Consider the following 576,716-nt stretch of genomic DNA (forward strand, 5'->3'; position numbering starts at 1 on the left):
TAAGAAAAAAGTGTTACTAGGTGTGGGTCTTGCTGCTATGTTCTCGAAAAACTGTTTGCCTTAGATCTCCTTTGCATCTCTCAGCAGTTTTTATTGATATGTCCTGGTAAACTTTAAAAGTTACACCAGTTCTGCGAGATCTTCACACAGTGCTGACAACCAGGCATGGTCCATAAGCTGTGAAAATACTCTACTATTACCATTTATTTACTGTAGCAGTCTCAGTGGCACTTGCAGTCTGTACCATGTCTTTCTTTCCTTATGTGGTTTCTGTATGGACTCACTGAACCACACTAATGCCCAGAGAACAGATCCTATTGAACACTTTGCTCCATCTTTGAACAACATTTACCAAAAGAAGCAGAATGTGTTTTTCCTAAGTTCATTTTCTAAGATTCCATCAGTTATTTCTGTCCCATAATGGCCATCTGGTCATATGTCACTGGGGAAGGGTCAGTTTCAAAACCATCACTCTGTTTCTCTGGAAATCACCATGAACTCACTGCCTTATCTTTGTTGCCGTCAGAAGGTCATCAATATCTCCTCCTCGGACATGCTCTCCAGCAGTCAAATAAGTAGATTATTCAGTTCTTTCCACACCTAACCAGCTGTTCTCAAGCAGTTACAATGACATTTCTAGATATCACTGGCTGCTATTTCTAGAGAGCTAGAAATCTGCTGAAGTAAGAAATCATTCCTTTTATCATGTCTATTTTGTCATACAATGCTTCACTGCTCAGCAGAAAAGTAGTACCTTCTGACAATTCCAATTCAAGAATAAATCCTTTTGTAACACTTGAAATGTCTGTATCTGGTGTTTTACCAGTTACTAATCTTTTTTTAACAAGAACGCCTCTCTTCAAACAGAATGTCTACCATTTTTGCGATGCATGTGGGCATTTGGGAAGCTTTCTAGTATAAGATATGGTTTTCTCATGGTACAGAAGTTCAATTCATCACTTGCAAAACAGATTTGCAAAAGAGAATTCTGTCCCATTCTCTTGCTTAAATGTCCAAAGTAATCCCATCATAACTGGACTATATCAGTGTCAGAAATACAAAATTCTGGCACGAAAAACTACCAGCATTTTCCAGGTAACCATGCTTTTAGGTGGCAGAGTTATACTCCAAGACCATAGTTCATCTGTGAAAATCAGTCATTATAACAAACTCCATTGAGATGCACTTGGCATTTATCATCACAAGCATTAGAGATTTATGTGCTTCTATTCCAAGTGGGCAGATTTCAAAGCTGGAAAGTGACAATGGCTCTGGGCAGGTTTCAGAAGGCCAGTCTGCAAATTCATGCTCTGCGGTCACAGTGCATTGGCACCTGTATCTTCTGAAGTTGTGCAAATCATTCAGTTTCTTCCTTATGAATTTGGAAAAAGGTCCACTGGCTCTCTCTTCTTCTCTGCTTATCTCCATAGATGCAACATTTTTTCTTCAAATCTCCAAGAAAACACTGCATGTATTGTAAGCTGCACAAAAATTTAGCAGCTCAAGTAAATAAAAACAGTAGTAGCAGATGTACAAATGAAATGGTATCCAACTTCATTTCACCAACCATCTTGGAAAAGCAACTCATGCAGAAAGGTTATTGCACACAAAAAGACTGAGTTACATAGATAAATCTGTTTGACTCAGAATTAGCAATCATTATCAAGCTGGTTAAGCACTGCTCGGTAAACACAGTTGGTCAAGTGCCTGGAGCCATCAATTTTCCCACCAAGCACAGTAGGATCAAGGCAGAGAACAGAAATGGAAAGGTATAGGCTCTTCTTCTCACCCAGACTTATGTGATTACTCTTTTCTAGTCCTCCTGTGCAAATGCTTGGAAAGTAGTACGGAAGGGCAAGCTCTCAATATTGAATATGCAAGAACAAATTATTTGATTTCTTTAAAGGGTGTAAAGGCCTTCTCACAACAGGGGAATAATTTGGGATTTTTTCCTGACCACCACATATTGACTTCCTGGATAAAAATGCAACTCCTCCTTTTCTAGGCTCTGTTTTGGTATTACAATAAAGAAACTTGAAATAAAACATTGTTAAATTTAAATACAAACACTCTCTTCAATGCTTAATGCAGTGGAACAGACCCAGTTTAAAGTACAATCATGTTCACCTTTCCTAAGGGCCCTCATGTGGATGGATGAGCATTGCACTGACATAGCCAGTTCAGATCTTGCTTGTCTGGAATTGTTGAAAAATTGTGCCAAACAACCAAAGCACACTGAAACTTGATCACAATAACCCAATAACTGCCTGTTTAAATCAACATGGAAACCATCCACCATTATCTTGGCCATCAGTGGCTGCATTTTTACAAATACTGGACCAGAGACAGAGGTCATGTACCATGAGTCATATGGCTCACTACACATATGGCAAATATATATTTTCTTCCAGTTCCTACCTGGGTGCTTTCTACAGTTCAAGCATATTTTAATTCAGTGTAATTTTTTCCAGAACTTTATCCTTCAGAATACCTGCTTAGCTCTTACTCTCCTCAGCTGTGGCTTCTGCTGTTTCTTTTAGGGTTATACTGCATTACCACTGTCAACTGGGTATGCTCTTTCCATGCACAGGATAGTTTTCAATAAGGATTATTTCTTTGGTCCTCTAATTTAACCCACCAAAGACACCTAACAGTAGTTAGTCTGCATCTACACTCCTCCATTTTTGACCCACCATCTTAAGAAAATTTCTTGAAGTCCTCCATGTGCCATCAAAGAATCGTAGAATGGTTTTCGGTTTTAAGGGACATTAAAGATCATCTGCCATGGGCAGGGATACCTTCCACTAGACTCAGAGCCCCATCCAACCTGGCCTTAAACACTGCCAGAGATGGACATCTCCACTTGAAGAGAATTAATTTTTTTTAGATGCAACAGCTTCCTGCTCTTCTCTCGGTACCTTGAGTTCAGCCAGATCCAAAGTTTTATTGTGCTTTTTATCTTTCTTTGCAAATGGGTTGTGATTTTTCCCTAGTAGCCCATTCATTAAGTGCCTTTCCAAAGCGGTGTATCTCTCCTGGCTCAGACATGGCCATGAGCCAGGTCCAGGGCTGGCACAGCAGATTATGAAACATGTGAGTCACTGTCCTGCCAGGGAGCATGGCAAAACCTCTGCTAACACATCTTGTTAATACACATATAAGCCTCTTCCAGGTTTTCCTTTCCTATCCTAATATGCCACTTTGTCTTTTATTCCTTGTTGCTTTCTCTTCCTGCCCTTGGGAAATATCTTATTCTGACAGCTCCTATAACTATTTAATATCCTTGACCTTTAGTGTGAAGATTTTGGTAAAAGGGTTAGGTATCACCACCCACTCCAAGTAGTGCTCTTTCCAGCAGTCCTCAGGGAAAGTGATTGCTCAGAATCTGTCCAAGATTCACAGATCTTAGGCTCCTCCCGTGGCCATTATCTTTTTTACTGCTGTGATATACTTTAACCATCTTGAAGCCACAGCAATTGACAGACTGGATAAATTTATGTTTCCAGTTTCCCTTGGAACTCTGGGGCAGAGCTGCACAGATGTGCCCACTGCATGAGAAGTCCCCCACTGCTTTTTGTTTGGTTTGAGCCTCACACCATGCACTCTCCCACAGGCACAAACAACACACAATCAATTCTTGCAGGCTTTACTCAGTGCCTTTCAGGATTTTGCCATGTCTTTTCCAGACTGAAGAGTCCTAGTTTATTTAGTCATCTTTGCCCACTCTCATTGCTTTTGAATCCTTTCTAGTTCCACTGCATTCTTCCTGAGAGAAGGAGATGAGAAATGCATATGGTATTAAAGATAGGAGTGAACCAAGGTTATTTTCTGCTTTGTTCTTTAATCCTTTCTTGGCAATTTCTAACATTTTAATTGGTTTTCCACTAAAAAAAAATGCCTATGATTTGAAAGATCTGTCAAAACTCTAAGATCTTGCTCCTGAGGGCAACAGTTAGCTCAGAGTTCGTAAACATATAACTGGGGTTTTTTTTTGTTTTGTTTCTTTTTCCTATATCCACATCTTTCCACGGTCTGCAGTCGCAGAGCTACAGCAGAAATAAAGCGAGAGTCAGTGCACTTCTAACTCTCCATTTCTCCAGTGTGCACTGACAGCATCCTAAAAAGGGCCAGAAGTGGGGAGTGCTGCTCTCTGGCTCCAGCTGTAGAGTGAAACAAATGGACAGAATCCAACTGTGGATTTACAGTAAAATGGGGTGAGTCCACAGCCATAGGTATCAGGACAATTCACATCCCACCTCCTTGTCTATCAGGTGAGACAAGAATGAGCAGATTCCACCCACATTCCACAACTGCCTCAGAGTTCACCAATTCCTGTGTGGAAGATATAAAACAAACATATCAAAGACAATATTTTGACTCAGAAAGCACTTAAAGTCTTAGGAGACAAAGAAAGGAAAGAAGAAGCACATGGAGTGAAATGACCTTACATGGATATGCAGCAAGCCAGAGCAAAACCAGCTCCACCCCTAAGCCATGTAAGAGCCATTTTTGCTGCCTACTCTAACCAGAACAGAATAAAATATTAGGAAACTTGACTAACCATTTGTTCCTCTAAAAACAAAAAACTTAAGCTGATAAATAAAAGGAAAAGATTTCTACAAAGAGGTTGCTTTTCTGATCTTGCCACTCAAGCCTCCAGCCAAAGTCACCCAGAGGCTATCTCTGCTCTCATGTTCTGCTAGGAAAAAGATTTGTCCAACACACACCAAAAACAGAGACCCTGAAAACTTTGCCTATAGGCAATAGGAGTGAGATTAGAAAATTTGGGAAAAAAAAAAAAAAACCAAACTTACAAATATTTGAGATACTCCTTTCATTTCAGGGTTTTTTTCTGTTTTGTTTTGGTTTTTTTTTTTCATTTTTCACTGCTCACTCTTCTCTCATCCCCTCCCTATCTTCCCCCACTTTAGTATACTTAGCAAAGCACTCGTGCCAAGCAACTTCAAGTGGAGCCATGGAAAAAAATTTACAACGTGGAGGAGCCAAGGAAACATCTCCATTCTGAGCTGCATGCAGGCGTGGGCGGACTCAAGGTGTCATATCAGGCTGTTGAATAAAGTATGAGCGGACAATAGTGAATCAAAACCCTTTAAATGAATTGTTTTGTTTTCACTCACTGCCTGGTAGGTGCACCTGTGCTCCAGATGATATACATCTTTGTTTTCCTGCTTAATATTCTGCACATGAGACACACGCATAGAAAAATAAATAAGAGGGAGGAAAACAGGAGGAGAAAATAGATTTTTTTTTTAAAGTGCCTTCAGAATTAAATCGTAAGGGTAAGGTCATGCACACAGGAGGTCAGAAAGACTGGGCAATTACCCATAAGGTTTGCATAATAAATGGAACTAGAGGGTAGGAGATGGGGGCACTGAAAACTGGGGGAAAGATGCTGCATCTCACACACTGCCAGGGGGACCACGGGTGTTTGATAGCATGAGCAGGTGCAGGAGTGCTGCTTAGAGTCTAATGGGGAAAAGGGATCTGTCTGGTGTCTCTTGTGATTGCAAAGCATTTCCCCCAAGATGCAGCTGAAATATATTGTTGCTTCTGTTGCTCTGATGCAGGTGAATATGCATAAAAGACTGTAAAAGTAGTCAGCTATTTCACAGGCTGCAATCTTGGCAAAACAAGCTGCCATTGTAGAGTGAAAGTAACAAAAATAGGAGAGGGAGAGGGAAGAAGAGTTTCTGCAAACACAGGCTCCCTCATAACCAGTGAATCTTTTTTTCCTCTTTTCTTTTGCTTGTGTGCTGTGTCAGGAATCAAACTGAACTGTACTTTCAGCAGCAGTTCCTGCTAGATGTGAGCAGTGAACTTGCCCTCCCCTCCAAGATAAAAGTTTAAAAACCTGAAATGAAAGCTGTTCAAAAGAGCACAAGCTGTTAGAGCAAACCAAACTGGAGCTGCTGTGTTGGTTTTCCCTTTAAGACATCACACCATGGCATTTTTCAGTATGGCTTCGTACCCTGAGGCCCTTGGACACTGGAGGGAGGGATCCTAATTTTTTTTTTTCTATTGACTTCAGCAAAGCCCTTCTCTGAATTAAACCTAGGAGTTTAGTTGGCTTCCTGAAGAGGTTAGAAAACTATTTTCAGTATGATTACTATTAAGCTGAAACTGAGCTCCTTTAAAAGCCTTATATAAAAGAGCAAGGTTTTTAGGCTTTGGTTCCCTGTAGCCTCCATACTGAAAGCTCAAGCCTAACAGGCCAAGTTTAGGCGGCAATGCCACATGTGAGAAATCTGTCCTGGGACTGCGGGAAAAAATGTCTACAGTTACAGGCCTTTGTTTTGATACACACTAAGATTTAAGTTAATTAGTCCTATACCTAGACATCCCACCAATTCACTACTGCCAATCTGGTTTCTTTTTCTGGGACCCTGAATAAGCACCCACCCACATCACCCCCAGCATCTTCTGCCTTTTCAAGTGCTCACCCCTCAAGCAAAGGACTGGGTGAAAGCCAACTGTCTAAATAAACTGCAGAGAGCCAAGGAAATATGACTGAGCCATACTCTACATTAAGAGCAGGTAATGTTTCTGACAATACAGAGGAAGAAAGATTTAGATTTAGAAGTGATGGAGTTATCAGTGTTCACTGGGAAACGAATTGCATCTGAAGCTATGCCCTTCAGCAATGTGCTGTGTTGAAACTGAAATTGATAATTATAGAGCTGATCTATGGACTGACACAGTAGAAGTCACAAACACCTTATTGCATTCAGATGGTTGGTACTAAGCACCAACCTTCATGTTCTTCTCCACTAATGAAGGAGTCTTTTGTCAGGGAAGGACATTCAGTCTTTGGGAAGCTGCTTTCCATAGATACATCATGCCTTCCCCACAAAAATTGGCATTAGTGCTAACATTAGTGCAAAAAAATTACAGTACAGTAACAAAATACAGGGTCAAAGATGAGAGAGTTCATAGTAAGGATTTTCTCACTAACAAAATGAAAGCTTCAATATTTCACTTCCGAGAGCAGGGCCTAACAGAAATACATCCCCTCTTTATCACTTCAGTAGGCAGCGGCATTATTAAGGTCACTGAGGTGTAAGGATGGGAAGCCAGAGGCCTGAAACTATGCGTCTAAGTATTTAAAAACATAGGCTTTTAAGGGAGTACTAACAGATAACAGCTGTTTTGAAATACATGTATTGAAAAAGGCCAAGCAGAGAGAGACAACTTTTTGAAGAGAGACATAAGATGAACCCAAATCAAGAAAGCCCTTTCTGCTTTGGAGTAATATGTAAAGATGCATTTCAAGCGTCTCCAAGACTGTTCACTCCATTAAATGATAATTTGTAAGGAAATCTGGAAATAATTGCCTTGGCTTTGGTGATGACAGAGCCTCTGGTACTGTCCAGCTGAAATTGCCTCCATACTTTCTTCTTTCTTGCTGTCTCTGGCAAGTTGTTTCCATACTTGTCCTATGACGCTTGCATTTTTCACTCTCCCAGTATTAACAGGAACACACAAAACACTCAGTAAAAAAACCCTTCAAATCCTGTTGAAAGGCCTTCATTAAAATTCTATTAATATCTGTTTGTCTCACACTGTGAATAAATTGTTGACACGTCCATGTTCTTCTAAATAAAGCCAAAAATAAAGAACTGTCTTTCTGAAAAACACTTGACATGTAAGAACAGCCAAGTTCTTGATGGAGCACACTATATTTTCACTAAGGGCTCCACTGTTGAATATTCTGGCAGCTTAAGATGTTCGTCTAAACAGTAAATGCCGCGATAATGGATGCAACATTTCACAATTTAGTTGGGATCTGCCTACACGAGACACAGTTGCTGAGAAATGGACAGATGGAAAAAAACAAAATATTTCTTCAGGCCCCTGACTTTCATTAGCTTTTCACTCCATAACCCTTAGAGTGAGATCATAAAACTCCAGATAGGTTAAAAAAGAATCCAAATTTTGTAAATATCCATGTATTTACAAGTTTTGTCCCTTCTCCCCTGTCTCCCCTAGGTAGCACAACTTTTGCCCCTGTGTTAGGATAGAATATAAATTAAACTGAAGAGGCATTTTTTAGCATCACTGATATATGCCTTTAATATTTTGCAGAACAACAGGAAAACCTTTCCAAATCAACTACCCAACAGTTTCTTTAAAAAGGGTTATCTAAGCAGGAGAAACTGAATACTAGCCAGGTGAATCAGAGGTCAGGAGTCCTCCATTTTATATCAGATGTCACATTCTTCTTCAGAAGTCTTTACGTCACATAAGGGTCTTACTGCAGTTTGAGCCATTCAAGAAACAACACATCTTTCCAATGCTGAAGTTTGCACCAAAAAAATGTCATTATTCCAGAGATGTGGCACTTTGTTAGGCAAAACCAGAATTATTTGGCCTTAATTAAGCAACAGGGCTTCCCCTTGTCCTTTTCAAATTTTTTACATCTCCACTTTTTCATTTATCCTGTTATCCACTTAGGAGAAGTTCTTTTACATATTTTTCCCCTTACTATTTCTTTTTTCTTCCTTCTCTTCTGCTCCACAGAAGCTGCTAGTTTAGCATTTATGGTGGTATCAGCCTAGCCTGTGATAGAGCTGTGGCGGTCCAAGACTGCTCCAAGAAGCCTTCATGTGGGTTTTTTTCAGCAGATATGACTAGATTTCAAGTCTGGTTATTTTTATTGCTCAGAAGCTCAGAGTATGGAGAGGTCCTGTGCAAACCCTCCTTCACTTACAAGCAACTGGTGCAGAGGTCTGGTAGATTTGAGATCAGCACTGGAAACTGCAGAGATAAAGCCAAGAAACTTTTTGCCAGAGATCAACATGAACTCTTCAAGGACACTTACTTCTGACCTTTACACTAACCTGAAGAATATGCTCAGTGAAGTTCTTTCATAACATTGAGCTTTACAATGTAGATCACTAGTAGGATTTTGGTGCCAAGAATGGGAAAATGTCACTTGCCCCACTTAACTGCTTGCCCCATTTCCATTGACCTGAAACAGCTTCAAATACTGAATTTCTAGGAGCCTGTGAATAAATCTCCTTAGTACTTTTAAAGCTGGTCAAATTTGTCCCTGTAAAACTAGGTACTACACCTAATTCCTTAGATCTGGCAGGATTCACTGTAAATATTTCCAGTCCATCCACACACAGTAATTCAGCCTTGGAGACATTTTTCCTCATCAATGAGTATACTGCTTCTTCCCTTCAGTGTTTCCAGATATGAATTGAAGGAACATCATGTTCCCAGGGTATTTCCCAGTAAGGTTTCCTTGCAGAGCAAAAGCGAGGGTGGAATCATGGCTTAAATCCATGTTGCAGCCAGAACAAAGTGAAAGCAAAGCAAAATACAACAAAAAATGGGAAACAAAATTTGCACCTGACACTTTTAGCACTACAGTGGCCAGAAAAAGCACTATGGTGGGATTTTTCTGAACCCCATAATGGTGTGGCAAGCTGCAAAGTAAGGGGAGGGTATTTTGTCAGGAACGTAGTCAGCATGGCACTGCTCCCCAGTGAAGCAGCCAAAATGCCCACACAGGAGAAAGGTACTTCAAGTTTTCTTTGTGCTGTGTTAATCCACATATGCAAGTGCCTTGTAGCACAGGACAGACACCTCACAAACTGGCCCTGCCTGAAAGCTGCAGAAAAAACAGGCACATAAAAACAGAAAAACATAAAAGGTTGAGCAGAGAGAGAGAAAATCATTAACACTATTTCTAGCTACATGAGCAAACCAAACAATTTTTCCTGTTCCATTACACCTGAACACAATGAGAGGGATCCTGTGAATCACTCCAAGCACCTCCTCCAGTCATGCCTGAGAGGCCACAGCACCAGACAGAACTGAGCCCAAGAAACACCCATTAAAAGAAACCTGTCGCCCCTGATTTTCTTGCTTTCGAGTGTTTGAGTCCTTGCAGCACCATTCTCACGCTGCTTCATGTAAACAATGTGTATTCTTAAAATTTATCAGTATGTTTTGCATAGTTGTTCTCTGAGAGAGAATATGACTGATGGTCATAGTGACCAATGGAGTCAGGAGGTTGTAATCTCCTTGGGCCAATCTGGGCCCTCTGTAAAAAGTGTATAGAAGTAGATTGGGGTCAGATAATAAAGAGCCTTCCATGTTTGACCCTGCTGCTGCCTGCTGTCCTCTGTGAGCGTCCATACCCACATCACAACATGTTGCCCCTCAAAGTGCAGGGGTAACAGAAACCTACTCATTAAATCTTCATGCTCATAGTGATTTAACCCCAGAGCCTTGTAAGACAAGCATTTAAGGACATTATTTTCACATTTCTCCACCAGGTCCACTGTATTCCCTCACATTATTTTTGCAAAGACAACCAGTATTTTGCATTCTCCATTTCATTCATTCCTAATGTTTGTGATTCCTCTTATAAAGCTTGGAAATAGCACATCTTCCTCAAAAGATTTTGTCTTTTTCCACTTGGCCAGTTATATTTCTGCTGTCATGAAGTGGGAGCCAAGACAGCTTTGGTTTGTTTGCTTCTTTGTTTATGCACTGGCATCTCTGATCTGCCTTTCCTGTAGATATCAAGTAAAATGAGAACCATTAGCATCTCTGGTACACAACACTGAAAAGGTGTGTATGGTCTCATCTCAGGAAAAGATGAGAATTTTCTCCTTTATCCTAATATCTTCCTTACATCAGAAGGCAAAGGAGAGGGATTCATCTTGCCTAACATCAGTACACACACATGCAATTTAGAAATGGAAAGTAAAAGTCTCTCCTCTTATCATGTTTTATACTGTGCTCCATCTTCTCCCATGAGAATAGCTGTGATATTGAAATGTGGTCTCTTTCCATTCACAGCAGCAGTCAAGGCTGACTGCTCAGATGTAAATGGTTATTACATATTCACACAGTTATGTGAGGTGAAGTCCAGCCAATGCATCCTGATCACATAAAAAACACAGAGCACTAGAAGAAAAACAAGGGTTCTCTTGTGAAGAAAGTTAGTATTTTCAGTTTGTGTCTTCTGAAACAGCAAGATGAGAAATGGAGATGGCACCTTGCAAACTTTGTATTTCCACTATTTTTGATGTTGGGAGCTCAGCTGATGAAAGAACAGAAGTGGCTGAATTTGTATCACTATATTCTTGGACCTTCACTGCCTCCTGTTACACAGCTGTTTACAAAAAGATTCAAAAATTATATTTTTTAAAAGGAAGGATTTTGTACTTATCTCTGCTGGTGCAAAATATAAGACAGCAAGGATCCAGGCACTGGAGTTTAAATCCCTGCAGTTCTCCAGAAAATTATCTGGACTAGCACCTAGGATTTCCAGAGCCATGGAACTGCCCTGACTTTCAGCTGGCCTCAGCATCCTGGACACACTCCTGGTAGTTTTCTGCTGCAAACTCAGCCAAGGAGGGGGTAGCACAGGTGCATGTATTTCTTATTGTCTTTTTTGTGGTGTTATTCCCATATCAGTTTAGTCAATTTTCCTGTTTATTCACCTTGATTATATTCGGCTCAATGCAGGAGAAATCACTCTGGGTTCACATATCTCATGTAAATGCATGGCTTACATTTTTATTTTCGGCGTGGACAGCTTACATCTCTGTAAAATGCCAATGACTGCCTCATGCTGGAGGATACTGGCTTTTTGCAGTAACTTTCTTCAGAGAAATAGATTCATTTCCAGTTTAGTGAACTGAAAGGATTGGGGCGTGTGGATGCAATACAAGGAGAGAGAAGGGGGTTGGTGACCTCATTTCCTTACTTTCAGTGGAACCGCATCTATGCTCTTCCCTAAAACTGCACAAATGTAAACTAGGTGCGAACTGCTTTCACATCTCATTTAGGTAACAGATGAGGCATGAAATGTGTTTCAGGGGCATGTGTACCAGAGCTGTATGCTAAGGCTTGTGACAATGAAGGACTCCTTTTATCACACACAAGAACCCTTTCTCAGAGCACTGGATTAGCTCTGAAGAGGAGAGATATCATCAAGAAATGGCACCTTGTCTGCTTTTATTAGCTTTCAAAAGATTTTGGATAGTAATCGAAGTTCCTGGGGTCCTCTATCATTGCAAAGTTTGATTCGTTTTCCTTTTCCCACAAAATAAATCATTTCCAGATTGTACTAAACAATGAAAATAAATGAGTAAACATAGTCTCTGCTCCTAGAAATGAGCTTCTGAGCCAGAATGCAGATTCACTTCTCTTGAAGAACATGAATCTAAAGTAAGAAATAGTCTTAATTTGTTTTACAAAAAAATACAGGTTGCAAGATTGGCTCTTGCCAATCACACAGCACATGTAGCATCACAGGGCTTTTTTTTTATTTCTAAAAGAAGAGTAGAGGAAAGTTAACTCAGGTTTAAGGTAAATGAACACAGCTAGGAAAAAGGTTGGGAAAATGAGAAAAGAAAAAAAATGCCGAAGTCATCATAAAATAAAAAGTTAAAAGTAAAAATGCATTGTAAATTAGAGAAACTCTGCGATGAACTATGCAACCCATGGAGAGATACTCACCTCCTTGATATCAGGTGAGCATAGAAGGATATTTGCTGGCAGAGAGTCAGAGGAAAATCTAAAACGTATTTTGATGCCAGTGGCACAGTTGAAAAGTTCAGCAAAGGACACAGTCATGAGGAGAACTTCACATGCTAAGGGCAGCAGAAACGTAGACATCCAAGAGCAGAGCAAAGCAAAGCAAAGGAAAACTTCCTTCGCATCACAATGATAAAGAGTTCAAAAATGTTCTGATTTTTATAAAAACCAACCAAAAGTCACTTCAGATGTCTTCAGCATTTATATCTTTTATCACAGAAAAAGTTTGAGTAGACCTGTTCAGAATATGAAGTACATCTTTCTGAATTTTCTATCACTGTGGAACTACTAAAAAACCAAAACAAACCCATTTTTGCTCAATTAAGCATCATTCCCTTGACTGACATTAAAACATTATAAACATTAGAAATCAATTTAAAATTAATTATCCTTTGTTCATCAATAGAAATTATTTCTTAGGAAGCACTGATCATGGACAGCGCTCCAAACTTTGTCTTGCAGTTTCTTGCAATGTTCTTTTTTTAATTCAGGTAGAGCACATCAGGTACACACACAAATTGACTAGTGACGAATAATGGCTTTACAATACTGAAATAATAGCTTGAAGAACCAAATACTTCTTAGGTGACACTCTCACTAATTTGAGACTGAAAGGGAAATCTACTTGAATAAAACCTTCATGATCAGGCCAAAAACTGCTAATAAATGCAAAGGAAAAGGCTGAATGGAGAAACAAGTAAAGGGTTCATAGTTCTGGCCAGTACAGAAATAACCCAGAGGAACATTGCTAATGATTCAGAGAAGTCATTGCAAACATTTTTCATTTGTACATCTCCCTCAAATTTAGGAAGCATTTGGGTGCTGTTCTTTAACTGATGTGTGTTACCACAATCATTCTCCCCTCACTCTGTTCAATCAAATTGGTACATGCCAGGTCTCCTGGATGATCACCATCATTCCTTCAATTAAATTATTATAAAATTCTTGCCTAGCTCTCATTTTCAAGGCTGCAGATTGCCTGCCTACTAAGTTAGCACTGCTCCTGCTTCTCTTCTCAACCCTTCTTCAACACCTCTCCCTCCACCCTTTTCCTACTCCTTCCTTAGGTTCCCCACCTCCCTTCACTGTTCTCTCTGAATGTCCTTTCTCCATCTTTACCTGAAAAAGGCCTGTTTTGCACTCAGCAGTGCCCCACAGAATCCACATGCAGCAGAGAGCTGCCAACAGACATCCACAGACTGCCACCCACATGCTCCTAATCATACCCAGCCATCGAGATCCCTTCAAAGTAGGACTGCTGCCAATTAATCTCACTCTCAAAGGTGACTGTCATGACATGGCATGTCAGCAGTCCTCTGGCATTCATCCTCTTTTCATCTCTGCATAGAAATGGATTCACAGGAACATAGTCCTTATCAGTCCTTTGCAGTTGTTTTTCCTCTAGAGCCATTTAGTGTTTTACTCAGCTTCCCAGATGAGCCTCCCAAGGACAGTAGACACCCTGGGCTTTACATTGTAGCTTCAAACCACACAGTAGAAATGTCAGTCTGTGTGCCTCTGTCTCTCCTTTTCCTGTAAATGAGTTCATCTGTCCAGATAAATGGCAGCCATCTGCAGACTCTCTCAGAAATATCACAGCCTCAAAGATAAAAGGTACAGTAAATAAGCCTTTTGTAGATAACAATTGTCTCAATTCATCATTTGACTGACTCAGCAATTAAACTTATTTGCTAACAGGCTGGAAAGACCAGAGGGTCCTTTAATTCTTAGAGTGGAGCACTCAAGGCACTTCAAAATATCATCTCTCTTAGCAATTTTTTTCTTTTCCTATCAGCATTGCTTTTTTTGTTGCATCTTCTGCAAGGTTGTCACCTGACAAGTGCCAGCTGGGCAGCCTGTGGGCAGAAGCAAGTAAGCCAAAATAACAGGGTCTAACTGAAGGGTCATTCCTCTCCATAACACCTGATATACTGTTCTCTCACTAGGACCTGTACATACTGCTGAACTGATCAATTAGCCAGTATGGTTTCAGGGATCAGACAAAGATCAAGACTTTATCATGATCTTTTCTCTCTTGCTTCAGTGATCAAATAAGTCCTGCTGCAATTCTCTCAGCACAGCACATGCTGACTCTGAGTAGTGGTGTTTTAATCTGATAGAGGGATGTCAGGATGGCATTTCTCTGTCAATGGAATATGGGGATGAATGGCTTTTAATCAGATATTCAAAGCCATTCAATGTTTTACATATTTTATTTAATGGCCTAGAAAATATGCTTTTTAGCATATAGGACTACAGAATTAATGCCTGAGGACTACAATATTGTTACAAGTTAACGCAGTGGCAAAATAAATCACTTCCCTGAGCATTTAATGAGCAAATACCATTGCAAAAGCACCACTTCCCCTCTACTAGAGTAAGAGCAAAATACTGTGCTAATACTCTGTTATTTGTATTTAAATAAATATACAGCATAGACAATCACCCTATCAAATAAATCTATTGGTGCAGCAGAGTGCAAGTTTTTCAATGAATTGTTACTTACCTGCAGCTTTTTGGTCTTTTGAGGTGTGTTTGCGTGAGGTGCTGATTCAAGGAGTCAATGAGCTTCACCGGCATTCAGCACACCTCAGAAATGTGATCTCACAGGTGTCCTTGTTCTGTGTTTCAGTCAATCAGAGACCACTTTATACATAACAAAGACCATGACTGAGAAATAGGAAGTATTATAGTTCTGCACACACCTTTTCAGAAAACCCGATTGGTCTTGTTAAATACTGCACCTGAATGCTGATCAGAAATCCTGCCAGTGAATTTAGAATTAAAAATAAAACTAACTAACAATAAAAAAGGCAGATTATTTTGATTCCGAAGTGTTTAATTCATTATCAAACATAAACTTTAAATGAGAAATACTCTCATTCATCTCATTTTACGATTTTCAGATTTTTCTTCCTATCATGCATATCTTTTCTTTTTCTTTCCCTGCTTTTCTCCCCAGGACCTCTGAGGTACTGTTTCACCTTTAAAACTAATAAAACTCTTTAATCATCAGGCTGTTAATTCAAATACTTCTTTTTCACTAGTGAAGAGAATTAACATTTTCTTCACTTTCCTGTGAGGGATTTGCAATCATCCACTAATCAAGATAAATAGAAGAGAAATCACAAACTACCCAAGGCCAAGAGTTTTGTACTTGGGTGTTTAATGACAAGCACATAAATCCATATATAAGTAACCAAATAAACAACCCAATTTAAAAAAAAAAATACAGAACTTCCAGCAATACCCATTGATTTCCCTAGTCACTTTGTTTTCTTCATTGCTAGTGAAAAATTATACATAACACCTAGCTGCAGGTTTTCACATCTGAAAATATTTACTTCCGAAAAACTATTCTGAGAAACTTCAGCCCCAATATAAGAAATGAAAAATATCAAAATGTTGATGACAACCGTAAAATATGGAATTTAGAAGATAACTTCTTATATCTCATATAATGTCAAACCTATTGATTCATGGTGTCACTGAGTTATGCATATTGACCTGAGGGATTTCAGATAAATAGCAAATAAAAGTATTCCTAATGACTGGTAAATCAAGGCATACAGGTCTGGAGAGCCTAAAGCAGCCACTGCATGTGTTCACATTTGCCTTTGAAGCAGAGAGCAAGAAAATTGTTACTGAACTAAACCTCAAAACTTTGTCACAGATTAGGGAGTTCTCAGACTGCCATTTCTCAATAGGCCTCACCCTATAATTACTACACAACTGATCCCACACAAAGGGAATTTATAAATTCAGGCTCCTTAGATTTTTGTAGGCAGTTGGTTTACATCATTTCAAAACATGAGAATGGGACAGAGAATGGTAAGGAATGGTAAGACCTAAAAAAGCATTCAAATGATGGTTTGCCTTCACCCATATCCCTGCTCCAGACCCTCTGCAATCACTGACACCATAGCAAAATTTCTTTGATTGCCATAATGTAGGAACATACCCCATTATAAAAGCACCAAGAATAATTCATACCTCCAGAGCTTAGAACAAAACCTACACCTCAAAAAAAAAAAAAAAAAAAAAAAAAAAAAAAAAAAAAAAAAACACCAAAAAAAAAAAAAAAAAAAACATACTGAAGAATGACACATTGTCAAGTGGTTTGGCTACTGCTAGACTGTCAGGACATTTCTTTTCCTTCAGGCACTTCCCAGGTGGCTACAGAATCTTCCAGCTGAAACCTCTGTGCTCCTGTGGCAATATTGACACATGGCAGAAGCAATGGTATCAGACCTATCTTTGCGAGACTGCCAATACAGGATGCTGTTTACTCAGGAGTGTTATTAGCCATAGAGTCTCTGAGCTCCAGTTGTTAGTAAACACCTATTATCAGAATCTTCTGTGAAAATCACAAGGCAGCAAATATGACGAGGCAGTCTTTTCGGTTTTTCTTATGTAACTGCCTCTCGGGACTAATTAGAGCTGCTTTTGTAATTCACAAGCAATAAATTCCTTCAGATGTTTTTGGAAACACTATGTGATCTCCTCGGTGAGATTCTGCTTTGTGCTGATACAGCAAGTCAGCTAAACTTCTCAAATCATGTAACAATCTGTCTGATTAACACGGAGAGGAAAGCCAAGCATGGTAACAGAATAATGGCAGCTGGTTTGTTAATTTGATGTTTCCTTTACTCACTCACTTAAGGTTAATTGTACATCCTGCAGAAGTCTACACTCCACTCTCCTGCTAGACTTTTTTTTAATTAGCTGAATAACGCTATCTTATTTAATGACTGACCACAGCTAAGAGCTGGAACAGACTATGCCTACACTGCAAAAAAGAGCAACTCAAAGCCATAAGATGAGAATTCAAAAGGCTGGTTAATGTTGGATGACAAAATGCACATATTGTCTCCTTTTGAATGAAGCAAAGGATGCAGAGCCACAGATTTTCAGTCACATTTGCAATTATTCCTTCCTTGCAGGCAGGTAGGACTCACCATCAGACACATTAAGTATGGACCAGACCATTATACGGAAACAGATTTAGCAGGATCCAGTGCCCTTACAATTGCCCCTATGGGGGACAGAGAGCCCCCAGTAGGAGTGTAATGCATGCTTGGGGTGAAAGTCAAGGTAACTAAAAGGATATTTCACCCTGCTCCTGGTGTGGCTTTAATCTTCAGATTAGAAACAAAACACAGAGAAAGTCAGCAGACCACCAACAGAAAAGGGATATTTTTTTTTTTTTTTTTGCTGAGATTGACACTGGGGAAAAATAAGAGAAGGATGATTGCAAGAAAAGCAAGAGAAGGCATCAGCAGCAGAAAGGGAGTGGCAGAGCTATCCACAGCCACCCATGCAGGTGGCCAAAATTCAGCTGCATAAGGAAGGACTGGACTCTGAAAGAAAACTAACAGGTTAGCTGAATGTACTGGAAAAGACTAAGGGTCAGGAGATGTAAATAATACCTTAGCAAGATGCAAATAATACCTTGGCAAGATGCAAATGCTATTTTAGCAATAATTTGCATGGAGATATCTAAAAGAGGCAAGATTTGAAGAAAGAAACATTACCTTTTATTAGACAAGACTGATGCGGTTGGGAAAAATCCAAGCAGATCCCATATGCTTCTCCTATTTTTATTTTTTTCAGTTATACCTACTGACCTAATAAAAGCTATAATCTCTTCCAAACCATCTCCCTCTTACATCCTGAGAGAATCACAAGTGCAATAACTTTTTACTATCATGCTGATTTTAAAATATAATATTTAGTCTTTCCTTTAAACATATTTGGAATATGAAGAGTTGATGGATATTATAGTTGTGGTTTTATGTCAACAATTTCCTTACTAAATATTATTGAAAACAGAACTAATCTGACTGGGATTTCTTTTCTTCTTCTTTTTTTCCCTTCAGTCAGCTCCTTTGGTTGTAAAGTTTCTCTGTTTTGCTTAAAAAATAAAATATTGAGTAGGAAGAAGCAATATAAATGGATAATGAAAGCAAATTATTATCAAAATGTTTCCCCCTTCACTGTTACAATAAAAACAAATTGTATTATGCTAACAAAGCCAAATTTTCAAATACAGAACTACAATTTGGTTTAATATACCATTGCACACTGCATATTCAAAATGTCCCAAAGTGTCTTATAATAGTAAAAAACCAGCCTTATTACCATATGTGTCTGATTTCATTACCAACCAAGCACTAAATTGAACAATTAACCATCTAATATATTTATCAAAGCTTTCTGGGTTTTCTTCTCTCACAGCTGTATACAGGGCTGTAATCCTGAATTTTTTATTTTGTTTTGCGTTAGACCATAATTTTGAGTTTTAAAGTGCAAGAACTGATCCAAAACTACATCAGCAACTCCATGTTTAGCTTCAGGGGCTAATCAGGCTTTAATCCCTGTGAGAGCATTAAAGAGAGTCTGTGAAGGTTCACAGGCACTGGGCAGTAATTGACTTTTGCCCAAACACAAGCTCTCCAAGGGTCCCCAAGCCCCCTTAGCGACACATGTCATACTCTCGAGGGAGGTTGCATACTTCTACCTTATTCTGGAGTCTGTGAGACTCTAGAGTGTACAAACTCCTGAGTCTGTAAGGTTTCCAAGAGATTAGGTACTGGGTAAGTTTGTTTACAAGAGATATAGCCTCTGTATCTTTGAAAAATATAGATAAAGACAGATTTTCAGAAGAAATCTACTGTCATGTAAAGACCAAACTATTCAGCCAGATTTGCAGAATTCTACCATGAAGATGTCAATCAACTCTAACAATCCCTGTATTTTCCATTTCATTCCTGTAAGTAGGAAAGAATTTTTTACAAATCTGATGCCCCAGTATAAAGGATTCATCTGAGACTAGCTGTAATGTATACAATATATGTATACAATATCTAACCAAATTTCATCTGAGTTATTTAAACCCTGTCTCACTCTATTCAATATGAAAGTTCAGAAATCTCCCAGATAAAGTTTCTCAAGCTTGTCTCAGTTCTGCTGCATCTAACTTTTTCAGCTGCCTGATCTCAGTCCCTACCAAAGTATTCTCCAAGTTCAGATTTGGGCAGGAAGTGGATTTTGTTGTTGTTGTTGTTGTTGCTGTTGTTGTTTTAATGCAGCCATCACACCAAACTTCTGGGCAAAGAGAGAAAGAAATTAATAGTTTGAGCCACATCAAATTTTTAGAAGTTTGTAGCATACTAAACTTTAATCCACCTAATGAACTTAACTCCTAACCCCACTGAAATTCACATTCACCCCTTTTAAATGAATTCCACTCTGCACCCACAGCTAATCCTATAATACAATCTCCTGTGCTGCTTATGTTTTGAGGCCTATTCATGATTGCAAGATGCATCTGTTGTAACACACCCTGTTCAGGACTTTTGTGGACCACTGGCATATTCCTGACAAAAATACAAGAAGCTAATACCAGTGTGTGTCTTTCTTCCTCCATATAGCTACCTCCAGATACTTCCAGATGCTGGTACCTTCCATCAGTAATGTCTTTTCCTGGTAACATTTTATCTTCATTTCAACGTACTGAGGTCCTGGCAACACCCACAGTAGATGTTGATCACATTCAGCTGAAGGGGATCTTTTAATGTACTGGGTTATCTTGGCAAGATCTTCAGCTGCTTTTCTTGCCAGCATCTTGCATATACTACTAGCCTCTAAATGGTCCCCTTCCTTCTACTCACCTTTCTCTGACCTAGGTCCACTGCTTATCAGCACTGCCAGGATTGCACCCAGGCCAGGCCACAGGAAAGATGAAGTCCATCTGGTCACTGATGTAATAATGCTCTCTCTAGTTTCTGTTGGCTCCTCTTTCATCCAGCAGCTCCACTAAGACCCTTTGGGCCTGCTGAGATGGAAGTTCTCTAAACATCATGAAGACATCTTGCATGGATGCCTCTATGATATCTAAGGAGCGCAGGCCAGGGAGCCAGGAACAGGACACCTGTAGCTCAGAAGGAATGTTAGTGTTATTCCCTGACTACTCACCAGAGCAGTTTTATCATGCCAAATAGAACATAAATACCTTCTGTGGCCAGCTTATCAACTCAACATCAGCCACCTGCTGTCACTGCAAAGACAGAGTCTGAAGTCAACTTTAGTCAAGAAAACTCCATGCAACAGCCCAGCCATATGAAGAAAACAGCCCAGTCTGGAGCTTCCTCTCCACCTACACTATAAAACTCACTCAGTTTTCACCTGAGCACAAATTGTCATCTAGCAGCTCTTACACAAGGGAAGTTTCAGCTAGAGCACAGCTTCAGGGCCACACTCACAACACCATCAATCCTTTGTATGCTCTCCTGCTCTTTTCTTCTTGGAGTACTAGTAGCCACAGTTCATAAAGTTTTCCTGTTTCTCATTTTATGGACTCTTAAGGAGTGGCCATACTCACTCCATCACTTTCCTCAGCACTCACTCAAGAGCAAGACTTCTGAATTCTCAGATTCTCTGTCTTCTACCATTAGACTTTTATCTTAAGACCTTGTACTTGTTTTCCACTACTTACTTGTCTCATTTGATTCTTTGAAAGTTTTTTTTCTGTACAGTGGATCTCCTCCTGTTATTTGCCTGTTTTTCTCTAAGGCTAAACAAGATTTTATGGAATCTCACCTGTAAAGGGATGTCAGTGGTCATGCAAATGATTTTCCTTTCTAATTAGTCAGTCAATTATGCTTCCAAAGTAATGTAAGGAGGGCAGAGATCTCAGCTTGATAACATACACACCTATTGACTCTAGGAATATGCCATGAGGCAGGCAAGTCTGGTCCATCAGGGACAGCACTCTAAATCTTTAACAAGGTGTCAAATAATTCCTTTCATAAACCTATCAAATTCCTTTTTTAAAACCTTCTAGAAGGGGTTTTCCACATTGCCTTGACAGTTGAAAATTTTATTCTAATTTCTAAATTTTTCACATTAACGGATAGCATAGATATTTTGTTCATTTATCATCATCATTCTTTGTCTAAATGTGGTTTTTACCCTTCCATAGTGTTTACTCTCTTGATGTGTGTGTGGATAGCACCCATCCCTGTTCATCTTTAATACTGCTAATCTAAAGAAAGCATATCCTTTTAATCTCTGTTTGTAAGATAAGGATCTCCATTCTCTTAGTTACTCTAGTAACTAGTACTCTAGTTACTCTTCCTTCCTATCTTTTCCACTTTGAATTATCTTTCTTGAGTAGGGATGATCAGAAGAGCACACAGACTTCCACATCTATTGCAGAAAAGCAAGCCCTTTCCCTTCTGTATTTTCCAACAAAACTGAGACTCACAATGCCTTTCTCAAAGTAGGACCCCTGCTGTCTTACTACCATTCTGTAGAGAATAGCCTACATGGATCCTGCATCTTATCAAGGACTTCTACTACTTCTTTGTTTCCATTTTGAAGCTTATTACAGTCTTGTTGGGATCACTAATGTTGAATGTGTCTATCAGCTCTTCTCTTTCTCTGTTTCTGCATTATTACAGGCAAGAATCTCAACCGAGTTTTCATTTTTTACCTTCAGTAAACATGAAAAAAAATACTACAGATTCTGTCTTTTTTAAACCCACCTCCTTTGTCAACTCAGTATGAGGACTTGTCTTTCTTCCTCTTTGGTGCAGTAGTTGGGAAATGCAATATCTTGACAGACCTAAAACCTTCAATGCTGCCAGATGTTTTGCTTTTCTTTTGGAGAGAACACAACTAAGTGTGCTCTCTCTTGACTGACCACTGGCAATAGGCTTCTCTTTCAGATCTCTAGCAGTGCCCCAGAGCGAAAAGATCACGTTTTAGCTATCCTTTTCCAACTCTTCATTCTTTCTCACCTGTCATCTTGTCCTCCAAATCTTTCGCTCACATCTACAAAGGAAGGTCACAGTCCAGCTTGACAAAGGTACACCCAGCAACATAGAACAACTCACCCAAAAGGTTGTGAAGCACATATAAATGCACTTTTGCTTTTCAAGATTCAATCTGCACTTTGGAGACATGGGAAAGACCCTGTACCACAATGGTTGCTTGTGGCAGATTCTCTCCAGCACACTCTGGCCCTAGAGGACAGACCTTTTCCCCAGTATTTTCACTTCTTCTGCCTTCAACAACTTCCAAACCAATCATTATGGCATACATCAAAACATTTTCGTCTGAAGCTCTGACATATTTCTGGAGAAAGGCTGATGGCTTATTCATTTAGTAGACACCAGGGAAGACCAACTCCAAGTTTAAAAATCTCTGAGTAGCCTAAATGAAGTTATTTTTTCCCTGCTTAAGCCTTAAAGCCAAAATAGAGTTATTTCCTTGATAGCTTACCCCAGCTTGTTTTCTTTCACAAGCAGCAGCACTTTATAAGTAGAGAGCCCACACTGTAATAATTTACTTGGGGAGAACAGATGGAATTGGAGAGGGTCAAGGCTGAGTTGCATGCTGTGGCTTTTTGTGTGCATTCATCTGTGCTACTTTCCTTTTTTTGACAATGTAATTCTAAGACTATTGGTATTTTTTCAGACAGAGAATTATAAAGTTAAAAAGATAAGTCCGCTTAGCAAACAGATAGCTAGGTCATAAAATAAATTGTACTACACTGTGCCTTCTTTTTTCAGTTAGAGGGTCAAATTCTCAGCACTTTTAAGGACTTTAAAGAGCAATTTGTGAGGAAAATGGGAAGAAGGGAGTTTACACAATTTCACTCATGCCTCTGTTTTGAAAATTGCTCAGTTAGTCCTCTAACATATATAAAGTTGTCTGAAGACTGCTCTTCTTCCATCAGCTGCCAGCAGCTTCAAGAAGCCACAGCACAGAAAAGGCAAGGAGAGGTACAGTGGGATCCAAGCCACAAAGGTAAATAACACAGTTCATCCAATGATGATCCTATTTAATATTCTCCACTGGCATTTCAGAAGGATCATTCTAAAAAAGAATATAGGCGTTTTGGTACAGAAACAATTAAAGCAAATTTCTACTTCTATTCTTTCCTTCATTTCTACATTAGTTATAGAGATGAGGAAAGGAATATGTCTGCATAACGTTGCATGTCTCTCAAATACATGTACAAACTGTGAAACTTTTTAAGTCTGTCTAAACTTGGTGTTCATCTGTGAGGGTATCTGTGTTATCCAGCCTTTTGGAACAGCCTGCCCAGGGAAATGGTGGAGTGGAAGTATGTCAATGACATGTCAAGGTAGCATTTATACAAACACAGTGGACTTTGCAATGTTAGGATAACTATTTGACTCGATGGCCACAAAAGTCCTTTCCAACCTAACTGATTCCATGATTCTAAAAAAAAGAGGAACACTAGCATAAGAGCATAGTTTCTGATTGAAAAGATGTACTTGGTTGTTATAGTAACTTGACTTTTGCAAAGCTCACTTTGTGACAAAATAGAGGTCTTTTGCATTAGCAGAGGATGTTTTGAGAAAAGATGCAAAATTATATGTGCAAGATATATAATTTGAGAAGTTACAAAAACTCTTCCCTTTGTCTTTGTAATCAAATTAAAGCAGCAAATACTATCTGAGTCAGTGACAAAAGCAATAAAGCACATAAGTCCAAAAACTTTTTTAAGCTTCACGTAGATACAAATGGAGGAAAGACTTTTTTTGGCTTCTCAGCAGCAGAGGTAGTTTAGCTGTTGGGGGTGTTGCAGTCTCACACACATTCAGATTCAATATTCTGCCAAGTTCCCTATCATGTAGTTTTCTTAATAGGCAGGGCATGGGGAAGAGGATTGAACATTTTATCAAAATGACGCATAACAAAGTCTCCTTGGTTGACCTCCAAATGTCCTTTGTAAGGGATCACATGCTTCTTTCCCTACTCCATAAGTTCTTTCTGAAAAAGGGAGATTTAATACACCTAGGGAGACAGGAGCATGTGCGAAACTCTTGTCAACTGCTGACAAAGTGTCTTGATGCAGACATTAATTTGTACAGTGTACTTGCTTTTGGGGGAAGATCAGTTTCACACATGTCCTGCTTATTTTTCTCTGACCTTTGAAGGCTAATTCAACATGTATACTTGATTAATTTCATGATCCTAACCAATCTGCACAAAGTGCTCTGTTTGAGCACATGTAATTAGCCATATTTTCTTTGTTCTGTTCCTATAGCCTGAATGTAATGAGATACATAATGCTTTCCTAATGTGCTAGAAATTTTATAGGGTTTTTAACTGTCAGTTTGATTTGCTGTTACTGTATGTTCTTCTTGTAAATTGATCCTTTCTTTCTCTCTCAACACCCCAGAAATTAAACCTTTAAAAAAGCATTATTTTCATCCACATCTAGCTAATATATAAAATGTATATATAATACCACCATAGAATACATATGCACAAACACACACACACACAACATATGTCTAATAAAACATTTCCTTTCAGTATGCTTCCCTGATGCCATATTTGGCTGTTAAATTCAAGCAAAATTCCCCAGACCAAACATTATTCTCCAGCTCAGATTTGCATATGTACAATCGACAGAGTGGGCAGTCAACACCCAGTCTCCCACCTTATCCATAAAAAACGTGTTCTGTTTCTGGGACTAATGTCTCAGTTTTGCAGTCAGTTGCACATGTACGAACCAACAGATAATGAATGTGCCTGTAGATGGTAATGCATATTTCTCTCACAAGAGCTGCAGAAGCAGAAATCTCCAGTTTGGCAGAAGAAAGAATTCCATTTTGATCTTCTCAGTAAACATGATGCATATATCCCAGTCTAGATTTTCACTGCATGTTGAACCTGAGGTAAAAAACCTGACAGAAAATTTTGGACACTAGCAACATGTTTTCTACAGCCTGTCTATGGGTAGGGACTACAATCCTCTTTTTCACAGCTTAACCACACTCTCTCCTGAAATGTGATTTCCTTTAAACCTTTCAGAAGAAGAAAATGTCATGGGTATCACCATTATCATAGCCACATAATGGTTAAGGAATCTCCACAACAATCCTGAAGTGCTATTAGGATCAAATAACAAACCCTTCACCAGCATAATGAACACTTTTGTAAATAAAAGCCCAATTTATTTTTTCGACCCTTCTCTAACAAAGCCTGTCCCTTCCACAGATCTACCTTCTCACAAAATCCAGAAAGATGCAAAGATCTTTAATATGATTTGCCAAAGACTCTCTAGCCTAAGACGACATCAGGAATAAGAAATGGGACCTCTTGATTCAGTCTCACGGTCCAATTCGTAGATCATGTAAGTAAATATATTATACATGTGTTTGGGAAGAAGTATTGGTTCATGCATAAAGTTATTGTAACCTCCTGAAAAATGTCGTAACTTGTGAGAAGGACAGCAAAGGTACTTAACGAAAGAGACTGTAAATAAATCTCCATTCCTATGGAATAATGACTAAACAATCAGAAGATTGATTTTACAGTTGAATGTTTAATCAAAATGACTCATGCTCCAAATAGTAAATTCTTTGTCTTATTTTCAATCAACTCTAAGAAAGATGAACCACTCTGTACACACTTTCTTGCATTGGTCTTCTGAATTTACACCACAAATGCTGCAGCCTCCCTCAGGACTGAAATAGGTGTTTTATCCTGATTGAAGACTGCGTATCTACAGAAGTGACTGCATCTATACTGCCCAAGGAGTGAAGGCTTTGCTTCAGCTTAGCCACTCATAAGAACATGAAATTATATTGATTTATTCTGATTTTTCAAAGGGTTAGGATTAGCTGCCCAGGGGGACTAAATGCTGGACTGTTCCCCTATGAAAAGTCCAGCAGTAAGTTTGCAAATACTTGCTTGCTTAAGAGAAATCCACATTTAAATACCTCTCATTTTGCTAGAAGAATTTATTTTCAGGAAAACTGTGTGAAATTTCTCTCTATTTCTACTTAAAACATAATAAACTTTTACAAAAAAGCGTTCATTTCAGTGACAAATCCAGGAGCAGTGTGGACCAATGGTTCACACGTTCCTTCTCCAGGCACTGGGAATCTGAACATGGATTATGCATACATGTGTAACCACATGTTAAGTCACGGGATCTTGTGACAGTACTTGGCTGTTCTGCTAATTCCTCATGGTAGATAAACAATGTGTTTCTTACTGACTCTGCTCAGAAATAAGATAATGCAGAAAGGTTCTTTCAAGCAAGAAAGGAAAGAAGAAACTTGGAAGAGGGAACAAAAGAAAGACTATGTATCCTAGAGTAAACAACATTAATCACCACAAGTCACAAAAAGGTTTAGAAACTAGGGTTTGTGTTTGTAGCTACCTGTCCAACATACAAATTTGTAACTTAAATTACAACCACAAGCCAAAAAGAGTTTGGAGGCAAGAATTTAGGTAATGCCAATTGTTTCTGTTTTGTTTTAAAATGTATTTTATAATCTGGTTTAACTTTTTATATATAACATGCATCTGTCTTTGGTATCTCCTTTGTGCTTCACTGTCTTTCTAGTCTGTTAACCTGTCATTTATGCTCTCCAGTATCTGCTTCAGTTTTACACAACTGCTTTTCTTGCATTTTTTCTGTCATCCTGCACCTACGTTTCTTTTCCCATATAATTTCCAAAATGCAATGCAAGATTTTAATTTAAAGAGGGCAAAATAATTTGCTCACCTCTGTTGCTGCCTTGAGATTTTTGAGACAGCTTAAGGCAGTATTCCAGAAAATAACTTCGCTTCAGTTCAATCTTAACACTGTTTTGGCCAGTTTGCATAAGTATCTCCATCTCTAAAAGCAGAGATTATGTTTCACTTCCAGGTCTAAATATCCCCTCATGGTGTCTCTGCCATTAAGGCAGCACTAGTGCTGGTTTAGTTGTGTGCAAGAGAAGAAGCAGTGCCCTCTCTGACACCTGAATCACTTGCTTGCATCACATTCTGCTTTCTCTTTTCTGATGGAGCTGTCTGCAGAGGAGGAATGCATGTCAGCACCGTTTCTACCAGACCTTTTGGCCAAGCTTTAGACCTGAATGTTTTTCCTTCCTAATCTGATCCCACTCCTTCCCTGAAATGCTATGTCTTTTGGATTTAAGCATGTTGGCTGTGTTATAGTTCCAGGGATCTGTGTGTGTGGCAGAAAATCTGCTTTCATGATTTGCTTAGTTCTCCATTTGTTTTCCTCCCAGCTATAAATAAACAGTGCAAACGGTGTATCTTTCTGAACTGTTCTTCCCTATCCCATGCCAGGGACAGGAGGAAAGGGGTGTGAGGGCATAGAGAGAATCCATCCACAACATGAGACAGGACAACTGAGAAAACTAATATAGAGGATGGCATATTTTGGGGCAGTTGGTGTCTTCAGGAACAAGATAAGGACAAATGTTTTCTTTTGTCAATTCCTGCAAATGTGATTTCACTGTCAAAAGCGAGCTGTTCCCTTTGGCACATTAGGAACTGAAAAACAGTAGAAACACCAGTAGAGAGTAAAACATTTAGAAAATCAGGGGGAGGAACATTAGCTCAGCTCTTTACTACATGATATGTCTTGAAGACAGACCAAAGAGGGGATTATTATTATTACCATCCCACAAGTGAAATCCATCTGTGATCTTCATGTGAGAAACACATTCCCAAGTCTTTTTGAGAAGTACTGCAGATACTACAACTCTTTTGTGACTGGGTGTGATTTCCCAGACATGAAGTGTTCTGCTACCAATCCATCAGAAACTAAACAGGCAAGTGTGAAATGGGGAAGATAGCAAACAAATGTGTTTGTGTAGCTGTATACTGCACAGCAATGATTGACTTTGCAAAGTGAGGTCTCTGTGATCTTGAATTGTGTGGTCTGGAAACATCCAGTATTTGTTGGGATTGTGGTGGTCTTATACTTAGGGAAGTCAGGGGACAGGCACACAGCTCTTCTGATACCAGAGCATACATCTCCTAAAAGGATTTTTCAAAATTATTCTCTCCTTTTTGCATTACAGCAGCACTGTGCAGCTCTGCTTGAGCACCTCCCTTCCCTTAAAACCAAAATCCAAGTTGGTTGGAAACATTGCCCACCTGTTTGGTTTTGGTTTTTTTTAATAAACTGGAAAACACAAAAGGTCTGACAAGGTCTCATTGGCAAATCTGAGGAATGTTCCTTTCAGCACTGAAGAAAATAAGCTGTCAGACCTGGCAGTTAGATGCAGGAGTGATTAGGTCATTGTCCAACAGGAAAAGATACCTTCTAGTTAGCTGGACATCACCAAACGTTTTTGTTTTCATACACGAAATCAGCCAACATGAAGTCAGTTCATCTAGTATTAAAGAGTAGAGGCTCAAATGTTTTGCATAGCTACTTTAGAATTCTCTCTTTCTACTGATAACCAAGGGGCAATGAGCTGAAAAATCAATGAATATCATGTTAATTCAATATAAATCAATGTTGTGACACGGCTTGTATGTAAGATGAGTTTCAGACACAAGTAATATAAACGTTCCATGTTGAAACTAGGGCACTTATCTAATACTTTGGAAACTATAATTGAAGTGAGAGTAACTGTAAATGTTGGAGAATAAAGGAGAAAGGGCCCTCCAATAAGTTTTTTCAATGTCCAGATTCTGCTAACTGATTTCTGCTAAAAATACAGAAAGGCTTTAGAATTATTATCATTATCCTTCATTCAGAAAAGCACTGCAGTAGGGGGTGTATATTGCCCTAAAAAGCGTGAGTTTTTATAAAACTTGCCCATACTTACAACAAAACTCCCTACTAGAAATTACATTGGTCCTTTCCTCCCTGTGGCATACCAATTTCTCAGGTCTATCAACTGCTCAGCCATTCAATAAGGCAAATAAATGTCTGCTTAAGTCCACTGATCTTTCTCATTTTTGAGCTAAGATAGATTTGAGGACTGAGTTAAGCTTGATTTCCCTGATGGATGATGTGATGTCCATGCCCAAAACAAGTTTCAGAAAATTCTATATTTGGCTCAAGAGTCATTATTACTCATATTGAAACATCAGCATTTCAAGCTGTGCAGCAAAATGAAGGTAGTATGCAAAAAAAAAAAAAAAAAAAAAAAAAAATAAAAAGCTCCTAAAATCTGAAAAACTAGGGAAAAAAACAGAATTCCTGTGGCTGTCTTGCTCATTTCTTGACTGACAGATATCTGTTGTTAAAAAGCAGTGCACAGAGGATTAGCCAGAGCAATGTGTTGATCACACAGGCATCCCACATCCAGTGCTGCTCTCCATTAATGGACTAGTGGACTAAGCAGAACATGAATAACAGGGACACACACTACTGACTGCTGCATACAAAGCAAGACTGGCTTTCACACTTGTGAAAGAGGCATGACCAGAAATAGGAGGAAATAAGCAACTTTACCCAGACTTTTTCCAGTTAAAGGGACACCAAGATATTAATCACTTATTACCCTATGTAAGCACAGCAATGTTTACACAAAGAGTAAGAAATCATGCCCCAGGACATGAACTAGCTGCTGCTGAAATTTAGAAGTAAAGTTCTATGGAGAATCTCATCCTTAATTGACTGTGAAAATATTTCTTGCACCTTTCACATAGGCATCTGTCTCTGTGCACCCTGAGAGGACACTAGTCTAACTATAGCAAATGTAAGCTACTGATAAATTATTTTCCTTATTCTGAGTGATTCAGTGAGACCATAGCCTGAAAAAAAGCATCTTTGTGCGCTTTCTTGGCAATCCATCCATCTGATGGGTCAGTACCCAACTGTCTGTGCCCTGCATTCTTTTTCTGACAGCTCAATCTTTTCTCATAACAACAAATCCTACAACAGACCATGCAGAAGTGCTTGGAGAGCTGTGCCGACACACAAAAATGCCAGTCTGGTGTGACATTCATTTGTAGCTCCTAAGTCAGTTCTAAAACGCTCTGCCAAGTTTTTCAATTAAGGTCTAGAAAAACAAGATGCCCTTGCTGAAGACGTAACCCACTCACAACATGAAGGATAAGGGTGATAAGGGGTGTTGAGTAATGTCCTCATAACAGACTTACAAGTAGCTATGCCCACCTACCATAGCAAACTTATTTATCCACTGAAAATAAACAATGATAGTTGTCTATACAAATTTTATGCGCTCTCCAGATAAGCAAAAGGTGTTTTATTTGTCAGGCCTACAGAAGCTGACAGTGGAAAACTTGTTCCCTCCCCCTACTTCCACTCCCTTTCCTTATCCTTTCTCCAGCAGGAGCTTCCTCAGAGACAGTGCTTTCTTATACTGCATAAGAAAAAAATGAAAATATGTCTCTGAATAACCTTCATCTCTTTTGCTTATGTCTGTTCTTCACTTTAAATTTTTGTCTCTTTCCCCTTGATGTCCCTTCATCTCTTTCAGCCCTTACTGGTCTTGCTCTTTCTTTCCCTACCTCTGATTGCTGCCCATCCAAATGCTCAGATATTATTTTCCATCTCCCAAATTTCCAAACACCTGGATCTAACACTTCTTCACCCTTCCATGAACCTTCTTTCCCATCCATCATCTGCCTAGCAAAGGAGGTAGTAGCTACCATTTCTTGATGCTGTGTTTCCTCATTGGAGATTTTTCACCTTTTTTTTTTTTTTATTTTCTTTCTCCCAGTTCCTGTGCTGCACACTCACTTTGCTGTCAGGTACTGAGCTGGAGAAACCCAAGAGGTGAAAAATGATGGATAACACCCCATAAGAAGAGGCTGAAGGCAGGCCTGTCTTCAATGCACACAGAAAGCACCTAAGAAATCAGTCACTGAAAGGCTTATGATGGAGGTATTTCACAAACCAGACAAAAGGCTTCAGAGTGCTCAATCTTTAGCTGAAAAGTCAGGCAGGTTTTCTTCCCAGTTGCATCAAGCAGGTAACCAGCCTGGCAGCTCATTTAGCAATGGAAAGATATCTCATCTAATCAGTGTAAGGAGCTTTGTTTTAGACAGGGACACCTTTGCAAAATCAAATCAGCCATTAAAATACCCCCAAACCTCCCAACAACTTAAGTTCCATGGAATTAAAAAAAAAAAAAAAAAATTCCACCTGAAAGCTGTCTAGGAGAGAACATGTCACAAGGGAGAAATAGTTGTCACAGAAATCTGCAGAAAACAGACATCACACCTACATCTTTTTGACAGAAGCTCAGTATTAGACTACTCCTATGTCTATTTCATAGTAGCTGCTTTGGAGATCAGATGGGCTTTTTACAGGATTCAGCCTTAATACAACCAATAGTTTAAGACAATGAAATGGAGAAAATAAACCAGGGCTGTAGCCAAAGGCTTTATGTTTTTTTCTCTCTACTATTAGATTTTTTTTAATTTCCATTGGATAGTCAGTTAAAGTTCTTATACAAACTGAAGAGAAAACCAGTCATTTCTTGTATCTTAATATTTCCCTTTAGAACATGGACACAATTTTATGTACCCTGAGCGCAGAAAACATTGCAGAAAAAAAAAATACTTCATTGCAGGTAAATGTTACATATACAGAATTAAAATAATTTTGTTATTCATCCAGATGACACAAAGCCACATTGCAACATGTTTACTCCAGTTAATGACATCATTTCACAAGAACTCACATTGACTATAACAGGACTATTCAATTAGAGCCTGACTCCAAACATGCAGTAATTGCAGCCAAGGTCTGCACTGACTTCACATTTCAAATCAGCCCTTGGAAAAAGAGTGTCCAGCATGAGGAATGTCAGATTTCAGCTTGTAATGAGGGAGTTATGGAAAGTTAGCCCCCTTACTATCTTCACATTGTGAAAGGTGCCTGGCTGATGTTCAGAATGAAACCTATGGATCGGATGATTAGGGTGAAATCAACCATTAAATTAAGGACAGGAAGAGATGTTCCTTTCCTGTTCACATTGGAAAGAGACCATCGGGGGTAGAGAAGTCATTTGCTTTCCTCTGCATTATGAGACACTGTCCTCTTTTAAGGGGTGCACCTAATGTCATTGCAGGGATCTATGACACCAATGACAACCACAGTCATTCTTCTTTCCTTCCTGTGGCAGGTGGCAACTTTGAGGTCCTCTTCTACTCTTGTCCTCAAGTGAGCCTTGTACATAGTAGGAAAATTTTTGGAGGTCATCAAGCACTGTTACACTCAGGGAGACATTCTGATTATTTTGGAACTGGAAAAATGCATTAGACATAGTCATAACTGGTCTTTCTTGGTGTTGTACCTGTGTTCAGACTATGCAGCACTACGGAAGAGGGTGGAGTAGTTTGAGATGCTGTAATTTTAAGTAGCTGTGTAGTCTGTTTTCCTGGGTTTTATTGGAAGAGCTTCTTTCCTGTTCTATTTGGTGTAACTGACAAAATGAAGCCATGGTTAAAAAATAAACCAGCTTAAGTCGTCAGGAGCATTGTAATGCACACTCACATCTTGACAGTATTTCACAGCTTTCCAGTGTAGGAGGAGAGTGCTTGCCACTAGAGCTGTAAATATAGCTTTTAAAGAAGGTTCCTGCTACTTTTTGGCCTACATGCATTTGAGAAACAAAATTGAGTTTGGGCATAATGAATTTTTGAACAGGGCACTGTAAAAATATGAAACAACAAGGAAATTACACCTCAAAAATCACAGAAAATTAAAACCCAATCTAAGCAAAGAAAAAAAAAAGAGTAGAAGAGGCAGAGACATATTCAATATAGAGAGCTGTTAAAGCAAGGATAATGGCTTTACAAGGAGATTTTAATTCAAAAGGATAATGAAAAAGAAAACAAAGAGGTAATAATCATCCATCCATCTCAGCACAAATAGTTGTTTTGTACTGCGTGCAAAGATTTCAGCTGTGATATAATTTGCCAAACATATAATATTCCTGCTATTAATATGCATTTGCCTGCAATGAGGAACAAGACCTGAACTATAAATTGGAATACAATTTTAAAAAAAATACCTAGGACAACTACTACTTGAGTCTGAAAGACCAGGAACAAAATTCCAATTAAGTACTTACAAAAGAAACACCAAGATGTCACAGAAATGTCAAATGCAGCACCTTTCACATGATATGCTCCAGCCACCCTTCACCACTGCAAGCTGCCAAACCAAACTTGAGCAGAAAGGATATTGCAAACCATATCACATCATTTCAGTAACGTGCACCAGTCTTGACTTGAAAGAGGACAATCTTGGTGTTTATCAAATCCTTAAAATTTTGCTCACATTCACAGTAAGACAGAAGAGTGGAGGCATCTTTCTCAGTGTTGACTTTGGAAAAAATAAGATTTTAAAAATTCAATGAGATTACTGATAAATCCTTCAGTGTTTTTTAAACAGCTATTTCTGCTCAGGTTGTCAATATTCTAATCAATATGTCAGAGGGCAAATGCCTTGTAATAGACTAGTTATACTTAATCCAATTCTTCCAAAATAAGTAAGTAGCCTTCAATCATTTTTCACTATATATAGGTTATCCCTCAAGAAAAAATGCATCTAAATATCTAATGTGTATATGTGACCTAATGTTATTCATAGTAATGTTTCTGAGAAAAAAAAATCAAAAAACAAAAAAGCTACTGAAATCTGAGGTCCAAGTTCAACAAACCATCAGGCAAGTTCCTGACCCTATGTTCTGGTAATAGTCTTCATATACATTTTGATCCCAAGCAGTCTTTAAAAAAAAAAAAAAAAAAAAAAAAAAAGTTGAAAACATCGCAACAGTGTCATTTTCTTCAATCAGGCTATCCCCCCTTGAGAACAAAATGACACAGAGAATCACAAGAGCCATGTGGCTTATGATAGTAGTGAAAATCCCACTACTCCACTCTATCCCAAAAGGTATCAAAAGAAATTTTCTACTGCACATTGTAGGCATAATCCACTATTCATTTTACAGTAATGCTGAAGGATTCTGCAGAAGAAATGTAAAACACATCAGTATTGCTTTTACATACTCTAGTGCTACAGATGCTCACTGCTTATTACTTTGGATTCTTGAAACACCCTATAAAAATATATGGATGGCTCCTTAGGCTCACTCCAGAGATTCACCTCATCTGTAGCCCACTTTCAGATGCCTGCCAGAAGAAGATGATGGGAGAAATAGAGCTATAAAACACATGCAGCAGGGTGTTCCTTCCCCTAGCACATCTTCCCACCTTCTAGCTTCTTTAAGTGAAGATAGATTTTGAATGGGTGTTTAAAAGAGCTAGATTTCACAGTGGTGAAATCCCATGTGTGCTGTTTTGACAACCCAGTTTGTAACCTCTGGTCTAACCCCAGCATGGGTAAGAAGTATGACACAGTAATTTAACACTGCACATTTTCTCAGTGAATCAGCATACATATCCAGGACAGGAATTTCTCCATCCTCAAAATTATACTACTACGAGCAGGATACTTAACACCAACATATAATTCATGGTCCCTTCTTGGCCCATGTATCTTTCACTCTTTGCATAAGACAGTATCTTTTTACACTTACATCTATTAACTCTATTTTGAATGGGGGAATTCGTGTTCTTTTCTGTCTTTACCACTGGGGGAAGAAAATAAGATCCAAGTAACTAATCCTCACTGCCTTCGGTAGGATTGTTCTCCCAGATCTCTAGGAGGGTCTGCCACTTACTAAGAGAAAAATCAACATTCTCCAGATGACAGGGCCTCAAAGGCAGAGTTGTTCAGTGGGATGTAGGTTGACTTAGAGCTCAGAATACACGGGTCTTCATCCTAGCTCTGCTATTTGCCTTCTGGGCGACCAAGGTTTGAAGCATTTTGTTGTGTCCTATGACTCACTCAGTAAAAAGGAGACAGATACTTCTTGTGAAGTATTTTCTGGTTTATGCCTTCCATAGCAATGTTTTTTGTGTCATATGCTCCCACTTTTCATTCCAAGGCTTGTTGAGACCCCTAAGATATGCAACTGGATTAGCTGAGAAATATAGGACCGTAAAGAGTCCTACAGACTGCATGCCAGACAGTCATCATCTGGATTCTGACATTATAGAGGAGACATTCTTGATGAATGGTGCTTGGAAAAAAAAAATGTATTAAGAAATCTGGAAAGGCAGTGTAAGGAGAGGAACTCACCATGCTCAACATAATTGCACAAAGTTTTGAAGGAGATATAAAGCTCTGTGGGTCTTCTAATGAATGTATCATACTTCCATAGTCACATATTTTATGGGAGTTTAGTTGCAGGGGGTCAAGGGAGATTGTTTATTTGTGTATTTGGTTGATTGGGTTGTTGTTGGTTGGTTTTACAAGTGGTTCAAACATATAAACTGAAAAAACTAATCTGGAAAATTTTTTATCATTTAAACAAATCACCACAATAATTTTATGCCATTCTAAGCTTCTGCCTCCAGTGCCAAGACTTCAAAAGATTATTTATTTCCTTTGGTTACAGAGCATTAATAGATGTCCAGTGAATGCAAGCACTGGGGAAAAAGGCAACACATATACACAGAAACTGTAGGAGATTAAATGTTTACAGAAATTGTGCTGGAACAGCAAATTATTACATATATACTTCGTGAGAATTTGGGATATTGAAGTGAACTGAAATAAACCCTGAAATTATGACTTTAGCCAGCCTGAAGAAAAGGAAGCATTTTGAAAACAGACTGGAAGACGCTCATATCTCCCATATTTTTGCAATATGTGATTGAACCTACCATAACAGCCACAATACTGTGGCTTTACTAATTAGCTACCCTTCAGTAGCACACTTTCTAATGAGAACATCAACCTCAGAAGTTTCTCTCAGCCTAACAGCAAAGATGTTTCAGAAAAAGCTGCAGTGAGATTTGCTATTAAATGTGCCTTTCTTAATTCATCTCGTTAAGAGCATAAATAGAAAAGATAACTAGCTCATCATCTACCCTTTCCTGTCTTCTGCACCTCCTGTCTTTCCTCCTTCTGCACCTCTTGTCATTTCTCCTTCTGCACCATGCATACTCTGGAGAATAACGCTGACTTTAATTTAATGTACATTGTAGGGAAGAGGAACTCAAGTTTCAGTGGGACCTCAGGTGGTGACAAGTAGCAGCAGCGGCCAAGGCTAAGCTTAAAGTAGAGGCGTCAGGAACAGAGTTCTGCCTCACCCAGCTCAGCAAAGCCTGCTTAGTCTACTGTGAAGGACAGCACTTTGCCAAGGAAAACATCATATTCTCCTGTGGAGACAGAAGCAAATAAACCTAAAAAAACCCATCAGGTAGGAACACAGCAAAAAAACTGCCAGGAAGGAAAGCTGGTGGGGTGGAGGATTGAGGGAAAGATTAATTAATTAAAATCTTTCCATTTCAGGCAGCTGTGAGTATCCTAGTGCTCTGAAAGGGTGAAGGAGCCCCACAGACACCTTTTTTTCCCAGCACTACTACTTCAAAGACTCAGAGCAGAAATCTGCATAAGGGCTGTCCTGAAAATGAGGGCAAACTGGGCACTGGCCGGAGTCTGACACCATGAAATATGTTTCTCTCTTATCTCCTCTTCCATAGGAGATGACAGGTACTACGGACTGAAGCACAGCATGGCCCAACAAAGAACTGTGCTGGTTATAGTGCAGCAATGCAGGTAATAGAGGAAAATTGAGTGCTTTTGAAACAGGCTATATTACTGCCAGGTCTTTCAGTGCAGAAACTTTGTTAATAGTGATGTTGCAAGCTGGGGTTTTTGGGAAATGACTCTGCTTTGCCTCACGTATCACCAGACTTGCTTATGTGCTATTGTGAATATCCCACTCAAGTCTAAGGAATTCCACGGATTATCTCTTTCCTCTGGATCTGGAGTATGATGGCTTGTCCAATTAACACAAGTAGCGGAAAAGACCTGAATCCACAAAGCAGAATAATTACTAGAAAAAGATTTCTGAGGATCCCAAAAGCTTTAGGAAGAGTTGTAGGAAGCAGAAAACTCAAACACTATGCATGATGGTATGAACAGCCCATGGCAAATAATCCTTTCAGTAAGTCAGCATTTCCAGTTTTCTCTCATTACACGGTGTTTGACATGACTGGTTTCTGAAACAGAAAACCCCAGATACGAACAAGGATTAGCTGAAATACATTGCCATAAACCTAGCCTGCTTTAGGTTGTGTCAAGCTCTGGAGAGCTGTAGATGTATTATACCTACAGCAAGCAAGGCTGAAGCTCTGTGCTGCAGGAAGAAGGGAAAAGAAGGAGGTGGTGAATCAGGAGGAGGTGGATGGTAATGCCACAGCATTTAACAAGAAATACCTGGCAGCACTGCTCCTCTGCAGGACCCTGTGGGCTGCATGGATGGCAGCTTTTGGTAGGAATCCCTCTGATGACCTCTCACCTCGAGGAGGTGGAGGATCTGAGGAGCATGAAGATGGTTTTTCTCCCCTGCAAATAGGGTCTGCAAGTTAAAGTGTCAGAACTGACAATGCTAAGTGCTGATGAAGCTTTTGCTTCAAACAAAGATGTAAAAAGTGGCATGGAAAAATCATCCCACTTACAGAGCTACAGTTTCAGTAAGCTACTTTCTGAAAGGCAGCACACTGTTTGTCTTAGCTTCTAGAGACTTAAAATCACAACCGTCTCCTGAGCTGTGTTTCTCTATTCTCTCCTTTTTAGCTGTCTCTCCCTGGTGAAACGATGATCCCAGAGAGCCCAGCTCTGCCACGGGCACACAGCTCATTCTCATTTCTCTCTCGCTCCTGACACCCTCCATCAGACCCTGGGGACTTTTGTTTCCCTGTGCCTCTGGCGATGCTCAGTCTCCTCGATGACTCCTGCAGCCCCAAGCCTGCTCTGCAGCCAGCCCTCATGCTTCATTCCACAGGAGCAGCTGCGACACAGATTAAACAGGGAACCACAGAAGATTTCACAAGAAAGACTGGGAAAACAGAAAAGAGGAAGACAATTCCAGAAGTGGTTAGTTTCAATGTCAAAATCCAAGTGTGGAGCCTGTTTTGGCAGCAGAACCTAGGAAAGTGAGACATTCTTGGAAGTTACCCTGCAAATTTAGGCTCCATGCCAAGCTTTACTCTGTTTATTCCAGGTGTGTTGAAGAAATTTGTTTCTTCTGTGTCTTTGCCTGACAGCTGCATCACTAACTGGAAATAAGATATGGGATCTCAATTGCCATTGGCACCTCACTGATTGAACAGTTAATTTCCTGCAACCGGTGCATTGCACTTGGGATTCAAAATGTGGAGACAAGGGGTCCAATTCAAGAAAACAACACTCAAAATGATTCCATTAAAACACTCAATATATAAAAAGAATATTTTAGCCAGAATAGGAACAAGCAATAAAACATCAGCTTTTTAACAGTACCATAATTTTGCCTGCCTCCAGTCACTCTATCTGTACAAATGAAATGTTTTAGACAAAGCCACATCCCATGAACATGGCAGAGACAAATCTACCCCTCTGAAGATGGGGAGGGAGTGCACAAACCAACTATTATCATATCAGCACTACTGGCATATCTCAATAAACCTATCTAATGCAACTACTTCAAACACGGTAAGCCACTATTACATTTCACTGCACAGTCTCTCCATCTGAAAAGGTTATTGTTGTTACAGTCTAGATGCTACTTCACTTAGCTCATCCTATGAGAGATACTAGATGCAAAAGTGGAGATTATTACCAAGATAACCCCTCTGCCAGTCGCTGTAAGTTGCTCCTCTGATCTCATCCAAAAAAAAAGGATTACCCAGAGGCTTTAATGAACTATATTTAATTGATGTCTGGTATTAACTGCACCTTCATAAGAGAGATAACATCTTTTCCCCAGACACATATCACTCATGCCCTCACAGAAATCTAGTGTTTGTTGAGTGGGCCCATTTATATCATCTTACAAAATGTCAGACAGATCAGCTCTTGCTCCAGTTTCTAATTTCCTGATATAACGGATATGCACATCCACAGTTGCCAGGCAGCAGATCTCAGGCTGTAGACTCCACGGCATTATTTTTCCCAATTTCCACATTAATTATTGACAGGTTAAAATATATTAATTAGTAACAGCCAGGAACAGCATACTTCATTGTTAAACACTGGGATTACCTGGCATACCAAAAGAAGGCAAGTAATCTTTAGGGCAATATCTGAAGGATTGATTGAAGCAGAAATGTACAGAGAATATCCTCAGAGGCAGGAGCTCCCTTTTCCAGCAACAGGCATGTCTTTTCTGATTTGCATCTGCCTAACCAGCACAGGCTCAAGCCTTTTTCTGTGTAGAAGTAGCCACAGCCAGGACAAATAACTGTGTGAATCTCAATGTCTGCATGGCCCTGAAGAATGGCCCACAAGGTGAAGGAAGGGCAATATTTGGCAGGTTCAGCTTCTCTTGCAGAAACACCTTTAAAGCATTGTCCAAACCTGGGCCAAAATATTAGCAAAATTCCAGACAGACACAACCCATCTGAGTTCAGTGTTTCTGAAAGAGGAGCTAGACCTTGGGCTTGGTCAAGCACCACATGGTGCTTCTGCTTGCCTTAGTGCATATCTGTTACCACTTTGTGCAAGAGACTGCAGGAATAAATATTCCTGATGCAGGCTTAGCAACACAAGGGCATGACTAGAAAAGGGAGACAGCCTGCCATGCTTGGTAGCAGTGCCTGGATGGACCACATTCCTTACAGCTGAGAAAATTACAGAGCAACCTCTGGGGATGATGATAAAATTTCCACCAGGTACACAATCTCTGCTCTTTGTAGAAAAAAGTGCCTGGTCAAGTACACACAATGCTGGGAGATACACAACCTGTAAGATCAGAAAAAAGGCAGCAAAGCCAAATAACATCAGGTCCAGCATCTGCTACTGATAATCACTTGAAAGGTAACCAGTCCCGAGAATTTTTGCCCATCAGAATGCAAAGAAAATATCTTATTTCTCACACTCCTTGCTGAATACAAAATGGGAGGGGAGCAAAAAATTAGTACTAATAGTACTAATATTAATATTAATAGTACTAATATTAATACTAAGTATTAATACTAAGAGAATCACCCATATATAAACAATGAGCAAGAGCACGGTGTTTCTCCAATGATAATACTTTAAAGAGCTGCAATCCAGCTGTAGGAACACCTATTTGCACACAGACATAGATCAAAGAACTCTAGCCTCCCTCAAAACCTTCTCCTTAGACTGTGTCATAACTCATTGCCAGGAAAATTGCTTAAGACATCATATACTTCTAACAGGTAAGATCAAAGGGAACCATGTATGAAAAACAGATTTCTCCATCTACCTGTTCACACAATCTGCTTCTATACCCTTAAGAAACAGAAAGCCAAATACACCAGCAAGCTCGACCTGTCACATGCACCAGCTATCCACCTGTTGCTGGGTGAAACCAGAAAAAAATCTTCCTCTGATTCTATACACATGAAATGATGGAGACTGTGCCTTCCCAGTAAGGGTGCACCTGCTGCTACTTGATTTGCCCATCCTCTGTCTAGTTCTTATCTATTCATGAGCCAGGGATTATTGATTTCCAGGCTCTGTTGCAGGCTCTGATTATTCATTGAGGTCTCAGTGGGTAACTAGAGGAATGATTTGTTGCTGTTCAGCCATTTGAAAAATTGTTAGTGGCCAGCACAACCTTGCCTAGCTTGTTTTGCCAAATAAGACTGAGGGTATGCATGCATCTAGAGGTTGCAGCCTCAGCATACACTTTCCTACCTGTGACCCCTGGAATTAAGCTTCTCTTCTATAGTACTGAAAGTCTTCAATCCCCATTCATTCAGCAGAAGCTTGAGAACATTGAGCATTGGAGTGATATTCCTGGTGCATTCTGTGAAAGTGATCCTGAAAGCACAAAGACAGACACAAACAAGACACTAAGGGATCAAATGCCTTATCTCTCTCTGTCTCTCTCTATTTTGAGAGAAAATACTCTTTTTCATCTGTTGCCCTTTTCATTTCATTTCAAACAGCACACAGTCTTTTCCACATTAAAGTGTTTTCATCTGCAGCCAAATAAAAACATTTTGATATTCAAGGCTTTTTTAGGTTCATATCCTTGAAGTCTGTAGAGGCCCATTAAAAGCTGTGAGGTATCCTCCTCATTAAATGTGGCTCTACAGATGAGCATAGGTTGTAATAGGTTCTTCTCAGTAAAACTGCTACCATACAAGTATCATATTAGAGTGAGAAACAAATTAAAACCCTCTTAGTCAGAAGCTTATCTAGGCTTGAATTAACAGCCCGCACATCCAACTTCCCGTTTGCTGTGTGCACCCTTGCTGCAAATGTTCAGCACCTCACGCTGCTCCTGTAATTGTGTTGAAAAAGGCCATCAGATTCAGAGCACTGTTTCCCATATTTCTGGATTACATTTATAGACTAAGGCACTCCAGGGTACAACGTATGCTTATCTTTCTGCACTTTAAAACATGGCAGGGGTACCGCAGTCCTGGACTAAAGATGCATTAGCAGAGTCATGTGGTGACAAATTGCATAACACCTGCTTTTACTAGGTTTACCTCTAGTCTGCTATTAGTCCCTTGCTTTTGTGAACAACACGTCTTCCCATGAAAGAATAATATAAACCTCAGTCAAGGCAGAGCTGTAAATAAATGGCAGTACATTAAGCTGAAAAAGCTTTAGAGAGTGTCCCTGTCAACAACCAGGAAGGCCAAAAAGCTTGAAAGCACAAAGTTTACACACAGGAGACTGGTGACCCATCACACCACTGCCTGTGTTGCTTCACACACCACTGCGGGGCAGAGGTTTGGGTCTATCCCAAGGCTAAGGTTGCTCACCTACAAAGGTTAAACCTCATCCATTTGGCTCACAGTCCACACAGCCAAACCAGACCAAAGGAAAAATGGTATCCTGTGTGGCCAGGCACCGTTGCACTACTGCTCTGAAGGCAGCAGCAGCCATTTAACTCTGCTTGCACAGATATTCTGGAGCACAGTAGAAAGGCACTGTCCTGGGGTCATGGAATGGGGAGGGTGTTGCAGGAGCCAACCCACAGTGTGGTCCCAGTTACCCCTTGATCTCATCACTGCACTACAAGAAAGGGAAGCTCCTCATCAGCAGCATAGGTCCACAGAAAAGACTGGGACAGCCCCATTCAGCCACAACTGGTGGGAAACCAAGAAAAGATAGGCTAATTCCCACTTTTTGTGGTAACGCTGATGGAAAACTGTATCAAAAATTAGGTGTTTCACTGGTCTGTCCTGCAGAAGATTAAAGCAAAAAATAGAGCTTGGGCTGCCAGGAGAGAGTGAAACCCAAACTTGTGGGATATAGAAAAGTACTCCAGCTGAGGACTGAAACTCAGGAGCAATAGTCCTAAGCCTGATGGAAAATATACTGAATAAGCCAGTGGTGTGCATCAAAATTATATTATTATTGTTGTTGTTATTACATTCAAAAGAAATTGGGAATAGGGAAGAGCAAGGGAAAATATTTAAACAGCAAGAAGAAAGGTAAGATGATAAGAAAGGCTGAGTACAAAATACTCCTTGCTGAAGCAGGCATTTAGCCCCAGCACCAGAAAAGCACTTCTGGTGGTGGCCTAGGACTCCCAGAAATTTAATTTCAGTGTTCATTTGGAAATTGTAACATAAAAAAAGACACCAAAATGAGCATATCTGGTTTTGTTGAGCACAGAATTTCCACTTCACAAATGTGACACAGGTATATGTAGGTATACAGTTTTCATGCTTCTGAGTCATGGAAATAAGGTTGTATTACAAGCTGATGTGACACACATGCTAACAGGAGTCTGAGGCAACTGAGTTTAGGAACATAGAGAAAGCAATGCCATCACAATTCTATGAGACTTATGTGCAACACAAATACCCCAATGTTATTACTCCTAAACCATCTGCAAATCTTATTTAACTGCATGATTCCTGATGTACTGCTGAGCCTTGGTGATGTTTCCTTGGCATAACCAGTGAGGTGGAGTCTTCTCCAGAGATGATGCTGGTTCCAGAAGATGGGACATGGGACAATCTCATGGAAGGCAAAAGTCTATGCCTGGCTCATACGCCGCTTCATTTTACAGTGATAAAATGACCAGGCACAACATCTTCCCTTTTCATCAGCTATAAAACATTGATACTTACAAACCTCTTGTAATTACCAGGAGGGCTAGAAGGCACAATCCAAGCCTACAAAGCATCTTGTGATTTTCCACAAAGGAAGCTATCAAAAGATTTACAGGTGTGAAAACAGAGAGGACAGGCACCTGCCTCCCTGCTCTCCCCTGTACAGAACACTTTGGGGGGTGCACTGCTGGTTTCAGAAAGGTTGTTATGCAAGGAGAGAGAAACAACTTTCTGTTCAAGCCAATGACCTGGAACCCAGAGAACTGCCTTTTAGCTTTAAGAATGCTCCAGATTTCTTACTGACTTTGACTTAGCTGTTTAATCTTCCTGCACTTTCAGTTATCCCGTTAGGAGAATCAGGAGATAACCCTTTTAACTCGCATGGGTTTTGTAGGTGCATTCAAGTTGCTGAAGAGCTCTGATACTAAGATGATTTAGGCTATAAAAGCACATAAGTGCATTAGGAATTCTGTAGCTAGCTGATTCCTATTTCATAACACCCACTAAAACTGGCATATGGAGTTCTTAATCCGTAGATAAATTCATTTTAATCCCCAAATCTATTCAGTGACACCGGATTGCTTCAAGATCAATGTACACACAGAGAAATCTCACTATCCTAAACCATCTGGATATTACAGGGTTAAGAGAAGCCAGAAAAAAAGAGGAAAAGAAATAAAAACAATGGAGAAATAAAACCATTTAATTATAATCATTCATAATTCATCAATGTTTCAGCTGGTGTGTTTAAACTTTTCACAAGTAGATCCTTGCATAAATTCCCACATGCAAAATGTCATTCATGCTAATTTAGCTTTTGCAATTCAGAGGCCAGTTCAGGGACACTGTACTTCAAAACTGTAGAGTTAGTTTCAAGCTGAACTATGAAGAGAAGAAATGTCTTGAATAAACTAATCATGGGGTCCTTCTATTTACTGCAGCAGATCACATCTTAACAAAAGCAGCAAGTATACTGAGGATTGCATACCATAGAGCAAAGAGGGTATCAATTGCATTGACAAGAATATAATTAGTAAAAACAACACAACGTAAAGAAACCACATCACGTTGGACATGAAGTGTCCCCTCATAGATCAAACTTCAGACTGAATACAGTGAACTTAGTGGAATGAGTATCACTCTTGTAGTATGACTAATGCAATCATCTCATTCATGTGACCTGACAAGGGCTTTCTGTATGTGAGATTTAAGGTGAGAATTTAATAACATCATTGAGCTAGACCTTATGTCATCTGGAACTTTAAATCTCTCAGATGGAAAGTTATCAGCAGATAAAAACCTTTTGTTGAGTTCAGCTAGTGATTCAGAGGGGTAAATTTGCTGAAATGTCAAGACTGAAATGAAAAGTAGTGTTAACATTCATTCTTTCGCAATAAAGAATGAATTTAGGAGCTCAGGAGGGCTGGTGTGTAGAGCCCTAGATAAAACCAAGCACAGCCTGGGCAGATGCTACTTCAAACTTATTCGTCTGCCTCCATGTTTCACTTTAAAACTTATCAGAAGACAAAACAATAAGAAAAAAATTCATCTGTTTTGCAGCTGGGTTTCTTTTAGCTAGATAATTAGCTAATGCCCTTCTAGCTGTCTGAGGCACTTTAGTGCAGAAAAATATCCATGTGGCAATAGTAGAAACAAATAAATACTTCATGTGGCAGGCCTAAACAAACCTTTCATTTTGAAGAATGAGAGAACTTGACTTTTATTTCCTAAGACATTTCTTTTATAAAGGATCATGACTTCTAGTCTTCCTGCAACCTGGATTTAATGGCAAGCCTTCATCAGATTACAAAAAAGAAGGAAATTGGGTTTTTAAAGGGGATAAAAAGACATCACTGTGTTTTAAAAATTAGCATGGGATTTTTTGAATGAGTAAATAAGTTGTCTTGCCAGGAGACATTTAATTCTATATATATTGCCAGTAGCAGCAGCAGACAAAGGAAAAAGAGCCCACGGAGGAGTTAATAATTGGGGGCACTATTTGGATGACAACCCAAAATAAAATTACCAGTTTTCTTTTATAGGTGACTTTACAGATTAAATAAATGCAGGGTCTTCATCAAACTTGACATGAGAAAAGCACTTGATGAAATGTCATGTGGGAAAATATTTATTACGCAGGAAAAGGCAGTGATTAGTGGAAGATATATAGGGGTATGGATTTTAAATGGAAGTTCTTGGGCAAAATGGAGCTGACCATGGCCGGAGCTGAAAAATCAGTGTGAACCATTCACATCTCATATTTTCACATAACAAGTTAAAAACAGGACTGAGCTACGACATTTGCTGAGGGATGTCATTGGTAAAGATGAGCATTAGCATATTGTGTGGGAAGTACCTGAGACATTCAAGAACAGGAGTAGTGGAAATGGAATCAAATTGCCTAGTACAAAAGTGGCATCAGCATGTACTTACAGACTAGAAACAAGAAGCTTTTCTCTGAGCTGAGAACTCATTAGTCAGTGATGACAGACAGGGAAAAAGGCCTGAGGGTTATTCATGGAAGACAGGATGACTGAGCCATGATGGAAAGTGTAAATACAGTCCTTGTTGTTATCAGGTAAAAAATGTTTCTGGTAGAAACAGGGAAGTATTAGTGCTGTTACAGAGCTCATAGGTGTCACAGAGGTGTCAACTGCAGTAAACTTCTAGGCAGTCTAATTTAAACAGAAAAAAGTTTGAACCACCAGCAGGTAATCAGGATAATTAAGGAAATGAACAGCTTCATCTTCCAAAAGGATGTGAACAGAAGTGAAACAAAGGCTTCAGGAGCTATGAATGCTGGCCACAAGCACAGCAGAGAATAAAGACCGTCCAGGAAAGGTGAAGATCTAAAGGATGATACATGCACTGAAAATCATCAATTTGTCATGTTCACAGATTAAGAGAGAGGTCAGAAGAGAAGATGGGCAGAAGAGCCCTATTCTTGTGGGAAAGTAGTAAAACAAACTCAAAAAGGAACAAAAACTCCTTCTAGTCTTAGGGTGCAATGTGATTCTCTTCCTGGCATGGTTATATGACCTGAGTACTTGCAAAACACATTTGCTTCAGCCCAGGTAGACCCTTCCAGTTCCATACCTCTATTCATTGCTCTTAAAAATATTTACCTCCCATTCTCTCTTTTGCATTCCCAACTTGAATATCAGTAGTTGGATTTAGCTGGTGTTCTGAAATCTGTGGATGTTTAAGAGCTCAAAAAGGATATTTTTTCCTTTGTATGCAGCTTTTTCAGCCCTTCCTTCTGAAGCAGCTGAATTATAAATACTGGAATGAGTACCTGAAGTAACCTGATAAAGTCATGGTATAAATCAAACAGGTGAAATTGAGATTTTAATCCTCCTAAATAATATACTTGTTACCAGAAAATAAAACACCATGGCAGGAATGGATGTACTTTGGCTCTAAAAAACAAAGAAACAAGCAAACAAGCAAACAAACAAACAAACAAACAAAAAAAAAACCAAAAAAAAAACAACCTTGCTAGCAATTATCCAATCCATGACAGTCAATATATCACCTGATTACAGCAATTCTACAAAGATTTATCTTACATAATCTTCTATGATGTTACATATACTGAATCTTCTAATGTATGAGTATTATTCTAAGCAGATAATGGCTGAGAAGCTGTTTATGAATGGCTTGGAAGATATTGTGAGAAGAGTATGATATTTTTTAAAACCTTTCAATGAAGGGGGGTTCGGTTTAATAATAATATTGCTTGTAATGATCATGTAGCTTTCTTTACCCAACACTACTGCATAAGGCTTCTTTTTCAGTCTGACTTACAGCCAGAAAAGCCTCTGGCATCCTGGATCACCCTGGCAGTAAATTGCTTTCATTTTCTTTTACATTTCAGAAGTAAGTAATAATTTCTCAAATTTTTTTGGCACCAAGAAAACGATTTAGAGGGTTGGACTGAGAGCTGGTTATACCCTGGATGGACACTTTTAATACCAGCACTGAAAAAACTCAGACCTTTTTCTCAAGCAGGATACTTGCATTGGCCATGAACCCACTCATTCTCAGATGAGTAATGAAATATATGTAAGTGAAAAGCATTCCTCATTGCTGGCTGCATTTTGGGTGCAATAACTAACAGAATAGAAAAACCACAGATGAAGCAAAATCTTAAAACACACAGATCTCAGATTTAAAAAGAGAGCCGAAGAAGAGGAAATGTGAGACAAGGCAGAGATTTTTTTTCACCAGAAGTAACCATGCTAAAGCTGGCAGAGACACACCAGCATAGAATTTGAGTGGGAGGAGCTTCCCATCCAACATTGTCCCTTCCCACAAACTGCATGTAAGCAGTACCTCAACAAGATCACCCCTGGCTCCCCAGAGCCCATCCTGGAGAAGAAAAGTGAGGACTTAAAATAGCCAAGAAACATGTTCAAAGAACTCTAATATCTCTTCAGCACTGCTTCCTCCATCTTGTCCAGTTTTTATTCCTTTTTGGTCTAAATGTGGCTGAATTTTAACCCTAGGTTAAGTATGATTCTGTTCAATTTAGGTTAAAGGCTATTTCCTATGCAGAAGTCACTCTGGGACATCATAGAACAGTTTTGGTTGGAAGGACCTTTATAGGTCACCTAATCAACCAGAACATCATCAGGAACAGGATATAAGGCCAAAGATATGTCCTTAACTCACACTCTCAGAGAAATGTAGTAAGAATTTATAAAATTATGTGGGAGGATGGTATTTAAGGGACCTCATGAAATTTTTCCTTCAGTTTTTATCCCCTGCAGGTGTATAACACTCAGCCAATGATGCAAATTGTGTGTTAGCTTTTTGGTTTCGTTAGATTGAACCTCCCACTTAAATGCAGAAGGGAAGATTCTTGAGTACATCCAGAACTTCAGGTAGGCCCTAGCATCCCAGGTAAGCAGAGATTTCTACCAGATCATGTCTCCTTGTAGAAGTAAGAATTAATGACCTGTTTTTAAACCAAGACCTGCTGATCAGATGACCATGCCATAAACCACAGCTACAGTCACGGGAACTCAGCTTCTGACATGGTTTAAAGGATGGCTCATCTACTCTAGGAGGAACAGTGCAAAGCCATGTTGGATATTTGAAAAAGAATAAAGGCCATTTACTGCTGGATTCCTGGAGTAGTGACTGAGGCTTTGCTGAGAGACAACTGACCTGAAACTCTTCTTCTACCCCACCAAAAATATGAAACCAAAACCAACCCTTCCACTACAGTTTGTGCCTCAAACTGAGGGTCAAATGGAGTAGTACTCTGCTCATCCTAAAATTATCTCCCTGTTCTTCGGCTTGTACATTTTGCTTTGCAGTTGGACAGGAGCCACCGAAGAGGTACAGAACAAAGAGAGGAAAATAATCACAAAGAAATAAATCCCACTTGTCAGCTTAATTTGCTGATATGTTTGACAATGTATTCAATTTTTAAAAGTAAAAATGCACTCTCTGAATGCAGCTTCACAGTAACTGGCCTTTCTTTTGATTTGTCTACCTATTGAGAAGGCAGATATTAAAACATTTAACCACCTTTCTCCGGAACTATACTGAACCCTTAATCAGTTCAACTTTTAATAGCTGTTTAATGTCCCAACAGGAGTGATTTTATAGGCTAGTTTCCAAATTTCTCCACTGACTACTTAATCAACTAGTCAGAGTTTGTGTTTTCAGTCACGTATGTAAAGAAACTATAAATGAGTCCTTATTTCACAAATGCAATCCCATAATATATTGGGCACTTATGTTCTGATCCAACAAGGCTTAGATCAATGTCCTTCATTTCAAGGACACTTCCCTCAATTGAATAATGCTCTCTAAAAAGGGGGGTAATTAATGTACTTAAAGTTACGTGCATTGTTAAGCTCTTTCCCACAACAGGTGCTGTGCTCAGGTGCACTTGGACAGGATCCAGATACTTGGAGCTGCTAGGCTGGAAGTGTATCAGACAGCTAAAAACCTCTTTTCCTGTGAATCATAGCAGAAGTTCCTCATTGGGGTACAAAGCCTCTATAATAATCATTGCAGCTATTTAATGATCTTTTCAACAGAATCCACATTTTAAAGATTCCTTTCTCATTTCTGAGATACCCAGAATAGGAAATTGGACTCCTCTTATTTATTATTTCCAGTGATCTTTTCAGATAATCTTTACAGAGAATTTTATAAGCTCCTCTAATTAGACCAGAAGCATTTCAAGCCATGCAATGTGTTGCTCTGTTGCTGGAGTAGATGTAGAAAGAAATTACTATCCAGACTTAAATGTTATATGGCTATTGCTGACTTAAACAGGAATGATGGTTTTAGTGGGATCTTGAGCCAGAAATCTAATTTTCTATCTGCTTTTATAACACAGCAAAATGAGCAGTCATGAAGTAAACCTATGACAGGTTAGAAATGAGAAGTTTTAAGGGCTATTAAACTTTTTTTAAATGTTCCCAGAGAATTGGCATAAACTTACCTACCGCCTCAACTTCTGTAATTGTGATATAGTGGGAGATTTCACAGTGTTTAGTGGTTTATTCAGTGAACTCCTACAGCTTGGTAGTAGCCTTGGCTGACATAAAAGCCAGGAGGGTTATCACAGCATCCGCAAACCTGAAGCAGAGTTTCAGATTTGTTTGAACTTGTTACATTTTTCATTAAACTTATTTTACAGTCTTGTTTCGCTCTAAGGAGGTTTTTTGCTCATTTTTAGTGGTCATCTTTCATTTAAGAAAGGACTGTTTATTTTCAAATTTATTGGACAAATGTAGAGTTTGAAAGAGAGGCTAGACAACTTTATTCCTGGTCTATGGGTAAAATAAGAGCCATCCAAAGTAGTATTCATGTACCTAACACATGCCACCCACATGAATGTAGTCAGGTGAAAAAATAAAATGCTGAAGGTCACAGTTATTGATGGACATTCTGCTCAAATATAAGACAATGGATGGAAATGAGCATGGCCGGGTCATACTTAGCATTTATACACAAGTTTGGTTTTGCACCACAGAATGAAAAGATCCAAAGAAAATAATGAGCCCATGCTAAAAATTAAGCAGATGGTAAATACCTGTACCAGGCAATAAGAGAAGCATTCTAATCATCACAGCTTTAAATCACCTTTTGGGCAGGACCTGTATCCATAACTTTTGCCCTGAATGACATATATAATTGTTGTCAACAATATAAAATTTATTCTAGATTTATACCAAGGTTACTGAGAGCAGAGGCCAGTCTTTTAATATGAAATTAGTCCCCTGAGAGACATTGCCTGGTAGCAGAGAGTGAGAATTTGCGTCACATAAGCTGCCATGACACTGAGATCAGAAAGTGTCCTGTCGGCACTCTGAGAGAAAAGCAGGCATGGAAGTATTCAAATTTCAGTTTAGTGTCTGATGCATCTGGCCCTGGAGAAAAAGCTGGGGTCTGAGCATCGAGGAAACTGTACAGGTCTTTGCCTTTCTGACCCAGGTCCTGCCCCACCATCACTACCCACCCAGTAAAAACATCTGTATCAACACAGGTCTCACATCTGACCACTTTTTACAAGGAACAGTGATGAAAATAATATCTGAGCACTCATACCCAATTTCACAGATGCTGCAAACTTCTTGGAAGAAAACCTGGAAATGTTTTTCAGCTGCATATCTTTATAGAGGGTACAAAATGTGGAACTGACTTGGTAAACTCCTTGAGTTTTGGAAATGGGCAAAAAGAATTAGCTGTGCCCTTACAAGTAGCAGCAGCCAACTCCTGCTTTATTTCAGCACAGATCCTGGCTCTAATGCATGCCTCTGCAGCAGCCCAAAGGAGCCATACAGCCACACTGCCTGATGAGCAGGAGATTCTCCTTGCATAGGGAATTCATGCACTGCAAAGTCAGAAACATCAACTCCATATTGTTCTTCCTCCCTGTGGAGGTGATGTAGGCAAATGTCAGCAGCAGCTCTAAACTGCAGATCTCCAGCTGCTGGAGCATCTGCTTGGAGACAGTGTTGACCTGGAAAATATTAAAATAATCTTAAGGCTTCTTTGAATCATTCCAAGAGTTAAACCAGGTGGCTTAATACTGCACATTTGCCCCTCTCAGACCTACTGTCAGGATTTCCTTTTCCACAACTCAAATCCTTCCTCACATAGAAAGAAAGCCATGGGTGCAGATTATCTTCTCCAGAAGACAGAGCTAAAAGGCTGATGAATATGTCCAATCCTGGATTTGAGGGGGAGCAAGAGGAAAGATTATCCAGGTGCTGCTACTAGCATATTTTCTTGTTTCATGAGTTGGTCTTTTGTAAATGACTGATAGTGCTTCATACACTTTAACCAACTGCTGCCCTCTTTTAATGCCACATGTACCCAAATCCTTTCCTTCTGCCAATCAAACTTCAAGTGTGCCTTCCAAAGTTTGTCTCAGAGTAAAATCCATCGTTTTCACCACAGTGATACAGAAATCCATTCAGCAGAGCTCTCCTGATCAGCAAGAGAGGAACAAGAAACTCCCTGGAATAAAGCTCTTCATTAGAAAACTTTCTCTAACAGGGAAGCATAGTGGGACTGCTACAGCATGTAATTAGAAGTCAAAGGACTAAAGCTTAAATAAAAAAGCTATTTGACTGAGTTATTAACTTCCTTAGCTATTAATTTGCAATATATACCAACTCATCACCATCATAGGGATGTTGAGAAGCTTAATCAGTGAATAATACCTGAAACACTGTAAAATGTTGAAAAGATGAATACTTGGCTTTATGGAGGTGACCATTTTAGTAAAGACTGATATAATTGACATAGGGCCAGTAAATTTTGAGCTAAAAATAATAAGATGAACCTATGGTGGGACTTAAACACTTTCTCCATAGCTGGGAAAAGTTTACTTGGAGCACAAGAGTAAAATGCACTATATTACTCTGTTCCTGAACAATTCCGTTATTTGAAATACTCTTTTTAATAGCCTTAAACATATATTTGGGTATCATCAGACAAAATTTATGAGCTCTTGGGCCCAGGATTCTTCCCCAAGAGTTGAGACAAGAACTTTTGTCTTCTACTGAAAAACTGCCCTAATTTGTCAAAATAATTAAAGAAGGAAAAGAAAGTCCTCAGAAAAAGGATGAAAGTTACAGCAGCAAAAAATCACATTCACTAGAACTAAGCCTGTCACCTGGTAATATGTTATAATCATTGGAAGCAACACAGACTTCTATTTCCCCCGTATAAAAGCCAAGTTCCATTTAATGAGCCTTTTAAGGCCAACTGTGTGCAGTTTTGGGCACCATGTTATAAAAATAGAAACAGCTATTAGAGGGCATCCAAAGGAGGGTCATGAGGATGGTGAAAGGCCTTGAGGGGAAGCTGCATGAGGAGCAGCTGAGGCCACTTGGTCTGTTCAGCCTGGAGGAGATTGAGGGGAGATCGTGTAGCAGATTAGAACTGCCTTGTGAGGGGAAGTGAAGGGGCAGGTACTAATCTCCTCACTCTTGTGACAGGACCTTCGGGAATAGGATGAAGCTGAGTCAGGGGAGGTTTAGGTTGTATACCAGGAAAAGGTTCTTCCTTCAGTGAGTGGCTGGAAACTGGAACAGGCTCCCCAGGGAAGTGATCACAGCACCAGGCTTGACAAAATTCAAGAAGCATTTGAACAATGCTCTCAGGTACATGGTGTCACTCATGGGCAGGACCAGGAATTATACTTGATGATCCTTGAGGGTGCCTTCCAACTCAATATATTCTCTGATTCTATATTAACTTAAAGTCAATATGAAGAACAGAATCTCGTCATGGTTGAGGGGTGAAGGAGCGTCTGAAGATCATCTAGTCCAATCCCATTTTTCAATTGAGGTCAATTACAGCAGGATGCCCAGGATCACATCTAGTCTGGTTTTGAATACTTCCAGGGATGGAGACTCCACAGCCTCTCTGAGTGACCTGTGCCCGTGCTCACAGAGAAAATGCTTAGATGAAATCTCTTGTAACTCAACCATTTCCCATTATCTCTTGTCCTGTCATAAGGTACTATTGGGATAGTCTGGCTCTCCCTTACTCCCCCCTCAGGTATTAATATACACTATATTATTGAAGAGATCCCTCTAAATATTGTCTTCCAAGACCGAACAACCCACCTCCCCCAGTTTATTCATGTATGAGGGATGCCCCAACTCCTTAATTATCTCTATGGTCTTTCACTGACCTTATTCTAGTGTGGCCATGTCTCTCTTGCACCAGGGAGCCGAGGAATGGACCCTTCTCCAGGTGTGGGCTCAGCAGTGCTGAACAGAGACAGAAAAGTTTATATTTATCAAATCTTCACTAAATATATTTAAGCAAGCACATCATCCTTCCATATTCTCTACACCATGACCTGATGGCACCTGGGCACACGGAACCACCACAACTGTCACCTTATTTGCTACATCCACAGGACACAAGTCCCATGAAAACGCTGCACCATCAGGAGCATTGGAAGGAACAACCCAGCAGGAGTGAAGGCTGCAGAAGGAAGAACAGATGCAGCAAACTGCAGCCACATGTAAAATAGCTTCTTAAACACACCTCTCCTGTTTTCCTTTTTAGGAGTCAGCAAACACAGTGGTTTGAAAAAAATCTCCAGAACTTGGCAATTTAATCTCAGGTCTGTCACAAAATAATGTAAACTGGAAGCCCTATTTTCCTTATAAGCACAATACACAGCCAGAAGAGTTTAGTAAAGATATTCACATCTATTATAAGGCACCAGTTTGATAGTGCATTTTCAGGAGACTGAGTATTCATCCTTATTCTGAAGAAATAGTGAGGTTAATCATGAATTGCTGAAGCAGAAACCCAATTGACACTACAGGCCTCTGTACCACTTGTTACACAAACACATGAAGACTGGCCTCAAAAAACTTGCAAACTAAACAAAGCAAAGGGAAAGAGCATTAAACAGTTTGGAAAGATTAACTGTTTCCATCCAATGAGTTCAACAAAGACTTAAACTTTCCAAAGCGTCTGAACTCTCCCTGTATTCAGATCCAAAAATCTATACCTTGTGAGACAAGTTTATATAGAAAACATATAGAAAAGGCTGTACCTTATGGTACCTTATAGTTGGGCTGGCTGTGGAAAATCCTCTTCTATTTTGCGGCTTTGCATGGCATCATGCGTGTCCTTCAGGGCAAAAAAATTGATATAAGGACTGGAAAATCACTTGGCCCATGGATGGACCTAATGGGATGTAAGCTATATCACATGGAAGCACATCTGGCATGCTTGGAAAGGAGTAGGCACTTGAGGGCTTTCTAGCATGTTTATACAGGCTCAGACACTAAGACAAAGGTCATCTTGTATTTTGGAGTGTATGACTTCTTGAAACCAAATATCCTTCACTAATCAGTAAATAAATAGCAGGGAACAATGAAGTGCTAACTTTGAAAGGCTTGAAGTGGGGGGAGTAAGGGAAGAGGGGCTGAGCAGGTTAGTGAATAAAATTTTCATCTTACAGAAATACCACCGGTTTCAGAAGCAACTGGTATGGACTAGGGAAAATGGCCTGCAAATAAATCAGAAAATCCTTGATTTCAAAATCTCTGTAACTGGCAAATCAGAATTAAGGTCATCATATTGCACTGACGTGTTTAAAAAAAAAAAAGGAAATTCTGTTACTGTCACAGTGTCGAAACAAATATCTGTAAGTTCAAGCAGATGTGAGATATTGTAGAGGTGTACACACGCTTGCAACTTTAAATGAAAAATTTTATAAAACTGGAGACAATCTGTTGCCCTAATTGCAACATACACAAAAATATTGGTTGGAGGGAAAAATACTGATTTCATTTTTTTCTTTTTCCACAAAGAGAGCCTGTGTTCTGAGTACAAATAAACTGAAATAAAAGAATCAGTAGCATCTTTAGACAGAATCAGGCCCATGTCTGGATGCTATTATTTTTCCTTTACATCCTAATACTTATTTGCAAACATAAAAAGAGTGTTGAATAAAATACTGCATTTGAATTGCAGCTAGGAATAATAATAGTATCCTTTACCAAGACTAGATAATTTCTCACTTCTGTAAATACGGACTATTTTTTCACAAAATAAAAGTATTTGTGGAAAAAGCCCATCACTGACATTTATTTAGCCACTTCACAGAATCAATGGCTTACTATTGTTGTTATAGTCACAGCCTCAACAAAGATGCAGATGTAAATGGAGCACATTAAACCAAATTCCTCAACAAAGAATCCTTGTGCAAAACAGTACAGAAATTACACCTTTACTGTAATATCAGACTTCTGTAAGACATCCACAGATGTCTTAGATGTTTGAGAGGTAGGCCTTTAAGAGGGACCTTTAGGAATGCATCTCAAGAAAACACATGCCCAGAAGACTTGCTCAAGAAGGTGCCCTCCTTTATGCTTATATGACCAACAACTGCAGAGTCTGACCCCGAAGCCAATGTCCAAGGCACTTGCTTCCGCAGCATCAGCTGATATAAAGCTGCATCCCACACAGGCGCAAAATTAGCAGTCAGTGACAATACACCATGGACTTTGCAACCAAAAGGGGCATCATGTCTTGCCGGGTGAGAATCATGAGGCAATATGTGATCTACCAGGATATCTTCCCCTTTTTCCCATTACACAGACCAGTTTTTCCATTTTGTATTCAATAATCTTTTATGCCACATGTCATTCAAACTATTGGTTTAGCCAAGAAGTTAAAGGGACTCCAAAAGGCAGACAGCTGCTCTGTCAAGGCAAAAGGTCCATGCTTCCTTTGCAGTCCTTAAGGGCAAGACTCCTTTAACTCTGTTCAAACCCTGGGCTCATGATTGTGCAATAACAAACAGGGGCAAAGGGGTCATCACCACCTTCTGTGTCAGGTGTGAAAGTAAAAACTAAAAAAAGGAATAAGAGCAAAATTAAAAGAAGGATGCTAATATTAAAGATCTAGTGATGGGCTCTGAACTAGGTATTATCACTCTGGACAGAGATGTTGGACTTACAATAAACAGTATCATGAACGTGGAACTTGGTACTCAGTAGTTGTCAAAAAAAAAAAAAAGCAACAAGAATGTTAGGAATTATTAGGAAAGAAAAGAAATAGGGAACAAAACCAAAATTATCATTATGCCCATGTCTTAATTCCTGTGTTTAATTAAGAGCCACTCATCTCAGAAAAAAACATCTAGAAGAGCTAGAAGAGACACAAAGAAACATAATAATGCTGCAAATTTTAGCACAGCTTCCAAACAAGGAACTAACATATTGCAATTTCTCAACCTGAAAAAACAGAGATCATGAAGATGGAGATTAAGAGGCGTTGGAAAATTGCAAAAGGTGTAAACAGAAGAGGAAACACTTTTTTTTTTTTTTTGAGTACAAGAACTAGTAGGTATCAAAGTTTTCAGAATGCACATTCAAAACAAAGAACACAAAGCTCAGCCGCAGAATTTGTTAACAAACCTGTGGAACGCTAAAAAATGCACATCTCTTAAAAACTCCTCAGAAAAAAAATCATGGAGGGAAAATAAATTAACAAATAAATCAATCAAAGGCTCTTCAACATCAAGACAGCATGCCAAGCTGAGGACCTCAAACCACTAGAGGCTGGGAGAGTTGACCAGCAAGGAGGACTAAATACTTGCCCTGTACTTAACTATGGCTGGCACATCCTGCATGTCTGCCCAGTGCAAGATACTGTGCCACATGCTCCAATGCAGTCGTGACAATGATCAGTTAAACCTCTTTCAAAAAGAAGTCATGAGAGGAAAGCAGAGATTTCTTGCAGACTCAAGGGTCTGCAAAGGGAGCATTTAACTACATGCTTTGTTCTAAGTGCAGTCTTAAATTTAGTAGAATTAAGGCACAAGCATAACCCTTCTTAAACTGAGGTGTTTTCTGGGATTGGAGGTCTCGTTATTACTATTTTTATCAATGTTTTTGCACTGCTGTCTTCACACTCTGTTATCATTTTCCTAGGTTTAAAAAAGCAAAATGTGTGCAGTGTTGCAACTATTCACTAAGTGCAGACTTCTGTCACTTAATTACATCAAAGCTTTCTTGCCAAAGTTGATTATAGCTCCCCTGTACTGGAAGGAATTTGTCAACCAAAGATCATCTACAAGGAACAAAATATCATTATCCATAGTTTCTAACATTCACTTATAATATGATATGTATTTATTTTGCTGTGACACTCAAATTGAGCAGATGAAAAACCTCCCAAAGCATTTTCTCTGAAAAATAAATTATTTATAACTGTCAGTGAGTTTCAGGTATATTTTGATTTTAAAAGTTCAGTGATCATGCACCATTCAAAAGATACGGAGCAAGAAAAAATAAAGACCTTAAGGAATTTGTGTGTTCAGTGATGTTAATGACTAAGACTCTGGTCATGTTTTCTAGATTTAATAACACATCCTATAGCCTTTTGGACTAATCAAATGAAAGTCGGGGATTTATGTTCCAGTGTGCTGTAAGAAGAGGGCTTAGAAGATTCCCAAAGTAATTTCATTTGACATTCAAAGCTATTTGATTGCGGTTTCTGAACATTTCTACCACATTTGTATGCAGCATGGGGTAATCTGAATTTTGTCATCTTTTGAGTCTGACTAGTACATGGTATGGTCTCTTTTTTTTTTTTTTTTTCTGTTCTGCAGTGCTTACATATCACTAAGGCAAAAACATTGTGAGGACATTCAAAATTGCTAACATTAAAAAAACTCAGCATCACTAGCATATGTGAAATTTATGGAGGAAAAAAGGAAGAATTATTGTATATTAATGGTAAGCAATTTTTTGTCACTAAATTTAACAAGGATGGTACAAAAGATTCTTCTAATATATTTTCAGAGGACAAAATGTTGATGCAAAAACCTTTGTGAGTTTGTATTATTCTAATGATTTTATTTTTACTAATATGATATGGCACTGGTAACATAAAGGCGACTTTAACCCTCTTTATATTCATCTTGCTCTTCCACCTTACTGTTCAATCATCTTACAGGTATTGCACACATGATTCATTCTGCTTTAATATTTGGCTGCAGAGAAAACTAGCATCTTCAACAATTTCTCATGGCTAAAGGACTGGACACTTTTGCAGTATGGTCACAGGGCCAGAAAACCAGCTGTGGCCTGAACATATGATCAACAAATGTAACAAATCCAAGAGTCTGCACAAATATTCAAAAATACTGAACCCACTGAGCCATGAAGCATGGCAGATTTCCAACCATCTCTCCAATTTTGACAGGACGGGGACTTTTTTGCTTTCTAGAAAAAGCACTATTTGTAGTTAAGTGGATGCTCCACTTCACATGCCAGCTATTTTTGCACCCAGGATTTCTCTCCTGCCTTTGTTCCAGAGCTGCCCTAAAAGTTGTTAAGGCAATAAAAGCTCTTTTGTTCAAAATCTATACAGATATTTCATGAAAAATGCTCTCATCTTCTCACCACAACTGCTGCTAGCCCTTCTTCTGATGGCAGCTGAACTAGGACATCTGTGAGTGCAGGGCAGAGCACTGGATTTGTCCTTGTCTGAGTAACACAGTTCTTGCAAATGAGTACCATCCAACCCTTGCTTTGAAAACACAACAAAAGTCTCAAGGAAAAAGACTTTGTACTGATAGGAAGGAAGGTAAGTGAAAGCTTTAAAAAAAAAAAAAAAAAAGTAATAATGTCATGGTTTGAAAGCAAAACGAATGAGAGGCTCCCAGTCAGAGATACAATTTAATAAGAAGAAAGGTAAAAAGGTAAAAATAAAATAAAATAAATGCAATAACACAAAGGACCACTGACAGAGTCAAAATACAACCTGAGCAGGATGGTGGAAGCAGTCCAGGTGAGGTGCTCTTCCTGAAGCAGTGATCCTGTAGAAAGGTCTGGTAGCTCTGGTCCTCTGGGAATCCAGTGGGTAAGTGCTGCTTGTACTGTCCCACATACCAGCTTATATCCAGGTGAGAATGCTTGGCTCCTCCCCCTGGGTGGAGCATCTCACAACGGGATGAGGAGTGTGAAGTGTGTCCTTGATGGCCCATTAAACAGAGATAACTCCTGGAGGGAGTTACCTGTGAGTCATGGGCAAGGCGTTGATGGGCCATTAGCAGAAGACAGCCCAACACTAGAGCACTGCCCCACTTGGTTTAACAGTTCATGAAGATGGTGATAGAATAAATACTTTGTGTACATCCTACACTACAACCCAGGACAAATGAATACTGGCTACTGCCTATTCCCTGGTACAGTCTTTTCAGTGCTGCTGGTGACTCAGTTGGATGGGGGAATGAATCACAGAAAGAAATACTATGTTGGAAAGAACCACAAGGATCACCTGATCCAACCCACTGGCAGAAGCACAGTGGGAGGAGTATGGCTTGCTAAACCCAGCTCTCAGCTATCAAGGACTGCAGGAAGCTGAAGTGCCTGGTGATCAACTGTTCTGGAGAACAAACCTGTTCATAGAGGTCTCATTTGTTTCTGTGCTGGCTCTCTCTCATCCTCCATCTAAAATTCAGCAGCACGTGGGTTGCTGAGTAATGTTTCTGGCAATATTCCTGCATCAGCCAGGGAAGGGATGCTCTCTTCAGGCTGCTGCCAGCCAATGTCCTGAAGGAGCATCAACAAGAGCTTCTTCATGAGGGTCAAAAACAGAGCCAGGAAAAGGCTGCTCTTCATTTTTATTCACTAGCCCCTCAGAAAAGAGAGGTCCAGACCTCTGAACTGGCAGTCCGTGAGAGAGAAGGTCGTAAACTCACTTTTATGCAGGCTTTTGCTTTGAGGATTTGGGAAGGCCAGGCTGGTGTTTCTCACGTTGCAGAAGCACTAGCTCAGAATGCTCTGTCATGCAAGCAAGCAAACAAAATAGCTTTTAATAAATGGGTAGGTCAATGCTTTTGTTACCACTCCTGTACCTGACTATTGTCCTGAACCAAAAGCAATTAAAACACGGATTATACTTTGACAGCTGCATTTGTGGTGATATGTATGCGTAGCAGAACTCTGCCATGCTTTGAGAAGCTGATCTATTTTTTAGCACCTTGTTATAATTAGAACCAAATGATTTACAATAAATAATTTATTTGATTAATTTCATCCTTTCTTCTTTTCTATCAATGAATTGTCCACAGACAGAATGTTGAATTCTTGAATTCATTTTTAATTTAAATAATATATTTGATGATTAACTCCAGGTCTCTAAGTTATTCATCATTTGCTAATAATCACAATTCAAAATTTGTCCAGTGGCATGCTATTTTCTGAGGCTCAGAGGATGTATGGACTCTTTTCTCCTCCCCTTTTGGAACAATATGCATGGTACAATATTATGCACAGTTTTTAAATTTTATTATTATATACACAGTCTTAGATTGTCTTATTGTTTAAAACTGAATCAAAAAGATGGCCAAACAAACAACAACAACAAAAAAAACACTCTTTGATGCTAAGATTTACTGTTTACCCCTAATATGATTTTGAAGGAAAATAAAATAGGAAATCAGAACAGGATGAAAATTACTTCCAGAAATTTAGAAAATAAATTCTGAAACTTGCAAAAAATTATTTTAACAGGCTACAGAATGATTTTGAGAAGTCTAGTGGTGGACACTTCTACGCAATTCTTCAAGCCAGATATTTTTGGTGTTTCTTTTCCTTACAATCCATCATCCACTCCTGTCTTTTAGCTGGCACAATAAACAATTTCTAAGTGGCTTCTGAAAACAAAGACAAAAGCAGTTACAAACACAGAAATTCAACTTAGTCATGGAGGATGCATGATGTTACCACATACATCACCTCATGGTAAAAATACCTCCTCTGTCTCATCTCATACAAACTAAATCACCACACCACAAAAATCTGGATCCTAGTAACATTTATCCTAAGGTACAAATGCATTTATAATTTGAACAATTTATTTCCTGCTCTGCAGAGATTCATTACTTGCAAAACAGCAAGTATTCACATGTTGCCATAGTGCAATATGGCACACTTTCCATGAAGTACAGGCCTCCAAGTCTTCCTCTCCACTTCTCACATACTCATAGTTACAACACTCACATTTAGATGACTGTTAGTACAGCACTCCGTTTGTCTTACCAGGTGAGGAAGTTTTTAAGCCTGAGGCTATTTTTAATATTCTGGATGTTTTTAAGCCTTGAGAAAGGATGCTCTGTTAATTTCCCATTTTAGTCAGCAGGAATGAAAGCAGACAATGTAATAAGCACACAGCTGATTGCACACATGAAGACTTGTAAACTTGTCTGTAAATTCTGCCACAAATTATTAACAAGCATCTGCAATGTTCTTACTGAGGAAAAAATCCTACTTACATAACAGTTCATCACGATAGACGCTGAGTGTTCATACAGATGTATTTTTAGCCCGTTCCTATGGAAACATGACTTATGTGATCACACTTTATATATGTTCCTCAATAACTTTTGACCCTATCAGATAATTTCAGCTACCTCTGACAGAATGATGGACTCCTTCAGTTTGGGGAACTGTATCAGCTCAGCCTACATTATTAGCCACCTGAGAGTCTACTGACTGAGGCTATAGAATAAGGTAAGGAAAGAAGATGGCACATACCCCAGTCACAGAAATGTTATTCAGAGCTCATGAATTACCATGAAACACAAATCCATGGGAAGCATTGGTCCAGATGCTTATAGAAATTCTCATCTGAAGAGTACAGGATATTCCACTGGCCCAGAATTAGTTTAAATCTTGAACAAGAAAGATGACCATAACGTGTTTATTTCAGCTAAAGCATATAATGAGGAAAGCTTAAATCTGATCTTGCTTTTGACATAAAACTCAAGTGGTTCTGTGATTCTAAAAATGTCAACCCCAGACGCAAAACTGCTGAGCATGTCTGACTCTTGAACCTGTGCAAGTACAAATGTAGAGGCATTACTTCAATTATGCATGAATGTCCTGTTTAAGTAGGTTGAGAGACACCTGGTGCTTATAATCTCCTAAAGAATCCTTCTTTATATTCCTATTCATGGCCTGGATGTTGTGTAAGTCTTCCTCACTGAGCCCATCAGCTTCAATTGCTTTTCCCCTACACAGCCCTTATACTTCCAGTCTCATGAGGATAAGCAGAGCAGGAAACAGTTCAGTCACAACAGCCACTTTAAGGAAAATGTGCAGCTTGGATTATGAATGCTATTTCCTCCAGTGGGTGACACCAAGCAGATCCCACAATGAAATCCAGGAAAAGCAAACTTCTACTCATTCTTCTTTCCTGACCCAGATTTCCGGGTGGAACAGTATAGAAGGTATGTAATGACAAGTGTTCCTTCTGTCGGCTGTTGGAATGCATTTCCCACATCCAGCAAGTATTTTCCATATAGGGAAAAGTTTAAGACTCACTCCTTGCATTTCTTATTAAGGAAAAGCACCCAGAAACTTCTTTGCTGTCGTGACAAAGATTGGCTCAGTGCCAAGAGATAAGCATCTATTGGACCTTGTCACTGTTCTTCAAACCTTGTATCTCTCTCAAGCCAGATTGTCCCTCCTAAAACATTCAGTATTTAGGAAGAAGCACAAAAGGAAGTAAAGGCTTTTTGGAGTGTTTTAGCAGGGTGTCAGAAGTTTTCTCAAAACACCTGTGCACGACTTATCTTTTGTTTTCTGTAACAGTTGTTATTTTGTTATTTTTCCTTATTAAACCTTTTGCTTTATGAAACACCTCTGAAGAGCAGTCTCACTAATTAATTTTAGCCACTTCTCTGCAAAGGCTAGGCCCTAAGAGATTGATACATTTACATGGAGTTTATAAGACTCTGACCATGTGCTAACCTGTATCAGCCTGCTTACTCTTCCCACTGTTTCAAAGTGAATTCCAGACACAACTCTGAAAGATGGCTCCCTGTATACCCTGATATAAAGATGCAGATTCCTGAAGAACTGGAGCAGGTCCCCGGTTCCACCTTGCTCCCATGTGCTATACCAGATGTAAACCTCCTCCCATGTGACCAGTGCTCAAATACTGGGTCTTTAATCACTTTCCAAACAAAAGTCAGTTCCAGGACCCCAACTCTCTGAATGATTCAAGCATCAAATGAATTTGTACATCATATAGTGCCAATTTTACATTTTCACCCTGCTTATCCAGCTGTGGCTGTGTCCATAAACCACTACCCATAGAAATGGTTCAACAAACTGCAAGTAGTTTTCACTTTCAGCAGTTTTTATGTGTGTTGTTATTCCAGTGCATGTTATTTCAGCAATGCTCAGCAAAATCAAGCACGCTTTTTCAAATATATATTGTCATACTAATAAGAGATATTAAGATTCTATGCACAAGGGTAGAAATAGTAACAACAAAGGAAATTTCTCCAGCATCGCATTTAATTTAGAAGTGCTGAGATAAGTATATAAACTCTTCTGGACACTCTAGGAGTTGATATCTTGCTTTGTGGGTGTGTACACACGTCTGTCTGCTTCTGTGTGTCTCTCACACCTGCAGCTCATAATCATATGTAGTTTCAAATGAGTCGAGAAAATGAAAATTACCTTCAAATGGAAGGAAAATGCATTTGACATACCTCTTGTTCCAGCACTTGTGAGACTCGCTATAATTATGCTGTAAGCTTGCAGGCAGATGGCAAACGAGGCAGCACCTTGAATTCAGTCAGCAGGATGCTGCAGAATTGCTCTCACTAACATTTTGTTCAAGATGTTTCAACACACAAATCTAAAAACTGGCAACCAAGACATAACTACTGCGATTATTAGTGAGCCTTAAATACCGAGCACATTACAGCTCCACTAGCCTTCCACACCTCTCTGCACCCACAGAGTGTCACCTATGCTGTACCCAACCTAGCTGCATGTGCTTGGCCCCAATTAATATTATTACAGACTCCAAGACAGAAGGAAGAGTCTGCACTAACAGATGAGATTGATAAGGACCAGATTCTGTTCCAAGGGGGAAAAAAATAATCTTGCTCATATCAAGGAGATCATTTTGAGACAGCAGTGGCATCCAACTGACCTGGAGGTTGCCAGCTGCCTGAGTCTTACTGAGCTTTTAATATGACAAAAGGAAGGAAAGGGAGGGGGAAAGGAGAGCTTTGGGAAAACAAGCCTTAAAAAAAAAACCCAAACACAAAAAAGGACATAATAAGCTAAATATCCAGCTGCCTTAAGGCAGAGGGGTTATCTCTATTCATTTTCTTAATCCACCTGGCTCCTCGACTAGGAGATTTGGGAATATCTCTTTGCACAACAAATCTTTTCCAGTGTAACTGGGGAATAGTTTGAGAGGTTGCAAAGAGAAGAGTGTTTATATGTCTGAACAGCCTTATGAAACTAATACTAGAGTCCTACTACAGTAACAGAACCAGACAGAAGAGGGTTACCTATGTTCTCTTGCTTCCATTTTAAAAGTAATGGCACTTATGCCGGTGGTTGTGGTTTTTCAGTTTTGTTTGCTACACGAGATGTGATTTTACAGTTTTGGAGTCCCTCTCTACATAGCTACAGCGCTGGAAAAGCAAACATTGGCTCTTCAGCTGCCATTGCAGAGCAGCCAGCTACCACACTGGTGATTTAGACTACAGGAATGAGCACTTTGCAGTATTTCTACAGCCAAGTCCGAGTACTGTGTGTAAGAATGAAGTGATTAGAGCAACTTTCCCTAAGAACAATGAATTTTCCTTTCTGAAATCACTTTATTCCATGCCATTGCACCCCCAAATTTGCACACCTTAAAGAAATGAGTAGACTTTATACTGCAAAGGTAAAATCATTCTTACTGTTTGCTAGCCATTTACGCTCCTACACTGTTAGGATTTATTTCAACTCACAGAAAGAGGGGGTTTATTGACATAATACATACAAGTAAGTTTAAGATTAATAAAGTAGATAAAACTTTTTAAAGAGTGTTTTCCAATGACCTGCACTCAGTATGATGCTGGTGTGAGAGCAGAATCACAGTCACTATTTCTACCAAAAGGATCTAAGGGTAAAGGCAGAACATCTCTTCTTTGTAACACAGTGTGGGTCAGCTGCAGCAAAGGACAACAAATGCAGTACATGGCATACAAAAATTAGATAAAAGTTCCCATTTTTTTCTTCAACTGAGATGCTCAGAAAATTATAAATTCTGCTTCTTGTGTATTTTGCAAATAAGAGCAAACATGGAGCTTGTGGTGCTGCAAGAGGGTCAAATCTACTGTTGTGTCATTCACTACCTTGAATTTGTGTCTGCAAAGGTTAAGAGGTGAATAGACCAGCAATTTCTCTTTGACTGGCAAACCACACCACATGATCGAGTGCCTTATTATTGCTGCCAATACTGTATTTTGATCAGTCTTGGCAATACATTTCACATGCAAATGGATCTTTTGTTACAAATTCATATCAAAGGTAATAAACATCTGCTTTCCTATGGCCTAGATCTCAAGGTGATTACCACTTACATTTTATTGCAGATAAATTACATGAGAGTCCATGCTGTCCCTTATCTCATTAAATTTATCTTAGGGTAAAACTAAGGTATCTTATGTTTTCTTCATGATCACTGAAGTGTGACACATACTGTGGGGTTAAAAAAACTTAAGGCTAGCAATAATCTGTATCTTGGAAAAGACATTTGGGGCCTGCCCTCAAACAGCATAAAACAATTCATGCGGCAAGCACTTCTGTCCCATAGAATCCACTCCGATGGGGGGAAAAAATGTCAATTTTTCCTACTTGCCCAGTGACACACCTTGGTTATCTAGGCATCATCACCTGCTTTTGATGGAATGCAATGAATCTGTGTTTTGTAGTGAGTATTGCCCTCTAGGTGTGTATACAGGCTGCAGAGACATCAAGATTGAGAATTTTGGTGCTTTGTTGTAAGGGTTAAAATCTGTTAGGAGTACACAGCTATTACTAGATTTAGCCAATCTGAATTGTACTTAGGCACTGAACAGAAGGCAGAAAAGTAACAAAAGTAAGAAGATGTATTTGCTGAATATATATTTTCATAACCTAGATAGCTATAGTTAACAAGTTAGAGCATCCTATTTCTGATATAAAGAGCAGCAAATTAGTAGATGAGATATACAGGGGCTATGCCTCAGCCAGAGGTCACAAAAATAACACAGGAAAAATAATACGGGGGCGGAGGGAAGTCGTCAGCATTTTAACAGGCTTTGCATAATACTGTGACAGGAACTACAGCAAACAAACCACACAGATCAAGAATCCAGAGGGTTGCAGACAGCACTCAGATCAGAGCAAGGGTGTTCAGTAAGCACAAAAGTTGCTGATCAAAGAGTGACATCCTCCCCATCACCGGGCACACCATTCCTTTGCTAAAAGCCCTTTAACACAGCTTAGGAGGAAGCACACACTTTGAGCAGGAGCAGACTTTGAAGAAGGCAGACATGCAAAGAGGCACCATGTATTGGAGCACTTAATACTGAGAAACAAATTCTATTTCCTGCTCATCCTTTCATGTTGTCAAATAGGCAGCCCAAAATAGGATCGGGGGAAAATACTCTAAAAGGTCACAGGGAAGGATTACAAATAGACCATAAGGTAGGAATAAATGTTAATATTTTTACATAATATAGATCTATATCTGCTGAAAATCAGGCTCAACTGTTCACATACTTCTCACCAGACTTATATTAGAGTACATCAGTTAACAACATTATTAACAGAAGATATTTTCCCTGACTGGAGATGGCATGAGAGAAGCCCAGAATCAGAACATTTCCACTCTCAATATTGTAATGGCCTTCACATGTATCCAGGTAACATACCTTCCCATTTTTAATTGATGTAATTATTCTTTCAGTACCCACTAGACTTTGCCAATGAATGTTTTAGCATTAGCAGGGTTGAAGCCTTGTTAATGACAAAAATTACATCTGTAGCACATTATACTTTTAGAGTGCTTAAAATTAATTAGTTAATAAATTAATTGATCCTTAACAATATAAGTAGGCTGCTATTTAGACAAACATTTTGAAGTGGGTAACAGAAGACAGGCACAGGTTAAGGACTTTGCCTATGATATTACAGCAGAGGAAATAAAAGAGTCTAGATTAAAGCCAAATTAAATGCTGATTATTAAAGGATTTAGGTATACCAAAAAATGAGGTAGAGGTTCTTTTTTTGGGGGGTTGCTAAACTTCCACATGGGAGGAAGGAATAACACAAAGACATTTCCAAACCTAGTATACAGCAGTAGAGAAGGTCATGTTGAATTAGACTTAAATAATGTAGGCAGAAACCTCCATTGAATAGTATGACAGGAAAGAAACGCTGAAAGTCTGTCCCTGAGATTACCTCAGTTGATTATAGCACAGTGCTAATAGCACCAGGGTTGTGGGTTTGATCCCTGTACAGGCCATCTACTTAAGAGTTGGACTTGATCCTTGTGGGTGCCTTCCAACCATCAATATTCCGTAACTTCTATCTGTTGAGCTACTGTGTCAGGACAATATCAGCACTTAATGCTCTTCTGTAAGATGATCAGGGTTTTTATATATTCTACCATTTTGAAAACATGATTTAAGATATCCACATTAAATTGTACTCCTTTATGAGACACAGACAAGGTAAGTTTGCTTTAGCTTATTTCGAAGCTCTTGGGAGAAAAAAGTATTGCAATTCTCTATGTAGGGATAAAACTTGCAGATATACATGTAAGTCAGTAAATTTCCCAGAAAACTATTATAAGGTCAAAAAACTCCAAGTAGCAAACAGTTACACTTTTCAGTCACAACATTTCCTTACACAGAAATAATCCCATAGCACATGAAAAGAGATATAGAAAAGTATTGCTGTACCAGTCCAGAAACTGGGTCTTAAAGATTTCTCTGTGGAAAATGATTAGGACACTTTTTCCACTACATTGCTTTCCAGCAAGATGTGGAGCCATTCCTTATTCACTCTGATAGAAATGAAGGGAAAATACCCCATTTTTAAATTAAAAATCAAAAATCCAAGAACCTTAGTCACAGTGGGAAACTGTGTGATCACAAACTGCTGAGTGCTGCCCTTCAGGGAACTACCATAAGTTCGTCATCCCTGCTCTCCAGTGGGCGATTTTGCTGTTGCACAAGTTTCCTAAAGTCTACTCATTATCAGACTATATATTTAGATCTCATGTAAAGAGTGTTTTATGGATTTATATGAGCACCTCTTCTAATTCACCCAGAACTAATAAGAATTACTGCAGATGAGCCGTGCTGGGATCTGTCATTACAAACTGGGGAAGTTTCTGTGTCAAGTATTTTCTCTCGAGGTGACTCCAGCAGACACCATAATTCTTGAGTCTCTGTAGCATAGGTGCTTACAGTCACTTGAATGTTTTGCATGAAGAAGCAAATAAAAAATAAAGTTTTCATCTATTTTACCTTGCATTCACTATGAAAGAAATATTTTTATTTTCAGAGTAGGTACAGCAGTTTTATAGGGTATTTTCAAAGCCCAATAAGCAGGTAATTCATAGACAGAAGATAAAAATGGAAAATAAAAAAAAAATACATGGAAAATATTAAAGAGCTGAGTTAGCCTTGGATACATATTTTCACAAGTGACAGAAATATAACAGTTCTGAAAAAGTGTCATTTACAGAAAAGATGACCTTACCCAGTGGTTGTAGAAATAGGATTCGTAGCTGAGAGGATCAGGTTCCTATTCTGGCTGAGTTGCCCTCCTAATGGAAAACAATTAGTAAAATCAGTCGATGCTAACCTGTCTGAACTCATAATAAAAAGTTGAGATTAGGAACTGAACTTGAAACAAATTCTCTGCAGAAAAGCTGGTTCAAAACTTTACAGAAAGAACATTATGCCCAGAACAATAACTTCCATTTTGGCATCACAGATCAACAGAACTTAGTAGAGGTATTTCATGGTATTTCTACCTTCAGATAGTCTGTTTTGAAAACTGTAATTCTACGTAAAGAAGATATGTGGTTAAGAAAATAAATTAGTACCTTTTTTTCATATAATTTTAACTACAAAAGAGAAATTGCAGTGAAGTTAATGGCTTCTAAAGTAGTTGCTACAAGAAGGGGTCCCCTCTTCTTCCATGGTTTTCATGGTAAAAAGAAAAGGAAAGAAAGAAAATTCAGTCTTTCTATAAAAAGCAATGCAAGTTTTGCCTATGCAGTGATAAAATTTGGTTCAGCATCTCATTTTGCTACAATTTATTTATGAATTCTCTCCAGTCAGTTCCTGTGTTGGGACATGATGAAAAATTGGGTACCCTGCTTAGCATATTTCCTATTGCCATCTAAGGTAAAAGGTGACTGATGCACAGGAATTTTAGATTCTAGTTAGACATTCACCTAACAACATATGAGTCATTCTTGTTTCTATGCAAATGTCATCCTTCACCTGAAGGAAAATTCTTGCCTCTTAATATTTAAATCTCATCTAGTTTTCATCGATTTCTGAACATCAGCACATCCTTGAAATTTTCTTAAAAATACATTGAGGGACAAATCATCTTTATCTTTTTTTACTTACTTTACCAAATGCTCTTCTTAATTCACACAGTAAGAAAATCTCAGCTATTAAAGAAAATATAAATAAAGTTAAAATAATTTCCCTCCTTGGGCAAAGAAGGTGACACCAAACACAGAACTGCAGCTGGCAATTCATATAGTTCACTTCTAGGGACCCCACTCCTAGTGACAGGCCTCTCTAATGCCCCATGGCACATGAAAGGATAACCTAAAAGTCAGGATAAGGAAGAGCAAAGAATGAGCTGACTTCCACAGAAAGATTGTAGATATGCAGATTTCCCAAAACTCTGTTCTTGTTCTGACACAGTTAGAAACAAGCAATAACACCCTCAAAGAGGCCTTCTGGCATATCTGAGTGAGACCATAATCAGACCCATTGAGTTATTGAGGGTTGAAATGGGATTGCTACAGCCAGGGATAAAGCTATATCAGCTGCAAAGTTAACTTTGAAGTGGTCATCCTTCATGGGACATTCTTTCAAGGTGTAGTCCACTGGCTTTTGAACCACACTGGTCCAGTGTCTAACACAGATCATAAATTCACAAATGCACATGCAGTGTTTAAATTGATTTCCAGTGTGGAAATGCAGTGAAGTTCAATTGTTTCTGGCATGGAAACTCTTTCATTAACGTTGGGCACAGCAAAGGAAACCCACCTTGGGCACATAACACTGACCCTTCAGTAGGCTGTGAGCTGTTTGGAAAATACTGCAACAGGTATTATTACAATTTAAAAGACAGTCTGGGCCCTTAACGTGCCTGCTTTGGTCCCTGTGGGTTCACCCAGGGGCTTGGAGCAAACAGGGCTCACCAGAATGATGCACTGCTCCCATTTAGTAACAGCACTCCATCTGCTCATCCCCTCCCTGCCTCAGATGATAACAGAGAACGCAATCACCCTCTAAGAGTGTGACAAAGAAACTGCTTTTGCAAGGCTACATGCCACATCTCAGCAGCCCTGGGCCACAGCCTGCTAATTATAAACAGGCTGAAGAGAGCTTTGCAATCCCTCTGATGCATCTTTCCAGATGCCTCACTGTCCCTTCATGGTCGCCAAAAACTGATGCCTTGAGAAGGCTGACCTGGAACAGAGACTGGACAGAGCTAGAGAATAAAGTAAGTACTTACTGAAAGACATTTAGAATACACCTTGGGCAGGACTAGAGCCTGACCAGGGCTACAACCAACGTGGATTTAAAATGGTCACAAAATAGATGACCCATCACGAGGTCTCACACTTTTATAAATTTTGGTCCATTTGCATATTGGAGTTTAATTGTCCAATTACACCTTCAGGTTGTGAGGTCTCATCCTTCTTGTTCCTCCCTTCAGTCCACCGTTGTTCATGCTCTTAGGCCTGAAAGTTGTCCTTGGTCTTCAGCAGGAAAAAGATTTGTTTTGTCTACCTACTCTGTGAAGAGAGCTTACTAGCACTCAGTATGAGGCTCAGAACTACACCCCTAGGCAGCACAGAATCTGAAAAACATGAAAGCCAAAACATCACTTCCATAAAAATATCCCTGGTGAACCAAAGTCTCAGGCCAACAGACTGCTAGGACAAAGCCAGGAACTCTGCTCCCTTCAACACTGGCAAGAAGGAAGAGGTTGACATTTGTATCCCAGACATTAGCCATGAGAGCAGTCACTCCTGTTTCCCTAGGGACCAGCCCAGGCAGTGGAGCTTGTGGAGCTATTGCAGCCAGTACAAGATCAGCCTGAACCCTGCCAGCAACTCCCATGGCTTTTCATGCCCCACTCAGGAGATCATCTGAATAAGTAAACACCTCCCAAATTGCAGTACCAGTAGCAGCAGCACAGTTATGTAGACTTTACTTCTATGTTTCAGCAGCATCCAACTCTGTCTCAATTCAATTCATAAGTTGGTTTTCCACGTAGCACCTGTGGAGTTTCTGAAGTGCATTCACATAGGATTATCGGCTTTTACTTCAGGCAAGGGAAGCAAATGAAAGTGCAATGATTCAAAGGCACAGGAAAGTAAAATTTGAGCCTTAGCCTAATCACCTGAAAGAAAAAAGAATGACTAAAACTAATTATAAATTCTAGGAAACAAGAACCCTTCCTCCCAAAATTATTTACTAAACACTAGACAACAGTAAAGAAGAATATTTACTTGGGCACTTTACACAATCTTATTACTTTTAAAGAAAATTACTCTCAAAACTACCTGTGATGTACAGATAGCTACCAAGATGAATTGTTCTCAGCATTAAAAATCAATGTTTCACTCTGATGTGAGAAAATAATGCATATTTTCCTATTGCTTCTAATTAAAATGCCTTGGCCAAATACAAAAAATAAAGAAGGCTTCTTGTGTTTCTTTTTCTTCAGAGAATTTTGTATTTAGTGGTCATTTTTGCTTTGGTTAACTACCAGAAAAAACTCACAGTGGCCAAGCAGGAGCATACAATCATTTAGCTGCTCTATTTCTTTTACCAGCTCCCATGTTCCTGCTGTATCAGAGACATCAGATGAGAAGGGAACAAAACCAGACAAAAGCAGCTGGGTGAGAACTGGATGAACAAATACACTGGGAAAAAAAAAATCATGTCAAGTTTAAAAAGAAACAATATTTATGATGGACCAAAATGCTTGGAAAGAATAGCTGCTTTCCTAGTATAAGAATGAGAACAATTCACTATCCTGACATAATATTATGGTATTTATGTCTCAGGTGCAGGGGAAAGAAGAATATATTTAAAATATGCCAAATAATTCACAGATATATTAAGCCAGTCCATCTGGAAATGAGACATAGATCTCTGGAACTTCTCTCAATATCAGATTTAGAGAATGTATTTCATCTATTGATAGGCTGTTTCAAAACAAACATTTTACAGCTGACCCCAAATGTTTCATCTATCAGAACCAAGTGGTTATTAAAGCTCCCCATCCTAAATATGTTCTTGTGGAAACAGACATGGTGGAAAGAAGTGCAGTGCAAGAGATACCCAGACAGACCAAGGCTGAGAGGCAGCGGGCAGGGGTACAGGGCGTCTCAGAGCTATAGCTTGGATCCAGCCAGAAGCAAGGCTTGTGCATCAGCCCAGGCAGGAAGGATCAGGGAGAATGGGGGAGGGGGTCAGAGCAAAGGACCTAGAGATACCTTTCAACCCAAATTATTCAACAATATTAAACAGTGTTTATGTGGTGATGATATTATCACAGTACTGGGAGAAAATAGGGGGAAAAAATGGCATTTGCAAAATCTACCCATCTCTGGATATCAAATTTATTTCTGAAGGCCAGACCACTCCACATAAGTAGTTTGTTGTTCCCCAACAATGGCAGTATCACAGGTATCCCATTGACTCCATTTTCCCTGAGCCCTTTGCTCCATGTCCTCTGACACATCCATAGTTTGCTCCCTGTCTCAGCACTCCCACATTATCTGAAATCTGGAAGTTCCCTTACCCTCTAAAGTTTTCCCACTCTATCCTGCAATACTTACAGGAATTTTTACAAATCTCCCTGGTGCTGAATTTCTGTATTTTCACTGCATTCACCTTAGCTGCAAACACCTGACAAAAAAATGTAGAAGCATCTAACAATGATGGCAGGTGTTAAAACCCTGCACATCATCTTTATCTGGTACAACAGGTCACCACAAGACATTATGCAACTGACCCAATTTGAGGCATTTAAAATAATAGAGCTTAACGAAACGTGTCTGTTGTAATCTACTGAGGAGTGCTACTGTCCCCACTGAGACTCAGTAACCACATTACTGGAGGCTGAACCAGACCTTCTACGTCAGCACCGCCCATCCATATTCTAAATAAGTTGTACAAGGAAACGTATTAGTTTCTAATCTTGGCTCTTCAGTGCCTAAATAAGCCTCATCACCATAGCAACAGATGGCTTCACAATCGTTAATGCCTTTATTTTCACAAGTCCTCTGAGAAATAGAGGAGGACAGCTGTCCCCATTTTACAACTGAGTAACTGTGATGCAGAGAGGCAATGTGATTGGCCACAAATCCTGCAAGAACTCTATGGAGTGCAAGATGTCAGGGCACCAGGTCTCCCAAGCATCCTACCAGTGCCCCAACCTCCTACTCCAACCTTACTTCTAGAAGAACCTTCTATGCCTTTGGCTACATCAACAGAGACTCTGAAAACCAAGCTTTTTCACAGAGAGGTTCAGGACTCCGTTAAGTCTACTGTCACTTCATAAATTGAGGTGATTTTGATTGATCTATTTCTTTATTGGACAATTATATGCCAGGAAGTTGAACTACAGAGGAAGCCTAAAGGGAACTGAAAAAAAAAATTGATTTGGCAAATTTAGGAAGTCAGAAGATACTGATAACACTGTGCGAATTTCATGACTTTGTAAATATTTGAAGGGCTGCAAAGGGAATCAGTTCTGTGCTTTTTTTCCCCATAGTATTTGGCAAGAATCCAACTTCTACCCTGTACTCTAGGGAACATAAGCATTAGATAGTTGGAAAAACTAATACTCATCCAGCTGTTCTTCCCTGTGAAATAGTTACATAAAGAAATAAAGTCCATAACCTGGAAAGAGCAAAAGTGTGTCCCACACCTGTGTTTTTATGTGTGTTAAAGTTTATTTCTGGGCATAAAATTGAAAATCCCAAATGTGGAACACTCCATTCCGGGACTCTGTTTTAGACTGTTTCATAAAAATTAGTCATTAGGTCAGGATTCATTTCTGAATCCATCCAGACATGGCTCTGTCTCATCTCAAGGTCCAAGTTGCAACTTTCTTTTCCTCTGTTTATAATGGTTTATAGGTGAAACAATCTATAAATAAAGAGAGCAAGACTAAATTAACTTATCAATACAACTTTTTTCATTTACAATTAGCATCGGAGTTGTACATGAAACATCTCAGCCTTAAAATATCTCTGCTTATCACAGCAGTCTACGCTGTTTATATTTATAAGGCAATTTGCACAAATGCCTTTAAACTGATTCAATGATCACTTTCATTTCACTTTTCTACTTCTGGTATGTTGAGTTTCCTTTTATACTGGCTTTGTTTCAGGAAACTGCTTCATTCATTTCTCAGGAAGAACTGCTTTAAGAGGGGCAGATGGGAGCACCTACAAAGTGAAATACGGAAACTGTCTCTACATGGGAGAAGCATCTCCCTGGGTGCTGGTGAATTTTACACTTTTTAAAAGGCGTGTTATACTCTGGAAACAGAAGCAATTACTTTTAATTGTGCTTCTCACCGTGAAAAACTCACAAAATGCATGTTTTCCTCCTCCTCAAAGTCAGACCTGTATATTAAAAACAGAAACACTCTGATACACACTAAAAAACAGGCCATAGTTGTCCTGGGAATATATAGCTGCTCTGCTAAGCATGACTGCATAAAGATGTTATGTATAGAGTTGCCTGAGGTTTATCTCGGCTGTCTTAACTTTTATGAGATTAGATTTGCAGAATCAAATGCAAATACAACCTCTGTTTCACTACAATAAACCTTGGCACTTCTTAAGCTACCAAAACATGTCAATGCTTCACTGTATCAGCTAGTTTAGAGCATTAGCACTCTTCCCCTTAGGAAGAAAAGGTTAAAGTCCAGGACAGATGCTTTAATCTAAAGATTAATTACCAGAGAAACCTGATACCATGCAGAGCATGCAATTAGGACAGTGTGATTGACCTCTTGATCCCACACAACTTGGTGGACTCTGTGAGTCGTATACTGTCTGACAGACACCAAAAAGGTGTCAAGACAGCACCGAGTTGATCATATTACTTACTTTCTTTTGGGGGCTGTCTAGTTGTTTCCATTTAGAGGCAAAGAAAACTGCCATAGGATGCCTGAGATATTCCCTGGTGCTGGGGGGCACAGCAGCGCCAGAGTTGTCACCATTACATACAACCCAGCAGACAGCAGAAGGCAGGACATGGAGATTCCTCAAGGACATAAAGCAGGGGAATACCATGTGCCCAAACCAGGTATCCAAGCAAACAAACAAACAAAAAAAAAATTAAAAAAAAATAAAAAAGCCATGGTGAAAATATACATGAGAAACCAAAGGAGTAAAAAGCTTTAGTGACTGCAAATGTATATTCAACAGCCTTTTCCTGCAGTGAGAGAATCTGGATTTCACATGCATCAGTCTCCATGTACAAAAAATGTTTCATAACCATTGGAAAAGCTTAGCTCACACAAAGTAATGTACAAAGTAGAACATGGACAGAAAAGCACATTTTCAGCCCTTGTTCATCCAACATAGAAAAATAAACTTGCCTTAGACTGTTACTTGCACTTCATTGACATACTCTCTCTAGCACAAGGTGCAACCAAATTAACAATTGCTTTTACCAAAACCATTTTGCTTGTGTGTTTTTCCTGACCAGAGATTTGTTTGACACTGCCTAGAATTTAATGGACATGAATTTAAAGACTGCCTGGTAAGAAGCAGACCATAATCTCAACTGCCCTTAATTTAAAGAGATATTGAAAATTAATATGTAGATAAATTGCTTTTTTGAAAGACCCTGGAGTCAGATTCCTACCCATACTTAGCACTAGTTAACTAAGGAACCATACAGTTGAAATATGAAGTTTCACCTTCTGACCAACACAGTTTTCTGTTCAACAGAGGACTGAAATCCAAAATACTTACTTGCGCTGCTAAAACCTTGATACCAAACACATTACATATTTGCACATGTATAAAGCAACCAACAAAGAAAAACAAAAATAAAACAATATAATCCAAAGCCCTGAGAACTGCTTTACTTCCTGAAAATAGCATTGTGCACCTTGATGAAGGGAGGCAGGTTGTGCACAGCAATACTGACCCAAGAGGTTTCCCTCAATTCTATGAAACTGCAATTGCAGACAGATGAATTTTATGAAGGAACATGACACAGATTCACAAAAACACAAAAGAAGAGGAGAGACAGGGCATGAATCTGCCCTCTTGCTTGAAAGGAACTGAGATAACACAACTGGAGCAGGCTAAGATTGTGAATGAGGCACATGGAGGAGAGAAATGTTTCTTGTTTCCTCACCAACAAAATGCTGTTGATAGAGGAGGTCACAGGAACTCAAAGGTTTACCCAACACTGTGATCAGACCCACCTACTAGTTTAACACGCTTGTTTTGATTAGCAGATGTCAATGTACATCTGGTACATTGCCAGACTATTAAACATGCCCCAAAAGACTCAATGGGTGTGGCAATAGGGGCAAAGAAAACAATTTGGAACAAAGAAGACATTCAAGTCAGTACCATGGGAAAGGTGGTGCAGGCAGAGGTTTACCACTATAAATTCACATAGCCTTTGTTGGATTCTGTGTCCTGTGTTCAGGTTCACATTGAGGAATACCGGAAAAAACTTAGTCCAGTTATTTATCTGGTTCTCAGGTCAAAAGACAACATTGGCAACTTCCCACCAAAGCAAAATGGAGATTCTTTCCATTAATATTCCCCTCATATGCACACGTATCCTCCTCACTAACACACACATGCACACACCATGCCCTCCGCCACTTTCCCTGTCACACTTTCCATACTCTTAAGGAGATGTTGTGGTAAGATCACCTGGAAATGCCTTGATTCCGGGCTTGGTGGCAAAGATAAGCCACAACACATCCCTATTTCCAGCAAACAGACAGAACTATTTCCAGCATTTCTTCCCAGAACTGGGGTACCCTAGGCCAAGAAATGCTGCAGATTTCTAAATGGGGTTTATTGGTTGGTTAGCTTTGTTTATCAGAAAGTTCTTTCTCTTGGCTGCTTTCCTCAGTAAGTCAGTAATAGGGCACCTTGGCAACTGCTCTGCCACCGGAGATTTAAAGAATTCTGCAGACATGTATGAAGATTAGAAGGAAATCAAAAATATACTGGGATGGTACTACAGAGGAAAAACTTCATTACTAGTTTAGTGGTTAGATTGAAGAAGTATTAAAACATCCCTAACAACATAACCTGCTTCCTTGGTATTTTGCAAGCATTCCTCTAACTGACTTTATTGATGAGCTGAAAGATTCACATAACTGAGCACACATACAGAAAAATTAATACACATATTTCAGCCTCATTAGAGCTGCTGCTTAGCAATTGGGAAGGTAAAAATCCCTGCTTCTGAACTCCAGAGTGACTCCATGCGCTGAATTGCCATCAGTCCTGGCTGATGGCACCATTTGCAGTTTGTCAGTAAAACAGAGTACAAAAGCAAGCAAAACAAACTAGATGGAGGGACTCCGCTATAAAGAAGAATTAAAAGAGCCAAGAGTCCACAGCGTATTCAAGCCATGCAAAAAGGCAGATATCGATTGCTTGGAAATGCCCAAAATAAGGCAATAACAAACCCAGAGGATATATTTAATGTGCTCCAGGGGAATGACTGGAATGCACAGTATGAAACTGTGACTTCTGTGACAAGTTTTAGGAGAAGCCCAGTTTCACCAGCATTGATTAGCTATCAGTCACTGTCCCTTGGTTAATTAGAATATTTCACAAGTAATGATGAATTTTCAGAAGTGTTGTGCAGAATTAATTTTAGGCAATATAAATCCAACAGCGATGTAGTAAAGTTTTATCCTCTGACAAGAGCCTTGCTGTGAACTCAAGCAGCCCAAAGCCCAGACTGAGTTTCTCTGTGTTAAAGGGTCAGCACCAGCTCACTACAGAATTACTGTCCATACACCACTGCATCAGAGCTCTTAGAATCAGTACACCTAATATCTATGTATTTCCTAGACACATTGAATGATTTGGTTTGTGAGGAATCTCCAAAGATCAGCAACTTCCAGCCGCCCTGACATGGGGTGGGGACATCTTCCACTAGACAAAGTGCTGTGCAATCCAGCTTTGAGCAATGCCAGGGATAGAACATCCACAGGTTCTCTGGTCAATATACTCATTCTCATCAACACTGAGATTAGGGTAAAGTCTCATTCTCTTTTGAGGTGAAAGCCTTCTTTTAGGCTTATGGTGTCTCAGCTGTTCTGTTAACTGCTGCTGCTGATACACACACATCTTTCCTGACAGGGATCCCTATCAGTTAGTGGAGTAGCCTCCTGAGAAAGAGGTAAGGTATCCTTATTGTTGAGAGAATACAAAACTAGGAGAGCACAATACTAGAAACTCTACTCCAGAGAGTAAAAACCTGTAACAGCCTTGTTCGCAATTGAATAAGGCTTTTCCATCTTTAAAACCTACAGGTGATGCGCGAAGTCCTTTGGAAAGCTGAAGGTATTCATATCCCAAAAAAGAAATCTCATTATTTCATATTTTGAAAACTCGTTTCTTCTGGTTCTCCTAAAGAACAAAGTGGGATCTGAGGTAAGTCTTTGCACTAAATTCTAATCAGGGCTGCTGATCTGTTTTAATGGAAAATATGCACAAACTTACAGAATGCTTCATTCTCATTAATTAATACTTGACATATTCTTCATTGCTTCATCCACATTTTTTCTCTTTTTTCCTACTGTAAACAGTGGGTTCAAGAAAATATTGCTATATTATCTAAATTTCCAGTCCAGCTTAAAGAAGTTATTCCTCTCAGGAATTGTTGAGTTCTGAATAATAAGATCTTAGTGAGCTTTCAGCAAGAAAACCAAGGACAAGTTCTTAGTCTAAAGCAATATCCAAAGAAATTTCCTTACATTTGCCAGAAACAACGAGAAAGAAAGGTTTATGCAGCACAGCACTGTCGGGCACAATCAGCCACTCTGCAACATGAAAGACTGGAAAAAAGAACTTGCTGATCTAGGACCCAAGAGATTTCTTGACATTTACTTTTCACAAAAGATCCAGCTGTTTTAGAATTCAGGCTGACCAAATCTTGGAGGGGAAAAAAATCCAGGCAAAGACTATTTAAAACTGTGCCCAACCCAATACTCAGAAATAAAGAATGAACAGATGCCAAGAACCCCATCTGCCCTTTTCAAGAAAAGAGCCAAACATGGTTCTCTGCTTTTGTGAATTCACACTTGGATGAGATTGCATATATTTTTAAAGGATAGAGGGAAAGTTTAATGCAAGTCCACAGAAAGCACACAGAAAAGGTTTAAAGAAAATTATTGCTCAGGAAGATAAGGAATATTTCACTTTCTCCTGTGGAAAATAATCATGAACTATTCGAGTAAATTCCAGAGCATTTAACTTCAGCTGAGAAGCCCACAAAACAATAAATATAAAATTAAATAACAGATGGTAGTTTTGAACTAGGGTTATGCCCTCCATCTCCATCCACCACAGACAGGGTGCAGACAAGACCAAAGAATTCAGGTTATGCCCATAAAAGAACTTCTAACTACAAATGTGAAACAACCAAATAACCACAGACTTTACTGTTTGTTCTCCTTCTTTTAAGTGCTTACCAAATTCCTATTAGGAGGGGGGAAAAAATTATGAGCATGCCCTCTCTTCCCAGATAAACTGACTGCTACCAGTGCAGGATACTGCCATAAGCTTACCTGGGTTAGGCGGATTGGCACATGAGTGGCAACAGCTTTTCCTAAAGATACAGATGAATTAGGCTGTATAAAACTCACATTAAATGTAGCCAGAATCTGTGTATAAGAAAGTCCTGCCCTGTGATCATCAGCAGTTTGACATTAGGTCTATATGATCTTTTTAGCTGTTTAAGGAGGCATTTCTTTAAGTTCTGCCTATTCACTTATAATAGTAATGAATAATTTGCTAAAAAGCAAATAATATAAGACATTAGTCTGCCTTAATATTGGTATGCCAAAGAATGTTTAACAGTTGCCTAGCACCATGGATTTCAATAGCGTATTTCCTCATCCCCATCAGTGCAAGCTAGAGAAGAAACAGTCACACAATGAAACATTTGCAGGATCTTGTAAGTGATTTACTTCATCTAAATGCTACAGTACTTCACTATAATAGGAATGATTATATGTGGATTAAGCTCAATTAAGCATCACTGTGGTAATGCTCTCTCTTTTGTTGTCCAAACATCATTGCACATGTTCATCAAGATGACTGAAGTTTACCCAGGGAGCCAAGTCAATTTTCTAGCTTTATCTTTAAGTGAGCCAAATTTAAAGAAATAATTTTAAAGCCTGAAATTAACTGTTCTCCATTCACACTTGTGACTTTAAATGTACATGCCTCAACTGCTCACATACTGGCTACAAAAATGCGTTGCCTGATTACTTGACAAGTCCCTGATTACTTGACAAGCTCCTTCCAACTCTTTTTCTGAACCTTTTCCACAACATTCTATGTATTATGTTGAATATTTGAAAACTGTTAACAGATCTTGTCATCTTTTCTCTAGGCTAAGAAGCTGCCTGTTCATACATTTATGCCTTTGAAGATCTGATCTTTGTTTGCTCTTCCTTGCTAGGAGTTTGAACTCCCTACCGTTTGTTCAGATCTTCCTTGAAATGTGGCACTCAAACTGGGCAAACCACTCTAAGCAAATAGTTTAGCAGTATATGAGCAACAAATTGTTCCATGTTTATGTATCCCAGAATGCTTTCTTTCTTTTGTTTTTGTGCCTATATCATGTTCCACTTCAGCCATTTTCCACAAAACTTCACCATCCTGTATTTACAAGATTGATTTCTCCTATCTACCTGTAGTATCTTTCCTCATTGCTATTGCATAGCCTCTTTTTTTTTCCAGACAGTAGCTTCAGTCTGTCACTTAGAATTCACATCTTCCCTTAAAATACTCTGAAGGCCCCTTGCGGATTACTGTCATCTGTGCATTTAACAAGTATTCTCTCTACTCTGTCTTCTAGGTGACTGATGAAAATGTTCAGTCATACTGGGTCTGAGACAGCCTCAGTATTTTGACTATGGGTAACCCACTGTGACATTTCAGCAGTGCTTTAACCTTGGACGATGTTTCTCAAGCCAGCCTGATTTTAAAAATATCAGATTAGTCAAGAAATCTCCATTTAGTCCTCCCCTGTTAAAGGCAGAGGTTTTACACTTTGTTGTCCCATATGCTATGTGTGTCTGACACAAATTCAGTGAAGATTGATGGGATAGTAGTAATTTCTTAACATCATCTGTTACTCAGATGTCCTGTTCCCAGGAACAGATGACCAGCTCTTACCTGTTGCTGGTTTATGTTGCAGTTTCTGTGCCACGGCAAACAGAGACAGTGTTTGGTTCAGTGTGAGCCTAACTCAAGTGTGCCCTTTTTTGATAGTTAGGACAGCATTATGCTACATTTCAATGCATGGTATTTATTACATTTTAATGCATTTTGGTTTTAAAGTAGGTTCTTGAAAACATGTCATTGCTGTTGATGTCTCTTTTCCAAAATGCACTGCAGTTTGTTTGCACAGGACAGCAACTGCAGAAGCAGACAGCTGTAATGTGTTGCAGCAGCCCTCTTATTAGAGGGTAAAAATGAGCTGAGGCACAGACTTTTTGTTAAACACAGCATAAAAGAGATCCTGGTTTATTCCTCTTCACATCTTGGTCATCTTAACTCCAACTATTCGCTGAACTCTGGCTGCAGCAAGATCCTACAGTAGGTTTCCCTTTCTGACTGCTGGTTATTTCCTGCTAAACTATGACTGCATGTATTAGTTTGCAGACTCTGAATGTAGGCCTTTTTTACCTAGCTAGACTGTGACTGCAGGTTTCAACAACAGGCTCTAACTGCAGACCCAGACTGACTTGCAGCACTGATTCTCTCCCCAGGATCCTGCTTCATAATTATCTCCTTCAAGCTCCTCCTCCCCTTAGCAGCTAACCCCCTCTTTTATCTCACTCATCCTTATTGGATATAGCTGTTACTTATCAGGAGTGAGGTCACCTGTATTCTCTTCTCCTACATGTAATGAGTTTTTTTTCTCACATTCTCTTAAAACTTTGAGACATTTGACTGTAGAACTACCTGATCATTCAAGTCATTCTGTTATATTCTCATTATGCATATTCACTGTTTCACAACTCTTCTGTTTTCAACAGACAATAAATGGATCATTTCAGACTGATACACAGATTGCAGCTGACGTATCACACTTGCAGCAGAAAACCCTCCCTACTCACCCATATGCACATCTTTCTGTGTGCACACGTACACATACTTACCCACATTCATAGATGAATTTGTTTGCACACAATTTATGTTCATGTACACAGACACACTTATCTACACATTGCACGTCCATACCTATTCCATGTTTTCCCTACAGAGGCAGGTGTTTGTTCGCAATACAAATTCTGTATTGGTACCTGAGAGCTTAAACAGAATATTTTCTGACTATTAACTCAAAAGAAAATTTGTCAAGAAATTATTATTTGGAATACAGAAGGAGGAAAAGAGTAGGTTCAAAAACACCCAAGGAAACAACCCAAGGCATGCAGCCACAAAAACAATTGAGCAGGGATTTTTCACCAATGCAGAAGATATCCATACCGCTGGAAAAGGAAAAAGTACAAAGGCTGCTCTTTGATGCAAACCACCACTTATATTCACCTCTAAATGTCAATTAAGTTCTTTGTTCACTTAAAGACCAGGATTTCCGCAAAATTTTCTGCAAAAGCCGTTTTTTTCTCTGGGCTTGGAACCTGACTCTCTTCACAGGGGCAATTTCACTGCTCATACTTGGCAGAGTGATACGATGCTGTAGAAGTCCAAAGGAGAACGGCCAGACTAGGCATCCCACATACATCAGTAGGACTGTTTGGAAAATAGTGACTTAATTTAAAATATCTCTGTATATTAATGAAGAAAACAATCTTTCAAGTATTCATTGACATTAAAAAAAAAAAAAAAAAAAACAATACATAAGGAACCCTGTATACTTTTGTCACTTGTGGCAAGAGATTCAGGACTGTTCTGCATGGTCAGGGGCTGGTATCTCCTCCTCTCTCTAGGTTTATTCCTCACAGCCAGAGTGAACAGAGCCTCTCTCTGCTCCCCAAAGAAACAACAAAGCTGTTTCAGTTTTGACAAAAGCAAAGTACCAAAATCTTTCAGGTAGCTCTAGCTATGCATTCCTTCCAGTGCTGCATGAAGGAAGACTTATCTCATTCATGGGACTTTGGACTAGACTTATATATGTAGCAATAAAAGACAAAACCATAATCACATTGACATCTAAAATACTTGGCCTCTTGGTCTCTGCAAAGACAGGTCCCATCCATCAAAAGCAGCCATTTATATTACCCAAAACAAACTCGGGCCAGTGGGAATTTTTCAGCTTGCATCCATGCAGCAATGAAGAGATTAAACATACTTCAGTGAAGTGGCTATAAGACCTTAAAAACTCTGATTTCTCTGGTGTTTTCTTAGAAAGTTTCTATGAGGTGCATCACTCAGGAATATAAACTAAGGAATAAAAACTCTGAGTTCATAAGGCCTCCTCTGAACATTAGCTGTAGAAGGCAAAAAAAGGAAATGAGTAATCTTTAAGTGTAAAAACAATGTTATGGTTAATTAAAAAAAAAATTCCATCCTCAAATAACTTTGAAATTTTATTTTATTGTAGTGTGAAGTAGACCTCCACAGGAGATAATGTGAAGTAGACCTTCACAGGAGGCCTCACAGGAGACCCAGGTTGGCCAATTATAACAAGAACAGGAATGTTTTAACATTTTATGTTTTCATAAATCAGAAAGTTTGGTGTGCTGTCAAACTACTATGAATTACTAAGCTTTCTGGCTGAAAAAAGCCTTCAAGGGCCTCAGACTTACCTCAAATGGGACTATAAATCTGTTCATGCATCGTTTGTATGGAAATTTTCCTCACATAAAACAAGTGATCAGAATAACCCCTATTCTGCCATCACAAACTTGATGCATCTAAAATAAAAAGCAAACATCATCATAGGCAGGCAACTCTAGGAAGCCCTGTTTCATGAAAGTTTTGACCCAATGCTTTCCACATTTCTGTACTCTCTATAGATTTTACAAAACTTTTCCCATCATGGGGCATGCAAGGGACCCTTATCTACTCTGACCAGCCACCTAGTCTCATGAAACTAATGGGAATTCATTATTTTTGAAGCTTTGACCTCTTGATCAAATAACGCTAAAACTAATCAAGTCACAAGTTAATTGTGAGAGAGAGAAAAAGGCACAGTAGCAGATGAAGCATGATTGAACAACTTTCAGTTAGTTTTCAGTGCAGGTTTAGGGAACCAAATGAAAGCACTGTCTTTATTTAACCAAAACAAAAAAAAAAAAAAAGTGAGGGATAGCACCCTGACCTGACATAGTACACTCAATTCACCAGGTTTGCTTAAGAAGTTTGTGTTTCAAAAAAAATCTGATTACAGTCTCACAGTGCAAATAGTAAACAGCTGAGCCCACACAATTACATTTACTCCTCCCTTGCCCTTCAGATTAATCAAGGAATATTATTTCCCATTCCCACACAACTGGCTGAGCTCTACTGCCAGCTTTGTGCAGCAGCAGACACAGATCCAGCAGACTAAGGGAAAGTGTCCCCATTAGCAGAGCAGCATCACAGAGAGCCTTGTGAACCTGTTCATAACATGCCCAAGATTCACTTTGCAAAGCAAAGATGGGAAAATCTTGGGATGTGCAACAAAATGTTGAGTCTGCCATGAAAGTAAAATGAGACCTTTTCCAATTTATAGAAACTGACTAGATGCCCACGAGTTTCATCTGCCAGTACTGCTGATCTTGTACCTGCCCCTTTTACCCACGCACCTCTACTCCAATCCAACTCCTGCTGCACCTCCATCCTTGCCTGGGGAAGACACTTTGTGCTTACATCCAAAGCCTCAGCCTTGTGGAAGCTGCCAGGCTGAAGCCCCTTTCACCATTTGCCAACAAGTGAGAAAAGTGACAGCACCTAGGAAAGGAAACCTGATGCAGAAACATCTCTGTGTGCAACATGCCCCAAAGGTGATTATAACTAAGTTTCAGCCTGATAGAAAACTCACTTTTCATAAGTCTCAAATTTAGTTTATGAGGTAGGACCACAGTCACAACATTCAGTACAGCAATCTTCCTCGTTGGGCCTTGCTCCTTCCCTGACTTGTTCTGGCTTGGTATTTTTTAACCTCAGTAACTTCAATATGTCTCCTTTAGAGGGCAGTAATTTGAAACAACTTGTGCCATGTCCTGCTCATTAGCACTCTTTAAGTAACACAGTGTGCACAGTGAGCTTAATTATGAGCCAGCACCGAGAAATTAAAGTTTTCAAAAAAGCACTAAAAGTTAAAAATTAAAATGGTATGTTTAACTGGCAAATTGAATTTTTAAAAAATGTGGGTTATTAACTGAAGGAGTCATGCACCTTATAATAGTCTCAAGGATAATGGCTCTATTTTTTTTTATCTGTATATTGTTAGCCTTGCATCAGCTAATAGATTAAAATAAACAGTAAGATTATCATAACCATTATTAGCATTTCCTAACAAGGAAAGAGCATCTGCAAAAATAAAATGCACAAACAAGGAAGATAAACACTAGTGTAATGGAGCACACACTTGAAGCAGCCAGCCACTGCTACAAAGAAACTGATCTGTGTGAATATCCATGACATTCTAGCCTCAAAAAAAAGTCAGCCAGGCTTCAAAAGAAAAACAAACCATATAATAAGATGTGAAGGGACCTGAACAGCATACTGGGATGAGAGATCCTCATGGACAGAACAGAGGTGACTCTGTGGGCCACACACAGAGGACAAAAGATCTTCTGCTTCTGAAACAGATTTTTGTCTCATTTAGGGTTTTCTTCAGGAAAAATGACTGGGTAGTCTTTGTTTTCAGAGCTGAATATCTTGACTTTCCTGAGGTCCACAGGAAAAAAGTCATTTATTACAGAATGTCTTTACAAGGAGAGTCACAAACTCATTATAGGAAGAAATACCTCCATCACATCACTGTCTGTAACTAATGGTACAAGGTGCTACTCATGTTTTGGGGAGGAAAAAATAAATAAGACAAACCAAGATTCTGTTTCCCTTCAGGGAAAGAAAAAAAAAAATCCAGTCAGGCCCTCATACAATAGAAATTCCTCCAGGTCCAATAAGACATTAGAATTCTCTTTTATGACAGCTATAGTGGTCAGAAGTGCGACAAAATCTCTGAATTGCCTTGGCCATAGAGTGCATTGAGAGAGGGACAAAACAACAGTTTGGCTCATATCAAGACAGCACACTATACAGAAGAGAGATAAAAAAAAATTAAGTACATAAGCTATATTTGTCTGCTGATATCAATCAGAATCCCAAAAAGGAAAGGCACTTGGTTAAAGCACACTAACTTCCCATTTTAAGAAAATAAAGAGAAGTAAAACTATTCCTATAACACTACAGAATAGTGTTATTTGTAAGCTCTTCAAATAGTAATAACACATTTCAAGGAAATATTGCTTTTACTGCCTTCCCCTCTCATAAAACCAATACAGATCTTATTGCTTACTTTGTTCTTAATAAAGAAAAGCTGGTAAACATATCAGAATCATTAAATAGATTTGAGACATGCAATTCTGTCCAAGTTTACCTAAAATTTCTCAGAGAAAAACATGGAAATTATCTGCATCAACACTTTCAGTGTCAGATTTTAATAAATTAAGTGCTTCTCCTCTGCAATTGCTCACATTTTATTAAAACACATATGGAAGATAGCGAAAATATTCAGAGTTACAAAATTTCCTTTGTTGATGAATCATTGCAAGCAAAATCAAATCTGTTATTAGCCATCAAACTCTCAATGGTGTGATGAATGCCTGGGATTTACATGGTACTTTGCATCTTCAGAATGCTGTAATTAATTATTTGTTTGCTGACTGGCATAGTTTTCATACAAAACTCTTTTAATGTCCAACTAGACATTAATTCTAATGGTTGCTTTCCCAAGCTGGCATAATGTGGTGAAACTCAAGGCATACCAAACATACAAGAAGAAAAGATTCACATTGAATGCTGCAGCAACCAAAAAAAATGCCTTTATATCTTTTATTTGCTTGATGGTTTTGATTAAAACCTTTCAAAGTGTTTAAGGTTTGGGGTTTTCTTAATAAGATAAAGCTCCAGAGGGAGCCCATGCACCAAAGAATATATACATAAAGTATCTTCCAGGCTAATAGTAAAATTGTGTGAAGAAATTTTTTCTAATTGATGTTTCAAGCCTATCATTATTAGGGATTTATAAATTTCAACTATATGGAATAATCCTCCAAACAATTACTACATAACAAGGTCTGTTTTGATTTGTTTAGTGTACATATGCCAACAAATACAAAGCCTCTTCAATGGAAACAATCTCCATTTGATGTCAAAAATAATATAACTTGGCCTAAAATTCAGAAGAGCTCAAGATAGTCCATAGTTAGTTATTCATAGAAGACAAGAGAGGAAAGAAATGGTATAATTACAGTAGGATCATGGAACAAATTAGGTTGGAGAAGACATTTTAGATCATCAAGTCAAACTATAAATCACACATTGCCAAGGCTGCCACTAAACCATGTCCTGCAGTGCCACATCCACGCGTATTTTAAATACCTCCAGGGGTTGTGACTCAACCACTTCCCTGGACAGCCTGTTCTAATATTTGGGCAGACTTTCCATGAAGACATTTTTCCTCATATCCAATCTAAACTTCCCCTGATGAAACACGAGGCCATTTCCTCTTGTCCTATTGCTTGTTACATCAGAAGATGGGCCAACCCCCACCTGGGAACAGTCTCCTTTCAGGGAGTTGTAAAGAGCAATGAGATCTCCACTGAGCCCCCTCTTCTCCAGGCTAAACTCCCTCAGCCTCTCCTCATTAGCCTTGTGCTCCAGACCCTTCCCCAGCTCCATTGCCCTTGTCTGGATATGCTCCAGCGCCTCAATGTCCCTCTGTAGAGGGGGGCCCAAAACTGAGCACGGGATCTGAGGTGTGACCTCACCAGTGCAGAGTACAGGGGGACAATCACTGCCCTGGTCCTGCTGGCCACACTGTTGTTGATACATTGGCCTTTTGGCCACATGGCAGCTTTCCAGCTGCTCTTCCCCCCAGCCTGCAGCACTCCATTGGATCATTATGACCCCTGTGCAGAACCTGACACTTGGCCATGCTGATCCTTATACAACGGGCCACGTCCCTTTAATCCAACCTGTACAGATTCCTCCACAGAGCCTTCCCGCCCTCCAGTAGATCAGCACTTCTGCCTCACTTGGTCTTGCCTGTGAATTTGCTGAGGGTACTGCTGATCCCCTTGTCCAGATCATGGATAAGAATATTAAACAGAATTGGCCCCAAAACTGAGCACTAGTAATTGTCACTTGCGACAGACTGTCAGTTGGCTTTTTCAGTCAAGCAGGACTTAGCTTTTATAAGCCCACGCACTGTCTGGCCCTGAGCCCCTGGTTGTCCAGCACATGCCTTTTGATTCCACTCAAGATGAGCTGCTCCATAACCTTCCCCAGAAGTGAGATTGGGCTGACAACCCTGTAGTTCCCTGGATTCTCCTTCCAGCCTCTCTTGCAGGTAGGCATCACATTTGCTAACTTCCAATCAACTATGACCTCTCTGGTTAGCCAAGACTGCTGATAAATAAAGGAAAATGTCTCAGTGAGCACTTCTGACAATTCCCTCCGTACCTTTCACTGGATCCCATCCTACCCCACAGACCTCAGTGTGCCTAGGGCCTGTAGCAGGTTACTGATCATTTCCCTTTTGGTTATGGGAACTTTATTCCCTGTCTGCCAGCTCTGGGGACTGGATGTCCAGAAAACAATCAATCTGGATATTAAAGACTGCTGCAAAGAAGGCATTAAGTATCTCAGCTTTTTCCTAAGCCTTTGTCACTATGTCCCTTACATACAAGGCAGGATGACAATTCTCCCTAGCCCTTCTTTTATTGCTAATCTAATTATAGAAACATTTCTAATTGTCTTCTACATCATAGCCAGATTAAGTTCTAGTTTGGCATTGGTTCCTCTAATTTTCTCCCTGTATAATGTCACAATATCCTTATAGCTCTCCTGAGTGGCCTGCCCCTTATTCCAGAGGTCATAAGGTCTTTTATTTTTTTTCCCCAAGTTCTAGACAAAGCTCTCTGTTCAACCAGGAAGGTCTTGATCCCCTCTGGCTTGTCTTTGGGCACATAGGGGCTTCTCTGCACCTGCCTCTTTAAAATTTCCTACCTAGATCCCTTTACCCTTCAGCACTACCTCCTAAGGGATTTTGCAAACCAGTTTTCTAAGCCGCCAAAATCTGCCCTCTGGAAGTCAAAGTATGGCACTTCTTATTCTCTCTTCCATTTCATGATCACTGTGCCAAATATGGCATTCTACTACCATCACATCACCCACAAGTCCTTGTCTGGGGAGGTGTTCAAGGAGTCATTTTGGTGGAGGTTTTTTTGGTTTTGTTTTGTGGAGGAGATAAAGTTTGGGATTTTGTGTCTCTCAGATTTAGAATTATTATAAAGCAGGTTTATCTCATTACATGTTTTCTGAAAACTGAATTATGTAACAGTTTATAGTAGAAAAAAGAGAGAGAAAGAGGAGAGAAAAAAGCTAGAGACAGTGAAAACTTGTCGCAGACTAAAACATACATCAGAGAAATAATCAGGAAGAGAAATACAGTTACTGCTTGCAGACCCCAACTTTAGCATTGCTGGTCCTACTGAGATTTCTGGCTCCCCTTCTAAAAATTACCCACTATTACTTTGACTTGTCTATAAACTGCAAAGCCTTTCTGCAACTGGACTTAAAATCTACAATTCTATACAATCAGGTTCTCTTTCCACTATTAAATGTTCTTCCAACCTTAAACCCTCCTGTGGACTTCAGTTTTACAGGCATGGCAAGGTATCAGTCAGCTGGGGTAATAGAAATATTTCCCCAAAACAACATGGATTTTTAAATGGCGTGCTTTCGGTGAATAGCAGAAACACAAAAACATATAGACAAATGGACATAATTCTATTGCTCTGTTTTGTTTCCCAGAGCCACTGAGAAAAAGAAAAAGCCACCTGAGTGAAGAGTGGAAATATTTGCTACATTTGACAGAGGAAGCATGATTAAAATGCACTGAAGCTGAAATAACAGCCAAACTCTATCAAGAACAATTCTCATCAACTCATATCACAAGTGCTGCATTTATAATGCAGGTGAAGAGTATATAAAATCCATTTCATTTCAAGGCACATTTTATAACGTGTGGCCATTATCATTAAAAAGATATCCCCCAGAACATCTCACAAGATGAAAGGAGGCAGAATAGCATATCAATGTATCTACAGTAACCAGAAGGTACTTAGTCCTGCCAGCAGTGCTCCAACATAACCATCATTTCTCTGCTCACTTGCACAGAAACTCTCGCAACATCTGCTCAGAATTTTTTTCCAAAAACAGTTTTCCATGGGAAGTTACTGGCTAAAAAAAATGAGCTGTTCATAGAACTGTGGCAATTGCAGATAATTCCAGGCAAATTTCTTCTTGACCTCCAGCACAACAGCAGTGAGGGTTACTTAGGTTCCCTGGATTTTTGGCTGAACAGCAGAGGAGCTGACCTACAGTCAGAGCCAGGTTTGTAGGCTTGTATGAAAACATATTCCCTGTCTGAGGGGCAAGGATCCCAGTTTCCCAGGTGCCCCAGGGATAGTGAGAAAACTACTCTACATTCCACAGGATAAAACATTATCAGACAACTGAATCAAGGGACATGTCAGCCAGGAAAGATTTTTCCATTACTCCAAAATATCAGTCACTTGGAAATAGAAAAAAGGTCAACACGGAAAGACAGGTTTTGCTAAGATGCAAAATGTTTTTCAAAGTTAAATTGTTTCTCAAAGTTCAATTCTTTAAAATAATGTTGAACATTAAACATTTCATTTTGAAGTGTTTGGGATTCCCCCCCCCCCCCAGAACTGCTCATTTCAGAAAAACAATTTACATCTCAATGGTTTACTTTGATTTATAATGTAATGTTATATTTTACTGGAGAACTTCCCACTGGATGAGTACTCATGCAGTTAAATTTGTCAGAATCCTAAAATGCCAGCTTACCTCAGAACTCTGCATTGTTTTAAAAATTAACATGGCAACAATAATTAGCACTAGTAATTGCAAAGTGGCAGTAGTAATTAAACCAGGAAAAGTGTAGGCTACATATCAGGAAATATTTTTCAACAAGTAAGTCTATTATATTTTGAAATACATCTCCCAAGACAAATAAAAAAGTTGGATCAATTAAGTGAGACAAAACACTTGAAAATACACTGTGGGGAACAAACCCCTGCCAGCCAAGCAGATGGACCAGATGATCTTTTAGGTTCTTTAAATCTCCAAAGTCTGGGGAAAAAACCAACACCACCATGGGGAGCAGGGCCAGGACTTGGCTCTGTGCAGCAGCAAATGGGGCTCATGCAGTTGTCCAGGGTACTTCTTTCTGGCTAGGAGCTACCTAACAAAGTCTTGCAAGGAATAACCCAAACTAGGCTGCAGAACTTCCCCCAAAACTGGGAAAAACTCCTCCAACAGCTGTCTTGTTCCTAAGATCCATAGCAGCTGGGAGAAGAGAGGATTTCTTATCTTCCACTTCCAGACTGCTCTTCATACTCAACAAGAGAAAGTGGAGAGGTGCAAGTTCCTTACCTCTCATTCTCAGACTCATCTTCATACTTGACAAGAGAAAGAGGAGAGAAGAGGTGCAAGTTTCTTTCCTTCCAGTTCCAGACTGCTCTTACTCAACAAGAGAAAGAGGAAAGGAGAAAGTTTCTTACCTTCCATTTCCAGACTGATCTTCATACTCAACAAGGGAAACAGAAGTGGGGCAAGTTCCTTACCTTCTATTTCTGTGGCTGGTCTTCATACTCCACAAGAGAAAAATAAAAAAAGGTATAAGTTTCTTACCTTCCATTTCCAAATGCTCTTCTTATTCGAGAATAGAAAGAAGAGAGACCAGCCAACCCCACCCCCTTTTACCACACTTTATTACTCACAGCTGTGAGCCATTTAGGGCAAGGCTGTTTCTGGTCTTTGGTAATTGGTGTACCTGTGACTTATCAGGGGTGAGGTCACCTGTTAAGATAATGAGACTTCATGGAGGATTTTCTGAGTTTCTTCTTTTAAAGTTTCCTAGCTAGGCTGTAGAGAAGCTGTTTGGTAAAGATTTTTTGCAGCCAGAAGGTTAGCACGTACTGGGTCTCACCTTGTGCCTATCCAACAGGAGATTAGATCATCAACCCAATATTTCAAGCTTGAAGGGATACAAATTGCAGACTCCAAAGCTGCAGTCTCCAAGCCTATCATCCCTGCAGCAAGCAATACAGGATGTAAGATCAGGCCTCTTGGGATGATTTCAGCTTTCTGTATTTCAATACAGCAACTACCATATCATCTGCACACCTCTACAGATGCTGTGTGAACATCAAAAAACTTTTTATGAAACTTTCAGTGTAGAATCACTTAATCTCATAGCAACAGACTGTATTCGTGAGTTCGCATAAAGGAGAGGAAATGCTCTGCAATTTGATATTCCCTAAATCCATGTCATTTACATGTCTTTATTCACAGTCTACTTCTTCTTCTCATTTTATTTTTTTTATGGCCTATACTAGTATCAATAAAAACCCTGGCCTTCATTTATCTTTCTTCCATTCTTCCAAATGCCAGAGGAAAATTCTTAAGTCAAAAAATAACCTGTTTCTTGGATTTTTTTTTAATTTCTCATGATTTCTGAACACCTGCTCTTTATGTCATACTGCAAAACACTAGGCAATTAAAAACTTACAGAACTAGGGAAAAAACAAAGCTTGTCGGCGTACAGGGAATTATACATTAGATGGTAATAGCTACACTTGCAGCCATGAGTAAATTGTTAATTTATGTGTGTATTCAGTGCTAAACTACAAAAGCCAAAAATTACTGGGATTTTTATGTTTAGACTTTAAACTATAAAGTGAAAAAAATTCAAAAGCGAAGTACCCATGGAAACCTTAATTTTATTCATCTTGCCCTGTGATGCAGGTCTTGTTCAGTGATTTCACATTCCTGAGTAAACCTACATCTCTCAGATGATATAAAGCAAGGTTAAAGAATTCTAAAACTTAATAAAGTCCTTCAGCATACTTGTAAGTGTGTGCTGGAGGCATTCAAATGCACATTTTGAAGAAAAAATTAACTGCATTAATTTTTGAAGGGAAATAAATGCAAACTGCCATCAAAGTATTTTCAACTCATCTCTTATACTTTTATTCTTAGCACATTCTTTTTCACATTTTTATCAATCTCTCAGTACAAGAAATAAGTAACATGTTACTCGTTTTACCTTCTAGTGTTTAGTCTCTGCTTCTTTGCTAATGGTCCAATGAGATATGAAAAATTATATTTATCCTGATTGTTTGGGGGGGCTTTCCTTATTTTTTCTTCACTGGAATAATTATTTTTATAGACAAGTGTAATTTTGATGTATGATGATGTTTAAGTTAAGAAGAGTAATCCTGTAAAACTTCCAGGCAGTATAGCATGTGTTTTTAACATAACACTCTAATAATAGGATGCTTATACACTGATGCCAGCTGTCCAGTAAACGTGTAAATTAGAAGGTCCACCCTCATCTTCAGAGCTCAATGTCTAATTTCATCTAAATTTAAAAGACAAGGACATAAGCCTCCAATATAATTGAGTTCCTACAAGTTTAATGGAAAAATGAGCAGGCTAGAAGAGCACAGACATGAATTAATGTGGCCAATGACATCCCAGAAGGGGGACAAGTGGAGCTGAGCCATCTCCCATTCTGTGTCACAGCAACCAGGTGGCATTAGCACACTGGATATGCAAAGCTGTAGGTTAGCCAGGGGCTTGTTGCAGCAGTGGGGAAAGGAATTACAAATCACTGTGTATTTTCTCAATGGGATCGTACTTTAATGCTCCTGACAAGGTTTACCATCCAGATCTCAACATTATTTTCTCCAAAAAATGCACTGCTTCTGAGGAATGAATGCTGTGGCCTGCAAACTTCCCACCTAAAGGGTGTTGTACAGGTTGAAAGGAATCAAGTAGTCTTGCAAATAAGGGCAGAAGTAATTAGACTTTTAAAAGTAGACAGCTAATGAACTTTGAAAAGGGGCCGCAGGGGGCCAGGTTGAGGAGCTGATGCTGTGTTCAGCCTGGCTGACACTGGTGTCAAGGGGAGGAGAACCACTGCTGAGAGCATTTTCTGCATGCACTGAACAAAGAGTTACCCAAAGCAAGTGTATTATCCTTAGCATTTCTTTACACTGTGAAGGTGATGCAGATGCCTCTCATTAATACAGTGGAGTCCAGCAACAGGTTTTGGTGAGCTACCTGGCAAGTTTCTTGCCTCTGTGCACATTGCCCAAGCCAGGAAGTACCAGAGCTCCAAACCTCAGAGAGTCCCTGTCATCTCATCTAGCATCATTCAGACCATCCCTGGATACTTCATGATGCTACAGGAAAAAAATAAAATAAAATAAAGTAAAATAAAATAAAAATAATTAAAAAAAAACCACACCACACACCTAGTATTTTCTGAACCAAGAAGAACCATCAAGCCCAGGGGGAAAAAAGAAATAGAAGAACCTGCTCAAAATCACTTCCAGAATTTCTGGTATCATGGCATACTTCCTCTGGCTGCTCTGCACAGGCAGCACACAAGCATTAATACGAGATCCCTACGTTAAGTCATGGAGAACCATAATCAAATGCCATTCACTCTCTTGCCCTTTTCTCAAAAGCAAACAAAAAAACCTCCACAAAAACAACAACAAAGAGGATCTTAGCCTTAACAACAATCTTATCCTTTGTGTTGGATGTTAACAGGATACTCTTTTCTCTCCTCTTACTGAAAAGTAAAATAATACATTATTAACTTTGGTAACAGTAAAATATACTGATGGGAAATAAAATACTACTCATTGCAACTTTGGCTACAATCCAGGAATTGCAACTGGATAGGATTCCTTGGCTACCTGATGCTCCACAAGACTCAATCCCATTTTGGGGTCTGTAGCAGCATTGCTGCTCAAGGAGCACTTAGATGCACTGGTTCCTTGACAAAAATACCTGATACTGAAATGTTTCTGGCTGAGATCTCATGCAAGTAGAGAAATTTAAGTTCTTCACAGTATATAGACAGATCTCACCTGAATTTCTGTTTTGCCACTTCTGCACTCTGCAATTTAAGCTGAAAGTTCTGTTGATGCTGCAGGACACTATGAATAAACCTTATACATCAGACAGTAAATGAGACCATGGAGCGCACAAAGAGAAACCCATCCCCCTTATCTCAGGGCCTTTTAGTAATTTTGAGTTTGTATGTACCCATGGTATCTTCTAAGAGATCTAGCAGTAGAAAGCAATACAAAGTAAATTCTGTGTACTCAGCCACGTTTCTCTCTCTCTTACTAACAACTCCATGGGGCCAGGAATGCCTTCCCCATCTCTCACAGAGCTCTGGCTGATGCATTAGAAATAGCTGTTTCCTCACTTTAAGCATTAGAGATTGATTCCAGTGGTTCTACATAAAGGTGACAAGCAGGCGCAGAGCTGTAAGGAGGTCCCATGGGATGTGTCACTAGAGAAATCAGAGTGTGTGGGGACATGGTGCTGGATAGCAAAGCAAGAAGTGCAGGAACCCTGTTCAATGTGTGAAGGGAAGCATCTGCCCAAATTCTTTCAGCTGGATGGTTTGCTGAGAGAGTGTGAGGTAGAGTGTGAAAGGCAGCAGCAAGGAGAAATGCAAAGAGTCAAAACCAGGATAGGAGGCAGAGTGTTTAGCTAAACAGCATTTCAGAGTGAAACTCTCACTCCCCTTTGTGTTTTCCTCAGCCATGCTCAGAGGCTACACATCAGCTACACATTGTCTCAGGAAGGGGAATGTGAGAGCTCTCTGGACATGCAACAAAACATGATTATCTCACAATAGACAGGGCCTGTAATTCTCCAGCAAATGTCTTCTCAGATCTGACTGCTAGGAGGTTTATCAGATTCACCTCTCATAGGAGCAGCACCATTCACACAAGAAGTAGTCACAGTCCTCTGGGATGTTTTCATTCCCATTTGGAGCGGGCCATGCCCTAACAGCAAAGCTCTCCCAAAGGAGCCTGAAAGAGGGAGGCTCATGCACCTTTCTCCACTCACCATATACCTGTCCCACAAAGCACAGGCTCAGCAGTGAGCATGGCTGTGTTTCCCCAAAGCTGTGACAAGGGAAGCATTGTGTGGAAAGAGCGATGTCCTGCGGACGAGGCAGCGCTGGAGGGGGCCGCCTTCATTAAACCGCCTTGTTCTGCTCACAAGCCCTCTGTGCACGCTCCTGGTTATGGCTGTTAGAGCTGCAGCAGGGTGACATGAATTGCCTTTTATCTAATTGGAAAACACCCACAGAGTTTAGAAGTACTCATTTAGACAGGCAAATCAATAAAGGAAATGGTAAGCATGAGAATACAGCGCAACTATAGAGCCTGTGTGGGTCCTGTATGCTTTTGCTTAATAAAGATTAACTCTTGCCAGTTTGCTGCAATACCCAGACCTCGATAACAGCAGAACTGGTGGGTTCTACCCTATAATGGCAAGGAGTAGTTTGCCCTTATGCATACACCTCAAGACAAGAGAATAAGCCTTTTGTTAACGAGGCTAGAAAATCAGAAGGCATTGCAGAGAAGGCAGAAGAGAGGAAAAACTTCCCTTAATTGTGACAGTTCTGAAGCTGGTAATTAGATTTCTATTAAAAAGGAAAAAAAACCCACAAAACCTAGTCCGCATAACAGCAAAAGCAGCACCTGTATTTCTATAGAAGTCTGCTGCTATAAGGCAAATTGCAATGAAGGAAACAAGCAGAAAAGCAGGTCCAGCTTCTGAACTTTCAACTTTTCTTGTCCTTTTATTTCCACACTCATCAGTGACTGGGCAAATACCCATCCACAGAGTCACTCAAAAAAAAAAAAAAATCAGGACTATTAATAGAACAATTATTTAATTGCAAAATACCCCTACATGTTTAAAGAAAAAAAAAACCCAACAAACAAACAAACAACAACAACAAACAGCAAAAGCCAAAAGCCCCACAATTCTTACAGTTGCTTGGTTCAGGATTAGTTTTGTTTTTCTTATTTCTCTTTGACATTCCTTCCCCTAAATCTCCAATCACTTTCACAACAGGCTTATACTGAGTAGCTTCAGGCAGCTGAGAAAATAAAAATCCTGTTTAGCAATGTAAGTATCTCTCCTCTCACTGTTGCTAATAGGAGTTCTGTGCATAAATCACAGCATGCACCAAAGGGAGAAGAGATCTTGAAGCCCACGACTATCTTCACCCACTGCTTGATTCTCTTCTCATTTACACTAACATATTGGCCTCAGGGGGAGCTCTTCTGACATGTTTCAGTATAAACCAGAGGAAAAGCAGGCCACTGGGATGACAGCAGAGAATCTGGCATTTTAACCTGCTGGCAAAGGTCAGAAGGAACGTTCAGAGTAATGTAGGTTGACTCATTATGGCTCCACAAAAACCAAAGGCATGGGATAGGTTAGGACTCATGTTCCAAATTCAGCCATCCTTCCCCCCCTCACCTTCCACATGTACTTTACAGAGGGACAGATAACTCAGTATTTCCTTGCTGGGGTGACAACTGTTTAGAAAAAGGTGTTGGAGGAAGTTGACAGGGCTGACAACTGCCCCATGTTCAGGAAGTCTCTCTATCCTCTCCCTATGAGCCACTCACTGCATGACTGAAGGTGAGTCTGCCAAGCAACCTCTCATGGCCATTGCTATTGGGATGAGAAAGCTCTTCTCTGTTTCAAGAAAAAAAGATACCAACAGGATTTTAGGTGAGTTCTTTTATATATAGCAGCTGCAGTTCCTTAGTTCATGTTTCCTTTCAAACTAACATTTTATTGATCAACATAAACAAGTAAAAACCAAACAGATCCTGAAAAAAAGTACTTTCATTTGCAGTTATGTTCAGTTAGAAGAGGAAATGCATAATAAAATTAATGGATTTTTTTATTACTTCCTTTTCCTTTTATTGACAAAGTTTATTTTAATAAGTATTTTATCTCCTCTTGTTTGATCCCACACTAAAGTCATGATCCCATACTTTGGACATCAGTCTGTTGCCATGGAAATCATCATAGTATCACCAAAAAAAGCAGTATTATGACTTCACTGCAGGATCAAGGAGAGCGAAAAAGACAGGTTGTATGGGATCAAGTCCTTAAGCAGCAATAGCCTTAGTTATTAATACAAAGAGAACAATTTTGAAAAATACATCAGAGGCATATTCACATATGTTTTGCAAAGTTCAAAGAATATTTTCCCTAGAAGGCAAATGCCTTTTGAAACAGTAATTTCAAAGAGATCCTAAATGCCTTGTTTCTGTCTTTCCAATATGTAATCTCACTCACCATTTGAAACATGCTCTTTCTGTGAATAAATTCTGGTCAGTTTTCATTCTATCCCTTCCCAATGTCCACTCAGGACCTCCATGACAAGTTTTCAGCCCCATTGCAGTAGTGAAAGACTTGATACTTAATTCAAATGAACTTTTTCAATTGAGCACAGTCATTTAGTTCTGGTGGTTTGGGTAGTGGGATGAGGTAGCCTGTGCCAAATCCAACCCCAAAATGGAATTCACATGTGGGTAGCATAACATGCAGACTTGGTAAGCTCCCTCTAAGCCTAAAAGTAAATACTCTCAGACACTCAGCATCCCCAAGATTGTATTTTGCCTCTGAGGAGGTAAAGTGTACTCTCCTGTTCATTTTTAACCTCTGATATAGCACTTCCCTGTGCTGGTTAGGAACAAGACGGGCTTTAATGATCCAGCCATAGAAAGCTTTCTTAAGAGATGGCCAAGCCAGTTTCAACAGTTACACACAAATTCAAAGGTGCAAATTTTGAGCCCTTCACCTGCACAAACAGTTAAACCTGAAGGTTCATCCAGGACTCTCCATATCCCAGTAGGGCTGTGTGAATGAATTAAAACTTGGAGAAAAAGAAACAGCATTAATACTTTGAAAACTTAAATAGCTCAATGGGTCATGCATGATGGTGAGTGCTACCATATCTTGTCTCTTGATGTAATTTCTGACAGCAGCAGCAACCTTACAAGAATAATAGCAACAGATACTTTAAGAAACTCCGGAAGAAAGTTGTGGCCTTAATAATTTCCTTTCAGGACATATTTGTTTCCATGAGCTCTGTTCCAGTGATCATTTTGGGAGGTTGCCTAAAGCTGAAGAAGAGAACAGGCTGCAGAATTCAACTTTAGATTTGAGCTTTAACAAGCCTGACCTTCTCCCCAAACCTGCCAGGCTTGGCAGCTCTCTGAGAGCTCCTTTTCACACACCAACATCAAACAGTTTCTCCCTGCAACTCTGTCTCAGGAAGAAAATAGGATTTGCAGTAGTCACAGACAGTACAAAAGGTGCTGGAAGAAATATTAGAAAGAAAAGAAAGCAGTGGTTGAGATAAGACTGTTCCCTTCCTGGGTTCTCTCATTTTCTGTTGGATGAAAAACTTATCTTTCTTCTGAACACCAACATGCACACACCATAAACTTGTGATTGCTTATGAATTTACATGTATACAACTTGGGTTTCTCAACATTACTAAATCTTCCCAGTGAGAAAGCCTAGAGCATCTGTACTACATACCAAAAGACTATTCATTCCCATTAAGAATTCGCTGGTTTTTTGCCTCCAGATGTGTTTTAAGCTGCTGTGAAGCCTCAGAATTCAGCAGATTAATGTGCTCCAAATGTCATTTGATAAAGGGCACTGCTGCCAATGGTTCATTCACACTGCACAGATTTAATTACCTAAATGAAGTACCCTCCAAGAAAAGCACATTTCTTTTGGTTAAGAGGTTTTTTTGCAACTGCATTTTTAGGTTGATTTTTTTAAAAACACATCTCCATTTCAGTTTATATTTTTTTCCTTTCTAATTGAAATTAATCTCCCTAGCTGTTTTATTTTAGAAAACACCTGGAACAGAACTATTATTTCAAAGAGGCAGTTATGAAATTGGAAATATAACTATGATACTTATTTCTTTAATTACAGATATAAATAGGGACTATAATGCAGAAATTGCTTACAGGCATCTTCCTGGATTGTGTTGGAAGAAAACTGCAGAATCTGCTGCTCATCTTATTCCAAGGAGATTCAAACTAAGATAAAATAAAGAGGCAGCTACATCTACTACTGAGTTCTGCCTGAAACTTTGGCCTGACCTTTCCCTGTCATAGCCTTTCTAGTGCAACCAGAGCAAAAATTGTGAGGGTTTTAGAATCAAACAACAATATTGCAGCTCTGACTGCAGAAAGCAAGACTTCTCTGATCCTGGAGTAAGCAAAGCAGGATTAAGTCACAATAACAGCCCATATCCTTTGCCAGAAGTCTTAGTCATTTGCCTTTTCGAGCTGGGAAAGTTAATCCTATGTTGAAATGTCTACAGATAAAACAGAGGCAGCAGCAGTTGACAGAGAGAAGTTAGTGAATTAAAGGAAATTGACAGTGGAGGTTTTTAAGGGTAGGGAGGATGAGACCATCTCAGGAATAAAATGGTTACATGAGACTAGAGTGTCTCTCAGGGCTTCTCCTGACCCTCTGGCACTCCTAAAGCCTGTACTTTAGGGCACCCATGCCAACATTGCCTAGTGCAAGGCAGAGAGATGACAGCAACACCAACAACCAGAACAAAAATGCAGTTATTCACCATCCCTGTTCAGAGCCCTTCATTATTTTAGCTGGCCATGATGACAGCTATAATTAGGCACTCTTAGCACAGCATGAATCCTTTCAGAAATCAAGGCACTCCCCCACACTCCCCACCCTCCTGAGAACAATGTCAAGGGGCAAATTCTGCAACTGCTGTCTACTCACCTTTCTCTGACATGACTTGATCATTCTCTGTTATTGATCTCAGCTCTTTTTTCCATCCGTGACTCCCAAGCCACCTGCCAGGTAATAAAAATCTGCATCAAAATGCAGAGCACACAGGGTGCTGCGAGCCAGAAGCAACATTTGTCTTACAGACCTGGAAACTTGACAGTGTCGATAGGGGCCAGTTATCACAATGTTGTTTGATCTTTCTGCTGAGGTTGTAAATAACTTCCATGGGTAGCCAAATGGGGATAAAAATGGAGAATCTGCCATGGTAACTATAAAAACAAGGTGCTGCTGTGTCAGTGGCAGCAGGCATAGTTAAGCAAGATAAGCAGCCCCTGCTGCCTACAGACCTCTAAAGACTCCCTGAGTTTCAAAGGGAAAGTATAGGATGATAGGTTTTTCTTGCACCAACATTAATTATATCTTTTCCTTTTACTACATTGCTGTCCATCAGGTGCTGTGTTCAGAGGCAAGCCCAACACAAGCATCTTTAAATGGCTCAATGAAGCCTTGTAAGGATATGTGACATTTCAATACCACTCTCACACAGGAAAATCTGTTATCCCTTCACTCTCCAAAGCACCTCCAAATTCCACACACCAGTGGAAGCAAATGTATCCACTGAGTGAGGTTAGCAGTATTTTTGTTTCAAAATTTGCCTCTTTTCTCATTCCCTTCTTCCACCACAATATGAAACTCCAAAATGTGCCTTGTGTGGCTGTATAAGATATATCTGAGTTACACATTGCTTCCTAAAAGCCTATTGTGCCAGGTTTACACTGAAAAGTCAAGTGTACAACCCAGCATACTACTAAAATAAAGGCAATGAAAAACTAGAATGGCACATACTTTGCCAGAGAGATGAAGGTTACAGACCTGAATCTGTCTCAAAGCTTTTCTATTCCCATTCCAGCTCTCCAGCCCTGAGCGAGGACTTAAAACAACTCACAAAAGCAATAAAACTGGAGACAAGTTAGGCCAAGTAAAGGAAGGGGGGCAAGAGGAATAAAAGCACACTGACAAATCTGTTCTTGAGTGTTGTCAGATTTAGGCAGGTATGGAAATTCAAACAAAAATCAACAGCAACAATGAAATAAACTGATGTCCAAAATAAACTTATTCTCTTAGGTCAAATGGGACCAAGCAATCTCTGAGCAAAATCAGAACTCCAAATGCATGAGGTTGATCCTCAATCCATTAAAATCCTTCCTGTAACTGTGCCTGCCTCATCACCGGGTGTTCATTAAACATTGTTCAGTGAGAAGGAAATGCTTTCTGAATTTCCTGAAGTTTTCCAAATTACAAAAAGTACCAACCCATTGCTGCTGTTGTCACAGACTAGAAGATATCTGAGGACATCTTTGGTTCCATTTTCCTATCTTGGAAAGCTCTAACATCTTTCAACTATGAGTTCTAACTTCCCAGGCAGAAGAATTTTCTTACAGTCTCTTTATATTCAGCAAGACACTTTGAAATTAAAACTAGAATATGATCATATTGTTATGGCAAATATATTGGCTGGCTTGGCAAAGGGAAAATGCACATAGAAGGCTTTCATTTCACCTCAAAAGGACAGGTATTGACAGTGATTGAAGTCTGTCTTAGGGAATGAGGCTTTTGAAGACACACAGGAAATGAATCAGTGCTTTCACTCTATTTTTTTGCATAATAGCAGTCCCTTTCCAATAACACTAGACTGAGATATGGGTGCAAGATGGGGGTGGGGGATCAAACTCTTATTTCATCTCCAATGAATGATACCTCAACAATTACCTTTAAAGTGCCAGCAATGTTGCTGCAGCCAGGCAATCTGTGGGTTCTTTCCTTATTAAATAATCCAACCTACAGCAGTTTTTTTCCCCTGCTGTCACAATCCAGCTCTTTTTATAAACATTAAACATATCTAACATATTTAAGAGTTAACATATAAATACTATAGACTAAAAACATCTACTTAAAAAAATGTTTCCATTCAGTTGTTCAAGGCTTTATACCAGGAGATTTTTTTGTTCATCTTCTTCTCTCGGATGTGTATATGGTGCATATGTAAATAGATGATCATGTATTTTTAATAGACAGGACAAAACTTAGAGCTTTTGAATTAAAAAAGAAATAGAAAAAGATGGAAGCAGACATACAGAAAAATCTAACTTACTATTTTACTAGATCACAGGATAATATGACATAGGCTAAGAATTTTTTATAACTGCTCATCTCTGCCATTCTTCAATCTTAATGAGGTACAAAGATAACCTTCCAAACTTGTTCCCCCATTATTTAAGCATTTCTAAGTTTTTCTCTTTCTCTCTGAATTATTACTGTACAGATATAAATGGATTTGCAGCACTAGAGCTAAGGAGCCAGTTCTCCTCTCCTACATACCAAGTAAAACAAGAAATAACTCCAATGAGAACACAACTAAAATTGACTAAATTGTACCAAACACATTCCTAGTCTCGAGGCAACATTTTTCTCTTGAAAAACAATAAAGCTCCCAAACTTATCTAACAATTTCAAATGGGTAGTTTATGAGATCTGGCACTTTAGGGGCCAAAGGAAATATTATTTTAATGAATTGAATTTATGGAAGCACTTAGGTTGGATCATTACTCTCAGAGCTATGATGCTTAACTTGAAATAGTGACTTAAAGCTAGATTTGCTCCAAAAAAGCAAGATTTTTCTCCTGAATGTAGGTCCTCCTTTCAAAGCTATAACCCAAGAGATTTCACTCAATTGCAACTTTTCTCTGGAAGCAGTCAAACTCCTTTAGTACTTTCTTTTTTAAATGAAAGGTGTCATGTGCCTTAATATGTTCTTCCAAGCCTGCCCAGGACACCAGTGGCACCTGGTTCTGGCCTGATGGAAACCCACACTGGAGTGAGAGCAGCTACAAGAGATTCTGCACCTGTGGCTCTCCTTTCTTGGGTCCCTCTTCAGGGAGAAGGCATTCAAAAGTGTTTTTCCAAAATGAGCACTCCAGCCACCCTTTTTGAGGGAAGGCCTGCCCTGGTTTGACCTGCAGAGCTGCAATGCCATGCAGGAAAGGGTTTGAGCAGAAGGAAAAAGAGTGGAAAGAGCAGCAGAGCTCTGAAACTGGAAAGGACAGTGCCTCAGTCAAAGAGAGCCATGATTCAAGACTCTGCCCTGTCCTTCCACAGAAGCAGCTATAATATATATTTTTTCAGCATTCTGTGGTAGTTGCATCCAAATCTGTGCTTGTGCCCATGAATTGTCCCTCTGCATGACAATAGTTACAGTCCAGGTGGAAGGCTCTCCATCCAGTACCAAGGGTCAGCAGCAGTAAAGGACCACCTCACCTTCTCATTCACATTTATTGTTTACATGCAGCACAGGAGTTTTTTCCAGTTCATACTGGAAAAAATGCAGCACCCATGTTACAATAAGCTTTTAAATCAATAAAACCTCAGGGATAAGGGAGGATTCCAGAATACAGACTAAAATACCATGGAAATGAACTAAAACAATTTGTGATTTTAATTCCTTTTTTTTTTCCCCTCTCATAATCTGCCTCCTGCAGAAGATTATCATTATCTTCTTACATCAGTTAAACAAAGTAGCATTGGCCACTGAAGTATCATCCAAGACCTATAACTTGTCTATTGACTACAAATTCTTCAAATGTAGATTATTTCAGTAACTGCACCTTCAAGCAAATACAAGATACACACCACACTCCATCACATTACAGTTTTACCAGAAGTCCTTTGGTAAAATAACCTCTATTATCCATTTTGTTCCCTGACATTATTAATGCCAAAGAGAAGAGACTTTCCTGTTTTCCTTACCTTTTCCTTCTGAGCTGTTTTGATGGCTTATATTACCAACACAGAAATACAAAGTTATGCTGACACTTGCATTCAAAGTGGACCCCTAAAGAATACAAAGGTATTACTTCACATACAGCTACAGTCTATGAAAGCTCCCACACTGCAGTCACTCCAGTAATGTTGTATTACATCCAGCTGAGATTCACAGCCAAGCCAATATTAGCAGAAGACTTACTCAGTCACTTAACTTGTGCATGGACACACACAAAGTTCTTCCAACATTTTTAATAACAACTTTTCCATTTCAGGCATTTTGCAAAACCATTAAGCCTTTTTTTTTAAAGTGATATTTCTGACACCAGCTGACAAGAAGGAAGAAAAAGCTGCAGTTCTATCCTTAATCTGATGCATTATGGTTAGGATAAGGCACTGACTGGATAAGTGCATCTGCAGGTTTGCCATGTGTCTTGCAGCTTTAGGCTGTGAACCCTAGCTACAAGGGCTTGTTATGAAACCGATGTGTGGGAATGTGTAAGTTATTATTCTTCTGTCATCTATTTCATAGATTTCTTTTTTGTTATCTATATAGTCAGAAGGAGGTCCAAAAGGTGAAGCTGTGCATTGCCAGCAATGCTGTGCATTATTACCAAACTCCCAGACTGATGGCATCAGTGCAGCCTATGAAACCTCTTAGTTTGTGACAAAACCTTTAAGTTAATTACACAAACATCTTCTTTTTTTTGTCTTTGTTAATTTTTCAAAGCCTATCCTAATAGTGTTTCATAATGAAAACCAAGGGGTCTAAGTTTTCTGTCTTTTGTATAATTTGGTTCCTTTAAATTTGCTAATTCTGCTGAATTCTCCCAGTAACTGCCTCACTATTTACCACACAGCAGAGGTCTGATACCTTCCCTACAGAGACAAGTAGCTTTGCCTTCTCCTTCGGGCTCTTCTTGCTCCTCCAAATTATTCTGATTGATATAGACCTCAATCCATGCTAATTATGCAGAGCTTCTCTTATAAAGTGCAGTTCCCATGGCAACAGCATCGGGCAAACAGGTGCGTGGAAAGCTGTGATATATTAAAAGACAGCTACCCTCTGCCTCTGCGATGTAGATTGCCATTCGCAGGGTTTATTTATAGCAGGTAGTAATTAATCCATGTGAATCTCATTTCATTGAGGAGAAAAAAAAAGAAAAAGTGCACAGAATTATTAGCAAGAGTCCTAATTATCCTCTTGCCATGGATTCTGAAAAGTTGTCACCATCAGATAACGCAAACATGGAATTGTTGAATTATCATTTGTGTGAAGATGTCAATATTAGAAATGCCACGCCATCGCCTGACAAACACCTCACATTCTCCCCCCACAGAGCTGGAACTTGCATTAATGTTGGCATAGTAGGGCTGGAGCAACAAAATATAGACATTGCTCTGATTTAAAAAAAAAGAAAAAAAAAAAAAAAAAAGAAAAAAAAAAGTTGGCTTTTCTTGGGAGGCCATAACACTGAGGCAACTGGGAATCAAATGTATGGTACAAGCCTTCAAACCCTTTGCCAGGAATGACCAAGCAGGTTTTAGATCTAATATCAGCTCTCTCTATGGCCTGAAGCAAGTCTCTCAACCTCTCCTTCTCTGCTCTGACTCCCATAATGCCTGTCTTTTTGGGACTAAAAGCAAATGGTCTGAAAACACTTCAAAGATGAAAAATTGAATATTACGCTGCTAAGATAGGCTTTGCATTTAAAAAAACCCTGCACATAGTAGATTCATCTCTGTCTAATTCAGCCTTGTGCTCCAGAGCTCCTTAAGTAACATAAGTAAGCTTAGGAAACCAAAATTAAACTGGTCAGAGTTGTGATTTACACTGCAGTGCAACATTAGTATTTGATGGATTTCTTGGATCTTGGCTATGTCTCAGTTCTTACTCTTTATTTTTCTTTCTCATGCCCATGTGAATGATCACAGTTGGCAGACAACATTCCAGATTTAAGAAGAAAACAATAATAGAAAATGAACACTTGATCATCAAAATAGCCTTCCTCAAAAAAATCAATACATTTCTTAGATGAAAGCATACAGTTTGGAGTTTAAGGCTGAGAAGGTGAAGAAAAGATCTCCAGCTGCTGTTATGGACACCACTAGGAATATTTTTATAGAAAAATCTTTCACTCATTATTACTGCAAAACCTACATATTTTTCCACTGCTCTGTTGGTTTTTTCTTTAAAAAAAAAAAAAAAAAAAAAGGAAGTGGAAAGTTTAATGGCCAGCAGCTATGGGTCAGATCATTCACATATAATACAGCCTGAGCTACTCCGCAAGTCCCAGGACATTCTTGAACCATCAGAAAAACAGGACTACAGACAACAACAGTTAGCAGGTGGAATGCACTAAGAATGCTTTCCTCAGCCTTCCAGTTCTAAGTGAGAACTTAGGGAGTACAACAGCCTGGAATATCTGGACCTCGTGAGCATTCCCTTGGTAAGCACAAGCTCAGGAAAGCCAATAGCCCAGGGGCAATAAATTAACATCCCTTGCAGCAAGACTTGCCAGTGTAAGGATGGTTTGCCACAACAGCACAGCATTACTGGGGCCATGGAGTCTGAAGTTGTCAGTGTCTTCCTGACTTGGATGGAGTCACTGCCTACTATCCTTTGAAGTTAAGCAGCTTTGGTGTTGGAGACACTGCATTTCATTTCAGGAATCATGGAAAGCAACCTAAGTCAAGATTTGATGTGACCTATAGTCCAAGGCAGCACCTTGTTCTTGCTTTATCAGATTCAGGTTAGAGTGTCACAGCCAGCAGCTAAACTTGTAATTCTAAGAGAAAGCAAAAATCATGATGGGGTAGCAATTATTCATTTCCTGAACAGACCCAGTTACATCAGAATATGAAAAATGAAACCTGCATAGGTATGCACCTAACCTGCTGGGAAATCCTCCTATGATAAAATTCTTCTCAGGATTATAAATATTTCACAGAAATAGGTTACACATGTTTTGAAACCTGATATAAATCAGTCTGCTCTGATTCATTCCTAGCTCAAGGGATGAGCACTACATGCTGCACCCTTGGATAAGGCCCTGCAAGACTTCATGAGGTGGTGATGCTGACAAGTATGGGGCAGTAGAGAGGGTATAAATTTGACTTTTGAGAGGCTTAATTGCCTCTTTCTGACTCTCGTGCTAATTACTACATATTAGATTATCATTCTATCAGATTTTATGTATATATTTATTGAAAATCACTAGCCATATATCCATTTTAAGCTAAAAAAACATGAACTCAGAACAATGCAGGTGAATTAATTATTCTTGCAAACCAGGGTAATTTTTGCAGCAAGGTCTGCTTGCTATGGCCTTCCAGCTGCTCAGGGATCTCTGCATCATTCTCTAACAGATACAGCACCACAAGACCAGGGACAGCTGGAGAATAGGACACAGCAGCCACAGCTGCTGTTTACACCCAGGGTGCAGCAGGGACTCAGAGCAGGCTGCAGATACCTTTTATACATGACTTGCATCAGTTAAATTCCTGCTAATGTGGATAATTGCAGCTGGAAACTCCAAGCTGTCTTCAGCCCTATTTTACTGTGTGAGCAGGAAAGAGCATCTCACCAACCTCTCTGGTGAGATCTGGTGAGATCTTCTGGTTGTTGAAAGGCTCAACTCAGGCCAATTTTTTTTGTGTTCTCCGCCTCAAGAGCCTTATCCAGGTTCTCAGTCTGAACCCTCCCTGCTTTCACAAACCTTTTATTTTCCAGGGGTCTGTGGCAGAACACAGAGGCTAGCTTAGCACTGAAAGCCCACACCTAATAGATGTTGACATGTAGCATCTTAAAGCTTTATCAGTTACAGCCATGTTTCTTGACTCATCCTTCAAAACTGCCTCTTGTACCATCAAGGCCATCAATAGCTTCCAGCAAGGAGGGAAAGAGGCTACTGGCATCTTCCAAAGTGTACTCCAGCACATGCTTGCACCTTAAACAAGCTATGTTGAGATCTGTGCTAAAAAGTACTCTTTGATAATCTTTCCAGGGTGATCCCTACCCTTATGCCTATTAGACTTCATAATGTAGTCTGGTTTCCAGTGAGGCTGCAGCCTCTCCCAGCAGGACCTGTCTGTTATAGTATGTTTGTATAGATCAACCTTAGTACAAGTTATAGTTAATAATGGATACTTCAGCCCTGAGTAATGGAGTAATGGTGATCTAAGGACATAAAAATACAGAGTCTGAATGGAAAGAGGAAATACTCTTTCTTGTTGTCCTTTTTTTTCCTTAAGACTAAGAGAAATGGAAAAAGCAGACAATTTCTTCTATGCCCAAGAGCTTGCCTACTTTCTCCATCCCATCCTAGTTAGTTTAATAAAAGATTGTACTTGCTTTGCCTAATAATTGTGTCTAATGTCAAGAGAGTCAAGGTCTCAGTTAAACTCTGTTTGAGCAGGATTTTAAATTAAAGCATGCAAACTGAGCACTCTTTACTGTGAGAGATCCCTTGTGGCCTTAAGGGAGTGTGGACTGCAGGGGTCACCGCTAGAAATTGTTTAGAAATAGCTACTGGATTTTTTTTTTTCTTCTCCTGGCAAAGCTGGAAAAATTAAAAAGCCATGAATGGCTTCCACTAAGTAATCTTCTTTTCACATCAAGAAAATCAAATTCTCTACTTTGAATGCTTTTCCAAGGCCTCCACTCTAAGAAAACATCAAGTTGTTCTAACCTAAGGAGACTATAATAACCCCTTACAGCAAATTCACATTCTCCCACGATTAATATGTTTTATGTTAAACATATATTATATGTTTATATGTATGCCTTTTTGTAGGTCCTGTCATGTTACTGTATCCAGAAGACAACAGGAAAACTCTTTTCCACTTATGCTGATTCCAAAAGTCTGACTGCTCATAGAAACAGTCTCACACATATGATGCTGAAACAAAAAATGTCACAGACTGATTGAAATAGTGACAGAAAAATAAGATAGTAAAGAAAAAATTGAACCATTTCAATAGTCCACCATCAAGGTGCCAGTGTATGGCTGTAAAATAATCAGCTAGAATAGAGTTCAAACTTAACAGATCTCCCAGTCTGTGGAAAAATTGGTATAACCATCCAGCAAACCTCTGGAGAAGTAAGGGAGAATTAGAAGTCTTATCAATAGCATTGAGGTAATACAAGAAACTATTTATGAAAATATTCAGAGTCTACCTGTATGATTGTCTATACAATTAATTCTCTAGCTTATTTCATGCTAACTTCATCATTCAGCCAAGCTGGCAAAGAGTTTCTCCCCACCTTCCCCAGTACATTTAGAAGAAAGATTAATTTTATTTCTGTCCTTCCCCCAGTCTCAGAAGGAAAGTTCTCTTTTATTCAGAGAACACACACTCTGATTTGGTAAGTCCATTGGCCTTTGTCAAAACTGTCATCTTTTTATCTGGGGAAAAAAGCATACCAGGATGTATCTGGGGCCAGGCATTAGTGACCTAGGTGATCGTGGGAGTTTGTCGTCAAATGAGACCAGTCTGCTGACCCCCAGATTAGGTCTGGTACCACAGCAGTGACTTTCTAGGGTTCAAAGCAAACAGCAAAATCTTTTGGTGAGGAGGACAGAGGTGTTGCCAAATGCAGACTCTCAATATATGCAGAGACAGCAGCAAAGTTGTCTATCTAAAATGCTTTATAGGCTTGTTTTCTGATCAGCCTCATCTTCCACCTGCCTTCCAGACCAGTGCAAAGCACAGCTGGCTGTTGTTCCAGGGCTCCTGCGGTCTGGAGGCAGATCTTGTTGAAAATGCTAGATGCTCCCCAGGAGGATCTTTGCCCCACTTGAAAATTCTTACCCAAATAGTATCTATGTGCCATGCAGTCTGAACGACCTAAGCTATGCTAGTTCAGACAAAGAAAGAGGAGAGAAATGATGACTGATTCAAATTTCAGTACAATTTGTATTTGCAAGTATTTGCAACCACTAAGGCCTGATGGTCCTAAAAGAAACAACTGACAGAAAAACTAAATGCACAAGTATCTCAGGAGCTATAATTATCAAAAGGTGAAAGATTAAATATCCTGAAAATTTATGAAGTGAGAGACTGTATTTACCTTCTTTTTTTAATGTTGACACACCATATACTTCAAGAGAAGAGCTGAGAATTCTTGCACGATTTAGGCCCATCATGTTAATTATAATTGGTCTGTCAAAGATTTAAAAATGCCTAAGTGATAGGTTTTGAAATGACATCAACAGCAGGGCACTAAGCATAGTTCTGCAAAGCTGAGAAAAGAAGCTCTAATAAAGGGGAACCTGTTTACTCCATAAAATCAGTTCCAGTCCCCAGAGCTCCCACTTGAGTTCAGCACTGTGTGAGAGGGAGAGGCAATAACCTCCAAGCAAAAAATATTTCCATTTTTTTGAGAACTTTCTGTATCAATTTCCAAAAAATATGGGGGTACCTTCTCCCCATTATTCAAACAAATTTATCAAAGAAGAGGCTTCCTTAAATACGCACATAATTCCAAGTACATTCAAACTACAGCACTAGCTCTTCTATTCTGTATTTTAGATAAAACCTCTATTAATATGGAATTACAGTAGTATAGTGAAGGTAAAACCACTATAGCAATATCATAATAATCACTCAAATAAGAATCATAAATCAGCAGAACATGATGCATGGAAATTTTTTAAGTCCCATAATACAAGTTCTTCTTTTTTGAAAGGTATAATGATACCATTCAGAGTTCTGTATATTTAAAGCCCCACTAATTTTCAAAACACCTGACACCTGAAGGGGTTGTTTGTTGTGGAGGTCCTTATGTGAGATGAGAAATGTTGCCTTTCTTTTTTTTTTAATTCCTTATGCAACTAGTCAAAACTAAAGCTTCAGGTATTTCTCAGCTGTCTATTTCTGGGATTTTTGACTATTTAGATCTGTTTCACATTTGACTGCATCTGGATTTTCTGTATTTTGAGTGCTTTGTTCTGGATGTTACAGCCTCCTAAAAGCATTTATTGGCATTCATGACCAACATTAACTGCTAGTTTACTGCTTTTATAAAATAAATCTTTCTTGTACATGCTTTTCTTCCCTCACCAGAAGGGCACAAGATGATACCTTTACATGCAAGGGCCATGCTCTCCACAGCCCAGGGCAGCAGGCAACAGTTAACCCAATTCCAGCCCCAATTGCACATGGAACAGAGAACAGCAGCCCTAGCAGCACCCAAACCAACCCACCCAAGCCCAGCAGATGCAGAAGGGGCACTCCTCCTCCCCCTGCCACAGCAATGACTTGTGAACTCTGTGTTTAAAGGCAAATAGGAGCTCTCATTAACATACAAGAGAGAGTGGATCCCTTGCTTGTGGATTCCACCTTTTGCCAGTATCACCCATCCATGCAGATGAGAGCCTGCAGAGAGTGCACAGCATTGCTGGGATCACTTGAGGTGAAGGCATTGGCTGCCATGGGACTCTGATATCCACAGTGACCCACTTTCCATTCATTTTAGCTCATGAGCCATTTGATTTATTCCTGCACTCCATGGAAACCTAGTTCTACACTCAGCCAACTTTTTGGGGAGGATCTCTTGCATCTTTCGCATGCAACCAAGCACTAGCTCAAAACTCAGCCTTCACAGCAGTCACGACTGGCTGCTACCTCAATTCACTGCAGAGAAAGTCACTCAAGTGCCTTTCAAACCCAAACTTCTCTAGGTTGCATTCATGACCTGTTCCCCCTTAGTTTTGACCTCACCCATAAATGCCTCTCTCAGCCACAGGACATTCATTTTTCCCTTATCTTGCAGTTGGATATATTTTACATGCTGCAGTTGCTGTTTAGTCTCATTTTCTGTCACTGCTCATCTCCCCTTCCCTATTTTTTTTTTAGGTCACTGTCATGTCGCCAGCATTAAGGAAATATTTTGGATATGGAATAAATTCATTTACTGGCCTGTGCTAACATGTACCTTGTCAAGACAAAACTACCAGAACTGTTCTTCTAGGGGTAAATTACGTTCCTTAATCCACATTCTTTCATCAGCTTTCCTGACTATACACTCCTGCAGTGAGCAGCTCCGAGTGAGGACAGGAGAATAACTTGCTCAAATAATGCCTTCAGTTCCTTAGAATTTTGCTTGTTGAGAAATAAATAAAACCTGAAATAACCAACAGGGGGAAACCTGTTATTACTTGCCCTACTCTATTTTTGGGACCTTTGTCTGAATAGCCCAGAAATGTACATACAAGTTCTTTTCAGAAGTGTGTAAATTTCCATTAAATCTACTTAGAAGCTTTTCCAGATAAATCTTCCACAGAGAATGAACTTGGAGAACAAGCATTTCCATTTCCTTCCTCACCTCATTAATTAATGTGGGACTATTGGCTGACTCCCACATACAGATCTGCTGCTGAGCCAGTTTCTCCAGGCTGTTCTGCATATCGAGGCTACTGTCACACATTACCAAATGCTTTCTACTTGTTTAGATTTTTTTCTAATCACTGACAGAGGGAGAAGTGTATCCTAAATTGACCTTTTCCCTAATTTAAGAGTCACTCACTTCAGTGGCCAACCCCTACACAGCCCAAGAAGACATTTTACATAGAGTAGTAAAAAGTTTACGTCCTCATCCCTCTGCATACAAAGTGTTCAAGAATTGAGACCTTGAATCAACTTTTTTGCAACCTATCTACAATCTTAAAGCATCTCTAGTACCCTCAAACAGGAATGCTTTCTGCAGAAAAGTAGGTTTCTTAAAAGTTTTTCTCTACCCCACTTGTCTCAGGTACCTTGTTTAGCTAACATTTGAATACTTGAGAAATAGCATCTTTTTTCCCCAGAAAAGATGCCTCATCCTTTTCCTTGTCCTGTGTTTCCTTCTTTTCATGCAGCAGACAAAAAAAATTAGAGTCAGTAATAAGTTTTCCTAAAAAGGCAGCTGTGGATATCTCAGAATTGTTTCTAAATTCAAAACTTACAATATTTTTTGTAGTACAATTCCATTTTCTCCAATAGTCAGGGAAAACTCCTAGAGGTGAGGGAATCAAGTTGGAGTCTCTATCCTGACCTTAGGGGGTTTAATCCATGTCTGTCTCTGTCCCCAGCCACACCCTGCCACAGTGCCTGATCATCCTTCATCAGTCAAAGCCAGTGAGTGTGTGCACCAGTCACCCTGCAGGAAGCTATTCCTTGATTTTCTCATATTCTGCCTGAATAGTGACGGTATCACCAGGAGGAAAAACCCCTTGCTCACTCAAATCATGTTTCACACAGAAATGTGCTCTTTTGTTTGAGGCAAGGATGTCAAACCAGTTTGGGTTCTTTTATTTTTTACAGGATATTGGGTGTTCTTAAAATTAAGGAGTTAAAATCATTTAGTTCATGTTACAATGTGATTGGAACATTTTAGATGGAAACAATCCAAGTTAATGAGCATAATCTCATATTCCTAATGAGGGAAATTAACAGTTTAGCCTATTGTTATCTCTCACACTATAGTGAAGAGCTTTATACCAGCAATGGACTGTCAGGAGAAATACACAGCTAGAGCCTCAGAGGACATCTGTTTGCAGGCTTTGCATAGTTTTGGGGGACTGAGATTTTACTAAAAGCAAGCAAGCCTCTATGTTTGCAGATACTTGATCTGAACTACAACTTTGAAATTGATACTTACTCTTTTACTAGAGTCAAGTGGGCCTAAAAATGCCTATTCAGTTAATATTAAAAGGAAATAAACACATTAACAAGCCCATTTTCCATAAAGTTCAGGACTAGAAAAAAATTCAGTTTATGCTGCATAAATCTCCAGCTAGAAATTAAAATATCTGGTCTTGGTTTAATTACATCTTAATGTGATCCCCAATAGGACTCAGTAACCTATAGGGTTTAATAGCCTCAGCTCATTTAATGTCCTCTCATTACATTAGTGTGACAAACCAAGAGCTAGGTTTAAGAACCTAAAACTGTATGCTTCCTCCTGGGTTTTCCCATATGTTCACCATCTTTAGCTCAGGCTCCCAGGATACTCATGCCAAGTCTTATAATATGTTTCTAGCAGAACAGGAAAAATATCATCTTCCACTCAAGTTTATATATCTAGCCTTTGTAGAGGAAGGGAAAAAGTTAAATTAATACTACAAAGCAATACTCTGGGTATCTATAAAGATTCAGCTTTATCTCTGGAAAAAATACTAATCAGAGCTCCTCGTCTGGCCCCAGCAATAGGTCAGAAAACGTTATAGGGCCGACACCTGAGGCTGCGAGTTGTTTTGTGATACAAATAGCAGTCTAGAGACCAGTTCCAAACCTGACACTAAAATATCAGGCAGTAGAAAGGCTTTTTCGCAGAAGAATCACAGAAGAAACTGAACTGGAAAAGGCCTATGGAGATCACATAACCCAACCCCTGCTCCAAACAGCGCTAATCTGCTCTACGTTTACACCAAAAGGCCCGTTTGACCAAAAACTGGGACAACACACCTCTAACTCCCTTCCTACAGGCTATGTAAACTCAGAAGTTTTAGTTTTCACTTTTAGTACAAGTACAGCATTCTAAAACACATGGGGACTCCACACTCAAAACAATGAACTGTGAGGTCTGGGCTTGCAGAAGAGCCTGGCCCTTTGGAAGGGCAAAGCTTGAGCCTTGTAAGGGAAGGCACCCTGCTGTAGGAACCGCTCTCCACTGGCACAACAGGTGGGATGCACACCACTAAACTTCAGTGTCTACAGGGCTGATGATTGTAACAGCCACCTATTACCCCTCTAAAATCAGTGGAAAGAAATAAGCCTCTCAGGCATGGTTTATCTGACCTATTTAAGTGCTGCTTTAGGAAAGCAGGAATTACACTCCAGGATCTGTTGACTGTCCTGATTTGATCTCCACTGACTGTAAAGGAAATTCGGTTGTAGGCAGATGAATCCTAGCCTGTAACTGCTTTTACTCACTGCAGACTTTCTGAGCTAGAAATAATGTGCATATGTGAACAAAGCAAGGCCAGATTGTACCTTTCAAAGCAAGTACTACCAAAGGGAGGCTGGAAAGGGATGGGAATAGCTAAAGCATTATTCTACAGAGAAAAGACAAATATATATATATATCCCTGGCCAAAAGACTATGTAAGAAAGGAAATATTTCCCAGAGATTCTTCCAAGTGCAATTTCTGCATCATCAAGCATCTGCCCCTTTAGCAACAAGCACAAATACAGACTGGGATTCCACTAGCTCTGCCACTCCTGGGAATTAACCAAGCTCCCTCTGGTTTTGCCCTACTCAATACTTTCAGGAAAAATGTAGCAACATGTGCTCCTTAATTGTTTTGTTATACTGGGTTAAAAGTAAAGTTAATTCCAGGCCAGAACTAGTGTGGCTAGGAGGGTCTCTTCTTCATTAATTAATATCACTCAGTACAAGGCCCTAAGCCCCAATGTGGCCATGCTCACTCAAAAGTATAGCCGCCTTCATGTACCAATATGGGAGAATTCTGATAAAATTTCTAAACTGTACTAAGTCACAAACTGCCTGAAACAAAAAGATCACGATTATTTTGATTCCCACCCACAAAACACTGAAAACCAGTGCTAAATTAGTGAAACAACCCAGAAGTTAATTTAATGAACTGAGTGTTAACATACAGCCATTGTCAGGTGATGGTGTTTTTTCCCCTGATCTTTTTAGCTCTACCTGTAGAAATAACCATGAGGAAAAGGACCTTTTCAGAGTTCAAGGCCTGAAGAAACATCAGAATTGACCAACTTCTCCACTGGGAAATCAGAAAAGCATGCAAAATATTTTTTTTTCTTGTTGGAAATCTCAATGGTAAGAGAAGGTTGACTCAGAACAGCACAGAGGGTATTCCCTAAGCAAAAGCCTCTGACATACAGGAGCTGTTGTTATGCCTGGTCAGGCTGTGAACAAAGGAAACTGTTAATCCCAGGTATTACCAACATACAGAATGCTCACACCTAACTACATAGCACAGCTACTAATGCAATGCTCTGATTAGGACCACAAAGGCAGGGTTGCCAAAAAAGCCTAGAGCTGAACAGCCCCCAAACTTTAAGGCTAAAAACTGGGATTTGAAGGCTCATTCCTTACTCTAATAAAATGAAAGTGATAAACTCCAGGTCCAGATATCTCAGATCTGATATAAACTTAAAGACTGGAATTTAACATCTCAGACATATGCTTAATTCAACAAAATCATAGGTGAAGCATACATAACTGTGAATTTACCAAAAGAAGTTTCTAGTTGAAATTACTCTGCCCCATAGCATAAGCCAAAAAAGACAAACCTCTGACCATGGAAAGCCTCAGATGAGAAACAAAAGTTTCTTGGGTGCTACTGAAGTAATTTATGTATATAAACCTGGTCAAATACACTGCTGAATTATTACCATATCTTGTAAAAAAAGGAATTCCTCAGCTGCACAAAAATGAACTACTGCTTGGACTAACAAATGAACATTTATTTGTGCAGCAATAACATCTGATTTATGTTGTTGTCAAGTTCTATTTAATTCAGGAGAATCTGATAACCTCATCAGCTCTTGCTGCTGTGACAACAATCCTTATACATTAATCTATACAGCATTTGCTAGTGGGGGAAAAAAAGTAGTCACATCATGCCTAAAAGATGCAGCTTATATATTCCCTACCAGATCTGATTTCAAGAAGTCTAAATTTTAAAGAGGAGCTGTTTTGTGCTTCAATTAAGAAACAATTTGAGTCAAACAATCAACACTCTTGCTCCTGAGGAATTACATTCTCAGCACATACTTTTTAATGTATCCACAAATTGCATTTTGTGCTCTGTGAGAAGTTGTTGTGTGCATATAGTGGGTAGCTGTGTGCCCACGCCCTTGTGGGAATTCACAAACACCATCTCCACCATGCTTAGGGGCACTGCACACAGGCAAATGTCCCTACAAAATATCTTGATGCTTATATGCCAGTATGACAACTTATTACACCTCAGTTTTTTATCCTGATCTCTTTTCCTCTATTTACCCATACTGAGGGCATAACAGACCTTACATTGTTGTTTTAAAGTAGATAATAAATGAATCAGTTTAGGATTACCTACAGGTTCTCTTTTTGTACCCAAGCCTTTATAAGAGCAGTAAATACCTCTTAAACCTCCCTAAAAGAGAGGAATGGTTATAAGGGTGAGAGCAGGGATAACTTTTGAGGACAACAAGACACATCTTTTAATTGGTCATCAAGTATGTTACAACATCATTTACATTTAGGCCTCACTCTTTAATGGCTCTGTGAGTAAACAAACAGAAGCCAAAACACAATTTAAAAGTTGCTTCATCCTCTAGAAAGCCTGCCTAAAAAAGTTTTGCTAATTTCTATAGCCTACATAAGAGTATTTAAAATGCAAGAAGCATATGACTCCAGACAGAAGTATACAATGGCTTCATTCAACACAAAGCAGACAGAGTAGTTGTCATTCTTGAAGTTGTAAGAGCAATTAACCTTATAGGACAATGACATTTTTAGTGTCTATAAACTGGGAATAAAGCTGTTTCAACATCAAGCACCCATATAAGACTTCAGTGAAGTTTTATTTTCTGTAAGGTACTTTATGTTTAGCCATGCTGCATTTCTGGAGAAAGGAGCAAAAGTTAAATTAGGTAACTTTATCTGTTTTTAATATGACCAAGTAAAATCAAAGTTTTCATTAAAAATAATTACTCTTCTGAAATTGTGATCTTTGGTATCTATTGCTCACCTTCCTCCTGCTAAGATAAACTCTCTTACAATCTTTTTGTGGGTATTCTTAATACAACATTAACAATAGAGATGATAAGTCTTCTATTTTAGTGTCACATGCAAGCATACAATACTTCCTTTATTAATTTTCTCAACATTTGTGATGTTTTTAATAAAAAAGTCCAAGCTACTTTTATCTGTAACTGTAGCTAATAACCACACATGACTGCAGCTGATGTGCTGAGAAGCCTCAGGTTACTTTCCCACACAGCCATGTTTAGGTCATGTCCCAAGCATGGGTTTCTTTCCTGTAAGGATTCTTACAAACATTTCAATCTTTCATTCCCAAATGAATTCCTCTTAATCAAATGTTGGCAATTCCAGGCAAAGTTTCTATGGCTCCCATCTCCAACTCAAAAGTGTCTTGGTTTTCCCTATTCAGAATCAACAGCACCAATACAGAGCAGACTCCTTCTCAGTTGTCCATCACCCGGACACCCAAAGTCTGTTGTCCTTCCAAAAGCCAGGTGCTTTGTGGGACTTGCCAGAATGCACAAACTTCATTGAAACATTCAAAGTCTGCCCACAAGTGACAAAATCTGCACCTTTCAAATTTCCCAACCACTCAGAATAGTTTTGTATGTCCTAGGCATTAAGGACTTCTATTTTTCATTTCCTTGTGACTTTCTTATCTTGTACATTACTAGGACACTTTGAACTGTCATCAACAAAATGAGATAAGAGGCTTATGGCATTACTGGTACCTAGAGCATCTCTCTCACGTGACAGGGCATTTTGAAGTTAGTTAAATTAGGCCATGAAAAGGCATTTAGGAGGACATATTTTGCCCTGTTAAATCTATGCAGATTCATAAACGTTCTTTACCTGAGAGGACCCTGAGGCTACATGGAGGTTTACACTATTTTCCTTTTGATTCTGCCCATACCTCATTATAGAGAAATGAGCAGGGCATTGATGAAGAGCTGTGCTGCTTTTGAGTGATGACTTCAGGGATCCTTGTCTCTCCCCACTCCCTCTGTTCATAGCAACATTGTCAAGTTTAATTTAATCCACTTTAAAACTATAAGAACAACTCTCTTTGCTGTAAAGCACAACAAGGGTGTCCCTTTCAAGGACCACACTAGGCTCATAGCTCAATCTTCAATGGGAGACCAAAAGATACGTGCTGAAAATTAACCAGAACAAACCTTTTCATTACGAGTGGCCAAATACAATTACAAGTGTTTTTGGAAACAAATTATTGACTTGCCTGGAAATACATATACAACAATTACAAGTTATTACTGCTGTGTGGTCAAATAATAGAGCCTATTAAGAATATTTATCCTGACTCCACATGAATTTCCTCTTCCATAAAGAATCTATGTGCACTACACTAATCAGGGCTACTCTGTGGTCAACAATATTAAGTTGTTCGACAATAGTAAGATATAAAGCACAAAGAGCATTTTCCCTGCATCAGTTGTATTTGAAGAACTGTATTTTTCTGGCTGTGAAGGCTGAATCTCTTTGGATAGTTCAGAGAGACAATATACTGCATTCTACAGTCAAATATTTGGTAAACAGGGGATAAAAGAAATTGGCATTAGGAGAAAGAGCCCACCACTCTTTTGCAATATAGCTGTGTAAGTCACAGCAAATAGTCCAGCACAGAACATGGAAACTCTAATTTTGTGTTACCTATCCATGTGATACTTTCAGACAGGCAGACCTGCTGCAGACATTGTACAGCCTAAACAAACTTCTGCTTTGATACAACTTGACTTTGTGATGGCCTTTATCCTGCACCAGGACTTCACAAATAAACACATTTGTTACCAGCTGAGCAAACACCTACACACACTCAAAGAGAAGAAAGGCAGTCCTGATTCAGACAGAAAGTTTCAAGAATTTGGCCACTAAATTTGCAACTCACTGTCAGAGTCCAGCACTGAAATTTCTGTGCAGTGCAAACAGCTTTCACCATCATTCAATAGCACACTCTTAAAAGGGGGATACAAATGAAATTGCTCAAAATTTAAGTTACCAATTAAAAACTCTCCTAATTCTTCTTCATCATCCTTTTCCTCATGGTTTTATGGCAACCTGAAGCACTAAAAAAAATCTGCATGCAATTCTCCTGTACTGACTCTTCTATGATCCTTTGCTGCTTACTAGCTGCTGAGTTAGCCACGGTGCACTTCATCTACTTTGCCCCAGTGCTAGTGATTATATGGAAGTTAAGGACTCATCTTTCTAATAACTTGGGATTTAAAGGCCATTTGGGGTTTGTGTTTTATTTACAGCAACTGCCTGTCCTTTACTAACTGGTCATCTAATACAAATGTTATGCAAGGCACTATGCAGAGCTATGACTGTGCTTGAAGAGATTACCTAACAAGTGGGCTTTGCTTAGGACATTTATTGCCCTACTACCTGACAGCAAGTTTGATTCAAAGATAATGCAGTAGAAAAAGCTTTAATCACAAAAATAAAGTATACAAGCACATCTGGGCCTTTTCATTTTGTTTTCACAATGGATATACCCTCTCTCAGAACCTGTATCTAATCACCTTCTGGAAGCAAACAAGTACAAGCACCAAGGGAAATCAGATTTTGTCAATGATAAACTAGACAAAGATGCTCAGAGAACACTCTTGTACAAAAACAAACAAATAAGCAAAGGGCAAAGACCATAGATTTCAACAACAAAGTTTTTGTGATTCTGTGTCCTCTCCATGAACTCTATGCAGTGGTGGGTGTACTTGTGTGTTTCCCAGAGCACAGGATGCATCTGTCAAAAGAAGGTCAGAGGCCCAAATGCTGACAGCTACACAGCATGGAAAGCATATAGTCAAGACTGGGACTCTTCCTCAGGCATAAAGGACCCAGCAATCTCAATGCCAGCAACCACTGGGGTCCTATCAAAATAAAATTATCCAGCATAGGCACAGCCTGGAAAACAAACCAAGTATTTACATCTCTGTTCAGAGCAGCAGCCAGAAATGTCTTTCGATATAGAGTGCATTACATGACTTTCAAATGTCACAGCTCTCTTTTCCAGAGGAAAACCTGAACTAATCAAATCTCCATTCCTGTTTGTTCTTCAACACAGATTTCATTTCATTAGTTGACCAAGGCTTCTTGATGTTAAATATTAATTAAATCTTCCACTCTTTATCTACCTGTTGCACAAGAATTTTCAACACATTTTCCTCAGAGCCTCACAAAGGCCAGAATCCACCTCTGAACAGAAGCTATACATCTTATAAAAAGGGAGATGTTATTCTTTGTATGTGCCACATCTGAACTGCATCCCCTGGGAATGGTCACAAGGCTCACCTGCTCACTTTAGCACAATCTTATTAAAAGCACAAAACAGGAAATGGCTGAAATGTGTTGTGATATTCTGTCAGCTTCTGTTTCATGGGAAGAAAAGGGCTGCATTCAATTAATATGAATTCCTACTAATACAAGGAGTTAAATTAACTAAGACCTGCCCTCAGGGAGTCAGGAGGTTTCCACTCATCCAAAAGCTGTCCCTTCCTCTTCCTCACTAGCAAGTATCAGGGAGCTCTTTTCTCTCTCAGGTTTGTAAGTCACTATTATGCTATTACCTACACCAACTTGAAGCTTCTTTTTACACCTGGTAAAGCAGCAGACCCTTACAGGTCACCTTTAGCTCTTCTTCTCTAGCCTTGATTAAAGCAACTGGGCACTCCCTGCCTGTAAAACACTTTCAGACTCAAGAATTCTACTTTTTTTCCTATTTAAGAGATGCTGATGCACACACTTTTGTACTCCTAAATTGCCTGCAGTCACCAGAAACCCCGGCTCTCCTGTTTAACTCTTTGCACACAGCACACCAGCACTCAGTTGTGCAGGGTGCCCGTGAGCTTCTTCTCAACTAAGAGAAGAAGTTGCTTTGCTAACTAAGTGCTGCTGTTCATAATAGGTTCCACACCTACCCCAAATGCTCTGGGAAAAGGCATAAAAAGCTGTAGGCACCATTTTACTGTGAAACAGGAAAATAGATGTGGGCCTGAGAGATTTTTAGCCTGCTAGCAGCTGCTAACTTTTTCCCAAGGAAAAATTTCTCAAGAAATTTTTTCTCACAACAACCTTGGTAAACAACTACCCTTTCTCAAAACAATATTTGTGCAGCCGGTGTCTGCTGTTTCCCTAGTTTAACCAATGGCATTAGAGAGGTGTTGTTCTTATTCACCAACCATGTTAAGTCTGTATCAGAACACCTTATAAAAAGTAGTAAGAATTTAGACCATAATGCCTTTTTCTATGCTCACTGTCTTCTGAAATATTTGGAGCCTTTTGTATCCTACAGTGACAAATAGATCCTTGCCTTTGAGTTTGCACAGAGTTTTCATCCCCAGGAGAAACAAGGATGTAACTAATCTAAGGCTTTGCAAACTCTTGCTGAAAAGCAGGAAGCTGTTTGATTCAAAGCATGGACAACCTCAATTGTCCCTGTGCATAGAGAGGGAGGTCTGGTAGTACAGCTTTTCTATCAGCAAACACAAACGGAATCACTTTAGGGGGACTACTCCTAGTTCTCTTTGTGCCCACAGCCTACAGCTATAAGCACATGAAATTGCACCCTTACCTGAATGCAGATTCCAGGCTTCTGCTTTAAGTATTTCTAGACTGGGTACAAGCCAATGCTGGTCAACTTTTTTCAGTGCTTGTCTCCTGTATCTCCATAGGGGATACAACTCTTTCACATGGCAGCTGAGCTCCTTCAGCTTCAGATATAGGCTTGGATATGCTTACCTGGGGGAGGCTCTAAATGATTCCCAGATGCCAGCTAAGATAATAGGTCCTCAAAACAAAGGTTTGTCTTTGTATCTGCATGGTTGACTGTTTTCTGACCAGAGACCACCAGATTGCTTTAGTACCATAAGTATTTTATAGCTGGAGTGGAATAATATTAGCTTTGCTTCCCTCTACACAGGCTTCAATAGTGCCATGGAGCAGAAATTCAAATCAATTTATTCAGTATTCATCAGAGATCAGTGTCTTGGGATGGGCATAGGGGTTCTGTTAGAGGAAGAGCAGACATGGAATGGCAGGACAGAAGATGATTGCTTGAAGATGCATCAAGATAATTTAAGTCTTTACACCAGGCTTGTGTGCTGTGTGCCTCTGAGGCATAAAATTTCCAGGTGAGATTTATTTGGAAATCATACTCTATGGTTACAGGTCTCACATTTCTACATAAGTCTGGTCTTAAATATTGCTTTAACTAGTTTAAATATTGCTTTAACTACCACCTACCAAAAAAGGTGGTAGTCCCTTTTTGAGTTTCAATTCATGGCTAAGAGTTAAAAGGTGGAAGTGAAAGGCCACTTCTGAAGAACAGAACTCAGTATTCATATGAAGAGTAGTATTCTGGCTCTTACTAATGCACCCTTCAGCCTTAGAAAATTAAGCTGATAGGATCTCCCCCTTCTTCAGAAAAGTTAAGCAGAGCTATCATCCAGAGTCTACAAAAAGAAGCTCCAAAGATATCTGTTCTGCCAAACAGTAAAAAAAAAAAAAAGTGATGCTGACTGATGGACGAGAATCACTTAAATTGATTTCTGGGACACATTATGCATTAATAAATCTGAGACTGTGTTCATTGAAAGAAGTGTAGGAGGCAACATTAAAAACTTTTCAGGGAACAGGGAAAAAAGTTAAACATTATATTTCAAAAGAACCTACAGAATGATTAGTACCAAGATCTTTTTCTAAGCATTCATTCTCAGCACTTACATGAAGATCAAGCAAGCAGACATCTCCACAGGAACTCCTGCAAGTTATTTTTTGTTTTAGGAGACACTGCTGCTTTTCTTTGCACTTAAAAACAACACCATGGTTTTGCTGAAGCTCTCCATGCAGCCCACAGCAAAGGTATTAATGTCAACACTGATCATCAATTATAACTCTACCAAAAAAAATAGTGCTCCTGTTTAGAAAGAACACAGTTCCAAAAGCTGTGAGAATTTCTGCACTGCAAGTGAAAACACAAGCCTCAAAGCAGGGGTCCAGGGAGGTGTACACCTCAATGTGAGCAAAAAGAAAAATCCAGAGATCTGAGGACTCAGCCTTGTAGATCACACCAATGCTATCTCTGCCCTCTCAAGTAGGTGGGTAGGCAAATTAAGTTTAAAAAGTCAGGGAGAAAAATAAAGCCTCTCCATCTGAGAAAACTGAGCCCTTGCCTGTCTCAGGAAGAGACAACTCCCACAGGGAGATGAGGTTGTTCTTCCTCAGTGCCTTTACAGAGATAGCAATCTAGGAAAAGACTCACATATATAAAAACACAACACTCTTTGGGCTTTTCTGCACACAGGCAAAACCTATTTATGCTGCAGCAGTGTTTTATGCTTCTCCTTCAAACACAACAAAAAAAGATATGTTTCTTCAGACTCATTTACAGAGTGACCCTGCTGGTACTAACACACTGAAGGCACTGCTAGAGGTTAGAATGCAAAATGATTAAGACAGCCAGAGAGCAGATATATGCTGGGGAAGCAATGTTTCAGTTGATAATACAAGCCTGAGCTGAAGCCTGTGAACACAGAACATGCTGGTTCTGTCAATAAACCCTTACCCTCCTTTCCTTCTCCGTTCTAGCTCAATTACAGACTAGCAGAATGGATGTTTCAAGGTAGAGCAGGCTTATACATCAGTAAGTTCAAGCAGTGAAGCTTAGGTTCAGCCACAAAAAACTCCATGTTTTCAGTAAATTGGAACAAGCTTAAGTGAAGACAGACGGTGTCCTGCGTTTTCTGTCATTGCGATGTAGCTGAGCTACAAAGAAATCCTCATTTAGGCAGCTCCAGATGCCAGGCTACTTGCAGCAGTGGACAGGTTACACCATAAAGAAACAAAAACTGATTAAAATTACCTCTGTTTCCAAAGCATAACATCACTATGGTCTTATGCATTTTAACATAGCTGTTTTGTTGTACATTTGTCACCCTATGGCCCACAGAAGATGCATTTCCTAGTAATCTAGACATTAGGCAGCATTTTTAAGATGAAGGGCATGCTCTTAAACAGCTACATACTCACATAAAAACACAATCTGGGACAACTAAACAAGAAATTAAGAAATAACTTGTAAGCTTTCTAAATAATTGAAAAGAGAATGTTCCAAAGTTTAGATGTGTCATAAAAGCTAACTTTAAAAGGTGAAGAAATTATTTCAATTAAACAGAACAAATGTCAGCAATGAATGCCTAAGCATTTTAATGAATTCATCTGTAATACTATGGTGTATGCTGAGGCACAGAGCCAGTGGGGGCATATACATGCAGACAAGTTATTTGTGAATTTAACTGGAAGTCTATAAGAAACACCCACTCAGACTGGGGAAGAGTTTATTGAAACAAAATCTGCATGAGCTCCAGAAATTTCTCAGATACCAAAGCTGGTGTGCAGAACTATGATACATAAAGCAAAGTAGCAAATGGGTCCAAAACCAAGGAATCAGTTTGGTCCAAGCAACTGAAAAAAATTCCTTTAACTTGATTCCTAATATATATAAAGGATTTTTGCATCAAAGCAGTTCTACTGGCTTAAATGTCAGCACTTCCCATCCTGCAAAGGAGAAAAAAAATCTAGGCTTCTTTCCTGTAAAATGATGTATTAGAAAAGTTCCTTATCAGCTGAAAGATGTTCCCCTCTACAAAAAAATTTAAGAGGGCAAAGGAGTTTACACACAACAAACACAATGGGTAAATGGAGCTGGTATTTAAATAATTCCCTTAATAAAATGTAACTGTAAAAATACTAAATAAGTTTTAAATTTAAAAAAAAAAAAAATCTGCTAACAAAATACAACTGGTGACCCGCTGATTGCTTCACATCTCTTAAAGACATTTCTTATCCCATCTCTTTCAAATAATCTAATTCTGTCAGCCTTAGTTTATCATGTTTTAATATTGAGCTTATATTGTTATATTTGGCAAATAGTAAGCACATCACATCATTGGTAATAAAAGAACTAGAAATTGTACCCAGAGCACTTTCAATGCAAAGAACCCAAACTGGGCTTCAACCTATGTATGTTATCAGTATGATGTACTGCACATGGTTTTATTGATTGTCACCTATAATACACTGTATATTTGGCTAGTTATTTTCTCCATAGCAAAAACATGCTCACAAACTCCAGTGATTAACAATACCACAGACCCAGCTCACATTATGAGCTGTTACCTAGAGACGTTGCTCTGAATTTTCCCAGCCACTTGTTCTCCTTGTACAGAGCCATGCAAGTCTTCCACAGCCTGTGCTTAGCCCTTTGATGGATTACTGACATCCTGCTCCTTAACCCTCTGTTTCACTAACAGGTCCTCTCTAAGGACCTCCATGAACTCAGTTGCACAGCTGTAGCCATTATAGTTTGTATTTTTGAAAACTTCATTTATAACCTACAAATAAAGCCTTAATGAGTGCATGGTTGAGCTGTGAAAAGCCTGGCCATGGAGGATTTAGGTCAAGATTAACAGAAAGGATGATGTAAGCACACACGGTAACTATTTCAAAGTGTTAAGGACGTAATCACGCCTGATGATGTGAACTGAACCAGCAGATTTCAGAATTGGCTCACAGGTAACTTTGTATTCTTCTCTGAAATCCTGGAGAGATTGCGAGTCAGACATCTGAAAGTTTATGGCAATTCCTGAACTCTCAGGAGCATTCAAATGGATTTTGAGTTAGGACAATGAAAATGACAAAAATATTTCTAAGCTCAAAGCACTTAGGAAGAACATTTAACTTGGCATTTAGCATGATTATTTAACATTTCCCAGTGTTTCATCAAACCAAAATTAGAGTTCTCAGAACATGAAGTCTGACTCTTTTACTCCACTAAGAATGAGAATTAGACTGGACCATGAAGGCGTATTATATTTTTGTAGACTTCCCTTCTCCTGTCCCCAGAGAGAGGCTTTTGCGTGACTAACTGCAGTTAAACTGCCTTCACGGGCTCTTGAGAAAGCTCAGTTGTCTTCCTCTGTCCTTCAAACACAGCAGGAGAAATGCCTGCAAATAACAGCTTTCTGTTAAATTCTTTTGGCAAGTGAAAAATCTAGGCAGGTGCCCTGCACTATCACCACCCCCTGTCATGAAGGTAGAGGGAAAGTTCCTCCTAGGAGACTGTGAGGTGAAAGATAATTCATGTAGTCCTACAAACATATTCTCTAGGCAGGATCAAGCTTGTGGGAGACTTCACATGGGACAACTGGAACACCAAAGGCTTGTAGAGGTAAGGAAACTGAACACAGAGCAGACTACAGTGATGGCAAATGGGGAATGGTGGAAGCTTTTAGGGTAAATCAGCACAAATAGAAAGTGAGCAAAACACTGTGCAGTTATTCAGCAATGTGTAAGAAACTTCTGACAAAGAATGGGAGCTACACAGACAAGGAATCATTACAGTCTGGCAGGCTACAAATAAAATTCTCCAAGAATCAAGTGGTGAAAGAGTCAGTCAAATCCTTGTAAAAAGCTAGATGATTTTATCATTGCATGCATAGAAGAATAAAGTCTGATACTTAAAGAAGCCATTCAACAATAACAGACAAGTCCAAAGAATAAGGAAACTAAACTGCATCAAATACTTGGAAAATAGATATGCTGCTAAGTCAGAGCTGGCTTAAATACTTTTATACCTTCTATAATTAAAAATGGCAAAATAACTATTAAAGTCTACTAAACAGCATGGTTACACAAGGCAAGAGAATGTGACATTTAGTAACACGAATTCTAATTCATTAATAGTGTTTTAAATTGTATAAACACAAATAAAATTTAGAGCTGTGAGAAAGCAAAAGGGAACAGTGCCCCATGACATCTCAGTCAGCTTTCCACCAAACAAAGGTATTTGCAGAAAGAAGACAGAAGATGTATCTGGGCAATAAAATTTTCCACAACAAGATGAAGTACTGAAGCAGAGAAAAGCCAGTTTATTTATCATCCCAGACACTGGAAATGAGAGCAACCTGTTTCATAGGGCCTGGAAAGACACAACTCAAGTTGAAGTTCAGAAATCAACAAGCCACATTTATCTCCTAGAGGAGCAGAAGGATTCACAGCAGGTATACCAGCAAAGATAACATATTAGCTGAAAATAACACTGCAGCTAGCCTTTTTAAAAGGAAAAAAATCATTATTTTGATAATCATAGGAAAACACAGGTTAGAAGAGACATCCACAGATCATCTAGGCCCATCCCCTGCTCAAAATTAGACCAGATTTCTCAGAGCCTCCACCCATCAAGATTTGAAAGTCTTGGAGGTTAGAGAGTCCACAGACACCCTGGGCCTGGTTCCTGTGCTTCGGCATCCTTTGTTGCGAAGAGTTTGCCCTTAATCCCATAAGAATTACCAACGCAGTTATTTCTGCCTACTGCCTCTTATTCTTCAACTGTGCAACTGAGAAAACCCTGTTTTCCCTACAGCCCCCCATTAGGAGATGGAAAGGCTGCAAATAGACCTCTGGCTCCCCACCTTGTCCATGTCATGGCTAAACCAACCCATATCCTTCAGTCTCCCCAATACATCTCATGGTCCATCACCTCACCATATTAATAACCCTCACTCCAGTCTGTCTACTGCACTGTAGCAATGGGGAAACACCAACACCAGACACCAGCAATATCCCCTCATACAAGTAACTGTGCTCAATATCACATCTTCATAGTCACAAAACCAAAAAAAGTGCTGAATATCTCTAGGAACACAGTGTGTGGGGAAAGAGAGAATAAATGAACAATAAATCACACCTTTTCCCACCTACCATGGATTTGAATTTTAACAAGACAGAAAAAAACATGTATAAAAGACTTTACTAAGTTGAGTGACACTGTTCTAATTATACTGGATTATCTTGGAGCAAAGAAGTTTTTCCATATCATGCCTTTAAAGGATTTAAAGAAAAGAAGAAAGCCACAAATTACCTTTAGAACTGAATCACTCTGAAGATTAATGGTATTTAGCCAGAAAAGACTTCAAAGACACAAAGCATCCTTCCAAAATCCAATTCACCCAGGCACCCAGGAACAAGCAGGTTGGTTCTGCTGAAAAACTGGCAAGGAGGATATGGATTTCCTTGTTTATGGCAGTCAAACAGGAAGCTGAAGCCAGTAGATTTCCACAGCAATTCTGCGGAGTTGACTTGACTGGAGGAAAGAAATGAACTCTGGCACCTCAGCTCCATAAGGAAAAGCAAAGGGGTGCTTTAAAGGCAAATTTTAAGAACTCTTCTGAGTTCAAACCCCTTCCCCAAACATCCTGCTGGCAGGCCAAGGAGATTTGATTTTTTTTCTTTGCCTCATGCCAAGCACCAGAAAGCTCATCTTCCCCTCAGGCCCCAGGAACCAGCTCCTGAGCCAGCCCTTGCAGCTGGTGGCTCTGAATCTTCTGGAGGATCAGCTCGGGATGCTGGGTCTCACAAAAGCAGTTCAGTTCCCTTTTTTAAGGATGAGAAAACTGATGGGAATAGCACCAAGCTTTGGTAGTTGTTGGTTACCTTGACACCACCCATAATACAAGCCAAGTAAAAAGCAAAGAAATAATTGACTTACTGAAATCTAAAAAACAACCGCCCCGTTTCTAATGTCGTGAAGGACAAGTGAACAGAAATAGAACTGTGATTTTTCTCTTTTATTCTCTCATACTAGAGTCAGATCTAAGGGGTTTCTTGCTGTTTGTTACACAGTTTTAGATGAGACAACTGTGTGGTGAAGGCCCTGCTCTTTGAAAAAGCCTTCAGTCGTCACATTTTCCTCGCAGTGGGAAATATAGGCTGGGGAAAATGATTGCCATAACACCCCACCCCTCCTGGGTTGCCTCCAGCTGGATTCAAATCTTGGTCCCTTTCTCACTCTTTAGGACTATGGTGTTCAGCTTTACTAAGGATGCAATTTCAGTAGGTTTTTCTACCACCTTTTTCCCCTCTTCTAATGACTCTCCTCATTTCTTTGGAAATGTTTAAAGTACAGACTGATGATATCCTTGCAAGAAAGCTGTTAGAAAAAATAAAAAAGAGAGAGATAAAATATTATTTTCACAGGCAGGTTATGGACTGAAGAAGTTAAGACTGGATTAAAAGTACCTCTGACTTCTTAAATCTGTTTCACAGCCCACACCAAATATCCTGCTGCTCTGAGGCAGCCAAGAGATAAATTGAGGGAGGGGAAAAGAATAAAGATACAGTATAATCACTAAACAGAACAAAACTGTAAATACAGCCACATAATGCCTCTCCAACATTGTAGTTTCACGCAGATAAATTCATTTCCTTTGCACAGTAGAGCTCAATAACAGTACCTTGAAATAAATACTGCAAACAATATGCCACCACAGGAATTAAACCAGTAGATTAGAAACAGAAATGATTATTTATGTAGAAGAGCTACATTGTTTATTATTATTTAGTTTGTACAGCAGGTTCTTGAAGGCCTCCAAGAAATTATAAACTCTGCACATTTAAGTGCTGCTCATTTCTTATCCCACTGAAAGGCAGCCACCCTATGACTGCTTTGCTGTATCCCCTGGTGATTTTTTCAGTTATTTTTGCACTGTGTGTCATTCTCTTAGAGTTATGGATGAAATTTTCAAATTATATGGAGAAAAGTTCCTGTTCTTCACAGAGTAATAAAACTCTTGAAAACATGAATGCTTTTAGAATAAAAACAAAAAACAAAAGGAGTTTGCAGGAGACCCAGCACATCACACACTCCTTCTGCAGGAGTGTGGTGGCATAACGACACCAACATCTGGCCACCTCAGCTGATTCACCGAGAACCAGGCAGTTATCAAGAACTGGCTTGTAGTCTTTATATGGGCAGGCAGTACCAGAACAAGTCCAGATAATATCAAGTATTTTCTCACAGAATGTAAGATACATTCAAAATTAATTGCATGGGAGGCCTCTAACAAAAGGGCTAATTCAGAAGGGTCTCTAAAGCAGTTTTATATGGATGGAAAACAAAACAAAACACACATGCAAACAAAAAAAACACACTCAAGATGCCAAATGTTTCTCATTAACAGAGCTCAGGATTTTCAATTCTGTGAAGAATGCTGTCTTATATGATCCTGGTTATAATTCAGTCATCCCATACTTGGACATTACAGAAATGCTGTTTTGACAAAAAAGCTCTAACTTCGTGCAGGACACAAGATTAGAGATGGCAATATTAGGCCTTTAGAGAGCTTCTTCTAAAATTGCAAAATTTAGTGAAAAATAGTACAGATCTTCCTTTTTGATAGGCACAAGGATTACCTTCCATCCTAAAAAAAAAAAAAAAATCTATAAAGTGATATTCTGTGAGACTACTTTCAATTGGTATTTCAAAGGGTTTCTTTGGAAAGAATGATTTATAGATCACAAAGACCAATGGGTCTTTTATCAAAGAAAATGGATTCCTTTTCTGAACCACAAAGAAAAGATTGATGATATCCTAAACCACAACCCCATTTGTGAGAGATGCATAGTACCAAGAGACAACAGTTACAAGTCAGTTAATGCTTTACAATACCCCAAATAACTCACATACTAATTACAGGCAAAGTGCTCGTGGTGTTTTATGGAGCTTAGAAAGTAAAATTATAGCAGAGGGAAATTCACAAGGTAATTTATGTTACCCTCCATGATACATATTAGGAATGACAAAGAGGGTTTTTAAGTAAAAAGTGCACACAACAAAACAGCAAAATTGATACAAATGTGTCAGTGTGTTGTCTCGTTTTCTTCCCAGGACTAAGAAGATTTGTATGTGTAAAAGTCTGCTCCATGAATGAGTGTTAAAGTACTTCCAACATGATCATACCCCTTCCTCAGCTCAGCGAAATTCATATCAACTCTCTATTTAAAGCACAGTCTATACGGATGGGCTTTGCAAAATTATTATCCAGCCAGGAGAAGAACATACAAATTGTATTATGTCCAGGGTTTGGAGTTTTTGTGAGGGGTCAAAATAACACTTTCTTTTGAGGCTGGCTCCATTATTACTGATTTATAACTGAAGGTTAGACTTAGCAAGAGAAAGGCAGTACCACATTATACTAAAATAATGCAACCCAATATTACACAGGTTTTCTGTTAGCTAAATCAGCTAGACTTTGCAATAAAGATGATAAAATCAAGAGCAAATATTTTTCCAGAGTGCCTTAGATTCCCAGAAGACTCAAGGACAAGGTAATCTATCATTAATTTTACCACTGCTGTTCTTCTAGTGCTGTGCCACTCTCATTGGGAAGGAAGTAGAGTCACAAGTGATTCTGCTTCTCTACTCTTTCCTTTTTCTTTTTACTCTTATTCTTGTTGTTGTCATTTCCATGCTTTGTTCTTTTTGGTTAATGCAGCATGTCTCCAACACAGCCTTGGAAAATAACTATAATGTGATTTGGGTTTAGTGTCATTAAACCTGATTAGCAAGGAGTGCTCATGAAAATCCATAATTACCTCACAAAAAAACATTTTTTGCAAGGGAACTACAAAGAACTCCCATTTAACTATTTAGGCTACTTCGGAAAAGCTGTCACTTTTCTTTATGTACCTTATAAATATAAAATTCTAAGATCTGCTAAAAACATCCATCCATCTTCTCTCAAAGCGGATTTCTAATATGAAACCAAATATACAGTCTTTATTTCAAGAAAATAAAATAAAAAGCCATAGAGAGCAAAATCCATCTTGATGGATGCACTAGTGCTTTGGGTACAACACCAGATTTTGTGATTAAATATATAATGATAAAAGAATTCCCAGCTGGATGATAGCACAGTGTGGCTAGCACACACATCACTAAACTGTTTAATCTCCCAAAACTAGGATGTAGGAGATGGCATTACCCAGTAGTTTGGGTTAGGGACTCCCTCCACAACACAACCCCACTTCAGTGTGTCTTTTTCTTCCCACTTTGTGGGGGACAGTTGCCTTTTCTTTTTCCTTTTTTTTTTTTTGGTAGGTAGGGAAGGGAGAATGCTGCTCTATACTTTGTGAGCAGAAGCATAAGAAACTTGTCTAAGACATACACCAGTATATGTTCTTCCAAACCCTCATTTTCATTTAACATTTAGTAGAGGACAATCTCTGCCTGTAGGTTTTTTTGGTCTGTTTTCCGTTGCAAATTAAGCTGAGATCAGCCTTTGCATCAATTGCTGCTTGAAAACCTCAGCAAGAAGAAAGGTGAAAAAGAGCCTTTCTCCCCTGCAGCATCAGGAAACAGATCTAGGGCGGCTCTACTGTTGCACTCAGTGGGCAAGTATTCCCACAAACCTGTCCCTTGAGCTTTGTCAAGTCCAACGGCACTCTTGTTTAATTTTCCCAGTAATGCCATCCTCAGAAAATGACCTTGCCTGTAGCTGGCATTAGCAAAACCCAGCTTTCATTTGCACTATTATTTTAAGAGGTCCCCAACCTCTGCAATTGCATCAAATTAGAGGGTTGTATGGCCACAACCTTAGTTTTAAGCTAGTGCGTGTTCTGGAGCTACAAATATCATGCACTTCTTCCCACAAAGATCTCCTCTCTGTATCCAGAGCTCTTGGCCACAGGGTAAATATTTCCCTATCTTCCACACACAGTGGACAAAGCAGCAGTGCTTGTGCAATGGTTGCATGTTGTGCACATGCTGAACCCCACTCAGAAGCTTGATTAAGTGTCCTCTGCACCTGAATGAGTGCTGAGTCTCCAGACTGGAAAGCTGCCCTTGAAGTGCTCCAACATGCAAATTCAGAGATGTGGGTGGAAACATGTGCAATAAAAATAATATTTGAGGAACTCTCCAGCTTTAGGCAGTGAAGGTAAAAAACGTTGACAATCTTAGTAGTGAAATGAGAAATGTAAGGAGTGGACCAAAGTCACCTTCACAAAAGAAACAAGAAGTAAGTAAACTCTGGATTTCTCACATTAGAAGCAGGTAAAATTCCACCTGAATGCTGGCCCTCTACATGCAGTTTGATCATGATATCTAAATTACAAGAAAAATAACAAGCTTACTTCAAAAGGTCTCAGGCTTACCTCACCTGCATATATTTATGGGTACATTCAAGCATAACAAAAAAATACCTCATTAAAACCCTGTGCTCTTTCCCTTCACTCCAGTTTTGATTAACCCAGTAAAGACCAAAATCTGCATATTACCATTTCAGCCATTTTCTTCTTCACCCCACCATATCAGAGGCTTAAAAACTTGGAGTTGGGCTACAGTTCTGAATGGGAGAAAGAACCCACAGGCATCACTGAGTATGAGGCTCCATGCAGGGCAACAATCAAGTTAATCTCTATATCCAAGAGCATTCAATGCTTCTTGAACAGAAACAGGCTTGGAGCCACGATCATTTCCCTAGGGAGTCTCTTCCAGTATTTGACCACCCTCCCAATGAATAACTATCCTAATGTCCAACCTAAACTTCTCCTGACACAACTTTAAGCCATTTGCTTATTGGACACCAGAAAGAAAAGATCAGCATCTCCCTCCCTCCCCACTCCCCATCATGAGTAAATTCTGGACAGAAATGAAGTCACCTTCTCTTTTCTAAGCTGAGAAATTTATAACCCCAGAACCTAAGTCATGTCCTCTAGTCCTTTCCTAGTCTTTGTTGCCCATCTTTGGACATATTCTGATATTTTATATTTTTTCTTATACTATGGAGCCTAAAGCTGCACATAGTACTTCGAGGTGAGGCTGCACCAATGTTGAGATATATCACTTATTTTGATCCCTTAGCTATATTGCGCTTAGTGTTTCCCAGGATAGAGTTCAAGTGGTCCTTTGGGCCACCAAGGCACATTATTGACTCATATGAAGCTTGTCATCAACCAAATCCCCAAGATCCCTGTCTGAAGAGCTTAATTCCAGCCTCTTCTTTCCCCATCTATACGCACGTCTAGAATTACTCTCTCCCATGTGCTGAAATGGCCATTTGTTCTTGTTAAATTTCATATGCTTGGTGATTGCCCAGCTCTCCAATCTATCAAGACCTCTCTGTAAGGAATCTCTAACCTCAAGGGAATCAACAGCTTCTCCTAATTTAGTATTATCAGCATACTTACAGTGCACTGAAGCATGAGAAAAATGGCCTTAAAATGAAGCCCTGGGGAACACCATTAGTGGCTGGCTGCCAGCCAGATGCTATCCAATTTACTACAACTCCTTGAGCCCAGCTACTCAGGCAGTTGTTCACCCAGCATATTGCAAATGCATCTGGTTGTATGCTGGACATATTGTGAGAGATATAATCAAAGCCCTACTAAAAATAGAAAATGAAAAAAAAAAAAAAAAAAAACAAAAAAAAACAAAAAAACCCACCATATCCACTTCCTTCCTTTTGTCCACAAGAAGGATAACCTAGACATAGAGAAGGATATTAAATTAGAAAGGCATGGCTTTCTCCTCATGAGAATTTTGGGTTTAACCAATGACTGCATTGTCTTTCAAGTGGTGTTTCAGAATAAACTTCTCCATAATTTTCTCAGGCACCAAAGGGAGGTTGAGACACCTGTAATTGTCAGGGTCTTTTTTCTCCCTTGTTTTACCTTCATCCACATTTGTGAGGTGACCAACTTCATCAAGTAATAAACCAAGGTTTACTTTAGGTGTCCTTTTATTGTTAACATACTTTGAATAGTTTTATTGTTATCCACCACCCTACTGGCAAGCTTCAACTCTAATTGAGCTTTGGCCATACAAATTTTCTGCCTGCACTAGTTAACAGCATCTCTGTAGTCCTCCCACATAGTCTGAGCTTGCTTCCAAAACACATATACTTTCATTTTCTGCCAAAGCTCCAGGAGATCTCTGTTCAGCCAAATGAGGTTTCTGCCCTGCTTCCTTGACATATGACATACTGGAATTGCCTGCTCCTGCAAGATGATTCTTAAAACACAACCAGCACCCCACTACTCTTGAAAGTAGGTTCTATGGGGACCTTACTAACTAGTTTTTCAAGCACCCCAAAGTCTACCCTTCCAAAACCCAGGGTGGCAACTGTGACAAGAGTTTTTTCTCATGTAAAAGCTTTTAAAATTAAGCTTTTCATGATGACTGTGGCCAATACAGCCACCAATTATCATTTCACCCATGAGACCATCTCCATTAACAAATTACAGGTTTAGGATGCTACCTTTTCTGGTTGGCTCCCTTAGTGTCCATAACAAAAACTTATCCTCAACGTGCTTTGGGAATTTCCTGGACTTGTTAACTTTTTTTTTTTTTTTTAATTGCAGTCCCTGTTAAAATCTGAGAAACTGAAGTCTCCCATAAGAATAAGGGTACCTGATCTACAGATATCCCTTAAATTCTTATAGAATAATACATCAGTGTCATCATCCTGGCTGAGTAACCTACAGACTCCTGCAAAAACATCCAAGCCCGATGTTTCCCATGATTGAAAACCTTCAAATTCTGTCAGCAACACCAGGCTCAGAGGCAGGTATGGGTGAGTTGGATCTACCTGATGTCATTCCCTACAACTGGGAGGGATAAAGGATAATGCCAGCTGTGCCTCTGATCACGTTACCAATCTCCCTGTGGCCCTGAAATCTCTTTTGATCTCTCTTGGACTTCTCAGTGTAACTTCATGTACACAAATGAAAAAGCAGTAACAGATAATAATCTGAGGAACATATCAGCCTAGGAAGTTCCCTGGAAAGGTCTTTAACTAGAATCCCAAAGAGTACTTCCCTGAAAGGTGAGTCTGGTTGACTGGATCTTGTCTTCCCGTCAGAAAGGAGCCACCTATGACAACGTTTTTTCTTCAGGACATGTTCATGAAGTGGGAGTTAGGCTGACCTGATCTCACCAACTCACTTAGCATAGAATCACAGAATCGAGTAGGTTGGAAAAGTCATTTAAGATTATCAAGTCCAACTGTTAATCCAGTACTGCCAAGTACTCCACTAATCATGTTCTTGAGCACCACATCTGGGCACCCAGGAAGGCAAGGTAGTCAAAGAGGAACTTCTCCCACACTCCAAGCAGAGATTTGTATCCAATCATTTGTGTCTCACCTTCTGCCTGGTGAGGAGGGGGTGTAGGATCCCTTTTGCCATGTGTTCTACCCAGTCAACATTTTTGTTCCCAGGGGGTCAGAGTAGGCTTCCACCAGCAAGAAGCCTCCATCTACTTTTAGTGAAACCCACAGAAAAAATGCAAAGCAGAAGCTAAATCAGGATCTACTTCACAATATTAAACTGAGTTGATAGAAACATCCTTTACTCTTACCATTTGCCTGTCATCTAATAGTATTAAAAACAAATGAAACTCACCTACTGGATTAATGATGAGCACAAACAAGGGGCAGTCTCTCAATTTGGTAGCAATTGAAAGTTTAAAACAACCTTCAAGTGTCATCAGCAAAGGTAACTCAGAAATTCTCCCTCTTTCATGACACAATTCTGTCAATTAGCTGAAAACAGCAATTACCAGTCCTTTCTTTTATTATTTGTGAAGAATCAAAACTTTCCAAAGATGATAAATGGCTCCTTGGAAAACACAATGCTCAGTTCTGCTAAATTTGCACTTTTCTGTTGGTTTTTTGGTTTGTGGGATTTTTTTTTGTTTTTTAATCATTCTTTCACACAGCCTATGAAAAGAAAATAGTAGGGGCTGCTGGGGGAAAGTGGAGGGACAGGATACGTGTCATGGAAGGAAAATGCCGAGGGATGGTTTAAAGAGGAATACAGAGCTTTTCTCATTTAACTCACTGACCAGGGCAGAGATGTTCCCACACCTTCATTAATTAAACAGGAAAGTTAACATTGTTAGCAACATTAGGTACAAAACCTCATTTAAATTGTTCTGAAACAAAATAGAAAAAAAAGAAAATGCATTCAGAGGATGACCTTTGAGAATTCTGGCTTCATTAACATTTCAAACAGCACAGCACAAAATTAAGACAGGAAATAGACTTGCAATGCTATTTGACTGCAGAAATATATATCATTAACATGCCTATAATTAACAGGATAGCAATGTTTGTCCCATTGTCTCTGCTAATAACAGTGTAACATGCAAATGGAATTTCTCCTAACAAAATTGAAAGAGATATTTAAGTTTATTCTACCTATTAAGCTTACTGAGAAATGTCAAACAACTCCCTTTTTGCCCTTTGAAAGGAATTTCTCCATGCCTACCCTTGCAGGCTCATATAAAACAGTTGCAGAAGGCATGTACAGGCTGTTCATAAATCCAGACTCCAGTCATCCTTTCCCATGACACAGCAGCAAATTGGGGAGCCACAAGTGACCCAGGCATGCATTACAGAAAGCAGTTCAGATGCCAACATCACCCCTCCCATGCAACACCACAGTGTTAGCAGCCCCTTTTTTCTGACTAGGACCATTTTCCCTAATCTCTATGGCCCTGATGGCACAGCACTGCCCTTTATAGGGCTGTATGCTGGCTTTCAAACACTGACACAGAGACCACATGTAACAGCACTCCTGCTACTGTTCACCCAGAGCTATTCTGCAGTCTGTTAGACCTCACTCCTGGGAAAAACTGACCTGATGTACAATCTAGACTCAACTTCATTCTCTATTCCCATGTTAGATCTTCTCCGATAATATCCATCCTTGTACTCCGAAGCTGTGGCAACCGTAGGCTGGCTGCTTGGCCATCAAGTGTATTAGGATTTTTAATTGTAGGATTTTTAATTTCTCTTATGTCAGATCATCTTGAAAATCTGATAAAAGCATGCCCCACTTCCTAGAGAGGCAAGATGCAGTAAGAAATTCTTGACAAGGACCTGTTCTCCTCCCAAGGCAGAATGAAGGACTGGGTGTAACAAACACATCAAGTGTCACTGCCAGTACTACACTTTTGTGATTAAGTCAAGTTGCATATTTTCAATCTATTCTCCAATTATTCATTTTCTATTCAAAGAGGCTGAAGCAAGAAGAAACACAGCTTACACCCTTGTACAGGATTAGGAGGACTTATCTGACCTCCCTCTCTTTGTATTAAGATTTCATTAACATTATGAGTTTGCCTAAAGTCACAGAAGGGGCAGACAGATACTTCACCTGCTGACTGCTTTGGTCATATAACCATGGACGAGAAAGTCCCATCATGAAGCTGTTGTACAATCACTGCTGCACTGCAGCAGATGTCACCAATCTACTAAGGGTTAAGGTAACAATTATTGTGGGGTGGAGAGACTCAGTAAACAGCAAACCTCAAGGATGAACCAAATTTGTGGATCTCAGCAGAGAACTGCAATTAAGATGTAATATCAATTAAGATATAACATTTTTCTTAAGTTCCCCTCCCCCAGTGTTACTATTTATCAGTATTAAAATGGCAACTTATACTTCTCAGTTCTCTAGACCAGCCAGTGTATCTTACCAGCAGGAAAGATTATACTATCCATCACAACAAACTATCCTTTCCCAGTTCTTATATTACCAAAATCTATTGAGATTAAAACCATAAGAAACTGGATGAAACACATTTATCTGTTTCAAATTCATGGGCTTACAAAGTTAGATTCCTACACACTTGTTGTTACCTCTAATAGAAAAAGCAAAATCACAGCAGTTCCCTCAGTGAGAGAATTTGAGAAACATTATATGTGTTTGTTGAAAGAAATCACAACATAAAACATCTTCCCAGGATGCCCTAAAACAGCAGACACTCAGAGAATAAACAATTCAGGGCCTCATTTGTTTAAAGATGAAAAGTTCTTACCACATTTTCAAGACCAAAAGGAGCTTTGAGCAGCTTTCCCTCCTACAGGACTCTTTACCCATCATCTCCCATGCATGCCAGCCAGCAAAATGGTCTGAAGGTGAGGGATATTTCAAAATGCTTCACTGCTCCACACACCATGATTCAAAAAGACCATTATGATTAAGACTCAATACTACAGCTTTACTACATCAATTCAGTCATACTGATCTCAATTTCACATGAGCAATGTGCTTCTAGATTCATTGCTGGTAAGCTCCTTCCTAGGTCTGTAAACCAGAAAAAGTCACTGCACCATGCAGCCATCTCATTATTATTCTCCAGTCTAACACTCCTGTTTTTCATTCACTTCAAATTGCACCCATCACACCAGCTGCAAATCCCCTAGGACCAGAACTACTTCTCATGTGACAAAGTCCTCCTTGCCAATTAGTAGAACTGATTTATTTGGAAAAAGGTCTTTGTGCTTTCCTTGGGGTTGAATAGACATTATAAAGCCAAAAATATTTTTTTTTAAAAGTAAGTACATCAATATTTCCAGCTAACTCAACACAACTATGGCCTTTCCACTCGCAAGACCAAGCACTCTGAAGAGATTTGGATCTGTCCAAGTGCAAAATTTTGTGACTTGTTTCCAAAGGTGTCCAGTAAATCACAACCACGTGTGCCCCAGGTGAGGTAGCTGTTAATGTAATCAGCACAAGCTCACCAAAGATGAAAAACCCCGTTGAGCATCCCAACACCATGACAGTGGGAACAACTTAAGGGACAAAGGAAATAATAAATGTCTGAACAGAAAAAAATGCTGTGGGGAGCTCTCTGTGGCACTCTGTGTCAGAGCCCAGGTAGCCCCCACCGATTTTGTCTGTACTATCAATAGGATTATCTCAATCTTTCCGGAATTGTGCTCGAAAACAGAGAAGTGGACCTTCCAAACTCAGAACTATATAGGGAAAGAAGGCCCTCTAGGATGTCCTCATCTTTTTGTGCAGCCTCCACAGACCACACTCTGACACAAAACCCTATTAACATACAATGGAAGGAATTTAGGGGAGCATTTTTCTTAGAAGCCTTGACTAGATAACCTTTATCATTCCTAGTCAAAAACACCTTTCTTCTACTCACTAAAATCCCCTGCTACTTAAAAAGCAGAACTGCCTCAGGACAGATGTGTCCCTACAAAGAAACTGCAGAACACAAATTTGGTGTCCATCCCTTCACCGATGAGTCACGTCCTCAGGGGTGACAGCCAAACACAGAGAAATTAAAAGCTTTCACAGCTCAGAGAACAGTGTGAAAAAGCAGAAAAGTGAAAAAGCAGAAAAGTGAAAGAACGGAGGGCTGAAAATATTCACTCCACAAAAAAGGTTGATTTTTAAACTCTCTGCTTTGCCCATGTTAATCAGCAGCATGAAAACTTGTATACTTAGATCTGTGTTTCAGCCAAGAGGAATAGGCTCAATAAATACAGCAACCACAAAACTGCTGAGGACAGGTAGTCATAATTCTTTTTACAGCTTTAATCTGCTAACTGATAAAGTGTATGATTGTTTGTAGTTCATTTTCCTGCCCATTTTAATAGGGAGAACAGTAGCTACAAATCCTTACAAAACTCAGCAGCTTTAGACCGCAGGAGCTGGGGACTGAGAGAAGCCAGACCTTCATGTTTCTTAAATTGGAGCTGGGTGAGGATCTATCCCTGTGCTGCTGTGACTTATTTTTACAGGGTAAGGCTCTAGACAGGAACTAAATCTCTCATGCTTCTGTTTCAGGTATGACAAAAATGCCTTTTGCTTTGCCCATCTCCTCCCAGCCTTAGGCCTGGTAGTCCCTTCTGGAGACTTTATTAGGAATCATCTTTGGTGGAAACAAGCAGATCTTGTCACAACCATATTCAAGTTGATCTCTCCCATTGTGCTTCAGCTCAACAGTGACCCAGCTTGCCACTCCCCCACAGAAAAAGAGTTCAGTGCCTTTTGCAGGATACTGAGCTCTAGATTTCACTGTAGGTGTAACAGCATTCTCCTTTGAAACTGTTTCCACTTAAAACTCAGTCAAGACCTCATCCCATTGATGATTCATTAGTAGCAATACAGAAGACCAAAAGTACCAAAATGGATTCCTCAGCCCTGGTCACACTTTCTAAAGGGACCAATGCTAAAACACGTGTACCCCTGTCATTATGAGATTGTCTTTCATTAGTGGTATAGGTAGATGTCTTGGTGAAAAACATTTTTCAGTGAAGGATTCATTTCACCAAACAGACAAAGGCAAGTGCTACAGAAGCCAGCTTATAAAAATAAAAAAGGCGCCACTATGAACAATACCAGACATTTTTTTTCTTGGCAGGATTCAGCAAATGATACGTTACCCACTGCAATACACATAATTGCTCAAGCCAAGCACAAACAGAAACAAGGAGACAAAGGCAAGAAAAGACTCCAGTATAAGTTCATGGGGAGCTTTTACGCAGCAGGGGGGCACATATGACCTTAATAAAGAAACAAAGACGCTGATTAACATGAAAATCCCTCTCTAAATTCACAGCAATGTCAAACCTAATGATCAGAGGCAATGCCATAGCACTAATTCACATCAAATTACAATAGCCAGAACACAGGAAAAGAAATCAGACCTCAAGGGACACATGCTAAGGGTGCACCAAAACTTATCATTTATCCTAGCTGCCCATCCAAAATTTTTCAGCATCAACCACCACAGTAGTCATTCTTCCCGTTGAAGTATACAGGAAATGATAGGAGAAGTAAAACAAACAAACAAAAAAGTTCCCAGGAAAATATATTCCTAAAAGAAACCCAGCAGTGAAGAGAAAAAAAATAAAAATAAATTTCCATCCATCATTTTTCACAGTTAGACTTGATGATCCTTGTGGATCACTTCCAACTTAGAATATTCTGTGGTCCTTATTAAAACCAGTTTCCCTGCACAGATGTTAATGGACAATAATCAAGAAATTTAATTCTCACAGACTTCAGCTGTTCAACCCTAATCAAATATACTTACAGTAAGGTAAGGAAAAACAAACACTGTGTTGTGACAGACATCCATCCATAGCACTTTCCTGGTCAGGTTAACAGCTGGACAACCAGCAAAGAAGCCAGCTGGAAGGTAGCCGAGCTTGTTATCCTGCAGCAAAGCTGCTGTAATTTAGCTGGCACCTAGAGAAATCTGCAAGATTTGAGACACCTGAGAGACCACAGATATGTTGTGACAAAAGAGGAGAAAAATCCCAATTTTTCAAGTGATGAATGGAAGAGGTAGGAAAGTGGTGCAAACACCTGCAGACATCAGCAGTTCTGCAGTCACTGGCCCCTTTCTGTGGGAGCCACAAATTAATCCACAGGGAAGCCATGTGCAGGAGCAGTGAATCCAACCTAAGCTCTCCAGTTCTGAAATGAACTCTAAATGACTAATTAAAGGCCAAATAGTATTATCATTACTCACATTGCCCAGTACCTTACATCCATGATTGGGCCCTTTGGCTTCAATTAGTTGCTTTCCTGATGGGTGCTGACTAAATAACAGATAAATGCCCAATCTTAGCAAATCCTGAAAAACTGCCATACTGAGTGAGTTTTCCTATCAAGTGCACGGTTGCTTTGCAGTTACCTCATTCAAGGTGAGCAGTCCAGAGCTTTGAAAGGTCTCAATGATACTCTTCTTGTTCAAGAAATCTGCTTTTTCCTGGAGCCAAACTTTATGAATCATCCCTGTATCCACCTTGGCATGACCTGGGGCACAGCTGTCTCAGGTGCTGCCTCACCAGAGGGGCTGCAAGGTCATGGAGCACCTTTTCTCACCTCCTGAGAAGGTACCTTTTTTAAAAGCCCGCACTGCTAACAAACAGCCGTATTCAGACTGTGACCTGGGGGAGCGCACTGGAGAAATCAGTTTCTTATGTTTCACTTTTAAATTTTAAGAGAGGTAGGATAGAAGCCATAATGTCAATCAAGCAGTGCAGAGCCCGCTCAGAAGCCTATAAAATGTTTCAAAGAGACATTTTAGAGCTACATATCTTATATATACACCTTCTGCACAGGACTGTGTGAATGTCAAACACAGTCCAAAACAAAAATACCTAAGGTATTTATAAACTCCCAGGAAGGAAAACTCGTAAGAATCATCTGTTATTTTTAATTTTGTAGCTTTCTAAGTAACTTCAGAAAAAGGGCAAAGAAGTCTTATTTTTTTATGGCTTCTTACACCTTCTGTTGAACACAGGAGGCTTTGTGTTTCTTGTGCAGCCATTCCAGCTTGTACTGAACAGGACATTGGTTTGCATTCATTTTGTACCTAAATACCTTAATGTGTGTAAAGCACTGGTCTTATTCCACAGCAAGACCAAATTGACATAATATTCCTGAAAACTTAATGTCTTTCAATTTCATGGGGAAAAAAAAGACCAAATTCTTTTTAGACTTTTCTCCTCTTCCACCCTCTCCTCAATAGAGAGAGAGAGGCTTTCCCATGACTCCTGTGAGCACAGGCCACCAGAGGATTGTTTGGAGAGCAAGCCAGGGGGCAGCAGCACGATGGAAAAAAATTAATTATTTGATGAAAAGTTCCCCTTTTCATCTGTGACTTCAAACCATATCAATCACTTAAATTGATTTTGTCACCCTAGATGAGTCTGCTAAACAGGGTGGACCTTTTCAGTGCCAGGAGCCCCTGCAGTCCCCATAAAGTTCCAGAAAATAGCTCTAAAGCAGAGGGCCAAGGACACTCCCTGGAGCTCCCACAGTGACCAGGCGGTCACACAGAGCTCATTTCCTCATTTCCAGCTTTGCTGCTGGGCTTATTTGACAGTTGGGTAAGAGGATTTGTCTCCCCTGTGGTAAGTAGGGAAGGTACACGGGAGCTCAAATTGCAGAAATTTTGAATATCTCATGAGCTCTTTTGCAGCCTGAGCCTTAGCTAACTGTCAGACGAGCAGCAGGTGCCTTTGCTAGTGAGATATGGGGGAATGAGGGAAAGCACCCAAGTGAAATAAGAGAAAAACTGGTTTGGCTTACCCTCTCATGTTCCTTCCTCATGTCTTCCCCAGTTGAAAGCTCAAGGTTAAAGGTTTGATTGGCTACAAACTGAGGACAACAGCCCTGCTCACCTGCTCCACCTTAAAGCCAGCAGCTTTTTTGCCTTTTTTTTATATGACTGAGCAAGCAGGCAAGAGATCTGCCAATGAAGGTGAGGAGATCACATTAGCAGTTCCACCTGGGCTAAAGGAACACAGCTGATAGAAATGTGATGTAAGTGTAGGTACATCTGCAAAAGACCATCAGAAGGGTAGGAAAACATAAGTTATTCAAAGCATGAACCAGGCATTGCCTAAGCAGCCAGCTGTAGAAATAAATGGACCCATCTTGACTCCCAGCCATGTATAATCATAGAGAAGAATTAAAGTCTTTCTACTTTTGAAGCCTTGTAGCCATTTTATCATGCCAAACCTCATAATTTTTCAACAAAAAACCCAAAAAATCTGCCAACTGGCTCCTTTCCTCAGCTGTTCTTGCCCAGACCCCTGAACCCTAGACTGTGCATTCACAGCTCAGTTCAGAGCAGCAAGACCTGAACAGCCCTGGCAATGACAGAGCATCCTCCTAATTCACAGAGGACTCTGGATGACCCAGGAAAGCTCATAAAGCAAGACAAACACTGCAAAGATTTTCCTAATTAAATGGAGACCATCAAAAGTCCTTTAAGTTTTTAAAGAAATGTTAGTGTTTATAAAGGGAAGCTGATGCTGTTCAAATGGCTCCTGAGAGGACCATACCAACAGCAAGTTTTCAGCATCTAGAGTATGTTTGTCTACCAGATATTTGGCAATATATCTATGTACACTTATTAAAAGTGAAAGCGTATACAAACCTTGGCAGTCTAGACACCCACCATGGATTTAACGCATGTTGTTCCTAAGTCTATTTATTTTCTCACATGCCTAGAGCAAGCCCAGAAGGCCTCAAGCAAAACCTTCTAGGGTGCAATACCACTGCCACAGGCAGAGGTAGAAAATAAATGACTTGAGGTGCTTTGGGAACATTAGCAGTACTGCAGGCAGAGAGGCAGGCAGTGGAAAATAAATATACCTAAACAGTCAGAAATAGATTCCTCTTGCTCCTTCTGGCTTCCCACTGGGGAAGTGGATGGCAAATACAAGCCTGGAAAGGGCTCCCACAGTCATCAGTGGCCATAAATGAAGAAACTAGCCCTTTTCCATTTAAATTTTTCAGCTGACACAGTTAACATTGTGAAAAACAAGCACCGAGCTGGGGACAAATCCTGCACTGCTTCCATGACCAGGATATGGACTGTCTGAGAGCAGCCAGCTCCAGGGCCAAAACAATTTGGTCACTAGCAAAAAGTAAGGCATTGAGTTAAAGATTCTTGGAGTTGCAAAGCAGACTGGTGGCTTACAGACCCTTTGCAAGCAGCCAGAGTTAGAGGCACTGACATTATACAGGTAGGAGGAAGGCAGCACTTATTCCCATGTCCTTTTCAGGGATCTCTTCTCAGAGAGGGATTTCATTCACTCTGTTAGATTTCATCCACAAAGAATTCCTTGGGAGAGCTTGTGAACTCAACTAGTCTGGACTGCAACACTTGCTATTTCAGCAAGTAGGCAGCAGATAGCTTTCAGAGGGACAGCCAGCTCCTGAGCATCCCTCACTCTGCACACCCAGGCTGGGTCTAACAGGGCAAGCAGGTTAGCACCAGCCACGGAGCCAGAGCTGTGCAGACCCCAGCAAGACTCAAATTATCAGGTACCTGCCACACACACAAGCTCTTGGAACAGGGTCAAGGGTGAGGGAACCCAGGTGGGGGCAGGTGCTGAGAGGCTGGTGTGGTCCTGGTGGGGGCATTGCCTCCACCCGGTGCTTCTTGTTTGCTGCCAGTGGTCTTCAGTAAGAAAGGTCCCAAATAAAATGGAGCTCAGTTCTTCTTAGAGTTGGACATGAGGAAAAAAGCCACTTCCTGATCTGTTCACAGGCCTTACATTACAGAGGTGGCTACAGCTGTTCATGGATTTGCTGTAGGCACCAATTGGGAACCACCCAGTTGGGTTGTTTGCAGCTGCACCCCTCCAACCTGCATTCTTTGGGAATTAAAATTCAAGTTCAAGTACTTCTATCCATTCTGGTTAGAAGGTGCAAATTCTCTTTGCCAAGCCTTTTCAACCTCTTTTTAATCACATGTAACTTAAAGATATTAAGAACACTTTCCTTTCTTCCGCATATACTTTTCCAGCAAAGTATTTCCAGCTCAGTGAACACACTGCACCTAAGAACAGTTAAATTGCTCCAAGACTATGTTAATCTGCCAGAATGCCCCATATCAAAGGTTCTATGAGTTCATTAAGTATCACAAAACAAAGAACAGCTTTTGAGCACTGCTAGCAGTAAGAAAATGCCTGAAGAGATACCTATGTGTGACTACAAGAGTACCCACCCATATGAGCATCCAACACTGTGTTAGGGCTTACTATTCTCAAATATTCAAAGACTTCTGTCTCTTCAGGCTTTTACATCAGGTAATCCCATGGGAAATTTAAGCACCTTTTAGAAAGGAAGTGAGAAAACATCCAGCTTTTCAGGCCTTAGAAAATATTCCCACATAGACCACAAAACTCAGAGGAAAGGTTAAAAAGAACCAATTTGGTTATTCTCTTTCAAACCTCATACCAGGGCATCATTTGGAGCTGCCAGCCCACTCAAAAGCCAACAGCAGAGAACCCTCACCAAGGGTTGCAATGTGTTGGAGAGCTGGCACAAGCAACAGAAAGGCAAAAGGAAATACATGAATTTTCCTCAATTTCATCCCACACTCCTAAGATCTTCAGGAGAATCACTGAAGGAAAGGACACCAGCAGCTTCTCCATTAAAATCATAAGCAAATTAAAAAGTTATGAGTTGTATTTGATTTTTAGCCTTCTTTATGGAAAGATTTTTGAAGTAGCGCTGCAAAAACATAGTGAGGAATTTTAAAAAGAAGCAGTTTGCATTATTAACATGAATGAATTTTAAAACACCAGATTTACTTTTAACTTCTATGCTGTTCCATTATTAACTTTCCTGTATGCTGCACTTGGCATAGCCCTGTGTAGAAATATGCTGAAGTAATTTAATATGAAGATGAAAAATGGTTAGGGCAAGTTCACATCCATCTGTAGAAAAAAATGTTCTTGCAATCTTTTTGACAACTAGGAATGAAAGAAGATCCTGGTGTCTGTTCTTACCCAAAGATCTTGGAGCAAGTGAGGATCTAGCAGGGTTCAGGGAGGACTGACCCTAAGTTAGAGGAGTTTAGAACAGTATAATCCATCCAGACCCACCTTTACTCAGAGCAAGGTACACCAGCTGGGCTTAAAAAATCGGTGTCTGCTTGGGAAAAATATTAGATAGTTTGAAAAGCACCACACCTGGGGTCATCTGGGAGCACTCAATAGTTGCCTGCCCTTGCTTCCAAAGTGGCTCTGACTCCAGGCACTCTCTGGCTGTGGGAAGGTGGCAGGCTGGCACCCCCCAGAACCTGGCAGATCACATCACAAGCCCTGCAGCGAATCAGCCTGGGCATCATGCTGTCAGAGCCTACATCTTCCAGCTCAAAAGCTGCCCTCAGGTTTGGAGCAGGGTCAGCTGCTGGAAGATTGGGGCTTCCCACATGCAGCGACACAGACAGGCACAGAGAGAGAGAGCGGGCAGACATCCCGCAGGGTGCAAGTGAGGGAGAGCTTCTGTAACTCAGAAAAATAAAGCCCCGCTGCACCATGCTGCTGAGGCTCAGCAGTGGTGAGGCTGCAACAAGCTGTGTGTGTCTAGGGATGAAAGGGGTTTTATTTTTGTTGTGAAAAAGGGAGGAAATGCTCGATTTGCTAAAATTTTACTTTTAAAACTACTTCTCATTTAGAAGCAGAATATTTAGTGAGATTAGAGGTGGCTGTATTGAAACAGCATGGCCAAGGGCAGGCTGAATTGTCTTCAGCAGACAGACATTGTTTTCTAGGTAAGAAAAGGTTAGAAAAGTCTTCATGTGGATGCAGGAAGACTGTGGCATTTAGAGAATTAGCATGGAGGAGAACTCCACAGTTCAGGATATTTCTATGACAGACTGCAGCAGAACTGCAAGAAAAAAGAAAAAGGAAAAATGAAAAAGCATTAAAAAGGTATATGGTTAAGCTACCTAAATAGTGAAAACCAAAACCACTCAGAAGGTGTAAAACTCTTCACAATGCAATGGTTTAAAAAAAAAAAAAAAAAAAAAAAAAAAAAAAAAAAAAAAAAAAACCACCCAACACTTAAAAAGATTTTTTACTGGGTTCTATGCCAAAATACAGCCAACATTAATTAGTGGCTATTCAAGAAGGTTACTCTGAAAATGTTCATTAAAAGGGCTTTCAATTAACAGAATGCAATTTGCAGGGAGATGCCTAGGAAAAAGATTAAGCTTCTACTTTTGAGTTTAACAATACAGTCATGAGGTCTAGTCTGGAAACCCTGATCAGACCTTATTGCTCACTCCTGATCTGCTGGAGTTCTGTGGGGGGGGAAAAAGGTGAGCCAAGCCTTTCAACACTGCAGAGCTTCTGAAGATTTATGTTACCAAGAATAAGACTTTGTTAAGCTGAACTTGCAGCCCTGGGTGAGTCACAGAAGAGAGAGATCAGTATTTTCTAGTCCGAGCATTTGATCTGAGGCAGAACTGTCGTTTGCTTCATGTTTGCTTTCCAATCTGAAATACAACCCTCCCCTTCTGCAAAACAAACTCCTCCTGTTGGTCCTGACACAAGTTTGGCATGGTGGTGAGGAAAAACTTAGAAAAATACTTTAAATAGTCTTTTCAAAACTTTTTAAAAGTCCATTTGCAGATGAGATGTCATTTGAGAAGTTGCATTCGGCTGTATGAAGTGCATTAGAGAAGAACACATGGCATAGCTAAGTTCAGGCACCATGATCATGGTGTAGCTCTAATAGGAGAGGGAGAGAGAGCATCTCCTCTCAGGGGAAAAGCAGTCTCACTGATGAATGAGACAAGATGACTAATAGCACAAGGAGAGCAGATCAAAGGCTGAAAACTAAAATCAAAATACAAACACTAGCCAGCCAGGCAGGTGCCACAAGCACAGAGCATGGTACACAGACCAGTGCAGGCAGGAGGGAAAGCAGCAAGCTGGCTTCCTTTGACCTCCATCAGGTAGGAGAAGAAGGAAACCTGAAGGTCAGGCTGCAGCACAACGGGATGCAGGAGGAATCACAAGCCACACAGTCCAACCTGTGTGAAAAGGTCACACACAGGTAGGAGCAAGGGTCCTGTCTTTGCCGTCTCACAGCCAAGCCTAATGAGGCCCCAGCTGCACTAACTAAAGGCATTTCACAACCTTTCCTCAGGGCAAAGAACATTTGAGCCAAAGGACACTGGCACACCCAATTTTGCATGATCTTGTGTCAGAGAGCTGATCATCTCCATGGCAGACTTTCGGAAACTTGAAGACTGACTGGTGAAAGGCAGAAAGTTTGATTTAAAAACTAACAACAGAACTTGCACCAGAGGGTTTGAGGTACATTATCCTTTACACAATCATGCTGAGTTGCACTGGACTGTTAATAACAAATATATACCAGAGACAGAAAATACATGCCTCCTCAACACTGCTGGGGCAAAATGCTCTATGCATGTCATTGGATGAAACAATGCAGGTTACAAAAATGTGTGCACCCCAGCTAAGACAAAGCACAGCAGTATCTTCAACAGTGGAAAAACTCACATTGGAAACATAAAACTCACATAAGTACTGAAGTTTAACAGTACTGTTTGGGCCAGACACAGCTGCTCACTGGCCTTGAGTTTGTACAGGAGAGGCACAAAAGTTGTCTTGCCAGGTAAGCATCCCTGCTAAGTAACCCTGATTAATCCATCAAATTATGACAGCGTTCTGAAAGGATGAGAAATGCTGCCAACTTCACGCTTCAAGGCTTCACAGTTGTAAGAAATCATCTCTTGTCAGCTTTCTGCAGGTTCAGTCAACCCCACAGTTACTGTATCACACAGGTTGAAATTCCTTTTCAGTTAACAAATGCCCTTGTTGGCTGGGTCTAGAAAAATGCCTGTGAAAATTTATGAATGAGGTACTGTGTGCAGAACAATGCCTTCGTGTGCTGTAGTGACTTTGAGGGATAGATAGACAACATGAGAAAAATATTCTAACTGTTGGAGGTGAAGTTGAAAGGTCATAAATATGGTCTGACGTGTATGGAGTGAGAGACAAAATGTTTGCTCAAGGGGATTAGAGAACAGAGCAACACGGCAGGTGGGATGTCCTTGCAGGGAAACCACAGACTGTCACCACAGTCTTTCCTCATTGCTGGATTTCCCCCAAATTTCCAATACAGCCTAAGCAGCAGAACTGCCACCTGAGTTGGTGATCTGGGGCTGGGACTGGATACCAAATTCTGGATACCCAAAGCAGATTCAGAAAAGGAAGAAAGCCAATGGGTATAAGCAGAGCAAATGTAGCTGGACTATACAAACTACAAAGTTGAGAACATGCTGATACAGCCAGAAAAATAGTCTCTCTTGCCTCTCACCTCCCCTGGAGTCTGTACACAGATGTTTTCATTAAGGTATTAGGTACAGCTCATTATAATGGTGTCAGGATATTTGATCGAGCACCACTGTTTACAGCACAGGAAGAACACTAACAAACAGGAAAATTGGAAGTTCTTTTTCAAAAACACAGTGACTAACAAATTGTTGAAACCTATACTCTGATTTATTTTTTTTTTAATAGAGGGAACATGTCCCCATTGTGACAAATACGGATGTTCCCCCATTTTGCCTGGACTGCGGGCACCAGACAGTTCTCAGTGTAATAGCATTTATTTGGGTATCTTATAGTCTACTGATGCAAAAGCATCCCAGATTTGTCAGATTCACTAAGTTCATGCTGAACAGACAATAAACCTTGGGAAAAGGCAAAACTTTTTTTTTCCTCTTTTTTTTTTTCTCCCTGGCAAAGCAATGAGGCAAGTTCTTAAGCAACATCTTGGAAGTAAAGTCACAAAAGAAAAGCATGGCATGAATAAAAACAGACTTGAGCTGTTCTTGGAATCTAATTTGCTGCCAAATAATTAGAGTTTCTCAAAAATATCTTTTAGCAAAGGTACTTCAGATGCTAGAGGTATGAGATGCATCAAGATAGAGAAAGTTATTCCAATTAGCTGTACCTTTCAGACATCCCTTAACAGCAAGGGATAAGGACTGGCCAGCCTGAAGAGAACAATCTGCCAAAGGTGACCCTGCTTTAGCTCTCCCTTGAACTGTGATACCTTCAGTTTCTCAATGTGACCTGTTGAAGCTTCAAATCAGCACCTAGGTCCCCAGATTTCCTCCTTTTTTCTACATTTACAGCTCTGATAGTGTCTGTGCATTTCTGAAGGCTCCAATTAAATACCACTTCAGCCTATGGGGGGATATAAGAAGGCATTTTGGCATTTCAGTGTTTTATACCCACTCCAGCTGAAGGGCCACCTCTCCCCCTCTCAGATATCTTCTTTCCTCGATCACATGTATTGTATTATGAACTCACTCCTGGATCTCTAGCAATTTGTAACTTGCCTATAAGAGATATTTGCTCTGGGAGCTCTCTCAGATGGAACCTGCTTAGGCCTCCCTGCAGTGCTCCCTCCACAGTGACCATGGGACAAAGTGGTACCAGCCCTATGCCAGCCTTTTGATGGAACAAAAAGGATGTTTCTTGCCCTCCCATCCTATTCTGCTTCCATATCTCCATACTCTCCCCACTATAGCCTCACTCACCCAGCCCCTACCTCCTTATCCATGCTCAGACATCTGCCTGCACCAAAGGCCCACATGCCTGAGCCTTGGGAGAAACATTTCCACCCCAACTAGTCCATGGGAAGTGTGTGCTCATGTGAAGAGCCTTCTCCTGCAGCCTAGCAGCTACAGATGGTTGGGAACACCCTCCTCTTGTGTTGTGAAACCCTTTCTAAGAAAGATGAGGTCTAACTGTTGCTCTGGAGCTGACGTAGCAAAACCCTCAATAGGGTGACAGGCAAACAGACATTGAACCACTGGAGAAGATATCCAGAGCCACTCAAGTATGTTACACCAGAATCCTGAGATGCTGTCTGGAAAGAGGCACATCAGCTGAGGAGGATCTCTTATTTAAAAAAAAAAAAAAAAAAAAAATAGGAAAAAACAAAAAAATGAAGGAACTGTAGAGTACAGAAAAAGAGGTATAGAGGTCTGTGACAGCTCACTGGAGGTTGGTTTTCTGATCATCCATGAGCTTGTGTGCATGTTTTGTCAGTAGAACCTGTATCATCATCCAAGCACAAAGCAAACTGCCACAGCTCATCAGTAGAGCCACCAGGTAAATTGAGCTTAGCTTAGAAGATGTTTTGTATCAAGAAAATAAAACAAAAGAGAAATACATTTTTTGGCACAGCACACCAATGCACTTATATGTCTTGCCTGAAGCCAAAATGTCAAGCAAGACTACAGTAGCCAACTTACCCCTTAGATTACCTTGCTTTGAAATTTGGTTTCCTGAAAAGGGTCTGTGGTGCTCTGAAGGGGGCAGAATTTACTAGCAACTTCTCTGTAAAGTTGCTAAAAAACCATCTCACACAACTGTCAACTGCCCACAGATCAAAAGGATGAGCAGTCAACTCAACTGGCTGAGGATTTTACTGACTTTTGCATGACTTTGTCTGACAGGAAGTAGGACGATCCTTACATTTGGAAGAGGTGAAGGAATTGTTATGTTTTTTGTTTCATGTAGAAGAGCCCGAAGCATATTGAATGACACTGCATTTTGCTTACATTTGTACTCTGAATATACCCCTTGGGACCATGAAATTCGTGCTGAGAAAAGAAAAACAGCAGAAGAAAGAAGCTTCTGAACCGACATCAAAATATTTGAAAAATCTGATGGGGAGGGAAAGAGCACAAGAACTCGCAGTGTAGCTTCCTTGTCAAGAGACTCAGAAAAAGATCTGGCAAATTAATGTTACTGGGATGATAAAATTCATATCACACTGGGAAGGAAAGGGAAATAACCCAGTAGAAAAATCTGGGAATAGAAAAAGATGTTAAGAGTTCTTCTCTGCAGTACTTTACCTTCTTGTAATATTTTGCCCACATCTCTATGTTCTGGTGTCTTTTGATCTGTGTCCTCTCTGTGTCAGTTCACAGTGGGCTGTAAGGCGACATGCAGAGCAGAGCAAACTATCCAGCTCACATACAGACTGGAAGAAGACAAGGATTCAGGCTCCAGGGGCTGACACAGCAAGTGTAAAAGGTGCCTTGGCTTTTACCCATTGGCACCCTGAGGCTGTTTGTAGCTCGAAAACTTTGAACCTAAAAGTATTTTCATCTGCATTTCAGGAATGCCTGTGCTATTGATCTGCCCAACTTGAAAGCACCAACTAGACTGCTTAGCTATACATGCCAGCTACTGAAAGGCATGTTTGCCATAACAGTAAGGCAGAATCTAAAACTGGTCATGTTTCAGAGGAGCAAGCAACGGCAACAACCCACCAACACTAAAAGGCAATCTGGAGAGAGACAGTTGTGCTCCAAACCCACCAACAGTTAGCCATCACAGGGTACTTAGACCATATTTTGCATCCAATGACTGCATAAGGCTCAGAAATCTATTTTTTTCCTTCTTTATGTATTTTTTTTCCTTTCTATTTTTCTTTCTTCCTTTTTCTCTTTTTTCCCCCTCACTATTTTCCCTCTTCCCACTTCTTTTTTAAAATCTTGGGCAATAACATGCATGTAAAAGCAATTCCAGCTGCACAGCCTCTCTGGACCTTCTTAACCTTTGCCAACCTGTCAGCCACAGCAGGCTGCATAGGCAATGATAAGCAAACCATCTTTCTCTCTCCACCAGCAACCTGTTTCCCAGACTTGTGTGCACCAGGAAGGTCTGCTGGGAGATGTCTTACTTTTAAGCTATAACCAACAAACCACACCACCACCTTCATATTGAACCCAAACTCCTGCCTGACACACTGCTGGCCTAAATATTTAGTACTTGCTGGCACAGATAGCAACTCTTATCATGCATTTAGGAAGGAGGAAGAAAATCCAAAATAAAGGTTCGTATGTGGGAGAGTCACTTCACATCTGACACAGGGTGGCAAAGAGTCACAGTTAGCAGAACTTATAGACCTTAGAAATTATGCAGGTGGCTGGAAAAATCCCATCATCTCCTTGTGCAAGCAGGCTGATGTATCAGTGATTCGAGAGGTAATTCAGCAGCAGAACAGAGCTCTGCCTGAACCTGCTCTGCTGAGCAGCAAACCTCAGCTGCTTCTCTGCATATTACCTCTCTCTGCAGGTTGCCACAGAATGGTGCCCTAAATTCTGGCAAAGCTGCTAAATCTAAGTGAAGAAAAAACTTGAGATTTTTGTCCAACCTCTAATCCCTCCAACAGCCCACCAGAAGGAATGCTGCAGTTTGGCTCTCCAAGGAGTAAGGCAGACTGTGACATTCACCAGGCACCCCCTGCAGCCCAAGCCCTACAGCATCCCTGCGAGCCCTACAATCTGTTGTTAGGTCTCTTACAGCAGTGCTACAGAGGGATGAAAGACCTTATCAAAAAATAACTTTTTTTATTTTCAGGAGTGAGCTAGCTCCATCCATCAAGAAATATTGAACAGTTTTGATAGTCAATAACAAAGGCATTTGAAATCTCATTGCAGCTTCAAGTGTTTTAGCATCTGGAAGCTTGGTATATTCCTCCAAAGGTTTGCAGGTGCAGAATTAACCAAAATACATCATCTCTCTTGCAGACAGCATCGTTTGTGATATCTTCAGAGATAACCGCATGGATCAGGAGGATTATTGTGGCATTAGCTGCTCTGATTACATTCCCTACAGTTTAATAACAAGAGCAGTGAGACTATAGGTGTATCAACAGAGTTTTGGATTTGTGAGCAAAGAAAGTTGGGGGTTATTAGCAGAATGTGAGAAAAGAAAAGGTCACACACTCAAATATGCCTCTGAGGATACAGCTGACAATATACAGGCCAAGAGAAGTGATTTCTCGATATAGCATCATGAGTTTTCTGATAAGAAGCAACAGGGACTTTGTTAGCAAAGCTGCAGATCCATCTTGTCACATCCAGAGCGCTTTGGCTGTGAGCTTAATCCATAAAAAAGAAGGCAACCACATTTTGTAACACCTGCCTTTTAAAGAGAGCGGCTACAGTATGTGCAGTCTTGTCCCTGTTTATCTGCTGATTTTGGCTGGGGCAGATTTTTTTTTTTTTTTTTCACAATAGCTCCCATGGGGCTAAGTTTGGGATTTGTGCTTTCAAAAACAGCGTTGATAGTTCAGCAAGGTTTTAGTAACTGCTTAGCAAGGCTTACTGAGAGGTCAAGTCCCTTTCTACTGGTCATATTGCCCTGACACTGAGGCAGGCCAGGAGTGCTCAGGTGGTTGGAAGGGAGCCCCAGCTGACCAAAGGGACCCATAGCCTATGGCAGCATTCCAGTATGTAAAGCTGGGGGGAAGAAGGAGGAAGTGGGGACATTCAGAGTGCTGCTATTTTTCTTCTCAACTCGTTTTTACTTAGGATGCTCTCATAGGGATGGCTGAAGACCTGCACCCCCATGGGAAATAGTGAATGGGTTCCTTGCTTTGCTTGCATGGGCATCTTTTACTTTACCCACTGAACTGCCTTTATCTCAACCCACAAATTTTCCCAGTTTTACCGTTCAGGCTTTCTCCCCAAATCCACCCTGGTGGGACTGAGTGGCTGGCTGTGTGCTGCTTAGTTGTCAGCTAAGGTTAAACCACAGTGTAACTGCACTAGCACCTGGATTTTTTTAATCATTAAGAAGAAACTTACTTTCATTGGATATAAAAAGCTAGAAAAGGTGGTCTCAGCAAAATGGTGGCTGTTAACTGCACTGTTGTTCCTTCTGTCTAATGCTTTCCCCAAGGAGGTATCCTGCCCTTTCCACAGAAAGTGTTTGGTTGGTACTTCGTGGAGAAAAGCAGAGGTAGCTAAAGAACTTTATAGCTGACATTATGAGCTACTAGTGAGATTAAACATATTTTTCCCAGGCACATTTACCAAAGATAATACAGAATAAGTTTACAATTCTATTGTTCCAGCTCTCTGTGCTTGTTAAAGTGCAGAAGACAATCTGTAGTTGCTTATTTTGTATCTAAGCAACTGTCAGACTGTATCTCTACTAATAAGAAAGGGTATAATTATATGCTGCTACTTTAATTAGCAGCAGATGCCTATGTTTATGAAATAAAATGTAAGATTTTTCTAAAGTGCAGAGCCTTGCTAATATGCAAGTGGCAAGAGCACTTTTGCAGCTTCTGAAGGCTTTATTTGGCCGTGTCAGCTTGCTTGGGGCAGGGCACAGGGCACACACAGCCAGTTGCTGTGTGCTTTAGACCCCTGGCTCAGAGCCCAGCTGTCCCGAACACCCGTTTGGGAGAGCTGCAGGGCAAGGATAAATCACTGTCTAATGTGCCTTTTTGACACTCCCAGTGCTGGCATGAAGCAAGTTCTTGTCCCTGATTCAAAGACCAAGAATGCACAGCTTGCTTTGGGCTACCTACTGCAGTGCCCCAGAGGCTGCTTTCTGCAGGATGCAGTCGCAGAGCAACCAACACAGGAAAAAATCCTTAAAATGAATTTCTGATCTCATTGAGGTGCTTCAGCAGCACACAGTGATGCAATGCAGCATTTTTCTCCAGAAGGAATAACAACAGGGGCTATTGATGAGGGTCCTTCTTTCATATAAGAGGAGAAGAGTACCAACAAAACAAAATAAAATCCCAAAAACATATGCAAACAGAGAATATAGATGAGAATAACCTTGTCCAGGATAGAAAATACTTGTTAGATGAGTATTTAATTTCCATTATTCAGTATTTTTATCCTAGTTTCCATGGAAACAGCACTTGTGCGATGATGCTGTCCTGCAAGGGATGAGTGGATGCACACATAATTCTGTACCTCTGTGAATTCTTCTCCTGGCCTCCAGCAACTTTGAACAAACCTGCCAGTAAAGCTGAGGTTCTGAGGACAGTTAAATGCAAGGAGTTTTGTGAAAGCATTCAAGGTAAGGGAAAAGTGATCTTGTAAGTTTTCCAGCCCAAAAAATCTCACTAGATAATAGAAAATTTGCACAGGAGAACAAGGCCACCCCTATAAACTGCTACATCTCCAGAAGGTGCTTCAGTAGGAAAGCCTATACTTTCTTGGACACTCAACACCATCTCACACTGCCTGCCACAAGGCACAGATCCATGGGAAATCTGCTCTTGGGTTTGGAACTCAAGGCTCCTGCTTAGAAACTGTCAAAATGCAAGACAACTTGCATGAAGGTTTAGGAGGCCCACAGAATAACCTCTGTCTTTCTTTGTCCGTCTCTTGCGGTGCCTTGCCCTGTCACCAGCACCCAAAGGAACTGAAGCAGGCAACTAAGTTTGGCCCATCTCTCCTTTCCTCCAAAACAAACTACCATGCTGCCTCTCACAGCCATGTATACCAGAAAAAGGACAGGTCAGATCATCAAGGCAAATTAAGGGGAAAAGCTGAGCATCCATCAGTACATCCATCATTTCAGTAAGATATGAAATCCTTTAGCATACCTTTATATTCATAGTTTTTATGCTTCCCTGTCACAGCTGGTAATCCAATTACAAGAACTAAGTTACGCAAGGCTACACCCTAGTAGGCTGCAAGAGCATGCAAGCGTATAACTCGTACCTTTGTCTTCTTTTCCTACACTTCCCAATCTCTAATCTGCTCTCCACGAGCACTGCCAGCCATTTCTCTGCTCACTGCAGTGAATGCTGTCAGCAGAGACACACACCAGATGCTTTCCCACAGAGCCCAATTTTGCTCTTGCCCTTACTCTGCAGTTCTCAACCAGAAGTCAAGGTCATTCCAATTGCAAATTTCTGTTTGTATTTCGTCTTCCCCATGCACAGTGTTAAATCACAGTATGCAAAGCAAAGCTGCCACAACAGGTATTGCTCAGAGCACATATGGAGGCAGAAGGATCTATTTGAAGGAGACACCTGCAAGCTGGAGCATTTGCATTTATTCTAAAGCTTTAGGGACTAGTTTACCACATAAGTTATTTGGGACAAAGCTTCATCAGCCTCATCTTGAATGGGCTTTAAGAAATCGTCCATACTTAAGACTAGCAGTATAAAATCCCTGTGACCTGCATTAATCAGCATTCTAGGAGATGAAAACTCTATTTACACCTACAGTCAAAGTGACCTGTATGACTGTTGAGCAGTATTTGAGGATTATCCTCTTCAGAACAGAGGCTTTGTAACTTCTGCTACACAGACAGCTTCAGTAACCTGTGTGCAGGTAACATTCAGTAACAGGGAAAAATCGGCTGAGCGTGGTCAAAATGCCTGCTCATTTTCTGTGCCGTGTGATAGGAATATCAGTGCAGCACTGCAGGGAGCAGAGCTCCTCAGACCACCCCAAAAGACAAGCACAGCTCAAGGGAAGTACACCAAGGCACAGGAAGTTTCTACTTGTATTACCCCAAGTCCAGCCCATCCCTTCCCACTCTTCTGCATAGTGGATGAGAGGCCACCATGGAGCAACAGGAGGCAAATAATCCAGGTAAATTCTCCCTTGGCATAAACTCTACCATAACCAGCCTCTTAGAGCATGTATCATATTCAAGGCCCTACTGTCAGCTCTTCATCACGGCAGAAACCAGTACAATTTCAATAATCACCTTCAGGACACTTTTCCTTACCCAAAAGCACAAACAGCTATCCAAAATTGCAGCCCTCATTCAGAAGGGACGAGGAAGACCCCCATGTATGCTATTACCTTCTCTTCAGAGATTAGGAAAAGTGTTTTATACTAGCAAGGTTATTAAATGATAGTGTGGGTCATTGCTATCAGTATTTCACACAACGTATTGCCCTTCTGTCCCTTAACTAAAAATAAAGGGCACGGGGTGTTATTTCACAGAAAATTAGGGTGGGGTGGAGGGGCTCCATTGTCAACCCCACTGACAACCCTGTGGTGAAATGCCACATGCTTAACATGGCCAAAGTGTGTGTGCTTATGTGGGGGATATCAAAATCCACAAAACATTTTTTTTTCTAGAGACTTACAGGTAGCATTTGAATTTCTCAAATATTTTCAGAACAATCTCTTTCTGTAGCAGAGCAAAACTTTCTCTCCCATCAGCTTGCATCAATTTTGTCTCGACTCTTAACGATGCAGCTCAAAATTTTCCACACGGAGCCGATGATGCTGGTGAGATGCGGAGATTTAACAGCAGTGCAGTGATTGGGGTTTGTGCTACGCCTTTCCATACAATGCCATCTAGCGCTAAGGAACTGCCAGGCACACTTGGTTAGGTATTCCTTCTACATTTGGGGACTGGAAGTGCCCTGCAAAGTTTTGTTTACTTCAAAGCAAAATGAAAAGTGTTTCAATGTGGCCGTATAACAACGCTGGAAAACAGCAGGGCACCAGGGAAGTTGTTTTTTTTTTAATCTGGATCTACATCTGTTTCTGTGATAGATCACATACTCCTTTCCTGCTTATGGAAATTAATATTTGCTGCAAGCCGCTGGCTAATGAAAAATTTACTAATAGAATATGAAATGTTCCTTCACTAATGAAATGTAACTAGTGACTGCAAGAGGCTGATTAGAGAAGAAATTCAACTTTCTTAAATAAGAAACTTCATTTTCTTTGAGATACTCCCGTCTACCACCAGATCTTTGGCTCTTGCACCTTGACCTACTGTCTCTCCTCTGCTTTACAGGCTGCAGGTTCACACCAGCCCTTTTAGACTCCAACACTGGACACTGGCACACAAGCTCCTGCCTTGATTCCTCTACTCATATTGGTCACCCCATGAATTATCCTACTCATTTCTGAGACACAAATCCTCATTACAGCCAGCCTGGACCAACGTTGTCAAATGCACATGATCTGCTGCATCTTCTGTCTTCCCTTCCAAAGACCTTCTCTGCCCATCATCAACCCCCAGCTTTCATACATCTCTCCAGACTCACTGGAAGAAAATTAGTTACCTTTAAATTTCTTTTCTGAACTCTCTGTACATCTAAAGCTCCTTTTCCCCCTCCCTTTACCACCACTGATTTTTCTTCTGTTTCAGTTACTACCTCAGTTCTTTCAGCTTCAATTCTGCTTTCCTGGCACCACCGAAAACGTTATGATTTATGCTGTCAAAGTCTTGGGCCTTTCTAGCATGCTTCCTCCTCCTCCTAAACTCATTTGATTTACTTCCTCTTTCCTCAACCATTAGCTCCTCCCTCTGCTTTCCTTCCATTTTCTCCTGGCCCTTTCTCCCCTCTGACCACTTTGACATCTTCCCTCTCTCTAAGTGTTTTTCTTCCCCCTGGTGCAACATCTGCTGCGAGCATTGTAGCTGCCCCCACAGTGACAGAGCTGTTACTGCTAACACACTTTTCTCCTGCCAGCAGCACGGGACCCTTTTTTCTACTCCTCCTCTTAGAATGGGTCATGATGACACCCACCCTCCACTTTGTTCCAGTGTCACCTCATTGCTGCAGCTGTTTAAACCTGATCAGTTAATTTTCCACTGCTCCAGGTAAGCAGACATCTTATCATGCCAGAAGAGCTTAAATCATACTGAGCATATACAGAAAGACACTGTCCAAGTATGCAAATTAAAGTAGAAAACTCCCAAAAGCTACCTAAGTTCAGAAGGCCAAGAAAGCAGTTTAGGATGACCTGAAATCTTACCTATCCCTTCACCTTGGCAACACAGTGCTCCAAGTTCAGTGTGCAGCTGGTCAGGAAGGTGGATGCAGGCAGCTGATATAATTGTCCCTGCATTTGGCTGTTTTACAGTTCAGCCTCCAGGTCATTGGAGCACTGGAGCACTCATGGTATCTACACGTAGTTAAATTTGATGATGCTTAATTAAAAAACGATTTGCCTGTCCTTCCACCAACATAAACTTCAAATCTCTTTTTGCATATATTCGCAGCAGAAAGATCTGTTGGTTACACGGTTTCAGTCTGCCCTCTGCTGCAGGCTCAGCAGGCAGCTCGGTGATGCTGCTCATCTTCTGACAATGTAAACAGTACAGGCTGGCTCTTGTCTTACAACTCAGATATTGTGTGTGTGTATGTACACAAATGTATATTCAACTCAGAAAAGTTTAGGCTAGCAAAAAGTAAGAGGTGCCACCAGGTGTGGCTTTGGGGAGATTTAAAAACCTTTAGTAGGAGATAGCAGAGGAACAAGAGCTGGGTAGGCCCACCCCCAGGCAGACAGGGCTGCAGTGGAGTCCCCAGGTGTAAGGGAGTTGGCATTTACACCTCGGCCTCCCACCTCACACACTACGTACACTCGTGCTGTCACACATTGAAAGGCAAGCAGACCAATGGCAAATCTTCAGTAGGTGAAATAACCTGTGAATGCTGTACCAACCAAAACACAGGGCACTTATTTACCTCAGGCAGGCTCTCTGTTCCAGTGGAAGCCTGTGGAAGCCCAGGGGCTTGCCACCAGGGCAGCCATGCCTCAGCCCTGGAGGCACACAGGCAGAAACACCCCTCTAGATTAGGGTGAGGAAAACTTTCCTCCCACAGGCCTTTGCAGCCACGTGTTAATATCTCTTAGGTTTCGTTGTTCTATTGGTTTGTTAAGTTTATGTCACCCTGTTCAGCCCTTGTTCACCATATATGCACCCCTCCTAGAATGTTCTTCCATCCCTTGAACCCCCTTGGCTCTGTTTTGCCACAGTGTTCCACCCGTGTTACCCTGTTGGTTCCCCTTGGTTCCTATTTACCCCTCTGCACCACTTTTCCCTATCCTTATAGGACCTCAACCCTCAGATCTGCCCCATTTGTCTTGTTTATAACCCTGTGCACCCTTGGCCCCCTCCTTGTTCATGTCCCTGGATTTTATTCGAGGCTGTTTGCATTGCTGGAGGCTGTTCTCATCCCCAGACCCCTTCACTATTCCCTGCCTGTGTTCCTGAATAAACAGTCTTCAGGTATCCAGGTGAGAACCCATCCCTTTGCCCTATGATCAGTGCCATTACAGTGGTGCCCTCACAATCCCATGCTCCTGGGCTAGAGATGCAAACTTGCTCTTTACGCCCCTGTGACCACACACAGGCTGTAACAGAAATGATCATTAGCAAAACCTGGACACTCACACACCACGAGCAAGTCCTCCTGTCTGCTTTGGCACCAGGGTTGTAGGTCCACAGAGGATCCCACTGCTGACATTGAAGCCACAGGGGTCTCCCACCACACTAGAATGCCTGAGGTAGGGCAAGAGAAGCTGGAGCTCAGCCATGGCAGAGAAAGCCATTTGCCCTCACAGTGCTTGTATAACAGCCCAGTGCTTTCTGCCCAGATCACACAATGCTGCTTGTCCCCAACAATTTCAAAGGCATCCTTCAGAGTGAGCCCAGGCCAGGCTGTGTCATGGGACAAGTATTACTTGAGATCAAAGGCTATTTCAGGTCAGAGGACAGAAGCTACTTGATGTCAAAGGTTACTTTCTAAAGCAGATTTCCAGAATGAGACTAGTCCAGCCTCTATCACAGGACAGCAATTAATTGAGATCAGAGAACAGGAGTTGCTCAAGGAGAAAGGTTACTGACATTCATGGGCTGCATGAGACCAGAATACAGAGGTTATGCTGGGTCAAAATTCAGGACAAAGATTATTCAAGGTACAAGGTACTGTGAGGTCACAGGGCCAAGGTTAATTTATTTCAAATGTTACTCAAGGCCACCAGACAGAGGTTACGTGAGGTCAAAGCTTACTTCCAGTCAAAGGTTAATTGAGGTGACAGGTTCCTCAAGGTCAAGCGTTAATTGAGGACACAAGACAGAGGATCCTCAAGATCAAAGGTTACTTGAGATCCAAGGACAAATGTTCCTCAATGGCAATTCCTCACAGTCACAGGACAGAAGTTACTCTAGGATGAAGGTTACTTCAGGTCACAGGTTACTCTAGGTGAAAGGTCACTTGAGGTCAAATCTCATTTTAGTGCCCACAATGACACCATAGCCAAGTCTCAGCACGTTTTTGTCACCTGGATGCTGTCAGCTGTCATGTGCATGTGTCCCAGGAGCGCAGTCTGAGACCAACTGGGTTGCCAGGCCCATACCCATGTGCTCGCTCACCACCTCAGCCTCCAAGAAAAGGGACTGCAGGCAAGCTGCCCACTGCAAATAGCCCTTCCACTGCTCTGCCTTCCAAACAACATGCCACACTTGGCTGGGAAACATGCTGCAAGAACAGGCTACCTTCACACTAGCAAACACCCCAGCAGCTTACCAGCACCAAGAACAGCACTCCACCACCCAGGAGTGCTTTAACTTGGAAGTGCACATGCAGACAGGCGCTGCCATGCAGAACTGCTGAATGCATTAGAGGTGAAAGTACTTAAGGGACCAAAAGCAATAATTTGTGGTGAAGCCTTGGTGCTGATTTTGCAATGGCAGTTGCCTCCTCCTTTTCCTGCTTGATAGTAAAGTTTTCTTCACAACTTGGTTAATAAGCTTGGTGGCCAGCCTCTACAAGGATTTAGAAACATTTAAAAAATCCAGGAAGAAAGAGCACAATATAACAATTGAGATACAGTTGTTGGCACTAGAGACTATTATACTCAATTAGGGGAATTAGATGCAAGATTAAAATCATAACTTGAGATCAGCAGTAACTCTGTGTTTGTCAGTAAGTTATTACAGTTGCAAACTGGAGTCCAAATCAGAAAAATCTCAAATTGAGTATAAAGTTTTTGACCGTCAGAACACAAAAATGTAAGGGAAAGTACTTAGAGCAGTGTAATTAAAAAAAATTATTATTTTTTTTTAATCTAGCAGTAGTTAGCTGTCATGATGAACAAGAAGTCACCTTTTTGTTAAAAAAAGGAAACACTGACCATTTCAAATATACCATTCAAAAGTCATAGTAAACCTAAAAGGTTAGCACATTGAGTAATGTTAGTCAAAAGCAGCAAGAACCCCAAATCCTTCCCCATAAACAGTACAAAAAAAGCAATTTTGAGTGTTTTCCTGCTGTAATAGCTCATCTTTTCAGGCACTGAAACTTTCCAAAGTTTCTTTTTAACTATACATAGTGAACTCTTGAAAACTTAGGCAGTTTCACTCAATAGAGTATAACCAAAACTCAATTGCTCAGCTTAGTCTACTTTAATGTTCTGCCAGGATAAATGCATGCCAAAAAACAGCTTCGGAGATGCAAGTCATTTCAGAACTGAACACATTTTAGTAACAAGCAAGCACATCTCTCAGGTAATGCAGAGGAAAAACAAAATGTTTTCCAAAGGATTTTCTTATGATTTTCAGCTGACAATGGGTGAGGTTGTTACAGTATGTCAAGGTTCAAATATTGCCTCAAGGTACTTTGAAATAGCAAAGCACTCCATTCAGTCTAATTCAAACTAAATCGCACAAATCAGCTCTAAAAGCACTCAAAACAAGGGGACAATAGTAAAAGAATCACCATTAGCTGGCAGTGCCACATTAGTGGTCAGGAAAGGAGACACTTTTTCCATACGGGCTGAAACCATGTAAATAAAGAAAAAAAAAAATGAGGAAAGACCTGCTAGCCTTGGAACAGTTCAGTATTTCACTGATGATCTGCTATTAGCTTGCTTCCTAAAACTTGCTTCTCTCACTAATTGCATTGAAAGCTTTTATGCAAGATGAAATAAATGCTTGACTTCAAAGTCTCTGAAAGGACATGGTTGTAAACTTTTCCCTCCACACGGCAATTGAAACAAGCATGGCATTATAAAGCCTGTAAAAAAAATTTAAAAAGAAACTGACTTCTTGGAGTGCTCAAGGGGACTGTTTATCTACTGTTATTAGCTGTCCTTAAAACCCCTTTTCTCGCAACCCATGCTTTAATACCCATGATGGTGGGAGCCTTGTGCAACCCAGTCTGAAGATGAGTTCACAAAAACAAACTTGGAATACAAGTTTCTGGAGGCACAGAACCATTAAATCAACCTTAATCGGTTCCTCTTCATATATACAGGGGGAAATACACACTCCATCAGCTTTGAAAATAAACACAACTACCAGGATCTGAACGTGGCTGTTACTGCAGAGCAGCTGCTGCTGATATGCCTTCACCACAGCACAAACATTCTTGGGAGCCCACAACTTGTTTCCATCCTTTCCAAAATAACACTTGTCTGAACCCAAAGGACTTAAGAGAAACACCATGAAATCAGGTTTTCTAACTGATTTTTTTAATAAACTATAGAAGAACAAGGTAACATTTCAACCAAAGTCATGACAACTGCATGCTTAAAAGCAAATACATAACATGTCTCTGGATTTTTCTGTTCTCTTTAGGAAAAAAAGGAGAAAAACTGAACATAATGCATAGATTTCTACACATATTCAAATAATAGACTAAAGCAAGCAGAAACACAACTGGAAAAAATGTTTTGACAGTAATTCCAGATCTATGAAATTTTAAAAAGGAAATTTCAGCTCTAAGAATCTGTATGCTGGAACAAATGACTTTTTTTATACAGCATGAAAATAAGTTTTATCAATTGAGGCACTAGAAACAAACTTACACAACACCTCAAATGCATCTAATGTGTGAACTGAAAAACCTACAGCCCATGGCATACTAAAAATTTAGAATTTAAAAAGTTGCATTAGACTTGCACTTGCTCACATTTACACAGTGAAATTAGTGGAAAACTACTGTTTTTTTCCAGTTAGAATAAAATCAGGTTCTGATTGCTGTTTTCAAATAGTTATCTTCCTAGCTTTTTCTCATTGTCCTCGCTTGCCTCATGTCTTCTCATCAGGGGAAAAAAATGGAGAGGTTTCTGTGCCACCCCATTCAGCAATGTTTATAAAGAAATGCAAAGCACCTGTCGTTGTGCAGCGGTTTCATCTACAGTGCTGTATTCCCTTACTCCATCAGGTTCCCCACATCACTGAGCTTCTACAGATTAACACATTTGTTTGGAATTAGGTACTCAGTAAGTTCTAGGAGGGGTGCTCATTTCTACCTTTTGATCCAGATTTTCTATGGGGGTTAGCGAGTATTAAAGACAAGGAGTCTTCACACAGTAATCGGGATGATCACACAGCAAGAAGAACTTGAGACAGAAAGAAAGGAGCTCATATGAATACAAATGCTGCTTTCTTTATGAGGAAGAATATTCATGATCCAGTGAAGTTTCCACCCAGATGCTACAATAACTGGCACCTCTGAACACCTACACTAAAATATACCTCGATATCTTAATCAGGCACTTTAATAGAAAAACAAAGGAGTAACTTTTAGTAACACAGGTACTGTGATAGTAATTCTGTAAGGCCAGAACATCTTGTATGAACCATTAAGAAAATTAACTGTCCCACAGAACCAACTCTTATCAAGGGCTAAATGAAAGGAGAGTCCCTCATTAGATAAGCCTGTTAGAAAAAGAAAAGGCTGAAAATGGTTAGCAAATATTTGGTAGAAGCCATTAACCCCAAACTTAGATTCTTTGCTATCTTATGTAAAATGCAGTGCAAGGTTATTTATCCCTTGAGATGATGAATCCAAAAGTAAACATTCAATGTGTTTTAATTTACAAGGTTTTCTTCCCCCCTCCCCCCACCAAAAAAAAAGTTTTTCCACTGATAACAAGCTCCCTGAGGGAATACATCAATTTTTTCAAGGGAAAAAAAAAGCAATCATTTAAAAAACAAACTGCAAAGCTCCAGCAATCAATAGTTGCCCTATTTTGAGCCATAACACATTTCCCACCACCATTTCTTTGGAAAACACAAGTTAGAACAACTACTCGCTGGTCCTGTAAGAGAACCCTGACCTCCCTTCTTTTACATAGTATCCTGCAGATGACAGTAACTGTTCTTTTAAAATGCTAATAAATGTATTCCAGTCCAATACACTTCAGTTAGAGGAAAACTCTACCTGTAAGACTTCATCTACCAACACTTAAAGGGTTAATTATAGATTCTGTCACAGAAATACAGAATCAAGGAAAAGAGGTGGAAATTCACTTGTAAGGCTAAACCCTTGAGAACTTCTTCATGTTATGAAAGCCAAGGGACAAATGAAACAATCTATAGACACACAAAACACATCTTTATGGTAATGAGAATGCCAAGTGTTTAAACCGTTCTTAAGTAATTTATTTCTTTTTACTGATGATTTACAAAGCCTTGATTATTAGACAAAATAGCATATTTAACTAAACTAAAAAAAATACAAACCAATAGAGTATAGAAGGAAATGCTATATGGTTCTGTAGAATATATCACACCCAGTGCACACACTGCTTTGTTTTTCTCATCTGAACCTATTTGTTACTTACGGGATTTTTGCAAACAAATCTTTTGGTCTAACCAAATGTAGTGTACTGCTTCAGACCGCTGAATTAGGCTTGAATTCTGGCATTAGTCTATGGTCTACACCACTGCAGTAGATCTTTCAAAGAGTTTAGTGTCATAAAAACTGATCTAGACATTTTGGAGCAGTTAACAAGAGACAGGGGTTATAGCTGCATACAGTTCAGTATGGTACACTAATGGAAGCTAGAAGTTTTAGTACACTTATTGCCAATTTCTCCCAAATTTTAACAAGCAGAGCTTCTTTGCAGAGACATTATTGCTGATAATAAGGCTGTTGAGGATAAGGGTATCCAGGCTGTTGAGGTGCTGGATATGGTGGTTGTCCAGGAGTTTGATACACAGGTGAGGGTGCATATGGCAGATTATACTGACCATACATGTATGGATTATATCCCATCGGCATTGGCATCTGGCAATACCTGTGTGGGGGGAAAAAAAGAGCACATCTGAGTTGAAAAACATTGATGATGGCAATTTGCAAAAACAACTCATTTATAGATACAAACACACATGCAATCTCCACAAATCCTTTCCTTTCATTTTCCTTTGAGTGCAGCAGAAAATGTGGTAACTTTCAAGGAGCAAACATGAAAACTATTACAGTGTGTGGAACAGAAATGCAGACAGAAGGTGGAATAAAGGCAACTTGCTGGAACTAGAACTGATCTAAACTGATTCTCAAATGTTTAATAATATTGTGCCTATTTCAACGTTTGCTGAGCCTGCCACCAAAGGAGAGCACAGCTGTCTTCAATTCCTTGTGATGACACCAGGAAGATGGAAAAAAGCATCAGAAGAAAGCACACTACTCAACTGGAATTTTCTCTGTATTTTTCATTATCTTAATACTAAAGACTTGAAAAATGAGATATGCCAACAGTTTTGAGATAAACACTACCAAATGATTATGCAAGAGTTGGCAATAATCAAAAAATCATGGTTAAGGAAATGAAGCCTATTTTCCTTCTCCTTTAAAGAAGATGAATTGTAAACACTTAAAATGAACCTTCCCACAAAAGGTACAAGCAAATGATTCCTACAAGTTACATGATTAAAACTAATAAAAAACAAAAAAACCTCAACCAACCAAAACACTAGCAAACAAAAAAACCCTTGCCTCAAACAGTAAACACATTTTCAACTTTAACAATAATTAATGTCAAAACATCACACACAAGAAAAAGTGCTTTTAAGTAACAGGATAACAAAAATCTGCTTAAATGTTCCCATAACTTACCCTGGGTAACCGGGATAAGTTGGGTAAGGTGGTCCCTGGGCCTGTGAAGGTGCAGTGCTTGCTGCAGGTGCACTGGCTCCTGGAGTAGGAGCTGGAGCAGCAGGAGGAGCTGCAGCTGCTCCAGAGGGTGCTAATGCAGAAGAGGAACTGCTTGATGCTGAGATCACTGGTGGTGGTGGCCGTGCTGGTGGCTGTGGTTTATTCCCCTAAGAAGAGAAAGTGCATTAAGCTGGAGTTTCTTTATGGAAGTCTTAGAATCAAAAGCTGTGGTTATATGATTATGAGATTTTTATTTTCATTTTAAACAGATGTTCTATATTTCATCTATACAAATAATACAAAGCATCTAAAAGGCAGTAAGCTTTTAATTTCAAATCTAGAAATTATGAACATGAATAGTACATAACACACCCCTCTGCAAAGCCTTGAGATTTTGCCCTCTATTTCCCTTCAACACATTTCCAACTACACCAATATATGGTGTAAGGAGTGATACACACGAATTACAGATCAGTTTAGAGTTCTCAAGTACAGACCCAGTGTTTTCAACCCACTAATTGTGTAGCATGTATTTACCACCATGGTTCTTGGGGCTGGAGTGGGAGCGGGTGATGCTGCTGGCTTATTTCCTGCTGCTGGCGTGGTCTGATACGTAGGCAGCGGAATGGAAGGAGCACTGGGCTCCCTAGCAATGCTTTGCTGCAAATCCCTATTAGAAACAAAAGAGCAAACATCCAGCTTAGTTTAAGAATTATTTGTTATACACTGCAGCAAGTTAAGCCAAAAAGATGCAGTAGAGTTAGTCTAATATTTAAGCATGATCGCTGAGCTCAAACTAAATTTGGAGTCCAAATCAATTCCACAGAAACCATCTTCTAGCCAACTCTCTGATTAACTGTTACATTTATTTTCTAATAATGTCTTTATGTTCTAACTCAGTATTGGGTATAGATCACAACATCAGCCAAAACAGTAAAAGAGCACAGCAAGACTCAGTGAAATGTTCTATCAACACTAACCCTGCAGACTTAACACAGAATGTAAACATAGTAGAGATGTGATATATTCAGACCACTGCCTTGGTTAGGCAGTTTCCAAACTACATGAATGTAGGAAGCCAAATAAAGGCAGAAGGGGCTGTAACTCAGACTTCATTTACAAGCACAGAGCCCAAATGAAAAACAACGATTCTACAAAGGATTAAGTTAGAAAAGGTAAAAATGAAAGATTGAGCAACCATTTCTAAGATGGCAAGTACAAAGAACAGCTGCAGTTCCACCAACGAAAATTTTAGTAACAACATGTCCTTTCTTATAAAAGGCTATGTGCTTTGCTAAAGAAAACTGATTAAATGGCAAATTTCAATTATGATTTCCTCTTAAGAGAACAGCCTAAAAATCACATCTGAAACATACTATACTAGGTCTGATCTCATGTACGGAACAATGACATCAAACACTCTTCCTCACATGAGGGACAAAATCTGCTTCTCTTCCCAGCATTGTAAGCCATCCACATATCTAAGCAATGATGAAGTATGAGACTAGAGGAGACTACAGAGCAGGAATACAATACTGATGCTTTTCCCCCATCACACTGAACACATGGAAGGAAATCATATGAAGAAGCATCTAATTTCTCAAACTAAATTGACAGCGGGAGCAGGGTGCAGAAATCAGAAGTTCCTCAAAGGAAAGAATAAAATAAAATGACTAACAAACACATGCCAAAAAGAATAGAGAGTGAAAGTGTAACATGAAACAGATTCATGCTGAACTGCACATAGGAATCGTAGAGCAGACTTCAAAGTGATTTTTTCCATTTATTTCCCCTATCACTTTGCTAAAAGAGGGAAGAGTAGAACTAGGATTAAAGTACAGAAGAGATAGGCTTAGCACACCTATTCTTCCTTTCTCATTCCATCAAGTACCATAATAAACATGTCCCCAAAGATAAATTTCTGATAAATACTCTAACATATCTGCAGTGCTTAAACAAAACATTTAAATCTTACTTGAGCAGTTCATCTCTTTCAGTCTTGCGAGCAAAGATAATGTCACTGCACTTGTTCTGGAATTTCAGCAGGATTTCTGTCAGCTCATTGTAAAACTAATAAAGAAAATAAAAACACAATATGTTCAATCAATACTTCAGACTCCATGCTGGCATACTTCTATATATTGATCCAGCTATAGGTGTTGTACTATCACAGTGCTCAGAACCTGCCATTCCAATCAAGTTTGATAGTACATTCTATTATGCTTTTCAAAACCAATTTTCAAAACCAAAATTAGTCAGCTGTTGTTGCCCATCTTTGTAATATCAGAGAATTTTACAGAGTTTGTGTGTGTATAAATATATAAAAATAGTTTTGGATAACTAAAGAAATGTATTAAAACCAGAGCAAAACTAGATCGCTTCTGGTGATGAACGATTTGTTTTTGTAAAGGATAATTGTTCATTTTTAGTTTTATCGCTCTCAGTTCCATGCATTTCATTTGAACAGATATCTCACAGGTTAGGGTTTTTTTTCATCTAATGAGCTATCAATAAACCAGCAAAAAATACTTAGTACAGAAGCCATAAGACACCTTCCAGAAGCCCAGATCAAAAAAAGCAAGCTAAATACAGCTCTCATTATTTCTCATGTATGCAGTAACAACATTTAAAACACCAATTTTATAAGGTGATTAAATACCATGGGAGAACAGATGAAAGAATTTCTCAGATAAAATGGCTCATCTGGGTGCTTCAGCATCATTTATTCAGCTGTAATTAACAGCTTATCCTATTGCTCAGAAAAGCTTACTTTTCAGATAGCAACAAAGAAGCATTTCACAGCTCTTGAAAAAAATCAAAATTCAAGCAACTCACTGTCCTTGCTTCAGTAGTAAAATACTCAAAAATGCACCTGTCAGCTAACACATCTCCAAAGTTTATTATGATTTTTGATTCATATCACATTGTATACATAAAAAAGGTCTTTCAATTCCTTAAGCATTACCATACCTTTGTGCCTTCTTTTAAATTGGCTACAAGTTCCACAAAGTTGTCATTTGCTACAGCTAAGTTCTTCAAGACTTCTTCTCTTAAATTAGATTCGTTGTTTGATTGTTTCATCTTTGAAAAATCCTGATACGCATTCTTAAAAGAAGAAAACAAATAAGCGGTGAAAATAATGCAAGCTAGTTTCATGTAAGGTTCTGTATGTTTTGTTTTCTTTTTCCTCTTATTCATTGCTTCTGTTTTTCCCAATACCTGCTTTTCCTCATCTCCCATCCACACTGGCCTTCCATACTTGCTACCTGCCAAGCACAGTGACTATTATAATGTATATTTCAGAACTGTGCATATGTTGACTCACTGGCAGTAGATATCCCCAGTTAATTACCTGTTCTGTTGTGGGCTGCCTTTAATAATTCTCAAGCTCATCCTGCAGGCTCTTTCCAAGGCTATACTAATTAGGCTCTCTCCTGTACTAACTTCCATTGATATTCATAAAATCACATTGAAAGTCAGTATTTTTAAGAAGCATTACTTCAAATTTGGTTGACATTGGCAAGCTATGAAAAGGACAGGGAAGAGGAAAACTTACAGAAGGATCACCTATTTGCATCTCATTTGCTTCAGGAAAATAAGCAGCAAACTTAAAAAAGACTCTTTCAACTGCCAGAAGCCAACAAAGTTGGACTCCAGGACATTCAAACATTAAAGTAATACCTATCAAGATTTTTTTAAGTATGTTGTGCTAAAAAACATCCAAATATAAAATCCTTGCTAAACATGGTGCATTATGGTCCTTTAAGAAGATTTTTTTCCTTATAGGAAAAGGTTTCCATCACTACTCAAGCTTCCATTCATTGTCTTTTCTCCAAACACTAAGACTTCCTCTTTTGCCAGATGTTTCAGGTACCTGTCTCTGATAAATTAAGACTGAATTTATAAATAAACTTTGGGAAATGCTAATAAGTTTTATTTCAATGAGCTCTGCATATACTGGAAGTCAAGCACATATTGTAAAGAGCAAATAGGAATAAATCAAGCTGTACTTCAGAGACCCAAAATGTCTTCTAGTAGACAGTAAGGACAGGTCTCCCATTATCCCAGAAAGAATTAAAATGGAGTGAGGGGAAAAAATAAAACAAACCCAGAAACTTTTTAACACACCACTTAAGCTTATTTCAAGGACAAAACCATCTGCAGAATTGTGAAAAGGTCCACAAGAATTTACACAGGAGCTGTAGGGAGACCCTGCTAAATATTGCCATTTCTTTCTAGTGAACATAAAGACATCTCTGTATTTTTCAGTGATCAAGGCATAAAGGAGTATCAACTGACATATGACAATAAAAACCAAAACAAACTAAAAACAGAAGTGAGACTTCTAAAGTACCAGACAGGTAGAAGTGTAATTGCTGTTAGTTTAGGAGAAAGGAAAACATGCAAAGTGTTGTACCTGAATGTTTTTGAGAAGTTCTTCCTGCTTTTTTAGGGACTCCTGCACTTTCTGTGTGTAGCTTCCATAAATTCTGTCCAACTCGGTCACAGAGATAGCCTCCTCATTTATAGCACCATCCTGCGCAAGTGCTGTCAGGAATTTGCTTGTCATGTCAAAATTTACAGATTTCAGGTCATTTTCCAACTGTTCTCTCTCCTTCTTAACTTCATCCAGACTGGCCAGCAAAGTTTTTAAGACATTAACAACCTAGGCAATATAAATGTCCTAAGTTAGAAGGTTTAGAGGAACTGTTGGGAAGTATAACCTATTAATAACTTGTTTCCATCCTGCACTCCTTGCTGATGCTGGCAATATTTCTGCATGAGTATTTGTTTATGAATGTGTTTAAAGTGAGAAACCAGGACAAAATGTGACCAAACAAAAGATCTTCAAGCATTTCTCAAGCTATACTCTCTTCTACAGGTTTGCTTTTGCTAATAAGACTGAATTACTGCAATATATTTGGGTTTTCTTAAGTTGATCAGATACCTTCCAATAGGATATTCTAAGATAGCAGCAAAAACTACTGACTTCAAATCATTACTATGAGGAAAACAATAATATTGCTTTAGATAAGCCATTAACTTCTTGGAAAGCAAATTGGTGTAATTGCCTAATACTTTAAAATACTGAGCCATGTCTTATGTTGTCCCAAGAACACAAGTACAACATCTCACTTCCCTACATAAAAAAAGTATTCATTGCTCCTTTTATAACAGGCAACCATTCTTGCTGCCCATGGTGATTGACTTTGTTCACATTAAATGTAACAAACTATGCTTAAGAAGATTTTAAACATGAAGACAACTTTTTTCCAAATGATAGTTACCTCATGTATCAATTGAGACAGAAACAAGAGCAGCTAAGGATCAGCTTACCAATTCATGCAAGTTTACTTTGTTAGACAAATAGCACTTCTATTCAAAATAGAAACAGATTTCACTGCTTTACCTCATTTCCCTGCAGTGTTTTTGCTGGGTTGGCAGAAGGAATGGCTGCGTTGAGTTCTGCCTCTGGCTTACACAGAAGTGCAATAGTATCCCGGTGAGTCTGATAGCGCTCCTTCACCTGCCCATCTGCTTGCATAGCTTTATTCAAAATATTATGGTAATTGGCTCCCTCTAGGGGCAGGAGGGAAAAAAGAGAGTTTATATCATTCCAAAACTTGCTTCATCCAATCTTGCACCTGAGTAGTTTTTGTGCTTCTCAGCAAGTCATCATACATTTTTTTAAGCCTGCACAATATGTAAGACTTTCATATAAAATTTAGGCTTCTAAATTATGTTTTAAAAAGTGCATTAACTAGCCACCTATATTAATTCTCCAGTGAAGCATACAGAGGTATGTGAATGAAGACTTGTATGAAGACTCTGCAGATTTAAACCTCTGTAACTTTGCAAGACCAAGTCAGTGGTATCAGTCCCTTGTTAGCTTCAAAAAACAACATATATTAGGCACACAGAAAATGTGTTATAATGACGGTCTTAAGTAGTTTGACCTAACTGCAGCGGGGTGGGGGGGGGGGCAGGGCGGGGAACAAAACCAAAAACCCCACCAAGTTAAAGAGACAATACACTGATGGAAAAAACTAGATCCCTAGGAGGACAGGCATTTTTCATTTCATTTGCTTTCTGTAACTTCAGCATGCACGTGTATGAAGCAAAGCGACTCAGAGTCCCCAGGCAGGTGCAAAGGAGACCCCCTTTATTGCAAAAAACAGGCCTTTTTAAGCCGTTAGCTGGTAATCATTTTACAGAGTTTTAAGGCACAACAAGCCCAAGTCAACTAACCACCATACACCACAATGTGGACATATGGCAGCCATGCAAGCATGTATCTCACATCTCTCTACCCCTATTCCAGCGGAGTCACTCTCACACAGTTCCCTTCTACTAAGCCTAAGTAGCAGGCCTGAGCCATGATTTTACAATGGTAACAAGGCCCTTATTTTATAAGGCTTTACCTATATGCAACATGCACATACACACCAAGGGTGCAAAAGCAGCAGCAAATTCCCTGCTCTCACATCTTCTTTCAGCTCCAATTAACAGTGCAGACTGCAATCAGGATGTTTTGGTATAACCTGCCTCAAACCGAAATTTGTGAATTTATAGATAATATCAGAGCATTGATAAACTACTTTAATTTACACAATGGACATCTTTAGAACCCAAAGCATGAAACATGGACTTTACCTGCCCTCAGAGGCTTATAGAGTTCATTGGATGGTGTTCTCTGCCAGCGTTCTTTGAATTTTGTTCGCAAGTCATTGTCTGTAGCTTCTTCTTCATCTAATAACCTCAGAGACTGCAAAAGTAAAATGTAACATGCATTATGAGCTGTTTTAAACATAAAATAGCTTCAAAATATGCTGCTAGTGTAGAAAAAACAACTGTCTATACATTCTTTTAAAATATAATTTGACAAATAAAAAACAGGCATGAAATGAACAAATCACTCATATTTCTTTAGAATGCTTTCCTAATGCCTCTCACTTTCCACCAACTTTTTTAAAAAAAATATTTGTAAGGAAACATCCACATGTGACAGCACAGTTTTTGTATGGGCTGAATATTTAAATAGCATATTTTGAAACTGTTATTGAAGTTACAAGCATTTGAATAACTGTGCACTTTTTCTACTGTCATTTAAAGTGAAGCATTCAGTGGAGATGTATTTTAGGAATGTTTTAGTGTAGCGGGTTTTGGGCTTACTTCATCTAGAATTTCTTTGTTCCTTTGCAGCAGTTCAGGCAGATCTTTGATCAGCTGATCAACAGTCTGAATTCCCCCCTGCTCAATCACAGACTTAGACTTGTTCAAAATAGACTGAGGTACAGTATCACCAGACACGTCTTCGATAGCAGCAGGAAGATTGAGGGAAGCCAACACACTGAAAAAGCCAATGTGTTAAATAAACAACTTTTATCCTGAAAATAACACTGCAATCTAAACAAACAATCACACAGTCAATTATAATGGAAATGGAGTGTAATGTATGCCTAGGCTGAAATTTCAAACGTACACCTCACTAAAAATACATTTCAAAGCTCTTAAAAAGCTAAAGAAATCCTAGTCTTTTAGCACTTACAAAGCATGACAAACATTTTAAGTAGTGACTGGTAGACAAAAGAAATGACTGCCTAAAGTTACACTGCTATCTTTCAGCTTGGTATAATTTTTTTTATAATTATTTATTTTAAAGAACTTTTTTTTTCTTTTTATGATCATTGGAATATGAAAATCCTTCTAGATTAATGGTACTGGAACATTTTTCTGAGCAACTGTTGGACTCCTAAAAAATGAGGAAAGATCGAAGAAAAAGAAATACTAGTTGTTTTTAATAAGCTTTCACACTTAACACCTACAGAAAAGTAATTCTAAATCCCTTGTTATGGTTTAAGTTTGCCAGCCTACCATACAGTAATGAAAAAACACTGCTATAATCTGGATATCTGCAGGCTGCAAGGCACCCAGGACTTACAGACCATGTACAACCCCTCTTGAGAAATTAACAAGAAGCCATATTTACCCATTTGCCAGATTTGTGGCTTCTCTCATCTGGGCTATTGATCTGTTTACCAGATCTGCCTTCCTCTGGTTATAAACACTCACAGATTGCTGGACTTGCAATGGAACCATCTTCTCAAACAGGTCTGCAATTAAAGTAGTATATGTTACACAAGCTGCATTACGAAAGTAAAAGCACAAACATCTTCACAGCTTTTTTTTTTTGTACAGATTGTACTACAGAGACTGACCTAAACAGTTTAAGATACTCTCCTCCTACTCCCCAAGATGTCTTAGAAACAAAAATCTATCTTTAAAGGCCTTTAGATTTCAGTTTTTAGGGCTGAACTGAGTTTGAAATAATTTAAAGACAATACATTTACACCAATTGTAGGGTTACAAATCAGATTTGCCTTAAGACTTAATTTCTAAGTTTGTTTCATTAAAGGAAAAATATGAGAAAGGTAAGAGAGAATTTTTTCATAACTCATCTGTAGAGTCAACAAACTGAAATTTTTCAACTTCATGGGAGTCTGGCAACAAGGTTAGTTAATATTGTATAACTTGATACTATCCCCTACAGAACTTTTCCTTCTGAAATTAAAAAGATTCGTTTAACACAGAAAATACAATTGCTGAGAAAATCTTAGAAAGATCTTTAAGAGAACTGTATATTTCAGGTAAGCAGTTTCAAACTGTGCTTTATTACACTCATCATCAAGAACAACAAACTGCAGAAGAAAAACAGCCGTTTCAAAAACAAAGCTGTACCCTTGACAGAATGCAAAAATAAATTTTTATTTTTGCGCAGTACAAACGAACTTTGTTGACCATGTGTTTCACAAGGTAACAATTACCCTGTGCACTCCACACACTTAGCTTACCAGTGAATTTCTGACTGAGTGGAACAACAACTGGAGTAGACTTCACAAGGCTGGCTTTTCCAATGGACTCCAAATCTTTCAGGTCAGGAACCCGGTCATGGTAAATGAAGTCATTGTCTTTTTTGGCAGCTGCAAGTGCACGGTTGATTTTGTCAACCAGATCTTTAACATTTATATACTCATCATAGCGAGATGCCACTGTTTTCACCAAATCTGCTGCATGCTAAAAAAAAATTAAAATACAGCTAAAATAATACGTTTTCTTTCTCCCTTTCATATATTCTTAAGAAAACAGATGAGCACACAAAAAGAAGTTTCAAGCTCCATCCTGCACAAAGCTGATAAATGTATAATGGTAACTTTCATGATGTCGTCATGATGTCTGTCGAATTTTCTGCATATCACTAGATACACAGTGCACATGGAGCTTCACAATCAGTTGAAGCAGCATTTCACATATTTATTTTCCAAAAGATCTGGACTCTTGAAGGAAATAGCTCATTTTAGCCATTTTTTTCTCTATTATACTTAAAATATGAGATGTCCTTATTCATTACAACATCTCTACCTGGGTCCCTCTAGAAACCAGATATTTGGGGGAGGGGGAAACTATAAAGACTAAAAAGACAACTGTTGTACAATTTTTAAAAATTACTGAGATTTAAAGCAGGATACCAGCAAAAGAACTAGGTGTAGATCAGGTAGAATTTTAACCCTTGGGGGATTTTTAATAACATTACATAGGAAAATTTATCAACAAATCTGTCATATTAGCTCTACTGAGATATGAAGCCTATGCAATCATAAAGATAGAATTTAACATGTCAAGCAGTATCAAATTACCCCAAAATCACTAAAACACATCTTTACAAAAGCTAGTGAGATGCCTTTCATCTTTGCAGCTAATATTAATCCAATTCATGTGATTAACATGCTCAACAATTTCTGAATACATTTCATTCTTAGTTACTTGGATTTCAGAACCCCAATCCAGCTTTTCAGGATAAAAAGATTTTCCATATTTTTCAGAGAAGAAAGTTACTCACCTGTAACCTCCCAATTTCTTCACCAAATTTCTTCTGTTGTTTTGCCAGGATAGATTGATGATATTCTGCATTGGCCTGCATAATGCAGTGCTTTGCAGCCAGAACAGGAAACACCTCCTGGAAATAAAAATACTGACCAGGGGAAAGTCCAACCACATTAACCACCACATTCAACATGGGATGCAGGAAGAAAAAGGAAGAAGAAAAGGAAATTAGAATCACCCAATTAATGGTTTAGATAGGTTAAAACTTTAAGAGGTAAATGTCAGAGATCATGTGGCTTTGCATGGATTGAGTATTTTTTTTAATCTGCTGTTGCAAAATTCTTGGTGTCCATTATTTTACATGGACTATGATTTAAATTCAAGCCATGAAGTCACATCATTTACTTTAAAGATAAGAAATGCATGCATGTAGTAGAAAGGACAGTTGCAAGAACACACCCAAATACCCCCAGACAAAGCCAAGACAGTGTTCTTTAGAAATGGAGGTGGGTGGAAAGATAGGTCTTCTAGGGGTTTTTTGGTTTGATTGTTTTTTAATTAAACAAAGTAATTACACTTAAAACAGCAGCAGGCCTACCAAGAAAGCAACTACAATTATGAAAGAACAAATAAAGAAGACCAGTAACTATTCACATGGAAAGCAACTTTAAAGTCATTTTTAGCCTTTATATAAATGCACTTATCTTTGCAGGAGTACCAACCAAGACATGAAGAAAACATTACGCTGCAGCGCACAGTACAGACAGGGTCTTAGATCAAGGATTTGGCCTTACTGTTTTATTTCTTAAATCAAGGAGCACTGGAAAACCAGAGTGATGTTTTAAAGACCTCAGTATACAAAAGAACTGCTTCTTCACATTTGCGCAAACTTGCTGCTCCCCCAGAGATGGAAAAATAACATTTAAAAAAAGGGTAAATTTAGAAGACAAAGCTGTCTGGAAGGCCTTGCAACTGGAGTTCAATGCATCCAATCAACCTTGATGTTACACTCCTAAACATGTAACTGTTCTCAGAGCTGGTGTTAACCAGCAAACCTTATATTATTCCAAATAATCATTTGACAGATTACTTTGCCACTGGAACAAGGAGCAGATCTACAGCTTAGAAAGGTACACAACAACAAAAGATTAAGCAATGGCTTTATTATAGTATCTCACTGCCTATCAAAAATCATCATGAACAACACGTGAGAAACATTTAAGGAACAAAAGAAAGATCTTTCTACCTCTTCCAAAACCAACAGCATTCAAATGAACAGTCAAGATTAAATTGGGATATTTTACAAATACCAAGATTGTTTTGGGGTAGTGCAAGAGAAGGCAGGCAGAAAGACAGAAGACACACACTGACTTCTAGTCGTGTTTTTCACAAACAGGTGAGTGAACAGTACCTCTGTATTCATGCTGTAGTCAACATGAGAGCAAATTTTACATGGAAACATTGAGACTAAGAAGCCAATTAAGGCCAAATAGAAAGTGTTAGCTTGAAAACAGATTTAGTAAGGCATTAAGTTCTAAGAATGCATCCCTAAATAACACCATAACCATTTCAAGTTCACTTTAATGAAATGCATTACAAATAAATGCATTTCATGTAATAAGATCTTACTTATTAAAAAAGCCCCACACTCTTTTGCCCCCTTGATTTTTCACTGTTTTTCAAATTACAAGTTCATTTCGCTCAAAAGCAGCTGTGTCAGCTTGAGAATACATATTGTGAGTCTTTTATTAAGTACATCATAAACAGTAACAGTTATTCACAATAACAACATATCCCATATTATTTCCCTGAGTTACTAACCTTGGGCAAAGTATCTTTATATTGACACTGTTTGTAAGCATCACCATAGTAATCCGCAGCTTGATTTGCTAGTTTAGCTATGATACCATCTTTCATTTTATCTGTGGGGAGAAGGAGAAAAAACAAAGAACAAGATCATCATCATTTTTTACAACTGATTTATTTCATCTTCAAACAATAACAAGCATTTTAAGAGTACAGCTTTACATTATAGCTCAAAGGTGGGATCCCATTCTTCCCTCTTGAAATCCAGCAGCAGTTTCCGGAATTTCTACTTCAATCGTGACACCAAAGGTCCAGTCAGTTGCACAAGAAATCTTTTGGCAGCTGCAAGCATTTATGCACGATTAAGAGTGATACTTTACCTCAAACCAATGGCAAGCTGCCAATAAAAGCCACAACAATCCCACTTATAACTCTGGGAGCAAGTGGCCAGCCCTTCCCTGCGCCAGCAGAAGCACTTGTGAAGTCACAGTCAATGAACTTAGCTGAACTCTAGTTAGCAAAATAGGCTTTATTTTCAGCAAGATCTGTTCCTAAGCCAGTTCCACGTTAGGACTCCGAAAAACTGCAGCGAAGGAGAAGGGACTGGTCCATTCCATTGCAGCCCACACCACTGTGGCAAATATAGAAACACCATTCCTAGACATAAATAACCACAGTTCCTCAAAGTACTAATCACTACTTCCTATCAGTGCATGTGCCTATCTGCAGTGGTATCCCCTGCCTCACACCCTCATCCTATTCCTGAAGCCAGAACAGCTTAAACAGGAACATTCTGCAACCCTCTATCTCATTTAATAAAGGAGGCAGGCACTATTGGTAGTGCAGGCTGGAGGTTGTCTCCTTTTATAAAGGAGATAACCTGTGGCCTGCACTAGCAATTCAGCCTTCCAAGAGAAGGCAGGCAATCAGTGCAAGTACTGGCTGTCCTCTCTAAAGAGCTGCCCTTAGACACGAGGACCTGCTGACTCCGGTGACCCTTAGGTATTGTCATAATGATAAGCATGACCATGGACTACGGGGAGATTAGGAGTTCTGCAGAGTATGCTTATCTGCCAAAATTAAACCAAAAGAATTCCCAAGTGGTCTGCTCGTACCAGCACATTCACACATCTACCTACAACATTTCAGACATGAGCTGTGATATAATATATTTAGTTTCTATGAGGTAAACATGTTTAAGGTATCCCAGAAAGATCTTTTTGCTGCAGAACAGGACCTAGAGGACAAACTGGCAGAAAGTAGTTAATGACATATATCACTCTTCTTCTTAGCTAGAATGTTTGTGTCTGGTGCAGTACATATTTAATAAAACCAAAGCACACAAAAAATCTAGGTAACTTCTCTTTCTAGCTCCACCAAATGTGCAGTAGTTGCATCTTCCTTCCTATAGCTGGATCATTAAGAAAGGAAAAAATACTGGCATATTAACTACATTTCTATTAACAATGAAAATGGTAGAGGAGACTTATTTATCCATGCAGACAACTCAGAGCATATCACCATCAGAAGCCTTAGTTTTTCCTCAGGTATGTTTAAGATATTGCAGCTACAATGTAAGCAAAGATTCATTGATTCTGAACACCAAACATGTTCAGACTTAAAGACACTTAAAGAAAAAGTCAGGAAAGGCTCAAAATAACTGGCCTGTAGTTACATAATGAAGTTAGGTATGACTGAACAATTTGGCTTCTGCTTTCTTTCACCTTCTAGATAAACTCTATCTATCAGAAATACCATTATAGCTGGTAAGCTGATAAATGGGTTATCTCACATGAGAGAAAACCCTGAAAATTCCAAGTAAGTTAAATAGTCGGTGCGGCAAGAAGCTTAATTTCTGTTTTGAGATCTAACTTTGAAGGATTTGCACTTGAAAAATAGGTTTTTGAAGTTAATCATGTTGTCAAACATGATTCTTCACAAAATATCTTTCCCCGCAGAGAAAAGAATTTAAATCCAGCAAAATCTACAGCCTTCATAATCAGATTATTAACCTTACTGTCCTTCAAACACTGTGAGACGTGTGGTCTTTGGAGTAATCACAAAAATCTTCAGTTCACTGGGCACATCTGGGGTTTGGATTAGCCTTGTGTCCTAGAGTGACTTTATGATGTTTGTATCCCCAACAGTCTGCTCTGTTCATGTTGGATATTGTGTTCTGTGCCTTTAAGAGTGGTTCTGAGAGCAAGGGGGGAGAAAGAAGCAGCGCGGAGTTTGTTTTGAGAAGCAGTGTTGACTCCTACACATTCTGCTCTTGGACTGTGTTCACCTCAGGCACGGACAGCAGCAGCACCTCTTTGCTTTTAGTTGGTTTTAGCTAGCTGAGGCAGAGACGCTCCCTGGACTGTTTTTTTTCTTGGGACTGTTTAAACCTGTCCTGGACTGAAAAACCCAGAAAAGCATCCGGAGCTTATACCTGCAGCCCACTGGGGCCTGGACCTCGGCATTCTCCAGTGCCAGAGGGACTGATAAGAGACTGAGAGAGCCAAGCTACACCCACAGCAAGAACTTTGTCAATTTGCCATCTCACTTCAGAACAAGAGGTTTTATTGTTTCACATTATTCATTTTTTGTGCTTGCAGGCCCTTTTTTTTTGTTAAATAAATAGTTTTTTCCACTTTTCTCTGAGGAGATTTTCTCCCAGACCAGTTGGAAGAGGGGACCCTATTCGGAGGTTTCCTCCCAAATTTGCCCTAAACCAGGACACCTTGTTTTGTCTTTCTCATGTTTTGGAAAAGAAGAAATTGAGACAGTCTATTTGTCATGCAAAGTGAGGGAAGCACCTGCTCCGCTCCTGCAGGAAATGTTTCAGCCATTCGTTGCACGAATTTATTTCAAAGCAATATCCTAACAGCCAAAGACTAAAATACTACTATGAGCATGATAAAGAACAAACATAATTTATCAGCTGGCTGAAGGACAACGGTTTCTTATTGAGATTCTCCTGAAGGCAAAAAAGAAACAAGAATTTTCAGGGATCTTCCCTGTGAAGACAAGAAACAGCGCAGTTAAGATAACCCAGGTCTTCCTCCAAAGTCTTCTAAATTATGTCAGGAGAGAGAGCCATTTGTGGGCAATCACATTGAACCTCTACGTCCTTAGTTCTACTTTTAAGCACCTGCAACTTCTGGATGAACAACCTTTTCTGAACAAAGAGAAAAGAGCAGAAGAGTATGAAACTTTGTATCAAAGGTAGTACCATTTCACTGAAAATTTCTTTGAAGCATAAGTCCTCTAGTAGTTGTATTAAGATAGCTAGACTTTGAATGTGTATTTCACAGTCAGCCCTTAACATCTAGAGAAACAATTTTTCATTCTACCTGCAGAATTTCCCTTTCCAAGATCAACTGGGCATTCTAAAAGATTTGGTCAAAGAGTTCTTCTGTTAAAAGCAGGAGCAATCAAACAGAATTTGTTTTCCTTGAACTCTTAGAAAAATCACCTTTGTTTCTAGCACAGTCATTTCTTTCTAAATTCTCATGAAATCACTCCCTAGATAGAGGAGGAGGGGAGTACTTGCAAAACCCCTTAAGCACCATTTTTAGCACTCTCATTTCTTTCAGAGAATGCCTTTTGTTATCAAGAGGGGAAGGGAAAAAATATAATCCAGTAATAACATTTGTAAAAATGAAGACTAATGGTTTTGGACATAAAGCAGGTAGGAGAACTCCACTATCAGGTGAATCTTAGAGAAATTCTTAAGAGACATCTGTATTTTGTGTTTAATGACCTGCAAAGAGCAAGGGGAGAATCAGAAAAAGCAAACATAAAAACTTCTGAAATACCCTTGACAGGCTCTTATTAACTTAAAACACTTCTAAGTTTTTGGGGAAGTTGTAACACGCACTTAAATATACAAGTCAAAAGCTAAAATATACCTCTTGTTGCTTTCAAAAAAAAGACTTCTTGGGCTTGAGCCAGCATAATAAGACTGAGAGTCCCAACTGTGTCTGGAGAGATGTCCACTGTAGGTTCTCGATTCAAGGCTGACAGAACTGTGTCTTTAATGTGTTGAAAAGCACCACTAGCAAACTAAGTAAAACAAAATAATATATTATCATCCATCCTTTTCATATACGTTTTCTCACTAACAAATATAATACATATAAAAATATAAAGAAAGTTTATTTGGTGTATAGTCTCCCATTTATTGTTTAGCTGCTAAAAACTCCTTGTGATCTGACCTCTTGTTCTTGTAGCAACTTAAAATGAGACACTTATCATGACAGATTACAAATAATGGTATTTTGGTTACACTTAACAGCCTAAGATTTTAATACATTCCAGAAAGTAAGAGATTATTACTTATAATACTTGTGAAAACTAAAATTTATACTAGCTGAAATTATTAAAACTTAAGCTGAATATTTAGTTACCAACTCACTTAAGGGAAGGAGTATGGGGAACGCTATAGAATTATATCCTTCGAATCTGATAAATAAATATAAGACAAGACCAGGTCCACAGCCAATCCATCCCTGCAATTAAGAGCAGGAAAATACATACATATATATTTTTATACATGTGTATATAGTTTCAAAATTGAGAGATATTTTGTTTGATGTTTTAAGAATACAAATTCTGAATTCATAAGCAGAAGCAGGGAGCCTCTGTACCTGATAGTGCTTAGCTGCAGCTTTTAGTCCTTCGTCGTTATCCAGATTCTGTTCTGCTGCAATCTGGCTTGCCAATGCTCCACAGTTGAACAAAACACAGGTCTTCTCATATCCCAGACTTGCCAGAGCTGCAGGCAAGGCAGACAGTTAGCCAGACTGTTAAGAAAATAAACTTCAGCCGTCTAGCATCCTACAGATGAGGCCAACACTACTATTATCAGTAAAGGTATCGATGGTTTCAAGGAAAAACAAACCTCCAATCTTACTCAACTTTTTAAGTTGAAGTCACCTTCATTCTGAACGCTTTACAAAATCTAAGTTAACACTACCGTGAAATGTTTCCATGTGAGCAACTACAGAAAGAGACACAAAGCATAAAAGCAGTAGCATGAAAAGGTATATAAAATTATTCCAGTCTTTGTAATTAGAGTGCAGCTTTTTGGCTCTTGAAGCATTACCAAGCAGTCATCTGAAATATGAACTTGCATATGAACACAATAATCTCTTTGCAATAACTGACTAATTACAAAGACTTTTACATGTTCTGTTTCCTATCTATTGAAATGTAGGGGAAATTTCACTTTTAAAGCTATTCTTTCAGGCTGTAAATGCTGAAAAATATCTTCTTTATAAGTGTACTGAAACAGTTAAGGATTTACTTAATTAAAACTTGATCTCACTAGACAGCAGTGGAGACTGTGCAGAAGTGACTCCTGCAGTACTTCATAGGCCCAGAGGATGGAGCCCACACTTCTAGAACTAGAAATACCTGAACAGGAACCATTTTGAATATTAACTGCTTCCAAAAGGTTAGCTGCCCTACACAAGTGCTTAAAAAAAACAAATACTATAGATATCAGTCTCCTACCAGTGTAGTGCCTAGACAGCCCCCTTGGAGAACAGAGAAGTGACAAATAGTGAATTTTCAATTTCACAAACCCAGGTACAGTTATCCTTAAAACATGAAGGTACTAAAGACATACATTTGTTTCATTTCACTGACATCCAGCCTCCTTAAACAGCTACATATTTATCTAACAGCTCTCTGAAGCTTCTATTTTAGTGCTCACTAACCTGCACTAGGTTTTCAACAAGCAAGCCTAAATCTGACATGCCATTTTTCCCATTTGTTTCCAAATGAGTTACACTATCACAGTCACTATTTTACCTACATAATCTCCCTTCTATAAGTTTATTTTCCATAATTTTTGTCAGAATAAGGTCCTGAACTCAGATAAAAGTTATTTAGACTTTGAAAAGACTAAAACACAAGACAGGAAAGAAAATATGGCTTGAAAGTTTCTAAAGTGCAGAATTACTTTATACTCTGGACTGCACCTCAAGCGTGATTTACTGTAGCAATACAGATTTTCCACAGGCTCATCTGTTTATGGCACTGCCTATAAACTTGGCCAATATATTTCAGATTACGTGAACTCAGTCACTTTTTAAGCAGTCACAGCACCTGTCAGTCACCACTGTGATACAGACTTGGGATCCAGGGGAAGGTGTGGAGCAAACAGTTTGGCACCACAGCAAGAGCCAGAAGTACTAAGTCACATCCCTGCATTTTGTTGCCACAGAAACCTCAGGAATTTTATGCTGAATTTCTATCTGGAAACCTCTCTTAGAAGTTGAGAAATTTTGCTTCCTTGATTACTGATAGCTTTGCCCTACACTGAAAAACCTCACAACCAATTCTGATCTCCTTTTGTTAATTTCTTTCCACCAAGATCTGCTTTAAAGTTTCAAAACGACCCTTATCCCACTGTTTGTTGACTGAGCATTACTCACATCTCAGTTAAACACTTCTTTGATATTTGACACAGACTGCTGAATAAATCTCTGGCCATCTACCTCACAGATTATTTAGACTAGTATATAATTAACCTGCAGACAAGCAAGCTTCCACAAGCTGCAGTAACATCACATTTATTCAAATTCTTACAGTAATCACTGTTATGACTACTGATTTTTTTTCCCCACAACTATTACAGATCTCTAGTAATTCACAGACTATGTTTACATCATAACTAAATATTCTGAACTTTACAATGAAATAGATTCAATCCTCATTAAATGTTAGGCTCAAAGAAAAAAGAACAAACCACATTCTGAGGGAAAAAAAAATTTAAAAAGCATCTTCAGGAAAGTTTCCAATTATCCAGGACTTCTTAGAACAGTTGGAAGAGAAAGCAAGGATCACCTGAGTATGCATAGGTATGTGGTGTACTGTTACAGACATGGTTCACACGAGCACAGTACACATGTGTATTCAGAACACAGAAAACTGCAAAGACTTCCAGTAGTTGCTAATGGAGAGCTGTATAAGCAAAAACTTTAATAAAAATAAAACCAGAGTAAAGTTCAAACATTTTTTTCAGGCTTTGTCTGGAATTTCAAAATTGCAATGGTCATCTTACAATGCAGATCATGATGAACACTTAGGTATAAATAGAAATACTAAGGAATGATGACACACAACTGAATGGCTCCTCACTTATTCAAAAGGATTTAGTCTTACTTATCTATTGGCAAATGTCCCAAATCCATTTCATGACCCTGAATTTGTAGTGCAGAATTGTCTATGACTCAAACAAATCAAGATAACTCATTATGTTTATGGGAAAAATAAACATTTTTTTTTCCTTACAAGTGTTCAAATCTGTAAGAAAATATTTCAAAAAGAAGTGATAGAAGAGTAGCTTTGGAGCACAGGTTAATACTTCTATTATCTTGAACAAACTGTATTATCAAGATTAGGTTACTGAAGCCAGATACCATCACTCCCTTTCTGGAGTGGACTCACTCACTCATAAGCACACTTCATAATGATCTCGCTCAGTTAGAACATGAAGAGCTGCATTACCCAAAATCTACTGAATCTTAATGTTAACATGAATAATTTTGATTAATATCTATTGGAGTTGTTCCCACAAAACATCTGAGAAGCAGACAGTACAACTGTGATCAGACTGCACATCTATTTGTGCCTCTGGAAATCTAACCTAAAAATCACAATTTTGTAAAAATTCTTTGCGTGGTGCTTATTTGTTCATTATCAATGCTGAAGTGATTAATTTGTTACCAATACAATTCATTTGAAAGTGATGTTGAGAATGCTAGAAAGACTACTAATTCTACTACATAAAAATATTCTCAAAGTTTACTATTGTTAATACTTGACTTTTTGGTATATTCACATACCCAATTTGGCAGATCCTCCAAACAGCGATCCTTTATCGAAAGCATCTTTCCATGTAAATGTTACACAGACCTGGAAGTTGTGAAAAAGAAAGATCTTTACCTCTAAAATCAAATATAATCTTAAAATACCCCAAATTTATGTATTTAGCCCTTATATTCTAATTGCATAAAATATTTCATTCACTTAATTACAAACATTCTGGAAGTTTCAGGAAATCATCAAGAAGCATTCAAAACAAAATTATGCTATACTTTTTCCTTCCTGTTAATTTGCTCAAAACATTTCTAAGTAGACAAGACAGAAATTCTCAGAATTATTTTTCAGCTCTGTTCCTATTCTGAGCAACAGATAAATTTGTTTCCAAACAAGATACTCCTCTCCCAGTAAGACTGATGAGTTGGTATAATCCCAGTTTAAGGAAACCACCCAGCCAGGCAGTTTCCAGTGTGCCAAATTACCCATGCATTTGGAGCTGTCGTGCAATCCCAAAATCCACTCATTATGAATTCAATAGCAGTATTATCAGGAAATGTCCTCAAGAAAAAAGAATGCAGGTAGAAACAATGCATTTTATTTATAGGTCCAGTATATACCTCAGAGGCAATGCAAATACTTCACAGAATCTGCTTTCAAGTTCCACAATTCAATTTTTTATTCGTCTGATCAAGTAATTGTTGGCAACAAACCAGAAAAGATGGCAAACTTTCTCAGTTTAAAGTGCTTGAGGAGAATGTTCTGGTCCCAGCTGCATTGCTGCTTCCACTGACTACTTCTCCCCTTAGGTGGAACAGTTTACAGACAGGCAGATCTGGCTAAGTTTTCCAGTTTTCCTTGTCTCAGGGTTCGTAGATTACCACAGCAAAGGATTTGCTCACGGAAAACCAATGTGCAGTTCTTGGCTGCAGGCAAATGCAGCTACATGCAAAACTCATGTCAAAGTTAGAAACAGATTAAAATTACTTATAACCTGTGAGACTGAAAGAAATTTTTCCTTTTCATCATATTACCATTTAGGCATGATTTGTTGATTTGATAAAGAAATACAAATTCTGTCATATTCGTGAACACACTGAAAGAAAACCCACACCTTTTTCCAACAAAATACAGGAGCCTACAGCCTCCTATTCCAGTCTCCACCTGAAGAAGCCTTCAATAGGGAGAAATTAAACTGAATTTCTCTCTAGAGATATAATTTTAAAGAAAAACGGAAGGAAAAAAAACCCAAAGCCTAATGAACACCATACCTACATAAAAAATTATGTCATGCAGAGGCAGGAATAAAGTCATAAGCTCTTAAATGGATTATTCTGTTAATTGTGGGGAAGGAAATATTTGTTCTGCTTCAAAAAACAAAGATCATATTCCATCCATTCCTATAGGTTTTCCCACAGAAATTACAAATTTAAAATCCTTTAGAACATAGTACAAAACAGACTTCTTGGAAAGCAGAGAGTTGAAGAGGAATCAGTACAACCCAACTCTTGGTGCCCTAGACCACAGCAATCACCAGCCAAAGCCAAAACGTTTCTCAATCTGTAAAACAAAGTCAACTATGGCCACTAGAAATGAAGTTTCAGCATGTGAGACACTATGTGAGCAGTGACTAGAAAATAAACAGAGATTAGGAAAACAAGGCTCAGAGAGAGATTAGATGTCTTGTTCAACAGAAGTACTCGTTAGAGGATTAGGTACAGGCTTGGAAGTCACACATCATAAGTGCTATGATTCAGTAACTGGTTTGGGAGTCTCCTTACCTGATTTTCAGAGAATGGAAACTTTGGTTCAATTGCACACAGCTGATCATAGTATCTACAAAAAAAAAAAAAAAAAAAAAAAAAAAAAAAAAAAAAATAAAAAAAAGGAACACAGCTATTAGGTAAATGAAATCAATAGTTTGGTTTTATTAAACTGGCATATAAGGTAGGGAGAATGACAGAAACCCCACACACAAGTAAGTAAAGAAGCTCATTTGTAGCAATGGAGGATTTGCAGGACAATTTCTGTCTCAAGGGATTTTTTCAGTAGATGAACAAGTTCAGCAGAAGGTAGTTTTTCACAGATAACATGGGAGCCCTCTCTCAGTTGGAAGTAAAACAGTATCACAGACAAGGCTGATCCACCACCCTGATGGACAGTGGATTAGAAAAGAGTTCCATGCAAAGAGGTCCCTGTATACATACAGGCAGACAATGAGTACATTAAGTCATGCTGCAAAAGTAAATTAAGTACAGCATTTAACACAATATTAACATGTTACACTGTACTCTCCTGATGTGAACATTATAACCCAATTTCAATGTCTTTGAAATAGATGCCATTTCCCTTGCACAGTAACAACTGAAGAGACTAATCATTGATAAAATTCTTTAGTTGTAAACTTAATTTTCATTGGAATATATTCTAGTAGTCAGTGAATAAAACTCACAATTTCTCTGTGCCAATATTTTGTCTAGTTACAGTGGAAGATGTTAAGGAAAGGATGCCAGAAAGATAATATGCTGAGTATAGCACAGTCCCTCATACAATCTATCCAGGCAACTGTAAGGAATTAAATGTTTTCCTGAGTGGTGCCCTATACCTGCACCATCTGTTAAACGTGACGGGCTGGACACAGAATATGAAACCTTTAAACTGCTAACAACATATAACATGTGAAGCCTGTTTCCTATACTCTTCCTGTAGCATTGGCCATACAGGTATATGCTCAACATTATATTGGTCAAGTTGTTTTATAAAATATTTATATTCCCAAAACACAAAACACCTTGCAGTAATGGCTTTCACAGTCTGGGAAACAGGACTCACATTGTTCCCAGTTCCTGACACTATTAAAGACTGATCACAGCAGACACAGGCATGAGATGCATGTACAAAACCTGTGTTGTACAGACAGTAAACGTTTGTTTAAAATTCAAGAATTTTCAAAACTCATCTACAATAAAAATAGTGTTCATGTATTCTTCAGTCAATTGTATCTTTCTGACTTCAGCTGAGCCACTGCAATTTAAGACACAATATACCAAGCCATATCAAAAACTACAATAATCAGCAACAGGACTTCCATTAATAACTGAAGTAAATTGTTTGTAAGGATAAAAAAAACTCTGCAAATATTTACTGTCATAGCAATTTAATCAATATTAAACAACTTACCAACTTTGTGAAAGGTACAGTTAAAAATAATAACTAGCCCTGATGATCACTGCAACCTATATATTTAAATTGCCTTTATCTGGTCTCAACACACTTGTGTTCACACAGTATCACAAAGAAAAGGAGACTTTGCATGCTGTCTCTTCTTGACTCAATTTAATTTCTTAACCAAAAGCCATCACTAAAGCCAAGCTGTCTTCCCACATTCCACGATTACACTGTCCTCATCTGCCATGGGGATGGAGTAAAGGAGCAAAGCTTGTCAAATGTCCTTGTGAAGCTGGGTGTGCCCAAGCCTTGGCTCCCTGCAAACAGACTATTCTTTGTGTCAACAAAACCACAGACAAAATAAGCCAGAGAGGTGTATACTCCTAAATAGGGCTTTTCGTTTGGTTGGTTTTAAACAAGTTCAGAATTTATATTACTGTTTTCTTTACTATTTTAAGTATGTGATGTTGTTTCTTCCTATTAGAGAACTTCAAATTCTACTCAAGATTTAAGAGCTCTTTAAAACTCTGCAGACAAAAAAAAAAAAAAATCCCAGAACACAACCATGTGAAGTCTTTTAGCTTTGTAAATATATATTGTAGAAATATAAAAGTATACATAAAACTAAACATATAAAAATGGTAAATGAAGATGTTAACCACAGAACAGCACAAAACTATCCAGTACAAAAACAGAAAGTAACTACAGAAGGAAAAGCCACAATGGATGCACAAGTCAGTTACACACAAAAGATGACAGTAAATAAAAAGGTGTAACTTAAAACTCAATTTACAGTAATCTGAACTATCAAGATACAGAGAACACAGGGCACAACACAGAGGAGTGTTGTGTTTGGCTGTGCCAATGAGGAACTACAACTGCAGCAGTGAAAGGGGGGGCACATGTCAGCAACACAGCCCTAGTGCTCAACATACAGCAATCTCTGATGAAAATCAGCATTACACACTCCTAAATGCTAGTAAAAAGCAGCCATCAAGTGAATAGGAAGTCAAGGTTAAAATGTGAATTTAACTAAAATGTATGTCTTGCATTAAACTCAAATACTGTGTCTCCTCCAAAGAATCAAAGAAAAATCTCCTTCAAAAGAACATCAAAAAGACTAAAGATCTGTCTTTGCTCTTCAAGATAAGAACCAGAGTCCTGAACTCACAGCTCCAACTGCAACTTTCAGCCCTAAGAGAACTTGAGCATTCAAAATAAAACCATGCACTCCTCTCACCCCTCTTCTTTTTCCCAATTTTCTTTTTTAAAAACAACTGCAGGAGTTGTTAGCAAAATTAAACCAATTAAACTTGCACAAATATCCCATGTCTCCAGAAAAAGGAAATTAAGTACAGGTTATCTTTAATATTGGAGGCAGCTTCAATCCCTTGAAGCTATAATTATACTCAGAACTAAAAAACAAAAACAAAAAACCAGCACTAAATCAAATCTGCTATGACAGAATTTAAGGGGAAACATCTGTACCAAGCTCACCTACATCACCTTCAGAGCACACTCAGATTCTCACAAAACAAAGAAGGCTTGGAAGCAGGCTGAGGTATTTCCCAGTTACCCAGTGAAAAGGAGCACAGTCTGTCTCAAATCCTTCTCCAGGAGAAACATTTGCATTCAGCAGTTGAACAACAGCACATTGCACACTTTCAAGCTTTACTGGTCAATGCTTGTCTAGGAAAATGTATCTGCAACAGAGTTCATTTCTTCTACAGAAGAAAAAAATGTCTGTAGTGATTACTCAGCAAAACAAGGCTTCTATAAATTACAAAACCAAGGGCAAATCCTAGATTAGTTCACAGAAGACTAAACCCCCATTTCTTAACAGTTGTATGGTCTACAATGCTCAGCTAGGTGTTATGGGCTATAAAAAGCCACAAGGAAGTAAAACTACACAAATGGTAGCCATGTTCTAATTAGTTCTTCTAACCTTACTTCACCAACAATGTTTTAAACTCCAACTTTAATAAAATTAAGCATTAAGACTGAATATTGCTCTTAAATACCAACAGGAAAACATTGGGAGTCGGAGAGGCAAGGAGATTTTCAGAGGAAACACAAGGCATTTAGGCACTTGTGTATCTCAGCCAAATACTTCAAACTTCTGGATGTGCAGACAGTTTAAAACAACTGTGCCTTACAGAATAATTAAAATAATATATGTCAGAATATTCTTACAGAGTAAGAGCAAACTTATTTTCTAGAAGCTGTAGCAACTGTAAATGGTCAGACGTGGACCAAACATTCCTAATTTGTTAGAAATAAGAAAAAACATACATTTGATTGATTTATTTTCTCTAACTTAAATAACAAGTTAATAAGTTAATTCAGAACTTCATCTTATCTCACTTCCACTATATAAGGAACATATATTCTCTAGTAAAACAATTAAAAATGCAGATGTTTTAAGAGAGGAACATCTGCATGGGAGGGATAACATTTCACGTTTACATCAGTTCAGAGCCACATTCAACAGCTCCAGTCTACTGCAACAGCATCTGGGCCAGCTAAATTCATCTGCTGATCACCAGCAGAGAGAACAGATCACTCACTACATGTGAATTGGCTCAAAGTTGGTAATTATGCAATAGCAAGTGGTTTCCCTTGATTATTCAGAGGCAAAACCTGAGGTAAAGTTGTATATTGTGGATAAATTCACTTAATAATCTGCTGGACCTGAAAGATGGAAGTCCTGCTCAGCCTCTCAGTTTTCCATAACACTACTTCTATTTATTTTGCACCAGCTCTGATGTCCATCTGACCCTCCACTGAACTCATTCAAGTTGCTCAGAATGCCCCACGTACATTCTGCCTTCCAGACAAGGTGTAAGGATCAGACCTGTAAAGTGGGCTGCCTTCTTTTAGTGCTGCAGAGCAACTGTCAGGGTGAAGTCACACAATGTGGCTGGGCCAAACAGGGATTCCAGACAGAGACCAACAACAAAGCTGACTGGCACCTTCAGAAAAAGAAGCTCAATTGCAGCATGCAAGGGAACATAATAGCATGCCTTGCAATTTGACTAGCAAAGTCCCTCTTGCAGTTCACAGACGCTCACAGCTTCCCCGACCTTCAAAGGCATAAACACAAGTACCTTCAAAAGCACACACAGCGGCGGACAGAAATAGAACAGGGAACTACAAAGCTACTGTAAAACACAATCAGTAGAGTCAGAGCTTTTACAGCCCAAATACTCAATGAAGAGTTGATAAGCTCAAAAATCATCAGTAACCTATTTCACAAAACTCGCCTTCTTTTTAACAAGGCGCTTGTCAGAAGAGTTTGGGATCTCTCCAGAGATGGAGCCTCCACATCCTCCCTGAACAACCTGTTCCCATGCTCTGTCACCTTCAACATAAACAATTTCTTCCTCATTTCCTCCTTGAGGTACAACTTCTTATGTTTTAACTTAAGGCCATTGCTCCTCATCCTGTCAATGGGCACCACTGAGAAGGGACCAGCACCACTCTCTTAAAGGTCGTCTTTGAGGTATTGATCTGCACTAACAGGACCTTGCCCAGTCTTCTCCAGATTAAACAGGCCCAGTTCCTCATAAGAGAGATACTCCACACCCCTCATCATCTTTGTGGCCCTCCTCTGGATCCTCTCCAGTAGCTCATTCTCTTTCTTCTCAATACTGCAGCCCAGAAGCATTTTAGAGAGGACAATGGAGCTGTTAGTCCTAATGCAGGTTTTATGCACTTCACCAGGCAGAAGACACAGATGGATCTTTTGCTCATCTAACCTACAGTAACTCCAGCACCAGAGACCCCAATAAACTTTGTGATAGCAAACTAACGGTGTTAAGCAGAAAAAAAGAAAGGATGTGACTTTGCAAATACATTAAGAAGCTGCTAAACATAGAAAACAAAAGGAAATTATGCCGGTAACAAAATACAAAAACAAATCCACACACAGAACTGAAAAGGAAGTGAAAACAAAGCTGTAACTTCAAAAGGTAGCACTGAAAAGAAAGAAACGTCAATCCTCTATTTAAAAAAAAAAAAAAAAAAAAAAAAAAAAAAAAAAAACCACCAAAAAACAAACCACCAGTCTGTCATGGGTACAAATTGGAAGAGGGGAAATTTACATCTGAAGAAACTTCTTTCTGTGAGGAAGGTGAGGCACTGGCACAGGGACTTGGATAGGGAGGCTATGGATGCCCCAACCCTGACGCTGTTCAAGGCCAAGCTGGATAAGGCCTTGAGCAACCTGGTCTAGGGGGAGGTGTCCCTGCCTGTGGCGGGCGGCGGGAGGAAGGGGGAGTTGGGACTACATGATCTTTAAGCTCTCTTCCGAGCCCTTCCAAGTTCTGTGGTTTTACAACTTCTACCTACATCTACTAAGCAGAGCTACCAGCACGACACAACCCTTGGAAAGAGGATGTTGACGGGGACAGGGCCTCCCCCGCCCCGCGCTGCCATCATGTGACACCCCACGACACCCGAGCGCCACGGCGAGGGACCCCGGGGTACCGTAGGACACCCGAGAGCCGGGACGCACCCCACAGGCTGCCGGAGCCGGCCCGGCAGCCCCGGCCGCTTCCTGCCGGCAGGAGAGGCCGCCCACACCTGGGCCCGCCCGCACCTGGCCCCGGCCCCGCCACGCCCAGGGCCCGCAGCTGCCGCCGGGGCCCGGCGGGGAATCGGCGCTGTGGGAGATGAAGGAAGGGAGGGGGGGCTCCTACCTGAGGAGGGTCTCCAAGGCGCTCTCGTGCTTGTCGAGCGGGCGGCCGAGCGCGCTCTTGCGGAGCCTGCTGAGCTCCTCGGCGGCGCGGCAGTGCTCGGCCTGCGCCTCGGCGCCCGGGTAGCTCTGCTGAATGAACTTGCACAGCGGCTTAGCCAGGTCCACCTCCGAGGCCTTCTTAAGCTGCACCGAGATGAAGTTCGTCATGGCCGCCAACGCCGCCGCCGGGCGGGCAGAGCCGCCGCCGCTCCTCGCCGCAGCCTCGGGCTCCTCTTCCCGGTCCGCTCCGGGCCGCCGCCGCCGCCGCGCTTCCGGGAGCGCCGCGCATGCGCCCGCCCTGCCCCGCCTCCCTCCCGTGCCGCGCGCCCGGCACCGCCCCCGGCAGCGGGGAGGGCTGTGGGAGCCGGGACTGGGGGGGGCGGACCCGGGGAAAGGGGCTCCTGAGGGGAGCCATACCTGAGGGGGGCGGCCCCGGGGGAAGGGGCTCCTGAGGGAAGAGGCTCCTGAGGGGAGCAGGCTCCCGGGGGAAGCGGCTCCTGGGGGAAGGGGCTCCTGGGGGAAGCGGCTCCTGGGGGAAGGGGCTCCTGAGGGGAGCGATACCTGAGGGGGGCGGCCCCGGGGGAAGGGGCTCCTGAGGGGAGCAGGCTCCCGGGGGAAGGGGCTCCTGGGGGAAGGGGCTCCTGGGGGAAGCGGCTCCTGAGGGACGAGGCTCCTGAGGGAAGGGGTTCCTGAGGGGAGCGCCAGCCGTGATGGGCGCAAACCGAGGGGCCGGGTGGTGACCCGCGAAAGGCGGGCTCACAGGTCATCAAAACTTCACGTTATTTACACATATTAACAAACAAACAGCATTTAGTGGTTCTAAATCAAATAAGTTTCTTATTAATTAGGACTCAAATTCCTGTTTGCTTGTTATGCCTGTCGCTTGTGGTCGCTAATTAATCCGCAGGCGCGGTTTTTCCCTCCATTTGAGTCTGGGGTCTGCCGAGTTCTGCCGGCTTCGCTCGTGGTGGCTCCTGTCCGGACAGACCTTCTTGGGATTATCTTGTATTCCCAAAATTAAAGATTGGCAAGCGTGCAAACAGCCGGAATGACAGCATCGTTAGGGTTGGAAGGGAGATGATCTGGTTCAACCCTCCTGCCAAGGGAGACATAGAGAATAGGAGACATAGAAACGTGTCCGGGTGGGTTTGGAATGTCTTCAGAGGGGAAACTCCATGACCTCCCCGGGCAGCCTGATCCAGTGCTCTGCCACCCTCAATATGAAGAAGCTCCTCCTCCTGTTGACGTGAAACTTCTTGTGTTTTAGTTTATGTGTTTTAGTTTTAGTTGCTGGGCACCACCAGAAAGAGTTTGGCACCGTACGATGCTCACAATGCGATTATTTAATCATACCTGTCCAGCTATAGCTACTGATTAACAACTAAAAAAGGTACAAAATTTAATTCAGACCTTGAGGGACTCAAACCTTGAGGGGCTCAGTATCATTCCCCCTCTAAGACTATGAGATGCAGGGCTCAGTATCCCCGGGGCAGCTGCCTGAGGGGAATAGGGACACTGCTCCAGGATAAACCTCTGGTGTCGGTGAGTCAGCCCATCCCATGGGACCCCAGGAAGGCAGTGACCTCGAGCCCTCAAGATGTGACTGCGGAGCTTGGCTGTGGCAAGGGAAAACCTCACCGACTGGGAACACAAGCTGTGACAGGGCAGTGAAAGCAGTGGCCTTGAGAAAGGTACAGCAGTCAGGTGTGTAATGCCTCACAGGGTCCTGGTCTCAACTCACCCTGAAGGTTGCTGCTTTAAATAAAGTGAAATGCGGCTTCTCTGTAGCAAAAGTTGAGATGTCTTTATTGGCAGCAAAAAGAACAGATTCTTCTGTTGTGTAATCATGGATCAGCTGTTCACGTTATGCTGCTTTCTGCTGACTCAGCTCAGCATGGCTCGGGCAAGTGAAACAGGCACTCAGCCTGCCAAGGGGACCAACAGGGAATATTCAGCCCTGGTGCTCATCTCCCCCTTTCTTCTGCCCCTTGTTCCAGACAGCTAAGGCTCCAAGCCTGATATTTTCATAAGCTGCCAGGAAATGACACCATTAAAGGAATGGTAAAAGTGCTTTTAAAGTTACGTATTTGTTCTCATGTTGTAGCAGACCACGAGTTTTGCTGTAAAGCAGGTAATCATTCCGTACTGAAAGTGTTCTATACTAAGTAGAGCTGTCTTTGTGATCTTGTGAACGTCTAAAGTGGTGTGGCATAAGAGGAAAAGGGTAGAGCCTGGGAAATCAGTCTTAACCACTCCTGTCACCACTGGGAGGGGCAGCTTGTCCAGTATTAAACGTTCCTGCATGCAATCCAAAGATGCTGTGGCAGCAGCAGCCAGGCTTTCCCAGGCAGGGGCATAGGAAAGGGAGTAATGGAGTTGTTCTCCTTCTGCTGTGCCTAGTCACCTTCAGTGGGGCCCAAGTGGGTACCCTTTGGAGCTCTGCCAGATTGCTTCTGTTACAAACCTTTGCTGTACTCACAGAATGTGATTATATGTTATATAGTCTATAGTTATATAACTATATGTTAACAGTTACTGGGTGCACTCCTGCTCCCCTGCACCAGGTAAACCCCCAGCTCAACCAAAACCAAGTCATAGCTGACTTAATTTTACATTAAGAAAAGGTATTTTTGTCATACATGAATACAATAAGTAGGCAGTTGTGCCATATTCATATCTGGGTGAATTCCTCAGTGCTTGTTTCCCTCAAGGCTTTATTGCCCACATGCACTTGCAAGCATTTGGTCTCTTAGCTTGAGTTAGCCTTGCACTGGGCACACTTTCCTGCTCAGGGAAAACCTCCTCCCTCATAAGCTCACATTCTGATCAATCTTAAGATATACTCTTAAGTCTGGACAGTTTCCAATATCAAGACCTTCTGGAGTATAGTTAGCCTACACATCATTGCAAGGTATGTGGCTGCCTATGTATGGAAGCCATCAATACCTTCCAGCATAACACCCATAAACACGGAAAGGGTGTGAACAGGGAAGGGCAAAAACTGCAGCTATGAGATCATAGTTCTACTTTAGAGCCCCAGTGACCTTTAGATGGCTGTTGCTTAATGAAGGCAATGACTGGTACTTTGCATTCCTGAACATCTATCAACACAGCAGAGAAAATTTTCACTTTGTCTTAGAACAAGTTTCCAGAATTCAAACAAGCGATTTGCTTCTTTCCCACAGATTGATAAATCAGTACTCCTGAAGGCTTTATTCTGATTATTACAATTACAGTGTTAAAAGTAGTAATGACTTGTCTCCTTGTTACCTATGTCTAGTCAAGTACTATTTCCCAATTTAAAGATGAGGAAGCCACAGTCAGTACTTATCAGTATAGGGGCCATAATCTACATCCTCTGACTCAGAGTCCTGTGCTTTAAACAACAGACCATACTTCCTTCTTCAACAGATTTATGATAGTATCTAAGGGAGCCACTTTAAGACAAGTTCCCCTAAAATGTTTGAAGCGTGCAGCACAAACACATTAGAGCCACATTTAAGCCTTACCATGGTCATTGATACATTTCATTTTGCTGTGGACATTAGATGTCCTCAGCTTTCTTTTCTTTTTCCCCAGCTTTTCTTTTTCATAAATAACCATTTTTATTCTGTAGAGTTTGATCATGCTGCTTTATTCATAGCATAAGAATTGCCCTATAGCAATTGCACTAATTGCAAAGAGATGCTATAGCAAACAAATCAAAAATCAGAAAAAGAAAGTGATAAGGCAGCTAGTTGTTAATTTCATTCAATCTGATGGCCCTCTTGCCTAAAGTTTTATTTTATCACTCAGATCCAATCTCATTTTCATACTCTAACATAATTTTTTGGTGAGATAGGGTAAGTATTATATCACCATTATCTTTTGACCATGAGTTTCAGGAGTGGTTATCATCATTTACCAAAATGAGGGAATGCAGTAAAAAAGGTATCTGTCTGATTTGATCTGAATTACCCATATAGTTCTACTATCCATTTAGAAGAAATCGTAAAATTCTTATGACCCATGAATGAATTTTCTCCTTAGCATCCCATAAGCAAAAGCATGAGGGAAAATTCCTACCATTTCCTTCAATTTTGACACTCCTTTACATTTTGTTTCAAAATTTAGAGGCACTATTAATCCTAATTTCCTCAGTTTTAATTTGTACTTATGAAAGTTTTATATTTCTCATATGTGAGGAGGGATCTGCACCAGGAGATACGTTGACAGCAAACTCAGCTGGGCAGGGGCCATGCTTATCTTTGTGCTTGTAGAGCTGCAATCACAAGGATGCTCAGTATGTCATCCTACCCCTGTTCCAATGCTAAATAAGAAAAACACATCTTCAGTCTGCATTCCAGGTGTGATACAAGTCAAGATGAAGAAGGGAGAGGCTGGAGAAGTGGGAAAACTTGTCTAAATCAATACTGTTGGTACACTTAGAGTATAGTGGCAATTACAACCAAATTGCCTTTCAGCCACAAGCTAAAGGTAATGACTATGTCTGATTTTTGCTTGAGGAGAGGATGCTGGCAGAATGCTCTAGAATGAGAAGAGCATCATATGCTTAGTGCCTCAGAAAAGAACATTGTAGATGTTCACAGAAAGATATTATGCCAGACCTGGAAACTGTTGACCTAGGTAAATAATTTTACCTGCTGCGTTTCTCAGCATGAGCTGGCGATGTGCACTTGTAGCGCAGAAAGCCAACCTCATCCTGGGCTGCATCAAAACCAGCCTTAAGGCCAGCAGGATGAGGGAGGAGATTCTGCCCCTCTGCTCTTCTCTGCTGAGACCCCACCTGGAGTGCTGCATCCATCTCTGGGGCTCCCAAAAGAAGAAAGTCATAGACCTGTCCAGACAAGACATAGACAAGTCCAGATGCCACAAAGATGATGAGAGGGCTGGAGCACCTCTCTTATGAACACAGGCTGAGAGCTGGTTAATTCATCCTGGAGAAGAAAAGGCTTCACAGAGACCTTACAGCACTTTCAGTACCTAAAGGAGGCTGCAAGAGAGATGGAAAAGGACATTCAACAAGGGCATACAGTGACAGAACAAGGGGTAATGGCTTTAAACTTACAGAGCGTAGGTTTAGATTAAATATTAGGAAAAAATTCTTTATGTGTGGTGAGGCACTAGAACAGGTTGCCCAGAGAAGCTGTGGATGCCCTGTTCCTGGCAGTGTTCAAGGTCAGGTTGAACAGGGCTTTGAGCAGTCTGATCTTGTGGAACATGTCCCAGCCCATGACAGGGGGGCTAGAACTAGATCAGTTTTTAAGGTCCCTTCCAACTCAAACTGTTCTATTATTCCATGATGATTGTAGATGAAGTAGAGCCAGGCAAACAAGGAATCCAACCAGCATTAGTGCAATATTTTCCATAAATGCTTACAAGGATATTAGCTATTAGGTCAATTACAGCACAGCCTAGAATTTTCCTCAAGTCTCAGCAGGCTTCAGAAATATGCCATATTAGTGATCACATAATGAAAGAGCCTGTGCTTGCTAATCATACACCATAGAAACATGAACAAACAGCTCTTCACTGTCGCACATTATGGTTTATAGTAGTGGGTCTTCATATTTAGCACCATGGCATTGCTGGAGTGTTTTCATATATCCTGTTAAAAATGTTATAATTTTTACTGCTTAGACTATTCATATCACTGTCATTCTAGAAGATTTACAAAAGCAGTAGAGCTTGTGGAAGACAGCAGCAGCTTCTAGTTCAGTAGGAAATAGCTGAGACACTATGAAAACTTGTTTCCCAAAAGCTGAAGATCAGCATTAGTTCAAGATCTGTGAATACAAATATGAAATGTTTTGGTTTTTCACAATGAATTGCATAAATCTGCTTTTAATTAGCTATAATATCATAGTACTGTATGTTAGGGTGCAGTCAAGCTCTACCTCCAGATACACAAGAGACAATGATTACAGAGGTAATTGTCCTGAAAGAAAGCAATAAATGGGCAGTGCTATAGATTTACTGATACAAGTCAAGTGAGTAGAAGGCCCCAAAATGGCGCTTTCTACTCTGAATGAGAGTGTTTGTGAGGATATAAGTTTATACCGTTTCTCATCTATTGGTAATGGGGCAACTATGCATAGAAGTGGATGTAATACAGAATATCATTGTAATTTAATCCTGGGCAGATGATACTGATTACAGCTATTTGCTGAACTCAACATTGCACGTAAGTTTCTGAAAAATCCACAGTCATGCATGAGTGTTTGACTTAGATTTTGGCATGAAAACTCTGTAATCAACAGATTTGATTGCAAGGTTTGTAGTAGGCTGTTAGAAAAAAGCTCAGAGTCTTCCAGCTTGGATGGGGCTTTCAGCAACCGGTTCTAGTGGAAGGTGTCCACTAGGGGGGGGGTTGGAACAAGATGATCTTTAGGGTGCCTTCCAACGCAAACCATTCTAGGATTCTATAATTCTGAGTCTGTTGAACTGAAAAGGTTTGCTCTACTTTTGTTCAGTGTTGAACCACTGATATTACTTACTAAATCATTAATGCTACTTTACATTTATAAATTATGGAGTTTAAAACATTTTTTACCCTGAGGAATGGAAAACAAAGGACATGCCATATTGCATTAAAAACAGATGAAAAATCAAACGTCTGCTTTTTATTATAATGGGCTAAATTTTCCCTTACTCTGCACTTATTCTTGCTATGAACATTTCCTTGAAGTGTCATATGATTTCAGAAGGCCTAAAAGGAGATAGGTAGTGTTCTAATGTTATCTCATCTTTAATTAAATGTTTAAAGAAGAAAGGATTAATGACCTTGAAACAGAAGAGTTTTGCGATATAGCCTTCCCCTAACTATGCTATGTTTTTATTTTTTCTAACTCTAAAATAATAAATTACTGAACCTAAGTATGTGATTCTTTATTCTTTCTGGAAGAGAGAATTTTTTTTTTTATTTTACAAATTGCTCTTGCAGGCTTTGATTTAGCTAGCCCTTAAGATCTGAAAGTCACAAAGTTTTCACTCAAATTCTGTATTAGTAAATAATGCAAACATCAATAGTGGAAAATAACAAAATAGATGAAAGATACTTGGGTAACTTTGAATCTCTTAATTATTGCATATTAGGGTATACCTAAAGCAACAGCTTCAGTTTATTCACTTTAAAACATTGCTTGCTTTATTTAAAGCATTGTAGTTCATATTTTATAAAGAATTTTGTTCAACTATGTCATCAATTCAATCCAAATACTTTTTGAACCAAAGAACAGACTAGCCTTCAAAGAGGCAGAAATTAATATTTGTCCTTTGTTGGTATTTTACAATACATAATTAAATTTTTTATTAGTTTTGTCTGTATATTCAATGCAAGAAAAATACCTTTTCCTGTTTATTACAGTACAATTACAAGGCTTGGCTTGAAAACTGCTTGTATAATTTGAAGACTGCTAGGTATATGCAATTGAATATTGCATAATATTGCATATTATATTGATATGGAAGAAATTAAATTTGGTTTAATTTTGGAAGATCCTTTCTAAATTGTCATTTATGTAGCAGGTACTTCAACAGTACTTTATATTCTGAAGTCTCTTACAAAATATTCAAATAGAAACAATTTTACATAGTTTACGATACGTCTGGATGGAGGTAGGGAATTAGGTAATCAGTCATTATGGAGAATAATGCTTTCTGGTACAGAGACATCTGTACATGGAACAAGCAGGACAATAAAGAAGATCCCAACAGAAGTACCTCTATTTGGTAAATTTCCCTAAAAAACACTCCTGAAATTCAGTTCTGTCATTTAACTGATGACATTTACAGCAAGTGAGAGGTTCACACCACTAAGTAATCCTCTCTATCAGCAGCGAAGTTTTTATTTTCAGCATTTCAGATGGGAAAGAGTCTGTAAGTTTCTGTTCAATTATCTAGAACTCTTTTACTGCATAAAACAGCATTTTTTTGAGAAGACAGCAAAATAAACTTTGTCCCTGTTATGGGCTGTGTGCTTGCGCCCCAACAGAGACAAGCACGTTGCCTGTGTGTGGGGTGGGAAGCATCTGTCCTTTGGCTGGAGGTGTGTGCCTCTCCTCCTCCTGTGCCTGTAGCAGTGGCTGCCCAGAGGGGCAACTCAGCTCTTTGCTCACTGCCAGGTTATTTGCCACCTACTCACTAATCCAGATATTGAATATGCTTTTCCCACTCAGTAAAGGGTGTGAGGGGTTTTGAACCAAGGTGAATAATGGAAAGCCAGACCTACTTTTGGGCATGCTGGTGTGTGCTGGTACTCTGTACATCCACATCTGTGCATATTGCCGCTGTTGGTGTGCACATGGAATCTATTCTGTGAAAGCACCTTGCAGTCAGGAGAAGGAATTTGCCATTCTGCTCTGGACAGAGCAGAATCACTCTGCTGGAAGGTACTAGGAGATGACAACAGGAGCCAAGGCCTAATTTTACACTCAAGGAGGATGACTAGCATGTAAGGAGGAAGGCAAGGATATGATTTAAAAGCTGTCAATTCAAAGTTTCTCCTTCTAATGTGAGAATTGAATTAATCATTCCCCAGGAGCATGATCCAGGAAGCACAGCTGTGGTCCTTATTCTCTGGAAACAACACAATCCAGTGCAAAACACTCTCGAGACCTTAAAAAAATGGGAAGATCAAACAAAAGATGAAAGACCCTGAGCTCAATGTTGTTCCATGGTCCATACAGGGAGGAGTTTATGACTTTTCCCATTTTAAAACACCTCCTTTACATATGTACTGATGGGTTTACAAAGAGCCACCTCTAATAACTTCTGAAAGCTGTGAAGATCCTCTTGTTCTGCTGTCAAACCTGTCCATAATATGAGGTTTTTATCTTACACATTCCAAATATAATGAACAGGAACAAAGTTTCTCTGTTAAATAATGTAACAAATGCCAGTACAGGCAGCTCTTTTGAAAAGTTTGGTTTGACCACAAAAATCTGGGGATAAAGAAATGGCAACAGGATTTGCTGACCACACTGCCAGAGGATTTCTCCTAAAAATGCTTGCTTGGCAATGTTCAAAGGAGAAATTATAGGCAAAACTTGTACTAATGCAATCTGCAAAAAAATAAGATGCAAAAAATGTTTTTAGTCTTCTATTTCATCATTCTCCTGGCTGTATAAAAATGTATGTGGTGCAAGCAGGCAACAAAATGCAGCATTAGTAGTGTGCTTTTGAATAAAATGGAAGGAAAGAATGAGTTGATGAAGGGCATTTTTACAATACGTATCTTTTTCTAATTTTTTTTTCCATCAGGGGAGATAACTGTGGCTCACATTGTTTCTCATTGTTGTAGGACATCCACAGGATGACTCCCATTGTCTGACTCAGACATTAAAGAGGAGAGTTCGGAGACACTGGATGAGCCAGTTTGTGATCTGACACTGCACTTCAGTCAACACCTTTGCAAAAGTTACATAAATTAGGCAGATTTCAGTGCACCATTTGTCATATATGATTCATCCTAGTGTAAAGTAGCTGGACAGGCCTTGACTAATGCTAGTATGTAAACCTTACAGTAAGGAATTTATCATGCAAATTATATTTTGCAAGCTCATGAGTTTATCCCTAATATTTATTTCATGGATTCCCTCTGCACGTCCAGAAAGTTCTTGGTTTCATATACACAAACTGAAACTTTTGTAATGAGTTCCTTAAGTGGTATTTCCTTCTGTAGAATCCAACATTCGGCTGATTTGTACATGCAATTTCCATTTGGGCTGATGTATAAACTACAATGTTGCATTCCTTTCAAGCTACAATGTTGGTAGGCCTATGTTTCTCTTCCTTTCAGATACAGAGGTGGTGACATACACAAATAAGAAAATTCAAGGAATACAAGATAGCTTACTCCTATTTCCACTATTATGCTTAAATGAATGCTTAATTCCTATCCACTCTCTTGCAAGCATTGACAGGCTTATCAGCAGTCACTTTCACAATCAGCTGGCATTACCTCCAACCTACTCAGCTAGGAATTTGACTATGACTAGGCAGAAGTGACATTAAATTGTCCTTGGAATCACTCTAGCATAGCAAAGGAATTTCACAAAGTTAAAATCAAAGGCTAACCACTTCTCTACTGGTACAATCCTTCATGCTTCTGTAACTCTGATAACTCCAGATGTGCATGTGTCTGTCTACTTGCAGGCTTCTGGTCTTGTGTATCCTTTCTGTACCCCTATGTCTACCTGCACTTACAGCATCTGCTTCCTCCACTTTTCACAGGCTTCCAAGAATGTACTTTGGATTGGTTAGCTGGATGTGAGTCATCATAGCAGGTCAATTCATTTTCCCATGATGTGTTTTGTTCCACCTCATGCATGTCACTTTTTCCATTTTGATCTTACCAGTATTACCTGCTTAGCATGGTAATACTTTATCAGTGCTTTTTTGCAGGGATGAAGCAGCTAAAGAATTTTTTCTCTACTGTGCAGATGACTCAATATGACTTTTCACTCAATGTACCTAGTGTTTATATGCTAATTCTTTAAATGCTATGTTTTATTGGCCAGAAGTGTATGCAGTGATTCAATGGTAACTCTCTCCTTCTGTATAAAACCTATATATAAGGTCTAAATACATGCACATCAAAGTGAATGTCAAAAAACCAGTTCAGTAAGAGATGAGAAATTTTACTTGAGATGTATTATTTGTTAAGAGCAAAGGTAAAAGTTAAAGATGACAACTTAAGGCTCACCAGAATGTTTTTTTCAAGAGTGCTAAAGTTGTATCCAGTCATCTCCACTCTTGGTCTGTGACAGTTTGCTACACCGTGTCTCATCACTGACAAACAAAAAGATTGCTTCAGCTCATTTCCTCTCCTGTGTTCTTCCTTGCTCACATGGAATAATAAACCATATTTGAGAATGGCATATTAACCAGATTATATGCAGGGAAATAGAGGAATTAAGAATGGTGACTCTATAGGAAATGGAAAAGGGAATATTGTAAAGAATGGAGGACTGTAGGCAATTATTGGAAGCTGAGGTGATGACACAATACTCGTGAAAAAGCAGCAAGCTTAGGGTGTCCTGAGTAAGGTGAGTGTAAAATTTTTAAGGCTTTTGGATGCTCAGTGAGGGACATAAGGAGCATGGTTTTACTTGCCATAATGCCTAAGAGATAACCATAGATGTGTGCAAGGGTCTTTGCAAAGATTAAGGAACACTTTGTTAGGTTAGACAGTAATTGAAGCAATTTTGTATTAATAGACCTATCATAAATATACCAGAGAAGTTATTTGCCAGAAGAACTCTCATGCTAGGCCCAGCAAGAGAACCAGGGATTTCTGTTGCAGTAGAATTTATTAACATATTGTGGACATCAGCTGTCCCTGACTTTCCTCCTCTACTTTTCTTCACATTCTACCTGGACCAGAAGAGGTTTTCCCAAAAATAATTGCTAGACTGGTAATATTTGCTAAAGATCTTTCTCTGTGTGGGCCAGCATGAGAGCAGTCTGGGGTGTGGCCAGGATGTTCTTCAGTACCTGTCATGCAGAGAGCTGAAAAGTCCTATGGAAAACACAGCAATTATGGTACAAGTTAGGGCAACTCTTAGGATAGCTGGAATTTTTCCAGGAACCAAACTGGCCTGAGGCAATTTTAGAAAGGAGATAAATACCTATTCCTTCCATTTGCTTTCTGCTCTGTACTGCACATGAAGGGAACTAAGCTGTCTGACACTGCCTCAGTTTTGTAGTGTTCTCAATATTAGTGTGCCGCAGAGGAGGAACACAACTGCATAAATTAGGGCACAAGCGAAAAAAGATATTCTGTCTGAAGCACCATATAACTGTAAAGAGCTCACAGATGAAAATAAATGGAAATGTACAAGGTCACTTATTTAATGTGCAGTGAAGAGATTGCTGAGGTAGCCCCAGCAGAAGTACTTCTCAGAGCAAAAGCCTCTAGAAGCACTGCTGCAAAGCCAGTTAGCTCTGCATTATAGCACAGAGCCAGCTGTCACACCACTGTCACTGTACAACATACAACACTGTCACCATTCAGGGGAAAAATGCACGTTTCTCCTTCTAACTTAAAAACTCACTTTAGAAAGGAATGAAAAAAGTTTTAAAAACTATTACCATGTGAATCACGTTTCCACCATTACCCTCAGCTTTTCCTACATAAATAGGGGATATTGATAAAAATGATAAGGAGCTCATTTTTTCCTAGCCACAAGATAAAGCTAAAAGTAATAATATTCATGCCATGGTTTTGACTTATTTCCCGAGAGGAGTAGTATATCTCTTGAATCTACTACCAGCTGCAAATGCCATGCTGATAAAATTCATCTCTCAGAGTGAAAAGATTACACTGTACAAAGCTGCTATGTAATTTAATATTGGATTTTCTCCTTGTTGCAGGATTAGCTCTCTTTTTATGATTACTGACACATGAAATAAAGAACAGTGACCACAACACTTTAAAATTAAATCAGATTTTATCATATAATGGACGTTTATCAGAGTGGGGGAAAAACGGGGTTCATAAAACCAACAACTAGTTAGTGGTTATGGAAAGAAAGTAAATCTCCAATTAAACTATAGTGGTGGTACATTAAATAGGAGTGAGTAATGGTAGCTGAGCTTAGTTAATTACAGCTGGAAATATTTAAAATAGCTGTAAGAGTTTTATATTGAAACCATATGATGTGTTTTGGTTTGATTATTCCCAGAAGGCCCGCTGCTGTACAACCCTTCAGGCAAAACACCTGCTGAGATCTATATGCTTATAAAGAGAGATTACAGACACGTTTTAAAGCCAATAAAGATTGGATTCAAGCAACAATTACATAGTTATTGGCCATTTCTGTGAAACATAATGTGCGTTATTTTTGCCCTTTGTGGAAAAATATTGCTTGGATTAGTCATTCACATGGACTACTGGACACAGTTACTGCTCAGGAAAACTTTTTTTCATAATTGTGGTTTTGGCTTTTCATGTAATGGCTATGTCTTGGCATGGAAGGTAGGGTATATCTAAAACTAAGGATTCTGATAGAGGTTTTGATCTCAGGTGTATTTCCATACTAGACTGTACGCTGCCTGAGGCCAGAAACTCTGACTGTACACCATCAATTATTTATGCCCACCCTGAGGCAGAGAGGGCAACCTCAGTAAGGCAGCAGAGAATGCTCCTCAGTGTCCACCCGTGTGTGCAATGGGGAGGTCTGGACCCTGCTGCAAGGACAGTGACAGGGCCACACCACAGCCTGCACCACCAGTGCCCACCTTCACCTGTGCTTCTTCAGGTATCCTTGCAGCACAGGCGGGCTGTTCAGCTGCCCTCTTTGCTAGGCTGACTGCACAGCAAGGAGGCACAGGAGAGGAGGCCACAGTCCAGCTCCACAAGGGCCAAGTGCTTGGTGACTCTTGGAGCCAGAGTCTGCCCTGCACCTCCAGTGACAGGCACAAAGCAGTGCTGGTAGTAGACAAACAGCCACAGCAGCTATACCTGTTTTCACTTTGGCTTTCACCTGCAGCTGCAGACCTTCCTTCCTGCCAGCTGAACATCAGACCCTGGGACACCAAGCACTGCCCAGCAAGACTCTCTGGAACTGACTGTGACAGGCTCTGGCTACAACTTACACTACTGAGAACAGGAAAAGTATTTTGTATTGAATAACATTCCTTGAATAAAGCTCCTGGTCTGGCCAGGAATATGGTCACATAACCACACACATACCATTCTTCCTTCAATGCTGCCTTGAAGACAGCTTTTAGTCTGCACAAACATGCAGCTTGAAACACATCAGGTTGCACAAAACTACACTCAAAAATGCTTTCAAAGCCAAAAGGTCTGATTTCTCTTTCCGATATAACTATAGCATATCCCTATGTATGGACATCCCTGGAAGCACGCTGCAGTCAGCAGTGTGAACATGGATTGAGTAACCTCAAATGGAGTACAGACATAGCCAGAGTATCTGCTTCATTCTCTAGGCTCAAGTTTGCACTCCTTGAAGCAGCATGAAGATATCGATTACATTGCATCAAAGAAAGAGAATGTTGCTGGTCTAATCTCTCCCTGTGAGCACAGTGAGCAAACCCAGAGAGCACAGTGGTTGTGGAACTTCCAGGATCCCAGGGAAAGGAAAGTAGTGCTGCAAAATGTGAGAAATGTCCCAAGTTTTCAAAAAGTCTTTTCAGTTAGCAAAATCTGATTGATTAAAGTGTTTGCTTGAAGAAGTAAGGTGGATTGTTGGAAAGCACTTTCACCATACATGCTTCAGAAAAATAAGGTTGGGAGAAAAAAACATTTACTGTTGAAGTATGCCTAATTGGTTTTTTTTTCCGAATATACACATAACTAGATGCTAGTTTTGAAAATGTCAACATTCCCCAGGACTGCTTTCATTAATATGAGGAATTTTAGCCATTGCCAAGATGTGCTTCATTCCTATTTTTGGGCATACTACAGAAGTTCATACTTGAGCAACTCACTGCACTCAAGGGAAGTTGTGCTTAGGTAAGAGCTGACACTAAGCCTCATCATAACAGGATTTTCTGGGTTTCTGAATCTCAATACAAGTCTGAAGCTAAAGTTTTGAAACCAGTTCTTAGACTTCCAATGGTTCTACAGCAAAGCCACAGAGATGAATGAAAGTGAACTGTGGGTGGAAAATCAAATTCTATGCTGAAATTTTAGATGTTGTCATTCAGGTCCATCTCAAATCTGTAGTTTGGATGGACTGGTTCTACTGCTCTAACTCCTCCTTTGCCATGTAGCTTTGTGACAGAAGTGGGATAGAAGTTCTACATTCAAATGTTTAAAGCTTTTAAGACAAAAGAACACTGCTATTTTCATAAATTTTCATTGCTATACACATAAGCAACATGTATTTTTACACTTCAGAAAACAAGAGAGTATATACAGAGGTAAGAAAGTAGTTTATTTTAATTGCACAAAAGAAGTCAGAGACCACAAAAATACCATTAAATCCACAGTATGAGGATCCTTGAGTGCATTCCCCCAGCAGAGGCCTGACTGCCTGTACTGGAACCCTGCACTGATGTGATATAGCTGTACAAGCTTGTATCATATGGCTGTGAAAAGTTGGTGGGTGAGAAAGAGCTGTGAGAAGCCCCTTTGGAGGCCTCCTTGCCTTACTTGGGAGCAGTGCTTAAGCTCCATCTGTTGCCCTCAGCAGAGGTACATGGTATGCCCAAGTCAGACACCTGTTTTGACCTGGAACCTGCCTTGTGACCGGTGTGACAGCCCCCCAGCTGCTGGCTGACCCTGGCACTGCCAGGGGACAGCTCTGCTCACCTTGCTCCAGTACAGGGCTGGGTGGGACCCTGTCACCCCTGACTTTCCTGCTTTCAAGTGTTTGAACCTTTGCAGCCTGATTCTCACGCTGCTTCATGTAAACAATATCGTATTCTTAGAATTTATCTGTATGTTTTGCATAGTTGTTATCTGAGAGAGAATTGGACTGATGGTCATAGTGACCAATGGAGTCAGGAGGTTGGAACCTCCTTGGGCCAATCTGGGCCCTCTGTAAAAAGTGTATAAAAGTAGATTGGAGCTGGATAATAAAAGAGCCTTCCATGTTTGGCCCTGCTGCTGCCTGCTGTCCTCTGTGAGGGTCCACACCCACGTCACAACGTGTTACTCCTCTAAGGGCAGGGGTAACAGGACCCCTACTCCAGCTCGCCCAGCTGGTGCTTTCCTTCCCTTACAAAGCAGCCTGCTCTGGCTGCAGTCCCTGCTGCAGTGATCCCTGTGCCGTTCACAGGATTCAATATGAACCTACAAGAGCATCCATCTGCCTGATTCCAAGATCCTTGAATAAAAGTTACATTGTTAAGACCTAAGAACAAAGAACATTGTTTTATTTATAAAAAAACCCAAAACCACGAGCTACTAAATTGGTCACTAAATTGATATTATTTTAGCAGAGGTTTCACAGTCTTTTACTTCCAAAAGGATCAAGCTGTAGATTGGCATTTAAACTAGTTTAAAATGAGCCAAAATGTTTAATGTAAGTAGGTATCTAAACTGAGCAAACTAAAAGTCTGGTTATAGATTACTTTTTTTGCTAGCCACCCGCACTTCTATACATTCTTGTTTTGCTTGGAGCATCTGGCATGACAGCTATTAGAGTCAACACAGAGGATGGCTCAGACATCCACTGCACAGTCAGGTGTGTACTATGCTGGGGCTGGTAGGGCTTTCCCTCTGCTGTCATTTGGAGCACTGGCATGCTTGCCCACTTATGCATGGAGTGTATGTTCTGGAAAATCCATAGCACAGGGTATGTTTGTGTGCAGAACCACTCATACGCTGAAATTTTGATTTCAATAGGAATTTACTCCTAAATAGGCTTGTTATTGTCTTTAAAGCTGGCAATGAATACAAGAATGTCTCTGCTGTGACTCATGCAATATTGAAAAAAAAAAAGGGAATTCATAATTGCGACATCACAGACATCATCATTACTCAGTCAAAAGCAGATTAAAAAAAGATCGCTCTTGCTGCCAGAAATTTGCATGATATTATTTGGGATTTTATATTTTAAAAAATTTATAGCGTTTCCTATATTGTGACAGATTTTTCTTGATTCATCTTTAGTGAAATAGTCGTCCAGACCTGCAGTATGGGATAACTGAGTTCTCTCAGTGGAAAAATAGAGCCTCTAAAAGGGGAACAAAACCCCTATTCATAATCTGACTCTAAGAAATTTTGTCTCTTCAAAGTGCCTGTGTCTCCGATCTGTACATTCACTTCTTTAATCATTTCCCTTATAGAATGTAGAAATGACAAGGTAACCATCTTTTTAAATAAAATATCAATAAATTGGCACCTAAGCATTGGCTTAGGGAAGTTCTTACTGCAACTTTATAAATTGGGGGAAATTAATATCAAATTCCTTTTATGGGTGTGTAGAAAGGTATCGTCTAGCAGCAAGTAATTTAAAATCATAGCATCATTTAGGATGGAAAAGAATTTTAAGATCATCAAGTCCAATCATTAACGCAGCACTGTCAAGTTCACTACTAAAATTAGTGGCTATAGAAGTTATTTGGAAGTAAACTGAACATCTACATAGGTTCAATAAACACCAAAGAAAAGTTGGAGGCTGTTCTGAATAATTATTTGAAACACGGAGGGTTTTTAATTAAATTTGTGCATATATGTTTTTATAACAATTTCTCTTTTAAGTTCTAACATTTAATAATCACACTACATTTTAACTTTAAGAAAATTTGCTATTACTTTAAGTAATTATTACTTATTTCCACATGCTTTCTTTAAGAGATCCTATCCATACACATCACATCAGTACCTCATCCTCTTTCTTCAAATGACCAAAAAAAAAACCCCAAATAACATGCCCAATACTGGTTAGAGTCATTGGATCTGAATCCAGTCTTAGTTTTCAGAATTGTGGGATTTTGAGCTGCTTGGATTCATGTGGTTTTTTTACTTGTTTTCCAGACAGATAACATTTAGATGTGACTAAAAGCTGTATTTTCTTGACAGGGTGGTCTATTTATTGATCATTAAAATACCATTAATTCAACTAGTAATTTAAAGAGTTCAATTCAGAACTCCTATACACAAAAGCAATCTTCCTGTCTTCCCCCTTAATCTGCCTTACTTTTCCCACTATTTTGCTCGACTTAAAGTGCTATTACTTTCAGAGCTATATTTATAGCTATTTATCTCATTTAAATATTCGTTCTAAAATGCATAATCCCACCTATCTTGGGGAGATTTATGTGGACTATGACTTTAGCCAGAGGAAAACAGGGAGAATTGGTGCACTCTGTGTGTGCTATTGGAAGCAGCCCTGACATGGCCGTGTGTCGGCCGGTGCAGGTACCAAAAAGCCGTGACTCGGTGTCCTGGGTTGCAGTGTAGGATGTACACAAAGTATTTATTCTATCACCATCTTCATGAACTGTTAAAACCAAGTGGGGCAGAGCTCTAGTGTTGGGCTGTCTTCTGCTAATGGCCCATTAACGCCTGGCCCATGACTCACAGGTAACTCCCTCCAGGAGTTGTTTCTGTTTAATGGGCCATCAAGGACCCACTTCACAACTCCTCATCCCATTGTGAGATGCTCTGCCCAGGGGGAGGAGCCAAACATTCTCACCTGGATATAAGCTGGGATTTGGAACAGTGCAAGGAGCCCTGACCCACTGGATTCCCAGAGGACCAGAGCTACCAGACCTTTCTACAGGATCATTGCTTCAGGAAGAGCACCTCACCTGGACTGCTTCCACCATCCTGCTCAGGTTGTATTCTGACTCTGTCAGTGATCCTTTGCGTTATTGCATTTATTTTATTTTATTTTATTTTATTTTATTTTATTTTATTTTTACATTTTTACCTTTCTTCTTATTAAATTGTATCTCTGACTTGGAGCCTCTCACTCGTTTTGCTTTCAAACCACAACACTCGGCAGCTCTCCCAGGAGACACCAAGAGCCGCCTGCAATGTCCCCGCCGCGCTGTGCCAGAGGTTCGCAGCGTTCGTGGCTGCTGCTTTAGCCCGTCATGCTGCAGATGCTCAGCTTTTCCCAGGAGGTCAGGACCTGGGGTGGGGGAGGGAGGGAGGGAAGGAGAGATGAGAATGCCTGAACCTTTCTTTCTGAAACCCTTAGTACTTCTCCTGCCCAAGAATGGGTGACAGGTCTGAACTGCAAATAAATTTAATAAAAGCACACCCTTGTACAGCACAGACCCATACTAGTGGGTATTTGGTCAAAGCTGCTGATGGCCGTGGTAAGTAGAGTCTGCTTTAAACAGCAGGTTCTGCAGCACCAGATACAAGAGATCCTAAACTATTCTAGAGAAGGACAGTAATGTAATCTTTTCAGGGCAAAAAAATTTAAATAATTCATGACAATTTTAGAACACAGATTAATACATGTCTTTCATATGTATACTCATTTACAGAAATTCCCCCCCAAAAATACCGATTGATATTTGTATCCATACAAACCAGTAGGTTTCTGTGTGAGAAGGGCAGACAGCCAAGGGAGAAAAAAAAAAAAAAAAAAAGGGAAACTTCCAACCTCAGGTTTTTGGTAGGGAGTATTTGGTCGGGAATCTCCTTCGAGGAGAGTTCACCACGAGAGGGAGCTCTCAAGCAGCCAGACAACTTCAGCAAACTACAGCGGAGAAACATGTCACAATCAGGCGACAGCCAAAAAAATTCAGCCAGCCTAATCTCAGCATGTAAATGCATACAGTTCTTTAGGAAAAAATGTAATTTTAAACTATGCATATGTAAATGCGTCTGTATGCGTTAAACCAGATGTATGTTTAGAAAATTTTCTCCCCTTTTGAGGAAGAACCCTGCAATTTCTTACCTGAGGAAACCTTCCTTAGATCAATATTTCTGATGTGGGAGTTCCATGAGTAGTAAATGACTGCTGAGTGTGTCCTATTTATAGAAGGACTTGCATTACAGAAACAAAAACAAGCCCTACCAGAGGCCAACAAATCAGATCATACGTGTTTTTCTCTTCCCCTTTTCATTCCCTTGCAGTGACAAGTGGGTTGCTTTGTGTAAACGGGGGCAGAGTCTGGCACTGCACTGGTGTTACTAGGATGAGTATCACTGCTCTGCCTGGTTTGGTGAGCTGTAGCTGTGTAATGAGAAAGATTCCATTCTGCATGTTTTTTCATATTCTTCAGTGCATTCACTGTCTTGCAATCTTTCTGCAGATAATGAAAATGCCATGATTTGTTTTGCAAGAACAGAGATTTTTGCCATCCCAAGGCCAAAATGCACCCAGCTACATGTCCCTTGATACTGCTCTGCAGTACACTGTGTGCTCACCAGCTTTTACTTTTCAGGTCAGATGACACAAATATTTTGGATCCTTTTCTAGTTCTTTCATGCTGCTGTTACAAAGAGCAGCATTACAATACAAAGGTAATTGCATCTATATTGAAATAGTTTTCATAGGTATTTTAACTAAAAGTTTAATTTATTAAGTTTAAAGATTCAGAAAATTTTTATCAATGGACTATATTATGTTGAGCTACTGCATCTCAGATTTTTTCCAACATGACATAAAATCATTACACAGCAATTAAGGTTTTACACAGAATACTGGCATACTGTATTCCTCCATAGAAATTTAAAGATGGAAAATCCACATAATTGATAGAAGTCTAGCAAATAACCTGCTGCACAAAACAGACACAAACCTTTGCTTGACAAACCACGGTCAAATACTATCACTAGAGACAAATATCTCTGCCGCTGTGCAAAAAGGGCATAAAGGATGCCAAGTTATGCACCAGTGCTTTGAGTAATTTATATAAAGCATGGTAGACTAACATGATGAAAGAGAAGTTGTCACTTACACGTTAATTCTGACACTGTTTTTTATTACTTGTAGTTTTTTACTTGTTCTTCCTTCTCTATATCACATGAATCAAGAAAATTAGCAAATGACTCATAAAAGATTTATCAGGGTGGATTATTTAATCGCAGTGTCTACATGTTAAAACATATTTGACAACAAGGAACAAATTAATGCTTTGGAGTAATCCAGTAATCAGGCATCAGACTGATCCCCCCTCATACCTCATTTCTGTGATCAAATTAACTTTGTATGTACAGGAAAAATACCAGACTACTAGTTTCAGCTCCTGACTGTCTTATAAATAAGCATATGAAAGCAATCTCTATTAAATACGTAGTTTCAAGAATATTCATGGCACAAGCCTAAATGTAGCTGAGTTCATCAAGTACATTTTTAATAAAGTTACATCTGATTTCATCTTTAAGACCTTGTGAGAAAAATAGGCAAGTCTTCAACTAGCTTGGTGCATATATTGCAACATCATCATCAAAACAATCCTTCATGGATTATTTACTTATATTCAAAAGATATTTATTACTTCATTGTTCTGATATTCCTCAAATGGAGGAATTCAAATGATACTCTAAAGTTATCAACAGTGATTAATTCAGCTTGAAAGGATACACATCATCCTTTGGCAATGAATGACAGAAAAGATGCAAACTAAACCTATACAACATAGATAACAAAGTCTGCCACATTTCTTCTTAAAATAGAACAGTCTTGTAATTCTTGACAGTGTTAAGAAAACCCTCAGTGTACCCTCAGACATGCAACTCATAAAAGAAATAAAAGCTTATGATTCTTCCAGAAGACATTAAAAAGTGGTACATGACTAAAGGACACCACATCCAAGACAAAATCTGAACATTTGATTCAAGTCACCCAGGGTGGAGCATGTTGTAGAAGTGCTGACCCAGCTCCTGGGGAATCCAACAAGAAGGACAACTTTCTCATAGATTTCTTCAGTGTCAGCCTAGGCTACATCAAGTGTAATTTATGGGAACTTTCTGAGTGACTCATGTTTAAATTCACTCTATTTTTATTATTATGGCCCATGTTCGCTATTTGTGATGAAGGGAAATTTTTATCAGAGGCTTTTTAGGGGATTTTTATGGTTCTTTCAGTGATGGAATCATATCCTCTGTGTGGGATGGGTTTCTCAGAAGGGGAAGTCAGTCTATGGAAGTAGCTTTTCTGCTGCACTGACTGACAAGCCTGCCACAGAAAATCAATAACCAGGTTGCATGAGCTCTGAGCCTGTTAAGGCTTACTGCTAGCAAAGGAAGGAGGGTTCTCCTTTAGAACAGAGCCTAAAGCACACTACATGCTTTATCAGCCAAAGAGCACGGCATCCTCCCTCCCCAGCCCGCTGGTACAGCTCTCGCCTTTTTCACAACAGGATAAAACGTGCGAGAATTGTGCAGCACACTCAGATGGGATGGGGGCGTAGAAACAGGTTTGGTGTGCAATTCAGGTTGGAAATGCACCTCACTGGATTAGTGTCATTTACCTCAGCCTCTGCTGTAATTGCTTTGGTTGCTAGCAAGTCACATTGAGAAGACTGAAGGAAATTTTGATTCTGCCTTAAATTAGAGAGCTTAATTGCTCTAGAAAATATTATGCATTGTACAAATACACAAGAGTAGTGGATTTATGCTCACATGCTTGCATATCAAAAAGAAGATTGCATTCCAGAGGAAGCAATCTCCTTAACTGAGAATAAGAAGCTTTAAAAGATCTTTGGCTTGAATGAAAATGCCTTCTTTTTGGAGCCTAGCCCACATCCCTAGGTATAAAGTCCACTAGGACTCTGTGAGAACATCTACAACAACACCATGTCCTTTGTACAATCTGTGGGACTGCTCTAGATTCAGTGTTTGAGTGCTACTCCTGCCTTGCTAAAAAAGGAAATGAGTGTCCAGAAGCTCTACTTGCCAAATCCAAAACCTATTTGTTTGCAGAAGAAAAAGTCAAGCAACATTTATTGATCCCACAAAAAAAGAAAAAAAAAATCCTCTCAGTGCTAGGTTTCAAATGAAATTGCCTTAATCTTAGCAAAACACCTCAGGCATAAAAAAGCTACCCATTTTCTGCTGTTATATCAATAACAGTACATCAAAACAGTGTATCCATAATCAATACTGTATAAAGGCAGTAGTCATGGCAGGTAGTCACAGGATGAAATACAGTGGTCTAATATTCTGATTATTTTCTACTGTGGTTTTAAAGAAAACACTTATTACGTGAAATGGAAAAAAAAAAAAAAAAGAAAGGCCACATAGCCCAGCATGACATTTTGCCCTTAGCATAGCTTTGCAATGCCGTCTTTGAGTTGACAAAATAGTTTTGATATTTCAAGTGCATGTCTTATTATACTTTACCCTTCCCCTCAGTTTCAATGCTAGTCACAGCAACTGGATTACCTCATCAGTGTATTTGCTTTGAATTGAGAGAAATTCAAAGAAAGAGTGCCACGAGCTTTACCCCCGTTTGCTTAGGATTTTCTTTCTTCAGAGACTGACCTTAACATGGACTGTAATGAAAAGTGAATTTTATATCACTTGTTTTTTGTTTTTTGTTTTTTTTTTTTTTTCAGTTAGTTTGAACAAGGACAGAAATTGTTTAGAGTTATTAGTACTCCAAGAGTCCAGTATCATCAACTCAGCTCTTTTCTATTTAGCCAATATTATTAAGCCAACAATTAAAACTTCCATAGAAAGATGTTTGCTTCTTAAACATATGCCAGTAAGTCAGATCCTAGTGCACTGATTAAAAATATAGCAATCCAGTTTTACTTTTCTGAAATTTATTTTTTCACTTCCAGAAGTTTCTTGGGTCCCATTTTCCTAGAAAAGCAACCTGTAATTCCATATTGTCATAAGTGGCAGTGCACACATAAGACAAGAACTATTCAGCTCCATCCAAAATTCCTTTTTTATTTTTTTGTAGGTGCACAGGGAAATCCATTGTGAAAACACAATGAAATACATACATTTCTGTTTTAAAGGCATCTTTAATCTTTTTAACCATCTTCATTATTGTAATGCCTAGGGATTGATGAAGCATGGGATCCTCAATTTGCTGCATCTCACCAAAATCAACGAATGGCTGCTTGTTGTCTTGCCTCCTGCCACACTTGTGGATGGAGAGTTTTCTTTTTCTTTTATTTTTTTTTTCCCCAGATCAATGGGATAGAAAAAAAGTGAAGAATTCCTGAGAAAGGGATTTGTGAGAAGCAGACAAGTAGGAACACTGTAGCACCAATTTAGTTTGGTTTACACTGCTGTGAAGCAGCAATTTGCAGATGTGGTTCCTCAGTCAAAATCCAGCAGCCAAATGAAGGGAGTACCTTGCTTTCCTGCAGGTTCACTCTTCCTCAGTCTAAGGACTAACAAGACAAGTGAGACAGCCAGACTCTGGTGTCTTGGAACTATGTTGAGCTCTCATAACACAAAGGCTGTCATTGCCCTCATCTTCCCCATCTATCTTCCAGCTGTCTGCTTCTACTTTACCTGCTCCAACTCTGGTACTTGCTTAACCCCAGAGTGAGAAAATTGAGAAATCTGAATCAGCAAAAAGCCTAGTTATGTGATTTTTAAAAAGGGAGAAAAATTAATAAAAATATTATCTTTCTGAACTGTTTCACTTGCTTTCTGTTTAAGTGAAGATAAATTAAAAAAACCAGCTTTAGTGTAAGGAAGGGAAGAATTGTATACATGTCAGCAGGGAAGAAAAGGACTGCCTGTATCAGCAGTGGCCTCCAGTTTAGCATAAGGTGAACCCTCCTAATAACAGAGGCCAACATCAGTGTCCAGTGCCACTGATGGAGGTTGTTACACTTCCATCTTTGAGTCCCATGCTTCTGCCCATAGGACTCGTGGACCAGCCCAGCTCACTGACAGCAGCTCATTTAACTCCTTAAATCAACCCAGGTGGTCAGTGTGTGCAGGGTCTGGCACAGGGAACAAGACAGGGGCCAAGGGGAGCAGCATGTAAAAGCCATAATCAAACCTTCAGAGGCCTCAGAGGCCAATGCAGAGGGACAGTGAGGACAGGGCTGCCTTTCCCACCGTCAAGGGGACTTGGACCACTTTAAACTGGCCCTGAAACAACACTTTAAGTCACAGCTCCTCACTTAAGGGTCTGTGTTTTAATTCAAGTGGATTCCTGGTGGTCTGCAAGTGGGTCAGCCTTGCTGGGGCTTTACCTGGGAAATTGCCATCTGTGAACTTCTGTGTACAGCTCTGGGCTTCTCAGCACGAGAAAGACAAGGAGCTACTGGAGATAGTCCAGCAGGGCCACAAAGATGATTAGGGGTCTGGAGCATCTCTAATGAAGAGAGACTGCAGGCACTGGGCCTGTTTAGTCTGGAGAAGAGAAGACTGAACAAGGATCTCATTAATGCAGATAAATATCTCTAAGGCAGGTGCTAAGAGGATGGTGCTGGACTCTTTTCCAGTGGTGCCCAGCGACAGCAGGAGTGGGGGCCATAAATTAAAACGATGGCCATAAAATAAACACAAGAAGTTTCACCTCGGCCTGGGGAAGAACTGGTTTATGTCGAAGGTGGTGGAGGCCTGTGCCAGGCTGCCCAGGGAGTTCATGGTCTCCCTCTCTGGAAACATCCAAAACCTGTCTGGATGCGTGCCCGTGTTACCTGCTCCAGGTGATCCTGCCCGTGGGGTGGACCAGATGATCTCCAGAGGTCCCATTCAGCTCTAACTGTGATTCAGCAATCCTGTGTAAATTACGGAGCGGAAAGTCCGGCGGGTTGTGCTGGATTTGTGAAACAGCACTGAGCACCCAGGCTTGTGCAGTTCCGAATTTAATGATCAGTGTCTCTCTGGAGCACTGTCGCATTCCGGATAAGGAACCCAGTTTCGCAGGCAGAAACGCTGCCGAGCCAACCACACCGGGAATACCGGGATGCTCCATAGGGATCTCCCCACCTGGGCACCGGGCAAGGCCGGGGGGCTGCAGGGCATGGCTGGGCAAAGCCGGGACCGCGCTCGGAGGGGCAGAGAGGGAGGAAGGAGAGCACCCAAGCACCCCAGCACCACTCGCACTCTTCCCCGTCCTTCCCACAGTTCCCCTTCTCCCCAAGGGCGCGAACCGGCTCCGCGGCGCTCAGCGGGGCGCAGGGCGCATGCGCCTCCCCTGCCGCCGGACACGGCCCGCGGGGGTCCCGGGGGAGCGCGCGGCGGGGGCGCGCACTGCTCTCCTCTGCCCTCCCGTCCATCAGTCCATCAGTCCAGCATTCCGCCCCTTGCCCCGTCCATCATTCCGCCCCTTGGCCCGTCCATCCCGCGCTCTCCAGGGGCAGCGGGAGCGGCGGCGGGAGGCGGGGCGGTCGGGCCACGCCCGCTGTGTCCGCCTGGCGCCGGCCGGGGCGGGGCGGGGCGGGAGGCGCAACTTGCACGGGACGGAGGCGGCGCTGCGGCCGCAGAGCCCGGCGGGGGAAGGGGAAGGCGCGGCGAGGCGTGCGCGGCTCTCGGGGGGACTCTCCCGTCTCCGCTCCGGCTGGCGGTGGAGGGCAGCGGGCGGCGCTGGGACCCGCCGGGACCAAAGTTTGGGAGGCAGCGGAGGCCGCGGCGTCGGGAGCATGAGCGGTGCGCCCCGGTGCCCCTGAGGGGCGGCCCGGAGATCCCTCCTCGGGCGGGAGGAGAGGAGGCAGAGCGCCTCCCGCAGGGACCCGCCGAGCCTCTTCCCGAGCTCTATTTCCCGTTCCCGGCCGGGGAAGAGGAGGAGGTCCTGTCGGGATCTCTCGGGAGGGCGCGGGGGCGGCTGGAAAGCCGTGAGCAGGAGTGAGGAGCTCCCGGAGAAGCCCGCGGTCCCTCCCCTCCAGGGGCTCCCCTGGGGCCGGCGGCGCTCATGGGGGCGGCGGGCGCGGGCCCGGGCCCGGGGCGGGCAGCCGGGGCTCCATGAGGGCGGCGGGCCTGTCCGCCCGCCCTGCCCTGCCCGCGCTAACGCCGCTGAGGGCCTCCTCTCGCCCAACAAGAAACTTTTCGGAAGATGGAGGCTGCCGGCATGGATTATTTCTGCGAGCAGGTCCAGCAGAAGGACGTGGGCCGCAGGATGCAGGTCGGCCAGGAGCTGCTGGAGTACCTGGGCGACCCGGCCAGGTCCCCCGACGTGGAGCAGGACCAGCAGCGCCTGGACAAAGTGATCGACGAGTTAACAGCCTGGGTCAACTCCAGTAATTTTAAGGTGAGGCTGCTCGGTGCGGGGAGACCATGATTCATCATGGTAGGGAGGGACAGAGCCCCGGGTGACTTTCTGATTCAGGTAAGAGCAGAAGTAAAACCGCGTTTGTGCCAGTTCCATCCCTCCCCCGAACAAAGGGGAATTCCGAAATTTTGGAAGGCTGGTTAATGTTCTATTGGTTCTATCCGCCAGTCCTTAAATAAACAGTAATAGGGGTTTTGGTTTCGCCTTTATCGTTGGCTAGGTGGTGTTTTGGTTTGGTTTTGGTTTGGATTTGAGGGTTTTTTTACAGCATAATGTTAAACTCCCCTCCCCCCCGCAACTATAGTACACACTCGGGCTGTGTTTCTTGCTCAGAATCAAGATAGGTGATGATTATTTTTCTTTTTTTTTTTTCTCTCTACCACTCCCATTCCATGGTCTCTGTACTTGGGTGTAATGTTTCATGGGATTGCCATCGTTTTCCGCAGGCCGTAAAGAGTGCCGCTCCACCGGATTTCTATCACGGTGTGTGTGTTTTAGGTGATTTAAGGAATAATTGGCTTCTTGGGGTTCCCCACTGTAAGTTTAAGGTTGTTTATATCGTGTTTAGGTGACTTTCCCGTGCCTGGGAAGTTGTACAGTATCCTGACGGCGGCCCGATGATGACTCACGTTTTGCTTTTTCCCTGTGTGTGTGTGTCTTTTAGAGGGAGCCACGGGGAAAGAGCGATCGCTCCCTCGCAGTGTTAACACTTGCGAGTTCTTCTGACGTCGGTCAGCCGATAAGGCGATTGACAGCGCAGTTTTAGTGCCAAGGACAATCGTGTTCGCATTGGCGATTTTTTTTTTTAAAATTATTTATTTATTTTGTATTTTCTCCTCCCCGCGGTGCGTGTGCGCGGCGCGGCCGCCGGGGGGCGCTGCGGGGCCGCGCTGTGTGCCCGGGGCTCCGGCTCCGCCCTGCCCGCCTGGCGTGAGCCGCCCGCACTTTGCACCTTTACACTCACCGCAGCGGGCCTGTTCCCCCTTTTTCCCTATTTTCTGAGACGCAGCAGGAGGCCACAGAGTAAGCTCGAAGGGCAGTATGTTCCTGAAATAGGTATTCTCACCCCCCCATTGAGTTTAATCCGCCAGCGTCTGCACGTAGCAACTTCGCAGTTTGAGGTGTGAAAATAATAAAGGCTTAACTCCATTTGCGCATATGATTTATTTATTTTGGAAGCGTGTATGTCAGTAAAGGTCAGGTTAGCTTGAGGAAGTAGCATGTGCTGGACAAATATAATTTATTTGCCTTTAAACTCATCATCTGAGGGCAGCTGTAGGTGATGCAATTGATTATTGCAAAACATAGACAGATCTTTAAAAATACTCCTTTTCATGAAGAGAGCTAGCTACTTAACAGGGTAATGTGAAAGTTTCTTCCTGCACTTATAAATTAATAGAATTAGGCATTAAGACCTGAAATTCCATTTTCAAGATATATTTTTCGTAGTGCAAGACATTTTGCTTGCTGTTGATGTAAGGTGACAGAACTTACCTGTTTGGACTGTAGGATGAATGAGAACTATGCAGTGCTCTGCAAGCATCAGTCACAGAAGGGAAATCCCATACTCCAACCTGCCTGCTAAAGCAGGTCCACCTACAGCAGGTTGCACAGAATCACAGCCAGGTGGGTTTTGAATATCTCCAGAGGAGACCTCACAACCTCTCTGGGCAGCTTGTTCGAGTCATCTGTCACCCTCAAAGTAAAGGAAATTTTCCCTTGTATTCAGATGGAACTTTTGTGTTTCAGTTTGAGCCTGTTGCCCTTATTACGTGTGTGGGTACCACTGAAAAGAGGCATGCAGAATGTATTTGTAATACTCTGCATGTAATACTCATTGTAAGAATTTTAAAGATAGCTTGCAAAATCATTGAAGTATTTTTGTTACATCTTCTCTATGTTTGCTCACTGGTGGCTCTTTGTTGTGTTTCAAAGCATGTCGGGTATGTTAGAGCACGGTGTTAGTCACTGATTGGACCCTTGTAGGGGCCATCACTTAAGAGCTGAGCCTGATGGTTCTTGTGGGTCCCTTCCAGCTTGGAAGATTCTGTGACTATATTCACAGCAGCTGCACAAGATCTTGGGTGTTTTGCTCGTGGTCAGTTCCAGTGTTCCTGGCTGTGGTGGTGCCTGCCAGCATGTGCTGCTTCAAAATGAAGATTAATATTCAAGAAAAATGGCTTCTGTTTTACTTGCATATTTTGTCTCATGCAACATCCCATAGATGTTACACATTTAGATGTTGCATCCTGGTTTGTTATCGCACTCAGGCCCTGAACAGTAGAAAGTAGTGAATGCCACAGACTTTTGTGTCTTCTCAAAAAAAAGTAGTGATTTTTGGTTGCTGTATTATTTAATACATTGTTGGTCACCATTTACTGGGAAATGGATACATAGAGCACTTAAACAATTCTGCTTATCATCTTTCTTTTCTATCTTGGTAACGGTCTTGCAGGTCTCCAGAGTCCCAAAGTAATGAATCCCTCCCAGTCGACGTGACTGGTGATATCACAAGCAGTGATAATGGCTGGAGGCTCAGAACTGCTGAGCTGGATGAATTGGAGATACAAGTGGGGAATGCTGGAGGAAGTTTTGAGGGGGAGCATTATTTCTGCTCTTGGTGATGGATATGGATAATAAGGGGGTAACTACTGTGAGTTGCCCTGAATGTGCCATATGTTTTATTCTCACTGAAAGCTCAGTTCTTGCATGCAGTACACTCTGCTGACCATACTGAAAGAGGAGATGCGTGATCTGGGAGATCTGGTCTGAACTCTTGAACTGTGCCTGTGCAGAGAAAACTTTCTGTGATATGCCACCTTGAAAGTTTTTGGCTCGTGTAACCAGAAGGGAAAGACTCTGGAGGTAGTAGGAGGGTTGGCTTAACAGACTTGATAATGAATGGGGGAAAAAAAGAGAGTGAGTATTCAGTAAACAAGCTGGACTCAATGATCTTAAAGGCCTTTTCCTAAATGATTCTGTAATTCTAAATATGGGCTAGTTATCAGCAAGGTTGAATTAACTCATCTCCAAAGGGTTTTGGCCACATAAAACAGACAGTGCTTTTGCTGTTCTGAAGTTTGCAACCCTTTGTAGTTATTTAATAAACAACGTGGCAATTCCAAACTGAGAGAGCAGATAGGAAAATTTCTGAGTTCATCTAGCTCATTGAAGTGGAAAACACAATTACTAGCTTGAGTTACTGGTAAAACAAAGAGGTGGGATTAAGAATGTGTTGACTCATCTGCAGGTGGTTCAGAGTTGTAGTGAAAATTGGTTGCAGAACATAGGGAATGACCTAGAGAGGGATGAGTCAATGTTGAATTAGGAGTACTTCAGTTTTGGTGTCTATGCAGTGATAAATTGGCTTACAAAGACTCTCGAGCTTTGCAACGTCAAGGACTTCACAGAAGATGTGCATAATTTAGACTTTTATTTTGTATCTCACTGGAATGATATAATTCCTCACTGGACTGAAAATTGTTTGCTTGGTGATCTGGTTTATTTTGTAGTGGTTTGGTCTAATCTGTCTCCTCCTACAATGCAGAGATTTTGGATTTTGGGTGTATGTCAATCCCTATCCCCCCTCTCTCAACTGTTTTCCCAGGGTTGTGAGAAACAGGAGTAGGTAAGTTGAATGCAAAGTATTAAGAGTTGAGTGATAGAATTATTCTGCTGGTATTTGGTCTCAAACTGAAATACTTTGCAATCTCAGGAGATGGGAACAGCGCTATTGTTTGTGTTTGGACTCTCAGGTGAACTTCAAACAGTGAATTAGTTACCCATTCTGAGGGTGCTACTACTGATGGATATTTGCTGGTGTTACTGGGTTAGCCTGGATCTTCATCTTTGTATACATGAGTTTTGTTTAACATGTGTTAGGTTTCTTTTATACTCAGTAGTCACTTGAAATAATTACAAGATTATCTAACTGTGCAGTCTGGTGACTCAACTGTTCTATGTCTGACTCAAGTAATCTGGAAATCTGCTTTGAATTTCTGCTGAGGAGATGTGGGATGGGGAAATACTGCTTTTAAAGTAGATATTTGCAAATCTACTCTTGGCTGTTAGGATGTTGTGGGTTTTTTTAAGAACACCAAAATTGAACAATTACCTTCATTTAAATTATTTTTTGAGCAATAAAGCCACCTTTTGGTTCTTTAAACAAGTCACACCTGATCAGAACTAAGAAAAAACCTATGACTAAAATGGTGGTAGTTTCTCAAGTTAATTTTATATGAGAAGAGTAATAAGGAATGTTTGTGATTGCGAGTCACCTTTGGATTTCTTATGTTTGTGGTCAGTATCCCAGCTTGTTTTATTCCTCAGCTGCAGTAGAAAAGTAATAATCACTGGTTTTATGCAGTAGATTGTTTGCCATGGGAAGAAGAAAATCTGATTTTGCTCTATCTCTTTCTGTAGTGTGGATAAACTGTTTCTTTTAGGCAAATCCTTAGAATTATCTCTTACTCCATGTGTCTTGAAAAGTGAGATTTTTTTCTGAGATTTGTTTGTCTCAATACCAAAAGATACTAAAGTACCAGTAATGTTGGAGTTGCATTTTTGTATTTCCTTGGTTTGGCAAGTATTTATTTTGGTTTGTCTTTAGTTCGACAAAAGGCCAGCAGGAGGAGCTTTCAATTTCCATAAGGGAAGGGAAGGTATGAACTGTAATTTTGCAAATAGGTCAAGACAAGTGGTTAGGATGCTTGTCTGAAGTACTTGCAAAGAAATGGCAGCAGTTAAAACTTGGCTGACTGCACGTATGTGTGTGAGGTGGAAGCTACAATTTAAAATTATCTGAACAATATGGGGGATACTGAGATCTGAAAAAAGAGAGTTCAGAGATCAAAAATGTGAGGTCGCACATTGGATTACAGATAACTGAATGCACAAATGCAGGATGTGGGGTGTGTGATTGAGTAGCAGACCTTGGGAAGAAAATGTGTGGGTTGTTTTGGATATGAAGTGGAACATGAGCCAATATGCTACACAAAAGGCAAATGCCATAGTGAGTTGTAGGACTAACATGCAGGACAGAGAAAGGGAATAAAAGAGGAGGACTCAGCTAAACCTTTATTTTTCAGTTACTGTGTAGATCTTGGTAATTCCTTAGTCTGTGTTAGCAAACAGTGGTAATTTAAATGTCTTTGTTGAAGAAGAAATTAGTTCTTTGCTGAATTTCATTCTTTCTTCAAGTTTTGTTTGATCTTGGCTGTGTGGGAGCGACTTTCTTTTTTTTCTGTGTAATGAAAGTGTGGTTTGACCTGTCCATATATGAAGCCAGTTTCAGTTTTCAAACCAAATTATTTGATTCCTTCTTGAATAATAATTACTATTTTTTTCATGTATTATTTATGTTCTGCTCATGGTACATTTCGTCAACAATTGAATATTAGCCAAATAATCAAATAGGTCTTCTGAAGACGAGGGACACTTGCAAAAAGTTTTAATTATTTTAATTAAAACTAATTTTGTCTGGTCTTTAATTGGGAATGAGGAATATATAGTCTCAGAGTCTTAGGCATCCTTTCCAGAGGTGGAATTGACAGTTCTCAGTTGTTCTGCAACTTCAGTTTGTGTTATCCAGCCTAACTGAACTCACCGTTGAAACAGCAGCTCTGCTGCTCATGTGGCCAGGTGTTCTGTTCTCACTGTTGTTCTTGAGGCAATTAACTTTTTGTCAATGTTGAATTCATTTTCCAGTGTTTCAGGAAGCTGATTTGATTCACGTTACAGGAGATTTGAGTGCACCAGATCAAATATGTCTGCAGGTCGAGAGGGATAACAGGACCATCACTTTTAGCCTGCAGTTTGATTGGCTTGGATGTGGGTAGAGAGCCTTTCCAAGCCCTCTGCAGTGTGTAAGAGGAGAAGTGCATCCTTCAGCGCAGAGCTCGCAGCAGTCAGCGCGTGTGAGCCGAGCGATTTTATCAGCGCTGCTGATGCAAGCAGTTTGTCCTGGCTGAGGAGTGGTGCTGGTGCATCGTGCCTGCATTGCTCTGATGGGAGTGCTCGTGGGGCTGCACAGCTCACAGGCTCAGGGAGGAGGTGCAGATGAGAGAGGATGCCTTCTCGTGTTCATTTGTTAGGCTGGTTTCCTGAAGTGGGCTGCTCTTCTGCTGCATGGATGCTTCTCTTCCCACAGCAGAGCAGCTGGTGCAGGGGTGGGAGTAAGTAGCAGAGAATGGGGGTTACTGTATATTTGATACAATTTAAATAAGAGGAAATGGGAAAGGAAATAAGAGACCTTGGGCACAAAAAGAATTAAATTATTATGGAAGAACTGAGTCCTAAAATAAAGTGTTTCTTTGTTTTGCACCATCAATGTGCTTAGAATGGCTTTTGACTGCAATTTTCTTTAGGGAAAAATGTTTTTTAATTAATTATTTATTTGAAAGAGAAATACCATACATCTCATTGTCTTCCCACTGAACCCTGCTTGTAAAGAGGCTCTGTTTTGAAACTTTTTCCAATGCAGCAAATAAAGTTTTTATCAGACAATCTAAAAAAAAAAAAAAAAAGGCTTACAGTGGCAGGTGTTGCTGCATCATATATTTCTGGATTTTGCTCACAATCCTTGGACAATATTTATGAAAAATATATTACAATAGATAAGGGAAGAATGTTTAATGGACAAGTGAAGCAAACTGGAGATGTTCCTGTAATGGATCAAGCTGGAGGCAGTATACAAATTTTAGAATACTGTATTGTCCACATAATACAGAGCAGTTTGGAGATCACATTTGCAGTCTGAATTTTCCAGTGATCATTTTGAGTGTTACATCAGTGTGTTCTTCAAAATTGGGCAAATGTTTCTTAATTTATGCAGGCAGACATGATAGGAAGCTAAAGTTCCCAACTTGGGGAAAGGGCATTAAAGCATATTTCCTTTTTTTTTTTTTAACAACCTCTAAATTTTTTATGAGAGCACTATGCTCACTTGTGCTGGCTGCAGTACAGGAGAGGTCAACATAACAGGGACATCCCAGAATTGTGCCTGTTGAAAGGTCCCCTGAAGAAACCAAGCCTTTTCAGTGCAGAGATACACTTGTCACTCTGTAGGTAAGTATGGGTGATTTATGGTCAAATAAAATGAAATATGTTGAGCAATCCTCTGGTAGTGTGGTTGATTGCACTGCGGTGCTGTAATGTTCTGTGGTTGACCATCAGAGGAGAATTATGGAGAGAAGGTTATCAGAGGTTTGATAGTCTATGCCCCTTTTGAGACAATGAGGTTTTAGCTGGTAGGTAGTTTTAACTGTAGCAAAGATTGGATACTTAGGAGAATCTCACCTTGTTGTCCAGAGTATAGTTGCAAAACATCATTTTGAAGGCAGTAGCCTTGTGTTTTTAGGTAGAGGGGGCTCTGTATTTGCTAATGAACTTGGACTCTAGGTGTTGAGCTTGAAGGCTGCGTTAGATACAAGCAACTCTGCTCTCTCCTTGCAGTGTGATCTATGTTTAAAAAACCCCAACATACCATTGCAACTGGAAGCGTGTCATTAGTGCCCTTGAAGGTGACACAAGCAAGAGAATGGAAATAGTGCTTTCTTGTCAGCTAAAATATCTGAAGTACAGATGATATACGTGGTAGCTTTAGCAGCTGGGGCTGCAGTTTTGGCTTCTGTCAGCAGAGGCAGCTGTCCAACTGTTGCTGAGTGGCAGTGAGAGTGGAGTCTGAAGATGACATGACTGGGACTGAGAACCACAGGGGTTGAAGAAATGACCCAGGAAAATGGAAGTGTCCTTCTACCCATGGGGCAAAGGGCATGCTTTAGGGTGACTGCAAGCTTTTGAGTTAAGGGAGGGAATGGAATACGGGTAGATCTCAGCAGAATGGGGGAAGTAGATAGAATTGGAGTGGGAAACAGTAAAGGCAGCAAGAAATATGGAATAGGGGAGCAGAAGTGTGTCCTGAAAGATGAGTAGAGACAACTAAGAATATGAAACCTGAAAAAGCAAAGCACAAGATACTTTATGAACATAAACATTTTTGTTTCACATCGAGCTGCTTGCAAGGTTCTTGAGATTGAGAATTAAGAAAGTGTACCTTGGGTCTTGGTTGACAATACTTTTTAAAAAAAAAAAACCTCATGAAGTTTTTGCATATATCTTGTTCCAGCAGTGCAGCCCTGGAACAATGCTTGCTCTTGCAGGGCGTAGTTGTTTGGCATGCAGTATCCTGTTTGTCAGTAATTGTTAGTGATACCACAGCTGTCCCCATGGTGACAGGAAGTCCAGTGCCTTAACTTCATTCTTTAGAGTTCCAGATAGTGACCTCCATAATCCCCCATTAGATTCTCATGACTAGTTCACAGATCCCAATCTACAGAATCCATATTTCCATGTACAGAGATTCTATGACCAAATCCAAGGACATTTGTATTAAGGTCATTTGGCAACTTACAGGAGTAGAGATGTTTTCCTGGTAGTGTCCTGCCCCTAGCTGTCTCCCACAGGGATAGGAAATTACAGAATTACCATGAAAATAACACTAAGCATCCATGGTTATCCAGGTATGGTTTGAAAAACGGTATTTCTTTTTCTAGCAGAAAACTTAGGTGCCTGGAAGTTGTCCACAGAAGAGCAGGGGCAGTGCTGGAAAGTGTGTGCAGAAGGAAAGCTAGAAAAGGAACAAGCTGCAGAGAAAGAATAGGCTCAATTACTAATCACTGGTTCTATTCATAATTGTTTTTTGGTTGGAACATCTTGATTTCACTAAAGAGTCTGGTCTTTTTTTATCCAGAACAGATAACGTATTTCTCAGTTGGTTTGGCAACTTTGATGTGATCTGAGAAGTCAAGGATGGGCTTAATATTGACTTGTTAAAGAATAGCAACTAGCCAGCTCCAGTTCAAATGAGCCTAAATTTCTTTTCCCCTATGAACTTTAAAAGCACTGTTTAAACGCTTCAAACAATGGTGAGCTGATGAATCAGTCTCAACATACAAAGGCTCTTTCTAGACAGCAAGCAAAAGGCTTAATGAATGCAGAGTAAGAAACAAATCCATTGATTTTAATCCCAGAAGGCATTCATCCTTCATTGGGGCTGTTGGGGAAAGAGCAGTGATGCTGGTGAAAGGTTTTTGATAGTGGAGGGCCTGTGTTGGTAAATGGTCCCACAAAGTGCCTCACAACTTGGAATCTCTTTGTTGCAGGTCTCCTGCAGGACCTCTAAGTTCTGCCTCAAGTTACAATTTTTCTGTTTTGGAATGCTGTTTATGTGACCCCATACAAATTGAGGAGTCCTTCCAAAGGGCTGCTTGAATGCTGCACAGATGATATGTACCCAGAGATGCTGAAGCTTAGAGCATTATGTATCAGAACAGAGAAATATTAAAAGTGATTTACAAAACCAGCAGGTGGTAGTTCATTTGCTATTCTCTGTAGTTGTGTGGTTCAGCTGACTTGTTTGGTAATGTGGGAATGAAAGCAAATTTTGTAGCTACAGCAGTTTCCCCTTACTTCAGCTTGTGGCCACACATTCTAACTCTCCAATTATCAAGACTTTTCATACCTGTTACCTCTTCAAAGTTGCAGACCACAGAGGGCTTTTCACGAGGTAAAGCTCATGTGTGTGTGCTTTACTCTGAGTTTCTGAGTTGCTGTTCTTTGTGAGGATAGAAGTCTTCAAGACAGATTTTGCAAAGATAATCAAACATGCAGAGAAGAGAGAGACTTTTTTAAAAGTATATTTTCAGAAGGAAAGGCTCCTGTTTGTGCAAAACACATACATGGAAATTGCCATTACAAGTCTCAGGTGGGGTTTGTAGTCAGGAAACAGAAGCATAGGAAAACAATGGATCCAGAAGGATTTTTTTATTTTTTTTTCAGATACTGGTTTTTAAATGGAGCTTTTGGATCTATGGTTTCATATTGTTTGATAATCTGGAAAATAACATTAAAGGAAAAACCTTGTGGAAAGCCTTGACATTACCATAAAAGCTAATTTTTTTAAATTTTTTTTTTTGTCTAAGTAAGTTACTAGTTACAGTATTCTGTTTTCCTCATCTGTAGATAGAGTCACTTGTTGGCAGTATATTAATTTAAGCTGGTGATGCCATCCACTTATTTATGCTATCCTGTGTTTTATCATATATTAGAATTGTGTCCAGGTAAGTTGTACTAACGGCAAACTCAGTTTTGTATCTCCTTTTTAAAAGAAGCTCTGTTGTACTAATGCTGAGTTTATTAAAACCAGCTTCACTGTGCAGTTGCTTCTGCTTCTCATCCTGGGTTTTATGGGGACCTTATTTGTCTAGTTTCCTATGGAAACAAGGCTCATATGATGTTGTGTGCGTGGGCCATGTGTATCACATGCATATCCAGTCAGATTTTTTTTCTGGCCTGCTGCCTAATGTGGATAATAGTGAAAGATAGGCATCTCAAGGAAACAGAGGGGTCCAAAATATACAGATCCAAATTTTATGAAGATAAACAACTAATAAAGGAGAGTAATCCTAGTCATGAGTTCATGGGGGGGAAATGTGCAGTTCATGTCTTACTAGAAAATAAAGAGGAGGAAAAGCTGTAAGGAATGCCCAAGCTTGAGGAGGTTGTTCCTTTGACAAATAGTTGTTCCATTTGCACCTTCATGGGCAGCAGCAAATTGAGGTAACTACAAGTTGTGAAAATGCAGGTTCTGGTGTTCCTTATGAGCTGTTGGAGGAAATGAAGAAGGGAGTCTTGGAACAATATGCAGGATAGTAAACAGCAAAAGAAGTGTCCTGACTTCTTAAAATAGTTTAGTCTAACTGATAATTTCTGTTTGTGTTTTTGTTTCTATATTAGTGGATATTGTTGTCTCATCTGGCTTTTGTTCATGGGTGGGAAATTCCTCAAAACTCCAGCAGTATTTTGCATTTCCTTTTTTTTTTCTGTTTTTGGTTTTTTTTTTTTTTTTTTTTTTTTTTTTTTTTTTTTTTTTTTGTGTATTGAGTTGGTTTTGGTTTAATTTTTCATGTTCTTTTTATTTGATTTGAGGGGGTTCTTTATTATTTTTTTAAAGAGCGAATGAAAAATTAGGCTTCCTAGCTTAACAAGCAGGTGGACAAATGGTCTAGTCTGGACCACTAGGGAAAGCGCAATTAGCTTCTCAGTTATTTTCTTTTGGGAGTTTGGAAAATGATGTAATGACCTTAGTGGATGAGCTAAGTGGCCAGAAGTAAGCTGTTGGAGTAAGCTCTTAGCATCTGGGAAACCTTTAAACCATGTCTTTGTTTGGGTTTTGTAGTTGAAATTACAAAAACACTGGATTTCTAATATTTATTTTATTCTGTTTTAAGATAAGAATTCAAAAATAGGATTTGCTCTGGCATATGTAAATAAACTCAATCCATTCCAAACATATTCTGATAAGTTTGTCTTGGAACTTTGAAGGAATTATTAGCTCTTCAACTGAAACTTTGATTTATCTTTAAGATAGTTTTTCAGCATACTTGCATTTATATGTCTAAGTTATTTGCAGTATATTCTTAAAAATCCCTCATTGATCTGGTTTATAATGCCTAATGCTTTTGTTTCAACAGGTAGCACTACTGGGATTAGATGTTTTAGGTGCCTTTGTTGACAGACTATCAGGACGCTTTAAACCCTATATAGGAACTGGTAAGTGAAATACAACTTCTTTTCTTAAGACAAAACAGTAAAATACACTTCCCTCCCCTCTCTTAGCAGCTGAATTGGAACATGTCGGAAGCTTCTTGAGCTAATTATAATGTACTGGCAGGCATTTTACTGGTGTTGGAATTGAAATAATTGTGCAGTAGCATGTCAGTATTCATTTGTCACTGATTTCTTAGGTGGTGATTGGGATTTTTTTGAAAGTTCCAGGGGTGCCTTTCCAGTAATTAGTTCCATGCTGTATGGTTGCTTACCACATCCTGAGACAGTAATCTAAAATTACATTGAAACACAGGTATTATCTTTAACTTGTGTTAAAGATGGTAGGTTTGATTTGCAGATCACTTTAATCAGAGCTTTGTCTGCTGAGGCGTGTAGTCTCAGAGGATTATGTGGTCCACCTCCTGTTAGATAACTTTACTGTAGCTTTTAGCAGTCTAAAGTTTTTATGGGATGAAAAAAAGTACTGACTCTTATTCCTATGGGAAATGTTTACTCAAGTGAATTTCAGATTAATGGATCTACAGGTGCTGGAGTATGAGACCTTTTTTCTGGGAGATACAAGCAAACTACACTACTCAACTCATTTTGCTGCTGGCTTTGAAAAGAGATAGTGATATTAGGACGTTAACATTGGTGTTATAGCACTGGCTGTTTTTAACAGAAGCTTCTAGTTAATGTCCTTTTTAAAAATTTGCATGAGATAAATTACATCACGTTCCCTGACTCCAGCAATCTCAAATTGTCAAAATTTTAAGCTTCCTCTTCTTTACATGTCTAGTTTTGTATTCAAGGGCTTTGAAATAAATTTTCAAAGTTCAGGAATACAAAGTATAATTTATGACAAGCTGCTAACTAAATTAATTGAAAGCGTATTTCAGCATTCTGTGGAACTACTGCAGTAGAGTGCTACAGAATTTGAATCTGTTTTGTTGTGGAGAGTTTTTCTTTGGCTGGTTAATTTTATATTGGAGCAGTGTAAGGGAACTGGAGGCATATTGTGCTGTGCACAGTATTGATTTCTGAATAGTCTCCATTTGTAGCTACAAACACTGTTTTGCTCCAGAGTTTGGCTAAGTTTTGATTTTTATTTTAAGACTCTGTAAAACCTAAAATTACAGTCACATTATTAAAGGACGGTCAGGAAGCTTTTTCAATTTTTCTCTGTTTTTTTAAGTATGAGCTATCAGAGAATAGTTTGAAAATCCTGTTGTTGGTTTGGGCTTTTCTTGTCACAGTAGTTGAATAGTTTGAGATTATGAGCAAATTGAAGATACAAATTTCAGTAGTATTTATATTAAAAAGTAAGAGAGTACTAACACTAGGTGACTGTCAAACACATGTAACATATGAAGGTGTATATTGTAGAAATATTCTTTGGTTAAGCTAGGTAGTAGTGCCTTCAACTGAAATTGGTCCTCAGAGCATCTCCAGAATCAAGACCTCTAGAATATGCAAGTTACTGTTGTTCATTATCAACTTCTGTATAAACAAACCTAACAGATGCTGAAATCATAGTCTCAGTAAAGGCAGAAAACAGTGTTGTAGGTCACTTTTTAAAAGAGTGACAGGCATTTTCCTCAGTTGGTAGCTCTCTCTCTTAGTTTCATAACATGATCGGAATAATTTTTGGTTTTTGTCAGTGAAGCAGTAATATAAAAACATTATTTGAAGTATCTGGGGTTTGTATAGTCCATGGCTTATGAGAGTAATTAAAAGCACATTGGTGAACCAGAAAGCTGCTTCCTTCAAGAAAACTTAAAAGAACCAGGAGTTTCCTAAATCACGTTCTTCTGTCTCTGCAGATTTGCCTTCTAATGTAATCTGACTCCAGTAAGTCAGACCAAAGACTTGTATTTGACAGTGATTTGGTTGCAGATGTCTGAGAAGAAATTAAGGACAGGAGAAACAGGCAGTGATAACTCCTTCATCAGCAGGAGTCTTGCAGGTTAGAGCCAGCTGAGGCACATGATATCTTCAGTGTCTGCCTTGTCACCTCATTTTCCTACAGCTTTATCTGTTTAGCTTCTGACCCACATAGATCTTTGACTTTTGCAGTGTTCTGCAGAAGTACTTAAGTATGCAAAACTCTTTAGGACTGGTTGCCTGAAAAACTTAGTGCTTGCTCTAGATCTTGTGTTCCAGAGGTGAGCCAACATTTCTTACCTTCCTGACTGCCAGTTTCTATTTATGGATCTCTTCCATGCCTGTCCCCTGCTATCCCTGCCCCAGCTCAGAGACATAGTGGAGCTTTTTCTGGTATATAACTGTTTCCCCTTTCAGTGCCTTTCTGTTGTGGTGCATTTGAGTTGAGGGAGCCATATCTGTCATACCATAGAGAGGCAGCATGTGTTCATAATGGCATAACTGTATTTGTTTTTATTGGTCTATTACTTTTGTAATTATTAATGATAGATTTCTTTGTTGCATAGCTGCCTCCTGAAAACTGACCTAATACATGGATGAGACTGTCTACTGCAACAGCCTGTGCTGTGCAGTTTCTTGTGCAGTGATGGTGGATTTGGGGCCCACTCTCCAGGGTGGTGTCTTTGCTCTGTGCCTTTTTCATTAGGGCAAGACTCCTTCTTGAGAAGTGTGTGAAAGTCCAAATGCACTCTGTTAGCTGAGTTTCCTTCTGCACAGCTGTTTGCAGAGAGCTCTTACAGGCTTCCTTTTTTTAATTTGACTTCCCAGACACTTCTTCAGCCTACAGCAGAACATGTGGTGGTTGTGGCCTAAATGCAGCACACCTAGTATTTGGCCTTGTTGAACCTCATACAGTCCGTATCCATAGTTAGGCATTTGACAAGAATCAAGTATTCTATGCAGACTGCCATTTTAGTTGGTTTTGGTTTTTTTGTAGCTTGGTTATGTCCAGTTAAGTGATTCTTTGATCTGAATATTGTTAATGACACATGTGATCATGTATTGCGGATGTGCAGTGCGTTCAGGTGGTATGAGGAGAAAACAAAAAACATGGAATCAAGCTTGAAAATGTTGGGAAATGTGTAAGCAAAGCAGTTCAGCTAAGTGACAAGTTCTTAGGGCCCCACAGACCATCTTAGTAGTATTTTATATGGTTGGGTTTTATTATTTTATTTTCTCTATTTTGGTTAAATAAATGTGAGTATGTAATTTTTTGAAGGCAAACATAACAAATTTTCCAGGCAATTCAATTATTAGTTTGAAATATTCCAACTATAGTTAACTTCTCATTTATTGCACTGAGCTATTGTAGGTACTTGCATTATCCAAAAAAAAAAAAAAAAAAAGGGATTGTACTGTGACTATAGTGAAGGAAGACAGATGTAAAATGCCTACCTGCTTTGTTCCCTGCCTTTTTTAAAGCAGAATGCATCCTCTTTTCTAGGTGAAGTTTCATTTTTATAGCTGTTTTTGCTAATAACATACCTGCAACCTTAAATGCATTTTTCTTTTAATAAAGAGTGTTGCATTTTGGTGACCCTGAGATGTTTTTATTTGTGATTCAGATCTCAGTAAATGATGAAAGTATAATAATGTATTATCCAATGGCAATATGGGAAAATATATTCCACCTTTCACACCTCATCCCCATTTAATTTCCCGTTCTGTTTTGATGGGAATAGATTTCCTTAAGTGCAGAGAACAGCTAGTGTCAGTGCATATTCACCCCCTTAAGCATTACAGGCTTCTGCTATGAAGTGAAAGACATGAATGCTTTATTACTGCCTCTGTCTTTGCAACCTACATATATGCCATAAATTACATTTGGGCAAAATCAATACGATGTTTGTAGGGCAGATAGGCAGATATTTTCCAGTATTTCAAAGAGCACGTTAGTGATCTTTGGATTGAAGTATAGTGCTTGATAAGAGACTTAATTCAGTTTCCTAGGCAACCATCTAATGTTGCATTAAATTTTTTCTAAGGTGTTATCCTTTTATGATTAACCACATTGAGCGTGCTCTGCAGCTGGCATCAGTGTTCTGGGAGTCTAGACACACAAATTTGGAATCTTTCTTTTAGTACTTCCACTAAAGATCCTTGAAAATACTTTGGAAGCAATAAATACCAGGGTATGTATTCTGTCATAAGACTATGTGTCTGTGTTCTGGGAAAAATAAAGCAGTGTTTGAGTGTTATGTCTTTTGGTATTTAAAACTACTGCTTCTTCTGTGATTAAAAGAGATGTTACATAAGAGTATATAATTACTGTATCACAGTCTCTTTTCCCAGGTGATTGCATTAATTATTTTAATAATCATATATATCCAAAATAAAAGAGAGTATTAGAATTATGGGGCATGTGTGTCTGCTGATAAGATTTCTGGGAAAAGTGTGTACTCATACTTTTCTAAAACAAGTGAATACAACTTGAGCCTGTTGTTATTGTCAAAAGGAAAAAAACTATAGTAAAGGTATAGAGAATCTGCTTCAGTTTCACTGTGCAGTATTATACCATGACTTTTTTTTGCAGATATTGAACTGTCCATTGGTCTGTTATATAACTATATTGACATTAGCTTTTACATACAATCTTACAAGGTATTGCAAAATATTTTACTTCTCTGAAAATTAAAGGAAAAGTAATTGACGGTTAAAATAACACAAATAGGTTATATTTGTATATGTACATATACATATATGGCTTAAAAACTAGCTGGATGGCTGAGCCCAGAGACTGATAGTCAGTGGAGTTAAATCCAGTTGGTGACTGGTGGCAGATCCCCAGGACTCAACATTGGGGCTGGTTCTGTTTAATATTTTTATCCATTATCTGGGCAAGGGAAGGGAAGGCATGCTCAGACAGTTTGAAGATCAGACCAAGCTGGGCAGGTGTGTTGATGTGTAGGAGGGTGAGAAGGCTCTGTGGAGGGATCAGAACAGGCTGGAGCAATGGGTTGAGGCCAATCCTATGGGGGTCAACAAGGCCAGATGGCAGGTCCTGCACTTGTGTCACAACAAGCCCAGGCAGTGCTACAGGAAAAGCACCTGGGTGTGCAGCTGGTGTGCCATGAGCTGAGCATGAGCCACCGTGTGCCAAGCAGGGCAATGACATCCTGGCCTGTATCTGCAATAGTGTGACCAGCAGGAACAGGGCAGGGATTGTCCCCCTGTACTCTCTGCACTGGTGAGGTCACACCTCAGATCTTGTGTTCTGTTTTGGGCCCTTCACTGCTAGAAGGACATTGAGCTGCTGGAGTGTGTCCAGGGATGGGCAAGGGAGCTGGGGAAGCGTCTGGAGCACAAGGCTGATGAGGAGCAGCTGTGGATTATGTAGCATGGAGAAAAGGAGGTGACCTTATTGCTCTCTATAACTCCCTGAAAAGAGGTTATGACAAGGTGGAGGTCAGTCCCTTCTCCCAAGGAGCAAGCGACAGGACAAGAAGAGATGGCCTCAAGTTGTTCCAGGGGAGATTTAGATAGAATATTAGGAGAAATGTTTTCATTGAAAGTGTTGTCAAGCTCTGTAACTGCCCAGGGAAGAGCATGAGTCAGCGTCCCTGGAGGTGTTTGAAAGTACTGTAGATGTGACACTGAGGGACATAGTTTAGTGGTGGCCTTGGCGGTGCTGGGTTAGTGGTTGGTCTTGATGATCTTAAAGGGTTTTTCTGGTTCTGTTACCTGATGTGTTTTAAAGCAGTTGTAAGAATTTGCAACATGTGTTAACTCTTTTTGTGAGTCTGGATTAAAAGCAGTTGGTCCAAGAATTTGGAAATACTTGTTTGAGGAAGTCAGCATTTAGTAAGTGGCACTGACATTGTAAGTTTTTGCTTTTCTCTTACTTAATGATTGACTTTTTCGTGTGGAAAAGCCTCAAATGGGCAGTTTATTTAAGCTGAGACTCTTTATTAAGTGCTTTTAATGTGGTGTGGAGAAATGCTTTGAAAATCCATGAAAACCAAGTACTGTATTAGCATGAGCTACCATGGATATATAACATGTGGAAAACTGCTGGATCTTCAGGTTTTGGGGCCCGAGTGAATTTTATTCTCATATTCTCATATTTATTAATTTAATTGAAATGTTGAGACTAATGGCACATTCTGCTGAGGATTGAAGATTAAAAATGCTTGCATAACAACTAAACATAAAACTGGGAATAATTAGGTTGGAAGGGACCTTCAAAATTTTCTGTTCCATGTCTTGTCTTAAAAAAATGGCCAAGCTATGGTGTTAGAGAAAACATGGAAATTAACTCAAGAAACTGAGTTGCTCAGATAAAGAAAACCAGGCTTTTCTGTTTATGTGAGAGATGTCTCAAGGATGTCTTGTTGCATCTAAACGCAAATCAGGTGTTTTGTCTGATACTGCCTTTTCATTCTATAGTTTACGTACCTCAGGAAAAGCTGTCTTGGATTGTTGTAGGATTTTCTTTAACAATAAAATGCTGACTGTTTATTTTGTGAAAAAGGCTTTTAGAGGACAGTCCATTATTTTATTTTTTCCTCCATAATAGCTGTTTTTGTGTTTTCAAATGTAACAAAAATACTAACTTCCTGCAACACCTCAGAAAATCCCTTTCTTTGGTTTCCTCTATAGTTAATCGTCACAGCTAAAGGTTATAATTAAGTTGTGACTTTTTTTATCTTTTTGATTAGGTTCTCTGAAGTTTCATTAAAAAAAAGGTAAAAATTCATGCAGGATTTTAGTCTTTTTTTTTTTTTTTTTTTTTTTTCTTTTTTTTGTCTGTCCTGGCTAGCTAGTGCTGGAGTTCATTAGTAGTGGGAATTCATTTTACCTGAAGTGATCCATGCTTGAGTGATAGGCTGTGATTTAGAGTACCATCTGCTTGCTGTCCGTGGGCATTTCACTGTATGATGCCTAGAAATGCAGTGCTTTTAACTCAGAGTAGAGAAAACCCAGACTTCTTTGGTTTCTGCTTGATTCTGATTATTCTGGTTCTGTAAAAAACCTAGCCTAGAGCTTAAAAAAAATTCAGAAGATGACATGAACATTTTTTCATAATCTTCTAGTTTTCTATTGGGTTTAATACACTTCTTGAAACTCTTTGGCCTTTAAGACTATTCTCATGTTGCTGAGGCTGACACCTTGATAAGCCCATGGATAGATCATGTAAAAAAAAAGTGTTTTTTGATCTCTGCTTTTGATGATGAACAGTATGTGTCGTTAATCCCACTAATGCTTTTCTTAATTAGCTTCTGGAGAGACCCCAAGCAGCACATTAATGTCTGAAATTGCTTTTGATTAAACTGGCCTGGACTTTATGTTGAGGAGGGGAGGGAGCACTGAGGCTCTCTCTCTGAGAGCCTGCTTATGATTCTTTGCTTGTAAGTATCCCCTTGTCCACATGGATCTGTCAGGCTGGCCCTGTAGGAGCCCCTGTGGGATGCCTTTCTCTCCTGTGCATCCTGCCCAGAACACTGCCCTAATTGCAGAGGCAGCTCTTTCCCTCCCTCCTTTCTAATGACAGCTGTTCAGTGCCTTGCCTGAGCTGGCAAGGTTTCTGAGGAAACAAGGAAGATATTGCTGCCTAGGTTTAATCTTTCTGTCCTCAAAGACTTCAGTAACAGAATTTTTGCCAGTACTGATAATGTTTCCTCAGTAAAGATTCCTTTTTGTTTAATGCTTTTTTTCTAAGTCTGAAGTAATAGAGTATCTAAAGTCAGTTCATAAGAAGTAGGTAGACCTGAGACTTAAAATGAGCACAGGTACACAAAGAGCAGCATGTGTAAGTTGTCAGAAGAGAAGAAAAAGCAACAATATAAACTGAAACTCCAGAAGGAACTCTCGTTAAATTTTAACAGAAGAAAGTTGTTTGTGCTACCTGTGGCATTCTTTGCTGCAGGGGTCATGTAGTTAAACTGCTCAGGTTTTTTAAAAATACATTGCGTGCCATTCTAGGCAATTTCTGTGATTTCTTGTTTTATCATCTTCAATCCTGGCAGAGGAAATAAATATTTAATCTCTCAGGCTGTCCTCTGACTCTGAAGGCTGGTTGTGGCCTTAACTCATGCATCTACTGTCCCAGCTAGTGGTGATAAAATTATTTGGTGAATTTGGATAAATGAAAATTTATTCAGATTTACTGAGATAAGAGAAGGAAGGCAATGGAAAAAGAAGCTGATGGGATAATAAGCTCTGTTATGGATATAGCAGAAAGGAAAAAGGCATAAATAGCAGCTCAGATGTAAATGCACAGCATTGTCAGCCAGTTAAAGGGAGTGATTGTCCCACTCTGCTCTGCACCTCAAGCGCTCAGTGCCGTTTGGGGCACCAGAACATAAAGAAGACATTAACTCATTAGGGAGTGCCCAAAGGAGAGGCCAACAAGGATGGTCTGGAGGGAAAGCTATGTGAGGAGTGGCTGAGGTTACTTGGTCTCTTCAGCCTGGAGAAGAGGACACTGAGGGGAGAGAAGAGGGGAAGGCAGTGGTGAACAGCAGCAGGACCTGAGGGAATGGCCTGAAGCTGAGCTAGGAGCAGTTCAGGTTGGATATCATGAAAAGGTTCTTCTCCCAGAGGGTGTTTGGGCCCTGGAACAGGATCCCCAGGGCAGTGGTCACAGCACCAGCCTGACAGAGTTCAGGAAGCATTTGGACAGTGCTCTCAGGCACATGGTGCAACTCTTGGCATGTCCTGTGCAGGGCCAGGAGTCAGACTCAGTGATCCTGATGGATCCCTTCCAACTGAGAATATTCTATGACTATGAAATAGCAGGTCAGTTTGAGGTAGGTCTGGTAGAATTATAATGTCCACTATGGAATATTTTTGCTAATGCTTTTAGGTTTTCTTCAGTAATCAAAACCTGTAAAATTGTGGTATAACAATGTGGAAATCTTAACAAGAAAACCTCAGGAGTGGCTGGAAGTGGTAGGAAGCTTTGACAAAGTGCTAAAATTTAGCAAAAAGGCAAGTTGAATGGAGTACAGTTGTTGACAAAAAACAAACAACAGATACAAAAGGAATCACTGTCTCCTAAATTTAGTGTAGTTTTTTTCAGCATATCAGCTGAAAAATAACAGAAAGATGTCATATATTACTGGGTTTTCCAAAATCAATTTGAAATAATTTAAGAATCTAGGCAACAGAAAATAAAAGATGAATAAGGTCAAGATAAAACAGTAGGAATGTGTGAGTCCAGACTGCATGTGACAAATTATATACCTCACTGAGTAACTTGTTAGGAGGTTGTCACGTTGAATACAGCCTTCATGTACGGTCCGACTTCTCCTTTGTCACCTTTCTTTTAATTCTGACATCTCTTTGATATTGTTGAGTTTGCAGGCTGATGCCAGAAACAATATGTATTTACATTGCAGTATAAAGAGGGACACTAATTCAATACTGCTGGTGAGATAGCTTGTGCATCTTAAAGGAAAACTAGCAGCCAAAATGATGTTCAGTTTTGAAACTTGATCAATAGGAAACCCAACTTCCAATGATTTCCTGTTGGAGCTTATCCTGACAGAAAAGATGAACAGCCACACTGAAACAACCAGCTGGTGGTTGCCAGCATTCAGCAGCCTGATTTCATTTGTCTTGTGCAGACAGAATATATCATGCCTTATATGGGGTCTTACAGAAACTTGAGTTTCAGGGGGAAAAAGCCAAGCCTGCAGCCATTTGGGCCCTGTAAGAGCTCTCACAGCATGTTGTCCCTCTGTCAGAGCTCCAGGAGTGGCAAAGGCTGGTGTGTTCAGTAGCTGCACACACTGAAATCTGCAGGCTGTGTCATAGCTTAGTTTAACTCAGTGACCTCATCTCTGTTCAGCAGCTTCTAGTAGTTGTTCTCTGTGCTTGCCTTGGTGATTTGAGCAGAGCCCTGGTATCTGCAGCTCCATCAAATGACTCAGAGTGCTAATTAGTCACAAAAGAGCCGTGTTCCCTCAGGACTGGCACTGGCTGTGTTTGTTTCCTTCTCTGTAAAGCTAGAATTGCCTTCAGCTGCCCAGCAGTCAGGTCAGTGTAGAGACATCACTAGCAGGGTAAGGCATGGGGACAAGGTCAGTTCAGAAGTGCTGAAAATGGGCATGAAAAGTACTGTTGGCAAGAAAAATATAATCAGTAGGTATATGAGTGATTGGAAGTTCATGGGAGTGGTCAGCTGTGTACTCCCAAAAATAATTTCTAAAGTTCTGGATTTTTTTCTCTTTTCACAAAATGGAAAAAAATCCCCAGAACCAAACCCAGCCGCCAAACAAAACAAAAACACCCCTTAAAAACCCAAACCATAAAGAAATACTTCCACACTATCAAAATAGCAGCAATCCAAACCAAACAAAAAAACCCCAGACTCTTTTTTTCAAACTGTAAAATGAAAGTAGTTGTCCTAACTTCTTTAGAGGAGAAAGGGTAGAAAAGACAGATGAGAAACACAAACCCTTGATAATGGTGGCTGAAGATGTCAGTGGACTATCCAGAACCAGTAGAATGAAATACTCAGATTAGGGCACTAAGAAAGCTTTCAGAAACTGCAGGAGGGGAAATTCAGACTTCAGCAGGGTATTTGTCAGTAACAATCATGGTACAGAAATGGCTGCTGTTTTTAATGTAGGAACAGGGGACTCAGGAAACCTCCTGGATGTATGATTCTATTCCCTTTATGTTACAGGCAAATCTATTGCTTAGTTATTGCTATAAAATCATCAAGTACTGATAAAATTACTTCAGATCCACCTTTCAAATAATAGCCAAATACAGTTATTTCTTTAGTGAGTGGAAATTCTTTAGCAGTTTGTTGAGGTCAGGCATCAACTGTAAAATACTCTCAGGTGTTCAGTGATGTAGTACCAAATGTAACAAAAGTTTTTTTACTTGGAATACCTTAAATCACTGTCCCGTGAGGGATGACATCTCCACCAATTCCACCAACTCCGTCAGTTGTGCTTCCTGAAGGAAGGCAGCACACTCAATATAATCACCCCTCATTTGAGAGAAGTGGTACTGAAAACACTGGGGGGAAGAATTTCACAAAGAGTAGGGCCCAGATGGAGGACAACTCCAGATGGAGCTCAACATGGAGTTGGCTATGTGTTCACTGGGATATCTTTCCTAATGTCATAGCATTAATTTATCTGATGTAATTATAAACTTCTGTCTGGAAAAGCAAGCAAGAAGAATTGGCAAGTACTTTGATTTTGATTTTTACTTATTTTTAGGGTGTGAAATCGTCAGCTTTCATGCAATTTTACTTAAATATTATTTGAGGATGCTTGTTTTAACATAGTAATTTTTGACATTGCTTTTACTGAGGTGAGGCTGGGTTTCCAGAAGATACGGTGTGAATAAAGGGATTTAAAACTTTTGATTTTTCTACAATAAACAGCGAAGTTGCACTGATTTTAAAATAGTCATATATTCCTATTCCAATTGTTTGCCACTCACCACACCTAGCATTATTTTTTTAGAAAAGCCAGACATTCTGAAGCTAACTGGAACACTTCTTGAAGATGAAATCAAAGTCATTCACACAGTTTTAAAGATGGGAAGTTTGCTTTCTTTTTAACCTGTTGAAAGTTACTATTTTCTTCCATTTCAGCTTTATGGATTTGTTGCTAGTCTTATAAAATACTCAGAAATGCACTTGAGACTTTAAAATATTGTGGCCTACTTAAAGTCAGCTTTTATTTTTGAATGACATGTATATTACATCTGTGTCAGAAAATATCTTTAAGCACTAGAAGTCTCTACTGGATGTTTAATCTTTTTTACTTTCTCTTTTTTTTCCCCTCTCCTGTAGTTCTCCTGCCTTTGATAGATCGTATGGGAGATGCCAAAGACCAAGTTCGAGAGCAAGCACAGAATCTTATATTGAAATTGATGTGTGAAGCAGCACCACCCATGGTATGATTGCTTAATGCAGATTCACATGGAGGTCTCCAGTGAGCATATGACTTTTGTATGAACTTTGAACATGTCACAATGTTATGGCGACTGTTAATGCTGTAAATGTTAAAGATACTCTTAATGGATTGACAGTGATGTATTGTTCAGCTAAAGATAAAAATCTTATCACAATGTGATTCTATGTATTTTGCACATTATAACTAAATTCTCAGTAGACTTTTTATGGCATGTGACAAGTCTTTGTTAATTAAAGCATGTTTGAAGCATCTTCTGGGTTTGGACAATGGGAATAAATAAGTTTAATTAGCTCCAAATTTATTTAAAATTAGATTTGTACTTGAACATGTAGGACTACTCAAATGTGCAAAGGTGCATGTTTTATAACTAAAGAAAATCTGGCTTGCTAGCTGTATGACAATGATGCTCTGCAAACCATGAACAAACTGAGGTGGGTCTAACTTGCCCTCTGGCTTGTCATTTTTGGTTGTAAGGAGGCTTGCTTAACTCAGCCTTCAGTTCTAAGTGTTACGTGGCTTCCAAGTGCTTAATCTTACATCTCAACTCCAAGTCTGAAAAATGGAGGACTGTTTAACAAGATTATATTCTTGAATAGTGATGTTATTTGGAAGTCTGGAGAGCCTGGATGTAAGTAGGAACTTACTATTTGAGTTTTTAGTTCCTGAGGAAAATCTGAGTTCTAATTCTAGAGGTTAATAGGGGGGGAAAAAAGGGGGTTTTGTATGTGCTAATTCCTGGCTTTGTTTATTCATAGATACAAGTTTGAATGTTTGTGTGCAGTGAATAAGATGTTGTGGAGTCTATCTGGAGTGAGAAAACTATTGTCAGTTGCTTTGTTTCCCTGATAAAACATGTAGCAAGCTGCCTATTACAGAACACGTTTATCTCCCTTTGGCTACAGATTTGATTGGGATTTAGGCATCAGGGTCTAGTAATATCATCCACAAAGACACGCCATTATCTATTCACAAGCTGCAGTGTCGGCCATATTCATTGACCAAGAGACATGGCATTATTTTTTTGTGTCAAAGGGCCAGTAGTTCATAAATGATGTTACTATGCTCAACATGATCCCAAATACCTGGGATACAGACCAGAACCTCTACAGCAACAGCATGTGAACAAGTGCACAGCAGAACACCTTGGAGATACCTTCATTTGAACAGTTGCTGATAAAGAAATTGATGGTAGTTGTGTTGTGCTAAGCCCTTGTCAGGAAAGTTTTACATTGTTGGTCCATCGTTATTTGTGCAGAGTTGTTAGGCCGTACATAGAGGTGATGGAAGGAAATTTCCATCCCCTGTGAAAATGACTCTCAGTGTCAGAAAGCACACAAGGTTTGTGGGATCCAAGGAAGAGCATGTGTGTGTAGGACAATGTGTGGCTCTCCTGGTAACTCCCCCAGGGTGGGAGAAGCCTGGCTTTGTTTGTTGCTCTCAGGAGAGCTTATGGGTCATTACAACTTTGGATGAAAAGCATCAATCATCCTCACAGCAGGGACTGAAACAGAGATGTCTGTCCTGTGCCTCCAACACTGAAATACAGAGCCTTAGGCTCTCTGTTGCAGAGAAGCATCCCTTTAGAAGAGCTGAATGGAATAATTTTTTGAGGATAAGTCCTGTAAATTTCATTCTAGTCAACTCATCTTGCCTCTTCTAGCATGTTGTTGAATAATATTTAATTTGTTCTGTTGTTGAATCACTTTACTTCTTTTAGATGTTTACATGTTTTAGGGTTTTTTTGTTTCTTTTATGAGCAAGAACTAGATGTAGCTGTTTATGGGCAGGAAAGCATAAAAATATAGGTGGTATAAATGTGCATGAAAGGGGCAAAGAGAGGTTGACATCAACTCTTGCTAGGAACTTTTGAGAGTTAAGATCTCTAAGCAGCCATTTGAATTTCTCTGCTTAAAAAAAATCAGTTCTTAAGGGATAATTCAGTGAAAGACTAAATTTACTCTTCAGTCTGCTTTGTTTCAGTACTCTGCAGTTCCCTCTCTACCTGTATTTTTACACATCTAGCAAGGAGATGTTTTTACCACGTTTGTCCGTAAGAGTGGGTTAATTGGAAGGATGTTTTCTTCCGTAAAATCCTGTTCTTTGTTTTTAAGCTATGCAGTTTTGGCAAGCCATATCCTGCTCGTCTAAGGTTTGTTTTCTCTAAATGCAATGAAGTATAAAACAAACAAACAAAAACCCACAGATAGGACAAAATTATCAAGCAGGGCTCTAATTGGAAAATTTTATGTCCTCTGTGAAGCCTGCTACCTCATTAATAAAGAGGTTGCATATTCCCTGCTCTTATACTGTGTTTTTCTTGATCAACAGCTGTTTGTGAGGGCTTTATTTTATTTTATTTTTTTTCTCCCTCAGAAAGCCGATTGCAATAATTAGTATGTAATACATTTTAGCAGCTTTGTGTGGCATCATTATAGGTTGCAGTTGCAGCACTCCGGGGCGCAGTTGGCAGGAGGGAGGTGCCTGGGCTGCAAAGTGTGCAGCTCCTGGCAGTGTGCAGCCATCCATTGCTAGGCAACGCTGCCCGGATGCTGGCCGGGCTGCAATGGCAGCGCTGCAGCTGGGGCGACTTGCAGGCTGAGCCCGCGCAGCTGCTGCCACGGAGAATCCCCCAGCTCCTCAGCTCCACGTTTGCGCTTCCAACGCCCTGATACGCAGCTGCAGCACGGCAAGGAGATGGGAAGGTAACGGGATAGACCCAGGAGGCAGAGAGCCAGGGCAGGCAGAGAAAAACGAGTGCGCAAGGAGGGGAGCGAGGGTTTAGCGAGCCTGGCGATCGTACTGCAGGAAGTGGCACCAGCACAGAGAGGAGAACCGAAAGCAGAACAAAAATGGAAGCACAGAAATCACAACAAGGGGGCAAGAAATAATCAAAGAATGAAGAAATAGATCTAAAGCAAAAGTAAGAGAGAAGTGGAACAGCAGGAGTATGGATAAGGATGAGCTAAAATGGATGTGAGGAAATTTTGGCGGGGGAACAGAATATGAAGCAAAAAGAATATAGTAACTTTTGCTTGAGTCAGTAGTTTGTAATGTTAATGTTTGTTTTGTGTGCATTAACTGTAACAATTCTGTGTGTTTTCAGAGCTGTTTCTCCAACAAGGAAAATAGCTAGATTGCTGAAGGACATTTTTAGGAATTGGTTTTGGCATAGCATTAATCTGTGTTGTTTTCCATATTGTGCATTTCATAAGTTAATTTTATCACTTTTCCAGTGGACCTGCCTTCTGTTATTTTTCTGCAACTGTTATGAATGTAATTATATGGAATAGAATTACATTGTATTGTGCTCCTGGTAATTAAATACCATTATTTCTGCTTTTATAGTACATTTGGGAACGCCTTGCTGTTGGTTTTAAACACAAGAATTACCGATCCCGAGAAGGAGTGTGTTTGTGTCTTGTTGCTACCTTAAACATGTAAGCTTTTTGTTTCTATGGAGATGTAATGTTTTTTTCCCTCTTCTGAATGTCATTTTTCTCTGAAGGTAATTCTTTAGTGAGTCTGGTTCAGTTTAATTAATATATGGGAAAAATCAAACAAGTAGCAGGCTTTCTGAAAGAAAGACTTAAGTTACAGAATTTTTATCTTACCTAAAACTAAATAAAGGAGTAGTAAGAGAGAGACAGAGCTTGATTTATGTCAGTTTGTATTCTGTGAAATCTACACCAAAAGTTCACTTCTGCAAAAATTATTTTCTGTTTTTTTCCTTTAAAAATATGTATATTTTTTTTCTTTTTTAGTTATGGTGCACAACCATTAATCCTCAGCAAGTTGGTACCACATCTGTGTATAGCATTTGGTGACTCCAACAGTCAGGTAAGGATTTCAGTACTTACTGGCCCTTGAACAACTATACTTCACAGACCAAAGCAAAATAAATATAAGCATTTAAAAAAAAGCTGATAAGAGTGCTTCTGTGCGGCAGGTCATTATTTTCTACCATGAGAAAAAGTCAACCCAATTTCTTCTTTATCAGTCCATCCACTGGAAGATGAAAGTAGAGTTGTAAAGGCAGCAGTATCACAATATACTGGTCCCTTTAGTTTTGTCTTCAGAATTTGAAACTAGTAATTACTGAAAGTAGTTGTTTCCTACAGAACATGTTGAAAGGAAATAAATTTTAAGAAGTTATTGGTGCAAAAAGTTAGCTCCCTCCCAGAAGCAGCCCTTATATGAAACCTGTGATAGTTTTCCAAATTTGCAGAAGATAGCTTTACTACATGTAATTGTTTTCCAGTTGGAACCTACATGGCATTTGAGAACATGCAAGGACTGTCGTTAAAATTATTAAAGTAAACAAAAACATCTGCAGTGAAAATCAGGAAGTAGTTAATAATAGTGGCATCTGAATTTCAGAAAGTCTTCCAGTGGATATGGTTAAAATATCTTGCTTTATCTGAAGTTGTGTTTGAGGAAAAAGAATACAGTAAGGGAGAAGCTAACGTTGGTAGGAGATGGGCTTATAAACAGGGTTGGTTTTATGCTTAATTTCCGAATGCAGCAAAGTTCTTGTCTCCTCTGTGCTGCACAGCATTGTTCTGTTCTAGAGAAATTCTGTTGAGATACTGTCCTGTTTGCTGATCATTAGTAGAGATGTAGTTCACATCTTTCTAGAGCAACTGTGTGTTTAGTTTGAACTGCTGCAAAGAACAATACTTTCAAGGAACAAGTCATTCCAGACATTCTTTATAGAGAATAATAGCACTTACTAAAATGTATTTTTGGCAGTTTTTATTGTGACAACCATGGTTTAAAATTTTTAAAGAGGTACTCTATCTTCTTTCTTTAACTGTTCTTTCCCTTCCACTGTCCTGCCCTATTCCCTTTATTGTGCTTATGTCATGCTACCTGTTTATATAAATGAAGAAAATGCTTACCACTTTGGTCCACACTTATCGGCAATCTTAGTCTTCCCAAAGACCTTGCTGTGTGTAGAAACAGATGAAAATAAGATGAAATGTCAAGACTGAGTGCAGTAGCTAACTTTTGAAAGTATTGCCCGCTGTGAGTGAGTCCTAGATAAAGCAGATTTTTTCCACAAATGCTATTCTTATGTCAGACCCAGAAATTCCCTCTAAAGCTCTTATTTCTAGGATTTTTTTACCATCTGGGAGTGCTCTAACTTGGAACAAATGCCATCTTGATATAACAGTTGTATTTCCTTTCCTTTTCATCCTTACTGTTTCAACTGAATTGGCATACAGGGCCATAGAAACTGTAGGATTAGTGGCCTGTCAGCAAATGTTGTTTTGGTTTCTGTAACCCTGAAATTAACAATTTAAACTGTGTTCACAGGTGAGAGATGCTGCCATACTAGCCATTGTAGAGGTTTATAGATATGTGGGAGAGAAAGTACGAATAGATCTTACAAAAAGAGGAATTCCTCCTGGAAGGTGAGCTAGCTGTTCTAATTTTGTAATTCTGAGCTATTTATGTTTTACAGATTGTTATCTGAACTTCAAGCTCACTAAAAACTCTGTTTCAAAATTGCTGTAATTTCTGCTTTATATTCTAGTTAGTTTTGCCTTTCAGTATGATGTTACTAGAGTTACTGCCTGTGTTGTATGTTGATTAGTTTATATGAAAGAAAATCAGCCATTGTTTTGTTTCTACCTTTGACAAATTAATAAAGCTAGACAGAGCTTGAAATTGTACTTAGTGAAAAAGACTTTATTGCATAAAATCTTTAAAATTCCTTGTTAAAACAATGAATACTTTTTGAAGTGTGTTAACCCTTTATAATAACATACCACTTTACCATCACTTTCATTCTCTTCTTGATTTTGATACAGCTGAGTATGTCTACTACTTGGTGTCAGAGAGAATATCAGATGAGTGCCTCATCAGACCCATCTAAAAAACTAAGAGCCCTAGTTTTTACAGGTCATTTGTGGGATAGCAAAATACAGCTTGATAATATATCAAAATATGTATTCAGCTCTGGAGGCCCAAACATGAGAAGGACATTGACCTGTTAGTTCAGGGGAGAGCCACTAAATTGATTAGGGTGCTGGAGCACTTCTGCCATGACAACAGGCTGATTGGTCAGCCTGGAAAAGAGAAGGCTCTTAGGAGACTTTAGAGCACCTTCCAATATCTAAAGAGAGTATACAGGACAGCTGGAGCAGGACTTCTTACAAGGACGTGATGGGACCAGCGGCAAGGACTTTAGACTGGAAGAGGATAGGTTTAGGTTCAATATTAGGAAGCAATTCTTTACTGGAACTGGTTGCCCAGAAAGGCTGTGAATGCCCTGTCCCTGGCAGTGTTCAAGGGGAGTTTGGATGGGGCTTTGAGTAGCCTGGTCTAGTGAAAGGTATCCCAGCCCATGACAGCGGGGTTGGAACTGGATAATCCAAAACCATTCTACAGTTCTATGAAGGCACCATGGGAGAAGGATGTTGAATTTATTGTTTTGCATTCCAGGAAAAGTTCAGCCTGTTGAGACACAAGTTCACCCTGCCTATGAGAATGAGAACTTGTACATATTCTCTTCTATTTAATGATAGTCTTGGTTTTAGATTAGTAATGGATTATGTGATTACCATAGAAGTATTGGCCATATTATTACTACAATTCAAGAAACTAAGTTTTCTAGCAAATGAATGGAACATATATTCAAGAAGACCTTCCTTGCATTAAGATAGGGCCTTGGACATCTTTTGGAACAGAGAATTTTTAAAAGAGTGCAGGTAACACAGCCTTTTTGCAATGAATGTTGGGTCTGACTGTAAGTTTAAGTTCAGAACTCACTGTTTACAATTCCACGTGATACAAGCTGAGTACATCTTGGGATCCAAATAGGATTAAACACCATAGGTGCTTTGTATCCTCAGGACAATCAACAGCTTCTAATTTAGGTGCAGTAGGTGCCAAGTTGTTGTTTCTACTGTCTGGATCAGCTGAATACAAAATTGCCCCTGATCTGAAAGCAAGCATGGTTGTATAATTTGCATTTACATAAAGAAGCAAGACTCTACTTGGTGCATGTTAAAGGGGTTGTTGCCACTAAATCTCCCAACAGTTTTGCACCTGACAGTCGGGACTAGTGTTAAATAGTACATGAGCTGAGTGTCAGTGCCATGTCCTCTGCAGTAGGTTTTAGGTTGGGATAAAGAGGGGAGTTATGATTTGCTTGAGCTCAACATGAGACTGCTTCTCTGTCCCATCCATCCCTGACAGAAAGCAGAGTTCCTGTAGTCCCTTCTTACTCCTTCACACAGCTAAGAAGGCGTTTGACAAAGCTCAGGAAAGACAGATTAGCTCTGTGGTAGCTCAGACTGTTGTTCCTTCAAAGGCAGACCTAATTTAAGGCGTTTCTTCCCCCATGCCTGTCAGAGGTTTTCCCTTTGCTTAGATGCAGTAAAATTATCAGGTGGTTATGCAGGAGCTGTGATCTGTGGGGAAAAAAACCTTTGATGTAGAGTGTCATCATTATTTTCAGGGGAATCTGTGTTCATGTTTGTGTGTCTGGGTAGGTTTTAAGGGTTTTAAGTATTACACATAATCTGTAGTTCAGACACGGCTGCTTTCAGTTGTTGAGTTCAGCCTTAAAGGACTGCATTGCAGTTCCTTTACTGTAAGTCACTGCATTAAAAATTACATGTAAACATAAATATTATCAGAAAAATCTATTACTTCAGTGTTTGGTGCACACACGAATCAATAGAATAGGCTTGTTTAGTTTGCATAACAAATCACACATTACAGAGCTGTGTGTTGCTGCTTGAATGCACTCCATCCTAGAGCACTGAAAATAAGAGCTCATGTCTGCTCAAAGGAAGGCAGGAAAGTTAATCAAGCATTGTTTAGAGAAATGGTTCAACTTCCTTAAATATGCAAATGGTATATACATGTGTCTATATAAAGCCAAATACAGTCAGTACTTTAATAATAGGAGGCTTAAAAGGTTTTGTAATCTGCACCTGGTGGGGTTTGCCTTTGGAAAAAACTGGATTTTCTACAGGGCTTTACAGGACCTGTCAGCATCTAGGTAATGAATAAAATATGGGATCTTACTTTTGTAGTTGAATTCTACTTATTTGCTATTTATTCTTCTTCAGTGCATTTCTCTTCGTTACTGAGATTAGTTGGTGAGTTTGTTTATAAATAAAATCAGTGAGTTCCTCTTTCTATTTGTTATTTTTTAACTTAGAAATCTCAGAATATTATTATGCTTTTTACTTGAAGCACATTCCTTTTCCAGAACAATCAGTATCAAGTCAGTGGTTAGAAATTTGGATGTTGTTTTCCCTTTTGTTATAATTTCTGCCAGAGAGGTTTGACAGTCTTTGGTGTCAGACTTGAAAGTAGTAGTGTTAATGTATCTGCAAATACTCAAAGTGGATGTTACATTTATTGTTCAGTGAGCTGAAAATACTGAAGAGGTTTTGTTCTCTGTGCGCCAAACTGAATGTTTTACAGTATGGAATCTGTGTGGCTGATCCATATTTCCCTGAATGGAAATAGTTTACATGGCTCTGGATAGCAGTTACTTAGTCTGAGTGTTAAAAGCTTTTATCATTGAGGAAGTCATCTGACAAATTTCTCTGCTCTTGCTTGAGAAACAGAAATGTAAAAAAACAGTCATTTGTTTCGTTTTTATGTCTGGGGCCACAACTTCATTTCCTAAAATGTTGAAGGATATTGTAGTATGCATTTCTGAATAGTACATTTTATGTGGTATGCACGTTCTACTTATCTGTCTAGTTCAAGTTGTAGATGAGGTCCATCTGTGTGTCCAGATGTGGACACATGTCTTCAAGTTTTGTTTTTTGTTTTTTTCTTGGAAGGGGGAAATATGGAGAAACAACTGCAAAGTTTCATATGGGCCATTTCCTGCTTTAGACTCAGTTTGGACATGAACAACAGACTAGTTACCACCCCTTCTTCTTTTTCCTTCTGCTGTTGATAGCGGAGTGGTGCTCTTTAGCTTCTTCACCACAAGGTCCACACTTTTAGGTATCCCCCTCTGCCTGTCAGAAGAACAGTTGAACTCCATCAAGCATGGTCATGAATAACAGCTTTTCAGTGTGAAGTGTTGTGCCCATTCTGTGGAAGCATCCATGTTTCCATGTGTGTGCATGTCAGCTCAAGCTGTGTCCTAGCAGAGCACATACATGTTCCTCCTTATTGCACATCCTCACCACAGTTTGTTATTAGTTTGATGGAGACCTGTCTCCTGCTGGAGGAGAGGGTTTGGCAGGTTGCCAGGACCCCCCATTTAAAGTGCTACAACTTCATGTACTCATTCATTCATTCATTCATTCATTCATTCATTCACTGACAGCCCATCCAGAAGTACCTGCTGTCCCAAACGTGTGGTTTTTGTCAGTGGGGATTTTCCCTATATGAGAAGTTGCAGAAGACCTGTCTATGCCTTTTTGGGAAAACAAGACAGTATTTCTGTCCACCAGTGACACGTGGTGACTTCAGGAATTGATTATGATTGCCACATCCAGAGTTGGGCTTGCAGATATGAGATGAAGGAGTAATAATGCTTCTCTTCGCAAAGAACATTCTTCATTGCTGGTAAAACTGGTCTTCATGCAGCCCTGTAGAATTTCTTGGATTCCTTTTGGCAGGCTCTCTTTAGCCAGGAGCGGAATCTCCTGTAAACATTCCTAAATTGACTGTGGTTGCAATAATTTTAGAGACTCTAGCCCATACTGCCTTGCTGCCTGTGACCTTGTGAAGAAATACAAGAAAAGAAGGTAGTAAGAAGAGCAGGGTGGGAGGAGAGGGAGGGAGAAACTTGTTGTGAGAGACTTCGCTAAGTAGTAGTTACTGATCCTGTAAGCTCATCTAAAGAGAGGGTTGGTTCTACAGTAGTGCTTTACCACGTTGACAGCTGTGTTATAATGGACTCTGCTGTTGTTGTTGCAATTATGACAAATACTGTAGAGTGTGCCTCTGGTCCTAAAGACATGCTTTGAAAGTTTGAGGAGTGGCAGTACAGTGTGTTGTTCTCCAGCCTGCACCACTGACAACATAGCATCCAGTGCTACAAACACTTTTTAAAAATTGTTTATAGTTAATACTTTATCAAATATTTTGCCCAGAGTGAGAGGCAACATGTATATTATTATAACATATTTTGTAAGGAAGCATTTTGCTTTTCGTTTTTGTTTAAAACACTCAGGAAAGCATTTTTGAAAACAAAGTTCAAAACAGCAGGAAATATTTTTTTCCTTTTGAATTCTTTAAAATATTTGTGCCAAATGGATAACATCAGCTTTACAGGATATAAAAATTAAAGTGAAATTTTAAAGCAAATCTGTTAATCTCTAGTCATAATCAGTTTCTCTCAGGACGACAGTTTTAGCCTTTCAGATATGGGGTTAAGTCTTCCTCATTAAGTGCGTGAACTGTTAATGCAGTGTTTGCTATGGAATCCAGCACTGTTGAGGGGAACTTGCAGTCCCTGAAAACACAAACATATGAGGGAGGCAAACACATTAACTTCTTGTTATGAAAGCAAGATGGCCTAATGCATTATTATACGTATTGATTCTCATGTGAACTCTCTGCTTCGTACGGTTGAGAGCACATAGCATGTTAATGGGATTTCATGTGTCATTAATAAATTCTAGTGCCCAAAAAGCATTTCATTTCAGAAGTTTTACTTTTTCAAGTCAAAGTGCAGAAAAAAACGCATTTCGGTATATGTTGCCTTTGGTTTGCAAAATTGATCTTTTCATTAAAAGACTTGTGGTTTAATAGTAGAGCAGGGACATTTGTGAATTGCTGCTATTTCAGACATTTTGCTGTGGCAGCAGTGGTTGGAAATGCAATGGCACTGCAAAAGGGAGAGAGGATAATAGGTTCCAGAGACAAGCTGGCAAGTATGCTGGGGAAAGATTAGGCAAACCTACTACTGAGCTACCTACAGTTTTGAGATAAGTTGAGATGGTAGAATAACTGCTGGTTTGTGTTAGGGGTTATTGACTTAAATGATTAAGAGGGGGTTTTGTTGTGTTGTTTTAGATGTTTGCTGTAGGGTTGGCCTTTTTGTGGAGATCTGTATAGTTCTTCTTGTGGGCCTACTAAGTCCAGGACAAATCTGCTCTGTAGCAGATTGCTTTGAAATATTTGGAAAGTAAAAATAATGCATCAGTTGTGAGACTCCTAAATTGTTGGAAAGGTGGGGGGGAAGGCTCAAATTTTCTGTGCTGTTGTCTGTCTGCATTTCATTTATCACATTCTTCATTATTAGATAAATGAGGTTTATTAAATAAATGAGGTCTCAGTGAGTGAAAGGGATATGCAAACCTCAGAATATGTAGACTGTGCAGTGAAAGTGCACTGCCTCTCTGCATGGATCATTGCATAAAAGTGGTGTGTGCATAACGAAATGTTGAAATTAAATCTTTGTGTGTCCTTGACTTTACTCCTTGTGACAATTTTCATACCCGGGTGTAGTTCTTACCTATTTTTTTTGGTTGGCCATAAAACAGTTTGGATTGTGAGTTGTAAAGACAGCCTTTCAGTGCAAATTTTTAGCAAATTTTGAATTGGGTAGTACAGTCTCTAGTTCTTCTGATGTAGCTGAACTCAACCTGTTCAGAGACCTGCAGACTGTTGTGATTTGTAGTTCATAACTTCGTTCATTTAAAATCAGGATTCAGTCCTGATAGTCCTGGAGCTGAAAATCCCACTTGCATGTTACATATTACCATATTCTAAGTAGTCTAAAATTCAGAAAAGTCTTTGGAGAAATACAAGAAAATCTTCTCAATTGTTTGCAGCTGAACAGTGTATTATGTCAGTACAAATCCGTTGCTAATGCGTGGGTCACGTTTTTCTGGGAGATACTTCCACTGCTTTTATGGAGTTGTCTGCAGAAATGATGAGAAAGGGCTGTTGAAGTGTTTTGCCAACTTTCTTGATTGAACACTATTTTTTGCCTTGTGGGACTATATTGCAAATTTAGGATTGTGGAGTTTTTTGGTTATGTTGATTCAGAGTTTTCTTTGTCTGTTTGTTGCTCACATGTAGCAAAGAATTTCCAGTAAAAATAGTAATTCTCTATTGTGACGGTTAGAATCAGTGGTGTGCAGGTTGGACACATTTAAGTGTTTAGTGTATTGTAAGTTTAGAAGAAAAGTTTTGGTTTTTGGGATTCTTTTCCCCTATGGAAGTGCTAATGACCACAGAGCTCTTTTCATAACCAAACTGAGGAAATTTTGTGGAACAAAAACTTTGAAGTAAACTAGTAATAGTCTTAGAACAAATTAAATAGCAGTGTTTTTTTTTTTTTTTCTTGTAAGTGAACATTCCATAGTTCAAATTGTAACCTTTTTTTTTTTGTTGAGTATGAATATATATATATACACCTAGTATATGCTATTACTGAACCTGAACTTTAGAAGGTTATTTTTAATAATGCTAATAATAATACTCAATTTCTGTTATTTGCTAAGTTTACTTAATTTTCCGTGCATTTCTGTGAAGATGCTCAGTTAAAGAGGAATCCTTTAGGAATTCTTTCTTCATTCACTTACTCCCTTGTATATTCTGCATTGCTGCTTTATATATGCTAATAAATTTGTTTTTACCAGTAGCCAGTGGGACTTCAGAGATATAAAAATCCTTTGTTGTTTTTGTTCTTTATAGGTTGCAAACCATCTTTGCAAAATTTGATGAAATAAGAAACTCTGACAATATGATTTTAAGTAACGTCAGTGGTGAGTATGAAAGATCATATATTTATAATCAGCTTTAGATTAATGGAAGATAAGTGTTTAAATACTAGTGTTATCCATGTGAGATGGATGAATAGAAACATGTAAATGCCAAGAAAATGAGATACTTGGTGAAACAAGCTTGTACACTTTACTGGAAGTATTTGCTGGATTGTTGTCAGAATACAATTGGAAAAGGTGTTGAAATGCATGGAAACAAGCAGTGAATATTTAACGAGTTACAGATGTGCTCAGTAGAGGATAGAAGAATGCTGCTAAGTGTTCTTCATGTATGGGAAAAATGATCACATGAACCTTTATCCTTAGTATGTTTCTAAGAGAAAACTGGACTTTAGTGGTGGGTGTGTTTGGTATCTTCTCTGTTAAAATGATGCATCATGATTATGATACATGGAGTTTTAATTATAGAAATAGGAGACTGCAGCATTCAAGGACAACTCAATTGTTGAAGTTATGAACTTCATTGAGCTTGAGCTCCTTATTTTGGTGTATTTCAAGAAAAGACAACCTGTTATGCAGAGAATCCCTGTTGCTTCTTAATGCTTTTTTGCTACAGTATTTTTAGTATGAAAATTTAAATTAAAACTGTAAATTAGGAAAATAATATTACATAACAGCAAAACAAAGGAGGTGCTGTGGCAGTGGCTTTAGCATAGTCAGTTTTAGAAGCCTCATTGTCTTCTGCAAGGAATCAGATCTTGTTTTATCGGGAAGAGTTTTCTCACGTTAATTTGCCTTTCCGAGTAACTATGTTGATTATGGACTGCTGTATCTAAAAAGTGTAGAATAGAAATATTAAGATTATTTAAGAGTAGAAATATTTTGAGGTTTGCATGTAATTCCTTAATGTACTCAAGTGTACCTTTCTAATTTTAAATTTTCTCACCCTTTTCTTGTTAATCTGAAAACAGAAGTGACTGCAGGTTCAAAGGAAAGTGTTTTTGTCACCTTTTATTTGACATAGTAAGTTTCTATGCTGCATTTTGCTTTGGAATAAAACATCGCTATTCTTGAACATTTAAAATTGATTTGTAAAAAATTATATATTTTTTAAAAACCCAAAGCATTCTAATTTGGAGAGTAACCTTTTACATAAAAATGTAAATTTTTGTAGGCCTGATATTTCTGGGTCTGAGAGATTTTAGCCTGCTAGCAGCTGCTAACTTTCTCCCAAGGAAAAATTTCTCAGACCCAGAAATATCAGGCCCACAATATTTGTTCCATTACATTGTAAATTCAGTCATCATGAAAGGGTAAACCATTATCTTTTACATTCAACATTAATACAGCTGTGTAGGTTTGAGAGATTCAGAGATGCATTGCACATGTGTATTTTTTCTGTTGATAGTTCTCAGGAGAAAGTCACATGGGAATATATAATTAAAATAATTTAAATATATGAAAATATATATACCACATTGCTGGACTAGTTAACGTAGCACTTCTGTCCTTTTTGTCTCCATTTAAGAGAGTTAACAAAGTTTATTTTGAAGCTATTTTTATCTCATATGCAAAACACAGACACTAATGCTGATATATGACAGTATAAACCATGTATTTTGTTTCGTAGGTGGCAATTTCTATGCAAAAGTTACTGTGATTCTGTATTGGTACCATAAATTACAGAATCCCTCCTAATACTTTGGTTTCAGTATTTTTGCTTGAACCTAGTTCATCTGTTGCTTCCATCTAGGCAGTTTTTCAATGTTACTGCAAAAGTATTCTTCCATTGTTAGTGCTTTATCTTGGCTTTGTCCTTCATTATTCTCTGAAGGACAATTTGTATTTACTGCTTGCACGTGTAGATTTAAAGTTACTGGTGAATTCCTGTAGCCTTGGTTCCAACTTTTCTTTCAGGAGCTTTATCGAACATCTCTGGATAAAGGCCAGATTTTAGTGGCTAAATACATCTGTTACGGTGTTGAGGAATTTTTTTGTGTTTTCGATATTTTGTAGTAGGGTTTGGGATGGTAGGGGGAAAATAAGGTTGTCTTTCCCAAGTAGGGGAGGCAGAGGTGGGGTGGAAAGCACAAAAACACTTCAACTGGCTTTAATATAATTACATTCTATAGTGGGCCTTCTTATCAGCAAAAGCAATGACTTTTTGCCAGGTGGAGTGGAGTTACTGTCCCCAGGATGGGTGACTGTACTGATGGGGGTCCTGTTCCGTGTGTGATGGATAAGAAGGAACTTGTTAGTACAACCTTAGAGGATGTCATCTTCTTCATAGTCCTGAGTGACACTGCTGTGGTAGTGAATATTTGGTGTGTTGACCTAGTTTCTGAGAATCCAGAGATGTGACTTAGGATTCTCTCATCAAATAATACTAACGTCAGTTGTTCAGTCTTTTTATCCAGCATGTACTTAGCAAGAAAAAAAGGAATAAAGAGTCAAAGCTTGCAGCTTTAAACAGCCTGAATATAAAAATGTTTTCCATACTATATTGATAGTCAAAACAAATACATATTTAAAAAAACATTTGTGCTAACATGATTTAACACTTGAGAGTTTTAAAAAGCATCATGTTAGTATGCTTAGGTATGTGGGAGAAATATAGGTCTGACAGGAAAAGGTCTTCTTCCTCCCATCTTTGCACACTGGTAGATTTAATAACTTACCCTTTGAATGTGCTAGAGGGGATCTAGTGAGAACAGTCCCTTTAAGCCTTGTGTTACCTCTTTCCTTTATTGAATCTGATCTGTGATGGAATGGTAAAGAGGAGGAAGAGAACAAGTTACCTTTAGGGACTGACAGATCCTCTTGGAGGGTAGACGAGGTGGAAAGCACATTCAAACACTTGTGGATGGAATAATTGGGGTAGGATGTAACGAGGAGTTTCCAAAGCCATGAGAAGGTACCATGTCTAACAAGGGGAGTGCTTTTGCCTGATGAGAATGGCTTACAGCCTTAAATAATATCCCAGTGCTAGCTTGCCTCTCCAGCTGACATTTGATTTTTTTATTTTTTACTCTCAGATGTGTACAGTAAAATCAGAGATCATTTCTTCAGTGTGAATTATGTGAATGAATGAGCTGCTATGCAAACCTTGGGATTTGTTTACATTCATAATGATGCATATTAAAAGACTCATATCAGGATGTTTGCCTGTTAAGCAATATATTCTGTGTGCTGCTGGTTTTGCCCTTTCACTCCACCAGAACTGTATGTAGGCTTGCAAACTGGAGAAGATTCTTTAAAGCACCCTCCCCATTTTTCAGCAAGTGAATGTTCATTTCTATGGAAACAGAACTGGCAGCCAATCTCAGCACTACAAAAGCACTTGTTTCTGCTGCCTGAGATTTGTAAATACTGTTTTCTCTAAGAGAATTCAAGCAGACTCCTATATTGGATAGAAGTGTCATTATTGAGACAGGGAATTAAAACAAAAGTAGGGAAACTATTAATACTGAGCTCCCTGCTGCACTCAGCAGAATGATTGAGCTGAAGATAAATCGTACATCTCTATTCAACCCGTGCACTTTTTCCATTTTAATGTTTAATGGCTCAAAGGACTGGCTTTACAAACACAAAATATGACAGGTGGGATATGTGATGTTAGTATCATGGTGTAGGGGAGCCGTGTTATGGGTGATGAAGATGCAGCTGAAATACATGTTCTCCTGGAAAAAAAAAAGGGGCAAATAAAAATCTATAGCACTAGTGTGTATCTGGTTTTCCACATTACACTATTGTTTTTTATTTCCCTTTGCTGTTTTCTATTTGGAAATATAGTTACTATGGAGACAGTGACGACATACTCTTAATAGAGCTCACCAGTGCGGCACAACATGAATATATATAATTTGGGAATGGCACAACATGAATATATATCGTTTGGGAATACTGGTGATAGCTGCTGTGGTTGTTTTATAGAGGTTTTGAGCCGCATCTATTCCTTTGGCTTGCTCAATGCAGGTGGTCAAAATGTAGCCGCATTATTTTCAATTTCAGCTGCTTTTCCCGATGGCTTATCATTTTAAATAGGAAAATTCACTGACCAGTGAAGTGTACTGGTCAGTTCAAGGCCATTTGGAAGACAAGAGCCTCATCGGGCTGATGCTTCCACTGGTTTTAAGAAATTTCCTGAGTTCTTGGATTATTACTACAGAGGACTGTGTCTGTCTCCTTGCAAATGTGTGGTTCTCATGCTCTGTGCAACAGCCTATGCTACAGTCTGCTTGAGTTTTAAACTTTTCTATTGGCAAGACTAAGTAAATTGGTACTACTTAATTGCGGCTGTTTGTTTTGATCCCTGTCGGACTGCACTCTCTACCCTCAGCAGGTCACCCCAAAGGTATATCCGGGACCCAGCTTTGCTCAGCAGCCCGGGCTCTGGGCAGGCTCTCAGTGATGCTCCCCAGCATGGGGTGCACGCAATGCCTTGGAACCAGCTTCTCCTTTAAAGTTTCGGGGGCTTTCCAATCAAATCTTCCGAAAACTCAAAGAGGCGGCAGCTTTCTTCAACGGAGCCCTTTCCTGCTTCCTTTGGGCTTTATTGTTTTGTTTTATTTCGCGTCATGTTACGTTTTGGTTGATCTCTATTCTGTGGAGTGCTCGTCCTTAACCAAGGCTGCTGCTTCTCGTCTGGCTTCCTTTTCCTGGTGTGGGGCAGAGCTCCCCCGGGCTGTGGGCTGTCCCGGTGGCGGGGCTGGCGGGCCCTGGCTCGGGGGCGGAGCGCCGGGGGGCCGGGCCGGGGCCGGGGCCGGGCGGAGCGGCGCGGAGCGGAGCGGAGCTCCCTCCCAAGGCGGGACTGCTATTTTGAAGCGAGGCGGCGGCGGTAGCGGCGGGGAGCCGGCAGGAATCCGGCGGGGATCCGGCCGGGAGCGCCGCGCCGCCCTCCCGCCGCACCGCCGGGCATGATGGCTGTGGGGGACGGTGAGTGGGGACCGGCCGGGGGCTCTGGCAGCCCGGGGAGCCGGGGAGATTGGGGTATGGCAGGTTGGCGCCTTGGGCCGGCGGGCTCGGCTTCCGCCCGGGCCGGCGCTGGGCATGGCTGCTGCTCCAGCCGGAGGGGGCCGGGCACCGAGCGGGGCAGCCCCAGCCCTTCTGAGAATTGTAACCCTGCCTGGGCTCCTGGGATGGCCCGGGGTCCCAATTATTTACCGCTCTGGCGGATTCCGCTGTCAATTTTTATGTTGGCGTTGTGTTTACCCCTCTCGCCTCGGTGTTACTTGTGTTGGCCGCCTTTGCAAGATAACGCAGAATTTACTATACTGCACTGTAAACAAGCGGATGTTAACCTGAGCTGTTACGTGAAGAAATTCATACTTAATCAGCATAGCCGTAAGAGAAGAGCCTGGCTGCTGGAGTTGGAGATGTATATTTAATAAAGACATGGGATGTTACTACGTTTCCTTCCCTACACAGTGTATTGTTACACAAACCAATGGAAAGTAGGTCAGTAAAGCAATACAGACTATATGGTTGTGTTTTCATTAAAAAGAAGATATATGTTTAATCTTTATGACACCTCTTGGGTTTGCGTGTCAGCCAGGGTTCTCTGAGCTTAATACCTTGATGACTTTCTATATAATGCGTTATTATTTTTAGAGAGACTTGAGATGCTCATTGGACTTGCAGCAAGTTTAGGGATGAGGCAGAATGGCTCTGCTTTTACAAGTGACTATATATGTAGATTTGCATGAAGAAGATGGTTTATAAAGATCACAGGTTAAGATTAAATCTTTCATCTGAATTTGCTGAAACAGTAGTTGTAAGAGTCCTGAGAGAGACCATTTATTGAGGTGACCTGAAATGTGTGTTTTTCAATTAGTTCTTTCATATGTCAGAGACTGAAAGAGATGATGAGTGTGACCGGAGCAGTGAAATTATGTCTGGACTGTACAGTCTAAAAAAAAATTCAAGCAATTCCCTGATGTTTGTGTTTTTGTCATTTACAAGGTGCAAGGGAAGTCATAGTCTTTGTAGAACTGAATATGTACCAAGCTCACTCTTGCTGAGATTTTTTTTTTTTTTTTTTAATGTTTTTCTTCATCTTTGTTTCCTTCCTGTGAAGCAACACAGCCCTCCATGGTGTAAACATGAATTGTGGTAACTTGCAGATTAAGAATATAAGTTGTAGCGTGTTAAGAAATAACAGCATTCTCTAGGCAAAGCTGTAGGATTTTTGTCATTCTGTAATGGTCGAGGTTTATAAAGTGAGGGTGGTTGTGGAGCTCTCTTCTGTATAATTTAATTCGTCATTAACAAAGGCACTAAGAACAAAGTACTGTTCAGGCAGTCAGCTGACGTTCTGTGTAGGAGCTTTGAGCAATAATGCCAGATACAATTAACAGTGTGTAGGATGATTATGTAGCTGTTGGTCTCTCCTAAAACTACTGCTTACCACATTTACAAGGAATTCAGTCTTCTGATGTTGTGTTATGAAACTGCAAGGGAAAACAAAACCTTAGTTACTATTAAGAAAACTTCTTAATATTTTTTTCTAAATTTAATGATGGTTTGGTTGCGGTCTTCTGTTTTGCAAATATTCTGTATATCTTCCAAATATATGCAACATAGAAGGAAATGCTTTAGGGTCAGTGATTCTGTAGCCCTTGAGAAATGTCTTTTCTTGGCAAAATGTCATTTTATTGTGGCCAGTATGTATGGTTAACTTAATATTTGTGAGACTAGGCTGAAGACATTGTGCAGATACTCCAGAGAGCAGATCTTTTTATTGGTCTTACTTGGTTTGCTCACTTAATCAGCCTAGGTGTGTTTGGAAATGCTATTTAGAAGTGGTAATGTCGATTTTATCTTAAATGCAAGACATTAGCTTATTGGAACCTTTTGGATTTTTTTTTTTCCAGTTTTCTTGGGCACAAGCAGAAATGTAAATAAAACATGATGCTTAGCAGTTGAATCTTAATCTGATTTCTCAAGATTAAAGGGAAGAACCAGATTTTCTGTTTGCCCCCATGTTAACTGTCTCAAGCTCTCCAAGCTATTGTAGGAAGAATGTAGAGGGGGGAAAAAAATCATCCTGTGCTTGTGGCCCAGCAAACAAATGGACCGTAACTTCTACTGTACTGAATGCAGGCCAGTGGGAAAGCATGCGCTGCCTCAATCTTAAAGGCATTTCACATACTTGTGTGAGTGGAGGTCTGTGCTTGCCCTGCAAGTTGTGGAGGCTGCTGAGGAAAACCAGCCAGGAGCTGTTCCTTGCTCCTTGGAGAGGATAATGCATTTCTGCCATTATCCTCTGGTAACCAGATTAGGCTGCTGAGGAGGTGGCGAACGGAATCGCAGTGCGCACATCGCGTTGCACGTTCTCTCCAGGGTTTGTAATTCAGCAGCTTCCACTGGTGTTTCCTCACCTTGTTGGCAGTCTGTGTTATGCTACCCTGTTATTTCGTAGGTAAGGGACTGCCTTGATCCCAGTTGAACAAGGTAATTAGGATAAAGACAAAATTATCTGCCTGAAACTACAAATGGCCTTAAAGGGAAGATTAGACATAGGTTTTCTTAAGATGTACTAAACATATTGCAGTACCAGACATAAGGTATTTGAGGGCTATCTAAAAGCATATAATCAGCTTTGTAAGAGGACATATTTGGTACACACATTTGTTGCACTAGTGTATATTAAGTATACTGTTCTGTACCATATAATGAATAAGCACTTCTTTATTTATTAGTGTATTTTTATGTAAATAGCATACAGTGTAATGATGTTTCATCACTTTAAGCATTCGTCAGATTTTAGATGGTAAAGCATATGTGACTGGTTTATGAATAGAAATTATCCTTCTATCCTACTGCGTATGCATATCAAATTTTGTGTTTTGTCTTCTTTCAAAATACTTGATTAATGTATGCATGGTCCTAAAGCATGAGAACAATTATCTTCCATTCCCTGATGTTCTTCTGAAGGAAGGCTGTCTTCCTGAGTCTTTAATCTGATTAACTAGTTTCTGTGAAGTGTGGGTGCTGCACAGCTTTAATATTTTACTTTTGACTGAAAAAGGGATTGGACTTATTAAAGATACAGAAGCTACAGTGATGTTTGAGACATTACCTTGATTTAAAAATATATGTATTATTTTAGTGCATGTGGATTTCTGAGGTGTATGTCTGATTTTTCTTATCCTCTGGTTGGAGACTTTTTAAACCAACAGAGTCCTGTGAATGATGATAATAAAGCAATTGCTACACTGGCCTAGAAATTGGTCAGGCTGTAACTGTGGTGCTTTGTACCATTCAGAGCCATCTCCTGGGTGTGGGAATATAAATAGTAGCAGAAGTTTCTGTGCGGGATAGAAGCGTTTCACTTGTTCCCTCTTCTGTTCTTGTTTGGGCCTGTGTTTTCTTTAACACGCTGACTCCACCTGCATCAGCCTCTTTTCCTGTAATTGCTCCCCAGCACTCCTCTGCTGTTATTAGCAATTAGTGGGCACGTTACTTTGGGAATAGTGGCTTTACTCACGGGGCCTCAGAGAGGAAGGACAGATACCGTGAGCTGGAATGAGATTCCTCTTCTGAACCAAACCAGTGCAGAGCTTCTTTTCACAGTAAGGTCATATGCTGCTCCCAGTGATTAGCATAAATTGAGTTGTGTTTTGTCTATAAAGTGCAATAATAGACAGTAAAAGAACAGTGGGAAAGTGAAGCAGCTGAGTGGGAGAGGGAGAGAATGTGTAAACATGCCAAGGGCAGTATGAAAAGACACAGTTTCTACTAAGAGAACGGATGAATACAGCAAGGTTCAGGACTGATGTGAACAGAAAAAAATTCAAGGAAGATTTCAAGGTGCAACTCAGAGCATTTTTTTATTTAAAAAACAAAGCTGCAAGCATATGGCAGACACAGTGGTTTTCTCAAAACCAGCATAGCTTCTAGAATTATAAGTGCACCTGATTTTTAAATATATTCTAGAGTAATAACTATGAGTTTTTTTCTTCCTGTTTCTAAAAGACATTTTCAAAATAGCAAGGAATTTTGTGGGTGGTGGTGGTTGTTGTTTTCATTAAATATGAAACATGAGTTCACCAAAAAGATTTCCAGATATGTTTAATCTGTCATCCAAAGGTGTTGGTTGTCTGGAGTGCTGGACAGTTAGGAGTTACTAGTTTTTAAAAATAAGTTAAATAATTAAATTAATAATTAATAATTTTTAAAATTCTTTTGATATTTTCTGTTCTGTCTGCATGTTTTTGATTATTCCAGTATGTTGGTAATATTACATGTTTGGTGGGGGGTTGTTATTGTTTTTGAAGGTACATTTTGGGGGAAAAAAAAAAAAAAAAGAAAACAACAACAAAAAGAACATTAGAATTGTGAACAGCCACAGGAGAAATTTAAGGCCTACTAAGGTTTTCCTTTGATAGATGTTGCAAGAATCTTCCACTTGACTGATTGGATATTTGCCTTGCAGGGTTTATTTTCATCTTTGTTATCTCTGAAATGTAAGGAGTATTTCCTTACTGTTACATGTTATTTTTAATAAAGTCTTCCTGTAGTAAATACTGATGAGCAAATAAACTACATCGGGGTCATTTCAGTGTCTGAAATGCCTTCAGAGGTAAAGGAGCTCCTGTAGTATTTACCTAAATCAGAAATTCCATTCTGTATATTGTATTTATACAGCCATCTTAGTTTTAAAAACTTGTGTTTTGGTTTTTTTGTCTACTTTCTTTGCCCAGCTCCTTCATCAAAATACGCTTTCATAGCAACAGCTGGAAAGAGCAAGTTGAAAACTTGTAAGTGCCTTTTGAAAACCAGCTGTGTATGTAGACTCTTACAAGAATTAACTACAATTTAAAACTCCCAGGAGTTTCACAGCTATATGGAGTGTAGACAACAAGATTTTCATGGTGCTAGAATTTCTCTGGTTCCTCTATATGTGTATTTAATTGATGTGAAAATTCTTCTGTTCAGCTGAGAAAAATTTAAAAGTCCTCAAAGTTCTGGATGGTTGGAGCCTGAGGAAAGGTGAGGAGGGCTGCAGTTGTAGAGCAAAGCTCTTAGCAGCCTGCAGAAAAACCGTACTTCAAAATAGATACTTCTGCTTTCATCAGATGTCAGGAGCTCCATGGTGTTCCATGATTGCCTAAGCAATGAGCATGAGTAGATTTCTGTTTGACAAAAAATCCTTTATCATTATGGATTGTTTTGTTTTGTTGACCTGATAGAAGTCCTTTGGTCAATCAACTTATGCAGTGTGAGGTTTGCTATTGAACTTAAAGGTCAAACTTTCTACATTTGTGTGTAGATTGTTTTTGTTTAAAATTTCTTTGCATTGTCGAGTCAATTTTTACAAACTCATTATAAACATTGTGAGAAACAGTCTCTGTGTATTATTTGCGGGTTGGATCATGTTCCCAAAATATTAGAGAAGTGGCAGCTACTAAAGTTGCCTAACCATATACCAGGTACTTCAGATTTTCCGTATCTGGTGTGAGTTTTTTAGCTGCTGGGGTGCTGGTGGGTGAGAGGCTGGACATGGATTGGCACTGTGGGCTTGCAGCCCAAAAACCCAGTTCTGTCCTGGGCTGCATCAAAAGCGCTGTGGTTAGCAGGGCAAGGGAGGTGAGCTGTTGAGTGAGTTCACAGGAGGCCACAAAGATGATCAGAAGGCTGGGGCACCCCTTCTGTGAAGACAGGCTGAGACAACTGGGATTGTTCAGCCCTGAGCAGAGGAGGCTCCAGGGAGACCATACAGCACTTTCCTGTACCAGAAGGGGGCCCACAGCAAAGAGAGGGACCTTTTACCAGGGCATGGTGGAGCAGCTTTAAGCTGAAAAAGGTGTATTTAGACTAGAAATTCTTCACTGGAGGTGGTGAGGCACCAGAGCAGGCTGCCCAGAGAAGATGTGGATGCCTCATCCCTGGAGGAGTTCATTGCCAGGTTGGATGGAACTCTGAGAAACCTGATCTAGTGAAAGGTATCCCTGCCCATGGCAGGAAGGTTAGAACTAGACAATCTTTAAGGTCCCTTAAACCCCAAACCATTCTATGATTCTGTGTTAAAAAGTCCAGTTTGCAGAGAGTTGAGCATCTTAAAACCACCAGTTTTATTACCCGCAAGTGAAGTGGCAGCACTGAGAGTAAAATAAAGATAATTTGCCACATTTTCTTAATCGCTACTTCTTACTGTGTGAGGCAGAGATCAGGTGGGTCAGTGAGCTGAAAGGCCATTAACAGTCCCTTCCATTCCATGCTGTGGTGTGCATATTTTCATGTGCAGATTATTTCCTAAACTACATGGATCTAAAATTCAGAAAAGTTAAGTCTCTCAACATTTTATTTGCTATGTGCTCGTATTACACTTTCTGCTTCTAGGATCTATATTTTATTTGTTAATCTGCCTTGCTGTTTTACATTTTCAACATGCAAATTGAGCTGAGCATACAGAAATTGGCCACACTAAAAACTAATGCAAATGTTAGCAGCTATCATGATCTCTCTGATGGTCAATTATATCTGTCACTGTCACACTCTAATAGTAAATCACAATTTAAGCTCCCTGTTTGTAAACCTTCTCATTGGTGTTATATATATCTGATGCCCCTTCCCTATCACACATACTTGTGATATACATTAAAGATGAATGAACATGGTACTTATGAGTGCCTCTCTTACCCTTGCTGTGATGTAATTGATAGTTTGAAAATTCAAGTCATTAAGCCCAAGTGCTTCTGTGTGACTGAATTAAGTACTGGAAATGTCCTGAATTGAATCATTCCTCAATGGATATCAGTTGTTCGATTGAGTTAGCTGCAGATAGGTAAGTATGATAGTCCTTTTTTCTACTTTTCTGAACTTAAATACATCAATAATGCTAGCCATATTATTGCAGTTTATGGATAGTGGTTTCTAGATAAAATGTATTTTTGTGATAAATATATTGGTTTTAAAATAGGTCATTAGATTCACTGAAGAAAATGCTAGTGCTACTGAGAGTTGGATACTTGATGTATAAGGAAAAGGAATTCGTGAAGAAAGAAATGGAATGATTTCTGGAGCTGAGATAATAAAGACAGTAATTAAACCTGGACTACTGAGCAAAGACTGGCTCTTAGATTACAGAATATTTTAAATGCAAATAGTGAAGTTTATACTTGAAGATACTTGAAGTGGCAGCTTTTATTGGAGGGCAGCTTAAGCAATGGACTGAAGGGTTTGGCCACAAGTGGGCTCTGAATTCTGATAGGCTACAATAGTTAAATAAACTATCAGTTTTGGTAGAAATTATGAGTCTTTTATGTGTAAAGTGGCTCACAAAAATTAACCAGGCATCAAGTAAAAATTCTATTAGAGCCTTGTCTTTTTCTTTCTTTTTTTTATCCTGGTTTTAAGTGAATTACCTGCTTTCATTTTAATCAGTGTCTGGATAGGGAAACTCTCTGAGGGAGTACTCACTCATTTAGCAGGAATCTTGAGTGCTTCAGAAGTTACTGTCTTTCTCAGCTTTAATTCCGGTATTTCACAAGAGAGCAAAACATTTGTGCTGTGGTAGGCATGTTTTACTTTATGCTAAAATAGGGGAGTGTCCCATCAGTTCCTGTGTTACAACTAGTGACTCAACCTGTGTATTTAAAATGTCAAAAATTTTCAGTCTTTGATTTCAAATGCAAGGCAAATCTATGTTCTTTCTACACCTTTTTGCCTTCCCCCTGCCTAAAAGGCACCTGATTGTTAACATTTCAGTGCTGGACATAGGGGTCCAAATAACATGGCCTAGAGCAATGACATAGTGCAGATGTTGAAGAACAATAGCATTACGTAGCTTTATTTTAAGCCTTGCTGTTTAGTCTTGAGTCCTTTTTTATGTGTTTCCTTGTCGTGAATTCTGGAGAACCTCTTTCTCTTCTCCTTTTACTGAGAAAATGGTGCTTCATTTACTAATAGGTTGTAGACTATTAGGTGTTGATTCAGAAGGCTATTGTGCGTGCCTCAGGAAAGATGTAAATAAAGTGAAATTGATTTTTAAAGTACAGTGATACTGAGTGCACCTTCAGTTTTCAGTAAGTTTGCTGGGAGTAACATTTGGGAAATGTTACACATGTATAACAAAAGAAAGTCCAATTGCAAGAATTTAGAAAAGATTAAATGATTTATTAATTCATTTAAACGTGTGGACTGTGGTAATTTTACAGATGCTATAAAAATATAAAATATGGCAAGATTTGCAGAAACGGTCTTAAACTATAATAGGTAAAAATTACAAAAGTACTTAAGTTTACAGGAGATATTCTAGAGCTAGAAATGGGATTGAAGCTTTCCTTGGGAGCAAAATTAGCTCAGTTGCTTATTTGAGCTTATTGCACCTTTATTTGAAACCTGTAGTTAAATCTTGTCTTCCAGCCAGACAGTAGTAAGATACACTGAAAGACTAACTTTTCTTTGAGGTTAGGAAAATATGACTGAGGATGTGTTAAACTTTTTCTGAATTAACCTCTTTTGAATATAGTCCTTCATGTAATTATGGAGCAGAATGGATAAACTACTAATGTCATTAGAATAGACCTGTATAAGTGTGGATAATTATTGTGGCATGTGCCATTGCCTCTCCTAAATATTTCTTTCTTAAAAGCCTGTTAGGTCTAGTATCTTCTTCCTCATTTTCCTTGTTTTCTTTTGTCCTATTCATTGAGGGTCATGTTTTAAAAAAAACCAAATGCATATACCAGAACAAAAAAAAAAAAAAACCAAAAAAAAACACCAAAAGCAGATGTGAGCAGGTGTTACACCAAAAGTGCTGTAACTGATGGATGGAATGTAGGAGAGCTGCATTTTGCTTTTTGAAAACTAAGGGGAAATGTTTAAAAATTTGAGATCAGATCAGCAGCAAAATTTAACTGATAAATATTTGCCTTACTCCTGTTACTGACTCTTGATCCCCTTACTTGGTGCCTTTTTTGATTTTTTTTTTTTTTTAAGACATTAGTTCACTGGCACTGACTGAAAAAATAGCATGTGAAAAAATATGTTTAGCTTAAGAACTTTGGGGGATTTTTGAACCAAATTGTATTGTTCTTTAAACACTGTTCTCATTGGTATTTTACCTTGTCCATCCTCTATGAGGTTACTGCAGAAAAAGGAGACTCTTTTGGCAGGAGTTTGAGATTTTGCTGATGAGCATCAGCATATATTGCACAGAAGAGAACCATTTGCCAGCACTGAGTCATTGGTACAGTTGCTTCCTCCAGGAAGGCAAAGAGGAGCAAAGAAGGTAATGTGAAGTCAACTTAAATCCATCAGCAAGTGGCCACATGTTGCCTCTGTGCCTCCACTATTGTCTCTGGAAGAGCCATGCTCCATCATTGTGGGAAGCAGGCTTTTGTTTAGGCATGAGAATTTATCTCCCAATGGTTTAGGATCCCAAGACCTGCTGTGGCACAGGGAGAATGCCAAGGAATGATGCCTTTGTGGTAGATCTGAAGCTTCTTAGGTGCAGTTCATCTGTCCAGCCGTGGGCGTGCCTTGCAGTGTCCACAGCAGCCACGCAGAGCCAGCAGGCGTGACAGGAGACCCACTGGAGATCTGTGGCCTTCTGGAATGTCAGCTGGCCACCAGACAGGATGCCCAGCACTGTCTAAACTGGTTTTAGATGACTCTGCTTAGGCAAATGAATCCTGTCCTTTGTCCTGTCCAGGACAAACAGATTTGGACTGTATGGAATGCCTGATGTGTAAGGGATAAAGTTCTCACTAAATGATGTGGGGCATTGGCTTGAAGTATGGATTAGAAGGATCAGCTAACTTGATGCATGTGTAGTGCTTGCGGCTTCATTTTCATGCTTGACAGAAGTTGTTGTGGGCCACACCAGTTCATCTGGAATTGAGCTAATGATCCAGTCCCAGATGTTCCAAGTAATTGATGCAGTCTATGTTTGTAAGTCACTGAAGGGAGACTGGCAGTGAGTGTCTTGGTAGACACAGAATGGGGGAGTGACTTGGAAAATGTGAAGAGTTCATCTACTTGGCTTTTTTTGTTGTTGTTTAGGCAGGATTTTGCAGTCGTCCTCATAAATATTTTGTGGTGTGAAAAAGGAAGTGCTAACAGAAGGTAGAAAACACTTCGTATTTATTAGCAAAACCTACAGTTATCAGTTATTGAAGCAAAATTGATACAAATTTCTTGAACAGAAGTAAATTTAAAAGCCATTTTATCAATCGTGTAAGTATTAAATATATTGTGTTATCTGGTTGGGCTATTGTTAGTCTACAGTAAAATACTGCAAGTTGATATTTACAACCCTAGTTGTGTTAGATATGTAAGATGTTGCTACTGAAAACAGTATCCAAATTTGCCTTTATTGCCAGCTTTAGTTAAGTCTTACTGCAGGGATCCAGTTTTTTCACCCCTATAATGTCACTTGAGGAGCTGCTTTAAGTCAGTTAACTTCTGATTTCCTGCTGCTGAATAGCACTTGTAGAATATGGATCTTGTGTTTGTGCTGCTGTGTAGGTGATACTGATTTAATTTTTCTGTTACTATGACTTAGAGAATGTTGATACCAGAATATCACATTAGTTATATGAATCTTCAAACTAGTTAAAGTTGAGGCTTGAATTGTAGTGACAACAACTGTATTCTAATTTAATCTTCTTCGAAAATAAAAAAAAAATCTCTCTGGATATGAAAAACTTTAGATTCTTCTCTAGATTGTCCTTGTCACTGGATACATATTTATGTTTACTGGATACGTAATTACTGCTCTACAGGCAAATCACAGTAAATAGATTGTTTTGAGTACTAGAATGTGCTTTGAATATCAAGTTTCATTATAAGTGTTTATGCTTTGATCTCTCTGAATACTTCAGAAAACATACACTATGTATTTGTGATCTGGCCCCCAAGAGTAATGCTACAAGGCAGGAAGATAGCACATGTATTTTCTTTATTTTTAGTTCAAATGGCATAATTTGTTTCCTAAGAATTTTAGTATTTAATGCTCTGTGATAGTTCAAGTTTTGGTCTGTCTGCCTGGATTTAATCTTCAAATAACTTTGGTAAATCATAAGTTCAGAAAGTGTGGTAGACTTTGGGTTATGGTGTGTCCTGCAGGTTGGTTTGGAGGGTCTTTTACTGGAAAGATTTCTTAGACAACTCTTTAAAAGTTTTATAGAAATGCGCAGCAGTTCATTGATAGCAGTTCTCTTGGTTCACTGCTGTTCACTGGTTCACTGTACCTGCAGAACATCCTCTATGGTGCAGATCTCTGCCCTTCATTAGAAGAGAAAACTTCTGATGCTTAGATTTTGAACCTTGAGTTCCTAGCTTTCTGAAGATAAAAACCTTCTCTTGAATTTTATCTTCCCTAGCTTTGTAGTTGTTCATATGGAAGAGAACTTGTACCAGAGTGAGAGCATTTGTTTCATCAGGTTTCTGCAGGAACTTTTGGCAATACTAGATTCCAGGCTTTTCTCTGTATGGTGTGCTTACTTCCAAAACTCCTTTTCCACTGTGGTTTAAAATACTACGTATCAAGTACAAGAGCAGTGTTGTGAGATTTAATAGAGGGTCAGGCGTCTTTATTGTGTTTTTCTTTTAAGATGTTTTGTGTGTTGCTAGCTATTCATATGACTTTTTATTTTTAGTACCTTGGAGCTTTGTTTTAAAACACTGTTGGGATAATGCTGTCTTAGCTGTCAAGTGTATTTGCGTGCGCAAAATTTGATACTCTGGAAGTGTTAAAATGACCTAGAATGAAAATTATCCAGCCATTTTAGAATGAAAAACATTTGCATCCATCCAATGGCTTTGTTTTGAAATACCAATTACATTTAGGCTTTTATGACTTCGATTGTAGAAATATATTTTGTTTGTAGACTGCATAAAACTAACATTAGAGGCACAGTGTGATACTGAAATGCAGCCATTCCTCTGCTCTGTGTGTTGACTGTCAGGAGCTCCATCCCTGGTCCTTTGGCCAGCCAAAGGCGTGTAGTAAAGCCAGATTGAGCGGAACTGCTCCTTGATGATACCCTGGAGAGCAACAGTTACAGCTGGAGCTGGGCTTCTCCATGCTGAAGTACATGGAAATGCTTTTACAGGAGCTACCAGCAAGTGGATCATTGCCGATGAGTGAGAGCACACAGAAGGCACACTGTAGTAGGGGAAGCAAATAAAATGCTCTATTTTCATGAAGTGCTGTAAATACAGACTTCAAGTTTTGGATCTTCACAGTGTGAGGCATGTTTCTAAAAATAAAATGTCCCTAAAGATCACTCAGGATTTTGATGGTCAATCCTAGGGAAGTAAAAGTGCAAAGGCCTAAAAGAGTAGGGAGCAACCTCTGGTTTCTTTAAAAGACAGTATGGAATTTTCCTGCTTATGTTTATTTAAAAAACAAATCCAGAGCAAAAGAGGCTCAGCTGCATTATCACTTTAGCCTTAATAGAATTCAAACAGATTCTTTTCACCCATTAATTTTACATGCTTATGATACTGTGCTGTTATTTTGGAACACTTCAAGTAACTGTACAGCAATTTTAAATTTATTTTAGCATCAACCATTAAAGTCTGCTTAAGAACACCCGTGTATCAGTGATTTAAATCAGTTCTATGTGTCTTAAAAAAAAGATGACTTTCATGTGGACTGAAAAACTCTAAAACTATTTCATAGTGTGGATTTTTAATCCAATGTTAAAAATCTTTTAAACGTATGAAAAAATACTCTTTAACTAGGCAAAGTAACTTGACAGTATCACAAGAACACTCTTCAGTGTATCCTCTAATATACACAACACATCAGTAGGTCATAACATTTGCATTTGCATTTTTTTCTGAAATTCTATTTGTACATTTTGGGGTTGAGCAATAACTTCTACTATTACCCATCTTTGATGCTACTTCATAATGAATTGTTTGGTAAAAATAAAATTAATTTGTCTGAGTCACTGGTTCCCAAAGTACACAGTTGTTTGGGATTGTCTAGATTTTTCTTGATTAGGAGATTTTGCATAAATAAGCAAATGCTTACTTTCTCTTTTTAAGATGGTATTGCACATAACTATTGTTCCAAAGGCTTGTACAATATTTGCATATCAGTGCTGCGTTGTAGAGCTGTTGGGTAGTAGGGTGAAAGTCTTGCCTGTTTCTTCATCAGATTTGAAAATGCAGCAACAGAACCATTTTTATTTGCAAAGTGTGTTTTCACTTTTAGTCTGTTTTCATGATTCCATACTCACGTGTCAATGTTGATCTGGTCATGCTGTTCAAAAATCTGCAAGATATTTCTAATGTTATTTCAAAATTACCTGTAATGTTGCCGGTATCCTAGATATTAACCCTTGCCACTTACCCTTCTATGACAGTCTTTAAATCATTTCACTTTATCTGGCCTTTGTGTTAGTGGTTTCCTTGCTCAAAATCTTTATGTCGGGGTCTATTTAAGATAGTGAGAGTAAAAGCATCAGGAATCAAAATGTATTCTGGCTCAGCCCGTGTGCTGAGCGGGAGTGCTGTTTCCATGGCAACACACAGGCCAGTGAGGGGGAAGGCTGGTGCCTTTTCCTCCGGTTCGGAGTTTACAGATCCAAACAATTACTCTTAGCAAGATTCACTTAAAAATCAGTGTTTATAGGAGAGGAGGAAATAATGTTAATGAAAATTGTTACTATGCATCCATATTTTTCATGTGATGGTTTGTTTCTTTGATCATGGAGGTTCATTACTGCGAAACACAGCTTTTGGCAGATGCTAGAAAAATGTACTAACTATAGCAGCAGTGATCTTGGGCACATTAAATACAGGGTGTTCTGGTGTTCGATGGTGCTGCAAACGCTGCTGGACAAAACCTTGCTATACCCTTTAATGTGAGCTGCCTTCCTCTGGGAGGCTACATTGTTAAATATAGTTGACATTTCCTGGGAGCAAGTTCTGAATAAGCGATGGGTAAACAGTTAACCATTCCAGAAATGATGAAGCTTTCCAATTAATTTGGGTTTGGTTTTTTTAAAAAATGGCAGGTTTTAGAGCAGGTAATATGGTAAATTGGTTTGTCATTACTGTAGTGCAGCTATATCTCAGCCTCGCCCATTTTATTTATTATAGGAACCATAGGCTGGTATGTTTTCTGTGCTCGAGCTTATAGATTAATCCTTCTTCCCTAAGTGGGTGGGGAAAACATTATGTTCTGCTATTGGAATATGTTGGGGTTCTTCTAAGGCACAATATTTTGAATTTAGAATAGAGACTGTTTAGTCATTAGAGATGAATTTCTTTCATGATTAAAAATACACAAACCTGAAATGAGAGGAGAGAGGAGTGCAAGCCCCGGGATATTGTCTGCCTGTCTAATTTTTTTAACGAAGGATTGGAATAGTGGCAAATACCGTGTGTGGGAATGAATTTATTTGCATGGAGAATTTTCACCTTTTCCTCTGGCGTTGGCTCCCAGAAGATGATGTCACCTTGCAGCTCATTGGTTGTGCAGCACCTAGTGCAGGGAAGGGAGAGAAAGATGCCGGCACAAATCTCAGTGGTGGATCTAGGGTGTTTGCGAGCAGATTTTGATAGAATCTTTGATTAGTATGAAGAATTTACTGCATGTGGCCATGTGATGTGCTGGGTCCGTCCTAGGGTGAGGGGATTGAAGAGCTATCAGAGGAATGAGGCGACTGATCTGCAAGAGGATCTGTGATTGTAAGTTGAAAAATCTGGGTGGAAGGAAGGAGACAGGGAGTGCTAGTTAGACACATTGTGGGAGGATGTGTAGCAGAAAATGCATGCATGAGTGAAAGAAGGAAAAGGAGAAGCATTATTCTTTGGTCGACTGGAATGATAAAAATTATATTAAGGGCTTTACTTTTAGGAAAATATTAAGAAATGGTTAAAAAAATTCAGTCTGTGCAAAGATATTTTTCCTTTGTGGGAGTGGATGTGTAGGATTCATTTTTATGTTCAGTTCTACTGTGGTTAATTATGAAGAGAAAATAATATTTATAAGCACTCGAGATGTAGAAAATGCTGTTTATCTCCCATTGTCATTTTATTCCTCGGTCAGAGACAGGATGAACTGATAAATACTTGTTTTTATTTGTGCATTTTGTGAATTTCTGTGAAATGTGAAGGAAAATAGTTGGTTAGGAAATGAAAATACACCCATTCTAATAGCTCTTTTTTTATTTAATGTATCTTTTTCTAGACAAAAGCTTTGATGATGAAGAGTCAGTGGATGGAAATAGGCCATCATCAGCTGCTTCAGCCTTCAAGGTTCCGGCACCTAAAAAGCCAGGAAATCCTTCAAACAGTGCAAGAAAGCCGGGATCAGCTGGTGGGCCTAAGGTTGGAGGTAATGTAAAGCTATTCAGATTCTAATCAGTGTTCCCAGAAACCTTGCCAGAGCAGGCACAAAACAGAGAACTTTGTAAGGTGATGTTTAATTCATGACTGCAGTATTTTTGCAGAGCTGAGAACAGTAAGAGGGACCCTGTTTTATGTAATTATTCATCTGTAAAGGTGTGTGCATGTTTGTCTGTTTTTGTGAGTGTACACTGAGCTTATTAAGGTCTCTCATATTATAAATAAAATTAATGTCTGGAGTTAGCACATATGTTGGTGAAATGAATATATATATGTATGGGTGTCTCTGCTGGAATCCACACTGCACTTACTGTATATATAAATATCCTGTGAAATTCTGGAGAAGGTCTGTGTCAATGAAATTTTTACTGTAGGTCTGCACTGTTTCACGTGGCTAGAAAGAATTAACCATCACCCAGAGCCCTCATCAGAGGTGTATATTACATCTGGGTGACTTTTATTGTTATTTTTTTAACTGTCAGTATTATGAAATTGGTTGTGAAAGATAAAAAATGAGGGCCAAAACCCTTGGCAGAATTTTTTTGTATGATATGGCTTTAAAGCAGTGTAATGAGGAATGCTTAGTAATTATGATCCTGGAACAGGGAAATCCGCATTTTTTTAGGGCGGGGGTAGTCTAACAAAAGCAACTGTTTACTGCTAAAGAAGTGGCTGCTTTTTTGATGGTTCATGTACACATTCAGAAAAAATACATAATTCTCTGGAAATAAACCATACTTCAGGTACAGGGTTTTTATGAATAAGTGGTTCTTTTAGTAAGGGTTTTTTGTAAGAATAATTTTTCCGTGTTCCTATTCATGTAATCCCATATGTGATCTGCAAAGCAAATATAAAATTTGGAAGGAGATATGGCAAACAAGCTGCCTTAAGTATTTTCACATTGCTAAGATACAGCTAATGTTTCAAAAAATTACTGGTTTTTAATTGTTATCTTAAGAATTCTTAATAAATTGAAAAGATTTCCACAAGGCTGGATCAGCACTGTCATAGTGTCACTGTGAATTGATAGCAATATATATCAGAATAGTATTAGAAAATGCCACCTAAAAGATTCCATAAAGAAAATTATCCCATTGATATTTATTATTGTTGTTATTATTGCACACAGTAAGTATTATAAATAAATAAATAAAAATAAGCAACTAATTATAATGTAATCTCCTTTAACCTGAAGCATGGTGTTTTTTGCATGCAAGACTAACATACATAGTACCAGAACTGAATGCTTAGGATTCCTGTTTATTTCAGTATGGGCTTTTAATAATATTTTATTTAATATAGATGGGTTTTAATGTATTTTTTTTACATGGAGGCTTTCACTTTACATGCTCTGCAGTAAAAGCATGGAGATAGAAAGTGAAGGGAGATAAGAACAAAATAACCACTCACTGATTTTTCAGTTTTTCTAAAAATACAGTAGTAAAGCAGATCAAACCCCAAAAATTATTACATGCTTTTTTCTCCTTTTCCTATATCGCCAAACTTAAAAAATATTGCAATTAAGCATGTCAGAACCAGAGTACTTTGGTCATTCCTTGATTTATACCATCTCCTTTCAACTGTGGAAAATATTGGGCTGTGTTTACATACCCATCTACTTCCCTTCCTATTTTTTTATTTGGTTGGGTGTCTGTAGTCAGAATTTTAATATAGTATTTACAAATCCTACATCTCCTGCCTAATCAAGAACATTAGTATAGATGCCAAATGTATTTCTTAAATTCTTAAATAAGGTCATAGACTCTTGCGGAAGTGAGGAGCTTCCTGTAATAATCTTAATATGAGCAATGACAGGTCAGACAAGAGGTCTGGGCAGTCCACTGTCCCACCTGACAGTGGTTAGAAACAGCAACCAGAGACATGTACAGGAACAGGAGAAGTGTCTAGAGGCACACTGTTATTATGGGACGAAATGCTGGGTTTGGAAAGATTTATTCCACAGAGAACCATGGTCTTTGGAGAGTCCAGTTAGGGCATCCTGTTCTGCTTATCTAGAGAGTTCCTTCATGGCTACTACAAAACCTTGATGCTCTCTTGCATCTGGTTTCTGTAGGATCTAATTTGCAGGTGCCTAAATGACACCTGAGATTTTTCTCCAGCATCAAAATTGCCATCTCTGTAGAGTAAATTTATAGTTCTGGAAGTTGTTTACTCTTGCTGATGTAGTAAGGCTCAGCTGTATCCTAAAGTCCTAAATCCTTGTGCTCAGCACTGCATTCCAAGTCAGTAGTCAGTGGGCGTGCCATTTCTCGCCTTTTCCTCATAAGCACTGGATGGGTATTTCAGGCTTTCAGTGCTCACCTCGTGCTTCTGCCACCTGTTGGTCCTGCTTGTCCCTTTTTTCTGACTCTCAAGTCTCCATTAATCCATATTCAGAAGTTGCAGTTCAGCCTTGGAGGAAGAACTAGAAGCAGCTCCTTTAACCGTGTTGCTTTTTATATCCCTTTCACAAAAATCTCCAAAGTCACATAAGTGACCTGCAATTGAAGCAAGTCTTTTACTGCAGTTCCTCCTCTTGAGACTTCTGTGACCAGGCAGAATTCAGTGCAGATAGAAGTTGTGTTGAGCAAAGGCTGGGATTACTGCAAGTTCCATTCATTTAAACTGCCTTTTATATTTTAAAGGATCCCAAAGATCCTTTTCATAGGATGTTGCTTGACAAAGGTGTATTTTCCTATGAGTAGTAGGTGGCAAAGTACAGGTTTTTTTCCTGGGTCCAGAAAGGATTTGAGGCTATCCTGTCTTGAGACTGAGAAAATGGAACTCCTTAGCTGTGCTGCTGGCTTTCTTATCTGCTGACACCTGCTGAATTTCTACTTCAGATGCCTGAGTGCTTGGCTTTTCAGTATATTCGTCATGGAGATGGTTCTTAATGAAGAAATGGATAATTCCACCACTGCCCAGATATGCCCTTCAAGTGAAAGAACCCACCTGATAGTCAAAAAAATAATTTCTCACTGTTTTGGGCATTTTCCATTTAATGCAGGAAATATACTTTGGTGGCACTGGAAGTGCAGCATCATTGTCCCAGAAAGCAGGTGAAACAGGTATTTATATGAGCAATAGCAGTGTCCTATTCAGCCTGGAATTCTCTCTCCTTGTGCTGGGAATGAGTGTGCCAGACATTCTCCTATTGGCAGTTGGGATGGGAAGGTTTGTAGAACTTGTGGAGTTGCTGACAGGTGTGATCAAGCCTACTGAAGACAGTTTGCCAAAGAAGTGCTGCATCAGGCAGCCATGGTGGGAGAAAAGAATCCAGCAGGCTGTTTCTCCTTGGACTTTTCTGCTTGGAGATGTTCAGACACTGAGCTGCTTCTTAGTGATGAATGAGAAGTGATAGGTCTTCCACTTAATAGGGACAGTGCTTTGTTTGGCATATTTCTTGTTCCATGGTCAATACACTTCCCCAAGTTAGACCTTTGCCAGCAAGCGCACAGCTGATCTACTTACTTCTGATACACTTGCTCTCAGCTCTTCATTCAGGTGGTAGAGCCTCTGGAAATACTACTTTGCTCTAAAGCCTTCTTACTGAGGATGTGCACTCTGTCTTCTGCCCTTGCAGAAATGGACACTCAGGGGCTTTTTCTTGGCAGTATGGCACAAGCAGCTTTTTAATAGTAAGGGATGCCATAATTTACAGGAGAAAAGGACTTGAGTATGTCAGCCAAATGAGCTACATTCCTGTGCTGTTCAAGATATCTTATAGGTGTTTGGCAAGTTCTCTTGCAAATGTGAAAGCCTTGTTCCAAGTCTTCTAGGGAATTGCCTGCTTGTATACATTTGGAAGCTTTATGTAATCTAAGTATTAGTAGGAAACCTCAGGCTGTCTCAAGAAGAAGTCTGGCACCCTCTTTTTTCCCAAAATGTCAGTTTAGGTCAGTAGTCTTTAAAATGGATTAAATGTAGAAATGGTGATTCTTCAAAAGAGCCATGTGGCCCTTGGAAGAAATACTTGCTGGTGAAATGTAATTGTGACAGAAGTTTCTGTTAACTTTTTGTATTTTTTTTATGAAAATGTCTGTGGGGCTGGAGCATTATAGTTAGTGTTATATGAAGTTCACCTTGTTTTAAATTTGCTGTTTGCAGCGTTTTCAGAAGGAAGATACTGTGTGGTGTTTTAGTCTCTAGTTCATTGGGGGTTTTTACATCTTTTGTACCTTGGTGGGCTGGCAATATTATGTATTGGTTATTGTTTTACACTGACAACATGGTTACACTTTTTGAAACAACATATCTGTAGATATCAAGTAACTGAAAAACCTGATTGAACCCGTTGAACAGTTTGGCAGTGGAAGTCTGTGAGAACTGTCGTAACCCCATACATGAAGGAACTGTAGGAGGCTGTTCCCAGCTTTAGGAAATTTTAAGTTAGGCTTTCATATCTGTCATTATACTTTTCTCCTCTTCTCAATTACAGACATACAGCTCTTTGTTGAAAAGTAATAAAATGGTGCTTATTTGCTTTTTTTTGGCTCGATTTCCTAGCAGAAGACATTTTGGAGCCTTTAGAGGCTTTAGTAGGAAAAAAATTCTATGAAAAAGCTCTGTATAAGACAAATGTCAGACTGAAAGATGGGTGGCATTTCAGCCAGTTGAAGTTAAACCTTATTAAAACTACATGCTGTAGTTAAGAAACATTTGTGTTAAAAGGGCTTCAGTAATTGTGGAACTGTAAATACACATTGTTAGTGAATAGACTTGAAACAAGATAGACTCGTGCTTACTGTATTGATTGCCTTCAGACTCAAGAGAGTTCTATGTTCACTTGTACAAAAACCAAAAAAGAGTTTATAATCATCAATGCCCGCAAGGGATTTTTTTTAATTTTGAATGCTGCAGAAAATGAGTTCATGAATGTTTCCTCTATTATTCTTGTTAGCCTTCATTAAGCGATTTCCGAAGTGCTGTATTTGTTGTGTAAAATAAACTAGGATTTTTTTGGGTTTCCTTGTTCTACCCTGCCCCTTTGTGTGACATAAAGCTGCTCTAAGGTAATACTAGTCAGCAAAGCACCCCTTGCATTCTGTGGCACTTATTTCCTTTTTGATTTCCAGGTGGTGGTGAAATTCAAGGATTTTTCTTCAACATGCCAGCTAAAAAGTCTTTTTGTCATTCTGAGCAGCCTTAGAGATTAGCCCTGGGTATCAGAGTCTGAATCAGAGAATTTGCTGCAGAATGCCTGTTTGCTTCCTTTTCCCCACAGTTAATGTCAATTAACTTCCATCCCAAGAGATCCCTTGCCTGTGGAATTGCTGGGTTGCAATCCTGGGGTCATGAACTGCAGCTATTTAAACCTAATCCCGAGTTCAGGGAGGTAGGAGGACTTTCAACTTTCCATGTCCTCTGAGAGTTACTGGATTTTGTTGTTTATTCCCCTGAATGGCACTTAAGGTTAGGGTTCCCTTCCATACTATCAGTGCTCTGTTCTCCTTGGACCATTATAAATGGTTGTGCAATCACTGTAGCTTCCATTCCTGTAGCAAATACCTTCCTTTGCATCTCTCTTCAGCAGTGCGATTGAAAAATCCACCTAAATAAGGAATCTGAATGAATCCAAACAAACATGATAAATTCTGAATATATATATATATGTATACACACCTGTACATATACCTTCAGAAAATATGTGTATGTGTCCATAACACTGTTCATCAGTCTCTCTGTTTTCTGTGTGTCACTCAAGTTATAGTTCATACTATCCTGTTTTTCACTTAGTTTCTAGAAGTTTCAGTTATGTTGTAAGATTCATTATGTTGATATAAGCGTGATATTTTATCAGTCAGTCTTTTCTCAAAAGGCTCATAGGAATTCAGCTTACAAATGGATAAAATAGGGAGAGAGTACCAGTGGAACACAAATGAAGAGGTCTGAAGATAAAAGCACACTGCAAGATGTAGCCTAGCCTGCTTGTGACATTTCTGCCTGGGGTTCTGGTCCCAGACAGTCATGGTTGTACCAGACAGTGATGAGAATAAGGAAGACAACCCAGCCCTTGTTTAGCTGCTGACACTGAGTACTGATTATTTCAAGCAATAGGAAGGGGAAGCAATTTGTTTTTATTTTCATGTGGGTTAATCTAGAAGGAAAAAGAGGAAGAAGGGAGGAGGAAGATGGACTAAAATCAGCTGACCCTGCCACTTGGAGTCCTTATGGACTGTGGCTGTGTTGAAAAGTAAGCAAAGACGACCATTCCAAAATATTCCTGCATTGCTGCTTTGTGGAGTAGCAGGTGTGATTCCTCTTTGTAGGGTGGTGTGTTGGTGTGTGGGAGGAGAGTCTTAAGAAACCTATTTCGTTTCTTTTGACAGTTGTATATGCTTTCAAATGGAGAAGCAGGGAATGGAAATGATTTTTGTAATATAAGTATTTGCACCTGTGTTGGAAATGGTTTTTTGGAACATAGAAATTAAATTTTCTTTAAAATATAAGAGAAAAAACAACGCATTAAAGTCAAGTTACTTTGACATTCTGTCTTGCCCTAGTGAACTTTTAGAAGTAAAAAGATAAAAATATATTAGTTAGAACATGTAAAAATGGTAATTGTGTAGTTTGTGGTGACAGGTAATGTGAATTGTTGTTAATAAAGTGTCTGTTTAAATTGTTCCTAAATGGAATACGCAAATGGACACTGACAACATTAATGAAAGTTCTGTTACTGAAACTATTAGATCACAGTATCTCAAATCATTCTGTTTTGACATCAGAATTACAGATGATACAAATCTATTGTTTGTGTTCCTGCTTGTTCTCAGTAATTTCTGTAATGTAAAATAATTAGTGCATTTTTCCCCATTCAAATGTAAAACTAGGATCAAATTACAGTAAAATGTCAGGTTATTAGGAAGTTATATTAAAAACTGAAAATAAGACTAATGCTATCATGTTCATAAAATCAGCGTAACTTCAAAACTCACCTGTTGAAACTGAACAAATGGCCAGGGTCATGAATGTATGTTCTTTTAATTATTTATGAAAACAGAGTGCCAAGAGAGAAGAGAAATACATGAGTGCTTTGAAAGATTACCGTGCGAGCATGAACATTGTGCATGAGTTGAAGGATGACTGCATGAGCTTCCAGTTGAGTAGAAACCAACATTAATCGATTTGAGATAAGCCTAAAAAGTCAGGCATCTGTGTTCCCACTGCTCGTGGAACTGCTTGTCTTCCTCCACATCCAGGCATTGCTCTTAACCTAATGTGTGCTGTCCAAACTTTGTACTAAGTATAACACTATTATTTTCCTTGTTTTGTAATTTTCTTATTTACTGTGAACTTGATAAATGTTTATTAATTTAATTGATCTCCACATCATGTCTGTGAAGAGCTAGTATTATTAATCTTTTATACCTGTGAAATTGTGTACAAAGGAATTGAGGCTAAACTTGTTGAAACTATACTTTCAGTGTTAAGAATCAGCTTCAGACATTACTGACTAAGTTTCTTGGAGCATGTAATATTCAATAATAATCCATAATTCCAAAGGAATTTATAATCTCAAGAGCAGCTTCAAATTTTACAGTGTGCATGCTGGTGCTGTCATCTTCAGTCCACCTAAGAATTATTTTGTGCTTCCTCTTGGTACAGGAGTCCTGTATTTGTACCTGATTAACATGTCACACCTCAAGGCTTGAGATGTGCTATCCTCATAGTTGAAAACCTGGCACCACTTTTTTCCTTGTAAGTGCAGCTCACTCCTAATTTCTGCTTGTCCCTACTCAGAGGGACATGCTCCTGTTCTCTCATGGGGTATGTAATTGTATGGAGAGATCTGCTTAGCATCTCAGCCCTCAGAGACAGCACACTCACTTGTTGGGTGGAAACTTCTGTTCATGAGCAATGTCTCTGGCATGTAGGAGGAATGTTTTAATGGAACAGGCATAGTACGGGTGGGCTCTCTTGGGAAGTTCTCTAATTATGTCTGCAAAATTTCTAATATAGGCAGATAAAGTAAGGAATACAAGGTATTGTAAAGGTGTTTTAAGATATTGTGCTGTTTTGTTCAGTTTGTGCTGCTTTTTCAGTTTGAATGACTTCCTGGGTGCCTCAGGGATGATGGCTTTTGGCATTGGAGGAAGTGGGGTGGACAAGTCAGTTCAGAGTGAATGTCAGTCGCTGGAGCTGAACATGACAGAGTACATCTGTCAGTTTCCTTAAAGTAGGCTTTCTAGTGAATGCTTTTTTACTCTGCTTAGTCACTTGAATTGTTTTCTAAGCTAGTTAAAAACAGGAAGGCTTTGCCAGTCCAGATGCTGGGGAGGAAGAAAAAAAAAAAAAAAGAGTTTATTTGGGTTTAGTATTGTATTCTGAAATGTATTTCAAAAACTCTGGTGGCTTGTGTTGAAACAACTGAACAGGTTTGCTGATACTAATTGGCTGCCTGAGTGTCTTTGTTAGTGGCAGTTCAGCTTCTGTCAGAGGCATTTTAGGCTAAGTTACTGAATCATGAACTGCAGTGGCCCATGAGACTGGTACAGGTTCCTTTTGCTGTTAATCTCACTCCCTTTTTTTCCTATATGCAGGTAATAACTACGATAAAACATGTGTTGAGCAACCCAGTAAGGTAATCTGCCAATGGACTTCTGTTTGTGAGGTTTCTCTGGTAGACAAGCTGTGTGCTTGCAAAAGTTTATAATAACAGAGAGGTTTTGGAGAATGGGGAGTTACTTGTTTGCAGATGCAGTTGCTATTTTGTCAGGAAATGGACACAAAGCAGCTGAAATTCAGTTGATAAAGTCTTTTATCTAAGGTAAGATCTCTGCAGTTCTTCATGGTTTGGTCTTCCCCGAAGTTTTATTGGCAGAGTTGTGGCAATTAGCAGCATGATCTGTTTCTTAACTTGTATAGCAAAGCCAGTAAGTGGTGCTAACAGTACAAGTTACTTAAACTAACATAATTTTATCTACGTTGGTCTAATTATAGTCATCCTTTAGGATTTACCAGTGTAACTTATCTGAAATGATGGTTCTTGTTTAAAAAAAAACAACCCTCTTGTCTAATTTTGATCAAAGTGGTTTTTACTTAACCAACTGCTGCTTCTTTGTCCGTCTCAAATATTTTCCTAACTTAAGAAGGCAAACTGAAAGCATCTGTACTAATTGACTCTCAATCACCCAATGATGAAAGAACACCTTCGTGCTTCACACAGATACTTGAGACTGAAGAATACTTATTTACTCGTTTTATAGGGGGTTTTTATTCAAGTTTGTCAGTTGAAGTTCACAGATCAGTTTTTCAAACATGGAAATAAGAACATGTAGAATGTTAGAATCTGTTAATACATCAAGGTCTCTATGCACAGTATATCAGATATCTTTAGATAACTCAGTAGTTTAAAACCTGAAGGGAATTTTCAAAACTCCTCAATCTCCAGCCAGTTTTCTGAACATTTGGTTCCTGTTTTACAGCAGCAGACTTAAAAAAAGTGCATATGAAAAGATTCTAGTCTATTCTAGACTATTTTAGTAATCTTATGATACCTGGGAAGATAAAGAGACTCCTTACTGAGCTGCTGAGATTGAAATCGGTCTGTACTGGAGGGCATTATCAGAGTCATTGTCTTAAAAGTCACCCTTCCCATCTCAGAGGTGGTAATTCAGATCATGAAGCACTGGATATTTCCTTCCCTGGCCCCCAACAGATACCACTTTAAAAGCAAATAATAAAGCCTGACCTGACCCAAGGATAAACAAGTAGATTTTGTGAAGACTGAGAGCTACAGAAAATTCAGGAAAAATCCCAGTTACAGAGACTGACAGGCAGCACAATGTGCATTCAAAGAAAGAATTAAATATGACCTTTGCAACATCTGCCCACTATGGGTGGGAACAGAATGTCGTTATTGTTATCACAAGTACCATGCTGAAGAAACAATTAGGTTTTGTGTCTTTGTCATTGGTAGGGTTGTTGTGATCTATTATTTATAGCTTGTGTGTGTGCATTAGCTTGTTTGTTTGTTTATTTTTGTTTGGTATCATCACTTCCCTTAGATCCACTCCACTCAGTGTCTTGTGAGAGAGGCTGTCCATTTCACCATGTAGCTTCTGCAGTTGTCCTTCCTTGAGTTCATTTTGTTTAAGTGTTGCTCTTTTCCCCTCAACCTGTACTTAGGCTTTCAGCAGCTGTACCTTTTTAAGCTGCCTGGGCTAATTGCCTTCTCTGTCTTCTCTAACTCATTTGTATCCTGAGTCAGACACTAGATTGTGTTGCCTTGGTGTTTGTATGGCCCCACAGTGAGGCAGACTAGGGAACTTGCTCAGTGAAACTAGTCTTCTTGGCCAGTTTATTTTATTCTCGGTTTTGCCCCTCCCTTTTGTGATTTAATGCTCAGCTGTACCAGGGCTAGAATGAGAGAGGTCAGTAGGAGTGAGTGGGAGTTGCCAGTTAACCTATTATATGAAAAGCTGAGTAAGTACTTGAGCTTATCCTGGCCATTTATCCCACGCAGAGCTGAAGCTGCTGTCTGTTCTTAATTTACAGCTGATTGTTTATTAGCCTACAAAGCCAAAAGGGTAACAGTAGGTTTTTCTTTCAGTCTACAATGACCTGCATCTTTTGCTTCAGTCTCTAATAGATAAGAAATGAAGCTTTTGAATTAGCTGATACAGAGCCATAAGATTTTGTTGTCTTTCAGGGAAAAAAAATGTAGTCCCCATCATTCTCTAGATATAAGTAAAATGTTCTGTAAAAGGTTTTTAAGTAAGTTATTGCCTGAGCAGTTAGGGATTTCTGAGGGATAAAAAATGCCTGAGAAACAGTAGCCCTTTCAGAGTTTACTAATGTTAAATTGTGATGTATATTGTGTATCATAAAATAGTTAAACTTTTTTTAGGGAAACATTTTGAGAATAGGATTTAGGAACAAAAAGCAAAACAAAGTTTTAGAGTATTTGTTACTCCTAAGTTTCTATACCATCTCTGAAATTCCCTGTTTTCACCGGGAAATTTTTGTCAAAAGACTAAAAAAAAAAAAAAAAAAAAAAAGAATTTAAGAATTTGACTAGTAAAGGCCTGCTACCAGATACAAATAGTGCAATATTTTTTTGTATTTTTAGGCCAACACTTGTGTACTTTATTTAGAAGTTAGGCATGCTTTGAATAAGCAGTTCTCTGTTTCAAAACAGAAATATGAGTCCAAAAATCACATTCAGCATCTTTATTTTCCCATTATAGTGTTGTCCCATTGTTTTGTCAACCCATGATGTACAGATTTGTATATAATACTGGGGAGAGCATCAAGGCAGTACAGCAAGCAAGCATTCCGAAGTTGTGATATCTTGGAAGTATTTCAAGTGTTTCAGTCTGAAGAGGGGAAGAACTCAACTGCAGGAATTAACTCCTGGGTGAAAAATTAATTTCACAAAAGCCTGGGTAATTCCCTTGCTTGCATACAGTACCCTTTCTGGTGTTGAGTTATTCTCAGTGTTCTCAGTGCTGAACTTAGCCTTATGACTGGAATACACCTTCTTCCAAAAAAAGACTCCTAGGGCTTGCAAAAGAGCTTAAAGAAACCCTTAAATTTAACTCATGAAAGTGTCCTCTCTGTTAGCAGTCTGCAGGAAGTGAGGGATTTTTTGTTTTGTTTTTTTTTTGGTTTCATTTCCAGACTCATTGAACTTCAGTTTAAACAACAAAACAAACCTGAAGACACACACACACAAAAAAAAAAAAAAAAAAAAGATAAACCTATAAAACCCTCCACAACTCCACTGTAAAACTGAGAGAGGCTTCAGCTGTCGTGATATGCTTCCATATCAAGTCTGTTTGCTATGTTTGCTATATTCTCACCAGCTTCCTGAAGTGGAACTGAGACTTCCAGGGCTCTCTGTGAGTCTTACTAGAAGGTTTGAAGAATAAGTAAAGGTTATAAATGAAAACTAACAAACAATGTAGATAAATGTCTTGTGTGTATTTTTCTTCCTCTCTATGATAGAATTTTTTCTTCTGTGTCTCAGCTGAAAAAAGCTCAGTTGGATTCAAGTCCAAAGACAGAGTAATGTAATTACCCAGTTGATGAGGCTCTGGATTTTAGCTGTGTGCTGAGCACTTAAAGATGTTAAAAATGCAGTGGGGTTAAAGCCCCCTAGAATTGTTTATAGTGCTCTTGCCTTTAGGAATGCAGTAGCTGAACTTGTCCGTATTTGGTCAAAGGACTGTATGTGCCGTGGGGAGCCTTGAACATGCACTTTTCAGTCGAAGGAATTAATACTAGAGAGAGATACAGGAAATTTGTAATCACAAGCTTGGTCTGAGAAGGTAAGCAATAACAGCAACAAAACAGCTTGTGCGTGTGCTCTGTCAGATGTATCAGTTTGGGGTCTGGAGGCAGCACTGTCTGAATTGAGAATGTACTAAAGCTCTGGTGTTGCTTTTGTGGAGGAGAGTTGAGCCTTACAAAAGCATGAGAGATCCTTTGAAGGCATCTGTGTGTGTGTATGACTGTGATGTATCTTGTTAGCACAGTAAAATACTTTCTCCTGAATTGGGAAATGGCAGGTGGAGTTCTGTCATTTTTTGATTGTCTCTACAGAAACAGTGACTTGGTAAACTTAATTGGTAAAAATACTCGCAGAGAGATTGGAAAGGGATGGGGAAAATTGAAACAGTATTTTTCTTCCTCAGGCAGTGTGGACTTCTGACTTTTATACAATATGAAGAGAAATTACTTAATACTTTGTTCTGGTATTCATATGTGATTATGCAGTTGAGGAAGAAGATCAGTGAAATAGAAGTGAAAGGTGGTTTACAGATAACTTTGAACCACGTAATACTTTTTTTTACCAGCCAACAAGGTAATAAAACAACTTTTGGAGAGTATTAATTTAAAAGAAAATTGGTTTGTAGATCTGAACTAGCTGCTGGAAGATGGAAAGTTCTCTGTGTCTAGACTATGCAAAATGGATTTTAAATAATAGTCTGTCCCTCGTATTTCTTTTTTCAAAATAAAAAATTCTTATTCCTTGGATAAAGGAGTTTCCCTTACTGCTCAGGATGCATTACTAGGTTATGTTTAGGTGCTAGAAATACTTGTCATGTAATGCATGCTATTTCCTAGTTTTAAAAGTGATATTTTAAGGGCAGACTGAAGATGACAGTATCTATTTACTTAGCAAAGGCAACTTCATCTCCTTTCAGTCTTTTTCTTTATGGTGTGCAGCAGTGAGCTAGAAATACTTTAAATCCAAACATTTTTCTGTATTTTTGTGTTCATGGCCTATATGTGTCAATTTGTAATGTTTCTGTAGTTTATTCCCTAGGAAAAAAAATTGGTAAGTAAAGGATGGTAATGCAAAGTACCTCTTTCCCCTGTGTTTACAGAGGTGCTTGTGAATTTATGTAACTGTATAATAATACAGAACTTTCATAACTGTACTTTTCTATTTAGTTTTCCAGAATAGGTATTGTATATTGACTCTGATTGTTTTGTTTCTATGAGACTTTCAATGTCTAAGTATTTGTGGGCAAACAAATGAGATTATGATCTGAGCATCTAAGTAGCTGTTTGTACCACCTACTTTACATGTGCTGCTGGGCCAAATTACTTCTTCAAGGTTTCTCTCCACAAAGTTCTTCTCTGAGAGAGAGAAAATTCTTCCTTTGAAGAGTTGTACAAGTTTGTGTGGCAGAAGGGTGTATTTTGGGTGTAAATGGATCTTTCCATCTTTGTTTTTTAGCTGGTCAAACACTCATGAACTTTATGGAAAGGTTTGTTCTCTCTACTCTCTGGAAGGAAAAGAAATGGGTGGTTATAATTTCTTCTCTTTCTTCTGGCTGCCACTGGTAATTATGACAGATGGTGTTGGAGAGACACAGGTTGAAATGTGTTGTGTGTCTTTACAGCATCCTTGAGCTAAGGCACTCAAAATCTATTAGATATTCATTCCTATATCATACCGCAGGTACTGTGTCCAGATTCTGTGGTTTTACACTAATGAGCCACAAAGGTATGTGAGAGATCTCGTTCTGCATAGCAATGTTGAGATCTAGTAAGTTTGCCACCAAATTTGTAGCAGTAGTGCACCCTCATGCTTCTAAACTGCACATGCATACAAACACAGCAGACATAATTTCCTTCACCATAATTAAGAGATCAGGAACTGTAAACCATCATTCTTAGAGTGCAGCCACTAAAAATTTGATCCATCAAGAATTCCTAGCTTTTTGTTCTGGTTGACCACTCAGCCTCTTAAATGCTGTTTCTTTATGGTTTTTATTTGTTCTGTATTTTGTAAAATACCCGTCTTCTTTGAGTGATGCCTCCATTTCAGTTGCATTCTGCCAGTTAAGGAGGACATTCTACCATCTGTCTTGTTGGCCTCACTCTGAAAGGAGTACTCATTTGCTTGTTCTTGAGTACTTATTTACTATGATAGATTGTTTTTCCTTGCAATAAGGGAATGTTCAACTGGACTGATTCTCTCCATGTGGCTAAGATATTTTGGCATATTACCATCCTGGTACAATTATTGAAGATATTTAAGGATTCTGCCAAGCTTCACCTTGTGCTTGGTGTTCTAGACTTGCAGCATAGCCTGCACTTCATGACCATGTTTTTTGATTTGATAGCAAACTTGGGCTCATTTCTTTTAGAAAGGGGGCTTTCTTGATAACCTGAGTTTTTTCAGGAAAGCAAAATCCAGACGTTGTTTTCAAATAGCTTTCTTGCTTAGAGTTGTTTTAGCTTCTACCCAAGACTTTAATGAAATCTGCAACATATACCAATGTGAAACCAGCAGGTGGTTGGTTACCTGTCAGTATTCCTCTGTGGTCCTTCTGCTGGGCATCTTTGGCTCTCATGTGAGAATAGCTCCTTTGTGAGTGGTCTGAAAACAAGATCACCAAAGTTCGGATTTTGTTGCAGAACAAATTCTCCTCACAGTGTCTTTTCTTTTGTTGTTGAAGTTCTTGTTACCCTAAGAGTAAGAAATGTATCTCACACTTCTTAGCTCCATGTGAGAATATTGGAAAGGACAAAAATCAACCCCCAAACTTTCCAGGCTGATTACTTAAGGGGCGCATATTGTAGGATGAAAATTTATCCTGAGGAATTCCATTTAATAATGAATAGCTCTTGCTCTGGTAAATAATTTGAAATTTGGAGCTTTATTGTAGAACATTCTTATTGTCAGGGTGCAGGTCTCAGAATTGGATGCTAGAGGATTGTTAGATGAAACATGTTTCCAATTTGACACACAAAAAAAATATTAATTAAATTTATTGAATTGGAAATTACTTGGAATTGTTCATTTTAGGTAAAAAAGGGTAATTTTTTTCATATGATAAGGTCAGAGTTTGAGGTATTATGATTGTACACACGATGTACAATTCTACACAAAAATTTTTGTAAGATGTATTAAATATTTGAAAGTAGGTATGGTGAAAGATGATTGTAAGAGATTTAAAACCTTGGTGTATGTTGCATCCTGTTTAACAATATTTTATGTTTATTTAGGTTCCTCTAAAGAAGGAGGAGCTGGAGCTGTGGATGAGGATGATTTTATTAAGGCATTTACAGATGTTCCTACTGTACAGGTAAGATGCTGTGTATATTCATGTTTGTATTGAGAAAAATTTTATTTGCAAATACGTGTTAACCTGCTTTTAAAATTTATGTAGTTTACAGTATTCTATGCAAACATCGTTACTTTTCCCTCTTGCTGACCTTTGAGTCTCCATGGAAAGTTCTTTATATTTTTCTAGCAGTTACCAAAAGTGCCACCATTTTTTTACTGTCCTACTAATAATTACCATGTTGTGTTTTGGCTAAAATGCTTTCCTGCTTTTCTCAGACTTTTTCAGGAAGCTAGTGAAAATAATTGGATGTTTTAATAAGAAAAAGATTAACATAACATTTGGAAAGCTTAGAGCTGCAATTTCAAGGCATAATCAAATAATAATAATGCAGGCAAATAATTTAAAAAGCAAGAATTGTATTTTCAAATTTGCCTGAATTGTAATGATGTGTGTCTGGTGTATATGTCCTTATTCTAGCAATACTTTAAGACATTACATTTAGTGCCTTATTTTCATACTAATGAACTTGTTGGATTCTGAGTTCTTAATTAAAAGATCAGATTTTAATTCTTTTAGTGTGGGAATTGCATGTATTTGATACTTTCACATAGTTGAGTCATTTAATGTGTGTTTAGCTTATATGGACTGCTTTGAATAAGTTTTCCTTGAGCAGCTGAGGTGTGGAACACAACCAAAAACTCCGTAAGCCGTAGTTCCCAGATGACAGAAGACTTTTGTAAGACTCCCTTTTCTTGATATGTACTTTTGTTCTATTTTTATTTTCTAAGCATAGTTATTTGTTAGATCTGCTTCTGCAGGCAGCAATACTGTCTGCTTTCATGAGAGAGCACTCAATCTCCATGATCCCTGTCACATCAAGGAAGTCTTTGTCTAACTCTGTAAGAGCTTTATGTATCTTTTCCTCTTCAGAGTGTGTTAAGAATTCTTTGGAGGACGAAAACATGCAGCTCTTAATATTGTTTATCCCTGTTATGTTGAACAGAGCCATATTCCACAGAACAGAGAATGTGATGCTTGTGGTTCAGTGCCTTAGTGTTTGCAGTCCCAAGCAGAGTTTTCTAATTGCTCAGGCTGGTTGGTAACACTGCAGGAGCAAAAGTGGGGTGACCACTTATCATGCAACAGTCACTATTTGGTTATAAATGAATTAATGTCTTTACTGAACTGTTGGTCCATGACATGTTATGGAGAGACACATATTGAAATGTTATTTTCAATCTGACTGTTATTTTCTGTCTGACTGTTGGGTGGCCTAGGAAGGTAGGTTGTTCTCTAAACTGCAAAAGGTAGAGGAGAAAGAAATGTGTCTTTACTAATATCCCTCAAATTGAGGTGAGGAGGCAGGAGAGAAATGCTTAACTGGCTCCATAATTACCTATGTTTCATGTATGAGCATGAAATTAAAAAAAATAAAAATTAGTGTCCTTAAAAATAATTACTTCCTGTCCAACTTCATGCTTCTGGCTGTGGACAATCTCTGATTTTTCAGGAAAAAAAAAACAAACAACAACAACAACAACCCAAAAAAACACCAAGCAGATTTCACATTCTCTGACCATGTTAATTACTAATGAGGTGGGAAATTTCTCTGTTAGACTTGAGCAGAAAAAATGTTTGTGACCTGTAGTTTACCAAATTATCCTAAAAGCAAAGGACAGCATGAGGAGAGAGAGTTAGTTATTTGGACATTACTGGGCTCATTCCTGTGTCTCTTCTGTTCTCATTAAATTTATGGGTTTGAGTAGTGGCTTCAATGAAAATAAGAAAGGAAACTATATGGAAAACCTGATTCAATTCTGGATCAAGATTAAGTGCATCTGAATTAATCAAATAAATTGAGGTTACTTCCAGTGTGGATATGTTTTAAATCTCCATTGGTAGATCTGACTTTGCAGTAAGCTGTTCATATGACTGCTCATCTTTTTTTAGGAATGTCATATTGTTCACTTGTACCCAGTTTTTAATCCTCATATTGAAAACACTTTCCACCTGTATAGTTATTATTCTTACTTGTGTTTGAGCTTTTAATTTTTCTGTCTTTGATGTTGTAGTTGCTTTTAATGAGGTGTGTGTATGTTGCCCTCTAATGGATAGCAGCAGTTTATGAAGATTTTCAGATGTAGTCTGATGGATCTGTGTGCTGAAAAGTACTGTAATGACAGGATTGTGCCTTCATATTCAACATTACAACTATCCTGTTTTTACAACTTAAGCCTTTGCTGAAGCAGAAGAAAATTCTGTGTTCGGGTTATTAGGAGTAACTCCCATTAATAGATAAAATTTGTTTGAAAACAAGTTCAGTTCTTTTTATGAAGTCTGATGTGGGAACTTGTGAGGAAAAAATGCATTATGTCATTGGCTGAACATGTAATTTCATCTTGGCCTCCTAAAAGTATAATTAAGTGAGGGCAGGGAGAAAAGAAATTATTAAAATATTGCCTTCTATTCCTGTGAAATTAAAGTAGGTGTGTGCAACCTTGAAAATACAGGATTTTTCAGGGGAATCATAGATTTCTCTTCTTGACAAAATGTAATTATATTATTTATTAAATTCTACACTACAATGCCAATTTGAGTATTCCTCAGTCCAGTTGTGTTTGTGCCAGGTAATTAAAGAAATTTTTTTTTTTTTTTTTTTTTTTTTTTTTTTTTTTTTCCTAGAAATGCTAATGGGGTGGACATTAACCCATTGGACAGGTTGCTTCTGGTGCCCAGCATGTTTTAGTCTTGCAGCAGTAATTATACTGTACAACATGGTCTTTCCATAGCACAGAGACTGACAACAAAAAAGTCCTGTTTTCAGAATTTGCTTAATGAAACAGCTTGCAAAAGGTTTTTGTACCTTGACCAGGACTTCAGAGTGAGATTTGAGTGTGCATTGAACTGTCCTCAGTTAAATGCCACCAAAAGGCATCATCCTGTTCCCTTCTTGTTGCATTTCGCTTCTTTATGATAAGTTTACAGAGAAATCTTGAGTTTCCTGAGAATTTTTGCATCTCCTCTTGTAGGATGAGCTTTTTGTATATTAAAGCTCTCAACTGAGCAGGAGACAGATCAAGGTGGGTTATGGTAAAGGGAGATCCTGAGGAAGCTGAATCATGTAATGAATTCTGATGTCATGAAGTGTCACTGAAGCTGCATCTAGAGTTAATCAGTGACTAGTCCCTCATGCTTTCAAAGAAAAATAAGAATTTTCTTTCATAATGGAAATTACTTTGATTAAAAAGCTTACTGAGACACATGTAATACTTTGTTTTTTTAAAAGAGTATAGTACTTACAGATTTAGTGTTATTATAAGCTGGGGCTGTGTAACAACTATTAATAGACTACCAGTATACACAAATATATTAAATGGTTATGCAAAACTTGTGTTTGATTTTTTTGAGGGGGCAGTGGAGTTGAAAGTCTATTACACTTGGACCCAATTTTTTTCATTAAGTCATTTGTTCATTTTAAGTTAGTTATGTACCAGATGCTTAGTGACTTCCAATGAAGGAAACAGTAATAATGAGGAATGGCTTTCTGGTTTTTGGAACAGCAAAGCTGCTTCCATGGTGGATCCTGGAAGAGCTCACAGAGCTCCCTGGCAATAAAAATCTCGGTTTTGTTCATAATGTATATTCAGAAATTCTTTTCCACCTTTTAGTGAAGCTGGTCTAGGTGTACTAATTCATCTGTTTCTGAAAAGGTTCCTACCCTGTTTATTCTGGAAACACTGTATTCTGTTTTAGAGCTCTGAAGTCTTTCACCTCCTCCATATTCCAGCATGAAATATGCACGCCTCCATAACCATGACGTGTTAAAGTGTTGAAAAAAGAGTAGATGTCAGTAGAGTTAAGATTCCATATCTTCTGTAAGCTAAATTAATTTGATATGTTCAGGAAACTGGAAAACTAAATTGTATTGGAAATAACCCTTACAGTAATTTGAAGATGCCTGAGAAATTAAGATATTTTAAAGAAAATAATCATTCAGCTTAACTGCAGAACAGAAGAAAGGCATTGCATCTTTTAACAGTAAGATCAAAGATGCATGCATATATACATGCTAGAGCAGTGTGTTTAAGAGACAGAGTTCTTAAGCAATTCATGCAAAGGTGTCCTAACCACTGGGCCTTGTTTCCCCCTTCTGCTCTTGCACATAGAAAAGTTAAGTCTTGTTCTTAAATAATGAGTGAGCATCAGGCCTGCCATTTAGGTGCTGCATGTGTTGTTTTGCTGGTGTCCAGCTTTCACTGTAGAAAGCTGTGAGTTCCCTTGAAATCTTGGCCCATATCTGCCAGTCCTGTGTCTTGAAAGTGTCTCAGGTGGTGCCAAGTTCTTGTGTATGGGCCAGTGAGTTTTGCCCAATGTGCTTATGTAAAAAAACTTCTGATCCAAAAAATTGGAAATGTTTAGCTGAAAATACTTCTTGAAGAAAAAAACCCAAACCTTGGCCAAAGTAAGTTTCTGCTTAGTATTTTGTTTTGTAGTCTCTTCAACTTGTTCTCAGGCTGGAGGGAAAAATATTTGTATTTTGTTTATGCAGTGGAAGCAGAAAAAAGCATTCTTTGACTTATGTCTAGGAAAATAGAAGGGAAATCAGTTAATTTGACAGTAATATTTTTCTTTGAGTAGTTTTTTTATTCCTTTTTTCTTTAAAAATCTATTCTTATACATGTACAGTTCAGTAAAAACATTAATTCATTTATAACCAAACAATGACTCTTGCATGATAAGATTGTTCACATTTCGGTATTGGTGGTCTTACTGTGTAGTGAGAATTCTGACTAGAGGTGGCTCCTTATATTTATTTGCTGACGGTATAAGTTAATGAATGATAATCTTAAAGAAGCAATACATAAGAAGCTATGGAAGCCTTTTAATTTAATTTTTCAGATAAATTTTAATTTTAGTGTTCTCACAGCCCAGTTAGTTCCTCAGAGAGTCCCAACTCAAAAGAGCTGTGATGAGTTTAAATGTTGGTTGAGTTTTATTATAAGAGTGAGTAGGAAAATGAAACTTGATTTTCAGTAGTATTGCAGCAGAATATCTAAAACCTCTACTCCTATTGAATTATTTATTTTTTTAAGTGGTGGTAATGAAATTGTAGATAGAATTAGTTCATCACAAAGATGAAGGGTAAAATCTTTGTGATGAGCTAGAAGGAAAGGAAAATGTTACTTCTCAACCTTTTGTTTTAATGAATATTGGTTACTGAGTGATATTCTTAGAGATTGGTCTTAAAATTCCCTTTTATATCTCTTACACAGATCTCTGGAACTCTGGGGGTAAGATTTGTGGGATTAGAATTGCATTTTCACTCTTCTCAAGCTACTTTTCATCACATTACCTGGGATATTAACAACATAAAGTTCCTGATTTTTTTTTTTTTAATACTTCAGATCTGTTCTAGTCGAGAACTTGAAGAAACGTTGAACAAAATCAGGGAAATTCTCTCAGATGACAAACACGATTGGGATCAGCGAACTAATGCGGTAAACTTTTAATCTGGTTTCAGGCTTGGGTGGGTGCATTTCATAAAGCACAGACAGCCAGATATTTTAAATTTTTTTTTTCCCTAAAGTCATTACACTCCACATAATGGAAGAAATTTAAATTTTAATTTTTACACCTTGAATTTCTGTATACCAAGTAAGTTTGAGTATTTTTTAAAATCTAGAATGCATTTTTGCTGACATTTAAGATGAAGCTTTACTAAAAGCCATCATGTATGTTTAAGTTTCGCATTTATGCAAAATTACATATTCTACAGGTTAACTGCTGGCATTAGTACTTCTTGTGCAGCTATGAAAAATTCAACTTAGAGGGTTAAAATGTTTGGGTGTATGTACTGTTTTTATTTTTTAATCTGGTTTATGGCATCTTAATGTTTATAAACAGGTATGTGAACAGAATTATGTGTTTGTGGATTTGTATTCTGGATTCTGAGATTTTTTTTTTAGCTCTGGAGCTTAATATAAGTTTTTTATAGTTTTTTAAATTACTCCCATATATTTTGAAAATTTTGCTTTAAAGATATGCCTGCATTTATTTTTGCGTAGTGAAGCTGTTCCTGGTTTTTTTTTATTTTGAGATGCCTATTGACAGTGTCCTAAGCCAAACACATTAATTCTTTTAGCTGAAGAAGGTTCGGTCCTTGCTGGTTGCTGGAGCTGCCCAGTACGATGGGTTTTTCCAGCACTTACGGCTGTTGGATGGGGCTTTCAAGCTGTCAGCCAAGGATCTCAGATCCCAGGTGGTTAGAGAAGCCTGCATTACTGTAGCGTAAGTACAGGCCCTGTGCCTCTGTGTGCCTTGCTGGATGTTAATGTGGGGTTGGCTTGGAGATGCTTTATCAGTGTTCCAGGAGAGATTGTCTTCTTGGACTGCTGTATGCTCTGTCTGATAGAGTCAAGTCAGGATCAGAAGCTGCAGAGGAAAAGAAATGCTTAAAGGAATTTGTTCTCTTAGGGGATACACGTAGTTGATACTCCTGTAACAGACTGTGTGTGGATAACCAGTTACCATCATTGCAAAGTCATCATTAGTGCGGGTTAATACAAACTGCTGTGAATAATATTGGGGACTTATCTTAGCATCACTTCTGCTTGGGTGATTGCACTGCTTGTAAAGCGCTGTAGTGGTTTGACTATGGAGCATTTTGGTGAGGTAATACCTCTCATGGAACCATGGAATGGGTTTGGATTGGAAGGGATGTTAAGGCCATCTAGTTCCAATCCCCCTGGCAGTGCAAGGAACCTTGCACAGGACCAGGTTGCTCAAAGCCCCATCCAGCCTAGTCTTGAACACTTCCAGGGTTGTCTGTCTGGGCAAGAAACAGATGACCGTGATAATTTTAGAAGCTGTGGCTAAACTGAAATGAAATCTTCACTGTTATCATGTCGTGGACCCCTTTAAATTCAAGGGCAGAGGGGAAAACCAGAGTACTCTTTCCCATTTCTATGTTTTCCATGACTTTTTTATTCTCTGGAAAGACATTAGTGTAACCACTGATTTGCAGTGGCCATCACTGAACACCACAGGAGCACCACAGAGTTCACCCTTGCTATACTGTGGTCTCCTGTCTGAACAGACAGAGGGGAAATGTTGAAACATACAATTGCCCTTTCCAAGGAAGTCGTGACTTTGAGAAAATCATAGTAACCTTTCCTAACATGAAGCTAGGAACAGTGTAAAAGTACTCTGCAGATGTTCTCATCCAGGCCTAACAACCTGGAATTTCCCTTGATCACTAAAACTTTGATATATTTGAACTGTCATTTGCTGCAGGCTACAAATTCTTTTTATATAGTCTTTCTGCATGAAAGAAGCATTTGTTGTCACCAGTGGACAGTTAAATCACTGTGTGTGGCATGTGTTTTTATATTTGTTAAAACTGAAAATGTAACCTTTAACAGACCAGGGAGTCAAATTTTATGATTGGTTGATTGTGGTCAAGTTTAGTAGTTTTGCCTGTCTTCAAAAGGAAAAAAACCCTCAATAACTTATTTAAAATTTTGGATTTATACATCTTGTAGTGTGTTTAAAATCAGAAATGATACTTTATGTGGACGTGAATATTTAGGATTTCCAACTGTAGTATTTGTTTTTCATTATGAAATAAAGTTATTCATGTTTGGCTTCTTAGCATGCCTGGGAATCGTGAAATTGAGAGTCTGTTGTTTGGAAAGATGAATCTTTAAAATCCACAGTGAACTTTGTTATTTTAGGACTAAGAAATTAATTTATGTTTTCCTTAAACAGCCACCTTTCAACTGTTCTGGGAAACAAGTTTGACCATGGCGCCGAAGCAATTGTGCCTACTCTTTTTAACCTGGTTCCCAACAGCGCCAAAGTGATGGCAACCTCTGGGTGTGCAGCCATCAGGTTCATTATTCGGGTAGGTGTTCCTTTCTCACTTTGCCTGCTAGGAATTTTCAGGTAGTGGCTCTTGGCAGAGGTAACAACTATACTGAAATACAGGTTTTTCAATCATTCTTTAACAGAGGAGTAATGTTTCTCATGGGTGGAATAATACTTATTGTATCATTGAAACCAATTGTCAGCATTGTCATAGTAAAGATGGAAGAATAGATATGAAAAAAAGTCTGTTTTCATGGTTTTGGAGGATTTTTAATGTGTTAATTGGATGTGTTAATTGAATGTAATGTGTTAATTTAAAAAAGGCCAAGTGCATTTCAAAGGATAGCTGCTTTTAACCGTGTTCTTGGAAAAGACAAAGTTAAGCTAGTAGCTAAGAAACTAGTGAGAACTTGAATAGTGCCAACAACAAAATAAAGGTATTTCTTTCTACATATACACTCCACCCAAAAAAGATTTGGAACCGTGGAATTAATGATAAAAATATTGAAGAGTTGGTGCATACCTGGATCAATTCAGAAAGCACAAGTTCATGAAAGAAAAATCCAATAGACTCGATTTTTTTTAATTCAAGAACTTTCTAAATTGAATCCTTAAAGCTATAGCATATGGAATAGAGAAGTGCTCTGTCTTATCTGTTTTCTACTGAATGTTCTTTGAGCATCTTCTACTGACTGGTGTCTCAGACAAGCTACTTAGAGTTTTGGGACTTGTTCTGATATTTTTGTGTTTCACATGAAGCAGGAGATTGCCTGTAGTTTCTGCATTAGAAGTTGTGGGGTACTTAATGCCAAACATTTACTGCAGTTTACTATGATCTCATCAGTGCTTTTAATTTTGTAAATTGTTGGAAAACCTAAGGGGTTTCATCAGTTACACCTTTTGTTCAGTATAGTCTTTAGCACGGTTTGGAATGTGTACTTGCTCTGTCTGTGCCTCTGAGAATGTGCTCTGAGACCTCTGCATGCATTTGCATCAGCACTTGGGCTAAGACAAAATCCCTTGGCATTTTTTCACCAGACTCTTACACTGCACTGTGAGGTGCCACAGACTTGAGAGTGAGGGAAGGAATACATCTTACACAGGATAATTAAAGTTGTAAGAGAACAGTACAATTTACAATAGTTTAAGACAAGCTCAGGCATGAAGAAACTATAAACATTCACCAGTTACATTAAATTGGCTTTATTGGTTCAGTTCATTTGAAGACAAGCTTACACTTCAGCTATAATTGCCCTGATTTTGTTTAAAATTCTGTTCTTCTTAGCTGTGACTTAACATAGTGGATTTGAAGCTGAAAAACAAGAAAATCCTATCCACAGTGTTCCAATATTCAACCAATAAATGGCATATGTGAGGTGTTTTGGCAGAAAATTTGTGCCTCTTTGTGCCTTCATTGGGTTTCATATTTCTTCTTCAGGAAGTTCTTACACTGCAGTCTCATTTCTCTTGACTCTTAGTACATCATGAAGCCAATTAAAAAAAAAGTGGGGGGAAGCCAATGAGCAAAAGGGAATCATGGAGGGATGGCAGAAGTCTTTTTCAGAAGGAGGTGGGATTCAGGTTTGTCTACTGATTTTCAAAGTGTTCTGCGAGGAAGCACATATCATTACATCCTCAAAGGAGTAGCAGATGAAATGTGACATCTTAAAAACTGAATGAAAGCCAGCCTAAGGCTTGATTTCTTTGCAAAATACTTTCTAGAAATTACAACATCAGTAGCTCCAAAGACTCGGAATGTACAGGTTTCTCCATCTGTAAAAATCTTTATTTTTACCCCTGATTTGCCCATTGTCCCTTTCTGGAAGTCACATGAATCTTTAGAATATGCAACCTATGCAAAACACAAACAAACCCCCTAAAACCGTGTTTAAAAGTATATCAGGGCAAACAAATGTAACTGTTAGGCTCTTCCAGAATTTCTGATTAATTCCTTCCTAATTCTAAAATTGGCAGTACTCTGTGACCTGATGATTATCTCTGCTTTTTTTGTGATTTGTGTGTTTATATCCTGCAGCTGTGATACATGAGAGAGTAAGAATTCTTTAGTACCGTTCTTCTTAAGATCCTGGATTTTTTTTTAATTAACCTACCGTTTCACACTGTATTGGGGCCTGTTTACTGTAGGTATTTAATCAAGAAAGGACTAAAGAAATTAACTGAAAATAGATTTGTTGAACCACATTACTCTTACTTGGAATTAAAATGGTAATGCTTTGTGTCTACAAGTAGTTAAGAAAAGCTGAAGTAAGGCAGCTTTAATTCTGAGTTCTGTAATGCATTTAGATTTAATGCAGTTTATTACATCAGGTGTTTCCATATGAATTATATATATAAGCTTGCTTATATACCAAGGCTTTTATTACTTTATTGACATATTTTGCATTAAAGGAAATTTGGTCCTTGTGGCACTAATCAAACTGATCCTTGTAAGAATACTCATATTTTCATATTGATTCACTTTTTGTTCCATAACCCTGACTTTTAAGACATCTATGTCTACTATTTTTTCTTTTCCTGTGGCAAAACTAAAATAGCATCAGCTTTCAACTCCTTTGAGAGGACAGCTACATTTGAACTTCCTATATTGCTTTTGACAGCGAAGTATTGCATGTTATGATGTGATTGTTGATGGTGCTGGAAATGATTTTTGCTTGACCTTTTGGAAGAAAATAGCTTTAATCAATAGACATGCTAACAGCAGTCTTTCATTTAATAGTATTCCATGATTTCATTTTGATAAGCATTTTAAATTATTGCAGTTTTTATTATGTTGTCAATTCTCTTTGAATTAATTAGTACAGTACAAATTCGGGAATGCTTTTCTCATTAACTGCTTTGTCTTTCTTTTGTCAGCATACTCATGTGCCACGACTCATACCTTTAATTACAAGCAACTGTACCTCAAAATCAGTTGCAGTTAGAAGGTGAGTGCATTATAAACTAAAATGATTAAAGCTATTGCATTTTAAAATATGATTATCATGTGGTTAAAATTAACCAATTAGAAGATTTATGGCCATAAACTCTGAACACACAAAACTGTTACCCAGTAAACTGCAAACTACAAAAATTAATTTCAGCCTTTGACACAGTGACAGCTACCTTAGGACACAGAGCATTTATGTGTTGTGTTCAACAGTTCAGCTACATCTCTAGCATGTTGCTTTCTCTGATAACATGATGCTTGAACACTTTGATTGGCTCTTGAGAAAATTAATTATTTTTTGACAGAGTGTAGTTTTCTGCACTGAATCACACAAAAGCAGGTAATGCTGTTCCTGGACCGACACTAGTCCTGAAAGTGATGTCACTGTATGTATGCAGGAAGCAACTTGAGCATCTGATGAGTCTAAGCTGTTTTTGCATCCAAAGCAACTGTTACCTCAACCCAGATTGTACTGGCCTGCCACAACTTCTGGTTTCACTGCAAAACAATTCACAGGCCTTCAGTGCCTCCACATGCTGTGGCTTTACTGAGGAACATTACACTGTAGGTGGCTTTGGTACTGGAGTTCACAATCCAGGGAGTATCAGTGAAGGCGTTGTCTCCATACTGCTTTCATTCTTTTGGAAAGACAGCAAAATACTGGATTGGTTGTGGCAGTGAAAAGCATTTCAGGTTTTCTTGCCATGCCTTGCTCGTGTCCAAAGGATTTGGGCGGAATAAAATCCAAATTTGTCCCTCTAGAGCAGGTAAAAAATGCTGAATAACCAGAAAAAGTGATAGTTTCCAGCTGTCAACTTCACGACATGTTGGAAAATTATCTACACTTCCCTAATCTGTGTCAGTTTGATTTTCATCAGAATCTAGCTTCAGACATAGTTTAAAAGTATGTCTTTTGCTAATGGTAGTTTGCTAAATTGTCAGGATTCCCAGATTAATAATGAATACAGTTACATAACTTCATTAATACAGTGCCAGAAAATCTCTTGCTTTCTATATGCAGAGCCCTCTGCTAGTGGTCTCATATTTCCCTTTATGCTATATACTCAGAAGTGACAGATGGAAGGATGGAAATAGTCTTTGGGACAGAAGTTGTTTTTAATACTTGTTTTTTATATTAGGATTTTATACCCTATACAAATTTTTAAACTTCATTAATTTATGTCTGTTATTTTGGGACTAATACAGTTAACATAGGGTATATGTAACAACATGATTTGAACAACACGTAGTTAATTGAACCACATACATTACTTTGAAGTTTAAAATTAGTTAGCCTGCATGTTTGCTTAACATATAGAATATTTTAACTTTCCAATAAGGTGACCAATGCCCTTTTTTGACAGGTAAATGCACTATTATTTCATTTATTTCCCTCAGGGGAAAAGAGTAAAGCTAGTGTTTATTCCACAAACACTTCAGAGAAATGAGTATTTAATTATGACTTTTGTTCTGTGTTTTTAGACGCTCCTTTGAATTTTTAGACCTGTTACTACAAGAGTGGCAAACACATTCACTGGAAAGGTATGGGTCAGTATACTTTTTCCCCTAAAATAAACTGCTAATGTAATTTAAGACAGAAATATTGTCGTTGAATCCTTTAATTGGATTATGTTGTTCAGTGTTGGCCAGGCTTTCTGGCATAGACAGCCTTTCTAGCACAGCAGGTCATGTGGTTCATTCAGGTGCCAGGGGGAAGGAGAGCTGTATGTTTCAGCCTTGCCTTCCTGTGGCCTCCTCTCCTTACCCTCTGCTCCCCTATCCTGCGTGTGAGCAATGCATACACAGGTAAGCATCTGTCTTTTCTCCTGGAAGGAGGACATTTGTGTGTTTGCTATGAAAGAGGGTAGATGGGCTTATTAGGCTGGAGGACTTGTTGTGGTAATGAGTAAGGGCACACTGTGGCTTCTCCAGAGAGATGGGAAAATAGTACATGCATCAGTTCTGCAGGATGATCACTGTAAACACAGAGCAAGAGCAAAGAGACTGAAGGACATCCAGAAAAGGCTCTGAAGAATTCATCCAGCTTCACAGTCACATTTCTTTCCCCTAGGTGCTCCTGAGAAAGGGACTAAGGGGGAAATCACTTCATTTATGCCAAAGTGTCTAAAAAAACCAAAAAACCCACCACCTCTCCCCTACTCCCCAAATAACAAACCTCTCACTCAAAACTTACCTTGAATTAAAACGTGTTTGTCTTCACAAGTTTGTGTTCTGATGGGTGCTTTGCTTTTCGTTGAACATGTATTCAGGTTTAGAACTTGTATGCCAAAAGCTTTCAGAGCTGAAAGAAGACTTGCACTCTAAATTGTTCCCCTTTTCTTGCTATTAATATAACAGTGGAAATAGTTTTTCATTTTAGGAAGGCAAGTATCTTGAAAAAGATATTTTTATATAACTTTTTAAGTGTGATAGATGGACGTATGTCAGAAAAGTAGATTAAAATCCTTTTAGACTGAAGGAGTAAGCTGACCTAAACCTTTACAGAAGATACAGTTATGTCATCAGTGCTTAAGTGTTTGTTTACTGCATATTTTGGAAAGAACTAGCATTGCAGCTGGTTTTTACTTGGTGAAATGTTAATTGAAGTGTAAAGCTACTGCTTAGAATTTGGAGTAGCAAAATGGCATGAAGAATGTCTTTCTTCTAGGCATGCAGCTGTCTTGGTTGAAACAATCAAGAAGGGCATTCATGATGCTGATGCAGAAGCAAGAGTGGAGGCAAGAAAGTGAGTTGTGATTAATTTTGCTCTGAAAAATTGCATGTGCTAAATGAGTGATAGAAGGCTCTAATCCAAGGTGAGCTGCTATCCATGGCTGAAGTGGAGGACATGTTTGTTTGAAAACCGATGTTTCTGTCCTGAATTACTACCTAGTTTCTTTTGCAAAAGATGTTCTCAAAGCCTGAGTCAGTCAATACAGTTGTGCAGCATTTGATGATTCCACTGAAAGAAGTTAGAAAGATTGATATTGCTGCATAATCATTCTCTTCCCATTAATTAAGTCTTTAAACAACTGCAGTACTTTGACTAGTGAGAAGGCCAGAAAACAATTCCTTTTGCTTCCCCACACAACTGGTAAGTGAATGTGAGACATTCAGAGGATAGAGTTAAGTTATTTTGAAAATACTAATTCAGTCAGTGTAGCTGGTTTCTTCCATGACTTGATGAGCACTGTTGTATGCTTTACATACTCTCAGTTCCTTTCACTCCCATCGGTGGTTCATTCTGTAATCTGTACTTCCTGACTCCACCCTTTAAAGAAAATACTGAGTATTTACGTGTGGTTATTCTTTCTTGCAGGGCTTATCTGGGTCTTAGAAATCACTTTCCTAGTGAAGCTGAGACTCTATACAATTCTCTGGAGCCACCCTATCAAAGAAGCCTTCAGACCTACTTGAAGAATTCTGGCAGTATAGCATCTCTCCCTCAGTCAGACAGGTCATCCTCTAGCTCACAGGAGAGCCTCAAGTAAGGGTCACTTAACTATTTCTGAGCCAAGAAACAAATGCAGTTTCTCAAAAGCAAATTATCCAGATTCCTGTTGAATACAGAAAAGCTGCAGTTTTATTTTTTGACTTCCAATTTTTTTAATAAAAATTTCTTTTTTAGTGTTTTGCTATATGACAGTGGTACCCTGGCAAGGTGGAAAGTACAAGCAGTCTTAAACTGGATTTTGGCACACTGTATTCATGCATTCATTCCTTAACAGCTGCTTTAAACACCAGAGTATCTTCAAGGTTCATATTGATGTCCGGCATTCTGATGTGCTGAACAGATCTAGGAAAGCTATAATGGTGTTATTCCTTTTTCATCTCTTTCCACTGGCAAGCATGAAAAAGGAGCATCAACAATGAGATTCATTCAGAGTGGAGATTGGTTTGGGTTTTTTTTCCCCTGCCTTCACAGTACTGAATATGTATTAGCAGTATTTCGCAGCTCTGCCGGTTACTACAGGGTGGGTCTGTGCTGCAGTCAATGATGTATTAAAATGCATAGAAAATCTTGACCTGAATAAATTAAAGCTTTCTTAGGTACCAATAGCAAAAGAAATCTATTGGCTTTTTTAGCAGAAAAGTGAAGTAGTAGTATGTGGTGATTTTTGCCTTTAAGTGCTAGAAAACTTCCTCCAAAGTATTTCAGTCCTTTAATATTTCAGATCTTCATTACCAAAAGCAGAGAGCTTGTCTGCTCACTTTTGACTTGAAAGCAAAGACTGCTTCTTGCACTTCTTGCATATTAGAAGTTCCTTTTTTTTTTTTTCCCCCAAAGGCCTTAAATCCCAGAGGTTTACCACATCTTTCCTAGGATACTTGTAATTATAAAAAATCGTTAAAAAAATAATTGTCTCTGATGCAAGCAATTGCCAGCACTTCATTTTCCACAAATGTTTATTCAAAGATTAAATGTTCCTGTTTAAGTTAATCTGTGCTCCCATCTGAAAATAAAAGTGCTGTTAATGAGTTGCTGGTAATATACTGTTAAAAACTAAATTACAGGGAAATTAGAATCTTAAAATACTCTTAAATCTTCAAATGTTGCTTCTATTGCAAGATGTGTAAGTGCTACAGTACTGAAAGTTCATAAGAAATGAATTGAAGAGGTGATGGCACTGGAAATTCATGAAATTTTAATTGATTTATTACTAACTTTGGATTCAGATGGATTGTTTTTACTCTGTTACCCAAAATTTTATTTCTGGCTTTTAGTATAGATGCTGAATTCCCCCTGTATAAACTAAATTAGGAAATATGGGTATGATTTTCCTTAAAAGTCTGCTCCTCTGTAACTTTTAACCATCTGAACTTACGTTTCATACAGATCATTAATCCAAAATTGTTTTAGGGAAGATGGAGGAATGAGAGAAGTGTGGTGACTTTTGCTCACCTGTATGAAACTGCTTTACATAAAATGTCAATTGCAGTAGATCGTGGCAGTTGTCTGAGACTTCTGTTTGGAGCAAATTGTAAAGTCAGGATGGACACAGGAGCTCTGCCTCAGCATGCTCACCTTACTTGAAGTGAAGTACCTTCAAAACACTAGTTAGTCATGTCAGAAAAGCAGATCTATTTAGAATAAGTTGCAAACACGCATTCTTCTGTGAGGATTTAGGTAATGATGCTGAACTGTGTATTACTGCTGAGCTCCTGAGCTAGTAACTGGAGTAAATACACTGTATGAGGCATCTCTTTTCTCTTTTAGGTTTAAAATTAGAGGAATTATTTTTACTAAAGCTGAGACACTGACTTGGTTTGTAATTTGACTGTTGATGAAATACTCAACTATTTTATCAAATACAAACTTTCCCTGGCAGATATTCAACCAATGAATAGGCTATTATGTTTTCTTCTACTAGACTTTCTCTTTTCCCTGATGTCTCTGACTGCATTTTACCCTTCCAAACCAGACCAAAGGATGTGCTCACAGTTAAACTTGACTAGATTGAGATATTGTGCTTCAGTAACTACTCACTTATGCAGTGAAAACAAAGTGACAAAACACAGAGGAAAAGACATGAGATTTTTCTCCTTTTATAGGTTATAGGAGCATCTACATTCCATCAGGGGAAATGGGGTCTAGCTGCTTGGAAGCATCAACATTTCCTTTTTTAATTTATAGCTTAATTCTTGAGACATCTGGGAGTGGGGGAGGCTTACGAGTTGGACACCTGTTTTTCTTGTTACTGCAGACACCACTTCACATAATGACTTTCACAAATAAAGCTTTTTGGGTAGCTCCCACTCTTCCTGTTTTGTGGCTGATTTAGAAGATCAGCCCTGTGGTTAGAACCTCGTATTGACCACCAAAATGTTTCTGTGACCAAGTCTGGAATGTCTGAACTTGGTTGGTAAAGTGTGCCTGTCGGTAGCTGAAGGATTAGTGCTTCATGATAAAGATGTAACTATATAAAATATAAAGGATAAGATAATTCTGGTTTTCTTATCATTCTCTCTTTAAAGTATTTATCTATAAGATATACTGAGAAGGTTGAAAGGGAGAAAAGAACAGAAATGTTTTCCTCTTTTATTTTTGACTTTTGCATCTGATACATGAGATTTACTGGATTTGTTGACTTTTTTCAGTCGGCCTCTATCATCTAAATGGTCTGCAGCTAGCCCAGCAAGTCTTGCAGGCAGAGGTAAGGTAGTAGTACTGTAGTGCAGTGCATAGTTATTCTTCATGTTCTTTGAATTAAAAGTTCTAAATGCAACTTAAAATTTGACTGTATCAGCATTTGCCCTGTTTCCAAGATAAATAATAGTATGTGTCGCTACAAACTGTACCTGGAGCTAAGATTGCCTCACACTCACTTCACATTTTATGTAGTTTCAGTTGTTTAAAGTATAAGATATAATTCAGTATTAATGGATCATCTGTCCTGGAGTTTTGTCATAGAACAGTCTCTCAGAGAGACAAAACATTATTTTTTGGTCTGTTCATGATTAGACTTACGGCAGTTGGAAATTAAAGAATCACTGTCTCTTTCATCTGTTCCCATCTAGCTGTTGCTCTTTCTAAATAAATAAATAAAAAACAACAGCCAAATGACATATTTGTAATTCAGAAAGTTTAATTATTTGTTTTGTATTCAGAATTTAATAACTTCAGTGTTTTTTCTTATAATATCTTAGCGACTCTTTGAGAGTAAATTACTGAGCTGCTTTTTACAAATTATTATTATCTGTAATTAAGAGTGGATACTGGAACTGATCGGGGGAGTCAAGTTTAGAAGACGTAACACAATGGTTAAAACTAAGCAAATAGTTAAAATTCAGTAAATAATAGGAAGTAAAGGATTAGATCCTAAAGTATTTTAGAGTACACATTCATCTTACCTGTCTGTAGCTTTACCTTAGCCGGAGTGTGGGAGTATTTTCTTCCTTCACTATCTCAAGGAGGGATGTGAATTTTCTTACACTTGGGAATCATTGAATAATGTAATAAATCACACAAAAGTTCAGAATTGTCATTTGTGCTACAGTGGGAACAGACAGTTTGTATTAAATAATGCTGAATGAAGATAAGTAACTTCATAAAAAACTGTAAAACAAACTGTCCTGTATACACAGTTCATGGCAAGACCAGGTCTAGTTTGCTTTTTAATCTCAGTAATTCTTGGTTTAATACTAATTTAAGCTATTTAACCTAGGTTTTTGTGCTTTGTTGCAAGCATGCTGCAGTAGTAGAGGATGCTAACCTTTTAAAAATCATTCATTTAATTCAATATCAACTCCTTTTTTTTTTCTTCCCCATTTCTGGTAGTTTCAGGCAGCAGCAAGGGTGTCCCAAGCCCAGGCACCCTGCAGAGGTCTCGCAGTGACATCGACGTGAACGCTGCCGCCGGCGCCAAGGCGCGCCATGCCGCTGGACAGACGGCTGGGGCCGGGCGCCTCTCGGCAGCCGGGCTGCCCCCGGGCTCCTACGCCTCCCTAGGTAAGGGAGCCACCCCTGCATTGCTCCGAGAGCTTGCTGTGGTCTCTTGATCAAAAAGTTGCTGTGCAATACTCCTGCGTTTGAAAAGCAGTCATCTTTCTTAGTAGCCACACTGGAGTGTGGCAAAAGAGCAGGTGTTCTGAAAAAAGTCACAATGCTTTATGTCTCTTGTGCTGGAAGAATGCCAGTGCAAAGAGTGTGTCCATTCTATGCTCTTTGAATGTCTTCATCTAGAATTAATATTAAGTGTTGGAAGGAGTGGTACCTTTACTTAACAGCTCATGGTGATCATGCCTGTTTTTGTTTGTAAACATAACGGGAAAATGAGTGTGAGAGCTCTTGATGTTCCATTTTTCTCAGCTCACTCTTCAGGTATTTGACAAGAGTGCTAAAGAGATACCCTGGCAGTAAGAAATGGCTTCTTCATGAAATAAAGTAGTGCTTTACACAATAACTTACTACATTGAGTACATAATTTCTTCCTAAGGGCATTGATTAGGAATGCCCTTAGGAAGACTGAATACAGTCTTCATTGATATTTGCTGTTAGACATATGATGTGCTACAAGTAGTAAGAGTAGGGAAAAGTATTTGATAGTGGTGATGATGGTGTAGATGCTTTAACATCCACTAAGTGGCAATTGTAAGGGACTATGAACGTGTTTTCATTCTAAATTTTTAGCTTTTCTGTGCTGTAGGGATAACAGTGCAGGAGGAGAGGTTCAGTGTTCACAAAACTGTTTTTTTCTTCTCAGCTTCTATGCCAGCTAGATCACAAGGAGAGACATGTTTTAATGTTAGTATGGCCATAGGTGATCACAAGAGACAGAGAAACTATATAGTTCCTCTGATTTGCATTGTATTTGGGTAGATGTTAGCATACATGTAGGCTGTGGTTTGTGAAGGTTTTGGTTGTGCTTTTTAAGATCAAAACCTAAGTTAAAAGCTATCTAAAATTAGTTGATTCTTTTGTCACCAGGGCCTGCTGGAAATGCTGTGAATGGCATTGATTTTAGCTTTAATTTAAAGAGTGAGCAATCCTGATTTTAAAGGAATAGTTGGTACTTGGAATAGCAGCTTCGGACGTGGCTCCCTCTGGCGCCCACACAGGGGGCAGCAGAACTTGCTGGGTCGCAGGTGGACGCCGACATGAGGCTGCTTGATGGAGGGGGTACACTGGTGGTTCCCCAGGGAAATTGTGGATGCCCCATCCCTGACAGTGTTCAACACTGGGTGGGTCAGGCTCGGAGCAAACCACTCCTGTGGAAGGTGTTCCTGCCCACAGTAAGGGAGTTGGAACTTGGTGATTTTTAAGGTCCCTTTCTACTCAAACCATTTGATAATTCTGGAACTGTGAGTTCTTCCTAACTTAATTCCTAAAAGCCTGAAATATGTGGGATGATTATTTTCCAAGATTAGAGTATTGCCTGGTGTGTTCTGATGTGCAACAAAATGTATTTTGAACCTCAGACAAAGCTGGCATTCAGAGAAGTAAAAGTGGTGCAGAGCATGGTGACAGAGGGAAAAGTCAAATGGAAAACAAAGAGATCCTGCTCTGTTAATGTCTCCTTTATGCTGCTCAAATGAAGGGACTATAGTGTCTTAAGACTTTCACGGAAAATTAGCTCTTGATTGGAGTATTGATTTGCTTTTAGAACATTTTAAGCAATATCTGATTCATGTGAAGAATTTTCTAAGCAAGGGTTGAGAAGGGCACAGAGGTTTTCAGTGAAGTAAACAGTGGTGGATTTATGCAGGAAAATAACAGAAATAGCTTATTCTCTTTGTAATGTATTGATTGGATGAGTGAGGATGGGGGAGAGGAATAATAAGCAGTAAGTCTAGGTCCCATTCATTTGAAGGATTTGAGTTGCTAGAAAGCTTTACCTTGCTAGCAGATGCAGTCATGTGTGGAGAACAGTGTAATGGTCATTTAAAATGGCAAAATAATGTAATACTGGCAATTACAGTACAAGTCAAATCCTAGTGCAGACAGTGAAAGGGCAGTGGTAGTCAAGGAGACCAAGGTTTGTTTTCAGTCACATTAAAGCAGTACTTGCTTGACTGATCTTGGCGCTCAGTCTCCTAACAGTTTTTTGACTGTGGTAAAGTAATTTGAACGATACATACCACGTAGACAGTGTGACTGCTGTTTGTTGTGGATTAGCTTCAAAATATTGTTTACTCTTAGTTTTCAAATGGTAACCTTAAAAGTTGCAAAGTGCAAATCCAAGTAAGGACCATGTTTCAGAAATTGGGCTAATTTGTAAAGTTCGTTTCTCTGTTCATTTTACAGGGTTTATTTATAGCAGCCCAAATATGGAAAGTTAAATCACAGAACTATCAAGCTAGTGCTGACCATGGTCTGGAAAGGCCTAGGCAATGTTACTTTATTTCCATAATGCTTTCCACTTCCTTTAGGTGTTGCAGTCAGTACCAAAATAAATGACATTGTCTCCTAGAGCTTAAATTTATTTTCTGCCTGGCTTGCAGAAAAACATCCACCTTTTGCTTACACAGCTACCAAATTTAAAGCCTCAGAAGGCCAGAAGCTTATAAGGATAGTAATACATAATTGTGTTCACCCATCTCTTCCCTTTTCATTATTAATAGAAGAACTCTTGCTTATTTATGGTTTATTAAAAGATTATTCTAGAAGCAGGAGGATATTCTCTTGTTATTTTAAATGTTGACTATCTTTGGCATCCTTAAGTATTAATGTCCTTGTTGAGGAGCTTGAGCTGTAATTGTATATGTCTTGTGCTAAATATTTTAATTTTGATTGTTACTGTCAGAATATTTATGCACTACCTTCCAGCTGAACTGGTAAATATTTAATACTTTTAAACCAGAGTGAAACTTTCTCTCATTTGTCCTTTGTCTTAATTGTGCTATTTTTTTTCCTTCTGTCCCTTGCCCCAGGTGGGGCTTCATGCTCAGAAGCAAATTTCATGAGAAATATAAATATGTGGTTCAGTAATGATATAAATATGTACCGATGCTTCAGTAACTGTTTACACCAAGAATGAAACCATTTATTAATGTTTTACTGTAAGGGTTTTCTCAAATCTGGGAAATACAGAATCAATATCCCTGTGCAGGGTACTTGTACCCTATTTTGTAATTTTGTACCTTTCACTGAGCAAAACCAACTTTGCTTAAGGTGGCTTATACATGCATTAATTAGATAAACATGTCTGCTGTGTTTAATATTAATGTATTTTCCTCAATTAATGTTTTATGACTCTGCTGTGAACACCTTTATTCTAACACACTAAGTTTTCCATGTTTCTTTGCCTGCTTTTTCAACAAAGAGGATACTTCTGACAAGATGGATGGTAAGAAATTATTTAGTCTGTCCTCTAATTCTATTAAATATCTAATAAAGTGTCTTTTATGTTAAAGTATTGATGTTTATTATATTTGTCTGTTCATTAACAAAGTACTATGCTTTCCACTAACTCCTGTATAATCTTGATGTCTTTTATTATATGTGTTATTGCTGTATTTGTCAGTTTGGTCTGTATCAGCAACAGAAATGTCATCAGAAATCTGACATTACCCCTCTTTTTTGAAAAGGAAGCTCTCTTAATTACAGAGCAGTTTGGTGATTGTTACATGCTGGTTTGAAGTAGTTAAATACATGTTTTTTTAAATTAATCTAGTTCCAGTTTATTCCATAGTTTTACACGTGAAGTCAATTTTTTTGACTTAGCAGAACAGCAGTGGAAGAGCAGAAGATGCTTGACCGTATAAATATAAAGCAAAGCAAAAACCAAAGAACTCTATCAAAATCTAGCCTTACTACATATTTTTAAGTGTCTGTAAATTCTGTAGTACAATGTAATTTTATTAAAGAATCATTTTTGAAGAAGACCTACCTGTTAAAATAGCCTATCAAGTATTCCACCAAAGTTTCAGCACTTGGTTTTTTTTAATTCACTCTGTTACAAACACATGGAGGGACTGCAAAGCAGTTGAGCATCAAGCTTCTCATAGCAATTGTCTGTTTCAGGTGTGTGCAAATAATGCATCACATATAATAAAGTGACAATCCCAACCTGCTGCTTGGTGATTGTAGCTCTAATTTATTGCTTGGGAGCACTTAACAAGTTAGCTGCTTACTTAATATTTTTTGTCACGTATTTATTAACTGTGCATGTTTGGAAGAATGAGTAGTTTATTGGAAGCAAATGTATCTCACAGAAATGAGAAGAGGTAGATCTCTAAACCAGAATCCAGAATAATTTCAAAACACAGATGCTTCTTGAAAGAATTGGAGCTGATTTTGAGCACTGAAGATGTCAAGACTAGTTTAATAAAATGAGGAGTGTTTGTACAGGATAGTAGAGTCTGTATTGCTTATTTCCGTGTTGCATTTCCTTAGGGTACTTATAGTAGGCTTTATTTATAGTTGTTTGTTTATAGCTGTTATTTATAGCAGATCTTGAGCTTTGGACATTGTCACCAGAAATAAAGGTTCTTAGGGCCAGGTAGGCTTTTTCTTTTGTTTTGACCAGAAGTCACAACTAATGATATATTGTTTAAAACCAGCAAAGGAAGTGCTATACAATTGATCCGAATAACAGGGGAGGGTTTTGTTCTAGAGGCTGTCTCTAGGTATGATCTGCAAGATGGAGTGAAAACAGCTTAGCTGTCCAGATGTGGTTGTATGATACAGCTGTTCTGACCTAACCACCACCAAGAGGAACTAATCGCTTTTCCTTTTCCCACTAGCCTTGTCCGCATATTTTTTCTCTATTCTTCTCTTAGCACCTTGTAATAGTTCCATTATTACTGTAGGTGAACAGACTCCATAAAACTGATTTCATAAAAGTGACTGATACTCCATTATTTAGCTTTTGGAGCTGCCAGTGAGCCTTTAGCTATCCAGACCCAATAGCTGAAGCTGATATCTCAGCTGAAGGCTGAGAGGAAAGAGAAACAGAACCCACCCCTTTTAGGAGCAGCTGTGTGTTAGCCTGTCTTAGGTGTTGCATAGAATCTGCCTTCCAAGATTCAGCTCTGCAAGATTATTGGATTTGGAGGAGTAGCTCAGGGTTTGGGGGGGGTTGATTGGTTTTGAGTTTTTGGAAACTGGCAAATTTTATCTGGAAAACTTTGAGGCACTCCTACATACGTGTTACTGTAACTGATTTGAAATATACACTGAACTGGTTTTTTAGAAGCAGTTTTAAAAATAGTTCTGTGAAGGTACTGTAACATTAGAAAACCTTCCCAGCAAATATGACTTAAGTTCAGGCTTGCCAAAGACACTAACAGATGTTTTCTTCATTCTAGTTCTCTTGCAAGGCAGAAATGGTAGAGATTGAAAATAAAAATGGAAGTACCCTTTGATTTTATTTTTTTAAGGGGCATTTAACATTTTTATCATTACTAGTGTATATTTTATTCGCTAATAAGATCTGTTTCAAAGGAACTTGGAGGAAGGACTGCTGATGACTCAGTGTCCCATCAGTTCCTAGGTACTGATGGGAGAAAGGCTTGTCTGACTCTCACGTTGTCAAATATGCCTTGTTAAGCTTGGCATACTTGTCCAAGTGTGATCTGATTTCAGGAAGCTCATATTCCTTCCATGTCTCTGAGCGAGACTAGATCTTGTGCATGTGTATGTTCAGAGTAATTACAGGCTTAATTCAGAGAAGTCCTCCTTGCTGGCAGTTCCTGTCAAATTATCACTGTCCAGTGTGGGAAACACAGTCTCTGTTTTGATCTGTATATGTAATTTTGTTGATTGATCTCATAGATGTAATATTTTTTCTATTGAACTTTATGTGGTTTGGGAGGCGGTGATGTGCATTGTGTCCTTCTAAATCACTATCAGTGTAGTATGGATGTTTTCTTGGTAATTTTACTTCAGTTACGGAGTTGCAACATAAAAGGTTCAGCTCTCTTGACTTGATAAAATTTGTCAAGATTCCCAAGATTAAACTCAAAAAGAAATTTCAAAGACATAGTATTGTTTGGAATATCACATATTTTATTATTTTTTCTGTTTAGGAACAGCTTCTGAAGATGGTAAGAAACTACTTTGTTAGACTAGCTAATATTTTCAGCTTCATATTTTCATTGATACAAATGAAGCTTTAAAAGTAGAACTTGGTGTTTCTTGGGCTTTGTGGAGGTTCATAACAGATATGGGCTTATGGGCTAACAGCTTACGCATCTAATACTTGGTTGTCATGTACTGTTTTTAAAATTCTTTTGCTTTTATTCTCAATTTTTCATCTGCAGTCTTAAGTATCATTGCTTAACATTTCTACTGTGAAAATACAGGGGCTTTATAATTTTGCATTTGTTTTTTAAAGCAAATCTTGTCACAGAATATTTCATCAAATGTGTTCATGCTCTGGGAAGCAGGTGCTACTATTACTCGTCTCTGTGAGACTTAGAAGCTAATTTTCAATCTGTTATTAACATTTAAACCTGCCATTAGTGAATGGGTGTAGAGACTCCAGATGAGTTAACCGTTCATTTAACTCACAGACACAAGCTGGTTTATTTTACATTGATAAAGCTGAAACAGGTTCCAGCTGATATTTTAACATAGTATTGAAATAGTGGCACTCTGTATTCCTAGGTTTTGGGCCCAATTCTGAATGCAGTTACATGCTTTGCAGTCTCACAGCACTCTGTGGGAAAACATTGCCATTGCACGGGGATAACTAGTAGAGTTTGGACTGGTTAATCTAACCATTCATGCTAAGCCTATTGTTTTCTTATAGTTTAGTGAATAATCTCCTTTATCTTGATTCTCTTCTTATAGACTTTCATCTATGGCTATTCCCTCTCCTTGGATGAATAATATTAACTTGGTCTCCAAATTCTGCTGTGGAAAGCCTAAAGAGGCTAGAACTAAATAACAGTCTGTGTACCTAATTCTTTTAGGTCAAATATTGACTCAGCATGTCTAGAAAATATTTTAATTGTGCTGTGTTTGAAAGTGTTGAGTTTGTTGAGCTAGATCCACCCTGTACAGACTTTCTGGGGTTTGTTCTTGACACTTAGAAGAATTATGGTTAGCATGAGTTTGGTTTTAATTTCATTTTTCTGTTATTTGAGAGGTTGACTTAGGAAATGTAGTATACAACACCACTATTTACTTTTATAGATGATCTTTCAGTTAGCTATAATTCAGACAACTGGGGTCTTCCTTTCTTTTGTAATTTCTTTGTATAAGCTGGATGTTACAAGGAACATGGCTCACAATGCAGAAAGGTTTGACCAAACCCAAGAGAATTTGTCATTTGCCATTTGGCATTCTAGAGAGAAGTGAATCTCTTGTTTGATTTGTAGATACTTAGTTTAATTTGTCTCTTGCTCAGCTTTTCTGTCTTTTGGGGAGAATAATATTTATATCATGTTGTCATGAGAAATACTTCAATGTATTTAGTGTTTGCAAAATTATCTGGAAGGTTTGGGAAATCCTGTAGAAGTCTGTATGACCAGGGCCAGGAAAACAGTAGAACCTTCAGTAATAAAACAGCTAGTATTTAGATTTCTATAAAAAAGAGGAATGAAGTTAGGAAGAAAGCTCAGAATCCTATTCTGTAGTTTTATGACAGCAAAAGTAGAATTACAAGCTCAAGTAATCATGAGAAGACAGTACCTGATACAGCAACATTAGTGTTTGCATTGCATTGTGTTGAGCAAACTTCCCATTTTTTTAATGTAATCAACATATATATGTTGGAAGGAAGAACTAGCTAGCCAGTCCAGGGTGTTGAAGTTGTAACGTGCAAGTTGTTTGCTGAAACATGTAGCATCAGAGGAGAAGTATTTTGCTTTCTCAGCTATTTAATTTCTCAAGGTGTTCAAATTTCTACTAATTATCCCAAGCGAATTGTCACCAGTTGAGTTATATTGCGCTTCTTTTATATGCAGAAACTTAAGAAAGCATTAGTAAGTACTACTGATGCTGTGCTTCCTACCTGACTGTGAAAAACTGATTTAATGCCATTTTTCTTTCCTAGGTCGTATAAGATCAAAGCTCTCGACCCCTTCTGTTGGTATTGGAAATTCTAAAACAGATTCCAGAGGACGGAGTAGAACCAAAGTGGTGTCACAATCTCAGCGTATGTATTTTCTGTTCATCAATTATAGCTGATAAAGAGGCCAAATTCTTAAGCATTATTCATTGACCAATGGCTACAGTCAAAGTTAATTTAAAAAAAAAAGCGACATACTGAGTTGTTGTTCTGTGCCTTAGGTTCATCATCGCCAGACCAAAATGAAGGTATTTTTTTTCAGTGTTTTGGGTCAGTGGTATTTGCATGCTTTTCTGATTCATGTTGTTTTTCTCTGGACAAAATACTAGGTTAGGTCTTAGCTTGCCAATTAAATTAGATAATGTAACAGGAAGTGAAATCTATACTTAAATTCTGTCTTCAATTATAACTTCTCAACATTCTTTTTCCCCCTTTTCTGACTTCCCCAGGCCAGTAAACATAGACTAGTAATAGAGACGAATGGATAGGAAGAATGGTGTCTTGACTGTTACCTGCCAGACCTAATTTTTCATTTTTTAATAAAGTTGCTTTAGCCAGAAATACCCATTTTCACTTTAAGCTAGGCACTGCTGTACCTCTTGGATATAAACTCCTTTTTTTTTTTTTTTTTTTTTTTTTTTTATTACAGCTCTTGCCTTTATTTAACTCTTCTTTCGAAGGAAAAATAGTAACCCCTCACTTTACAATCAGTTACTTAGCTTGTGTTGAGTCAAAAGGCTAAACCAAGCAATTTAATGCATGTCAGCTAATCCACAGTAATTTCCTGTGTGTGTTTAGTTACCAGAGCAGATGCAACGTTTTTGATCTAGCCAAGCACTCAGTCATTAATTAAAAACACCCCATTATCTCACACTCTTTGGCACTGGCTGACCTACAGCAATTCGTCCACACATCTCATGTCTCCAACAGACACTTTCTGACTAAGCTCTGTAGCATTTTCAGAGTCTTATCTTTGTCCAATTAAGTGAAATGCAACTAAATTTGTGAAAGGAAGACAAATGCACAATAAAATTAAAATTAACTTCCCACTTGTATAAATTGTCAGATCTAATGTTCTAAACCAGTAAATTTTACCAAGTTTAAAATTTTCAGTACAGTTATTTTGCTATCACTACCCATACCCACTTTTTTAAATAAAACCCCTTAATAATGTGTTTAATGGCAGAAGCATTTGTCTTCATAGCAATAGAATTTTAAAAAAGCAGGTACTCCTGTTGGAGTACTTGCCATTCAGTTTCTGCATAATTTGATTTTCCAGCAAGTACAGTTGGATCAAACCTGATCCAGTGTTTGCAGGTTTTCTGAAATAAAACTTTCAAGCAATGTGAACAGATAAATGTAGCATACTAAAATTCAATAGAAAAAGTTCCCTTAAGAGCTTTGACAATGCTCTAATCCCAGAAGTGTTTGTGAAATGAGAGCCTGAAAATGAGTTGTTATTGGCTGGGACAAAAGTCTGCAAGACTTGTTTTACAGATGGCTACACTATACTATAAGCAAAGAATATGTGAATATTAAAAGAGGGAGGGAAGGTAAAGTTCCTTTTAATCCCTTTTCCCCCCCTCTATGAAAAGCTATAAGCAATATCTTTAACAGTTTTTTCATTAGTATGAGGAAAGTTTGGAATTAAGGTTGTTGAAAATACTTCTGTACTTTGAATAGACTTGATAAATTCTTAAGAAGTGAAGATGTTTAATAAACATCTGGGGGAGGGGGTAAATTTAGGTAGCAATATATAATACTTTAGTGATGATCACTCTCATATAACATTAAATAGCTGTATATCCAGAGAAGCAAAATTAAGCCATTCCAGTTTTTTTACTAATAATGATAGTTTTCTTTTTCATTTTTACACAATATTAATGTCTAAAGAGATAAATTGATATTGAGATAACTAGATCTGACTTCATGTGATGATGAGTGAAAATTAAATGCATGAATGCATCTTTACAGCCTTTTATTACTACTTCTGTTCAGAACCAATTGCTTCAAATAGCTCATTATAACCTGTCAGTGGGGGAGAACAAGAATTCTGAGATGTTTTAAGGAAGATAAACAGGGCAAATACAAATGGGCAGGCGAAGGAGAATTCTCAGGCACTGTATGCCAGCGATTTGGGTGATGCTTCTTTATGTGATTGAAAATTTTCATAGCATTGTGTGAAGCGTGATGCTTATTGTTTCCATACGGGGATTGTTTCAGTTCCCCAGCTTATATAATGAGAGAGTAGCTTCATATTAGATTTAAACCATTATTTTTTTAAAACCACTGTAGCACAGATGCTTTTGTTAATTTTTGGGTTACAGCTATCTTTTGTTCAAAAATCATTTTATGAAAGACTTGCAAATTTGAATGCTATTACAAAAAAAATACTTTTTAGGGTTTTAAAAGCCCTTTACTCTTCTATTTTTAAATTAACATAAAGTAAATGCTTCATTATTTTATTCTTACCTATGGAAAAAAATGGTTACATTTTTTTCCTTTTCATTCCAGTTTGGTTAGCAGATAATTAAACAGGGTCTGCTAAAGTTGCATTACAATCGACATTCAGAGAATTTCTGAATGAAAACAAATTCTTGCTTTTATACTTGAGATTATTTTAAAAAGGAAAACGAAAAATTCTATGCAAGTCTTTTCAGTTGTGCCATTGTGAATTTGCTTTTTTTGTTTTGGTCATCCACTGCACCTGCAGCTCAGTTCCTTTACTGTTGTGTCTCAAACAACAAAGTTTTGATCTTGTATGTAATTTTTGTTCAGCTGTTGAACTTATTGAGCCTTTTTGGCAATGTAATATTCTTTTCAAATAATATGCAGGCTACAGTTTCATGCTTAATTGAAATTTAATTCTTCAGTGTTGAGTTGTTGATTAGAAAGCTGAAGAATTGTAATTTGCTTGTGCAGCTTTGCTTCATCTGCTTTGTACATAGCATCTGAGTTTAATTCTTCAATTGTGGAAGCTACTTAATAGCACTGCTTTAGCATAACCCCCTTGTGGTTTTTTTTCCTGTGTGAAATGACTAAAGCTTTCTTATTTCCATTTACCATTCATTTTTTAATCTGCTCTGCTCCCTCCCTCTCCATGGATTATAAATCCCTACCCTAATCCTGCCTTTACACTTGTTCAGGATCACAGTCTGCTAACCCCATTGGTGGTAAGAGTCTACAGAATTCATGTACACATCATTGTTTGATCACCTGTTTGACATACCTCATTTAAGGGCCCTATTCAGCAGAAATTCTGGCTGCCTTTTTTCCATATGCTGCACGTAACTTAATTGGGTGTAATCCTTATGTAGAAAGCAGGAGAGGTGGGAAGGATTTATCATTTTGGAATAGTGCCTTAGTAATCTTTCTTTCATCATTCAGCTCACTTAGATCTGCTGGAAGTTGTGATACTGACAAGAGTATGCCAATGCTGTTACTAGCATAGTATTTTCAGGCTATTTAGCTGCATTCAGTTAATTTATGCTGCAGTAGGTACACTTTGCAGGTCAGACTATAGAAAGATCAAATGAAGTATTAAAACAAGAGGTTGCATTTCTTCGGAATATTCTGAGAAGAGTAAGCTTCTTCAGATTTCTGACCCGTTGAAGAAAATGTACAAGTCTGCAGCACAGTGAAACCTTCCACGATATTTTTGTTGCTTTAAAGAGATACAAAACAGGAAGAAAGCATAGTAATATCAGATCTAAGTTGAAATACCCTGATATGAAGAAACTGTCAAACCCTTAATTTTTGCACATCATAGCAGCTTTATAGGTTTGCTTTTTTTCTGTTGCTATAGAAGTTGTGCTAATTTTTTTTCCAGACTGTATGATACTTTATTTATCATTTCTGCTGAATAGGTCCATAGTTTGGAAAAGGGATTTTGCTAAATAATCATTTCAAGTTTGAATTCAAACAATGAATCTGAAAGTATATGCATGGTACATTTTTTTAGATTTCTCTCTTCCACCCAGCATATATTTTACTTTGTTTGGGATTTTGTTTCTTTTCCCATACAGTCAAGCTTTAGTCAACTTGTATCTTTTTTTCAATGTGCCTCATAAGAAGTAACCCATGAAATTCACTTGAAAAGTTGCATGTTGTCTGTAAGTCTGATAGCATCACTGTGGTCATACAGTTACCTGATTGTATTTTAAAGATTAATGAAGGGTTCAAATCTGTATGTAATTAGTCTTTGGTTGAAATTCTTTTTGCTTTTCATTTGATCATATTCCTTGAATTCTATAGCTGGAAACAATATATTAATAACAGTTGGTGATATAAATCAGTTACAGCTAGAGAAGAATGAAGTGTTTGTTAAGAACTTAGAATTTAAATGTTCTGTAACTGAGATATCAAAATGAAAGATAAGTGACCACAGTTTCTGGTCGTGATACAGTACCTTGAACATCTGTAGTGCTTTGTAATATGCAATTTAATTAACAGAAATTTAAGACACTTAAATATATCTTAATCAATTTTTTAGCTTGTTTAAAACTAATCTAATGAATTCTGTAATGTGTGGGGTAACCTCCACAGAAATGTACATGAGTACATTAATATTCTTCAGTCACATTTTATTTAATGTCAGAATAGTGCTTGAAGACCCAATGCTTTTAAAAATAAGGGAGAAGAGTTTAAATGTTAGGAAAATCACATTATTTAATTATAACATTGGTTGCATTGGAAGAGCTGGAATAATTGTTAAATCCTAGTTTAAAAGTTGCTCCCTTTACCTTTCAAACAGGTTTGTTTGTTTTTCTTTATTAATAGAAAATGGGGTTAATGAGACCACATAGCTTAAAAAGAAAGAGCACAGGGGCATTCCTTTTAGAGACCATGGAACTCTTGACAAAGTCTAGAAATAATAATTGTGATTTCTTGACCTTATGTAGTGCTAAATACCTTGTCAAGTGCTTCCTTGCGTCGATAATTTTAACTACCTTGTATGCAGCACTGTAAGAACTCGGACCAAGGCATTCTATTTCATGTCTTTACCTTGTAAGTTTTTTCCTGATCATTTCAATCTACCACCACCTTTCTACTAACTTCAAATATTATTTTCTTTTTAACCATAATTGTTTGTCCCCTGTGCTGTTACTAATATTTATTCATTCTACCTTCAGCTGGCAGTAGATCTGGGTCTCCTGGAAGAGTTTTGACAACAACCACACTTTCCACTATGAACACAGGAGTTCAGAGAGTGTTGGTGAATCCCGCAGCTGCACAAAAACGGAGCAAAATCCCACGAAGTCAGGGATGCAGTAGAGAAGCTAGTCCTTCTAGGTTGTCAGTAGGTAAGAATCACCAAGTAACTCTTTGTTTCTTTATAGTCCTTCTAACTTTAAGTGCTGGATATCTACAGCTGGTATTTAGTTATAGGTGGATGAAGAAAATAGAATGTATCCTAGAATGTGGCTGTTTTCTGAGACTAGTTTCTGATATACAAGACAATTTTAAACTGAAGCTGAAATTTGATGTTTTTCTTGTCAGAATGCTGTAGTTGTTCTTTCTCTCACCTCCCTTTCTTCCTTCTCTTTTTTCACTTCACCCCAAAGTAGCCATATCCTTTGAATGAAAGTGGGATTCCATTTTGAAAATATGTTCTTCATTATTTCATGTCTTCTGCGTATGTGTGTGCACATGTGTAAATTCTATGATGCTAAAATGGAAGTTACATGTCTTCAGTCTCACAGTGTAATTTGATTATACTTTATTGCAAACCATGTTATTGAAAAACATCTGTTGATTTTAATGGTATTTATGCTCTTCTTCCTTTGTATTTTTGATTTTTAACGTAACCACATAATTTTTTTATTTAGAAAGTTGTGGTGTTTTCCATTGGTGGTATTGTTGATTAACTTGATCTTGAGCACAAATTCTGAATCATTACTCAATGTTGCTTGTTTTTCTCCATCCTTTCCAAAGGGTCTTTCAACCATTCGGTAACTAACTAGTGAATTTCCATTTTAAGCTGTGCAAAGAAATAATGTCATTGAACTGGCTACACTTAGACTAATCCAGCACAAACAAGAAAGTTTGTAAAAAAGGTTATGACTTAAAATACGACATATTCATCAATGTCTTTTCTTAGAAATGCATCTTTGATCTTACTGCAAAACAGAATTGCATTAAAACCACTACTTTTCTTATGTCTTCTCCCTTCTGTGCCGCTGTTTGTCTGCACCCTGAATCATACTAGCGCGAGGCAGCCGCATTCCTCGGCCTAGTGTGAGTCAGGGCTGCAGCAGGGAGGCCAGCCGTGAAAGTAGCAGGGACACGAGCCCTGTCCGCTCTTTCCCGCCCCTCGGTAAGTACCCGGAGCCCTTGTCGTGCATGGCTGTCCCTGCCCTTCGTTACCTGCGCCTAACGAGTCCATGCTCCTCCATTTAGCTTGTAGCTGGCCACCGTGTTCTCCCTTCCTCTGGCTCTCCCCCACTTACCCCATGGAGAACTGACCAATGTGTGAATGGGCTGCACACAGGGAAAACACAGGCTTTGCTAGGCTTAGTCTGAAGTACCGAGTCTAGAAAGGTGTGATGCGCAGTGTCTGGATGCCGTTTTGGAAAGGCACTCCTAATTTTGGATATTTTTTTGAAATTGTGTTTCTCTTTTCATTGCAGCACTCATTACTTGGGTATTTGAGTGTGGGGTCAGCTGTTGCTCAAAATTTTTACCTAGTCAATGAATTATTTTAGTGTGTAAGGAGAAAATACATTTAATTATGTCCCCTTAGCTGTATGGTCAGCAGCTTACTGTCTGATACAAATTGCAAGGTTTTGCAAGGTTATCAGTCTGTTTCTGAGATGTCAGTTAAAATTACCTTACCATGTTGGTTAAGGATTAGGGAAGGTTTTCATCTCCATGTCAAGGTTACTACAAAGTTGATAATAAATTTTGCTTCAAGTGCTTTTACATACTAAGTTTGTGGATTGGTTTGTTTTGGGTTTTTTTGCTTGTTTGGTAATACCAAACTCTCTGTGCAACTGAATCTGGAACAGATTTCTTTTTGGTGTTACCTTTGTCTGAAATAGTCTTCATTGTGTATCCTTCTTATTTGGTTTGTTCAGTGTAGCTTACAGTTAAGGACTTCTAATACTAGCTGTTAAACATAGTCTGAAAATAGTAAATCTCTGGGTTCTATCTCAAATTGAGGCACCCAACTGTGCTCCTAATTAGCACTGGACATATGCTGTGGTCTGTTAGGGCTTCCTGCCAGCCATGATTTTATTTGGAGAGTACAGATTAATTGAATGAAAGCTGTTCCAGTAACTAATGCTAGTTTGCCCAGATGCTGTTTAACTGGGAAATGATGCTAAAAGTAGATGTTACGCAGGATCCATTAGAAAACCTGTATCTTTTTTTCTAAAACACAGCTGGAAGATTGTGTTGAGGTACACATGTACCTACTGTTCTTTTAAAACCAAGGATGTTTTGCAGAACTCCTGGTGCTTCATTTGCTGCCTTACAGCTCAATTTTGAGTCGCATGCATCCAAGATCAGATTTACATTTTGTAATCAGTCGAATGCTTACTATCTTAAGAAGTCTGTGTTAGACAATACCACGAGATCCCACCAGTGTTGCTGGGATAGATGCCACTGGAGGTTTTATTCTTATTTATGTAGTTCAGTTTTATAATTCAGATACCAAAACAAGTACCTACACTAGAGAAATAGGTGGATAGCACAGAGAATGCAAATGTATAGGAATCCGGCATTGGTTTAAAAAAAAAAAAAAGAAAGTAAATTATACTGGGAATAAATGAACATTCTTTAGTATTACTTTCTATTTGGATGATTTAAAATATCATTTAGTGTTTTGTTGGTACAAGTGAAAGATGAAATAAGGCAAATTCATCTCTGTGTAGCTAGAGGCAGTTTGACATGGGGATGAAGAGGGGAATGTAACTTGTATTGCTTTTCATTGTTAGCACAGGAATTTTTGCTTATGAACACAAAATAAAATGGGTTTTATCCCCCTTTAGGGTATAAAATGACCTAAATGCTACATAATTGCTTCACTGTATACGTTGGTATGAAGTGCTTATGTAATCTCACATATCAGTATAATGTTATAAACTGGGAAATAAGAGCAATTAAGAAGAAAGTGATTTGTAATTTATATAGAAGGGTCTACTTTTGTTAAATATAGTCAATTTTAGATATCAGACCCGTGTAATGTCCGTATTTTAGCTAAGAAATCATCTTATTGTGAGTCCATTTAAAGTCTTATTTTGATTCATCCTTTTAAAAAATCCAACAGCAAAAGTAAATACTTTACAATTTCTGCAATTTGAGGGGTACAAAGAATATTCTTGAAAATATGTTTTGGAATGAGATATGTTTCACTCAATATATAGTGCTCTTTTTCACTCTCTTAAAAACTTGTCCAGCATATTTCAAATGTATGTAGGGGCAAGAGTAATTTCAAGTTTCTTCCCTAAAGTTTGAATTTTTAGTTTTCAGTTGGACCTTTAATTTTCGGGGCTCGTTGGTGGAAAGTAGGAGGAAGGTTTCTCCCATTAATGCTTGTATTTAGAGAGCTGTCAGCTGTGGTGTCTGTGTTGTGACATCCTCAGTCCTGTCTCCTTTTCCATGCTGAGACACACTTTCTAAAGAACCAACTGTTCCATGAAGCATTAATTCCAAACTAAAATGCCCTAGCCAAACATCTTCGTGTAGGATTAGTTAGAAATAAAGTACATCACTGTACCTTATGGAAGGAGTAGAAAATCTGATGTGGGAAGACACAGTGTTTCCTCTGAGATCTTTACAGGACTTAGGGTCGTTGTGGAAGTGCACTCAGGTTAAAAAGTCCTTCCCAAAATGTCATTTGGTCGATGTCACCATTATGTGATTCAAAACAGACTCTTGAATAATCTTTGTTAATCAGAGAAAATTATTATTAATTTGATTTGGTTTCTGTTTATACTACTTTATATATCCAGAAGGAGTAAAATATTTGCATTTACAGTTATTTATTAAATCATAAGATTTTGTCTGGGGGTTTTACTACTGTGGGTGGATATTGGGGTTCAGGTTGAAATTGTTATTTATGTAGCGATAAAATAGTAACTTTACTGAACTGAAGAAAAAAGTTGAATAGTTTAAAAATACATTTAATTTTAAAAGTGCTTGTTTTAAGAAATAAAATACTGGCAATGGTGAGTCAACTTCTTCAGAATCGCTAAAAAACAGTTTTATACAAGTGCCATAAGGAGTGAGATACTCAGTTTTATTCAGAAATCCTTAAGGATCTTCAATTTTCAGTTTCCGTGACTTTAAAGAATTGTAATGAGCTGTAGTAACTAACTTGTGTTTCAATTTCACATTTTATTTATTTAAGTAAAATAGTAAATATGTGAATTATTAATTGCATTGGCTGGCTTATGTTAAACTTTCAATTGTAGTTGGATGATTTTAACTGTCATTTACATAGTGGTGAGCTTTTACTGAGGTTGAGTTGTCTGCAACATAGGCAAGAATTGAAGGGTGTACAGATTGTCAGCTGCCAACACAGTGGGTTTGTGCAGGAGGCATTTCGTTTATAATGTTTGATGTGTGAGCTCTGGCTCTAACTTGAGCACACAGATTTTTTTTTAAAGTCCACAAGGCAAGACCAGTGCACTGATAAGTTTTTAGGTTTTTCTGATGATTCTGTTTGTGTGTGAGTGTGTGCATGTGTGTCTGTGCACCTTTTCTTCTTTGAACTTAAACATACTTGCTTTCACCCTGCTCTTAATCTTGTAAATTAAAAAGAAATTATGCATGAAATGTCCAGTGTACATAAACCAATATAATCATATTTGGTATAATCAAAGAACTTCTCTGATGATTTTTGCTTCTGTTTAATACTCAGTTCCTTGTGCTTAAGCTGAATCTTTTTGATAAATATTCTCTTATTCATCTGAGCAGCTATTGCAGAACTTTGATTCTGTGGTCATAGATAGGGTTTATTTAATCCTGTTATTGCAGCTTCCAGACATCACTCCAGATCCACTGGTGCCCTCTACGCTCCTGATGCTTATGGGGCCACAGGTGAAGGATGAGTACCCTTTGCTGTCATCTGTGCAGTCATCCTGGATTTTTTTTTTCCCCACCCACTTGGTTATTCTCATAGTTCAGTTTTAGAAAGCATTGTTTATATTAATTTGAGTTGTGTGGTTTTAATAATCCAGATAGATGTGTTTATGTTGCTAGATTTTGTCTCCACCCTCATCCTCCAATGTTAATCCTTTTTTTCCTTAACACCATTTTTTTACTTGCAGAAGAACTTTTTTTAGTTTTCCATTTTTTTAGTATTTGTAGAGCATTCTTTATGCATGTAGTTTTCTAATCAACAGTCTCAATAGCCTTCCTGTTATATTTGCTTTCTTTCTAAATGAAAACAAAAACCCAAAATGAAGAAGACACTAATTTTTTAAAAAAGCAAAACTTCTTTCAGATAAAACCATTGCTTTGTAGGGGCTTTTCCACGTGGTGTTGGAACAGAACGTTTGTAGGTGACTGGCTTTTTACTTAGAATTCTTACTCTTGTCTGTACCATTAAAGACTTCAGAATGAAAATGGGAGGTTTTTTATCCACTACATAATTTATTAAAAATGTTAAGCAAACGTTTTTCTTCTACTTGGGTTTTTAGAAGTGAGTGTGATATTTACATCCCAACTTTCTATTCTGATTGAATTCTTTGTATTTATTTTTCTTTTTGTAACAGGTACTGGCTTTGGAATTAGTCAGTCAAGTAGATTGTCGTCATCAGTCAGTGCTATGCGAGTTCTGAACACAGGTTCTGACGTGGAAGAGGCAGTAGCAGATGCTTTGGTAAGAATCTCACACTTACCTTGTGTAGGTTACAGGCTCTTTAAGTGTTTGGTCCCTGTACATTAAGCATGCAGAAGAACCAGTCATTTGTTGTTTTATTAGCTTCTTGGGGGAAAAAAAAGAAATTGAGTTGCTGGAGCTGCATGTATTGGAATTTTCATTCCCTACACAAGTTTTAATTTTTAGAAGCATGTTTTTTTCATGGCAGACAGGGAACAGTCTTGGCCTGTTGTGTTGGAGTGGCCCAAGGAGGCTCTTGGGCAGGTAGAACTAACCACCAGTTTCTCACAACAGCCAATAAAACTTCAGGATAGCTTGAAGGCCTGTTAGAGCTGGGAATGATGACAGCTAAAGCTCTCTGATTACCAGAAGCCTGGTGCCATTTAAAGTTTTTCTGTCTGACAGCAGGTGAGATTAATGTTGAAGAGAGAAAATGATGGCTGGGCAGCCAAGCTCCACGCAGCCACTCTCTCTCTCTCTCACGGATGTCAGAGAGAGAATCAGGAGGGTAAAAGCCAGAAAAATTGTGGGTTGAGTTGACATCACCAAGCTGAAATTCTCAGTTAATTTAAAATACTGATGCTATGAATCAGATAAATTTTTATCAATTAATGTATGCTATTTGCATATCATTAAAAAATTGTAAGTACCTGTTTTCTAGTTACCATAATGCTTTAAAGAAATTATTTCACGGGTTTAAGAAAAAAGTTATTTTGGAAGTTAGTAAAAATCTACAAATTAGACTCTAAATTACAGTCAGATATAACTGAATAGAGAGAAATAAAACTTCAAAATCTGTAGACCTCTGTCATATTCTTAGTATGACTATTTCTTGAATTCTTGATTAGTACTTTTTTCTTGACATATTAGTTTAAAATTTCTGTGCCTTCACTGACGTAGAGATCAGAATATCTGAAATCTTGCCTAAGAGGTCATGGTGAAGTTGAGTGCATTTTCCCCTTTCTGTTATCACAAAGTTGCAAAAAATTTTCAGCATTGATGATGAATGCTGGTTTGTAAACTAGAAGTCAGTCTGGATTTTGGGATAGGGAACAACGCAAAAACAGTCCATGGTACATGGAAATTTTCTGGCTATAACTGGAAAGCCTGTGCTGTAGTCCTCTCCACACAGTTGCTTCATGAACAGTATCTTCAGTACTTTTAGCAGCCTCCTGGTTTTCTAATTTGCTGGGCAAATTATGTAGTAAGAATAGAATAGAGGAGAATAGAATAAGAATAGAAGTTGAGGAGAAAGTCATGTTTCCAATGACTGCTCTTGAGACTTGAAGGTGTCCTGCTTTGGTGAAGCAATAAAGCTTCAAAGAAACTGGTTTGCTTGCCTTACCTGGATCCAAAATATCATGATGCTGATAGAAATGTTAGAGGAAAATCAGTTTGTATATTTTAACTAGTCTGACATTACAAAGAAGGATCAAGAACTGCAACATTGTATTATTTCAATGCTCACATGCCTGGTTCCTCGCCATACTCTAAAAGGTATGGGTTGTCCTGTACGAATGGCTTTATTTAGATGGAAATCTGGTAATGAACACCCTTACTGTTTTAGCATAGACTGAAGTTTCATACTCATAATGGTATTTTTAACAGGCAGAATGTAGAGTCCTGACATATGTAATATAAATATTAAAATAATAAAAAAAAAAAATTCCAGATTGTGTTACTCTTGTTTACATTATGCAAAATACTTGACCAGTTTTAGTGGTGGTGAAGCCAAAGAGGTGTCAGTCTTCTGCCTAAGATCTGTTTTGAATATAGCTATATAAAATGCAGCAATAATGGAAATTTTTACGTATTTTTATGTCGTTTGCTTTAGTACCATCCTTGGCATTTCAGACTCATTTATTGAATGACACCTTATGGTGTCTCTTTTCCAAAACACTTAACATCTCTGTGATTTTTCCCTTCAGTTATTCTCTTTCACATGTATGTATGCTCGTTCTGTTGACAATAAGCCTGCTTGTTACCTCTTGTATTGATTAGTTTGTGATTAGTGTTTTGGTATCTCCTAAGTTATTCCATGGTTAGAAATGTGCAAATGGCAGTGGTAATTAAGGGGAAAAGGATCCCTTGTGCTACTGCTTCTTTGAGTATGTAACGAAACAGAGTTTCTAAATGCTAACTTCAGCTCCAAAGTTTGAATGGCAAGAGCTGTTCTGCAGAGATGTGTGTTTTTTTCATTTTAGGATAGCTTTTTTTTTTTTTTTTTCCCCTCTGACCTTTGGTATGTTTTGTTTTGTTGGAGTGTTTTTTGTTTTAGGGGATTTGAGATATTTGCATTATGTAATCAGGTTTTTTGTAGAACATTGATTGTAATTGTTGCAATGACAAAATTTAGATATTAAAGTTAAACAAATAGTTCAAATCAAGGTTTTGTACTTAAGTAACAATTGCATGTGTTAAGTTAATTGTGTTCATGCTCAAATATCACTGCATAAGACACAAAGATCTTGACAGAGAATTCTTTGTGACCAACCCACCCATGATATGTAATACTTTTGTGGAAATGGAAGCTACTTTTTGACAATGTATGATATGCTAATCAGACACAGAGAGCAAAGAACAAGATTTACAGTAAGACTATATGTTGTCCAGTGGCAGGGAGTTTATTACTCACAGTGCTGCGATGCCTTACCTTCCTGTTCTCAATTTCTGTTTCTTTTCAATAATTTACTGCTAACAGCTCTTAGGAGACATACGGACTAAGGTATAGAAACTATTTTTCTTATTCAATAGTTTAATATTTTGCTATTAACATGTTTGATACAAAATGAGTTAAAATGTCAAAATATGTGTAGACCTCTGATTCTTAAATTCTGTAACGTAGATAAAGCTATGAAGTGAAATAACTAACTTGCAACAGTCTTTTTTCACCTTATTATGCAATTTTATGGGCTCTTGAATGAAGGCCTAAAGTTAAATGTTTCATCAAATGTACTTCTTCTCTGTGTTTGCTTTGGGTTTATATTTGGAATACTATGTAAGCCATACTTCAGAATATTTCCATTAACTTGGTTTGACCTGCTGAGTGGTTGGAGTCATTTGTCACTGCAGGGAGTAGGGGTCACACTGGTTCTTTTAACTGCTGATCTTTCAACCCGCTATGGGTGTGCTGTATTATTCTTTGAGAATCAGTGCTGATCTGGGGTGTCTCTGTATGACAGAAGAAGCCCGTGCGAAGGAGATACGAGTCGTATGGGATGTACTCAGATGATGATGCCAACAGCGATGCATCAAGTGCCTGCTCGGAAAGGTCCTACAGCTCCAGGAATGGGAGCATTCCAACCTACATGAGGCAGACAGAAGACGTGGCTGAAGTCCTGAACCGCTGTGCCAGCACCAACTGGTCAGAGAGGAAAGAAGGCCTTCTAGGCCTGCAGAACTTGCTGAAGAACCAGAGAACTCTAAGGTAGGATAACATCTTGTTTCAATGTTGCTGGGAGGCAGGGTGTGTCTTTGAGAGTAAAGATGGGGGAAGGAGCAAGAAAGCTTTTCTCACTTCTGGCTACTAGTGTATTTTTATATACTAGTGGAAGTAGGGAATTAAAAATTGAGAGTTCTTGCAATACCGAAGGTTCATAAGATGCTTCCATCTATTATGAATGGAAGACCTTTTGGTTTTTTTTATTACTATAATTTGGGAGTATTTGTTCAGAACAAATTGTTTGCTACTCGCTACTACAACACCTTTTTCAGTATCCGCTCTGTTACAAAAGTATGGTATAATATATGGGACAGTTTAAAGAGACATTTATAGGTTTCATTTTAGATGAAAGCTATTACATTTTTGTCCATGTCTTGAACAGAACGGTTTCCTCTACTTAATTTAGTAGGTTATTTGATTCAATATTTACTCTTGATTTCACTGATTGCTATGCATTAGTGTTCTAGCAGAATTAGCAAAGGAGTTGACTAATGGACTGTTGTTGTTTTGACAGTCGTGTTGAATTGAAAAGATTGTGCGAGATCTTCACAAGAATGTTTGCTGATCCTCACAGTAAGGTATGTGTAGGTTTTTCTTATTTTCAGTAAATGTCTGAAAACATAAATTAAAAGAAAGGCAGTTATGGTAAATTACCCCAGTGATATTTGCATGTTTCATATGCAAAGTGGTTAAAATTTCACATGCAAAAGTAGTTAATGGTATCATATTTCAATTAATTTGGAGTTTTGAACAAGATAATGCTCCCCCTTTCTCTGCAGGAGCATGGAAATAAAGTGAAGGTTAATGCCATACAAAATGCATTAAAGTACTTCAGCAGTTTGTGCTCAAAATGTGTTTTTAAGAAGTTGTTGTTTACAGAGGCCACTTCAACACAAGTATAGATTTTCTCTCAATTAGAAAAAAAGGCTCTGCAGTAATTTAACTTAAAAATAAACTTGTCTGACCAAATCATACATAATGAGATGAACTATGCCAAATGTGTACTTATTTATTATTTTGTATTATCATAGCTTATGATGTCTTCCATGAATTTTGTAGATAGGACTGGCAGTTGAGACTGGTGAATAATTTTTACATCAGTTTTTTAATATTCCATAAGGAGACGATACTTGGGTGTAAAAGACTATGTGATGTTTTATTCAGTTTTACTTAGCTAAAGACTCAGTATGTATGATATAACAAGGAAAACAATGCTTCTGTTTTCTAAGACCATTAAAATCTTTTTAAGTGAGTTGCTTGGCATGATAGATTTTTTTACAGTTTTTGTGGAAGGTGGGTTACTAGTACAGCTTGATTAAATGTCACAATTTCTTGTAGCAGAAGGAAGGCAGGTAAGTAAGGAGCCTAATAAATGTAATAATGTAAAAAAAATTACATAACTTTATATTTTGTTTAATTATAAGCTTGTTTGGAAGAAGCGATATCTTTTATGCTAAGTATAACATGTCCCACTTTGTATCCATATTTTGGAATTGATAAAATTATGAAGATAAATTTGTAACGGGATATTATTTCAGAAGTATTGACGTTTCCCAGAAGACTCCTGAAAAACTGCTTTGATTATGCAATACATTTTGCATATTTTTAAGTCTTCCTTATTGCTGCTATGGAAAATTAAATTCAGAGTGATGAGAGGTCTTGACGGGTTAACTTAGTGTTTGTCTGTCCTCTTTATTTTTCCTGTTGGAAGAAGTGACTTAGTTGCTATCTCTGACACAATGTATTTTGGAAACAACTTGCATTGCAGACAGCAACGTGGTATTAAAGCTGATCACATACTGCAGAAATCCAGAAGAAAAGACTACTAAACCAAGCAGTTAAAAAGAAGAAAACATTACATAAAAAGAAAAGCCAAAGCAGATGAAAGAATATTAAATATTGAAATATTGCTGCAATATTTACTTTTTAAATGAAGTAATGACCAAATTGTTAATAGCAGCTTGGTTTACTTCTGCTTGTTGTGTGGTAATTAAAATTTTAGCATTATAATTAATATGTCAGAGCTACTGTGGAGATTTTTGTGTAACATGGGAGCTAGGAAAGGATAATGAAAATGTTCCAAACTTCAGTTGTATGTGTCAGAAGAGCATTTTACCTTTTAAATAAGCCCTTAGAAACATTGACTGTTCTAGTCGATTGTTCTGTTTACTGGCCTCTGTGATACGAAATAATGTAGCTTCAAGTTTGCAAATTTGCCCTTGTGTTCTAACCTGTGGTACAGCTTTATCAGTCACTGAAACCTTGCCTGCTTTTTGGTATTGCAAAACTATTAATAGTTATCAACAGGTTCTCAGGAGAACCCTTTAAGTATTAAGAGTTTGTAAGCTGTATTTTTTTTTTAAATCACACACATACGTCTACATAAATCTCATCTTAGACTCTACTCAAATGTCTGTAGGAATCATTCTGTCATCACTTTTGTGGGGTTTTATAAGGTTTACTTTAACATGATATATGGATGGGGGAGTTACATAGAATAACAGAGTAATAATATTTGGAGGAGAAAATGGGAGAATGACTTAAAGGACATGCCAAGTGCTTATTTTAAAAATACATTGGGTATCCCAATAAAATTACTTAAATTTGTCATAAAAGTTTTGAAGTACCTTTTTTGTTTTATTTTGGTTTATATTCCATACAGGAACTTTGTATTGATGGCCACTAATTTGTGTGTTTTTATCTTTTTCCCTTTTTTGTTGTTTTGTTTTGTTCTGTTCTGTTTTTGTTTCGTTTTGCATGCTGTCCCCTGTGTTGGAACTCTCTTTAGAGAGTAAGTTGGTTCAATATTTGTTGGAAGCCTAACCTTACTTGCATGAATGTGCAATTAACCCCCTTTTCTCTATTTTTCTTCCCCAAAGAGTTCATGCAGTGTCAAGCCTTTTGCAATCATAAAATGCTATAAACAATTAGTAAAATGTGTGGTAAAGTTTCGAGATGTGCTTTATCTACTAATTAACTGACATTGTTTGGTTTTTGCATTCCTGCTTTATATTGTGGTGGTTGGCACATCTGAAATAATTCACTTTAGGCATAGATCACTTACAATTATTTCCATATCTGTTTATTTCTTTCCACTGTCCAATTATTATGAACTTCTCAACTTTAGATGGTTAATGTCAGAATTTTAGTTTGCATCATAAAAATGGAAACCGCAATTTTTGCGGTATCCACGTACATTCTTCAACACATAGGTGTTTGAGTTCCATTTTCCATTCCAAATTCATCCTTTACCTTAAATGCTCTTTCAGCCTTCTTAAATTCTTCATACTGAGACAAAATACTATATTTAGTATTTTTTTAAATGCAACAAAATTACTCGACTTATTTTTCTCTAGACATTCTCTGTGGTAAATCTAAAATGAAACAAAGCTTGAAAACAAAGCTGAGTCCTCAGTTATTTGTATTTTCAACAGCTAAAATGTCAGCACAGGATCTTCAGAGTACTGAAGTACATTCACCGTGTAATAATTTCAGTTTAAGCCACTTTACATGTTCGAAGTGTCATAAATCCACATTACTCCATCAAGTGAGAGCTTGTAACCATTTTGTTTGGCCTGCCATGTTTTAATGGAAAAGCCATGTGTGTCAGTGTCTGCAAACTCAAAGAAACAGATGTAGGTTTAAATTCTGCTGAGCTGTGTAGTTCAATTTGAAGGATTTTGTGAGATACTGCCACACACACGCACACACACACACAGTGTAATCTTTATAGCACCAGAATTTGTTTGCTTGCCTGAGGATATTTTCTCCTTAGTTTAGAGATGTGAAAGCCAAAGACATCATATTACAATACAGAAAGTACATACTGGTTTGGTTTTGCCTCTGTCTTATAACTGTGGCTACTGCTTGTGAATCCACAAAACTATGTATTGTTTCAGTTTAGCCTGAGACAGAAGACGTCTCCAGTCATGCATGTAGAAGTCCCACTACTGACAGGGTAATTTTGAAACCTCAGAATATAGATCTGCACAGACAGCACAAAAGTTGACAGTTTTTTTCCCCAAATTTTTAACGTAATCTGTCCCAAAAGGGAAGTTAATTAAAGTAGCTATTCCTGATGGGCTTTACATTGAGGAGGGATTTGTATTGTTTTGTTTCTAACACAGATTTCCAGTATTTAAGGTATCTATTAACAATTTTTCCCACATCTCTAGTAGATCCTGAAAGAATCGTAAAATCCCTGGTTAAAAGGGAGCCTCAGGGATGATCTGGTCCAACCCTTCTTGATAAAATGAATCTGAATTTATTTTTTACTTCTAGTGTAAATTTGGAGGCACTTCTTTAGGAGATACTTGTATGGATTTTGTCTGTTTAATGGTGTGAATTTGCTTCCCTGACTTCATTATCAACATGAAAAGCAATCAAATTTCCTCAGTGAAGACAGTGTGCAGCAGCACATACCAGCTCCTCCTTCCTTGAATCAGTGCTGTGGAAGAAGTCTGCTTCCATGGCCTAGTGAGTGCAGCCGTGTGAGGTGTGATCACAATTTGGGGTTTTCCACTCTCACAGAAGCAGCAGAATTTGGCCTAAGGAATGTCAAGGCAGGTCAGCTGCAGGAGAGTGTGGAGTTCCAGCCCTTGCTCTGCACGAGCCACTTTAGCCTTGCACTCATGTCATAAATACTCAGGAGGCAATATCTGCCCAACACTCTTTGCACCACAGCAACACTTCTGTACCCAGCTCTGCTGGAGCTGGAGTGTGTTCTGCAAAGGAACTTTTTTCAGCCCAAACAGCCATTTTTCTTGTCAGAGAAACAGGAAACCTATGGGCCACACAACTATAGAGTGTATACATCCTGATTTCACTCTTAGGTCTGGAAAAAACTTTAAATGAGTGAGATATATTAAAAGAGCTCTTTAAACAAAGTTACCTATTTGTCACACCCTCTTTGACCCCTTCCCTCCAAAAAGCCCTTCTTCCTGGTGTGAGTCTGATAAAAAAATAACATGGTTTTGATTCTTTTGGTTTTGTTTTCTTTTTTCCTTAATCTAATGCAGTCTTTTCAACATTATTTGTTGAAAAGAAGACAATGGATATTGTGTTTTCAAAAAAACATAAGTATTTCTGTGTTTAAAACACCTGCCAATCTGAAATCGATTGTGGCTTTTTTCCCTACCATGGTGAGCAGTTTTGTGTTGGGATACCTGCAATAGTAGAAGAAGCTTGTTCTGTTCCACAAGTATTTTATGTAAAGGAATTGACCAGCTGTCATGATTTTGCAGTATTTAGTAATGCAGATATTTACAATTAATATTTTGCTGAAGAATTGTTGCAACTTTTTTGGTTTTAAAGAGAAAGTGTTTTTGTAGTCTTTGAGGAGTATGACAAATCAACTTAACGACAGGGTAATTGAAGGGTAAAAAAAAAGTTTTACTGGAAAAATTGAGGTTGCGCCAGCCATCACAGTAAGCATTCCTTTTCTTGACGAAACTGCATGGAATACCTAATTGTCAAACTTCTTCAGAAGTCAGCTAACATTTCCAATGTACTCTTATATTAAAATCCAATGAAAAAGCAAGGCAGAATTCTTTCTTTTCCTTTCTTTTTTCTTTTATTCCCGCTTGGCTGCAAAACACTGCCTTTCTCTGCCTCTGATTCCCTTACTGCTTTCTTCGTTTGTAAGTTCAGCATACGTCAGTGTTGTTTCCTCTTTTGCCCCATCCTACCCTCTTTGCATCTTCTTCTGCCTTTTAGGTGTTCAGTATGTTTTTGGAGACACTGGTCGACTTCATCCAGGTCCATAAAGAAGATCTTCAGGACTGGCTGTTTGTACTGCTGACACAGCTGTTGAAAAAAATGGGTGCTGATTTGCTTGGGTCTGTACAAGCAAAAGTTCAGAAGGCACTTGATGTCACAAGGTAATGAGCTCTTAAAATAGTAACAATAACATAGTTCTTAGCTATTTTCAAGGCTTTTGCTGCTTTGTTGTTGTTGTTGTGGTTGGTTGGTTGGTTGGTTGGTTGGTTTTTTGGGGGTTTTTTTGGTGCTGTTTGATTTCTGGAAGAATGCACAGCTCCTAGCAAATCTTGAAACTTTACTAAACCTTGTCACATTTTGGTTTCATAAAATGACTCATAATTGGAAGGGTTTAAGTCCTCAGTGCTGAACAATTAATATGATACTACTTACTTGATTCCAAAATGTGCATGTGAGCCATGTATGTTTGTTGTCTTGCCTTGTGTTCAGTGATGTAGAAATAGTGTTTGCTGTAAAAGTTTCACTGGAATATTCTGCATCAGCCATAACTTTTAAGGAGTTATGGTAATAGTGGATTTGCTTTCTGTCTTCCCTTCCTTCTCCCCAGTCTTCACTAATAGCCTGATTTCAAATCAGAATTCTAGCATATCATGATTATATCATTACCCATTACTTGCTTTATCTGTTCTAGCTATAATTGCTTCATAGCAGGAATTCCTTAAATCTCGTCCTTAACATGCTAGATAAATGTTTCTGAAAGGTCAGATATAGTGGCAACTGGTAGCAATTTCATCTTTACTAAGAAGGCTTATTTGGTGCCTCTCAACAGTTCTTACAAGAAAATTTAACATAGCTTATTATTTAAAAGTTTAACATAACTTATAACATTATTTTGTTTGTTTACAGGGAATCTTTTCCAAATGACCTCCAGTTCAGTATTTTAATGAGATTTACTGTTGACCAGACCCAAACACCTAGTCTGAAGGTAAGACTTTCTAGGCTTGCTTTGCAAGCAGAAATTGTCATCAATAGAAATTTGCTTGTCTTAATTCTTGAATTTGGATTGTTATTTTTGTTTTGTGTAAAAACAAAGAAAAAGAAAAGGTTTTCAATTAGTGGATTTTGTTTTTATAAACTTTCAGACAGTCAAGCCAGCACTGCAGGACCAGCTTCGCTCTTTTTGGAGCTCAAAGGTTTTTGTCTGAATTACTGTCTTTATTCTTAACCCTATTTGAAACTCTTACAGTGTTACCAATAATTTTTATTTGAATGCATTGTATGCTGCTACTAACCTTTGCGGGAAACTCCAAGCATGCAGATGCTCAGTTTTAAACATGACACTAGTATGAAAATGTTTGCTGCAAGAGAGATCTAATAAAAACACAGTGCAGTAAAAATGAGCAACAAAAATGTGGCTGCCTAACATCAAGCTGGTTATGCAAACTCACTCTATCAAGTCTTTTCTAATTTTATGTTTGTGATTTCCCATACTTTTTTCCCTAGTTCATATATATTTTTCCTGTGTTCAGCCTGATAGGCCTTGAGTTATTTTAAATTGCTCTAATATTAATGTGAATTTGAGTTACTATGTTAAAAATCAGGTCTTTCTGAGGTACACTCTACTTCTCTGAAAGCTGTGTGTAGCTTTATAATTACACACATTTTTACTTAAGAATCTGTAGTTCATGGACCTGCCAGCACATCTGAAAAGTAAAAATGTGTTCTGTAGTACATTTGCAGTTCCAAAGAGTGTTGATTTTAGAAGAAATGCATCAAATCCTAAGATTTATAAGTGATGAGAATGGGGAAATAACAAGCATATGATAACTGGCATCTTCTGCTCTATCCTGCACGAAATATTTTTACTCAGTTTGATACTGCACAAGAGTATGACTTTTCCAGAGTTATGTTGAACCTAAAGTCACATGAATATGCCTTTTTTGTCTACAATACAGTAAAACTTATATTTTTAAGCTTTTGAGGACAGTTGATACGTTGACCACTGTTGCTTCGTAGAGCTGTGTTAAAAAGGGACTGCTGTCATTTATTGAAGACAGCAAATGAGGTAGTAAAAATCAGTTTGTTGTTTAAATGAATCCTTGGAATAAATTGAGATTGGTTTTATTTTACTTGGTTTTCCTCCCCAGGAAGGTGAATTTGATGGTTCAGATAGTCGTTTTTCCATACAGTAGTGTGTAGCTGTTAAAAGTGTATCAAGCACATTTCAAAGCTGAGAGTGTAGATTTGGAATGAGACATGGACTCCTACTAGGCTGAGTTGGAACTAAGCTTAAGATTATTCCCTAAATAGCCTAGAGGGAATTCAGAAATACAAAACACTTGATGGGAAGACATACTGAAAATAATTTTGAGAGAATTCTGAAATCAAGATGCCGGTAAAAGTTATCTCCATAGAAGAGCACCTGTTAGTTTGAAGCAAAATCAAGAATATTCCAAATGAATTATTGGGACAGTAAATTTTGTAACTGTTGAGGAGAAGGTAAGATTTTTTTCCCAGAAGAAAGTGGAACCTGCCCCCTACTTCCTTTTTGTGTGGTGACTACAACTTCAGGATTCAGACAGTAAAGTTATTGCCCACAGATCAGAAGTATTTGTTTAATATCCACATTACTGAATATTTTGCCTAAATCCCGTCTTCGGTGCTCCCAGGTAGAATAATTGATAGAATCAGTTGAATAATTGATGTGATCAAAACCCCCAGAATAATTGATAATCCTAGATGATTACTCCAATTCTTGAAGTCTTGAGCTTTTGTTCTTTGATAAATGATTATCTCATTGCTTTTCTTCTAGGAATAGTGAGAAACAGCATTTGCTGTGACAGGCAAAAGTCAGAGAAGGGATTTTCAGCATGCCTAAAGATGGTCAGATAGAAGGAGGGAAGGTAGCTCAGAAATTTGAGCCGTGTAACAATTCCCTTCTACAAATGAGTTTTTCCTCTGGTTTTCACTTGATAGTAATAAACAATTGTGATCCTTTAGAGTGAACTGTCATTGTCATTCTTACACTTAGAAAAGCAGCTAAGTCTCAGACAATAAAACTTGAGCTTTTAGAGTGGCCACAGAGGTGGATTTGGATAGCTGGGCAGTAAGAAGACCAAGCATAGAGAAGATAGAATTCTACTGACCTAATCCGTGGAGGATGCAGCTTAGTGGACTGTGCTCTATATGCTATACTTCTGCAGCCATTTTATGCTTAGGTGTGGTGAATTCCTTGGAGTTTTGAGGTGCCAGATGTATGTGTATGTTTTGGTCAAATGTTTGGATGGGCTTAGGAGTCAAATGTTCTATATGGGATATAATCTCTTTAGCTTATTTTTGCAGGTGCAAAACGTACAATTTCCAAAGAATGAATATTGTCCTGACATACACTTCCAATCATCACTTCATTTTTCTTGGGTTTCATATCAGCTTGGCATCAGTGAGGAGTTAATTTAAGCATTGTGACCAAAGTTCAAGTTTCTGAATCCTTCTTTACTTTGAAAATGCAGATTTGTTGACAAAGGTTTTTGCCACAGTTGGTCAGAAGATTTATTTTTTTTAACCTAAGTCAATATTAAAATTTCTGAATTTAAAAACCCCTGAGTAACACAGATTGGCAACTATGAGAGAACCCTCCAAAATTTATCTTTAGTGTCTATTTTAGTCATTTGGTTATATAATGGCACAGGCAATTACTCCTAAGTATTCAGTAACTTAGAGACAGATGCCTGGGATGTGGCAGTCTGAAAGTGACAGTATTGAACAACTTCATAGAGAGTGGTTTCAACTTAACAGCAAATATTCATTGTAAGAATTCTGGAGATGCTTTCATTGCATTCCAAAAATTTTTCTCTCAAAAAGATTAAATGGATTGTTGAAGACTGAAATAGATCATTGAAGATGTTAGCCTTTTTATTTCTGAATTTCAGCTCTGTATGTAGTTACTGGAAATATTAGCAAAGACACTTCTAAAGTAGATTTGCGGCTCTTACGGAGTTTTACTTCACCCTGGGGTTTTTGATCTGTAATAATACTGGCTCATTGTATCTGACCAGAAAGGTGTAGCCCTTCCAGAATTTCTTATCTCAAAAGCAATTAGTAAAAAAAAGCTTTTTTTCAAAATAGCTGTCAAGTTTAGCTTTAGGAATCTGTCTCACTGCAAAAAGCTCTGTTAGTAAGAACTCCCTCCATTCATCTTCTATTCAGTGCTGTTCTGTCTGAGAGCCTCCATCTTTGCAGAAGTCTGTGCAAGTTCGTCAGGAAGCAGTTTAAACACTAAATAATCCTGCTCTCTCAGATACAGTACTTCAGAGTCTCTTCACTGGGAGAAATGCCTCTGGGTATTCTAAGTGTTACACTCCTTATCAGCAACATTTTCAAGTCTTACATTAGGTTTATTTAAATCTTCAACAGTCAAATGTAGTGGTGTTACAATGATTTCCCTACCTAATCTAGAAATGTAAGCTATTGCTTAGAGTTTGTAAAGTCATGTGGCCTAAAGTTTTCTTGCTGCAGAGATGTTCATGGCTTGTTTTTTTCCTTGAAAAATAGCTAGCAAATAGTATGCATTTGTGGATATTGATCTATATAAGGTGAAAGCCTTCAGTTACTTCTTGGTATAACTTCAGAGAAGTTGAGCTTTAACAGCTGCTTTGAAAATGAAGTATTCATTATTAATCCTCATATGTGTGCCAGTGTTTCTTGAGTTTTTAATAGCTTGCAAGTTTCATGAACAAGAGAAATTTCTAAATAGCTTTGCTCAGAACAGTTGTACTACAAACCATAAACAACCAGAAATACACCCAGAATTCTTTTTCTCTCTGGTTATGATGGACATAGGTCTCTCCCTCCTGGTAGGTATTTTTGGTTCACTATAATTACTAGTGAAAATAAAAGCAGCTAAATCTGATAGATGGTCTAAACAAATGTCCACAACTTTCATTGACAGATTGGGTGACAAATTTCTGAGGCAGTAGGAGCTGAGGAAGTAAATACTTTAGACGTATGCAGGCGTAATAGCCCTTTGCCCAAAACTGTGCAGTGGTGCAGTATTGGAGAAACCAGAGAGAGGCTGCAGTCTGGGATGTACAAAACAGGGATTCTGCATGAGGAGTAAGCAAGTTTGTAAGAGAATGATCAGATAAATGAGAGAGTACAAGCGGTTTTCTGTCCTCCTGGGAAATCCACATCTCTATCACGTAAATATATTCAAACAAAGTGTGCATGTGACCCATCTTAAGTCTTTCCTAGAAATTCAATTCCATATATTTTTAGTATTTAATGGGAAGCCTCTGGCTTATTTCTGCAGACTGTGACTGCTTAACCTGATGTTTTATGAAAAAGCACTGAGTGCTAATTAGTTGGTAGGAGCTAGTAAGATGTGATCATTGGTTCATCAGATGATGTTCATTTTTCATTTTAGTACTTGAAAAACTTCCTTAATAATTCTGAATGAATCTTTTCTTCTTTTTTTTTTTAATTATAAGCTTCTGCATATGCAATGATTTGTCTTTACTTGCTAGCAGTGAAATGTAAGCTTTCTATGAGTATTTGAATTTCTGTGGAATAACTTCCTTCTTTAAATGCTAAATCCATTTGGAAACTGTTTTATTGCAAAAAATTATATATTGCTGAAAACATGTAGTTTAATTGGAAAAAAAAAATCTTTATTTTAGGAAATGAACACTACTCTGTGAGCTCAGTTGTTCTTGCAGCACACCATTTTTATTGTCTACCTGACTCTGTTTCTCTTTGCAGGTCAAAGTTGCAATTCTAAAATACATAGAAACTCTTGCGCAGCAGATGGATCCAGGAGATTTTGTAAATTCAAGTGAAACTAGGCTAGCAGTGTCTCGAATCATCACCTGGACCACAGAACCTAAAAGCTCAGATGTTAGGAAGGTATGTTTGTTTATGTGTCCTTAGAATTGTAAAATATTCCAGTTAATTAAGAATATTTAAGTAGAAATTTTAAATTAATGTCTTGAAACTCGCCATTACAGTTGTGTTTTTATATACATTAATATGTTGAGATTCTGTTCTTAATTTATCATTCTTCATTGCAAGTACTATCTAGTACTAAAATCTCTTTAGTGGCCATTTTTTGTAGAGTTTCAATATTACTTCAGAGACTACCCCCTGTGATACGAAATAGCACATTTGTGACAGGAGTGAGTAGGCAAATTTGATAGCAATCTCAGTCTAATCTCTGTTGGATTTTCCAGAGTCCTTTTTTTTTAACAACAGATAGGTAGATAGCTGTTGAGCCTTGCACAAAGAAAGTTTGTGCTTTGATATGGTAGTATCATAGGCTTATTCTTGTAATGCTGCACTTCCAGTGCAAACCTCCCTTTTCCACATAATGATGCGAAGTGAAAATTAACATTTGTGAGCTACAAAGATATAGGAGGGATACTAAGTAACTGTAAGTAACGTACTAGTGCATTCTTCGGAAAAGGTTTCTAAACAGTACTTCAATTTGTAGAAGGCAAGAAATCTTTTAAATGTATTTGCAGTTTTGTTGGTCTGATGGTTACAGGTCGTACTATGTAGCTGCCATTTCCAGCATGTTAACACTACAAAAATGTATCTTTTATGATTCCTCAGTGCAAGTGTCTGTGACAAAAAAAACTAACTCATCTCTGTCTTTTTCTATCTGTTTCTGCAGTTTGAAAAGCTGCAGCAATTTATTTGTTGAGATTTGTTTTGCTACTTTCAATTAAGTTTGCATTTTGGCAGCTTCATCTTTTCTGGAAAGGGCAACTTCCTTTGTTTAGGAGGGATGTAGGAGAGTATAGTAGGAGCTGTCTTACAAAATGTAATGTGAAGAAAACAAAAATAACTTGCAAGACTTCTTGGTATCTAGAATGTTTGTAATACATAATAAAAAAACACCAGAAAGTTTTTATATATTGGAGGTAATGTTTTAGTCATTGGCTTCCTGCATAACTTAATGAGTTTGAGAAAATAGTAATAGATTACACCCAATGGACTTTGCTTGCCTGGGTATCATGTTCTAGTAACATATAAAAGATCATAAAACAGGAGGGGAATTGGAGCAGCACTATCTTCTAAATCAGTGAAGTTTTAGTACTAAGACACGTGGCAAGCCGTCTTATCTGATGGTTCATAACTCTAATAAGCATTTTTATGTCAATAAGTAACTGAATCATGGAAAGAATTGCCAGTGAGTTTAATCATCTGGAACACCTTAATTATGCAAGTTTTTGAATTTTATTTTTTCTTTCCATAATACAGCTCTTTGAGGCAACTAACTGCAAAAATTCTTTAACTCTTGAGAATAAAATTTTGCCAATAAGAAGTCAAAAGAGTTATTCTGATATTCTAAAATGCTTAATTCTCTTAACAGTCTTCTCAACCTGCTATCACAGGCTCTTTAATTGTATTTAGTTTAACGAGTTTTATAGCACTTAGTGTGATTTCTTTAAATTAAAAGTTTTTTCTAAGTAATTTCTGTGTAATCCGTGGGCTTGTTTTTTTTTTTTTTTTTCCTTAGCAAAAACAGTTCCAGTGCTAAGTATTATGAAAAACCCTAATTTATTAGTCTGAAATTGGGCATTCTTAGTGTAGTTCAGTGACATGAGACTTCTTTCTGGAAGGTAAAATTGTGTTTCAGAACTTGTATTTCATCTGAGATTAGAATGCTTCTGAAAGGAGTTTGAATCTTTTCTTAGAAATCTTCTAAGAAGAGAGCAAAACCAAAGAAATAATTCTAATCCTTATTTCACTCTTCTAAAGATTATCTCTATGTAACTGAATTTTAATCTCAGAAGAGAACTTATGCTGGTTAGAATAAAAACCTCCAAATACTCTAAAATGCAGGGTTACTTTGGCAAAGAAGAACAAGAGAAAATGGATAATTGCAATGAAAACCACCTGCAAGTCAGTATCAATTTTCATACTTCAGGCAGAGCTTCATTTTGGGCAGACTTGATGGTATTGGTTTGTATCCTGATAAAATCCTGGACTGCCTATTGTGTTCTCTTAATAGCAGCTTAAATAGACACAGTATTTAGGAATGAGACTGGCTAACCAGACAGAAAAATGAATGCAGTGATTCCCAAAACCTCTGCCCAGCTGCTGGATTTGTCATGGTTTTGCTTTGTGTCAATTTTGATAAAAAGGCTGACCATTAAAAAGGACAAGGACAACAGAAACATTAGACAGATTGCAGAGGACATTCAGGGTGATCACTTGGAGTGAAGGCTATCAAAGGGAGAAGGAAATTAAAGTTAGAGAAAACAACCAGTCATGAGTATGCAAACACAATTTGTGGTGATCTGACATTCTAGGATTTTTGTTGTTAAACGTAATACTGTGTGCAGGTATGTGTGGTTATACCTTGACTTTCCACTTTTAATTAAAAAAGGCTACAGTTCATTGCTCTGGAAGCAAAAGGAGGGAAATAAATGTCTAAAAGAATTTTCTAAACTACCTGCTTGGATTGTGTTGGTGGTTAAGCAAGCTGCCTATCATTCTGTCTAGCATGAGGCACTGGTTCTCTCCAGTGCTTGGCAGACCTTGATGGTGAGCTGTATAAACTACATATAGTTAGTTAATCTCACAACCACAGTCTTTTGCTGCAAAGAAGTAATTCTGGAGAACTTCTCCAGTTCTTCTTTGCACTTGTTGGTTTAATTACTCTGTTGTCAGATTTGTTACACTATCTGTTGAATCTTCCTCAAACTGTACAAACATTACTGAAGTCATTCAATCAGTGGTTCCTGTATTAAAGGGAATCAAACTATTGTGTAATTTACTGTGTTGCTTTGTCAGTAGAGGTAGCTCATTTTTTTTATTGAGGTAAAAAAAATCCCCCAACATATGTAAAACATGCTTTAGGAAAAAGGTGATGGTAAATATGAACTGATTAAATTGAGAGTATGGGAGGTGACATCTAGTACAAATTACTCCACAGTTTTCATCTTCAGAATATGTAGTCAGCTAAATTTCATTGCCCATTATATTGGCCTAACTTCTAGAAAGGTTAAAAGAAGCAGAGGCAAGGTTAACTAGCTTGGCTGTAGGGTAAGTTACAAGGAGTATCAGGTGCTGTGATCACTACTGTCCCATTCCAGATTAGGGTATCTTGTTTGGTTGGGTTTAATTTCTACAGTGCTAACTGGTCCTTTTCAAGCCAGTGAGTTAGCATCTGTAATTACCACTTGCAGAACTCAGTAGAAAGGATCACATGCTTGCTTCTGCCTGGTGTTTTTCATTTTGCTCTCTAAAATTTTTCAGCTTCCCAAACTCTTAAAGCCATTTTGCAAATTCTTCCGGTTTTTTTTGTTGTTGTTGTTTTGGTTTTTTTTTCTGAGTTAGTGCTGTGGGGCTAGGGGGGTTGAAAAGCACATTTCTGAAAGACTACTTGTTACAAAGATAATTGTGTGCCTGAATTTACCAAAATCAGAACTTCTGGCTTACCAGCAAATATGAACTGTTTTTGTTCACATCTGTTAATGTCTTTATTCAAGCTTGATCAAGACTTAAGTTGCATTTTGTGATTACCACTCATTACAGCATCTTTTGCTGATAAAATTACTTTGAAACTCTAATTAATGTCTTCAGTTTGTGTTTTCTTTTTGTAGGCTGCCCAGTCAGTGCTGATTTCCCTTTTTGAACTCAACACTCCAGAGTTTACAATGCTATTGGGTGCTTTACCAAAAACATTTCAGGATGGAGCCACAAAGCTTCTCCATAATCATCTCCGGAATACAGGCAACAGTGGTCAGGTATCCACACTTCTATTATTGTTCTTTCTGAAGTCACCACATAGAAACCTATCTTAGTAGCCCTTCATGGAATGCCTTACTTTTTCCTCTAGAGTTACAGTTTCTAAGTCTGTGTTGTTTCCAAGTGACTTAATGGGTTTGAATATGCTTCCCAAAAGTAATTTATCTTGTACTAATTCAATTTCAAAGTTCTAATTTCGAAGTTACACAGGATTGGACTTACTGGTAATGGGTTGGACAGTCCAGGAATTTACTTGAAGGTCTTTAAATGTTTCTGGGCACCAGAAAATAAATATAATAAGTTAAAAGGGAAGCCTTTAGTCCTACTAGAATATCTTTTCTCACCTCTCCTCCTCCAGGGATCAATGGGAAGTCCTTTAACAAGACCTACTCCACGCTCTCCAGCAAGCTGGTCAAGTCCTCTCACTTCCCCAACCAATACATCACAGAATACTTTGTCACCAAGGTAATGCAGGCTGGTGGTGTTACATTTCCACATCTAAGGGCTTACAACACATTGACCAAAAATGTAACTCCAACAATGAAAGAATGGGCAAAATTTTGCAGAAAATGGCAGATGCCCAGAAATAATCCCCCTTCCTCCAGAGAATGACAGTGAACTGCTCAGCCTCCCTGAAGGGTATGACATGCTGGCCTGAGGTGGGAAAGGGCTGTTCATCTTGGAATGCAAATGGATTAGCAAGAGAATGAGCCAAAGTGTGCTTCTCTAACAAGTGTTAGAATATGTCATCTGATGTCATGGTTTAACCTCAGCTGACAACTAAGCATCACACAGCCACTCAATATCCCTATGGTAGGATAAGGGGGACAATCAGAATATAACAGAGAGAAAACTTAGATAAAGACAATTAATTAGGTAAAGCACAAGCTGCATGTGCAAGTAAGACAGACAAGGAATTCATTACTTCCAGTGGGAGCATCACCCCTATCTTAACAACCCTGTTTCCAGCACAAATCCAAAGCATAGCCCCATACCAGCTACTATGAGAAAAGTAAAGTCTATTCCAGCTAAAACCAACATCATTGGGTCAAGATTAGGGAGACTAAAGAAGTAATAGGTTACAAATGTTTTTTATAGTAATGATGTTGTCAGCGAAGTAGACTTTATAATTTAGCTTTTAGCAGTCAAGTTGTTGTTGAGTTTTATCAGCACTCCTTACTTTAGGATTTTTTTTAGAATTTGAGGATGGTATAAAAATTTCAGTTGTTTCACATTCAGCAGAGTAAAATAGAGCAAAAGAAATCTGGTTCTTCAGGCAGGTGCTGGTACCTAATGTAGCTTTTCTCTTAGCTACTTCCAGTGTCAGTGGTAATATACTTACTGAGGCATACCTTAACACAGTTTTGTATTGTGAAGAGACAACTTTCTTAATGTATTTCAAGAAAAGTAATAACTGTAGTAATATTTCCTGAGTCTCTGTAGTTACCTGCTAATGTGACTTAAAAATACACAAAAGAATCACAAAATAAATCTGTCTTAATTCCTCTGTCCTTCTCCATGGCCCACAGTGCATTTGACTATGACACTGAAAACATGAATTCTGAAGATATTTACAGCTCTCTTCGTGGAGTCACTGAAGCCATTCAGAATTTCAGTTTTCGTAGTCAGGAAGATATGAATGAGCCTGTAAAACGAGATGCTAAAAAGGATGATGGCGATACAGTGAGTATTTAAACTCATGCCATGTTGGTATCAGCAAACACAGCCAGTGTCTGATTGATTACAGATGGGAGAGCATCTGTTTCAGGAAGTTTATATTCTTCTTAAGTTGGAAATTTCTCCTGAATTACTTTGGAGCTTTAGAAAAATAATGTTCCTGGTCTTGAACCACATTTTGAAAATATAAATGCTGATTTTAAGTGGCACTCTGTTTAACATGTTAACAGTTTAAAAACCAGTGATCTTTCAAAACAGCCGGAGTAAAGCTTTTGAAAAGTTTCCACCCTAATATATGGTTTTCTGCTTGTTTAGTTTTATTTTATTGTGTACAAAACCTGTGGGCTGTTGAGTGCTACATGCAATATTTAAGAATTCTGTTTCTATGGAACTTTGGGTTTAAGATTTGTTGAACTTGCCACATATGAATATGTCTAAACATGTTTTTAATTATTTTGCATCAGACTTGTAAAATAAAATACAACTGTTTCTGGTTTGGTTTTTTGGGTTTTTTTTGACATTGTACACTTTCCCTTTTTTGTTTCTATTTTTGTTTGTTTTTTTTTTTAAGGAAAGCAAAGTTTAGGAAACTAAGACTTCTTGTTTGAAGGCTACTTGGAAAATTCTAAGCATTTTGAAATTTGTTAAGTTTTTGCTACATAAATGAATTAGTGCTGTAATTAATTGAAAGGTGTAGGAGTGTATTTCACGTACTCCTGTGATACTTCCTCTCCTGCAGATTTGCAGTGCTTCTGGCATAGTGGACATGCGAGCGGGAGGTGGTGTGGGCGATTCAGGTCGGACAGCTCTGGATAACAAAACGTCATTACTCAACACCATGCCTCCCCACTCCTCGCCACGCTCACGGGATTACAACCCTTACAATTATTCTGATGGCATCAGCCCATTTAATAAATCTGCTTTGAAAGAAGCCATGTTTGATGATGATGCAGAGCAGTTTCCTGATGGTAAGATTCAGATTACATTCTCTGCTAGAAGAAAAATTATGAGATTTTCTACCTTGGAGTTCAGTTTCTAAGTTATTATTAGGAATGTATGTATCACTTCTTTGAGAGGTTTTTAAAAATGCTATATTTTGAATTAGTTTATTTTTCAGTTATTGCTTTCGAGTTACATTCTTGAATTACTTGGTATTTTTAGAGACTAAGGGTGAAAATTAAAGAAATGCTGAACTGTGTTGTATACTTCTGGTAGCACATGCTGTATCAGTATTGCCAGTTTAAATTCACTTATCAGATTGTTTTATAATTGAAATTCAGAGCGGGAGGGTGGAGAAAGGATTTACAACAAGGAAGTAAAACTGGATCAAACCAGTTGGGGAATTGGGTAAAAGATTAAGTATTTTGTTAGTAATATGTTTGTATTTGAAACATGACATTGGCATTTTCTATTGACTAAACATTCTTTTTAAATGAAACAAAACAAACCAGTTTTTTAGCCAGAAGGTGGTTCATCTAGCCTATGTAAATCTAGGAATATGGGTTGCTGTTTTGTAGGCTTCCAGATCTTCTTTGGGATATTTCTCCTTATATCTCTGGGTAATTTTTTATATCTGTATGTTAAGAAGGTTCCAAAGTACCACTACTATCATTATTTTAATAAATAAATTATAAATTGTTTGATAAATAGTCAGTGGTTCTCATAATCTGGTATTCACTGTTGTTCAGCTATAGATTAAGTTTTTAAGTAAACACTTTATTTATAGCAAGGGACAAACAAATCATCTCCTTTCTACCTGTTTTTGCCTTTGTCATTCTGCAAAAGATGTGCTACAGAAACTGTTGAAATTACTGAATTATTTTTTGACATGGTGTTTTATTCACCTGTTCTATAAGTTGGATTTAAGTTTGCATTAAATCAAAACCAAATCCAAGTATGGTGCATTTTTCTTTGGTTTTTTTGACATTTCATTAAGAAGCATATAGTGTAGTGAAATATTTTGAAAAAGATGGAGGGAAAAGCAGTTTCACAAATCTTGTAATCTACATATTAATAGTTAAATAGTTTTGCCATCCACATACAGAACCAGGTTATGTTTGAGATTCTATATTTAGGGATCTTGTTTTACATGGGAGAAGCCTTCTTCTAACTTCTGACAACTTATTTTTGGGTATTGCATTAAACCAGATGCAGTATGTGCTATGCCAGCATGATCCACTTTTGTAACAGCTCGTGACTGGCTGGAATGAAGCATCCCTATCCAGTATTGGTTTGTCCTGGTTGGAAGAGTAGTGCAATGCATTATTTAGGTCTGCTCTTTAATGGATCTTGATGAAGTACTTGCTTTCATCCCTGTGTTGTTCACCCTTAACATCCTGCACATTCTGTCATTTGCATGTTACTTTTAGAATTTCATCTGGGACTATTTACAAGAAGTCTGCAAGAGAAAAGATACACTTGGCAAAATACCTTGTGCCTACAACTCCTCTGTTCCAAGTTACATGCTTTCCCCATAAACTTGAAGGGCTCATTTGACTTGGAATCTCCACAGAATTGCTGCTTGTTCTTGACACAGAATTATGTTAGTACTGGATTCCTAGCTATTCTGTCATGCATTACTGACAGAAGGATGTGAAAATACAAGGCTAGATGGGAAAACCTTAGCTGCTCATACAGTCCTGTCAACAGCACTGGGGCAGGAATGTGTATTCCACAAATGGTTTGTCTGGCAGTTGAAAATTTTCGGTGGAGGAGATGCTGCAGTGTGCCTCACATGACTCACATTTGAGTATTTTGCCTCTCTTAGAGTAAAAAGGTTTTCAGAATAAAAGCCTAAATCTTCCAACCACTTGCACTTTGGTTTTCTTCCCCCCAAGGGAAATGCTCTTTATCTGAAGCATACAGAAATGTGGCTCTCTAAGTCACTTCCAGACTCCTTAAAAGCAGTTCACAGCTGCTGTTTGGAAAAGTGTTCTTCTCCAAAGAAGCTTATTTATTTCAGCTTACTTCCATGGATTGCACTTTACAAACATCTTCCTTTTTACCTCCCAGTTTGTATATGGGCTTAAGATTCCTGCTTCTCTGTCTTGCCTTACACTTGGCATCTTTTTTCTTTCAGACCATTCCTTTGATAATTTTCAGTTCTTACCCTGTTCTCCAGAATGTTTGTGATTGTTCCTAAAGTGATGTCGTCTACACATGTTCTAAGTTGGCTCCACATTCCTTTGATAGCACTAACAAAGGCATCCAACAGAACCAGGCTCTGCACACATCCAAGCAAGGACATCACTCATATCCTCCTGGATTAATAGAAAGCCATTTATAATCCAGTCACCTTGCAAGTGATTCATCAAGTTTTGCACTTGCTTTGTTTGCTTTTTTGGCCATCATGTTTGCATAACTTTTATATTGAGATCCTGTGAGTGGCAGTAGGAAAATCTCTCCTAAATTCAGGACATTTCTACATCCTCCCTTTTAACCCCCACATTGTTTATCCTGTCAAAAGGGTATTATTTGAGAGGAACTTGTTTGAGAGGAGCTGTTCTTCATCAATTATTTATCTCTAATGCATATTTTAATTCATTCAAATGAAGGAATTGCATCTGCTCCTCTTAATTTGTGTTTTGTTTCCTTTCTGAAAAAGAAATTTTGAGAGTAGCCTTTGAACATGACTTCTTTTATGCTTCTCCATTCTTATCTGGAGAATGTTTGGAAATGAAGTACTGGGTGCTAAGTCATACAAAGGAATAGAGAAGGCAAGCTAAAAAAGCATGTCCCTCTTGGTTATCTTCATGTTTTTCAGTTATGTAGTCCAATACTAGAGCTTCTTTCCTGCCCTCATTCCTGCATGGACATGGCTATTACCTTCCCCTCTCTTTAACCCCTCCATCCATACATTTAAGACAACACCACAATGAAAATACTTTATTTAAACAGATATGAGTAGTTTTGCTAATGAAGTGTCGATATGCATTCCCTGAAATAGGATTTGCTATACCTATTATCCTTACAGTTTGGTAGAACAAGTGTAATAGTGCTGCCAGCAAAAGTAATGCTCTTGCTTCCATAAAAATGATTGTCCATTCTGCTCATCTGCTTTAAATAATAACTCACCTAATGTAGTTTCAGTCTGCCCCTTAGTCAAACATTAATTATCCATTAATACACGGGCAGCAGAAGTGTTTATAGTTTGCTTTCAGGTGCTGGTGCTCCTGTTTATTCATGCAAGACAGAATGCAAATAGGAATCTGGGGTTTAAAACAGCATGATTTTTACAGTAGCTGATGTGTGATATTAAGATACTTAATTCTGTGGTATTCAGCTTTTACAGTTTCCTTTGTACAAGTGCTTTGTACAGTACTGAATACAGTAATACAGGATGTTCAAGGGCTGTGGTTTCTCAGTGTATTATATAGTTAATTTGTTATGGAAGATGTATTTCATGTGTTAGTTAATACATAAAGTGATTTCAGGAAAAGTGCAATGCATTTGCATTATATGCCAGAACTTCCAAATTTTTGCCTTAGGAAAAGGCATGTTTCTGTTAATTTATCCAAAAGTTTCAGTGCCAAGATGGAATCTGTATACTTGCCTTTCTTAAAGGTTAAATGGGTCTCGATGACAGAATGAAGGTACTAAGTTGATACTTGAGTTTTCATTAAGACCATTTTTAAGTTTCTTGACTGCAGTTCATTTTGTTTGCAGTCCACTGTTTACAAATATAAGTTGTGTTACTAATGTTTTTTCGTTATCATGGAATCCTCTCTAATCAAAAGTAAAATCCTGAGCCATCTCTCAATGAATCGTTTTTGGGATCGATGGGCCTAATAGCCCTGATTTGCCTTTATTTCAGTTCTTTTGTACCAAGAACCATTGTTGTACTTTTTTTTTCCTGCCTGTTTGTGTTACCAACCTAGCTGTTGTTGTGGAATCATGGCTTGCGAAAGTCCAAACAATTCTGTAATACTAACAGAGGAAATTTTTCATCTTGAATGGAGGGGTTATATGGGAAAGATAGCCCTTCATGTATAGATCAAATTTAAAAGGATGCAGAGTACTTAGTGGGTACTGCCAGCCTAAAAACTCCTGCAGTAGACTAGCCTAGCCTGCAAGGGGGATTTTGCTATCTCATTGTAGGGGTTTGAAGGGGATTGTAAGCTTGTTCACCAGTATTAGCTGCACTGAAAATGTCGTAGCCAAACTGCAATTCTTGAAGACAAATGTGGGGAAAAAACCAAAAGCATGCTCAAAAGCGAGCAAGTCATACTAGGAAGTATCCTTTAGTTGTACAACAGGCACTAGTATTTATTTGCAGTAATTGTATTTGCACATTCCTTTTTGACAGAGCCTCCCATGGACCATTCTGATCTGGTTGCAGAGCTACTGAAAGAGTTATCAAACCATAATGAAAGAGTTGAAGAAAGAAAGGCTGCCCTGTATGAGCTCATGAAGTTGACTCAGGAAGAGTCTTTTGGTGTTTGGGATGAGCACTTCAAAACAATACTACTTCTGCTGCTTGAAACGCTTGGAGATAAAGAGGTAAATTCAGAAACATCCAGTTGAGAATGTTAATAAAGTGCATGGCTTCCTTTCAGTACCTTTGACATTTGTATGAGTTGCAGAAAGGGCACAAATCTAGTTAGTGGTGGAAAAACAAAAAGACTATGGAAATACAAAAATGCCATGAAGTCTGATTGCTCTGATGGTGAAAAGGGCATACTTAACTTCTCCAGGATTCCTGTTTGTGGGTTCTGACATGGTACATTGAACAAAACATTTCTGCACTGAGATTCAAAGCTTACCTGTTTACAGACCCTGAATGAATCTAGAATTTCAAAACATCATGTGTAGCAAAGCATTTAATTTTTTTTTTCTAAAAATACAGTAATAGTCCTTGTGAGGAGACTGAATTCCATGCAATAGTTCTGTACAAAGCCCATGTTTCTGAAATTATTCAGCATCAAAAAGACACTAGTACTTATGTTTGATTTTTAAAATAATTGTAAAAAGAAAATATAACAAATGTATTTGCATGATGGTTTTATCAGCCCTTGTGTTTGCAACTTAACTTCTGACAGATAAGTCAACTAGATAAGTCAGATTAGTTTAGCAGTATGTTTATGATATTTCACCTGAATTTTCTGCTAAAAGAGAGATTGAAGAGGGTTTTTTTCCGACTTTTATTTGTTAACACTGGATTCAGACTGCATATGTGTGGAAAGCATAATCTGATATTTTTCCATTATTAAAGACTTCTTCAGCAGCTGAACAAATGTTAAAAGCATATGCCTGTTTAAAGATGCATAACTCATTTATTTTAATATTGAATCTTTAGCATGCAATTAGAGCTTTGGCACTGAAAGTTCTAAGAGAAATTCTAAGAAACCAGCCAGCAAGGTTTAAGAATTATGCAGAGCTCACAATCATGAAGACATTAGAAGCGCATAAGGATCCTCATAAGGAGGTCAGTAACCAGTAACTTTATTTGTTTAAGGTTATGACAAATTATTACAAAATGAAAGAGCTGTCCTGAAAATGTGAAATAATCAGTCCTTACTGAGGAAGAAATTTTTTTAATAACAAGCATATTATTACATGTTTCATGACAATGATGTTATTAGTTAACATGAATATGCAAGAAAAAAAACCCCTGCAGTTCTAAAAGCTCTTGAATGGTTAATATCATCTCTAATAACAATTGTTTTGGGTGCCATCCCACACAACAGCGTAACCAAGTGTGTCACTATAACTCTTCAAGGAGTAACTAAAAGGTGCTTTTTCCTTGTTTGACATCTTAAGCCAAATATAGGTGTCCTAGAGATATAAAAAAAGCTTTTGGATTTCAGTGAGATTTATGGTTGAGAGATGAGACTAAAGAAGACAAGAAATGGTCAGCCTTTTCCATTCTGCTCCATTTGAGAGCATTGCTTTGAATGGTGTTAAGGGATAATGCATGGGAATTGTCAGTGGGGGCGGTGCTTGTGGCAGAAATAGTGAAGGGGTTCAGGAGAAGGGTAAATGTAACCTTGCTCAGAGTTACTAGTTATGCCTGCATACACAATAAAGGACAGTGCATGTAACAATAGGAAACACAGATACAGTAACAAACCCAATATTCAACTTCTGACATGAGTGTCACTGATGCTGCAGACAGAATCCATGTTTATTACTAAATGAGTACTTCTTCCTCATGCAAGGGCACTTTGTGCAATTTACTGTGGAGTTTCAGGTTTTTAAGTCAACTTTTATTCCTCCCATCCCATGACTTTATCACTCATTTGATACTCATTTCTCTTTTCCCTTTGCTCTCTAGATTTGTTTCATGCACTATATTTATTGCAGTGTCATTTCCCCATCGTTCTGTCTCTGTTACTGTGGCCTTTTTTTTTCTCATCGTTTTGTGTGTTAGGAATGAGAGAGTAAAGGGGACCAGGATGGAGAGAAAGTTCTGGAGGTTTTTGTACATCACTGGTGTACAACCACTCATTTTGTACAGTGGTTTCCCTTGTTAGATGGCAGATACCCCCACAGCACTAATGTAGAGATCAGATGTTAATTTTGTCTGTGATGCCCTTTTTGTGATTTGAGCTTGTGTACATTTTGAAGTCCTACCTAATTATTCTTGTTCTGCTTGTTCTACATATTCTTCAGGATTAAAGCACTGTCTTGTCATAGTTTCTTTCAAAATTATAGGAGAATAAAAACAGCTAGATTGGCTTGTACAGTTAGCAATCTACCCATGTCATCAAACACACCTTTCAAATGAACATGAAAACATGTTTTATCGGTGATCATTGACCTAACAAGCAATAACAAATGACATCACAAAAAATTATATATTTACAAAGGTGGTGATATTTCAATACATAGTTGGAGGGTATGCAGAATGCAGAAATTACAGATCCTATTAAACACACAGGTTTGGAAAACTGATGTGTATTATTAAAGGCATAGTAACCACAGAATATTGGGAAGAATTGTGTTTTTAAGAAATAATGTCCAACAGCTGGTCTCTTCACATGTTTCTATAATATTGCAGAGGTTTTGATAGGAATTGTTTTTTGCTCAAGACCATTACTGCCAGAAAATGGACCACAGACTAAGACACTTGTATAAATCACTTTTCTGTGTCTTTTTCCTTCAACAGGTGGTGAGATCTGCTGAAGAAGCTGCTTCCATGCTAGCCACTTCCATTAGCCCAGATCAGTGCATCAAAGTTCTCTGTCCAATTATCCAAACTGCAGATTACCCCATTAATCTGGCTGCAATCAAAATGCAGACAAAAGTTATAGAAAGAGTATCTAAAGAAACCCTTACTCAGCTTTTACCAGAGATTGTGCCGGGTCTAATACAGGTAAGGAGAGAAGAAAGAAGAAAATAGAGGGGGAAAAGATCAAACAGACAAAAAAAAATAAACTGTATACATATGAATTCCAAAGATGTTTTAAAAATATACCACTTCGTTCTCATGAACTATTTCACTTGTCTGATAGTTGATGACTGCCTTGACCCAAAATACTTTGGAAAGTGGGAACAATCTCTTTGATTAACAGGGAGCTAAATTGCAACTATGATTAGGACTCAGGAAATCTCAGTAAAATGTAAAGTCCTGGTTATAGGTAAGCTCAGCAGACACTTTTAGTTCAAAGATAGTTCTTTGTTGTTTGTACTTTTTCCAAGTTACATAATTTGGTGTGAAATTGTCCATGTTTTATATCTGTATGATTGTAGAATTTTATCAGCTGGGGCTTTTGGCAGGCACGAGGAAAGAAGCAGTTTTATAAAGTTGAATAAAATTAGAATAAAAGTATATCCAAGTTTTCTCTTCCTTTGTCTTTAAAATTGAATTTTCTACAACCTTTTTATTATACATTATTTATTATTTATTTTTATTTATTGTTATTTTATTATTTATTATAATTTTATTATACATTAATTTCCTTCATGGATCAAGACTTTTTGGAGTTGGCAGCTGTGTTCTGCAGATCTCTGTCTTTATTGAGTGTGATCCAGCTCATACATCTGCAGGAAAGTAGAGGCAGAGAAGGGCCCTGAGTCTGAGTGAGACAGCCATGCATGGGGTGATAAAAAAATGGCAAAAGAAACGAAAATCATTGAGGAATGAGATAGGGGTTAACGAAAGAGTCTTTAGCTGTTAAGAGGTTCTTCATTCAGAGTCAGAAAGCTCTAAATTGTGAGTGGTCTTTTGCTTTAAGTAAACACCTGTATAATCTAGAAAAGTTCTCTTAAGTGCTCACCTATTGCATGGCAGCAGCTCTGTTTTCAGTGTAACTTACGAACAGGATTGTGTGGGTTTTAAATTTGGCCTGGAAAGTGATTATTGATGGTGATTAATATGCAGCCTGCTTTTTAACTGCATGCTCTGTATTTGCGTGTTTGGTTTTTTGTTGGAATGCTTCACTGAGTTACACTGGCATTAATTTACCGTAGACTTCAATGTATTTATTACAGTAAATAAGTAAATAGCTTCCTGGGGCTTTTAATCATTAACTGATAAGATATTAATTTTATTGTTTTCTAGGGTTATGATAATTCAGAGAGCAGCGTTCGTAAGGCATGTGTTTTCTGCCTTGTAGCCATTCATGCAGTAATTGGTGATGAGCTAAAACCGCATCTCAGTCAACTCACTGGCAGTAAAGTAAGTAGAAGATACCATTTAAAGAAATCTTGGCTCATAATTGCATCCATGCATTTGCATTTCGGTTACCATTGCCAGCAAGTTTCAATGAAGTGTACACTTGAAAGAGAATATCAGTTGTATTCATTTGATTTCACCATAAAATATTCAAAACTGAGAGTCCACAGATGTTTATGCAAGTGTACAAACTTCAGCATTAAGATAATTACTGAACCGTGTTTCTTACTGCTTTTTAATGCATTTAGTTCCTTGTAGGCTGCTAGTAATGATAATGGCTGTATTCAGCAGGCTTTTCCTATCAGTGTTTCTTGTCTTTGTTTTCATGCAAGCTCTGATTGAAAAACAAGGAGCATAATATGTCCATCTTACATTCAGCAGTTTTCATTCATTCTTCCTCCTTACTGCTTTGCCTTTACCAGTCTATTCAGTACCTCTAATTTGAAATAATAAGAACCAGTCTGTGGTCCTTTTAGTTTCAAGATGTTTATGATTTTATTGATAGCTTTTTCATGCAGTTTCTTGCATGTAAACAGCTATATGTTAATTGTGAATCTCTATGTCCTTGGGAGTAAAACAGGACAATTAATTTTGTGTGTCTGTCAGGTCTACCCTTAAAATAGTCTCTGTCAGTGATTGTATTTAAAGTGACTCTAGACAATATTGAAAGCTTTAGTAAATGCCAGCATCAGCAATTCTGACTAGAGGCTAAAACCTCACCATTAACTTAAAAAAAAAAAAAAAAAAGAAACACAAAGCACTACTGTATGTAGAAAAGCGTTATAAGTGGAGGAAAATATTCCATCTATCTTAATCTAGCTACCTTATATCATATTCTCCTTTACATCCTAGAGAAGCTTGAGCAGTTTCCTTGTGACAAATTTTACTTGTGTCTGATGTTTTCATTGGCATCTATGCTCCTTTTGAATAACTTGAGTAAAGTACAATCTTGCTTTTAGGGAAAAGAAAAAGAATTCATGTCTGTTTTGTTGTACCATTCCTGTAGTCAGTCTGTACAGTTTGCAAATACTAAACAGAGTTAATTTCTGGCTTAAATTTGCAGATGAAATTATTGAACCTTTACATCAAACGTGCACAAACAGGCTCTGGAGCAGGGGATACAGCAGCAGATATGTCTGGACAAAGCTAATGAAGCTGACAAGAGTTAACCAGGTCTCCTAAAGCAAGGGCAAGGCCCTCTTCAGTGAAAGGAAAATACTTACATGCAACTTCTGGAACTTTTTTCTTGTTTCGGTTTTTTTTTTCCCCTTTCTTTTGTTTTGTTTTGGTTTATTTTTTTTAATTTGTTTGGGGTTTTGGTTTTTTTTCTTTAACCAACGGCTGTCCTCAGCCTGCATGAGACTGATGCAATAGAATTATTCCAAATCTAAGGAAAAACAGTATTAACATCAGTTGATCAAAGCAGAATAAAATTTCAAAATAATCTTATCCATCAGTTACCCTGTTCATAATCCTATGTGTCTTCCCATTAACTTTTGCCAGTGTTACTGTATTAAAAAAAAAGATTTTTTAATGCTAATTAAAAAGGTATGCTTTAAGCTTCAGAAGTTAAAATATAAATTCTGTTGCTTTTCTTCAGCTGCAGATAACATTACTTTTTTATTACTGTTTTGTTTGAGTATCATGTCCTTCGCTAGAAACAAGAAGTGATGTGAAACAAGGCTGAACTAGTCTGAACTGCAGTGAGACTCGTTCACTGTGTTGGTGGTTCATCATCTTATTTACAGCTTGTTTGGGATATTCTGGAGATTGAGAAATATGCCTATAAAAAGAAAGCTGGATTGATCCAGTTCTGTCACAGTGATATTGTTCATTGGTTGTATGTTTGTTGCATAAATAAGAATTTAGTGTGCGCAGCAGAGGACTGGTGCAACCAGTACCTCTTAATGTGGGAGACAGCCCTGCCGGGGCAGCACTGCCGACCTGGCGATGGTGTGGCAGCTTGCTGGTGAGCAGCAGAGTTCATGGTCACTTGATGGACGTGAACCATCCTTGTCACCTTTCGTTCTTCAAGCAGGATGCTTCAGAATGGAGTGCTCTGCCCAAGCATGCTCAGTATGTATTTATCTTTATCACTAGAATGTTTCCTCTCAACCTAATTGCTGGAACAAGTAGTCTTGTATTGTAACTCACATGGGATCTTATGACAACAGTGCAGAAAACTATTTATCCCTTACCTTCTGAAAAGCACCAAGATTTTCTGCATTGAATTTAAATGGGGGGAGGGGGGAATAGTCACAAATGCTATGGATCTTGCCACCTTTTAATTTAAAGAAAAAAAAATATATTTTGGATGAGTAGGAAAAGCTGCACCAAATTATTTGCATGGTTTTCTTGAATAGCATCCTCAAGACCCATCTGGATTAAGGTGTGGAAATGTTTCAAGGGTTTGTTTTTCCATTTTTGAAAAAGAGTTAGTATATTGTGAATAATGGTTCTTTGTATTTATGAAGTTGATAATGGAAAGAGAACAAAGATAAGTAAATGTGTCCCTAAATGTTGTCTTTTCCTTTTTTTTCCCTTTTTAAATTTTTTTCTTTTTTTTTTTTTCTTTTTTTTTTTGTTATATAAGCAGCAAGCTAATTAAGTGAGGAATGGGATGAAACAGTGCCCTTCCCAGGAATAGTGGAACTTTTTTTTCCTGACTTTTCTTTTTTTCCCTTTGACTGTGATGTTCTCTAGTTGTAGGAAGTGTATCCTGATAAGAGAGAAAATAGTGGTGCCAAGGATGATGATCTATGCTAGGCTGAAATTCTGTCTACCTCTTCAGGGTGACTAATTTTTGACTGAGCTGCTGCATATAGCACCCAGTAGAAGAACTATCTACAGAAAAATCTTTATTTTTTTTTTCCAAATTATCACTTAATGTGTATTCAAAACTCTATTCTTCAACATTGCAGCCAAATATCATAAGAAAGTACACACTTTACCTGCTAGGAACCCTGCAAAACAAAACTGAATAAAAATTTAAGTCAGATGCTTGTAGTTAACATGAAAGGTTGTTTGTACTTTAGTTTGAAGTGAATGCGATAGAAGGATGTGGTTATTAAAGAAGCAATGCCATTGCAGAGATTTATTTGGAGGAAAAGTTGTAGAAATATATGTAAAGACTTAAACCCAAGACTGTCATAACTCGTTGCTAGCCCTTTTTAGCAGCTACATCAAGAAAATAGTATCTCCTCCTTCTTTCCTTTGTTACGTGTAACATCCTTGTTGTTTTCTACTGTTTAATTACATTGTGTATTTATAGTTCTATGCTTACCATTGTGCATATACTGGCAATAAAATGTACATAACATTACTTAAAAGATTAGCAATGTATACATTCTGGTTCTTCTGTTTTATTTGATCACATGCTATAAGTAAAATTATAAATGTGATTCATACAGCATTGGTTAAAAAAAAAATTTGATCTTCATGTTTGGTGTGTCCAAATGATGTTTCTTTATATAGTCTTGTTACTAAATCTGACTTGGCATTTGAGAACATGCTGTGAATATAGGTATATTAGACAAATTTTTAAAAAATTGAATAGAATCTTTATGAACACAGTTTCCTTCTTCTAGGCAGATTTTTTTGTTCATTATTTCATTTATTTGTACATTATACATCATTTACATTTTATTTTTTTAGTATTTAAAAATATTTTTCAGTCTAGAGTCTTGCAGTTTTTAGATTTTAATTATACAAAAGGTCACTTCGAAAAATTGCACGGATTCTAAGCTTAATAGACCTGTATGTTATTCCTGCATTTTGTATAGGAAATATTTCTTTTCAGAGAATCATTGCAAGATGACTGTTACTTGTCATCTTTTTGAAGATGGTGTTTCATACTGAAAATATAAGTTATTGAAACATACAGTATATATTCTGGAAGAAACCTAGTTTTTTTACGTGTAAACAGAAGATATGTTTTTTATCCCCTATATGACTGAAAAAGTTTGCTCCAGGTAGGGGGGAGGAAGATATTTACCCAAAGTTTGTTCATCAGTTCTGCTTTTAAGCCATCTTTAAATGTTTTAAGTGAAGATATCCCATGTATTAAAGATGTCAATATATTTAAATGAATATTTTACTTATGATATGACTAGTTCTGTTTCCAGCAGAGATGGGGTTGCTACCTTTGTAAACAGATAGAATCTATTTATATTACATGAAGCCAACAGAATGTAAGAATTTGGAAAGAAAACTATTTCCACAGCAGCCAGTTTATCAGATTCATTGCATTGCTTTTTGCCTTCATTTCCTATTATTATAAGTAGATATTAGCTCAGTTAAATTCAAACAGTGATTAGTCATGCCTTATGTTCCTGCTGGAGGTGGTTTCTCTAATGGATTAGCATAAAGATCTGGGAAAAAGTAGGACAATTACAAGTTGCTGTTCTTTCAGACAGGGTTTCTATGTGTTCCTTCTAGTATCTTGTGAAGATAGGTCATTGCAGTCATTTGAATACTGAAATGTAATTCTTAAAGATTGGGTTTGGGCTTTGAAAAAGAAGAAGAAGAAAAGCAACATGCAGCATCGGGATGGGAAATGGATATTGTGGATGTCTCAGACTTGGATGTCATTTGCTTTAAAGAATTTTGAGTAGCACATTATGTTCAGATGAAGTCTTAGCAAGGAAGTTGGGATAATAAATGTAAATTGAAAGGAGAGCTGATCATGTAAATTTTCCTGAGTTGGATTGCTTATTTGTTTTTGAAGATAAAGGTTGGAACAGATTGAGTTGTGTTTATTATTTGCGGTCTGAGTCACAGAGCAAAAAGAACAAACATCTGGATCCTGCAACACTTGCATGTTCTTAATGGTTTCTATGCCTGTTTAAACATTAAGTCACAAACACAGCCATGAAAAAAGTCTCTTGAAATGCAGGCCTAAACTGCTCAGTTTGAATTTTCAGCAAAGGAATTTAAATGCTGAACGTGACATTGTCCCTTTGAAAACAATCATAAAAGAGAAAATAATTTTGAGAAATAAATCTGTTGAATTACACTACAGTTCCTCCCTATGGGCGGCGAGTGAGAATGGTTCCACTGGCTGTGGTAACTTGCACTGTGTTGGGTTGGGACTTTGCAAACACAGAGAACACAATAAACATGAATATGATGGGGATGCATAAGCTTTTCAGAACTGGAGGATTATCTGGAGAACAAAGTCTCTTGTTTTCTCCCAGTCATAACAGTAAACTGATGAATTTTGCAATTGCAGTCTAATTCCAGGTAAGCTAAAAGTCAATATTCATATTGAGCTCACTTAAGAAAACATCTTAAAATTCTCCCCCACATGAGTTTTCCAACTCATTAAAAGTAAGTACTTTAAAGATTTGCTTCATAATATATATATGTTTTCTTGGTTTTTGTTAAAACACAGAAGATTTTCAGAAATGTGGGAAGTTTGAAGACATAATTTTGCTGTTCTGGCAAAAAAAATCAGACTTCAGAGTTTCCAAGCTGTGCAGCTTGGATTATCCCAGTAAAAGAAGTTTCTTCATTTGCTGATGGGATTTTAGGATAAGAAGTGTATTTACTAAGAAGTTTGCAAGCAGTTTTGAATACTGTATGATTTCTATTGAATATAAAAGTTCTGTAACTTCTGATGTATTTTAGATAGATATAAGTGATCCTAGTGGAAATACTTTGAGGGAGCAAGATTGGAAAAAAATATGGATAGTGAAACATGGAAAATATTTCTTCAGTGGAAAAAGGAACATGCACGTAAATGTTTGATATCCACTTATATTGATATCAGATAGAAAGTAAAAAGGTAAATTAACTTGATCTTGGGCATCATGGTTTTACAAGTTTTCTTCTTCAGCCTCCTTTCTTTCCTAAATCATGATGCTCATTTTTGGACTTCTGTAAACTCATATTACAACCAGTACTGGAAATGGTTCTGTTAACCTTGCTTGTGTCAGGATAAATTAAAAAGCAATGCCTGGCTGTCCAAAGAACACCTGTAACAGTTAAAAACAAGTATGTAGATTCAAGTTATGCATAGATAGATATTGTCAAAAGTCAGCTGGACTCATTTAGGTATTCCCTCACCATCTATTCATCTCTGCCTTTGGCAGAGCCAACAGAGTACCTTTGTGGGAGCTTCCCAATCTGATTTGTTTGGAATAATCTGTCTGGTCCTCCAGCAACACCAAGGGCTCACAAACCTGTGCCAGAGGATGAACGAGTATCTGTCCTGGGCTGAGAGGGTCTGCCTGTACAGAGGGCAGTGGTGGGGGGAGGAAATACAAGAAAACCCACCTGTTTCTTAGCACAGTGTGTTTAGCCTGAGCACATATAGCTCATGCCAAAATACCAGGAAAGCTGAGGAAACTGGTGATTTCAGCTTGGATAAACAGCTCAAATGCAAGCCTGTAGGTGAATGGATCTGTGTTCCATTAAGAATTGCAGATCACCATGTTGTAAAACATTTAATTAATTTATATGCCAGTTTAAAATTATACATTTGAAATGTACTTAACGGAGTACAACTACAAAAAGCCTCTAATCTGGCAAAACAGTTATTTGTGTCCTGTTACTTTGTGTCCTTTCAGCACAACTTAAACTGATACAGATATAACATTTTTACACTGTAGTAAATGTCTTTACAGATGGTTGTATCTTACCTAAAGAATTTCTGAGCCGTTTGGTGTGGTTTTTGATCTTTGAGAGGACAGCTACGGCCATGCTGGCCAACTAATCAATTGAAATGCTTTTTCAAGACAATATTACCTGCTTTCCCTAAGGAATTTTCATGCATCAACATTTATATAGCCTGTACCTGCCCTAGAGCAGAAATCTAAATTGGATATTACCTGATTGTTCAGAAAGTGCCGGCTTAAACATTTTTAAACCTTACTTGAAGAGCTGGTACTGTCAGAGGCTGCCTTTTCTTGGAAATCTATTAATTAGCCACTTCTTGAGCCATGTAAGATGATGTTTGCACTGTTAGGAGGTGGAAAATGCAAGGTTGCTAGAAAATAAGAGGAGAAAGAAATGGTGTATATATTTAATATAGCCCCTTGTATGTTGCAGCTAATGTTATTTAAAATCTTAAAGCACCTATGTGATTTGTAATGTTTTTAGGAGGGGAATTTTCTTGGAATACACAATGTCTTGCTTTCTGCTTTGGGAATTGAGAGGAAAATACTGATGCTGGAGGACTTTATGTACAAAGCCAAGCCAGCCCAATGCTAGAAAATATTAGACCTGGCAGAGTACCAAAGCTGCCTCAGAGCCTCAGGTAAAAGGGAGTCAGTCCATTTGGACTGAGAAATAACCAAGCTCTATTTTCTGTGTCAGGCAGCCTACATTGCCACAGCAGTCTGGGAGTCCAAATACTGGTTCTTGGGCTGCCAAGCACAGAATAGCAGAATAACAACTACTTGAACTTGTCACCTTTACAAGACTTACAAGCTGTGTAAAGATAAAATGGACTCCACCCTTGCTACCATCACAAAAACCTGCTAACTTTAGTTTCTGATACAATGGGTAAAATCAAAATACTCTCTGATCAGTGATGCTGTCAATCTCAGTGCCTAGAAATTATCTCCATGTCATAGGTTTCTTTGTTTCATGGTCTTCCTAAAAGGCAGCAGATGAAACAGAAGAAAGCAAAAGTAATACTTGCCATGCTCCATCTTGTAAGATGTGATGTCAGTAAGACCTTTATTCCTCAGTTCATACCTCAGCACCTTACTGCATCCTGAGATTGAGAAGTAGGTAGTGTAAGGAATATGACTGGAGGAATAAACTGAAGACCAGGAATACCTGGCATTGGAGACAAGACCTTGCAAAGGGTACAAGACTCCATGAGGAAATGAGCACATCATGCTGCGTTCTTCAGAAGCAGCCAAATCCATGTGGTTGGTAACCTGACACTTGAGCACTGGAAGCAATCCATATTTCTCCTTTACATATGAAGCTACTTCTCTGAGTGCCTCACTCAAATCAAGGAGACACTGAAGCAAGTCCAAGCACAGAGTCTGCTACATATCTGATGTATTTGATCAAAATTATCAGGAGCAGCTCTTGAAGCATTTGAAGCATTTAGCACTTAGTGTTATGCATCAAGCAGAGTTCTGCTCAGATACCCTGTGATGTGTTGCCTTGTCTCTATGCTGGTAGTGTACTAAGACTTCTACTGGAACTTGGGAGGTCTATTAAAAATGTTCATTGTGGGTTTTCCCATTTTCCCCTTTATTTTTGTTGGCAGGCCTGCTTCTCAAGAATTCTGTATCATAGAAGGGTGGTAAATGCAGCAGTCCTTACAGTGCTTCAGTATTCAACAGGCCCAAATTCTAACACCTAAAATCATCCAAGAATCCAGATTAAAGGTGAATGGTGGACATGGAGAACCATGGGGGGCATAGTTGCTCATCCTGTGCTGCAGTCCACAGAGATGGTGCATGTCTGTTCTCAGGCTGTCAGCAGTGACCCTGTACTTCTGCCACCTTCAGATGACCAGACACAGCAAAAGGACTGGGTCAGCCCTTGAGGTGTGTGGAGAGGTGCAGGGCAGTGCACCAATGGATCACATGCAGCTCTTCTGCTTGTGGCTGTTACCCAGCATTGTTTAAGTTCAGTGCAGTAGGAGTGAACACATTACTCTCTCCTATACACTAACAAGGTGTTTAGGAGAAACAGAGGGGCTAGAAATGTGTGTCAGCACCTTTCATAGAGATGTATGATGGATTCATAGCCCATCCCAGCCAGGAGTATCATCTAGACATGGGTAACTAACTCACTGTTACCCAAAGTCACCCTGCATTAAGCAGCAACTGCTGTACAACCAAAAAGAGTCCAAAACCAAACAGGATGCATCAAAATACTTTTTTAAACTCTGGTTTGGGAATGAAGTATGTAGGGATTCTTCTTCTGCATAAATATAAAACTTTTTGACTTTGAACTGAAAACTAGTATATTAAGCACAACAAAAATCATCACTGGACAGCAAAAACGTCCATTAAACAAAATTTTCAGAATAGGTACTGAATTCACAGTGTCTTATATTGTACCTGATGAAGTTTTTCATACGTTGTCTGTAGAACAATTTTACTTGTTGAAAGCAAAGAGCAGAGATGACATTTGGTCATATATAATCAGTTATAATGCCAGTGGTTAAGGTCATTTGTTGTAGTTCTCAGAAGAGCAATCAGAAAAATTATATGAGGAGTCTGATCACTATAAAAAAGATTAGCAAGTTGAGTGATGCCTTAGGAGACATCATCATTTTGAATGCAGCTCATGGGAAAAAAATCCAATAAAGTTATATGCTAAAGTACTTAACTTCAGTGCATATCCACCCATTAGCAAAACATGAGCCTCCCCACCTTAAATTTCAGGTTGGACTTTGCATGCCATACACAAGCCTTAGAGCAAGAGATGTTTTAACTAAATAATGTCTTGTTGTTTGTGTATACAGTGCTCCTTTGCTGAGATCTGTGTACTTACTGGGCAGACCATAAAGCAAGAAAAAAATAAAATAGCCTCTTAACAATAAACAGTACAAGGTAAAAAACTCCCCTTATTTGTCCCCAAACTTGAAGGACTGTGTAACCACATGCCTTTATGTCTAGAGGTTAGTCAAGGGCAGCAGGCGTGGGTGTGGGGAATATAGAGTGCTGCACAAGGCAAAATACCAGACTTAGACATAACTTGGGAAGTTTATCCTGATTTAAAACACTAAGTTTCAGTGTACTTGAAGCTGTACCCATATACTGTTTGCAACAGAGATCACTCAAAACACAAGACTCTGAATAGGACAAGGAAAAGAAATACTGAATTATTTTGAATAATAATTAGCTTGAATAATAACTTTTTTTTCTACATGTTCTGGCTACTATATTCCATACAAGGAACTCAAATCATCTATGATGGGTAGTCATCTTGTCAACCCTTGGAGAGGAAAAAAGGGCAAAATTCCCTCTTTCACAGTGCTTTTGCATAGAAATCCGCAAGACCTGGTTGTGCTTTGCTTCTGTCATACCATCAGGGACAGTGGTCACGGGTGGGATGGGATGGTTTCTAGAAGCAGCTCGTGTGGTCACACTCTGTCAAGGAAGAAATAGTTTGTGTACCATGAGGGACACCTGTCACACAGGCCTTGGACTTCTACCTTTTGTAAGAAGCAGGTGCTTAGATCAGAAAAGCTGCCATTATTCCCCCTCCCTCGAGGGGGAAACACCCCGTCTCCTCCAGGCAGTAATTTTTTGGATATTGTCAGTGACACACTTGTCCACACAAGGGTAGTATCTGAAGAATCAAATTAAGGTAAGGCACTGAATGGGTACACCTGCTGTGATGCTCCTGTGTTTTATTACAGCCTTCTATTGTGGTCAGGAGAGTTAAAGCTCTGGTAACAGCTGAGCAAGCCAATGACAGCGAACTGAAATCACAGAACTAAAGCTTTTGCTCACTATCTGCATTCAGAATACATGGGCTGAACCCAGACCAGTAGCTGAATCTGCAGCTGCCTGTGTGGGGTCCCCTTTGGGGTGGTTATTTTTAGTGACAGCAAATTGTCTGTTGTGATATTAAGAACAAATCTACAACCCTGATATGGTGTTTGTGTTATTTTAAAATATCAAAATTAATGCTGAAGATAAAAAACAGGTGCTTTTGCTCCCAAGTTGTCTCTTGGACTTCACAAAAAAAAGACTAAGCAAAACTGCAGTGTTTTTTCTCATTTGCATTCTGATAAATCGGCATCTGTCAAAAGCAACAGGCTGTTTTGGGGAGGGAAAAAGGTGTTGCACAATTTAAAGCCACATGAGCTCTGTGGGACATGCACAGAGAAGTGAGAGCCATTTTGTGGTAGAGCTCTTCGAGTGGAGGGGAATCTGTGGTGTTACCCTTTCCATTTGACAGAAATACAAGTCACAGAACAAAACATGCTTGTCCTCTATATGGGAAGCTCTTGTAAACCCTAGGGGAAGGTTGTGAAAGTGTTTTGTGGGACGTGTAGCTCTCTTCTTTAGAATAATCAGAGCAAATGGGAATGGAGCTTCCAAATATGCATTTAAGTCCTTTGCCAAAATCTAGGGCTGAAGACAGAGTAGCTTTATTTTACAACTTACCAGTTTATGGAACAAACTGGATACCAGGATATATATTCTTTTTCTACAGTCACTGAAGTCAAATAATTATTAAAAAATACAACAGTAATCACTGGGACATGTGTGGCCCTTTACATCTGTGAGGATGCTTGTTAAGTCTGTGGTTACAGAGACATTTAAGAGGAACAACTAACCTTGAAAAGATTCATCCAGCTCTTATCCTTGCTGGACCAAAGATCAGTTTGTGTACACAAGCAGATCTGTGTCATAACAACCCTCCTCAAGGTACTCATGTGCCGCTTGGAGGAGGACAATCTCTCAGAACCACTAAGGCAGCAGTCACAAATTTTATCTGCTTTCTTGGGCAGTGTCACATCGGGGTGTTTGTTTCTCGCCCCATATTTACAGTTCCTCTACTATTATTCTGTACTATTATATGTTGGGGAGATGATTCTGCCTCTTTAGTCCATTCTGGTGAGACCCCACCTGGAGAGCTGCATCCAGCTCTGGGGTCCCAGCACAGGAAGGACATGGACCTGGCAAAGTGAGTCCAGAGGAGGCCACCAAGATGATTAGAGGGATGGAGCACCTCTCCTGTGAGGAAAGGCTGAGAGAATTGTGTTTGTTCAGTCTGGAAGAGAGATGGCTTAAGGGTTACCTTAGTGCAGCCTTCCAGTATCTGAAGGGAGCCCACAAAAGAGACAAAGACATTGGAGGACAAGGGGGAATGGATTCAAACTGAGAGTAGATTTAGATTAGATATTAGAATGAAATTCCTTGCTGTGAGAGTAGTGAGATGCTGGAAAAGGTTGCTCAGACAAATTGTGGCTGCCCCATTACTGGAGGTGTTCAAGGTCAGGTTGTACAGGACTTTGAACAACCTGGTCCAGTGGAAGGTTGTCCTGTCCATGGCAGGGGGGTTGGAACTACGTGATCTCTGAGATCCCTTCCAACCCACACCATTCTGTGATTCTGGTCTTTGCTTTTTGTTTGCATTGTTTGATGTTAAGTAAATAGAGTAAATTAAGGGAGAATTGTCTGAGATGCTAATAAAAAAATCCCCAACCAATTATGTTTATTTGAAGCTTTTTTTGGCTGCTACATACTATTATCACTCTAATATGAAATAATTCCTTTTTGTTTCCCAGAATCTTGCTCTCTGATGTTCTGATTTGCATAGCTTGTGTATTGCCACAATATTGTAATACCTTTTAGAAGTATCTTTTTATAGAATGAGCTGGTATTTAAAAACCAAAAATAACACAGCCACAATGAACTACTACTATATGTCAGTAGTCCTTCCTATTTCAAGCAGAATGGGTGCCCTCTGCAGGTAACTATTTTCAAATGAGGATTTTGGATGTGTGCCCCTTATTATTTCTGAGTGTCAAGGTCTTTGCAGGATCAACCTGTACTATTTCGTGTGTTTTAAAATTGATACTGCAATCCTGGCTGCAAATTCCAGCAAACAAATGGCGCTGAGTGCACCAAGCAGCTGGTTTGCATCTGAATATGATTTTTCCTTAAAGTGTGGGTGTGAGGAGTGGTATTGGGTTGGTGTTGGAGTAAATATTTTTTCCTGCAATTTGACAGTGTTTTCATTGTTGGGTTGGAGTTTTTTAAAATTTTTGTTCATGGGCAAGACGGTAACTATAAGGTTGTTGTCTGCTTGCCACCAGAATGAAACGTGCAGGCAAAAAGGATGCTCCCTTAGAGAGGTCTTTGTGCATTCCACCTTTTTTCTTTTTTCTCTGCAGTCAGTCAGTTGTGTCTATGCAGGTTACAGTGTTCAAGTGCAGTGAAACAGCCCTTTCTGTGGCTCTAACAGTGTTTGCTCAGTGACACTCTAGGACAATGTGGGGGGAGAGGAGGAGAGAAACAGGGATCCTGGTGAGGTCTGAGCTGCACTCATGTCTCATTGGTAGTAAAAAAGCCCTGCAACTGGGCAGCAGCAGCACGGGGAGCCTGGGGAGCAGGAGAGCATGTGGGGAGCAGGCAAAGACATCCCTGCCTCTTCTGGAGAAAGGGACAACTTGCTGGCAGCAGTTGAACATAAAAGCCTGAGAGCAACCCAACTGCAACTGTAATCTGAATTTGTATATTTGTTTTCTCTTTCCTATCTCCCATCACTGCAGCGACCATCTCTTAGCTGAGCACAATGCTTCACCTCATCCCAAAATGCTTTTCTGGCACAGCCAGCCTGAACATTATCACCACCACCAGTATCCCACCAGTAACAACAGCTACTTGCGGTAAGTGAACAACGGGGGTGACTTTTAATCATCATCATCATCATCATAATTATTATAATGCTATAAAACACAAGAATGCAGACTGTACGTGCAATCTTTGCTAATCCACAAGTTGAAGCCTTTAAATAGAGCTGGTGATTTGAAAATAATTGGAGCAGTAGAGTCAACATGGTAGAGGTTTACTTTGCTGTAGCCCTACAATTTTCCCAAGTTATGTCTGTATGTGCGTGCTGCTAGTACTGTAAGGAATGTTTTACTGCTTACTATGATGCTCATAATGTGTTTTGTTTGGTTGGGGTTTTTTTAATTACATTTGCAGTCTGTAGATAAAACTCCATTTATATGAAATAATACAGACTTAGAAATATGTCTCATATTTACTTTGATTATTTGCTGGAGCTCAGCTGATCTGCAGGACCAGGGTTTTGGGCTGCATGTCATATGAGTACAGACTAAATGCTTTGCATTGAAATTCTGATGCAATATACAGCTTATTGCATCAGCATATTCCTGTGAGCTATGAACCTACTTTACCTCTGCATGATTGAAATATTGAGTATAATATTTTCTTATAATTAAAAATGATTGTGCTTTGACAAGAGCTAAGCTCATAGATTCCAGATAATCTTGATGTTAATTAAGTTTCAATTTATAATGTGGTTCACTCTTTGTATTACACTCTAGCTTACTACTTTTTGGCTAAATACAATGTACATAAACATGACAGTGTTTAATCATTTATCTTGACGTGGCTCTTTCTATATTGGTAGCCTTAAAGCTATTGCTGCATCACAGCATTGCTAGTTCTCCTGCAGAATTGTTGAGTAGCATGTTTTTATTAGAAATGTGTTAAATTTTAGATTTTAAAACAAATAAACCAAGCAAAAAGAAACACGAAGGAAATGAGGCTATATTTGGGCTCCAATGTATGAAACTAATGAAACTGCAGTGGAGTTTTATAAAATCAACCCTTCTCAGTACAAAGGTGAGAGTGATTTGAAATTTAGATTGGCTAACACAAATAGATAGTAAACACAGCAGTGCTTCTATTGACTCAAGCAATAAAGCAGAAACGAAGGACGAGCGCTCGAGTTCCCTCATGCAGTCTTGTTTACAAATGACATGCACGGTTCCAGCACAAAAGGAAACAAGCCACAAGGGAAAGTGAGGGTGTCCACTCACTCCTCCCATCTTCCCTTCTTCAGCCTCCATTCAGCCAGGAGGAGCTTGGTCCCCTCACAGCTTTTCTCAGGGCCTGTTTTCACCGTGTCCTTGCCTTTCCTTTCCTTGCCTTTGCTCCCTATATTTGCTTCTATTTTCCCATCCTTATCTAAAAATCTGCCATTTGAGTCCCTCTGAAGTTGCTCTACCCACACACTTTTGAGCAGCTGCCTTTAGGTTTGGATGGCAGCCTGCACCTGTGTTTTGGTATTGAAATACAGCGTGGGGGGCACCCTTCCATCCATTACGGGCTGTGTACAGGAGCTGATCTCTAATGAAATTGCCCCTTGAGGCCGCCCACCTTGAGGAGAAAGAACACAAACCAGTTAAGGCACGAGGCTTCAGTCTGGTCGTAATCACTGAGTTGCTTGGCTCTGTCCTCAGTCCACCTTTGGTGAAACACCACACCTCAGCCCCACATCTGGACATCAGTAAGGCTGACAGAGAAGCAATCGACCTCAGGGGAGGATGGCAGCCAGCATTAGTGATAAGCAGATGGAGAAGGGAAAGTCCCAGGATCCCCACATTCCAGCAGAACTGTACTTGGAATGCTTTTTTTGCAGATCTATTGGCAAGATCAGACTCTGACTGCCTGAACTTTCTCTCCATCATATCATGTCTCCAATCCCAGTTACTGGGTCTGCAGAAGTGGAACAGCAGGGCCACAGGCAGTGTCATCTCTGACAGGTTAGACTTGTGGATCTGGCCTGCTCAGAAGCCATCTGTGTGCATTTGCTGATCCTCAGCTGAGGATCTGAGAATGGGACTGATGAAGGAACCTGCCCCAAAGAAACACATCACAGGCCTGTACTTTAAAAAACAGCAAAAACCAAACAACACACACCTCTACAGAAAACTTGATGTGAATGAGCCAGGGATACAAATAATGCTAAAGAAAAAACACCTTCCTTTAATATTCATGTTTTAACAGAAAAAGCTATTTTATGTGTCCTAAAATAGCTAAAGATAACATCTTCAGAAATACTAGCAGTCACTTTGTTCATCACAGACAAGCTACACCCAACTTTTAAAGACTGAAATGCAAGAGGATGGGTTTCACTGTATCAGCTCAGAATGGCCTCAGGATTGGTTGGAATTTATGTCACAACAATTCCCAGTATAAAGATCACCAATTTATGATCTTGTAACTGCTATGTAGCTATGTTAGCATAGGTCTATGCTATGCAAGCAGAGAAACCAGTTTTGCTATGCATAAATCAAACTCTAAGTGGCTTCTCTGGTCTTAGATCTTGTCTTATCTTTCAGAAGTATAAAGTGCACTACTTTGTTTCCCACAAACCTTCTTTTGTAAGACTTACAAAAATGGGGTTTTATGTTGTTTCTGCTGCCTGGGTTGTCATCTTGTTAGGCTTTAAAGAGGAATTTTGCCTGTGGTAATTTCAGTTCTTCTCAGTAAAAGCTGTAACAGCGTAGCCAGTGCCTGTGTTAGTGGCTTGTCCATGAGCCCTTTGCCTTCTTCATAAATTTCACTTTTTCTAAGCTTCATCCTATATGCAGATGAAATGTTCATCTGTACCCAGACAACCAGAGAACTCTTACAGCAATTACAGCAGGAAAAACAACACCAGTACCTTTTTTTTTCTTTGAGAAGATGGCAGTCATATTTTAACTCACAAACTGCCTTTAAAGATCATAAATCATGATCTGTGTATCCCTCTTTATCTTTGAGGATGCCATATGCACATTTTGAACAACAGCTAGTATTTTGTTAACCATTAATGAACTAGGGCCTTCCTGCTTTACCTTTTGCAAAACTCATGCAATTGTACTTAAAGCATGTTACTATAGGATCAAAATACATTTTACAGTCTTAATACTATTGTGTTGTTTCTTCTCAGAACATAAGATTTTAATGAAATGTCTCACAAAATTACGTAAGTATTCTCTGAATTATTAAATATGAGGGGGAATTTTCTGAGAATAGAGAAAATCAGTATCTATCACTGTCTGAAGGGTGGGTGTCCAGAGCCAAGCTCTTCTTGGTGGAGCCAAGCAATAGGATGAGAAAGGCAACGGGCAGAAACTGATGTGCAGGAAGTTCCACCTGAATATGAGGAAGAACTTCTTTACTATGTGGGTGACTGAGCACCAGAACAGATTGCCCAGAGAGGTTTTGGAGTCTGTCTCCCTGGGAATACCCAAGAACTGTCTGGACACAATCCTGTGCCTTGTGCTCCAGGGTGACCCAGCCTGGGCAGGGAGGTTGGACTGCATCATCCACTGTGGTCCCTTCCAGCCTCGTGTTCCTTGAGGATCCCTCCCAACACGGAACACTCAGTGATTCTGTGGGGTTTGGGTTTTTCTGGGAAGGCTCCTCGGTGTTCCCTGCAAAGAGTTGCCATGCAGCAAAAGGTTTGCTTTGGGAAGGGACCTCAAAGCCTGTTTTGTTCCAGGTCCCCCAGACATGGGAAGGAACATCTCACACCAAACCGCCCCTGCCCAGGGTCACTGGGGTGGGAAATGGGTTTGTGGGGAATCCTTAGACCCCGACAGAAGCTGGCACAGTTACACATCTGTGTGCAAACTGCGAGGTAAAACACGCTGCCTTAGAAAGGCCTTGGAATAGGACAGACTTTGTTGGGAGAGAAATGGAACTAGAAACAAGTTTCCAATGATGGCCTTGCAAATATAGACATTTTGAAGGAATAGAACTATGAAAGGTGTATTGTAGTAGGAGCCACGAGGGGTATGTTTAGATGACTGGCTTAAAAGGCATTAGCAGCATTGTGTGGCAGAAGCTGATAGGCCAAGAAACGCTTTTAATGTGTTGTAATTAGGAAATAGTTTAGCTTCTGATTGTGACAGCGTGGATTGTAACATCTGTACCGTCTCACTCTTGTCATGAGACTGAAAATGGAATAAAAGTGTTTAAAGCGCCTCTCGGGAGCCCCGTCTGTGGGTCAGAACAGACCCCACACCTGAGGGGCGAGGGGCCGCCATTCCCGGCATGCCCCGCTCCCGCCTCGGGCCGCCGCTTCCGGGGCGCTCCCGCCATGCCGCGGGCCGGGGGCGGAGGGGCGGGACCGCCCGCGCCCGTCAGCGCTGACGTCACCTGGCGTGAGGAAGTGCCCCCTCATTGGCCCGGCTTCCCCCTCACCCCTCCGCGCCCGCCCCCGATTGGCTCTCCCGGCGGGACCCGGCCAATCGGCGGCGCCGAGCGCGGGCAGGCACCGCCCCGGCAGCGCTCGGGGGTGGAAGCCGCCGCCATGTTGCCGTGAGCGGCGGCGCTGCGGGACGCGCCGGAGCGGCGGGCGCGGGCCCCCGGGGCGGCCCTGACCTCCGGCGGCGGCTCCTCCCCGGCGGGCGCCCGCGGTGCTGCTGCCGCCGCAGCCTCCCCCCTGCGAATGATGCGGCGGGAGGCGCCGCTGGGCTGGGTCGGAGCTCGGGCGGCGGCACAAGCGGCGGCGGCGGCGCCGGGCAGCGCACGGTCGGAGGAGGAGGCGGCGGCCGCCCGGTCCCCAGCGCCCCGCGGCGGCCGGGCGGGCGCAGGATGCTGAGAGCGACCCCGCGCCCCGGTCGCGCCGCGAGCACAGGGCCCCCCCGGGGCTGAGCGCGGAGTCGCCGCCGTTCCCGCCCCGCACGTTCATTTCCCCGCTCTCCCGTCTCCCCCGGCACCGCCCCCCGGCCCCCGGTGCCCCGGGCCCCGCCCCGTCCGGCTCCTCCCGCGGCGGGAGCGCGGCGGGCGGAACATGGCGTGGGTGCTGAAGATGGATGAGGTGATCGAGTCCGGGCTGGTGCACGACTTCGACGCCAGCCTCTCGGGCATCGGGCAGGAGCTGGGCGCCGGCGCCTACAGCATGAGGTAACTCCCCGCCGCCGCCTCGGGCCCCGCCGCCCTGCCCCGGCCGCCGGGCACGCCGAGGCTCCGCGGGAAGGAGGAGCCGCGGGTTCTCCTTTTCACCCTTTTAAAAATTTATTTATTTATTTATTTTTTCCTTGAGCTGTTCCCGAGGGCCGGAGGGCTCCCGCCCTCCCCTCCCGTGCCGCGGGCAGGTGCCACTGGGAATGGGCGGGCGGCTCCCCACGCCGGGGGCTCTTCCCTTTATATCCGGAATCCCTGCCCTAAAAATGACATTTCCCTCTCCCTGCGGGTGTAACCGGACCCCACGTTCCGAGCCGTGGTCGTCTTACTCTCGTCAAATGCAGTTCTTCTTCTTCGTGCTAAACAATACGCATTTCCTGCCAGGATTAAAAATGTTCTTTCTCGAGCAGCTAAAACGTTGGGTGGTAGAATGGTGGTGCTTCGTTCAGTGTGTTTGTTCCTGTATTTCTGCGTAGTGATGGGGTTTTTTTCTATGTGTTTAGTGATGAGGGGTTTTTTTTCTTGCAGTGTAGCTCTCTGCTCGTAGTCAACTTGGCGGTTTCCTTACCTTTTGATTGTTTTCCAGGTTTTACAAAGTTAGTGTTTGGATAGCGTTTGGATGTGCCTTTGTACTTGTTGGAGTAAATTTTAGCTCGCTCATGGGCAGAATGTGAGGATTCCTGAGTGACGACTGAGTGTGAAAAAGAAAAACTGTTTTTGAGACGACGACAGACATTTTGAGTCCAAGGTTTTCCACAGGGTTTGTCCTTGTTTTAAGTCTGGAGAAGTTAAAACAGTCGCGTTTGATAGTTTTGATGGCCCGGCCTTTGTAAAAGGCACGTTCTCTCTCAGGGAAACTGAAACTTGCAGGTGAACCACAAGCTTTATCTATTGTGTGTACTTTAAAGTTTGGAAGTGTAGTGTCTTTGCTGGAAGTTATGAAAAAGGGCTTCTGCTGGACAGAAATGAGCACTGTTCTGGTAGTATTTGGTATTGTGAGTTCAGTGGGTTTATGGTGGGACTTGTATTTGATGGGGCTTTTGTTCTGTGTGGGGTTTGGGTTGTGTTTTGCTGGGTTTGTGTGGGTTTTGGGTTTTGTTTTTTTTTAATTAAAAATAACATTGAGAACTTGCCAGTTTAGAGAACAAGGTGATTCATCTCTCTTGATGAGAATACTCCTGATTTTATATTCAGCTTGTCTGGATTTTATCCCACTCCTGTCCCGTTCCTGTCTTAGCAAACGTTCAGACACGGATCCCCTGAAGTGGTGGGCCAGCTTTTGTGGGCAGCTCTGGGGCTGTTGCCTGGATGTGTTTTAAGTGCAGACACCAATGGAAAATGCATGTGCTCGTGTTCAAGAACTGCTCTTCTCTACCTTGATTCAGTTCTCTCTAGCATCTCTTATTAGTAAAAATTCTGCTTTTTGACTGTTAGTTTTTTTCTTTTCCTCTGTTTTCATAACTTCATTTCTCATCCCAATAATGCACACACTTCAGTTTCTAGGAACTGTAAGAATTATCATCCTTACTATTGTTGGATAAATTGTTTTTTTCTGGTCATATAATCCTGTTATGGTGGGCAGCAGTCTTAAGTGACTTTTTGTTACACTTGCCTTCTTCTTAGGACATTGTGAATTACCACAGAAGAGTTGTAGCCATTAAAACAGCACTTAAAAAGTAATATTGTATAAGCTAAGCTGTATATGAGTCTTGAATCTTGTTACACACTTCATCTGCAGAGTATTTTTGGAAAACATGTGCAGTAGTAGTATTTGTAACTTTAATCATGGACCACGTAGTTAAGGGGATCACCTAATTGCCATTAGTGTTTGCTGCATTCAGAGTGATTCCCAGCACGTATGTAAGTCATTCTATGTATTGGTTGAATTTCTGCTTTAGAGAAATTATGGCCTGTTAAGTGATGTCAGAGGAGAAAACCAAGAGAGATGGCAGAGCATGAAGAGGAGAGATCCTGCTCTGTCACTGCTCAGTATGCCAATAGAAGCTTGTTATTTTCTTAAAAAAAAAAAAAAATGAAGAAAGTGTAATATTGCCTCGAGGAGAGTGCTGGGAGAGCTCCTCAAGGTATCTGCCCCCTTGATTTTGTAAATAAGATCTGCATGTAATTCTTTTAACTCTTGGGGTTATGTATAAAGGAGTTGATGATAAGTCAGAGCCCTCAGGTAGCATGTTTGGCATTGCTGCTGTGTTTATTCTTCCTGAGAAGTTGCACATGTTCATTGATCATCAGTCCATTGTAGGATTTTTGTTGAAAGGCAGCCAAGTGCCTCCTGAATTTCCCTGCAGATTCACACGGTTTTAAATAGTTTTCAGCGTTTCCTTAGAAAGTCTTGAAGCCTGTTTTTTTTTGGTTGCTGTTCCAGCACCTTCTCATGCAATAAGAAACTGCTTATAACCACAAAATTAAATTCAATTGATAGTGATGGTTGCCAGATGTGTCAAATGACACCTGCAGCAAAACTCATATAAAAACACTGTACCCTTCAGTGATAATGAGTTTTGAGTTAATTTAGGGGAGTTAATGCTAATTTCAGTTGAAAATGGCGCCCATCAGGTTTTCTTGTGAATCCCTCATATATCCCTTGTAACACAACAATAGTTGTGTACTTTTGAGGACTACTGATGGTTGCTGTGAACTGCAAAAAAATGGAGGCGATTTAATTAAAAAGACAAGTTTCAAAGAACTGCCTGTCATCTTTCTAGCAGAATTCCATTTTTCATCAATGAATTATTTGATTAATAAATCAATAACAGTTGGGTTGATTGAGCATTAATAGACAAGTACCCTAATGACTTGTGATTATGACTTATGATTACACGTAATTTTTATGTGTAATTTGAAAGCTTAGTATGTGGATTTATTTAAATGCTTACAGTTCCAATGGTGTTTGTAGTGCTACAATTCTGGCCTCTCATGGAGAACTTCCATTTCAGGAATAGCTGTTTTGGTATATATTTGTAGGTTAAAACCTGAAGTTCATCAAACTAGATAAAAAAATGAGTTTTGGTTCTGAAGTGGAAAAGTCCACAAAAGACTGTATGAAAATACATCGAGGTTATCTTCCATTTTTGGAGAATCAAATCAGTTTGACTCTGCTGCATCTCCCAAACACTTTAGTGTCTTTGGAGAATGCAGCTGTCTGCTGCCTGGATTGAAAAGAAGGAAAGCTTAATGCAGTCTTCAGTCTTGTTTCCTTACTGTGCTGTGGAGAGCCTTGGCTGCTGAGGGGACTCTGTACCACCCCTCAGCACAATTCAGGCTGCAGTGACCCTGAGATGCTCAGTCAGGAGTTGGGGGAACACGGCCTTACAACTTAGAGCTCTCTTTTCAAGGAGGAGAGAGGGAGGGTATTCTCTCCTAACAGCTTTTGGGTCCCTAACAGCCTTTTCTGGCTTCTGATAAACATGATTGGGTTGTGACAGTTACTGCCTTAACTTCATAGTTGCTGTGCAAATCCAAAAATGGGTTATCTCATTCAGGCCCTGTTTTTTGGCTGTTCTTACGTTATGACAGACAAAATTGCTGTTTATGCTTCCCCTAATGTCTCCCACTCTTTTGAGACTGCTGCTGGTTATATTGGATTTTTGAAAGAGGAATGCTTACTGATGGTATCCTGATTTTTTCTTCTTCATTTTTAGATGTACGAATTGTTTTCTGCAGAGTACCTTATAAAGCTTCTGTTGTAGTGGTCTGTTCTATTTTCTTATGCATTGCACTGTAGAAAAAATAATTTTCACTCCTATATTGACTCAAAAATCAAATGTCAGGTACTGATTAGAATTGGATCTTGATTCTTTGTGCAAGAATCCAAATATGTAAATACCTGTCAGGATATGGGTGTTTGGAGAAAAAGTGAATCTGTAAACCTAAGGCCTCCTTGCTTTGTTACCACAGATAAAAAATGTTGAAAGATAAACCTCACGTGGTTGATTGTTGACATTGGCTTGGGTTTGGGGTTTTTTGTTGCTGTTGTTTTCTTCCAAGTTGAATGTGTGAATACATTAAAAAAGTCAGGGCCCAGTTTAATTTTTAAGGAAAAGACTTCAAAGTACAGAAGTGTCTTCTGTGTTCCCCTGTCACATCTCATGTTGGATGGAGATACCAGACTGAGAGCAGGGCAGCAGGTCTGCCCTTGTCAGCTCTTCAGGCTTTCTCCTGTGTGGGATCTGCCTGTATTGGAGCTGCTGCAGGCTGGAGCAGCTGCCTGACCTCCCTGTGTTGGAGTGAACGTGGAACTGTGAATTTGTCATGGTGAGCGTTCTTCTTTTCCTTAGTAGGAAGGACACAGGTTTAAGTGTTGGCATTTTCTCCTTTGATTGGTGGTTTCATGTATTTTGTGCCGGACTCCCCTTACATTGAAGCCTTTCTCCATCTGAGTTTCTGTGTGATGGTCTCTGAGATTCCCAAGAACAGCATTACAATTGCGCCTGGTTCTCATTTGTGTTGGACAGCTTCTTGGACAGCTGCTGCAGAGAGGGTTGTTCCCCAGAAATTAATTCCAGGGGTCTTGCCCCACATCAAACTTGATTTTGTGGACACAGGGAAAGTGTGAGGAAGTACCAGGTCTCCCACTGCCTTACATTTCCTGTGGCTTGCTCGTACCTCTGAACAGTTCAGAGCTTGGCCTGGAGATCATAACTCTTTAATTCAAATACTGCTTGAGATTTTTTTTTCTTAAAGGTATTCGTCCTCGTAAAAAACATGCTTTAAAGTTTCAACAGGCCTGCCTGTGTGTTCTTGGGATGCTTTAGTACTCACACCCAAAAGTATACAGTCCAGAAGATAGATAAGGCAGATGATGGATGGCATGTCAGTTGTTTGAATTTTGTTGACATAGTAGTTCCTGTTCTTGTAAAGACAGGAAGTTCTTAATTTATTTTTTGACCCTATTATTAGGGAGGGGTTTTTTTGTATGTGTGTGTTAGGAGTTTTTTTTAAAACCCTTTGAAAAAGTGTGGAAAAAGGTTTGAAATATTTAGGAAAGGTGATTTTGAAGGCTTACAAACACATTTCACAAGCATGGGGGGATAAATGACATTTTTCTTGTTCTTTTTGTACAATGCTCATGTAGGTTACATGACACAGGAGCCCTTCTCACATGTGGTGCATCCTACTGGATGCTTCAAGGGGTGACATTCACCTTGCTTCCTCTTCTGAGCCTCCCTGCCTTTGTGTGGTGATGTCTCATGTATGCACCTCATGTAGCCCATGTAGCTCAGGCTTGTGTTGGAGGATAACTTTGCCGCCTCTTTGGGGTGTCATGAAGATTGTTTCTGTTGGGTTTTTTTTCTGGGTAAATTTTCCTCCTCCCTGTAGGAAGAAAAGAATGGCTTTCGTTTGGATGCTTTAGATAACACATGCTGAGGAACTGAGATAAGGCTTTTCTTACTAGAGCTAATAGTTTCAAAAACTTGGTCTCAGAGTTACTTCCATCAGGAGAGTAAACCCTGGTAGATGGACTTTCTCAAATGATACCATAAAATAGACCAAAAGATCCCTTGAAACATTACTGCTTGCCTGTTCATCAGCTTACTTGTAGTTCTAAAGTTCACTTAAATGAGACAAGTGAAGTAAACGAATCTTTACTTCACATGATCAAAAGTTAATGGCAAAAAACGAACAGAATCAGTCTCTTCAAGCTCTCTCTTCTGTAGTCTGAAATAATTTCAACAGTAGCTATTTTGGAAAACTTGGCTTTTCCTCTGTCTGGGCTGCTCTGCCACTGGGCACTTCAATTTAGGTGAGAGGTTCTTTTCTGTGTGAAATAACTTCAGCAAAGCTGGCACTACAAGTCCCTGTCTTTAATCTGTACTGGCCTAGCAAAAATAAGGTTTCACCAGATGAGTAGGAAGATGACTAAAGGATGCCTCCATAACTATACATAAGTGTGGAGGCTGCCAGGGACTGACTGTGGGCAGATGATTCGTCCTGCTGGGACGTTGGGTCATTATAAAGGCAGAAAATGTAACGGGAGGTCTGAGGGGGAAAAGGCTGGAACTGACAAGGCCGATCTGTTCTCTGTATTGTGTTCCTTTGTGGGATTTCTTTGGGGTTTGTTTGTTTTTAGTTTTGTTGGGTGTTAAAATAGAATCAGTATAAGATTAGAGGTGGTAAAAAGACTGATTTAGCATCTCCATAGTTTCTGGGAATGTGATTGACGCACCAGCATATATTATATGCGGTTTAGCAGCTTTAGCTGAAGTAAAGAGCACTATTAAATATACTAAGTTTCTGTTTCCCATTCTGAGCAGTCTTTGCATCTTTTTTTCAGCTGTGCTGCAATTAATTTTATTTTGTAGAAGATTCTTGTTGCTGTGAAATTTAGTTGGTCCCTATTTAAACTGATACTTCTGGTCTTAATTTGAAACATTTTGCTCATACCTTATTGACTCTTTTAATTGCAGCTTTAATCTGTTTTTAGATGGGGGAAGAGTGTATGTTGAAATGCAAAAAACCACTAGTATTTCATTCTTTGCAAGTGAATAAATCAAAATGTTATTTAAGTGGTATTTATTTAAAGGTGCTCTAGGATGAAGTTTACATTGCGTTGGCTTGTCTTTTCCTTTGGAATGTGCTAGTACCGAGGAGAGTTTTAGAAGAAAAATATGCCTTGTGCTGTCCTCTGGAGTGTTTTTTGGAATGGTGGCATTTAAGAGTGAACATTATGCTCTCTTTATAGCTAAATGTTAGGGTTGTAGAGTTGGATGTCTTTATTTTTCCTTCTTCTGCAGTGGCGGTTAATCATTATGCTTTGTAAGTATCAGCAAAAGCTGGTTTAAAGCTGCCTAAATTGGTGTATTTGTAGGCTTCCAATGCCTGTCTCTTAAGTAATTTGTAACCACAAATTAACTGCTTTGTAACCGCTTTCTTACACCAGACCAGCTACATTTTTAACTTCAAATTGTGAGTAGAAAATGAAGGCTTTAAAAATATTTTTCATGAATACACAAAAGACTTCTCTTTCTGTGAAGGCAAGTGCTGCAGAACTTAGTTAAGAATTGCAGGTAATTTATTTGGTGAGACACTTCTCATGCCTGGGTTGTTGCACTTTGACTCATGTGTGTATTTTAAACATTGCCATTGTTTCCATGTTCTTGCTGCTTTAAAATTCCTCCTCATAAAAGCACTTGTGTTTTGGGTGCTGAAGTGTGTGGCGAGGTTGGGTTCCTGGTGTAGCAGTCCTGTCTTGGGATGCTTCCCTCTGCTTGTCGCAGCTCTCCCTCCTGTGTTGTCCCTGCTGACATCGGGGCTTGAAGCAGCTCCTTGTTTCTTCTGAGTCATCACTGACGAGCGCTCACCCATCTGTTGGATTTTGGTGTCCCACTCACAGATCCTTGTCTCTGTACAAGTAAACTCCTTTAAGTGTGTCCACTTCTCCCAAGTGGTTATGTCACATCTTCCTTTGTAATTTATTTAAATCTTCTCTGGGCTCCAGTTTGGGGAGGTGGCATCAGAAGTAGTCAGGACTCAGTTCAGTAGGCTTGTAATGCTTTTTTGGAGAGTGTACTGCTTTGACCTGCTTACATCAGTCTTTGTAGCATCTCCTGTGCTTTCTTACTAGGGAAAGGGAATCCGTGTGAATATCTTTTTTTGGTCTCCTTATTTAATTCTAGCTGGTTTTTGGGAGAGACACTGTACAGTTTCTACAAGGTATAGACAAATTTCTTAGACATTTTCACCCTTCATAAATATTTTCTTGTTCAATATAACATCTTCCAGGTAGCCCAGAGAGTGACATCCCTAATGGAATGTGTCACTTGCTCTGAAAAAAGGTTGAGGTGCCCCACCCACACTAAGACTTAAGTAGACCAAGTCTTATATTCTAACCCTTTGTGACAGAAAAATATTGGCTGTCATTTCATTTTTTGAATGAATTATGATACACTCATTTGATTCTTCAGACGTGCTGGAATTCAAGAGAAATTAATTGAGTTCTCTTTAAATAAAGCACACTCTTGGAGAAATGAGGAACATTTTTCAAAAATTTTAGGGTACAACATACAAATAGTAGTGCAATACAGGCATTTGTAATTGTTTTACAAAATATATTTAATCTGTGTTTATGATCAGTGCAAGAGATACAAACAAGATACATGTTGGTTAAAAATTAAATAAACAGGTGAGGTGGTGTGAGATCTTTATTCACTTAGAAACATTTTTAAAGCAAGTTGCATGGCTGTACAGATGATTTCATCATGAACAAAATTCAGTGCAAGAGAAACTCTTTAAAAGTTTAATTTATGAAGGGTTTCTGTTTACAAGGAAGATCATTACTAATACAGATTACTTATTTCTGTAGAAAGCCAAAGATGTGTTTGCTGGTTGTGGTGAAGCTGTCTTACCACAGCTTGTGGACAACATGAATTGCTCTTTATTCTCAAGAAACACGACATTTCCAAAGTTTTTCTGGTGGTTGTAAATCTTAGATAAGTGAAGTGAATCTTGGCATAGTTTTTATAGCTTATGTTTTGTGAATCTACTGCTTAATCATTTTTGAGCTACTAATCACTCTGCTGAAGCCTCAGAAAGGACGGACAATGTGGACAGAATGAATAGGTTAGATACAGTGGTACTAAATGAGGAGAGAGAAACTTTCATACTGTAGGTAACTTACTTTGGGAAATACATTATTTCAAAGAAGAAAATTAAGGCCTTGCTTTCATTTGCATGTTTATTAGGCAAGCTTGGCTGTGTTGACAGGTGAAAAGTTGAGAGCACTGAATTTTTTAAGTGGAGACAGGAAACAAAGATTAAATTTTCAGAGGATCAATGCAGCTGTTTGTCTGCTTAAGTCCCATGGTATTATTTATGTATCCTGGCCTAAATTGGGGTGGAAAATGTTTTGGATACTGCACATATAGATTTTACTAATAAAATAAGTAACAAAATTCTGGATGTATTTCACTGTGGGGTTTTTTTAAGTCACAAATAACTTTTTTTTCTTTCACTTCAATCAAAACAGGGCCAGAAGTCTCAAAGTTGTCTGTTTTTATTCTTTTCAGTGATGTTTTGGCACTGCCTATTTTCAAACAGGAAGATTCCAGCCTTCCACAAGAAAATGAGACCAAACATCCACCTTTCCAGTATGTTATGTGTGCTGCAACATCTCCAGCAGTAAAATTATATGATGAAACTCTCACATACTTGAATCAAGGTTGGTATACATATGTGAATGCAACTTGTGGTGTAAGTCTGAAACTGGAATGGTATTTCATGTCTGATACATGTGTGTAGATCCAAGCTAAATGCATGTCAGAAATGAGGTTGTAAGGATGCCTCACTTGTCTTTTTTTGTCCAACTTGTAGGCTCATAGCTGTAGTATGGTGTTACTTTTCCCTTTGGAATGTGATGGAGTGAGGGTCTTTCTTCCTTTGTTGGTTTGGGTTTGGGGTTTTTTTTCCTGTTGTGTTTTGCCCCTCTCCATCCCCCAATAAAATCAAGCCAGTGAGTTTTTAGGAGACAAATTTCAGGTGGTAATAGCTGAAAATTTGGGACTAATTTCTGTTTAAATTTGATTCATATTTGATGCAAATTAACTGGATATTTGCATGGGATACACACAAACAGCCCTCAAAAATCATAATAAATGTCAAAATGTCAGTTCCTGATGTGTTGCATAGAAGAAAGCACTGTAACTGCTCTCAAATTAGCCAGACATATCTGTCCAGAATTGTATTATGTTTAAACACAATCAGGAGTGCAGTTACCTTTTGAGTTTGTATACATACTAGATAAATACTTCACGGGAATCAGACTGGGTTTTTTTCCTTTTTTCCTGGGTTTTAATTTGCATGAAAATTGTTTGCAGGGTTTTTTTCTAGAAAGAGCACTGACTGCTAAGTAAAATAATCTGAATGTGATCATTGCCATATGATAAAACCTTCCTCACCTCTGAGAATTACTTAGGACATTGGTGTCCTAAGTTGAGTTAGCTAGTATTCTGAACTCAAAATCATTTATCATTTGTTTTGGACCATATCAATGGCTTCATTCCCTCTCACTTCTCCATCCCCCTCCTCTGGCTCTAATGCCCTAGGATCTCCAATCCTATATCTAGTTTCTTTTCCTTGTGGATATTGACTCAAAGTCTCAATAGACTGTGCTGTAATTTGAAGACAGAGCACAAGGTAGCAGTCTGAAAGAGGAAAGTGCTTGCTGTCTTGCTTGTGAGAAGAGCTTATCATTTAAAGTAACAGCATCTAAAATGGCTGTAAATGTTTCATCTGTCCTTGAAAATACCTTTTAATATCAAAATTTAATTGGCAAAGAAGTTTTGGTGATTCTCGGTGTCCTGGGTAGGTTTTCCTGATGTTGAAAAATGAGGGCATTGGTATACCCTTTCCTTAAATAAAAATAGACTTCACAGTCTCCTTTCTGTGCTACTACTTCAGACAGAAGGACATTACATTTATTGCCTAAGTTAAGGCCTTTTCATTAAAATTTCTCTACAAGCTTTTAGTCTGTATATGTGTATATACTCAGTGGGTGGTTGGGCACTGGAACAGGCTCCCCAGGGCAGTGATTACAGCACCAGCCTGACAGAGCTCAAAAAATGTTTGGACAGTGCTCTGAGGCACATGGTGTGACTATTGGGGTGTCCTGTGCAGGGCCTGGATGGAGCTGGACTCTGATCCTTGTGAGTCCCTTCCAACTCAGCAGATTCTGTGATATGTAAAAAAAAAAAAAAGTTATGAGACATGATTTCTTTCACACTGAAGGCAGCTTAAAGCTGGGATCTGTCTGCAACACTGCTTGTGCTGGTAGGTATGTTTGTGCTTATATTGAGTCCTCTAGCAAAAGAGTAATTTACATCCTGGTTATTCAGACATCTAGTGTCAGGTTTGGCCCCATTTTCAGGCAGTGTCTTGCCTTAAATAATTTTCAAGAGGAAGTACCCCTTTGAATTTTGTCAGCAGTTTTAGTTTCCTGGCTTGGGAATATCAGAAGCAGTGGGAACATTTGCCCTGTCTGTTAAGCTGTGGTGACATTTCCTAAGGCAATACCTAAACAAGCCCTGACTTCACCCTCTGTCAGTAAGTATTTTAATTAGTATAGCTTAGCTAAGAGTGTCAGTCAGAGTTCAGGGAGCATCTGGCTGATGTTCCAGTCATGTGATGGAGGTTTTGGTAGTCCTACAAGGAGCAGGATGTTGTACTCAGTTCCCTTGTTTTCCTTCCAACTTGAGATATAGTATGAGCTGATGGAATATTTAATGTGACTAGACATTCAGCTAAAGCTGATTCTAGAAGTTCAGATCTTGGAGTGGTGATGGTGGGTTGTTCAGGGGTTTGCAGGGTTCTTACTGTGAAATCTGTTAAATAGGTCCATTGAAGACATGTTGAAGTTATGGGACAGTGTTTTGAGTTGGCTGCTGTTCAGCTAGATGTATATGGAATAGCAGAAGTGATATGGAAGAGAATTGCTTTTAAAAGGGAAGCATTCTTTAGATTGGTTTCCACAGTGCAGCAAAGCTTGCAGTTCTGTGAATGCAGAGAAGTGCTTGGGAGAGATAGGATCCAGCTTGGAAAGGGCAGTGAAGCTTTGCCAGCTTGTGACTGACCTGGTAAGGAGAGCTTTAAAGTAGGAACAGTGAGGGAAGGAGAGAGGGACTGACAGCAGCACTGTGAGGGAGTGATGGCCATGGCTGATAAGCAAAGAGCATGAAAGGGAACACAGCATCAACAAAAGGAAGCTTGAACAGGGACATTTCCAGCATCTGGATGTGAGCAAGTCAGTGCCTGTAGAGCATCATTCCAAGGAAACACCAAAGCCCTTTGTGGTAAATCAGCATGATGAGGTGCCTCTGAAGTGCACACAAATCAGTAGTGCAAGCGGCATAGGAAGTAAACGTGAGGATTTAGGACAGCTGTGTGATTTTTGGGGTCACAGAGACTTGATGGGATAGCTTGCTGAGTGCCATGTTACAGTGTGGGGATACTGGCTCTTAAGGAAAGGCAGAGTAAGAGGATAAGGGAGGGGAGGTGAAGCATTGTGTGGGAGAACAGCTGGAATGTCTAGGGCACTGCCTGGGGATAGGTGATGTTCCAGTTGAGCTCTTATGGTTGGATTATGTCATATGGTTGCCATTGTAGTGAGTGTCTGCTGTAGGCCACCTGGCCAGGAAGAACAGGTAGATGAGATACTTTTGAAGAGCTGGAAGTAGCCTCACATTCACAGGCCATAATCCTTGTAGTAGGACCTCAAGCATCCTGATGTCTCCTGCAGGGGCAGCACAGCAGGGCATGAGCAACCCAGGAGGTTACTGGAAAGTGCTGATTGACAGCTTCCTGACCCAAGTGATAGAGGATAGCTCTGCTCTGCATCATGAAACAGGGAGGACCTCACTGGGGTTGGGAGTTTCAAGGTCAGACAGGCTTGTCTGCCCTCAAGATGGTGGACTTCAGGATCGTGAGAGAAAGAAGCAAGGCAGAAGACCAAGATCTCATCTTTGAACTTCAGGAGAGTAGAGTCACATGGGATAAAGCTCCAGAGGGAAGAGGGCCCAAGATAACTGGTTAACATTCAAGGATCAGCTGATCCAAACTCAAGTGCAGTAAATCCCAATAAACAGGAAGTCAGGCAGAAATGACAGGAGGCTTACATGCATAAGGAAAGGTACTCAAGATAGGCATGCAGAACGTGGAAGCAGGGACAGGTAACCTGAGAAGGGTACAGAGATACTGTCCAAGCCTGCAGGGATGCAATCAGAAAAGCCAAAGCCCAGCTGGAACTGAATCTGGTGAGGAACGTCAAAAGCAAGATGGCCTTGTGTACGTAAATGACAAGAGGAAGACAGTTGAAAGTGGGCCCCCTGCTGAACAGGACACTGGCCATGGTGACATGGGACATGGAAAAGGCTGAAGTACTGAATGCCTTTTTGGGCTCAGTCTTTTCTGGCATCACTAGTCTTCAGGAATCCCAGGCCTTAGACATGAGGGGAAAGTCTGAAGCAAGGAGTATGTACCCTTGGTGGAAGAAGAACAAGTCAGGGAAGGCTTAAGCAAACTGAACATACATAAATCTGTGTGTCCTGATGGGATGCACCCACAAGTGCTGAGGGCAATGGCCTGTGTCACTGTGAGGCCACCCTTGATAGTCTTTTAATGATCTTGGTGGCCAGGAGAGGTGCTAGAGACTACATGAAAGCTAATGTTGCTCTCATCCTCAAAAAGATGAGCCAGGCAACTACAGGCTACCTTGGAAGGTGGTGGAGCAGTGTTTCCTGGTAACCATTTCCTGGTATATAAAGGACAAGCTCATCAGGAATAGTCAGCACAGATTTCCCAAGGGGGTATCATGCTTGACCAGCTTGATAAACGTCTGTGATGAACTGGGTGGCTTGGTAGAGAAGGAGAGTGTAGTAGGCATTGTTTACAAGTGGTTCCTTCAAGTAAGGCTTTTGCTGGTTTCTCCTGTGAGATTTTTACAGAGAAGCTTATGAAGTATGGTCTGAATGAGAATCCTTTGAGATACTCAGAAGCTGCCAGGCTTAGTGCTGGACAATTGGCTGTATGTGACCTTACCTTGACCAGGGGAATTGCCCAAAATGACCTCCAGAAGTCCCTTCCAAACTTGAACATTCTGGTATTTTTGTGAACAAAGCTACCACAGATGCATTGTGAAGCAGGGGGGAGTTACTGTCCATAGCCTGTGTCACCTTGCTCCTGTGGCTGTTCTCCAGGAAAGAGCAGAGAAAACAGTGGATACAGGTCTCATGTAGGGATGACAAAAATCAGTGCTGTGGTATTTTCACACTTTCAGAGCAGCTTCGTGTCCAAAACTCCAAAATGGAATGTATCTGTTCCTCTGTCTTGAAAACTTCCAGAGCTGTTTTTACATTTTCAAGTCTTGTATTCTTTGATTTTTACTTTTATCAAATCTACTGTCTTAATACTATTCTGTACCTATGAAAGGTTAGCCACACCTCTTGAAGAAACAATCAGAACTTTTTTCTTCACCCACCTCCCTACCCCCCCTAAAAATGTTGAGAGAGAACAGAGAAATACTTGAGAAAGATTATTAACATTGCTAGAGCTAAAAAATGCTTACTTTAAAGATAGTTGAACTTTTATGTTATAGCTATGTGAGTAGAATAACGTGGGTAGTTGAACAAATCACACTAACAGGAAAAGTTTCCTCCTGTTAAATATATAAGAAGAGAAATTATATATTATTTACTTAACTGCACTAGGTGAACCTATATTTCATATGGATTTGCATCATTAATCACTGTATCAATATTCACAGGCTGCTTGGGTAAAGAAAGCCTGTACATATGTAGAGTACATACATAAATATATGCTTGTTGTGTTGAAACAAAAAAAAAACAAAAACCCTGAAACAGTCCATAGTTGGAAGTAATATCAGTCTGTGATAAGTGAAAGGAGATTAAGAAATCATTTGCTCATTCACAGGGTTATTGCCTTGTAGGGCAAGTCAGAATGTCTTAAATGTATTGTACACTGGACCATAAAGGTAACCTGAAGGACAGTGCAGGTGATGACTTTACTGCATTTAATCTTATTAAAGATGTTGAAATTAATTTTGTCCTATGTTTTAGTTAGGGAAATACGATTTTGCAAATGAATATGTACTGCTCGCTCTGGAAGGAAAAAAATTCTTGGAATTAAATTAGTACAAGCTTTGCTTCCCTTGAAACACAACAGTTTATCATATTCGGTGGAAAGATAGGTTTGCTCATAGTGTTGATATAAACAGTAACAGTCTCTTTTAAAGGTCTGTATTTCTGAAATCTGCAAAGCATAAAAATCCTACAAAGGCAACAGGTGTAGGGACAAAATTAAACGTGGGAGAACAGTGTTTATGTTTTGGAAAGACTATGAAAACTCTGCAAGAGTTTGTTTTGGAAGACCAGTTAATGGTTCTCAGTATGTTGCCATTCAGCAGTTTTAAAAAAGAAAGGAATTCAGCCTTGAAATGTTTTGGGGTTTTTTTAGGAAAAAAAAAGTAGAGAAGCAAGGACTTGCACTTGACACAAAATGAAATAATTAAACTTTGAAAATATCTCCAAGTTTTAAGGGGAGCAAATGTGTAACTTTGTTTTGTTAATTTGCATGCTGTGAAGTGCACGTTGCTATCTGGATCTCTCAAACTCAGGTTTTAGGTACTGGTATTCTCGTGTAGTGAACCAAAAGCTAATCTAAATGCACTCAACACAAAACAGCCTTTTGCTCTTACCCTTTTACCCATGCAATTTTTTTTCTCTTTAAAGGTCAGTCCTATGAGATCCGAATGCTCGATAATCGGAAAGCTGGAGACATACCAGAGATCAATGGAAAACTGGTGAAGGTGAATTTAAGTTCACTAGATAATGTTACTAACAAACCAGAGACTGTATATTTTATGGATTTTTTTTTTTCTACTGTCACTAGCTATTGGTCAGAATATGTGGACCAGTGATGTTTACAAATAAAAACATGTGGATATAAGTACCCAATGCACACTTGTGTGCACCGAAGACCTGAGTATTTATGCAAAGCTTAAGGTAGTTTTCTGTATCTGTAGATTTTGTATCCACTGTCTTCTGAGCCATCACATTATTTATTTCAAATGATTAGGAGAGGTGGAGGATCACTTAGAAGTGGAGGTATTGTGAACCTGTTTCTTAACAAGTGTTACAGAAAACACATGGAACCAACCTGAGGGTTTTGCAGCAGTGGGATATTGGAGGTTCATCCATAGGAAAATGGATCTCTAATTTTGCTGCTTGTTGAGCAGTTTATTCCACAGCTGAGCCCCTTTCCTCAGTTCCAGATTTGTCTCCTTGTGCTTTAGTGTTCCTAGAAAGTGTGGATCTGAGGTACTGTATGAAGCACAAAAATGAGACAAACCGAAAAATTACCCAGTTTGGAGTACAGATGATTAAAAGAACTGATGGAGGGGCTTGGACTTTTCTTCTAAGCACATGATGATTATTGATTTTATTGAATTCTAAAAAAAGTCTTACTCAGGTATTGGGAAAGAGGGGAAAAACTTCAGTTAAAGTCACTTTGAAACTGGTGCTGATAAATGCACCAGAACAGTGTGCCTGTGGAAGGCTGAATCTTTACCTGCTAGCTTAGGGCTGTGTAATTTGTGAACTTTGGCTTGCTTATACTGTATAGTCCTAGGCCTTATTCTTATTTGTCTGTGGGATGCTTGTTCAGAGATCATTTCACAAGCATAAAGGCAGAAGCATAAAAGTGGGGTTTGAGGGTTCTGTAATTAAACTTTTTACAACCTAGCATGGTAACTTGCTGTAATAAGCATGTGGACTATTGTGCCCCTTTAGGTGCTATTTCCTTGTAGCCTTGGGATGTCTCTCCCATAATTTTCTAGGTTTATATGTGGGTGATGAGTCATTTGGTAGGTGCAATAGGGAAAAGCAGTGTAAAAGTTTAGAGAAGTCAGTTTTCCCATAGGAAGGTATTGTAATGCTGCATCAGTGAATTTTCCATTTTGGACAATGAAATATTGGAATCTCACAGTATTTTACCAAAGAAATCATTTCAGTTAGGTGAGAGTGGCAGATATTTCTGAGTTCTAAACAGGCCAGTTTGCAGTGCAGAAGGAGTGGTGCCTTTGTGTGTTTGTGTTTGTTCATGCACACACACACACACACACACACATTTACTTGCTATTATCTTTGAACTAAACCCAAGGAAGTGAAATCCATCTTGAAGAGGCACTCTGTTTAAAAGTTCTTGGGTTTTGTGGACACTTTTAGCTGCTGCTAATACAAGGAAGACTGTAGAAAAATGGAAAAAAAAATGCAAATCTGTCTACATTCTATTTGTTGGGTAACAATCAATGTGTACAGTATTTTTCCACCCTCTTTGTAACAAAATTGCTTTATATGTGCATTCATTTAGCAGTACCAAAACTGCCCACAAAAATATGTATTGTTAGATAATTTGTTCTAGCTGAATAAAGTTAGTCGTGTTATAGTTGTTCTGGATGAATATTTCATCTAGAGTAGTTGGGAAAGTTTGGAACTTTTAAATTCTATTAAGTGAAATCATAGATCAATTGTAAATATCTTATAAGTACAACAAAGAGAATTTCTTCTTTTATTTCTTAAAATGTCCTACAAAAAAAGTTCACTGAATTCCCAGTGAAAGAATGATCAAGTAATATTCACCACTTTTCATAATAAATTACATCTTTGGTGTTTGCTTTCTAAAATAATTTGGTGTTGCCTACACAGTGTTGATACTGTACTGCCAGTGTTGCTTAGTTCACTGTATGTAATTCATAATGACCTTTAGAGTATCCAATCAGATGTATCTCTCCCTTGCATTTTTATCACATTTTCATGTATCTCCTGCTGCTCAGTTCTATTTCTGTGTTCTGGAATATTTTGAGATACTGATGCTTGCCAAATTTTTGCCGTAAATGTGTATTTATTGGCACTGTGGCTATTTTGGGAAGTTTTAGTACTTTATCTTTAGGCTGTTTCTAAACGTGTAGTGACTCTGTGGCTCATCACAGGCTTGTTTTGTCCTTTGTTAGAGCATTATAAGAGTTGTGTTCCATGACAGAAGGCTGCAGTACACTGAGCACCAGCAGCTGGAGGGTTGGAAGTGGAACCGCCCTGGGGACAGACTGCTCGACTTAGGTATAATTGTTTCTGTTTGTTGCCACTGTATGAAATTCGATTTCCAAAATTAAATTTATCACGTTCACATTTATGCTGAGGCTGATGAAAAAGGACAGACCAGATCTCTGGATGCTGTTTTGTCATAGTGTGTGTTTTGAATATAAATGTTCTTACCACTTTCACATTCTCTTCAAACTTCTAAGTGCTATAAAAGTAAGATAGCAACTCTGCAGCCATATGCATTTAATAATATTTCTAATTTTGGTTGCTAAGTGTTGCAGTGATTAGGAGACCACAGACAGAAGTAATTCTCTGTTAGATTGTTGCAGTGATTAGGAGACCACAGACAGAAGTAACTCTCTGTTAGATTGTGAAAATGGTGCCAACATGGTTTCTGTACTTTGCGTAATGTGATTGTTTAGTCCATAACCTCAGGAGTGGCAGCAGGGGGGGAGAATGAAAAAGCACCCAAAACCTTGAGCACTTTGTATGTTGAATCTACTGAGACTCTTTGTATCAGTCCTAAGAAACTGGTCAAGCCATCAAAGCCCACATTTTTCCATCCTACCTTGTGTATGCTGATGATATATTACGATTTATTTATCTATCATGTTTGCTTGCTGTATGATTGTTCTGAAATACATGCTGCTTATTTTAATAGATATTCCAATGTCTGTTGGAGTCATTGATATCAAGACAAATCCAAGCCAGCTCAACGCAGTTGAATTTTTATGGGATCCAACAAAATGTACATCTGCTTTTATTCAGGTTTGAAACTTTATTTGACTGGATGTCTGTGTTTGCCTTTCAGGTCACAAACAGCAGTATACATGAAATACAAAGCTTCTTGGTTTATTATTTGTGGGATGGCCATTAAATACCATCTTGGTGAAAAAACATGGGTTCATAGGTCCAGTAGAGTCCCTAGTAAGGTTTTTCTGTTTAATTTGGGTTTATAGAAAAATTTAAATAAAAACCTTTCAAAAGGCTCTTTGAAGAAAGCTGTTGTAGTTAAAATATTTAGTTGTATGAAGTATAAAAATTAGTTTACATTGCTCTCAGTAACTCTTACTACTACTTTCAGCAGAAGCTTGGCTTAAGGATTCAAAATTTAAAGTATTGTCCTTCAAGAAAAGGGTTTTAAATCAAAGATGTTTCTTACTTTGTCAGTAGGCTTTCTTGTAGGAATTCTATCATTTGTGTATTTGATATTCAGGGGAATTGAGTGTGCTTTCTTTGGAAATTATTTAGATGGAAAGTTCATATTCACATTGCTTACTTTTGTCTCAGATCTGATTTTTTAATAAAGTATAGCTGTAAAGTCTCAGGTAGCAACGTTTCTTATTCTGGCTGTCAAAATAGGTTCAATTCTATATTGTCAGTAAATTAACTTTGATCTCGTACAATAAAAGATATTTTTCCTAGTAAGAGTTACATAATTGCTAAAATGTAGTCATCTTGAAGAACTGGGAGATATGTTACAGAATAGTTTTGTTTATGCATTTCCTTAGAAGAAATGGTAACAGACTGAAAATGGAACTGATACTATCCCAATATAGTTCAGTCGTTCTAAAGGCTCACTTGAAATTCCATAAGGAAGCAAAAAAAAACCTGGCAGCACTGTCCAGTGAGATGGTTCACAATTCCTTCTCTTGAACTGATTTTCTCCTTAGATACCCTTAAGGGGACTTTATAGCTTATAAACAGTGTTCATCTGATATAGCAGCTGAAGCAATTGCACACTGATTAAAAGGTCTGTGGACTTTTAAAGGAGTTGGACATATTTGAAAATAATCCAAGATGAGGATGCATGAGGTGAAAAACTCTTCCAGTCAGTGACCTTTTATAGCTTTGCTATATTCTTTACAAGAAACTCTTAATGTAATGTAGGTAACATGTAATAAAGTTCATGCCTGAAATGCTTCTGAGGGTCTTTTTTGTTTGGTGATTGTTTTTATTCCAGGTACATTGTATCAGCACTGAATTTACCCCTCGTAAACATGGAGGAGAGAAAGGAGTTCCTTTTAGGATTCAGGTTGACACCTTTAAACAGACTGAAAATGGAGAATATACAGATCATCTGCATTCAGCCAGTTGTCAAATCAAAGTTTTTAAGGTAATATTAGAAAACAGATCCTTAAATCTCTAAGTTTCAATAAAGATATGGGAAGTTGTTATATTACTGCTTGTAATGGTTCATGTCTGAGATCAGAATTCAGTTATAAAACCATTTTCCACTTGTGTTCATGTTCACATAACTGTTCATTTTTAGCCCAAAGGAGCAGACAGAAAACAGAAAACAGACAGAGAAAAGATGGAAAAGCGAACTGCACATGAAAAAGAGAAGTATCAGCCTTCATATGACACCACAGTTCTTACAGAGGTAACAAAATAAAATTGCATCTGCTGACTGAGGAGAATGTACAGAGAGATACAGCACATTACTTAGCTGCAGTCTTGGAAGGGTTGGGGAAGAATTAGTTCTGTATAGAGATAAACATTTTATTTGAAAAACTTGTCCAGCAATCAGAAATATTCAATTTTAAGGTTTTGTTTAGTAAACTCGGATTTAGGTATTCAATAGATGCTTTATTAAAACACCCTTTGGATTGAACACTGACTGAACCCTTGAGCAAGACTTTTGATACAGATTTCAAAATCTTGCAGCTGAAAAGCAAAAAATAAAAACCAAAAAAAATGAGGGGGGACTCTTATAGTTTATTTACCAAATTTGAGCTTCAAAGTCTATTTTTCAGAGATTACTGAATTTAGGGCCAGAGCCTCATTAAGTTTTTTATTTAAACATCAGTGAGTTCTATGCATTTTTCTAAATAATTCAGAAGTTTTTAAAAGGCTTTTAGATCTTTCCTCACTGTATAATGAAAAGAAATTGATCCACATCTTTGGTGTTTGTCCAGATGAGGCTTGAGCCTATAATTGAAGATGCAGTTGAACATGAGCAGAAAAAGTCCAGCAAGCGGACTTTGCCAGCAGACTACGGTGATTCTCTGGCAAAGCGAGGCAGTGTAAGGGACTTCTGCTTACCTTTTGATTATGCAAGATACCTTGTCCAGTGTTAGATATAGGAGAAATTTCCATTATATAAAGTAAAAATACTTTGATCACTGTGCCTTAATTTCATTCACTTCTGTGTATCCCAATTACTCCATGTTTGTTTTCAGCAAAGGAATCCTTCCTAAATCTAACACTTAAACTGTTGCAGAGGGACTGTGTAACTTGAGTCAAGAGCTTTCAGTTTGTATGACTTTGAATGAAAATAGCATTTTGTTTTGCTATACATGTGTAATTAGTGGAAGTAAGAACAGTGAAATTTAGCAGTTTGTTCCTATTTGTACTTATATTCAGTAGAAGTTTCCATGTACATTGGTATTTTTAAAAAGCCATGTTGTGTTGCAGATAGTTGTTAGTGATTTTTCCTTGAGCCATCTACATGCTGTGCTCCAAGCAGGTTTAATGCAGTTCAGAAGAGTCAGCTCATCTTCGTGGTGTGTGTTATGTTGATCCTGTCTGTGCACCTCAGAGGGAATCTGACATACATCCTGTGCCCTCCCTGGCATATGCCCTGTGCAGTCATCCTGCCAAGGGTTAGCATTTTAGATTTCTTAAATGCTGTTCCTCAAGGAGGAACAATTCCACATCTTTCATTTGGCAAGTTTAAATGTCAATTAATAACATGACTGTGGAAGGCCATTATTTGACTGTTCTTTGAACAGCATACTGTGCTGAAGCTCTTTCCCAGCAATTCCTGTCTTATTCCTGTCCCTCAGGCATGATTTGGTTTGTATTTATGATCTGTGAAAGTGATGTATAAGGTTTTATATTTAGGTTATAAAATACTTCAGTGTATGCCTCTTGTTTATAATCCGTGTAACTGGGTGGGAAGGAACAAGCAATATTAGTCAGATGGGTTCTTTGGAGGATATTTGGATTTTTGTTTCGTGCACCCAAAACTGTTGTATGCACTGAGCTGTCTGAATTTATCTTCTACTGTTCTTGGCTGTTGGTTTTTGGGGGTTTGCTCTTTTTTGGTTTTGTTTCTTTTAAGGTGCACCTTTATCATTCTGTGGCAGTGCATTCTTTTACTTGTTCCAGCTGGCCCTGGGGGAGAGGCAGGAGAAAACAAGACTTTTATCATTTCTGCTTAGAAAGCATCTTTTAAAGCTTGTCCTTGGAGGGGTTTCTGTGTTTTGCTCTTCTCTTGCTGTTGGAAGTGTTTCATGAAATGATTGTTGCATACAGGAAGAATAATAGAGAAAGGCATTTTTAAACAGATAAGACAAATCCACTGTCCAGAGTAGGGCAAACTAGCTAAATCATACTTAGAAGTTGTCTAACCTTTCCTTAATAATCTCTTGGAATACTAAGCTTCTATGAATTTCCTTAATTCTACATTGCCTTAATTGTAGTGAAGAAGAGCTTAGCACAGTACTGGACTTCAGAGTACTGAAGGCACACAAAGGATAATGATCCAGAGCTTGTTTTGAGTAGCAGCTATGTACAGCTTTCCAGTTCTCTTAATCATGCAGCTCACTATTCCTATTTGCCTGTAATAAAATGCTGTCTTGAGAGAACTTGGTCAGTTTGTTGAGACCATTTTGAATTTTATTCATACTGGATAGAATCTTTTCAGCCTTGCTAACTTGGTATTGTTTGCAGATTTCAACACATGGTATTTCCATCATTACAATGATTTTTATCATTAGCAAAATTATTAGAAATCACTGAGCCCATAAAAAATACCAAGAAACATTGTTTTCTCCGTATTTGTAGTAAAGCCTTTGTTATTGTTATGCACTCAGTACTGGTTTTAGCTATAGAAATTGAATGTAGAACTTGTTTGCTTGATGTAGAAAAGGAGTATCTAATGTACATCTTGAAGGCTAATTCATTGACCTTTTTCTCTTGTCACCTGACAGGCTCATTTTTGTGGGCCCTGTAAATATGGACAGGGATGATAAATATTTCTACTTAAAGCAGTTCTGTCCTTGCAAATCTGTCTTCCCAAACGTGGCCATCAGAAGCTTTGGCTGTTTCCAGACTTCCCTCAGACGTGCAGATCAAGTGTTCCACATGTGCAGTACTCTTGTCACAAACGTGCTGAGACACAACAAGTGAAGACCTGTTTCCCTGTGTTGAAGTGTGAGATGGACACTCTTTCACATGTTATGTGTTCCTGCATGGTGGAGCTCTTTATTTCACATGTCCTGTGGCAACTGTAGCTTTATTACAGAAAAAAACAAAAAACAAAAACAAACCAAAATTGTTTGGAATGTATTTTTACTAGATTCAGTGAAGTATCCTTAGACAAGTTTATTAGTCAGTGCTGCTTACTATTTGCCCAGAAATAGTACTCTGTTACCTTTTCTTGAGTTCCAGAAATTAACATTGATCCAGTCTATAATTCTCTTCATATTTAAAGCAGTGAATTCTTATCTTCCTGCTACACCTAACCTAACCTTTCATTATTTGCCTTTTGCATCTCATTTTGTACGTTGAGATTCTGCTGTTCCTCCAAGATTCTGCTGTTCTATTGGTTAGATATTACAATTTTTTGTCCTTTTTTTTCTCCTATGTGATCATTTCCAGCTTAGTCACAACTGGATTTAGACAGATTGGTTTCTTACAATGCTACCTTCAGAAAACACTTAATCTGTTTTCTTTTCAATTTAATTCATATGGCTTTCTAACACAGTGTAAGGAATTTGGTGAAGCTTCCTTTCTGAATGGTAGTTCTGCTCTGCTCTTCTGGCCTTTCAAAGAAGGTTTTTTTTTTTTTTTTTCTAAATACCATCACTCATCTTTCCTTTATCACTTATTTTCATAAGAATGCCATAAGCTTTTCCATTACTTCTCCGAATTCACCTGATGTATCAAAATTGAGTGCATTCACTGCAGTTTCTGCAGTGTTTATATTGTCCTGACAGGACACAGTTAAACTGCTCGTTAGATTCCTCACACTGCGGTGCATTAACTTTTTCTGTAGATATAAAAGGCTACAAGTTTAACCTTGCCTTCTGGACCTCAGAGTGGATGTTTACATACATGTGACCTTCATTCAGGGCCACTTTATGAAGGAGGCACTTTGTTTTCCTTTCCCTTTGTATATAAAAATTACTTCTTATCTAATGAAAAAGGGAAAAAAACCCCACCAGTTTCTTTCCCCTGCTTTGAGTTTTTAAAAGCAGGAAAATTTGTTCTGGTAGTTGGGCCTTTGCACTTCTTTTCTGTCTGTGGTATTTTGGTTGATTTTTTTTATAGTAATGTGTTTTATATGTCACAAGCTAGAATCTATAAACTACAAATTGATTAAACTTGGTCACATGGTCATTTTTTGCAGATAGAGCTGATTATAGAGCACATGGAAGTTAAAAAACTTACAGGTATAGACCCTGAAATAAATTGGAATGTTAAGGTGTAGATATGAAAGATTGAAAAAGCTCCATACCATGCATAAGAAAATTGATGCTTTATTCTCTAAGGAGGTTCTGTGTGTCCAATACATCAAGTCTAAATTGGAGAATAAATTAAATTTGCTCTATTTTGCTTTTGTATTTTGCTTTCATGTTTATTTGGTCTTTGAATATAATATGGAGTTCTTTGCCAAGGTTTAGCTTTACTCTCTTGTAAGGCATGAATTTGGGCAGATTCCAGTATATTAGGGGTAGGAAGGGATATTACATTAAACCATGGTTTAGAATAACTGGAGATTTTGCAATTCCTCTGCAGTTAGGAATGTCCTGAGTTTAAATGCTATATATCCTAAAGCTGATTAAGTCATACTTAGAAAGGTCACCTGTATTTCTTTTTAACTCAGTAAAACTTCATTCATGGCCTTTACAGAAGGCTGTTAAACATCTGAAACCAAAATAGTTAAATAGTTTTCTCCTTCTGAATTAATCCACATTTGGAAATAAGACATCATTTCTGGAGTATAGTAGTATCAGTAGTATTGTATCAGTGTGCTAGTAATGGGGGGCATGTAGTCTTGAGACATCAAAAACACCATCTTGGTAAATTCATCAGTATATATTAATTGTTTATTACAGGTAAAGATATAATGCCCATCTTCTTTCTATTCTGTGATGGCTTTTTACAGAGATGAATGCTTCCTTGTGACAGGGTGACATTTTCTCCTAAGTTTGTGTCTACTAGTCAGGTACTTCTGTATTAGTATCATTAGCTTCCTGAATGTCCTTGGTTAAGTCAGTTCTGACTTAGGAATATCAGAAATATCCTGATAGATGAGTCCACAAGGATGAAGTCCAGTGTTCTGTCCCTAACAGTGACAGTGGCAGGTGCTTTTTTAGGATCCATTCCCCTTGCACCCCTCACCTCCCTCAATCCAGAATCATCATGCAGGATATTAGAAAACACATCCTTGCTTAGTCTTTGTAGTGTTAATGGATTTGGTGGCCAGGCATTTGCTTAATCCAGTTCATGAAGTGCAGGACGTTTGTGCAGAGAGTGATTCCAAAAGCATAATCAGCTCAGGTTAATTGCTGGAAGACTTTCTTGTTCCTGAACCTTTCAGAATTAAATGTCTCGGTGCTCAAATACTTCTTTTTCCCTCCTCAGCCTGTAAGACAGAACCAAGGAGAGCAGAGGTAGTAGATGTGTTGCAGTAGGATTACACTTACTGTTCATTGTTTATTTCTAACCAGCCTATTGAGTCTCAGTGGATAGTTGTGGTGTTTTTGTTGGAATACGAGACAAGGCAGGAAAGCGTGTTTATGGGAGAAGAAAGGCTCCTTGCTTTGGGTTGGGATTTTATTTTTCTGAATACTTCAAATGTGCTTCTTCCTGGTTTTAAACCCAGAGTTTCATTGTGAAGAACTTCAGCTGGGTTTGGAGGAGAGAAACACTGACTGCAGCACTGACCTTGGGAATGGCTCAAAAGGTGTTTTCTGGCACCAGTGCATTCTTCTCTGCCCTTGAATTTAAATATATGGTGGCTAGAATCTTGCGTGGGAATGGTGGCCAAGGATGTGAAATTTGCATCTATGTGTCCACATAAACATCTTGGATTAAAATTTAAAATGAGAATGTCACAAAACTAAAGAATTTTAATTACACTTTCAAAGTATTTCAGAGGAACAAAGTTAATGTTACTATGTCGAGCTTTTATTTTAAAATTACAGCTTTGGGTCACATATTTAGGGAACAAAGGCTACTTGTAACTACCTGATGTAACATCTTTGAGGCTAACATTAAACGAGTTTAAAAAGAGAGACAATGGGTGGGAATATAGAGATTTGGAGGAGGAATGTGTCACCCTACCAGGTCATAGAGGAGCATGCTCTGTGTGGGGCAGTGTTTGTAGCCCAAAGGGTGGCAAAGACTGGTGACACTTGTGACTAACAAAAATGCTGGTTTGAGTCAAATCTCAGACAGATAAAGTAAGTTCCACATTTTTAAGCTCTTTGCATGCAAGACAAATTTATTTTAATTCCACGTGCCATGCTGGGGATCTTGCCATCTTATGCTGATAAATGAAGACTGGGGTACAGAACAGAAATGTTGCTAACTCTCTTACAGAAGGTGGCAGCTGGTGTTGCCCTTATTTACTGTTTCCCCCAGACAGATGAAGGATTTTTCAACACAGAATTGTTGAAACAAGTTTCCATTGGTTTTAAGTCATAGTTGTTCCCCTCCAGCCTGTTCTACAAGGCTGTGATATAAATCTGGAAATTTCTTAGAAGGTATTTAGCTGGTACATGATAAGTTTATCAGAAATCTTTGTTAACAGTCTTAGGGGGCATGGTCTTAGCTTACCTGATCTTGGACTGGTTGCTTGTTTTAATGATGTCTTTGAGCATATCAAAACTCATTTGGTTTTTGTTTTGTTGGTTTTTTTTTAAATACTGGATTTTTAGTACTGTTGGAAGCACTAAAAGGTAGCCTTGTTTCGAAAAGCTTTATCATGATAGTTTTAAAAAAAATACCCCAAAAAAGGCTGACAAATTGGACAGCTGGCTTATCATATACTTGTGATGACTTAAGCTTGTTTAAAAAATTCCAGTTTACCAAGCAGTTCAGAAAAAACAGTCCGTGTAAGTAAGCATAATTTTAGTCCTGCAGTAAATTATTAAAAATTTTGAATTCACCAGATTTCCACTGAAAATTCTGTTTTATTTGACTGCTCTCAGGGCAGAGATATTAAATTTATCCACAAGGTGCAGTCTAGCTTCATAGCTTTACTTACTATTACAGAACACTTTTTGTCACGTTATTATCCTTGCAGTTTAAACAGCCCTTTCATCCTGTGCAGGATAAAAGATGGGTTTTTTCAGCAGATGGCTGGGGGTTGGTTGGTTTTGGTTTAAACTGAATGATCTGTACAGGTCTTTTGTCACTTTCACCAATAATACCTTCATTTTTTTTTTTTAAGAGAAGACAGTATAAAAAGAAGTCTTCATAAGTCTTATCTTCAAGATAAAACAGAGCTTATTGTTACCTGGAATATCTGCATGTAATATGTGGGATAGAGGGAGTCTTTATTTGGAAATGCAAATCAGAATATTCTGTGGATAAACCCTTGGCTTTAAATGACAGAAGTGTGCATCAGATTAAAAAAAATATTGTCAAGAGAAACCTAAATTTGAATTCTTTATCTTCAGTGCTCACCGTGGCCTGATACTCCTACAACATTTGTAAACAACAGTCCTACTCCTGCTCCAACTTTCACCTCTGCTCAGCATAACACCTACAGTGTCCCAGACAGGTAGGTTTCTATTCTGTATCCACATTAAATGCAATATTTAATCAGGCTTATTCAAAATGTTTACTGAGTAAATTCAACTGTGTTCTCTTTCCACTGGGGAATAGGGAGATTGATTTGAGCTATATATTCATTTTATGACATTTGTATCACATGGTTCAGTTATAAGATAATTACTATTGCCTCATCATCTTTCTTTCTTACTATATATTTTTAAAGACAACTTCTTGTACTTTGTCATATAGCAAATACTTCACCTTTTTACTATTGTAATTTAGTCCTTGTCTATGGAAACTATTTTTAGCTTTCTTCAGTAAGAACAGCCCATCATACACGGTTAGTATAATTTGCTAGAAAAAGCCCCAACAAATATCTTCAAAAGCTTTTCAATGAAAATTGCATTGGTGAAAACATTTCAGTTGATATGTTAATTAAACTACTGTAACCAAACCTGCCCTTCATCCAGAAATTATTGACAGTGATGTGGTCTGGTCCATACACTGTGGAATGGTCTTTTTCATAAGTTTACCAAGTAGCAATCTTTTAATTCTTTCAACTGTCATATTGTTTTGGAAATTTCAAGTTAATTTTCAACAGTGCTTAAATATTTTGGTTTATAGAATTCTAGTAATACTTGGTTTTGTTTTTTATCTGTAGCAATTCTTCCTCCCCAAATCATCAAGGAGATGGAACCTCTCAAGGGTCAGGAGATGTGAGTGTTTCCTTTCTGATATTGATCATAAGTGTATTTGTATAGCTGAATGCTTGATTTACAGTTGATATTTATAGGTTGTAAGAAAGGGTTGAACTGAGGGAGATTTTTTTTTTAATTGCTTGGATTTTGTTTGGGTTTTTTAGTATCTAAATTCTCATACCAATCTCATTTCTTACAGCAGCTTCATCCTTCAGCCACAATCCAGGAAACTCAGCAATGGTTGCTCAAGAATAGATTCTCTGCCTATACAAGGCTTTTTTCAAATTTCTCAGGTATCTATATCTTACTTTTTTCTTTCTTTGTGTTACTGAGCAGGTTCTGTGTGGCAAAAGAGTTCTCTAAGAACATGATGGCATATATATTTGTGCATATTTATTTACTAATTTGCTGGTTAAAGGGCAGTGCAGTTCCCACTGTATGTCTGAACACAAGACATGGCAACAGGCTGTGTTTTGCTGTTTGCTCCTTCAGTCTTCTGTGGAATTGTGCAAAGAGTGGCATGACACAGTACTCACCATAAGTAAACTCCTTTTTCTTTGGTGGCACTTGATGAGGACAGTGTTATTAATGACAAGAGGCTCTCTGCCTCTTGCCTTAGCTCATGCTTCTGTCAGGATTCCCTTTGTACCAGGCTTCTTCCCTGGGAAGGTTTTTCTTCTGCTGCTGGTTAGTTTTTGACCTGTGCTTCTTGTTATGAGGGTTGCTGAGCTTTCTCAGTAAACTTCAGTACCAAATTTCTGACAAAGTCTCTTGGAAAACTTTCCTTCTTTTTCATTATTATCTTTATAAAAGTTAAGTCTAAGCTGCCTGGCATTATTTTGAAGCAAGAAGTGTGGTATAGTGACTTTTATTATTCTACCTCAAGTATGGGGGTTTTTTTTACTAAAGTATTTAAGGGCCGTGATCAGTCATTTTTGCTGGCTTTTATTTGTGCATTCCTGGATAGTCTGTGGAATATTTTTATGCATAAAGACTATTTTTTCCGTTTTCCCCACTCCTCTCTTACAGTGACTGATATTTCAGAGTGTTGTTTTCTTTGCTGACACTCATGCTGCTTCTCAGAAGAATCTGTCCTCCCATTGTTTGCTTCAGCAGCACCTCCTGTACCTGAGTGCATTGTTGTAACTCAAGTGCACAGAGGAAGTGATGGTTGGGTAGTTGAATGTCTGGGGTAATTCACAGTATTACAAACCATGGAATATTTTTGCTCTGGATTTTGCATATGTGGTAGTGCATATACACTACCCTGGGTGCCAGCAGAAATCACTGTTGGTCTCTACAACAGTCATCTCTCTCCACAGAAATTGAGTGCCTTGCAGGCTCGTACTGTTTCAAAGCTGCAAACACCATCAACTGTAACTCAGCACCTTTGGAAAACAGGTTGATTTATTTAGCACTCACTAGAGCCTGGTCTGAATTTTACTTATTCCTGTGTCCCAAATTCTGTTTTTAGCATGAAGTTTGTTACTCTTGGTTTAAGTGAACGTACAATTTATTGTAGAAAGAACTGATGTGCTGCAGTAATCATCATTAAATCCTCATGTGTTTGTCCAGGTGCTGATTTATTAAAGCTGACAAGAGAAGATCTGGTACAAATCTGTGGTCCAGCCGATGGAATTCGGCTGTATAATGCACTGAAATCCAGGTGATGTGCTGACTGTGAGACTGAGTGGGTTTAGGTGGGGGATTCTAGAGCTGGGAGATTTGGGAAGTTAAGTGTCAGGATGGGCCTTGGTGCCTGTGTGATTGCCTCGGGAGCTGGCAGCAGTACGTTTAAAACTCTCCTGTCACAGCTCCAGGGCAGGCCCAGGTGAGGTGCAGGTGGGCTGTAAGGCTGCACCAGTGCAGTTGGGCCCTGCCAGTTTCTTGGATATGGATGGATTCATTGCCAAGACAAAATACTGGTCATTTGAGGAGCTAAGAACAACCTGAGGCCTTTTGAGGTTACAGGTATTTAGTGCTAACACAGGCAGCATCCCTGGGGATGTCTGATTCTGTCTGAAATGGGTGTTTGGCTCTCATGGAGGAACTGGTGTTGTTACTCAGTAGTCCTGTTACAGGAGTCCAACAAGCAGCATCTGTAGGAGCTCTGAATGGATTGAAATGTTGTTTAAATTCAGCAGCATCTGAGAGACCACTTACTTAGAGATTAATTTAACTTTTTGGGCTCAGTGATAAAAAAACATATCAAGTTAGCATAACAAACCCACAGCTGTGGCACATCAGCTGCTGTATTTGCAGGGCACGAAGCCGTTTGTGTGACGTGTGATTTCCTTGACTTGCAGGTCCGTGAGGCCCCGTTTAACAATCTACGTGTGCCAGGAGCCCCTACGGAGCCTACAACTGGAATGCCAGGACACGGGCAGCAGCGACAGCAACGGTGCAATATACGGTACGGCCCGGGCAGGGCTCACTGCAGTGCACCAGGGGGGTGGGAAAGGGAAGAGCCTGAATTGCTGGGCCGGCCTGCCTGGTGTACAAAGCAACCAGGGGAAGTTGTCAGAGCCACACTGCTGCCTCAACAGCACACCTGAAACCTCTCAAGGTCAAACCATTGAGCGTTTTCAGTCCATTGATAAAACTAACTGTAATTATATGGTCCTGAATGAAGGACCTGTGGAGTCAGCTGTGCATGTTGTTACAGACAGGGTATCAACCATAAAAATGTAGGTGCATGTAAAAGCTGCATGCAAATGAAACAGTTCTTTCCCATTTTCTGTTAGATTTTGCTGTCATTTTCTGTGCAACTGAACTAAAACATTAGAGTCTGGACAGGAAAAACATCCAAGTAGTGAATGGGCTCTTGATTTTAGTATTATCTTCCTGACAGGTTTTGATTCAACACAGATGGAAATGTAACTGTTTATTTGTAAATTCATGTCACTCTTACAATTCAGAGAATGGAGCTATTTGAAATTACTCTTTTCTTGCTTTTGACTTTGAGAGATCTCTCTCCCCAGCTGAAATCTGTACAGGCTACTTCAACAGTGCTTGTGGATTTTCCATGCAAGAATTGAGGTGGAGGAGGATCTGCAAATAAAATACTGCTGCTGTCAAATACATGTTTTCACTCAGGATATCTTCAGCCAGAACATGCAAACTTGGAGCTGCCAAGGGTTACTTGGACTGTTAAATACAGCTGTAAATGCAGCTTCAAACTGAACAGCTGCTTTGTCTTACTCTTCTGTTTGCTGTGCTGCATTCAGCTCTGAGATGATCTGTAGAAAGTTTATTCAGACAGTTGCAAAAGGCTTTATTTACCAAAAACACAAAATCTACATCTGTATTTAAAGCAACAGCATAGGCACCTAAGCAGGATGTAAGTATTACCTGATCCTTTTGGGACTGCCCAAAATTGCTTTCAAAACCATCTTTAGGTGACTCTCTAAAGATCCATTTTAAGTCTGTTTGACATGACTGTACCTTTTTGTGCAGGAAAAAATGTGGAAGTTGCCTTCAGTCTGAGAGCAAATATAAACCTCTCCCCATCAGAGTTGTGTTTATGACTTTTCCCTGAAAGAAAAGTTAGGGCACTTCATGCTTTTAGTGAGAACAGGGAGAGAGTAAACTAAAAGGTTTAGGTTTTAAAAATTTTGAAAGCCTGGAGTATAAACAAATTCAGACATTTTTCGTATCGTTATTGTTATCCATTAGTACCATGCTTATGTAAATGACTTTTCCCTTGCAGTTTATCATGCAATCTACTTAGAGGAGATGGCAGCCTCAGAAGTCACACGCAAGCTTGCTTTGGCATTTAATATTCCTTTGCATCAGATCAACCAAGTTTACAGACAGGGTCCCACAGGCATCCACATCCTTGTTAGTGATCAGGTAATTGAAATTTTATTTTCTTGGCATTTTACTTATGACTAGGAGTGGAGGGTTTTCTTATGCTTGCTTATTTATTACTGTTTTTGCTGTTTGATAGTGCAACCCTAGTATTTTCTGACATTTAGAGTATTTTTTCCTTTACAATAAAATGAACAGAAGGATTCTTTAAACGTGACTCTTCCTCTGCCTGACTTAACTGAAACTATGAGAAGACAGAGGCAGCTGGTTTAAATAGTTCTGAGAAGCTGCAGCAATTATTTAGTACATATTTATTTTGAGCACACCCAAAGGCAGGGAGCATTTAAACACTGTTGAACCCTGCTTGTTCAAGCGTCTGCTCCACAGAGTTCCAAAAACACAGCCAGCAGTGATAGGGTCCCAGCTGGTTGTCACAAAAAGCTGTATTTTAATAGTAATGGATTTTAATTTGGCATATGCCTGTCCCTAGCTGAACAAAACCAAAAATAATTGCCCACAAAAGGCTGTGTTGAGTATCAGGGTTGTTGAGGGTTATTTTTGTTCTGTGTTTTGCATTGGTCATACTCAGAGGATTTTGAAACTTTTTTTTTTGTAGATGGTTCAAAACTTTCAAGATGAGAGTTGTTTCTTATTCACCACAATAAAAGGTACGTTGTCTTTTCTTACAGTCTAAAACTTAATTATTTATTCCAGCAAGGAGCCTTCCTTAAAAATAATAAAAGTTTTGCATACACAGTGGCAGAAGATATTTAGAATTCTTCCTCTCCTAGCCAGATTTTAACCTCTGTATTGCATCTCAGGCTCTTCTCCAGGCTTTCAGTTCAGAACCAGTGCAGGATTCAGTAACAAACCTTATGTAAAATTCAGTCAGCCATCACTGGACAGTGATGCTGCTAATAATTGAGAATGGTGAAGTTTCAAAGTAGGTTAAAAAAAATTAAAAATCCTGGTAGAGTAGTATACCTCCGAAGTTCAGAAACTAAATCTTAACAGAGTCCTTAAGAGTCAGCAGAACTGAACATAACATTCTGTTCTTTCTCTGCTAGTCAACAGTCATCCTCAGTAGGCTGTTGTTGAATCCCACTCTTCCTTAGAACTACAGTTTATTTCTGGTACAAGATGCCAGCAAATGGCTCTAGCAAGTTTGATTCTGTGTAAACTTTACCTACAGAAACGGTCCCTATTTGAAGATCCAGTTACAAATCATTAATCCAAACATTTTTGTTTAGTACAAGTAGGAAACTTTTAAGTTTTTGTTGTAGATGAGTTTATTTTCAAAACCAAGTCCATAGTTGGGTGTTTTGGTGCACTGGCTTGTATTTCTCTGATTCTGTTCAAGAAAGACAAACTGGTATTTCCTTCATTTTTTTTCAGCTGAAAATGGAGAAGGCTTCCATATAATTCTGAAGTGACATCACACACTTGCTAGACTGATACTCCAATGCAGAATGAAGTCCTGCCTAAAGATTATGAAGATCATCCAAAACCTTAGGATCTAACTTCACTGTATAAGATGTTTCATATTGAAAACACAAAATGACCTTTCTAATGAGCTGTTTGATAGGTGAACTTTCTTATCACTGCCATAGCTAAGTGTCCTCATGAGAGGTATAATGCCATGACAGCTTCTGTACAGGCATGGAAGACAATGTAAGCAAAGGTGCTTGCCCTTCACTGAAATAAGGCAAACTATGGCCAGTAGATACAGTTTATAGAAGCGAAGCAATGCTGCTTTTCTATTATCTGTATCCAGTTGGAGATGAATGTAAACTTATTTTGGGGCATTTACCTTTCTGTGCCAGTTTGTCTATTACGTGCTTGTACCGTACGCTGGTTTTATTTTTTGATGTTAGCAGAGCACATGCTAATCTGTGTGGAGATGAGTAGTTAAGGTGATAGTGATCAGGTTGTCAGGTCTTTGAGAGTAAGGCTGTCAAAACAGCTTCCCGTGTAAATTGTGTATAAGAGTGTATGTAAGAAGTGTAAATGCCAGAACAGGGCTTTTAAGAAGCCCTAGACAGATGCAATATATGCATGCAGCAAACTGCATTATCAATAGTACCTTATTGGAGGGATTAATATAAATCCTATGGGGTACCAAGTAATTGTGTTTTGCTTTAATGACTTTAATGGAAAAGAATTGCCTATGCATCCTTTATGTTTAGTTTCCTAGGTTCTCTGCGGAGCACTGCTGCAGTTTAACTCTTTGCTTGTAAAATTGTGGGTTTAAAAATACTGGCAGTGAGAAGTGGGGTTTTCAGTGGAATTATGCTGATGAGGGAGGATGACCCACTGGCACCACAGGGCTGTCATAGCTTTCAGCAGCATCGAATAGATTGCTTGAGAAACACTAAATACACACCCTGTAAGTCTCCTTCCCAGCAGGTGAATGCCCTGCTGGAGCTCCTATTCTGGACAAATCTCTTCTTACCTTTTCAGTTGACCTTCCTGCACCCTCCATCCATCCATACTGTACACCTGTTACAGTGCCTCTTCCATATGACCAAATATTTCCTTTTCTCTGAAACAGGCAATGTGCTTTCTTGGTATTCTGGATGTGTCTTGTAAAGTCATGGCACAACATTTCCTAGGCTAACCTTAAGTTTCAATTGGTTAGGTACTTAGAGGGGAGAGTATTTCCAGAGGTAGTGGGTGACAGTTTCAGAGCTGTTATTCTGTGCCTTTGGAAAGTTCCAACTTCATCTCTGGCTTAAAAGCTTGGGAATAGTTTGCTTTTTATGCTGCGGTGTTCCATGTAAACTGATACTACAGCATGTAAAAAAGCAACTTTGACTTTATTTCCCCTTTCATAACTGGCTCAAGTGCTTAGCAGAAAAGCTTCTGAAAGCTGTAGCATTTTGAAAATTTAAATTCATCAAACCTAGAGTTTTTTTCCTATTTTTGGTTTAGTTTTTTGGGTTTTTTTTCTGCACTGAAAGTAAAGTTTTATGTACTTAAACATTTCTGCCTATAAGTTGTTCATCTTTGGGTATTGTTTGGTCCTAGTATTTTCCTGAACTGACACTTGTGTCTTTTTAGCTCACACCATATTCAAATCCAACTGTTTTATAAAAGTGGAAAAATCCTTGATTGGAAAGTATCCAAATATCTAATTTTAAAGAATATTGAAAGTTGTACAGTAGTTTGTCCAGCTCACTTGAAATTGGAATTAAATTATGGCACCAGCAAATGGCTTTTGTTTTTTAATAAGATGTACACATTTCAATTTAAGTATAATAAATGTTTTTCAATAATTTTGTAAATGTGCTTTCCTTTTTGTTTACTTCTTTTTTTCCTACACCCACATTAGAGACAGTCCATTGTTAAGATTCAGATTCATTGCAAGACCTGTCCTAGCAAGAATCGTAGGTCAAGGTAAGGAAGGGAAGTAAACCAACCCTGCAGTATATCCTGCACACAGTGCATTCATATGGATCTTCTGCTTCTAGTAGAAATCTTTCTTAGATTTTAAATAATTCCAACAAATTCAGATTTGACATCAGCTGATTGTTTATTTAAGTGTCGTATATCAGAGTAGGTTCCATTTGTTTTTGTACATCTTCAATGCAATAGACTTACAAGGTTCATTATGGTCTTAGAAAAAAAAAATGAGCCAACAAAAGGCAACACATCTTGACATATTGGTACCAATGACTGCCCTGGTACAGTTGAGAATAAAATCTGGTTATAACTCTCATTAGACCAGCAGTGTCTGAATGGAACTCTTAAGTATGATTGTAACAGCACTCCACTACTCTGTTTGTAAGCCAAATTGGCTTTGTAGTAGTAAAGAAATCCACGTACTCTTGTTTAAGGTGTCATTTACCCCAAAGCTGAGGTCTTCATTTACTGTCCCTGTCCTCTGTGAGTCATGAACACAACCCAGCCCTTGGTGGCCGCAGTTCATGTTCACACTTTTTAGAAGTGGTTTAAAATTTGCTGGAGGGAAATGGCAGTACTGTCCAGTAGTATCTTTTCCAACTGCTTCTTAATTTTCAGTAAACACAGGCCCTGAACTCTTAAAACACACACAGAGTCAAACTTGCACAAAAAAAGCTTTCTGAACTGTCAAGTAGTTTCTCTCAGATAATTAAACTGCTTAATATAAAAAAGTTTATCTAATCATCTAGCACTGAAAAACTTAAGGATGAAAGCATGGCCTTTAGAGTTAATACATAGATTTTTATCCTTATTATCATTCAGAAATTGACAGCTTCTTAAACAAATGTGAAGAGTTTGGCTTTCTACATTTGAAAACCACAGGTTTGGTATGGTTCAGCTCCTGCCTACAGACGGATGGGCCCATATGGACATATGCTTGTCCATGAAATGGGTGGGGCAAACCGAATTCCTTGCTCCATCCTGTTTTCTGTAGCTGAGCCTGTTTTCCATTCATCTGTAGAAAAGCATGTGTGCTACAGCCCTCCTGGAAGCGCCGCATCCTCTCCTTCCAGCCCGTGGCAGTGGCTGTGGCAGCACCCATGGATGGTTGTGGCAGCGGGTACAGCAGAGTGCACAGGCTTGACCACAGCAGATTTCTTAACCCCGTTCAAGGCCCATGGCATCGGGCAGAACGTGCAATGGGCAAGCTTGGTATGAGCAGAGTTCAACTGAACCAAGTCCAGAAACTTGGGATGTATTTCTAGTTCTATGGTATCTTGAAGGTACTACCTTACCTTTCGATATTACCTATTATGTCCTGTTACATAATTAAATATGAAGCTGAATCATTAAAAAGAACAAGCTGCTGTTTCACTGTAAGAGCTTATGATTACTTTGCATTTTTTTGGTCAACATCATCTAAAGCTGATTTGTCCTTAAACCTGGTACTTGATCTGTGGTGTATATTACAGAACAGCAGGCTCAGTTCCTTATTGAGGCAGCCTCGAGCCCCACGTTACAGCAGAACTTCACACCAGTGCTGATAAATGCAAATGAACTTCCAAGTTTGGTGCACTTCCACCGAGTAGCTGCTACGCTGCAATGCCCACACGTGTGACACGGTACCGCAGTTCTCATGCCAACAGAAGGAAGGAGTTACTAATACAAACCAAAGCATCACCAACTTAATCCACAGCTGCACATTACATTAAGATTTTTACCTGGAAAAAAAAATGCTTTTCTTGTCACAAAACTGGATGACCAAACACCACCATTAGGACTTGTCAGAAAACCGACTCCTTCCGCTGACTTGCCGTCCCATTCTTCAACAACAATGTTTTCTGTGTGGCTGCCCTGGCTGTCAGAGGATAATACAGCATCTGCACAGGCGCTGTCCACTCCCTCCGACCGACGGAGGGGGAGTCACTGGAGCAAAGTAAGCATGAACTTTCACGTGAGGTAGATGAGCCTGTGGGTGAAAAGGCTGCATTATAACGGGAGAGAACAGAATTGAAAAGAGAAGCAGCAAGTGCTAGCTCATTAAGGTTAGTTAGATATACAGAAAGCATCTATACAGTGGATACCAGCCAATGGTTTCTCACATGTAATTCTTCTTGACCCATCCAGCTAAGGCACACTGGTGTATGGACATGCAACTTGCACAGGGCTCCCCCTGGTTCCCCAACAAAGCACTGGTGAGCCCAGACAGCTCTGCATCAGGTGAGGCACATGTTCTGCTGCAGGGGCAAGAGGGATGGGCCCTGCCTACTGAGGGACAACTTTTCTGAGCCTTGTCTCCCATATTCCCACTGCTGTTCTCATCCTGGAAAGCAGCATGAAATAGAATTGTGCTTCTGCCCTCAATTTGAGTCCGCAGGCATGAGCTTTCCACTTGCAAAAGTGTCTGGACACAATCTGGGATACAAAGTTGCAGACAGGTTTAACTTTAAGGCAGGTGGTCCCTGACCTAATGGGTGAGATATGCAGGGAAAAGGTTTGGGGCTGGATTCCAGGACCTGAGGGCCCTACAGCCCACCAACTGAAAGCCATGCAGATGTTTTTCTATTGGCTCTGTGTATTAACATATCTTTTAGGATCTATATATAAAACATATATTTAGGATAAAGCATGCCACTTCACCATCCTAAAAACAGAGGCCTGTATTTGAAGAAAATACAGAAAGAAGACAAGAGCTCATCAATCCAACAGCAAAATGTCACAAGTCAGAACTGACAATTGTTGCTGTTCATACAGGGAAGTTACACACATGAGGACCTAACAGAAGGGCTGTTTATCCAGCCTTCCTTGCCTGGGACACCTGTAGGACTCCTACGTCTCAAGCAGTACCAACAACTCTGGCTTTTCCTCAGGAACAAGCCAGGAAACACATACTCTGATCCGTTTGATTCCAGCTCGTGTGACTTGCTGACAGTCGTACAGCTCAATTCTCTCCAGGTTGTGGCAGTTCTCCAGGTGTTCCAGAGTCACGTCTGTGATGAGGAGACAGTTATCGAGCTCCAGCACCTGCAGCCTCTCGTGCCCACACGTGCTGTTGCTCAGGTGAAGAATCCCATCATCAGTGATCAGTTCACAGTGAGATAAGCTCTAAAACAGAGAGACAAACAATTGACATCTCTCAGTCCTAAGTTACTCGAGCCTCTGGACATCAGAAGTCCTCTTCAACCTCCTTCACTCCAGTGGTTAAATAGCTACAAATAATACACAGCTGAAATCCAGAAGAGTAAAAAAAAGAAACTGCTTTACTTAATGAAACGGCTGTACTTCATTTTAACTTTGCTTCAAAACAAGCTGAGTCCCAAAACACATCACTGGCAAAACTCCTCAGGCCTCTTTGCTCTCTAAGAATGTGGGAATTCTTTTCCAATTGTCCCACACAGTGCAAACAGCACTGTGCCAGAAACAACTTTAAAGGATGATGGAGAACATACGGGAATAGATGAGTATCTACTCAGGGGTTACTGTTTCACAGCTGCCATATTCTCATTACATACACCAGGATCAAGCCTGTGCAAGTCCACATAGATAGAGAACAATCACAATGGACTGATTTGCCAAATAATGATTTCAAAAGAAAAACAAGCCATGAACATTTGGCACCTCAGGCTGTACAGACAAGGAGCAATAAACATCTTGTACAGCTGCAGGAGCAGTGTTTTCTGCAAGAGTCAGCATTATAAACCAAAAAATCTGCTCCTCTTCAGCATATTTTTTTACTCCCTTGAATTTCAAAAACACAGAAAATGATGTTGCATCTCAGGCAGTGGCACCACATAAAGCACTCTCCTCATTTCTTTAGGGAATTCATGACTTTTGGAGAAGCACAAATGATGACAACAACAGGAAACACATTCCTCAGAAGCAGCTTAAAAACCCACTCTTTGTCACCACTGAAATAAATCCTCTCAAGCCTTCCCCAGTGAAATGTGCAGGATCTGTGAACTCTACTCCTCTTGCCCTGGGCTCTGAGCTAGCACCTTGCTTTCTGCTCAGTCCTGTGTTTTGCCTGTACTTGTACCTAAGTCTAACAGTTCTGAAGTAGCATTTCCTTGCCCCAAGTTGTTTTTTTCAGACAGCAACTGATGAAAAAACACTTGCAGCAGTCCAAATGCACTTTTTAACTTAAAGCAAGCAAATAGCAGTGCTCAAAAGGACCTCCTGCCAATCCCCCAACTCTAACATGTAACCTTTCCCCTCTCTGGGTACAACACATCTTTTCATTCCAGCCTGACAGGGCAACCCGGGGACTTCCAACTTTACTTCACCTCGGCTACAGTCACAAGAATTTCCTTCCTGCTACCAGACATATGGGGTCTGTCCTGCTCTTTGAAACAATTTGCCCTCAACCTCTTTCACCTTTGCTCTATAGAACGAACAGGGAACCCGAGAAAGGCTGGGAGACAGGTCTGCATCTCCTCTGGAGTCTGACGAGACCCACCTCGGCAACTTCCCTTCAGCTCCAGCTGGTCAAATTTTACACACCAAGTATGAGCAGCCAGCAGGGACTCCAAGCAATGCCAGGAGGGTAAACTGTCTCCAAAAGACAGCAGAAATTAAGTGCTTGCCCCTATCAAGTGTTTTAACTCCTGACACCCATTCAGGCACTCTCTCCAGTCTTCAAACACGTCAACTCTCTCCTGTATTTCCTTTCTCTGTGAACGTGCTCTGAGCACTTGGTTTGGCTCAGAGCCTGGAAACAATCAGCAGCTGCAGGGTTAACCAACATTCATAACAGAACTGCTGTTCCAAGGAAGGACAGGAGGTTCTGTGGAGCTGTTGGCTAATTAGGTGTATTCCATCCCAGGAAGTAAGCAGCTTATAAAATCAGCTTTCCTGGGACGCAGTATTTGGTACTGCAAGGTCAATACAGGATGTACAGCTGAGTTTGGAGAACTTTGTAGAACAAATACGCCAAATTACACATACTTCATATTAAACCACAGGATTTTTCTGACTTCTAAGTCTGCTAAAAGGCATTAATAATGTGGAATTTAACAAAGACAATTGCTTGAAATCTTAAGAACAAAGATACATGGCCAGATTTTTTTGTATGTGTGTGTTAATGCATACTAAATGCTATGCATAAATCAAGTATGGCATGACATACTATGAGAACTTCACATGCTGTGAAGAATTCAATTGTCTTCTCATCTTCAGACTATCATGAGTATTTCACAGTTTCTCTACTAATTTAAATGTACAATTAAATACTTTAACCCGAAATTACTTCTTAAGTACATTAGGGAACAAAGCACTCTGATACTGAACATTTGCCTATTTCCACCATCTACTGAGTCTCCAAACATGACAAAAGCAAATCCAAAGTTATCTCTGCAACTCCAAAATGTTTGTTCTAACTCCAAATACACTACAACACAACTGCAAAGGAGTTCACAGCACATTGGAAGCACCAAGATTAGTTCATCCACTCTATTTGGCACCTGCCTGTCTTGTCTTTTTCTGTAATTCTCAGCCACTGCTGTTCACACACAACCTCTGAGTATGTATTCTTCCTACCCACAGGTTATATATATATATATATATATATATACACACCAAAGAAATCAAGTTTTCTGGTTCCCTTAGAAAAGTTGTGATACTTTACCAATGCCACACTTCCCTGTCTGTGGGCAAACACACAAATGCCAGCAAAGAGGAGCAGGCTTAGAGAAAATTGCTTGGGATTTATGAGGTTTTATGATGTTTCTGTTGAAGCACTGACAGAACTGATACAAAAGATCTCTTGCAAGAACTGGCTGCAACTGGGATTACAATGCAAAAACGTGTCCCATATAAATGGCTCCACATCTGACAACTCATTTGGGTTAACATCAAGAATGGTGGTTCAGAAATGAAGCTGGACAGTTGATAAGGAAAATAAAAAAACCCCCAATAATACAGAATAGTGAACAAGCTTTTTTTAAAAGTCACCTTTCCATCTTTCCACATACTGCTACCTTAGTAACACTAATCATAACACAATTTAATTAAGGAAGCAGAACACCTTCCTTTAATCCCATCTAAGAACAGATTATAAAGAACTTGTTCTCTCATGTAGATCTAAGTAGTTATAACAAATCTACACTAAAGGACAACTGGCCTGAAATACAAGAGCTCCTCCTGCCAGAACAATCTGGCAATTTTCAAGTATCTTGACTGAAGAATAGACAAATTTATGTTACCATAAACTGGTTTTGATGATCTGAATGATCTAAGCCACCACTCCCTAGAAAACAGTTCTTTGAAATCCAGCAAGCAGGGTACCCCACTCTGATCCTCTCCAATTATGCTCAAAAGTCAAGCCCAAGGAAACGTTCCATAATGCAAATGTAGTCCTCAGAAAAAAGTGCTTGCATGCAAAACTGCTTACAGAGTAATTACATTTGTCTTCTTTGGGTGGTTTTGTTTATTTAGTATTTGATGTGAAGTGTCGTACTCCCTAAGAAAACCATTACTGAACACTTGAGAATATCCATAAAGGATCTAAGTGCTTCAAGTGAAATCAAAATTACATAAGGAATCAAACATGAAGGATGTTAACCATAAAACAAAAGCTTTCTGTTTTTTACTCACTGATTTGGTAACATTTTTTTAATCACACAATGCATGCATGGAAATATTTTGGGAGTAATGTGCTGCTTTTACAATAATTATGAAACTTGCACATATTTTGCACAGTGTCACTGTACATCAGGAATTATTTCTAGATACAAAGTGAACAGCCTGGGTTTGTACTGCAGGAGTTGGGTGTGTGTCATTTGGGGGGAACATCCCAGCCCACAGAGCAGGAGTTACACTTACCAATGCTTGCAGCTTAGGACAGTGTATGGAAAGTTGTATCAATGTGCTGTCAGTTATCTGGGAATAAAAGAAACCAAACATCAGCCATAAGCAACAGACAGCAGGAGAGGCAACCCTCAAATAACATAACTCTTCTCTACCAGATGAGGGTTCTGTTATTTCTGGAAAACAACCCATCACTTGTTACTCTCCAAGTATTTCCCTGTATAGAATTTTCCAATAATTATTTTTATTTCCTACCATAAACACAACACTATAAAACCCAAAGAACATCTAGACCAAGGTGTTAATGTATTGCATTCTTACACTGGACATTCAATATTCCTTTTCATATTAAACCTCACCAAAACACACTCTTCCAAGTCCATCTTCTCCAGCTCATGGCAATTCTACAATAAACAAAAAATGAACAGATAAACAAAAAATGAAATAAAACAACATATAGACAAAAAAATCATGCACAGGGCTTATAATTTTGGACAACACAGCTTGAGAGAAGAAACTGATCTAAATCCCTTCAAATATTTGATCACCATCAAAAGACAAAAAAAATGTTAGAAGAAATAGACAGAAGAATTAACAAGCAACATCCCACCTCCCTGTGAAGAGTCTAAATTTCAGCCTTTCTCCTACAACTGTGAAATGTCTCCTCCTTGTCCTGTAAGGTTTGAACAGGACATACCAATGCTCAGCAGCCCTGCTCCCCTTCCTCTCTCACTCCAAACCCATGGAATTTACAGCCCATGCACTAAAACCAATTCATCTGCACACACGAGCCCAACTTCTGCATTTACCAGCTGCACTCATCTGGAACACACTTAAGCCCATGGCACATTTCTCTTCATTGTCATACATTAGAAAGAAGCCTTAAAACCGAATTGCTTTGCCAACAAATGCCAAAAATATTAAAGTCTACTTTAAGGGCAAAAGGAAGCTGCATGTCACACCTATACAAGCAATTTTCACAGAGCATCATTCCAAGAGACCCCCAGCAAGCTTTCAGAAGTGCTTTCAATATCTAATCGTGACTAATTTCACGAAAAGGATTTAACCTTGTGACCTTGCAGCAGACCACACAGTGCCAAACCTTGTCTCAATTCCCAATCCGTTTTTTCCAGGAACACTAAAAAAAGGTTTAAGAGCAGGCTTGAGGTGACTATCAAGAGCCTGAGGATGTAGTGCTGGACAATCAGAAAACCGCTCTGTTTAACCACTGTGGCTACCAAAAAATACCCTTTTCATTCACATTAAATATCAGCAGCATAAATCTCATTCACAGAGTATAATTTTTGTGTTCAGATTTCTTAACCAGCAAGCACACAAGTCTAACATGAAGCATTTGACACCACCAATATGCTTACTGTACATATTTACAGCATGAATTAGGGCACAAGTGCTTATAGTTTATAATGTATAATGTAGAAGTGTTCTGTAATTTAAAGTTATCCTCAGAACAATCTATTATATGCTGATTTTTTGATGTAAATATAACAAGGGCATGTGTCATCAATATAAGGGAAATTTGGCTAGAATATATAACATGAGTTTAGAATTATGTTAAGTGTAATAAATTCAATGGAAATAAACTGAAAAAGAGAGGGGGAAAAGTGAAAAATGCAATGATAGATGGCAAATTAGATCAAGCTGCAGATCTGAGTATAAACCAGAAATAAAATAGCTTTTTAGTCCCCTCTTTCCCTAGCTTCTCTCTACTTTAGTTTTCCTCTTCTCATACTGATTTCCAACAGGACTACATCAATTCACAGTTTCTGGGCAGCAAGGGAACAGGGTGAGCTGGAACCTTCTGAAATGACCCTTACCCGTGCGAGAAGGGTAAACCCAGCATCTGTGAGATGTGAACATCTTGCAGCTTCCAAAATCCTGGGAAAGTTTTAAATGTTAAAGAATACATTAACATAGAGAAAAGCAAATGCATTTGAGATATAAATCTGTCTTCTGCAACTTATAAGTTCTCAAGAGCAGAAGCCTGTGTATATATACACATATACAAACACACCCCTTATTTTTCATTGTGAGTCGAAATTAAAAAGCAGACTTTTAATCCAGTTTATCAGAAGATTCTGACAGTCACAGAACATTTAGTGGAAAAAATTATACACAATTAGAGTAATTTAAACCTCTTGTTTCACTAAAAGCATAGTGATCAAGTTTTCTCATGTGTTATCTGAGGAAAGATACAGGAAAATAAACCCTGAGTTAAGGAAAATGCAGCTGAAGCCTGCATTTAAAACCTGTTATCTAAACACAGGCTGCTGGGAAGCCACAAAACTGAGAAAGTGCTTACTAGAAATCCCCTCAAAGCCTCTGCATGAAGCACAGTGAAGCAAGTTACCAGAACGCAAAGAACTAAAATTCTCCAAGCCCACAGTAAGAACAACAAACTGTATCAACACAACCTTAAAGAAAACGATAGTGTTTTGGAAAGATAATCCTAGCACTCCTCCAAGAGGCACTAGGAAGCAGTACTGACAAAAAAAACCCCAAAACTAAAAGGTCAATTGCCTCAAACAGCACCACTAGTATGCACAACAGGTCTCCATCCCACTAATGATTTGTTGTCTTTGTTTTCTTTGTCCTTTTTCTAAAGAATACTTTCCTTTGTGAGTATCAAGATGAATAAGGGGAAACTGCAGAACCATGGGATGAGCAGCACAAACTAAGTACAACTTACCACAGGAACCACTGCTGCTCTACCAGGGCTGGTGGGGAGGAGGCAGCCGAAGAAGGACAAAAGAACTTTTTGTGGCAATACCGAGAGGCCTCCAGATCCTTTGCCTGGTTTAGGAGGTCATTAAAATACTCTCTCTCTGGAGAGAAAGTGCAAAGGGAAAAGCCACACTGGGTGCATGAACAAATTACAACCCCACCGAATTACAGGATGTGGGGCTCTGACTGACTTTGCTGGATCAGCCTCTTCCCAAGCCAAAAGCAAGAGGGCAGCCAAGTTTAGAGCTGAGCAGCTCCACAGGCTTGAAAAGCCATTTTCAGAGTTCCAGTCTTCAACAAGCTTTCAGATGTATGAAGAAAACTCAAGCCAAGTACAAGACAGGCACCTCTTCCCAAATGGATGAGTCTAGCACCTTACTTTGTAGACTCACATTCAGGAATTCTGTGCCCTTCCATCAAGTTAGCAGCCTATCATAAAAAACTCTCAGCTACTCTGAAAATTGCCTATGATACCAAATTGGAAGGGGGAAAACAACATTACCACAAAAACCCCCACGGTTCTGGTCACATTTTTCACTCTTCTAACTCCTTTCATGAATTACTTGCTACAAACCCCATCTCATTACATGGCTGACTTTAAACACGGGGGTGGAGAGGGAATGACATCTGCAATGATATCCAAAATAGTGAGGATGCTACTTCCTGCACACCCAGTTGAAAAGACAACTATAGAGACAGAGGAATAAGAAACCAGAAGATAAGCATCTCTAGCTTTCCTGAGAAAGGGTGTGCAGACAGTCAGGGCAGGAGAATGGGGAGTGAGATGTACACACACATGCTGCATCAATCAGGCCCCAGAATTAAAAAAACAGGTGGGAAGGCAGCATGGAAATAATGAGCAAAGTTCTAATTTTTTGCTTTAGTTTCAGTGATTGTGCTTAAATACAGAGGGCTATTCTTTTTTCCTGTTACAGCTGACATGAATTTCCCACCCAGTGATTTGTGAAAAAGTATCTAACATAGGAGCTGATGAGCCAAAATGATGTCCAAAGCAGATTCTCTGCTCTTATGAAGAAATGTTCTCCATGACAGGCTCAGAGTTGTATTCATTGCCTAGAGCTGCTTTTTGGGCACACCTGAAATGTCTCTGCACTCAGCACCTCCCAACTCCTGTGGAATTAGCAGCTGGTGGGGCTAAAAGGAATATGATCCAAATTTTCACAGCTCCACCCAGACAAAGACATTAATGGTTCAGAGGTGCTTTTCTTGACAAGCCTTACCAAAATACCTACAAGTATTTTAGCATTAAAAAGTGCTAATAGAGGAAAAAGAAGAGAAGGTACCAAGCACCTGAAAGAGCAAATGTAAGAGGATGACAAGACATCTGAATATTGATGCGAGATAAATACAGCTGAAGGGTCTGCTGAAAGCTTGACCTAAGTTTTTGTCCAAGGAGATATTTGTGACTGGTAACAACTGAATCAGGGAAATGCAACAGTATCATGGAAAGCAGCACAGTAGGACATCCAAGGTTCTGAAATGAAGTAAGAGTAGCACAGCACAGAAAATACTCAAGAATTTCCTAGCAGGGCCAGCAAGTCCAACAGAGGCAGCAGACTCTTCTTTCACACTCAGCACTGAAATATTCAGAAGGTACAGAACAAGTGTGGAATTACATTGCCCTTCAATTTCCAACATAATTTTTATCAATTTTTTTCCATCCATGATCCCCAAAGTCCAGCTGTAACCAGCTGTATCCTCTGTCCTTCCAACGTGCAGTATTCCTCAGCAGTAATCACTGCAAAGAGTCATTTTCTTCCCCTGTGCTGCTCCTCATTACAGGAGAGCAGCAGACGCCTTCCCCCTTGTGGCTGACAGATTTCCTACCAAAGTCAAAACAATTCCTGCTGCACTTGTACTGCCCTTGGAAAGAACTGCATAACTAACAGCAGTTTAGACCTCCTTTTATTTCCCATCTGAGATGCTAATTGAGAAATTGAGAGAAATGGTGGAAAAAGACCAGCAGTAACAGCACAGCTTTCTAGGAAACACCAGTAACTGTGCCAAAAAACTACTAAGCCCCTAATAAATATGAACAGGGATACAAAGGGGACTGTCAGCCTGGAATTTTTTTAAGGACAGGTTTTCTACAGTAAGAAAAGCTCATTTTCCCCATTCACTGAACACTGTGTGTCAGCATATGGTATACTGGCATTTGAATGCAGCATCCCCTAATTTTTACAGACCACTCATTCCTCCACTATCTGTGATTTAAGGATAATAAATTCTGACTCCTGTGTGTTTGTGCCATAAATGGCAATTTGTCATCCCAAAAGCTTATCTTTTTATTTAATTTACATTAAAATTAGAAGTACTATCTGTCTCTATAATGTCTCCATAACCAGGGAGCTGCTGCATAACTGAGCTTTGGTTTCAAAGTCCACCATAACATATATGTTTGCACAAATTACACCAATGTGGAAATTTATATTTTTTTTTAACTGATAAGCCCCTGTTGTTCAAAACATCTCTCATAAGTATCAGTCCTCAATGCTTGCAAAGACACGAGCACATTTTAAAAAACCTCTTGTTTTTCTGATATACAGTGAACTACACTAATATGAAGCTACAGAGGACCAGCCCTCAAGTTTATGTACTTACAACCTAATGTTTTGGTTGCAAGTGCAGCTCATCTTCAGAAGTGAATTTCTTAGATCAGGTCAGTAAGAACATGACACTCAACACACTCATGAAATACTCACTTCAGCCTTGGACAGTTTAGACCAAGTGCTGTGAGAGAAGCATCTGTCAGGTTGCTACAGCCTGAAACACAGAGCGACTGCAGTCTATGGCATCCTCTACAGATTTTCACAATGCCTTCATCTGAAATTTGCTGCAACACAGAAGAAGGTTGAAATTACTTCCTTATCAAGTAATCAGCCAAGAACAAAAGCCAAGACTCTGCTACTGAACTGTTACTGTCACACTGTATATAACCAAGGTAACCCAGATTTTCAACCAAAAAATACAGTCCTGAAACCACATACAATGATGACACTGAGGATAACCAACATTTACAATTCCTACTTAATTATGTATTTTTCAGACACATTAAGTGCTACTCTAAGGTATTCTGAAGCACAAAGTGAGAGTTGTTTGTTGTTGTCTTCCTCTTTCACTTTGCTTTTGTTTTATAATTTTTTCACTTTTTTTTTTTTTTTTTTTTTTTTTTTTTTTTTTTTTTTTTTTTTTTTAAAGTTGTGCTCACTTCTTATATATTGATGGGGTCCAGGTCTTCTGTTTCAGTGACTGTGTAAGTTTGGGAAGAGCGCAAAAGAGATTTTAAAACCTCACAACACACAAGTTAACTATCTAATTTGCTCTGGAACAGTAGGACCCAAGGGCAAAATCCTTCACCTTCTGACAATTTTTGAAGCAGGAGTTACAGGGAAACAATTACAAATAATCCATTCTTTACAGAAGGTAAGTGTAAAAGCCAGATTTGCCCTACCCTATAGAGGTGTCTTTAGATGAAAGATTTAACTCAAAAGAGGAGTTTTCATTTCTCAAAAACGTTTTGTAGTAGATATTCTGTAAGGAGTTGCTCCAAATTTAGAATATAAATAAATAAGTTTTCTCTCTGAAACAGGAACTGTAAGAAATAGCCCCACTGCAGCTGCACACAAAATAGCAACAGGAACTGGATTACTGTGTGTGTGCAAATACGATTTTGTTTACAAGTCTTCTATTCTGGAAAAAGCTCTCTCTCCTCCTCTTCACACTATGAATTTAATTTTTCTGCTGTGTGGAACAGGTTGTTTTATTTCCTGACTTAATAATACTCTTGCAATAGTAGCAAAGACTTCCACTCCATTTTTAATAGTAAATACACAAGCCTTGTATAAGCCCCTCATATGAGTACACTCATATAACTGCAGCATATTTCTGATCCTATTACCCAAAAATAACCTTTCCCAGATGAAAACAGGATGAGAAATAGCAGCAGCTCAGCACAAAGGGAGACTACCTTATCCTTCCCCCTCCCCAGTCCAGCACTTTTTAATATCAGAAGTTTAGATCTGCAACTAGTTCAGTCAAATTATTATCAGCAGAAAACTAGAATTCTTGTTTTCTTTTTGGGGATCCAGAAGGATTTGCATAATCTACAGGTAAGAAGATAAGTTTTGGAGTTCTGTCCAAATCAGTCAGATACTTCTGGATTTGACTCTCCAAAACCATGTTATTTTCTGGAACTGTTCTGTTTCCTTTGAGAAACACTCATGATGCTGTTACTGGGAAAAGGGACTGCTTTGAAGGTAAAGACTATGCAAATTTTATGCTGTTGTAAAAAGCCCTCAAGTCATATATGAAAATTTTCCACTCTGAAACTGCTTATGATTTCAATGCCTATATCACTGTCAGGAAAGAAAAGTGTTTGAAAAATGCCTGCAAGTCCCTGCAAGTTTCTAAAATCTCTCTGTACCGATGGCACCTTTCAGATGTGCAGTTTCCAAAGCTAATACACGTTCATTCCAGAGCTGCTGGAGGTGGCCTGGCATTTTACAGGGCCTATAAAACAGCATCACTAGAATTACAGTGGGGGTCACATAAAGCACCAGGACACCTGCTGTGTAAAAATCCCTTTGATCATATGGAGTATATGGAGCCTGGATGCTTCTGGAAGCGTGCTTCCAAGCCATAGCAAGCAGGACATACCTCCAGTGGAACACAGCTTTAAAGGACATGTAATTAGGTAGGACACACAGACTGGCAACTCAAAAAGTCAAAGGAAAAAATACTTTTCCTGGGAGGTATCTGTGTTTGTACTACACAACAACAGACATCCTGACCAAGGGAAAGCTCTGGTGCACTTCTGCGCCAATGTGACTGTGAAGCGGGAGAGATAAGAACTGATTATCATCAGACCTCTTGAGATCATTCCACAAAAATAGTCAGAAAAGGCTGGCCTTGATGTATCTCATTAGTCTCAGGCAAAACAAAATAGAACAAGAACTTGTGAGAAGGACAGCAAAACGAAAAGTAAAAGGGGAGGAAATTACGTACTGACTTTATTTAAGTGTGGTTCTGACCAAAAGAAGGAACTTCCCTTCACTGCCATTATCTTTGAGTGCCCAGCTTCAGTGGGAACCTACATTCAGACTGAAAAATTCTCTTTCACTAAACATCTGGATCATGGAAACTCAAGCTTTGTATTTGTATTGTTCTTATTTTCTGCAATTTAAATGTAACTTTTAAGAACCACTAACACTCAAAAACATTCAACACTTCAAAGAAATCTATTAGGTTCAATCTTAACATAAAATGTTCCAATGCCACATTCATTCTGGAATAATCTGTAAAACAGATTTGAAAGTTTTGCAGGTTTTTATGATACCTTCTTGCAATAAAACTAGAAAAAACTCTTCAAAAACAAACAAACAAACAAAAATATAATTTCATTATTCAACTCTGCATGCCTGAAACACTGAAATTCTAATTTAATTCAATATCTTTTAAACTTATTTGCAGGGAAAGAATGACTTAGATATATTTAAAATCTAAAATAAGGCCTTTCCCATTCCTGAAAAGTCACATCAGAAACAACGAAAAAGAACCAGAGCAAAGAAAATCTGTGTTCTCTAAGTAGGATTGAAAGTACATGAATGATTCCCAGTCATTTCATTACTAATGAATGTGTTCTCCATTAATATTGGAAAGACATGCCCTTCTGCCACTTAGATGGTTCTGAATCATCTTCAGTTATGATGCCATTATGTTCTATTTTCTATTATATAGCCCAGAACATGGCTTCTGCTCAATTAGAAACCTTAGAATTATGAATAGACCAAAATGCTATACAGTTCATGAAATTTGAATGAATGCAGTTAATTCTTGCTCTAGAGCTTACCACAGTTACAAGATGTAATGAAGGGAAAAAAAATAACCCAACACTTCAAGCCAAAACTCAGCTGTAGAAACAGCCAGCTCATTTAAAGCCACTATTCCACACAAAATCCTGTAAACTGCAGAAATGTACTATCTTACTTAAGTGTATAGCAGATCAATTCATTAGCATTCGAAAATGATTTCTGATTTTTAGAGAATGTACCTTTGTAAGCTTCAAATACTTACTGTACACGATTGCAAATTCAGGATTACAAGCTCATGACAGTGATTTTGAATGTGTTTCAATGCTTCATCTTCTAACTGTATTTAGTAATTAAATTTGACATAGGAAAAGAAACAAGAAATTAAAAGCACAGCAAAGCAGCCCAAAAAATGTACACATCTTGCAATATTGAACAAAATACAATAACAAAAATGACATTTTTTAATTCATGGAGATTTCAAAAATCCAAAATAAAATTTTATTCCTAAAGGATCACCCAAGCAATTATGTACCTGTGTGCAACCTCTAAGAAATAGAGCTTTTAGTCCACTACACCCTTTCACCAGTGCTTCAATACCATCCTTCGTAATCTGATCACACCAGGAAAGATTCAAATGTTCCAGATTTCTGCAACCCTCACTGGGAGAATTAAAAAAATACATAAAGTTAAATCCAGCCTTCAAATAGTCATAACAGTGGGAAACCCAAATTAAACACACTGTTAGAAATTAATGATAGCCAGTGGACTGTGCCAGGCCTCCACAGAAAAGTCATGAGAAAAGACCACACACAAGCACCACAGTCTACACCCCAGAAGTCCTAGATACAGAATACAGCCAGTGCTGATTCACAGTATAAAGGTTCAGCACCAATTTTTTAACTTTATTAAATGCTGAAAGGGTCTTCAAACACTTTTCTTTAACACAGAACACTGAATCTTCTTACCTTAAGCCTTTTAAAGAACTGTTTGTGATGGCTACACAGGATGTCAGATCCAGATGTTTCAGCTTGGAACAGAATCTGCTAAGACTGTAGCATGTGCTGCAAAACAGCAGACACACTAAAAATACCTTCAGCTACTTCTTTTTCCAAATTTTCTCATCAATCAAAAAACCTCTTTGACTTACCTGTCAGTGATTTTTGTGCACCCATTCAGATTTAAGTGCTCGATGTTTCTGCAGTTCTGTGCAAAGGTCCTAAAACAGCAACAAGAAGTTGAATCGATATAATGTCCTGAGTGCTATGAGGTCACAAGAGCACATTCTGTCCTGTACCTCCTCCCACCTTGATCAAAAAGCCTGATATTCAAGCCCCAGAATAATCACAAAGTATTCCTCAAATATATCTGTCTCAATGGTTGCTTCTTCCTTTTCCTATTGCAAGTTTCTGGTCTTAGGGAAGCGTTGTTTTTCTATCAAACACCACTTGGGCAAGTTGGTTATTTCTGTGATATATAAGCCAGAACTTGCTTCAAATATTGTAACAAAAAACTCAAAGGGCATAAACAGAAAGCTTCAAGTGTTTTTGCACATCTCATTACTGAAGCCTTTGCAAGTCTTAAAAGGAGTTTGCTCCCACAGCAAATGGAAAGGGACACACCTGGTGAATACCAAAATGTGACCTAAGCCTATTGAACTACCACTGGAAAGCCCTGTAGGCTGCAAATTGCTTCTTTACTACTTTAAAAATTAAAAAGCATCAGTGTGCAGTACTGGGTATGAACTTTAAGGATGATTGGAGCTATTATACTGCTGTGAGCCTGTACGTATCATTATACTAATTACTCTGAAGAAATACATAAACTTTCTTTTCATCTGTGCAAAGTAATATTTACAGCTGCACTGCATTTCAGAACACTGTTTTTATGCCCATGTTTCCTTCAACTGCATGGATTTTATTGGCAGGAGGGAAGGAAACACACAAAACCAGTTTTGTCTGGAGGCCTGCCCTGGTTAACAGATCTGACTACACGCTCAGTTGGTAACAACTTCTGGCTCTCCAGTGTGGATTGAAAACAATGGAAAAAAAAAAAAAAACCCAGCAAGCAGTTACACTGGTGAGAGTTCCCAGCTGAATTCTCGAAACAGCTATTCCAAAATACATATACTGGAGGGAGATTTACAATCAAGACACTCTTCAAATCACTTGGAAAGATGTTACTCTTTGGAGGAACAGCAAACTGCCTCTGAGATTCAAGCATGGTGCACGTCCTGACAGACCTGCCACAAGCATTCAGTGCTTACATGGCCAATACCTACATAAGTAACTGGTTATTTTACTCAAAAGTTGATGAAGAAGGATAAATAGAGAAATTAGTATCACTCACAAAATTAATTGATCTGGAAACAACACAAATAGGCTTATAGCAAAAATCACTTTCAGAGCAAGTATCTGAAAATTAATGCTTCATGAATTTACCCTAGAGACAAATTTTATGAATTGGCTTACTTATAAATTTTAGAAATAGCTAAAGGTCACAGGACACTATTTTAATGCCCACTGCTTAACAAAATCTTTGTGCTTATATTTTCCACTTGAGAATGGCCACACTACATGAGACTGACCACCATCCAGCCCAGGCTCCAGGGAGAGAGGGGGAAAGCATAAGTGCAAAGAGCCAGACCCCAAGCCTTCCTCCAAATGTTCTTTAAGCCCTAAAGCACTTGTGGTTTAGGGACCCATCAGTTGAAGGTAGGATTTTTGGGTTTAAATAATCACAGAAATATCCAGAAGAACCTGGCCAGTTTGCACTGGAAAAAGCTTATATGTATTAAAACATTCTGGGAACAACCTGCACAGTTCAGCTCACATACTGTGTCCAAGAAGGGTCACTGTCCTCTCTAGAGCTTCCCAAGATGTTCTTGTTGCCTGCCTGCTCTTATTCAGACCAAGAAGAGAATTCCAGATATTTTCTGATTTTGTAGGCACTTAATTGTATCAGTTTTTATCTTTCCTCCTATTGCTAGGGTTACCTCTTGTCCAGATTAGATGATAAACAATAAAATGACCAATAATCTTGATACTCTGACTGTTGGAGGATGCCAGAGTATTGTCTGAAAACATTTCAACCACTTTAAAATGGAGCAATATCATCATAATCCTAATAGAAGAAAAAGACCTGTTTCTGAAAAGCACAGCTCTCATTTCTTAGTTCATTTCTGGAAAATAACAATAGCTACATTTTGATCTCAAACTGATGACTCATTTAGTCAACATTAAGGTATTTAGTACTTACCTAAGTATCCCACTTTGTTCATCAGTCAGGACTCAGAAATACAAACAGACATAACAGTCATCTAATTGCATTTGGTGCACATGTTAGGAAACAAGCAATGTCTTAATCAAGAGTTTTACTTACTTTAAAGAGGAGTCTCCAACACCAAGACATCCTCTCAGACTAAGTTGTCTCAGGAACCCACCACACCTTTTTGATATATTTTCCACAACACGACCCTTAAACCAAATAAAAGGAAGATTTAGGAGTTTTATTCTGACACAATATTCTAACCAAATTAAAAATCCCAGGAGTTAAGACTAGCTATATTCCACTAGAACTACAGCTCTCTGAATTTCTTTTGGTACTTTAGAAGAAAGAACAGTTACCTGTTGAGAATTTCCACTCACACTCAGGTGCTATTCAATTCAATCTTTAATTCTCTCTTCCTTTTCTTCATTCAATCACACACAGCTCAACTTTTTGTCACAGCAGACCCTACCCATCAAGACTACTAAAATGAGCTTCAAGCTTTCTAAGATGTGTAGGGAACTGCTCCAGAGGTGGAAAGGGAGGCTTGGCCACTCCTCAAGGGTCCCAGTCACCCCTACAGCACCAAAGTTGTAATTGCCCACAGAGACCTGCTTAGGCCAGCACATCACGACAGACTCCAATAAGTAAGTCTCTGTTTTACAGCTCCTGCCATAGGGTTGCTTGCAATTGAAAGGTGCCAAATACCTTGGTGGGAGCAGCAGCAACAGGATTAATACCTAACACCACTGTGCATTTTCTTCTCTCCCTTTATTTTTTGAAAGAAGAAATATGTATAAAATTATAGGTCGGTGGATTGTTTATTGCCATATTGTTACATTTTACTGTCCTTCTCTAGTACTAATATCCTGGACATCACTATGGGAAAATATTTTCTTATCAGAACTTGTTTCTTGGTCCATAAGTAACATTGTTTATCTTATCAATCCAGAGATTTTACACCAAAACAAACAAACTGAAAATCATATATTTTTAAAATCTTTTCAATTAATCAGTATTATTTCTTGGCAAAGGCCAAATACTTTTACTGCAAGGATAAATTCTTCAATTAATAACATATAATGCAAGTCCAATTTGCATTGCAGAAAAAAGACAAATTCCAAAGAATTATTCAAAGAAAAAACAAATAATGAGATAAGTTTTTCCAAATCCATTCATAATTTGACATTATCAGATCACATACTGACTGAAAAATCACCAAACAGCACAACGTCCAACTGAGCACAAAGCTGTCAAATACAATTGGAAGCTTTTACCTGCCCTAAATTCACAGACAAAAATTACTTTACTAAAACAGCTAAACAGAGTTCTTAGACACCAAATATGAAACTATTTTGTTGAAGAACTGATTTGTGTAATAATTTCTTGTTGAACACATTTTTATGAGTAAACTTAAGGGGTATGTAATACAAATGTACTTAAATATAATATACTGAAGTAACTGAATTGCTCCAAACCACAATGGCTTTTCATAGCAAAAGAAGATCATAACTTAGTTTTTCACTCCTTCTCCTGAATCCCATGCTACAAATATCTCAGCATCTCAGAGGGCAACGCCACTAGGTAAAATATATGACAAAAAACATTGAAAACTTGAAAATACAATATGGTATTTCTAAATACCAAAATGATTGCAAACACAGAAAAGGCCTATCAACAGGAAGGACTGCAGACCTGTGGAGCTTTACTTTATTTCTTAGCAGATGAGGAACACAAGATTTTTAAAGGCAACTGAAAATGTGACATTAAAGCTCCAAATCTTCTTTGACACATTTAGATTGAGGCAGATGCCAAAAATCTCTCCTACCCCTGCAAAATACTGTTGTTTAAGATGAGTAGAGCACAGGAGTGGGGAATAAAGTTTGAAAAGAGCAGTGAAAAAAATTCACCCTCTATGTTACTGTAAAGCTTTAAGAACAGTTTGTACCATGGTTAACAAAATACAGCAAATGAAACACATCTGGATTTTATTCATGCAACTACAAAGCTAAAACATAAAATACAGAACCAAATCTATTATTGTAGTCTACATTTAATTTGTATCAAACAAGAAATAATAAACCAGTTCAGACTGAATCAAGGAATTGTTCCCCACTAATTTTTTTCTTCATTTTCAGATGTCATATTTTATTTTGTTATGCACATATATGAAAGCATTAATGCAGACATGTTTTTCTTACAGAAGACAAGTCTGCCCTAAAACCTTTCATTATATCCTGGAAAGGACTTTACTTCACATGTACCTGCATTTCACACGAAGTTCAAATCTTATAAAACAAATGGTCATAAAATGGCAATCAGATACACAGCAAATCAAACCTAGGCAAGTTTGCAGTAAGAAAAATTGTCCATTTTAGTGTTTCAATCTCCAAATCCTATAGCCAAGTGTCCAGTGAGCTTCCAGCACTAGATGGCTCCCTCATAGAGGGATTTGGGACCAGCAAAATTATCCTCCAGATCGTAAAAGTGATTCCAAGAATCTCACTCCATCTAGAGGCACCGTTTACACCTTTCCTTTCTGGAAATGAGCAGGCTTGAATTTCTATAGCCCTATATGCGTATGATATACGAAAATCATCCGATACACAGCTGACAACCAAAACTGAAACACACATCCAGGAAAAAAAAAAAAAAAAAAAAAAAAAAAAAAAAAAAAAAACCAGAGGTTTTTTTTCATTTCCTCCTTCACAGTACTATTTTCCTGAACTTAGTCTTTAAAAAACGTGAAAACACCAGAATATGCGGGGCACTCAAAATGGGCTATGCTCTTAAACATCTCCATAGGAATGAAAAATACCCTAAAAATGAAAAAGACACTAACCTCTATATCCGTTTGGAAGTTAAAGAGGTCTATTCTTTGCCAATTGCTTCCATCCAGAGCTAAAACATTCCATGCCTACAGAAAACAAACACAGTTTATTTATTACCTCTACTTCCTGCTCCCTTAATTTTCTTGTCAGTAATGCAAGTATTACAAACTTGACAATTTCAGGCAGCATTAAAAAAAAAAAAGTAGATATTAGTACTCATACAAAGTAGCTAAAAATATAGAATTTGCAGAAATTAATCTCAAATCTCCTGAATGGATTACACTTCAAAGGTTAACTTGTGGCTACAAAGTATATGGGAAAACAAGATATTAAATGTGAAGCACATACACAAAAAGATGTAACCCTCTGTTCTTAAAAGTTTTCTAATGAGTTACTTTTGCTAGTTACTTTTGCTAAATGGAAAAAAGTAGCTGCAGATGAGATTCCTTTCAATAAAACCACAGTTCCTCAACCTCACTAGTTACTATTCTGAGAGAACAGAAACCTTTCAGAAAACTGCTGACTTTCCACTATTAGGACCCGGCCTTTCCTTTACACGTGCTAAGTTACATGTACATGTTTGAGAGCCTGTCCTTTGCTGTTGAAGCAACAGTTGTTCAAAGTAAAGCAAAATCAAACAGCCAGAGAAACACAGATATATGCAGAAAATGAGAAAAAAAGAACACCTCATCCAACCCACAGGTAGTTTTCAGAGAAAGATACAATTTGTTCAATCACTTTGGTTTTCTTATGCAGTTTTGTAGGGATTAGATGAACCCTGATGTCACTTGACTCACAAGACTTACTGAAGTTGCAGGACAATGTGATATGAGTAAAGCATGAAATAATTACACAATTATACATTAAAACAAACAAACAAACAAGTAAACACCAAACCAAACCTACCTGTAAGAGAAGGATGAAAAATATGAAATAAAGTTTATTCATGTTGTATAATAATATAGTTCATTGTACACAGGTGACGTAGAAATGGAGTATTATTCATTTCATTTCAAGAAAAAAAATGAAGACAAGCTAAACATAAAAAATTTCTTAGCATGCCTTCAATAGTATCTTGTGTGTGCCTTTTTCCTCCACTAGTAGTCCATCTACTTAACACCTTTCGTACTTGGCAAGAAAATGATGGATGTACTACCTAGACACATGGTGCACATTAACCAAACTATATGGAATGTTAAGCAGCAATTACATCTGAAAAATAGTGTTATATAGCCACATGCTTTATAGAAAGCAAATGCCATCATGCCAAACTGGGCTTAATCCCTTCTCCAGATACAGAGCATATACGACTGGGTATCTTTTCCACAGCCTTTAGACAGAACTCCTGTACACAGTAACGAGGTCCACATCTACATGCAAAACTGGGACCACTGTTCATTTGTTTAAATAAACCAAGAGACTGAGAAAACTTTTTTTGTCTTTTTTAACAGGAAGCAGATTACAATGAATCCCATTAAATAATGGGATGTAATTAAGAGAATAGCATAGGGAACAACCAAAAAACCCCAGGAGAAATACATACCTTGGAAACTTGTGCACAGCGACACAAAGTAACTATGTCCAAGAAAGAAAATATTCTAGAAAGAAAGGAAAACAACTACAATTAAAATGTTTAATTATAAATTTGGACTACTGTATGAATTTATGGTTCTGTAGTTCTATGGAAAGACACCAGTTATAAAAGAAGCAGGATAAATGCTATATGAGTGTTTTACCAAATTATTTTTGGTTATTGTGACTTACAGAATAATATCACAGCTATAATCTAAAGACAATCAACACCAACACACGAAAACATATGCAAACCCAGCAGGTCCTGGTTTTGAAAATCTGTTTTCTGTTCCTTCTCCTTACTATAGCAAATATTTTTTTCTTCTTAATTCAGAGAAACTAGCTTATATTTCTTTAATTGTGCGACAATTAAAGAAATAACTTACACAGATACAGATGAAGATTTCAGAGGCTGGTGAAGAGTAAGAAATAGATAACACAGAGATAAATACAAGTTCAAGAATCTAAGTATTAATACAAGAGACAATGACCCAAATTTCTGAAAGGGTTTCACAGTGACTACCAAGTCTAACGCAGTATCTTTTTTTTTAAATTTACTCTACAAGAAACAACTACAGTTGAAAATTCTGATTTACTATTCTGACCATGGAACCAGTTTCTCAGGGTTGTCAACTCTTAATAGTTTACAGAAAGAAATTTTTCACTGTCAAAATGAATTTTGCTAAATACCATTTCCAAACACCAACAAAATTGGTTCAGGGAATGCTCTCAGTGAAAAAGAAACCATTAGCTTAAGCATAAATCACAGATCCTATTAAAAATAATTTTGTATTACAGAGAATCAAAGCTATGAAATATATGTAAGATGTTCCTGATATCTGCTTGCCAAGGAACTTTTTCAGTCTTCAAAACCATGAACAGTAATAAGAACAATTTCATACTATAATTAGATGTTAACATTGAGGAGCAAACAACTGGTACGGCATGTTGAATTTAATCATGTAACATTCTGGTTTACTGTTTTTCAAATTAAAATCAAGCTGGAGCACTGTTTTATCTGTGGTAAGAGCAAAAAATGTAAGGGAAGTATTTCTTAAACACAGCAACCTTCTGGGCATTCATTATGATCACTTCAGATAGTAGTCTTCCAATATTTCATGTGACACCTGGAATTTTTTTTTTTCTCTTTTTTACCATACAGTAATACACTTTCTCAAAAAAACCCTAATAGCCAAGCAAACAGAAGGACAGACGTTTTCAGAAGTTATGAAACAGTAAATAAAATCCTGTCAATAACATTTATTTTGATAGCATCTATTTTGACATTTGAACATCCTTTCTAAGGCCTGTCCACTTTAGGAAACTTAGTGGCATTTAATGCACAAAGTACACAATGTGCTCAGAAAATCGCTGGACTGTTCAGATAAACACTGAAAAATGTTCTCTCTTTTAAGAGCAGCATAAATATCAGCGATCCACTAGGAACTCTCTTCTGAAATCACCTTTCTCCCCATCATGAGGGAAATGTCAGCAGATGAAGGTGTGGAGACTACACGAGGGAGAGCTACAAAAGCTTCTTGGCTTACAGAAGCTTCCTCATAGAACCACTGTGAGAGTGGAACCTGAGGGTTATCTCAGATTTACAGAAGCACAAAAGACAGACCTGCATGTTATTTGTAACAAAGAAAGAACTTGTGACACAATACTCTTGCCTAAACAAGAATGTGACATGCTTTAGAAGTGAGGTATCCAGTCCTACTGAAATAAGAAACAACAGAAGAAAGTGTAAGGTGTTGAGGAAAGGGTATTTTATACATCCCCACCACTCTTGAGTTGTCTGGCACTCTGTCTTCATGTTTCATTGTTTATTGCTGTTAAGAGATTAATGCTGATGCAGGATTTCTGCTAAAAAAAAAGTTAAACTAAAACCAAATGGAGAACAGATGTATTTATTTTTGCTTCATTCTGTATGAAGTGACTTTTCAAAAAGTTGAAAACTGGAAGTGGTTATTCTATATTAAGAGAAGAAACATTTTAGCAAGTGTAAACATTTGTGATGCTTTAGGGGTTTTTGTTGTTGTTGTTCTAGAGAAGAACCTTTCCTGCAAGGCAGCCCAAGCTGTCCCCATCAAAACATGTAACAACCAACCAAAAGCACAACTACCCTTTGCCTAAACAGTACAATAGGCAAGAGATGCCAGTAAATACTTTTATAATTCCAAAGAGACATCTGGCACATGTGCTTGAAAACACTTTTTCTCATGCTTTTCTATGTATTTACCCTCTATAATACAGTCTTTCATGTGTACCACTAACACACGCTTGTCTCCTTGCACTCTTACAGAACTACCAGTAATCCTTATCAGCCAGGAAAACTAGCCAACAAGGCACAAGACTGAGGGTTAAAGTCATTTCATGTCTTTAAAAGACATCAGTCTTTAAAGAGTTAAAATGCAACCAACAAAATGAGATGGAAACACTGAGACTGTCAGTCATCTGTCAGTGTCAGACAGTGACATTATCTGGCATTTGGGTGAAGGACCATCAGCAGGCACTTGCAATTTTAAAAAGTGGAAAAAACTACCAAGCAGGGCAGCTTTGTATAGCACTTCTGTCCTCTATGACCACAGCTACGTAGGTGGAAGCAGCCAGCAGCAGGATTCATTTCCACTTCAGTCTTTGGCAGGTATTAAACAAGGAAATGGAAATTAGGTTAATAAATTCACAGTAACATTTAGGATCATCTATTCTGAGTTCTAGTGTCCCAGGCTATTCAATTCTCCATAGTTAGCCTGTAATGAGCTCAAGAACCTCACTTACCAACACTTGGAGTCCTTCAAGCCTTTTCATTCCTAGGCACACACCACTCTGGACACGTGCCTCATGAGTTTGGCCTTGGAGACCTTTCAATGTTAACAGTCCTCACTCCACATGTGAGCTTCAAGCCAAAGGCACAAAGAGTTGTACAAGCTTAGAGCTCCCCAACTCCCTCATGGCAAACTAGCATTTGGCTAAAGCCTAAAAGGATCTATTCTTCATTTGAAAGCCTTCAAGACACGGAAAATCATCACCTTCTCTGGTAGTTTGTTCCACTGGTTAATCACTCTGTCAAAATGTTTCCCTTATATCCAACGTGAACGTCTGACTTCCAGCTCTATGCTGTTTTCTACTTTTCTTCACCAAATTAAAGAGTGCTTTAGCAGTTCATACTTTATCCTCGCCGAGTTTAAAAGCCACTTATCATGTCATCTTTAATTCCTATTTTAACAGTTGTTTTACTTCAGTTTTTTAAATCTCCTTTTCTCTGCCCATTATTTTTTCAGCATGTTTCTTCAAATGTAGACATCAGAAGCATTAAAAAATTTATTAGTATCAACAAAGCTGTACACAGACATGAAGTATGATTTCATTACTCCCATTTTCAAAGCCATTTCAGGCCACTATAACAGCCTTCCTGACACAGCATCAGACAAGAATCTTACAGAATCTCACCCATTTCCCCATCACACCCTGCTCTGGGAGGACACAGTCCAGGCCACAGCTCTGTTTGCAGCATTCCTTACTCCTGCATATCTATCAATGTAAAATTAATCTGTAAAATTAATCTTGTTTGAACACACACAATTTATCATGTTATTAATGCAATCTTAGGAGTGCCATGTCTTCATAAGGGTTAACCATTACAGTTCTTCAGTGTCCTCTATAACTTAATCTCTTTAACATGCACTGATAAACTGCACACGCATTGTTCACTTTTAAAATTAAAACACCAAACACTAAAAGTCAAGGGCTTAAGTAGAAACATGTAATTTTGGCTAGTAAAGCCAACCAAATTTTTAATTACAAAGAATGATATTGTTCAATTACTTATTTTCAAAAAAAAAAAAAAAAAAAAATTGTTACAGTCTTCTCTCTTAATTTTATATCAAACAAATCTATGGTGAATTTTTCCACTGCATACTGAATAGGAGGCTGAAATTTCTCATCATCTCTCTCTTTCCTGCTTAAAAGCGCTGCACTTAGGATTCATATTCTTCTAGTCTGGAATTTGCTTGACATTCAAGACTCACCAAAACTCAGCATAAGAGGGCCACAGACCTAGGTCACCTTTTTGAGATACTTTCACTGCAATGTATGTGGTTTTGCCAACAAGAAGCTGTTATCTATGGCCTCCATTATCTTCCCATGTATTTCCACATGTGCTTCCTTATTCCTTGTGCTGTAAATAGACTGTCCAATGTCTTTCCAAACACAGACAGTTGATTCCTAACATTGTTTACTTCCCTAAGGAGCCACAGACTGAAACAGCTGTTTCTCAAAACCCCAACACTGTACAGTGTACCTCCTACAGAGAGAGAAATCAAAGAGCGCAAGAGTTAAACTGTTTCTCTCTTGTTTTTGTAAGGCCCTTCCACATTTGATCACATGAAGAATAAGCTTTTGAAGTAAGAGCCTGGCAATTACTCATTGTAGGTATTTTGATACAATGCTATAAAGATTGATAAAAAGTGGATAACAAGATGCATGCAGTGAGTACCACACACAATAACTTTACTTCCTAGAAATTCCTACCCCCAGAATTTGGTATGAAAGACTTGGTAATTTCTAAAAAGCTTCACCACAAACCTAAGATATGGGTTTGCTTATAACTGACTTCTAAATGGAATTCCACATCAGAACTTTTGGTTTTCATGCTGTTTAAATTTATGGTGGCTTCACAGGCAAGGACAGTAACAAACTTCATCAAAATGAAAACCAAAGTAATAAGGATGAGAAATGCCTCACTGAAGACAGCACATCAACTAGATAACCTGCTTAGAAGATCCTTTCAACTTTATCACACTGTCCAGCTGTTACAAAACATGCACACAACAAATCTGTTATGTTTTCCCCATTTTAGACCATGGATTTCTTACTGATTTGTACAATTCCTTGCATAGCAAATCTATTCACATTAAAGTCCTTCACATGCAGTATGGAAGAGCAAAGCCTACAAGCGTGGAAAAGTGTCAGAGAGACAAAGCTTTCACAGCTTTGATTTTCTTTTTTTAGTAGTTTTTTCTCAGAATTTTCTCCACACACGCCCAAGAAATGGTAGAAATGGGCATCAGACTCTCAGTTCACTACTTGTGAACACACACAGTGGCAAAGTCTGCTAACAACCATAGAAACTGTCTTGTATTTCTCCTAAAATGTCATACTCAGTAAATAAACCATATTTACAATCCTTTATACATCGAAGGTTTCTCTTCACCTTAGTCCTCTGTTTAAATAAATACCCTACTGAGGTATGAGGCATCTCATGGTTAAGTGTAGTCCAGCAGTGCATACAAACACTAGAACAAAAATACGCAGGCTAGAAAACATACAGGTAAGATAAATAACTCATAGTCATAATCCAGAAAAGCAGAATCTTTAATGAATATTAAATTCAATAAATAAATTTATATCTATATGATTAACAATGTTAATGCTGGTGTACTTCTGAACTTCACCAACTTTGCAGCTAAATAGTGTAATATCTTATTCAATAAAACAAAAAGTAACACTTGTCCTGGAAAGATCAATAGTGAGGCATATTTAATTCTTTAAGGAATTTGACTATTTTCTATCAAAAAACAAGTATCTTTTCTGTCAGGCTTGTTTCAGTAGCAAAAGGCAGAGGAACACCAATTGCTACACAAGGCACAAATCCATTGACTCATCTAATGCTCGACCTTCCAGGTCAGTTTTTTTTTTTTTAAAAACCCTTTTCATTGCAGATGAGCTATTTTGTAAAGTAAAGCACTTAAACTAGAAACTCTGTTATATGCTCCAAAACTTTCCAGTAATTTAACCCTGCAGTTTCCACTTGTAAACTACTCAGGTCTGTCTCAGCTGATCTCCATAGAAAGTCTTTCAATAACAAATGTGGCACCAAAGAACACTTCTTTACAAGCCAAACCTCCTTTTCTTTCACCAAGGTACTTATTACTACACACCATTGACGTAAGTATTGGCAATTGCAAAATACTAGGCTGACTACAGGATGTCTGACATCTATTTTCCATTGAAACAGAAATCAACTTTGCTGGATTTGTTTTAGAGAGGACAGCATCTAACCTTTTATGGTCTATATGTTACTTGCAAGACAAGTGGATCCTATTATTCATTCTTTGAAAATGAGTTTTATTTATTTGTAAAGTATGTCCATGTATAACAACACAACAGCAACCTTTTTAGATATTCTCAGTATCTGAAACAAAATGCCCAATGATAAATTCAAAAAGCACCAATTGTGCTTAACTTTCCAGCCTCAGCTAGTCTATAATTTTTTAATATAAATTTTATTTTTATGAAGTGATTTTATGAAGTACAAATTTGGCAACTATAACACATCTTACTAAATAAAAGCAGTTAGCCTAATGATTAGTTCGCAGTGGTTTAAATTGCAGCCCACAGTCCTAATCCAACCTGCTGGCCACGCCAACTATGCTACAGTCTATTTTTTCCCATGAGTGAAGGGATTATAACATGGGCACTGAACAGGCAAAAATCCCCTATAACTACCCTGCACGTTATTGGCTAGATAGAGATGTGGACAAATAACAGGATGCACTGGTGCCACGCAGCCTAGGGACACTCCATAAACCAGGATCATTACTGCCACAGATGTTACATGCTTTGGTTAGTTGCTGGAGTAGGATTCAGTAGACTTGATCCAACCTGTAGCTCTGCTGCTGGGCTGGAGGATGATTTTGAACAAAACACTTCTCTTCCTGATGTCTGTGTTTGCATCATGAACACACAGATAATACTGTTCTCTCCTGTAAATATTTCATAAATTACAGACCAAAAAAGTCTAAGTATTTTTATGTATGGTTTTCTATTTAAACTGTCTAGCACCAATATTTAAGAATTTTTTTTTCTTTTTAGAAAGTAAGAGTATCGTTTGAAAGCCTTTTTGTTCTTTGATGGCACTTTTCATATGAAAATGAGGAAGAACATTTCCCCCTCTGCCTCCCATAGCTCCATATAAAAAGCAGGCTTCATTATATCACTAATATTTCTGAACATTTAGTTCTGATAATAAATGAACTAAGAGAGAGTTTAAATAAACTCCAGCTTCAAGGTAAATAAAGCCCTGAATCAAATTAAGTCTTCATTAAATATGAGATTCCAAAGAGAGGTTTAGTAGCAAATAAAAGAAAAACAAAATAAATGGTAAAGTACAGTTCCAAGGGTTGTGTAAGTCATTGCTATATTCCTTTTAGCTGTTACTCCTGCTTCAAATGCTTATTTGCTTTTGTTTGTTCCAGTGTGACTAATCCTTTGTCACAAGCATGTTCTTACTGAGAGATAATACGTGTAACTTGAACCAAGTAAAGCCAAAGCACTCCATTTATAAGGAAGCTCCAAGCAGAAACATTTAAAAAAATACTTCCTTTTCAAAATTCACAGATTTTACTTAGCACCTGGACACAATAAAACCCCATTTCCATGTCTCCTCTTCCTCATTAACGCAGCATACAAAAGCACTAGTGTGCAATTTTCTGCATCTGTTCTTCAAGCCTCTCACTCACATTTTTAAAGGAATTCCATCTGAAATATCACTGCCCAAAACATTCTGTTTTGAGCTTACACTGGCACTTGTTTGTGAACAAAACCCAATCACTTAAACATACTAAATAGAGGATGGCAGCTACCTACTCCAATTTCAAAAGGCCAAATTGAATTGTTCATATAATCGTTTGCAAATGTTTAGCATCGCATACAAAGAAGGCAGAAAATGTGTACGAACTGCCGACTAGTGAGGCAAAGAAGTGAAAAATACAAACTTGCATCTGGAACTGATCTTGGTAAGAATTTCATAAGCAGACAAACAATGCATGTAGCAGTGTAAAAAAAAAAAAGGTCAACATGAGACCTTCTCCATATTCTGAAGGGGGTATACTGACTATACTGACCACCAAGCATTGATTCAGCCTTTAGTTTCTTCAGGCAGAGCCCAAGTTCTGTCCTGAATATAAGTCACTGGAAAGTTTTAAAAACCCATCCCTCTTCAGAATAAAAGGAAATTTTTCTAAAAAAAGCTGATTAATGAGAAAATTGCAACTTATTGCATTGTCCATGTATACTTCAAGTTAGATACACTACTTTGAAGACACAGAGAAACTAAACGACTATACATTGTAACATTACATAAATCATGTATAACAAAAATAGCATTGATAATGTGATATTATTTTTAAAATTGCTCCCAAAGCATGGAAGGATTCTGAAAGAACCCCGTATATCTTATATAGTCCTAAAATAACTATAATTCTGTTGTTTTTCTAGCTAACGATCAAAATATTTAACTAATTTCAAAAGGCTTTATCTTGCCCATGACCTGTGGCTCATTCAGATCACTTACTTAGTTTAATTTCTGATCACTTTTTGGGAGGTAAGGACCACTGGAAATGATTATATGACTCCACAGAAGTGAGTCAGGATTTGCCATTATGCTGTCATCAGCTGCATTGTTTCTGCTTGCTTCTTGTCAGTGTAAGTCTCCACATTTCTAGTCAGCAAACATTTAAAGGATGGATACTCATACCATATTGAATAGTGTCAATCAGTGTTGCTCTGCACTAATTCTTTGGACAGATGTATTTCAAGCATGATATATTAAAAGACTTAATGAAAATTACTTGCATGAGGCAATATTAGAATCTGCTTTACAAAAACTATAGATTTGTGAAAATATACAAAAGTCTTATTTTCATAAGAAATATAATCCCTTCAGTTTCATCATCTGTATGAACGGTTTATATACTTGTTCAATTTGGCTCTTTCTAATTCTAAACAGTTAAACTGTAATTGTTTGGCAGACTACTATAGAGGACTTTGAAGACTTGCAAAACACTCTAAAATCAAAATAAGAGATTGCATGTGCATTATAAAACTGGAATGTTTCCCTGAGACTGTCAAACACTGAACAGCACTCTCAGCTATTCAAGGTGAAATATTTCCCTATTTAATTATACAGATCCTTGTAGTGGGGAAAATGAATCATGTCTGAGATGACAGATTGTTTTTTCCTTTCCCCTTCAAAACACACATATTGTTTTTCTGCTTACAAAATTCTTACCAACCAAGAACTGCTCCTGACAGAAGTTTTATATTTTCTTTGACTCACTAGTTCTTTGACTCACTAGTCAGTATTCTGTATGCTAAGATACAGCAGCCAAATTTTACAGTAATTATGGGCCATCCAAATGCCTCCAGGACCTAGCTAGAGAATATCCATGGCATTATGACAATTTCTTATGTAGCCTTTAATGTATCTTTTCTATTTCCCCCACAATTAAGCACACAGACGGTAAAGCACCACTTCAAATATATCAAATGCTATGATTGACTTTAGCAGTTTTAATGAAAATGAAAACATTAAAAGCTCAGCAAAAAGCAACATGCAGTAATAAAAACAAAGAATAGAAACATGAAAACTTCATTATTCAACTCTCAAGCTGCATATTCTTGCCTACAAGAAGAGCTGCTGCTGGAACTCCACTCCTGGGTTCCTCTCTTAATTTCAGTCCCAAAACTTATCCTCTTCTGAATCTGATTGACCATTCAAATTTTGAGACTGATAGCTAAGATCTGCTCTTAAATACATGCACTAAAAAAGTATGGTTTATTACAGAACTCACTATAGTTTCTATATTTGTGGTACAATTTATGAAGTTAAGGTACTTTGTAGGTAGAAAGGAACTGAAAATGGTTTAAGTGGCTGAAAGGGACAAACATCTCTGTTCCTGAAGCTCACCATTTTTGTGAAAAAACTTACAATTTTCACAGTACAGAACATCAGCAGTTAAACTACAAATGTTTAAATAATGAATAAAAATGAATAATAATGAATAAATGTTATTCAAATGTTATTCTTTCTACACACCAAAAGCACTGGCTGTATCTCCCTTTTCAGAAGTGCATTATTACCTTTCATCAAGCCAAAAAAAAAAAAAAAAAAAAAACCCAAACAAAAAAAAGAGCTGTTCAAGTATCAGAACATTCTAACATTAATTATATACACTTCATTTTTTGGTTTCAATTTATTTTCAAATTCACACTCTAATTGTAAAAATCCATTGTTTTAAGGTTTTTCCCCAGCAATTAAAAAAAAGGGCCACTTTAAGGCAGAGACATTTTGCTAGAAAAGTTACCATTAAAATAGTATTAGCCTGACTTGATTTCTTATTCTTCTGATGATAGATATGGCTTTATGAATTTCAGACACCAATTCAATTCTACAAAGAATGTCCTGTATATTCAATTGATGCTTTCTCATGAACGCATAGGCTAAGAAAAAAAATAAAGCAAAAATCATCCAAAAACTGTTTAAATTATACTATTTATAATACCACCACATAATTCTTACTTAAACATCATACAATTGAGCATTTATTCAACCTTTTACTTCTTGCAATATGTAACAGTAGAGGGGAAAGAGCACTCCTTGCCAACTGGCAAACTAATAGTGTTTCAACAGTTAACAGGGCTGATAATTTTTCCTTTAGCCTGAATACTACAAGAAAAGTTTATAGAAGCAGACTATTTCATTCACAGGTAAAAGTATACTCCAATATTACCAATAAAAATGAATGTCCATAAACCAGAAAACGTTACAAATTAAATACCTCCCTCTCTTCTCTCAAGCTATACTACCAACCTCAAAGTATTAACTGGCCCTTCCAAACAAGGGTCTTCTCCAAAAGCACCACTGTCCATACTAATCAGATATCCTTTTCCTTGTCTGCCCAGTTATCTGAGTCTGCTTGAGAAAGAACAAATAATCTCTTGTTTCTTATCCTTTCAAATGAGTTTTGTGCCTGGGAAGTTGGGGGTCTCAACCATTTACTTACAAGCATTGTAGATACTCCACAGAAAATGTGCAACAGACATGACACTGGCTTGAAAACCTTCCAGTATAATTCTAGTTGTTACATTAGAAATAGTAATAATTGTAATCATAATACTAATAATGATGATGATTATGAGCTGCAGTAAAAGACCAAGGGATTACTTTGTTCAATTTTAGAGTATGCAAGTATACCAAAGCTATTCCATGAATAAATTTAGAAGTGGTTTTATTTCACAAGTCTACCATCAGGAAAAAGTTTTTCAATTTTAGAGTAAAAAATTGGACTGACTGCTTGTTATAACCAGACTACATAAATTTAAATACTTCACACAAATGAGAACAAGAGCAATTCTGGCAATATAAGAAACTGTGTTTACATTTAATTCCCAGATATTTGGAACAAGCTATTAATCACTTTTTTTGCCACAGGTCCAATAGTGGTTTTTTTTAAGAGGGTTATAGTGCTAACAGTTTTCATACATATCTGATACAAGCAAGCAGCAAACTAAGTGCTTTTGATGACATTTTCAGTGGTATTTACTATTCTGTTCCAGCTTTCTGAGCAAATTGTTTCCATGCAACTGGTTTACTCTCCTTTTAATTAAAAGGTAGACTGCATAGCTAATAAAGGAAAAATAATTAGAATATTAATTACACCCACTGCAGCAATATTTAAGCTCTTCTGTCATAACCATAGGGTAAGACATTTTAAAACATGTTGCAGCATGACCAGACACTGTTTCAGGACTCAAAAGGCATTCAGACTCAGTCTTAAAAAAGCCTTTTTAGATGCAGGCTCATAAAACAAATTCCCCACTGATAAACCTTTAGACAGGCAGATCTGTGTCCTGAAACCTCCTTAGATATCTACACTCTGCAGGGATGAGAACCCAGATGCATGTTCCCCTCTCTAACATGCTCTGCCATTGGCCTTTTGAGTTTGTCCCTGCAGCAGTATAATTTCAAAAGGAGATTTACAGAGCACCTCCCACACATCTCCTTCCACTCCATTTTAAAACCTTGGTGATCAGCACAGTCTTGTGGGTATAATGAAACATGCACTTTATTTCTCTCTGGCAGAGCAGACCCAGTCCCAGCATTCAGCATGAGATCATCATGTTTTTTATGGAGAAAGCTGACAGCCACAGCTCAGTTTCTCAGATCATCAACTCTTTCAGCTACATCTGCAACACTACTTTGGCAACTCACCGTGCAACTGCAAAAAGGACAGACACGCACAAAACATAGATGGTTGGCTGAATCAGTTCCGCGTATGCTTCACCTACGATATTTTATGTTGTTGTTCCAGCCCCATGAAGCCTTTCAACCCTGCAAAAGGCTTTTTCAGACACTGCAGTAACAGTGTAGAGGCAGGGAGTAGCTGTACCACTGCTTCAGCTGGTGAAATCCAAGATAAGCCTGCACATCTTCCAAGTTGCTTTGTAAGAAGCTATCCTGAATATAAGAACAAACAGCTAAGCCACTGGTAGAGTCTAATTACTTTGCTTAAAATCAGCCATATGAGAGCACGAAGACATCCACCAGTCATGAGCTGAACTTACTGATCTTGGCATTCTACATAACTTTTGCAAAGATGATCCACTCACACACCAGCAAGCTGACAAAATTTATGAGTAACCTAATGACTACAATAAGAAATCCTCTGTGGGTTCTACCCTGTACAACACAGACTGGCAGCAATGGTAATAGATAGAGCTTTTCACTGCAGTGACTTTTCTGGAAGCTCTGACATTGAATTTGTATTTTATTCTGTTGTTATAAAGTTCATACCACAAAGAATGTGAACTACACTAGAGAATTAGGCTCTACAGACAGATATAAAACATAGAGAGTATGGAAGAGCTGACTACTTGGTACACCAAAGTTTTTTTGACATTTTATTTCACTTATTTTTCTAACATGCAAAGCAAAAATCACAACTAAATTACATCTTCCATGTTACAGTATAACTTGAACACATTAAAACTAATCAAGGCAACAAGCTCAAGAATTCCAAGAACTAAATCAGGTGTATTGTTATTAATTTCAAGAGGATTTAAGAAAGAATGAATAGCACCTGTAAGACACATAAGCAATGTACAATCCTCAGGTTTTTACTCTTTTAAATGTTATGTAGAATTACCTTAACAGAAGTTCTTTGGGTAGCTTTTTGTTAATAAGGGCTTCATCATTATTTGAGAAAACCTAGAAACAGAAAGAAAAAACACTATTTTAAAAACCAACAAGAAAAACATTTTTAAAAGAGGCTATTCACCTTCTACTTAGGTGCTTCATTCTCTTAAATAACTGTTAATATCAAGTTTTCAACATGTTCGTTGTCAATACTATAAAATTAGTTCAAGGTACAAAACAAAGCCACACCTCCACATACACCTGCTCTTCCCTAGTGCAGAGATTTAACTACACAAAAATTGTGAATAATAATCAGGAAACAAGGACACTTACAATGCACAAAGAAATACTTTAAGCAGTAGTGAAACTTCAAGCAATAGCAAGACATGTACAAACACACACTGGCTGCACAGTCCTAAAACTGTCCCATTACAAAAAACAAACCAGACATTTCCCAGTTATTCAGGTCCCTCCTTTCACTGTCTACAGTGCAAATACTTTGGCCCAGGTATGTGAGTATGGATAAAATATAACTATCTAGATGTTTAAAGAGTTTAGTGCCACAAATAGGGCAGCAACTGCTATACAAGCAAAGTAAGCACATCAAGAAATGCTACAAGAAAAACTGAAAATACCTCTCACCCAAACTTCATATTATTAATACATATCCTAAGAGGGAAAAAAAACCAAACAAACAAACCAGAGACTAAAAGAAAACACCCAAGGAAAAAAGCAGACAATACTAAGGTTATACAGTCAACAGCTAAACTAAAACAAAGATGTTGACCAGATTTACAACTTAGTCTAAATATTTAGGTTTGAGAAATTTTACCAGAGGAACACAGCAATAAACAAAACAGAAAGTGAAATGGAATTTAAGGAACGATGGCAAAGACTAAAAAATGTCAAAGCTACAAGCAATCATTTCCTATGTAAAGAGAAGAGCTTTAGGGAGTTCATTTGCTGCTCATAATACCAGAAACTAGGAAGAAGGATCCAAAACAGATGTGTTTTCTGAATGCTAAAAGGTAAATATGAAAATCACACAAAACATTAAAACAACTGGAAGAAATCTTCTCCATTTATTAAGTATAGGCTGTTCTTGACATCTCATCCTACTACCCACACATACTGAACACTTGGAAACTATTTGCTTTGCTTCTTGTTTTAAAAAAAATGAAAAAAGAAAAAAGGTCTATAAAAGGAAAGAAAGAAAGAAAGAAAGAAAGAAAGAAAGAAAGAAAGAAAGAAAGAAAAGAAAGAAAAGAAAGAAAAGAAAGAAAAGAAAGAAAAGAAAGAAAGAAAAGAAAGAAAAGAAAGAAAGAAAGAAAGAAAGAAAGAAAGAAAGAAAGAAAGAAAGAAAGAAAGAAAGAAAGAAAGAAAGAAAGAAAGAAAGAAAGAGAAAGAAGTTGAATATAAGCTTCGCTCTGTCTTCATAAAGGAAGGGAGACAGCAAAGATTACACATCTGGGAATTTCGAAAATATCTCCCTAAAAAAAAATTTAAGATTTGAAAACTTGAACCTCCTTCTGGCTACTGCCAAGAATCTTTTTTCTCTTCCAACACATCCTAGACTGATTTTAAGTTTAACTGTATACTACTGTTTCAATTTTGACACAGATTTCTTCACCCACTACCTCTGTGCACAGCCATCCACACATCTAAAGACAATTAAGCTGTCAACTTTCAATAGGACCAATAAGTTTAATCAAGCTTCCTTTTCCAGCAACTGGCACAGCACATTTATTCACAGACTGGGGACTACAGATATTCAAAACATGAAACAACCATGAGTATATATTTCAATAGGACAATTCTAGCTCCTTCAGAAGAGAGATGTTGGCTTTAAGCAGTTCCACATGGCTGACCATAGGCTCAGCTTTGCTCTGGTTGTTTTATATCCAATACCCATTGCTGTTGATATTTTCAGCCTTTAGGCTGAAATATACCATGTACATCAATGACATTTTAGGAACTGGTTGACTGCTTCTGACTTTGACAACTCTCATAGGTTTATGAATTATCCACATGTGTGCCATTTTTGTATTATATGCTATTCAAAGTTTGCAGCTTGTGGCCTGAAAACAATAGCATATATTGGGATTTATTTATTTTAAGAACAGTCTATATGTCTAATTGTGTTTACAGCCAAACTCATTCAGGAAAAAGGGACAAATATGTCATCCTCATAGAGGTTAGGATCACTGAAGAGTCAAGTAAGGAAATATTCCTGTGCATTGCAGGTTAGGAACACAAATCATAAAAAAAGGATGTCACCTCCATGAGATCACACAAAGTCTGTGGTAAAACATACAAGTTAACTTAGATCTCATTAATTCTGTTTGACGATCTTAACATTCAGTATCACAGACCTAAAAATCCTCTTTTAACTTAAATTTTTCTATAGCTGCAGATAATGCCTCAAAAGTTACATCATATAGCAGACACATGCACAAGCTTATATTTTTAAATAAAGCTACTTTGCAGACTGCTACTAGTTTACATGTGTGCTGTCACTTTGCCTATATAAAAAAATCTAATTATCCTTTTTTTTTTTTTACACCACAGATTCTCAAGTATACAGTAATATGGAAATATATATAGAGAAATACATATATGTGCTCATTGTGTGAGGATAACACAGGATCTGAGTTAGTAAGGTATGAGGCAAGTTACTCTAATGACTGGAGCACACATTATATCTCTTTGTGTTAAACAGTATTTCCAACTACTCATCAACAAAAGTGAACTCGCTAAAAAATCACACCACAGTAGTAAGGATTCTATTGAGGCCAAGCTGAAAAGTTAAACCTACAATCAAACCAGCAACTCTTAGGAAAAAGGCTTATAATCTTTATGTTCATATAAGATAATTCTAAAGTTTAAGTTGGATGGACAAACTATTTTGAATATGACAGCTTATCTGACCAATATGGTTCATGTAGGAATCCCAGTTAAAAATGCAGCTTTTACTCCATACTATGAGAAGCTTGTGACCTGCCCAGCCACACAAAGTACCACACCTGCTACACCAGCCACAGATAAGGCCACACACACTTTGAAAGCTGCTCTCCCTCAAACAGTAACTTTCTTTTATGTGTTTTTGTACACGTTAGCAGCAGTTCTCATATAATAACATATTATTCTTACAGAATAAGCACATCTAGAAAAATGAAAGTGTCTCTTTATAGTACTTTTACTCTGTGAAAGTTTATTAGCTTCTAGAGCCATACTGCATTTTGCATCTCAGAAGAAAAGAGGGGCTGCTTTAAAGGCTCCTCAATAAGTTTTCCCCCAACAGAAAACAGACACAGGACAACTGGAGTAGTCATTTTCTAGATAAACACTTGTAACATGATTTCAAGTGCAAGCAGAGAAAGACAGAAGGTGCAAACAGGACGATACGTTCAATTGTTTGAAGAGTTTCTGATAATTTAAAACTTCTGTTAATGAAGCAAGAACCCTAGTACATTCATGTATTGTTGGTTTGATTTTTTACTCAATTTTTATTACATAACCTCTATTTTTTTGTTTCTATTTACAAAAAAAATCCACCAAAACATTAAGTCAAGGAAGTGTTTGATCACTGTAAAAAATATTACAGTATTCTTGTCAAATATGGGTTTTTTTCTTTACTCACAGATCGTGCTGACAATGACATGCCCTTAGAATACCTGTACACAATAATCCAGAATAACAATTAGGAATACCCTGAATGTCAAAAGAATATTTCTCCCCTCTTTGCTTTTGTATTTGGTAGCAAGTTTGAATGCATTAATGATAGTGTATCTCAAACTCTGCAAAAGTCTGGTTTTAACTGTATAAAACCCCCAAATACAACAGACAAATCTGTGCACAAGGAAAAAGAATGCAATTCAACATAGGTAATAAATGTTATTCTAAAAACAGTTTTAAATTTTCTGTAAACACAAGAAGAGATACAACATACAAGAAGATCTCAACATTCTTAAAATGACTGCAAGAACAAATAACACAAAACAAAATCCACAAGAGAAAACTGTAATTCCTTATTACATGAATCTCGAGACATTTCTCATATTCCTTAACTGATCTCTCTTGGTAATATCTTCACAGTACTTTTGGAAGATTGGTTATGAGTTAAAAAGGGAGGATTTTCTTTAAAAATTACCTGATACTTTCTTACATTAAATTTATTTAGCAACTACATTTTAAAAAATCTTTTTATTATATAAACAAAGCATTTGTTGTGTAAATCTCTGAAACCCAAAAAGGATAATCTCCCTATTTTAATTCCCCTTCCATATTATTAAACATAATAATTGCCACTAGTCCTAGAGCATGACTTCTTGGTACACCACACAGCTTGCCACCATTGAAAGCAGCACATTAATCTCTTCTGGTCTAACAGTTGGTGATAAAGGTCTTCTGTTTGCACCAGAATTAATGAGATGAAGAAATCTTTTCTGACTTTTCTGACTGAGTTATTTCAAGATCAAAATAAGACTATACTATTCATTTTGGAGATCGTCCTTATTTTTTTTTTAAGCATGCAATTTCAGTTGTCATTCAATCCTCTATTGAAGAGGACTATTTTCTTAACAGATGAAACAGTTTTGGTAGCAGCTCATCCATTATGGCTCAGTTCCACTGAGATATTTATGTATCTAATTTCCACTGAAATCAGAGTAGATAAGGACTTTCAACCTGTCAACTTCTCAAACCAAAAGTTATTAAAAACCCAGACTCTCAAAGATAGCCTTGCTTAGTAGCATGCTAAAGGAATTATGGGCAAAAGTAGGTTTGGGGAAGATGAAGTGTGAAAGACTCTAAAGAGCATCAGCAAAAGGCATATAAACTGAAAACAAGGCTGAAGTATTTATCAATTCATGAAAAAACCCCAACATTTGGGTCATTTTCACCAAAGGAGACAGTAGGCTAGAATTATATCCATATACTTCCTTCCCTTCTTGGGCTGACAGAGCACATATCCTATCTAAATTGTAAATACAGCCATATGTATTTACACCAAGTAAATTTACACCAAATAAAAACAAGATGTATTTACATCAAGTCTTTCGGGTTTTCACTGGCAAGAACAATTTTTATTAAGTATTATTCATGCAGTAATAGACATGGTAAAGCCAAATTTTAAAGGAAAATCCTGAGAAAATAAAATTAAAGTTTTATTCAGTACCTTGATGTGCAGATTTTTGTTGCCAAACACAAAACCTAGCAGCTTGCTGCATCTCTCTCCTCCTCAGCTGAGACATCTAATTGTTGCCTGTGCTATTTCCTTTTTACTTTTTATTGAAAGCACCTGGTGCCATAGTGGTAGGAAAGCCACCAAATTGACTTTGCTACCCAGAGCAGCTCACAAGTAAACTGAAGTAATGAATGGCATCATAAAAAGCTCTCTATTTAAATACACCACAAAAATGGAGGAGGAAGAAGAGCTAAAACAACTTTCCTTTACCGTAAATTTCAGATTATCCCATGTTGCACTCATATAGTATAAGTGTATAAAATGCTCTAATGCTCAGGGAATTGGTGCTAGCTAGGGCTTCCTCTAGAAATGTACAATCAATGCATCAGACAGGCAGAATCATTTAACACCATGCAAGTGGCACAATGCAGCCGTATCCAGGCAACTAAAGGAGTGTTAGACAGGATATACATTGCCAACAGAACTGAAATAAGTGATACTGAAGACACAACAGCTGATGACACAGGAATGCTGCTAAACTAGAACCCATGGTTAAGCCTTCTCTATAATCAATAAAAATTATAACACACCAAAGTGAACCTTGAAATGCAATCCCACTTGAACACATTGTCTCTACAGCAGAGACAGACTGGCAAAATCTTTTATTTCAACACACAGACACTGTCTCTCCTTCAGGCTCTCATTCCTATGCTCCAGCTGTTCACCCTGCTCAGGCTTTGCCTTCATGCATTTTAAAATCCAGCCTTCCTGGCCTGCTGTGGTTGCTGTTGTGTTTTCTTCCCTTTGGACACACACTACCAGAGCCCTGGGCATGGTCTTCAGCAGCCTTATAGCTTCCTCCTTGCTGCCAGATACCCCCTGGATCTTTTGCACTGGTCTTTCCTTGGGGTGTGTTCTCGTCTAACGCTGTGATGACAAATTGAACAAAAGCAACACCTTATATCAAATACTTCTGTTCTTATTGTGCCGGTCATCTTAAAGAGTTAAGGCTCACCTTCAGAGAAGATCAAATGCACCTGAGCACATCTCTCTGTTTTTCCTTAATGCCTTTCAATGACCTAAGGCTGCTTATAAGGGCCACAATGCTTTTTAAAATTTCCCCAGAATAAGTGCTGTTTAACATAATAAAACCTTCCAGGCAGAAGCAGCTGGCCACAGTGCCCACTTTGCTGCTTGATTCTCTTCCAGAAGAGCCATCATTCTTGTTTTACCAGCACTGGTATTCATACCACATCATTCACATTTTACTGGAGGGCATCAGCCTGGCTCTGCAAGGCCCAGTTTTTACTGGGTGACAGAACAAGGTCATTTGTGGACTTCAGAGCTGATGTCCACAGCTGCACAGCTCTACCTCGAGGCCTCTGGCTGTTCCAACTCAAGTGCCTCCCAGTGCAGAGCAGGAGGTGCTTGGAGGTTGCCTTTCCCACTGCCTCCAGCACACCAGCCCACCCCCAGTTGCTCAAACAGCTCTCATGATCTTTTCCTGTGTATTTCTCTGAAGGGCAGTCACCTATTGCCAGTAACGTATTTGGAAATCACCACTCAAGCCTTTTAAAGAGTATGGCTTCATTCCTGCAAGCAGCCAGGGTACTGAGGTCTAAGAGCTTCACCTGACCTGTTAGCTGAGATGCTCATACCCCAGTGCAAGACAGCCTTGTCTTACTAAGTCACCAAAGAGACAGCTATCCTCTGACTCCAGTGAGAGAGCTCCTGTTCTTGCTTGTTAAAAAGGGGAAATCCAATGGTTTGCAGAATTAGTAATTGACCTAATTACTTGTAGGCCCAAAATTCGGTTGAAAGATAACATTTTATCAATACTTGCTATCATGTAATTGGTGTTTGGTAGACAGCATGGCAGAAAACATTCTGTTAAATCCAAAGAAAGAGGCATTACACTATTATTGGCAAAAAAGGTTGCAAGCTCTGCTTTCCCTACGCTACTCTGAGACAGGAGGTACATAAAAGACTAACCCTTCATTCTGGTGCACCCAGCTCATGTTTGCCTTTCAAGGCATCGTCTTCTAACCACTACCAGAGATGGCAGAACAAACCTGAACCACACAGAAAATAAACTATTCCTTACGTAATCTTCTATGACTAGAGACTAGTTCAGATCAGGAAAGAAAGGGAAATAAAATAAAAATCCAACAACTACCATTTAAACACTAAGAAATGTCAAAAAAGCTGTTAATTGTATCCCCATATAGTCTTTAAACATAGGCAAAGAGACAGCTGAAAAAACAGGTTTGACGAAGTTTTATCCTCATCATCAGTTAGTCATTTACTGATTGGCAAATCTTTCCTCCAATTTGCTTTCTCTTAAAAAAGATGACTGAACACTTCCTTTTTCAGATAATTATCCATTACTCGTCTTTTAAGATTACACCCTTCCAAACAGTACATGATGATGCATTTAGACATCATTCCTAAAAAAACTAAATTAAAATAAAGCATTTAATTAGCAGTCCAATCTATAAAGTACTTTGAAGCGGAATATGGGGAAACCCATATGATCATCTTTATGGGCTTGGAGAGCAACAGACCCATGAATTAATGGGAGAATGGCAGAAAATTAAAATCAGATGGACGAAGCAGTTGTTGCCTGTACCCCATCACAAAGGTACAAAGTAGCCCCTCACAACATTGATTACACATCAGATAGATTTGTATTTCTTGATCAGGTAAATGACAAATCCCTCTTTATGCATCAAGCAGAGTCTCAAATGGAATTTGCAAAAGCCTAAGTTCAAAAGACCTGAGAAAGGTTCTTTTCTTTGACTACTCAAATAACTTTAAGACTAAGCAGAAATACTGGAGAAGATTTTAAGGTAGTCTCCATCAAAACATTCACAAGGACTGTGCGCTCAAATTACAAATTGTGTAATCACAAAAATTATCCAGCTGGTGTCACATAATTTTGTAGAATTGTGCTATAAATACACGTTCTCAAAGGCATTCAGAACATGATATGTTTCTGAACAAAATCAGTCCAAGAGAAAAGTTAGTGTCCATTCATTTCAATGTAGCAATATTTGCTTAGGGATAGCCATGTATTTTCAGCCATCCAAATTTAATCCACAACACAGATTCAGAGCCCTTAGGAGAACACCTATCAAAACTCCTCTGAATCCCCACTTCCACATATAGCTGTTTTTACTGACATACATATGGCTAAGTTTTATTCCCAGTCTTCAATATCAGCACACAAACTAACAGGTTGATGGCACGACAACAGAGACCTGAAATCCTCCTGGAGCGTTCACACGGAGCTTCTTCTGCAAGTCCATTTCCCCAGGAGTTTGCACCGTTCTAATTTGAACTGACAGAGTTCTCCCTCCAGTCACGCAATCCCATATCCAGAAAGGCAATTCCTCTTATTGCACTCAGCTCAAACTGTAAATGAAATCACAGCTTAAGTACTGACTGCATGGTTGAAGCAGTCAGAACACTTGTTCTACGCACCTGTGAAACAGAAATCTTGAATACTAATCCTCCCCCTCCATAACTGCTCTTCAAAAACACATTTGAGATATAAAAGGCATGGCTTATTACAGGGATGGCTCTATAGTTTCTACAAAGCCATTTCAAAGCAGTGCTTGATCTGCCTCATAAACACTATGCCAGAACTGAGGTTTTTCCTAGTACTGAGCATGAAATCTTTACTATGAAGGGCAAATCTTCTCTGCAAGGCAAATCTCCCTAGAAAATTAACAAGAAAAAAAAAATATGCTTTGTGGCTACATACGCCATATATGTAGTGCATAATTAATAAAAGCTGCAATACATGTAATCCATTATTAATAAAAGCTTTCAATTGTAACAGACAAAATTAAGTACCTCTTCATGGTTAAGAGCAGTAATTACATTTGACTTCAAAGGAAATAACATCATAGTAGCATTTCCAAAACATCTTTTTCAAATTGTTTTTACCTTTCAAGAAAGGTAATAGGTTGAGATTTAGAACAGAAACTGGACATTTAGTATTTGCCAAGATGTACATTTCTTGAATTTCTGCAGAAACAAAATTATCTTGATACTTTTGTTCAGAAGTAGTTCTGAAAACAGTCTATAATCTACAAGCACACTTAGACATTTTGCCCCTTAATATTTATATAACTACCATGTAACACCAAGCTATGATATGGAAATGCCTTTTCTCTGTGAAGCTCTGACCTCAATTTCAACCTCTGAAGACAGACAAACTTGACATACTGGTAGAGTTTCACATTTATGCAGATTTGATTATGTCCTTGTCTTCTTGATTTAAATGTACAGAACATACTGGGTAACCAGCTGAACAGCAATCAAATCCAATGAAAACCAAATCCACTGTTTCCTTCTGCCTACCAAGGAGAACACAGGAAAACAACGGAACAGAAAAAGAAGAGTATAACAAGAATTAAGGGAAATATTTTGGGTGCTGCAGCTTGATACCAAACATTGAGTACTTTCTTGTGGGCCACACAGCAGAAGTTCATAGTTCCAAACAGTCATAAATGTGCAAGTCTAGAAAAGGGTAAATTTCCAGTTCTCCTCTAGCAGTGGTTCCTCCAACACGAAGATAAAAACCCAGGGGGAATCCCTCAAGAAATTCTATCAACTGTAGTTGATTTTGCCAGCTGAGGGTACCCTTGTGTCAACTATTGCTGCATTTCCACTGCCTCCCTGTATCCAACACAAATTATTTTAATCCATTTAAACATTTAAATTCACACTGTAGTTTTGTTTGGATGGATTTTGTTCTGTTTTGTAGAATCACACTCTATACACAGATTTTCAGACATTCATAGTACAGCACACTTTTTGAAAAATAAGGCTGAGAAAAATGTTTGATCTTTACCAACCTTTTGTTCTTCAGACTCAAGAACAATTTGTTTAAGTTTTGAGAGACAGGCAAGTAATTTCTTGATCTTGAAAAAAAATGGAATTGACAGAGAGGATACCAGTACCTAGTGAATTTTAAGTTTATCATTATACACTTTTAATGCCTCATGTAAATGTTTTTCTGCATTTTCAAGAATGTATATCTGATTTTCACCATATAGAAGTTACTCTGTGTTTTCAATCTTCCTTTTCAGAAGGTTTACAAAGAATGAGAATGTACCACTCTGCATCAAAAGTTCAAGTTGGAAAGTTGTTTTGTAAAAGCTCAGGGGAACAGCTGGACTCAAGCCCTACCACATTCACACCAAGTCACTCAAAATACACACTCAAGTATGATAGTAAATTTTAACAGTTCTTGTGTTGTCCTGAAAACATGGAGGGGTAAAAACAAAATACAAAACAAAACAAAACAAAATAAACAAACAAACAAAAAAAGCAGAAACCTATGGAGAATATGGACTGCCTTTCTAAAAAGATTATTAGAAAGAATGCAAGTGGATGTTGTGGCTATTGTCTAAACTAGCTTGAGGGAGAACTCCTCGGTGTCACAATTTCATCTGGTTTTGTCCTACTTAGCATATCCCACTTATGTGCATTTCTAATTCAGTAGAAAGATTATCAGAATTATCAGTTGATAACAATTTACATGAAATTAATGCAGTTATTCTGACTTCCAATGATGAAACAGCTGAAGTACTGTCAATGTGTAGCCTTCTGCTGGGATTCAGATCAATATTGTCACAGTGCCAACACTAGTACTACTTTTCTACACCTACCTAAAAATAGTTGCCATGCTTCACTGAAAACCTGACTTTTATTTTCAACTTTCCACATCTGCTAGCCCCATGTCATCCCTCATTTTAACTAGGATGATTAAATATTCCAGCCTGTATAAAATAAGCAAGTAGTAAGCTAACAGTCCTTCTGACTTTTAGGAACATGGATATTCGCTGTACTAAAAGGTCTGGTGTTAATTGCTCAAAATTATTCTATGAAGCTATGAAAAACTAAGAAGGAAAGAACAACTGGGATAAGAGCAACCCTATAAGACAGAGCAATTCAAGTATAAGCATGCATTGAATAAAATTCTTGAAAATTTTTAAAATAATAACAAAAAATGGTGGTAACAGTTTAATAGCTGTCAAAGGCAAGTAAGAAGCTGCCCAATCTAACAATCTGCACAGCAGATGGTATAATTTCTGAGATTCCCCAGTGCAATTACAGCACCAAGGCTGCTTTGCAGATTCTACATCTGCTGAGTTTAGACTGCTTAAGGTATCTCATTGGGAATGTCAAAATGGACCACAAAAAAACCCACCATGCCTGGAGTTTGGAAAATATTTACTTACAGAGTAATAGAACCATTAAGAATGAAAATCATCTCCAAGACTGAGTCCAGCCTATGTCCAAACACCACCATATGTTCAACTAAAACATAGCTCTAAGTGCCACATCCAGTAGTTTCCTGAACACCTGTGACTCTGCCATCTCCCTGTGAAGCCCATTCCAATGCTTAACAACCCTTTCAGTGGAGAAATTCTTCCTGATGTCCAACCTGAACCTCCCCTGGTGCAGTTTATAAGCATCTGGCTAGTTGTTCTTCAGTCTGTAATCTATCTTAAATTTAGAGTATGAGATAAATCCATTTTATTCAAATGACTTAAGATACTGCATTTTCTCTGATGGAATATTAATGTGAAGCAGAACATGTCACTAAGCCACATCACAATCACTCCACCAATGCTACACCATCCACAGCCTCATTCACTGAGGTTTACTCCTCCTTGGAGCAACAGACAAAAACCTTTGCAAAGCAAATCCAAACTGATTCTACACAGAAGCATACTGCAATCATGCACAATCTATCTGTATTTTTATTCCACCTCACAGCTGTGTTTTCAAGGTTGCTTCCTTTGGGTTCAGAACACACAGGCTAGAATTGGGAAGGAACAGTAGGCAATGTGCAGGGGAAGAAAGAGAGCTCAGGAACAAGCCTTCATGCAAAGGAAGAAAAGTTGCAACACCACAGGAATACAGTTCTTCCCTTTGTGAGGCTGAGTGTTCCCTCCGCCTCCCCAGAGCGTGGTACAGAAAACCTACTATCATTACACACACGTAAATATACACATGAACTGATTGTCTGCCTTAGAACACTGTGTACCTCCCCATGTGGGAAAGGCCAGCAACTGTGTCTTCTCACTGCATCTATCATCATAACTATCACTGAGAAGCAGTAAGACATCAGACAATTAAGTTGTAATTGCAAACAGGGCTCAAACCAATCATCTTTCCAAACACGCTGTGCCTGTCCCTACACACTCCCCCTTACGTGCCTTGTCATCTTCCTTCCACAAACATCTGATGCATCTCTGCCCTGCCACCCGTGGCATACACACACACACTGTGTCACATCCCCACAGAGCAAACCACAGCCGCTCTTCCTCCTCCGCTGCCGCCCTCCACACACATCTGCTCCGTGTCCTGCCGTCCCCACACACAGGTGAAACAAACCCTGAGCCTGCCACGCTCACCCCACGGATTTATTATGAATGCACCCACACGCACACAGCACAACATCACAGCAGTGCACGCTCACAGACACACAAGCAAGCCACTGCTGCTCCGTGCACACAAAATGCCATTCCCTGTATCTGCTGCGTACACAGAGGACTACAGATAATCCTTGCCACACCCATAGCATACATGCCACAGATTATGCCACACCCAATATTCACTATATATACACACAGGCACAAGCCCATACCAGACAGCGGCAGGCAGACATGACTACATACAGACGATGCCATGTCACGGCCCTGCACACAATGTCACATTTCTGCTACAACACAAACACACCATAGCCGAAGCCCAAATCACAGCAGACGCACTGAGCCATAGCATTACGCTCACGTCCCATTGTATATCTCCTATCTACACACATCCCAGGCCACACCCTGGCTCACGGCACACGCACAAGGATCCAGCACAGCGCCCAAACCCGGCATCCCGCGCATCCATCCACACGGTGACACCCCATCCCTGCCCTGGGCACCACACACGCCCTGGCTTCTCCTCTCCACTTTATACGGGGAACTCCACACCTCCATCATTCCCCAGCCGCCCTACACACCCATGTAAACACACCATCCCTCCTGTGTTATCCGGGCGGACAGCACACCTGGCCCTCGTCACACGCCGGGCAGAGCCCTGCCATGGCTGCTCCCCGTTAACCGGGGGAGGAGGAGGCGGTGAGGCGCCCGGCACCCCTCACCACAGACAGGCGGACAAGTGCTACAGCCAGGGGCCCCACCTGCTCCGGGCAGGCACGCAGGCAGACAGACACAGGGCAGACAGACAGACACAGGGGCAGCCAGACAGACACAGGGGCAGACAGACACTCTCTTTTCCCTACAGCGTGTGTGGGCGCCCCCCGCGCCGGGCCGCACGCCCAGCCCGGCCCGGCCCCGCATCCGCCCGCGCCCCGCGCTCCCCGCCCGCCGCCCTCGCCTGGGGCCGCTCCGCACGGCCCGGCCGGCACTCTCTCCCCGCCCCGGGCGGCCGGGCCGTGCCGCGGGCTCCTCACCATGGCAGAGGCGCGGCGGCGGCGATCCCGGTTGTCCCGGCGACGAGCAGCCCCGAGGAGGGCGCCAGGTGCCCCCGCCGCCGCCGCCGCCGCCGCCGCCGCTGCCGGAGCCGGGGCGGGGCCGCCGCGCGCCCGCGTGACCGGCACCGCCCCTGCGCCGTGGGGCCGCCCACCCCGCGCCGCCTCACGGGGGAGGGCGCTGCGCCCGGCGGGAGCGGCGCGCGGGACAGGGGACAGGGGACAGGGGACACGGGACAGGGGACACGGGACACGGGACGGGGGACACGGGACAGGGGACACGGGACACGGGACACGGGACACGGGACACGGGACACGGACAAGGGACACGGGACACGGGAGACGGGACACGGGAGACGGGAGACGGGACACGGGACACGGGACACGGGACACGGACAAGGGACACGGGACACGGGACAGGGGACAAGGGACACGGAAGACGGGACAGGGGACACGGGCCGGGGCCGCTGCCGCCCTGCCCGGGGTCCGCAGGTGTGTCCACACCCCGCGCCTCCCGCCCGCAGCCTGGCCTGGGATTTGTGTTGGGCGCAATGAGCTCCTGGAGACACGGAATCACGGAATCGTCAAGGCTGGAAAGGACCTTATAGATCATCAGGTCCAACCATCAGCCCGGCGCTGGAACACCCAAAACACTAAACTACATCACCCAGCGCCAGATCCAGACACCTGCAGGGATGGGGAATCCTCCACCTCCTGGGACAGCCTAGTCCAATGCCCGACCACACTAACAATGATTTTTTTTTTATTATTTTCTGATATCTAATTCTCCCTGCTCTCAGGCCCAGGCCATGACATTGGTCGTGTCCCTGGAATGGGGCAGAGCAGGCCGGCTCTGCCCAGGTGCGGCCTCCCCTCAGGGGCTGTGCAGGCCCAGGGCAGGTCCAGCCCAGGATGTCGCCTTGGCCACTGCAACACGCAACCACTGGGGATGGCCGGGGGAACGACAACATCCTAAATCGCTGCGGAAAAATCCACAAAAGGCGGTCTGTCGGCCAGCCAAGAGCTTTCAGGCCATGCGTGCTGTCAGTAAGAGCACGGCTTGCTTCTGCAAACACTCCCCGCGTACAACCGCCGTCAAGGCCAAACACAACATTGTTGGTAGCGCACTCCTTATGGGTCACATCTGTTCAGCAGTCACAATACCCCTCGCTAAAATGAGGAGATGGGAGAAATTGTGAGGAAAAAATTGCCCCAGCAGGTATTGTTTTCTGTTGATTCAGTCCCTCAGGTTTCTAAGAATCCAAAGCGGTCGTTGCAGAGTAACAGGAGTTTGCTCTTTGGAACGGGCTGCGTTCATTCCTTTAAGGAATGAAACATTCTGGTTTGATTAACAGTAAAAAATACTTTCTTACGAAAGTGTCCTTTCTCAGAACCCACACAGAAATAGTTGGTACATGCACATACCATTTGTTGGCACATCTCTGAATCTGCTGTGCTCTACTCTCCAGATTTTGGAGAATGACCTGGTTGATACAGCTGATCTGGTTTGTATAGTAGGGAAGAAAGCCTCAGAAATGTGAAATATGTATAAACAATTTAAACATGTTCAGCTGAATTGCAGAAGGCCCAGACTAGCAGTTTCCAAATTCTATTGGTTAAAAAAAAATAAAAATAAATTACTACCCTATGATATATTTATTTTTTAATTTCATGTGGCAAATCTCTGGACTGTATTATAAGGATAGTGACAAATTTCCCTATGACTACAGTAAAAGGAAAGAAATCTAAGGAATTAGAATCAGTTCAAGTTGCAACAACCTGAAGGAAAAAAAAAGATCTTATTTTGCAAAAAGAAGGGGCATTACAAAACATCAACCATCTTCATTGGCAAGGAATTCAGCATAATTGGCTAAATTTGGATGTGTTTTTGCAAGAGATGCAAGACAGGAGGCAGATGTGAGTAGACTCTCCATTGCCTATCAGTTCTTGTTTTATTGAAAACTGTCAGAAGGAGTGAATTGTTGCAAAATAGATTTGAATCAATATTTTATGGATAAAAAGACTATACAAAAAAGTTCCATGTTTCATCCCACAAGAAGGAAAAGACAACTGTACATTTACTACCTAAGGATATGAGAGACATAAATCCAGCCTTTTTGGTCTGGACCAACTAGTGGTGTTATAGCACCACACTACTGACTTTTTGGACTCCTTTTTGTCTATATTGTGGTATCATCCGAAAATTCAAGAAAATTTTAATCAAAAGCCCCCTGTGAGCTGAAACAGTCTGGCAGCTGGGACAACCACAATCTCACAGCTAGAAAGTAATTTATTTAAGAGTTTTAATTGAGGAGTACATTTATTTCCATTAGCTCACTAACTAGGGGCTCCCCAATGGAACACCTGGGCAGAGGTTCCCAAGCAGAGCCACAGAGAGTGTTAAACTCGATCCATGCTAGAGGATCACTGGGCTGCTGTTCACTCAGGCTCATCAAGAGTTATTCCCAGCTGCAACATCAATTCAGCAATATACAGTCCTCCTTGCCAGTTTTAACCCATTCCTCCCAACACTGATAGGGCACAGTGCATCCTCAGCAACCTCACTCCTAGATTATGAGAAGTGTGTAACTTGCTGGCAGGCAGGGGCAGCCGTTCAGAGGGACCTTTGCAAGCTGCAAAAATGGACTGATGGGAATCTCAGGACACTCAGCAAAGGCAAATGCCATAGATGCCTGCATCTATGATGAGGTATCCCTCTGCAAGAGCACAGGCTGGGGCAGCTCTGTAGGAAAGAACCTGAGGATCCTGGTGGACAATGAGCTGAACATGAGTCAGAAGTGAGCTCTGGCAGCAACAAAAAACTGCATTAGCAATGGAGTAGTTTGGAGGCTGAGAGAAGTGATTGTATCCATCTGTTCAATACCCATGAGACTGCAACTGAAGTGCTGTGAGCAGGTCTGGGTCCTCATCAGCAGAGAGGTGTTGACAAAATGGAGAGAATCCAGTGTAAGAGCACTATAGTGTTTGAAGGCTGCAGACTATGCCAAGCAAGGGGAGATCAGGTGTTTAATCTAGACAAGACCAGGTGCTTCTACTACCTAAAATGGGGATTACAGACAAGATGAAGCCAGATTCTCCTTGAAGATCTCCTGAGAAAGACTAAGAGATAGCAGTCACAAGTTGAAAAAAGGGAAATTCCAACTGGATATAAGAAGGTTTGCAGCAATATGAGTGCCTGTGCACTGTAACGGGGATCAGAGAGAGTGGTGTCTCTGATATTGGAGATTTTCTGCACATGACTGGACAAGGTCATGAGTAACGTGCACTTACTTAGAGGATTTACAGGAAGTCTTCTGAATGTCAACCAGACTGTATTTTCAGGCACAGATAGATGATGTCTTTAAGATGTTCCATAACACCCATTTTCCAAGTTTTGATGGGCCAAGGTTGGTCCTTCTTTTGTGTTCTCATTATTCTAGAAAAATTCAAAGTGGTGTTTTTAGACTCAGTTTCTAGATTTTAGACTCAGTGTTAGCAGCAGGAAATTACTTTATGCAATTAAAAAAACAACAAAAAAACCCCAAAGATTCAACCAGTCGAAGTCTTTGAACTTTCCCACAGTCACTCAAATAATAATAATGAGTTGGCAAAGTTTGACAATTATCATCTATGTGAGAAACTTTGCTAAGCCATAACATCAGTCCTGTAAGTGTCTGCGTGCCCCTCACCTACAGTTCAGTACACCTCACCTATAATTCAGTAGGCACCTCATGCATAGTTCAGTAAGCACAAAACCAGAGGGCTGCTATAGAGGTTCCTCCATATCCAGCTCCAGAATTTTCTCACTATGTACTTCTTCTAACATGGTACATTTAAATTGCATTTCAGTACACACTTTCATTTGCTGTGCAGAAGGTGTTTTAAATTTAGTTTCTAGCCTAAGTAAGAGGTGTTGAAATTTCTATCACATTTGCCCTCAGAAAATATTTGTTTGGGAGAACAAGTTTGATGAAAGTTTGGAAAGTTAGCTTGGGTTCCAGAGGACAAAGCCCATATGTTTAGCTGCTGTTGCATATGTCTATCAACAGTATACAGGGTACAGACATTTGCTAGCAGTTTGACCATGTATGGTTTCCACAGTAGCCTAGCATAGTTGGCTTGGAGCTATGTTAAAAAAAATTAAGCAAAATTAGAGGTATAAAATGTCACTGCAGTAAGATTTGTGTGGTTGCAAGTAAAAATAAAACTTAGGTTCACAGGCAGAGTGGTATTTTATTGCATATCCTAATGTTCTGTCTGTGTCATAATAAATGCCAATAAAACTTACTGTTTAATACTCCTTTGAATTAGTTCCCATTTGTTGCACTCATGTGAATATATTAAGGAGGCAGAAGCAGTGATGGAATACGATACCCTTTGCAAAGTACAATAAAACCCTTTGTTTATACACTGCTGCAGTGCTTTTTGGGTTTTTAACTTTTTAATTTAAAGACATTTATAAACCACTCACTAAAGGATACAAATGTGACTTCTTAAAGATGTTTTGCAAAAGCTTTTTTTCTTGAGCTCCATATTCTGGGAGAATGCATGTATATTTATTTGCATAAAAGTACCAGAAAAAAAATCTCAGCTTGTTGCATTCAAATTATTAATAAAATTTAGCAGACCTAACATTTGAATTTAGGTTATGTGTGTCATAGTTTCCAACAATTCTGCTGTTTGAAAATTATGTTCAATAAACCCATTCTGTGCTGTAAATCGTATCTTGGAATGTTAGTTTGCAACTGTGAAATAAAAGCCTTTTAATCTAATTAGTTGTTGGTCACCTAAACTAAAAATCCTTGCATCCATTTTGTCTCAGGAGGTAGAAACATGAATGGAGTTTTATTGGATAAAAGGAAATGAAAAGAAAAATACTATAATTTTAAATGAATAATGAAAATTATTGTGGTCAAATGCCTAGGCAGGATGTCTATTTTCTCTAAACTTTGAAAACATTTTGTTGCTTCAACCATCCGCCATTCCCATTATCATATATTTCTTTTTTGTGATTTCTTAAATTTGAAGAATGTGCTTGGTTCTTTGAAAAAGCAAACATTGTGAAACCCTGGTCTCCTTGGATTAGACTTAAACGCAAGAGACGTCCTTCTAATCTGGCTCACCAACAAAAGGTTGGAGCACAGTAAAGAAGACAGATGAAGAGACAGCAAAGATACCTGATTTATATAGTCATTGCTCCTTTTGGTAATGATGCTTTCCCAAATTACCACTTGGAACTTCATGCCTGAGGTTTTTCTTTTGTTGGCATTCAGTTGCTTCAATGCACAATTTTGGACCCAGCTGAGTTATAAGCATCTAAATTAGCTGCTTAGGCTAGAAGAACTTACTGTCTTTATAATGACCTGTGAACAGTAAAGAATACACGTGCTCCCTATTGACTGTATAGGGAACCTGGAATTAGATGCCTCAAGATGCAAATACAATTATATGTACAAAGTGAAGCATAAATATTAATGCTGTCAGGATGTTTAGTGTTTAGTGTAATGGGACCACTGTATATGGAAACAGTGGGAGTCACCAATGGGATGCTTATTTAGATGCCCATATAGAAATGATGGATAGGGTAAGATTTTTTGAATTTTTTTCTTTTCATGGAGTTCCAGAAAGATACATTTCCACTGAAAACTTCAGTGTACTTCTGTCGTTGGCACTGTTAATTCTCATATTATCTGATGGAGCATTTTGTTCCCAAATGCCCAGGAACAGTTTTTGTTTCCATTCTAAATCAAGATAAACTGAAGCATGGCCCGGTATGACCCCTGTTCAATGTCATACAGCTGGGCAGAGGCAGTGTTAGAACTAGAAGGAGGGTGTTATGGAACATGATATGTACATTTCTAGTGTGAAACATGGCCTGCTTGTCTTCCCAAAATTAAATGAACATTTGCAACCTCATCTCCAGTCCTCCAGACTCCCATTACTGGGTAAGGTACTTGCTACTTTGATTTCACAAGGACTATCAATGGTAGGAAGTGCTGCTCTGGATAGCAAGTGTTTGCAGATGGATCTCTAAATTGTCTTCTGTGGAATAAAAATGAAAACAAGGATTTTGAGGGAGGTTGAAACAACGGCTTAAGCTATCACTAATGGTTAATTGGAAATTTTGTAACATATCAAAAAAAGTGTGTAATAACATAGAGGAACATACAAAGTTAAGGCTAAGACCATATTTCTAAAAAGTTTCCATAATTTCTACATTTTTATGTAGGAAACATCTCTTGAATACTGGATAGTTGAGAGATTAAAATAGCTTTCAGTTTGGCTTACATGAAATGATGACAAAATCCTAATGGCAACGCTGCAACTATCTGTTGTAATAAGCACATTTGTGAAGAGAATAGTAAATTATGAATGATGAATCACACTTACTTCATTTTGAATATGTTATTTAGGCAATATAGGGATCCATACAGAATATATTTTTGTGTCCCTTAATTACCAGGAAAATAAAGGCACACCAAAAAAAATACAAAATTTATAAGTTTCTTTCCTCAACAGTCACAGAATTAAACTAATCTGCATTCTAAATCTACTGGCATTCATGAAAGTACTTCAGGAATTCATACTCTGCAATTCAATTTTTTTTTTTTCTTTTGATTGTTCCTTATTTGGAAAATAGGGAAGTATGATGCTGTCTTAATTTTCTGGAAGAAGATCACTTTGCAGGAATAGAGATTTTCCAGAATTACATCAAATAACACCCACAGTGTATCTCATCTAGAGAAAACATTTCACATATACAGAATGGAACAATTAATTGCTCTAGGGAAAAGGTCCCAAATTCAGTAAGTCCGTTGGAAAAATGACGCTGACATCAGTGGGCCAAGGTTTGGCATTGTTTAGGATTTCCTTGGAAGTCCATGAACATTTTACATCCAGTGCTAAGTGGTGGAAAAGCATTTACCTTGTGTGTGGAGAGGCCCTCATCTCTTGAATAATGGCTGTTGGTCCCATCTGACATAACTGGGAGGAGGCAAACACATGTTCCCTGAGTTGTTCCTTGTAGACCCTGAACATCACCTGCCTCTAGGGAAAATGTAAGTGACATTGTCCAATCTATGGACAACACAGATGTTGGGTGGGTGCCAGGTCTCACATTCAACTGCAATGTCTCCTTTCTTATGCTGATAAATGTGTTATTTAAGGTCACTTGCTGGAGCGGACCTTACCTCCTCTGCTGTTCATCTATAGGATTATTATGAAGCCTGTGCATTTCTTGCATCTGTTGTGTATATTTTCTTCAGCAGATTGATTTGCTTTACATGCTTTCACTTCCTGCCAGTCACAGTCTGGCTAACAAGGAAGGCAGGAAGCAGCCAGAGAAAAAGTAGGCTTGGGATCTCTGAAACTGTGGGGAGAAGAGTCAGAATTTGGAAGAGAGTGAGGATGGATGAAAAACAGATGTTTTACAGAGGAGTGGTGGCAGTGGGGTGAAGCAATAGCAGATTCCAGGCAGAAAGACTTATCATTGTTAAAAGTGTGAGTTTGATGCTAAGCTATTAATACCAATAATGTATAGTGTGACTTTGTGTGGTGCAATCTTCTGTTCTGAGAAAAAGTATCAATCCTAAAGTGGCGGCAAACAAGGTCATCTTATGCAAGGAAGGTAGAAAAAAATGCTTTTTACATACCAATTAAATTACTTGGCTTGAAAATACTCATTTTATAACATTCTGCAGCATTAGTATTTCTTCCTGATGTTTTCCCTCTGATTTTATGTGGTTACACTGGAATTATCCATGGTCATCCTTCTGCTGTATTCCTGGCATTTACAGACTACAGCAGCAGAACAGAGTTGAGGTGTGGATTTGGGAGATAGGGTGCTGGAAGAAGAAAATCAAATGGAAACACCAGACGTCTCTACATTTCCCAAGAGTCAGCTCTATAGAGATTATTAATTGGGAAGAAAGGCATGGTTTTGGACTAGCCTTGAAATTTTTCAGAGTGCAACCCAGCATTCTTCTGAGTGCAGAATGTCAGACAGGGTAAAATCAACACATAAGAGGTAACTAAAGTTGCCTTTTCCAGCAGCTGTTTTTCTGAACAGCACACATAATGTTTTAGTGTTACAGAATCACAGAGTAATTCAGCTTGGAGAGGATCTCAGGCAGTCATCCTGTCTGACTTGCTGCTCAGAGTAGGATTGGCTCTAAGATCAGAACAGGTGGCTTGGGACTTTAGCCAGTTTGGTCTTTAAAACCTCCAATGGTGGAGATGACACAGTCTTTCTATGTAACATGTTCCACTCCCTGATTATCCTAATAGAGAAAAAAGGTTTCCTAACATCTGGTAAAAGCCTTTTTATCTTATAACTGTTGCCTCTTCTGCTTCCATTCTGTACCACTGTGTGAAGAGCTTGTCTCTATCTTCTCAACAGGTATTAGCAGTCTTCTATCAGGTCCAAATTCTTCTCTCCTCCAGGCTTCACAAGCTGTTGTCCCTCAGCCTTTTCCCACAGGACAAGCACTCCAACTCTCTCTAACTATTTTGGGGGCTTTTCACTGAGCTTACTCAAATTTTTCTTGTACTAGGGACCAAAAACTTCATGCAGTTCTCCAGATCTGGTCTAGTAAGTGCAGAGCAGAGGGAGATAATAACTTCTCTGACATTACTGGACATGTTCTTGTTAATATAGCCCATGATGCAGTTGGCCTTATTTGTTGCTGGCTGATGCTTTGCCTTGCTGACCCCCAGGACAAGAGAGCTGTGACCCAGATGAGGGGATGCTGCTTTGTTCTGGCTTTACCTCTTCCACCTACCTCTTTTGTTGGCGTGGTCCTGGAGCCTGAAGGTTCCAGCTGCAGATGAATGATCAAAAGGTGTTTCTTCTCAGAAAAGGTAAGGATAGTCTAGGGCTGCGGATATTGCCAGATGAGCTGCAGCCTTTGTGTAATGGACACCACAGAAGTGTTGCATCTGCTGGTTCTACAAACATGGTATCTATGTTCCCTTTGTAATGAATGGAGACAGGCAGGTTCCTTGTTCAGTGAGACAGGAGTGAGGCACTGACTGCCCTAATTTCTCTCAGCAACCCCTTTGCTTCCACCATTTGATTTTCCTCAGCTGATCAAAAGTCTGAGAATCTTAATTTCACACCCTTGTTGCAAATCTGAAATCACTAACAAAAAACATCAGTTCCAGTTGCTTTACCAATTTTTTAATGTTGTAGACATATTTGTTTTTCTTTGCTTGTCTTTTTACCCTTTCCAGATGAAAATGACACTCTGCAGCAAGAATGGCCAAGCTACAGAAATGAACGAGGAAATGATATTGAGAAGTAAGACATTTGCCTGAGCATATCTCTTGAGAATTAGGCTTTGGGTGAGTGGAATGTGCCTATTGCAAAGGTTTTGTGGTAAAATTTACTGGAGCATAACATGGAGGATTTGAAAGACACGGATAAGCCAAACCAATGTATGTCTTTGCACTGTTTAGAGTGACATTTACAACAGAGGGTGGTAAACCAACCTCATTTCAAAATGAACCAATTCTCCAGACACCATGTAGATCAGCAGGAAGTGAAGCCTGTGCTCAGAAAAAGGCCAGAAGAGAAACAGTTTGATGGACTACCCAGCACTGCACTGGGGTCATGACAGGCGTGAACAAGGAAGGAAAAGCTGGAAGTTAATGTACTTAAAGGTCAGAGAAAGAGGAGCAGAGCAATTGCCTTTAGATCCCATGGTAAAATTTTTCACCTACCAAAAATGTATTTCTCAGTAATGTTACATTGAAAACAGCAAGATATTGTGGTGACAATATCCTTTATAAAGCTATTTCCTGTCAAAACCAAGGTGTTTTCTGACAATTTTATAGTAACCAAAGAATAAGTCAGCTCTTGTGCAGAACTTAGCCTTATCAGACACCAGAATAGATCATATTTCAGCTCACAACAGGTGTGGTCACGGGTAGATGTAGCTGTAATAAATTTTCATTGAATTTCACCATTTTAGACTTGCATGATTTGGCTTTCACAGTAGCTGTTTAATTAAAATGTTACTAAAACAACTCTCATTCAGTGTGCCACAACTTTATATCATGCATTCATATTCTCAGAGATGCTATTAAATTTAACAGTTGTTATTTTTCCTGTAGTAATACAGACAGTCCAAACATCTGCTACAAATTATACATCAAATTACCTAAACCTGTCATTCAAATAACTCTTTCATCTTCTACAAACCAAACAGTTCTATCCTGTCTGTGCCCAGTTTGGGGAGAGGTGTGTCCATAAGATTGCATGTACAGCAGCTGTGCATGGACATTTAGGCTGAAAGTTTTAAAACAGGAAGAATTACAAAAGAAGATATTGAGACTTCTGAAGTTTGGAAATCAGGCTAGTAGTAGGTAGCTGAGTAAGTGCTGGCTTATGAGTCAACCTTCTGACTCCTCCTGCTCATTGTTAGAAAATGGTTTGTTGCTGGTGTTTCCATAGACATGATTTGTAGTCAGTTGCAAAGTGCAGCAGAACCGACATGCACACAAAGAGAGTTTATTTTACAATGATAAACAAAGTGAACAGCTACTTCAGACTGGTGATTATGTTGCACTGAAAGCCTAGGAAGATAAAACCTTGACTTCCTAGCACCACTGTTTTCTTTCAGAACTACCAATATCTTTCTCGCTTTCACGATTTCTAATCTCCCAAATTGTTCTTTTAAATGACACAGCTTATGTGCATGTATTGCTTTTCACCCAGAACAATGCCAAAGTGCCATACAGACCTAGCATTGTATTAGGGAAGCTTCACAACAAATGCATGTTTCTGTATTAGCACTCTCTAGAAAAAGGACCCTGTGTACATGACAGAAAGTATGGGAAGAAGAGAACATGTATATTCACATATGATATAAATTGTTGCATCAAGAGTGAAGACTAATGTACAACCTTTAATGCTGTCTGTATTCACTTTCCTTTTAATAGTTCGAGCATATTAAAGACATGTTAGTTAAGGTTTCATGATTTGTAGGATAATCAGTAGATATGCCTGGCTTCTCTAAGTTAAGGGACAAAATGAAGTAAAAACCATAAAATGTACAATAAAAAAAAAAAAAAAGAGAGAGAGAAATGTCATTCTGTATCTAATCTCACTATATAAATCTGGTTTTCATTTGCATTTTGCTTCTTTTGGTTTTCTGAAAATAGATGTCTACAATTCTCTTTTTTCTGTAAGGGGCAAAAAGGCACAGATTTTACCATGATTGTTTTGTAAGTGAAATTAGTATGAATTTTTTTTTTTTTTTTTTGCATTTAGTATCCAAAACATTATTGTAAGGTGTACAGCAATTTTAAAAGCATATAATATTACAAACCAAAAGATATTACATATAGCTAAGGGTTGCATTTTTTAGTTGTTACATATATTTCCCCATAATTAGTTATAAACCTTGCCCTTGATAAGTCTTCTGGGATATCAACCACATGAACTTAGTGGCTATTTATTATCTCTACAGGGGATTTAATAAAAGTCCTGCATAAAAGCCTCTCAATTTCAGGAAATTTCAGTTCTAACTTTGACCCTAGTGTTTCAGCAAGGTCTAAGCCAGGCTGAATATCTATCTTCATAATTACAGTATTACAAATGCAGCTCTATACCCTTGAAATGATGTGAGACTCTTTCTTCCTTTCTTGTATCTCAGATGACCAAACTTTTCATAGAATATCTGCTTTGGAAGGAACCACTGAACAGACCAACCTTGCCAGAACTGGGGGGACCTAAATATGCTAAACATGAAGCACCTCTGCAACTTCCATTTTGCCACACAACAAGAAATGGCACACACTGTACCTTGGTATACTCTCCAAAAGTATTTCTGAGTTCTGGGTCTGTTTGTACATCCCATCTAATAGCTCTTGCACACCTCCTGTGTCTCCCATGTGCCACTGTGTGTCCATGAAAACTGGTCATTGCATGAATAACACATTTCCACACACTCCCTTACTGAGACACATCCAAAATTTAAAATAGTATCTTAACAACAGCCCTATCATGCTGAATGGCTTTCTCTAGCTATGCCCATTGCTAGGCAAAACTCTGAACTCCTTATCAATAGCAGTAGCCCTACTGACACAAATACAAGGCCAGGCATTCAGCATTGTTTCCTTATCCTCATAAGCAGAAATGCTCAGAAAATTAAATTCCCTGTCACAAGTGTGACAAAACTGAACCTACTGTACCATTCTCTGCCCTGTGGTTTTGATTATTTGCTCAAAACTGTGGTGACCTCTGCAAGGGCAAGAAGGTGCTGTGCCATGACACAATGGCAGTGATCACCATCATCCTGCTTAGTGGTTTGCCTGGAAATTGCTTGCCGTTTAGGAAAGCTTTCCTTTTAATTTAGCGCATATGTGAAATAAATTATACTCTGAAATGGTGCTGTCAAATATTTATTTAGTATCTCAGTACTTTAACTCACTTGCCAATCAGATAAAATTAGTTTTGAATTCTTTTGTACTGACATCATTTTCCTAACTTACAAATTCCCTCTCAGACACAGAAGTAATAAATGTTTGCATTGGCCTGTTGTGAATAGCAGCGATGTTTAGGAATTTTAATGTACAGTTCAGTGTTTTCATAATGTCACTGTGAATCAGTGCTTAATTTTAGCTGGAGACAACTTTGTCCTTAAACAACTTTCTTCGTGTATTTTTCTATTTTCTCATTCAGCCCGAGTGTTAATGTTGGCTCCTTTTAGATGATTTGCATAGAGTTTCAAAGGCATAGGATTTCCCAAGATATTAGTAAGCAGCAACAGTGGCTGTAAAGCCAAGTGTATATTGCTGGATCAACAAGATTGGCTTCTAACAATCAAATAGAAAACATAATTGAAAATAATGACTTGTATTTTGAGAATTGGTTTACTGTGTGTGTTACAGTACCAACATCTTTCCACATAATCCTGCTGATTATCTCTCCTATAAATAGCATATAAACTTGTGAAGTTTATGAAAATAAGGTCTGCTGTAGAATGTGGGGAAGTCAATGCAACTAGTTTAAAAAAAGCTTTTCTTCTCTGATATTTTCTTCATATAGAATGATTAATTTTCTTATCCTTTAAGCCTTTAGTTGAAAAATTTATACAGAATTAAGTTAATGATGTACTATACAGAAGTAGCATGTTATTTGGATTCATTTTGTATTGCTGAAGGTTGTTCAAAATCCAAAAGCTAAACACGGACAAAAATTAATCTACATGGTTTTGCTGAATTTGCTTGCTAAAATGTAGTAAATCTTGAACACAGAAGTGCTCTGATAACACTGCATTCCTACTGTGTATTTACCTTTTTTCTTTGTGTTTTGCATGACTGAGAATTTTATCGCTGTCAACTTTCAGTCAGAGGATAGAACATATTTGAATAAGCTTTGCATGGCCTACATTTAAAAAAAGAAAAGGAAACCGTGCATGAAATGACAGGGAGCAATTCATTATAAAATTCCAGCTTTTCAGGTTTCTGGTTGAATTTTGTAGCCTAAAGTTTTGCCTCTGTGGCTGCCTTACTTATGCCTACATCACTAGTGAGGGATCCCCAGAGCAGACTGGGACCGCTCTGATGGGAATGTTCCTGAACTCATTAGTGGTGAACAGTAGAAACACAGGAAGGTGAAAACATCTCTGCCCCTTGCCTGCCTGAAGAGAGAGTGAATCTCTCAGTATGTATGCTGACTGACAAAGGCAAAACTTGAAAGATTAGGTTAGTCGGATAGCTAGCAAAAAAAGTTACTAAAGTGTGTCATTTTTTAGAAAGAGGCATCACATCAACTCTGTAATTTTAGTAGTTATTTTACTCTTTATTGATCGAAAGTTCTAACTGTGCTTTTACAAGTACTGCTTCTATTTAACTGAACCATATCAGCTGTGTACTAGACGTTATAATGGAAACAGAAATTAGATATAACTTGGCTATACAGCCTAACCTGGTAATAGAGTCCAGCTTCTGTGAGACCATTTACATCCACAGCCATATGGAACAGTCTGTTACAGGATTATCCAAGAACAGAGTGAGGTCAGGCTGAAGAAACCCCAAATTGTACTTGTGTACTCAGAATTTCTCAGTCATAACCAATCATGTAGCTTTTTTTTTTTTTTTTTTACAATGTGTTCTGCGCAACCAGACCATAGAAATTATTGCTTCCACCATTTACAGTGAAGAAGTCCAAGAAGAAAAGGGGCTGAGGAACTGAGGAGCTGAAACTGTGGTGTGGGGATGGACTATGGAGCTTCTTTTTTTGTGGTTCGTTGAAAAAAACATTTTAGAACTGTAACATTGTAGGTTAAGCTACCAGCACTGGAAAGGAACTGGGTCTGCAAGTAGATATTTTCCTTACAAAGTGGTCTGCTGACTGAAAATCTGGAGCACCATCAGAGTTCAACTAATTGAGCCAGACAGCTTGTTAGACTGTCTTATAAAAGCTGGATGTCTGGCTAGATAACTTTTGGCGCTTTGAAGAATAGGGAGGCAGATTTATGAACTGGACAAATGAGCGTTACCATCAGGAATTTTTCGAACAGCTTGGCTCTATCTCTGAGAGACCCTTTGACTCTCAAAAAGGTGCTGCTTCAAAGGCCAGTTTCTGCCAGCTTTTAAATGCACCATTCAGCCTTGGATATCACTGCAGATTTTAAGCACCTTATCTTCCTATGCAGCTCAGGAAAGAAGCAGGGAAAGTTTAGAGCCTGTTTTATTCCCATTTACTCAGTAACATGCAAACTTAGAAATGGCAGGAATGTTCAGGAAGGAGACACGTGTGCCTGCAGGTAGAGGAGGAACAGAGTGGCATTAACATGCAGAAAGAGCTTGGTGCACTTCTGAAAAGGCAACCCTGAATCTGTGATCTCCAACCATTGCTGAGGCTTTAGAGACATCTATCTTCCTCACACCATGTCATGGCAGGCACGTACCTCTGCAGTGCACCCACAAATCCCTCATGCTTGGTCCTGCTTGGACAGGAACTGCTGAGCCCTTTCCCTGGCTTCCTGTCAGCAGTGGAGCCCTAACTGGCCGTGTCCTGAGCTACACCGCACCGATTAGCCTCCATATGCTCGGCCCCAGCAGGCAGCCAGCAGCAGCACTGCCAAGGCTCCTGCGTTTGTTTCTGCCCTGATGGCATTGCACGTCATTCCAATTCAGACCCATCAAACTATGCACCGCAGAAACTGAAACACCGTGGGCAGAGGAATACACGAAATAAGGATTTCTTGGAAAAACCCCAGTCGCTATAATTGTAAATAGCTGTTTTTCTTCTTTGTATGCTATTTCCCTTATGGATTCCACAATTTCTGATTTACTGAGCTTTAGATCAGCTCAGAGTGGAAGAGATAAATTCGTGCCTGGAAGTGATTGAAAAATTAGATAGCAGCTGCACAGGGAGGCACATGTTGTGGGGTATTTCCAGTATGACCAGGGTGCCACAAACCTTGTCTACACAAACAGAGGGAAACAACTGAGAACTGGGAACTTCATCACAGGCTTGTAATTTTTCTGCTCCCTCTCATAACAAAACAAAATAGAAAATAGAAAGGTTGATGAGAGTTAAGCACCATTACAAAGATCTGGTCAAGTTTGGAGAAGTTTTTATGTAAGCTAAGCTGTTTCTGACACATCATTGAGGCTGTTAAAAACAACGCTAAGCAGTACCCCTCACACCCAAGGTGAAGATAGATGACACTGTGGCTTAGCATGTTCCCTCTTCATCCCTGGGAACCTGAGTACAAATAATGCTCACCACTTGCCAGTGTTGTCACACTGCCACTCTTTTTTTTACCATCCTTTGGTCTTTTTGATCACAAGAGGACAGGTGGCCTGGGGGATCAGCCACAGAAAAGAGGCAGAAGAGTACCTTGTTTTCTGAGCCAGACTCAGAGCCCATCCACACTTGGGAATTGAGAAAAGAGGAAGAACAACAATCACAAAATTCCTCTATTCCTTATTTCAATCACCACTTCTTCTTTTTGCCGATTTTCAGGGTACACACTGCTGTTTTGCAGATCCTACCAGTCTCTCCTAAAAAACCCTGCACTAAGATTTAAGGTAAGAGTAGAAGAGGAAGTAAATGTATGGAGAAAGCTCAAACTGATTCTTGGCAAATCCTCTGCTTGATCCGTGCTGCACTGTTGCCAGCTCTAAGTGTTCCAAAATCATACGTGAGGAGGGTGGCTTAAAAATAATCAATTTGGAGTTCCTTTTTATTTGCCTTCTGGCTTAAAAATAATCAATTTGAGGTTCCTTTTATTTGCCTTTGGTTTCTTAGCCTTCAGGGTACGCTAAGATAATGTTTTCTCAGAAACCATGTGTGCTATAAAGCTGCTTTCTCTTTTCCAAATAAAATTACTATTTCTCAAGTCCACCCCTAGCCCCATGATAAACTTTCGTGTACCAAATAGCATAAGATGTGCAATAAGCTTACTGCAGGTGAAATCATTCATCTTGTTCATTTCATGTGTTGTTTTGTTTGCTGTAGTTTCAGGTAGGATAGAAGAAAAAGAAAGTGGACAAGTTAGTATGAATAAAAACATGAGAGCAGAGAGTTAGGGAAGGAGAGGCAGTAACTTAAGGAAAGGAAAAAGAGAAAGGTGAGCAAAGATGATGGAAAGGATGATGCTTCAAGATGAAGCAGGAGGATGGAAATATTTGCCTTGGGAAAGATTTAAGAGGAGAAAGCAAAGCTAAGAAAGAGCAAAGATAATTCTGCCTATACCTGTCCTTTAGTATGACAGCAGCTTTGGAGCTCTGGAATCTATCAGGGCTATAAATAGCTATGTATCTGTAATTAATTATTTGAAGCTGTGCCAATATTTAACCAAGAATTAGTGCTGCCAAAGCAAATGGGCAGCAGTAGGTGGACTTTTGGAGACTAGCTATTTTCAAACTTCTAAATGCTGCACACATTTGTAGTTCTGCATTTATGTGTCTTCTGTAGGGCCAAGTTAACTTGAAATTTAGAGATCTTTAGAGAGTTGGGTTGGAAGGACAATCTTAAAATTCATAGGTCTGAAATTAAATTGCAAAATTTACTTTCTTTAGCAGGTGTGTAATTCTGGTGAGGGCTATCACAGTCTGATTTTTGGTAGTCTGGGTATATGTGATACATGACTTGCAGAAGATTTGAAGGAACAATTCAGCAAAACGCAGAAGTCTGGCTAATTTTTTCAAAGTAAAAGGTTCTGTATTCTAGAATTTCTTCCCCTTTTCTGTATATTTTTGCTAGTTACTGTGTCTCCTGTAGCATTCTTAGCCCTTTCATGTGATATCGAATTGTCTTTCCATTGCTCTCTTATATGTTTCCCTCTCTGCCCCAAAAATCGGAGACGTCTTACTTAATGTACATTGAACTACCTTCCATCTTCTTTTAAAAAGTCAGTGAGTTTGCAGAATTTCTGTAATATGAGCATGTTCTCTTTGCAACCATCTACTTTTACAGCTTTTGAAATAGACATGTCACATTAAGTACCTGCTTAGCCACTCCACATATCCTGTGTCCCTATGGAAAGAAAATTAACCTGTTATCTAGTTAGGGAGGTTGGATTTAGCTTTGTTGTAGTTGGTGAGCCATATCTAATCTTGGTAAATGTCAGGATTTCTCCCCCCCCTCGGCTGGATTTCAAATGCAAAGCCAAAATTAGAATAAGGCTCTTTGTGTACAATCTACCTGGAAGGAAGTGTTCTCACTAAGTGATGAATACATAACCAGAGAAGCATTGATCCTGAGACTTGGATGAGAAGCTAAGACGGCTATTGTGATACAACTCTGACCAGTAAAAGGTCGAAACACAGAAAAACCTCGAATTTTCATTAACTTCTCTCTATTGCATAGAAAGATATGCTCAAAGGCATAGAATATTTGCACTCGGCATTCACATGCAAAGCTCTCTCTCATCTCTCCTCCCTTAAGACTGCTTGGCTTAGTAGGAAGTACTGGTTGTGCTCTGCAAAGGCGACAAATAGACTAAAAGAGACCAAAAAAGATCAGACAAATAAAAAGAAAAGATGGACTGATAAATATGCCTATGACTAAAGACCAAATAAGATTGAGACAGGACTTTTTTCATTATGTGTTGGTAATGATTCATTGATGACTTTAAACTAACTTTTAGTAAAATAACTTGGTCAGCAATACCTCAGCCGCTGAAATTAGATACTATTTATTGTATAATTAAATACTGGTTTATTAATAAAAATATTTTATTTATTTATTTATTAAATTGCTTGCTATTTAACATTGCTATCCCATAGAATTTTTTTTTAAAAATTGAACTTTAAATCTAACTTAATTTGATTCATTTGAGCATCTTTTTCATTCATTTAATTAAACATATCACACACTCACGTGGCACACAGAAAAAATACAAAAGTTCTCCAAATGGGAAGCCTTAGCCACGTATGTAATTTTGGCGGTATCAGGATATGATGAAGTCTGCAACTTTAGATACATGGCTGTAAATCACCTGTTGCCAGGTCCTGAGCTGTAGAAATAAAGAACCAAGAAAAATATTTCTCCTTTTTGCTCTCTCTCCCTCCCTCCTTCTCGTACACCCACACAAGCTCACCCACCCACACATGTGGGTGTGCGTGCATGCATGCACGTACACACAAAAAGCTTCTGTTTTGATTCCCTTCTCCCAGCTTCTTTGTACAATTGCAGATGTTCCAAACTTCAGGGCAGGGTTCAGTTCTGTTTGCAAATGAAATATATGATTAATATGTTAAAAAAAAAAGTACTCATCTTCTCAATAGGAATATTCAACTCTTGAACTGGCCTAGGAATACAGAGTTATTACAAATTTCCTTCTACTTATGGAGTTAAAATGATCAATTCTTTGAGGACACACAGTGTTCATTTTTCTTCTTTTTTTTTTTTAGCCAAATGAGGGATAGTAGGTCTTATTTGTTTCTAAATAAATATTTTAATATCAAAAATATCCTGGCTACTTCCACTGCTAAAAGAGCATGTTTTGGTGTCCATTTAAATTTAATGTAACAACATATTTGTATTTTCAGGTTTTGGTTTTTTTAGCTAATAATAATCCACTACTATTTTTGTAGTGGGTAATAAAAATCAATGGTTGCAATGTTAGTAGCCTGGCATTTGTGGGCACACTAATTGCAGTTCCTTACATTATTCAACTCAAACTCATTTGCAAGAGGTGACCAGCTCAAGGGGCTGACAGTAACTCATAGACTTTTAAAACTGTATTTTGGTACCCCAATTATATTATTGCCCAACCCACATCACCAGGCTGTAGGGTTTGCATTACCGGTAGTTCAGTTGTTAGTCAGCTCCTGGTGACTGGACTTACTGAAAGAATGGAAGTGTAATGAACTTTGGTGGTTTGGATGGTATTTGGCATGGAGCGTGAATGTGATTTGAATATTGTGTATCCATTTTCCATTTTGTCCATCCAAACTGAAGGGTGCTTTGAGAGGGAGAAGATGCAAGGCAATGCTCCCAGAGGGAACCCTAACTATTGTAAAACTGATGGCAGGTAGGTCTGCTGATACGAGTTCCTTGGGTGTTTGACACACACCCCCACACCCACACAGCCCACCAGAAGAGCTGAGTGTCACCATGAGACTCAGAAGCTAAAATGTTGGAGGAAAGATGCAAAAAGATGCAGGAGAAGAGATTAAGAGGAACCTGAGAAACGTATTTTCTGAAAATATGAAGGTGAGGGAATTGAGAAAACAGAAATTAGGCTCCCTAGCCTAAGAGCAAAAGAGCTTGATAATTTTCCTTCTATCCTCTTCTCCATGCTTCAATGCGCCAAACTCCCATGGTAGCTTGGGAACATCTGCATGAGCTTTTCTAATCTACTCTCTGTTATGCTAATTCTTCCAATGATCTTTACATATCACTCAGAAGCCTTATGTTCCCAAATGCTCAGTTCCATGCTTCTCAAGTACCTGTATATATTGGAAAGATCATGGAGGTGTGAAAGAGGTCTGACCTGAAAGCATGCTGTGTGGAAAAAGAGGAGATGGAGACTGTGGAAGGTTATTTTCTTCCAAGTACAAATGAGCAGCTATGACAAGAAGGAGTCAAAGCTTCTTTGGCATTTCCCATTTTCCTATTCTTTATTGTCTTACCAAAAATTATAGTGACCTTAGTAATGGCATGCTTGGCTTATGCAAGGAGGGAAGGCATTTCAGATATTGGTATCAACAGCCTTGCTTTCAACTCCCTGTACTCAGTTCTGCTGAGTTAGGAAACATGACAGCTTTACCCTAACTGCTACAGCACGTTTGAGCAATGTCATTTTCCCCGGGTGGAATTAGGAAAACACAGCACTTTAGAGTCTGCGTAAAAATCTAGTTAAAAAATACTGGCTTAGCACAAAGCACTGTCACAAGTTCTTGCGTAAGGTTTGCAAACTGCAAAGGGTCCAGGCCAAAACTCACATTTCATGACAGTACCATGACTGGTTACAGTGACAGTCTGCCATAAAAACCTTCTGCTTCAGCACAGCCCTGTTGAGCCTTTGGCTCAGCTGTTCCTCTCAGCAGGGCCTTTAATTCCAGGCACTGATGTGAAGAACTTTGTTTCCTTTGCTCAACACAGCACTTGGTCACACCCCCAGCAGCTGAGAACCTGTGGGGTGGATCAGAGCCACAGGCTGAGCCACTTAAACGTGCAATAAATAGATTTTAGTTGGACTGGTTGGTGCAGTAAAATGCTGGGGTTTAGGCAGGCCGTGTTTAAGAGGTTTGCTGTTTAAATTATTAGAAATAGACTGGTGACCCACTCCCAGGAGGCACAAAAAATATCAAGTCAGTTTAGGCAACCTGTAAGTTTTTGGAGGTTTAGAGTTTGGCCAGTTGGCAGTTGAACCAGCCATGGCTCTGTGACACAACACCCTGTGTTGTACACAGCACTAGAGGGCAGAGCTAACACCTGATGAGAAATTAGGGTGCCTTGAGGTCCAGGCAACGTAGCTGAGAGGATGATAGAGACACATACCTAGAGAACTCCTAGGAAATAGCTGGAGAAGAAAGCCAAGACACAAAAGTCAAAATATTAGGCAACTGATAAAATAAATGACAAATTAATTGCTATGCTGGAAGCATGACAAACACTACAACCATGATCTTGTATATACCCCACATCTGGTTGGGAGCATTTGTAGCTCTGAGGGACTTTGTGCATATTTGCAAGGATCTATTTGCAAGCAAAAGGACTGGACATGTCCCTTTGAAAACCAAAGTGGACATGCTGTAGCACAATTCTGCAAGGGGAAGGAGTCTTGACACTATGTGCTTTGTCCCAGGGAGGTGGCAACTTTGCTGGGGCCAAAGTCCTCCTGCCACTGACCCTGTAGCATTCCTGGGTCTCCAGGCATTGCGGCTCACAGGTGCTTGGAGGCATTGAAAGTGGGAATGGATGGAAAAGATGTGAGGTTTTGTGATAAATACTGAAGGTCCAGCTCTTGTGCGTTGGTCCCTGTTGGCCCTGTGCATGCAGGGGATGCAGCACAGCACCTGCTGTGCAGGTACAGGTACTGATGTGGGCAGCCTGCTTCGGAGGAGACTCACAGCATCACTGAGACCTCAGGAAGGGACTCTGTTATCTGCTTGTTGCCTTGGGACTGTGAGAAGATGAGCCACACTCCAAACTTGCTCATGCCATGCCACGTATCCACAGTGTGAGGCATTCAGCAGCTATAGACTGGGTAGATGCAGGCAGCCTTGAATTTAATTGCTCTCTCTCATCTAACTGCAGATCATGCCTGGTGAAGGTTGAAGAGTGTGAGAAACTGGATAAAACAGTAAAATGGGAGTGTTTTGTCTGCAGGTTCAGCATAGAAGTCTAGTCAAGGTATTAGATTCTTATCTACTTGGACTTTTACAGATGCCCACAGAGAACAAAAATAAACCATTTGGGTAAAATTTTCTACACTGCTACATAACTTTCATTCATTAAACTGCTGCAAAGCCTTAAAAGCAGAAGAAAGTAAAAGTTACCACACTTCCCCAGCCAAATAACACCAACCAAGAGCAGCCAAAATTTTGATTTGTCTCTGTTTGTCAGAAAAAAATAATTGAATTAATTTTGCATATCACTAATATTGCAGCTGCTGTTTTATGACCAGATATCTTCATTTTTTTCTTGAGACTGTTCAGTCTCCAAGAAATGAAGTGTGATTTTTACAGTTTACATGGCAATGATTCGTATGAGGGTCATGGCCTGTCGCATGACAACGCCTGACCCCACATAGCATGGTGTAAGTGTAAGAATCACACTTTTCTTAGGGTCAGTAGCTCCATGACACAGGTCCCTGTGTTCAACCCACCACCCACAAAGTGGGGGAAATATGTCTTTTTCCTTTTTAAAAAATTTTCTCTTTTTTCATCAGCTCCCTGAATTACTTTCAGGTAGTTCTGCACATTTCTACTTTTTCATTTAATTAGGTGCAAACACTCTGTATAAATAAAATAAAAAGTTCCCTGCAGCTAGCAGACTGTTGCAAGCTGCCAGACACTGAAAAATGTTTGTCTGTGTTGCCATTGCCTAATAATTCACATTTTATAAACAAAGAAATCTTTTTCTCCCACTTTTTTCTCTCACATTTCCAGTTAGCTTTTGAGGGTTAGAAGCTTGGATACAGCTGCAGAATAAGCTTGGATCCCAGTATACAGTAGGTGTACTATCCATGAAAACAATAGGTGTACAGTACTACCAAGGTTCCCTGCCTTCCTGCCTTTCAGTCACACAGACTCCATACCCTTTAGGAGATGTCATTGCAGGGCTTGTATGTAAATGCTATATCATCTATTAGGTATTTCAGATCCCTTTGCTTGGTCCTTGGGAAGCCAAGTCATAATTCTTTATGTCCTTTCTCTAGCAGGGGCACAAGGCATAGACTTTCCACATTATGATGATAGGATACTATTAAAGTATCCATAAAGAACTTACATCGATTTACTAAGAGCATATCAGAACAGTGTGTCAAGTTGGTTATCTCTGTTTATATGTGAAGAGTGAGAGTCTGGAGAGCCTATGCAGACTTGCAAGTTGATGTGCTACTAAGCTGGAGAACCCAAATCCCCTTGGTTTCCACAGTCCCCCAGTAAAGAGCCATCATTAATACATCTGGCCCATAGGAAACCAGTTATTTGGTTGCATTTATACAAAGATCAACTGGTACCTGGAAGTTTGGAAATAGCAACTCATACAGGAGCATGGATCCCATAGTGCCATAATTCTGGGTAGTTGTTGCAGCTGAGTGCAGGGCACTGAGCAAACCATATGCCTCTGTTATTTCTGCATTTAGCTCTTTTCAACTTCAGCTCAAGACAGGACTTCAGAATTTCAGACTGTATTACAAATTCTAATAATTATGCTGGTTAGAGCAATTTAGTCACCACCTCACTCATATATTAATATGGATCTCTTTCTTAAAAGTAAAGTAGTGAAAATTTAGGATGGTAAGTAAACCTAAAGCCTATATCCCGTTTAAATACAGTTCTTCAAGCTAAATTATGCAAACTGTCAACATCTGAAGCTATTGCATTATGCAGAGAATCAAGTTAAACAGAATCTCATGCTTTAGTGATGTAAGAGAGAGTTATCTTTTTCTGAACAGAAACTTTATTTCTATTATGCTTTATTCCAATATGAAAAGTGACCATTCCAGCATTCTTCAAAGACCAGTTCCTTGGCCAGCTACAGCACTTTAACAAATCTCCCAACATCTGCCCAGCTTGGCTTGAGATAACAAATGCTCTGTTCTCTACTTGCTCAAGACTTTTGGACCCTAGTCCTTATCTTGAAAAGACTCAAGATCATGTGTCAGAATTTGCAGAATTGGAGCAATGTTTACAATATATAAATTTTCAGTAGCAGAAAGTAAATATTCCTAGTAGTAGATATGAGGAGACCAAATACAATAATATCTACCATAAATACACATGTCGCTGTTTGCAAATGTGTCTTTATTCATTTTTGTTTCTTTTAGGTGTTTTATGTAGTTTTAAAAATCCACTCTAACTTGAATGACATATTCCAGATGTAAATGTGCACAGATGCTGTTCAGGTAGTAGGTGTCCAAACCTTTTTTTTTTTGCTTAACAACACACAAGCGTCTTGTGTGTGCACATTCATACGTGTACATGCTTTACAACCCAATGCCTTCCTGTGTCTTATTCACTGCATAAAAGTTTGCACACAATGAAACACTGTTTTATAAAATATCCCCATTGGCACCTTCACTGCTCCCAAGGCAGGCACGATCTATCAGTGGTGTAAAGCTGCAGGCACAATTAATCTTTTGTAATCTGTCATAATACATTGTATTTTATACACTGAATAGTCTGACTGATGTGTTACTATAGTGCCATGAATGCCAGAGGTTCTGAGCAAAAGGTTATGTCTGTTTCTAAGCATCTTAACTTCCAGATCTCATTTTGAGATTTTGGTTCCAAGAAGGATTTGATTCTAAAAGCAGTATTTTTTTTTCTTGATTATTGTTGATTTTGATGCAAAACTATGCATATCTTCTAAGTATAAAATCTACTCTGCTGAGTTTTATAAAAATCTTCCAAAATACACTAAGACCAGGAAATTTTTCTGATAAAAATGTAAGACTAGAAGGACAACTGTTTGGCAGTGAAATACTTACCTTCCAGGAATTAATAACTGGTAAATATCCTTACCTTACACTTACAGACTTACTTTATAGTTGAGATGGGATGGCAGGAAGAAGCCAAGTCATTCTATGAACTGTTCATGCCTTCAAAAAGGAACAGATCTTGTGGTCTTGTGGTAATTCTTTAAAACCAGTAAGATGTTCTACTCAAGAATACAAGCTGAGATTTTCCAAGACAGGAGCCAGAGTGGCAGCATGCCTTTACATATATCAACACAAGGAAATGAGCCAATTATAGCAAAACTAACCCAACAGACCTTAGGATTTTTAGATGGAAATCCAGAAGATACTGCCCTTTCCTCCATCTGCTTTGGCCAAACTCACGAGGACAGCAAAGGGCCAACAAACTCATCATCCCTGGAAAGGGGTCAGGGAAATCTGGAGCTATTGCTGTGGTCATGTTAGGTCTCTTTAATGTCTGTGATTCTTGCTGTAATTACTTAGTTTCATGGAATCTCTTTGCTGTCTCACTGGAAGTGTCCACCTTTTTAAAACAGAGGTAGAACTATTGGTGCATCTGAAGGTAAAAACTGCATTTTATGCCATTAGCTAAGTTGCTAGTAAAAGAAACATAAACTCAATGCATGTTACAATTTTCTGTTTCCCTTTCTGTCATGTTGTATGTTCATTCCTGTTATACAGAACATGGAGTTTCTGATGAAATGAAATGCACTTTTGTAGTTGTGTTATGCCAACCATCCATCCTATGTTAAGGATGAAGTGAGAAAGAATCTTCTCATCCTTCTAATTTTGGAGGGCAATCCTTACGAGTTAGGCTGGCAAGGCAATGCAAAAAAACCCCAAACAAACAACCCAACCCTGCTTCCCTTCCTATTCTCTGGATAAACAGAAAATTCAAAGCTACCTAAAACAGATCTGCAAGTTCTCAGCATGTACATTCATAAGCCAGATATGGGCATACAGAAGAGGAAGAAGGCTACAGTTCTTTTAGAGTCAACAGGATTGGAGCATCATTTTCCCAAATTCATCAAATGTAGGTATTTAAAAAACTTCTACCACTATGGTGCTACTTGCTTTCTTGAATTTCTTATACAGGAGCTCCTGAGCTTGAGTCATTTTTTTGAGACCAAAAACCAACACTGCACAAGTTCATCATTCTCAGGCCATGCTTGTAGCTGCCCACCAGCACCTTGCCTTGTAGGACACCAGGGCTTCTGGCAGTGAAAAGGGTCAGCTCCTTATTTCTGCTCCTGGTGGCTCATGGTTTCTTGCCAGACTGAACATTTCTGCCCAGCTTCAAATTTCTAAGGGAAAAAATTTTAAGAAGTTGAAATAAAAGCAAAATAGGATGGGAATATGAAAACAACATTTCTGAGCCCTGCTGAGTTCCAACAGCAACACAAAACTATTCCGTTTATGTATTTAGCTAAATAAATCCTGGCATCACCACTAGTATGTTTCCTCTCATTGTGGAGGTTTCTTTTGACTTGTGTTGGGACAAATATAAGATGAACAAGAATGTGGGACAGATGTCAGTTCTGTAAGTGTGAGTGGGAACTGGAAACTCCCTTCATCAGCTGCTTTCAGAGTGACCAAGATCATTCATCTGGACCAGGAGTGCTGACAGAGACCAGCTGATGGACCCCACTTCAACCTTCAGTTCCTCACGCCCGTCCTGAAGCTGGAATCTGAAATAGCAGGATTAATCCATCCCAGTGCTGTTCTTCAGGGAGGCTTGATCGCCAGGGTCCCATGCCTTTTGGCACTTCTCAGCCCTCACCTGAGCACCATCACTCTTGCTGCAGCAGCCACTGACCTCAGCAAGGCACTGCTGGCTGATTTTGTGTTGTGGAGAGGAAAACACTCCCCACGCCTGCAACCATCCCTCTGGAGATGCACAGCTGAGCCCACAAACTCACCGTGTACCAGCACCAGCTAATGTAGCTGCCCTTCTCCTCTCAGACAGGGATTGCTGCTGCTCGCTGCTTGTCCTTTCCCCCCTTCTCTCTCCCTCCTGGCTTTTGCATTTCTTCCACCGTGATCCATTAGGTGTTTACCGGCAGCATAATGTGACTTTTCACACCGGTTCTCTGTGTGTGCTGCCCTGCAGACTGGGCTGGATAAAGCCTCTCCCCAGCCCCAGCTGGCTGGACATCTCCCCCCCACCTTCCCCTCCCCTTCACACTAGCCAAGCCAAGGATTCCTCTCTCCCTCCCTCTTTTTCCACCCCTCCCGCCTTCATGCGAACCCAAGACGCAGGATCCTGCCGAGGGAAAGTGCTCCTTGAAATCATCACCGCAGACCCCGCTACGAAAGTGCAGAGGAGGAGAGACAAAAAGCCTCGGCAGCCAACCTCCTGCAGCTGAGGGTTTTGCAAGCAGGGCAATGGCTCCAGGCTCTCAGAGATTATCTCTCACCTTTCTCCAGGGCGTGGGATCTGTCTTCTTCATACTTCAGATCATCTCTGTTCAGGCTGATGGTGAGTCTCCCATTCAGTTTGGGCTGGGTTGTTATGGCTGGAATGAGAGCTGTATGTTGAAATGTGTTATTGCAAAAAAAAAAAAAAAAAAAAAAAAAAAAAAAAAAAAAAAAAAAAAAAGAAGTCAAACCAATTTTTTTTTTTTTTTAATAAGAAGCTGAAATACACACCCCAGTTTGCCTTAGGAAACTTCTGATTCAGAGTTTTTTGAGACTTTACAAATATCCTGGGGTTAAGCAGAGAAAGGAAATAAGATCCCAGAAGGCTGAGATTATTTTATTACAACAAAATGACAGGATAGTGAACTTTTCCAGAGGAAATAAGAATAAGAAAACAAAGCCTGAACCAGACTGAGAAGACTCAGCTATATTTTAGGAGACTTCTCCTTATAATTCAAAGTACCTTTTCTCCAAAGAACTTTCCCATGTCCCCGCTTCAGATGTGTCACTTTGTATGGGCAGGTACTTGAGGAAGGGAATCCAAGAAGTGAAAGTCTTTGATAACCTCTTCTGTTCAGAGCCACACACACTGAAAATGACTGCTCACCTTTCTGCATGTGAGCTTCATCTGCCCTTCACTGCTGAGGGATGTGATCAGGACACGGCTTTGGCTGAACCACCAGCTACCAGTTAGTCTGAAATGGGACTTCTACCTCACTGCTGGTGATCCTGAATAGCTGCATCCCTTGAAAGTTTCCAGTAGCCTAATGCCATTTTAATGATTCAGCTTGTGATAACGATGACCAACTTGTCTAAACCAAAACACGACTTACTTTTGAAACAACTGTGTCTTTTCCTGGGACAGCAATGCTGAATGTTCACATTTTTCCATGTTCACAGCTGCAATAGATTTATGCCCAATCTCAGGACTTTTTTATTTCAATACTTTAATCCTTTACCATTGATGTTTGCTGCATTATTCCTGAGAACAGAACTTCAACATCACAGAGCAAAAAAATTGTCTTCTTCTTTGCTTTCTCAGTATTTTTCTTGTTTAATTTAAATTTCTTTCAGTTGATGACAAAGTAGGGCAAAGGAAAGGGAGAAAATTAATCTTACCTGTATATTTCTGCTGCGTCAAGTAAAATGTATAAATGTATACCATTTATACAACAGAACTCTGTATTGTGAAGTTTAAGAGAGTTACATTTCTTTAAGCATCAAAAAAAAAGAAATGTGTCAGACAACTGTGCTATGTTGCAGTAGGCAAAACTGTGATACTGTTTTTAAGATGTACTCCTTCCCTAGCAAAATGCCTTTGAAATGAGAAGAGGGAGGAAAAGCATATCCATGTAAAAGGATTCTTCACAGAACTTAAGGACACAGGGCAAGAATAATAATTTCCCTTGCTAAGAATGCTTCACCTGAAGATCTCCTTGTTTTTTCAGGGGCACATTCCAATTTTTATTATTTCCATAAAATTAACTAAACTGACTTCTTGATTCCTAAACAGGCATATTCTAAAAGAAAAATGAAAAAAAAAAAAAAAAAAGTTGGAGATTATTTTAAGACAGAGGTCATGACAAATTTTAATTGTCATTCAACAGTTTGTCAAATTTACTTCAATAATGCTGTACAAGCATTAGCATAATACTGTGGTTTGCAATTTTATTTAAATTCTAAGCAGCATTGTGAAAGATGTATAAGTCCGCTATTAACTTGATCTTCCATGAGTTCTCCTAGTATTAATATTCAAGCAAAAAACTGTAACACTGTCCTATAAGCCATCTGGGTTAAAACAGAAGAAAACACTGTATGTCAGATTTTAAATTTATTCCTATGTATTTAAGAAGATCTGAGAGCATGAAACAGGATTAATACTTTCTTGTATATCTTTTATAGATATTAATACTTTCACTGTTCTTTTATAGCAGATTCTGGCCTGATCCAATCAGAAACCACCTTCTCATTTTTTTAAGGTGTGGGCAAAAATATAATTGTGCTAGTTTTTAGTACAAGTAAATGTCACTTAAGTGCCAATGGACCATTCTGAGTGACACATACGTGTTTGTGTATTTGTTATTTTTAACTGAAGGTATCTGACTGTGTTGCAAACTAAAGGGATTTAAAATATATATCTCATAAAAACCTGTGAAACTCAGACCGGCCCCTGTTACAGTCAAACCTGTGAAACTGGTTGCAATGTATTTCCCTAAGGAAGACTTTCACTTTATTATCCCACACAAAAATAATGACAGAGACTAGGCAATAAAACTGATGGCCGTCGAGGTCTGGTGAAAGTGTAAAACTTCAGAGCTTAATTGATCTCTTTTGACCATTATTTACCATGGCACACGTTGCTGTAGCACAAACAGGCTGCAGAAATACCCAGGCAATTGCAAAAATAAAATATAGGTTTGTTTCGCTTTGCAGCTTTTTTTCCCAATTCAAATGTGCTCGCTCAAAGCTGTTCAGGTCCAGGTCAGATGGACAGAAGGCTCCCCAAGGGCTTGTTCATGCTCTGAGGTACCATGGTGTGCCACTGCCAGTGCAGTTACTGGAGAGTAATACTTGTTATTGTGGCAGTTCTCAATTGTATCCATGCAAATTCAGGGAGTTTAAATTGTTTCCCATTTGCACTGGAATAGGAGAACAAGGATGTGACTTCCTGAATCCTGCACAGGAGTTGCCTCCACTATTTTTGCATCCCTCTTTTGTCTTTTCACAGCTCCTCAAATAGCTACATGTATGAACCATAGTTGTGCAGAGTACTTGCTCTGGGACAGAGCATGTCAAGAGAGGGTGATGGTGATCCATCTACTGTACTGAGACACTCCTGAAATGAGAAATGTGCTGATTTCAAAGCTTTACTAGTTGTGCCAAATTGGAGTTGGTCTATTGGCTAAATTTGGATTACATGAAGCCCTATTGGTCAAGCCAGTCATCAGCAGTGACCATGCATGGTGACTGCAGAGGTTGCAAGTGAAAGGAACCAGAGTCCAGGAAGCTGAGACACGCCTCTAACTAGAAACTGATTATATCCAAGGTAGCAAAACCCTACTAGAATACTAAATCTGTCTTGTTTTGTATCCTTGTTTTTAAGAAAAAAATGTTTTTTTCTTTTCTGCTCTCTCCAGACACTCATATTTCAGTAGCAGGTGTCTACATATTTCATTCTCCTGCTTGCAAAATAACACACATTCTCGTGTGAACAATTCCAACTATTTGATCCTATAGTATCCAGTAAAATCAAAATTTAGGCTCAAGCTGGGCTTAGCTGATGGGGAACTCAAAGGCGACATCTCGATTTTGCTGTTTGTCTCATGATGCAATATTTTTTGAATTGAGTAAGTCATCATTCACTGTTGTTTCTCACAGAAATAAATTCCACATTTGTGAGCAGTAAGTAGAACAGGCAATTAGCCAAATCTCTGTCTGCAATTGTAGAGTTAGTGCATCTTCCACCTTTACACTTATAATCAAGTTACATTGTTACACACATCCATAGAAATGAAAATTAAATTTCTCTCGAGGTATGGAGGCGACCTTCCCTTCCTCTGCTCTCTTTTACCTCAATTTGAAATTTTTAACATTCAAGTAAAAATGTATTGGACTCCACATTTGCACACCTTTCACCAAATTTGTTTTGTTGAAATGGATTAGTTTTTATTCTTTGAAATAGGAAGTGTCATGTTGTGAGGTCAGCACACTGGGCATGCCTTTTAGAGTGCTTCTATTTTATATTATTTTTGAGGGACATTGTTACTTTAAAGTATGTTTGACTATGCAGTTTTATGTTCCTTCTTCAAGCATAATGCAAATCATGCTGAAGATATGGAGAAATTGGAACTCATTTCGATGGGCTTTGAGCTGTGCCTATGCACCCCAGAAAAACTTCTTGTTGTATCTGTTATTGTAAAAGAATAAATCAGCCAAACTCTTTCCTTGATAATCAATAGAATTCTGTTAAACTCACTGATCTTCTGTAAAATATGAAGAAACATCTTTTGGACTGGTTTTATTTTTGAAGAACTCCTTTTTTGCACTTCCATGTATCTGATTGTAGATGTCTCTCAAATCTTGAAAACATTATGAAGATCAGTTGTTAGAAGCTGAGTTTAGCAAAATTTGGAGCTGGAAAAAAGGTGGAGTAAGAGTAATGAACCATTGGAACAGATTACTATAAAGTGTGCTGTAAATTCTCCATTGCTTGGAGGTATTGGATCATGACTTAATGCATGTTGAAAAGACATGCTCTAGTTCAACCATGAATTTTTGGAGTTGGTGGTGGAATTATAAGGGGAAATCTACAGTCTAGTTAGGCAGGAATTGAACAAGATGATAAAAATTATTCCTAGAAGCCCTGAGATCTATATGTCCGTGGGTATGTTTTCAATCAGAATACAGTGGGGTACTATTAAGTAAAAATATATATTAATCTATTGCAAAAAAAAAAAAAGAAAACATTATCAATGTATCAAAATGTAATCAATATTCTGTCATAATAGTGATCAGATAATGGTGGAGGCTAGCAATAAGCTAGTTATTAAAGAGGAAATCTCTTTTGTTCCAAGCATGAATTTTTCATGTGAACTGTGAATCCTACTGACAAATAGCATTTGGAAGAATAATGTCTTATTATTTATGGCTCATCATTGCAGTTAAAAGCTTTATCACTTGTTTCAAATGGGAATCTAAAAGAACCTTACTCTGTCAAGGATTTTTTTCGTCCTGAACCTGCTAAACACAACATGTACAGTAAGTGTCCTGAGAAATACTACTTTGCATGGATTTTCAGCTTGATCTTTAAATCAAAAGGACTTGCTTTGTTTTAAAAAGCTTCAAAAAAGTGTGTAGAGTTTTGGTAACAAGTTTCCACCCCCTCTGTGGAGGTGGAAGGGTTATGGGAAACAAATGTTACAGGGCAGAAATGAAGTGACAGAGTTGAGAGGGAGCTGAGACACAGTGGCTGCTCAAAGGTACCTCAACCAAAGGCATACTACATTCTTCATGTCAACATGATCCTTCATCCTGTGTCTTGTGGAAATACTGAACAGTCTCATATTTAAAACAGAATGACAACACATCTCTTGATACTGTCTCAGAGATAAGACTGATTCCAATCACCCCAATATAAAAAAAAAATGACTGCTATGTTGTCAAGTATGCAAGACAATCCTTTTTAAAGAAACATTTCATTACGAGTAGGAGAGATAAAAATGTTACAAAAAATTAGGGAGGACCCTTGGATTCCCTTAGACTGAAAATGTTACCACTTTTGAGCATAAAGTGAGAAAAATTCAACACATCAGTATCTTGAATATGTTAGCCATGACACTGTAAGGTGCAGAATTCAATGTTGCAGTCTTTTTTAGTTTAAGGGGATTTCCTGTTTTCGTGTGCTTTTGTGTTTTTCCTGTTACCATGCTAGCATGTCTCTTGTATTTTTTTCCTATCAATGCCCCTCAGTGATGTGACACATCTCAGGATATTGAGGATCCAGCTATTCCATTGGTCAAGCATCTGATAAGTGAACCTTACTTGCTCTTATATTTTCTAAGTAAGAAATTAGAGAAAACCAGAGGGCACATCTTGAAAACTGGGCAGATAGCCACAGAGCTTCTAAAACTTTGAAGAAAATTCAGAGGCTGGTCTGGCAAACAGGTTGGCCTTCTTTACCCACTTCTAATGAAATTCTGGCTAACCGGAATTTCTTATAAAGCAGTACACTGTAACTTCCCAACCAGTAAATCTTTCCTAGCTCACCTTATATTTCACTTGTTTATATAATCTGATCATCCCAGATGCCTTTTCAAAGGACAGGACTCTGTTTTGACAGCATCTCCATAGGTTCTGATAAAAAGTTAGTGTGTCTTAAGTACTAGCAAACAACGTAACAGTAGTCAAGGGAAGCTGTCTCAGCCTCTGTCTTGGATAGGCTAAACTCCTTTAAAAATGTAACTCTTGCTTACTGGTAAAACTACTAAATCATTAATTAATTGCACCTAGATGGAACTCAAAGCTTGATGATTTTTCTTTCTTTAAGGCTTCTAACTGAAATACTAATAGCTTGGAAAGAAGTGTCATGCCATGGCAAAATAAAATTCATTATTTAAGTCAGATGTTATGCAAACTTGCCCTATATGTCTTTGATGATGCACCTCAATCCTGACAGTCAAATGGTGAAGTGTAGAATGTGGACAAACTTTTAGATGGGACAAAGCCTTGTAAAGCATTACACTTAATCCCCGTTTTCCTTTAGGAGCCAAAGTTGTTTTGCAACTTAAGAATGGTTGTTCAAAACCATCATCTCTCTGTTTATACTGTCTCTCTCCCTAGGCCATGCACACTTCACTGTGTCTGTAGAGGCTTTGGAAGCAGGACCTACATTAGTGTCATGTGCATTATTTGGGACATGTTGCAAAGGATCCTGATGTTTTTGTACTCAGGGATGTAGAGACTTGTTGCTTTCACTACTTTGTGTAAAACCCCCCATTCTAATTACAGTTAATGGTATTGATTACAGTGGAGAATCCAAAGATGATGCAATCTAGTGGCTATCACAATGACCTGTGTTTCTGGTTATATTCCTTGGTCAGCTACTTTAACTGCCTTAGGAAAAGCACTCTGGGTACTCTGAATTTCTGTTCCTTCTCATAGCTGCTTGTCCCACTTATTTGAATTTCCATTTTCCCATTTCAGGATAACTTCTTGCTGTGCACATGTAGAATTCCAGCCAAAATAGAAGTCTTTATTGGGACTCATCTGCCCTTGCTAGCTAATGTAAACACAAATGACACGTTTACCGGAGGGAAACTTTACATTTTTTTCATGTAAGGACTGTGATTCTTCTAGCGGGTTTAGTTGTGCACAGGTAAGAACAGAAAGCAGTTGAGGACAGACCTGTATAAGTTCCCTGTTTTTAGGATTAGAATCAGATTTACCAATTTATTGAAACAGCTTGTGGTAAGGGTGGCACTTGGTACAGAATTGGGCTGAATCAGTCTGAAGGCTTCCTGATACTGGTCAGTATCTCCTGTGAGTGTGAAGATGGCTATGTAGTGAACCCTTGATAAGTGCTGGAAGTCATGTATTCATATAACCACTACCACTAATCCACTCTAGAAATAAGACATAAATAAATGTTTCCAGGCATTTACTGAATGAGAATGGCTTAAAAAATTTCTTCCTGCAACTGCAAGCAATCTCAGTCTGTACCTTTGAAATCTAGGAAGTATTCTGAGGTCTGTTATCATCAGAAAAAAAATAGTTATGGCAACTTAAATGTCAGCTGCAAACTGTCCCATTGTTTATTTCTTTTTCTGGAGCACCCAGCTAATATGTTTATCCCACAACCCAGTAACTTCTCAAGCTTCATTGCCAAAACCCCAGCTGACCTGTTGCCAAAAACCTCTAACTTTCACCCTTTCAGTTTTTCTGGTATTAGATAAGTTAAAATAAAATAAACTGAATTGAAAATAAAAATAACACAAAAAATGCTATGCTAAATATGTTCTCATGCTCATTCAAAAAAAAATTAAAAAGCTTTCCATTAATAAAAAAATTGTCAGTCTTTCCAAAAAGGCATGATAATGAAGCAGTCTGCATTTATGACAAGATGTTATAAAATGACATAATTTTGATTTTAAAGAATAAGTGTAAATCTATTTCTGGCATGGAAGACAGGACTCTATAGTGGCTTTTAGGCATGTGTTTACTTTATAGATGTAGTCGTTATAGAGCAACTGTAAAATGTTTAGCAATGGACTCAGGTGTTAGTAGCCTACAGGAGGTGTTTTTTGTGACTTTGATTTTATTTATGCATATGAGAGAGTAACAGGCTTTCTCTCTCCAGAGCTTAAGCACAGACCTACAGAGGCAAGACAATCTTCTCCTCTGAGTTAGGAATGACTAGTGGCTTAGCCATTCTTGCTTTTCTGGTGATGGACAAAATTAAAAGCAAAACTAACACAAGGATACTTACAGTCTTGATTAAATTAGGCTTTCCAAAAAGAAAGACGGGTCATTAAAATAAACTTAGTTAAAAGCATGAAGGCTTTATTTGGTGATAATTTGCAATATTTCTGTTGAATATGTATTGAGTGCTTCTATGATAGATGACATGTCCTTTCTTGGTGTTGCAGGGAAAGTGTTTGCACTTGAGTCCAAGAACAACTCTCGGGGTCTGGATTTAGCTGGAGCTGAAAAAGCTTGTGTTGACCTGAGTGCTCGCTTAGCAACTGCAGAAGAACTGAAAAGGGCTGTTCTGGACTGTTCTTTTGCTGGCTGCACCACAGGATGGCTCGCCAGCGGCTCTGCTGGGTAAGGACAATAGAATAACACTGTCTGGGGAGTATGAATGATGCTTGTCAAGCAAATTTTCCACCTTGACTAAGATTTGCTGAAAAACACTGGCCACAATTCAAGTGCCATGACATATAGCTAAATCTGCCACTCTCCCCCAAGAATTAGTTTTTTTAGAACTAGCTAATATTGCAGGTACACATGTATTCATCAGTTTCACATTGTGATTTCACACATTTGACGCAATTTCCTCTTCTTTCCTGCTGAATTACATTATGGTGGCACCTGTTCCCCTGGCCTATAGTGGGGTGCTGAGCCCTAAGGAACCTTGCAGGCTGAGGACACAGTGCTGGAGTTGGTGTCAGTGCTCCCACTGACTCTCCAGCCCTTCAGAAGCTCAGCAAACCAAACCTTTCATGGGAACTGCGTGTCTGTCTAAGGTATCGACGCATGGCTGAGCAGACCATAGGCATGTTCAAAAGGGCACAGATGGACTCAGATATAATAACCCATGTGTGGTGGAGAGTTTTTTAAGAAAGCTCACCAGGGAAATGACATTGTCCCTCAATGTGTTTGAGGTAGCTCAGGGGACTCTGCGTGGCCCTGTGAGTTTTTCCTTGCATGAAGCATTATTGCCTCTGTAGAGACTAATTTAAAGCAGGAATGTAAGTGGAGGCATTGAGGGAATGTCTGATGTCACTGAAGCTGGGACCATACAGGAATTGCCCAGAAGGAGTACATCAAATCCGTCTTTAATGTTCAATGGTGATAAAATTTTGTTTCATGAAAATAATGTTTCCGAACTTTAGCATATTGTTGGATTTCGTGAGTTTTCTGTTTATTAAGTAAACCTTGGTGTTTCTGTATTTTTAGTAATAAAATTTCTAAAGGACAGAAAATTACTACTATTAATGAACTATTACATTTAAGCAAATTCAAGGAAAAGCAACCATTTTCTCTGATTGTATTTTTTCCCTGATGAAAAAATTGTTTGAAATTTTGTTTGCATGTTCTTTTGGTCTTTAAAAAAAAAAAAAAAAAAAAAAAAAAAAAAAAATCCAGAAATGTCTCAGGATAAAAGACAACAATCTAAACCCTAAAAATCTTTTTCCTAAGACAGTTGCCGAGATGTCTTGCAGGCTGATGAGCCAGGAAATCTATATAACTGTAAGAAGTCCATGGCAAAGTTGTCGTACAGGACCTTTTTACAACCTCTGTATTCTGGAAGTAAGGAATGATGATGGGTAGGAGAAGAGATAATTGCTTTTTTAATCAAAGCAATACCACTAGTTAGTCCAGTGAGATCCTCAATTAATTGCTGGGGGCACTGGAGCTGTGGCTATTAATAGATCAGCTGTGGACTGAATATCTTCATTATCAAAATCGTGTACAGTGATAAAAACACATTTAAGGATGGGAAGGAAATGAAGACTTTTCATCCCTTCCAACTTTCTGTACTCCATTCCTCCAGTAAAGACGTCCTTAGCGTGGAGGTCTCTAAACTATTTATCAGAAAGAACCTTGTGGGGGCACATCTGCACACCATTGCTGTGCACTCACCAGATCTGACCTTCACTGGAAAGCTTCACCAGAGAGAAAAGTTCCTTAGAGCTGGAATTTTATACTCTGGAGCTATTTTATCCATGGCTGGGCAAGCACTAGAAAGTATGTTACTTGGTTCGTTGAACTGGATATTTTTGGCTCTGGGGAAAAATAGGGATTGTGTACTGCCTAAAAAGGCTAATCTGTTTTAACTGTAAGTTAATGTAGCTCTGGAGAAAGAACTGAGCAGTCAAGTGCAAAGTGTGTAAATGGAACAAAATTGTTTAAGTTCAACAAGTTCAGCTTCAATATAGAGATTTGCAGAGAAATTTAGATGAAAGTGTAAAATGATAGGGGTTCAATGATAATACATGCAGGAGGAACAAGCACTCTACTTGAAAATATCTTTACCGAGTTCTGATTTACCTCTGTCAGGCCAGGAAAGATATGAGGACATTGCTATGGACAGCACAAAGAAAACCTCTGTCAGACTGCAGCTGTAGTAAAAACAGAAAAACAAACAGACATTCAAGCAAACAAAGAGGTTGCTAGACTGTTTATAGAATGCAATGGAGAATATAAAATATAATATACATCTAGGTCAGTGTAATAGCCTCCTTCGGAATACTGTATGTATTGTTACTGTATCTTGGGAAAGAGACTAAAAGTGTCTTGAAAAAGGGCTCAAGAATTATTAAGGTAATGGAAAATCTATTAACAATGGACTCCAATTATCTTACTAAATTAGTTATTTATTTTTCAAAATTTACTGATTCAATACTTTGGGCATATACTTGATAACTGGAAACATGACAGCAGGGATAAAGGATAGCTGGTAAACAGAAAAACCTCTCCACATCAGCTGGTGTAACCCAGAGAAGGAAAAGCAGGCTTAACAGCATGCCCACAAGTTAGAGAAGTGTGGAAAATTATTTCTAAAATAAAGGACTCTTTACTGGGCACACCTTGTTTATTTATCTTGATGAACCTCCACATCTTTGAATGATAGATGACCTCCCCACATCTGCCATCTCCAAAACTGTTCAGAACTTTGTAAGTTGAATCTAAAACCTTGGAATCCTCCCAGCAGCTGACTGGCATCCAATGCAGATCCCAGAGCTTTAGTCAAATACTCTCCCATATCCTCTTGGACTGTGTACATCAGAAAGAACATGAATAGGAGGGAGCATGACAGCAGAAGTTTCTAATTTCAGGAAGAATGAGGTTTGGTTTATTTATTTGGTGCCTGGAAGGTATCCCAATCTTTCTCCTGAGGAAAAATGGATTAGACATTGGCAGTGGAAGTAAACACAAACAAATGTTGTGATTGAAGTCTTCACAGTGTTGCAGATTTTCTGACATGCTTCAGCTTTCCTTTCATCACTTAGATTTAAAACTGAGCAGGAGCTCTAGCAGATATGTAAGGACTTTTTCACTGCTAGATCCATTCTCCAGCTTTTGTACAGGTCTGTGATTCGTTCACTTCTGACGACTATTTATGGTTTTAGTGAGTAATTACAATCCCACTCCTGATAAATATATCCATCAGTGTTGATTATTTTGTCCTTATTATTATTTTTACAGCCAAATCATAGCCTGGAAACCTGTGGGAGTTTCTCCTGTTATGGCAGAGGCACACCACTGAGTCAGTGTGAGCATGTTTATGTTGCCTGCTCTCTGGGCTATACATCTTCTATGGGCAAAGAGGAGCATTTGGACTAAAAAACCTGCCCAGTTTGGGTGGCTGTCAAATTTCTGATGACTCTCATGTAAATGCAGGTCATCCAAATTTAAATATGCCCACTTCAGTCCCTGCAAACTGGGCTAGCCCAAGCAGCAGGTCTTGACAAATATGATTCATTTCAACTGATGCAGAATGGAAATTGCTTAAACAAATAGATCCCTGCCAGCAAATCCGAAGACACAATAAACTGGGTGGTTTTGTGGTTTGAGCAGCCTGAGACAGAACTTCTTTCATAGGCATAAGGGGATGTTCTTGTCTTGCCCTTGCAGTTGTTCAGGCCAACCCAATTCAGGGTTCAGGGCTCTTCACACAGACAAGTCCCTGGCAGTCCAGGGGCTTGGGAACTTTTTGAGAAGAACCATTGACAAGTAGGTAGGGATAACTTCTCCCAGCAAGCCAGAAGTAAGCCTTTTACAAGTCAGTCCTGACATGTGTAACTTATAAAGCATTACACATTGTTGGATTTCAGGAAATGAAATGTCGTTAGGCAAGTCTCATTTGTCAGATGAGCCCTAATAGCTATTTATACTAAAAATGACACTCTTATGACTTACTTGCATGTCAGACAAGTGAGTCAGTAAAACCATCAAGTGATCTGCCAGAATATAAATGAATAAAAGGTGGCAGAGTTCTCTGAAAAGCTCTCACTGGTATCTTTTGAATTCAGATGTCATACTGGAGAACTTTGTGTCGGGTCTTCCAGCACTGGGCAGCATGTCCTGTGGGGTCTTGACTTCTTTTCTGGGGTTTTTGAAATTTAGGAAGTGAACATGACATGATTGGTCTTAATATAACCCTGTGCACAGCATATTAGAAAACAGCTGTTTGTTTTAGAAATAGTTGAACATCCTCAACACCTTGTATTAATATTCCCATAGCAAATTTACTCATTTCCAGTGCTTTTGTAGGATGGAAAAGCTGAAGCTATCCTATTCCCTATCCTGTTCCTTATTTGGCTGAAAGAAATGGAGCCATATATCTCTTCTATAACAGCTTTGAAGCTCTGCTTAGAATTTTCTTCTATGACAGACCTCCTACAGGGCTATCAACCTGCTCCTTTGTGTGAAATTGCCCTGGGCTGGTTCCTGCCCAGTCCCTGAAGGATTTATTCCAAAGGGGATAAGTCTGGAGAGAGCAAGCAGAGTCAGCTAGAAAAAGCTCTGCTCTGAGAGTCAGCAGACAGGGCTTCTTTTCTCGGCTGACCACAAAACAGATGTTTGCTACTAGGAAAATTACTTTGTCTGTATTTTTCCTTCCTTTGTTAGCTTTTTGGGTTTTGTGCTGACTGCTTTTGAATGCTTCTACAGTGTCAAACACAACAGGGCCCTCACTGCAGATGACACCAGTGGGAAACGTAATAATAAGACTCAAATATGGCATTTCACAAGACTACCTACTTTTTTTTTTTTCTGTCTTCTGCATGGGACTTGCCCAGTACCTGACAGTATGGTAATAAAAGCACATTTCCTGGGAAAGGAAAAAAAGCAATATCCAAGGAATGAAATAAAAGGTCAGTTGGTAATCCTTGCCAGTCCTCTAATCTGTATTTGTAAAGCCTTGAGCTTGTGGGTCCCTTGAAATTCATCCAGGTGTGCATGCTAAAACAGGTCCACTTGCTCTTAGCAGAGAAGCAGTTCTGGTGATACCCCGCTTTGGCAAGCTCTTGGTTTTATTTCAAGGCTGTGCTCTGCTGACTGATGATAAAGCATATGAATTTGCTCCCTGACATGTATTTGAGGCAGATCAAGTAATTTCCTTCAAGAGGAAAATCCAGACATAACTGACAGGACACAATCCAATTCAAAATGCCAAAGTTGCTTATGAAATTGTCTGAGGAGGTCTTGGACTACAAACTGCCTTCATGACACAAACTCTAATCCCACAGCTCACAGCTCGTGTCACGCTCTCCTAGAAGATGACTTTGTCTTCTAGCTGTTTCTTGTCAATCATCTCAGAAAGTCTCATGCAAAGTAAAAACAAAGTAATTTGGTTTCAGGAATCAGAATTTCTACATAAAGCTCAGTCAAGAAATTTGAGTTTAGGAAATGGACATGGCCAGTTTACTCCAAGGGATGATATCACTGAGCAATATAGACATGAACCACTTTCCATCAGCTTTGGGAGGAGAGAAGCAAATCTTTTCTTAGCACAACTTGGGACAATAGCATGGACAAAGTATGACAGCTATGTTTCTTGTAAAAGGGACAGCCCAATAACAGAATAACATTTTAGAAAATCTACTATTTGAAGAAAAGCACTTCACAAAAGAAAATATATATTTTTTATGTATTTTCTAGGACAAGCACCCAAACTACCATCTGCCAAACTGTAGCATCACAGTCCTCAGAGCTGCCATTTACTAAGTGAGATATGACTTTCACATTTAAATTGTATTTTTACCAGAAGGTTTTTTTAACAAACTATGAGGGATTTAGTAAAACTTTAGCAAGCTTTGGCACAAAAGGCATAGGTTTGCTAGTGAAATTAATTAATGCCAGAAGGTTAGAAATCATTCCTAAGACCAAGAAAATGACAATGTTGAACAGGAAAGCAAGCCTGACTTTAGAGATGGAGTAACAGAAATGGGGTGCAATGCAATAGCATTTTATGAAGGCTAGTAGGAATTTCTGCCTTTAAACCAGACAGAAAGGCAGAGCAAGAGAAAGAGCTGAGTGTAGCCACAGAACACAGGACAGCAGTGGGCCTGTTATAAAGGCTGTTATGTAAAATTTGTGAGAAAAATAATTGTGATCATCCTAAGAGATATCCAACAGCTGTTCCAGAGAGGAGAGGGCAGTACTGAAGGGCTTGAATGAAGCACCAGTGAGACATCACCTGCAATGGTGTACTGTAATTCTTCACATGCAAGCTCAGAAGGTCTGGGCTCAGACTTGGATTAGTCAAAAAAGCACATCTCTTATCAACAGGCAATTAAAGGTAATAATTTGTTTATCTGAACAAAGGAAGTCAGAAATGGGATATACTTACTCTTTTCAAATGCTCGAGAGGGGCTGAGACCAGGATTTTAACTTGCCAGATAGTTCTAATGAGGTTGATTTTTCTACTTTTCAAAAGAAGTTCACATATTTTGCCTTTTTTGTTTTAGAATCACTATAATGCTTTGTTGTATCTGAAAACCTTTTCTCTGAGAATGGAGCTGCTTTGTAAATTAATAGCATTCAGAAAATATTTTTGTATTTTTTAAGCCCTTTTGTGACTAAACAGTAACCTCTGTTATGAAAACCAGGGATTAAACTGGAGTCTGTAAAGTGAAATTGGGTAAAACCACCTTTCTAGTGATGCTTGACATGTCATGGTGCATCCAACTAGTCCAGGCCAGGAAGCAACATGATTCTCCTTTACATGCATTAAGAATGCTTGAATTATATGTACCTAGTGATATTAGAGTAAAATGGCTACATAAGATCTTTCATACTAGGCTACAGTATGAAAGCCTGCATGAATAGGCCATATTTATTTAATGAACAGAGGCCTTACTATTTCAGTAGTCATATGTACAATTTTAAGCACAAAAGGCTGCATTTTGGTGTATATTTTTAAGAATCTAAAGGATATTGGTTCTGCCTTGGTAAGACCTCCTTTTGACATTTCCAGTGGCAGTATTGCTGTTGGAATGTCTTCATGTCACACTTAGCAGCTGCTTTCTTTGGGTCACATCCAGCCAAAATTAGCCTCTATAGTTCCCAGTCAATGGACTTTCCAAAGCCCACCTGCACTCCCCTTCATGACTTTTCAGGGAAATTTTCTTCCCTTTGGTGATCATGAACATGTCATTTATATTTTATTCCTCATCAGAGCCAGCTTTGTAATTTGCAGTTTCCCAAAATACAGAGGGGAAAGACTAAGAATAAAGATCCCCTAGTTTGGCTCCCAGACTATTGTTAGTTTTTTTCTCTTACCTAGTTACTGAAAAACAAACAGTAAAGCTGACCCATGGGGGAAAAAAAAAAAAAACAAAACACAAAAACAAAACCAAAAAACAACCACCAAACTTGGACAACATGTTAAAGATTTATCTTGACTAAGAAAAGTGATGAAGTTTTTAACTTTCTAATTAGGGGAAGGTTTCTTAAAGTATGTCATGAACCAGGCTTTCACAGTGCCTCAACAAACACATTGTTCCTGATATTCTTCTGAGCTGAATATATTGCAAGCTCATACTACTATGAATCAATGTCATAAGACCATTCTGACTCAGTTCAGAGAATTTATTGACTAAGACTACAAAACCTAAAATCAACTGGCGGATAAAGTAGCAACTACAAAAAATGTCACACCTACAGTTTTCTGTGCTGATGGATCATGCTTTATCATATAAATTCAGCTGTCAAATCCATATGTTTCAACTTGGGCTTACCAAAATTTGTCAAATATTACAAAATTGCCTTGTAATTTTCTTAGAAAGCAAAATTATCAGTGGATATTACCATAAACAAAAGTTATAATTCATATAAAATACTATGGTTTTATTGAAAATACCTTTATTATAGATATATTGTTGTGGTTTGAAAACAAAACGAGTGAGAGGCTCCAAGTCAGAGATATAATTTAATGAGAAGAAAGGTAAAAAGGTAAAAATAAAATAAAATAAATGCAATAACACAAGGAATCACTGACAGGGTCAGAATACAACCTGAGCAGGATGGTGGAAGCAGTCCAGGTGAAGTGCTCTTCCTGAAGCAGTGATCCTGTAGAGAGGTCTGGGAGCTCTGGTCCTCTGGGAATCCAGTGGGTAAGTGCCCACTGCACTGTCTCAAATCCCAGCTTATATCCAGGTGAGAATGCTTGGCTCCTCCCCCTGGGCAGAGCACCTCACAATAGCATGAGAAGTGTGAAATGTGTCCTTGATGGCCCATTAACAGAGATAACCCCTGGAGGGAGTTACCTGTGACTCATGGGCTATTAGCAGGAGACACCCTAGAAGTCATTAGCAGAAAAACACCCCAAAGGCGTTAATGGGCCATTAGCAGAAAAGGCAGGGGCTTGGGAAAACACTAGCCCACCTGGTTTCAACAGTTCATGAAGATGGTGATAGAATAAATACTTTGTGTACATCCTACACTGCAACCCAGGACATATATACATACAATTTATTACATTAAGTATAATCACAACAGTTCAAACATATAATTATCATTTATTTATTGATATGTATTATATTATGGCATATTTGGCATATTGTAAAATAAATACTATTCATGTCAGCTTTTCTGCCATTTCCATCTTTGAACAGAGGAATTAAAAGAAGCACAAAATATACCAATTACTCATTTGTTACATAATACATTAGAAAAAAAAATTAAGCAGCACAAGAGTAAGCAGAAGGCTTCTGAGAAGTCTGGTTCATACCTTGTGCTACATATTAGATGTTCTCCTTGTGTGCACACATGATATCTTCAATATTTGAGCCACAGCACAGGAAAACAATGATCAGATTGGCCAAGCTCTGATCTTTTTTCCAAGGTGGCTACAGAAGAAGGACTGTTAATTGTTCTTAGCTGGATGAATCGTGTTGTACAGCAGGAGTAAAGCTGAGGTTCAACACAGTGCAGAACCCCATGTCTCCTGTTTTCTCTCTTGAGAGGAGAAGAGGCATCCTGAAGCAATTTGTCCTTCCAAGATGGGTAGCAGTAGACTGAGAAGATTCTCAGTAGTTTGTCAAGGAAACAAAGGAGACACCTTTAGGTACCTTCCATTTTTTCATCAGGGAGCAGGAGCTGTTGTCAACACCACCAACCACATTTTTGTTGGTGCTTTCATGGTCTGTGGTGATAGTGTTTCTGATTGATTTTTATGCTGAGATTATGAGTTCACAGCCATGTGAGAGTAATTTTCAGGGATGCATGGATGTTTCAGGCAGATGTGGATCACAATTGAATTGAAGACAATTGTTATGAGTGATATGCTGTCCAAACTCAGTAGGCTTCTTCTGAGCACATCTGCCTTCACCAGAAAGCTCCACAGAATTAAAATGAAATCAAATCTGTTTCTTAACTGAAAGGCACAAAATCAAGCATTACACTGCTCTGAGCCTCAGATGACGTACGCTGAGTAATGAGCTTAAGTTCAATTAAGGCATGAAAGTATCCAAAAATAGAATTGAAGTTACATGATTACATTCTTCTGAATGGCTATGTAGGTGGATGCATGCCTTAAAAAAGTATAAAGTTTGTGACATTCTCTCAGCCATGATGCATGCCCCAGAGCAATAATTCAAAACAGTCCAGAAACAAACCAGGCAACAACACCTCTCAGCAGGGCGCTGGAAAGAGTAGGACAACTGTACCTTTTTTTTAGTCTCTTATTTCAGCATGGCTTTGCTGCTGCTAAAGAAATTTCAAGGTATGATGAATTCTGAATTGGTAGCCATTTTTCAGTCATGAAAATCATAACAAATCTAAAAGCATCCCACTCTACCTTTTAGAACCATGACAAAAATGTACCTGTATATTTAAGTTCTAATTATAGATTAAAAGCTAGCATTTTAGGATTTAGGGGAACCCTCAAGAACTCAGAAAATAGACTATTAATGCGTATTTTTAGTCATACCTCAAATCCTACTGACTGCAAAGAGTCTATTTCTATTCTATGGGCATTGCAGGTTTGATGGAGCCACTACTGAGAAATGCTGAGCACTCTTGAAGGTCTAGTCATCAGCAGCAACAAAAGCTTACTGAAGGTGTTTAAAGATTGCAGGGCTGAACTTGAGGTGGGAAACCACTGTCAGAGAAGAAGGAATGAAAGAGATTAAATAGATTTTTTCTTTTTTCAGTTTTTTAGCATCATAGAATCATTAAGGTATGAAAAGACATCTGAGATAATCAAGTCCAATCATTCACCCAGCATTGTGTCTTCTGTACAAGGCAAGATTTCTTTCATTTCAGAAGGATTACGTTAGGATGCTTGCAGCTTTAATCAGATAAATTTTAATATGGCAAAAATCCAAATTGAATGCCTAAGTAGCAGATACATGTAAATACACATAAAAGATCTTAATTTAAAGCCTTTCTTTATGTATAATGTTGAAACTATATGCAAGGTACACCTTTGTAAGTTTGGTCACATGGCTAGCAGCTGAGAAAAGTTCTTAAAATGTATTAGCTAATTGACAAAATCTATCAACTACAAACTTGTACAAATATTGTACAATATTTGAAAAACAAACAAAAAAAAAGTGAGAAAACCAAGCAATTTAAATACAGGATATTACTCATGAGCCAGGTCTCCTGTTTTGGTAATGACCTCATTGTACCAAGGATGTGTCACCCACAGATAAGTTTGTAGCCTGATGAAGAACTGATAAAGAAATTACAGTGTTTTGGGCGGAAGCAAAATACATAAATATAGAAATTGGAATTAGAAATCGGAAAATTCAAGATAAGAATTTTAAAAGTAGCTTTCAAGTCTCAGGAACTTTAGTCTTTGATAGAACACAGAAATGAGTGTGATTTTCAGAGACCCGAATTTAATGATGGTAACAGTCTAATTTAATTTGTGTTTTTTTTTTTTTTTTTTTTTTTTTTTTTTGTGAGAGAGAGCCTGAAGCCTAAAGTACAAAATTACAGACAAAAAGCACATTTTTTTGCAGTCATATCATTATCTGTCTACTCAGTGTTGCAAGACATAACTGATCCAGATATCTAAGCAACTCAGTAATTATTGGAAAGATTAAGGTTGATGAGTTAATTTTTGAAGGGAGGCTTAAGTGTCTCATTCTCTTACACCTTGTAAGACCCGGTGGAACAAGCTGTGAATATTATATACATACAGAAAATTTCTAATTGATGTCCTGATCCTCCCAGTCATCTGAACTCGTTTTGGCAGAACAGGTTGCTTTCGTCTAAGTCCTTAATTACTGACTTAGAGGTCTCAGACTTTAAATCCATGAAATTCTGAGAGAACTGGATTTAAAACTTGTGGGGATAATATTGTCCTTAAAAAGGAACTTTTTGAAAGAGATTTTTTTTCCCTAAAAAAATCAAGTGGAGCTTTCTTTACAAAGGAGACATATTTGGTTTGAAATCGTAAAGGGGCTTTCAGCAGGGCATGACATCATGTTGTTTTCCAGAGGAGAAGTGTGGCAGGAACCATTCTGGCGCACATGCGTGACCACCGCCATACGGCTCACTTCATGTTGCTTTTGTTTGTTTATATTAAAAGAACATTAAAGTTGCATATTTAACTACTCAAAAGCTAGCACATGCCCAAATGAAAATAGTCTGTACAAGCATGATTCGACCTATTTCTGTAAATCAATTATTATATAGTATGTAAGTGCATGATCAAATACTGGGTTTCCATTGGATCTTTTCCACCCTGAATGAATAGGCATTTTATATACTTTAGTTTATTTTTTATTATTATTGTATTTCATTTTATCTTATTTTATTCTTCAAATTTAGTGGAGGACTGATGGCACATTAGTTCAACCATTGCACAATACAAAATGATAAATTTCCTCCGCTGGAAGGATCCGTTCTGAGGAAAGCATTTTTATCTTCCTTTCCCTAGAATAGCTGACTGTGCAACACTTGCAAGTTTGCTTGTCCACAAAAATATAAACCCACACCATTAATATCCAGCTGCAAAAATTTGTGCTGAAATTACTTTCCCAGCCTTTGTAACCTCCAATGTAACAGTAAAACCACTGTTTTCTACTACAAACTCTCTTCCATTTGCTAGTTTTGAGCAGCCAGTACAGCTGAGAGAAGAGATAATTACTAAACTCTTACTTCACCAGCAGCATCTACAGAGTTGTAAAACCCAATACAGATCTAATACCTTTTTCAAGCCTATCAGGGGCAACAGATGGATTAGGTACTGCTGAGTACCAAACCAGAAGAAACAGTTTTCTCAAAAGTGTGAAATGGCTATTAAAAAAAAGATAAAAAAAGCTGGTTTTCTTCCAAGAACGCAAGCTTAGTTTTCTGAGTTTGCCTGTGTTAACTTTTGAACAGTAAATATGCAACTTTAATGGTTCTTTAATGTAAATGCTAATGATTTATAACATTTCAGATCAAATCTTGAGTTTCCTATTCATTTCTATCCAGGTGCCATCAGTGGGAATATGTATTGCTGAAATGTGAGAGCAAAATGTGGCCTTAAAAACTCTGGGTATAGGTCTGATATTTAGAAGTATTACAGAATATAATAAGATAATCATCCTTTATTGCTCCCTATGCCTTGAACTGATCTACAGCAAACATTTTTCTAATTACTTCTATTTCTCTCTTGGCTTTTTTTTCACAGATCTTCCCACGCTAGTACTTCACGTGCCAATGCTGAAACAGTTAAGGCTAACGCCTGAATACTCTGATAAAAAATCTTCACATTTCAACCTGCATGTACAACTCCAGAAGATTTCTGACTATTTTTTTTTTCTTCTTCTTCTTTATTTTAGGACTATTATATGCAGAAAGACGGGCAGCAAACAGCAGAGCGTGAAAGCCATTGATGTTAAAATTGAAACCGATCCCTTTGTGAATGACCAATATGATGCTTTTTGTGTAAAGGATGAAGGTCAGCACTGATATACTTTTGAAATAACACAGAGTCATCACTGTCTTGCAACATTAGAAGTTTTGCCTTCAGTTTTTCTACTTCTAAGAGAGAAATAGGGAATGTTAAGGGATAAATCTTTTCAGTATTCACCCACTAGAAGAGCCAAGTGCTGCAAAGACATTGGTTGCAGCAAATAAATTTTGTTATCTTTTGTCTTTGCTGCAGTTTAGTGGGTTCAAACAGCAGTACTGATCTGGCAGAACCCATTTCGGTGCTCACAGAACATACTTTATGGAAAGGAATATATCTGGCACCAATCTAATGGAGAAGGCTGAAGCATGTCCCTTACTCAGCACTGCAGCTGTAATGTAACTCAGTAAGCTGGTTTTCAGCTGCAACACATCACCCTGTTGTGTATCTATCAGTATACCACATTTGTTTGCAGATAACTTCATTGCTTCCATTTTAGTTTAGTTTTGCTTTGGTGTGGGTGATTTGTTAACAAGTGTAGACCAGGCTGCTAGGGACGCTGATATATCCCAGATGATTCTGAAAACCAAATTATTTCCAATGTAAGTCGATGCTTTAATTTTTCAATATTTAAGTTCCAGAACCCCCAAACAAAGATGAATTTTGAAGGCAAAAAGTCAGTTGCTACTGATAGGCAGGATTGTGTAAAGAAATTTGGGAACCCCCAAAACAGATTGTTGATGTCTGCAGTGAGTTTTTGCATCTGATTTCCAAGAAAAGCAAGGGTAAGCTGATGGCATTTACTGAGAAACAATAAGTAAGTTCAGAGCTCAGGAGGGGCATCCTGATAAACTGTCAGCAGCAGGAGCATGGATGAAAATATGGTTGAAGCGAAATGTGGCAGACATGATGTATATTTGATATATCCCAAATCTTTCTTTTTAGAAGAATGATTTTATCAGAGTTTGGCCATCCTCTCAAGTAACCCTTGTGATATCAACTCCAGGCTCCGTGCTGCTGTGAGAGATGCCAACTCTGTCACCCACTTGCTGATGTGGTCACACAAGCACCTTTGTGCTTTCTCCATGCTGCTCCTCACACATAGGACCAGCTCCCTGTAAACATCTGCAGAACTCTCTCATTGTCTTCCATCAAATCTCTTTTGTCATCATCCTCCCTCCCCTTGAGAACAAAACTAACCCCTTGCAGAGGGTTAGGACAGCTGTGAGATACTGAAATCATTTCTCTGGCCACTATTGTTCCATTGTGCCCTTGTGCTCCCCTGTCTGTCCCCACCTGCTCCTTCCGAGCTTATGCATAGATGCTGGATCTTGGAAAAGGAGCTGTGTTCACCTTCTGCATTTGGTTACTGCTCACAGGAAAGGGGCAGACAAGAATGTAACCAGACTAGGCTATGCTGGAAAGGAGTACTACACGGGACTCAGAAACTGCATGCTTTAAACTCTGGGGAAATTCAGATAGTTTGCAAAGAATGTTGCAAACAAGTTATGAAGAATTTTTTTGTAGAGGGCAGGGAATTTTCTGATGACAGAATTGGATGATTATGCCAATGCACTCATCAAGTTGTCCTTACACACAGAAGCATTTCTGGATGACTCTAAGCTTCTCTCCTCTTTAAATGTATATTAAAAAAATGGGATGCAGAGCCGATGTTTGAACAGAAAGTCTTAAGTGAAGTTGTGTGGCAGAGCCTGGTTTGTAGCTGGTATGAAAAGAGCAAAGTCCGGAAAGGAAACAGCTTTAACATCATAACAGTAACACACAAGCCAGCACAGAGCTGTTGACTGATGAAAGAACATCCTCAGGGATGCCACTTCCAGTTTTAGCAAATATCCAGTAAGAAGCAGCAAGAGTAAACCCTGCACCACAACCTCACACACAGCGTATCTGTTCTGATCTTATGTACATGTGGCTAGTAACTACACATCTAAGTTTGGATTAATGAGTTGTTTTTTACTTGAAACCTCATGAAAATTTTTTTTAGTCTTAGAAAAGTGGACATGACTTTTAATCTATATATTTGCAATTATAATATAACAATACATTAGAGTTAAGTACAAAAGGCAAGTTGTTTTGCCCTGCTGAAAGCGCTAAATCCCTGGTTTCTTACACTGAGACCTATATTAATTTCTTCAAGCCCTTTCATTTATTTTATATCCATCCAACTGATAATGAGCAGACAGCAGCTTTCCTGCTTTGTTAGACTTGGCTGAGAAGAGCCAAAAGCTCAGACAGACTGGTAGGTTGAAAACAGAGGGAGCAGTCACCTCAACCTCTACTTCAGAAACTAAGCTGACAATAATAACTCTTTGCAACTCTACCTTTAGTTCTTAGGACTGTGCAGAATGCATCTCGAGACATCATGGAAGTCCTAGTTGTCCCTTGATTTATAACTAATCTTTACTGAATTAACATTTACCGTGCAAATGAGTGGAGTCAAATTCCTTAAGCACACATGTCAGCATGCCCCTACACTGGGGCAGTAGTCAGATGCTAGCAAGAGCTCTGGGTATGCCTGCAACATCAGGCTTTTACAAATAGAAGTCCTGAAGAAAGAGGTAGTTTTTTGTTTTGTTTCTGAAATAGACTTTGATCCACACGGAAGAATCAGAGCAATTGTTGAGACTAAGAGTTATCTTTTATGGGGAATTAATTCTAAGGGTTCTGTTTGACAAGGAAAGATGTAGCTGTAATGTTTTATGAATGCTCTGAGTATAGCTGCAGTTTTCACAGTACAGAGAAATGTGTCTTCTCAGCTTCTCATAAACACATGTTTTATGCAGCCATTAGAGTCAGCAAGACAACTCTGTACCAGCTCAGGATCTGCTGGGATCAGAAATTTTCCCTCTTAGGCCCTGAGTGCCAAAAAATATCTAAAAATGTGTTAGATTCTGCCAATTCTGAAAATGCAGTATCACACATAAATTAGGTCTGGCATACAGAGTGTGTATCTCTACCAGAGTTCATAAGAAAATACCTCAAAGTATAAAGTAGGTAAAGAAAGAAAACCAGAAAGCTGGAATTTTTCCTGCCTTGTTTTATTGTAATAACACATACCATTCAATTCCACATATATATATATATATATATAATCCTCTTGGTTTTCTTTCTTGGTTTTTTGTTGTTTTTTTTTTTTTTAATTGTAGAAAAGGAATGATCTCTTTGTTAATATCCCCCAAGTTTTACTGGTTCTTTCTTTCAGTGACCCACTGATATTTACAGGCAACAAATAAGATCTGTTCCATAAGGCTTTGATTTGCTGCCACCACAGGAAAACTAAACAGGCAGCAACTTGTAGTAGAGTACAGCATAAATGCAAATCAAACTTTTTTAAACATGACTGCTGGCTCCAGATATCCATCAAAGCTTGATGGCTTATGTGCATATTTCAGTTAGCCTTTTTCAGAAGCAAGAAAAAAAAAAGAAATTAGTGTATTCTTTACAGCAAATATATTAAGTGTACTTTACAAGAGCAATCAAACTGAAGTTTGTTTGTGTAATATTTGAACTATTTCTTTGTATTTGTCAGACTTTGCTGTAGATGTAATTTTTTTTTTTTTAGTGCTACAACTTTATTTTTCATGGCTTTGCATATAGCTGACAGTTAATTCCAACTTTCTGGTGATGTCACTTAAACTAATAAAGTCCTACAAGCTCTGTCTGATGTAAGTGGTGTTGGCATCCGAGCATTGGGGGCTTACAAGCAACACTTACATTGGCTATAACTAAGTTTTGATTCTTTGTACTCAGTACTTTAATCCAAACAGAAAAATTCCATATACTTTAGGGTCTCTGCAATCAAGAAGAAAAATAAACATCTTCACTCATCTCATTCACAAGTCTGACCGTTAAGAGTTGCATTTTCTTATTTCTTAACGACAAGATGACATCCTGAAAATTCCAGTGGCCTTTCTGGAAAAACTCGGCTGAATTGGATGGTTGTAACAGGAGATGTTTTATGTCAAAGTGGATGTCTCCTGTCAGCTTTCAGAGTGTGGTGGCTAAGGCAGCAAAACTGTAGATAATCAGATTTCAGTAAATTCCTGGTTCTGCCAGGTGATGTAGAAGCTGAAGTTTGCATCTTCTTCATGTTGATTTTTATTTTGCATTGATCTTGGGCTATCTATTCTGTAGACAGTATTTTATCAAGACATCTCAAAAAAAAAAATCTTTACAGACTAATGGAATGCTCATAGTTCAAATAAAGAAGATGCTTCTGGTATAATCTGGACTGGGGAGGAGAATTTCTGTGTTCCTAAGATGGCATGTGCCACTTTGCCAGAAATCACCTGTCACAAACCCCTTTGCACATGTGTTCTGGGGTCAAAGTTACTATTCTGAGGAAATATTTTTCCTAAAAGCCAATCATGACTGAATGTGCTAACTCAATTAACAGGAGATTTCTTTAGTCCCATGTAAAAAATAGTTACTGAGTCCCTAAGAGGTCTGAAACTGGGCAAGATGTCACTAGCTATAACATATCTGTGCTCAACACCCATATCTTTGCTGTGCCACTTATTCCCAGTCATTTACCAGATGTTGACTTTGTTCTGATTTCTGCATATGTATATTGATGTCTTTCTTGACTGTAGTGATGACTTTCACTCTAGGACACAGTCTGTGCTAAATTACTGCTGGCATGAGGATCTCCTGTGAATTTTAACTATTTTCCTTATACGTGTGCTGTGCTGTGCCATCTTGCTCTGAAGCCAAAACCTCCCTCTCTTACTGGAGGTCAGTTATCAATGTATGGAGGCCTGTTACATGTTTGACCTCAGTGTCAACATGTAGAAAATTCTGGAAGGATCATGATGTCCAGAAACCAATTGCCAAAGTGTTCAGGTTTCTGATATGATCTTGGACATAAGCAGGCAGAGTATGGAACCTGCTTGATGGTCTGCTGGATGGCCCTCAAGTATCAAGCAAATCCAGCTTTTTTACTGGGAAGCGTAAATTGAGCTAATTTTTTAGCCAGTAGCAAGAAAATATGCTGGTTTAGGGGAAGATAGATGAGGGAAAAATCAGTGCTCCAGATGGATGGAGAAGCCCAGCCCTCATCTACCCACTGCACAACTGCAGGCAACCCCTGTGGTCGCCTTAACAAAGAGCACTAGTGTTCCTCTACATGACAAGCTGCTGCCAACACACCCTCTGTCACGCTTCGTGGCCCAGATCTGCCTCCTCTCCTCCAGCAAGAAAATGGCCTGAATGCCAGCACTGAGCATAGACTGTTGTTCCAAATAAGCCCATGCTCTTCCAGCTCCTGGTACAAAGGCTGCTGACAAAAACATGAAGCCTGTCACTAGAAGTGGCTCAGTTTGATGAGTTGCTGTGCCAGTGTCACTTTTGTACATGTGCCAGAAAGAACAGGTTTGGCAAAATGCTGAGAAGGAATTGTCATAGCAACTGAGACTGCAGCAGGACGAGGAGCCATAAGATGCTGTAACCTGGAAAATTCCTGTACATTTTATGCAGGAGAGGACAGCAGCAAAATGCTCATAGGAACTCAAGTTTGTCTTTGCAGTATATCAGCTTTCACTTATACCCATCCATGCTGTCACTCAGTATGTTCTGCAGCAAAGGCATGACCTTACAAAGTCTCATGTGAGAGAGTCAAAAGTTCCCCATACAGTGTCAGTCCATGAACATCTTTAAAATCCCTCCTTTTCTTTCTATTCATGTATCAGCCAGATCTCTCTTTCAGGCTCTCATAATTCTGTTACCATGTCTGTTGTCAAATGTAAAATCCGTTCAGCTTTCTTCTTTCCTGGAAGGTTATAATGAGCTTTTTGAATGTGTTTGCCATAGTTAACTAATGTGTTGCTTTTCTGCTTTCTCTGGCAACAGGATTAAGAAGCAAGGCTTTGTAGTTAAGAATACTCTCTGATGTGTAATTGTTCCATACAGCCTTGGGATCAATACTTCCCTCAGAACAGATACACGGCTCCCATTTGTATGGATGGAAGTAGCTACATAAATAAAGTACATGAAATGCAAGGCTCTGTAGCCTTCCTACAAGGCAATAAAATAATTTTATATACCTTTCATCCACATCAATCTCTATTCATCTGACCAGTTCACAGGAAAGGCATTAGCTGCTAACTGCTCCTCACTTCCTTGGATGTCAAACCTCCATAAGATTCTATATAAACTGAGCTTTGTGTAGCCTCAAAAGCTTGTTTTTTCTGTCAGTATGTGTGTGCATAACTCCCACTAACTTCTGAAGGTGTTAGACAGTGTATATATATATATGTGTATGTGTGTACAGTACAGAGAACAGGCTTCAAAGTTTGACTTCAGTAGCATGTCCCCTATATTAGTGGCAGATACTTTTCAGCATACCCGGTTGAGAAGTGGTTAGTCAGGTCTATCAAACAATTTCCAAAAGCCTGATCCAAAGGAACTTTCACAGACTGTGGATGTTTATCATAGGATTTTCATTTCACTACAAGGTAAACGACTGGCAAAATAAATACATCATATTTCTAAATAAGCATAAATTTACCTATGCCTGGGTCAGAAGTGGGTAGATGATGGGAAGAGCTGCAGCCTGAGACTCACAAGTGTTCTGCAGAATGTCCCTGGGCAAAAGCAGAAATGCCTGAGTTTTTGAACAGAGGAGATTGAAAAAGCTTTTCTGTCAAGCCCATTGCCCTTCGAAAATGCCAGATGTGAACTGGTGTCAGTAGAACTGTTGCTTGCAAGATCTTGTGGTGATGATGCCCTAAAAGTAGAGTCTAGCAAAATAGCAAGTGTGCCCTTTGAAGATGTTTCTCCTTCTGCATGTCTAGAAGGATAGTCTTGGAGTCTTTTCAGCTTCCAAATAAAAGCCTTTTCAAGGAACATCATCTTTGCTTTACCAACTAAGCAATCACGTTTTTGTACCAAACAAACTATTTCAATAGGAGAGATCAATACTAGAAGATAGACCCAGCCCCATGTTTCATTTATCCAATATAATTAGCAGAATTCATGAGCCTTTTAATTTTGGTTGTTCTGAATCTGGACAAAAGCAGGTTTTGGATCTTCAGTTACTTTGGCAAGAGTTTTTTTTTTTTTCTAACACAGTCAGTAAGGGTTCTAGAACCACTGGAAAAAATTCCCAGATTTGCGAAAGAATATAGAAGTGGTAATTTGTACCAATACTGCAGCCTTTGCTTATTGGGTTTTTTGGTAAAACCCATGTTCTTGCATCATACTTCTTGTTTTGTTTTGTTTTTCTGTAGCCCAGAGGTACCTATTCCAAAAAGGACTGTAAAAAAGATGGAGGAAAGAGGGGCATGGCAAACCCCTTGTGAAGAGCTCTTTTCAGAGAGGAAGCCCTTTGAGGAAAGAGAATCCACAATGCTCAAGAATTCTCTAGAAAATCTTGATCTACGTTGTTAACAATGGCTAAGATCATTCCTGAAAAAAAACTGAAAAACAGAGTTAAAATTCAGTTTACACTGGTGGTGGCAGCTGTCAGCCTGCCTCCCCTCTGCACCTCTTTAATGAAACAAAAAACATTTTTGATCTCATTCATAGTAATTTTTCTTCCTGGCTTCTCATGCTGTCAGCAAAAATACTATCAAACATCTTGTTGAGTTTTATACCCTGGTAAATTTAGCTCTTCAGATTCTTACAGACAGCAAAGCTATATTACCCCTGGATATTCTTAGGCTGGTGAGCCCTGGTCACTATTCATTTTAGGGTGTCTCTAGCCTAAAAAGAGATATTCGAATGTCTCAGGGAAGACACCTGATTTGAGAAAGACTAGAAAATTAGAGAGAATTTGAAAACTGGCTGGTGTTCACCTGTAGCTTTTCTTTCTGTGAGTGTGGATTGGGCCATTGCTCAGCCTCTGCTGGCTTCCTACTGTGTAGAAGAGATTAAAGTGTTGGTCCTAAACAATTCCACAAGCATTTCTGTGGTTAAGAGAAATGACTGTGTCCAAGCTGTTGCTTTCCCGTCCCAACCTGCCCAAGCCTTTGTTAGCTTTTGTAGAATCAGGCAGGGAAGACAGCTGTGACTTGGCCCCCTGACTTGTTTGAAACAAAGCCCTTCTAGATGCATGACTGTCAGACATCAATAACATTACGATTATCGTATCACAGTTATAGCCCAATATATACTTCCCAATGTCAGCTGGAAATACCTGTGAAGGGACATAAGGGCATGAAACAGATGGGATGCACAATTTCTGTGGATAAGTTTGTCCCCAGGAAAATTCTTAGCGCTGCTGTTAGCATTGCGTTACCATGAAGTCTTTCCAACGTCATCTCTTTTTTCCCTTTCAGACAAGCCCTGTGGGGACCCGCCATCCTTCCCCCACACCATCCTGCACGGGCACACTGGCTTTGAGATGGGGGACGAGCTGCTGTACGTCTGTGCCCAGGGCTACGTCATGGGCAGCAAGGAGAGGGCGTTCACACTGCTCTGCGACAGCTGCGGGGAGTGGTACGGGCAGGTCCAGGCCTGTGTCAAAGGTGAGCTCATCCAGCACTGGGAGCTTCCTGCTGGGAGAACACAACTCCCAGCAGCCCCACCACATGGCTCCAGGACGGTAGGGTGGGTGCCTGCAGTCCCAGTGAAGGAAGGTCTCAGTGAGTGTCTTAGCTGGCCCAACAGGACTTGTACAATCCCATTGGTAGATAGCTCCAAGGAACCACAGGAAATGATAACTTTCTCATACTTACATGAACATAAAATTTCTCTCTGGGTAGCAGGATCCATTCAGTATAAAAAATCTTTTCAGCCCTTCAGTTTGTCCCCCAGCTTTTTGTAAGAAGCCGGTTTGGCTGATCAGAGCTTTTACTGAGCCTTTCCTTCACACCTTCCTTTCCTTTAACACCTTCTGCCCTTACACATATGATGAATGCTGCTTCCTTTCTTTAGTTTAGGAGCATTAAAGACCTATGTATGTTAAGAGAGATGCCTGTGCCACACAAATAAACTGTGACCAAAAAAGTATATGATTTTTTTTTTTAAATTTGCCCCGTAAAAAGGCAAAGAGTTTTTATCCTGTACCATGCCTCCAGGACTTTTGTCTGCAAACACAGCAGTATTTGCCCAGATATTTACTCCATTAAAAAGACCAGAAGTGGATTTTCTTACCAAATGATTTGACTCAAGAAAAGATTTTTCAAAAAAACCCCAAACCACAAAACCCCCAAGCAAATTGTAAAATGACATTTCTTTAATTTAAACCCTCAATAAAATCCACCTTTATGTGTTAGTTAAATTCTACAGAAGTCTTTTAACTTTCCCCTTGTTTAAACATAGGCTAAACAGTACCATGGGTTCAGGTGTGGATGTAATATGATTTCTGCTTTCTCATGTTACCTTGCTCAATGCATAAACCCACCACTTTTTCTAGTATTTAAGAATGGTCATCAGAAAATTTTAGTATTTTTTTGAGAAGGCTATCACATCTTTAAAGTAATGTTTCTGGCAAAACAGATAAATTTCAAGCAAAGGAATGGGCAGCTGTTGGGTAGCTGAGCTATCTATATGGGCTGGAGTTAATATATCCATTTCAGAATCTATATATTCCTTAAAGTCTGGAGGCTAGCAAGGAGTTATTTTTACTCATGAATATGCCATCAGGCAGTGGATAATCATGAGAAAAGGTCAAACTTGTTCTTAGTAGAAACAGGTCACGTCTGTGCACCAGGGAACCAGATTCTCAAACACATCCAATTGGTATAGATACTCAAAAAATCAGCAATGGAAGCACCAGCATCTTCTGAACTGTTTCAGCTTCTAAAACTGTTTTTACAACCAGCAGTTCAGATGATTATGCAAAACAATGCAAGGCATAAAGGAAGAACATGGAGAGAAAAAGGAGAAAAATAAGTAACTACATTTGATCATAGAATAAAGAATCATAGAACAGTTGGGTTGGAAAGAACCTTTAAGGTCATCTAGTCCAAACCCCCTACAATAAGCAGGGACATCTTCAACTAATCCAGTGCATCTGAATCTCCTATAATCTGCACCAAATTGATAATTCTTTTTCCCTTGCTGAGGTTAGTGGAAATGCAATCTTCATCACACATAGACATAAAGCTGTATTACACCAAAGTAAGGAAGGGAAAGAATCAGGCCATTTAAGTTGTGTGTGTTTCACTCTTTTCTCTGTATAAATAGTCTGTTTCCCCTGTTTTGCCTGAGCCTTTCACACAGCCGCAGGGGAGAGAAAAATATTTTTTTAAAAAATAGGAAAGTGTGGCTGTAAAATCACAAACATCAACACTGAAACTTGGGAGCAGATGTGATATTGTGGATTATGATTTTTAAAATTATTTAAATGTAGATTTCATGCTGGGGGGCTTCCTCTGATTAATGTTTTTCAAATGCTTTAAGGACATGGGATACAAAATACAATAATTGTTCAAGTAATAATTATGTATTTAATCCTCCTGATCATAATTCTTTAAGAAAGAAGACTTTACAGGATGATTAAAATGTGTGATACTAGGTTTTATTATTTTTAAAAAGTAAGAATCCAGTGAGAAAACCAAAACAACAAAAAGAGGAATTTAATTAAAAGGAACCTAATTTAGAGTTAACTGATATTTTGAGGTCATAGGAAAGAGAAGAACCATTATTAAGTACTGTAGAAGTCAGCACACAGACTGATTTTTAAGTGCTTTGAGGCAAAAGAGCACCTTCCCTATCATGAAGGTTAATGATGGGACATAATGGAGAATTTATGTTCCTGTTGGCAGACTGGAACACTTCTGTCCTAGCTGGCTGACATCAATGGAAAGATGTTCATGAAGCCACTTCAGTGAGCCTTTAAGTGCTATGTTTAGAGCCTGGTAAGATGATACAGTGCCCTTGCTCTGCATCTGAGCTGGGTGAGCAACTGGGAAGTGTAAAATGGTCCCGATGCTCCTGTGCCAATGAAAGGGGACCCTGGGGACAAAACCCTGGTCAGAGCATTAAGAGATACAAGGCCTGTTGCTACATCTTACAGTGTCTCTGAGACTAGGGACAAGTTACTATACTGCTGTCTGCTGCTTACTCCACCTCATCTGTGCAAGAGTGATGACATTTATCCATTTCATAGAGCTTGCTGGGATTTGTGGATGTTATATTGTTCTATTTGGTAACTGCTCCATTAAAATACCCAGCTGTCCAGGCAGAATATCAGACTAAACAGCAATAATTATGAGCTTTTCTTGTCTGTGGAAAAGCATCAGACTGGCTTTATATTCCCAGTTGCTCACACAGAGCAAATATGGAGTCACAGAACCCTCATCATAGCAGTGTCTAAATATAGCAGTTAAATGTTCTTTGAAGTCTCTTTGTGATCATCTTTCCCCTCTGTTTTGATCCAGTAAGAAGGGATACAGTGGATTCTGGCATCAGGGGTATAAGTATACAGCCGTACAGTCAGCAGATTTGCAAATTAAAATTAAAAAAAATACTTATAGAATCAAATAGACACATAATGCAAAATACATAGCAAAACCTGGCTATGGCCATAACTGAACAAAATAATTTTGGACTTATATTAAGTAGATTTCAGATGCAGTACAGTATGATGGAAATTTAAGTGGATTCTGGATACACTGACCTATGATGGAAATTAGGAAAGCAGTACATTGCAAATGGCTGTAATGTACACTGTGCACACCAGGTAATAGACCATAATTTTTAATTAGGATGCTATTTAAGAAAAAAAGTGACTCTGTTTCTTGTAATTCCTTGTCATGAAAAGGTGCTGTGTTCTAGCTGAAAACACAGGGATATTTAGCCCAACAAAGCAACCTTAAGGAGAGAACAGGGAAATACAAGGATTTTGCTATTTTGCTGGCATTTGTTTTGTTTTGTTGGAGTTTTTTGGGTGGTTTTGTTTTGGGCTTTTTTTTTTTTTTTTCCCTTGGTGGGTTTTTTTTGTTTTTTTGTTTTTTTAAAGATTTCTGTGGAGAGAATGCATTTGCTTCACAAAATATACCCTGAAGAGCACTGTAGTAAGGTCTGAAAGCAGATGTATATGTGCCATGCTGTGGCTGTCCTGCAAGCACAGAGACTAAACTGACAATTGCTAAATGACATTTGTTTTTTCCCAAAATAAACCATGAGTTCAATATCAGAAGCATTAATACCAACACTTTAGTGGCAGGGGTCAGGGCTGGACTGCATTAAGCTGCATTCTCTAGGGTTTGCTTCCTCAAAGAGAGGGCAGATGAGATGGCTGGGAAATCATGTTCCATCTCTGCCCTAAAACTGGCTCAGAAGAATGTCACATATCTATCCTTTTCCCTGGATTGTTTTGGGTTTTTCCAGCCATATGCTTGTGGCAGGCAAGTCCATATCTTCTGCATGTCTAAGGAATCTCTCCAATGGCAACACTTGGATGCACAGGCAGTGTGTTCCGAGGTATCCAACTTTTCCACACTGAGGAGCATCCTTCTGATGTCAGTGTAAGGAGGACTTGGCTGACTTTGACCACTTGATCTGCAGCTACCAGTCTTTTTGCCTGGCTCAACAATTCTCATTACTTCAAACACTGCTTTCTGAGTTTTCAAGAATTATATTGGTTCATATTCATGTGGTCTGTAAGCATGGCTAGCTAGCTAGCACCATTTCTTTTTTTTTTTATTATTTTTAATGTGGGGAATCAAACAAAATGTCTCTGGCTTTTGATCTTATTTGAGAATGCATTTTTCTTGTTCATTTTGTGAGTGCAAAGGAGGAGCTGTGACAGACAAATATGATCAGCAACAAATACGTCCGTGGCCTGTCAGAACAATTGTTATGACAAACTTTGGTTCAATTTTCAGGCCTGTCACTGAGGGTTGTATTAGATTAATGTAAAGTATTGATGTGGCATGAACGGATTCTGTCAAATAGAATAAGTTAAAAACATTTTGATGGGTTATTTATTTATATTAGCAGGCTTTCTGCTGGAATAAAAATTATCCTCTTTCTTGTAGCTATTGCAAAAGACAAAAGGCACAATTTCTGTCTGGCATACTGCAGTCGACTAGAGAGAAGTTCGTGTGCCTGATCCAAACTAAATGGATAATTCTTTGAGATGTTGTGGTTCACAAATGTGACTTATCTTAGGCAAATCAGTCTACATGCTCTTTTTCTTCCCATCCTTAAAGACAGATGCTGTCTTGTTAGTGTTTGCTGTAGCTACTTTGAGATTCTTACACTAAAGATGTTTTTATACAGTACAAATATTTATAATGATGGTCTATATAGAATCAGGTTTCAATTTCCTGTACTCCAAAAATACACCCATAAAATATGCTGTGCACTTTATGGTTGTTCAAAATAGCAACACTTAAAATAGAACTTGGATGCCAATATGCTATCTAGAAAAAAACTGATCCTAGAGTGTGGAAGACCAGGCTCTTTGTTTTTTCCTGTCTCTATGTTTGGTCACAGTTTTCACATTAGGATCAAAAGCTGAAGGAGATGAAAACTCTATAGAACTGCTTCCCAAAAAGGACTAATTAAGAATTAAAAGGATTTTACCTTTTAACTGAACTTCACATCTTTGGTAGTATGCCATGTCAGCATCTCTTGCTGTAAAGTGTTCATTACAGACTCTGTAATCCCTCAGACAGTGAATTAAAACTCACCAATCCTTGAGTCTGCCAGAAGAGGATATCATCAAAATGTAATTTTACCAAATTACCAAATACAGAAAGATTTTGAACTTGGATAAATTAATTTCAAGGCTGTCTCTTCTTAAAACCAGACCTGCCTAGGTAGAAAGAAAAATGCAATCACTTTTAAATCAATTCCTAGCTGTTTTAAAAATGTGTATAAAAAATGGTTACAACCCTTTGGATAAGAGGAGGAGCTGAATCTAGTTTGGTGGTTGCTCTCCAGTACCAACACTGAAATTCAGAGAACTGGAAAGTTCAGGGAAGTGCTGAGGAGGTGAACAAAAAGAAATGCAGGAGTTGTGCAATCTATTCCTGGAAAATCAAGCTCATGGTGGACTTAGAAGATCGTCATGGTAACACAGAGTCACTAAATACTGAGTCCAAGTCCCATTTGAAGGTCTGAGGCCCAGAAGAAAGAATAGAGTATTATTACTGTGTAAGTCAATCCAGAATCATATAAATCAAAGCTCCAGAGTAAGGGGGTCTGTATTTCCTTTGATGGTTAGAGAGCTCAATAGTTGCTTTCATTCTGCATCCCATAAGCTAACATTAGTTATGTTGATAGTCTTTGCTATAAACTCTACAAATATGAGAGATTCAATATGAAAATATGTTAGAGCAGCTTTACAACTTGGGCCACAATCTGATTGTGAGAGGGAACAAGACTGCCTTATGTGGTGACTAGCAGTGCATAATGACCTCCAATCTCAGCATCTCTTTAGACTACAATGGGCTTTTTCTTCCCCCAGCTCTGCATTAAGAAAACACCAATTCATTTCTCTACAGCCAGGATCATGCCCAAAGGCAACATGTTTGATGGAGACTCAATTGATGGTTCAACAAACCTTTAATATGTTCTGATAGACTGGGGACTTGCACTTTCTTAGAAGCCCATGCTTTTTCCTGATGTTCCTCCATAGGACCTTCTCCTAGAGGGCTGAGACTACATGGCAGGAGAAACACTGAAGGGAAAGAGATTCAAAATCTCTAAAAAGCATGTTACTACAGTTGTTAAGCATTCACCAATGATCCACTCACACATAAAGTACTGGTCAATGTGATGAATACTAGCTGCCCATTCATACTGCTAACTGAAAAATAGGTCTGAAGGAAACAACACAAGCACAAGGATGTAATTTTTGTTCACAAAGGTCTGTGCCTGCTCACCACAACATAAAAATTACTGTTTGAACCTCAGCTGGATTACTATAGTTTGGAAAGTAAAGAAAAAAAATAGAAGTTACAAGAGACATAGAGGTGAAGACATGCTGTTGTGATGATTCCATTAAAAAAATAAAACAATGATCATAACAGTTGGTTAACAGTGGCTTCTCACACTATGATGTTCCAGTTCCTATACATACCACAGACACCTATAGGTTGTCCTCAGACACACTGAACTTTAGTGAAGCAGGCATGCCAGATAACAGCTTCTAGCAGGAGTCTGGATGATTAGAGGATAAAACAGTTTGAGGCACCATTTCCATGCAAAAAGAGTGCCAGGCAGGTAGAAAAAATTTAAAGTGAAAGCAAGAGAAGGGACAAAGTGAGACTAAAGTGTGACCATTAGTAGAAGTGCTGCATTGTGATGGATAGTGCCATGCAGACTTCAGGAATATGTTGCCAAAGTGCCTTGGTATTCAGAGTTATCCTCCATCCATTTTCAAAAGTCTGAAATACTATTGGAAAAGATTTTAGGATTAATTAGAAAAGCAAGAGTCCTACCAGGAAGCTTTCCACTCTTGGAGTTGTATTCCCCTGAGTGTTAAATCATCCTTGAATGAGACAGAAGTTTTTTTCCTGGTTTGGAGAGGATGGGGAGGATCTAGAGGATTACACAAGCAGACGAGGACACTGGGACCAGGAGGGAGAGAGGTCTGTTTTTGGCACTTCCTGTGAGATGGGAGGACCTGCTAAGAACATCCAGCTCTCCAGCATGATAGTTTTCACAGAGGTATTAACTCTCTGCAGGCTATTTGGGTCACACATTTGGGTTTCCTTAGCATAACTGCTTTGGTTTCTGGTAGACCCAGATGCTGTTCCAAGGAAAATACCTTTTGCTAATGCTCATTCTGTTTTGGCACCTGGCTTAAGCTGTTCTGGCAAAAAGTGAGCTGGTGTGAGCTGTATCACTGCTAAGTGGTTTTGGTCAGACTGGTTTGACAATATTTCTAATCTTTCTTAAGACTAGACCAAATATGGCTCTGCCAGAAGTCTGGGAAGCAGTCTCCAAGGAGAAAGTGACTCAGGCGGAAATTGAGGTGGGCCCCAGATGAAAATGCAATTCAAAATCAGTTGACTGTAAAAAGGCAAAAAAGATAAGGCTTTACTAATGCAGTGATCTGTAATACAAGTTCTCCTATTAATTTCTTGTTTCCCATGTCATGCCAGGTCTATTGCTTCACTGTCTTCATAAAAGACTAAACACCCTCTTAAAAAGAAAAAAATTCACCATGATTCAGTTTATTTTCCATATCCCAAGGCACTATTTTTATGACTTTTAATGCCAGCATAAATCTCAGAAATTACATCAACTTTCTATGGAGTAAAACTTGTGTGAACTGAAAATCAACCACCCTGTCTAGTTTGGAAAATTTTTCATTGAGCTAAGGCTTTAGAATAGTGAAAGAAATATAAATTACAATGCACTATTCCATTCAAATTCAAACATTTAGCTTTGTGCTTTAAGTCAAGTCTATTTTGCTATGAATGGTATGTCTGTTGAGTATTTCTAAATCAAACTCAAGCTCTGCAATCAATCAGCCTCTCTGATGCACTCTTTTTTTTTACCAGTTTTGTTTTGCGTTGTTTTTCTCCTCCTTTCTCTGTGGCAACATTTAATTCCTTAAAATTGGAAGCCAGAGAGTTGATTAGTAACAGACAGGATTATCATCTTAACTAGGTGTTAGGCTTTAAGCATTTGAGACAGAGTTTTCCAGCCTTGCAGGGTGCATCTTGCTTTCTTCAGATGAAAACAAGCACAACTCAATGTCAGCCTTGGTGGTGGAGTTTGCCTCAGTCAGCTCTGAAAAGTTCTTCATGGAATAAGAAATACTGTTCTTGCCCCAGGTGTTGTATCACTGTAACACCAAGGTGATTGAAGAAAAGCAGTATACTGATAAAAACATGCCTTGATATCCTGAGCATAAAGTACTGAAGATAATTCTTTAAAATCATCTTTCTCAAAAGGGATGAAGTTGCTGTAAAACTTTTAGTTTTGCCTATTTTTTTTTAAATTACCAATTAATAATTAATTAATTTTTGCTATATCATTCTCTCTACACACATTTCTTGCTTTAATAAGATGACACTTCTTCCTCAAATCTTGCAATGAATCATAGTAGGGAGAGAAAAGGTTTGAGAAAACAATAAGCAAAGGAAGTCCTCTAACTGTAGACAGTGAGTTATTTCTGTGCATTTTTACATCTGGAGGGTAAGATATTAGCAGCTGGCATTGACACCTATTGTGATTTTAAAAAAAAACAAAACCTTGAAAGTGAGTATCAGCCCAAGACCATGCCCTTTTCAAATAATTGTTTATTTAGAATGAAAAATACTGCCTAGAAGTCACTTCTCCTTGTGTCCTTCTTCTTGGCTTCTTGTAATAAATGAGTTCAGTGCTTTTCTAGAGAATTAAATATCGGCTTATAAGGGTTTGGTTTTTTTTAATGTTTCTAGATGAAACTGAGGCACACATTGACTATGAAGATAACTTTCCTGATGACAGATCAATACCTGTTGCTGAGAATGACCATGGCAATGGCAAAGACGAAATTGAGCAGGAGCAAACACAGCTTTCCTTCAGTAAAAGTTCAGAGGATGGAAGATCTGGAAGTACCAAAGTGGTTACCCAGGGCACAGACATTTCTGAAAAAGGAAGCAGGGCTCCAACTGAGTCCCCTGTGTCACTCCTAAGCCAAAAAAACTTGTTTTGGTTTCCATCAGAAACTTTCAGTGAGCCTGAATCAGAGAAAGAGACAGATGATTCCAATAAAGCACAGTTTTCTGATGGTGATAATCACATTGGAGTAAAGACAGCCTATGATGAACCTGGTGCCAAAATGTTTTATGACAATGAGGATTTCCCCATCGGACCCATTCTCACAACTAATGACACAAAGACAGCAATGAATGCAGTTGCCATCACTGACGAGTCATGGTTGGATGGATATCCAGTAACACAAGAGGTGGTAGAGGATGATGAAGAGGGTGATAAAGTTGATGGCTCGATGGGAATAGAAGATGACATCATCCTCACGACTGACCAGCCAAATCACGTGGAAGTAAGAAAATCAGGAAATGGCAGCCCAGCTCCAGAGGAGGGTCTAACACAAATTGTGGCAGCAACAACAGGGGTAGATGATGAAGGGGCTAAAGAGACACCGGAACCACTTACATCAGTGAGTGGTCTGGAGAACTTCAGTGTGAGTGGGGGTTATGATGATGCTCTGTGGGAGCATCCTGCTACATCTCTGGAAACTGTGACTCAGGAGTCCATTACAACTGTGCTGTTTGACATAAGCAGCTTAAAAACCTTCATGCCAGAAACCTCTGTGACTCTCAGCCCCTCCGATCACACTCCACACATAGAACCACAAGACACAACCACCTACCCGGAGCAAGTGGGAATCACTGCACCAGCTCCAGACATCATTACTGACACAGCAACCCAGGAATTAGCTGAGCAGGAAAATTTCACCCAGGGCCTTGGAGAGAAGCTGGTCCCCACTTCTGAGCCTTGTGAGGGAGAGGATTGTCCCAAGTCCAGCAAAGGTGCTATCATAGCAGTAATAGTGATTCTTCTCTGCTTGTTACTGGTTGCAGCTGGTCTGGCAGTGTGGTTTTTCAAAAAACGGCAGCAGAAAAATTCTGTCTATAAACTAAATGGAAGGTGTCAGCCCAGACATCACTGTTATCACCACTACCACCACCAGCACATTGAAATGCAGAAAGTCTAACCAGGCGCCTTTTGGCAGAGATCAGAAGAAAAAACATATTGATGCTAGAAGAATCACATGACTCATGGATGCTAAAATCCAGCAGTGCAGAAAGCAGAAGAAAAAAAAATGCTGGAAGAACCTAGAAGACAGAAAAGGTTTCATCCTTTTGAAATTGCAGTCTAGCATGTTCGATTTTTCAGAGCTAAAGAATCTGTACCTTTTTATCACAAGAGTCTTTTGGAGACACCAGCAAGACACAGTGTGCTCAGTAGTACACCTTCAATTTGTTCCGCTTTTACATTTTGCTCCTATTAATAATAAATTAATTGATTAATTTCTGTGTTACCTGGTTATAGTGTAATGGTGGGGCTGGTCAGGCCTTTTTGGTCTGTTCTCAGTGCAAGAGGAAAAGAATAAGGGAAGAATGGAAAAAAGGATATTTTTGGAGCAACTACACACTTGATGTTTGCTTCTTTTTTAGAACCTGCCCAAGCCGGTCAGGATAAAGCACCATAACAAATTATTACCTGATGTGTCTTAAAAAGAAAAACTATTTGCTACCAGACTTTAATGGATAGTATTACAATGATTACTAAGGTAATTTTCTTCTAGGTTGTGAATTTAACAAGCCACAAATGTTGGATCATTATGCTACTTTTCTGGAAGGTGTTCTTTTAGCCTTAGTGACGAAATGCCATTCTTATAACTAATCCTCCTGTAGAAATGATGATGTTTCCCTGGAATTCAGAGGATACTCTAAGTGCCATTCTTCCTTGAGTATGAGCAGGAGAGGAGTCAGAGCACCTTTGAATCCAGCTGTTGTGATGAACAGCCTCTCATTACAGAGCCAAACACTGATAAAGCACTTTCCAGGGGAACCCTATATAAAGTCATCTGCTTTCTGAACATGATGTTGACTGACCAAAATACTGAACTTTAATTCACAGCCAGTAGTACCTCTGGCACCTGAAGCCATGTGTAATACTTTTGCCATGTGAACTCTGTGGAAGGACTGATTTTTCACCATTCTGCTCTTGCATTGACCGGAGGGGTGGACATTGGCTCTGGGAGATGGGTAGCCCCTTTGCATGCTGCTTATCGTGTTTTTAAAGATAAAGCAGATCTGGGAAAGAAATTGCATCTACTTGATAAAATGCACTCAGCTTCTAGAGTGGTGTTGGTGTAAAAGCACTGAGGCTTTTCCAATAGCACATTCCTTCTCCAACAGTTCTGAAAATAAACAGGAAGAGAGGGGAATATGTTTTCTCAAATCCCTTAGCATAGTTCATGTGAGTTTAGTATGAGGTCCTCCTTGCATTTCTGAATGAACAAGAGGAAGTCTGGCAACTGTGAATAATCTGCAGGTCAGAAAAAAATTCATCTGCCATTCAGCCTTATTCAAAGAGTAAGAAAAGGTGCCTGGGTGGAGTTCATTTCATGTTCTGACTTGAGTCTCAGTGGTAATCACCTCCAAGTCCATGGAAGGTAGGCTTTATGAAATGGAGTGCAGAATTGGGCCCATCTTACATGCAGCCATCAATCTCAGGGCTGGTAAGCAAAACAAAGCATTTTTAGACAATGGCTATGGGTTATCTTGGAGAGTTTGACCTCGGAGGAGTGAGAGTTGAATCTTGTTGCCTGGCAAGAGCCACAGTAAATAAAAATTACAGAAACTGTACAGATTTGTAAATATGTCTCTGACATATGCATGACTTTATGCTTTTAATGCATTCTACACTATGAAATAACTTAGAATTTCTGTTGTAAACTATTTTTTTTAACAGTTGAAAAAGAAAAACCCAACAATGGATTTCACACCAAGCAACTCTATGGAGACTGTTAACTCAACTAAAACATATCATCTGTAATCCCATGGAAATATGCTGAAAAATAAACACAGGAACATCTATTAAAAATATTGCTTAACTGAAAGGTACAAGTAGGTGTTACAGTTCTGTGTAGCATCATTAAAAATGAAAAGACTATTCTATTTGTCCAAGGAATTGAACATGTAAAAATGAGACTCAAAATATAATTACAAACACAAATTGTACAAGGATCTTATTTGAGACTTAGAAACACTTGTTATTCATGAACCAGAAGAAAGTGTACATTAACATAATGCTTTGGAGGTATTTAAATAAAACTCAAGTTACAAAAACACCAGGAAAGGAAGTGCGTGTGTGTGTTCTTGTGTAAATCATCCAGTTTGCCCACAAGTTTATGGAGAAAAGATGGGCCTGTTACTTTCATAATTCTTGTAGAAGACACTTTGATATTAAAAATATTAGCTAAAATGTGTTTAGCTTAGACTGCCAGCCCAGTTCTGCTTTAGAATATCTACCCTCCTTTGCAGCATCATCTGTTTGTATTCACAGTATTCACTTTACCAGAATGATTCGGGGAGTTTGAGAAAACTAATAAACAGATGGAGATAAACAGCTCCTCAATGGTACATTTGACTCAGACTTCCTTCTATGTGTGAAACTTGGCTAATCACAGATAATGGGAATGGCAAACATACATACATTATATGATGAATACAAAATCTTAACATGATAAGGTCAAAATAGAGCAGGAGATTAAAACAGAGTATGAGATTTCAAAGCTGAAACTCCCTGCTACATGCTGAAATTAGGAGAGGAAAAAAAGGGGAGGAGAATACTGGAAGTGCTTTTGTGATGGTGACATCCAGCCATTGATCTGTTACTCTGTGATAAAAGTCATGTATCATTCTCTTCTAGGGAAACCACATATTACAACAGGCCAGTCAGAATTTGTCCACTGAGACTGAGATATGATCTCCCTTTCCTCTCCTTTCCTTTGTTAACCTATTAACTTGGTCCTCATTTCATACAGACCTTGTGCTACGGTGTCTGAACAGTGACTGTACAAATTCACTTCAGCAGGCTGAAGAGTGACACTGCGGGGTGTAACATCACAGCTACTGGCAGTGTTTGGGGGTTCAAACCCATGCAACAAAAAGGAGGTTGTTCCCCTTGTACAGAAACACTGGGTTCATGCATTTTAGGTGTTTGCTAAGTTCTCAGGCTGAAATCCCCTCAATTTTTGTGCTTGTCCTAACAATAGATGGTTATTGTGCTGTACTGCCTTATTGCTTACTGTACCTCAAAAGGTACTGTGCTGGAGGTTTGTTGCCATGGGCATTGGACTTTGCATAGAATGACTTTTTTCTTCAATGACTTACCTTTTTTATAATAATTAGTAATCCAAAGATAAAACACAATACATATCCGTGAAAGATCAGAATACATAGCTATGAATGATCATTTTAAAATTACCCTTAAGAAGAAATTATTAGGCCATCATAAGACTTGGCAAACTACAGGAATTCTACCAGCTCAGGATAATACTTCAGTGTTTAATCCTTTTTCAGATAAGTGATAGTGAGAATGGGGCAAAGGCAGAAAGCCCCTTTTTTATTTTCCTTTAAAGTTAACAGTCATATAAAATTACTTCTCTGACTCCCATATTTCCACTTGAAAGTAAGCAAGTTCCATTACTTTGCAAAAGAATTAATCAGGGGAAAAAAGCACATTTTTTACTTCATGATGTTGAAAAGACTTACCCATAAGATATATCAATGGGAAGAAAAAGTTAAAAATAACAAAGAAAAAAATTTAGAAAGTTTTTCTACAGGAAAGGTTAGCATTTATAAACTTCAAAATTTGAACTCTCTATAGAATTTAATTTCCATATAACATCAGTACTTTAAGGAGAGAGAAGAGGGGAAGGAGGAGAGATGGATGCCTAAACCACTGAATATTTCCCGGCCAAAAAAAAAAAAAAATAAAAACATATCTATTTATTTTAATATATTCTCCTAGGCACTGAAGAGGACTTAAGATACAAACCCCTGATTTGCTGGGATGTGCAACCCAACTTACTTTGGCTATTTCTTACTTAACTCCTTTTTTGTATAGAGCTTAAACTCTCCACACTAGGTCATTCAAGCCTTGAGTCACCAGGAAAAAGAAGTCGCTGTTTAAAGTATGGCAGACAACCAAAAGTTCAGACAGCTGCAATGAAGGATTAGTTGTGGGTTTTTCTCACTGCCTTGCTACAAACTGCATCACAGCTCTATGTTCAAACATTATTAAATGGGAATGTTTTCTCTGGCACTGACTACTCCTCCCCACAGTTTAAGTATTGAATTTTTTTAACTGAAGTAGCTTTGGTTTACAGCTCACATTAGATCTTAAAAACATATTTCCATAGTAGCTGGCATATGCAGGCAACTGTTTATTCTCAGTACCAGCCATAATAAACACTTGTACTTTTATAATCCAACAAATCTTTGTCTAATCACAACTACATTTTCAGAGCTGTAAAATTTGCATGCTATTTAAACCATTTTTCCTGAAGACTCTCTTGAAATGGAAAGATCTTCTAAGTGTGCCTCCTTTATCAATACAGACCACTAATTCACTGTAAAGGATGTGAAGATAAATGGTGGGTATTGATGGCAACAGTCTGCTGAGAAAGAACTTTGTAAAGCAGGACATGCTATCAGATTTTCAGGGGGATAGTTTTTCTGGAAAGTATGGAGAAATGACACCTCGTTGGTTGGATGGGCTCTTTGGGTGAATTAAGAACAGCAACTAACTTTTGGGTTTATATCCTAGCATTCCAAAGCAGTAAAACTCTGGAAAATGGAGCAATTTGAATTTGCTTTTGGCTCATGCCTTGTCAACAGAAGCAATGAAGGTCTGCTTGCAGGATTGCGGCGGTAAATGAAAGGGCCCAGCAGGACATTTGTATTCCCATTGAATTTGCCAGAACTGATCATTCTAAAAGTATTTGTTTTTCATAGCTGATTTTATTGGCAATAGGATTTGCCGAGGCACAGAAGTATGGAGCCTGAAATGCTCTTTTATGGGAGCAAAGTTAAGCTTTGAGAAGAAAAATCACTACCATCCTTCTTCCTTTTTTAATGAATGTTGCCATTTGTGAGGATGAAGTCACAAGGAGCCAGTAATAAAAAGAATTGCTATCAGTAAGAGTAGGCATTAATTTGAAAAGGATTATACTCTTAGCAGAGTCTGTGAAATGCACTGATCTTCAGCCTGTGCATGTCCTCCCTTACCCAAGTTTTAATTTTTTTCATAAGAAAGACTGTCCTGACGGACAGCGGTTGTGTTTTTCACCTAAACAAATATCCACTTCAGTGTGACACTGTTTCTGATTCAGTTTAATCTTCAGTTTCCAAGCAGTTCCTGATCATGCAGGACCCCATTCAACAAGAAAACAAGCTCAGGACTCACATGCATGCAGCACCTGTGCTACAAATCTGCCAGAAGATGGGCTTCACCCACCATTTGCCTCTAAGTGCTGGGGGAACCACATGCAGATGGAATTATTGCAGATTTGCTTGTGAGCACTGACAGAGCACCAGGGGCCAGCAGTAGCTACCAGAATAGCCAGCTTTATTAGAAATGTGAGTAATTATTAAAAGGTGTGGCTGTAAATCTCTACAACAGGCAATATACTACTGCCAAAGTAGACAGAGACACAGTACCTATGCTGCATTCAAACCTGCCACATGAACACGGTGTGTTCAACAAGATGATGCTCCCACAAGCATCAGTGTCATACTGCAAACCTTGCCAAAAGTGGAGACAAATCTAAGAATCCCATCAGGTTAGGCAGAAGCTGCTAACATCTAAGGCAGACAACTCACAACTGCAGGAATTTGGGGTGGCAGAAGGGAGGCAGGAATATTCCCACTGCCTCCCAAGAAGAGTTGGCAGGATCAGAGAAGTGGAAGAAGAGACAGTAAGTTATTACAGTCACATGTAAATGTTGGCATTTAACAATAGCAGCAGGAAAAGAAAAACCAGTTAAAAGAACCTGAGAATGCTGAAAAAGGCCACAATAAATACTGAAGAACTGGAAGAGGAGCTATTTCTCATTAGAAAAGAACAAGGGTTTGAGAACTACTTGTACTTATTAAGATGGAACTGGCTTGGGACTATACATAATGGAAATTAAGGAAGCCAGAAAAAAATCCACAGACACTTGAACAAAATGAAAAAGGGATCACGGTGCCATCTCACGAGACTGCAAGAGTACCAGTTGCTTCCTCAAGTTAAATTGAATGGTAAAGGACATCAGACTTACTTTAAGGAGGCTTAAAAAAATAAATTGTTGGCTAATGGACACCTTAGTAAACCATGAAGTCCCCACCTGAGAAGGCACAATGGGAGGCGAGTTTAGCTACAAGATCAAGAGCTGAGGAAATGAGTGAACGTGACAAGGGATTACCTAAGGAAGCCTTGAAGACCAAATGACAAACTTCTCAGAAAACTGATCATACCTGAGAGACTTGCAATAACCATTGAAAAACTGTTCAACGCAGAGGAAAAATCAGGGTTCATAGGCACCAAATGTATTCCCACTGTAATCCATGGAAGTTCAAATGAATCACAAAACAGGTAACTCTGGTGCTTAGTTTTACTGGTGGAGTGAAAATATGGCAGTATTTTACCATGTCCTTTGCTCTTTAAAAAACATAATAGGAATCTCAGACACTTAGTGCTGGAAAGGGGAATGGAGTTCTGTAACTGAAGAGAAATAATTCTGGGTGCAAAACAAAGAGGTCCTGGAAATTATTTTCTCTCACCTTGTACCTACTGCAGTCTATGCTACTTGCTCTACCAACAGGCAACACCTGTTTAGGAGCTTTATTCACTTGTTATTTCCACAGGGGATGTACAGTCATGGAACACCCTGGGCTCAGGAACCTGAATTACAACCAATACTCTTGGAGACTTTGAGGCTTTGCCCTGCAGTACCTACAGACAGCACACAGGGGCTGGGGCACCACAGAAATAAACAGCCAGGCAACAGCTAGAGCTTGGCAGAGCTCTGAAGTCAGTTTGGTAAATGGTGATAGCAAAAAAGTGAGCTAAAAATGCTGTAAAACAAAGGCAATGTAAATGGATGCATCCATCTCCAAACAGCTCCACACCCTTTAATGGTGGGATTTCTGGATTTGAATGCTAGAGTATCAAAGATGAAGCTATTGGCTATCACAATCACACAATATTATGAGCTGCAAGGGACCCACAAGGATCATGGAGTCCAACTTCAGGCCCTGCACAGGACACCCCAAGAGTTGCACCATGTGTCTGAGAGCATTGTCCAAACACTTCCTGAACTCTGTCAGGCTGGTGTTGTGATCACTGCCCTGGGGAGCCTGTTCCAGTGCTCAACCACCCTCTGGGAGAAGAACCTTTTCCTGATACCCAACCTAAACCTGCCCTGACACAGCTTCAGGCCATTCCCTTGGGTCCTGTCACTGGTCACCACAGAAATCAGTGCCTGCTCCTCCTCTTCCCATTGCAAGGAAGTCGTAACTGCAGTGAGGTCTCCCCTCATCACTGGTTGAGCTCCTGAGGACAAAACTCCTGCATGGAGCTGGTCCATGCAGGCTGGAAGGCAGAAGGACAAAAGGGGACTCCAGAGCAGTAACCTCTCCTTTGAGCATACACATACCTCCAACAAGAGAAAACTAAGGATAAATTGGAGAAGCTACCACAGTAGGATATTGCAAGTATTTCATGGGGTGAAGTGATGATTTACAATCAACTGCTTGTGAACAACTTTTAAAAGCAAATTTCAGTTCTTACACAAAATTACAATGAGCTGAGTGCTAATACTGTGTAGAACAAAACCAGTGAGGAAATGTGATACATATAATCCTCTGCCAGTTCTAGGCACACAGCAAGCCAGATTCTGGTCTCCTTACCACAAGTTGAGCTGGGCAAATCTCCTAAAATTAAAAGGCTCTTGATAGATTTTCATTTTGAGATTAAAACAGTCTGCCCATCGACTTCAGTGGATTAGTTGTGATTTATATTAAAGCAGTTAAAAAAGCCAATCTGATCTTCCAAACATCTTTCACACTCAAATTCAAATGTTTCATTGCTGACACATGCTGAAGGACACTGAAACCTCATTCTATGGATTCTCCTTCTTATTCCCTGTAGACACTCAATAGTGTAGACTACTACAGCTTATATAAACTATAGCAGCAAAAATTTGGCAAGCTAATGTAGATCATGTTTTGTCTCTTTAAAAACTCAAAGCAGATTAAGGGTTTGTAATTCACTTCCATTCAGCTGAATTACAGTTCCATCAGAGGAGGTGAATGCTCATCTCCCCTTGATGCAAGCAGGATAAAGCCACTTACAGGACTTGATCCTTGAAAACAAAAGAGGAAAGCACAGGATGAAATCCTGTATCCTTTGAGTTCAAGGGGATGTTTGCTCTTCAGTAGATTTAGGCACTAATTCATTACTCTTCTCCATCACACCTTTTTTGGTCTGTGCCAATACTTCCATATTGGACTATGCTGTACATAATAAAAAATAAAAAAGACAGGAATTCACATGCAAATATTTTTCATTATTCCAGTGAAAACCACCTAGATTCCACCTGTACTTACCTTTGGATGAATACTATGCAGATAGTTTGATCAGGCTGAAAAAAATCACACAGACTATTTTTTTACAGAAAAGAATATTAAATACATGAATCATCAGTATTTCATACAAGACTGGCCCCACCTCAACAGAGATCACAGGCTGTTTCAACAGAGAGAGTAAGAATTGGTAGGAAGAAAAAAAAATTTATTCCGCTTCACATAGTGGAATTTAATTTAGCTTTCATAAAGATCAACACTGCTTTCAAAATTCTTTAAGCAATGTTTACAAGATCATTAGTTGCACTTTGCTAATGACCTTATTTCAGCTATTCAAATGTACCTTAATATCTTTCAGGTGCACTGGGATTCATTATCACTTTATTCACCATCACATAAAAAGACATATATAAATAATACAATTCATAGCTCAGAAAGAGGAACTGCAATGTCTTCCGTAGCTCATGATCTGACAAAAGTTCTTGAGAATTTAGCTGTACTGCTACAACTTAGAACAGCACCGAAACGAAGAACCTTAGTGTTATCCCAGAAAACAGTAACAGTCTTTTTTGTTGTGTTTGTGTAAGGGAAAGAAAGCTCAAGGTGGAAAATCATGTGCACCAGTTCTGCACAGTGAGAAGCCATGCTCACAGAAGAGTCAGTGCAGCATGGAAGTGACCTTTCAGGAGTGGATCTTGGGACAAAAGGTGCAGCTTAAAGAAGCACCTTTGAGGTATATCTAACTGAAACTACAGGTGATCAAAAACAATACTAAAGAGCAATGGTGAGTCTTCACTTCTGTAAAATACTTCATGGTGGTTTCACTCATCAGGATTCCTTATTTTCCTCCACTTCTAACAGATCATCAAGGAATTCCACAACTTCACCCTAGAAATGATTAAATTTAACAGAAAGAAATTAATCCCCAAAATTGGTAGGAACTTTCTGCTATTTTAATCAAAAAATAAACTGTAATAATAGATGTCCAGATATTTTTAACACCCTCTATACAGAGGGTAATACAACAAACCTATAAAATGTAGGTAAATGGCCCACACAGGCATAGCACAAGACTTACAGCAACACAGACCTTAAAAGGAGAAAATCTTATACACTTCACAGTAAATCCTCTCATACTTTTATGGGTTACTTAAATAGACAATGAAATCCTCAAACTTAGAGAGGAATAAATGTTTAAAGCACCTGTTAAATTAGGAAGTTGTTAGAATACCTTCAAACATTAAAAAATTTTAGAAAGCTTCAAGAATTCATATCCAAGGCGTTTTGTAGAACCATAACTTTGCCTTTGTATGCCTGCTCTAACTGTTTATGTCCCCTGTCACATCCTTCAACACACACCTTCTCCATTTTCAACCACGGATCCTCACAAGTCATGCTTCAATGCAGCAAAAATGTGAAGAACCAGAGATACTAGAATGTTTTCCATACTGGAAACAAATATACTGGATTTAGATTCAGACCAGAAAATTTACAAGCTCCACTCTGCTAACACAGGGCACCAACATAACGTAACAATCCAACTTTAGTTAAACTACTCCTAACGTAGTTCTACATCTATACCTTAGTAAAATGTCTTCCTTCTCATATTTAAATTAATGAGAACTTATACCAGTTATGTTGAAAGCTACTCATCCTTATTTGGATGCTCATTTTTCCCTCTTTCCTTCACCACCCATTTCAAATCTCTGTGAACTGTAGGCTTCTAATGTGAATAATTAGGCTTCTAATTGAATCTGTTCAGTTGGTGTTTACAATCCAAATTACACTTTTAGCACATTTTTGTCTAACTAGGCATTCCTTAGAAAGACACCATCTTCTAGACACATTCTAAGACTCAAAATTTTACTGTTTTCTATTCTGGTGAGAAAAGAGCATTAATACTCTATCAATGAAAACAATTAGAGAAATTTTGTCTATTTTGAATACAATAATGTTATTATGGATATTGTGATTAAAAAGTATTAACATCACACTTTTAGGAAGAAGACTAGCCAGGAGAGAAATAATGAAACTAAGCAAACAAAAATAAAAGCAGGAGGAAAGCTGGCTGAAATAACTGCTGTTCTGGTTCCCAGCTTCACAGCTCCATCTGAGAAGACCACAGCTTTTGCAACTATGAAGTGATTTTAGCAAGTCCTGAAGGACGGCGATTTGTTGTGCTTTGAATTTGTTCAGAAGATTTAAGCATCCAAATTCATATTATTGTCACACTCATCACTAAGATAGAATTTTTCAGAAGACACACAACATACAGACAAAATTCAAGGTTTTTTTTTTTTTTTTTTTTTTTTTTTTTTTTTTTTTTTTGTTGTTGTTGTTGTTGTTGTTGTTGTTTTGTTTTGTTTTTTTATTTCTGGTATGCTTTCAAATCCAGAAACATGTAAGAAATTAAAAAGGATATTTAAATGCAACAATATTAGGAAAAAAACCCCAAACAAAGCTGAAATCTCTAGTGTCTGAAATGGAGCTCTAAAGGAAAGCATTGCAGAAACTGTTGTGGTCTAATTAGATGAACTGAGGAACAAGAGAGGTTGAAATATGGCAAAAATACAAAAACAGTGGCTGAAACAATATACATAAAATATGCTGCAATACCACTGAGTAATTGCCTGGATGTTGGTTATTTTGGAAAAGGCAAAACATCCAGATTAAAGACAAACAAAACCCCAGTTAAAATATTTTTGCCTGTGCCTTCACCATCAAAATGTGAAACACTTGCAAGTTGTCAGTAGAGTGGTTGGCAGCCCAATGAAAAGGTGATAACGCTGCCTGAGAGGAGGCTGATCACATTGTCACACTGGCAGCTGTGACCACACCAATCACTGTCCTTGTCCCATTAGCACTCACTCCACACTGCACCAGACATTTAGCATGGCTGAGCTCACTACATGTTCCACAGGTGTTCATTCCAGGGAAAAAAGCCTTCTGTCTGCTGGTATCTAGTAACTTCGTGTTGATCTATGCCTGCAGAGCCAGGGTTTGAAATGAGTCTATAATACGAGTTACCCCCTCGGTGCGACAGAGTCCCTCCTGTCACCTGCTCTTTGGTTCCTCCCTACCTTTAAGGAAAGGACATCCAATTTTCCATGCAAAGTCAGCTGCAAACCCATAATTGTGTCCGCTGCCAGCTACTCGAGGGCACAACGGCTGCCAGCTCCAAGGCAGGCAACATAAATAAAACATAAACACAACATAAACACAGCATAAACACACTGCTCCAGCCCGGTGCTGATGTGAATCATGGTGAGCAATCCATGGCCCAAAGGGCAATGCAGACATCTGGCTGCCAGGTAGGAGATCAGGACGTGAAGTTTGGTTAAGCTTGGGAAGAGAAGGGTTTGCTGCTAGACCAGGACATGAGTGATAGCTGGGCAGCCAACAAGTGGAAAGTAAACACACACACACACACACACACGTGGGTCAGCTGCAGGGAAACATTTCCTCCTGGCCCTCGGTCCACAGTTGTGTCCTCCAGGTTTGCCAGGTACAGGTTGAGCAACTTAGTGGCACCCCACAACCTCCCTTCCCTGTGCTACCAACCTCTTCCCTCTCCCAGTCCAGGAATGATCAGTGGGACTGACAGACCAAGGATGTATGGGAAAAGATGGAACAGGTATAGCCTGAAATATGGGAGGTGTGATATCGAGCAGAAAAGAGAGATTGTTCCCATATGGGTGTGAGTGGTAGGAGGAATCAGAGAAGCTGATCTGTCCAACTGGAACCTCTAATTATCTGTTAGATATGCAAAGTGAGCACGTTTGGCATAGATTAGCAACTGAACAGAGGCACAGATAGAAAAAACAAGTTTTGTGCCACAGTAATTAATTCAAGATGGTTTTACAGAGGGTATGTGAGTAGGTGTATTATAATTAAAAAAAATTAAAACAGTTCTTGGTCAATTCTGAATAAGCTAACCCAGGCTAGTGAGACTGGAGCACAATCATAAGAAAGGTAGACTAGAGCACTGGAAAAATAAAGACCTAAAAAGGAAAAGAATGCAAAACTCCTTCCGTAGTACCTCAGTGTACTGAGTGTCCAAGACCATGATACACATTGGGCCAGGCCCTTCCTTATGCAACATTAAACATTGCATTCACACTCACAAAACACAAATTTTTTAGAGAAACATCTGTACTTTGGAGACTCATAGCCAACCATTAAAATAAAACAGCAAAGAGAAAGAGCTACGAGTACCTGGCTCAGTTATGGCACACCTGAGGCTGATGGTGCAGCACCAACTTTGCTTTCAATAGCATCATTTAAAAACAGTGGCAAGCAGCAGGTGCACTACTCACTGACAGACCCAGATACTTTGCCATTGCTTGCAATGATTGCCTTCTGCAAATGCAAGCATTAATCATTCATGGGTCCTTGCCTCCACCTTGTCGTTTCTCAGTGTGGACTGGAAAAGTTATGGGAAACAATTTGCTTTCTTGTAATAATCCATACACAGATGGGTTATTACATTAAATTTGCAACACAGATCTCCTGATCTAGAGGGATTCCGTATGTACTGCGGTGGGATATGCCATTCTTCAGGGAAGCAACAGAGCAGATAATAAAAGATAGTGTTCTAGAATGAATTAAGAACCACAGAAAATTATTATTCTGGACATGCTTTTATGTGTGATTACCACATAGGTAACGAATGAATAGGAAACAGCTTTTATTCTAACTCATCCAACAAACAGCCTTAAGAGACAACACACAGAGTATGAAGAATTGGCTGGATCTTTGTTTCCTTATAATCCATGACCTAGAAGGAATACATTTATCTCACAAAATGTCCCTCAGTTGTCCTTCAGAGCAAAAATTCAGAATTTTGCCAAAGTCCGAAGACCTCAATGATCGGAAACTTGTTCAACAGTGAGAGCAACAGATTTGATTCCCTCATGTACTGGGTGTAGGTGACCAGGTTGTGGCAGTGAGAAGGGCAGCCTCTAGGTGAGGAGCTAGCTGCCCTATAATTAATTATTGTCCTGTAACTGCCTAGTAAGTAATGGGAGTAGTCACAAGCATTAGATTACAAAACTAGCAGATTCTGTTCAAGAACAAATAACCACCTTGCAAGAGTGAAGACAAAGGTTTGATACGGATGACTCTGCAGGGTATTTGCTCCATGGACCTGACAGAGCCTGCACAGACACACCACACAGCCTATGGGCCAGCAATGTTTTGGAGCGGGAAAACATTATTTCAGGATAACAGTAAGGCATGTGTCAATGAGTGGCTCAGCCTGAAAGGTTTATTCAGCCTTAGACCAAGAGAAAGTTTCTTGATCTAACCTTCAGTTAAAACCTGAGAGTTCACTGTAACCACCTCAAAGCCCTGCCAGAACCTCCATGAGCTGTACAGTCCAGGCTGGACATTCCTCACATTCTAGCTGGGGGGAAAACTAAGAAAATCCCTCAATTCTTTATGCAGAAAAATTATTTGGCCCTTAACTTATTTCTTTTTCAGATACCTAGTCCACAGTGTGACCAACTGCCACATGCTTTTAGGGCTTTTTTTTTTTTTTTTTTTTCAATATTAAGAGAGCTTAGTTGTTTTTTACACAAATATTAACTATTTTCTCAAATATTCTTCCATTTCATTTTAACAATATATTGTGAACTTTTAACTGTTCTTTTCCCATTATGGGAGACTACAGTATACTGCAGTTATTACAGCAGTATTTTACAGTAAACCCGTAAATGTGCTTTCCTTTTAACATACTTACGATGCCTGTAAAACATGAGTCAAGACAAATTCAGAGGGACTTCAACATTGCCCCAATTGCACTGAGAGCAGAAGCTTTCCAGTGGCCTTGTTTCTGAGCTCTTATTATGCTCTCTTGACTGCTTAATCCTGCATGCAGAAGCTTAAGAGAATCTGGACAGTAGAAGCTCCTCCTCATGTCAGTACCTGCAGCTTGAGGCCATCCTGTCATTTAAACCCAACCATGCTGGCAGCTTCCCATGCAAAGTGGCTTAAATGGGAGGGGGAACACCTTTGACAAGATACACATCCAGTGGTGCAGAAGCAAGAGGAGAAAGCAGAAAGACCCAGCCATATGGGAAGAATTTCCACTAAAAATGATGATGGAAAAAAACAACCTCATCTTCTTTTTCTTTTTTCTTTAAAAAGTGTCTGTTGAACAGAGACCATAACACTGCCCCTTAGCTGGCAACCCTCTCTGAAACAGCTGCCACCAGCTCTTCTCAGGGCAGCAGTGCTCTTGGAGCTGTGCTACTCTGAGGTCACAGGCAGAGCAGGGTTTACAGGTCTGCACTTACAACTTGCTGTTATTACAAGCACACTTGTGTAAATCATTCAAACATATGCAAGGAGTGAGTTAATAAAGCTCAAAGTATGTTGTTAGCAATTCCCAAACAGAAAGATAGGCTGAATTCAGCCTACTATTTGCTCTCAGTACTCCACTGGGGCCCTTGTGTTTTGATGCTATTCCATATGTCCTCTTTCCACCAGTCACATTAGTTCAGTACTTATTCTTCTTTGCATTACATGGATGAGATGAAACACAGAGCGTTTTAATTTCAGCCACTACACACGCACACACACACTATATACAAATAAAAAGAAAGATGTCAAAAAAAGTGGGTCAAAGCTGCCAACAGCTTTTCACCTACTGATTAAGTACTGAAAGAAAAATCACATTGTAGGCTCATCCCCGCCAAATACTTGTGGTTCTTATGTAATTTAGAACAGCTAAGTAGCTTTCCCCCTCTAAAAAAAAAAAAAAAAATTCCATAAGAACACTGATTTTATGGGCCAAAACCATGTCTCATACAATTAGTGTGGTGCTGGAGTTACATCTATACTAGCCGAGTGTCTGGCTCTTAACAGCATTTCAGTTTGCCACTTAAATCTGTGCAGTACCAGGAGATGCACCCATGATAGCCTTGATGCATTGCACATCTGAACAGAAATCAAGAAGCTTGTCTATCCATGGCCAACTAAGATGACAACACTGTAATGTTCATTTAACCTCCCTGTGGAAAACTGCAAGGATATTTAAGAATAATTACTTTTTCTTAAATGTAATTTGTAGCTAGCTGGCGCTAATATTCTGTCACCTCTACTGTGTTAAATGTTTGAATTAAGAATTTTTCATTTCCTTGTGGAAAAACATTAATAGAGTAACACAAGCAGGACAGTATTTCTTGTAGTAACATATGCAATAACCATTACTGCCAGTCCCAGCCTCTGCAATTACTGCTATGTATTCCTGAAGAAGCCAATGTTTTAACTCGCTTTGCTAATGGGATTTAGAAAGACATATGGATGATCTGGGATATGGGAGCACTGAGAAGTCTGGATAAAATGAGATTCTCCACTTGAGAATAATGACACTCACATAGGAAGGGACCCTCTTGCCACATCAATCCTTTTGCTTCCATCAAGGAATAAAGAAATATTTTTCTTCCCAGATTATCTTGTGGGTTATCTTACTGGCCCACAAGCAACTTCACAAACAGCAAAGATGGACCACAGAAACCTACAGAAGGTATGGCCTATGGCCCAAGAAGCACATGGTTTAAATAAACAGAGTGCACTTAGAATAGAGCTTGCCTCCATCTTTAACAATGTTTAATAAAGTTTTTACTGTAATGCCTTATCTGGGGTTTTCATCAGTTTTCAATATTCCTATGGAACAAACTTTTCTATCCGTGCCAGGAGAAATATTAAACAAAATAAAAAATTCCACTTATACTACCAGGTCCTGCCCATAGAGCAGAAACTGCAAGGTAGTGGTTTTACCTTTGTGCTATTCCTGCTCTGTCTGCACTCCCTGGAAGTCTCCTGCAGCCAAAGACAAGTTCTGGTAGCCAGGGATTTACGAGTTCACTACCAAAAGCCAGAGCCAAGGCAGAGGCATGGACAGCCTCCATCCCTCACAGGTTTTTGGGCCCTACCAAGGGAGGGCACAGAAGCCCTGCAGCTTTTCCCCTGAGAAGAAGAATGGTAACTTTCCTAATACAAAGAGAGTGTGAGGTAGGGATATCTGTGGCATAAGCAGGCCCAGTAATTTTGGTTGGTTGATCCAAACCTATAATCCAGTGTAATGTGACTTCCTTGTCAGTCCAAAAGTTTAACTGAGGTTTACACTGCACCACCCTCCTGCAGATTGCAAGGTCATTTGAAATCGCCCTGGTGAAAGGGGCTGCAGGAATGAATGCCAGCAAATGAATGCTTGTTTATTCTACACAGTGCTGGAGGCTGAAGATTGTTCTATAACCCCTTCTTCAAACAACACATGGGGAAAACCCTCAAAATGGACTTCTTCACCCCCTCCTTAATTACTCATGCCTGTGTTTTGAAGCAGCAGATAGGAAAGAAGGAAAAAAAAAGTACAAATTAAGTTACGCCTAACATAAGAAAACATCACGGACAAAGCACAAACCAGCAAGGGAATATAAAAAATGCTCAAGTGTTTCACACCTTGATGAAAATCTATAAAGACTAGTCCTCATCTAAGCTTAACCTTACAGCAAGCTTATTAAACTGTCTTTCATGGGGTTTTATCACAATGGAAACTCTTCCTGAAGTCTGGTAACCTTGCAATGGAATTTTACATAGAGTTGTTTTCAGATCACAAGAATACTGAAGGCAGCACAGACATTACTTCTCTGCTGTAAAATATTCTCTCTCCCTATATGTTGGATAACAAAAATTGCAAAGGTGTTTTCATTTTTTAACATAAACCATCTTCACCTTTTCTAACTAGAAAAGACCTCAGCAGTGCTCATTACAGATACTGTCATAACTGAGGACAGCTCTTTCTTTGTCAATGCCAGCAACATTTCATCATTTGAAGATTTGTTTAAACCTCTAAATTAAAGGACCCACAAACAAAGCAAAAGGCAATCCAAAACCTCCCATGAATTATACTAAATTTCAGTTGCAGAAGGAAATGCCCTTTCAACAACTAAACTACTTTTCTTGCACCAAAATAAAAAAGGCCTTTTACATATTTTCCAGTGTAAATAGTAGTCATTATATATTATTTGACCATGAATTCCAACCATTTAAAAAGCATGACTGGGCAACCAAAATGCCACTGAGCAGAAAAAAATAGCAGATAACAAGACTTCCTTTGGACAAAAATTACAATTTAGGTGGTTACTTCTGGACAAAATCATAAAGACCTTTAAATCTAATTTAAACAACATTTCAGAAAAAAAAAATCCACAACCCCTCCCTTGCCCCCCCACTAAAACATCAAACCATCAAACCCAGAAAAACATTTGGTTTCAATATATATACACCATCTCTCTGCCCCCTGGTGTTCCAACTCAAAACCTGGGTTTCCTTTTTTTTCTGTAGGCTCAGTGCATTATATATTTACCTTTGCGTTAATTCTGTCCACGTTTTTTTAAATGGTACATGATGTTCTTTGGGTCTGTTCTTATACTCCGCTTACCAAACAAAATTTTATTATAAACTGGTTGTGGTTACAAGAAGATTTTTCCATATTAGTGAAATCCTGGAATTACAGCTATGTATCATCTTCACTTTAAACGTGATTGCTGCTTTTTTGACCATGATTTCATTTCTATAAAACTCACCTCATCATCATCCATCAGATGTTCCTTTGCGAATTCATACATTTCCAGCTGGAGTGTGGTAATGTTGTGGTATCGAACTGCCTCCTATCAAAAACCCCAAAATTTCTGTTACTTGAGGGTAGCAAGACAGGGGAGCATCATCACATGCCTTCTGAAATTATCCCAATGCAATCACACCCAGAGTTAGCAAAGGTAGATCCCAGGCAGGGTTCACAGTGTTTGAGAAAGGAAACAGCAAAACAGCAAACAGCCTAATCCCAGCTTTCTGTGGATCTTCCTAAGCACAGCCCCCCTCCCTGCAAGAACAAAGCACTCTCCTCTTTCTCATGTTTCAAAGCACTGGCGAGTCTGAGAGTAAGGAATGAGACTGCCAGGGCTGAGCAGCAGCCTGTGCCTGCATTCCAGTGGGCTTTGGACAGGAGAAAGCCTCTGTCTCCCTGTGCTGGCGTATGGCAGCAGGCAGTTCTGGGAAAGAGACACACTGAGCTGTTTTGCATGATAATGACTCACCATGACCAGCCTGAGCCCGGGCTAGGGACGCTCTGCAAGGTCACTCACCTGCCCCTGCTCACAGCAGCAGCACAGGGCAGCTCACTCACATCCTCTCCTATTTGTGACTAACAACTGTCACCTGTTTTGATTATTTAACTCCTTTCAGGGAAGAAAACGGGAGACTCCCTCTTTCACAAGAACACCTTAAGGTTAGTGCCAAAGCCAAATGTTGCTGTCACCCCATTACCACTTTTTGAAAATAAACCAGAGGCATTATGGTTTTCGAGGCAAGTGATTAGGACAGCAAGCAACTTCTGCTTATAGCTACGTAGATCAAAGTACAAGAAAATACAGCTGTGTGCATTTAATATTTTGTATTTTTACATCAAATTATCTGTAGTCCCCAGCTCCAGAAGTTATCAATTAAACATTCAGAGTGCATGTGTAGGGCCCTTGTTCTGCTCTCTCTGCACACATATGCCAAATCTGTCTGCGGTTTGCAGTTTCATGCTGTTGCTACCCCTCACTCCCACCACCACCAAACATTGTCTCCAATATGGTTATAAAGCACCATTCTGTTCCCAAAAGCAGTGACAAAGGAGCAGCACCCTTCCCCTGTGAGCTCAGACTTGCTGCTGCTGCCTGAAAGAACCAAATGCATTTTTGCTGCCTTTTGTCTCAGTTGGCCCTGCAGGGCAGGCCTGGGTTCCCACTGTGCCAATAAAGTGTGTGCTCTAAGAGGCATGACTAGAAGGCCCTAAATTTAATTCGTGGAACATGTATTGCTAATGACTAACTAGTTGTACAACCCATATGACTGATGTCTAAGCAGTCACTGAGTGTCACAATTTAGCTGCATGACTTAAATCTTGGTAACAAGAAACATTGGAAAATCCAATTTGATGTCACAGTCCAGGCTGTAAAATTTCCTTGGACATGGAAATTTAAGAACAGCATGGAAACCCATTTTTAAAATAGTTTTCCAAAGCCAGATGACAATTGTTGCTGGATGGACTGGTGCCTTCTCTGCAGCAAGCATTTTAATTTAGATAATTAGATGCAATACCGTCCTGAGCCTTTTTCCATCCTCATCCACCCAACTGTGTTCTAAATGGAGTAAGTGGAAAGTCAGTTTAGCTGGAGTTACCATATTCAGATACATTCCAATGCCCACAGAACCTGAAATAACAAGCGAGTGGGCAACCATGTGTTGGCAAATAATGATTCACAAAAGCCTGAATGTCACTCAGAGATTTCATCATCAGAGACTTCAGGGGCCAGCTGCTTTATTTATAGAACTACATAAAGATATAAATATGCCTAAATGTCAGAGAAGTACCAACATGAGTTTACTTCTCATCACATATTATATACTATCATAGTATATTTCAACAGAAAGGGAAGAGTTATGATTACACTCACTGTTTACACAACACACTAAACCTCTGTGCACAACTTTTTATATGATTTTAATAAAACAGGATGTGTTAAACTCCAGAACCAGCAGATATCCCACATTTTCCTACTGTGTTTCAGAGAAATATTTGAATGTGTCTAGAAGGCATTTTAGGTAATTCACCTACCGATCTGGGCTGAAAATCCTCTTCTTTAAGTCCCCATTTGTCTTTGTGGTACTGGTAATAGACCATGTTCTGTTTCATTACTTCATCTTTCTCATCAAACAGAAGGTAACTAGCAGCACAAGAAGCTGCATTCTTCATGTCATTCACTAATTAAAAAACACACACCAAAAAAATCCAGATAAGGTAAATGAACAAATTCCTACTATTATCTAAGCGCCAGAAAACTCAAATGGAAACACAGCCCATACTTTACCCCCTCACCAGCTGCATAGAGAAAAAAAAATTGCTCCCCAGAAATGATATGCTATTTTTGTGTTCTGAAACACATAAGGCCATGATTCAAAAATCAACTCATCATCAACCTCTGATGGTTTTCCATTAAAAACCTAACCAAATGTTCCTCCCAGGTATCCCAGCATCACCCCACAGCTTGGTGATACACACTGGGACATTTATTTTAAAAACAAACAGAAATCTATTAAACCCCTCCCTACTTCTCCCTACAATTAGGATTGATAAAGAGGGAAGAGTCAAGGTGTGAATTGTGTAGTCAAACAACACAAGCAAGAGTCACTAATGGGTTGATGCTACATGGCTGGTGTGTCTTCCCTTTGGTATTGGAGCCTGCAGGAACAGCTCTAAGGGCAACATGTGCTCTTTACAGTGAAAGCAGCTCCTGAAGAAACCACAACTTCCACTGATTAATTTACCTATCAAATATGTCATCACTGAGCACTGAACACTATAATTTCTGTTCAGTGGTCCCCTCCTTCTTCAAAAAACCATATAGCCCATTCTAACAGGATGGTAAGAATTCACTAGGAAAAAAGCAAATAGTATTAAATACTCTGTAGGTTTGTCTGTGGAAGAAATTCTGTCCCATGTCTGTTAACTACAGTGATAACAGGGAGCAAAAGACACCAGGAAACTTAGATTTTCTGTCCCAGAACAGTTTAAAATGCAGGTTCTGGAGGCCACTACTCACATTCTAAAGCATAAAATCAGAGGTAAAATATTATGAATGGAATCCGTCCCACATCATCCAACATCAGCGTTATTTAAGCACAATAAATCACTACTTACATTTATAATATGCGAACTGCAAATAATGGTACATGGTGGCCACAAATTTTTCAACAACAAAGCCTCCTACAATGGGTGTCAGATTGCTCTCACACTGCACTTTGCATGCAAGGACTTCAATATAATGATCTGGAAGGAAGAAAACAGCAACAGAGGATATGGATGGCACAGAGTGAATTGTTATAATCCCTCCCATTAGTCCTCCATTAAAATTTGTCTTTATAATGCTCTACTGGGTCCTGTGCATCTGGATCTTGCTGCTTGGAAGTACTGAGAATCTACAACTCCATCTGAAGTAGGAATCAAGTGTTGGTACTAGGCCCTTCTGTGAAAATCTGTGCGGCTGACTTTTAAGGCATCAAAGCTGGAATTCCAGAGAACTGAGCACTTAGGTTTCACTGACACCTACAGGCAGCACGTGGTGCTGGGTTTTATACAGAATTACACAGTACTGCATTATTTCCTAGCTATAAACTTAACAGTGCTTTCTTTCCTTTTCTAAATTTTGAAAGCCTTCAAAATTTCATTATTGCACAAATAAGGGCCCCATGCTGCTGCGTACAATTGTGTCACAGACAGATACAGCAGGTGATTGCAAAATAAACCTTCAGAGGTGGCTGCGTTATGGGCCCAGAGTTTGGACGTTTTCAGAGAGAAGAGGAGAATATGCTGCTCACCACAGAAAAGCTTTCAGTCAGGAACATATAAGTTCACAAGCTTACCCAGTCTAAAAATTGCTATATTTAATGCAATATAGGATTACAGGCGATTTTATCTTCAAGAAAATACGTTTCAAGAAAACCTTCCAGCAAAAAGTTTCAAGAATTTTCCAGATAGATCACATTCATCAACAGCACAGAAAAGAAATATTTCGAAGTCTTAGTCTCCCTGTCAGCCACATTTGGCAGGTGAAAGCAAGTTATCTAAGCTTGTGCAGCAAATTTTGGACCAAGACAAATGAATACTTTTCATCCCTGACAACTCTTAACATGAAGAACACTGAGGTTAACTAAAAATAACTACTGAAACTAACTAAAAAAAACTGGCCAAATTAAATTACCAGACCCATCTTTTATAAGAGCAGTGGAATCTCCAGGCAAAGTAGTGTTCAATTCCAGCCAGCAGTTAAAGCCAGAGATGCAAGTCCCTCAGTGAACTGATCCCATGCAATGAGGACAGCTGGCTTCCTAACATAACTCACTGCTCAGTGATAAATACATACCTAGGGCAAGACCCAAATACTTCTGGGTAACACTTATTGCTACATCTGCTTCCTGCGGACCCCTGGAGGTAGAATATCTCTCCCTGGAACACAAGCCTAATTCAGCCCAGGCAGTGCAGATAAATTTGAATGTTCTTATCTCAAGAGCGAAATACTTGAAATGCATGAACATGGCCATACTGAGCAGCAATTCCTACTTTTCTTTCTCATCATTACTGCTGGGAAGTGTCCTTCCCTTCCAAGGAGGAAGAGAGAAGGTGACAGTAAGTGTCAATCACAGCTGAGCACAGACACTACTCTTTACAATGGCTTGGGGATTGTCCTGATGTCAGAGCTCTGACCCACTGGGGAAGAAAGTCTGTGTTTCTTGCTTTACTGCCTGTAATTTGTGCTTCACTCCATATTTGCTATCCTGGACACCTGCCTGTTTTGCCCAAGAGCAAGTCAAGCCTGCAATAGCTATTCCATGTCAGCTGTACTGGTGGATACCAGCTGCACACCAAGAGAAACTGAAGCTGCTCACATATAAACACACTTCACAAAAGTTTCCCCTCAGCAAGACATATTATGGCTTTAGGACAAAAAGTTGGTATGTTTTTCCTGTTTCCCCAACTTAAAACATAAAAAAATGCAAGAAATTTTCTAATTTTATTTAAAAAACATGCAGCTGTCCTCCACAAAAATACTGTCAACAAGACTGAGCTGTCAGAGCACTGGAGAAATTAATTACTCGTCTTTCACTGCCAAAGAGCATAGGAAATGTGTATGTGCCATTTTGACAGCAATCCAAAAAGTTGATGTCACTTTTCCTTTGCAAAGCAATGGATTTATTTTTGGCTACAAATTCAAAATATAGACATTATCTACTAGTAAAACTCTAATGTAGTAAACATTAAAAATAGCCAACAGAACCTTGTCATATTTATGAGAAAGGAGATAACAGACCAGCAGACCTACACAAACCACAAAGCTGATTTCAAAGGCAGGCTAACCATTGAGCCTCAAAGGTGGCCAAACTGATACTGAAATGATGGTCAAGAGACCTGGCTGGATAACCATTGCTACCCAGATGGGGCAGTTGTTATTTACACATCTGTGTTGCTCTGACACAGAACTTCCATGCTAATGTAAGATCTCTGTTCTGATTTCCTGATAGACCTCGTTTATGTGACTGAAGAGAGAAAAAAAGTAAAGCAGAATTCAAGCAGCTTTCAGTGAATCTAATAAACTCCTATTGGCATAAACTGAGGAACAGGACTTGAGTAACCAATCCTACGAATAAATTGAAATGCACTTTGGGGACATCTTTCCTTCATGCTTCCTAACCACTCACCTGCAATGGAAAGATAGAAATCTTTAAAATCTGTGATCTCTCGGGAGCCCTCACAGGCTGCTATGCAGTCATCGTAGGCTTTGAAGAAATCAGGAAGAGCCAGTTCCATGTCTGAGATGGATGTCCGCCAATTGTCGCCATTGTACGCTCTCACAGCCCTGACAAAGAGATTCTGAAAAATTGGCAGGAATGAATCAGCAGTAACTGACCCGTGAGAAGTGTTGTGTAAACTCAAACACAGCAAGTGATGTCTCCACATCTCTGGATGATTGTATGAGCTGCTCTCCAGATGACATGAGGACAACAAATACAGGAGACTAATGGATTTTAACAGGTATTTCCTAGATGGCAGAGTATGTAATTCCATTTCCAATCAAATGAAGAGCCTGATGGAGAGAAGCCACGGTGAGATCTAAAGCACAGACTGTGACAGAGGTTTTCAATGGAATCTTAAAGCCAAATGTCTGAGCTATTTCCAGCTGTGTCACTACAGCACTCATGAATTTGGATAACTCCACACCTGCTTAGCTCCAGCACTGATCTGCATGTAGCAGCTTTCAGGTACAACACTGTCTGATTTGCTGTGACTCATTCGTGGAACAACGAAGTGCAGGAGAGGTGAGAATTACTGAATGTATCAAGAAGGCAGAACAAAGATGACTGAGATGACAAAAAGAGCAAGATTAAGAACTGAGAACACATAAGCAAATAAGATCCCTGAAATCTCACCCAATAAGAGGAGTAACAGAACAGTTCCAAAAGAGCAGACTCTCTTGAATAAAAAGCATACCTCATAAGGCTTTGTCTCCAAGTCTTTAATATGCTCCTCAGCATCAGGTATGCTCTTATAGTAGGCCATATTTCTTTGCATCATTTCATCATCTGGATGTTTCAGAAGAAATGTGTGAGCTGCTGCAATAGCTTTTGGAAGATTATTAGCCTAAACAGGGATAAGGAGAAGAAGGTGTTAAAAAAGATTAGCTGGAGGAAAAAACCCAACAAAACAAATCAAAAACAAAACAGTTCCAAAGTTCCCAGTTTTGTCAATGAATTTTCCTGCATTCTCTATATTCACAGATTTACTTCTACTGAGAGCCCAGTCTCAGCAGATACAATGGTACAGTAAAGCTGGTATAATTCTTCTGTTTTACTCCTAGCTGCATCACTATGATCTTTTTTTTTAACTTTAGAAGTCTATTATTTTTGCAGAAAGCATAGATGATTGTTTTAAATCAAAAAGATTAGTTTTTTTCCCTTGCCCTCCCCTGTTCATGGAGCTGATAAGGCAAAAGTCTATACCAGGGCTCCTGTGAGGGATTAATCTCACAGCAAGTACTGATACTAACCTACAGATACTGGTCAGGAGTCATCACTGTTGATATGTATTTATGTCACTTACTTGCCTAGCAGAACAGAGGACATTATTACTATAATATATTTTCCTGGTGGCATTACAAAGCTAGAGCATACTGCAGAGACTTGGTCAAAAATTGTGTCCTAAAGCAATTTTCTGTGCCCATTTTTAAACTAACTTTAATCCCTGTTAGATATAATTTGTGAAGTGTACATTTCTCATTTACAACTGCATGTATGAAACACATATATAGTTCTGTGTGCATGCCATTTATGATTCTTTAAAATTTTATATATATATATATATACACACACATACATATTTTCATAAATTATATAGTATATATATGCACATATTTAGGAAGAGTGAGAGAGAAAGCAAAAGACTGGGGTATTTTTGAGACATTAAAACCTTTTTTCTAGGCCAAAATCCACGTAAGCCCATTCAGTGTGTTGATGTACAGGCCATGCAGAGCTCCAGCTCACACATGAAATATCTCCTGGCAGCGCACGTTTGAAACCAGGAGCAGGAATCCCAGGCACCCTTCTGCTACACCCATAAAAGGTGCCCTTTCATCTCGGGAAGGAACCCGAGAGACAAATGCACAGAAGCAAAACTTCAACCCATGCACTGCTGCTGTGCCACTAGGAGTGTCCCAGCACTGGAGCTCTGCCAGCTGCCCTTCCTGCCTGTCCCAAAACTGCGTGTTTCCAGCCAGCCTGGACCGTGCTAAATGCAATGGGAAATCTCAGCTGCACTTTCGTCAAACGCCTGGTTTCTTTCGTGCTGCAGCTATAACGCTGATTCTTTGGTAGGCTGACAAGTCTCATTTTAACTTAGGTCCATGATTCACTCTTGGTTTCAAGTTTCGCCTCTTAGGAAAAAAATAAAGAAAGGTTTTGTAGAAACACACTCCTAAGTGAACTCAGTGTCTCTGGAAAAGCTCCCTCCAGAGGAGCAAGCAGCAGCGCAGGAACAGCTACTCCCAGAATCTTACAACGTGGCAAATTTCTCTGTGGAGCCCACCTGAATACACACATGGCCACTCTAAAAAATTACATAAAACATTTTTCCCTCCCGCTTCTTCCTCTAGCATAAATGCTGTTGGGGGGGTGGAGGGGTGGGGGAAGAGACATTCCTTTCACAGAAACCACCAGCCAGGGAAAAGTCCTTTGGATGCAGCAGTTTGTAGCTCTAGAAGGCCCATTCAGAGCTCCCCAAGAGAGAGATAAGGGCTTGGAGCTGAACTACAAATCCAGCATAAAACACGATATAAACAACAGACACTAAAGGCAAATCCACCAAACTGTGCTGCTCAAACTTAATGCAAATGTGATTGAAAAAAGAGTTTAAAGGGAGGGGGAGGGATTCCTCTGATTTCCCTCTCACACTCCTACCTGGCAGCTACTTGACTGTATTCGAAATGGTAAGAAGAAATTATATTTGCTGTTATCCATACATTGCAAACTTAGTATGTGCAACAAGGGGGGAATTAATAGTTAAGATAAGAAGGGGAAACATTTGTGGTGATGTCATTTTGGTATCCATATATGGCTTTGAGAATTCGAGGAATTCCTGCCCTCTCAGTTAAAAAAAAAAAAAGGCAGGGGCTTTAATGTATCAAAGGTCTTAGGGAAGGCATTAGATGCCAGTGTCATCCTGTGAATGTGGATACTCTTCTGGTTTTATGAGAACACATTTCCCTGTGTCTGTCTGGAAAAACAGCTGAGAAAACAGCACTCCAAAATACAGGACACAGCAACAGTTTAGAAGATGTGTGTTTTCACAAGGCAATCTCAAAATAATGCACAAGCATACAACCCTGTGTAATGTATACTGGCATATACTAGGAGTGAATCCCTAAAAGAGAAAACAATCTAACCAAAGAGCTCAGCTTTGGCCACAGAGAGGCCCTGTTTATTTCAAATGCAGTATCTGAGGGGACGCCAGGAGGGATGGACCATGCTATAGAGAGCAGAAGGTGGAGATGGGAAGGGAGAAAAGAATCAATTAGATCCTGAACAGAAGAATGACAAGAAGGTAGGAAAACAGGATGAAATCTGTTAAGAGAGGAGTGTGTTCCCAGTCTTGGCTGACCCAAGAGCAAAAGTTAAATACCATTCCAGGGCTAGCATTACAGTGTCCCACTTCAGCAGCCAAATTTTGCTTTGTTCCTTCTCAGAGCTGCAATGGAACTGGAGTTTTCCAGGCACGGGGCTATCTGCAAGTCACAGGCTGAGGGCTGCTGCACTTGAAAGAACCGGACCAGAAACGAGCAAGTGAAGAAGGTGGACACGCTGAAGGAGAAGAAGTAGTGAAGATCATTTGCAATAGCAGAGCTGTGACATGAAGAGCCTGAAAAAGGTTCCAGAGAAGGTTAGAAAGTAAAGCAGATGGAATGATGAGAGGGGCAGGAACGACACAGCTACTGGACACAGAAGCAGCGTTCAGTGGGCAGATGTTCAGGGAGAACTGGAAGGGCTGATCCCAGAGGACATGCTGGGTGAGCTGTAACAAATGGGTGAAGAGTGAGCTGGATGGTGTGTGGGTAAACAGGGGGAAAGACAAGGCACACACTAATCCCACTGCGGGTTACAGAGTGAGAGGAAACAACTGAAAGGCTTGTCAAGGAGAGGATTACAAAGTGTAGGGCTGGCAGCCCAGGGGGGCAAGGAAGAACAGAGGTGAGGCAGATGACAACTGGCGTGGAGGAGGTGATGGGGAAGGAGGTTGTGGCCCGGACGGAGTAACCTGCCCTCAGGGCCAGGTGAGAGCTCGGCATGACAGCAGGTTCTTCTAGCACTGGGTGCAACTGGGGTCTGTCGAGACTGTCCTGGGACACGCCACGGGCAGGGACACATCACCGTCCCCTCCGCCAGGACACGGACATGACAGGAGCGCTTGGCGCCGGGCCAGGAGAGACTCTGAGGAGCAGAGCCTGCGAGAGACATGGGAGGAGAAAGGAGGAGGGATCACGGAGCGGGGCAGGAGGGGGGGGCTCACCTTGAAGTAGGCGAACTGCAGGTACTTGTAGGGCTCTCGGCGCTGGAACTCCTGGAGCAGGTCGCGGCCGGGCTGCGCCTGTCGGAAGGCGGGCAGGCCCTGCTTGCAGCGCCGCAGGCACTGTGCCCGCCGCAGCACCGCGGACAGGAGGCGCAGCTCCTCCAGCGCGGCGGGGCCCGGCCCGGGGGGCGCGGGGGGCGGCGCGGCCGCGCTGCAGTTGCGGTGGCAGAAGGCCTCGCTGTCCCGCAGCAGGCGGTACAGCCGCATGCTGACCTCCAGGTAGCTGACGCTCTCGGGCCAGTTCTCGGTGCTGTACTGGTCCAGCCCGTAGCGATAGGCCGACTCCAGCGGCATCAGCTCGTCCCGCGGGAAGCTGCGGAAGCTGTAGCGCTCGTACTGCGCCCCCGCCGCCGCCAGCAGCGCCGCCAGCGCCGCCACCCACATGGCCGGGCCCCTCACAGACCCGCGTCTCTGCTGCCCGAGGGGCGCACGGCCGGGACAGGCCGCCCCGGGGACGGGCCGAGGGAAGGGAAAAGCGGGCGGGGCCGGGAGAAGGCAGGGCAGGGGCGGGCCGGGGCCGGGCCGAGGGAAGGGAAGGGAAAAGCGGGCGGGCCGGGCGAGGGCAGGGCCGGGCCGAGGGAAGGGCAGGGGCGGGCCCGGGGCGGGGCGAGCGGAGCCCTCGGAGCCCTCGGAGCTGCTGCACCGCTGGAGCTGGTGCCAGCAGCAGCCGCGTCTGCAAGGAAACTTTTCCTTAATGTGTTTTCTCAGTGTCCATGAGAATTGCCTTTTTTTTTCCCCCTTTCCTTCCTTCCTATCCACAATTTAGGGTGTTTTGTTTTGGGGGAGGGGGGGTGGTATTTGTTTGTTTGTTTTTGTTTGTTTATTTTTGTTCTGGTTTTGTTTTAGGGGTTTTTTTGGTGGTTTTTCGTGTTTTTTTTTTTTTTGTTTTTTTTTGTTTTTTTTTTTTTGAAAATATATGTTCTAAATCAATCTCTTGTACCCTTCAAAATTTTTTTAAAAATTTTGTTTTGTTTTTTTGTGTTTTTTTTTTTTTTTTTTTTATTTTTGTGGTTGGTTTTGTTTTGGAAAATATATGTTCTAAATCAATCTCTTGTACCCTTCAAATTTTTTAAAAAAATTTTTTGTTTGTTTTTTGTTTTGGGGTTTTTTTTTTTGTTTTGTTTTTTGGTGGTTTTTTGTTTTTTTTTGTTTTTTTTTTCTTTTGAAAGTATATGCTCTAAATCAATATCAATCTCTTGTAGTCTTAAATTTTTTTTTTTTTTTTTTTTTGTGTGTGCGCTTATCTACGAAACCTGTCGCATAGGTTCACGCATTCATATTGTGATGAAGAGCAGTAAGTCCATTGTTGGAGCACTCCTAGAATTCTGGACATTATTTCCCTTCAAACTGGAGGTTGAGATATGCTGTTAGAATGCATTGCAGAATTTTAAGTGCTGTTTCTGCCTCTTGTTGCTGCTTGATGTTTGGTCTCCTGAGAAAAAATAATGTGGAAGATCTATAAGGAAAGTGGTTTTGCATTTTTTTTTAATATTTTCTAGATAAGTATACTTCAAATGTGAGCTGTAGAACTATAGAATGCCAACAGTGCATCCTCCTCTGGTTCTCTGCAGTGCTTTGGGGCATTTTCTAGTGTCCAGCTGCATTAATTATTAATAATCATTAGTAAGTGGGAAAACCTGTGGCTGTAGATCCAAAGAATTTAAAAGTTTCTCATCTAATCAAAAAATTCTTTAGAATTGTTCTTTCAGCCTGAGACATAGAGATTATTTGCATTGTGACAATATACAATAAACCTCCCAGATTTCACAATCAGAGTTGGACTAGCTGCTCTCTCTCCACTGCTCTTGGTGGACTCATGCACTGATCAGTGGTGATCGTGGGGCTGGAGAACACTCCAGCTTGGAAAAAAACTTGTGTAGAACCATTCAAAAATTCTAGCATGCCTTCAAAACTAGACAGTGAAGGCCCAGATCTTTGTCTATTGTTTTTATTTTTAAACTGAGAAGTCACAGGTAATTAAAAACAAAAGAAAAAAACATGCACCATAAAAAAAAAATCAAAAAACCAAAACAACAACAACAACAACAAAAACAGTTCCAGTATTTACCATTCCTTTAGATGACATTTAACCCTGTGCCTTCTGGATCTAGTAAGAATGGTTCTCTATTCCTTTGCTTTCTTAGGCTCAGTATCAGTGCTTAGGTAGGTGTGTGACTTAAATGACCGATCATGAAGAAAATTATTCCTTAGAAACACTTAATACTTGGACCATTCATCTGCATTTCTCAGCAGAGGGCACCACAGGATGGAGGCTGGTGAACTGCTCAAGAATTCTTCATTGCAGTGGCTGCTTTTGCAGCAGAGGCTCTCATAAATTACCGAACTGAGCCTGCCCTTCTGAGCCCAAAATCACCTGCAGGTGCAAGTGTTGGAAATGTTGTATCTAAGTAGTTGTTATGATTTCACACTTCAGGCTTGAACGGCTGAGAAACCTGGCACCCAGAAAAACTGAGAAACCCAGACCCTCTTTCTTGTTGGAAGACAAACACCAAAAGCCAAAACCAAACCAAAATAAAACATCAAACGTCACTGGTGTTTGGTTCCTCAAAACAGGAGGGCCAAGGACCAACGTGTCCTTGGCTTGTTGACAGCCGTTTGTGTCATCTCTGCCAGCCTGGACTCTGCATTTTGTCTTTGTCTCTGTTAAGGGAGGAGTGTGTTCCCAGTCTTGGCTGGAATAGGGATGATTTTCATGGAATAGAGATGATTTTCCTGTTTTTTCCTGGCAGATGGCTGTAAGTAACCTGAATCCCATTTTTAAACCTTCTTGGGTAAAATAAAAATGCAGCTGGGAGCTTACACACCATGGAAGGAACCCCCAGGAGGAGGAAGAGTCTGACAGCCTGGTTTGTGTGTGCATGTGGATGCTGCTCACTTTGCCATCATTCCTGCTGAATGCCTGTTGCCCTGCTCCCACAGTCACTCCTGCTCTTATTCACTGACAGTTTCTGGAGTTTTGCTGCCAGCTGATTCCCAGAGACTTGCCTATATGTTGCCAAAAATGTCAGGATGAATGAAACTCTCTAACACTGTTTTTGTAGCATTAGGGAGTAGGCATTAGTTTATTCCAGGCTGGGGTGCTCCACCTAGATGCACGCGACTTTCAAAACTTTTCACTTATTTATACATTTTTAGCAAAGAAGTTAATGTTCATTGTTTCTAAATTACATAATTATTTGCATCAATTATTATTCCATGTTCTATTGGTTATTGATTTCTCTCTTCTCATGCTAATTAGTCCATGTCTTTTAGTTCTTCAATTATCTTTTTCCCAGACAGGGAGTCTACAGCACATGTTGAATCATCTTTGTTAGTCTCTTCTTTATCTTCTGGTTACTTCAACGTGTCCTTGGAGGGCTATAAATTCTGGATTCTAGGTGTCCAGCCTTTAACTCCCCAGGGCTTTGTTCATTGAAGTTTATCAGGGTTAGCTCATCATAACTTAAAGTTTTTGGGGATCTAATAATCACACTCTAACAATAACAGTATATTAAAAAAACTTAGCTACATGCTGGCTAAAATGGAAAATTACACTACTAAAGACTAATACACTACTTATAGTTATTAAAGCAATTAATCAAAAAGTTAATTAAAACCATTAATTAGGAAAGTTATCTCATTTCCAACAAGTACAGGCAGGGGACCATAGATGGTGCAGTGGGATCTGGGGCTGACTCATTCTGTCTCACTGGACTAAAACCTGCTGCTTTTCTTTGGAGGGCTAAAACCTGAGTGCCATGTGCTGCTAGTCAGATTCCCAGGAGTGAGGGGAGCCACAGAAGCAGGGTCTGCAGCACCACAGGGAGTACAGGGAGCAGCACAGAGTGATGTGATAAACTAGGCAGCACCCTGGCATCCACCCCCAGGGAACCCCACGGCAAAAGGATTTGAAATACCAATATGAAGGAAATGTTTACATTTGAACAGTTGAAAACAAAGGAGCTTCCATGCAACAGCAAGTTAAGCCTGAGTCAGTCCCTAGGCTTGAAGGGTTTGCAGTTTCAAGCTTATGTTTCAGAATTCTTAGGAATAAATAATAAAATCCCATAGGTTGGAGGAAGAAGGATCCACCTTCACACTCCCCACCCCACACACCGAGTGAGGGGCTGGGCTCTTTCCAAAAGGAAGAAAGTGAGTGCCTGAGTTTTTTCCAAATCAGTGCTGCATTTGGGACATGAAGGAAGCAAATAAATTTAGGGTTAACTAACACATTATGAAATTTAATAAAACAAATAAAAACCTTAGTAAACTATATAATAAAACATTATACAAAACACATTATAAAATATAACCAATCCAAACCCTCTTACATTCATTATTCAAAATACAATTACTTAAATTAAGTAGAAAAAAGAAACTAAACATAGAAAAATCAGGGCAGGTGACATCTGGAATGTGGCACATGCCTGTAAGTTTATGGCAAAAGCAGACAGTAATGCTCATTAGCTTCCCTATTCCATCTTTAAGTCCTATTAGCCCCAAAATTCTTCTTTAAATCTTGGCAAAAGACTCTTCCTTGTACTGCAGGTGATGGCTTGTCACAGAAGTGTGTTCCTTCCTCTCATTGTGGCAGTCATCCTGGAAGTGAGAAAACAACCTAGACATTTTAATTCCTTTATTTCTAATTCAATTGGTCAGTTCTACTTTTCTGTCTGGTTTGGGTGTAACATTTTTTAATTTCATTATTTAATAAAGGCAAAAAAGACCAAATATAGCAACCTCTAAACTCTTACATTTACTAATCAATAACCCTTGCTAATAAACTAAGTAGAAAAGCAATCTCATGAGTTTCCCTATCAAGCTCTTTCTACCCCCAGTAAACCCTCAAGTTAAGCTTTAATCTTGAGGTGAGACCCTTCCTCCTCCCACAGGCAATGGCTTCTCATGTACATGTTCCTTCCTCTTGTTGTGTCAAACCCTGGAAGTTAGAAAAAACAAACCTTCATTCTTAATTTCCTTAGTTCCATAAATGCTGTTAAACCCAGAAGCATTATTTTGACCTTTATGAAATGTTGCCCACTGTGGGTTTGCCAAAGTTTCCTTCTGAAGGTTGAAGTTTCAATAAAACATTTGGGCTGTGAGGGATGATCCTCCAACTGCCCTCAGCATCACTCAGGTGGCTTTGTAAGTTTAAATCTGTTTCAAGTCAAATGCAGCAAGTTTCTAGCAGGAAGAGGAACAACTTTCATATGTTTCAAACATCCTGCAGAGAAACGAGGGGCATTCTTTGACCTCTCTTTCTTCCTGTTTTCCTTCCTCGGTAGATGGCAGCTCTTCTTTAGGCTACAACTTGGAAATCAAAGTCTTTAATTATTTTCCCTTCTGTTCAGAAAGGGGGAGAACTAAAGGAACGAAATAAACTTGAAAATTCTCAACAGCCCAGGCAATTACAACTTCCAGCACAAACACGGATCAGCCCATCCCAACTTTCCAAACACTGAACAGTTGAGAAAGAATTTGGATTTGGCCACGAGGACGGGCTGTGAATACCGAGCTTAGAAGAAAAACCCTCTAATTTATACTGCACTAAGTGGTCAGATAAATAGATAAGTGTATAGATACATATTTGTATATAGTGTATAACTACTCACCTCCTCTAGCACTAAGTGGAGTAGTTCCTGGCCACAGCTGCACTCACTGCTGGCATCTGGGACTGTCCTGAGAGCAGGGCACAGTCTGCAGCTGACACCCAGGTGGCAGCAGGATCCCACTGGAGCTCTCTCCAAACAGCTGTGTCAGTCGTGGTGGATGCAGAGCTTAGAGACGCTGTGGCTTTCTCACCACTGGGTACTGCTGCTCCCTGGTCAAGCTGGCAGTGTCCTTCTTGCACACATTTCTGCATGATCTGATGTGGCACAGCCTGTTTTCCAACCCTGGACGCTGGCACTCCCCAGGAGCTTCTTACAGGGCTGGGGGGATGGACACTTGACCACCACTGCTCCTGAAACACCCAAGTCCCATCAAGCCACTGTTATGCCAGCTGTAGGCTCCTGGCAGCTCTCTCAGCTTCCCCTGGGGATCCCCTGTTCAGGAAACCAGAGCTGCTCACCTCAGCAGCCATCTGAAAAATCAGGCCTGTTGTGCTTTCCAGGAAATCTGGGACAGTTAATTAACATTTAGCTGCAAGTCTCCCAGGAGAGCAGCCTCCTCAGCAGTGACACCACCACTCCTCTCCCTTTGGCTTGTCTCTCCCCCTGCACAGACTCAAGGTGGCAAATCCCACCAGGCTGCGCTGTTCACGTCACGGCTATGATTCCCCTTGGGAGCAGCCCACTGCCAGTTTGGCTCTGATGCGGGATGAATGGTCTGACCCCAGGAAGAGGCAAGCATGCAAGGCTGGTCTGCTGCTGCTGCTGCTTGCTGCTACAAACTCCTTCTTCCAGGCTGCAAAGGCTGAGGCTGCTCTGTGCTCTGCCAGGGCTCTGCCGGGGCTCAGCACTGGCGTGACTGGCCCTGCTCTTACCTCACCAGCTTCACATCATATGGGCCCTTTCAGAGCACACTGACTGCTCTTGCCGCTTTTTCATTAGAGTAAGACTCTCATCCAGGCAAAGAGATTGATATTAGTTTTACAAATCCAGTGGTTGAGAGCTGAAACCCTCCAGAGGTACAGCTGACAGCCTGGATCTCCACATGGTATTTTGTCTGTCCCACTCTTCATTTGTGTCTGGTTGGAAAAGCAAATGTGCTTTCTTCCTTATCTAGGAGGACCATGACCAGACAAAAACCATCCAGTGGGCTGTATATAAAGCAGTGCAGTCTGGAGTTTAGGAATGAAAGAGACCCTTCTCCAATCCCAAACCATATCAAAAACCCCCATAAATGGGGCTCTGCATCTTTAAGAAAGAAGTGACAATTAAAAAGGGAATGTACATCTTAATGACAGGGTGAGAAGGAAGGTTATCTTCCAACTGAATTGAGGTTTTAAACAGTTTTTATTCCGAGAGCCACCTATTGCTGGCACTGGAGAAAGCAGTTCTGTCACTGTTGCATGTCCTGTCCTCCCTCGCCTGTCTTGCTGCAATGATCAGAGGGGTGAGGCTGCAGAGAGTCTTGGCCGAGAGTAAAAACAGATGCTGCCCAAAGGAAAAGAAAACAAATGAACCACGACTTTCCAAACTCATTTCCTCATGGTCTCAAGCCTTATTCCTCAAGACATCAGAAAGATGCAGAAATAGGTCTGAAGGAACTATCTGCACCTCCAGCTTCATGTACCTTGCTATCACATGTTCAGTACCTGGAATACTAGGCTCCTAATTCTATTAATCCATTTATCAAGGGCTCTCTAGCTTGATGCAATATTTGCCCTGCCAAGACTCTGGGAATGCTGGTTGCAGTCCAGGAATTTTCCTCTTTCAGGAAACACAAAATATTGATTTAGGGGTCCTCTTTCTTGTAGGCATCGGCTATTTTAGTTGTCAAAAAAGATGAGGAGCATAAGCCGCTCTTCAAGAAACTCAAGGACAGCTAAGAAATGTTTATTCCAGTAGGATCTGGGCCCATGTGTTCATCTGAAGACCACCGAGGTTTTCAGCACCAAGAACAGAGAGACAAGTGGTGGAACACTGATGGACTCAGCTCTGGCTTGCAGGGAGAGAGCAGTGTCAACCTTTGCATGCCCTGCACCCTCTATCTGGCTGGCACCTTCACAGCAGGGACAGCCAAGTGGCACATTCTGCAGTTCCCAATCTGTCACAAAACTTGGCAGCAACCCTGCAGCAGTTCTCATCTACTCAACTGTGCCAGGCAGCAAAAAGGGCTGCGACAAGTCCCGCTCAGCTGTCCCTGTTTTGGTGTCAGAAACCTCTGAGAGTGAGGCAGGAGGGACAAGCTGAGGCCCTTCTGATGCTCAAAGGGAGCGCCCCAACAACCCCTTCGTGCCCACACCCAAGTCTTGGACCCCTTGGCTGGGATGGCTCCATTGGGTTCCTTCATCACTAGCAACATTTCACAACTCCATATCTGGGATTATCCTACTGCAGTTCTTCTGCCACCAGAGAAAACTGAACATGCTACCAAAAAACAGAACTGGGCCACAGAAATGACCAAAGGATGGAACACCTCTCCTACAAGGAAAGGCTGCAACGCTTGGGGCTGCAACAGCCTGGAGAAGGCCCTGAGTAGGCTTTACTGGCTTCAAGGGGGTACTAAGAAAGATGGGGATGCATTTTTTATCAGGGCCTATGAAAAAGGAGAAATGCTTTCAAATCAAAAGAGGGTCCATTCAGATTGTGTCTGAGGAAGAAACTTTATGAGGAGAGTGGGGAAACACTGGAACAGTTTATCCAGAGAGGTCCTAGGAGCCCCATCCCTGGAACCATTCAAGGCCAGGTCAGACAGGGCTCTGAGCAACCTAATCTACTTCCAGATATCCCTGCTCATAGTGGGGAAGTTGGACTACATGATCTTTAAAGGTCTCTTCCAACCCAAACAATTATATGATTCTACTCAGTTTTCTCTTGAACACCACCCAGACTGGGCATTAATATGAGGGGAAGTTCATCTGATGCCTTTGAGTTTAACTGATGAGAAAATCTGATCTCTTGGACAGCTGTTTCACTTGCAGCTGCCTCGCACTGTACCTGCAGAAGTTGCTCAGCAGACCATCGAGTGTCCTCATCGGACTGCAAGCAGCAGTTCAGAAAGTCCTGGAACACAGCAGAGAGTTGCTCAGCCTTCTTCAGCTTCGGTATCCCTCTCTCAGCTATGAGATCCAAGGCCTAGAGAGAAAGGAAGCACAAGGCTCCACCTGTTTCTTTCATATCCCTAACTGCTCATATAGACCTCATTTTTTAAGCTCCAGCCTCCAGTGCCAGTTTCTGCCCCAGCAGAGTGTTAGACATGATTTTTCTGCACCAATAAAAATACCTAACAAAACAGCAGCCATAGCTATTCCAACATGCAAATGATCTTGCCTTGACAGCTGATTTCATGGGCTGGCCAAGTTAGTAGGAGCTACATCAGCCAAAAGCACATTTTGCTGCTCTGAGGATTGACTTTACAGGCTTTGTGGGCTCTTTTAAAGAGTGAATTTGGTCTAACCACATAATTTCCAAGCATTGTTACATAAAATTCACCTCTGCAGTGCTCACCGGTCTCTAAACCACAGCTCCCATAAAAAAACCAAGATTGTCAAATTTTTTGCTCTCTTCTAATAAAAATGGGTAAGCAGATGTCAAAAAGGAAACCCATCAACTTATTCCTTGCTAAGGGAACAGAAACATTTGGAACCTCAGTTCAACACAAGCACATTTAGTTACATCCACAATTATTTTATGATGAAAATGGCTGGCCAGGCAGACAGGAGCAACCTGCAACTCTGTCTTTCATCAGACTGCAAATTCTGAATCAGCTTCACTTCCCCAGTCAAAGAAAAACTTTTAATGGTCTAATCAGGAAAAGGAAGGCAACTTCAGTAAGTAATATCCCTATGGTAACTCTCTGCTAATATTGGTACTCAAGTGAATGCATTAGTGAAGCTAATCCTTGTGCTAAAACATACTTTTAGAAAAGGATTTGGTAATGAATAATTAAGGCATTCCTAGAACCAGAGGGACTTCCTGAAAGGCTCAGGTGAGTAATTGGCACTGGTGCAAGACTGAAAAGGGTTCCATGCCTGCAGACATGGTTGAAATGCTTTTCATACAAATTCCTCAGTTGAGAAACTTGCCACTGAACATTTCTTGTCATTCTGAGATGCAGCTCAAAAAGAGTTCAAAAAGTGCATGAGAAATTTGAAGCACCACTGAAGGCCAAAATGGGATATTTTTTAACAGGAACATGTCACTCCTCTTCTGAGGTTCTCCCATTGATGCAGCCAAAGCTACATCAGATGCTGATGTGCTCCAAGGACAGCTTTTGGTAGATGGGCCTTGGTTGAACTAATCCAAGCTGATGTGAATGGGATTTTGTCTCATGGGAGACAGATTAGAGAGACAGTGGCATCTGTTAGTATTTGCACCTTACCTTAAGAGGAATTTCCTTGGAGTAAGGTGGTTCTCCTTGCAGCATTTCTATCACCACAATGCCAAGGGACCAAATATCTACTTTGGTCCCATATGCATCTTTATTCACATATTCTGGTGCCATCCAGTGAGCTGTCCCAACCACCGAACTCCGCTTGTCCTGCTCAGAAGTCATCTGCCCACAGAGGCCAAAATCAGCTGTGGAGGAAACCCAGTGTTGTTAAAGCCAGATTGAATTAAGAAACCAAGATAAAGAATTTCCCACTCCAAATCTGAGAATGTGGTGTTGAATCTAGCTGGAAAAGTGGCCATGCTCTGTTTCTTCAGGGCTGCAGCTGAGGAAATTTGGAATTGGTCACTTACAGAAACCTCCATGTTTCATTGAAGTTTAAGACTGTAACTCCCACCCTCTGGAAGGATCACACACAAACCAAAGCCACTCTTGACTCCTAGTTTCTCTCAAGACCTCTCTGCACAGGGCAGCTGCACTCCTAGCTTGCAGCAGTGGTCCATGCACTCCCACAGGCACCGCTCTTGGGGAACTGGTGGTCAGTCTTAAGCAGCCCCACACCCCACATCCCAGGAATGCTGTGCCTGACCAGGAATACCTACCCAGTTTGACAGATCCATCCATTCCAAGAAGAATGTTTTCACTTTTTACATCTCTATGAATCACGAGGTTGGAGTGAAGGGAATTTAGTGTTCGCAGACACTGATAGATAAAAAACAAACAGGAGTGTAAAAATTAATGATCTAATTTCATCACCAAGAAAGGAAATGTCTCTAAAGGAGCTCAGTTCTAGCTAAAAGGTGAGTAGCGGCAAAACATGGTGTTGTCAAGAGGAACAGTCTGCTGCTTCATCGGGAGTAGAACAGTCTCTTTCTAGGTGAAGACATAATACCTCTTGAAAGAGAAATGGCAAGATGGTCCCCTGCAAACACAGACAGAATGACTGCTGGTGCAGGGCATGGGCTCTCTCCATCCAGATGACAATCGTTTGCTGTTAGTTAAAAATTCTGCTACCAGCATGTTGCTTTTACAGGCAAGGAATGCAACACAGACAGGCAATAGAGTCAGGCTCCAGGCAAATGTTCAAAGAGGGAAAGTTGAAAAAAGTAAATAATTTTGTTTAAAAAAGAGAGTACCACAACAGTTGTGCTGGTGGGCCCTCCACCTAAGACACTCTTGCTTCTCCATACCATCAAGTCAACACTGAAACAAAGCTCTGGACATGAAATCACTCTTGTTCTTACCACCTGTCTAGAGGTACCAGCCTGCCCAAACAATCAGAAGCACCAGTGGCATCCCTTACCTCTTGGCAGATGGCTGCTACCTCTCCTTCAGCCATACGGACTTCTTTAATGACACTGCTTAAAGGTCCTCCATCCATGTATTCCATAATTATCCAGAGTTTATCCCCAACAAGGTAGCTGAAAGAAAGAAACAATGGCATGGAGATGAATGTGCATAGCTAAATTACCTTACGAAAAACACTAGTTTATTCCCATTTCCAGGGCACTCGTAAATGAACATGGAATAAAAGGAAGAGGCATTCCTCCTAAGTTATACACTACTTGGAATTTGTGCAGTAGTGAGAAAGGCCCATTCTGAGATGTCTTAGATGGCAAGAAAGTGAAAAACGCAGGGAAATAATTTCTATCATGAGTTACCAGCACTTATCATAAAACACAGAAAATACAATTGACGTAAAAAAAGAAAGACTCAAACCAACCCCAAATCAACAAAACCACATGGAGGTAGTGAACTTAGGAACTGGTGTTTTAGTCAGATAGGGCTGGCCCAGGTTTTTCAAAACAGGCTTTCAACAATCCATGCCAGAAAAGATTAATGGAAACAAAATTCACTCTCCTCCCATATATTGTATAAAAAATAGACAAATAAAATTAAAAAGCTCAATTCTCCAGCAGTATCTGAAGAGGATTTTTTTTAATGTTTGTCTTGCAGAACATAAATGAACATTCACGCAATTATACCAGACCTACTTACCTGTCTGAATAGTTAACAATATTGGGGTCCTTATTGTCCCTTACAACTAGGAGTTCATTGATAATTTGTTCCTTTTGGGGCTGTTTTTGGAGATTCACTTGCTTTATGGCCACCTAAAATGACATTGAAAACCATTTAACCTGAGAAGTCTGTTGCACTAGATGAGAATGAACACGGAGTGAGCGTTTCTGGAGTAACAGAGCCCAGCTATGCCAAACTGCCTTGTGATTACACATCAGAGCTTAGTCATTGACATTACAACAGCCGATGTCTCTGCCAGCTCAGGTGCTAGTTAGGACACATGACCATAGACATTTTGCCCCTTCAACTTCATAAAAATGGTCTCTTAGGCTATCAACCCTAGAGCTCTAACAACACCCTGTGCCTAAATTCTTTTCCAATGGCCTTAGTTTATCACCACTATCACCATTCACACATGGTTTGCAAGCATAAAGCAGTTTTGTTCCTGTGAAAATAATACAAAATATCTGGGAATCCTTTATGAATTCTATGGAGTTTGATAATTTTTTCAAATGCAACTATTGCTCTTCTTGATGGTAAAACAAAGCAAACACAGACAGACACTACAGATAAAACATCATGCTAAAAGGATCATTAAGGTTATCCCCCAAAACCCAGAATCCTACCGCTTCCTAACTTGTTGAATTTTCATTTTGCAATTCTAAAGAACATTCTTGAACAGTTTAGACTTGCAGCTGTTTCCTGGGTTTAAAAACAAATAATCCACTCCATGGCATTTTCCAGATATGCCCTGAGTCCCCTGTAGACTTCTGTCTAAGCACAGTTACACAGCATGGTACTCCAAGGGGATTAGAAGCTATAGGAAGAATCAGATGTATTTACTGTCAGACAGATAGGAGCATTCAGAAATCTTAAGCTGTAGCACCAAAGAGCTGTCCAAAATGGATTGGGCAGGATGATGCTAGTCAGTGATTTGTAGGAACAGCCTTTACAGAAAAGATCTCATAGAAACCCAAACCTCCAGCCACTGCTCACATCAGAGGAAAAGGCACTCAAAAGCTGCAAAATCTGGGATTACTGGCACTTACCTCTCCTCCTGCGGCAGTATCGGTCACTGTATAGACTGTTCCAAAACCCCTGGAAACAAAGCAGCAGCAAAGAAAGGAGAAGCCATTGAGTTCCCACAAGTGAAAGCCAGCCCAGACAGGAGGTCTCTGCTGCCTGGAGTGTTTATAAAACACATGGCATCACCTACTCTTCAGTCAAGAGCACAGCAGCCCACCAGCTCTCTGCCATGCAAGGCGTCAAAAAAAAAATTTAGGTGCAACAAAAAGGTCTAGTACAAATCTCAGATGCACACACTGGACTTATTTTAGTTCCAAACCTATGAGCCACCTGGGGTGGGGCATGGAGCAGGTCTACAAAACCTGAGAAGTAATATCTTTCATTCTTTTTCCATTTTATCTTGCTGAGTCCTCAAGAGCTTCTATTGGTCTGCTCTCAGATCTCTTGTTTGAATCTATCTAGGGTCCTATTATTCTGAGGAAAAAAATTGTTTTCTCCTAAGAAAATAGGTGAAGACATGCCAGGAACTAGAGGGACGGGAGACCTTTCAGGTCCTGCTCCTTGCTGAAGGCAAGACACCATATAAAGTTCTTTGATGACACCTTCTGATCACAGTTATAAACTCTGATCAGTACTGAGAGACAGAAGGATCTAAACCCTGTGTCAGAACATGTTTGAAGCTTGCCTGACTTTACACTTGATCTTACACCAGCAAAATACCTAGCCTGTGGTTCTGGAGAATGAACTGTAGTTGGACTTACCCTTTGGCAATTTTTTCCAGTCCAACATATTTTGTCACAGGGTTTCCCACACTCACAATGCCCCCTGAAAGGAATAAAATAAAAGATCACTTCAAAATGGAGATACAACCATCCAGCAGATCAGAAACACAGCCCCACTCTTGGGGGCTGTGAGCTGTAGTCATTTGGGTAACAATAAAAACAAGACAGGCAGCTCCACAGCATAGATGGCCTGCACAATGATTGGCTTTCTAGAGTCCTTTGAAGAGTTACCTTGACAGGACACCAGAAAAAGAGAAACATCCAGAGGAGACTGATAGAGGGGGAAAACAGGTATCAAGGCAAGTGTTTGTTGTCTATGAACATTAACATGGCTCTATCAGACAAGAACTGCAGAAAACATACTTAGTTTCCCTAGACTCTCCTCCTCTATCCAGTTTTCCTCATGACAGGTGCTGCTACGCAAACTGCTGGTGCTGGAGCTCTCAGGTGTAGGAATGCCTGTTTCGGAGGATACTGGTAAAGTGCCAGCTACTATTCCAGAGGATGCATAGATCTGTGACAAGAAATCAGTTTGTGTCAGAAAGGTGGCTGGCAGAGATATTTCACACTAGTATTTCAAGCTTTAGGAAATGTCCATTAGGAACCATGTTCCAGAGGAACTGCCTCCTTCAGAGTCCAACCTTCTCTTGACATGGCAGGATCATGCAAGACTCTGCTCATCAAATTTTGGTCACATAAAAGTTACAGATGCAGTCTAAGCTGTTCATTTAGCTACTCAGTCCGTGGAGAGGGGCAAGAACCTCCACAGGACAGTTTCTGTGAGCTG

At 39.1% G+C, this 576,716-nt stretch overlaps 6 protein-coding genes across 22 annotated transcripts; 3 read left to right on the forward strand and 3 right to left on the reverse strand.

The window, feature by feature from the left end:
* Positions 1 to 169,151: 169,151 nt before the first annotated feature.
* On the reverse strand, positions 169,152 to 198,330 carry PDCD6IP (programmed cell death 6 interacting protein). 2 transcript variants are annotated; one of them, XM_083858840.1, is made up of 18 exons: positions 198,040 to 198,330; positions 191,953 to 192,007; positions 190,198 to 190,267; positions 186,991 to 187,118; positions 186,253 to 186,406; positions 182,372 to 182,472; positions 180,567 to 180,698; positions 179,521 to 179,743; positions 178,659 to 178,782; positions 177,842 to 178,019; positions 177,323 to 177,434; positions 176,079 to 176,248; positions 175,086 to 175,334; positions 173,639 to 173,773; positions 172,644 to 172,738; positions 171,206 to 171,338; positions 170,630 to 170,835; positions 169,152 to 169,811 (listed from the first exon to the last, which is right to left on the reverse strand). In XM_083858840.1, exons 1-18 carry the CDS (start codon positions 198,243 to 198,245, stop codon positions 169,646 to 169,648), a joined length of 2,637 nt encoding a protein of 878 aa, XP_083714966.1. In that variant the 5' UTR covers positions 198,246 to 198,330; the 3' UTR covers positions 169,152 to 169,645. The 2 variants fall into 2 exon arrangements, with proteins under 2 accessions (XP_083714966.1, XP_083714967.1); XM_083858841.1 differs by having other exon boundaries at positions 180,567 to 180,683; positions 198,040 to 198,329.
* A 26,076-nt stretch (positions 198,331 to 224,406) lies between these two features.
* Positions 224,407 to 367,990, forward strand: CLASP2 (cytoplasmic linker associated protein 2). 10 transcript variants are annotated; one of them, XM_083862094.1, is made up of 39 exons: positions 224,407 to 224,629; positions 236,182 to 236,260; positions 247,962 to 248,065; positions 251,431 to 251,522; positions 251,847 to 251,922; positions 253,402 to 253,499; positions 260,722 to 260,792; positions 280,909 to 281,055; positions 296,535 to 296,614; positions 302,002 to 302,094; positions 302,739 to 302,884; positions 304,364 to 304,499; positions 307,337 to 307,407; positions 308,892 to 308,951; positions 310,078 to 310,155; positions 310,729 to 310,896; positions 313,509 to 313,564; positions 314,689 to 314,859; positions 318,173 to 318,196; positions 322,853 to 322,954; positions 328,000 to 328,170; positions 329,076 to 329,183; positions 332,849 to 332,911; positions 333,589 to 333,695; positions 336,878 to 337,122; positions 337,652 to 337,715; positions 342,853 to 343,016; positions 343,762 to 343,840; positions 343,998 to 344,048; positions 348,613 to 348,756; positions 352,464 to 352,607; positions 352,967 to 353,073; positions 354,138 to 354,291; positions 355,025 to 355,253; positions 359,591 to 359,784; positions 360,581 to 360,709; positions 362,393 to 362,599; positions 363,788 to 363,904; positions 364,965 to 367,990. In XM_083862094.1, the coding sequence occupies exons 1-39, from the start codon at positions 224,435 to 224,437 to the stop codon at positions 365,049 to 365,051; spliced, it is 4,611 nt and encodes a 1,536-aa protein (XP_083718220.1). In that variant the 5' UTR covers positions 224,407 to 224,434; the 3' UTR covers positions 365,052 to 367,990. The 10 variants fall into 10 exon arrangements, with proteins under 10 accessions (XP_083718220.1, XP_083718219.1, XP_083718221.1 ...); XM_083862093.1 differs by lacking the exon at positions 343,998 to 344,048; XM_083862095.1 differs by lacking the exon at positions 343,998 to 344,048 and having other exon boundaries at positions 336,881 to 337,122.
* Positions 365,075 to 417,417, forward strand: UBP1 (upstream binding protein 1). Of its 6 annotated transcripts, none has more exons than XM_083862186.1 (17): positions 365,075 to 365,977; positions 377,109 to 377,225; positions 391,293 to 391,444; positions 397,524 to 397,600; positions 399,803 to 399,908; positions 400,552 to 400,658; positions 401,854 to 402,006; positions 402,163 to 402,273; positions 402,809 to 402,916; positions 409,529 to 409,632; positions 410,287 to 410,341; positions 410,523 to 410,616; positions 411,899 to 411,989; positions 412,630 to 412,736; positions 414,033 to 414,175; positions 414,750 to 414,801; positions 415,529 to 417,417. In XM_083862186.1, exons 1-17 carry the CDS (start codon positions 365,898 to 365,900, stop codon positions 415,564 to 415,566), a joined length of 1,695 nt encoding a protein of 564 aa, XP_083718312.1. In that variant the 5' UTR covers positions 365,075 to 365,897; the 3' UTR covers positions 415,567 to 417,417. The 6 variants fall into 6 exon arrangements, with proteins under 6 accessions (XP_083718312.1, XP_083718313.1, XP_083718315.1 ...); XM_083862187.1 differs by having other exon boundaries at positions 410,526 to 410,616; XM_083862190.1 differs by lacking the exon at positions 365,075 to 365,977 and adding an exon at positions 369,012 to 369,142.
* A 239-nt stretch (positions 417,418 to 417,656) lies between these two features.
* On the reverse strand, positions 417,657 to 467,305 carry FBXL2 (F-box and leucine rich repeat protein 2). 2 transcript variants are annotated; one of them, XM_083862238.1, is made up of 15 exons: positions 467,232 to 467,305; positions 453,569 to 453,630; positions 440,551 to 440,605; positions 439,019 to 439,093; positions 436,291 to 436,385; positions 434,060 to 434,128; positions 433,878 to 433,973; positions 433,445 to 433,571; positions 433,175 to 433,249; positions 429,805 to 429,935; positions 426,175 to 426,235; positions 424,699 to 424,743; positions 424,355 to 424,411; positions 420,428 to 420,640; positions 417,657 to 419,504 (listed from the first exon to the last, which is right to left on the reverse strand). In XM_083862238.1, exons 1-15 carry the CDS (start codon positions 467,232 to 467,234, stop codon positions 419,397 to 419,399), a joined length of 1,272 nt encoding a protein of 423 aa, XP_083718364.1. In that variant the 5' UTR covers positions 467,235 to 467,305; the 3' UTR covers positions 417,657 to 419,396. The 2 variants fall into 2 exon arrangements, with proteins under 2 accessions (XP_083718364.1, XP_083718365.1); XM_083862239.1 differs by lacking the exons at positions 439,019 to 439,093; positions 440,551 to 440,605; positions 453,569 to 453,630; positions 467,232 to 467,305 and having other exon boundaries at positions 417,658 to 419,504; positions 433,878 to 433,992.
* Positions 467,306 to 494,251: 26,946 nt separating this feature from the next.
* SUSD5 (sushi domain containing 5) lies at positions 494,252 to 533,958 on the forward strand (the record flags this gene model as incomplete). The annotated part of the gene is made up of 5 exons (XM_083879072.1): positions 494,252 to 494,345; positions 502,429 to 502,606; positions 515,296 to 515,414; positions 523,664 to 523,852; positions 532,679 to 533,958. 5 exons carry the CDS (start codon positions 494,252 to 494,254, stop codon positions 533,956 to 533,958), a joined length of 1,860 nt encoding a protein of 619 aa, XP_083735198.1.
* An 8,615-nt stretch (positions 533,959 to 542,573) lies between these two features.
* On the reverse strand, positions 542,574 to 563,393 carry CRTAP (cartilage associated protein). Its single transcript, XM_083877229.1, has 7 exons — positions 562,047 to 563,393; positions 558,480 to 558,629; positions 557,690 to 557,861; positions 555,135 to 555,263; positions 554,052 to 554,197; positions 551,977 to 552,060; positions 542,574 to 543,274 (listed from the first exon to the last, which is right to left on the reverse strand). The coding sequence occupies exons 1-7, from the start codon at positions 562,488 to 562,490 to the stop codon at positions 543,215 to 543,217; spliced, it is 1,185 nt and encodes a 394-aa protein (XP_083733355.1). The 5' UTR covers positions 562,491 to 563,393; the 3' UTR covers positions 542,574 to 543,214.
* Positions 563,394 to 576,716: the final 13,323 nt, after the last annotated feature.

The sequence above is a fragment of the Zosterops lateralis genome (assembly GCF_965231275.1).
Source record: "Zosterops lateralis genome assembly, chromosome: 1".
NCBI classification, from domain to species: domain Eukaryota; kingdom Metazoa; phylum Chordata; class Aves; order Passeriformes; family Zosteropidae; genus Zosterops; species Zosterops lateralis.

What these genes read in the sequence shown, in the direction of transcription:
- PDCD6IP (XM_083858840.1), bottom strand. Translation starts at nt 198,245, where the DNA reads ATGACGAACTTCATCTCGGTGCAGCTTAAGAAGGCCTCGGAGGTGGAC. An exon ending in TTTTTTGAAAGCAACAAGAG is followed by an intron (nt 182,473 to 186,252) that starts GTATATTTTAGC and finishes TTCTCCCCACAG; the next exon opens with ATAAAATGAAAGATGGTATC. An exon ending in AAGAAATTGGGAGGTTACAG is followed by an intron (nt 179,744 to 180,566) that starts GTGAGTAACTTT and finishes ATTTTTTTTTAG; the next exon opens with CATGCAGCAGATTTGGTGAA.
- CLASP2 (XM_083862094.1), top strand. Translation starts at nt 224,435, where the DNA reads ATGGAGGCTGCCGGCATGGATTATTTCTGCGAGCAGGTCCAGCAGAAG. An exon ending in CAGATGTTCCTACTGTACAG is followed by an intron (nt 296,615 to 302,001) that starts GTAAGATGCTGT and finishes TTAATACTTCAG; the next exon opens with ATCTGTTCTAGTCGAGAACT. An exon ending in GTCAACTCACTGGCAGTAAA is followed by an intron (nt 363,905 to 364,964) that starts GTAAGTAGAAGA and finishes TTAAATTTGCAG; the next exon opens with ATGAAATTATTGAACCTTTA.
- UBP1 (XM_083862186.1), top strand. Translation starts at nt 365,898, where the DNA reads ATGGACGTGAACCATCCTTGTCACCTTTCGTTCTTCAAGCAGGATGCT. An exon ending in GCTCTGCCCAAGCATGCTCA is followed by an intron (nt 365,978 to 377,108) that starts GTATGTATTTAT and finishes CCATCACTGCAG; the next exon opens with CGACCATCTCTTAGCTGAGC. An exon ending in GTACATCTGCTTTTATTCAG is followed by an intron (nt 400,659 to 401,853) that starts GTTTGAAACTTT and finishes TTTTTATTCCAG; the next exon opens with GTACATTGTATCAGCACTGA.
- FBXL2 (XM_083862238.1), bottom strand. An exon ending in CTAAACTGTCCAAGGCTGAA is followed by an intron (nt 426,236 to 429,804) that starts GTGAGTATTTCA and finishes AAACTTTCCCAG; the next exon opens with GATTTTGGAAGCTGCAAGAT. An exon ending in GGTTTACCCTTCTCGCACGG is followed by an intron (nt 424,744 to 426,174) that starts GTAAGGGTCATT and finishes TGTTTATTGTAG; the next exon opens with AATTGCCATGAGCTGGAGAA.
- CRTAP (XM_083877229.1), bottom strand. Translation starts at nt 562,490, where the DNA reads ATGTGGGTGGCGGCGCTGGCGGCGCTGCTGGCGGCGGCGGGGGCGCAG. An exon ending in TGCAGTTCGCCTACTTCAAG is followed by an intron (nt 558,630 to 562,046) that starts GTGAGCCCCCCC and finishes ATCCCTGTTTAG; the next exon opens with GCTAATAATCTTCCAAAAGC. An exon ending in GCAGTTCGCATATTATAAAT is followed by an intron (nt 554,198 to 555,134) that starts GTAAGTAGTGAT and finishes TTTTTTAATTAG; the next exon opens with TGAATGACATGAAGAATGCA.